Raw genomic sequence first — 516328 nt, 5'->3', positions numbered from 1 at the left:
TAATGTAAATATTTTACAAACTTTTTTAGGCTTAGATATTTTTAATGTTATTCTAGCTTCCCAGGCACAGAATTAGGAAGACAATGAAGAAATTAGGAAAAGTGGATACAGGTAAATATGTTACATGTGATTCATTAGGCAGGCTAACTCTTTCCAACTAGTGTTTATTTTAATTTCAGTTCGATATAATATTTTCCTGATTATATTAATACTGATATAATATTGCACAAAGTATTATGTTCATTACATTAGGCAGGCTTACTCTTTCAGGCAGGCACAGAATTATGACGACAATGAAGAAATCGAGAAAAGAAAATACAAGGAAAATATAAACAATAAATGTAAATATTTTACGATTTTTTTAAGCCTAATTATTTTTAATGTTCTCCTAGCTTCACAGGCACGAAATTATGAAGACCATGAGGAAATTGACAAAAGAAGATAATCTACAGGAAAATCTACAAAATAAATGTAAATATATTACAAATTTTTCTTTAGGCTTAGAAATTTTTAATGTTATCTTAGCTTTAGAGGCACAGAATTATGACGACAATGAAGAAATTGAGAGAAGACGGATACAAGGAAAATCTACACAATAAATGTAAATATTTTACGATTTTTTTTATGTCCAAATTTTTTCAATGTTATTCCAGCTTCTCATGCCAAAAATTTTGAAGGCAATGAAGAAATTAACAGAAGACGAATACAAGGAAAATCTACACAATAAATGTAGATATTTTAGGAGTTTTATTAGGCTTAGATATTTTTAATGTTATTCTGGCTCCACAGGCACAGAATTATGACGACAACAAAGAAATTGAGAAAAGACGAATACAAGGAAAATCTACACAATAAATGTAAATATTTTACAAATTTTTTTAGGCTTAGATATTTTCAATGTTACTCTAGATTCACAGGCACAGAATAATGAAGATAATGGAGAAATTAAGAAAAGAGAATACAGGTAAATATGTTAAATGTGTTTTATTAGGCAGGCTTACTCTTTCCTACGAGTGTTTATTTTGATTTTAGTTTGATATATTGCACAAAGTATTATTTTCATTACTGATATTGAATATTTAATAATAAAGATTTTTCAGTGTTATGCTGTATCCATATTTGCCTATCTTATTTGTCATAACCATTATTTTCTCTTCTATTTTTGAGATATTTTCCACAGGAAACAGGATATCGTGACACCGACAAAAGAAGAAAAAATATTTACTGGGCTTGCCATGGTTTTTGTTTTTAATATTTTAATTGTTATAGGTAGATTTAGACCCATTCCCGCCATTAGGAATAATAGGGATATCATTAGGCTTAGATATTTTTAATGTTGTTCTAGCTTTAGAGGCACAGAATTATGACGACAATGAAGAAATTGAGGGAAGACGGATACAAGAAAAATCTACACAATAAATGTAAATATTTTACGATTTTTTTTATGTCCAAATATTTTCATTGTTATTCTAGCTTCTCAGGCGAAAAATGTTGAAGGCAATGAAGAAATTAACAAAAGACGAATACAGGTAAATATGTTAAATGTGTTTTATTAGGCAGGCTTACTCTTTCCTACTAGTGTTTATTTTGATTTTAGTTCGATATATTGCACAAAGTATTATGTTCATTACTGATATTGAATATTTAATAATAAAGCATTTTTTAGTGTTATGCTGTATCCATATTTGCCCATCTTATTTGTCATAATCATTATTTTCTCTTCTATTTTTGAGATATTTTCCACAGGAAACAGAATATCGTGACACCGACGAAAGAAGAAAAATATTAAGAGGGCTACCCATGGATTTTTGTTTTTAATATTTCATTTGTTATAGATATTTTTAGTTTAGACCCATTCCCGCCATTAGGAATAATAGGAATATTATTAGGCTTAGGTATTTTTAATGGTATTCTAGCGTTTCAGGAGCAGAATCATGAAGGCCATGAAGAAAATAAGAAAAGCGGATACAAGAAAAATCTACACATTGCATGTGAATATTTTTACAAATTTTATTAGGATGAGATATTATTAATATTCTTGCTTCTCAGGCACAGAATTTTGAAGGTAATGAGGAAATTAGGAAAAGACTGATACAAGAAAAATCAACACATTACATGTAAATATTTTTACGAATTTTATTTGGATTAGATAATATTAATATTCTCGCTTCTCGAGCACAGAATTCTGAAGTCAATGGAGAAATTCAGAAAAAAACGGATAGAAGGAAAATCTACACATTACATGTGAATATTTTTACGAATTTTATTAGGCTTAGATCTTTTCAATGTTATTCTAGCTTCTCAAGGGCAGAATTATTGAGGCAATGAAGCGATTAGGAAAAGATGGATACAAGGAAAATCTACAAATTACATGTAGTTATTTTCAATTTCTTTTGGGATTAGATATTTTGATGTTATTCTAGCTTCACAGTTACAGGATTAAGAAGGCAATGAAGAAATTAAGAATAGAAGATACAGGTAAATATGTTGCATGTGTTTTATTAGGCAGGCTTACTCTTTCCAATTAGTGTTATTTTGATTTTAGTTCGATATAATATTTTCCTGTATATATTTGTACCGATACAATAATGCACGTAGTATGATGTTTATTGCTGATATTGAGTATTTCTTAATAAAGCATTTTTTAGTAATATGTTGTATCCATCTTTGCCTATCTTATTTGTCATAATCATTATTTTCACTTCTATTTTTAAGATGTTTTCTCAGGAAACAGGATATCGTGACACCAACGAAAGGAGAAAAATATTAACAGGGCTACCCATGGCTTTTTTGTTTTCAATATTATATTTGTTATAGATAGATTTAGTTTAGACCCATTCCCGCCATTAGGAATAATAGGGATATTATTAGGCTTACATATTTTTAATGATATTCTAGCTTCACAGGCACAGAATTCTGAAGACAAAGAGGAAATTAAGAGAAGACGGATACAAGGAAATTTTACACAATGAATGTAAATATTTTACGATTTTTTTAGGCTTGAAAGATATTTTTAATGATATTTTAGCTTCACAGGCACAGAATTGTGAAGACAATAGAGAAATTAAGGTAAAGACGGACACAAGAAAAATCTACACAACAAATGTAAATATTTTACGAATTTTTTTAGGTTTGACTATTTTTAATGTTCTTCTAGCTTCACAGGCACAGAATTATGAAGTCAATGAAGAAATTGACAAAAGAAGATGCAAGGAAAATCAAAACAATAAATGTAAATATTTTACAATTTTTTTTTAGGCTTACATATTTTTAATGTTATTCAAGCTTCACAGGCACTGAATTATGAAGACAACGAAGAAATTGAAAAAAGACGAATACAAGGAAAATCTACACAATAGGTGCAAATAATTTACAAATTTTTTTTTTAGGCTTAGATTTTTTTAATGTTATTCTAGATTCACAGGCACAGAATTATGAAGAGAATGAAGCAATTAGAAAAAGGGGATACAGGTAAATATGTTACATGTGTTTAATTAGGCAGGCTTAATGTTTCCAACTAGTGTTTATTTTAGTTCTAGTTCGATATAATATTTTCCTAATTATATTAGTACTGATACAATAATGCACGAAGTATTATGTTCATTACTGATATCGAATATTTATTAATAAAGTTTTTGTTAGTATTATGTTTTCTCCATATTCGTCTATCTTCTTTATCCTAATCACTATTTTCCATCTATTTTTGAGATATTTTCCACAGGAAACAGAATATCGTGACACCGACGAAAGAAGAAAAATATTAACAGGGCTACCCATGGCTTTTTGTTTTTAATATTTTATTTGTTATAGATATTTTTAGTTTAGACCCATTCCCGCCATTAGGAATAATAGGGATATTATTAGGCTTACATATTTTTAATGGTATTCTAGCGTTTCAGGGGCAGAATTATGAAGGCCATGAAGAAATTAAGAAGAGAGAATACAAGAAAAATCTACACATTGCATGTGAATATTTTTACAAATTTTATTAGGATGAGATATTATTCTCGCTTCTCAGGCACAGAATTTTGAAGGTAATGACGAAATTAAGAAAAGACTGATGCAAGGAAAATCTACAAATTACATGTAAATATTTTTACGAATTTTATTAGGCATAGATCTTTTTAATGTTATTCTATCTTCTCAAGGGCAGAATTATGGAGGCAATGAAGCAATTAAGAAAAGATGGATACAAGGAAAATCTACAAATTACATGTAAATATTTTCAATTTCTCTTAGGCTTAGATATTTTGATGTTTTTCTAGCTTCACAGGCACAGAATTAAGAAGGTAATGAAGAAATTAAGAAGAGAAGATACAGGTGAATATGTTACATGTGTTTAATTAGGCAGGCTTACTGTTTCCAACTAGTGTTTATTTTAGTTCTAGTTCGATATAATATTTTCCTAATTATATTAGTACTGATACAATAATGCACGTAGTATGATGTTTATTGCTGATATTGAGTATTTCTTAATAAAGCATTTTTTAGTAATATGTTGTATCCATCTGTGCCTATCTTATTTGTCATAATCATTATTTTACCTTCTATTTTTGAGATGTTTTCTCAGGAAACAGGATATCGTGACACCGACGAAAAAAGAAAAATATTAACAGGGCTACCCATGGCTTTTTTGTTTTCAATGTTTTATTTGTTATAGATAGATTTAGTTTAGACCCATTCCCGCCATTAGGAATAATAGGGATATTATTAGGCTTACATATTTTTAATGATATTCTAGCTTCACAGGCACAGAATTTTGAAGACAATGAGGAAATTAAGAAAAGACAGATACAAGGAAATTCTACACAATGAATGTAAATATTTTACGATTTTTTTAGGCTTGGAAGATATTTTTAATGATATTTTAGCTTCACAGGCACAGAATTGTGAAGACAATAGAGAAATTAAGGTAAAGACGGACACAAGAAAAATCTACACAACAAATGTAAATATTTTACGAATTTTTTTAGATTTGAATATTTTAAATGTTCTTCTAGCTTCACAGGCACAAAATTATGAAGTCAATGAATAATTGACAAAAGAAGATGCAAGGAAAATCAAAACAATAAATGTGAATATTTTACAATTTTTTTTCTAGGCTCAGATATTTTTAATGTTATTCAAGCTTCACAGGCACTGAATTATGAAGACAACGAAGAAATTGAAAAAATACGAATACAAGGAAAATCTACACAATAAGTGCAAATATTTTACAAATTTTTTTTTTTAGGCTCAAACAAGAGGTTTGATTAAGTGAATTTTATTGTGAATTTCCATTGTATTGAATATTTTTATTAAATGGTATTTGTTTTCAGAAGAAAATTACCGAGATATAGAAGAAGCCGAACAATATCTGTGAAGACAATCACGATAAGGTATTATATAATGGAGTATTGACTACTTTTATTTTGAAATTTTGACAAGCCACTATTTGTGTCCATTGTGGTTTTATTGGTATAGTCCGGTTACTCAAATTGTCCATAATAGTTAATTCGTTTGGCATTTAAATATGGGCATAGGGCGTTTCAGGTTTTTCTGGAGCGCGATAGGACCCCATCAACAAGTCCTAACGAGTGGGAAAACCGACACCTCTTGGGTCCACATGGAAGTTCGGTATTTCATTTTGACAATTTAGAAAATTCTTTAATATTTTAATTGTTAAAAAAAACAATGATACCATATGCAATGAATATTTATTACTTACAAATCTATCTAGAATATTTAATTAAATATGTGACTATAGGTTACTTTGCAATATGTTTTAGTCGTATTTTTCATACAGGGTGTTAAAATAGTCTTGTTTATTGGTAGTTTTGGAAAAGCCAAGAAATTTACTTAATAAATTTATTTGAAGTCCAAGTAAATAGGTTACGGAATGGTCTTTTTATTTTGGTAATTTTAATTTTGTCGAGGATCCTAAAAGTTAAATAAGTAACGCTAAACTCAACCGTTAATATTGTTATTTATTTCAAAAATTGCATTGAGCTAATTTGGAATATGAATTAAATTATTCGTTTGTGTGTTTCATACCTCTCGTCCTGTAAATATGAAGCGCGCGCGCGAGAGAGAGAGAGAGAGAGCACGTCATCTGTGACTGTGGAAGTACGAGGTGGGCTCTCATCACCGTGATTCCAATGTTTACAGATGAATAGTAATTTCTCACCAAATCAATCTTTTCTTTGATATGCACAACTGGGAGACTACAAAGTGTGTTGTATTAGCTTTTTATGTTAAGAGTTTAATTGGAATCGCTATATATATATATAACATGGTATGTTGCAATGACGAAAGATTTTGCGTTACTTCTTTTAACACCCTGTAGATATGATAAATGGAGAAAATATATCTGTATAATAAAATAAATCTATTTGATTTGTTCGATTTTGACAATATTGTTTTATTCTGTATCGAAATGAGAGATCTAGTCAGGCTAATGTTGAAATGACACAATTAGACAAATATTGAATAAACAATCAGATAAATAATGTTCGCAATTGACGAGGGTTTCCGAAAGACTACCAGAATAAATGCAGTAAAGGCCACCAAGAAAACATTTTGCAACGTCCTAGCGTAGTCAGATTTACCTTGTAACTTCATGCATGGGTGTCAGTTTTACTTTGTAACGTCATGATTGACCATCATGCATGGAGCCTGGTCAATTTTACTTTTGTAACTTCATGCATGGGTGAGCGTAGTCAGTTTTACTTTGTAACGTCATGCATGAGTCAGTGCAGTTAGTGACGTCATGCATGGGTGAGCGTAGTCGGTTTTACTTTGTAACTTCATGCATGAGTGAGCGTAGTCAGTTTTACTTTGCAACGTCATTCATGAGTGAGCATAGTCAGTTTTACTTTGTAACTTCATGCATGGGTGGGCGCAGTCAGTTTTACTTTGTAACTTCATACATGAGTGAGCGTAGTCAGTTTTACTTTGCAACGTCATTCATGAGTGAGCATAGTCAGTTTTACTTTGTAACTTCATGCATGGGTGAGCGTAGTCAGTTTTACTTTGTAACATCATGCAAGAGTGAGCGTATATATACACCAAAGTAATTGCTGACTACCATGACGCAGTTAAAAACCACGAAGGGGAAATTCGTTTTTCGTGTTTGAGAAGAATCAATAATTTTTATATTTGACGAGAGAGTCGTGCTTGAGGAGAACCAATGAAATTTATATTTGACAAAAGAGATAGTTTGATGATAAGCCATACAGTATATCTCATTTTGCATGTGAACTTGTGCGAGTGATCATTTCTATATAGATAATTTTCGTTCTAGGTTCACTTTGGCGACAATCTCGCTATTCAAGCCAGACGCGTGACAATTTATACGAGCCAATCCGTAGTTTGTCACGCAGTTTTGTACATAGGCTATATGTTAAGCTAATACAACAGAGAAGGTCGATATGTTATGTAGAATATAAGCGACTTAATGCTCATGATGAGGCTCTATAACGTGTTGGCGGTGACACTTTGCGCCATTAACTTCCTTTGATGTTAATGAAATCCATGCTTCCGAAAACAAATAACTAGCTAATCCCATACCCGACATGAAATGATAACCGGACGAGCGGTCGTAGTTTGCCATATAGTTAGGCCGTCTGATCGACTTTCCTCTCCCCGGGATAAATATGTAAATCCTATCTTGATGACTTTATTTGTATGTTGATTTGGCTATATATGCATATGACTTGGCAGTATCACTAAAATGGCTGTATTTGGATATTAATTGGCTGTACATGGATATGACCTTGACTGTATATGAATATTTAGTTGTCGCTATATGCATATTCTTGGCAGCACGTTATCAACCCTATCGCATCCAATTTTTAGTTGGGAAACTTTTGATCATCTCGTCAAGAAATGGTTCATCCGGCACCAGTACGAGTAGAAAAACTGAAGTAGATGCAAAAGACATTTTATTACCGTAAACCTTGACTGACGGAAATTCAGAACTGGAACAGCCCAGATCTGAAAGTAGCAAGCATCAACAGAAAATTCTCTGGCCCGTTGATTGGTGCAAAGAATCTTAATTTTGTTCCTATTAATTGCCTGCCACATAGATTTTCGAAAAAGCGTCAATTCAATTCTCGAAAAATTGAACTAAAATTTGTAAAATAGCACGCGATCGACTGATTGGTAATAAGGTCATCGGCAAAAACGAATGATTACTGAATATGCAGATAACTGCACACACGCACACAAAACATTCCAACGCGGCCAAAAAGCTCGGCTCTGTGTGCGCATTCCTAATGAAATCGCCACAAAACATTGCATTTTTTTATGTTCCATTTAATTTGAATATGTAATTGTACCCCGAGTAAATGTTGAATCTTTGATTTATGATTTATTCAAACCATACAATTTAGATCTAAGGCCTAAGTGTTGATATTTTCTCAAAAAATTTGCCAAGTATCCATGTTTATTTTGAAAGGGGGAAAATAAATATTCCCAAGCCATGAATGTTTCATCACTGTTCAAACTTCAGTATCTATTGTACAATATTCTCCAAATCCGATACTTTGATCGCCTGGGATTAGACAGTAAACAATAGTTGATCATTCTGATGCTACTGATACCGTTACAAATAAATTTTATCACACTATACCCTTAGAGTGAGATAACACTCGCATAATTTAGAAGTTATTGCAGGGCAGTTTATCAGACACAGAATCATCTGCACGTTCAATTCTAAACATTAGTTGCGCAGGGTTGCAAAAAAATTGAAGTGACCTTGGGGCCGCAGTCGGGAAAACCCATAGGTGATCAAAATACTGCCAGTTTAGTTAATTTAAATCAGTGCTCGTCAACCTTTTTTTAATGGTACACCCTTTTAACACTTTCTCAGAATCTGGTACACTCCATCAATCCTACATTTTTAATACGTAAAAAACTCATATTTAGATGTTATATATATGTTTATGTCGACGCAATAGTTGTTGGCAAAACGTTTGGTGGTTGCTGATGACACATCTCCTACAACAGTCTTAACGATGTCAGGAAAACTTTTTTTATTTCATCTTGCACTGCTTTGCTTATATTTTTGCTCGATTTTGCAGGTGTCAACAATCCCAATGGGTCTACAACACAACTCGGGCATCTGTATTTATTTATTTGATACAATCTTCTTTGATACCTTGTAAACCAGCACACTCCACATGCCACCACGATGTCTTGCAATTTTTCGTACCACATTGTGCACCATTCTTTTACTTCTTACAAACACAAGATGATTCAGGCACAATAAATACTGAAACTTACTTGAGATTAATTTAATGACGCTTCTTTGATATTCAGCAGACTTATTATTGAGCAGTATTATAATTATACACGTCATTACAATCTTATTGTTTAGGCGGTGTGGCGCATCGTCCTAAGCGTTAGAGTTACGCTCACCACCACATCTCTAATTACCCTACATGGGATCGCAGATTTAAATCCCATGCGGGGATAGTCATGTGCGAGAGAAATGCTAGACTCCTCGCCGTCGTAGGGTGGCTTACTAGATCATAAGAAAATAAGCAAATAATAAAAATGCATTGCATGGGTTTTAATCATTGATTATTTGTATATTGATTTAAAGTTTTTGTCAGCTTATGTTTTGTCATCGAGCACATCGTTGTGTGAGAAGCACGCCACAGATCGATGTCAGTCGCATTCATAGTTTGCAGTTTACTTGACAAGATGCAACGTATCATTTTTGACTCGATCCTTGTATTTATATTGGTAATTTTTACTAAATCCTGCAATATTCCATCTACAGACGTCGAGATTAATTTTGATACAATTCCGCAAAAATGGTACGCTGTAGCTCATTCTGACCAGGACGCGTTCAACTCTTGGAAGTGCATTGTAATCAGTAAGCACAAAACTCTAGATGGATTCGAAGCCGATACGCGTATATTTCATACCGATAATCAAGGAGTACCAAACAACTTGACAGCAGTATTTTCGAGAGTCGCGCCATCAACATTTCAGGTGGCAACTTCGAGTGGATTGGAGCTGGAGATAGAGAAGGAACTGGATATCGTCAACGCAGAAGCAAGTGTTATACTCGAGGAAGATACTTTTAAAAATATGCCAACCGTATATATAACTGACGATGAGCAGGCATATTTCATTCTTTTCAGGTGTAGTCTCAACGGCGAGAAAAGAGTGTTTTTGGAGTCTTCGACACCCGTTCCCAGCCCCGAAATATTGTTGAAAGCACATAACATGCTTGTCCAAATCGGTGATGGATGGGAGAGAGTGAAAGTCCAGTTAAATAGTTGCAATGATTTAGGTCTTTAGGAAAACATATACCGAGTTTCCCCAAAAATAAGACCTAGCCTGAATTTAAAAGTGATTTTAATATAAGCCACCCTCTTAAAATAAAACCTACTCGATAGCCCGCTGACATTTTATATGATAATGATGATATGGTCATTTTTGCATAATCTATACAGCTTTAAAAAAAACTTGATATTTATGAGTAAAAGGATATCGTTTTTCAAATTTTGCTTATATGTTCGAAAATCTCGTAATTTTGTTTTTAATAAATGAAATGAAAAAAAAAAAACTTGCCCTCAAAAATAGGCCCAAAGAAATTTTCGAAAGAAAATTTAAATAAGACCCTGTCTGTCTTATTTTCGGGCAAACACGGTATACATAAGTCCATACAAAATGTGTTGTGTGTTAATATAATATATATAGACAAATATTACTGAAAAGTATTGTTACATTCAGTTTGAAAATATAATCACATCAAAGAATTATTTTAAATTTATACGTATTTTGTGAGTTGTCACCTAGTGATTTAGGAAGTTATTGACATAAGTTTCGTTTTGATAATCGGTCACATAATTTGCCTTGAACTGTCAGTTAAACAATTTCCCCATATATTGGACACAAAGACTCTGGATTTTGTCATCTTAAAAAACAACACGATGCTTTTCATATTATATGTGAAAATTGAGTCCTTGGCCCGCTCATGGCACCGTCTTATCTACTGTTAAATGGGCGCTTTTCAACAGTATGGATGTTTCCCCGACCCCTGGCGCAGGAAAAATTTGTTCTATACTTTACTATTGCACAATTTGGATGCTTATTTTGCGGTTGTTTTGGAGAGCTGACACGGAGAATCAGAACCATTATTCACATGCCAACGCTCAGAATAAAAATAAAAAATTCGGAATTCAAATTGCGCTGGAAATTCAAATTTTTAAATCATTCCTAACCCAAAATGACACAGCGGGGGTGTTTTCCTCAAATATCACATTTTTACATTAGTGGTGGGGGCTTTCTACAAAAGATATATTCCGTTGACGCTTTGCCAGAGCAATGAGCATTTATACATGCTCATTGGCCAGAAAGAGAGAAAATAATTGGAATGATATATCACTCGACTACAGTATGGCCAATCGTTGGTATGGTGCAAAGTCACGATTCTGCCCGGGCTGCTCGTGAATGACAATTTTTTTCCGTTTGACTGGAAGATCGTTGGATATGTCGCAAATAAATCAATTTAATTTGCTATGATATTCTATGCGGTGTCATGTGGGTATACACAAATTTTATCCTTGTTAATGTTTTGCTCTGAAGTTAACTCAATTGCCAACATGCGAATGGTTAGTGTGGTCTGACCAAAATGGAGAATATTTGCATGATTTCTGAACAATTCCCCCGTGTCCCAATCACAAATTCCTCTTCTCATATGCAACTTACGTAACCACCAAACGTTTTTATAATAAGATAATAATAATAAGCGCTTCAGTCAGATAGGTACTGGTATATTTTTACATACTGACATACCGTACATATTTAACGTGTTGACCGTTGAGTCTCAGAATGCCAAATTAAATTGTATATCGCGGCGGTGTGGCTCATCATGCCAAGCGTTAGGAATACGCTCGCCGCCGCACATCTGATTACTCTGCGTGAGTGCGCATGTTCAAATTACCACGCGGAGATGATTATGTGCGAAAGGATTGCTGGACTCCTCGCCGCCGCTGGGTGGTTCACGTAACCGCTGGTTGGTTACGGCTTCCTCCACCATCAAGTCCATAAATAAATAAATATTATTATCTCTTTGGGTATCACACCTAGTACAACTACAAAATCTACAATATAAATATACCGCGGTATAAACATCTATAACTCCTGTATAACAACAAGGTATCACAAAAATTGGCAATTACTACATTGAGGAGTAGACAAATTATGACTAGTAAAAGCACTGGAAAGGACATTATACAATTACCCATTTAACCCATTCAAAACACAAATGTCGAAAACCAGACAATCTAATTCTCTCCAATATCATAATTGAAAATTCCCAGTATTGTCCAAGCGTCCTCGGGTTGGACACCTGGGAATCTCTGTATTCATTCAAATTATGTTTGAAAATATTCACAAATGCACTTAGCCTCACATTTAATGGTGATCTGTTCCAGTATTTTACGACCCTGTTCCCAAAAAGTTCAACTTTGAACGCTGATTTTGCCTTATGACAAGGCTACTAGTTCTAGGAGACTTGTTAAAAAATTGTTGCCCATATGTAAAAAAGCCATTCAGTATTTTGAAGGCTTCTATTAAGTCACCTCTCATTCTTCTTCCTAATAATGTTGTCAGTCCCAAAACCTCCAAGCGGTTCTCATAACTCTGTCCTCTGCAGAAGCTTATTTGTGCTGTAAACTTTGTCTGAACTGCTTCTAGAATCTAGATCAGTGCTCGCCCACCTTTTTTAATGGTACACCCTTTTAACACTTTCTCAGAATCTGGTACACCCCAGCAATCTTACATTTTTAATACGTTAAAACTCATATTCACATGTTAAATATATATATATATGTTTATGTCGACGCAATAGTTTATTATTTAGTTAATTCGAACGTTGCTCTTGGATTCCATCGGGCAAGGTAATAATCTTTTTTCCCGAGCCTCTTTCATTAGAGCAGTGGTTCTCAACCTTTTACTGACAACGTACCATTTTTGTGTTTTTTACTCCGACTGCGTACCACCAACAAAACCCCTTTTTTTGGTGACGGAGAACAATGCCACAAAAAACGCGGTATGGAAGTCTTTTGAAGGTATCCATTTTTAGACTGTTGTGCAACATATAAATTATATGCAGTAACAACGTATTAACTGCATGCAAAATCGAGAGATCTGAAAGGATATAATTATTGCCGCCATTGCATTGTCGCAAACACGAATATATTAGAAGGTATACTTTCGCTTCGACATTCTCAAATATTCAAATAAACTTGATAAATGAGCCATAAAACTTAGGATTATGTCTATCAGTCAACACATTTACCAAATAGCAATAGTATCATTCGTATGATGTATCAAGCTATCATCGCATCGACCATTTCCGTCGAACGCTGTCTTTGTTGCCGTCTTTCAATGCATTGTGGATGTAAAAAGCAAAACGGGCGAAAACATGCCCGTCTCGCTTCGATTTAGGTGGGCAGTAGCAAAGACGTTGAAATTAGGTGTTATATTTGCGAGTGTTATAATGTTTTTTCATTCATATGTTTCCGGTGGCTATGATGTTGTTTCAAATCTTAAATGAGCATAATGTGCGCTAATGTCACGTAAATTAAAACAACTTTTCAGTAGGCCGTTTTGTAAATTTTGAAACAAGTTTCTAATAAAGTAACATTTCTACGATTTCCGAACGGATACATTTAGTTTGATTTGTAGAAATGCCATTAAGTCAATTTTATCAGAATTTTTTAACCGATTCAAAGAGACGGCATTTCATGGGTTTTATTTTATTTAACGCAAAATAACATAGACACGACATAAAAATAGAACGAATCCCGAAGCCAGTAGCAAAGATACCGTTCCCTTTTTTATTATATGTTGGCGATAGGGACGATCAAAGCTGACACGAGACAAGAGAGCTATGCTCAAATATATGGATACGTTACACTGAAATTCACTGTGGTACGGTACGGTAACTTATCAGCAGGCTTGACCACGGAACCTGTTCGCTGATCACGTGATCAGTATGTGTTTGCGGAATGGTTGTAAATTCTGATGACGTCATAGCTCAAAATAAAAACGAATCCTATAAAGCTTGAAGGAATATTTAAAATTAATAAAAGTAATAGCCTTCTAAAAAAAATCCGTCTTTACCTACTAAAAATTTCAAAAATAATTGGTCCAGTAATCGAAGAGAAAAGCGACTTTTTGAAAAAGATGTCAAAGAACAAAAACAACATAATATTGAAACGATCGTTATGTCCACTAACGTGTCCAATAATGATCAAAATTAAAGCTAGTTAGCTAATTTTAATTGCCTAACAATTCTTATAATTTTCCTCAGCGACTTGTCGCCGATGGTCGCACAGTAGTACTTCGTCCAGTGTCAGAAGCTTCCCAGTCTCACATGAATACCGCTAAAGAGTATCAAACTGCTACAAATGGTATTGTGACATTAAATCAGGATAAGCAGATATCAGAAATGCCAGACACACGACATGCATAAATTAACACGTATAGGTTTGTTAGATGGGTATTACAAACCATTGTCATTACCATAGCAAATTTAATCAGCATAACATGTTTTCGTGTTAGTATGTACCCTACAACATTCGGCATGGTACACCCACCCTATCGATGTGGTACACCCTCAAAACTTTTTGGTACAACCTGGGGTGTACTATACACCCGGTTGACGACAACTGCTTTAACTGTATTGAAGAAGTAACCATCCCAATCAGCCTATTGGTATACTATATATGTGACGTTTATTTATTTTAAGGAAGATATATGAAGATCAAACAAAATACGCCTACTCAGACAAATTATTGTTTCTTGCGTTTGGATACTGCTTTATAATCGGATTTATTCATTGCTGTTGCATGGCCCACGCTCGAAATTAGATAGGTTATTTTAATAAATTAACGGCACAAAACGTCTCTCCAGATAACAAGTTTATTTTACACGAGTTTAACGAAGTCGAGATGAAAAGCACCGCACATTTCATCGATCGGGCCTGGGCTGCACAAAACAATTCATTTTTATGCCCCTCCACACACACCCACACGCACACTTTCTTTCTCCTTGTGGTTCCGCACTATCTTTCAGTTATCATCGCTTGAATATTTCTAAAAAACTAAGCGTGCGTCTGGCCGTTTTGACACTTACCGGTGACAAACTCTGGACACGTGATCGTACTGATCACATGACGTCATTTCTGTACCGACACTCCTTGGCGTTTCTAGATACAACCTTGAAATTTCGTGATTTCAACAAACATCATTCCCACATCGGGATTTGATTTCCGGGATCTCAATCCCTGTTGGAATAGCTAAGAAAACTCAAAGATGTTCTGCCAATAAATATAAAAATCTGCCGATGGTGCAGTGCAATGTTACCCAACCTATAATTGAAACGAGTTGATCCACCGTAGGCTGGAAAGTCAGGTTTTAAACGACCCGACAGATAGGAAAAACGACATCAACTAGGTACTTTAAAAGGACGGAGTTTTACACTATTTTAATAAAATGTAAAACGCTGAAAGAGTTGGAATATCTTGCGATGTCATGGCATCCACGGACTCAATTGACTCCCATTTCTTTCATGCTGCAACGTTTGAAAAATGGGGCTTTGGCATCGAAGATAGGGACCGTTAGCAACCGAGGTTGTTCCAACTAATCTCCGACTGTCAATAGCACCCTCTAGTAAATCAGGGCCGATAGGAACTTGAAAATAAGATACACCAAAAATTTGAGCGGTCTGGCAAAGCCTTATTTTGGCTATACAGGCCGTAATACAACCGAATATTCAAATAAATAATGTAAAATACGGAAAAGTATCAAAACCAAGCTTCAATTAATCTTGTAGCCTATGAGTCCTGAAGCAAAGGCAAATTGCTAAGATATTGAGAGTATAGAACAGGGGTGTGCAACAGGCGGCCCGCGGGCCACAACCCGGCCCGCCAAAACAATACGTGTGGCCTTTGTCAACACTCAGATATTTTCCCACTAAGCATCAAATTCTAACCTGACAGTTTATATTTAAAAATGCGCACACACGGGTTAAAATTCATAGTTTTAAGTCTTTCGTCTTTATTATTTGTTTAATTTATTGTGTACCGAAAGATATTGAATTTTTTGAATGGCCCAGCTAGATGTCAGAAGTTGGTTATATGGCCCGCCGACAAAAAATGTTGCACACTCTCGGTATAGAAGAACTAGTTATTGCATCATGTCTACATCTCCATCTGTTCTGGTTTAAATGTGCTTGTAAAGCCTGTGTCCATGACTATTGTAAGGACATATCACAAACCTCATAATAAATTAGTGGGTTCTAAAGCCAAGCTTAAGTCCGTGACCTGTACCTGTTTAATGTACATAATAAGTTACATAAGAACAGTTAACAATTATATGAGACCAACTAATAAGTGTCGGTGATCGATTGAAACTCTTCGCACATATTTTATACGCTTTTGTCCAGGACTTCGAATTTAATGGTATATTGCAAATTATACAACTGTAATGTTCAAACAAGGATATTATTACCCCTGCATCTATATGACATAGGGAAGTCAGTTAAGTTATCTGCTTGCATGTCGAAGTTTGGAAAATTAAAATTGATCCTTGTAAGTAAGAACAATTTAGCCCAATTGGCGTTGCCATATTCAAATAGGAAATATATCAGGGCAATTTCCCATCAATTCAGTAAAAGCTGCTGAGCAAAATTTTTATTTTCCCCACCGTGATATTTTTTTACTGCTTTCATTTGATTCGTTTTTTTACATTTCTTGTTTAGATAATATCGGTAAAAGATTGAAGTTTATACAGAGAATTTGAACTTTTTTTTATTTCAGGAAATCAAAGTCTTATTATTTTTATTATTCTTCATAAAATATACTTTAGTTAGAGACTCTTCATAGAAAAAAATAATTTCTTGCTGGGAGGGAAGACCTTTACAAGATAGCCACCATCCTAAATAAATGAAATGCTTTTCTTTTTATCAGAGTTTGTGTTACCAAGTTTTCTGTCGTAATTCTAGTTGAGCTCTCCGTATTTGTATGCGGGAAAATCCCGTAGAATCCTTCTGTAATTTTTGTATTGGAATGATTTAATGATAAATATACTGAAGTGTACTGCGCTGGCACAAAGAAGATCAAGATATTTAACTACACTTAAAATTTGTGAAATGTACAATTGATCCTAAAAATCATAAACAATGTAGCCTCCGCTACAATGTCGTGATGAAAGAAGTATGTTTTTATGCATGATGCCAAATGCACGATTCTGTTCAGCAAAATATTTCATAAAATATCTCTGCAATCAAAAATGCCCCCACACGGTTTTTTTCAGATATATGCACGTGTTCTATAAAGAAAGCAATAAAATGTCGAAGAATAGAACAAATCATGTTTTCTATTTCAAGACTCCACTAAAATTACTTATGTCATAATGATTTACGTGAGAGAGTCCATATTCTGAAAGTCATATGAAGACATTAATTTTACATCGATAAGATTTACTTTAAAACAAATTAAGTTATGTAGCTTCAACTACGGACGTGTTCTCTTTGACAAACTTTATAATGGATGAGATAAAAAAAACTGATGTAAAAATAATTCCATTAATCAATATGGTATAATGAAGCGTGAAATTAGAATTTTTACAAATTTTACAAAAAGTAATTTGTTATTTCAGCACTAAATGAGGGACCTCAAAGCTCTTAAATTTAGTTGACAATTCATATCTTTTTGAGCCGAATATGTAGATAATATCGGCCACATAAAAGCGTGACAAATTTGCAATCCTGATTTTAATTATATAGTTTATTTAAAATTTCTGTATTAATACAGAAATATCTTATAGGTTTATGTCTGTAATATAAAAATAAAAAACCTATATAACGACATTGAATTAAAAAACACATGTCATGCCTTTAAACCTTGTCTTGCATTTATTTTTTGTCAGTAACTTATATCCATGAGACGACAAAATTATCTGATTGCACTCTAAAGCTCAGCAAATGTAAAATCGATCTTCAAAGCATAAACAATTTTGCTGTGCAATATTCTGCTTTCAAAAATCGTACGTCTTGCTTAATTTAAGTACAAAGTCATAACAAAACCTAGGTTGCAGTCGTAATATTTGCGTTTGTTTTTATCACGATGTTGCACTGCAAAATATTACAATGAGCAACATGAGTCTGAATATTCCTTCTATATTTAAATACTGTTCTTGCATATTGGCGAATTATTGTTACATAGATAGAACATCTTGCAAAAATTGTGAGATCGGCTTCAACCAATATCTTATTCCAAACGAAAATGAGTACATAGGGAGTGAGAAAGAATACATTTTTTATGATATGGGGAATAACGGGGATATATATATATATATACTGCATTGCGGTCACATGCTATTTTTGCTGCAGTTGGGCTACTCGTTTTCTGTGGCTTATAGTGAGCTACTCACAGCGTTATTTTTAGCGGTTTTCAAAAAAAAAAATGGTATGACAAAATTTCACGCAAGCAATACAGTTTGTTTAAAATATAGTCGAGTTGGTGCCCAATCGTCGTCGCCAAATTCCGAGGGACTACTTTTTTTTAGCCTATTTGCGGAAATGAGAAACATTATTGGATATGGTCGACACCGCACAAGGAGTATATATATACATAGAAAGAGACTGGCTGTTTAATCATTGTTCATCATTAAAAACGTTCGCGCTTCCCCTAAATGCTTTGCTTGTAAGGTGAATCAAACACAGGTTACAATTTGTACCCTGAAAGCGCCGAGATCAGTAGTTTTGGAATGTTCAGGTCGTGTTTTAGTAAATGTCCCCGAATTGCCAAGAAAACGTAAATGGGCGTGGTTTTGCAAAGGTTTTCTTTTCACAGAAAGCACGAGGCCACTGCCCATCTCGTTGAATATATTTGTGAAAATTCTAAATAGACTGCAAAACGCTTTACTGCCCCGGAAACATAGCTAAATGACTCTGAAATCACTCGAGTGTGACTAGATTGACGGGTACTCGCATCCGAGACTCAAAAACCCAATTTGCAAAAAAAAAAACATTTTTCTTTGGCCTGATCGCTTTTGTGGGTTAGGTGGACACTGTGAAAGACCTCCTTGACAAGTTTAGCACGGATTAGTTTCCTGTAAAATGTTCGTTTGTTCCCGAAACCCTGAATATACTTCCGTATCAAGTTTCTTAACGCGAAACGATATCTGACTCCGACTGCGCTATTGAACTAAAGTGCTCTCGGTTGCCTAATGAGTTTCACGTCTAACAGACAATATTAGACCATGCACATGAAAATATGAGACTATTCATTTAAGTTTTTTTATACTCTTAATAGATGACACACATTAAAAAAGTAACAAAATGACAGTATACATACCGAAAAATATTTATTAGTATCGCAGTGTATCTGAATTGTTCAGAACTAAAATTTCATCGTCTACAAAATTATATTTTGCGAAGTAATTGCAATTTAAAAAAAGAATAGGCTATTTTATTGAGGTCAAAGTGTAACCTGAAAAGAGATCTAATAGCGATATTTTGCAAGTTGTTCAATGACTACTTATTGCTGAAAGTTACGAAGTCGTGAGTTAAACTTTAAACACATATAAATCAGCGAATTTTCAGTCAAACCTAAATTATTTTTGCATCAGTCGATGTGGGAATTTTGTACTTATACCTTAGAGGAGTGGTTTCTATAAACTATTTGACCTTTGACCCCTAAATGGAAAATTTGTTCTATTGCATTTGGATTGCAATTTTTAGTATATTTGGATAGATTTAACATAAAAAAGCTAACAATGTTATTATCAATGAAATTCGAAAAAATTGAATTTTAAATTCATTTTTTTTATCGTTTTTGGCCATAACTTTTGATATATTTAATGAAAACCAATGATGTTAATACCAATCAATTAGTATTACAGAGACGCATACAACTTTATTTGGTGAGATTGGATTCTTAGAAGAGAAATTGAGAATTTCTAAATTTGCAAATAAATGGGGTTAGAAAACTAATTATCGCATATCGAAGTTACTATGAGGTTTCATCGATTATCTCAATTGTGCTTTCGATGTCGTTTTTTTGTATTTCAAATATATTCTACTATGATAAGTGTATTACACGTGCTTTACATTACTTTTAGGCAAAAAAAAAAAAGAAAAAATCGATACATGATGGTGAGGGTCTCGAAATCGCCATAATTATTAAGTTGTCTTGTGATAATTTATTGTATTAGCAATTGAAAGTATTTATATGAGCACGTTAAAACTACACGTAGTATTTTGGTACTTCCCACCATGAAATCGAACCATCACCTGAATAATGAACCGTTCTTTAAAATAAAATATATTCTTCCAAATATAGTTACCATTTCTAGAAAAATTTTACTATTACCAAAAACTTTTCCCAATAAATGCAATATTTCGTGTTCTGATGACCGCAAGTTGCATAATTATATAATTAAAACTGGATAGTCCAGCGGATAAGACCTCAAATATGATGGAATTGTGCATTTTTGAATGCAAGCATGAAACTTTGGCACACATGTACAGTAGCATCCCCTGATAAATTTTGGATATGATGCCATCCAAGAAAATACCTCGTTGACATGAAAACGAGGCATCATCCGTATTGCTATTAAAGGGAAATAAACATTACTTTAGGAAAGGATATTTCCAAGATAAGTAAACCGATGTGTATATAAGAAGTGAAGAATATGATCAGAAGTGCATTTTGACAATTTCCCTTGATAACAGAATATCTGTTACCATGGAAACAAGGTATCGTTATAAACCAAACACGTTTATAAGTCGCACAACCTGTGTTTTCTGTTATTGTCATGGATCACAAATTAAGCTACATTCACTTTCAAAATGTAATTTCTTTTGGGCTCAATCAACCGCAATCGCCAATGGTATACTTTCAAACTCATAGTCACGTAAAGCTGGTGAAAATATAAAATATATTTCTCATAACTGACGGATTACTGTTATTTTGGAGCTATCATATCGTCATGATATATATTAATAAAGATTAATTCATTCTCTTAACTCTGGCATTAGTATCTCAGTCAGATAAAAACGCAAAACTTGCATTACATTTCCGCTCAAACTCGGCTGGAATCGTTGATTATTTTAATCTATATCTAACGTCGCCTCATGTAGGTGCTACAAAAAGAAATAAATAGAAAAACGATTGAAATAATTATATTTTCCAAAAATATATTCCACAAAAACTTCCCAATAACTAGTCGGGACAATTTTACTATTTAGATATATGCTCCTGCACTTTTGGATGCAAGCATGAAACTTGGCACACATGTACAGTAGCATCCCCTGATGAATTTTGCAATGTCAGTCGTTATTTCCGCAATCCCCATCACAGAAACATAGTGATGTACATGCTAAATCAGCACGGAAACATTTGCAGTGAGCAGCACAACCTTTCTTGCAGCCACAATGAATCAGCTCTGTGCAAATTTTTGCTGCTTCAGGGATAGTCATCCATCTTGGTAAAAATTTGTCTCTTACTTGTTCCCATCCCCATCTCTGTGCATCAGGTAAATTTTGTGAAACCCTCTGTTGCTTTGCTCCATACTTCTTTAATCATATATTGAACCACTTAAACGTCTTTCATTTAATAAACCCTCAAAATGGAAGCAAGGCGCTTTGTTTTGCGTCTGTTTTTTAATGTTCCCAGGTTTGCTTGCAGAATTTCCCGTCCCATGATCTTTAAAAAGACTTACACGTTCAATGATCTCCGGTTAGCATCGTAATTACCCACGTCTGTGATTAGTAAAACAAAAATTTAATTTATTTCACAGGATAATATTAAATACATCTTTACAAAAAAATATTCGACTATGTTAAAAATACATGACTGGGCCACGTTAACGTTATTTGATCTAAAATTCATCTTGAGCAAAAAATGATTTTGGTGATTTGGTTTGGGAAAATCTAATAATGTACCGGTATGAATGTTTGGCGCTCCAGAAATATGTGAATCAAGATGGCGGGTACCGGTACGTATTATGTGTACCAGGTTAAGGTTAGGCGATAATTGTATTCTAATTTTCCTTAGTTCTATTTCAAGGTCGGGGACTAGCCAAGTCCCGTAGTATTTGTTCGTGAAGTTATGGCCAAACCCTAACGTTGTACACATACAATAATGTTCCGCCATCTTGGTTCACATACTCCTGCAGTACTAAATGTTTCATATTCATGTATCGACATAGATATAGGAACCAGTTTATGGGACGACGTCGCCTCTTTTTTGTTAGCTTCTAAGCAAAATATAAATAAAGTCGGCAATATTCAAGCATGTTGTTAAGGATATGGAATATGTTGCTGAATCAAATTTTTTTATCATATGTAGTATTAGTTAATTTTCTGATTGAGCAATGCTAGAATGTACAGAATTGATTGGTTTGAAAAATTTAATCTTCAATGCTCAAAACAAAAATTATTCAGGTGTCTATGAAACTAATGGATATTTGACATTATAATAGTTTTTTAATAAATTATATTCACCTTCAAGTAACGAATTGAACTTTGGCAACTTCATTCACAACTTGTGGCAAACAGTGATTCATATCCAGTCGTTGAAATAAAACTATTATTATGCAACTTACTAAATAAATTAGTTGGCAGAACAAAACAACATAATAAAGTTTTTATATATGGTCGATTGAACTGATATATCAGCAAACCCTGAAAAGAAACTCTAAACTTCTAATAATATCACCAAAAGACTCTATTCTGTCGCTCTGGAGAGGATTATCATGTGTGCTCCATATATTCTCATAGCTTCCATAATTATAGGTAGTGAGATACCCACACTTGACGTGATATCCCCATCAATTCGAATAATTATGGCAAATGCTTGCGAAGTACGGTAAGGCGAGCAAGATCCTTATGCACATACTGAATTCATCCTATATTTGAATCAATAACTAAAAACGCTCCTGACTAAGCAGATACATACTATATATGACGTAAAGAGTCCAGCCTGCAAGTTTGCACACTTAGGGTGAAATTTACCATAACAGTATCCCAAGTTCTAGATGTGTTTCCGGCGAATTATTAAAATACAATACGATAGCGAAAATTTTTTCCTGTTAATCCTCAAATTCTTGTCAAAAGATTACCGGGTTTAAAAAGAGATATCATGATATATTATATTTGTAGCCCCAACTTAGCAAAAATAACTACAGGATATATAGCTGGGCCTAGAGACTGTCGACAAGAACCAGAATCACAAAAAGTTTCAGACTTTTTGTTCAAGGAATTCCTGAAGAAAATAAGGCCCAAACTATTTGTGCGACAGCAAAATGTGACCCAAATATTTCCGTCGCCCAAATACATCGAAAATAACACCGTGTTGTCGACCAAATCGATAAAATAGGAATACATATATATAAATTGCATATTTGCTATTTTACAACCGAACGTTATAAATATATTCAATGGGTGCAATTGACTTTGGTAGCCTAATTTAGAATACTGAGTCACCACCACGTGCTATTTTTGTCAGTCGGTTTTGGCGTGCTCGTTTCAAACTAATTCGATAAGAAGTGAAGGCTAAAGTATTAATTGCTGTGCATGTTATGGATTCTTTCAGGATCGCAATAATATATGTAAAGTCGACTGGTAATATTATAGTATCGTAAGATACTATTTACCTCTGGAAATGAAGAAATCTAATATCAATGATTAACGTATTGCAAACCATGTCAAGTCAATCAGTACATTTGTGATCATGGCAATTCTAATATATTGTATTCGAAATTCATAGAATGTGAAAATAGTGGTAAATTGTAGGAATTATAACAAAAAAGGTCAAAACATCATCATAATAAAATAAAGTTATAGAAGACAAATGAAGTCGAGAGAATTACTCATACTTCACTGTTTTCGCACCTTTTAGCAAGGTTTCTAGTGCTTTTTGCTGCAACATGAAAAAAAAAACTTCATTACAAAACTTAGATTTTGAAATGTTTGTTCGTCGAGTACAAAATTTATGACGATTGTAAAATTCGAATTATTCGTTTGCTGAATATGAAAATATTTACAAAACTTCGAATTCTAAAACTTTGTTTACCGAATATGAGATATAATCTTCACAGCTATTTGCAAGTTCGCGAAATGTCTCGTTTCAGCACTTGTTTCAGTCCTATAAATCGTTCAAAAGAATTTGAGACAAAATAAGCATATGGTCTGCCTTAAAGTGGTGGGAGTGACGATGTCGTAACAATTGTGTTCATCAGACATTGGGTAAAACTTACTAATCGAGTACGCTGTGAACAATCAAATGGAGATAAACAAGAGAGTTATGCTCAAATTATGGGTACATAGCGCAACATACGGCAAAATTGTGATGACGTCATATCACACAATAAAACGAATCCCATACAGCACACCGGGATATTTGAAATAAATAAAAGTAATAGCTTTCTAGCGGAAAGTTTAGTCTTTTAGCACTGAAAATTTCAAAGCGATTAGTCCAGAAATCAAAGAGAAAGGCTTCGTTTACAAAGAACAACAACAACATAATAACAAAACGATCGTTATGTCCACTAACGTGTCCAATAATGCAGATTGCAGCCAGCCTTGCACATTGGATACGACGGCAAAATAAATGACATGAAATAGTAAATACCTAAAAGTTTGATATCAAGCCCTAGCGGTCTAGATTCACGTTGGATGGATCGTGTACAACATAACGATTTGTATATTTGAAGATTGAAAATGTAGTTATGATAAGTCTCCGCGGTCATTTTCTCACGGTGTTTCGTATTTCCACTCTGAACGAGGCTTTACGGAAACTGTATATCTTACCTAAAAACCTGAAACTTGCTTCTTTGGTAGAAATATACTGCTAGACCAAGCAGATTTCGAATCTAAAATACCCAATCCACAACAGCCGTGTATAGAGGCAGGATGTGTGGTAACTACATATGCGTGGTATTTGTGTTTTTAAAAAACTTCGAAGTCTTCTTAATATCCACTGCATATTTTAATCTGTCTCCTGTTCATTTTAATCGGTTCCTCACTTTACGCTTTAAATTGAGCAAATTGACATTCGAGATGTCTATCTTTATTATATGCACGTTTTGCCAACGGATAAAATTACTAATCTAGAATTAAAAAAAAGTCGGTGATTGGAGAACCATTTTGATTTATAAGTTTACGGCAGACAATACTTCCCACTATAGTTACACTTTAATTACTCACTGTTTTTGAGATGTGCAACTGATTCATTTCAGGATTTTAACCCAGTTTTCTTAAATGTGTGATAATTATGATAAAAATACATTCGGTTATTATCGATGGTTTGAGCAAATATTCATTCCATCGCAAAAGTATTCTAAGATATTAGGAGGAAGTAAAAATCTACCACAAAGGGTTAATTCATACTTTAGAAAGGATACCTAAGTCCATATTATGCACCATTTATTACGGCAATGAACTAGATCTGTCAAAGATTTAGGCTAGAGCAAAATGTTAAGGGGAAAACTTGTTTCTGCTTGGGCCCAAACCACTTTGCGGGGACCGTTTGCAAACGCGATGACCACTACACTATGAAAAGACATCAGGGTCGGTTTTAGGCCGATTCGACAAACCACGGGTTATGCGTTTTTCTATGTAGAAGTCAGCACGTTCGCCTAACACGCGAACAGTTATAGTTAAGTCTCACAACAGTATTGTTCATTAAAATATGACCCATCGGCGTATACGTTTCTGTAGTGTAGTGGCCATCACGTTCGCTTTACACGCGAAAGGTCCGCATCGTTTTAAAATTAGTATTTATCTAGTTAGTGTTAGGAATTATTTAGAAATTGGAATTTCTAGCGCAATATTCTTTTTTAATTTAGAGTGGTAGCGAGGGTGATTATTTTTGCCCTAAGATCCGAAACGAACGATTTCATGGCATTTAAAGTAAGACACAAAGTGGTAAGGACGCCTTTTTCAACACTATTTTGCTATATTCTAAAGCTATTCACTGATAATTAGCCGTTTTGGGGCTTACTATCAATTCATCCTCCAAATTAATAATCCGATTTGGCAAAAATTCGCAATTGTATAGCCTGAAGAACTCCGCGGTGAAGTAAGTCTATAAAAGGGATTTCGACGTAACGTTAGATATCAGTGGCTGCTTATATCTTGCCTTGTTTGTAGCGAAACCGGGTGAATAAGCATCCGTAATACGTCATATCAAATAAAAATTGAGTTGCCAAATTTTGCGCTGGCTACGCTCTTACCGATGTAAATAAAGAGGTTGATTATTACCGGAAACATCAATTCTTATCGATACTTGGAAGTATAAGATTGGGATTTGAAATTTGGGGATATAAAAATCGATAAAGTTCACACATTCATTTCTTGTTGAAACTAAGTATAAAAAACAGACAGGCTATAAATGGGATGTTTTGTACAAAGCTTTTACCAACGCTAAAAATGAAAAAAAATTCAAGTATTCAGTTAGAATTGCATATTGCTCCGAACATTACAATTTTAATTTCTTCCGAACCAACTGGATAATTATAAATTTTTGATTTGAAACATGGCAGGATTGTTTCTATCAAATCTTACATTTTGTGTATTAGTGGCGGAGGCTTTGTACAAAAGATTCCATGTGAGTTCCCATAAGATTTGAAAGCAGGATCATGAATATTTTGCTAGCTACGTAAAGTGAGATATCTTTTGAACCACGTTGGTAGAAAAATATATCAGTATTTATATTCGACATATAAATGCGGAAAGTATATTGTATTCCAGGCGGAGAAATTGTTTGCAATCCAATCGATAAAGAATTAATTAATCTGACGCGCACAACCACAAGGCAAACCAGCCTTCCTTTCATTTCACTTATTATCATACTCTGGTGCTGACTCTCTGTCTGGTTTCTGCCACTGACCCCAAGTGCGGTTATAATTACCTGGTATCCGAGTTCCTTCATTTGTGTTGTCTGCGGTCTGATTTGTGCCACTGACCCCGTCCTACCAACAGTAACTGGCTTCTTGACTTCCATATTGTGTTTTTGGCTACTCTGCTTGCTGCCGCTGACCCGGTTCTTCTCACACTGCCTAGTTCACAACTAACTTCCTTCCCGTGTCATGGCCACTCTGTCTTTCCTACTCACTGTACCTTGTATCTGACTACATGACTGTTGCTTTGGCCACTATGTCTGCTTTCTGCAATTGACCCTGACCTGCTCCACATTGTTTACAACTTCATTCGTGTGTTTCAGCCACTATCTCTGCGTTCTGCCACTGACCCTGACGTACGCACACTACCTGGATTCTAACTTCCTACCTGTGGCATGACCATTCTGTCTGTTTCCGCCACTAACCCTATCCTTTTCACGCTAACATCTATATGAGTACCACTCCCTCTTGCCAGGTTACCAGTCCATGTGGGTGTTATGAGATTAGTAAATCGGTTATGCTGTCCAGTTAGTCTAGTTATCAAACATGGAATCATTTATTGATGCAACCCAGTGGTTGTGAATTTTTTTGTTGTGAAGCATAATCCCAGTGGAACATTTAAGAAGCTTGAGGAATCCAATTGTGCGATAGTTTAGTTGCCATCACCAATTTAAGGATGTTGGAAACCAACACGCAATTTACAAAACTTACTTTCAACACGCGGTTTGAATGAATGAAAAAGCTGAAACTAGTATTCTTTAGAACAGCATACAAATTCTATGGAATGAAATCATACACAAAAGCTCGTCAAAAGCCTATAGCTCAATAATCAAGTGGAATTTGATGCACGTGCGCAAAAATGTGCGCGTTACTACGTACAACCGAAACACGCAGAAAAATGTGTGTGATTTACTAGTATTCAAAACGTTTGACTCAACTATGTTGGCATAACAGGTGCAGATCTCGGTTTCGCATACGCATACCTTCTATCTCCACAAGGATATATTAATTTTGCCAAAGTCAATGCAGCACTGAAAGGTTGCGGTTCTTCTAAAAGAAAACACATCTTTAAATACCAGTGGATGGTTTCACATGGCCTTGTTCGGAGTGAAAGACGAGGTCAAATATTCCAATCCAATCCAACTAATAAAATATTTCCAAAGTTCCTAAGCTTAAACTAGGAAAACGAAATGCGCGCGGCAACGCAAATGTAGTTTGAAGAGCGCAATAGAAAGTGGCTAGAGGCTTTCGATGGATCTTGGCTTGTATTAGTGAAATAAACTACCATTTATTCTACTAAAATTGAATTTCTGACATTGTAAGGAGATTCAATGTTACTATGTATGCAAAACTAAACCATGTAGTTATGAATAGGGTTTCGTTTTTTATCAATTCTAAAAAAAACATCGTGTTCTAAAACAAGGGCTTGTTTTAAATCAATTTTTTTCTGTATTTTTTGTATTTTTTATTGAAATACCCTTCGCATCGCCGCGAAACAAGGCCAAAACGTTGCAATCTGGCAGCTGCACACGTAGCCGGAATTATATTTTCAAAAATGTAAGTGGAATTTTTTATTTTGACTTTTACCACTATTGTGTACATTTATGGCCACTTTATATCTCCACCAAAGCCATAAAATTTTACCCGGAATGTTTAGCCGAGATATCAGAAAGATGTTTTGAGTAAAACAAATCATGAAAATTAGCTCACGAGCCTACTACAAAAGCAATTGGATAAGTGCAGCCCTTCGGCAAAACGAGTGGGTTGCGATAATGAAGAATAATATGCTTATATCGGCGGTAATCTACTGATATGAACGATGAGACACCCTAACCTAGCCAATGTTAATTGTAAGTCCTCTGATGCAAAGACGCCACAACTAATCTGTCATGACCCATAACATGGATTTCGAGGTCATGGGTTGACATTTTTCTCATAAAATCAAGTCATTGTTACGGTTAATACTGTTCGGTTAATTTTTGCTTAGTATACTCTTATACCAACAGATTTATTTGATCGCATTTCAATTTTCGCAAGCTGGTTTCATCGCAGCAGGGTCGTTCACGTAATGACTTATCGGTTGCGTCTTACTGCGCCAACTACTGAACTACAGCATGAGAAGGTGTGCATGATCCTCTATCGATATTAGTGGCGTTTTGAAAGATCCATTGCAAATAAGAAGCGCTTGGCAAGTTTTTACATTCATTTTTCTTCAACCTATTTAATACGAAAAAATCAAATAGTACAGCCATTTTGAACAAAACAGACAAAAAAACTTGATTTAAAACAATTGTTTTAAAACAATTTTTTTTGAACAAATCCCTAGTTATGAAATAATTGTTTTTAACAAAAAGGCGCTCCCAAAGTATTCGTACCAAGATGGCGCACAACCTGAACATTGCATGTTTACCAGGTTAGGGTTCAGGATGTGCGTCATCTTGGACCGAATACTTTAAATCCAATTAAAAAAAATTGCTCAACATTATATACTCCACAATCATCTGGGTATCATTATATATCGTCACGCTAATAACCGAATTGCGTAAGTCATTTTTGGCGGTTTTGAGTTTTTCACAAAATATGTATTTATGTAATGCTGCGCACCTGCCTGTTAACTCAGATTTTATTTTAAGAATTCCGAAACCCATAAAAATAGAGATTTTGTATGATATGCAAATTTGTTCAATTGTTTCGTCATAATGAATTGTTATTGTTACCGCAGGACTATTGTGACGTCACAAAGGCAAAATAACCTCGGCTAAGGATTTTCAAGTTTTTGCATCTCAGATGCTAGCTTAGCGCTTATAAATTTCAATTTATACTACAGTATAGGAAGACGTGCACTTGTGATATTCACTGTCTGAGTCCAATTCACCTTGGTTGGCTTTTATATAGGGGTACATTGCTGTTTTATTCTCTATATTTAACTTTAGTCTTATTTCGGTGGATGTGCAGAGCGTGTTATATTGATGAAATATATATTTTTAAACACAAAAAATAATGTAATTGAAACAGATTAGCTATTTTGGGGATTAGACATCATATATACTAAGAATTACATTCGTTTTTGGATTGTTTGGTTTTAAGGACTGGTACATATAGTCAAGTTGCAAAATTGCGTATGTCCCCTCGTCATAGACACATTTCTGCCTAAGTCACAGTGCGCCATTATGACGCCACATGACTGCGTCATACAAATTATTATAAATCCGGCTACGATCAAAAAATTGAACTATGGCAAATTATTGACTCTCAATGGCATAGCAATATCATTAGGAAGTTTTTTACGTTTTTCTCAAAACTGCTAAAAATGACTTACGCAATTCGGTTATTAGCGTGACGATATGTCATATACATTATATCTAAACGATAAAAAAGACTTTATGTCCCAAAACAATGTTAAGGCCCGATCCTGCCGGACTATAACGACCGTTGAATATCGCGTCACCGTCGGCCTAAAGCTGACTAACTTTTTGCGGATGGTGGCATTTTCGTTCACCGTCGGCATAGATTTTTGATTGTCAGGTTCAATATCAAGTTTACAGCTTTAGGTTTTGCTGTAGGTGTAGGGCGTAGGCAAACATCTAGGTCTAAGGGATAATGGCAAAAGGTCTTTACTTTAAAAAGCGGGAAAAATTACACATGTTTGCTAAACTCGATTATGCGGATAAATAATAATAGTTGAAGCAGATAAATAAAATAAAGTACTTCATTAATACGTAACATTAAAGGCAAACGCTACGTAATGAAAAGTAATCGACATGGAAATATAAAATGAATTCATTGATTTATATACACAGCATTTAAATTGAAAAAAAAAATATATTCAATCTTATTTTAGGTATGTTTAACACAATTCTGGTAGTTTAAGCGGCGCATTTTTGGTGTTCTGTGGCGAAAAAGTTTGGAAAATGCTGGCTTGGGGTATGGGTGGGGGGAGGAAGGCGCCAGCAATCTCCTGGTACTAAATTATCTCCCACGGGATTTGAACCTGCAAATCCAAGCGGGGTAATCTTAGGATAAAAATCAAGCTTATTCCTAAGGCTTAGCACGATGCGCCACTCGACGCGAACGTAGTCAGCTGCAATTCACCGACTGACATGGATACTAAATACATTAAAATACGTGTATACCCTTACACTGAGTGATGAAATCTCAGAATTGTCTTTTTTTTACGGTCGTACATACCTGTATCATAATCGTTCTTTACCAAGAGGTCTAATCTAGAGACAGACTCAAAGTGCTTCATACAGACCTATGGTCTCCGCGATCTATTCGTTTACTCAAAATGGCATTAATAAAATTTAAGAAGCAGCAAATACATCCGAGTTATTAAATGGGGTAGTTTCAATTCACTCATTAATATTGGTCGATAAGTAACAATTTGATTTTGTTACGTTCTTATTGTATGGCTACGTCAGTGACCTCTTCACGAGCTCCTTAACACCAAATATTTGAATGGTCTCGACTAGTTGATCTATATATTTCATCAGTTGTTGTCGTCGGTATGCTGTTGTCTTATGGATTAAATACGACATTAGCATTTGGATGAAATATCTGACCCTAGATGGATCTCAAATACAATTTGGTAAAATAAATGTTTTGCCAAGCCCTCACGTTCCATAAAGGTTTTCAGTGTCTCTATCAATCTGTTTTCAAATAGTTTTTACCGGTGTGTGGCATGCTCAGAGAGTTTTTGCAAAGGCGTCTTAACACAAAAATTTGAGAACCAATGCTTTACGACATATATATTTCCATGTTTTTAGTTACAAGGATTGGTGTATATAAAACCTATTTCAGCAATACTACCGTGTTATTCTCGTTTTAATGGCATTTCCACATTATTCTGTTACAATAGTCTTTGCATAGAAAATGACATTTTCTGTTGAATCGTTCTTTTATTTAACAAACTGACAGTTTTACAATAATTTTTTAATATAATTTCTTCTTCAACCACGTGCACCGGCAACTTTATGTCCTATTATACGAAAACAACATGTAAAGGCTTACCACTGAATGATGCTCATATATATCATGACATTTTATTACATCTACTTTATTTTATATTTCCAGCAATAACCGTTTTGTCGTTTCTTTAAGCGTAAGCATACTACCCCAATTCGTCAACGAACATGGCTCATTCCATGAAAGTAATCTTGATTTCTTGATTAATCAATATGTAACGTGAGTAATGATAGTGTGCACCAAACTTTAACCTGATCGGTTTGTTTACTGCCAATGACCAAAGAATAGTTCACTGGAAAACAATTTTTTAATGTCGTCTTTGGTAGAAACATATACATCATGTTAGCACAATCAGCTGTTGTGGGGCTTTATCTTATTGCATCATAGATTGCAACCTATGTTGTGTATGCGACTTGTACGCATCGTTACGCACAAATAACATGTAGAGACTTGTTACTACAAGTTACTGATATCACAATCATTTATTACATATACTTTACACTTATTGTACGATACTTCCATCAAAAGCCGTTTTGGAGTTTTTGAGAGTCATTTTTAACGTACTCTTTATATTAATCTGACTTTCAAGCTGCGACTTGTAGTTGCAACCGCATCGTTACACATACAGCAAGTACATGGATATGAAATAAATTGGCGGTGTATATACATCACTTAAATAGTTGTATATGTATATCGAGTTGAATATAAGTACATATGAAATTCGTTGTATATATACATTACATGAATGGCTTCATATATATATATTTAATTTGTTGCAAAAGCATTTGACATCGCATAAATGCCTTCATAAGTACATTAGGTGGACTATACATAAATATGACATTGGTTGATTGTGTACATTACTTCAGTGGCTGTATAAGTATATTGCGTGGTCCATATGAGCATATTGCATTTACTGTGTATGAGCATTACTCGATTGGCCGTATATGTATATTAATTTGGCTGTATATGCATATGATATCGTTTTCTTATGTGCATCACTTTCACTTGCTGTATTTATGTGTCTATTGATTGATCTAGTTAGCTGTATATACATATAACATTGGCTGATTGTGTACAATAATTGAGTGGCTGTATAAGTATATTGCGCGTTCCATATTAGCATATTGCTTTGACTGTGTATGAACATTACTCGATTGGCCATATATGTATATTAATTTAGCTGTATATGCATATTTTATTGGCTTCTTATGTGCATCGCTCTCACTTGCTGTGTTTATGTGTCTGTTGATTGATCTAGTTGTCTGTATATACATATGGCATTGGCTGTATATGCATATTTAGTTGGCGCTATGTGTATATAGTTAGCTGTATATGTATATCACGTTACCAACCCCACTCATTCACAGTGGAAAAAAATCGCTTCAACTCAATATGAGATTTGCCTCGATTAAGTAGGCAAATTTTAAAAGTCAGAGGCCCATTTATGTGATTACTGGGTGATCCCCTGGGGTTCATGTGATATATTCTGTTACTTTCTTTTCGAACAGATAGGTATTTTGAATGAAAAATCACAGTAAATGCTAGGAGATGACCAATCAATAAAATTTAATGCCGAGTTTCAGACGAACGTACCAAATACAACAAAATTGAGCAAAACAAAACAACTCCTTCCATCAGACAATATAGTTTACTGCAGTGCGTTAAAAATATATTTGTATATGCAAAATACATAAAGCAGTTTCATATGAATAAAAACTAGAGATGGAAAAAACAACACTAATCAACAAAATCCTGTCATATGGAATGCAATTCCTATATTAACTTGCTGAACAGTAAAAGTAAGTGAGTTCTTGCCTCGGCAGTAGATTAATTATTTATAAATTACCCTTACCTAAGTTTAGGTCGGAATAAAACATCCTAATAATACTTCTGTGTTCGTATTATTTTAGTCTATAGTTTCGGTAATTAAATATTAGTTTCAATGAAGCTACGACAATTGAGCTAAATAAAAGAAATGTGTTTATATATTTTTAATTCAAGCCCAGCTCAGAGTGATGACGAAAATGTTTCGCATAAAAAAATATTTAAACATTACCTAAGCGCATACCATCCAAGCTGACTGTCACAAGAAAAAGATATGAAAAACTTAATGAATAATCATCTTCGACTATATTTTTTATTATTTGTAATTTAGTTTTATTAGAAAGTTTAATTTTTTAGTCAGTCAGTTATTTGAAAGTTGTATAACAATAAGATTTACGCATCTTACGCATTCTTTACTTTGAAAGTTTTGTTTTGTATTATGAAATAATTTTTCAAACTCAGAACCTGATTCGGAGGTATATTTTAAACTCAACATCCGTCACAAACTCCAAATCAAAACTGTAATTATTGTTATATATCACCTATGTATTTCAAAGCACATGCCCACACACAAATTGAGACTAGTTTTGAGAGTGATGTGAACCACATTGCATTAAATCACATCGCAAAAAAAATTTTCCACCAAATGAAAAGTACTCCCCATATGCTCTCGTATAAATTTGAGACTAACTAAATTCATATTGGGTTTAGTGTCAAGTTTACTTTTACAGATACATCGAGAATAAGTAGAAAAATTGCTTTATTTGTTGATTTTTTTCACGTAATTAATTCGCCCGTTGAACTCTCGCAGATTGCACATAAGACCACAAGTCCGATGGATGTAAGGAAGGAGTAATAAATAAACTTGTGCCTTGTAATGACCCTGATTGTTCCCCACCTGAATAATGTCGTAAATAATCAATGTACAAGCTGAAATAAAAAGATATATAATTGTTACAGAAACAATCTTTTTTGTTCTTCGGAATCATCACGGATGGCACGGTAATGCAAAGATAAGGAATTAATTAAAATAGAAAATTACATTCGCGTAAAATTGATAGAAATTGAGTATTGAAATATCATACTACAATAATATATTATCACTTTGTAAATTTGACATTTGGGCAAGTTAAATGCTTCGGAGAAATAGGACAGACAATAGCATTGAAATTTATATACAACAAACTCGTATGCAGTCTTGATTCTTAAACAGTCAAATGGATTCAAAAAAATTAATAAACATGTAATTCATTTACGAATGCCAGTATATCGCTCGAGTCGGTTTGCCAAACTTTGCTTCTACAGATAAAAGCACGTAATAAAGTCGCTGTGATATTTCTCAATATTGAGTAGAACTGAAGAATTGTTTAGAATATTGTACTTGTATTGTATCTAACGTTTGTTGAGTCAGGTGTTTCTGTACACCATGTCTCTTCAAGAATACTACTTAAAAACAAGCTAATAGGTATTACATATATTCAACTATATTCAACTAATAATTTCCAACCTGTAACAGATGCAATTCAAAATGCCAACGTAATGAAAACGATGGTTTTTCTTTATGTGGAGTCCCTTTTTTTTCTCGAAGTTTTAACGCAGTTTTCACTTATTACAAAATTGCTTATCACGTCGGCAAAAAATAATAGTTTCAAAAAAAACGAGAGTGCTTGAATTGGTATGAATACATCCGAAACACACATGAACTGAAGAATATTTTCAGTCAATGAAATAATTTAGGTCACAGACGATCACATTTTTATTCATACAAAAATCCTACCTTTATTTGGCCAAAGAAATTTTGTCTAGAATCTTTCTTACAGTCATTTCCCTAATTGGACAGATTCGATTAGCTTAAATTTCGCCACAATCGAGTTATGACCGTAAAATATCATGGTAATTTGCTGATAATTGAATTCTATGAAATCCTATGAAATATATTTATTTTATATCTTCTATAGATTTTCAATATGATTTAGGAGGATGTACACTGTCTGTAATCTCAAGTTCTAACGCGTGGAGGTGAATCACACATGGTTATATGTGTGTTCGAATTACAGATAAGGAGTTTCAAACATCAAGTCAACGGAATGATTGAACCATGCACTTATCGGCAATGATTTATTTTATCCAATCTCAAAGGCTCGAATTTTTTCTGCAAATACCCAGGTCAGTTATATCTCCAAATGCGACCTATAATGAGTTAGTTACCTATTCCTAGGAAGGGGGCAATTGAGCTCTTGCTTCTATTTTTATCCAGTTCTTTCTGTGATATATGCGATTTTACATTTTTTATCAGAGTTTGAGGCAATGCGTCGCAATGTAACGTAATTACAAGTCGCTAGCTTGGAAGTTATGTTGATATGATGAGTGCGTTTAAAATTTCTCTCAGAAACTCAAAACGGCTTTTGATAGAAGTTTCTTACAATAGGTTAAAGCAGGGGTCTCCAACACGCGGCCCGCGGTCCACAAAATTATCCGCGCCATGGTTAAGATTTCCAGAATAAACTAAATTAGCCTGACGTTAACTATGAATTTTATCGTGTTTGTATTTTATTCTGTTGTAATAATTAAATTGTAAATTCAATTTAATTTCGCGTTTTTATTATGACGAAATAAACAAGTTTCGGTCAGATCATTGAAGTGTGCAGTTATTAATCATTAATTCTGTACGTGTGTAGTTAACGAAAAACTAGAATAACATAAAAGTAGTAAACCCATGCGCAATGCCCAAGAAGTGTAAATGTTCGGAAAAGCACAGGATATTGTGAAATTATAATATCAAGGTTCAGTGTTTTATGCGTTGTGCAATTATTACTGTTCAAAAGAAATACAACATCCGGCGATATTACGACTCATTACACTAGGGGAAATACCATATCTATACTAAAACAATTCGTCACGAAAAGGTATTGCAATCAAAAATTTCACTTTTGAAACAGAGAATATTTTTCTCAGACGAACAGAAGAACTTTGTGAAGCTTCGGTGAAACCAATCTTTGCCACAAGTGAGATGATTTCAAAATCGTCGCGTTCTTTCGTTGAAGGAAGCTTTAATAAAGAGTGTATGATGAAGGCTTGTGAGATAACAGCAGCATTTTTTCAGCAATGAAAGTTATCAAATCAGCCTTCCGCACACGACTAACGAACAAGAGTTTATATGCTGTCTCAAGACTAGCAACGCTAAATCGAGCGTCTCGCGTCGTCAATAAATTTCAAAAAGTGGCCATCGACATGTTTTAAGTTGGAGACCCCTGGGTTGAAGTATATGCAATAAATTAATGTGATATCAGCAACATTTGGTGACAAGTTTCTATTTGTGCGTAACGATGTGTACAATAGCAGGCGCTCGTGGTGCACGAATACATATAATAGGTTGCTATCTATCATGCCATAAGATGAAGCCTCACAACAGCTGATTGTGATAACAAGAAGAATGTGTTGCTTCCAAACGTTGGCATTGACATCTCTTTTCAGTGAACTATAATACAATGATAGTTTGCAATTTAATTTGGTTAGATCATCGACAGTTTACTGCCAATAGCCAAAGAATAGTTCACTGGAGATAGATTTTCAGCCAGCACATTACTCGTGTTATTAACGTTCAGCTGTTGTAAAGTATTATGAAATTATAGATGGGTACCTATGGTACATTTATCAAATACTAGGCAAACCGGCAGTTTTATGATTTATAATTTCCACCAAGCGGTAATTTGGTTAGCTTGTGGACAGTTTATTGCTAACAGCCAAAGAACAGTTCACTGAAAAAAGATTTTAAGCCGGTTCATTTCTCATGTTATACAAGATGAGCTGTTGTGGGGGATTATGACATTATAGATTGATGTCCATTGTGAATATATCGGCAGTTTTATTTCTTCTATTTTCCACCAAGCGTTAATTTGAATAGTTCGTGGGTTTATTGTCAATTGTCAAACAATTCACCAAAGAGAGATTTTCAGCCAGCACATTTCTCGTTTTAATAACGATTATGTGTTGTGGGCTATTATGACATCATAAATTGGTACCTAGAGTATTGTACATTAATCAAGAACTACGCGCACCAGTAGTTTTATGTTTACCTCATCCTACAATATACTATGGTGATGCGTTTTAAATCGAACAAACTGTAAGGTGTGTAATGATAGTTTCCGCCAAATGTTAATTTGATTAGTTTGTGAACAGTTTATTGGCAACAGCCAAAAATAGTTCATTGATGAGAGATTTTCAGTCAGCACCTTTCTCATGTTATTCAAGATGTGCTGTTATGGGGTATTGTATTATTTTTAAATTGAGTTGTATGCTATTATTAATTGGTGCCTATTGTCCACTTATCAAGAACTACGCGCACCGACAGCTTTATGTCTTATTGTGTACAATCAACATGTAAAGCCTTACCCCTGAATGCTAATACGGTCCTGATAACTAGCCGCTCGGAATTTTTACGCAATAAATATCTGAACAACCAGACGTTGTTGTTTCCATATATCTGTCCATCTACTTGGATCTATGGATTTTTTTATGTAATGTAACGTGCATATGACTCGTAGATGAAACCACATATACATACATTGTATTCTTGTGAAATGATCTGACAGTATTTGTACATCACTTGAATGACTGTATCTGTAAATTTAATTGGCTATATATGCATATGACTTCGGCAGTATATGTATATTTGGTTGGCTGTATATGTATATGAATTGGCGGTATGAACATATTCTTGGCAGTATATGTATCGCACGTTTCTAACCCTATTAAAAAATTTTAATTGATCAGATTTCTATGACTTTTTGTAAGATATTTGTGTTTATTGTAGTTTCTGATTAAGTTGATTTCATAAAGAGCTCGTAATATACTTGTTTTTTTAAAACCACAACAATTTGAGAATACCTCAGTACTACCCGTGATTTTTCACATCGTTATAACTTCAAATGAACGCTTCTACGAGTAAAAGAATTACAAGCCAACAAACAGAAAACACATTAAAAAACACACGTCTATCAATATTACGTTTTATTTGTATATATCGTCTTTAAAATTCAGTCCTTTGGGAAGTTTGATTAGAATTTGTAGTTAAAATGAGGATTACTAAAATTAAATGTGGTCAATGAATCATATTTTATCTTAATTTTATTTGTGATTGTTGACAATAATCTCTGTTCTTAATAATTGTGATTTTTGAATATGCAAGCAACTATTTTTCCGTGAAATTCCGTGTAATTTTAAGCATATGGTGCACGCACTATAAAAATTATGCCCTCAATTATCTCAAGATCAACTGGCGTTTCGCTGAACGTGAAATATTGTTGGTAACGTGACAAATGACAAATTTTGACATTCGCCAGGATATTTTTAGTTTCCAGGCGCGGTATAAACATTTCAGCTGTTTTTGTGATTTTTGCAAAATTCGTCAGATTTTTGTTGTATTTCCAAAAACAAATTTTATTTCTAAAAATCAGATAATTCCTTTGTCATAATGTCTTTTGACGAACTTTAGTATAGTTACAGTATTCAAAAATTAATCGGGAAAGCTGTGACAAACTAGGCTAAAAGCGACTATTAATATATCCTCACGAAAACTGTGAATGAAGTATCGAACGTTTTGCAATGGTGAAAATACAGTTTTTATCTGATGTGAAAGGTCACGAAACCAAATAAATTTGATTGCACGTGGTCATCATTTTCTCAAACTAAGCATATGCGATCATATGAAGCTATCCTATCTGTAGCAACTGCTTGCAAGATTTGCTAATACAATTCTTACGTATCACTCTGTACAAACAAGCAGTACGTTTGGTTTATTTTTTTAAAAGATATAAATAAGTTCATTGAATATCTGATAAACTTGAATATTTTAAACTTGAACTAAGTTAAAAGAAAAGTGTGTTTGATTGGCTAGCGTCTTGATTCGGCTTCTTTTTGACGTGAAGAGTACGAGTACTGATCTATACCACCATTAGAGTAAAATATAGAACAAAGAATTTGTATGATATGTTAAAAGAAATGGTCCTCATTAACTTCTTAGAATAATTCCAATATTGGACACCAATATTTTTTTCATGATGATGATTTCTTTAAAATATTTTCGTCGCATGATTTATTTTAGCTTTAGATGATAAAAACCTAAGGCTTAAATTCTATATTTCTAAATTAAATAACCAGACATGAGCATAAAAATGAGAATATACTACCATCAGAAAATACAATCCAAAGTACCAGGATAATGGCTTGCAACAATGATTTTCTTCATAAAAGACCCCTTTCTGTCTCATGTTGATAAAAATAAATTCAAGTCTGTGGTGTCCTAATTACAACATGAAAATAAGTAATTCCGAGAGCCCGATAAGACGTCTCTCATCCAACATCTTCTACTATATTCCTATTTCAATTCAAGAAATTAAATCTTTACTGTTGTTTTAATTAAGCAGAGGAAATATTCAAGACAACTTTTCCGGAAGATGAGACTTGTGTTAATTTATCTTTTCCCTGCAAAGTTTAGAAGCGGAAAAAATAATTCATCATAAATTTTATCATTAACAATGAACGTGTATTTCAGAAATTGATTGATGCTTCTTTTGCTAAATTGATCTTGCTCGTGCTCCACAATCTGAAAGAATTTGTAATTTTTCGCGTGTTGGCTCTGTGGATCGCATCTGTCAAAGGCTGGTTGGTATACGCCAGTGGTCGGCAACCTAAGGCCCGCGGGCCGGATGCGGCCCGCGGAGCAATATAATCCGGCCCGTGACGCTTCACCGAATAGTTTTAACAAATTATAGCTGTTTTGTCGATTATATTCTTTACGCAGAAAAAAAATTACGTGTAGACTAAATTATCTTATAACGTAACAAGTATATAATTTACAATTACTCGTTCAATGAGCCTATAATTTAATTATAATTCAGACAAATGGCAACAAAAAGCAGAAAAGTTGATGGTCAGTCTTCGCGCGCTGCTTAAAATTTAACTTCTGATCTGCGTGATAAAATGTGATTCATCGGTCATCCATTCGATTTTTAACTTTCTAAACATATGTGCGGCCCGCCAATGACTTGCAACCTTTAATTTTGGCCCGCGAGCGACAAAAGGTTGCCGACCCCTGGTATACGCGGTTGGTATGGTTTCATTAATTTTAATACCTCAATATCTAGCAAACGAAATCATTTTTATTTATATATACCATTATCATATCAAATATGGTATTTAACTAATTGAGTACGGAACCAAGAATACAACACTACCAATGAAAATATATTCCTTATTTTTTTTTCGCTGAAATAATTTTTTTCTTCGAATTAGGGGTTTCTACAACTATATCATCTATATTCCTAACTGGCATTATACCGGACTATACAACCAAACGTAAAAATTGGACTTCATATCAGTAATCGGGCCCAAAGATCCTGATCGTTTTGTCGAAAGTGAAATCATGTGATGCTGAATGTCACACCTGGTTAACTTCTCAGTGTTTTGTGGTGCGTGCCACTGTGCTTGTCTGATTATAGGTTTTCTCGTGAAATTTTGTGTGGGCGTTGCTTTGCTCGATCTCGGCATTTGAACAACTAGATGACACCGGATTAGGAAAACGCACCATTGGGTACCTGAAAAGTGTGAGATATACGTCAATGACGGTTTCTAACGCGGAAAAAGAGAATTTCATAGATATATTTGTTCCTAATAACACTCAATAAAAATTAGGCAGAAGGAACTTCCAAATATTAAAATTGAGAAACAGTTCTGTGTTTACAAACTGCTTAATAGAGAAATAAGAATAAACGTGCAAATTTCAATTAGACTATAAATCCCTCAAGATTCTTAAGTAATAACGCTGCTATTAGATGCGAAACTGCTGTTTAAAAGTACTATTCAAATTTGGTTACTAAGGTACAGTCAACGTAAATACCCTTGCATTCAATAGGGTAACTTGATATGTTTTTTTTACAAATTCTTCTTTGCTAACCGCCCACGCTAACCGGCCCGGCTAGACAAGAAACAATCAGTAATACATCACTTTCTACCGATTGTACTTGACGTTGCGATCGTAGGAAGTCATTTTTGTAGATATTCAGTCATGTGTGACAAAAGCTCTTAGATCGAGTCTCAAGAGTATCATTGAAAATTTAAACAACGTCAACTGTTACTCTACGAAATACGCAGAAGACAGCGTAGGTCAAACAAGACAATAACTAAATGTAGATGGAATTCGACTTATAAAAAAAAGCCTCGAACTAAGCAGGTTATTATTCACGTTTTCACAGACGAATGGAATTGAACTTGAGATAATACAATACTCATCAATAATTTAGGTGTCGCATCGACTTTGCAGAACAGATAAAAAGAAATCCTGGTTTCTTGCGGCGAAACATCAATAAATTATTAGAAATAAGAATAACAGGCGCTTCCGTAGTATGTGAACCAAGATGGCGTACACCGGGACATAGTATGTGAACCAGATTGTTTTTAGGCCATTATTTTATTCCTCGTTTCCCTATTTTAGTTATATTACGAGTTCGAGAACTAGCCAAGTGACTGCCGTAGTATTTGCACCTGAAATTATGGCCTAACCCTAATCTGGTACACACACTACGTTCCGGTTTCCGCCATCTTGGTTCACATACTACGGGAGTACCGAATAAAATGCCATCATGATTGTCGTTTAAGTGTGCGATAAATTGATCGCGAACTTATCATTTATTGAATTGAATTACAAGGGATTTACTGGATGGACAGTACATTCAAATTGCGTTGAAGACGCGATCAACTTACACTCATATGTTTTTAGGTGGTTACTTTACATTTATCGTTAATTTCTAGCTGAATGGCAACTTATTCATTGATCCGACTCCATTGTATGAACGCAAGGGTAAACAGTACATTCGAATTACAGGGCATTGTCGGAGCTACTAATGGAAATCTCACTGGTTCGCTGGTTTGTTGATATTGATGCTTGAAATTTTTAATTGGATTGAATTACAGGACCTGAATGGTCTCTTTTGTTAGCCATTATAGTTGTTGGAGTCATGGAACTGGAAAAATTCAGTTTAATAGTAATACCTGATACCAGAGATAACGTTCAGCCAGTAGGTTTGCTAGTATACAATTTATTTTCTGATGCCAAGTACGAAACGATGCTAACGTGAAGAAAAAAAAAAGCAGTGACCCTTTGAATTGCCCCACTAAAAATAACCAATTACTGAAATAGTGAAGTAACCGGAAGAGTATATTCTATTCAAAGAAATGAGTAATTTCATGCTGCACATGCCGTATTTCTCAACACGTGTAAAATATGACTGGGAAATACCTCGCTGTCGATTGTTATGTCTAGAAATGTGTCAGTAGGCACGTGCCACAGCGAATCGGCATGTGATTCCTGTATCATATTCCATTGAGTATCACACAATATTGTCAACTTAGTATTTACGGTAGTAGTTCACAGTGTAGTTAGTCGTGAAATAGGGTACACTGTATAGAAAAGAGTTAGCTTTACGAGCGTTTACCTATATTATGAATGAATTTTAATTGGTGATGTGAATGAGTAGCAATGGAAGATTAAATATTGAAGCTGTAAATGTAAGAGTCATAATTTGTTCAAACAGAATTCAATTTTCTATATATATTCGTTTTAATTAGTATCTAATGTCAAATAAATAGTATTTGTGCAATCTTGGGCATAGAAATTCGATTACCAAGTATGTTGTTAAAAACCTCGTATGTTCATTTTTAAACGTTTATGATTTTTAGCAAAGTAGTACGAATGTACTAATAACAATGAAATGGTAATCTTGTGATGGCCAGTGGACAGGAACGCTCTAACTCGGAGCAAGTGCGGGGACAGCAAAGAGCTGAGAACAGAGATGGCAACTCGTCAACGAATGGTAATGCATAGCATGACTTACAATTACAGTTTACTTTGATTTGCGGCATTCATGTATTATCACATTTTCGAAATTAAAAAACTATTGTGGGTATTACAAGTAGCCTATAGTACGCATACCCAGAATCTTCTTCGGGGCGAATTTTTGAAAATAACCCATAAATAACGTTTATTTTTCATATTTTAGGGTTCCCAATATTCCAGTAACATTGCTACATTATTTTTTTCCATTTGTTCGGACTTTTATTTGACATCCTTTTGCCTTTTTGAATAAAATTTTTATGATTCTTCGCATTGTGGCAAATACTAAAAACATTTTATTTTTTATGTTTATTTTTTACCAGATCTTGGTTTAAACAAATAAGTATTCGCGTTCACTGGATCCAGTCGAATTTCCAGTCATTTCAGCAGTATGGCTACTGTCACAAAAAATCCCCTGAAAAATAACAAAGTATTTCATTGCGGGAACCATTATGCGATGTTGTCATTATTTTGCTTTTCTATTGCACTTAGTGTTGTAAGAAATTATCATTCAATTTATTGTTACAAATTGTTGTGTAAATATGCGTAACAATTCTATCCATTCATTGATAAAATTCTTATAATTATTATTATAACATTATTATAAGTATAACTAGCAGGCTGTAGGTTGTGAATAGTAACTTTATATAAATATTATTTTATTGTAGGCAATGTATAATGTATAAACTACTGTATTACATTTATTGCGTGAATTGTGTTTCTGTTGCTTTCTAATTGGCATTGGATTTGAATCTTTCTCAAAACTCGATGGCCGCAAAATCTCAAATGGAAATTCCCGTCGGTGAAAATGCTCTCTGTGTCTTAGCGAAGGTTTAAACTAACCTAATCAATACTTGAGAACGCGTTCTCGATCCTAAAATTTCGTCTAACTAAACGGTTGTACCAAAATTTTCTATGCATCATACCAGTTTGACGCTGTTAAGCATTTTCAATAAGTAATCATATCTTTGTTTCGACATACAACGTTTTGCAAGTTGTCGCAAGGTATAGCTGATAAATCAGGGGCGAGCGATGTTTTTCATTATGGTCTAAAACGTTATTTGACGCTACTGAAACACTTTGAATTCAATTTAAAAAAAAACATTAAGAAATTTGATTTGCGTTATCTTACCACCAAGCATGATATTAAAATTAATTTACAGTTAGTTCAATGATATATATTAAAACCATACATTGACGAGTATAATACATGCAACACTTGTAACTGAACGTATCAAGTATTTCCGGCAGCATTTCACGAACATACTTTTATACCACACTGGCATTCAAGGCTATTTAAAGTTTAAAGCCTTTCGCTATATGCAAACGTGATTTGTAGTGAACTGTAGTAAAATTAAAATAATTACTAATAATCGTCTTGTCCTTAGTCATATTGTGCCTACAAGTGACATGACGATGTGAAACCATACTTCACAAAAAATAACGTGAACGTTGTGATTTTTATCCGTGGTCTCTTTTCTCTGATTGTTTTATTTATTTTTTGAGCAAAATGTTCATAACCGGTTTTTACTATCGGGAATTTATATGTTTAACTGCAAGCATGTGCCACAGGACAGCAATGAACAAAATTTCATGCATCAAGTTCTATGCTTCATTATTACTGAATTGATTAAGTTTGAACATAAATCTTGATAGTTATTGAAATATAATTGCTTGCACATTATACTAGTTTCAATTGCCCCGTTAATGTTTTACCATGCTTTTTGATTGGAAAATTTTGTTGCACTAAACATGAAAGACATCGTGAAATCAAGATCTTGTTTATTGGACACGTTTAGTGGCCATAACGATCGTTTCAAATATTTTTTTTTTCTTTTCTTTCGTCATTATCATTAAAAAATCGCTTTTCTCTTCGAATACTGGACCAATTGCTTTGAAATTTCCAGTGGTTAAAGATAAAATATTTCTCTAGAAGGCTATTACTTTTTTTTCGCTATGACGTCATCAAAATTATTGCCATTGGGTGGCGCTACGTGTCCATATATTTGAGCATAGCTCTCTTGTTTAAATTTTTTCAGCACTTTTTGACCTCACCGGGGCAAGTAACATGAATTTGGATTTACGTGGACTAGTCGTGCAGAATTTTCCAAGTAAGTCATATTGCACGCATTTAACCTAAACGTATTGCACTTGCAAACCGAGAGAATCATAATGATACTCTTTTATGATGACAAAATCGGAAAAACTTTTCCAATAAGTAAACTTAAAATTAGTGTAGTATATTTATACCTCATTTAAAGGAATAGATGGAAGGTGTATAAATAATGATTAAATACTTTATTTAGCTCTGTTACAATAAATAAACAGGTGTAGACATCCTGAAATTTAGAGCCTATCCACGTATTTAGTTCCTCAGCCAAAACATTAGAAATGCTTTCTTCTCATCATACGTTCTTCCTTACAGAATTACCAGCTGCAACACCAAGTGTTTTGTCACCAGATAGACAACGTGGTATGTCTATTTTAATTTTCAATTTCAATAAATTAGGTTCTCAATCTTTCTTTTTTTTATACCTATCGAATATAGTTGCAATAATTTTTGAATTTATGGTACATGTAAGATTTTTAAATAATCGAGTCTAAATGGTACCCACTATTTTTTCCGTGGTCAACCAATAAATTAACCGTTATATTTCATTTGGCCTGCATTGTACTAGATTCTGTCTGTTGCCTTTCAACATTTCAATCTGAATCCTTGTAAGAACAGCTTACCATTTGCCATATGGCAGGCAAAAATAAACTTTAAAATTAATTCTATTCTGATACATAAATGGGAACATCCCTATCAGTATCCGTCCAATCACGACCGTATTTAATTATTTTATTGTTCAGATATGGAAGAGCAATTCATCGCCATTTTCAACACTTTCACGAATGAAAAAACGCAGGACAAAGTGACCTCTACGTTTCTGAATTTGAATAACCCTGACGGACAAGTCAACCCCGAGTTCGTTGTAACTAATTATTACCAAGGCGAAACGTCACCTACGTCAAGTGAATATGTGCCGACCTTGTCTCGAAACTTTGACCCCCATCGAGACGTGATCGGCCAAATTGTTCCATTAAAAAATATTTTAAATGGCGTATGCTACGTTGCACTAGTTGCCAGTGCTGGTTCTGGTAAAACCATCTCTGCTAAAAGATTCGCCCGCATGGCATTGAGAAAAGAATTGTCATCTCTAGCTGGCGTGGTATTGATACATTACGTTAACATCGCTGAGTTAGATTGGAAATCAGCTCACACTGCCTTTGACCTTTTATTTGTGCAACCACTTGGAGCACGACTGAACAAAGAGTTTCGTGATTTCGGATTTGAGTGGATGAAGACTAACGCAAATAAAGTTCTCCTTGTTCTAGATGGTCTCGATCAAGCACCATGGTACATGAAAGAAGAAATCACCATATCGTATGATAATCCTGCCGCAGCCCCGGTTGTTTTTCATAATGTTTTAAATAAAGATCTTCTGCATGATTGTCGAATCGTCATAACAAGTAGAGAGCATTCTATACGTCATTTTAAGCAACCAATTAGGCCTCATCGTACCGTTACCTTATCTGGTTTAACCATTGAAAATCGAGAATACCTGATGAAACAGCTCGGTGGTGAACACGGCGAAGGGATTTGGAAACATCTTCAATCGCACTCACCCGGTCTTGTTTCTTTATGCGAAACACCTGCTTTTTTGGTATTCACTGCAGCAGTGTTGATTGACAATTTGGAAAATCCTCCCACTACAATGACTGGTGTTCTGGCTCGAGTACTTCTCTATTTTCTAAATTCGGAGCAACAACGTGCACCAGGAGATATTGAGGAAACATTTGACAAACTAACATCACTTGCATTTAAAGGTAAACGAACAGAAATAATATATCCAAGAGTCAACTTAAGCAAACCATCCTTTCTGAGGTGAATAGGCTGTTCAGAAAAAGCGCTTTTGTCGTCCATTGTTCAATAATTATATGCATAATTATCGTTTAACTTTAAATACATCTATGGAGTCTTAGACTCGAAGTAGACACTGCTTTATTTGTTCTGCTACATTTGGTAGCCCTATTACGGATGAAAATACAACCACGTAGCCTAGGTAACATCAGACAATGCATATTGTTTGAAAAATATCATTTCACAGGGCTTTCCGAGATTACAGCTACCATTCTTAAGGTTGCAATGCCGCTTTAAATAGATTATGTGCCATGCAGTATGCTATATATTAAATACACTCTGAACTGCAAGTAATGTAAATTCATATATCGCACGTTCTTCTGTAACCCACGTTTCTTCTGGTCCAATATATTCCTACTTGTACAGGTACGAGTGAACGCCGAGTCATTTTCAAAGGATCTGAGCTTCGTGCATCAGGTCTCTCTGTTGAAAAAGTGAGTGATTTTGTTGCGATAGCTCCTAAAAGAACCAGAACACATCATTTCAAAATAATGGAAGGAAATATGAATTTATTTTTTTGCCATCAATTGATTCAGGTAGGAGGTCTCTGTAAAATATTTTCGTTTATTAATAAGGGGATATCGGTATTTATGAGCTTTTGAGGAGATCAGTGTGGGCTTATAGGCTGACGCGTTGAAGTGAAAATTTTTTTAGCTTGCAGCAAGCTTTATCCATACAATGGAATCTTGGCATTTAAAAACAATTTTCTTGAAAATGAAACACGAAACAAAGTAAAAGTAATCTACAAAACGTCAATTTATTCATCTTTTTAATTTCCTAACTTTTTTTCTGGTCTTTTGACATACAAGACACTAGATTTGCAATTTAAAACAAATAATTAGTTAGTTTAATCGCACTTATATTAAAATACAAATTTCTCATTTTAGGAAGCTCTTTCTACGGATCTCGAGTCAGTCAAGAATATACCGTAAAACTAACTTAGATACATTGCAGCCCAATGACTTTTCAAACCAGACGTTTAAGCCCAGGATACCAATTACCTATTTCGTTATTACAATAAGTGTAAGCAAATTATTCCAATATTAAAAATAAAGAATTTCGTTATAAGATCGGTAAATATGTTGAAAGGTATTTGTCTGTCTGTATGTCTGTTGGATGAACGCGATATCTCAAGAACAAGGTTGAATCTGCTCCAAATTTTGCATGTGCATTCATCATATCTCGGACCAGAAGCCTATTGATTTTGAATGAATTATGGCGTATAATTAGCGAGTTATTAATTAATTAGTGATGGTACACGCGGTGTCAATATAGAGTCATGAATCGAAACCGCAGTTTTGATCGATAGGTCTTTGGTCTCCGACCGATATTCTCGTTCATGTATTATTCATTTTCCATTATTACAATTAATGTATCAAAGCAAACTAAACAACACGATCAATGAATATTAAAATTCGGTATGAAACCTATACGCATTAAAGTCCAGAGGTGGGCAAGTTTTTTGGTCCAGGGGCCAGAAATTTTGCGCATCTACCCTGGCGGGCCATGTAAGTGTGTCGTAACGATTACATTTCAGGAACGATATTCACAGTGTTACAAAAGCAAAAGTGGAGAACAATAAGCTTCGGCCAAAACTAAATTTACTCGCAATTTCAACGCATCCTGACTTCTTTTTAGCTAAAACATCAAAATTTGGTTTTAGTTTGGTTATGGCAGCATCAGGCGGGCCAAATTGAATTATCTAACTGGCCGGATTTGGTTCGCGGGTCGCAGTCCGCCCATGTCAGCATTAAACGTTCTAACATGGAACGTACGAACGACGACGAACCAAAACAAATGAAACGAAGAAGCATAATTGAATCATAGATGTTATGTTTGTAAAGCGATAATTGTAATAGCAAAAAAGGTATTGGTATCGTTGTCCGAAACGTCTGTATACCGGTGGCGGTAAAGCTGGTACGATTAAAATAAACAATTATTTGATTAACAAATTATTTATTTAATCATAATGCATAGTTTAGCCCTATGCTCCACATTCATAATTTTGCGCTGAGTTCGCTTTCCAGCATTGTTTTACTTAGTAGTATTTTATTTCTCTTTACAGGTGACATCCAGGAAAAAACCAGCAAAGTGCTTATTTTGCAAACTTGGTTACGTGGGAAAGTGAACGCTGCTCAAAATCAGAGTCGTGCCATCAGAGAAGATCTACCATCTTTCTCACTTTTACATGAATGCGGAAATGGTGCTAAGGAGATTGTGAGAGATTGCGTACACTCAGTAAGAAGCATGGAAAAATTAAAAGGAGAGAAGTTGTTCGTATTTGCTTCCATACTCAATAAAACAGTCAACATTCAAGATGCTTCGTTTTCAACACTGTGTTTGAGCGACTGGGATGCAAAGATATTATTCGAAGGATTGAGTAAATGTAGAAGGGTAAAGGTAAGATATAATTACCAAAACGATTTTAATTAATTTCAGTTTCAGCTAGATATATAGATTAGAAAAATGGCGTTGTTTTCTTCTTTATTCAAATGAAATTATTCCGACATGTAAATCTTCATTAATTTTGGTTGCAAAAGAAACCAAATTTACTCGGAATAACTCTGACTTGCCTACTCTAAAATTGCATCAAGTTTATTCGAACATTTTATTATTAAAATATTGAGATGCTTATAGAATTATTGTTAGAAGCTATCTAATTGGATAATTTAACGAGGTTGAGCATACATTTGCTGTAACTGACATATAAAAGTATAAACATTGACACAATTTGAACCACACGTTCTTCCCCTGCTCGAATTGTTGGATTAGATTGATCCGAGGATTAATCAAACATTTATAACCAGCTATTTTAAGATTATTTGGATTCTAAATTAAATATCTAAAAATTATAAGACGTTTTCCATATCTTGTTGTATATTACATCAATATTTAGGTAATATTTTATCATTCTACTACAGATTCTTGTGCTACGAGTCAGTGAACTTCATAAAGAAGAGAGTTTTCAATTACTTGGCAAAATTTTGACAATCGCAGTGGTTGAGAATCTTATTTTCTCTAAGTGCTTAATAACGGAAGAAAAAATGTTCAAAATGAATTCAGCGATAGATATATCAATCCAGCAAGTGAGTTAACACTACTACAATATACTAACATACCAAGTGTATTTCCAACTAGAGAGTAATCTATTTCATGTAAGATCTACCGGCGTCTTCTAGCAAATTTTGTACCTTCTAGCACTGGTTCACTCAGCTAAGACTGATAATATGTCTATGTTTCTTGATCCTATATCGTGTCTTGTTCCTATTCATGATTTCCAACAAATGCGGCTTTTTTTTGCAACCTCATTATTGCAATCCATAGCATATAGAGTCATTTGTGAATGCACCACATATACAAAACGTAGGCCTATATAGGGCCTGTGTTTTTTATAACCTGTATTTTATTTAATTATTTTTTTCTGTAAAGATTCAACAATAATTTTCTACAAATACATTTGTATGTTGGTATAATACACGTCAACAGCAAATCAGTTTAGTAAGACTTATTTATATTATTTATACTTAATAATTCTTCAATTATTCAGGACGTAACTCTCGATTTCAGTGGTACATTTCAAATCGAGATTCGTGCTTTCTTTGCTATCGGTGTATTGGTGAAGAAAATAAACGCTTGTGATATTCAATTAAATTTGTGTCAACTTTCACACGAAAAACTTTATTATCTTAAAGAGGCACTGAAAGGCTACGATCGCCAGGTAAGATATAGTTCACAAATTTGGATAATTGTATTTGTATGTATGTTCTATGTACGTCAAAAAACAATTTTTAAAGTCAAAGTTTTTGTAGTAAAATTGTGGCAATTTTTACTAAACCTTTTTAAGTAGAGTTGGCTTAGCCACAAAGAACAGCAATTGCAAGGCAAATGGTCAGCTGGTCGGATATTTTATCATTCAGCCTTATTGGAAATATTTTTACATGGATACTATATGTTCGCCACTTTTTTAATTGCCGATTGTCCGAGTGTTTGTTTACTATCCATTTTTCAAAAATATTTTTATTGATAAATGTGCTATTCTTTAGATCAAACAGTTAGGAATTAGTGGAAATGATGAAATGTATCCTGAATCAATGCGACATGTTGGAGAAATTGTGAAAATCGGGAAAACCGAACACATCAATGCCAGTCGATGTAGACTCAATTTAAATCATTTACAGGAATTTGAAAAGGGATTGCAAGGATATACAGGCCAGGTACATACATACATATTACACGTAATATCGAGCAGTTTGTACTTTTTGCTTCTTGTCTAATTTAAATATTCCCACCAGATCCTTTAACTGTATATATCTGTGTTATATGTATTGCGTTTTTCATCTAGTTTAGTGGTGCTTGGCGCTTGGCCGTTACGCTTGGCTTTTACGGCAAATCAAAGCAGTAGTTGTGTCTTCAAATTGCGAATGGAAAACAATTATCGGTTTCATAAACGGCATAAAAGATGTATATATTGTTTCATGTCTGTAAAGCGGAAAAGAATGTTAGAAGAGAAAGAGTTAATAAATTCCAGATGGAAGATGAACAAGTTCATGGTCGATATCCCAGCAAACTGTGGACATAAATAATGCAAAGTGGCATTTTTTAAATCATATGTTTTCCTCGGTCTTTGCAAAATTATCTGCCAACAAGCAAGATTAAGAGTCACTAATTGCTATAAATCAAATCAAGCATTCGTTCTGTAAAATCGTTGAAATTTCAACATTACATGAAAGTTTTAGTTGAAAGCAATGAGATATATTCCAAAAAAATATTTTTTTAATAAAACATAAAATAAATAAAAAAAAATTTATTCATCCGACGCAGATCAAAGTCGGAAGTCTCACCTAGTCAAACAGTTGTCCGACCAACTGACAACCTTGAGCTGTTTAGACATAAAGTATTTACCGCCAAATTCAATGTTACAAGTGTATAAAAACCTTTGACAGATAAAACGTTTGGATATCAGTCGAAATGATACAATGACACCTCGAGCTTATCAACATATGGGAAGCATTTTGATTATTGGAAAAGTTCAAAATCTTAATTTATGTCACTGCAAACTGGAAACTTACAACCTCGGAGCATTAAAAGAACATTCAAATGGATTTTCTGGGCATGTGAGTAAATTTTCAACTGTCAAACAAAAAGCAATGCTCAAATATATGGACATGAAGGACAAATGAAGTATAGTATCAAATTCTTCACAGTATCGGTAGTCTGACCATGAAAGCGGAACGCCACGCGGTGCGCAATTTGTAATTTTGATAACGTCATCACACAACACTTCAAAGTAGAATTAAAATATTATAAAGCCCACAGACATTTTAAAAATAAATAGAAGTCGTTTAGCAGCAAAACAATCTTTAATCACTAAAAATTTCAAAGCAATTGATCCAGTATTTAAAGAGAAAAGCGATTCACAACAACAATATTAACAACAACATGAAGAAAAATACGCAGAATACTAACAACAACAACAACAATAATAACAAAAATGTATCAAAACGATGCATAGTCCACTTCGTGACCAATAATGTCCCGATGAACACAATGTGGAAAACACGATGAGTGCTTGATTTCAACATTCATTTTATTAACCCTGTATATGTGAACGAAAATAAATTTTATCACTATAATTGCGATTCAACTTAAAATGTCTTCGACCAAAATTGAAAGTTTTCTTTGCAAGGTGATATGATGCCATTCAGAAATACTCTGCATATGGGCTAAAATATAGCTGCTGAAGTATTCAGGCTAAGCCTTCTATCAACTACGGGAATATTTAATCAATGTTGTGAAAGAAAAGTTTTATTTTTTGCTTGTGGGGCGTGTTTATAAAAAAAAAGTAAACGTATTATTTTGAAGATGGAATCACTCGATGTGGCCTGGAATGGAACAAACATTGATTACAATATCCTTGGCCAAATAGTTGAAAACTGGAAACTAAAAGAACTCATTTGCCATGGTTGCTTCAACGAACAAAGACATTTCGATGATTTCTTCAGACCACTAAGAGAAATGCGCAATAAGGTATAACTGTGTATAAAATAACGTAAAAATATTTTCATTTTATAAATTAAGGGTATTGAATTAATTAACTGCTAGGTAAGTGGCCAAAATATCTGAAAATAGAATAATATAATGCATACAATTATTTTTAAAATTTCCAATGAAACTTTCTGATTTTTCAGGCAATAATTACTACGAAGTATTAATTATTGATTGAAGGCTAACCAAAAGCAAAAAAGCTAATCTTCCTATTAATTAGGTTGATGTAAAAATAACAGGATTTTATAACAGAATCTCGCAACGTTTCAAATTTGAGGGTATTTCTTAATTATTTAATTGAAGTCATGCATTAATTTTAATTTAGGTAATGATAACACACGGATCTGAAAATATTCCAAGCACAACAACAACTGTGGAAGAATTCCGACAAAAAATATCGAGAGTGACTAACTACCGTGAATGAGACAGCTTTGGTGCCTGTTCATTTTTTTATATATTATGTTACTTGTTTAGCACGTTATATTACTATCGATAACAACAATCACTTCTGGGGGCGCAAACCCCATAAAGTTGCAAGTCTTGACCCTAAAAATGTTTTTCAAATTTAATAACAGGGCCAAAATTACTTGAACACCCAGTTACGCGTTTTAATCTCTGACGTATGAGATAACTATCTGTCTATTAAATGAATGCCTGCAAAGATGGTTTACACAAACATTCATATACATGTTTCAAAATCAAGTGCGATCCGACTTGTCAATTTTCATTGTAGTACAGATGTGTTTTTGTATGTTATAAATATATTTAATTAATGTCACTGTGTTTATTCCTAGAGTCATTCCAGTCTTTTCGGAAATATAGTCTTTAGGAGAGCACCATTGGAGATGAAAGTACTGTTAATTCGAATTTATTTTCTGATAACACTTGGCGATGTATATTTAACATAATGTTCAATCGAATTCCTCCGGACATTAACATTTATGTGCATTGCAGGAATTCTTTTCAATTCACTGCTCTTTCTTTCAAAGAGTCTCTCAAAGAGTAAAATTATGAACGGTCTTTTAAAGGTATTTCCGTCTTTATTGATACCATGTTTTAATCCCGAAAGCGGTAATCTTTATAGTTAAATGTTCGTCTACAATTCGCGAGTCATGTAATCCGAAATTGAAAAATGGATTGCTGTAACATAAATTGCATTGGAGAATCATTAAATACGCAATCACATGAACATGACTTACCGTTTGTTTTTTCAACCTGGTCCCGTCTAATTCAGTGAAAATAAATTTTCCTGGTGGGCAAATCTATAACAATTCCCGTCCTTGGGATCTCGGAGAATAAATGGTTGTCGACTAAACGCTAACACATCCCGCACGAGCCACCAGTGCTGGATTTACCAATAAGCAAAATAAGCACGTGCCTAGGGCACCAGGGGAAAGGGAGCACGGCACCTCTGAAGTTTCTATAGACGATTTTTTTAATGGGGCACCAGTGTTTAATGAAACAATTCGAGTTGGTCAGACGTCACATCCCTCAATTTTGGCCCGGTTGAAATAAAGTTCCAACGTATCATTTTAAACCTATCCATCAAAGTTTGTATGTATGGGGGTATGAGATCTGTTTTCGAAATAAAATTAATGCAAATTGAACGTAACTTGGCCCTCAATTAATGGATACTGAAACTTACTTGTTCAATTTCAGATATCATTGAAAGCCAGTTTCTATAATAGTATATAATTAATATATAATTATATATGTATATATGGGGCACTAAAGTCTTAGGTGCCTAGGCAGCTAAAAGACATGATCCGTCCCTGAACATTAAATTACATGCGCTTTGCTTCCTCTCTTTAGAGACAAATATCAAACCTCGACCTTGTTCTCTTTAAAAGACAAAGCTTGCAGAACGCATATTTAAAATACGCATACTTTGTCACGTACAAAGCAACAAATTCCTTTTATTTGAAAAAAAAAAAACATTGTTCAAGCGCGTTTTTTCTTCATTTATCAATATTAACAGTGATGCAATAAACCATTTCTACATTAGACTAGATATGTGGATACACTGGATATCCCTTACAAAGGTTGTAAAGTTTCACAAAGATAATAAAACAATCTTCCGCAGTCTCTCCCGGTAATCGACCAATTTCTTCCATAAAACAAATATCCACATTTTCGGTTTTTATTTTCGTTATCGGGATACCCGGACCTCCATTGCGTGTTGTTCAAAGTCGACAATACTTGGTCTGACCAAGTCCAACTACCGTTCTGCTGAATGTTATCCAGTCCAATCCAAGTTTGTTGGGAGGTTGAATCAAGCAGATTTTGAGTGAGATCTCTGTAAATCGAAAACAAAAAGCAGATATGTTGAAGATTCGTAGGGCTGTGTTAAAGGAAGAATTGGAACAAAAATGCCAATCGTTCCTAGAAAAGAATTATTATCCAACAAAACATGGTATAGGAGAAAACTCACAAGATCTTATCGAAAATTTAATCGCTACAAGATATTCCTATGGTTTTAATGAACCTTGCTTGTTTATTATGATATGTTGCTTACAACTATACAATTTATGCGTCACGCAAAAAATATTTCATTAATGACATCCGATTTATTAATCAAAAATGTCCCTTTTTATGTAAGTTATATAAAGACAATCCCGTCAAGGAGTTCGTGGGTTCCATTGCAAGTATGGTATGTATGGTGCTAATTTAGGTTAATATTACCTTTTAATTTTTTGCGACCTTATGCCAACGGACGCCAGTCTACTTCCAAGAACTTCACAGTTTTTGCGAGCATTGGTGTATTCTACTTTATTTTGAAACACTTTATACCAATATCCATTTTCTGCTTTGTACCAATTATACATTTCTAAAGTCTTTCGAAACTGCAAATTTAATAAAGAAGTATTTATAAATGATTCATCAATAGCATCAATCTTTCCGTAACAGATCATGTCACTCCTTTAGATTGTTTAGTATAATTGCTATATTTATATGTTTTATATGGTTCTATTGCAATTCATTACTGTTGATCTCATAGATTGAATTACATGTGCATGATTTTTTTAAATTGCATTAAATGGATGAGATTAATACATTAATGGGACATTGTATTACGGGTATTTTTAGATACAAAACACTACACGACACTGTAAAATGTTGCTAATTTCCTAGCAGGAACTTAAATGCATTATCACAAATAGCCTTCATACTATTTGGCAAACAAAAAGTTTATACTAATCGAAAATCTCAACATTCAACTAACTATTAACGTAATTTAGGCGTAAAAAGGGCGCCAATATGGAGGTAACTAAATTTGTTCGCCTGCTTTACATCAAGTTGTGTAAAGGAACTGATTACTATGAACAGGGGGTATATTTACTTGACTAACACAGACAGTCCCCGAACTCGTAATAGAACTAAAATAGGGAAAATCGGAATAAAATTATGGCCTAACCCTAACCTGGTACACACACTGCGGGAGTACCGTGAAAGTAATGATTATTAATTATAACCATTATTCAACAGTGTGTCATTTTACCTGATTTTCCCTTTCACTTTCAATGATTTTCAATCGCTTCTCCAAATTCGTGAGCATTTCCAACGTTGTTTTATTATGTGATTCTGTGGAGTATTTCAATGTAGACTATATTTTTTTATTATTAAAGTATGTTAACATGCATCGTCACATCCTCAAATCATTATCACACTTCATCATACTCGAAGAAAACAATGAGTTCGGCTATAGGAAGTATTTTAAGAAGCTGTGTATCTAACACAATGCTACAACAATGTAAGTTTTTTTGCTACAACTTATATATATATATATGAAATGAAAATCTTATGATCGATACAGGCTTTAATGAAAACTTGCCAAAGCAAAACATCAAGACGCGATAAAAGTCGTTTTGATGTTGTATGCGATTTTACTTACCTGTTTCTCGTGATTCAGCAACTACTGTATTCTAAAATATTTAGATAAATTGAGATTAGCAAATAAGCAAATATACCAGATGTCATCATCATCACACGATTTACAAGTAAACAAAGTAAATAAAGACTTTAAATAATAAGATTTTATTTAATTCAAATACATATATTCATGTGTGTTGTTATTTTGTGATCAAGGTATATGAGAGATCAACACAAAGGGAAAATAGATATATAGATAGACGACTTGTAAACTAATGTTATAACTTTTTCTATTTAAACCTGTCCATCTGAAAACTGGGTGACACTAGACTTGGAACCTTGATACCCAACTTTAAGTTCCCTTTTCCCCTATTTTGCATCCCCTTATTTCTCCCTCATCATGTATAATAGATCATAAGTTATAACTATAAGTGCAACTCACACCCTAGTGTATGAACAGTATGATTACAATAAGACTAAAATAATAATTAAAACCAATTTAATGAGACTACTTCGAATACAAAGTACTTTCAATTTCTTCCCCCAAAACAACAAAATTCCACTCCGGGGAGGAATTTGTCCCTGGTTGTTCTAAAAAATGCGTTTGTTCTTATAAAAAAAAGAGAAAAAGTATTTAATGTGGCTTTATCACGTGGAACCCCGTGACCTACTTCGTTTACCAGTCAAATCTAACATAAGATAATACATAGCTCAAGGTTAGAGATTATACTAAATTCGGATAGAAACATCGTGGCAAAGATGAATTCAACACTGAGACACACACATGACAGTTATGGAAATGGTCCTCGAATAGGAATAGCGACATGGTCCACACCACAGCGAAGACATCAATGATCTTTTCATATACTTGGGACTAATTGATGGTGAAAATGTACCAAGTAAAAAGCAATCATGTCTTTCAAATAATGAAATTATCTGAAAATTGTAATATACCTACTTGTGTATACATTGCAAGACTTGAAATTGCAATTGCTAATGCCAGTATCACTAACACTGTCAACGTGATCATTATAATATTCGTTTTTCTTCTCCATATTGTTTTTATGAAATTGTCTTCTCTTTTTTCAGTGACTAGAAACATGAAATTGAGTTAGGAAGAGTTATGATGCACAACTCTTAAAGCTAAATTACTATGACAACCATCTACCAACCACAACGGTCAATGAACAATGACGACTATTTCACTGTCTATGAACTTCGCGAATGTGGGAAAAAACTTAGGAAGATCTAATTTACAAGAACGCAATACAGAAAAAGACTTTTATGCTGGAAGAAATATGTGTGAATATAGTTGATTAGAATAAGGCGACCTTCAATCAATTTTTTCTAAATAAAATCCAGCAGATCCTATCACTAGTAAATATAACTAGTATATGTTCAACAAAGAAAATTATCAACTGTGCCCTGTACTGCTATGGTATATATATTTGATGCAAGAATATTTCAACAATTTCAGGATACTGATTTAGTCTGATTTTGAGAAAAACTCAGTTAGATGAACCAAGCCAATGCCCCACATAACCCAAAGAGAAAATATACCTGTTTGACAAATATGACATCCATTGCCAGATTGGTGTGGTCTTGCGTAGATAGCATCTGGTACAAAATATATACCTTCTGTCTTGTCAAGTGATTCGTTAGATGGTGGGTCTGGCAAGGGTTTTTCGTATGCATTACGCCCGCCTTGGTCAATATCGCCACCAGTTGAAACTTCCTCTGACAAAAAGTAAGAAAACAAAAATGAATTATTTCGGCAATTATTATATACGTTAACTCTATTTGCGATCGAATGTGTGTACGCTAAACAGAATCAACAGGAAAATAATTAATTATGATTACATATAGTTGATGATTGCATTTAAATGATTTCCCCACATGAACGCTTTGTTCGAATATTGCCTACGCTCCATTCGGAAAGGCAAATTTTGAAAACGTTAAATTAGCAATAAGGTTTAACAAGAATTAATTATTTTTCATCTTTGTGCAAAATAAAATCCAGATAATAACTTGCTGATCAGGAATTGAATCATACACGCCAGTGACCACTAAAGGATTTAGCTTCAATATAACGAGCCAATGGCAAATAAAGATTCATTATCGATGTTTCATATTAAACGTGTTTTACGAGCCTTCCAATGCCTTACGGGCTTATATTTCGTAATTTTAGTTATTGTCGAGACCTCTGCAAATGATTAATTAAGTTCATGGGTATTGCCGACAGTAGAATTTTGTGTGTTCAAAGTAATAAAATAATACTTGGATAAAACCAGATTTTGATACTGAAGTTGTCCCAATCGTGCTCTCCATTCTAGGTTTAACAATGATAGGTCCCTAGATTCGAGCGGCTATAAATATGTCAAAATCTATTTATATAAAGTTGTTAACTGTTACTACACGAACGTCCTTATATTGGAGTTAAATTTTGGAGTTGAGATTACTCTGAACTTTTGATGAACAAAATTCTATCACCGTGATCACGCTGAGATTTCAACTAATTTGTGGGACTGGTTTCATTCGCTGGTCATGAGCAATTCTCCATTTACTTCTAACTCTATGGCAAATTCAAAAATAGCAAACTAGTTTTATGATGTAGTTCGTTTCCAATATCAATCGAGTAATTGAAAAACAATGCTTCTCACCATCTATTGATGCGTTTTCATACAACGACATAATCCAGTCCTTTTTGCTTTCTTGTTTGGAATTGTGAAAATCTTACACTGACTTAGAAGTGATTTGTAATTTTAAAGTGAGGCAAGCTTTATATTTTACAACTAACAAATATGACATCAAAAATCTATATGAAAGAACGGATTAACTAACATTTATAACACATTAAATCAGACTTTGATTCGTTCAGCAGTAATATATCAGACAACGTCTGCAAGCTTTTAGAAACGTACTAAGATTATGATTATCGCCTATCATAATTTGGTGTCTTCGGTTTGGTAATTTTAAAATTAATCAATGACCATTTTCGAGAAAATTACACCTTATCCTGACTGACTTAAAACGTTGAACTTCAACGCGTTTAAATAGCCTACTTAGCAATCACTTACACTAAATATAATAATATAATATAAGATTGGTTGAAAAAATTCTATTATTTCTCAACGTAAGTTATTTAGCTATAGGCCTTCACCTTTATCATTTATCTATGCTTGATTAAATAATACCTGATTGAGCTGTCCAAAATAATACCATAATCATGTCTTCGGATATTAAATATATATTCATTAATTTCATTTTGCCATAATATTTGCATTACATTTCGTTATTTTCTCATCTACAAGATCAATATATTCTCATAGAAGATAGATTGCGATACTTTTTATAGAATTAGTCAAAAACTATATTTTAGTACGGAAAAGAAGACTGTGGGTCATAAATATTTAAGCATTTTCAGCATTGATGAGAAACTTGCTGTTGCATCTTTCATGCAAGTCTTATAATCTTTGCTTAGTATTGTGTAGTTTTTATCTTCACACAAACAACCCTATATCACGACTGAGGTGATTTCTGATACTCGACTCACGTACTTACTCAAAAACATTTTGCTTTTGTTCCTGTACCTGAACTGCTGAAACAAGACAAGCGAGAAATGGCCAGGTTAACTGTATTGATATGTTACAACAGCGGTAATAGCATCTTTGCTAGCACATGCACACTGGTTTGTTGTATAAATTCACCTAGTAAAAACTATATATATAGTATACTGTTATTAGCTTTTACTATAAGCAAGTTGCCCTAAAGTTATTGTCCATGTCTGAAAGCTGATTACCCAAATTTGTGATACATTCAAATCGAACTATTGACTAAGATTACGACTATACGTCGATATGAACAATGTGATCACGCGTTTATAATATACAACCAGACAAAAACTTGGAAATGAAACAGTGATAACACCAAAGCGATGAAAAACAGAAAACCAACTGTTCTCACTTCAAGTCCGACTTTACTAACTACCTGAAAGTTGTGAAGTAAAACAATTGCTTGGCAAATGTTCTTATCTGATTTAGGATAGAATCTCAAAAATAATAATATTTTAGGGTGGGCACTTAAAAACACACATCTAATCTTTTTATTATATTACTACACTAAATGTTAACTTATTTTAAATGCTTGCCAAGTATGACTCACAGATAAAATGTTTCTTTTACCACGTTTTACCTATGGCCAGCACTCGGTAATAGATGTTTAACACAGCGATAAAACGACGACATTCTGCCCTAGGCGTTTGTGTTTGTACGAAGCAAACGTATTTTGGGTTTTGTAACTTGTAAGACATGTCAATGTAATTTATAGCGTCATATCGACAATTAAGTTATTAATAAACCGAGACAGTTAAAACCATTTTACGAGGTGTGATATTTATAGATATTTAAAAAAAAATAGTCATAAATGTCAAATATATTTACAATGCTCCTTTCTTTTCATTATATCAGAGTTTCCAAAATTTAGATATTCAATTTACAAATTTTCATTTCGAAGTTACCTTATCTTTATAAACTTTTCCGATCTTATATTTAAAAGAAATCGGGCATTTAATATATCTATCACAAGTTCTACTGAAATCTCATTTTCCTTCCATATACTTGCTCACAATTCACATCTTTTAACTACAATTTCTGTACGGAAATTCCCATCAAGAAGTAACGTTGAGTTTTGCGACAATCGATATCTGATCCCGCCTGAAATACAAATGATACAATACAGTGAAAATGATTGATAGTACATGATAGCTCTTGGCACATTAGAATTTATTTACCTGTAGTTTTAGTTTTTATTAAGTTTATTGAGACCTGAACATAAGCAATCATTCAAAAATGAACAGTATTTTTAAGTATTTTTAAAAAAATTATTTTTATCACTGTAAGTCATAAAACTTATCACATAAAATACTGTACATTTTTGAGTTTTCATAATATCTTTACCCGCCTTTGTTTTAATTATTTGAGTCTTAACTGCGAAAAACAGAGCTATGCTTTGATTGTCACGATATACATTAAGGCGAACATTATCAATTTCAAAATGACATTTGAATATAGTGTCACCCCTCCTTACACGTCCTAATTGAAATGATTTATTTCTGTTATTTTGGCATACAATCCATTCTCTTAATCGTGACGTCTTCATTTCAAATGATGATAGAGCGAGAATAAGTTTGTCATTGATGGAATTAAAGTTAGTCAGTTCATCAGCTCCGTGACATTTACAGCATGTCTTTTTGTGGCAAATATGAGAAGATAAATGGTAGAACAGTGTTTTTTTTCTAATTATAAGATTTTTGATGAGACTTTTCTACAGCAAATTTTGATTCCTTGAATCCAATATATTCAAGACTGAATAATATTATGTAGAAATTTTTTTGTGTAAGAGCATTTCGATATTTTGAGGTACTAATACGAGTGAAGCATTGCGACAAAAGCCAGCGAATATTTATTTATCGCTAATATATCTTTATTCGACTAACTAACGCCAGAGTAAGGATTTATCTTATTTACAAACCTACAGCAGAAATCTCTCTCTCTGTTGAGGAATTCAGTATACTTCTGATAAGGGCAGTGGTTCATAATTTTCGATTCGAAACGAGGAGGAAAATTAATGCAGGGTGATTTCGACTCTCCAAATGGAGTGTCAAATAAATAAGTTGTGTTTACAGGAGCCAGTGTCCGTGCAAAAGGGGGTATTCGGCTTTACCTATAAGTTGAAAGATTATTGAAACTATAAGTAGTTTAAAAAATAATAATAATGAACTTTTTTGGGCTTTCACGTAAAGATTATTTTGACTTGGAAAAGGAAAAATATTGCCAAAAATTTGTTCTCTCTCAGTTTTACTTACTCCTACATTATACATTCAGCTAACTAAGAACTTACTTTTAGGGTTCCAACAATTGAAGGTACATCAATATTTTTACAGATTGACTATAATCTAGTTACTGCTAATCATGAGGTTATATAGCTCAATTGTATTAGCATTTGCATTTCTGTCAATTCGTGCGAAATGTCAAATACCAAACGTTTACGAATTTTGTTCTGCTTTGATGGAAGATAGAAGGCCTAATCATTCTCAACCCGGATGTAGGAAGGAATGTCAGGGAAGACCAGGAAAAAGAGGACCAATCGGTGAACAAGGCCCACCTGGATTAAAAGGAGATCAAGGAATTCAAGGAACATGCGATGACGTAGAAGAACGCCAGCGACTCTTCGAAGGTAATATCGAAATGTTTGTTTTCAATGCCACAATTTCGCTGATAATAGTAGTTACGGAGCCCATTCCAAAATAAATTATTGGTTTCGATTTCAATATCATCTAGTTTGCAATAAAAGATGTTGAGAGTGAAAAAGAAAATGTAATTAATAAATGATCTCTAATATTACTTAGATTTATTAAAATACTCTACGTGTGTATATACAAATATTCTTATTCGTATTTTGATCTTCCATATTTTTTAATACTTTCATTCTAATTTTACAGCGGAAATGAAGAAAAAATTTGATCTCATCCCCAAACGTGAGTAACTCCCTAAAAATACTTATTTTTGAATCTAATGGGGGAATAGTTTCATTTCTCTCAATTCCAATACCAATTTTCTTAGTCTAACCATACTAACATATATAATTCAATATATATCTTCGTTTGTTAAATTCATATTAGGTAAAAAATGGTTTAAAACGGAATCTTTTATAGTGAGACTGATTTCATTATGTAGTGCAGCGATTCTCAACTTTTTTTTGTCCCGGAACACCTACGCTTTTCATCTCGTCTCGCGGAACACCATGAAAAAAGGAGGTAACATTGGTAATAGAAAATTCGTTTATGAATTTACTTTATGCATCAACTCTAACAAGCGGCCTATCGCAGCATCTTTGGAAGCTTCCAGTTTTAAACTAACAAATTGAGAAGGGAGGCTTCTAAAAAATATGGTGAAATTAAAAATTTGCTGTAAACTTGACAAATAAAAAATGTCCCAACACTATTGAACGTTAAACGAAAACGCTATGATTTCCAGACTGGTACGAGGTTCGTCAGCCTGTTCAGTTAGCAAAGCCTGTCCACCAGTTGGAAGACAAATTTATGACCCAGAGTCGCCGAAGTACGACCGTGATCGCCATAGCGAGCAAATTAGTCGCAGTTTCGATTCCTGTCCCGCGGAACACTTCGAAGAAGTTAGCGGAACAGCGTGCTCCGCGGAACATAGTTTGAGAAAAGCTGATGTAGCGTATTATCTAGACTCATCAGCATTGCGTGTCATAATGTATTTATGCTCAACAAAATAAATGAGGTTATTGTGTAAAATAATGGGCGCTCCGGAAGAATTCGTACCAAGATGACGCACAACCTGAACAACCCCAACCTGTTACACATATTATGTTCAGGTTGTGCGCCATCTTGGTACGAATACTTCGGGAGCACCAAATAATGTACTCTATGCATAAACTACTGTTTGAAGATCCATATCCTTGAGAGGATCGCTGGACTTTTCTCTGTCAAAGGTTGATTAATCGTAATGTCGATAAAACCCGTAAAGTTCCCAACACTTGTTATTTTGTTTTGAAATATTTTGTACAATCACGAGTTTTTCTAATATATTCCTTTGTTTTTGCAGTGTCCTATTGCTCATTGGGAATGAAAAGTAATGAAATTCCTGATGAAATGATCACAGCATCTTCGTTTGTTGATCACCGATTTGCTCCACATTTTGCCAGATTGAACAGTAGAGTTGGACTTTCAACAAGCGCAACTTCGACGATAGAAGTTGCATCTTGGTGTCCGAAAACAAGTGCTCTCAATTAATTGATTTCTCAGACATGTTTATTCCATTTTTCTTGATTTTTTTAAAAAGAGCATGAAAATACACTAAAATATGATGTAATTAGCATATTTGGTAATGATTTATATTTCCGCATTTCATATATTGCACACAAATATACATTACGTATGGTTTTATAAACTAGCATTGACTTGTGGGTGCCAATTTGCTATGTGATCGTACTTGCTTAACGTAATCTGACCACTTTTGTATGCTTTTAATCTCATAAAGATATTCTCGTAGAATTCAGTTCCCAACCCTAAATAAAATTCTTGAGATCACATAATCAGTGAGACGCATACCGAAGTAGCATAGTGTTTTGTATGGTATGCATAACTTTAATTTTAGCATTTACTTCACCTCGACTTACATCGTTTTTGTAGAAAACATTTCGTTTTTTATGTATATGCAAAAATTTCATTCATAAACCATATACAAAGCTAATCAAGAATTATTTCTATCAAATTGATGCAATTAATGTGAATGTGAATAATTTCTAGATCCTGATTCGATTTATATATCGAATAAAATCAACATTTCAAATGTATTACACAGATAACGTAGGTGAATGGATACAAATAGATCTCGGGACTCCCAAATCCGTAGCTGGAGTAGTTATTCAAGGAAGGCCGAAAAATCAATGGGGAAATCAATGTTGGGTGAAGACATTCAAGATATCTTGCGGACATACTGTGGATGAATTGTCAACAATAATGGAAAATGGGTCTGAGAAGGTAAATAATAATTGGAATATTAATGATAACAGTTCTGACGGTTTGCTAGAATTAAAAATAATTGGAAAAGTTTGATTTGCAAAAATGATGTGTGTATTAAAAAGAAAGACATGATACAACTTTTTGTTGCAGATTTTCGTCGGAAACACAGACAAAGATAGTCCCGTGATCAAACTTTTCTCTACGTCAATGACCTGTCGATTTGTTCGTCTGTACCCGTTGACGTGGAACACGGTATCTCCATGGGTCAGAGCTTGTCTCAGAATGGAATTGATCAAAGGAGAATGTCATGATTTGTTTTAATCAAAAATATTTTCATTATGTTCACACAATTGTACAGTTTGATCTTTATCGCCATGGCGATCAGTTGAAACAAATAATGACTATATGAACTAATAAATCTCAGAAACTACATATATATATATATATTGTTCATAGCTACATAGACACATTGGTGGTATAGTCGCATGGATGTTTTGTTTTGAATAGGCAAAATTGTACGAGTTCAGAGTCCAATTAAAAAAGTCATTGACTAATGTAATTTGGAGAAGATTGTTGCAATATTTGCAATATTGCAAGACTTTTATACTTGAAGTCGACCGAAATGTCCACTCAATTCTTTTACTGTATATATATAGATATTCTATTCTTCTTCAGTAATCCTATTAACGACCGTTATACATCAAGTAATTGGCTCCGATTGTCTGCCAACAGCGACCAAAGTATAGGCATAAAAATATTCTCAAAATCTGCCATTCTATAATAAAAAGTTATTCTTTGAGTGTACACATGTACTGATACCGCTGGTGTAGGACAAGCGATATAAGGGGACAAGTGCGTGGCAGGTGAGACAATCAGGGCAAGAATGGAACACGTGGGGCAGTTGATACAAGACCTACGACTACGAGACACGTGGAACAAGTGGGGCACATTAGAACACGTGGGACAAGTAATAGCCTACAAGGGGTCAAGTGCTTGGCAGGTGAGAAAAGTAGTAGCCTACAAATAATACTAGTTGAAAACGTTGCACGAGCGATATAAGTAGGAAAAGTGGCACGAAAGCAGGATACATGGTAAAGTGATACAAATAGGACACGGGAGACAAGTGATACAAGAGCGACAAGTGTGGGACACGTGGAGCAAGTGTGTTTCAGGTGCAGAAAATGATACAAGTGTGGATGGGACAAACGATACAAACGGTTAAAAGTAATAGACAAAAGTGACAATTGATATAAGAGGAGCAAGCGTGAGACAATTGGGACAGGTCATATTTGAGACACGGATATATTTTATCTTTTAAAACAGTAATATTGTGATCTGTTTCAGTTTCTTGTGATCTGAGTAATCATTTATAGTTTATCTGCCACGCGCAACCGCCGTACCCCCTAAGTCAAAATACATTACTGATTAGCTAAAAATATGGCTAAACAATCCGTACGATACCACGTTAATTCATGATTCCTCATGTATTACTCTGCATTTAATGTAGTTTAATGGGTTATTATGTTGAGTGCGTGTGCACGTATTTTTTGTTATTTTATACTGCGTTAAACATGACGATACTTCAAGAAAGATATTAATGTTTCAAGATGAATTGAAATGATGTGTTTTTAGCATTCAATTCATTCTCGTTAGCGAAGCGTATTTATTGAAGAGGATGATAGAAAGAAAGTAACTTTGACATTGATGGCATAGGCGGCTATGAAAGAAGGCTATACACAGAAAACGAAGGCTTGTAGCTGTCGCGATAACTATTAATAAGGGAAGCTGCTCGAATGACCTATTTTAGTGAATTCTCACACTATTAATACAAAGGGGTTAAATATCATTCAAATTCATAGTTACAATGAGGCCGGAAACACGTCATCCAAATTGGTCGATACAAAAAAAAAGTTTACACAGCAAGCGCAGTCTTGTATAGCTGTCGAGATAACTATTAATCAGGGAAGCTGCTCGAATGACCTATTTTTCATTGAATTCACACAAAGGGGTTATTATTACAAAGGGGTTAAATATCATTCAAACCCATAGTTTCAATCCACATTCGCTACAATGGAATGAATATTGGTTAGTTTATTTGTTACTGGGCACTAGTCATGGCATTCATAGCATAAGTGTGTGGGATAAATATGAAAAAATAAAAGGTAGTGCGGAGTGTTTTGATATCTTAAATTCAATAGGTTCGAGATTGAATAATATTAGAACAACATTTTTTTTAATTTTTCATCGGCACTTTAGACACTACCGCAGAGAAATCGATTCGGTTTTAACGTACCTCAATGGCAGAAAATGCATGTACGAAGTTCAACGAATCCGGGATACTTTAAATTTAGACAGAAACAGCGTTTCATACTCTTCAATGAGAAGGTTAAATTGTAGCAAAGTGTTTTCGACCCTCTAAATGAGGTGTAAACTACAAAAGTTGTGTTTACTCGAGCCCGTGTATTGGAAAAAGGATGTATTCGGCTTTACTATATGTTCAAACTTTAAGTTCATTCAAACTGAAGATTATTTTGACTTAAAAAAGAAAAAAAAACTGCCAAGAAAATAGTTCTCCCTCAGTTTTACTTACGCGATAAGCCTACTTTAAGCAAACTGATAATTTACCTTTAGGTTTCTGACAATGGTAAGTACAATAATACTTATACAGATCGACTATATTTCTAGTTATTGCTAATCATGAGGTTTTATTGCTCAATTGTATTAGCATTTGCATTTCTGTCAATTCGTGTAAAATGTCAAATACCGAACGTTTACGAATTTTGTTCTGCTTTGATGAAAGACAGACCACCTAATCATTCTCAAACAGGATGTGGTAAGGAATGTCAGGGAAGACCAGGAAAAAGAGGACCAATTGGTGAACAAGGCCCACCTGGATTAAAAGGAGATCAAGGAATTCAAGGAACATGCGACGATGTAGAAGAACGCCAGAGACTCTTCGAAGGTAGTATCGAGGTGTTCATTTTCAATGCCACAATTACACTAATATCGGCAATGACGGAGCCTATTTCAAAATGAATTATTGGTCTCGTTTTCAATATCATTTAATTTGTAATAAAAGAATTTAAGAGTGAAAATAGAAATTAATTAATAAATGAGTTCTAATATTACTGAGATTTATTAAAATACTCTATGTGTGTATATACATATATATATTCTTATTCCTATATTGATCTTCCATACCTTTTAATACTTTCATTCTAAATTTACAGCGGAAATGAAGAAAAAAATTGATCTCATCCCCAAACGTGAGAAACTACCTACAAATACTATATTTGATTCTAACAAGGGAATTGTTCCATTTCTTTTGATTCTAATACTTGCACCAATTTCTTTAGTCTTACCATACTAACAATAATAATTCAATATATATCTTAGTTTGTTATATTCAAATAAGGTAAAATATGTTTTAAAATCTAAATAATGTTTTAGAATCATACTGTTTTCATTATGTAACGTATTATCGAGTCTCATCAGCATTGGGTATCATAAGAGATTTATGCTTAACAAAATGAATGAAATTATTGTGGAAAATTATGTACTCCATGCATAAATCAGTGTTTGGAGATCCCTGTGTTAAAAGATTGCTGGACTTTACTGTGTCAGAGGGTGGTTAATCGTAATGTGGATAAAACCCGTAGAGTTCTCAACATTTGCCTTCTCATTTTGGAATGTTTTATAGAATCAGGAGTTTTTCTAAAATATTTCCTTTGTTTTTGCAGTGTCCTATTGCTCATTGGGAATGAAAAGTAACGATATTCCTGACGAAAAGATCACAGCATCTTCGTTTGTTGATCACCGATTAGCTCCACATTTTGCGAGATTGGACAGTAGAGTTAGACTTTCAACAAGCTCAAAGGAAATGACAGAAGTTGGATCTTGGTGTCCGAAAACAAGTGCTTTCAATTGATTTCTTAGACATGCGTATTCCATTTGTTCTTCTGCTTTTAGATAGACCATGGAAATAGACTAAAATATGATGTAATTAGAATGTTTGGTGATGATTAATATTTCCGCATTCCACATACTTTCACGCAAATGTACATTATTTAGGGTTTCACAAAGCGAGCAATGACTCGTGGGTGCAAATTTGGTATCTGATCTCACTTTCTCACGTGATCTCAATTGCATAAAACATTCTCGTATTCAGACCCTAACCCTAAGTAAAATCCCTGAATTCTCATATCAAAGTAGCACCGTCTTTTGTCTCGTATAAATAACTTAAATATTAACATTTGCTTTATTTTTCTTACACCGTTCTTGGGTAAAATATCTCGTTTTCTCGTATATGCAACCAACCCACTCATATTCAGCCATGCACATACTTATAAAGAGATAGATTTCTCGATTTACATCCATATTCTGATTCTATAAATACGAAAAAAAAACAATATTTCGAAATTCTTACACAGATAACGTGGGTGAGTGGATACAAATAGATCTCGGAGCTACCAAATCAGTAGCTGGAGTAGTTATTCAGGGAAGACCAAAACATCAACGGGGAAATCAAAATTGGGTAAAAACATTCAAGATATCTTGCGGACCTGCTGTGAATGAATTGTCGACAATAATGGAAAATAGATCTGAGAAGGTGAAATAAATTTGAATATCAATATTAAAACTGTGACAGTTTGACAGAGTTGAAAATAATTCGAAAGCTTGATTTTCATAAATGATGTGTGTAATGATAAGAAGGGCATAATCACAACTTACTGTTGTAGATTTTCGTCGGAAACACAGACAAAGATACTCACGTGATCAATATTTTTCCTACGCCAATGATCTGTCGAATTGTTCGTCTGTACCCGTTGACATGGAACACTGTATCTCCGTGGTTCAGAGCTTGTCTCAGAATGGAATTGATCAAGGGAGAATGTCATGATTTGTTTTAATATAAAATATTAAAATTATGTTCACATAATCGTACAGTTTGAACTTTCTGCTTTTATTAAGTATCGCCATGGAAAACAGTTAAATCGACAAACGAGTGTTAAAAGTGACAATTGATACAAGTGGAGCAACCGTGAAATAAGTGGGGCAGCGATATATTTATATTTTAGTACGTTAGTATGAAATTATTGAAATATTGTGAAAATATTGTTAATTCATTCTTTCGTTATCACGTTATTTATGAAACACCCATGCATTACTCTGTATTTAATTTGATGTTTTCATGTAAGTACGTGTGCTGGTATTATTTCTCAAATTCAATCTACATTAAACATTGCGATACTTCAAGAAAGGTTAACAATTCATTTTTCGAGATGAATTAAGATTTATTCGTGTTTTCTGGCATTCAATTCATTCTTGTTAGCGAGGCGTATTTATTGAACAGAATGATAGAACGAAAGTAACTTTGACATTGATGGAATGAATATTTGTCAGTTCATTTGTTACTAGGCAGTAGTAGTCTTGACATTTAGAGCATAAGTATTTGCTTCAAATATAAAAAGGCAAAAGGTAGCGCAACGTTTTTTTTTTTCATTTCAAATTATACGATTTAAAAAAAAAATCCATTTCTTTCAAATTTAATAGATACAGAACTGAATAATATGAAAACAACATTTTTTTTTAATTTCTCGTCGGCACGGTAGACACTACTGCAGAGAAATCGATTTGCTTTTTGCGTACTTGAGGCTCATTGGCAGACCGAACAAGTGAACATTGTGAAAATGCATTTTGATATTTAAAGTTTAGCACGAAGTTTAACAAATCCGGGATACTCTCGACAGAAAGAGCATTTCATTTGCCGGAAGGTTATAGTAATATAGATAATTCTCATAAAGGGGTAACTTCTTTATAAAACAGTATAATTTAAAGTATTGTTACATTACAAAAGTGAAATTAAGGTATGAATAAAAATATAATTTCTTCATTTACATCCATATTCTAATTTGATTTATAACAGCAATGAAAACATTCCATAATTCTAACACAGAAAACGTAGGTGATACAAAAAGACCTTGGGGCGCCTAAATCAAAATTGGGTGAAGATAACCTGAAGACATGCTGTAGATGGAATGTCTACAATAAAGAAGGTTGCGAAGGTTGGTGACAAATAATTTCAAGTTAACTGTAAATGTGGAATTGACTGAAACTGAAGTATTCATATTCGGCGGAATGCCGCAAGTGTAAGATTGGAGGCTCGACATTGCAGTTACATTTTACAGATTTTTATTGGAAATGTTGACAAAGACAATCACGTAATCTACGTTTTTCTTTACCAGCTGTGACCGTCCGATTTGTTCGTACGTAGCCGTTAACAAGTAACATGGTATCTTCGTGGGTCAGAGCTTGTTTCAAAATAAAATTGATTAAGGGAGAAAATTTCATGAGTTGTTCTTATTTCGAATTATCAGCTTTATTTGGCAATGGTGTAATTTGTCATTAGATTTACAAAAAGGCATTGTAAAGTTCATTTTTTCGTGCTCACATCAATATCGCTATGGCGATAAGTAGTAGCAGGCATTTATAATCGACTCTGTTAATTACAGAGGTACCTGTTAATTCCATAAACTATGAATCGCTATGAATGTCTTCGATAAAACAGAAGAATAAACGCCAATATGTGGACACATCGTAAACCGACACATGGCGTTCAATTAAAGGGCTGTATTATTGTCTATTTTGGAGGTCAAAGGCGTTTTGATAGTCTTATTGTTTCAAGTTATGTCTGTATTAGCTATGTATATATTACAACTCTACATCCCCTAATTGTTAGTATGATAGATGGGGCCTGGATGGCTCATATAATCGAATTTGTCGAACACAAAATCTATTACGGAAATATTAGAATATTTTATATATATATATATATATATTTCATGACTCATCAGTAATCTTGTCAATAGTATGTACCAAGCAAGTAACTGGCTCAGATTAACAACTGCACTGCGTGATAAATAAATTAGCCAAAATGTATACTTTCGATCTTGGAGGTGTAATTGGGCAGACGTTTTGTGATTCACCCCACGACGACGAGGAGTCCCTGTAAAAACCGTAAAACTGTGGAGTGAAGTTGGTAACATGATATACATATACAGCTAAAACTATACATATTGCGCCAACTAAATATACATATATAGCCAATGCCATATGCATACATAGCTAATTAGTATAAAAGTACAGCCATTTTGGTGATGTACATACACAGCCAATATTACACATATATACACCCATACAGATATGCATATATAGCCATTCAAGTAATGCACATAGTCAATACTATATATATGTATAGTCACTCAATATACTTATAAAGTAATGTGGAAGTGACGCACATACAAAAGTCAATATCATATGCAGATAGAGCCAAATTAATACAGACACGGCCAATCGATTAATGTGCATACACAGCCAATGCAATATGCTCATATAGACTACGCAATATACTTAAACGGCCCCTCAAGTATTGTACACAATAAGACAATGTCATATGTATGTAAATCATAGTCAACTATATCAGCTTATGAAGGCATTTAATTTAATGTGTCATATCATGTCATATGCATACACTACCAATTTAATGTACAGTACATGTGAAGCCATTCATGTAATGTACATATACAACCAATGTCATATGTACTGATGATCAACTAAATATACATATTCAGCCATTTAAGTGATGTACAAACACCGCCGATTCATTTCATATTCACACACTTACTGTATATTATTTACCTATGCGTTAAATCTACGAGTCGCAATCTTGGAAGTCATGTTGATATCATGAGTGCGTAAAAATGACTCTCATGACTCCCTAAAACGGTTTTCGATGGAAGTTACTTACAATAATTGTAAAGTACATATAATAAATTTTTTTGATATCAGCACCAGTTGTTGGCAAGTCTCTACATGTTATTTGTGCGTATCGATGCGTACAATATCATCCGTTCGTGGTGCCCAAAAACACATACAATGGGTCGCAATCTATGATGCAATAAGATAAAGTAGTCCGGCGGATAAGGGTACTTTTTGGCCCAAGTTTGATTTCAGACATAAAGTTTTTCTTATTTGTGATTATTCATCTTGGGGTCATTGCCCATCATTTCTACATGGGTGTGGAGTTTGCAGCTTTGAGCAATTTTTTTACGGCTCGATATTTGTATTAGTGTTTATCGTCAAACCTGTGCATTATAATGACGCACGACCTTAACCATAACCTGTTACAATACTATGTTCAGGTTGTGCGCAATCTTGGTGCACAAACTAAACAAGCACCAAATTTACTAGGAAATAAAATCAATAACTTTTGGGTATTTATTGAGATATTTGTATTAGTGTTTTTCATCAAACATGTGCATCATAATGACGCACAACCTCAACCATAACCTGTTACAATACTATGTTCAGGTTGTGCGCAATCTTGGTGCACAAACTACGCAAGCACCAAATTTACTAGAAAATAAAATCAATAACTTTTAGGTATTCGTTGAGCCCAGCTTTGGGTCGCGACCCATATACAGTATATCGAAATACTATCGAAACATACCCGTAAAATGAAGAGTACTATTGCAAAATACCCGTTTTTGTTGCAATCAACAATACAAGCCTGCTAATGCAGTCGCCAGTGGAGAACAGTCAATTATTTGTTAGCGAGAATTGTTATGCAGCGGGGGGATCACGACGACGCAGTGAAAGATAATGATATAACGAGAACAAGAATGAGAAAATTGCTACATTTTATAGTATATCCCTGGGAAAGAATGTAGTTCATTCTTATGTTCCATGCCAATGCTTTTCAAACCACCAAAGACTCTCAACACTTTTGCTTCTTCTCTTGTATAAAAATACATTGTTATTATATATTCGCATTTCCATCTGTTTGATCGTGCTCCAAGATAACCGATCAGCGGCCTCCAAGGAGGACGGGGTCCCCTTTTAAGAAACCCTGTCATAAACTAAAAAGAGGCGACCGTGCTTCTCTTGCCTGTTGTCATGCTGTCCCTGGAATTCAGCTTCAAATTCAACAAAAATTTCACGTAAACGGATTTTTAAATTTTATGATTTTATTAATATTCTCAACAATGAATGATATCAAGTTACCAAGTTATTCCAACAACATGATCATGTTTTGCAATTTACAACCAATATTTTGTATGTAATTTTGTTTGACGGAGCCCCAAGAGCTCTAACTACATATACGGGTGGTAAAATACCAAGTTATTCCAACAACATGATCATGTTTTGCAATTTACAACCAATATTTTGTATGTAATTTTGTTTGACAGAGCCCCCAGAACTCCAACAGTAAAGGAATAGTGCAATGGGGAAAGACATATAAGGCGTAACTTTCAGTAGTATGCAATCAAATAATTGTAGAATATATATTTAAAAACATTTCGTCACGCCAACTGCAGTCCGATACTTTTTGTCTCTGGCTGAGCTTAGATACCGATTTGACACATGTAAACTAGTAAGACTGTAAGAGGCACGCGATGGAGCAGATACTAAGAGTATTCATTCCCCAGCTGTCATTTGAGTGGGTACTGCTGTTTTTATTGCAGATGTTACTGATCTTTTTGTATTAAAGATTTACTGGCATCACCGATTTAAGGATGTTGGAAACCAACACGCAATATTACAAAACTTACTTTCAACACGCGATTTGAATGAATGAAAAATCTGAAAACTAGTATTCTTTAGAACAGCATACAAATTCTATGGAATGAAATCATACACAAAGGCTCGTCAAAAACCTATAGCTCAATAACCAAGTGGAATTTGATGCATGTGCGCAAAAATGTGCGCGTTACTACGTACAACCGAAGCACGCAGATAAATGTGTGTGACGTTTGACTCAACTATGTTGGCATAACAGGTGCACATCTCGGTTTCGCATACGCATACCTTCTATCTCCACAAGGATATACTAATTTTGCCAAAGTCAATGCAGCACTGAAAGGTTGCGGTTCTTCAAAAAAAAAAACACGTTACACATCTTTAGATACTAGTGGATGGTTTTACATGGCCTTGTTCGGAGTGAAAGACGAGGTCAAATTTTCAATCCAATTCAACTAATAAAATATTTCCCAAGTCCCTAAGCTTAAACTAGGAAAACGAAATGCTCGCGGCAACGCAAATGTAGTGGCAAGAGCGCAATAGAAAGTGGCTAGAGGCTGTCGATGGATCTTGGCTTGTATTAGTGAAATAAACTACCATTTATTCTACTAAAATTGAATTTCTGACATTGTAAGGAGATTCAATGTTACTATGTATGCAAAACTAAACCATGTAGTTATGAAATAATTGTTTTTACCAAAAAGGCGCTCCTGAAGTATTCTTACCAAGATGGCGCACAACCTGAACATTGTATGTTTACCAGGTTAGGGTTCAGGATGTGCGTCATCTTGGACCGAATACTTTAAATCCACTTAAAAAAAAATTGCTCAACATTATATACTCCACACCCACCTGGGTATCATTATATATGTCATATACATTATATCTAAACAATAAAAAAAACTTAATGTCCCAAAACAATGTTAAGGCCCGATTCTGCCGGACTAAAGCCCCACGACATATAATTGTGATAACATGAAGAATGTTTTGCTGTCAACGACGACATTGAACATTTTTTTTCAGTAAACTTTTCACGACCATTGTCAATAAACTGTCGACAAACTAACCAAATTAACGTTCGGTACAAACTTTCACTACTCACGTTACGTTTGATTAATCAATAAAGCATCGCCAGATTACTTTTGTGGGATGAGGCCACGTTCATTGACGAATTGGGGTAGTGTTCTTACGCTTACAGAAACTCCAACAAGGTTATTGATTGAAATATGAAAAACGACTTGCAACTAGCTTAAAGCGGATGTAATAAAATGCTAGATATGAACATCAATCGACGATAAGCCTTTACAATACATGTTGCTTGCTCATAATATGACATGAAGATGACGGTGCATGTGATTAAGAAAGGAATTGAATTAGGAAATTAATGCAATCTATCAGTTTGTTATATAAAAAACTATTCAAATGTAATTTATTATGCAAAGACCATTGTAACAGAAAAATGTGGAAATACCATTAACATGAGTATAACACGGTAGTGATGCTAAAATAGGATTTATAGACAACAATCCAATAATAAAAATGGAAGTTTGAATGTCGTAAAGCAGTGGTTCTCAAATTTTTGTGTTAAGACTTAGGACGGCCTTTGTAAAATCTCTTTGGACATGCGACGCACCGATGAAAAAATATTTAAAAAAATGATAGAGACCAAAATCAAGTTTGGTTAGCTTTATGGGACGTGAGGACTATAGATGAGCAATGTTACGATTTTATATGATTTAAAAGAATAAATCATTCCACCATGCTAGTTCGTCTATTTTTCATTAATAAACTCAGTGGTAAGCTCAGGCCTAATACGCAACCTTGATGTCAATATATTTTAGCATTGATTATCCATATTTATGGTAATCAGGGTCGGACCAATTTGGGATATTTTTTATTCAATTTAAGTGATTTCTCATCCAATGCAAAATTAGTATCTGGTTTGCCCTCACTCAAACTATTGCCTAAAATGAAGCATATATTTTTTAAATATAATACTCACTGTTCACTCTCAATTTTCGATTTTTCACGTCCAAAAAAATAATGTGTGCGAGGAATATAATGATTCCGTAGATGCGCTCTGAGATCAAAACGTGTGAAATTGGTTAAATTAGGCAAACTTTAATTTGATGTGTTTGTGGAAAGTTATTGTCAATAGCCAATAGAGGAAGGTGGACCACGGTAAGACATGGGGACCGGTAAAAAATCAGCTCTCGCACTCATACTATATCCATAATCAGTCATTCGTTTCAAAGTTTGACTCCGCCTTTCGGTGAGTTACTACGTCCCCGCAAACGGGCAACAGCCGTGCAGAGTGGCGCAAGATATGAGATGAAATTGGGTTTAGGGTGCCGAAACTAAAATTTCGCCATTTCCGTCTACCCTTTTTCCCTTTACTTTTTACGACAGGACAAACGACTGTCTGGCATATTTTAGCTTTATTCCACTTTGAAATATTAATAACGTTTGGCGAGTAGATGTACCTTCCTAATCTTGACATGTGGCAGCCAAAATATTTGGCGTTTATGGGGAACAACGTACGGGGTTCAATGCGACATGCTCCACTGCGCACAATTCATCAAGGCATTATCCATTGAGTGCATGGAGGCCTATAAATTCGTTTTGTTTTGTGTTATATTAGATTTTCTTTCGGCCCATGGCACAATTTGGAATATATTCTAGATTCAAAATGATTTTTTCACGGAGTATTCAAAAGAAATATGTTTTTGGTCGATATTGGACATTTTACTACTTAATATATAAATGTATACCTATTGTATAGTCATCATGTACTATGCACACTAGTAGTTTTATGTCTTATTGTGCGCAATCAACATGTAAGTAAAGCCTTACCCTGTATTCTAATGCTGTATCGACCACTAGTCGCTTCGGAGTTTTTTACGCCCTTTAACGTGCTAATTATATGAACGATCCGTAATGTAAATATAATTCGTAGATGCAACCGCATATACATAAATTGTATTTTTATAAAATTACCTGGCAGTAGCCTACTTGTACATTTGCTTGTACGCCTCAATGTCTGTGTTTGTATATAGATTTGGCTATATATGCATATGACTTGGCAGTATATGTATATTTGGTTGGCTGTATATGTATATGAGTTGGCGGTATATGCATATTCTTGGCAGTATATTATGGCACGTTACCTACCCTCGAAAAATCCATCCTATTATACACAAACACAGTGTTAGATGCTTCTTGACCTATTCACATAATTTTTTATTGAATTTGAAATAAACAAGTCTTTCAATTGTTCTCATTGATTGAAATTATCTTATTTAATAAAGTAAATAACATCACTAATCTTATACCACTGAACACATCGCCATATTACCAGCTTTACAAGAGTAATTCACTTAAACTCAACTTGAAATAATCTGTCGCCCGCGCTATAATTTTAACGAATTTAAATATTAAACACCCGGTATACGTTCATATGGATTCGATAGGCTATGTATGTATAACATCCGAATGGGTATGTATGCATATTTGGTTGACATTACATGCATAAAGGTTAGTTGCAAAGTATATTTTGGCTGTATATTCATATCACATCAACGGCCCCACTCAATCAGTAAAGTCATCTTCCGTTAGGTAAGGTGAGTAAAAAAACTTAACCTGAAAAATATTTATTTTAACCTAGCCTAAAATATTCAGAATTGAAAGAAATTATCAAAAATGATCTGGGGAAATAGAGAGACAGGACCCAATTACGAACTGCAGAAAGAAACGCTAAGGTACGAGACAAACAAAAAAATAAAATAATCATGGATTTGCATTTGACAAAACGACTATTCTACAGGGTAAACATACAGTTTGTATATATCGCATATGATATGAATGAATTCAACAAGATTCTATAATACTGCATCCACATAGTGCAATATCTACGCAACGGCTATATACATTCTTCACGGTACGCTCTATGCAACAATATATTATAAACAAAAACTCTCATCGAACGTGATTTCCTTGCTGTCTCAGAAATCTAATCAATTTTCTTCTGGGCGTCTCTTAAAACCTATACAAGAAAGGTATTTCGATTTTCAAAGCTTGGTATTGGAAGATACAGCATGAGGACATTTGTTTCAGTAGGCATTATATATCTTGCCAATTGTTTGGTGTTGGCTTGGTGCCACAGTTGTGAACTTCCAAATTTAGAACAGGAGTTTGATTTCACGATATTTACTGGGAAATGGTATGAAAATATTCATTCAGAAGAAGAAATCTACAAAGTAGTGAGTTGTGAAACAATCAATTTACGTAGTAAAAAAGATGGCGCCTTTTCTTTCAATTTGGAATTTCAGCAAGATGCTAAAAATGGACACAAAAGTATGGGTTCTAGTAAAATAGTCTTCGATCGGATCGGACCATCTACGTTTAGTGCCGAGAAAATACTTGGTGTGAACGAACTTGAAAATTCTGTGCTGCAGGGTGTTCACGGAGCTGCGGTCAAAAAAATTGAATCGGAGATGGATGCATTTAAATATTTGCCATTTGTTGGTATTGCTGAAGGAAATTCGTATGTTATGAAGTTGCGATGTGACCTGTTTGGAAATAAGACAATTTATGTAGTGACGCCTGATCCAGTTCCCAGTCCAGAAACAATTTTGAAAATTCATAACAAACTAATCGAAGTTGGAGGTGAATGGGAAAAAGTGAAACTCGTTTTAGCGAAGTGTTCTACGTAATCAGCAATACTAAAATGCATATTCAAGAGTTTTTCATGATAAACTTAATAGATGAATATAGTCAACCTTCGTGTCTTTTTAACTTTTCAGAGACCAAAAGATCCTCATGTTAAGGTAATCTCGAAACAATTGTCGTGTCGTATCAATTCAATTTTTTCCAGCAAATACCATTCGATCTAAGGCTAAGCCAATGGCAAAGCGGCTATTATTAATATAATTTATTACTAGCTGTAAATTATATGTGATCAAGTTGGTGAGCGAGCTAATAAAACTTCAGCAATATATCTTTAAAACACACTCCTCGAAAAAAAATTTTTGCAAAAAAATTTCAAAAATTTCTAAAAAAAAATTGGACTTTGAGATATTCTGTGTACAGTAGAGGGTTAATAATTAATTCCTAATTAATTAATTTTTTCTTCAACGTTTTCGTCAAGTTTTTCCTAACATAACAATACCGAAACGACTATTATAGCATAAATGGTTATTACTCTGAAATTCACAATTGTATTTACAGTGTTATCAAGTTCAAGGTCCAATTACCGATTTTGATGACGTCACAGCTCTTATTATTACTGCACAGACCACCCCCAATGCAAAAAAAATTAAATTTTTTCGACGGAAATGCGCGTAGAACGACGTAAACAATCCCGTACGCCCATTTACGCGTTAAAATTCCCATTAATTTTACGTTTTTTTTACATACAAAAAATCTCCATACCTCTGCCAACTATGGAGCAGTCGAAATCATATTTATCAGAGCGACACAGCGCCAGGGATGGTCAGGGATAGTTAGTATGACTGAAAATACATGCTAAAACAATAATAAGTCGTTATAAAGGAGTATTTCCTGTCTGAGCTGAGTCGACATTTTCAGACGTCTGACAGACCGGCAGTCTATGAAATAATTATGCAAGTTCAGAATATCTTTCAATATGACCTGACGTCAAGTTTCCTCTCAATATTCACTTCAATTTATGCTATTTTATACTATTTATTAATTATCAATCTTAATACAGCCAAATACTTCAAACACTCCAAAGAAACGGAAAGCATACAATAACAAGACGGTAGGCGCCCAGTTGGATCTCCGCCATTGCTTGAGGCCCGCATCATTTCAGTTCACTAACGCAGCGTTTCCCAACCTTTTTTGGTCGCGGACTATTTTATCACCGGCGATAACCTTTGCGGACTCAAGGTGCGTTTACTGCAACCGTAACACAACAGAATTTTAACGGCACAATATTCAATCCATGACAACGACGAGAATTTAAAATGTCTTTCTATTTTATTTTAATTGTGTTCATGGTAACTCGCGGTTGAGTCAACGGGTTAGGATAAGATGAAAGCATTACTTCTTTAAAATGCCACGGCAATCTGCGAACATAATAATGTGAGAATATATTGCCCGAATATATTTAGTTTTGAAACTAATTTTTTTACGATCTTGCGAATTTGTTATCGCTGTTAGAAATATCCTACTATCTGCTATAAATTTCCAGAAAGTACAACTTGATTTAGTACTTATTAAGAATATATTTAAAGTATATTAGTAAATCAAAAATACATATTCATCGCCTGGCTTTATTATTAATTTTATGTGTTTTTTTTAATCTGCGGTTTGTCTGGACGAAATAAAAGCAATACTACTCAGAAAATATCATGACAATCCATGGACATAAAAATGCGTGGCAAATTGCCCCATTATATCTTGTTTTAATTTTTATTTTCGTGAATTCGACAAATCTGAGCTGTTCGTACAACACCTACGGCGGGTACAGTACTAACCAATGTGGAGGTAGTAAAGCAAATAATCCTAAGCGAAAAAACTTATGGTGTTCCCCGTTTTTTTAGTATTTTGTGTTGCCGCTTTTCAATTTAGAAAATTTGGGTTGCCACAATTGACAACTACCAGAAAAAAAAATTATTCCTGGTTGTTTGAACTCGCGAAAAACACCATCTATCGACACGTGTGTAGACTCGTGTTTTCGTCGGAAATCCGCAAGTGAGTCCCATCGTTTATTGAGCGACGCGCAAGTGACCTGTCCCGTCACCTGTTACCATATTTTCGAAAAGTAAATTGCTATTCTAATAGTTGAATATTCGAATATATGCCCATCTCTACTCAGTAACCAGTAATTATCAACTCGATTAATGTTATGTGAATAAACTTGCTTTATATTTTTATGTGAATTCTAACGTAAATCGTAACTTGGCTGATAGTTAAGTTTCGCAAAAACGTTCGCGGCCCGCAGTGAATTTCTGTCTGGCTCGTTGCGGACTAATTCAAATGCTCTGCGGACTCATTTGAGACCGCGGACTCGGGTTGGGAAACACTGCACTAACGGATAATAGGAGACACTACTAACACACCAGTTCATTTTGAACGCTGCGCGGTTCGCTGAGTTCATTTCAAACGCTGCGCGTTTCGTAGTCTTACTCGCGTGACTGGTATGTTGTGGTTAAAAATTAAAAAATAATCTTCACTAAAATCCCTAAGGATCCTCCAGTTTAAAGAGTATCGAGACCAAATATAACTTATTCGAAAGAGTATTTTGCTATGCGGAAGGTAGCGTTCTTGGAATTTTAATTTTCGACTTGGTTGGCGAGAAAACGGTGATAAATTGTGGAAAAAATTGAAGTTTCATAACGATCGGCACGTTTTTTGTTGTTACTTGGAAACGAAACCCATATCCAGACTTTCCATAAAACGCACAATACTAGGGTGGCTGTATAACCCATGTAAAAAATTTCATTCAGATTGGTCCAGCCGTTAAGACGCTACATCTAAACAGACAGACATATACACAGACAGACAGAACGACTGATAATAAGGGTCTCCTATAGATCGGAGATCCAAAAATTACAATACCAGGCAGCACAATGCAAGAAAAACCATATACACAATGAAAACACTGACGGCCACTAAAATCAAAGACACTCTTAATAGAAGCCAAACTAGCTACTACAATTTGCAATTCAGGCTGAAAATAACTTATGACAGGCAATTTAAAAGACCATAAACAACTCTATATGTGCACAACATTTGTATAGTACTGATGATAGATAATTCCATGGAAACAACCAAAAATACAACACTGAATGAACTGCAATGACACTGCACGCAAACAGCAACATGGTCCCAATGTCAGCTCACTGTCCAGCACAAAAACATCCAACTAATCCCAATCCAACAGTCACAAAACCACAAACAAACATCACCGATAACCCACCGGTGACCAGAGGCACTCAGACAGACACGAAACACCAAAATCCAACCGAAAACAACCACACTCAGACAACTGCACCCTGCCAACCCACAGCACACGCCAACAGGCCACACCCAAAATAGCAGATCGACAGTGCTACAGCGCCCCAGTGTCCCCAATGCCAAAATACCAAATATGGAAACAATATCACATGACAAAATTTAACAGATAAAACAAGGGCCGTCACATCTGCTATAATAATTGTTTTATGATTGTTTTTGGATGTCAGGGAAGTTTGCATGATTGCACTCTTTAAATCGCTGCTCGAAAAATATTTTCGCCGAACAGAATTGATTTGATCTAAACTACCTAAAAACTCTTATTTTCTGTTTTAAACTCATGCACGAATCTCGCCCGACGTACAACGATGTCGAAGTAATACACTCAAAACGTAATTTAATGTACACTGGCATCAGAGAACACTTCATATTCAAAAATCCCTACAATTGTTAGCTCGATTCGAATCACAGATTGACAGTTACTCAGATGCAATTTATTACAGGTCGATGAACATCATTTGATACAAATTTGTCACAATCTGCGATAAACATAGACTTTTGACATCTTTGAATTTCCTGTTTCCCGGCATTGTACCGAGTTTCTTGCACTTCAATTTTGGCAATCATTCCGGCTTCCACTAGTTTGTCTATTTCGTTTTCAAGCAAATCTCTGTACTTAATTGCATGGGGAGTTGCCCGACAATTGAAAATTGCCACGCCTCCTTGTCTTAAAGTGTGACTGATTGGCTGATATAAAGATGTATACAAAAAGTTTTGAAAAACATTTGTTAAAGTATGACATGGGCAAATTGGGGCTGAATAATTACTTTTAAGATTTATGCATCTGTTCTATCTTCCAGATTCAAACAGAATGTGTCACAGAGAATGTATTAGAGAGCCTCTTTGTGAAAATTGCTTTGTTTTTACCTCATGTGATCAATTCATATTATGATACATATCAATTTGATAAAAAACAAATCGTATCATAGATAAAAAATGGTTGGAATTGATTTATCTGGATAAACCACACTTTCTATGTGATACCTATTGAAACACAATATGACAATTAAGAAATCAAGATCGCACAAGCTACTGGAATATTTTATATTCTATTCTATGTCTAACAAAAAATGTCATATAAAATGTATGCCACAATCGAATCTGAACCAATTGTTTCTTATCCAATGGACAGTATATATCTTTAGTCATATATACGATGAAATTATGTAATATATTTGATGAACATATGTATATATATCAGAATCTATAGACAATTTTGACTACCTGTATAAAATGTTCCCCTTTGCTATTTCCACCATCGCACAATTGATTTATATTGCGTCCACAATTCCTTTGTAACCGAGTTTTTTCAAAACCTCACCGCACTTTCCTGTACCTGTGCAGTGCACCATATTGAATGGGTACAAAAATTCAAATTGTTCTACTATCTACAACTATTTATATGTATATATATATATATGATATGTTGTTCCGGCGAAATTCATGCTCGAGATAAATCTATATCATTGCATGGAGCAAGTAAACATAAACGTCAGAAATTTTTTCGGCTTTTGAATTTAAAAACTGACTGGCATTGCACAACAGCAGTATTGTACATTGTAAAATTGTTCAGGCTTCGTCACGACTTATGTGATGGAGACAGGCCTGTATAATCGGACTCGAGAGTGTAATTTGGATTTCGATCTTGCAACCTGGCGGAAATATTGGACCCATCCAAGCTCTGTTTGGCAACCTTTTGTCGCTCGCGGGCCAAAATTAAAGGTTGCAAGTCATTGGCAGGCCGCACATATTTTTAGAAAGTTAAAAACCGAACGGATGACCGATGAATCACATTTTTTCACACAGATCAGAGGTTAAATTTTAAGCAGCGCGCGAAGACTGACCATTTGAATATTTTTAGCGCCATTAAACCATTTGCACTTAGCATCAACTTTTCTGCGTTTTGTTGCCATTTGTCTAAATTATAATCAAATTATAGGCTCATTAAGCGAGTAATTGTGAATTATATACTTGTAACTAGGGGTGCCACTTTTAGATTTACGAATCGGATCGATTCGAATCGCATCTTTTCCGAATCGATTCGAATCAGATTTACGCGATTCGGAAAAAAAAGAGCGATTCACCGGAAAAAAATATTGAACGTTTGTTAAATCGTTGTTTTCGGCGGCTTTAAATCTGCCGAATGCGTTTATGCGGCACTCCAAATAACACCAAAAAACGGGACCGAAAAAATAAACATTGAACGTTTGATAATCTTTGTTTTCGGCAGCGTTAAAACTGCCGAATGCGTTTATGCGGCACTCCAAATAAAACCAAATTACGGGACGGAAATAAATGAAAATGAATTTTTCGTGATTGCCTTTTTACTTATCTGCCGTCATTTGTTTCAAGATCGACAACACACTCTTTCACGCATCACTGAGATGATGCGTGGCGTAATTTCCACCAAACTGCTAGTTCAGTTTTCCACTGAATAGCCTAAGTTTCTATTATGCGCGAATTTGAATGAATCGTATACCTGAAAATTCGTGACAATTTTGATGGAAATTTTCAACAGCACACCTGCGCTGCGACTAAGTTATTGTACGCCCTGACATGATTGGATAAAGAATCAGTTACCGACCTCTAGATAATATTTCATTTATATTGAAATTTAATTTGAACTTCGTTCTGAGTGAAATATTTTGTGTACATTTGAAGAGAACTATTACTGAGTGAGTTCATCGGCCGGCAGTGTTAATTGACAATCATGTTTTCTTGATTTTGTTAGCGCGATACAAGCGGAAATGAAACATTTCGGATTATTTCTAGCAAATGTCATAACGGTCAAGTGGGCGTAAATAATACTTGAGGAATGCCAACTTGTGCACTGTTTTACATCAACACGTGCCAGATTTCATACCAGACCAAGCATACTGTGCGAATGTCATCTTACTTTAGCCCCAGCGACCATGTTTGATCGAGATATCTCTCGTCAGCGCGGCGTCCATTATGCACATTTGGACTTTCTGAATTACGAAATTAAACGTAGTCCACGATAATAATGAAGCCCGAGTTAGCCAATAACGCTGTTAGCCACAAATAATATTGCCTCTAATATTTATGGAAATTTTTGTTAGCAATCGTAGTCGGTTAAAAGATTGATTTTCTTAATTAATTCAATTATTATTGGCAATCATTTCCCTTTTATAGTAATTCAGATGCAATTAGAATGTTTTGTCGTATTACTCTATGCTGCTTGCATAAATATAAAATATTGTACTAAAATTTTGAAGATAAAGAATCGGTAATAAGGCTGGCCTTAATTCAATATAACAAGAAGTAAGATACCACAGTCACATATACTAGTGTGGGACTAGGGAAAGCAGTGCTGTTACTGTGTTTATGACATAACAGTACAACTGTTCCCTGCTTATTTTCTCATATGAATTCCATCAAATTGCCTCAGTCCTCTGATACAGGTATAACACCAGTGGCGGCGCGTGGTCATTTTGACAACCGGGGCAAGCTACTGCGGGACCAAGTCACCCCCATCTACGGGGACAGGATGAGCGCTGTAAGTTCTCCCATCATTTTATGAGTATAAAAACCATTCCATCGGTAACAACCAATCGGCAAAAGCGACAATTTTTAACGATAAGAAAGTGTCTTTAAAACCGGTCCAAGTCAAGGGATTAATAAATATAGACATAGTTTATTTTGAAACCTCTTTCAAAAGGAAAGGCAATATTTACCCAGATAAATACAATGACATATTAACAGAAACTTCGGGAAAGCAGACAAAACCTAAAATAAGGTTTAAAACGTTACTATGAGGAAAGGAAAGCTAATGCAAGGATAAGGACATGCGTCGCTCACTCATAGATATATATGCTGCTAGACTTCTACTGCTTGAACATATATGCAACACGCCGCGGTTTCTTGGAAGCAAAATGCTCAATAACGCGCTGATTAAAGTCATGCATCCCAGAAATAACGTCTCTGTGAATGGATAAAACAGCCAAGGAATTTAATCTATCTTGCTTCATTGTGTTTCTGAGATACGTTTTAATACGATTCAGCGTGCTGAATGTTCGCTCTGCGTCGGCGGAAGAAATAGGCGTCGTCAAAATGATGTCCAGAAATTTTGCAGACGCCGCAAAGGTAGTTACTAGAGTGTTATCTATGAGGAACCCATAGAGCGCGCAAGTTGATGTAATGTTCAAAAAAGTTTGATTGGTGTATATACATCGCAATTCATTTTCCAATTTACCCACGTTTATCATGGGGTAAATTTGGAGACAGTAGCCAACAAATGGATGGGAAATTGACGTGCAAATTTTGCAAAAATTTTGTGGTTCATCAAGGAGAACGCGGCAAGGTGTTCAGTGCGCAGACGATCGCCTATTTGATTCACCAGAATGTCACAGCATTCCTTTGCAGACAAAATCAAACGCTGCGTTGTTTGCCCGCGGCGTAAAGAAGCACTCCATGTGTCGTCGTATTTTATTGTTTCCCGGATACTAGATACAGCATCGCAGAAGTCTGAAATACCCGACTGCACAGACGCTCCATCCATCAGCGTTGACTGCAATGCGCCGTATAATACATCCACGTGATAGTGATAGAATATTGTGGAGAAAAAAGCGAGAAAAAATGAAAACTCACCATCTTCTAGCAGACGCTTTAGACCTGCCGCCTCCCTCACAGAGCGTTCGTCCCAAACCGGAGAGCTCTGAATGCCATTGAAACACTCAATGAGCTCAGACCTAATTTCGGACACGCCCTGCACCACGCGTGATTGGAAGTTCCGACGTGTTGGTGCACAAGCTGGGAGACGGCGGCTACATATCTGGCGAAGGAGGTCAGAGCGCTTCGGCGAAACGGAAAAAAATGAAGAAAACCCCGAAACATTTGCAAAAAATATACGGACGAGAGGGGTATCAAGACACATATTTTTAATAACGAGGTTAAATTGGTGTGCATAACAATGTAAAAAATGCGCATGAGGAAAATCTTCTTTTATATAAACTTGAACACCATGTTTCGACCCACTCATGACTGCCGCGACGTCATAAGTTTGAGCTATCAATTTTGACTTCGCGTTGTAAGGCTGTAACACTTCTTTCAGTACAGCCGATATCCCGCAAGCCGTGCGATCAACGATTGGTACAAAGCTGTGAAATCTCTCGGTAGGTTTACCATCTTTCACAAACCGAGAAAATCACAGCCAGTTGGGAAACGCACGTGATGTCAGTTGTCTCGTCAGACTGAATCGAAAGGAACTAGCAATTCTCAATTTCCAGAGCCAAATGTTGTAAATAAATTTTATACATTGAGTCGAGCAAATCATTTTGGATATCCTTAGATGTCCCTTTCGAAACAGTTGCGGCATCAAGATGATCTCTCAATACTGTATCTAGGGATGCGGTGTATTCCACCATATCCAAAAATACCCCTCTATTAGAAGAGCCAGCCCGTTCATCGTGCCCACGGAGGGACAGCTCGTGACAACCAATGAACTTCAAAACATCTATCAATCGACCGAGAACATGGCGTTTTTCTCGACGTTTTGGTTGTGCCGACGAATAGAAACCGCGCGTCCTTCATCCAACTGTGCTGCAATATTAACATTTCCGAATGTTCGGTATTTTACTGCATTGTCCAGATGCTCCATAGAAGATTGATGATCCCTGGCACGCTCGGAAAGATGTTTAAGATCTCTAAAACCAAATTTACACCAACGTGAGTCGCGGGCAGTAGCAAAAAGTGGGCAATAAAAACAAAAAAATGCATTTTTGTCCTCGCTGTAACATAACCATTCGTGTTTTTTATACCAAGTTTCTGCGCAGAATGTACGCCGACGCTTTCCTCCGTCATGGGATTGTTCCAGTGAACAATTTTTTGGTTGATAAGGCCCATGACGTTGTACCTCTAATTTTTGTTCCAGCGGCAGCTGCGAAAACGGAGTGCGAAGTAGTGCATCAACCTTATTCATTATGAGGTCTAAGGCTAAGAAATGCGAAGCCGGAAAAAAGTGAGGAGCTCAAAAGGAATGTGGAAAATCGAAAGCAAATGGATTAAAGGTCTCTAACTGATTCAAATAGCGAAACAAGCGACAAAAACAAAGGCGAGGAAACTATCAACTCTTCAAGCAACCAACGAACGAGAAGGAATGCGTGAATATGTCAACACGTTGTTGTAAGAAACGTCGGCATTGTTTCGTCATAATTTCGGGGCTCGCCCCGATCGGCCCCGATGATTTAGTAAAAGAAACAGAAAACAAACGAGACAAACGCGGCGAGTGGAAGATAAAAGAGAGAATACGATATACAACGAGGAACCGGGGCAAAATCGGCGTCGCCCCGTCGACGTTTGGCGAAGGCTTTGCGAGCGAAAAATGAACCATGTCGGGAGAATATGGCTAGTGTAGACAGTCTGTGCAACCGATATTGAGGTATTTTTTGAATATTTTTTATTATACCGAAAAAACAACCGGGGCACTGCCCCGGTTGGCCCTATTGACCCGCCGCCACTGTATAACACAATAATAACTCAGTATTGTAAGACTCACAAATAATTTGCAACAGCAAGATTTTCATCAATGCATTTATTGGTGATATATATGACCTACATCTTTTTATCATGATGGGAATAAGTGTGGCTCATTCACTGAAAAACCCTTATCATCCTTGCTATATAATATAGCGTATTCCATTTTCAGGTTTTTCTCTTCTAGTTTGGGCTTTTTTGTGACATTGAGCAAACACACATATGCAATAAAAAAAGCTCAATGGAATCAGATTCGGAAAGATTTGATTCGAAAATTTTTGATTCGAGAATTGGATTTGAAAAAAAAATGTATCCAGAAGTGGCAACCCTACTTGTAACGTTATAATATATTTTTAGTCTACACGTAAATTCTTTTGCGTAAAGAATATAATCGACAAAACAGCTGCTTTGTTACTATAATGCAGTGAAGCATCGCGGGCTGGATTATATTGCTCCGCGGGCCGTATGCGGGCCGTATGCGGCCCGCGAGCTGTAGGTCCCCGACCCCTGTTTTAGGTGAAAGTCAAACCAAGCTACAGAAGTTCACTTTAATATAATATATATGTGTTGTAAATTCTCAGCTTACCTGCCGCAACATCCAAAACTTTTGTTGATGTAGTGTTATCGATATATTTCAATAATTCTGTCACCAGATTCTGCGGAGTCATATTTCAGAGGATCGAGGTCACTGTCATATTTATGCGCCCATTCGGTATAAAGCTAGAATAGAAAAATAACATTTTCATTTCGTTGTCATTACTGTTCCACAAAAATTCGTTGATGTCGCGAATTTGAATTAGTGACAACTCCAACAGTATCCCATGCTTTCCATTCCGTTTCTGACATGTTCTATATACAATTAAACCTGTTATACATTAAGCATTTTCAAACGTTCAAGGTAAATACCGTGTAAAGAAGAGAACATCATACATCACAAAAATAAATAAACTTATCCGCTACAAGTATTTATGTGAGGTTTGAGATAAATTTATGTTTAGAAATTCATTAAATTAATGTTGATACAGGCATAAAATACGATAATCCGCTAGTCGCGCGAAACAGAATTTTTCAAATCTGTGTTATTTTGCGCAATAAATAAATACAGCCCAGCTTAGCTTCAAGTTATTTCATGCTTGTTCACTCCAGTCGACTGGTACAGCAAGCGTAAAATGTTAGGATTCTATTTACCAACGCTGCTATCGAGTCATAATGCAGTTACATGATTTTATGAATAAAACTAATCAACAAATTACTAATTATTACTAATTGATTGAGAAACTCTCTAATGCGGTACGTGCTGTACTGTAGCAAAATGATCAAAAGTATAACTTTTACCGTCTTTCATTTGGCAGATACCATGAGGAACTGTGGTATTATCGAATATTTGCGAGAAAACGTATCTTTCACAGGAGACAGTTTCTCAAAAATAACCCATTGATAAGGAGCTATATTCGTTAACATGTGGTGATGAATGTAGAAATAATAAGTACGCCGAGCAATCAGGAAAACTTTGCATACTACATTTGATCGATTGTTATACCATAAACTTTGCACGAAGTATTTTCCGCCTGAGAGTACCAGTAATTTCGTATCAATTTTGTAGACAACAAAACACAAAGATTGTAAGAAATGTTTTCTCATTTATGGGCACTATAGGTTGTGTTCCAGAAAAGTGTTTTGCAATATCTCTTCCAATAGTCGTGCCATTCTTGCGGTTATTACGTGTTCATTTTATAAGCACAGTAGATTCATATTCGGCTAAATGAACTGACTTCTTATCCAACCTTTTATACTAATAATTAATTTCATGTATTATCTCCATGCTTCATAACACACACCAGTCGAAACATGATTGAAGTGAGCCAACTTGGCTCTCTACGCTTACCGATAATCTGGCATCCCTGAGTTCTCCGGCATGTTGCTCTCTTCCTTCTGGGTTTTTAGAGTGCGCACCGCTGTCATTTAGCTGCGAGATCTTAATATTTGTATGTTGTATTTTTCATGTTTGTTTCTATTTATTGAGCTAATATTTGGAGTGATGATCATAAATTAGATGGAATTGTGTGTAATTACTGGAATAAAATGACTCATCGATGTTCATTACTACTGCGACAATGCAATAAAGTCAAAGCAACAAATGTTGGATGAACTATTTGGGATCGGGCTTTTCAAGTGTTTCTGGTGTTACTCGCACATTGGATCACACGATATCACTCCACATCATAGTTAGGTGATAGCACCATTTATTACCTACAAAGATTTTATTACAATTGCGCATTCGCATGATGGCATCATTGAGCTATGCTCAAATATACGGACACGTAGAAATAAAATATTAAATATAAATATTAAAACGAAATATATTATCATCACTTCACCGAAAACCATAAGGTACCGGAGTCCTGCATGAAGCTGAACAGTGAAACAGCTACATGGCTATGGTAACTTACTTACTAGTACAGGTACCCAGTACGACACAGTTTACCTATTTCAAAAAAGCCCCCATATTAAAAGACATTAATTATAACTGCGACTGCAAGCCCCGCTTTCATGAGACTGTCTGGACTTCCATATCGGCAAAGCGGCACCGTTACAGGTTCAAGGATTTTCCAGTTTCTTTCGCGATTCTGTTTCAACTTTAGTTGAAATACCAACTGATTCGAGTTACCACGGTATTAAAACAGTAGATACCGCAGTCTACAAATATATGGACACTAAACGAAGCAGTAGTTCACAACATTACGAGTACCGATAACCTCAAAAATCGTCCCAGTTTTTAGAACAAGAATATCAAAAATCGGCCGTCACGCTTGGTGAATTAAAAGTGGTGTTCCCATGATTAAATAGTAATACATCGACATTTTTGATGAAATATTAAATCTCATATGATTCCCAGAAAATTTGAAAGAAAATAAAAGTAATAGCCTTCTAGGAAAAAAATCTATCTTTAACCACTGAAAATTTCAAAGCAATTGGTCCAGTAATCAAAAAGAAGTACCGGGAGTACCCTTTTTTTAATCCACATATTAAATTTCTGGATTTTCAGAGGGAACGTAGATATGGAGACTCATTTTCCCAAAGCCATTAACATGCAGATAAATATGTTCGTTTGTATTACCTGGAGAGGAACACTGTATCTCTGTGGGTCCATGCTTGAGCAAATGGAACTGATTCAAAGAGAATATTATATATTTTTTTAAATATTATAAACAATCGAATATTAGTTTTTCAATCCCATTTTGATTTTAGGTGGATTTTTACTCTTATCACCTTAATCAATTATCAAACAATTCAATGTATATTTTCTTGATTTTACTGCATGCTAGAATACATTTCGCATTTTTTTTTGTAATCAATTAAATCGAAAACAAATGATATTATTGAAATTTGTTTTGCTGACTTGCTGACTATACTTAATGTCAGCTCGTTAGAATAGAATGGTGAAAAATACAAGTGGTAGCAGTCTAGCAGACATTTTTTTGAATGGGACAGAACTAAGCTTGATGTCCTTGCAGGATAGGTCCTTTAAGCGGTAGAATATATGGTTGGCATATACAGTATATTACGTAGACATAGACAATAAACCCTGATTTGTCTATCACAGAAACAATGCCTGTTGGTGGCCATGGGTTCAGAAAATTTCAGTGCAGAGTCTTTTTCAGAGTAAAAAAGAGAAATCATGCTGAATATACAGTCAACGCGATGTTTTGTTACTACGCAATTATCTCATTAAAACGCATAAGCACTCCTGACAAAAGAGTTTCCAACGAGTTCCATGTCAATAGGTTGCTGATTTGCATTGGTGTCTCGGTCAGTTAAATATCCGCTTTGGGCATTCTTAGGTTTCAATATCAACCACAAAATCGGACAAATCAGAAAAGTCATTGCAATGCTTCCAATTGCTAGTCGAAATGATAGTCCAAACTCTGCAGTTTCACCACCACTAAATGTCGGATATTTTGCTCCGTAAACCGTAACAGCTATTACATTCCATACTCCTGCAAATACAAAACATTTGGATAAATTTTACATTAAAATGACACTCATTAGTTGTTTCTCAGCCCTCAGCTGTTTCCCTTTATCTGAATATTTGTAGGATCAGGGAAATGAAAAAAAAAAGTATAAATGCGATAATTAACTTTTAAACCTTTATTTGAAGAGTACTAAATAAATGTTTCATATATATTATATTTTGCACACGTTTTTTGATCCGACAATATCTGAAAAACAGCCAATCATATTTGAGTTCAAATTGAATATTCGTTCTGTTTGGTAATGGTTGGTATGAGATAGATCATGTAAGCTGTATATATTCAAATAAACTATATGTGCTATTTCTGCCTTTTTAATCATGAAGTTGGAAACATGGCATGAAACTGTATGTCATAGTCTAAAATTATCAATTTCAATGTTTTGAATAGATTCTGCAAAGTAGATGTTGTCTGATTTTGTAATTTGGAACTTTGCTGAGCTTGAAACTCAACAGCAATCGTAGAGAAATACCGACGGTCTGGAGCCGGGATGTAGCCTGTCTTACCTGCTACAAAATCCAACACAGTGATAAAGATTCGACTTCGTTTGTATCGACGGAAAAATATTAAACTGGTGCATACACCAGATTTAAAAATCATTGCTAGTGTTAAAAAAGAAATCGCAGTATTTTCCACCGAAGTTCGACCTGATTTGAAAAAAAAAAACGAAACTTAATAATCATGTTTTACCTAATTAGCACGACAGTAAAAAAATTTAACATCAGTTATAAAGTCTTCCGTCCCGAAGACAATTACTTCATAGTCATAAAAGTCTGTGAATATAAAACAGATATCGCTGGGGGATGAGTGCAACAGAATAACGTTTCATAAAGCGGTTTCTTCACAGAGCGGAGTCAAATCCATAATTTTAAAGCAAAAGTCAAGGCAAATTTGAATATGAAAATTTATATAAATGTTCCTAACATGCACATTTTGATTCAGCAACACAACCTGATAAAACCAGAAACACGTTTCAAAAATGCGTCAGTGTAAAATTAGATTGGAACTTACAAAATTTAAAATCCTGTTTTAATACAAGTTAGAATGTAATAATATCAAATGTCTCGACAAGATCGGAAGACAATTTAAAGATTTGGGTAAAAACAATATTCAAGTATATATTTCTGTAATATTTGAAATACCATTGGTATTAGATATAGTGAATATTGTCACCACAAACTAAATCTTCCAAATATATTGCTGCTTGCAGTCCAGCTTGCAATAACTCCCTCAGAAATTACCAAAGATCCACAAGAAAGTAAAGTTGCAAAAACTTACCAATATTAAAACATTGTTCTTTTTTCCCCAATTCATTACATTCTTTCCAGAGACCGCGATATAACCCATAACTCTTATTAACTAACCATTCGACAGTTGCTATTGTCGTACCGTCTAACAATAATGAAATCAAGACTAAACCTAAAGTAGCTATAAAACAATAATCACTTGAGTTAACCGCCATTGTAGCCTGGTTAGCCGAAGTGGTTCATTTCAAAACATGGCTCAATCAGTCGACTGAGGTAATACATAATTACACACATCACGCTTATAATCAATACACCATGCATATGTAGTACGACGTAGGAACACGGACTAACAAATTTCTAGTTCACGCTAAAGTTTGATTCGGTTTGTATGACAATTCATCAACCACCATACATGGATCAATATAGAAGAAGACGATGAGAGCACATATGGTTACCGCCCATGCTTAGTTAGCATGAACTAAATTTTGACGCACTCGTATAATAATTCATCAATGATACTCGTGACACAATTTGCCGTTCTTTAATCATGTATACTAGAATTATGACATTACCATGATTATGACGTAATATGACACAGCACAGGATTGAATCATATTTCACGCGTGGGAATGCCTCTATGCGGTAATGCGGCAGGCAGTTATTGTATGGAAATAGCGATGCCAATGTTTCCACCAGTACGGTTTTCTTTTTTTGTAAGTCAATTTTACCGTTTTGTGTGTGAGTTTCTATTGAAGTATATTCGAAAAATATTTGAAAAACTATTTATTTTTTTTATTTATCATCAACATTTAATAAAATGACCTGTCATGTCCAAATATGCAAACGAGGACTTCCACTTTTACAATATTCTTGTATATTTTTTTAATCATTCTAGAGATTTTTTTTTTATGTGTGTGTATAAAGCATTGTTGTTTTCGGTGCTATTTTTAGTAAAATTTTTATTTATTACAGATCCAATGTTAGCTGTGGTAACTGTTCTCGGAGCAAATATTTTTAGGGCTAACTTAATCCGCCAGTAGTCGTTCTTGAGCAGAAACGTAAAGAGTTGAAAATGGCTCAAGCGACTCCCGAGTGCAAGAAGTCGTCCTATTCCACCAACTTTGTCATATTTATCCTGTGCGATGAAAATTTACTTTTCAGATTTTCACAAAGATGGCGAAACTTCGCTCGTCGTTGTTATTTACGGTGCTATTGTCCCAATTATAAACGATAAATTTTCATTGCTTTTCCATTTGAATCACTCTAAATTTAGATGCCTGAACACTGCTGATTCTTTTCCCCTGGCAATCCATCTCGTGGCATATTTTACTGATTTTGATATGATTAGTAACTCAAACATTTTTACCCATATAAAAATGCTTTACGAGTGATACGCAAAACTATATTATACATATACAAAACTGCATATATACTCGAACCTACTTCTGAATTGTATTCTCGCATTTTAAACGAAAGTTATGATATATACACGTCATTAATTCCATATTTTGTACATTCAAATTAGTAATCATCTATCAAATTTACTCTAAAGAAAATTATGAATGAAATGAAATAATGCAAGACGTTAATCTTGTTTCTGTTATATAGTCGTTGGCCTAAATAGCCTTAATATTGATATTGTCACAACTTGATCATCCCGGCCATGCAAATTTATCGTGAGGGATAATATACATTATCCTGAATTTTATATTGTTCCAACAGTGCCAATATCCCTGTGGTCTAGTTGTAATGATAATGTTGGGTCTAAATCAGGGGTCTCCAACACGCGGCCCAGCCTTTCGGCCAGCCTTTCGCACACGACTAACGGACGAGAGTTTGTGTGCTGTTTAAAGACCAGTAAACCAACGCAAAATAAGGCTAAGCATCGAGACTCTCGCGCTATAAAACGGTGCCAAATAATCCAACACAAGTAAACGAATATGTTTCATGTCTTGCTTGGTGTAAGATTCAAGGGTAATTTCAACAAATGTGTTAAGATTTACTTGGTTAATTTTTGTATAACAATTTTGAATATAATTTGTGCCCCGCGTCGTCAATAAATTTCAAAAAGTGGCCCGCGACATATTTTGAGTTGGAGACCCCTGGTCTAAATGAATATTGTAAATGAGAGTTTTTGACCAAAGTGCTAGCTTTCAATTTTGTTCAGCATTCAGATGCCAGTATGAAATGCCAATCATTGTAAATAAATACGACTGGGTCAGATTTTCACCAAACATAGTTAAGACTCGCGGACACATAATTCTATAGCTGGTCCCGAATAATTCTATATTAGTGATTCTATATTAGTAATGAATATTGATACATGATTTTGTTTTCATTCTCAAATTATTGCTCAAACTTTTTTGACAAGGGCGCCAAATTATATACAACTATCGGCAATCATTGGTTCTTGTCAATCCTACATGGCATCCACGCAAAAATATGAGAGAGTTTTTTGTATTCTTAACTTCAGATTCACAAACATCACTTTTCTCAAAAACACAAAATGTAAAAAATGCGTTTGTGGGAAACCCGATGGTCAATCGATTCGGTAGCACTTAACGATTCCTTTTTTCTTGCATTTATGTTATCGTATTATTGCAAGGATACCACAATATTTAATAAGATTGTATGGTTAATTGAACATCTCATAATAGAGTTATACAAAATTGATTTTTTCAAAAGAGGTAGTGTTTCGAACTGGAGATAAGGAAACTTTGAAATACTGTATCTGTATGAAGACAATGTCAAAAATACTTTCATAATATGTCATGCTTTCTACGAGAAGCAAAACTTTGGCCAGGTATTCTCTAAACTCAGCGTGTATATATATATATATATATATACATCTATTTGCTGCATTTCGGTCACATGTTATTTTTTGCTGCAGTTGGGCTACTCGTTTTCTGTGGCATATGGTGAGCCACTCACAGTGTTATTTTTAGCGGTTTTCAATAAAAAATGGTATGACAAAATTTCACGCAAGTAATACAGTTCGTTTTAAATATAGTGGAGTTGGTGCCCAATCGTCGTCGCCCAATTCCGAGGGACTACGTTATTTAGCCTATTTGCGGGAATGAGGAACATCATCGGATATGGTCGACACCGCGAGCTGGCTATTTAATCATAGTCCATCATTAAAAACGTTCACGCTTCCCCTAAATGCTTTGCTTGTAAGCCACTGCCCACCTGTTGAATATATTTGTAAAAATATAGTCTGCAAAACGCTCTGCCCGGAAACAGAGCTCAATGACCTGTAAACATTGAAATCACTCGAGTGTGACTAGATTGACGGGTACTCGCATCCGAGACCCCAAAACCCGATTTTGCAAAAAATAAACCTCTTCCTTTGGCCTGATCACTTTTGTGGGTTTTGTAGACATCGTGACAGACTTTCTTGCCAAGTTTGGCACGGATTAGTTCCCTGTAAAATGTTCGTTTGTTCCCGAAACCCCGAATATACTTTCGTATCAAGTTTTGTCGTGCGTAACGACATCTGACTCCGACTGCGCTTTTGAACTGAAGTGCTCTCGGTTTCCTAATCACAAATGAGTTTCTCGTGTAACAGACGATATTAGACCATGCACATGAAAATATGAGACTACTCATTTAATTATTTTTATACTCGTAATAGATGACACACATGGAAAAATAATAAATTGACAGTATACATACTGAAAAGTATTGTTCAGGAATTGTTCAGAACTAAAATCTCATCGTCTACAAAATTATATTTTGCGAAGTAATTGCAATTTCAAAAATAGAATAGACTATTTTATTGAGGTCAAAGTGTAACCTGAGAAGAGATCTAATAGCGATATTTTGAAAGTTGTTCAAAGTGGAGTTTTGAATACCACATGACAAAATTTCCATAATTTCATAAATTGGATTATCTGTTAAATGACTTATTGCTGAAAGTTACGAAGTCGTGAGTTAAACTTCAAACACATATAAATGAGCGAATTTTTAGTCAAACTTTTGCATTAGTCGATGTGAGAATTTTATAATTATATCTTACGAAAGTGGTTTCAATTACCTATATGACCTCGGACCCCAAAATGGAAAATTTGTTCTAGTGCATTTGGATTAAAATTTTTAGTATATTCGGATATATTTCAACATAAGAAAGCTAAAAATGTTATCATCAATAAAATTCGAAAAAATTGGATTTTAAATTTATTTTTTTATCGTTTTTTTCGGCCATCACTTTTGATATATTTGATGAAAACCAATGATGTCAGTACCAATCACTTGGTATTTCAGAGACGCATTAAATTCGCAAATAAATGGGGTTAGAAAACTAATTATCGCATATCGAAGTTACTATAGGGTTTCATCGATTATCTCAATTTTGTGCGTTCGATGTCGTTTTTTGTTGTATTCAAATGTATTTGTCTATAATAAGTGCATTACACGTGCTTTACATCACTTTTAGGCAAAAGAACTAGAAAATACCGATTCATGATGTTGAGGGTCTTGAAATCGCCATAATTATTAAGTTGTTTTGCGATAATTTATTGTATTAACAATTGAAAGTATTTATATGAGCAAGTTAAAACTACACGTTGTATTTTGGTACCTCCCACCATTAAATCGAACCATCACCTGAATAATTACCCGTTCTTTGAAATAAAATATATTCTTTCAAATATAGTTACCATTTCCAGAAAACTTTTACCATTACCAGAAACTTTTCCTAATAAATGCAATATTTCGTGTTCTGATGACCGTAAGTTGCATAATTATATATTTAAAACGGGAGAACAGAGGGAATGGGGGTGGAAAACGAAATAACTCGGCATCGTCAGGAGCAATTCAGACTTTCCGTACATAGACGTGTCCTAATTCCTGCGTTGCCACAAGTCTCAGCAACAAATTTTACCCCATTTGTTTAATTAGGAATGCTGTCGCTAAAAGAATAACATGAGCTTTTAAATATGCCAGAGTTCCAGTTCGTTAGAAAAATTTCAAGAGCTAAGTAGATCTTTTTAATCTGAATTTCAATTTCAGGCAATATATATATCTGAGTGGAATGCGTCCAAATTAGTCCACAGTGTATAGGCCATTAACTGATTTGCTTATTTAATAGTCGGAAAATAGTTACGCCAGTTAATGTAATTAATATTATGTGTTTACAACAATGCGGAAAAATCCTAATAAAAGTACACAGTAATCAAGAATAAATATCACGATGACCGCTATATATCACGCACCACACTTTTTCTAGTATTTCGTTGTCAGCGATTCAAAGTCCAGAAACGTTATGAAGGTATTTCGAACAATTTTTACAAAATGAATAAAAATAACCTATATTCATTTGCCAAAATGGGCATGGTTTCAGAATCCAGTTTCATTTTTAAGATAAGGGAAAATCAATATGTAGATCAAAAATTGGTGCGCGTGTTTCGTGCCGAAATTTTGAAGAATTTAAAAACCAATTGAAAGATACATTATCAGAAACTTAGAAAAGAGGGGCGATATTACATATTAGAAAATAACCTGAGTATCTTCAAGAGAGAATGTAAGAGTAAATTTATTTCTCATTCACTGGGCCTAGAAACTGTCGACAAGAAGGGCCTAGAAACTGTCGACAAGAACCAGAATCACAAAAATTTTCACACTTTCTGCTCATAAAGAAAATAAAGTCCAATCTATTTGTGCGACAGCAAAATGTGGCCCAAATATTACCGTCGGCCAAGTACAGCGAAAATAACCCCGTGTTGTCGATCAAATCAATAAAATAGGAATACATATATATAAATTGCATATTTGCTATTTTACAACCGACCGTTATGAATATTTTCGATGGGTGCATTGGTTTCAACATAATTTTGGTAATTTAGAATACTGAGTCACCACGTGCTATTTTTGTCAGGTTTTGGCGTGCTCGTTTCAAACTAATTCCATAAGAGGAGAAGGCTGAAGTATTAATCGCAGTGCATTTTATGGATTTTCTCAAAATCGCAATAATATATGTAAAGTTCGACTGGTTTCTATTATAGTAGCTCAAGATACTATTTACCTCTGGAAATAGGAAATCTGATAACAATGATTAACGTATTGCAAACCATGTCGAGTCAATCAGTACATTTGTGATCATGACCATTCCAATAAATTGTATTCGAAATTCAAGTAATGTGAAAATTGTGGTAAAGTGTACGAATTATATCAAGAAAGGCTAAAACATCATCAATTTACAACTTTACTCGAAGAATATAAATCAGTACATAGCCATATTTTTTTTTATTCAGTTGTTAATCTTGGGGATAATACAGGGCTTGGCATTCAGTTCCCGAGATAAATATAGCGAAGAGTTAATTTACGTCTGCTACTCGTGTATGATAATTGGGGTGCTCGCCGCACATGAAGTTTGTGCATTCCTTCTATAAGCAATCAGAGCAAAGTGTGTGTGTTTGTATAAGCAAATTTACTGAAAGCAAAGTTACGCGCATCACTCAAAAATATAGAACAATGATCTCTGAGCAAAGTTACAAGAGACAAATGAAGTTGAGCGAACTTCTGATACATTTTTGGCCTTTTTAGCAAGGTTTCTAGTGCTTTTTGACGATTTTTTATTGTTTTTACACGTTTTAACAAGATAATCACGGCGTAGAAATAAGTATTGTAATTGGTTAGGACTGCAACACGAAATAAAAACTTCGTCACAAAACTTAGATTTTGAAATGTTTGTTTGTCGAATACGAAATTTATCGCAATTGTAAAATTCGAATTATTTTTTTGCTGAATATGAAAATATTTATAAAACTTCGAATTCTAAACCTTTGTTTACCGAATATGAGATATTAACTTCACAGCTGTTTGCAAGTTCACTAAATGTTTCGTTTCTGCACATTTTTCAGTCCTATACATCGTTCAAAAGAATATGAGACAAAATAAGCATATGGTTTGCCTTGAAGTGGTGGGAGTGACGGTGTCGTAGCAATTGTGTTCATTAGACAGTGGGTAAAAATTTATAATTGAGTACGCTGTGAACAATCAAATGGCGATAAACAAGAGAGTTATGCTCAAATTTATGACCACATAGCGCAACATAGTGGCAAAATTGTGATGACGTCATATCACACGAAGAAACGAATCCCATACAGCACACCGGGATACTTGAAATAAAAAAAAGTAATAGCGTTCTAGCGAAAAGTTTAGTTTCAAATTGATTAGTCCAGTAATCAAAGAGTTTTTTTCTGTTACAAAGAACAAGTACAACACCAACATAATAACAAAACGATCGTTATGTCCACTAACGTGTCCAATAATGCAGAATGCAGCCAGCCTTGCACAATAGATACGACGGCAAAATAAATGACATGAAAGAGGAAGTACTTAAAAGTTAGATATCAACCCTAGCGGTCTAGATTCACGTTGGATGGATCGTTTACAACGTAACGATTTGTATATGTGACGAATGAGAATGTAGTTATGATAAGTCTCCGCGGTCATTTTCTCACGGTGTTTCGTATTTCCACTCAGAACGAGGCTTCACGGAAACTGTAACTCTTACGTAAAACTCTGAAACTTGCGGCTTGGTAGGAATATACTGCTAGACCAAGCAGGTTTCGAACCTAAAATACTTAATTCACAACAGCCGTGTATAGAGGCAGGGTGTGTGGTAACTACATATGCGTGTTATTTGGGTTTTTAAAAAACTTCGAAGTCTTCTCAAGATCCACTGCATATTTTAATCCGTCTCCTGTTCATTTTAATCGGTTCATATATTACTCGATTCCACACTTTTACGCTTTAAATTGAGCAACTTGACATTCGAAATGTCTATCTTCATTATCTCAACGTTTTAGCAACGGATAAAATTACTTATCTAGAATTAAAAAAAAAAGTCGGTGATTTGACAACTATTTTCATTTATAAGTTTACCGCAATACTTCCCACTGAAGTTAAACTTTAATTACTCATTGTATTTGAGATGTTTTTAACAACTGATTCATTTCAGCATTTCAACCCATTTTTCCTAAATAATATGATGATAATTATGATAAAAATACATTCGGTTATTATCGATTGTTCGAGCAAATATTCATTTCATCTTAAAAGTATTTCGAGATATTAGGAGAAAGTAAAAATCTACCACGAAGGGTAAATTTATACTTTAAAAAGGATACCTAAGTTCATAATATGCACCATTTCTTACGGCGATGAACGAGATGCGTCAAAGATTTTTGGCTAGAGCGAAATGTTAACAGGAAAACATGTTTCTCACTTTGGAAGGACCGTTTGCAAACGCGATGACCACTACACTACGGAAAGACATCAGGGTCGGTTCCAAGCCGATTTCACGAACCACGGGTGTATACGTTCCCATATATAGAAGTCTCCCAAGAGTATTGTTCATTTTAATATGACCCTCCGGCGTATGTGTTTCTGTAGTGTAGTGGTCATCACGTTCGCTTTACACGCAAACGGTCCGCATCGTTTAAAAATTGGTATTTATCTAGTTAGTGTTAGGAATGATTTGAAAATTGGAATTTCTTGCGAAATCTTTTTTTTTTTTTTTAATTTTGAGTGGTAGCGAGTGTGTTTATTTTTTGCCCTAAGATCCGAAATTTTGAAACAAACGATTTCAGGGCATTTAAAGTTAGACACAAAGTGGTAAGAACGTCTTTTTCAATACTATCTTGCTCTATGCTAGAGCTATTCACTGATATTTGGCCGTTTTGGGGCTTACTATCAGTTCATCCTCCAAAGACTTACGCTCAGCGGCACCTAGTCGCTACCCCTGCGCTACGGTGACTGACGAGGACACCGCCGTCAAAATATTACTTATAGGCAGATTTTCCTCGAGGCAAATTCGGTAATTAACATGCTGCGTTTGTTCGTGCGGTTGTATATGTTTATTGTATATTATTACTCAAAGTTTGTAAGAAAGGGATAGGATCCACATATTGGTTCGGTGTATGTATGTATGTTTATTCGTCTCGTAAAAGCAATATAAAAGAATTAGTAATTATAAATACTGAATACGGTATGTATGCACAAGATCATACTGGCCTAAAACACGAATATGCGTCATACATCCCTTTTGATATGTATAAATTGTATTACGGTACATCAAATACGTATAATATGGTCCTTTATGCAGACAGTTGTGCAAAGAGGGTGGCTGGGTTTGGTAACAGAGGTAAGAGTGGAGTATCCAAAACTGTGTGTACGAAGGAGTTTGTATAACAAAACAACATCTCTATATATAAATACAGACATAACACAACATGAAACGCACTGCATGTAAATATAGTAATAAGATTAAGAATTTGGATGTAAGTACAATACCATTGAGTGATGATACCACATATATACTATAAAACGGGGAAATGGTCAAGTTTAAAGGGTGTGTAGATATATGGTATGCACGACATAAGGATGATAGTGTTGTGAGTGGTCTATGGCTGTTCTGGCAAAAATGTGACCCTAAAAGTTTTGGTGCAATGTGATAATGTTATGTATCAAGTTACTCACTCTTCTAAGGTATTTTCGATTTTTGGATTCTGCCAAAAGCGATGAAGTTTCAAAAAATAAAAATATGAAATTTAATAAGAATCATTTCCACACACAATCCGGTGGGGGTGATGAAAGCCGAAATGACTGCGTAATCAAACCTGAGTACCACGCCCTTTTGCCAGGTTACCAGTCCGTGTGGGTTATGCGATTAAAAATCGGTTATGCTGTCCAGTTAGTCAAGTTATCAAACATGGAATCATTTATTGATGCAACCCAGTGGTTTTGAATTTTTTTTTTTTTTTTGGTGAAGCATAATTCCAGTGGAACATTTAAGGGGCCCGAGGAATCCAATAGTGCGATAGTTCAGTTGTTTGACTAGTAGGCTACATATAGAAAATCTAATACTGGAGACACAAAATTATATTTATGCAAGTGTCGTAAGTTTTATAATATTGGCGAATCTAAATGGATTACGAGTTGGATTGCGCGAGACCAACTTACTGTACTTCCAACATGTGGTCGACTATGTCGAGTATATCATGTCTTTTTATAGTCTTTCTTGGCAGTTTAGTGTGTTGGCCTGTAACTTTGCTCAGATATCGGTCTCCTGTATTTCTGAGTGAGTGCGCGTGATGTTACCAAGTTAGGCTTTTTCAGCTCATCCTCTCATTGGACACTGAGTGTACAAATGGATCTTTACAAGTCAGTGTATTAAATATACATTATCCAACTGGAGATCCAGAGTTCAGACCTCAGTCCAGTCGCGCTTATAGGAAGATCCTACCCAAAGCGAAACCCATAAAGACACAAGTAAGCTTTCCTCACTGCTTCAACTTGTAATGAGCCGGAATCGATTCTCTTGCGTTCTTCCTTAGCTTGGAAAGTTAGGAGAGAGCCTTCAAATGATCAATGAAATTGTGCAAGATGATTAATGAAATCCATCAGTCGATGTTATGGTTGACACGAATCATCCAACTGAGCGAAGTCGGGCCAATTTTGCCAACCAGTAAAATTTAGGCTAGCCCTACTCGCGGCCAAAGTTAAGAAGTTGAGACGTTGAGCCCTAGTTTCGTGGAGCTGATGACTTTATGTAAATGTTTAATCTATGGCTGCAAAAATTAAACATAATGAGATTTTTTCCTCCGGTAGTGGGAAAGCCTACAAGAAAACATCTTTTTTATATGGCGTTCGCTTAGGGCTAAATTGGTCGCCATGTCAATCACGTCATCGTAAAGTTGTCGCTCAACTAACGACTGTTGAATATCGCGTCACCGTCGGCCTAAAGCTGACAAACTTTTTGCGGGTGGTGGCATTTTCGTTAACCGTCGGCCTAGCTTTTTGATTGTCAAGTTCAATATCAAGTTTACAGCTTTTGGGTTTGCTGTAGGTAAACATGTATGCCTAAAGGATAATGGCAAAAGGTCAACTTTTCTTCCTCCACCTCTGCCTGGTTACACTTTAAAATGCGGAAAAAATTACTTATGTTTCCTAAACTCGATTCAGTGGATAAATAATAATAGATTGAGCAGATAAATAAAAGTACTTCATTGTTACGTAACATTAAAGACAAACACTACGTAATGAAAAGTAATCGACATAGAAAGGTGAAAATAATTTATTAATCCATATACCCAGCATTTAAATTAAAAAACAAAACAAAAATATCCAATCATATTTTAGGTATTCGCGGCGCATTTAGCAACTCGCTGCATTGCATCATTTTTCTTTATCAATTTCTTTTTTGGTGTTCCGCGAAGCGACCTAAAAAGTGCAAGTGTTCTGTGGCTTGGGGTAGGGGTGGCGGGAGGAAGCCGCCAGCAATCCTCTGGTACTAAATGTACTAAATTATCCCCTTCGGGATTTGAACCTGCGAATCTAAGCGGGGTAGTCTTAGGTTAGAAATCAAGCGCATTCCTAGGGCTTAGCACGATGCGCCACTCAACGCAAACGTAGTCAGCTGCAGTGCACTGGCTGACATAGATACTAAATACATTAAAATACGTGTATACCTTTCCTCTGGGTGTTGAAATCTCAGGAATGTTCTTTACGGCCTTACATACCTGTATCATGATCGTTCTTTACCAAGAGGTCTAATCTAGAGACAGACTCAAAGTGCTTCAAACGGACCTAAGGTCTCCGCGATCTATTCGTCTACTCAAAATGGCATTAATAAAATTTAAGCAGCAGCAAATACATCTGAGGTATTAAATAGAGTAATTTCAATTCACCCATCAATATTGATCGCTAAGTAACAATTTGTTTTTGTTACTTTCTTATTGTGGGGCTACGTCAATAACAGTCCACCTCTTCACGAGCTCCATAACACCAAATATTTGAATGGTCTCGAATAGTTGATCTATATATCATCAGTTGTTGTCGTCGGTATGCTCTTGGCTTGAGCAGTCAATTATTTACTTCACATAGAACCGTGATTAATCTCGTTGCTGATGTTATGTCTCCGCCGTTTGGTTTGGGCGAAGAAATTACTATATAGTAGGCATCGAAACAACGTCACAATATGACCTCTCTTTTAACGACATCGCCCGCACGTTATAGTAAGAAAACTTAAAAGTATTCTTGGCTATGCGCCAGTTAATGAGCTAAGATTTGTACGCCAATGCAGAGAATGCATTGATATAACGCTGAACCTGTACACGCCGTTATTCTTTCATTGAGTTGTAGGACGGTTACATTTTTGATGGCATTCACGTGCGCGTTTACTCGACAAATGTAAACAGAGAAATATAATGGAATTGCTGGATTCTTTGTACTAAGCTCCCGTCACTGATGCAAAAATGTGTGATCTGAGCTAAACACCCCTGTCAAGTTTTAAAATAAAAAATGAGTAATTATGCAGTTAGGGTTTTGGGTTAGATTGATTCGAAAATTTGAATTTCCGGCTGAATCTGCATCCCTCACCTTAACTGAGTACTATTTAGTACTATATAGTACTTAGGTACTATTTTTATTTAATTCGAGCGTTGGCGGGGTGTTGTTTTGGGGCGGGGCTTGTTACAAAAGATCCTGAGAATATTACTGTGAACTAGGTATTATACTATGAATGAAGCAAATCCAACCGCCATTTGCATTCTGCAACTTTGAGATCACGCGTCAGAAACGTGATCGGCTAGTAACGACAACCTGGAGTAATTAAAGTAATCAGGTAAAAACATTTGGTTACCAACAATCAGATAGCTTTTTTCGTCAGATATTTTTGCGCGCGAAGCCACAAGCGACATCGCTTTCAGTCAGTCACAAATGTTCGTGATAGGATAAGATTTGATTTTGTGTAGGATGTATGGATAGGCTGCCTGTTGGGTTAGGACAGCGAGTTCGAAACAATATTCAGGTGAGTTAAATGTTCTTTTTACCCATTGTTTTCATTGCTATTATATTGCTTTCATTTAACTATTGTATAAGTGGTAAATTAGAGGTTTTCGGGCTTATACGACTTGGACTTATTAACTAATACAGAAGTCTAGATTGATGGATGATTCTCTTTTGCACCCAACTCACTAACAGCGGGTTCTATCGTTTTCTCACAAATAGACCAAACTTAAAACCTATATGACAATACATAAGCTTATCATGAAGAAACTTAAACGTAATACACTCACTTTCAAAACTTTCGCAAATGTAGCGCAAAATCCATGGTTTAATAGAGATTTGCCATAGCCTTTTTACTTTAATATATTATTGTGTATGGATTGGATCTTTGTACAAAGACCCTACCAACGTTCAAAATAAGAGAATTAGTAATTATCCAGTTTAAGTTAGGAATGCAGATTGCACTGGAAATTCAAATTTTTAAATCATTCCTAACCCCAAATGGATAATTACTAATATGTGATTTTAAAACGTGGCGGTAGCGTTGTGCAAAAGATCCGATAAATTCAGTCCCACTGTCCATTGATTATGCTAGCTACAGTTCTGCGACAATTTATTTATCAATATCTTAACTTTTTTCAGATGAAGAAATATTGAAGGTTAAAGATTCAAAGACACGAACTAACGAACGAGAAATATTACAAGTAAATAATTTGAACATTTTATTTGACGCCTATTGATTCCTGTATACCACTGTTTTTGTTTAAAATGCTAAAAAATTCGATGCGAGCGCACCGCGTCTCTGGTCTTGCGATCAGAGTCAGCATTGTTATGCCACTTATCTGATCATGTGTTTTCTCTCGAAATTGTAAGATTTATATAAAAAAGTCAGACCCACGTTCACGTTTAAAATGCTAAATAGTTCGATGCAAGCCAACATTGGGTGCTCCTGATGTAAGCGCACCAAAATGTCGCATAACCTGAATCCTAACCAGGTACACAACCCGAGTTCAGGTTGTGCGCCATCTTGGTGCGCATACTTCAGGAGGTCCGAACATTGTTATGCCGCTTTTTTGATCCTGTGCATTCTATCGAAATTGTAAGATTTAGATTTTGCACAAGCTTTAATAATTGTGTTTCAAAGCAGAAGTCCAAAAAAGTACTATAAATATAGTATCTTGTATCAAATTGGTGTTATCTTTGCGACCCCTAAAATTCGTTGCGCGCTTCCCTGCTGGATAGCGATCCCCAGTTTGCGATCTCTACCGTGAACAATGTGATAATGCTACAAATTACTGATCAGAGGTAATTAATTAGTCATATACTCCATGAAAGAGTTAAATAAATTCATTGAGTATTTTATTGTTATTGTAATATTTGCAATTTGTGCAGTTTGAAGACTACACCTGATATGTTATAGAGTTTATATTTGAAAATTAATGTCAATCGCTGAATAAATTTTATTCGTCTATTCGTCTAAACTTTCTAAATTTTAAATTTTATGAAATTAAATATCGAAATTTACCCGTTACGTATTTTATTAAAACTTACGTATATTTTTAGAAGAAAATATTCAGAAAAGAGTCTCACTTTAACAATACAAAATGAGGTACAATATGATACACTAACATATCATTTTAACTAAAGGATGTAAATTTGGTGAAATCAGCGACATAGTTGAAAATGACCTCAATTGAATTACATAGTTGGTTTTTTGTATCTTTAGCATAAGCATAGCTTTGCAGTGTCTCTGTCAAATAACATTTGTGTGAATTAACTACCTGAAAATGGCATAGTTGGCTTCATGAAATTTAGTTTAATTCAAATTTAGAATGGACTTACACAAAATCACGATCTATATATTGATTTTCAGCGTTTTAAAACACTGCTTGAAAGTCGACAGAACAATTTATCATTGCACCAAAAGAAATTCGTCAAGTGTCAGATTTTCATCACTGAGTGAGATGGAGGCCTATCAAGTCTGAAGAGCAAGTATGTAATCATATCATTTGAAATCTTTCAATTTACATGTCTATAAATAAATAATATGTTGTATTCGGGAAATCTACAGACAAATTATTACTTTTAATATTTTGAGTATAATCGCGAAATTAACTATTCTGTACTACAAATTAACTGTAGCAATATCCGGTGAATAATGGCGTAGTCAGTATAGCGCTGCACGTTCAGGGGCTAACTGTTGTGTTGTCCCATCTGTTGTTGTTTCGTTTAATCGTCCAAACCGAAAGACCAATTACTATCTTGTAATGTCAGTTTAGGTAAAGTTCATTGGGTCAGCATAAATAAAAGGCGTTTCATCGCAATAGGGCGTCACGTTGTGATTACTACAAACAGTGAATTTTTTTAAAGTGATACTATAAGTTAATCCAGCAGTGTATATCTGCAGAGATACTGAAAGGATTTGAACTATGCCTCGTTAAGTGCAATTCGGTTAAAACACAACCCCAACTTAATAACCATGCAAATATTAAAACTTATTGTTTACCTTGTTGTTTATCATGGGGTGCCTATATACACACTAATATGCCTAATTTCCCTGAAATCGTAGTCCTGGCCTTTTTTATTAATCTGATGAGCGTTTTTGCCACAAATGATAATGGTATTCAGACTAATGTCTTAAATTTAACTGTAGCTCATCGTGGTAGTAAACGCTCTGGTAGTAAACAGTTGATAACCATGTCATTGATGTTCCCAACTATACTTCAAACTGAAATCGCCCCAAATTTCCAATAATGATATTATAAGAGTGAGTCATACTAAGTGTATTAAGATAGCCGTTAATCTTACACCTTAAAGAACTCGTGTCCCAACTAAAATTTTCAAAAACAATACTGTGTAAATTATATTCAACCAAGTGTAAACTTTTTTTGGTCCATACCCCATTGGTAAAAGTGCTAAGTATTCATATGCTCATGACTGTTTAAATTTAGAGACATGGAAATATATGTCATATTTTCCCTATTGTTGGTGCAGGTCACGTCGTGTTATGCCTAATCACGTGTGAAGAGCTTAATTCATATAAACTCTCGTTTATAATCTCTACTGAATGGTGTTAGTTGAATCGTTTATACGGCAGGCACACACCGTCAATATAAGATATAGTAGTTTCAAATCTCTGGAATTCTTACTTTTTTAATTAGATATTAGAAACTTGGGTGTCGCTGCTCGATAACCAGTTTAAAGATCACTATATACATGAGATCCCACCAAATTGTAAATCTACTATAGTCAGCCTATATATCCGTTGCTAGTAGTCTCAGTAATCATACCGTCCCATGTTCATAAGTTTTCGAATCTGGAAATATAATTCTTATTTCCTTATCGTTTATTCCGTAGTAATAATCTGTCCTGTTCTTATATATATATATATAAATATATGTCTACAATGTCTGTGGCTGAAGTTATTTATTGACCTATATTTTTAGGAAGTTGTTGGGAGGGAAAGGCTACAGAGAACTTGAAGGTAAAATATAACACACTAATAAACTATTAACTATTTAAGATTTAGATAATGAGATACAACATAGCACACTGACAGATCATTCAAAATAATTAATATTTATTGATTTTTTGAGGGGCGTAAAGGAAAAATTTGTTAGATTTTATCTTACCGCTTTATTTTTGATATTTTCATTTCTTGAATATGTAGCCGTATTTTCAACGTGCTCTTCATGAATATAAATATATTTTATATGATGTGTTGCAATATTATACGCTGACAAATCATTCCAAAGTAATATTTATAATTTAGGGGGAAATCTGTAAATAATTTGTTAATAAACTGAAAATTAATATTTTCCTTTTTATGTATCTAAACTCTAAAGTATAAGCATAGTTTCTCTGTGCTCCTGTCAAATTACATTTTCTGTAACTTATAAACCCAAAACTTAATAATGACGTAGTTCGAACATCTATATATAATTCAAATCAATATCATACAAAATTTACCTACATTTCATTATCTCAAATAAATTTCAGCTTTCTGAAACACTTCTTGAAAGAGGGAAAGACAATTCATCATTATATCTAAAGACATGCGGAGTTATTCGTCCGATTATGCATCACTGAGAGACGTGGCTGCCTAGAGTCTAAAGAGCAAGTATATTATTAAAATCTTTTGAATCTTTCTAATTTACATTCATCACCACTATTCACGGATCCCCACAATCAATTTTAAAATTGGTATCTATTACTATTCCTAAATAAGTTAAAATTACTTTACTTAATTTAAATGCTAAACATTTTAATAGGCTTAATACCAGGTGAATTTGCAACCCAATTTCTTAATTGAAAACCGGCATTATAAAATATCAAAACTAAAATCTAAAACGGAAGATATCACCATAAGTTTTGTTCTAGCAGTCTCACAGCAGATTGAAAACGCTTTTCAGACATTGTAAATTTGTGTTATGTTAGGATTTCTTCAAAATGTATACCATATAGGAACTGAAATGGAAACACAGTAAATTGTTCGCGCGATGTACCTTTTGTCTATTTTGAAACTACCGATGGAGCCCAATACGACTTTTTCTCTGTATGTGACGATATATAAGATAATTAATGCAAAATATATCGAACATTTTTTTTTGCAATATTTTAAATTACAATCGTTCGTATTTTGTCGATATCTTTAAAATAATTTTGAGTGCCGAAAAAAAAAATCAAATTTGATTAACTTCAAAATACGATTCCGGTCTACTTATAGTTGGCAGTTTGGGACGTATTTCGTGCAATTTTCAAATAGTGATTTTTCTTAAAATATGATACACTAACATATCATTTTAACTAAAGGATGTAAATTTGGTAAAATCAGCGACATAGTTGAAAATGACCTCAATTGAATTACATAGTTGGTTTTTTGTATCTTTAGCATAAGCATAGCTTTGTAGTGTCTCTGTCAAATAACATTTGTGTGAATTAACTACCTGAAAATGGCGTGCCGAAAAAAAAATCAAATTTGATTAACTTCAAAATACGATTCCGGTCTACTTATAGTTGGCAGTTTGGGACGTATTTCGTGCAATTTTCAAATAGTGATTTTTCATTTATTAAATAATCGTAAAAGTTTTCCCGACTAAAATTCGAGTAACGAAGAACACAAATAAATTACTATGACAAGATATTTTGAATGCTCGCACCGGCTATGAATTGAATATTTTACTCGAGAGATAACTTTTTATCCTCTGCGATCTTACTTATATATAATGTCACATTTGAATTTGCGCTCGTTGTCATATTTCGACACTACTGATGTCAAATTTTATTAGTGTTATTACTTCTTTGGACAGTCACAAAATTGGACAAGTCAGTATTTTATTAAGTAATCGGAGCGCCTAAGTTTCTCCCACGGAGCACTTTGAGAACCTATGCCTTAATAGACCAGGGAAGAAATTTTCGTAAAAGTGTTTGAAGTATCGTTGTACATGTTTAATAGCTGAGTTTTAGGCAGAATATTGTACAATTTTAGCATCTCTTTGAAAATTAGCTGTTTGCATCTAATAATTAAATATTCACTCCAGCTCACCATATTAAGATTTTGTGGCAACGCTTCCGAATGGCCAAAAACCTAATATGGATACGTAAATGGAAATTGTCTGTCAAATGGAATTTTTTTTGGAAAACCTCCCAAATACTTTATAATATCATGATTCGGACAACTATCGTTTTTTTTTCTGGCTAATAAGCGAATAAGACAAGAATGAATTTTAGCAATAAAAAACCGTGTTTTTGTCATATTACCGCCTAATATTCGGAATAAAACTTGCATTACTTTGTTCCAAATTTTGTCAAATTTTCGTCATTGTTGAGAAGGAACTTTTTCCCTTGTGTTTGCAAAAATACTGTTAGTTTAGGCACCAATGCGCGCTAATAATTTTATATGGCAAAGTCTTTAAAGAAACCGGACCGGTGTTCATTTCTTAGTATCGTTGGCATGAAATTTAATGGTATCAGCAAATATTCACTGGGGCAATGGTTCTCAAAGGGTGGGGCGCGCTTTGCAAAAGGGGCGTAGACAATTTTGAGGGGGCATGTAGCTATATAAATCTGTTTTTTGTTTGTTGGACTTATTCGTGCATTTTTTGGATATTTACATTCCATCCCCGTATATTCAAGGTATTTTTGAATGAAACATAATATTTGTTATATGTAGCTTATTGCTAGCTAGGTATTTTTGAGGTGTGGCGAGCATTTTCATAACAAGAGTTACATTGCAATTACCACAATTCGTAAAAATATTTTCATAGCTATACTATACTTATAAAAAAAAATTCTACTCAAGATATAAGTACCAGTACTTCTTTATCGATTTCTCCTTGAATCCTCCCTCGAAAACGTCTACCTAACTGCTAGAACAGCATTGTATCAATCATAATATAGAGAGGAAATCATTAATTCTGAAACATTGAAACTCATTTCTATTTATAATGAATTAAATTGAGTACACACTGAGTTTTGCGGATACAAGGATGTCTATATATCCTGTGTCATATTTATATGTATATTGCCTTCTTTTATTGATAGCATAGTCATTATTATCTTGCATAGAATTATTGATTTAATTTTATGGGCCAATCTGGCTAATCTTATATATCGTCACGCTAATAACCGAATTGCGTAAGTCATTTTTAGCAGTTTTGAGAAAAACGTAAAAAACTTCCTAATGAAATTGTTATGCCACTGAGAGTCAATAATTTGCCATGGTTCAATTTTTTGATCGTAGCCGGATTTAACTTAATTTGTATGACGCAGTTAAGTGACGTCATAATGGCGAACTGTGACTTAGGCAGATATGTGTCTATGACTTGGGGACATACGCAATTTTGCAACTTTACTATATGCACCAGTCCTAAACACTAAACATTCCAAAAACGAATGTAATTTTCAGTATCTACATTGTATAATTCCAAAAATAGCTAATCAGTTTCAATTACATTATTTTTTATGTTTAAAAATATATATTTCAATAATATAACACGTTCTGCACACCCACCGAAATAAGACTAAGATTAAATATAAAGAATAAAACAGCAATGCACCCAATATAAAATCCAATCAAGGTGAATTGGACTCGGACAGTGGATATCACTAGTGCACGTCTCCCTATACTGTAGTATAAATTCAAATTAATACGCGCTAAGCTAGAATCCGAGATGCAAAAACTCGAAAATACTTAGCAGCGGTTATTTCGCCTTTGTGACGTCACAATAGTCCTGCGGTAACACTGATAAGTCATTATGACGAAACAATTGCATAAAAATGCATGTTATACTAAATCTCCATTTTTGTGGGTTTCGGAATTCTTAAAATAAAAACTGAGTTAACAGACAGGTGCGCAGCATTACATAAATATCTATTTTATAAAATACTCAAAATCGCCAAAAATGACTTACGCAATTCGGTTATTAGCGTGACGATATGTAATTTGACAGTATAATGGTCTATGACCAGGGTAGTAACCAGTTAACCGTGTCATTCGGGTTCCAAGCTAGAATTACTTTAGCTTTCCAATAACGATGTTATATAAGTAATTCCAACCGAGTGTATCAATGTGAATTCTATACCATTTGCCACTGGTTAACCACGTCATGCAAGCCCCGAACTAAAATATCGTTTCCATTGGCGATACTGTAACGCAGTGGTTCTCAAACTTCTTCGTATTGTGACACCCTCCAAAAAATATGCTCAAGTTGCGACTCTTCGTGGAAACCGTAATGATACCTACCAATAAAGGACCTTTTTTGCAATGAATTTTCTTTAAACGATCAAAGAAAACTAAACCAAAGTCAGTGAAATTGCATTTAATGGGATGGGAATACTTGCGTCTTTTTACAACTGTTACTTGGTAAGATTTGTGAGAGCCGCACACATTTCTCTCTCACTCGAGATCGATATTTTGTGCGTATTACGACCATGGTCGCAAAACCTGATTCGCATGAATACAAAGTCGCAAAAGGGATCAGAGTGCGCAACGCTTTTTTAACCATCGAAGGATAATCCTTATTGAAGAAAATCCAAATTTCTTTTTACATCGATTCCGTTCAAAAACGGCGAGGAAAGCAGCAATGTATTGTTGAAGCAAGATTTTGGCCAGTGAAACATGTTATCTAATAAGCCCAAACGGCATTTAGTATCATCGCATTCCCAGTTGCAACAAAAATCACGGAGATTTACTTCTTGAACGATCCAAAGTCAATGTAGCCTACGTCATACTTGCGTTTTTAGCCTTTTCTTGTTAGGTATCATTTTCACGCTTGTATTATTACTTTTTCCACGCGCCGCAAAAGAGATTCCGCAAAAAAAAAAAATTACGACGCCCACTTTGAAAACCACTGCTGTAACGTATCAATATAGCCGTAAATCCTATTGGTAATACTTCGTTCATGTTCATAACTGTCTGAATCTAGAAATATATTTCCTATTGCTATATCGTTGATTGCAGGTACTAATATGTTAGGTTATTATGTGTATACATCTATATAAATGATGCAATAGAATAAATACACGGGTTTGTCTATATTTTTTACGTTTTATTTATACGGGTATTACGTTATTGATAACATGGTTCTGATTATTCTGCGTGGAATTCACTTGTTTTTTTCCACAAAATAGTATCATACTAAAAAAAGAATCCGACTAAGCGCAGAAATGTATCTGTAAATTATCATGGTCTCTATCAGTGGTTCCTAAACTTTTTATTCGCAGTAATATATACCCACCCAGTTTACAAAAACATTTGAGGTCAGATAACAAATAAACAAGGTAAATCATAGTTTATAGTGTTTTTTTCAACGAGATATTTTAGCTTATTGGTCTTCCAGAGCAGTGATTTTCAACTGGTGTTCCGCGAGAGACATCCAGGTGTTCCGCGAAAAATTGCTCTTTCAACCAGCGCAAAAGATAAAAGTTAGAATAAAATTGGAATTTAAAAGCGCTCCTTAATGTCATTAACATCTGTCGCCGATGTGAACGCATATAATTCTACAAATATTTGAAACTTCGATCTCCGCCGATCGGCAAGAATTAAAACGTGCGCACAAGAACAACAAAGGTGGTAATATGAAAACGTTCAGGGGGCAAAAAAAGTAGCGATAATGACGAAATTAAACAGTAAAAATCGCTTTGCTGCCAATTTTCATTGTTTCTAATAATTTCCAAATAGACCTCCGACCTTCTTTCTGAACTCCTGTTGCGTATAAAAAACGCGAGAGATTGAGAGCTGTTGAGAAAGAGCTGCGTGTTTGTCTCTCCACAATTACAGAATAAAATATTTGAAAATCATCGAAACAGACCTAAATATCACAATAAAATATCATTTCTGTTTCTAGCTACCGTAATCATAGTATTCATGAGCAAACTTGCAAAAACATTTATTTGTAGGTCTGAATCGGAATGTGTCACGTCTTTCCCAGCTAAAGTTGACAAGCTATATTATTGATTTCGGTATTTTATTTTCATGCCGAAATGATCGACGTCAGTTAATTGCATAATATAGTTTATTTTCAAAAATCTCGTTTGGAGTTCCGCCACAATTCTAAATTGAAAAAAGTGTTCCGCGATACAAAAAAGGTTGAAAAATCACTGTTCCAGAGAGTATTTTTTTCTTTAATTTTTGGTGACTTTTTCGTCAGCCACAATCTCAACTCAACCCGTTTACTAATTGAATGGCAATTTTTTTTTTGATAGCACTTGTATCATTGTTACAAACGAGTTCGTAAATGAAAGAATCCAGGTTTCTGACTTCTGCCTTTTTTGCATGGTTTGTCAAATTATGAGATATTTTCATTAAAAAGATACATCTTTATAAAAATCACGTATCGATGCATTTCTCAAATATAACATATGGATTTTATTTCCTCATTTCATTGCATTTCATGGAGCTCCATTTGAATATTTTCTGCGCTGTTGGAACCCTGCCCTGTGCAGCGTGTTCCCATTCGTCTAATTATATTTGAATTGTAGGATCGTTAAACGATTAACTGTTCACTAAATTATCAAGTTATAATATAATTATAACCGCCCACTCTGGGAATTACTGGTTTATACCTCCTGGTAGTAAACAGTTAATAACCATGCCATTCATGTTCCAATCCAGAATCGCAATAAATTTTCAATACTGGTAATATTGGAGTGAGTTTAATCAAGTACATTAATATAACCGTGAATATTACTAATTTCGGTACTGGTTAACCATGTAATTTGTATCCCAAACTGAAATTTTCAATAAGGATAATATATAAATTAGGCCAATTGCACAAATGTAGCCGTAAATCCTACACACCCGACTTATACTTCCCTTGGTAGTCCTAGTAGCCAATACCCATACGTTTCATGTTGATATGTGTTCGAAGCTGGCAATCCTCGGTACTACCAGTAACCATACAATTCATATTGATAAGTGTTCGAAGCTGACAATCCTTGGTAGTCCAAGTAACCATACGATTCATATTGATAGGTGTTCGAAGCTGGCATTCCTTGGTAGTCCAAGTAACCATACGGTTCATACTGATAAGTGTTCGAATCTGGCAATTCTTGTTAGTCCGAGTAACCATACGGTTCATATTGATAAGTGTTCGAAGCTGACAATCCTTGGTAGTCCAAGTAACCATACGATTCATATTGATTCAAGTGTTCGAAGTAGGTTGATAAGTGTTCGAAGATGGCAATATTCCTAATGCGCTGTTATTAACCTCTTGAACCCTGCTGGCCGGTTCACCGGCCAGCCCGAGTTTGCTCTCTCATCCTGCTGGCCGGTTTACCGGCCAGTTTATCGCGTGAAAATCAATCAACTTTATTTCCTCATATCTCAAGAACCAAAATAGATATTTAAGTAAATCTTATACTGTATGAAAGCTGGTCATTAGGACTATCTGCACTACAAATATTGTTGCTATATTTTTTAATTATCTGAGGATAATTGGCCAAAAAGAGTGTGTAAAATTATTTGATGAAAACAAAAATTGAATATCAAAAATTGACTATTTTTTGCCTAAATAACCTAATATACAATCAACAATATATCTAGAGAATTTGAATAGCTTTTTAAAGACGTATCCAAAACGATTTTACGATGGGCCATTCAATTTTCATGGCCAAATATGTTTGATTTTCTGTATAATTACCAGCGATGCGTGCGTCAAAATGACGTTCTCATTGAAGCAAGGCTACGTCTCGTCACGCACAACTTTACGTATATTACGGAAATGCAACAAAGCGTGACGATATCCGCAATAACGTTACGCCGAGATGTTATTATTTAAATGTCCGCAGAAAGTAATCAATTAACCCGATTATACGCATTCAAAATTCGCACTACGCTTTGACTGCCCGCTCAAGCCTCATTAAGTTGTGGTTACGTATACGCAATAGGAACAAGATTGTGATTTTATTAGCAAATAACGGAACAATAAAGACCATGAAAAATGTATGTACATAAAAGACTGCTTGCTAAAAATTTTAAATTGAATATTGCACTTTGTTGTGCTCGGAACAATGAAGAACATGGAAATAATATGCAGATAAAAGACACATTCTAAATGCAATATTGCACTTTGTTGTGCCAGTCATACCAATGGTTGTTGGTTTCATTACCTATGCATAGGTACTCTTTACAGTATTTGCACTTATATACTGTCATGCATCGTTTCGGCAAGTCTTTGTCTTTAGCAGCTGAATTGGCTTTTTGGCAATACTGTAAATTTTGCTGCATACGACGCATCTATTATTAGAACTGGCGTTTTGCGGTTTATATATGTCGTGTCGTACGTTTAGTTGCAGTCTTTTAATATCTGTTAAATCTTCTTGTGGTTGCACAATCTTGCATTTTTTCGTCAACATCTTGCCTTTTCCAGCGAGATCTTCAAATAGTTGTTCTAGAAAATTGTGGATTGTGAATACTCTTTTTCCTCTCATATTGTGAGGTTTGACAAAATTCATTAGGACGTAGGAATTGTACGTCGCCCACATGAAAAACTTCATGACTAAACGTCTTGGCCATTCATAATGCCTCCTGCACTTTTGTAAGCGTGTCAACTGGTCGTTTTTATCAGTCCCTCCCATGAATGAATTATAAGCTTCCACTGCTGCTTGGCATGTTATTTCCACTCTCTCGCGTTGCGCTGGATCATATCTCCGAACGTGTGTTTCGTCGGTGCTATAATCCATACAGGGTTAATATCATATTAAAACTCGGCGACGGATGTCCCGCTGAGAACGTCGTCGTGAAAGTTATCTTGCGCATTTTGCCACGCAATATGTTTCGAACGTACGTATTAACATCTTCATGACGTTAGTCACGTGATCGGATTTTGCGTAACTGCATAATCAGTGCGTCATGGACGCTTATCGAAGTTGTTCACCCGGCACACTGATACACAATTGGATATTTAAATATAAAATTGGTTATACGGCAGCCACCATATTATTTCAAATATCAACCAAAAGCCTATAAAGAACTCTTTATGAACATCAATTATTGGCAGTATATTTTGTACCAAAATAACAAAATTTGGAGCCATAACTCACTTACATGCAGAAAAATCACTGTTAGATTAGAGTCAATTTTATTAATTTTGACAAAATGTATTTCGAAATGGAAAATACATTCTGAATGCACGGTAAAATTTCCTTTCGATTGAAATGCCACACAACGTGCTACCTATAATTGGTAAAGAGTTATAAGCGTGTCAAATAGCCAGTATTTAGACTTATTTTATTGTTCTACCAATACGGCGCCGCGAACCTTCAGGGTGGGCGAGTAACTTCGCTCAGAGCCGTCAGAGTTCAAAGAGTTAAGTGCGAGTATTCATATCTTATATTCATGCGTGTATGTAATATGTATGACGCTTTATTATTGCAAATATTACGACTCTAAAATCGTTTATCATGAGGTACCAAAGCTAACATGTCCTTATCATTCTGCATACCATATACCATTTTTTTTTATTAATCTTGGAACCCGTTTTCACCAGAGGGTATTAATGTAGTTGTTAATCCCCTCTCCTAAAATTCGTGTCCTAAAATTAAATTTCCTATGATATACTATAGCCGCAAATACCTTATAACCAGTATAGACCTTCATTGGTAGTGTTCCTAGAACCCATGCCCCTCATGTCCATAAGTTTTCAAATCTAGAAATATATTCCTTATTTCTTCATAGTTTATTTCGAGTATTAATATGTTATGTTCTTATAATGAATGTAGAATGTCTTCAATCCCTGTGGCTAATTTAGAGGACCTCAATATAAATATAACGCACAATGCCTGTGGTACACAAACATTTCAAGCCGTTCAAGTTTGAAATATCTCGCGTCTCGTGTAAATTACTTGTATATCTATCAATAAATAATATCTGCAATTTTTTCGGGAAACCTGCTGACAAAGTTTTATTTTTATTATATTGAGGATAAGCTCAGCTTTGGTTTGTCTGTCAAATGGAATTTATTCTGGAAAATCCTCTAGTCTAAATACTGTATAATATCATGATTCGGACAACTATCGTTTTTTTTCTGGCTAATAAGTAATTCCAACCGAGTGTATCAATGTGAATTCTATACGATTTGGCATTGGTTAACTACGCCATGCAAGCCCCAAAATAAAATATCGTTTCCAGTGGCGATACTGTAACGCAGCAAATCAGCAAATAATTTTATTTAAACGAAAAATTAATATTTTTATTTTTTTAAACTTCTAGTATAAGCTTAGCTACTCTGTGTCCCTGTTAATTACAACTCCAAAGATTGATAAGGACATAGTTTAAAAGACTATATCTTTAACCAAATCTCTTTTCTGTATTTCTGTTAAATAGCATTTTTTGTGATTTAAATAACTTGATAGTGTCTTAGGTCAACGAAATTTAGTTTCACCTAAAGTTAGATGGACTCGGTATACACATGAACATAACATTGGATTGATTTTTTTTTATGTATTTTTAATATAAGTTTACATTTGCTTTACCTCTGCCAAACAGCACTTTTTGTGATTTATAAATCCCAAACTTGATAATGAAACTATATATTTATTTTCAGTTTTCTAAAACACTGCTTGAAAGAGTCATTGCATCAAACAGAATCGACATTGTTAATAGTCTGGTGCATCACGGAGTGAGATTGCCGCCTATATAGTCTAAAGAGTAAAGAGCAAGTATATATGTAATCTTATAATCTTTCAATTCATATTTTGTCACGTATAAACTGATATATATATCATGTTCAATCCCGCTAGTCAGGAAGAGCTGCAAATATTTCAATTATCGCACAAGATGTCCAAAATATTATCCATTGAGAGCCACTACATTAGACCGTTTTCCTTTATCAATTTTACTGTTTATTTTTGTTTCGCGAGGCGAGATAAAAAGTGTAAAAGTTCCGTGGCCGAAAAAGTTTGGGAAACGCTGGTCTAGAACAGTAGTTTTTTTTTACCTGGGTTTAATCGAATTTTTGGTGTTCGTTGGAGCTGTTCCAGGGGTTCGACGAGGGTCCTTCAAATTAACACAGTTTTATATTATGGCACTTTTCTATCACATCGTCTACGAATTATGCAAATTTATCTACAGTTCATCTCAGATATTAGAACTTACACGTTCAACAACTAATAAATTAGCGATCAGTAGAGGTTGCGCGAGACTAACTCCCAATCCTTTCCCTATGCCTTTGCGCTAGTGGAATTTACCAATGTGTTTAACATTTATCAATGTGTTCTAGGCTCAGATCTTGATAGCCAGGGTCCTTTTAATGTGATTCTTAGTATTGCTTCTAAATTCTTTTCTTGTGGTAGTTGTCAAGTCCGGAGTTTGGCAGGATCCATTCGGATACAGAAGTCACGCGAAAAGGCTAATATAACGATCAGCAGAGGTTGCGCCAGACTAACTCCCAATCCTTTCTCTATGCCTTTGAGCTAGTGGATCCGTATGCATGTAATGCAAGGATGCTGTAGCAAGAATAAAATACCATACAATGCAATTCAAGAGTCTGCTGTGCACACTAACACAAATATATTTCTGTAACGTTTCGTCTGACCAAAATCAGACTTCCTCAGACAAGCAGTTTACAACAATGACAAGAAAAGAGCAATCATGAAGTTTAAATATAGCGATAAATAAATTTGTTTGAAATTAATTGTGACCAAACAATGAAAAAACAATTATTGATATTCAGAAACAGATTGCGACATGGAATAATTGTTCCGCGGCGTGCTTGATTTCACAATAAGTTTTACTAGAACATTTATCAATATGTTCTAGGCTCCGATCTTGATAGGATCTTGATCTTTATAGATCTTGATAGGAAAGGTCTGAGCCTAGAACACATTGATAAATGTTCTAGTAAAACTTATTGTGAAATCAAGCACACCGCGGAACAATTATTCCACGCTGGAAACCGATCGCATTTTTTTATTTCGCAATCTGTTTCTGAATATCAATAATTGTTTTTTCATTGTTTGGTCACAATTAATTTCAAACAAATTTATTTATCGCCATATTTAAACTGCAGGATTGCTCTTTTCTTGTCATTGTTGTAAACTGCTTGTCTGAGGAAGACGAAACGTTACAGAAATATATTTGTGTTAGTGTGTAATAAATTAGCGTTGCTGTTTGTATAGCGTTGCGCAGTTGTAAGTTTTAGTGAACCCGTCATCTCCAGGGATTTCGCGCGCTTTGGTGTTTGTGCTTATATGATAGTGCCCTTAGATGCTTTCTGCCTATGACTTTGAAACATCTTGGGTTGTTATCGAAAACCTAGGATTTTCAAGATGAAACTTTTCATGTTTTATACCCTTGCACGAAATTGGGCTTTTATGAAGTTTGGATTGGGCTCCTAATATCAACTGTTCGATACAATGGGGTTTGGCGAGAGCTTTCAGGATAGCGCAGGAATTCGACAGGCTCGGAAAGGTTAACTAGAATTTAACTAGAAGGGTAACTAGAATTTAAAAAATCACACAGCGTTACGTAGTATTATTCTTTTTTATGTTGCCATTTTGCGAGTGCAGAAACAGACAGGTACAAATAGATTTGTTGAAATATATATTCAATTCATATCGAATTATATTTTCTGTCATTCATAAACCCAAAACTTGACATAGTTCACATAATGACATAGTTCGAAAAATTATTGGTACATTAAAATTTTAACCCTCAAGCGAAATTAGATCGAAATAATTAAATATTCTTCCGAAATTTATCAGTTTTGTAAAATTTACTATCTTCGAATATCACAGTTTATCTTTGCTTTACCTATGCCAAACAGCATTTTATATGAAACAGATATCAGATATATGTATCATGTTAAATTCCGCTATTCGGGAAGATCTGCAATTATTCGAATTATCCTCACAAGATGTCCAAAATATTTCTCCCAATTTTATTTATATAATTTTGTTATGTAATGCGGTGGCAGGGGCGTAGCCAGAAAATTTCAAGGGGGGGGGGGGGGGGGAGTTCTGATTTTTTTTCGCCAAGTTAGATCGAAACAGCTAACGAGTCCGATCGAACGCTAGAATACGCGTGTTTCAGCAGTCTTTGGAGTCTAAAAAGCGTTTCAAGGTACGGAAGATTGCCATCTATGGATACAGAAAAATCTTTTTTTTTTTTTTTAAAAGAGGTGAGGGTGGGTCGACCCGCAAAACCACCCCCGGGCTACGCCACTACGTTCACGGGCAGGTGTGCAGTTTTAGCCGGTATGCAATAAATTTTTCTGCTTTGTTAATATATCCAATTCCAATATATCCAATTCATATCTAATTTATCAAATTACATTTTCTGTCATTCATAAACCCAAAACTTGAAATAGTTCATATAGTTCACATAATGACATAGTTCGAAAAATTATTGGTACATTCAAATTTTTACCCCCCAGCCGAAATTAGATCAAATTAATTAAATATTTTTTTAAAATTAATCACATTGAGCCACCACAACTTTGTGTTGAATCAAGTTTTTTATATTAGTGCTCGATTTAATGAAATATTCAAATTTTCCCCTGCTATTGTGTTTCATTCTCAATTTCGTTTGCACTGTATATTAAATATTAAAGTATATTACCACAGTTGAAAATGTTTCTTTGGAAAAATGAGATTTCGGAAAACACCCCCGCTCGCTTTAAAAAACAAATTAATAGTTGTTCAGCTAGGGTTATATGGTTCGGGTTAGGAATGATTTGAAAATTTGAAATCTGCATTCGGGTGTTTTTTTTTGAAGTTGATGCTTCCATTGGATTGAATTTAAATCTGTCATTAACTTAACTCAATCTACCCGCCCTCCATTTGAGCCAAATCTCATCGGAAAACTTGATTAGGGCGCTTTGTGCCAGACGCTTCCCGATACGCGTGTGCCTTTCGCTCAGTCGTGTCACGTTGAAAATGAGAGAAATTTTTTATTTTTTATTTTTTTTTGAAAGTTTTGTTTTGGTACCGCTCTGATAAATACAAGCGAAATCGACTCGACAACAAAGTCTCTCACGGAAGAAAAAATTACGTCACCGTTCTGGCAAGCCCAAACCTTGCTTTTAAAGCAAAGTGAATATTCAATTAACAAAGGGCGCATGTTTTCGCGAGTAATTTCGAGCGAGCGCATTTAATGTTTGTTTATTATTGTGCGGGTAGTTATTACTAGCTTATATACGCGCTGAAAACAATTGCTCGCTAGCTCAAATTACTTTCTTTCAAGTAATAACATATTCCTCTGTATATTTCTAACTTTGAAATATTTACAGACAAAAAACTCGGAGAATTGAAAATATGATAAAGAGAAATTACGTGCTACCGTGGCCACAAACAATCGGACAAGCATATATCATGCTTGAAAACGACGCAAAAGTTTCTTATTGCTTTTCTTTTGATTTACTTTTTTGACTTAGTGCACGATGAGACGTATACGTAAAGGATATTAACTCTTACTCCACAAACATATTAGGGTCACATTTTTATGAGCACCTAAGTGCTTTCCCGGCATAACAAATTAGTAGTTGCTCAGCTTGGGTTCGGGTTAGGAATGATTCAAAAATTTAAAATCTTATTCAGGGAGGTGTTTTTTTTTCTGAAATTAATTCTTCCATTGAATTGAATTTAAATCTGTCGTAACTTAAATGCCCGACTCAGATTTGTGTTTGGTGAATTTGAATTTTTATTTAAATAGAAAAAAATTCTGATAAATAATAATTTATTTAATAATAATTATAAGTCATTGTCGCATGGATGTCTTAGCCGTAAAAAATACATTGGAAAATGCCCAATGATGTTTATTGTTGTTACTTAAGTAAAACAGTAAAGATGGAAAGTAATAATGTTAAGCTAAATATTGGAGAAATGCGAGCAAACGTATCAACAAAAAAGCGCTGAACGTTTCCACGAATTTAAGAAAGAAATGAAATGGTCAATTCTAATTCTCTGATAAAGCGTAATAAATTGGTAGATTTAAAAACCCGCAACATGAGGACTTTTCTTTATTTTTTTAGAATTTTCTGATTTTGTCGTATTGATACTGATCAGTTTGTTTTTCATTAGAGCTTGCGAGTACTTTTGCAGAACAATGATTTATTACACAATGGTATTTTGCAAAAATCTTAAGCTACGTGGTGAAGAGATGAAAATGAACTGCATAATTCTTGTTCCTAATACCATGTTTTATTTATACAAGATTCCCCACATTCTATCTCCGCCATAACAAAAAGCTTGATCAGATGTTTGAAAGCCATGCACAACAACAGATTCATAAAAAAGACCAATTTATTGGTGCAAATATTTGACTGAAAACGTATTAATTGAAAGCGAAAGTTTTTCGGATTTTGTCTCCATTAGTAAATTCATTAGAACCGTTAAGTTTTAATGTCAGACACGACATAGTTTTGGTAAAAAATGTAAATCAAACAGCTGGGGTGTACAAATTATAATACAGGAATAATAATACATACATATAGTTTTTGATTGTTATCAAATTGTTGTGTTTGATTATTACTCGATCTGTTTATCCTGGGTTTGTGCGCTTGATATTCCAACGGTTGATGTTTCTGACTCCTTTTCAAAAGGTGCAGTCCGTCTGTCGGGTATCTAATGTAGCAAAGAAATGTGATTTCTTGTGATTGGTTGCTAAATCTGTTGAAGGCTGCAATGTTGCATATTAGACGCTTACACTGGATATTCATATTTTTGAGCGCATAGAAAACAGTTCCAAACAGGCTGGCAGGCCAGAAAATATCCAATTTAGACTGCACACATGCCGAGTCATATTAATTAAGCCCTCGCTTAATCGTTTGTTCTTCTATTTTAGCTGATCCTCTGCTAATAAGTGGACATTTAAAAACTTGTTTGGGTATACCAAGGGCATGCCACTATAATGTCGTATTACCATACAGTTCTTCAAATAGCCGCGTTTTCATTACTTTAATTTGTTTCTAATTTCAATGTTGGATAGTGTTAGATTAATTTTAGGTTAAAACACGTCCAACTAACTGTTAACTGAAGGCGCTTATATTCACCCTATATGCTGGATAATGCCTCTGCTACAAATGCCTATCACTGGTTAAACTTGTGCGTGCACTGAAAAATATACACAAAAGGAAACTAATTCATAATTTGAAGCCGAGATAAAATAATGATTATGAGACAGAATGTGCTCGGGCGCTAAACTGAGTTTGGAAAGACAAAGTTTTGGCGTTGGATAGTTTTAAATTTCGCCGACGGAAATGCTTTGCTTTTATTCATTTCGTATCACATTAATGAAATTTGAAGCGCCAAAAAATAAATAAAAATACGCTCGTTGCGTAAATGAGCCTTGTTGGTTGTAATTGTGACAAAATTATACTACTTTGAGCATTTGAAAAAATAAAAATGCGTATTCTACTTGCTTTCATGCAGAGGAAAATATGGAATACATGTAAAGAAGAAAAATGTCTGTCCATTCCACATTTTTTTCTGTAGCTCCTTGCGTTTCAGACTTATTCATTTTTTGTTGTTGTCAAGATCGTTTTTGATTTTACAGTTTTTTTTTCTCTTGGTTTTAAAAAGACCATTTATTGTGAATGTTTACACGCATTTTCTACTTGAGTCTCTTGCTTATCGTTTATTCTCCTTTTCCCCCTAATAAGAGGTCATCTATGAACTTGTCCTGGAATCACGATGCCATGAAAATATAATGTAATTGTAACTTACGGGTCGTCTTCTGATAGTCTCGTTTTTATTACTTCAACTTGGTTCCAATTTTAATGCTCGATTCAAATTAGAATAATTTTAAGTTGAAACACGTCCAAATATTAACTGAGGGCAGCTAAAAATTGCTAGGTTCATTTTGCAATAATATCGTCTGGCTTGAATATTAATTTTTTAACGAATGTTCATATTACTATCGTGTATTGTTTACTTGTTTTATTTCAATATTAATTGAGGTATATTGGCTTTTCATTAATTTCAATTTCGGGTTGGAGTGGTTAAATGAGTGTTCTACCTTCTGCTTAAAACAAACATCAATGTCGTTATACAGTCAGTGCTGGTCAAAACTAAATTAAAAGGCTTTCGGTAAAAGGTATCGGGCATCGGTGATAATATTTGGTATCGGTATTCGTATTGATATCGGCTAAATGTAGACTGATATTTCCACGATAAGTAACTTTTTGATCAATTCCAGAATGTTTTTAAAAAGTAGCTCGAAATACTGATATGAAAATTATTTTTTGCTTTTCACGGTATTAGCCTCGTTAAGTATGAGCAATGCTGTTTCCCAACCGCGCGAACAGAAACGCGAATAGGATTATGACCTGATTTTAGCCATTTATCAGCCCAACTAATTTGGCTATTTTTGCAGCCCATTTTTTATTTTGACATTTTTAACATTACATGGAAATTATGAGGAAATATATCAAATGGGAATTTTTAGATTTGTAAAATACAAAATACGACTTTATAATGGCATAAAATTCTGCGCACGCAACTCGATGTATCAGTTAGATAGAGTGAGTAAACATTTATTTATTTTACCCCCCCCCCCCCCCACAGTAGCCAAACCCGATGAGTTTTCTAACCGAACACCGATATTATTAGCGTCAGTGTGCAATGTATTTTTAATGGTGTTTTTTGACGGTTTTTCACTGTTTTTAAGCATTTTAGCAGGGTTAAACCAAACAACGTATCAGGATTCAAATATTAATTTCTTATTATCTGAAATATGTCTCTTTCAAACTGAAAAATTGTGTGGCAGGAATATTGCTTGTAAACTATTACTTCAACTAGTTTGGACTGCACACTTGAAATAATAATTACATAGCATGTAAATGTCGGCAATTTCTGCTTTAAAATATTGATATCGGTGTTTTATCGTTGTTGTCGGATCGGTATCTTGTTGGAATCTCTAGTATAATGTAATGGACGTTAATGTTATGTTTAAAATAGACCTCCATCCCATGCGTTATTGTATCAAATGATATGTTGTAAAACAATGTACTCTTTTACTGCAAACATTAAAAACTCTTATGATATCGAATAGCATCCCATATTATGCCACAATAGCATGTAATTGGTTACACATACTAATAGTAAGATTCATTTCCTCAGCTACAGACAAAGTTTAATTGTTTTATTCCGTATATATGTTTGATCCGAGGTTATTTTGAAAGTTATCGGCCATTGTACGTTTGGTGAATGACCGTTCATAGACTACTCCCTTTAAGGCAATTTAAATGTCCTGTTCGTGGGACGAAAATAAGCATGTTGACGTAAACAAAATCTTGTATCGTCATGTCTTCTCATATTCTTGTTTGTTTATTATTATTTCGGTATTTCGGATCATTGCAAGTCGGCTATTTAAGAGTTAATGCTCTCATTAGAAGTTTGTCGTTTAAGTAGTGTTAATTTAATTTCCGTATTTAAACGGATTGTTTGCTTGTTTTTTATTTTGGTTAAATAGGTTCATTCATATAACATAAATTATTAATGTTGCTATTGTTTGAAATTAAGTATGTTGTCGACATACTTAGGTTGGACGTAAACTTTAGTACCCCTATACATCTACAATATGCGTTTCGACCTCTACAATAATCATTTTTATCACCACACTATTTGTCGTATTTCATCACATATTATTCGTCTCTCGTACATTGTTCATGTAGATTGGATATTTCATTGCCAGTAATGGACTACAATCATATTCAAAGTTCTGGAGTTGTTAATATTGTGAAACTAGAAGGTTATAAGTCTGAGGGAGTTGATGACGCGCAGCGTCACCGCCCAACACGTTATAGGCGCCTTGTAGAGCCTCATCATACGTAATAAGTTTCTCATAATTTACTTCCTCTACTATAAAAAGGCATAATAACTAAATGTATATATATTTTTTCAGGAATACTCAATTATGAAACTTGACGACTCTTTCTGTTTTTCAAAAGAAAATGAAACTCAATTATTCAAATAGGAAGAAGAGTTTTATTGAAGATAACTAAGATGTGCTAGCAAACAAATGCGTTGAGTCCACACACAAGACTTTGATATAGAAAAATTGACTGTTGGTTTGAAACTGTATCCCATTGTCATACGTACTTTGAGATCGTATGCATGTGCACTGATTACCAATATGTGGTCGCAAACAAATGCACTGGGCAGTACACACGAATGTATTTATATCAAATAAGACTGTTGTTTGAAACTATACAAAAATGCCATACACACTGTAAAAGGATTATAAGCGGAAGTTCAACATGGCTCGACCCGTGAAGAACTATTTATGTAATTTAAATAATTGCAAACAAATTCTTGATTATATATTCATTAATAAATTGAATTATAGCTCAGAAAACTGAATACAATTGTTATTTGTATTTTAACACCCTGTAATGCAATCGTTTATTTGACGTCCTGGTATGGAAAAATTAAAATATTTCTTTCGTTTTACGTTATACTTATATTTTCATTACGGTTATTGTATATTACTGATTTATTATTTATATTATTGTTTTGGGCTTTTTTTGAAAATATGCTACTTCCATGTTTGGCTATCTTGTTTGTTATAATCATTATTTTCTATAGTATTTTTAGATATTTTTTAACAGGAAAACAAGATATCGTGAAGACAAAGGAAAAGTATTGACAGGGATTGCCATGGCTTTTTTTTTTAAATATTTGTTTCGTTATAGATAGATTTAGACCCATTCCCGCCATTAGGAATAATAGAGTTTTTATTAGGCTTAGATATTTTTAATGTTATTCTAGCTTCTCAGGCACAGAACTATGAAGGAACTAGAAAAATTAGGAAAAGACGGATACAAGGAAAATCTACAAATTACATGTAAATATTTTTTACCAATTTTATTAGGCTTAGATATTGTTAATATTATCTTAGCTTCTCAGGCACAGAATTTTGAAGGCACTGAAGAAATTGAAAAAAGACGGAACCAGAGACAAATCTAAAATACCGGTAAATATGTTATTATTATTATTGAATATTTATTAATAAAGCTTTTCTTGATAATATGCTGTATCCATATTTGCCTATCTTATTTGTCATAATCATTATTTTCTCTTCTATTTTAGAGATGTTTTCAACAGGAAACAAGATATTGTGACACCGACAAAAGAAGAAAAGTATTAACAGGGATCGCCATGGCTTTTTCACTGTTAACAGTTTATTTGTTATAGATAGATTTAGACCCATTCCCGCCATTAGGAAAAATAGGGATTTTATTAGGCTTAGATATTTTTAATGTTATTCTAGCTTCTCAGGCACAAAACTATAAATGGACTGGAAAAATCAAGAAAAGACGGATACAAGGAAAATCTACAAATTACATGTAAATATTTCTTACCAATTTTATTAGGCTTAGATATTGTTAATATTATCTTAGCTTCTCAGGCACAGAATTTTGAAGGCACTGAAGAAATTGAAAAAAGACGGAACCAGAGACAAATCTAAAATACCGGTAAATATGTTATTATTATTATTGAATATTTATTAATAAAGCTTTTCTTGATAATATGCTGTATCCATATTTGCCTATCTTATTTGTCATAATCATTATTTTCTCTTCTATTTTAGAGATGTTTTCAACAGGAAACAAGATATTGTGACACCGACAGAAGAAGAAAAGTATTAACAGACCAGTTCCCGCCATTAGGAATAATAGAGTTTTTATTACGTTTAGATATTTTTAATGTTGTTCTAGCTTCTCAGGCACAGAACTATGAAGGGACTGGAAAAATTGAAAAAAGACGGAACTAGAGACAAATCTAAAATACCGGTAAATATGTTATTATTATTAATATTATTATTGAATATTTATTATTAAAGCTTTTATAGTAATATGCTGTATCCATATTTGCCTATCTTATTTGTCATAATAATTATTTTCTCTTCTATTTTAGAGATATTTTCAACAGGAAACAAGATATTGTGACACCGACAAAAGAAGAAAAGTGTTAACAGGGATCCCATGGCTTTTTCACTATTAACATTTTATTTGGTATAGATAGATTTAGACCCATTCCCGCCATTAGGAAAAATAGGGTTTTTATTAGGCTTAGATATTTTTAATGTTATTCTAGCTTCTCAGGCAAAGTACTATGAAGTGACTGGAAAAATTAGGAAAAGACGGATACAAGGAAAATCTACAAATTACATGTAAATATTTTTTACCAATTTTATTAGGCTTAGATATTGTTAATATTATCTTAGCTTCTCAGGCACAGAATTTTGAAGGCACTGAAGAAATTGAAAAAAGACGGAACCAGAGACAAATCTAAAATACCGGTAAATATGTTATTATTATTATTGAATATTTATTAATAAAGCTTTTCTTGATAATATGCTGTATCCATATTTGCCTATCTTATTTGTCATAATCATTATTTTCTCTTCTATTTTAGAGATGTTTTCAACAGGAAACAAGATATTGTGACACCGACAGAAGAAGAAAAGTATTAACAGACCCATTCCCGCCATTAGGAATAATAGAGTTTTTATTACGTTTAGATATTTTTAATGTTGTTCTAGCTTCTCAGGCACAGAACTATGAAGGGACTGGAAAAATTGAAAAAAGACGGAACTAGAGACAAATCTAAAATACCGGTAAATATGTTATTATTATTATTATTATTATTATTATTGAATAATTAATATTAAAGCTTTTATAGTAATATGCTGTATCCATATTTGCCTATCTTATTTGTCATAATCATTATTTTCTCTTCTATTTTAGAGATATTTTCAACAGGAAACAAGATATTGTGACACCGACAAAAGAAGAAAAGTGTTAACAGGGATCCCATGGCTTTTTCACTATTAACATTTTATTTGGTATAGATAGATTTAGACCCATTCCCGCCATTAGGAAAAATAGGGTTTTTATTAGGCTTAGATATTTTTAATGTTATTGTAGCTTCTCAGGCAAAGTACTATGAAGTGACTGGAAAAATTAGGAAAAGACGGATACAAGGAAAATCTACAAATTACATGTAAATATTTTTACCAATTTTATTAGGCTTAGATATTGTAAATATTATCTTAGCTTCTCAGGCACAGAATTTTGAAGGCACCGAAGAAATTGAAAAAAGACGGAACCTGAGACAAATCAAAAATACCGGTAAATATGTTATTATTATTATTGAATATTTATTAATAAAGCTTTTTTTGATAATATGCTGTATCCATATTTGCCTATCTTATTTGTCATAATCATTATTTTATCTTCTATTTTAGAGATATTTTCAACAGGAAACAAGATATTGTGACACCGACAAAAGAAGAAAAGTATTAACAGGGATCCCATGGCTTTTTCACTATTAACATTTTATTTGTTATAGATAGATTTAGACCCATTTCCGCCATTAGGAAAAATAGGGTTTTTATTAGGCTTAGATATTTTTATTGTTATTCTAGCTTCTCAGGCACAGAACTATGAAGTGACTGGAAAAATTAAGAAAAGACGGATACAAGGAAAATCTACAAATTACATGTAAATATTTTTACCAATTTTATTAGGCTTAGATATTGTAAATATTATCTTAGCTTCTCAGGCACAGAATTTTGAAGGCACTGAAGAAATTGAAAAAAGACGGAACCTGAGACAAATCTAAAATACCGGTAAATATGTTATTATTATTATTATTATTGAATATTTATTACTAAAGCTTTTTTAGTAATATGCTGTATCCATATTTGCCTATCTTATTTGTCATAATCATTATTTTCTCTTCTATTTTAGAGATATTTTCAACAGGAAACAAGATATTGTGACACCGACAAAAGAAGAAAAGTATTAACAGGGATCGCCATAGCTTTTCCACTGTTAACATTTTATTTGTTATAGATAGATTTAGACCCATTCCCGCCATTAGGAAAAATAGGGTTTTTAATAGGCTTAGATATTTTTAATGTTATTGTAGCTTCTCAGGCAAAGTACTATGAAGTGACTGGAAAAATTAAGAAAAGACGGATACAAGGAAAATCTACAAATTACATGTAAATATTTTTACCAATTTTATTAGGCTTAGATATTGTAAATATTATCTTAGCTTCTCAGGCACAGAATTTTGAAGGCACTGAAGAAATTGAAAAAAGACGGAACCTGAGACAAATCAAAAATACCGGTAAATATGTTATTATTATTATTGAATATTTATTAATAAAGCTTTTTTTGATAATATGCTGTATCCATATTTGCCTATCTTATTTGTCATAATCATTATTTTATCTTCTATTTTAGAGATATTTTCAACAGGAAACAAGATATTGTGACACCGACAAAAGAAGAAAAGTATTAACAGGGATCCCATGGCTTTTTCACTATTAACATTTTATTTGTTATAGATAGATTTAGACCCATTCCTGCCATTAGGAAAAATAGGGCTTTTATTAGGCTTAGATATTTTTATTGTTATTCTAGCTTCTCAGGCACAGAACTATGAAGTGACTGGAAAAATTAAGAAAAGACGGATACAAGGAAAATCTACAAATTACATGTAAATATTTTTACCAATTTTATTAGGCTTAGATATTGTAAATATTATCTTAGCTTCTCAGGCACAGAATTTTGAAGGCACTGAAGGATTGAAAAAAGACGGAACCTGAGACAAATCTAAAATACCGGTAAATATGTTATTATTATTATTATTATTGAATATTTATTACTAAAGCTTTTTTAGTAATATGCTGTATCCATATTTGCCTATCTTATTTGTCATAATCATTATTTTCTCTTCTATTTTAGAGATATTTTCAACAGGAAACAAGATATTGAGACACCGACAAAAGAAGGAAAGTATTAACAGGGATTGCCATAGCTTTTCTACTGTTAACATTTTATTTGTTATAGATAGATTTAGACCCATTCCCGCCATTAGGAAAAATAGGGTTTTTAATAGGCTTAGATATTTTTAATGTTATTCTAGCTTCTCAGGCACAGAACTATGAAGGAACTGGAAAAATTAAGAAAAGACGGATACAAGGAAAATCTACAAATTACATGTAAATATTTTTTACCAATTTTATTAGGCTTAGATATTGTTAATATTATCTTAGCTTTTCAGGCAAAGAATTTTGAAAGCACTGAAGAAATTGAAAAAAGACGGAACCAGAGACAAATCTAAAATACCGGTAAATATGTTATTATTATTATTATTGAATATTTATTAATAAAGCTTTTTTTGATAATATGCTGTATCCATATTTGCCTATCTTATTTGTCATAATCATTATTTTCTCTTCTATTTTAAAGATATTTTCAACAGGAAACAAGATATTGTGACACCGACAGAAGAAGAAAAGTATTAACAGACCCATTCCCGCCATTAGGAATAATAGAATTTTTATTAGGTTTAGATATTTTTAATGTTATTCTAGCTTCTCAGGCACAGAAATATGAGGGGACTGGAAAAATTGAAAAAAGACGGAACCAGAGACAAATCTAAAATACCGGTAAATATGTTATTATTATTATTGAATATTTATTAATAAAGCTTTTTTTGATAATATGCTGTATCTATATTTGCCTATCTTATTTGTCATAATCAATATTTTCTCTTCTATTTTAGAGATATTTTCAACAGGAAACAAGATATTGTGACACCGACAAAAGAAGAAAAGTATTAACAGGGATCCCATGGCTTTTTCACTATTAACATTTTATTTGTTATAGATAGATTTAGACCCATTCCCGCCATTAGGAAAAATAGGGTTTTTATTAGGCTTAGATATTTTTATTGTTATTCTAGCTTCTCAGGCACAGAACTATGAAGTGACTGGAAAAATTAAGAAAAGACGGATACAAGTAAAATCTACAAATTACATGTAAATATTTTTACCAATTTTATTAGGCTTAGATATTGTAAATATTATCTTAGCTTCTCAGGCACAGAATTTTGAAGGCACTGAAGAAATTGAAAAAAAAACGGAACCTGAGACAAATCTAAAATACTGGTAAATATGTTATTATTATTATTATTATTGAATATTTATTACTGAAGCTTTTTTAGTAATATGCTGTATCCATATTTGCCTATCTTATTTGTCATAATCATTATTTTCTCTTCTATTTTAGAGATATTTTCAACAGGAAACAAGATATTGTGACACCGACAAATGAAGAAAAGTATTAACAGGGATCCCATGGCTTTTTCACTATTAACATTTTATTTGTTATAGATAGATTTAGACCCATTCCCGCCATTAGGAAAAATAGGGTTTTCATTAGGCTTAGATATTTTCATTGTTATTCTAGCTTCTCAGGCACAGAACTATGAAGTGACTGGAAAAACTAAGAAAAGACTGATACAAGGAAAATCTACAAATTACATGTAAATATTTTTACCAATTTTATTAGGCTTAGATATTGTAAATATTATCTTAGCTTCTCAGGCACAGAATTTTGAAGGCACTGAAGAAATTGAAAAAAGACGGAACCTGAGACAAATCTAAAATACCGGTAAATATGTTATTATTATTATTGAATATTTATTAATAAAGCTTTTTTGATAATATGCTGTATCCATATTTGCCTATCTTATTTGTCATAATCATTATTTTCTCTTCTATTTTAGAGATATTTTCAACAGGAAACAAGATATTGTGACACCGACAGAAGAAGAAAAGTATTAACAGACCCATTCCCGCCATTTGGAATAATAGAGTTTTTTTTAGGTTTCGATATTTTTAATGTTGTTCTAGCTTCTCAGGCACAGAACTATGAAGGGACTGGAAAAATTAAGAAAAGACGGATACAAGGAAAATCTACAAATTACATGTAAATATTTTTTACCAATTTTATTAGGCTTAGATATTGTTAATATTATCTTAGCTTTTCAGGCACAGAATTTTGAAAGCACTGAAGAAATTGAAAAAAGTCGGAACCAGAGACAAATCTAAAATACCGGTAAATATGTTATTATTATTATTGAATATTTATTACTAAAGCTTTTTTAGTAATATGCTGTATCCATATTTGCCTATCTTATTTGTCATAATCATTATTTTCTCTTCTATTTTAGAGATATTTTCAACAGAAAACAAGATATTGTGACACCGACAAAAGAAGAAAAGTATTAACAGGGATCCCATGGCTTTTTCACTATTAACATTTTATTTGGTATAGATAGATTTAGACCCATTCCCGCCATTAGGAAAAATAGGGTTTTTATTAGGCTTAGATATTTTCATTGTTATTCTAGCTTCTCAGGCACAGAACTATGAAGTGACTGGAAAAATTAAGAAAAGACGGATACAAGGAAAATCTACAAATTACATGTAAATATTTTTACCAATTTTATTAGCCTTAGATATTGTAAATATTATCTTAGCTTCTCAGGCACAGAATTTTGAAGGCACTGAAGAAATTGAAAAAAGACGGAACCTGAGACAAATCTAAAATACCGGTAAATATGTTATTATTATTATTATTATTGAATATTTATTACTAAAGCTTTTTTAGTAATATGCTGTATCCATATTTGCCTATCTTATTTGTCATAATCATTATTTTCTCTTCTATTTTAGAGATATTTTCAACAGGAAACAAGATATTGTGACACCGACAAAAGAAGAAAAGTATTAACAGGGATCCCATGGCTTTTTCACTATTAACGTTTTATTTGGTATAGATAGATTTAGACCCATTCCCGCCATTAGGAAAAATAGGGTTTTTATTAGGCTTAGATATTTTCATTGTTATTCTAGCTTCTCAGGCACAGAACTATGAGGTGACTGGAAAAGATAAGAAAAGACGGATACAAGGAAAATCTACAAATTACATGTAAATATTTTTACCAATTTTATTAGGCTTAGATATTGTAAATATTATCTTAGCTTCTCAGGCACAGAATTTTGAAGGCACTGAAGAAATTGAAAAAAGACGGAACCTGAGACAAATCTAAAATACCGGTAAATATGTTATTATTATTATTGAATATTTATTGATAAAGCTTTTTTTGATAATATGCTGTATCCATATTTGCCTATCTTATGTCATAATCATTATTTTCTCTTCTATTTTAGAGATATTTTCAACAGGAAACAAGATATTGTGACACCGACAAAAGAAGAAAAGTATTAACAGACCCATTCCCGCCATAAGAAATAATAGAGTTTTTATTAGGTTTAGATATTTTTAATGTTATTCTAGTTCTCAGGCACAGAACTATGAAGGAACTGGAAAAATTGAAAAAAGACGGAACCAGAGACAAATCTAATATACCGGTAAATATGTTATTATTATTATTGAATATTTTTATTAATAAAGCTTTTTTTGATAATATGCTGTATTCATATTTGCCTATCTTATTTGTCATAATCATTATTTTCTCTTCTATTTTAGAGATATTTTCAACAGGAAACAAGATATTGTGACTCCGACAAAAGAAGAAAAGTAATAACAGGGATCCCATGGCTTTTTCACTATTAACATTTTATTTGTTATAGATAGATTTAGACCCATTCCCGCCATTAGGAAAAATAGGGTTTTTATTAGGCTTAGATATTTTTAATGTTATTCTAGCTTCTCAGGCACAGAACTATGAAGGAACTGGAAAAATTAAGAAAAGACGGATACAAGGAAAATCTACAAATTACATGTAAATATTTTTTATCAATTTTATTAGGCTTAGATATTGTTAATATTATCTTAGCTTTTCAGGCACAGAATTTTAAAATCACTGAAGAAATTGAAAAAAGACGGAACTAGAGACAAATCTAAAATACCGGTAAATATTGTATTATTAATATTGAATATTTATTAATAAAGCTTTTTTTGATAATATGCTGTATCCATATTTGCCTATCTTATTTGTCATAATCATTATTTTCTCTTCTATTTTAGAGATATTTTCAACAGGAAACAAGATATTGTGACACCGACAGAAGAAGAAAAGTATTAACAGACCCATTCCCGCCATTAGGAATAATAGAATTTTTATTAGGTTTAGATATTTTTAATGTTATTCTAGCTTCTCAGGTACAGAACTATGAAGGGACTGGAAAAATTGAAAAAAGTCGGAACCAGAGACAAATCTAAAATACCGGTAAATATGTTATTATTATTATTGAATATTTATTAATAAAGCTTTTTTTGATAATATGCTGTATCCATATTTGCCTATCTTATTTGTCATAATCATTATTTTCTCTTCTATTTTAGAGATATTTTCAACAGGAAACAAGATATTGTGACTCCGACAAAAGAAGAAAAGTAATAACAGGGATCCCATGGCTTTTTCACTATTAACATTTTATTTGTTATAGATAGATTTAGACCCATTCCCGCCATTAGGAAAAATAGGGTTTTTATTAGGCTTAGATATTTTTATTGTTATTCTAGCTTCTCAGGCACAGAACTATGAAGTGACTGGAAAAAGTAAGAAAAGACGGATACAAGGAAAATCTACAAGTTACATGTAAATATTTTTACCAATTTTATTAGGCTTAGATATTGTAAATATTATCTTAGCTTCTCAGGCACAGAATTTTGAAGGCAGTGAAGAAATTGAAAAAAGACGGAACTTGAGACAAATCTAAAATACCGGTAAATATGTTATTATTATTATTGAATATTTATTAATAAAGCTTTTTTTAATAATATGCTGTATCCATATTTGCCTATCTTATTTGTCATTATCATTATTTTCTCTTCTATTTTAGAGATATTTTCAACAGGAAACAAGATATTGTGACACCGACAAAAGAAGAAAAGTATTAACAGGGATCGCCATGGCTTTTTCACTGTTAACATTTTATTTGTTATAGATAGATTTAGACCCATTCCCGCCATTAGGAAAAATAGGGTTTTTATTAGGCTTAGATATTTTTAAAGTTATTCTAGCTTCTCAGGCACAGAACTATGAAGGAACTGGAAAAATTAAGAAAAGACGGATACAAGGAAAATCTACAAATTACATGTAAATATTTTTTATCAATTTTATTAGGCTTAGATATTGTTAACATTATCTTAGCTTTTCAGGCACAGAATTTTGAAATCACTGAAGAAATTGAAAAAAGACGGAACTAGAGACAAATCTAAAATACCGGTAAATATGTTATTATTAATATTGAATATTTATTAATAAAGCTTTTTTTGATAATATGCTGTATCCATATTTGCCTATCTTATTTGTCATAATCATTATTTTCTCTTCTATTTTAGAGATATTTTCAACAGGAAACAAGATATTGTGACACCGACAGAAGAAGAAAAGTATTAACAGACCCATTCCCGCCATTAGGAATAATAGAATTTTTATTAGGTTTAGATATTTTTAATGTTATTCTAGCTTCTCAGGTACAGAACTATGAAGGGACTGGAAAAATTGAAAAAAGTCGGAACCAGAGACAAATCTAAAATACCGGTAAATATGTTATTACTATTATTGAATATTTATTACTAAAGCTTTTTTAGTAATATGCTGTATCCATATTTGCCTATCTTATTTGTCATAATCATTATTTTCTCTTCTATTTTAGAGATATTTTCAACAGGAAACAAGATATTGTGACACCGACAAAAGAAGAAAAGTATTAACACGGATCCCATGGCTTTTTCACTATTAACGTTTTATTTGGTATAGATAGATTTAGACCCATTCCCGCCATTAGGAAAAATAGGGTTTTTATTAGGCTTAGATATTTTCATTGTTATTCTAGCTTCTCAGGCACAGAACTATCAGGTGACTGGAAAAGATAAGAAAAGACGGATACAAGGAAAATCTACAAATTACATGTAAATATTTTTACCAATTTTATTAGGCTTAGATATTGTAAATATTATCTTAGCTTCTCAGGCACAGAATTTTGAAGGCACTGAAGAAATTGAAAAAAGACGGAACCTGAGACAAATCTAAAATACCGGTAAATATGTTATTATTATTATTGAATATTTATTGATAAAGCTTTTTTTGATAATATGCTGTATCCATATTTGCCTATCTTATTTGTTATAATCATTATTTTATCTTCTATTTTAGAGATATTTTCAACAGGAAACAAGATATTGTGACACCGACAAAAGAAGAAAAGTATTAACAGACCCATTCCCGCCATAAGGAATAATAGAGTTTTTATTAGGTTCAGATATTCTTAATGGTATTCTAGCTTCTCAGGCACAGAACTATGAAGGAACTGGAAAAATTGAAAAAAGACGGAACCAGAGACAAATCTAAAATAGCGGTAAATATGTTATTATTATTATTGAATATTTTTATTAATAAAGCTTTTTTTGATAATATGCTGTATTCATATTTGCCTATCTTATTTGTCATAATCATTATTTTCTCTTCTATTTTAGAGATATTTTCAACAGGAAACAAGATATTGTGACTCCGACAAAAGAAGAAAAGTAATAACAGGGATCCCATGGCTTTTTCACTATTAACATTTTATTTGTTATAGATAGATTTAGACCCATTCCTGCCATTAGGAAAAATAGGGTTTTTATTAGGCTTAGATATTTTTATTGTTATTCTAGCTTCTCAGGCACAGAACTATGAAGTGACTGGAAAAATTAAGAAAAGACGGATACAAGGAAAATCTACAAGTTACATGTAAATATTTTTACCAATTTTATTAGGCTTAGATATTGTAAATATTATCTTAGCTTCTCAGGCACAGAATTTTGAAGGCAGTGAAGAAATTGAAAAAAGACGGAACTTGAGACAAATCTAAAATACCGGTAAATATGTTATTATTATTATTGAATATTTATTAATAAAGCTTTTTTTAATAATATGCTGTATCCATATTTGCCTATCTTATTTGTCATAATCATTATTTTCTCTTCTATTTTAGAGATATTTTCAACAGGAAACAAGATATTGTGACACCGACAAAAGAAGAAAAGTATTAACAGGGATCGCCATGGCTTTTTCACTGTTAACATTTTATTTGTTATAGATAGATTTAGACCCATTCCCGCCATTAGGAAAAATAGGGTTTTTATTAGGCTTAGATATTTTTAATGTTATTCTAGCTTCTCAGGCACAGAACTATGAAGGAACTGGAAAAATTAAGAAAAGACGGATACAAGGAAAATCTACAAATTACATGTAAATATTTTTTATCAATTTTATTAGGCTTAGATATTGTTAATATTATCTTAGCTTTTCAGGCACAGAATTTTGAAATCACTGAAGAAATTGAAAAAAGACGGAACTAGAGACAAATCTAAAATACCGGTGAATATGTTATTATTAATATTGAATATTTATTAATAAAGCTTTTTTTGATAATATGCTGTATCCATATTTGCCTATCTTATTTGTCATAATCATTATTTTCTCTTCTATTTTAGAGATATTTTCAACAGGAAACAAGATATTGTGACACCGACAGAAGAAGAAAAGTATTAACAGACCCATTCCCGCCATTAGGAATAATAGAATTTTTATTAGGTTTAGATATTTTTAATGTTATTCTAGCTTCTCAGGTACAGAACTATGAAGGGACTGGAAAAATTGAAAAAAGTCGGAACCAGAGACAAATCTAAAATACCGGTAAATATGTTATTATTATTATTGAATATTTATTACTAAAGCTTTTTTAGTAATATGCTGTATCCATATTTGCCTATCTTATTTGTCATAATCATTATTTTCTCTTCTATTTTAGAGATATTTTCAACAGGAAACAAGATATTGTGACACCGACAAAAGAAGAAAAGTATTAACAGGGATCCCATGGCTTTTTCACTAAAAACATTTTATTTGGTATAGATAGATTTAGACCCATTCCCGCCATTAGGAAAAATAAGGTTTTTATTAGGCTTAGATATTTTCATTGTTATTCTAGCTTCTCAGGCACAGAACTATGAAGTGACTGGAAAAATTAAGAAAAGACGGATACAAGGAAAATCTACAAATTACATGTAAATATTTTTACCAATTTTATTAGGCTTAAATATTTTTTATGATAAGAAGTTCAATTAGGTGAATTTTATTAATAAGTTCGATTTTATTGAATATTTTATTAAATGATATTTTTTTCAGAAGATTACTTACCAAGAAATAGAAGAAGCCGAACAATATCTGTGAAGACAATCACGATAAGGTATAATATAATGCATTAATGACTGGGTTTTTATAATATTGGTAAAGTCTTGTTTCCCAAATTAGTTAATTCGTTTGGAATTTAAATATGGGCATAGGGCGTTTCAGATTTTTCTGGAGCGCGATAGGACCCCATCAACAAGTCCTAACGAGTGGAAAAACCGACACCTCTTGGGTCCACATGGAAGATCGGTAATTTATTTTGACATTTTAGAAAATACTTTTTTATTTTTATTATTAAAAAATACAATGTTACTATTTGCAATGAATATATATTACTTATTATTTCGTTAAATATGTGACTACTGCACTTACTTTGCAATATGTTTTAGTTGTATTTTGCATATATATAATAAATGAAAAAATAGATCTGTTTAATAAAATAACGATTTTGACTGTTTTGTTCTATTCCGTATCGAAATGGCAGATCTAGTCGGGCTATTGAATTATATAAATCTACCCAGCAATTGTCTGTATTAGACAAATATTATAAGTTCGCAATTGATCAGGGTTCCCGAATAACTACAAAAAGAAATGCATTGAAAGGTCTCCAAGAAAATGGGTGAATTTTACTTTGCAACTTCATGCATGGGTGGTGAGCATAGTCAGTGTTACTTTGAAACGTGGGTGAGCATAGTTAGTTTTACTTTGCAACTTCATGCATTGCAGTTTTGCAACTTCATGAATGGGTGAGAGTTTTACTATGTAACTTCATGCATGCCATCAATTTTACTTTGTAACATATAGTGAGCGTAGTCAGTTTTACAATGTTATGTCATCCATGGATGAACGTAGCCGGTTCTACTGTAACTTCATGCATGAGTGAGCTTAGTCAGTTTTACTTTATAGCGTCATTCGCGAGTCAGCGTAATCAGTTTTACTTTGTAACGTCATGCATGAGTAAGTAAGCGTATTAGGTTCAATCAGTTTTTTACTTTGTAACTTCATGCATAAGTGAGCAAGTCAGTTTTACTTCGTAACTTCATGCATGGGTGTGCGTAGTCAGTTTTACTTTGTAACTTCTTGCATGGGCGAGTGTAGTCAGTTTTACTTTGTAACTTCATGCATGAGTGAGCATAGTCAGTTTTACTTTATAGCGTCATTCGCGAGTCAGCGTAATCAGTTTTACTTTGTAACGTCATGCATGAGTAAGTAAGCGTATTAGGTTCAATCAGTTTTTTACTTTGTAACTTCATGCATAAGTGAGCAAGTCAGTTTTACTTCGTAACTTCATGCATGGGTGTGCGTAGTCAGTTTTACTTTGTAACTTCTTGCATGGGCGAGTGTAGTCAGTTTTACTTTGTAACTTCATGCATGAGTGAGCATAGTCAGTTTTACTTTGTAACTTCATGCATGGGTGAGCATAGTCAGTTTTACTTAGTAACTTCATGCATGGGTCAGCGAATCAGTTTTACTTAGCAACTTCATGCATGAGTGAGCATAGTCAGTTTTACTTTGTAACTTCATGCATGGGTCAGCGAATCAGTTTCACTTAGTAACTTAATGCGTGAGTGAGCATAGTCAGTTTTACTTTGTAACGTCATGCATGGGAGGGCGTAGTTAGTTTTACTTTGTTACTTCATGCTAGGGTGAGCGTAGTCGGTTCTACTTTGTTACTTCATGCCTGAGTGAGCATAGTCAGTTTTACTTTATAGCGTCATGCGTGAGTCAGCGTAGTCAGTTTTACTTTGTAACGTCATGCATGAGTAAGTAAGCGTATTAGGTTGAATTAGTTTTACTTTGTAACTTCATGCATAAGTGAGCAAGTCAGTTTTACTTTGTAACTTCATGCATGAGTGAGCGTAGACAGTTTTACTTTGTAACTTCTTGCATGGGCGAGCGTAGTCAGTTTTACTTTGTAACTTCATGCATGAGTGAACATAGTCAGTTTTACTTTGTAACTTTATGCATGGGTGAGCATAGGCACTTTTACTTTGTAACTTCATGCATGGGTGAGCGTAGTCAGTTTTACTTTGTAACTTCTTGCATGAGTGAGCATAGTCAGTTTTACCTCGTAACTTCATGCATGAGTGAGCATAGTCCTTTTTTACTTTGTAACTTCATGCATGATTAGCATATAGTCATTTTACTTTAAAACTTTATGCATGGGTCAGCGAATCAGTTTTACTTAGTAACCTCATGCCTGAGAGAGCATAGTCAGTTTTACTCTGTAAATTCATGCATGAGTGAGTATAGTCAGTTTTACTTTGTAACTTCATGCATGGGTGAGCATAGTCAGTTTTACTTAGTAACTTCATGCATGGGTCAGCGAATCAGTTTTACTTAGTAACTTCATGCATGAGTGAGCATAGTCAGTTTTACTTTGTAACTTCATGCATGGGTCAGCGAATCAGTTTTACTTAGTAACTTCATGCATGAGTGAGCATAGTCAGTTTCACTTTGTAACTTCATGCATGAGTGAGCATAGTCAGTTTTACTTTGTAACTTCATGCTTGGGAGGGCGTAGTCAGTTTTACTTTGGAACTTCATGCATGGGAGAGCGTAGTCAGTTTTACTTTGGAACTTCATGCATGAGTGAGCATATTCAGTTTTACTTTGTAACTTCATGCATGAGTGAGCATAGTCTTTTTTACTTTGTAACTTCATGCATGGGTCAGCGTGGTCAGTTTTACTTTGTAACTTCATGCATGAGTGAGAATAGTCAGTTTTACTTTGGAACTTCATGCATGAGTGAGCATAGTCAGTTATACTTTGTAACATCATGCATGAGTGAACGTAGTCAGTTTTACCTTGTAACATACTCAGTTTTAATATAAAACTTCATGCGTCGGTGAGCGTATTCAGTTTTACTTTGTAACGTCATTCATGCATGAGTGCGCTTAGTCAGTTTCACTTTGTAACGTCATGTATGAGTGAGCGAAGTCAGTTCACATTTTTAACGTCATGCATGAGTGAGCGTGGTCAGTTTCGCTTTTTAACGTCATGCATGAGTGCACTAAGTCAGTTTACTTTGTAACGTCATGCATAAGTGAGCATGGTCAGTTTTACTTTGTAACGCCATGCATGAGTGAGCGTAGTCAGTTTTACTTTGAAACTTCATGCATGGGTGAACGTAGATACACCAAAGAAATTGCTGACTAGCATGACGGAGTATAGCAAGTTAAAAACCATAAAGGGGGGATTCGTTTTTCGTGTTTGGGAAGAATCAGATAAAATAAATATTTGACGAGAGAGTCGTGCTTGAGGAGACCCAATAAAATTTATATTTGACAAAAAAGAGACACCACCATAAGTATATCTCATTCTGCATGTACACTTGTGCAAGTGATCATTTCTATAGAAAATTTTCTTTCTAGGGTCACTTTGGCGACGATCTCCATGTTTAAACCAGAAACGTGACAATTTATACCAACCAGTTCCGACACGCAGTTTTGTACATATATGTTGAGCAATACAACAGAGTGTGTCAATATGATATGTAGGGTATAAGCGACTTAGTACTTATGATGAGGATCTACATTCTACAAGAAGCCTATAACGTGTTGGGCGGTGATATTTTGCGCTATTAACTTCCTTTGATGTATAACCTGCCAGATTTCTCGATAATTAAAAACTCCACCACTTTGAATATGATTGAAATATATTGCAGTCGATGAAATACCGACAAGTAAATGTGATGAATGAAACAACAAAATTGTGTGGTGATAAAAACAAATGATTCCAGTATCGTAGATATAGACGTGGGAATAATTTTTGCAATGTAGAGGGCCCAATAAATGGATATAGTAATGTTGAGAGTTGCTAAAGTTTACGACCAACCCAGCAGGCAGGTTAAAACATACTTTATTCTAAAATATGCAAACAATAGCAACATTAAATTATGCAAAATAAATCAAACTCCTAACACTAAATAAATAGTAAACAGCCGACTGGCAATGATTCAAAATAATTAATAAACAAGAATGAGAGAAAAAGAAAAGACCTATAAAGGGTTTTGTTTACGCCGACAGGCCTATTCATGCCCACAAACAGATGGTGAAATTGTTTCAAAAAAGGGAGTAATTTATGAGCGGTCAACCAAATAACAAAGCTCAATGACCGATATCTTGAAATAAACCCTGTCAAATATATACAAAATAAAACAAAGAAACTTTGTCTGTAACATGCTACGTCGAGATGGTAATCAATTAATTTTAGTCTCTGCTTAAGATAGTTAATTAACCCAATGTCAAGCATTCAAACTTGCACAAGGTTTTAAAATGCCAGATCAAGCCCCATAAACGGCGCTCCAGAAGTGTGTGTACAAATATGGAGGTAACTAATTTTGTTGGGCCACTTTACATCAAGGACAAAAACCTATGTTAAGGAGTATTTTTACTTGGCCAACACAGGCAGCCCGATTTCAAAATATAACTAAAATAAGGAAAATCTGAATGAAGGTATGGCTTAACCCAGTTCACATACTACGGAAATATATAACTTATAAACTTATGGCATTGTGTAAAATATGAACCAGCTTGCAATTTTATTTACAATTACCAGAATAATAATGAACGTGAAAGACTTCTAACATTTTCCCCCCATGCTTGTTTTTTGTCACAATATTCAAACATAGGTGAAGCAAGTATTTGCCTGAAGCAGAGAGCTAAGATTTTTTGCAATCTTGTAATTTCCATGTCATACGATGCATCTGTTATTGAAGCTGACGTTTGCTATCTGTACCCAAATCGTACGGTAGCCTACTTTCAGTTGATTAATTTTTGCTGGCATAGTTTCGGAAGAATCACAAAGTTGCAAAATAATCGCAATAACGTTTGTAAATTAGATTGTAGTCTATTATTTATAGGACAAGAGCAGTGGAATGAAACGTAATGAAGACTTGGATAATGCTGTCAGAAGAAAGAAACATATATAGTCCAGTACCGACAGGCTGTGGCTGCTAGGACGTGTTACCGTAAATGATTGGGAACCACTGAATTAAGTAATAGAATCAGGTGCTTCTGGCAATAATGAAAATGGGCACCACAGAAATATCTGCACTTTAGTAATTTCCATAGACGATTTTTCAATGGGCTCAGTGTTTAGAATTAGACCAATTGGCAGATTCAAATCAGTCAAACGACATATACCTCCATATTGGCCGGTTGAAATAAAACACTCAAATAATAACTTGAATCTGTTTGTGAAGGATGTAAAAGCTGACTGAACGTAAGAAATTTGGTTCGCGGATTCACTTCTCAAATTATCTTACGCATCTTTTCGCAATTACGCATTTTTATCGAAAAAACTAAAATGATCAAGAGCTAAAATGAGATATCACTTTATTTCCACGAATACTGTAAAATTGTAAAGCAAACGCAAACGATAGTTTCAGATGAACGACTTCCATTCAGCTATAACAACACTTCCTTTAAAACAATCCAGTATGTGTATTGTAATTTTCGAGAGTTAATTAGCCTAGTCGTGGGTTGTCATGCGTGACGTTATTGAATAAGCTAGATTCTGATACACCAGGGCAGGGCAGGATCAGCACACGATACAGGTGGGCGTGGTAAAAAAGGGAGGGCATGACAGCAGGCCAAGAAACATAAAAATGGTGGTGGTAGAAACCTGGGTAGAGAATAGAAATTAGCGAGTGCGGTCCCGCGGAGGAAAATAATAAAAACGAGCAAGCAAATCGTCAGTCGATAAATAATACAATACAAGTAAAATGAAATATGGCGAACTCGGCGACCACATACACCACATAACGTTTGCACCTAATATATGACTAAGTATTCGACTTCGGTACTCCCGAGGTATGTAAACCAATATGGCGGGCACCGGGACGAATCAGGTTAGAGTTAGGCCATAATTTTATTCCAATTTTCCTTATTTTGTTTTATTTCAAGTTAGGGGATTAGCCAAGATACTCTCGTAGTATTTGTACCTGAAATTATGGCCTAACCACAACGTGGTACATATACTACGTTCCGTTGTCCGCCATCTTGTTACGCATACTTAAGGAGCACCGGCTATCGTGTCCATCTATTTGAGTATCGTTCTTTTATTATTTCAAATATAGTCTGATGGTGAAGATGAATATAAGAAGGTAAAGTAATTGCTGACGTGTAAGTATGTCCACGGTGCAATATACTGCAAGGAAGTATTGGCTGAAGCAATGAGGTAGCTAGTGGCACATTCTAGAGCGCATATGCTGTAGGCAATATGCTTTGTTCATGAAAAAAGTGCAAAGCGAAATAAAGATCGCAGGAAATCGACTTTCAAAGTATACAGTGCAGTAAATTTCTACTAGATTCCGTATAGCGAGCGACTCATACGTTGAGTAAGTCTGTTGGCGCTTTTCTAATTTGGTGTTGGCATAATATAATTTGATGACGTTTCAATGCAGACAAACTTAATCAAGGAATAATGATATGGTAAGAACGCTGGCGTATAATGAAAAATATTATCACAGGGTAAAATCAAATCTAGAAACACATTTATTTATAGAAGTTTGACATTCCTCAAACTTTCGTCTTTGTTCATGTGTCGCAATTCGAAAAATATTCTTTTCCTTTGATGTGTCTGAATAGCTAAGTCAATTAACTGGCCAAGTTCAATTTAAGTCGCCAATCCGAATCAATAAAAAAAGATAGTTCCCAGGTTATTCGTTCCTAATGCGAAGTCTTGAATAATTAGAAAAGCCATAAGCATCTCGAACAGTGATTATCAAAATTTTAATATATATCGTAATTTCTACAGTCTGTACGGCAGAGTATATTATATTTCCAAACCGCGTAACTATATGACCAGGCTCATTGACTAGATTCGAGCATTGAATTTCCAACTTTTTCGCGGAATATAATGATTAAAGGCATGATGATTCAATGATTAAACAAGAATCGTTTAATTTTAGAAAGTTAGATAAGTCTTTGGCAATATTTAGTTAAGCAAATTCACAAAAGGGTAATTTACCCTGTACAAAGATCTGCATAATGAATTTCAACACTTGTGACAGGTGCCGTTGTAAATTAGGTAGAAGTTGTCTATTTTCGTATATAATTTTTGATAAAATTAAAACGCACTATAATGTTTTTGTTTCTAATAAATACGTGCATCCCGCCCTTTCTTTACCTCATATATATTTTGACATTTCAGTTTTGTAATGCGAGAATTATCCTCTTTTACTTTTACGTTGACCTGATATGACTCAACACGGTATGTAACTATGATTTTTACAATATAATATATATTTCCCATTATTTGTTCTTTCAGGGAAAAAATGGGCTTGAAAAATATTCGCAAAGGGCTGGAGATATCGTTCAACTCTTCTTATCATATAACGAGGTATTAAAAAAGCTATTGTGGACATTCCAACATCTTGTTTCAATATTTGATTTCATTTTAGGTAAATAATGATGTATCCATTCACTATAACAGATATTACTAAAGTTGTAGGAGCAATTTACAAGGTAAGGAAAATATTACATTTGGGATATTGTCGTTGAATAGCCATAAATTTGACTTGATAAATTCATAAAAAATATTTTTTTGTTATTATTTGCTATACACTATCAAATACATCTATTTTGAATCATTTTTAGTTTGAATTGAGTTTCAATTTGAAAAACAAACAAAAAAATGAAAATTTCTTCTGTTTTTCAGAATATAATCTTATATTACACGCAATGGGTCAGTAAAACAGTTGAAAACTCCGGTCTGTGTTGTATTGTGTTCGAGCATTTTCTGGAAAAGGGCGAATGCCGCTTAATCTACGTTGTAATTGTTTGCACCAAAATTGTTCAGGGAAGAAATATTGTTGGCGGTGAAAATCTCTTAAACTTGTCCCATCCAATTCGTTTTTGCATGTTTTAGCTTGATAAATGACAAATAACGATCAATGTATTTGGACAATATTCTATACAAATATTGAATAGAAGTTGATTTTTCGTCGGGAATATATGCTAACAAAGCAGGCTTCAAAGAAAACTAAATTCGAATGAGGAATCTATTAGCCTTGGTTGGCTATGCCTGATAACTAAATATTAATGAAAATAAAGCTGACCAATTGAAACAGACAATCTAAAACGGAAACTTTCTCAGTTATGAGTGTGAAATCTTACACTAAATGTAGATATAGTGAGATTTTTGTACGTTTTAGTGAGTTTTTTGGTAGTTTTTGCATGTTTTAGCTTGATAAATGACAAATAACGATCAATGTGTTTGGACAATAAAAGTGCTTGTTTTGTATTGCACTGTTTACTTGACACTATTGTGGCCCGCAAACAATACGAAAATAATTGTGGGGTCCGCATGTACCCAGTGTATATAGAATACGTCAGCGTCGGAAAGTTCTCAACAACTTTTATCATTTTTTTGTTGTTCCGGTGAAGATATCCGGTCAATATCTTTTGTCAAGTCACTTTCATATTTCTTCCTATCTCTATTCATGAATCGATATTTTTTTCCGTCTATGTAATCAGAATGTAAAAGAAACGTTTTAAAACTGCTTTTTTCGATATTGTAATCGTACAAATGTGATGATACTCAACGTTCGGTTGATTTATAGTCGATGTTTACAGCACATCCTGCGATACTGTCGATCGTTATGTTAGTATTTAGAACATTGAACCATTCTCCGTTTGATATGTCTCCGTTCAGCTGATGCGCCGAATCATATCCCTGAACACTTTACTCATTGCTGCCATACGTTGCAGTTAAAAATATGAGAACATGAGAGAACATGAAGCCAAAAAATAAAATGTTCCTTCCCATCTTCACCAACCAACAATAAAATTATTCGGGTACAGTTGTTTGCCAGGGCAACCTGTGAAAACTCAATGCTGCTGGATGCAAGAGAATAACATGTCGTTTTGCTTTATGTGTTTTTTCATTCCGATTGTAATGATATTGAAGATTGTAATGATATGATATTTTTCAAGCAAGGAATGTATATCGATATACCGTGAATTCACACGACCATCTGATGTATGTTTTCTAGGCATATATATGATAGAACCAATTTTAAGCATATCTTGAATGCATATTTCAAACGTATTTTGCGTATATTATGTAGTTTCTATAATCAGTATAAATAAATCTATATCTTATCTTAGAAAAAGTTTCGACAAGTTCTTTTTCAATATCTCGTTGTTTTGGTAAAATTGCATCTATACCGCCTTCAAAGCCAATTTCCATTTTTTCTAAATTTCTATTTATGAACCGATATTTTCCGTCGCCTATATATTTATAATAACTGGAATTTTTTTGTATTTTTTTCGTTCGATGTTGTGCCAATCGTATCAGCAAATCCTACGCGCTTGGGTGATTTGTAATTGCCCATTGTCATACATACTTTTATCCTTAATAATGCAGGTGACAGGAGTATCATCCAGACAAATGCAAAGAATAAATAGCAGCAAACTTGTGAATGATATATCTATTTTCATCTTTAGCAACCAACGTTAAATTGTTGAATCCTTGCGTATGTCGCTACGACAAGAAGGGCATAATCATGATATGTTCCTTGTTTGCGCGTTTTATTGATTGCAAAAGAAACGTGAAATGATTTGTCGGCAACATTTTTTCGTACAGGGTCTGTAATCTCAAAAAACATACACTATCATCGCATAATTCTGTATGTAGCTAATCAATTGACACGTAGCCCCTGCTCACAGCAACTATAGGGTAATCTATGTCATCCATGCAAACCACGGGAATTTGCACTACAAATATAAATTTTTATTCTGAAATCTGAACGAATCTAATTAGTGCACACACTCTCAATCTTGAGAAATGGATTGGAAGAGGCATCATGGATTTTGCATTACTGGATGCATTACAAAACGATTACAAGCGCGAAGGATTTGCGTATGAAGTTGACTATAACATCGAAAAAGAAAAATACAAAAAGTTTAAGTTCATTACAAATATATAGACGACGAAAAATATCGGATTATGCATAAAAATTTGGAGAAATTGGAAACAGGCTTTGAAGGCGACATTGATGTAATCTTACCAAAACAACGTAAAATTGAAGAAGAACTTGTCAAAAATTATTCAAAGATAAGATATAGATTAAAATATACTGATTATAAAAATTACATAATGAATGCAAAATATATTGACAAAAACATCGAAGGAAACTCGAGAGGGGTTGGGTAGGCATGCGCAATCGATATCCGACTGCAGAAGATTTTTTGCGAGTCTTCAACAAAATGATTGAAATAGGAAATGGATGAAATGTCGTATAATATTGTATTTTAAATTTGTATATGTAGAAAACCAATAAAAATAATTTTTCCGAAGAACGATGTGTTGTATGACATTACTCTCTCTAAAATATTCAGTGGAGTGTTAAAATATATTCAAGTCAACTTTTATCTTTGATGAGTAGTTAAATACTTGATATATATATTATACAGGGTGCATCAAAGTAAGTAAGAGAAGGTGGGCCACGGGGCACAACAGAAAATTAACTCTCACACTCATACTATACCCGAAATCAAGTCTGCGGTTCAATTTTTGAATCCGCCCTTCGTTGAGTTACAACGTCCTCGCAAACGGACAACGGCTGTGAGCGACGTAAGTTATGGGATAAAATTTGTTTGGAGAGTTGAAACTAAAATTTTAGCATTGAAGTTTTATTGTTTTTCTACCATAGCCTTTCCAACATGACAAACCAACGTCTGATATTTTTCAGCTTCAGTCCGCTGTAAAACATTCAAAACGTTGGCGTTTCGATGTGCATTCCTAATCTCGACGTGGGGTAGTGAAAATATTTGTTCCCTGTGGGAAACAATGGACCGGGGTTTAGTGGGACATGCTCCACTGGGCACAATTCGACAGTTTTTGATACATCAAGTGCTTGGAAGTCTAGAAATGCGTTATGTTTTGAGCACTATTAGGTTACCTTTTGACCCATAGCTCAATATGAAATGTAAACCAGATTCAATTTGTTTTGATGCAGGTTCGAAAAAGTAAATAACTTGCCTTTGGCCGGAATTAGAAATTTTGCTTGGTAATATATAAATGCCGGTTTTATTTTAAATATTACATCATTGTTTTTTGTTCTTTTTGAATGTCTCCAGGGCCTGTCCAAATGTGTCCCACAAGTGGAACACTTGACAGACGTTTTTAAAAGCACTTTGGTGAAAAGATGTGTGTCGCTAGGGAATTTCTTAGTTAATAATACTTTGTCTTCCTAATTTATATGCTTCTTGCCAAACAGCAATTTTTCACCTCATTTCTTGGGTCAATCTCCTTATCATTCTGTGGGTTGATGAAAAATGCAAACAATATCTAAATTTTACTTTTAGGATGTTCCTGATGAAATGAACGATCTATGATGAGTACCTGAAAAGAAAATCATAATTAAAAGTGTATACTTACTTTTGAGACACCCTGTATATATATATGCTTTATATTTAGGCTTACGTCCCGTTTTAAGCGGGACATTCCCACTTTTAACGTCTTGTCCCGGCGTCCCGACCGTTCAGCCAAAAGTTCCGGTTTGGCGTTAAGTCAGCATAATACACGAACATTACCAATTAGCATGTTCTTGGTACTGTTGTTGGTGTGTAGCGTGCCGGAAGCCTATACTTACTGAAGGCGGTTTTGTTTGTTCCGTTGTTTTCCGCTAACATAGTTGGCGGTTCATTGGTACAATTTGTTACGTGTAAGCCCTGTACGTTGCTAGAGAGGTTGATAGTCAGCAGGACGTAAAAGTCGTACGCAAGAATGTAACATCGAACAACGTCTTTTCAAAAAGGTGTTATCTACAGAACAATATGGTTGGGCGAATAAGTAAATTATCATTGCTTGAAAGCGTACATAAAAAATTCTAAATTCGAATTATTTTGTATCGTTAGTAAGCAGTAATATAGAGTATAATAAGTAAATTCTCGTTGCTTGAAAGCGGCAGGCAATTTCATTATTCTTTTTCTTTTTGCTGTAAAAAATATCTAAATTCAAATTATTTTGTATCGTTAAAGTCAATTCCTTGCTATTTTCGAACTGAACCCGATATTTAGACAGAGAATATGCGCATGAACTCTCGTTTACAATATGGTCAATGAAAACTGCCGGGATGGCTTTAAATGTAGGCTTATGTGGTAAAATCGGAAAATGTGAAGTCAAAAAAATCACAGCTAACGGGTTCGTCTTTGGAGGCGTCCCGCTTTGAAGTCATTAAAATATGGTAACTTTATATATATTCCATGTGGATGTAATGAAACGGATATAAGTAAATCACAGCTATTTGCTCGAATTCGGGGTGAGTTTGTCTTGAAGTAACACAGGGCTTTGTATATTTTTTGTAAGAAAAGCAACGTGTGGCAATGAGGAAAGTGTTCAGGGACATGATACTGCGTATCAGATAAACTGGGGCAGATTGGACGGTAAATGGTTCGATGTTCTGAATGCTAACCTAAGGATCGACAGCATCTCAGGGTGTGTTGCAGCAAACGAATATAAATCAGCCGAACGTGGTAGATTCTTTTATCAGTTAGATAACAATATCAAAAAGATAAGATTTAAAAAGATTCCCCTAATCTTTGATTATATAGGAGACGACAGATATCGAATTATGAATGGTGATCGGAACAGGTTTGAAAGTGAATTAACAAAAGACATCGACGCATCTTCGTCGGAACAGCAAACAACTGATGAAAAAGTCGCAGAGGATTTTCCGACGCTGATGTGTTCTATGCATAATGATTACGAAGATTATATAATATACAGGGAAATCTTATTAACAATGATATCGAAGCAAGCTCGAGAAGTGTTTGGTTACAAATGCGCAATCGGCACCTGACAGCAGAAGATGTGTTGCGAGTCTTCAACAAAATGATTGAAATAGGGAATGTATGGGAAATTGTGAAATTGCATTTTTCCAAATGTGTTTATGTTGATAACTTAGACAAATATACCAAAGAATTAAATTGATGGCTAATATTACCCTCTCGAATATATTCATTATCTGGAGCGTTAAAATATATTCAAATCATGAATACAACGTTTATAATCTGGTGCAGTTTAAAACTCAAAATATGTATATATTAGTATGCTATGTATTTCCAATTGAATGTAATAAAATTAGTATAGATAAAAACACAGATATTAGCTCAAATTCTGGTTTGAGTTTGTATTGAAGTAACACGTTGAATCATTAGTCGCAGTCGCATGTTGAGAGATTTAGTTTTATGTTTTTGATAATACTACAGATATTTCGCGCGATACAACCACAAGTTTAAACAAGCAATTGCCGACTTCTTGAACATGAACTGACTGTAAACAACATGAAAACACATATCTTTGAAGTTTGATGAATATGCACCATATAGCAAAATATTTGTGGATGAAGATGATTTTGTGTACGATCAACTTGATTTTAGGCGTTTTTTGGTAAGTCTGATAAACGGTATTCTTGCTACTAAATGGTCTCTTTCTAACCTTGTACTGGCCAAATTCGAGAAAAACTGGTGCAGATTGGTGCGGTATATTAACTCCTTGAACTCTGAATCCCCAGAACGGCGCTACTCTCTCATCCTGACATCCCACGGCGTCTCATCAATTCGACGCGTTAAAAATTTGTAATATCCCTAATTTTAAATCAATGTAACTTCTAAACCATTAGATATCAGATGGTATGTAATATGTCTTATAAAAGCTAATCTAGTCATTCATTTATAACTGTCATCATTTCTTACGAGATGTTTTAATGAGATGTGTAAGCCTATTTTTTGCCCCATCTACTAATTTTTTGTATTTTGGTAAGATTTGACAACTTTTTTAGAAATGTGTCATCAATTTATATAAAATTTTGAAAGGTATACTCAATTACCTATCAGGAGATATACGGATGACTTTCTTAAATTACGCATAACTCATTTTGTTGCAGAATTTGTGCTATCGATTCCAATGGTTTGTGAACAAAATTGATCAACTATTTCGACGCCAAGTTTGCGTAACAACGCAAAGGGCGACGACGACATTGTCGTGATAACGTTCACGCGACGTTACGTGCGTAACGCTTTGCGTAAGGTAGATTGCGCAATTGCGCATTTGATTGTTCACAGCTTGAGTTCAGATTGTGCCATTATTACATCAGTAAAATATCCTCGGACGCAGATGAAACCTCTATATTCAGACGAATCTTGATCGAACATAGATGAAATTGCTAAAAATTTAAAGGCCATTCTATATATGTTTATTATCTGAATATGGGACGCAAATGAATGGCCAAAGTGAAATATTTGATTCTCATGCATGTATAAGGTTCCGCCGGAAACACCAAGGCTAATTCTTCACCTTTGGATATCATGAAAATTAAAAAAAAAAATGCGAACGTGAAAGACATGGTGGCACCAGTAGCTCACCTGGTCAGTGTTTTACATTTTGCGGCCTCATTCGATTTTCGAAATTTATATTCATGAATTCGTTCATTGTGGGCATCGTCTATTATAGGATAAAATTCGCCTCATAGCTATTTGACATGAATACAAATAACTCGTGTCTGTTTATGTAGGCGCTAATTATGAGGACCTAATTATCTAAGGTAATTTACTTTTGTTATTTTGTCAACTTCTTTGCACATTCTGTCGCATCAACCCATAATCTTACCGAAGCATTGAATGAAATCACAAATGTATGCAGGTTTTCAAATTGAGTTGGCTTGTCTGACAATATTTCTCTTACGGAATATTTTTTATCTTTGCTTCAAGTAAAGTTATGATGTTTGACGACTATAACTAGATAAGTATAAATCACTATTTATTTATTAGGCTATCAGTAAACAATGTATGAACAGAAAGTATATGGTGAATAACGAATAGCAATAAATATATATACAAAAAGAAATGCATAATGCTACTGATAATCCACTATGTGCTCCCAAGTTTTTGGATAGCGTTCCAGTTCAGACAAAGACTGATATATAAATGAGCATTGTGACAAATAAATGTTTGACACAATTTTGCAATATCAATAATTGCAAATTATTTTAAATTTGTGTCATTAGTCGGTTTTCTTGTGTCTTAATGACCGAAGTGGTAGATCTTGATTTGGCAAGGTATTAGGCATGTGTGAAGTTATTCGTGGCTATTCGTGTAGACCGGGGTTGTTATAAGGTTGAAGCCTGGATAACGCTCTAGGTCATGGTGATCCAAGGTTGTCGGCTCCGCGGGCCACAAATTTATTTTTTTATTGTTTGCGGGCCACAATAGTGCCAAGAATAGGTAAACAGTGCAATACAAAACGATCGCTTTTTTTATTGTGAAAACACATAGTTATCAGACATAGCCATCCCAGGCTAATAGAATCCGCATTTGATTTTCAGTTTTCTATGATGCCTATATTGTTAGCATATATTCCCGACCAAAAAGATAGAAAGCCAGATAATAATTTAGACTGCCAAGCACATCATTTAATTTCGCCAATTGCCTCAGCTAGCCATAACACTATAGTCAATTCAGTGACATTAGTGTCAAATTTATGTATCATTAATATGTAACAATATGTTTTTCTGATTAATTTGATTACAAAACAACACGAAATGCGATTTATTGATTACTCTCCGAATGTGACGCGGGCCACAAATAATGAAGCGGCGACGGGGCTGGGTTTGGACCACCCTGCTCTAGGTAGTTTCTTATAGTTTGAAGATGTTGGTGTCATCGGGGACTCAGTTGTTGATTTCTCCGGGTGGTTGGGTTTGCTCTCTGGTGTTTATTCTTCTGGAGTACGGATTTTTGCTTCATCATCAGGTGGTATTGTTCGTGACCGGTCAACGCTTTTGGACGTGCGCCATGTTGAATTTGTTGCATGTATGGGGATGCCATATTTTGAAAGAGGTCGATAATTGGGCTCCTAGGATACATTGGTACATATCGCCTAAGAAATTTTCTGTTCCTCATGATAATTCGACCATATCCGTCAACTTTAACCATGTATTGGACAAACTGTTTCACATCTATGATAATTCCAGTCTTATCCCATTTATTCGGATGTGTGCTAGTTCGATTTTGGATTCGGACATGATTTCCATGGCAGAGAGTTGTCGCATGTGTTCAGTCCAGCGTTCCGCAGCCTTCATGTGACGATTTCTCAAAGCTTCCTCTCTGGCTGTTCTTGTTTCTCGCCATGAATAAAGTCCCGAATTGGCCTACCAAATACCTGCATGGCCGGAGACATTTTAGTATCCTGATCTGGGATGTTGCAATATTGTAGCATCGCTCGCTGGAATGCATCCGTGTTTAATTCACAATTTGTGAACATCTGTCGACTATGACAGAGTACTTAAACACTTTATAGTGAAAATAGTCTGCACATATAAATTGGAATGGATATACTGGTTGGATTGTGGGCGTAGGTGGGTTGCTTGGCTGAGATGGTGCCATACGATTGCAGTGCTTGCATCTTGTCCTCGCAGCTGTGATACCATTTGGGGTGCCTAGCCAGAAAACGAATGTCTCTGCTCGTGATGTCATGACATAGAAGATATCCTTGATGGGCAGAATGAGTGGATTTTAGGATGCGTTCCCTGAGGTACGGTGGAACCACAATCCGGTTCTTGTAGAGCAGGGTGGGCCTTTTTCGGCTCGGGTGCCAAAATCGGCTAAATTTAACGACATAATTCTTCCGCGTGCCTACCAATATAGAAACATTGCTTTGCTACTGTCAAAACAAAAAGCTTTTCAAACATGTACAGACAGATCCACTATTCGGTAAAATATCAGTCCGGCAAATAGATTTGATTACTTTTCTTATTCTATATCAGTGAGCCTTCTGCTGCTGCATTACCGCTGATGGAGATTTTACATTGGTTTTATATTTGGTAACTTTCAAAAAAATAGACAAACTACTCGTTTCATCTTTTGGGATACTCCTGTTACGAGACTTAATAAAGTTCATAACTGAGAACAGAGATTCACAAGCATATGTAAATGAAAACATACATGAGTAATGCAGTTGCGAAGTTTTTAAGACACGAAATATTTTTGGCAATGGCATTCCAATCATGCAATAATTCGTTTTCTGCACTTCTCTCTTGTATTCCCTAATCGCTTATAGTTCTTTCGAAATCAATTTATAACAGTAAGGTAGCAAATAGTAACTCTAACCAACATGAGCTATACTTCATAAATCAGGCAGAAATGAAGAAAAAGGGCAGTACAGACGAACTATATTACGTAAGAATGTAGCCAAATGAATGCTGCGGTCTTCTCGACAAAATTTCTCGGGACCTCACTCTTTTGTTACGTCATAATATAATTCTTTGTAGTCAATTTTGGCACGCGTGCCAGGGGTTGCCCACCCCTGTTGTAGAGTATTATCCCGTCGTAAGTGTGGAGGTCGTTACGAAATCTATGATTTTCGCGTAGTTCCACGGGGAGTTCATACGGAATTCTGGGATGCCATCTTTGATCATAGTCATGAGTTTTGACATGCCTGGGTCGCTATTAGTGGCTACTTTTACGTCGTCCCATGTAACTGATTGTAGGCTGTTGAGAACATGGATTGTGGTGGCATTTTCGCAGGATGTGAGAAACTTCTCTGATTCATTAGATATGCAGATGTTAGCAATGAAAGAGCCAGGTAGAATAGGTATCGAATTATGATCATTAAAATGCTCGATTGCGTTATCTAATGCATATATGTCCTCAATCAATGTCATCTTTGTTGCTTTACCAACTGGATGTCTTGACATGCTGTCAGCCGCTAGGTTTTTTAGGCCTGGAACGTGTATCATTTTGAAATGGTAGCGTAGCAACTTTTCTTTTAAGTTCATTAGGTGAGGGTTCAAAATGTTCTCCAGTGATCTGTCTCCAAATATTTTCAAGAGTGGTTTGTGATCAACAGCAACTGTAAGGTTCTCTCACCCAAGAACAAAATAGCGCGCTCTCTCAAGGGCGTCAACAACAGCTAGGGCCTCGCCTTCTACTGACGCATAGCGTGATACCGACAAGTGTTATTTTCCATCCTGATTTGCAGCAGAATGGGTTTTGTGTGGGACATGAACAGTGTTTTTGAAGAAGCCGGAATCCTATCCCGGTTTTGCTCCAATCAGTGGTTAGGCATGTGGGTCTATCTTTGTCATAGATTTCGATTCAATTTCTCTGATGATTGTTTTTTTGGATTCCTCAAAGAGCTGGTTGAGTTTTTCCGTCCAGACAAATTTGGTCGACGGCTGGAGCTATTAGCGGAATGATAACATCTTTTCATCTGATGCAAAAGCGTATGATACCTGGTTCACCATGCCAAACCAGGACCGGGCATCGGTTAAGCTCGAGCCACTGAAAAGCTTGGAAAAATGCTTTTTCAATGTTGTCCGACCATAATAATGTGTCATCGATACACTTCGTTTTGTCAGAAATATCAGAGGCGATTTCGTCAAAACGTCTGCTGTAGCCATCGCCAGATGCAATATATCCCTGTGGGGCTGTTTTGTAACGGTATCTGCCCCAAGGTGTGATGAAACTTGTTAGATGGCGGTCATCTTTGTGTAGGGGTAGGCTATGGTAGCCGCTCCAAGCATCGAAAACTGTCTTCTTTGTGATACGAGGTACCTGGTGAGCTTGGTGAGTGATAAAGTGTGATGTGTTTCGCGAGTAGCAAACTTGTTCAGGGGCTGTAGATCAACAGTTCGTCGAGGCTTACCATTTTTCTTTGCGCATATAACCATTTCGTGGCACCATGTGATCGATAGGGACAGGTTCGATTACTCCTAGTTGAGTGTTTAGGGAACAAATGAGTATTTGCTATTGTTTTTGTATTTGCGGTTGTTTCTGGCTATTTCTGTTGCTCTCTGATCTGATCTTATTAAGACATACTCCTGGTTCCGAATACATGTATTGCAATTGTATATTTACAAATACAAAGATCAGTTCAAGTCATGACTGTTAAATCTAAGTTTCACTGCAAGCCCGAGTTCGTTAATTACTTATTTTATCGTTATCGTTAGCGTTATCCCCTTTTTCTCTCCTAACGAATGGTCACTTTTATGCTGGTTTTGGTATCCTTAGGGCATGACGCATTATCGTCATCGTACCCTACAGCAAGGGTCCGCAACTACATTTTAGCGCGACAAAAAAAAATTTCAACTTCTCGCGACCCAAGCAAGCATTTGGTAAACATGTAATTAGTTATCGATTTTAGGACTATTGTCGACACTAGCATTTTTCTTGCACAAAATTATATGAAACTTATCACATAAAATTATGAATAATAGCGTTTATTATGACTAATGCAAATTAAAAGCTTTGTGTATAATACACAACATATCAAATCGAGGTTTAATTTGGGAGACAGCAACTCAAGATATTTTTCTACCTCTAGCCTTGATCTGTAATTGTATTTTATGTATGAAAACGCTGATAGGCGGAAAAATGTATTGGTTTTTTAATGAATTTTGGATGCTTTGATGTAAGATAAACGTGGAACCAATCTTTATACAATATTCGCTGTTATTCCGCTTATATTTAGGGTTTGAGTGATGTATTTCTATCCGATGAGGGTGAGAAGATGAGTTATTTGTCGGGCGTTGATCCCCACTGCTATAAGTGCTCCCTACGGAGCCTCAGTGCTCCGCGAGCTATTCTTTCACTTGGAAAACTGACTTGGTTAATTTTGTATCTGTGAAGAAGCATTACCATCACTAATAAAATTTGACGACGGTGGTTTCAAAATGTGGTAGTGATTCAAATATAACATTATCTATACCTAAGGGCGCAGCAGCCATGGTTTTCTATAAGCAGGGTTGCCATCTACCCAGAGCCAAAAATAGGCATGAAATTATACACGAGTCTTGCACTTTTTATCATTAGAAGTCGCTTCGAACATGGTTGTACCCTAAATATATACTACTACGTTGTACGCAGCTCTAAAATTGCAAAAAGCTATGGAAAGAGACGAAGTCACTGCCACACGCAATCTCTAAGACAAAGGTTGGCAACTTTTGTCGCTCCCGAGCCAAAGCCAAGTGTTACGAATCTTGGCGGGCCGCACATATTTTTTCAAGAAAGTTAAAAACTGAACGGGTGACTGATGAACCACATTATTCATACAGATTAGAAATTCAAATTTCGGACTTTAATAGCGAGCGAACACTGCGACAACTCGTTGACTCAAGTCGTCTTATTATACAAAATATTTACAAATAATATTTAATGCGACACTAGGCGACACACTAGATAAAATCAAAATTTTCTAAATGTCTATCACTAATCCTAGTTCTTCGCAAGGAAAATTTTATTTTGGTTAAGTAATTGAAAACAAAAGCGATTTTTTTTCATAAAGATTGGAAAACGAATTATTAATGAAGAACAAGAATAACATAACAACGATCCGTAGGTTTAAGTGAGCACTGTGGGCCGGATTATTTTACTCCGTGCGGCGGATATGGCCCGCAGGCGGCCGACCTCTAACCTAAAGTCCTCATACTTTGGTTTCCCACAATGCCTCTTGTGTTTTTATGGTAGTATTGTGGGCACCGATTACTGTTTTCCACCTTTCTCGATGTCGCAATGGCAGTAGTTAATAAAATAAAATTCTTTTCATGTTCGAAACAGAACTCATGGTTACGCTTACTCTAAATTGCAGTTTGTCCCTAAAAACAGTATTCCTAAAAACTAGCAGCAACTATTGTGTGTGTCACAGTTTGCCTGGAAATACCGCAAACCCCATTGTTGACAGAAAAAGTTCGTCCATCGTTTCCACGCAAGCTTTGTACGCAAAACAAGTATTGGTCGTTTCTATCTATCTATCGTTTCTAAGACCAAATAAGCACGCGACTCAAAAATAAGCACTTTACTTAGAAATAAGCACATCGTTACTTTATAAGACGCGGGCTAGAAAATAAGCAAAAATCTTAGAAATAAGCACGATATGGCAACCCTGTCTATAAGGGAGGGGGTTCAGAATAGAAAATTCCCGAGCAACACTCATCGCTCAATCCATGGCCGACCCGTGAATTTAAAATGTCTTGTCATATCAATTCAATTGTGTTCATTGTTGCTCGCCTTTGAGTTGACTAATATACTACACTACGGCAACCATGGAATACTTTTTTAACCGTCTCGCAATGTTATCGCAATGTTTCGTTGTTAAGGGAGAGTTTGCAGTTATGAAGCCAATTATATTTGATACTTTCATATCGAATTCGGTCTATGCATAAATGTATCAGTGATTTCTAGATGCAGTGATGAGACAAATATCGACCGACACAGTAAAATGATCAAACTTTCATTGGAGGGTTTAAATATGGGGTCGGCAAACTACATTCGGATTCGGCCCGCGACGCTTCACTGAATTATATTATCAAAACAGCTTTATTGACAAATATATTCTTTACGTGTCAAAATTTGTTTTGAGAAACTAAATTATACTATAACCTAACAAGTATATAATTCACATTCACTCGTTTATTGAGCCTATAATTGATTATAATTAGAGAAATGGCAACAGAACGTAAAAAAGTTGTTGCTGAGCGCAAATGGTTTAATGACGCTGAAAATATTCAAATAATCAGTCTTCGCGCACTGCTTGAAATTTCTGGGTGAAAAAATGTGATTTACTGGTCATTCCTTTGGTTTTTAACTTTCTAAAATACGTGCGGCCCGCCAATGACTTGCAACCTTTATTTTGGTCCGCGAACGACAGAAGATTGCCGACCTCTGATTTAGGCTTTGGAGCCAGTGAAGTTATACAGTCATTCCAACTCAAATCCTCGACCCACTGCCCTATCTCCCTCCACTTTCCTATCCTCGATCCGCTGCCCTGTCTCCCTCGCCTCGGCCAACTGTTCCACCTCCCTCAACCTTCCTATCCTCGACGCACCGCCCAATCTCCCTTAACCTTCTTATCCTCGACCCACTTTCCCATTTCCCCAACCTTCCTATCCCCTCCGACTTTTTTATCCTCGACTCATTGCCCTATCTCCCTCAATCCCCTGCGCTATCTGCCTCAAACTTCCCACCCTCGACCCACTGTCCGACCTCCCTCAACTTACTTATCTTTGACCCACGACGCCATACTACTGAGTACCTAACCTAACGGCGCTAAAATCACGACTCGACTGTCAAAATGAACTTTACCACCTTGCGACCAACTCCCATGTGTTATACTGGTCGAGTATGCCAATGAGATGATTCAATCGTACGTCGACAAAACATGATTGACGGCATTCGTAAATGTAGGCTGGAATCTCAACTGGTAATCAATAACCATAATTAGTGGATTAAAAATATGCTACTAATTAGGCTACTGATGGCATCGGGCTTGGAGTCACTGTTTTTAAAATTTTAACAGGCCTTTCGATATCGAAATATCTGAGTTCCTTTTCAGAAACTCATTTAATTTCGCCTGTATTTCCGTGCAGGGCAAAACGACGAGGAAGTAATCGAATATTTGCACGCTTAGTCTTTTTCAACGAATGTTCTGCCATATCCTTGTTGTATATACAAATTTTTTACGTGGCTGAAGAGACTGAATAGTCAAAAACAGTCAAAAATTTAAGTCGCTTAGTGAGTGTAATTCCTTCAAAACTATTTTTAAGACATGAAATGTTTTGTCGTAGCTAGCGTTGCCAACTGCCCTCCAATCCAGCGTGTAGTCCCAAAATTGAGCTTATCTTATCTGAAACTTATGAAGCTGCAAAGGACGCAGCTTTTACTATAAAATGTCAAAGAAAAATACTTTATACTTTATACACCCATGACAATCCCACTGCTAAATATTTGGACATGCTTATGTCCTATTTCGTATTGCCTGTGATTACAAAACCAACTAGAGTCACATCATCCACCCACACCCTCATAGATCATATCTATACAAATAACATAGGTAATGTCTCTTCATCATTTATTTTGCTTAGTGATATTACTGACCATTTTCCTGTGATTTGTACAATCTCTGGTTTAAATGTTTCTTCCAAGACAAAAACTCGGATGAAGCGAGATTTGACAAAATTTTGTAGCGACTCTTTCAGATCTGAGGTCGAGTCGATGTGTAACAACTACATAGATACCGCTCTCTGTAAAGAAAATTTTAATTTATCTTTCGATTCTTTCCTTGGCCAATTGAAATGGTTAATCAACAAACATGCCCCACTTCGACTTGCATCACGTCGAGAAAATAAATTGTACTTGAAGCCTTGGATAACTAGGGGGATTCGCAAGTCCATCAAACACAAAAATCAAATGTTCAAAAAAAAATTTTTAAAAGGAAATTTACTTGAGCGTCTTTACTTTAAAAAATATAAAAATATCTTAAATCATTTGCAGAGAAAATCGAAACAATTGTATTACCATAAAATCCTCAAAAACAACCGAGGTGATGTAAAACACACTTGGAAGACTATAAATGAAATTATCAAAATCAAGTCCAGAGATGATACCCCCATCTCAGAATTGAAACTCGATAATGGTACTACAGTGAGAGACCCTGTCATGGTGGCTAGCGAATTCAATAAATTTTTCTCAACAGTGGGGAAGAAGCTTGCAGATAAACTACCTCATAGCTCAAAATCATTCGCGTACTTCTTGGGTGCTCCTCTGCAAAGCTCTTTCTTTCTTGAAGTAACTACTCCTGCAGAGGTCCTCCAAATGATATTGAATCTAAAAAAAGGAAAAGCAATTGGGCCTGATGGTATTCCATCACACTTCCTAAAAATAGTTGCTGATATCCTATCACCAGTGCTCAGTCATTTTTTCAATTTTTCATTCAAATTGGGTATTTTCCCTTCCTCTTTAAAAGTTGCTAGAGTGAAACCAATTTTCAAAAGTGGTAAGCATAATGATCCTTCAAATTACCGACCAATCTCCATCCTCTCCTCTATTGCCATTATCTTAGAAAAACTATTACATAGCAGATTGATCAATTTTTGTACAAAATTCAACCTGATCAATAAACGTCAATTTGGATTTCAAACCAATAATTCCACCAGTCATGCTATTTTAGATCTAACATCATTTATTTATGATAAAATTGACAAAGGCGAATTTGTCTGCTCTATTTTTCTCGATTTAAAAAAAGCCTTTGACACTGTCAACCATAGTATTCTTTCCCAAAAACCGAGACACTATGGCTTTCGGGGTGCTACAGGCAAACTATTAAGCAATTACCTTTCGGGTCGATTCCAATATGTGGAGGTGGATTCTCAGCAGTCTCCGATGTTGCCCATTCATCACGGAATTCCTCAAGGTAGTGTGTTAGGTCCTCTTGGTTTCTTAATTTACATAAATGATCTGTCTAACTGCTCCAATTTCTTGAGCAAATTGTTTGCTGATGATGCTTGCCTGCTCTACAGTGCAAAAGATCCGAGTATTCTCCAAGACAAGGTGAACACTGAAATGAATAAAGTATATGATTGGATGACTTCCAATAAACTTACTGTGAATATACAAAAATCCAAAGTCATGTTATTCGGCCACAAATCTCTAGCCAGACATGCGAACATCTCAATCAAAATTACAGGTCTCCCTCTTGAAATTGTTCACTCTTATAAATACCTTGGCCTCACTATTGACAATCAATTAAAATGGAACTTTCATACCAATGAATTGCATAAGAAATTGTCAAGATCAGTCGGGATCCTAGGGAAGTTAAGGCATTATGTAAACGACTCGACTCTGCGAACAGTATGTTTGGCTCTTTTTCAATGTCATATCCAATATGCCTTAGCTGCATGGGGTTCCGCTACCAAAACAAACTTGAATAAATTAGAGATTTTACAAAATAGGGCTGTTAGAATTCTCTGTAGGGCATCTATTCGTTCTAACCTGAATATCCTATACCACAAGACCAGGGTTCTAAAATTGTCCGACATCTATAAACTAGAGATTTCTAAACTTATGCACCAATTTAACAACAACCAATTGCCCCCAGCTTTTGCTGACTATTTCGTCATGCTTAGTAACGTGCATGAGCATAATACACGCTCATCGACTAAATCCAATTTATTTGTCCCTCGATTTTCATCAAGCAAATGCCAAAACTCCTTGAAATACAGGGGAGTTGTAATTTGGAATAGCATAGGTCAAAGCCTTCGTCATTCATCTTATGACACCTTTAAATTTAAATACAAAAAATTCATGCTTTCCCTTTACCATTCTGCTGCCTTTTCATCCGATTAAAGTGGATCCAGAACTTTCTTCGCCATTGCCAGCTCCACTGTCGACTTGATCCAGTGATCCAGAGTACCTTAAATATATAATTTTGGAATGTATCGTGTAATCAAACAAATATTTTTACCTATGTATGTTACATGGACCCAGCCTTACAAAAAGTATTTACTGTATTTTTAATTTCACCCAATATATCAAAGGGCGAGCTTTTGCTAAAATATTGACCTAAATCAAAAATTTTAGGTATCATTCTCTTATTAAATGACAATTGTCCTGCTATATGCATTTACAATCAGTCATGCTTCCAATGCAAAGCTCATATTGTCTTTTCTCACCATGACCTCTTTATTACCTATTTACTACTATGAATTGTTTCTTTTTACATATTTGATTCATCTCTGATTGACCCACTGTGTGAATGAGAGGATATCATGTAAGAAGAAACCATGCATAGTTCATGCACTGTGATGTCATGTAATATAGTCAGTTATATATTGGTAATATTTGAGCCTGATCTAAGTTACTAAGATCTTGGTCTCTGGCACCCTTAATAACATCATTTTAATGTTAAACCATATTCGATTGTAAATTTTTTTTTATTTTTTATCTTTGTACATTTGGCATCGTTATGTCATAAACTGACTGACATTAGATTTTTAACAATCTACCTACCTTTGCTTTTTCCATGTTCTGTATGAAGTGGTTAGTTCCACATGAAATTTAATCCTACCTTGATCTTGTAGAATACCATTTATTCATTGATCATGTGTCTTCCAGTTACACACTGAAGTTCAATTTTCTTACCATAAAAGGTTAAATTATTTATGACTACCGGTACTACCGTTGCATGCATACCAAACTACTGGTAGGCTTCTTGTTCGTGAAACTTCATTTTTACCATTGATACCTAAACAACTGTAGCCCTGCCTGCACCATACAATGTTCTACATACGACCACAGTCACTTCACAATGGTACCATTGTTACTTTACCTAAAAGCAGCTATCGTCATGGCTACTTAGATAATTGGTGCACGGAGTCGTTTCTTGTTTTGTTGTTGTTGAAACGCGAGATTACTGGGCATACCTGGTTGGAATGCCTTGACGTATTTATATTTATTTTCAAATTAACGTATATATGATACTGTATATACACAGTTCGACTTTTTTTTGTTATTATTTCCTTGTTAGACTTGCTTATGGGTGCCGCTGCTCGATAACCAAATTTGGTTTCTCGCGGCTCCCCTCACCCTGAAATGCCTTTTTTTTATTTATTGCAATTTGTATATCAAGTGTGCATTTAGTATGGTGAGAAAATAAACTACTGATTACTGATTACGAACAGGAGCACTATTGCTCATTTCGGATCGGCATCATATTGTCACAAGACTCACGACATGGCCAATTATTAAGGGCATAAAACGGCTTGTTAAAATTTAGAAAACTGTCATTCCCAGCAAGAAACCATCAGTAGCCTAATTAGTAACACATTTTTAAACTGTCAATTATGGTTATTGTTTACCATTTGAGATTCCAGCCTACATATTATACGAATGCCGTCAATCCTGTTTTGTCGACGTACGATTGAATCATCTCATTGGCATACACGACCAGTTTAACCCATGGAAGTTGGTCGCAAGATAGTAAAGAACAGTGTGGCGATCAAGTAGTAAATAATAGTACTGAATAGTATAGCACCGTAGGTCAAAGATAGGTAGGTTGTAGCAGATAGGGCAGTGGGTCGAGGATAGGTAGGTTGAGGGAGACAGGGCAGTAGGTCGAGAGGGGAAAGGTTCAGGGAGATAGAGTGGTGGTGGTTCGGGGATGTGAAAGTTGGGAGATAGGGCAGTGGGTTGAGAATAGGAAAGTTGAGCGAGGTCGGGCAGTGGGTCGAGGATAGGTAAGTAGATTGATGTAGGGCAGTGGGTCGAGGACAGTTTTCAAGTGAACGAATAGCTCGCGGAGGTCTAAGTGTCTTTAACGGAGTCCTGAGGGTGCGTACGGAGCATTTTGAAAACCTAAAGTCTTCGTAGTAGGATGTAACAATGTGAACAACTAAGTAACGAATGTTTCTTCGACTTTTGATCTCTTGAATTCTTCCTCTTGGATCTACACTCTACCATTGCAAAATTATTGGTTCTTATTTCAAGAATTAGGACTCAGTTATTTGATTAGGACGTATATTTACCAAAACACAACTAAAAACTAACAAACAACACGCGAAAATTGCCAAAACGAGATAATATCCACAACCACGAAAGACTGTCTGAATGGAAAAAGTATCTGAGCGCTTCTGAAACGTTTATTGTTACTACATTTTTGCAATTATGCTGATTATCCAATGTTACCACAGTAAATAAGGAAGTGTATACTCGGGGAAACATTCATAATTATAATCAGTGATTTATAAAGTTGTTATACATAAATACGCTACACAGACGCAATGCTCATATTTATGGAAAATTTAAATTGTTTCGCGATCCAGAGCGGGGGGTTTCGCGTCTCAAATTTGGGTCGCGACCCCGTAGTTGCGGACCCCTGCCCTACAGTACGTCTAATTGTTACGTATTTTATGACTAAGATATTACTTCTAATTTTAAGATTAGAGTGACTAAGTTTAAACACGTAATCTATTAACCAAAAGCAGATAGTTTACCCAATATCCTATAGTCATATAAGTGTCCCTGTCTAGGCCGGCTTTTACCTCTTCTTTCCAGTGGAGGGGTACTGGTACTGGTGTGTGATGAACGACAGGCTTTGCTTCAGGGTCTATCATAAGTTTTATTGGCGGCCCGTCCATCATATAGGGAGCGGTTGGTGTTCGCAGGTGTTGAAAGTGCTAGATTTGTATTATTCGATTAGATACTCCTGTAGCTTCTGTCCGTTTTTCCCACTCGGCGAGTATGGCAACGACGTTGGGATTGGTGGGGGAAGTTTGCGGCGGGGACATGTGCATATTTATATGTCACCATTTTAAGTCCCTGTCAAAGTTTTGTCCGTCATGTTAATTGATGTCATTTCCCTGTTGACTCCGCCAATCTTTGAAAAATTAAACGAGTTCAATGCATGCTTTCCTGCTCAAGAACAGCTTGTTCGAGCTGTCGGAATGTAAATGATCTGACGGGAACGAACTATTTTCCCGTTATCAGTTGTTCCTGAAAATCTTGCAACTAGGGCGCCAAGGATATGTATCCATTTGATATTGGTCGCAGTCATTGTTGTTGGGGTTTGAAATTATTTTTAAACCCCAATTTAGCAAAGTCAGATGGCAGTATGTCGATCATAATATCAAAAAATAGCTGTGGATCTGACTTGCGTTTTTCCCAACTTTGGCACATATTGGTGGTGGTCCAGAGCCATTCCGTTGGATGAATTCTTGTAAACTGAGCGTAATGAATTGGACATAGAGTTCTCCATGACATCAGGTTCCTGTGATGGTTTGACCATTTTTGACGATGTTTTGCCTCTATAAACTGATTCAAAATGGTGTAGTTTCAAGCAGTGGTAGCAAGTCTGATTGAAAGCAGGACAGGAACGTTATTTGATTCTCAGTGGAGAACTTTTGCCGTGTCCTGTTTCTCCGCAGTAAGTACATGTGGCTTATATCTTATTGGATGTGGGCTTGACTTGAATGCGCCCCTTTCGATATGAGCTGATGGCGTCTGTGGACTGGGAATCTGTCGCTTGGCAGACTGTCGCTTGGCCACGAATGCGGGCGCCAAAGTTTCTTACTGGTTCGTCTCTGTCTTGTTTCATGTTGGCGAGCTTGACTCTGGCGATCATGGCATTTTCCTTTGATAGCGTTCAGTATGTCTTGTTCTGATTTTCTTGTAAGATTAGGTGAGGTGCGAGTTAGATCTTTGCGCAGTGGATCGTCACAGCATTCCAATAGTTGGAAAATTATGTCTTGGCCAAATATTTTTGTGGCAGCTTTGTAGTCTGTCCATCTTGATTCAAAATATGTCCATTCTTCAGTTGAGCTAGCTGATGTGATGGTTGGACGTTTTACTTTCTCAACTTGGGTTGTGGGTTGTTGAGTTTTTTGTGCGCTGTGTGTGGTAGCGTGTAAATTCAGCAATGCAGCAACAATAGAGGCCTCATCCTCTGTTTCAAATTCACATTCGTTGATTGGGCATCTGATCTTTGGCATCTTGATGTCACAAGGTATCCCACATAGGGTAACTCATAGATAAATATATATCACTATTTGTTTATTAGGCTATCAGTAAATAATAATTTACCCACTATATGAACAGAAAGTATATGGTGAATAACAAATACCAATAAATATATAAACATGAAGAAATGCACAATGCTACTGATAATCTACTAATAACTTTGTCATTTTTTAGCTCTCATTCTAAAAATAGGTTGGCTCTGGTTTTACTTGCGAAATTCTGTTGACAAGCTGGTATATATAATTGGGATGGATCATGGCTAAGGCAAAGTGCTAAATTTGTTTTCGATTGATATTCATGCTAAAATTTAAAACAAAATGATATTTTGTAATGTGGTTTAATATTTTGATAAAATTATATTCAAGCAGGATCAAAAAAAACCCGCTCCCGAAGTATGTGCACCAAGATGTCGCACAACCTGAACCATAACCTGGTACAAATACTATGTTCAGGATGTGCGCTATCTTGGTGCATATACTTCTGGAGCTCTGAAAAAAAACGAAGGTTGGCAACAGCAAGCGGATGTACTTGATGAATATCCAGCTTGTCAAGTTGAAAATAGTACGACAAATTGACATGTAAAAATAGGAATGATTTAAAACAGAGGAATAAGACTCGGAAGCATGAAAATGTACTGTGAAACCGTACGTATATGCATAAGCTGCCGGGAGACCATTATGAACGTAGAGAATAAGAGCATGTATATATACTGGAATGAATTTTCTCGAATCATTGACTATACTCTATCGACCGTAAAGAAGATTTCGAATTTTCAAAACCATTAGTATATTTTGCAATAGAAACGTGAATAAAAAGAGGAGTGAGAATCTGTGAATGGCTTGTGTGTAAATCTTGCCAATCCTTCTGACCATTATTTTTTACCGACGGCGTCTATATTAAGAAACGTATAGCAGTCACATCGCATGAACTAAACTGACAACACAATCTTGTACCAAACCAAGCTGATTCGTGGCGAGTTCGATTTACGTAATATCAATACTTTTCGAAATTCTCAAAATACCCAAATCAAAACCTAATTAACAATAAATTTGGTCATAGTAATTATATTTAACGTATTTTTTAGCATTTTTTATCAATGGCTAAATTGTCAAATAGTGATATTATCTTACAGGTTACGAGTTAGTCATTATTTTCATTCATATACGGGTGTGATAAAATATATTTAGATAATTATAAAACAACGTTTTAAAATTTTGCAGATATTGCGACATCATGCAAGACGTTAATGAAGGCTGCAACCTGTCACAAAGTTGGATTTGGACTTGGAGAAAATCCACGAATCACCTGATGATCTGAACAAAGTAAAGCACACAAGTTTTTTCGATAAGATTCTGATATCACCAGACCTTGCATATATATATAGCTAAGGCAAAACGAGACTGCTGTTCATGTCCACAATGGGTAGAGAACAAACGTTTGAACTCAATGGAAGGAGTATTTATATTCCGGTATTTGTACTAGTTCATGATGCAACAACAAATAATTCGACTTGGTAATTTAATTTACAATATATTCCAGTACTTAAAAAGTTTGATATAAGTTTTCATACACTTGTCGAGTGGACATAACAAAGCTGCAAAATAATTTTCATGGTCAGAAAAAAAAACTATAGCTGCATTGTCTAAAAGGTTGTCTGATTAAAACAAATAGAATTAAATGAGTTTAACTGCAGACCAACAAGAGAATAATAATTTATCTATATATCGAATATTATATTATATATGTACATGTATTAGTAATTTTACCCATATTTGACACCGTTCATTTCCTCTCCGTGCTCGAGGTGAATAAATTCTGCAAACGTTCAATTTGTGTCAAAAAATTAACAAATGTCTTAAATTAGAAGGAAAATAATAAAAGAGTTTATTAGTACTTTTCATTGTTATGCTAATCAATAACTTTCCACGACGTTTTGAAAGCATTCAATTGGGATACATTTTGTGTACACAACATACCATCGTCTGATTTCCTAATATGATAAGTTCCATCTCCTTCATAGTCAACATGAAATTCAAATTCAACATATCTGGCAAATAAAACGGTGTTAAAAAATTGTCCTTCTATGCAACCTGTTATCTAATTTTATAATTGTGTTTTCGAGAATTTATTGGAAAGCATTATTAATTAGTATGCTATCAGATCCGAGGAAATAGACTCGTAACTCTTGGACGAGTTCTCAGGTAGATTTGGTAATTTAAACAACATATGAAAATGTAGAAGAATCACTATAGGTAAATAATTTATTCTTAATTTTAGCTATTTTCAACAATATTTTACTTATTGTAACACATTTATACTTTGTAGATTTTGCTTTTTGTTTTCATATATTTACCTGGACCCATTTTCCTTTGAAACAGCTTGGAATCCAGTTTCTGTAGACGTGATATTAGTGAATCAGGCACAAGAGACCTTAGACGTTGTTTCATCAGTCCAGAATACCACGTAGTTTTTGATAACTACAAAATGGGGAAAATCCTAAATTACGGTGTTTCCCCGAAAATAAGTCCTATAGCCTGAAAAGAGGACCTAGCCCAAATTTAAAAATGATTTTAATCCAAGCCCTACCCTTAAAATAAGATCTAGCCGATAGCGTGAAATTTGTTTTGACCTTATCGAAGGCAAGAAATCTCTCTTACACGTTTCAAATTGTTAAACTAAAACGCGTGAGAAAGGAAAAGGTTCAATGAGTAAAATCTTCATTGGAATTTATGAATCTAGTGACTGGCATGACATTCCAGAGGATGATGATATGGTCAATTTTGAATAATGGCAGTTTTTTGTTTAATAAAAACGTTTTATTTTTAAGTAAATGGATATCGGGTATCATATTTCGTATATTTGAAAATCTCGTAATTTTCTACTTCGTAATTTTGTTTTTGATAAATGACATCCTCCCATATAAGCCCTAGTGTTATTTTTCGAAAGAAAATTGAAATAAGACCCTGTCTTATATTTGGGAAACACGGTGTATGCTAGCATTGGTTGATTAGAATTTAATACTAGTTACACAAAAATGGTTTTGACAAATAACGGATTGGAAGTAATTACTTTAATATTAACTTAAAGAGTCATGTTTTTCATTAAAATCAGCAAAAACAAGTGGGTTCAACACACTTCTATAATTTAGTCTCAATTTGAGTTGTTATCTTCATCTCCACCGTACCTTTCCAGCATCGATTTCCATGCCCTCTGAAATACAGCTTTTCTGTAACTGACTTGCATTTGTTATCAGTGCAATTGATGACAATAGTAAGAGTGATTCAACAATTGAAATCATGCTCATTATGACCATAAACGCTTCGTGATTTTTCTAATTTACCTGTAACAAATAGGAAAACGTGGTGCTCGTATATGGGTTTGCTTTGTATAAAAATTCATCTGTATTATATGTATCAAACAAAGGTTCTTTAAAAGCCTTATTCAAAACATCTCAACTATATTATCAAAAATTAGAAGTTTATTTCAATGAAACAACCAAAAATAGAATGAACTGTTGTTCACATAGCTGCAATGTGAATGCTGCTATAGTCTATATTCTATTGTGCTGCTTTTATGCTTCACAAGGCTCTTTTTCATTTCATAGTTCTTGAGTAGAATCTTACTCATTGTTTTGTTCTATCCTTCGAGGTTTACTTTACGTCAAAATGAACTGTTTATAATTTGGGTGAAGATTCTCTGAGTCAGAGGACGCACAGGATACACGCAAAAAATCAATTCATGTTGTGACGATACAAATCTGTGGCAGTTCCACATAAAATATCCTGATTCAGTAACATTTGAATGAACTAGTTTGAATGAAATATATTTTATTCGCATTGCTCAAATTTTCTTTATAAATATATATTTATATATATCTATTTGCTGCATTGAGGTTACATACTATTTTTGCTGCATTTGGGCCACTCGTTTTCTGTGGCATATAGTGAGCTACTCACAGCGTTAATTTTGGTGGTTTTCAGTGGGAAATGTTTTGACAAAATTTCACGCAAGTAATACAGTTTGTTTAAAATATAGTCGAGTTGGTGCACAATCGTCGTCGCCCAATTCCGAGGGACTGCTTTTTTTAGCCTATTTGCGGAAATGAAGAACATTATTGAATATGGTCGACACCGCATGGAATAGATATAAACATTGGCTATTTAATCATTGTCCTTCATTAAAAACGTTTACAGCTACGGCTAAATGCTTTGCTTGCAAGGTAAATTAAACACCAGTTACAATCGTACCATGAAATAGCCGAAAACAGTGGTTTTGGATGTTTTAAGGTGTGCCTGAGGCTTGTCGCCTTGCCGTATTTACAGCGTGATATGTTGTTATTTTGGCGTCACGGTTGATCGCTCGCTGAACGATATTGTTGCGATTTGCCCACTCGTTCTGACTGCCTGTATCTTCAATTCTCCATGCCCTCACACGAAAGTATAAAGAGTAATTGTGTATATACTGTATATATATATATTGTGTATCTACGTAGGCCAAAGTGTAACCTGAATATAGATTCAATGGCAATATTTGAAAGTTGTTCAAAGTGGATTCTAGATAGCAGATGACAAAACTTCCATAATTTTATAAATTGGATTGTCTGAGATGTGACATATGGCTGAAATTTACGAAATCACGAGTTAAAATTCGAACACATATAAATCAGCGAATTTTAGGTCAAATTTGAAAAATTTTTCACTAGTCTATGCGGAAGTTTTGTATTTATCTTTTCAGGGAGTGGTTTAAATTAATTATTTGTCATTTGACCCCAAAATTGAAAATTTGTTCTATTGTAGTTGTATTGAAAATTTTAATATATTTGGATAGATTTCAATATAATGCATCCGCTGTGGCCGATCTCGTGTGCAAAACTTGTACCCGAGATTTAGGTCTGGAATTTTGAAGAGGGTCACTACCCTTATTAGAAAACCTTGGTTACCATTCCTGAAATCCGGCAATTAGCGAGAAATCCGAATTTATATCTTGCGTAACGGCCCATACATTTCGACCAATGAATTAGGGGAATGAAAAATAGAATGTCCATTATCTTAGTAGTTTTTTTTCTAACAATCTTGCACATTGCACAAATTATTCTCCTTGGCATGCTATTTCATTCCAATTATTTTTTGGGGGTGATACGAGTTCAACTGAGGTTACCAGGGGTCAAAAGGTCACGAAATTCCAACGCGATTCCATTTAACTTTGTAATATGCACATTTTTCTGGCGACTGTTTTTTGACTTCAGTTAGGGAAAACATGGCGACCAGCAGGAACCCCGTGTATCTGTCTACAGGAGTTGTTGACCAGACCGTCCTAGTATATGATTCAAAATGTATAATCCGCCAAGAGACTTCTACTGAGAAAATAGTAGGAACCGAAATTGGCCGTAAACGGGTATGAAATGCAGGATTAATTAGAGATGACGTTGTAAGCAAGCGACTGAAAGTTGTTGGTCAGAGTAAATTTGTCTATCATATGCTACAAAGCATACACGATGAAATCTCATCTTGAAAGGATTTTAAAAAGCACATCAGCTAATCTACGAGACGGAGAAATTTGTCTATCAAGCTACAAAGCATACACGATGAAATCTCATCTTGAAAGGATTTTGAAAAGCACATCAGCTGATCTACGCGACGGAGAGAGTTATCAGAACCGTTCTCCACGTTCAGGTAGTCTACCACGGCCCAGGCCAAGTTTCAACAGAGCCATTTATGAGAAAAACTGCGTTGTGTGCGGGTATGTTAAAAATCAAGTTGTTTATGAAAAATATCAAATATCCGAGTTGAATCGAGCAATGAAATTTCTTCGGGCCACAGTATTTAATCAGGATGACGTTTATATCAGAACTTGTGATTTGCAAGACATACATGCAGTTTTTGGTGCAGATTTATACTGCCATAAACAGTGCATCAATAGGTATCTCATTGAATATAAGCGAGTCGTAGACAGTAAATTGTTCATAAAGAGAGTAACTGGAAGAAGGGAGCATGGAAAAAAGTTGTTACCGACATTGAAAGAGGTTTTGAAAATGGCGAAGAATACGAACTAAGCTATGTTGGGGATCAAATGAACAGCTATTATGCCGAAGGTTGTATTAATAACACAGAGGTGAAAATTCTCCTACTAAACCACTTTGGCAATAGCGTCAGCTTCACAAGGCCAAGGCAAATGAACAAGTCAGAATTAATCTTTAGCAAAGAAGTTGAAACTGAGGACATGGCAGAAATTATCTGGTCAAGTGATCCTATTCGGAAGTGTGCGCGAATGATCAGACAGTCGTTGTTAGAAGTAGACTTTGATCTACAGATTCTGTGACGCAAATGTCCTGAAAACAGCGTGGGAAGCCGTACAAGTTCCCGAACCACTACTTACATTCTTGGCTACTATATTTAATTTTAATGCAGCAGAGTTTTCTGCAGGTCCCCAATTTCTAGATGATGAAGATGGTAGGCCAAGTGATGATAACAGAGGCATTTCGGAGTATCGATTCAGACAAATGCATTGTCTGTTCCATGTTATGTATTATGATTTACATCGTGGTAGACGAAGAACTCCCCTCCATATTATGAATAGCCAATCCATATATGATGCTTGTAAAAGTGCAACCCTTATAACTAGCTTCAATCGATTTGGCTTGTGTAGCAGTTATGATAAGCTTATGCGTCACCAAAACGACATGGCTTCATTCATTGTTGAGTGTAGCTCAGACAAAGTCCCTTTTCCGAGCAACTTTGACAAATCAATGTTTACAGTAGCTGCTTTTGATAACTTCGACCATGATGAAGCGAATCTCTCCGGACTAGGTGGAAGTCGTGACACTGTGTCAGTTATGTTTCAGGATGACGGGGAGGAGATTGGTCGAAAACCATTTCGGTCGAACACTAGTGTTAAACATGGATCCCGCACCTTTGCATTTGATCTGAAGTGCCAATCGCTGAGAGAATTTTATAAGCCTACAAAAAAAACATCTCTCTCTGCCGACTACCACGTTTCATACGCTAGATCACGATATGTTCAATGACGTAAAATCAAAAGAAATAGCATGGCACCTGTGTAGAATGGATTTATCAAAAGAAAATCCGGGTCGCTTAAAGCAGGGACTTTATTCGAGGAGAATAACATTCAATCTATCCTGAATGTTATTCTCCTCGACAGCGGCATATTTAAAAGATTTTCATGTGCTGAGTAATGGTCTGGAGAAAGTTATAGATAAGGCAGAAGCCTATCTAACTCATGTTCTTAAGAAAGGATTCATCTTGAAAACAATGGATAAGCTTCGAAGCTACAAATGTCATCATTCGAAGCAAGCATCGTTGGAAACTCTACCCCCCACAAGTCACGCTATTAGAATGCATATCAGCAGAGCGCATATTGCAACGCATCAGATGATGTCCATAACGTCATCTCAGGTTACTCTTGACTCCAGAGAGTTTGGCTTTGAACTCGATGAAGATCTTTTGATCCCAGTTAGAGGCAATAATCCGATTCCTGAATACCTATCGATCTCATGCGCATGCAAGGCGTGCGGGACAAAACGATGCCCTTGTCGCAGCTTAGGAAAGCCCTGCTGTTTCATTCTGTGCTTGTCATAGTAGCTTCTCGAGTGGTAATAACGAATGCCAGAACGCATTCGGTACATGTTGATTTTGTGATAAACTTATTGGATAACTCGACTTGTTTGTTTTGCCAATGCAAAAAGTTTTTTTTTACATTGCGTTATATTTTCGTTCGTTTTAATGTTTCATTACTGTAAAAATCCAATTATTCATTTATTTGTATTCGTTTGTATTGTGGCAGTAAAATGCATTGCATCGACATTCTTGATTTGATTACAATTTATTGGGTAATATCTACTCGAATCCAGTACAGATTGCCACTTTTGTATCCGTAGGGAAAGACTGTTAGTCGCTCGTATATTCACCTGAGCTCTTATTTTCTTGACTATTTGACCTCTCGTGACGTCATTTGAAGTCATTCAAGTCTAATTAAATATTGCGACGAAAAACCATGTCAAGATCACTAATTTACGTGGTTCTCAAGGATGTTAGGATGAGAAACTTCAAAGATATCTGACATTCTATTTTTCCTACCCCTTATTTATTGGTCGAAATGTATGGGCGGTTACGCAAGTTATAAATACAAAGTTCTCGCTAATTGCCGGGTTTCAGGAATGGTAACCAAGGTTTTCTAATAAGGGAAGTGACCCTCTCCAAAATTCCAGACCTAAATCTCGGGTACAAGTTTTGCACACGAGATCAGCCACAGCTGATACACTAATAAAACAAAACTAAAAATAGTTTTATAATTAAAATTCCTTTAATAGTTTTTGAGAAAATTGGGTTCAAAATTTGTTTTTTTTTTATCGTTTTTTGGTTATAACTTTTGATAAAATTAATAAAAAACAAAAATGTTAATACCGTTTAGTTGGTATTTTAGAGACGCATTCGGCGATATATTGTTCAATTATATTGGATGGCTAGAAAAATAATTCAAAATTTTGAAATTTCCAAATAAATGCAGTTCGGAAACATATGATAGCATATCGTCGTTACTAGGGTTTCATCGATTATTTTAATTTTTCGCCTTCGATGTCGTTTTTTTTGTTGTATTTAAATATATTTGAATATAATAAGTGCATTGCACGTGCTTTTCATCAACTTTAGGCAAAAATATCGCTCCTTTATGGCGATGTTGTCAAAATCGCAATTTTCTCCGTAATTGTTAAGTTTTCTGGCGATAATATGTTGTATTAACAATCAAAAGCATTTATATGAGCAAGTTTTAACTGTACCTAGTATTATGGTACTTCACATCATTAAATTAAACCATCACCTGAATAATTAACCATTTTTTAAATAAATATAGTAACCATTTCGGAAACGAGAAGAAGAATCGGCGATGTATGAAAACTCAAATTCCCGCAGAATTAAATCCAATTGCCCGGTCTAGTAAAGCAAAGAACGTTTCCCATTTAAATCAATGTTTTGTGTTGTGATGACCGTGCTTAATCATATAATTAAAACTGGAGAACAAAGGGAATGAAAGTGGAAAACGAAATAACCCGGCATCGGCATGAGCGACCTAGTCTTCCTATATAGAAAGTTTTTCTAATTCCTACATTTCCGCTAATCTAAGTAACAATTTTTATCCCATTTGTTAATTAGGAATACTGTCGCTAAAAGGATCACAGATGTTTCAAATATGCCACTGTTCGTTAAAATATATTTTAGGGCTAATTAGCTCTTTGTAATCTGAATTTCAACTGCGCAGTGTTCGATTTCCGATTTTCAGATAATGTATTTTTCCGAGTGAGATGCGTCCAAAATAGCCTATAATGTACAAGAGGTTACCATAACTCATTTGATAGTCGGAAATTAGTGACACCAGTTAATGTAATTAGTATTATGTATTTCCGACAATGTGAAAAATTATAGTGACGTCATACGGTTTTTTTGAGTGAAATTAATTTTGGCGTCATAGCAGAGATGTTCATGTGATATGATGTCATAAATTAATATAAAAAATTTCGCAGAATACGAAAATTGCCGTTGTACGGAAGATCCGTATGTTATTCACGCAAGTATACTGGATAATAAGTTAAACCGCGTCACCAGTAAACTTGAAGTCATAGTAGCTATTTCTATTTGTGCCAAGGGTGCAGGGACTTACCCAAATCTTACCCTCTTTGTAATTTTATGAAATCGCTCATCTGGGACTTCAAAGAGAGGGGCGTAGGAGTAATATTAAAACGTAAATGCGCATTTCTTGATATGTTCAATAAAGATGATATGGCAATATTGCAACGCAATGCAGATCGTTGCTTTATATAGAAGTAAAATCGCCCAGCTTTACACGACCAATCCAGCTTTTCAACTGTTATAACGTCTCATGACCACCCCTCACTCCAATATCAGTCTTTCAAAATCGGTAACAGCAAAATGACCTACGCTGACCATGCAGTTTATAGTGACTGTTTTGTACCATTGACCGACAAACAATTCAACTCAGCGTTGTATTTTAACATCTCCGGCTAAAATAAGCACGGTGGTATACACCTGGTCACACATGATTTATTTCCAAAAAATTGTGTTCGAACAAAGTACATTTGCATGCGAAAAGTACATAGTAATCAAGAATATATATTACAATAACCGCTATATATCATAACCTATTTTTTTGCTAAATAGGCATGGGTTTCAAAATCCGGTCAGTCCTATTTTAAGACATGAGAAACCCAATACACAGATTACAAAATTCGATTGGTGCGTGCGTCTCCTGCCGAAATTTTATTGAACTTATATTTATATTCATGGATTGTAATAGATAACCTTTTCTAGAGTACAATAGTTCTGGCTTATAAATAAATTAATAGAGATGCAACCAATTTGTCTTTTTCCCCATATTTACTGTGTCTACCTTTTTCCAGATTGACCTTACGCTTTTCTGACAATATTCACTTGTCTTATCCTCATTGAACCTTTTGTTCTTCAAATAACAGTTTTCCTTCCACATGTTTTTAAATGACTCAAAATTATCTTATAAATATATACTATAAACTTTCTATTTTAATGTTCTCGAGTTTGCTTGGAAAGTTTTCCTTTTCCTGATCTCTGACAGACTTCCGTACACGTTCAATGATCTTCTGTCAGCTTCGTTTTTTCCCAAATCTGTGACTAGGAAAACAAAACATAAATTTATTTTACAAAATAATATAAAGTTTACCTTTTTTTAAAAAATATTGGACTAGACTACATTTACTGCGAAATCCTATTCTGTCGCACTGGATAGGACTATCACGTCTGTTCCATATATTTTTTAATGTCTTCCATAATTAGGTAGCGAGATACTTTGCAGACTCAAAGTGATAACATCATCTCAAACTATTTCTTTGCATACAATATCTCAGAGCCTTTGTTTTACATAATAACATGTCCCGCATCCTTATGTACAAACTGAATTGCCTTTGATTCAAAACGATAACTAAAACCAACTTCTCTCATCGCTCCTGACAGAGCAGACGCAGACCATATATGACGTCATATGTCTCGTCTGCAATTTGCACATTTTGTCAGAGTGAAATATACCATAGCAGTGTCGCAAGTCCCAGATAAGTTTCCGGTGAATTATTGGAATACCATACGATAGCGAAAATTTTTTCTTGTTAATCCTCCAATTCTGGCCAAAAGATAACCGGGCTAGAAAAGAGAAAATCATGATTTATTTTTGTAGCCACAATTTAGCAAAAATAGCAAAACGGGATATAGCTAGGCCTAGAAACTGTCGGCAAAAACCAGAGTTTTTTTGCTTGAATTTCAAATCCAACATTATGTGGTGATAGTTGAGGGTAATGTTGAAAATGACGAAAAGTTTCACTTTTTGCTTGAGGGATTTATGTAGAAAATAAAGCCCAAACTATTTGGGCGACAACAAATTGTGGCCCAAAAATCGCCCAAATACAGCGAAAATAACTTCGTGTTGTCGACCAAATCGATAAAATAGAAATATATATATATATATATTCATCACGAAATGATATGAATAGGTAAAATGATGTGTTTCGTGGTCGTGCTAATATCTGTTTTTGACTGAGTTAGCACGCGATATTGTGACCTTGATTAGATCCCAGAAATAAATATAGTTTTATATTTATGGACCTGATGTAAACCGGATCTGAAAATTAACTTTATTTACAGTTCATATTTGGTAAAAGCACTAAACGTTAATTTTTGTATAATTTTTCGGAAGTAGCTTTTCTACGAAGTTTGATGTAGTGGTTGTTTGTGCGGTCATCGTTTGCACGCAATGTCGCAGAAAACAAGACAAAAGTTTGATTACCGTTCTCTAATCAGGGTTGCCGAACTTGTAAATGATGTTTAAAGCTAGAATAGTTCGCACGCAACGAATGGAAATTTATGCATTTCCCAGACCGAGATCTACGTTACAGCCGCGGGCGAAACACAACTTGTAAAACCGTTGTTGAAATCTGATCCGCCATTTTGGTTTTGAGATCGTGTTAGTGGGAGTGGTCGTTTTTTCTATAATTGATTGATCTGAAAAGTTGAATTACTCTTCTTTAAAAAAGAAATTACGCTCATGGTTTTTAAATGAATCACAATGATTATTATAAGTTTGTTGGATTTTAAACTTCAAATAATACATATTCGTAAAAGATCATTACTTGTGCATTTTCCCACAAATAAACAATATAATTTATTCTAATATCATATGCTATGCTTTCTACGTGTAAACAAATTAATTTCTAAGGAAGTCGGCTATTCAGACTACACAAACAGAGTTGATATAAACAGTGCACAACAGCGTTTTAACAGTGAATAAAATAATATCTTCTCCAAAAAAAAAATGATTTTTTAAAAACATCTTTGAATAAATCGTTAGTGCTCGTGTGCTTACATCACATATTAAGAGGCGCAAAGACATTTCTGGTTCAAATTCGAAATGAAGACAGATTCTATTTTGCAAACTTTACCATTGTATATAGAGTTAAAAAAAAATTTTCGTGACTCAGCGTTTTTATTCAGGTCTTAGCAAATAAATATGCTTTCAACCTATCTGCAAGCCACACAACATTTCAAGCAAAACATACTAATACGGCACAATCGACTAATCTTAAGTATTCAGGGATGTGTTGCATTTTATTTTCGGTAATCACCATGTACATATATCGTCAGAGTTCACCCTTAACTAGATTCCAGTTTGAAATTGTGTTCAAATTAAGAAAACATACATACTCCAGCATAATGCACCACTCTAGTTCATCGGATTTCAGTAGTTACCCATAAATTGGCTCAGAAATATTCTCTTTTATTTTTTACTCAGAATGATTTCGATGTAAATCACATTTCTTTATTGTAAAAAAACTAAAAAAAAATCTGTATGGATTATTTCCTACTCTGTGAATCTTCACGCTTCATTCTGTTCTCACTTTATGGACTTCGTATATGATTTACCGGACTTATATTTAGGGCTCTATATAACGTATATCAATGATCATGATAATAAGACAATATATATATACACAAATTTTGTTGTGAAATTCTGTGTACCCCTTGTACTCATTTATTTTTGTGGGTATAAATAGATTTTTGCAATTTTTTTATTCCGAATAAAATCGGGCATTTGGTAGTTTCAGTTTTGAACTAGTTTCTCGTCTAAGAAGGATAAGCACAATATTTTATTATAGTGAGATTTCTTTGATGTTTATTGTTTGAAAACAGTGTTTTTGATTCCCATATTTATGGTGAATTTACAAGATTTCACCAATCTATAATATTTTTTTATATTCAGTCAACTTCTAAAATGAGAAAACCGTTGATTTTGAAATTGTGAAATAAATCTAAAATTTTAAAATTGCAATCACATTGATTCAATATTATTACTATTAAATCTATTATATTCGCGGTAAAAGTGACCATATAGTAAAAACAGATGTATATTCTCTGTTGTCTTTTGTAGCAAAACACTAATAAAAATTATTTCATTATTCATTCGTTTCTTGAATGATTTAATTCTGAAATGTGGTAAATGATAATTGTTTGATGCAACAATAATTCAAAAATAAAAGGCAGCCACACATTATTTTTTCAGAGTGACAAAGCATAAATTTTAAAGCAAATTTACGATCAGACAGATATATTGGACGATCGGAAATCGCTCTGCTATTAGTGACATCGCGTGCGAAACTAAATGTTTTTCTCAGAATATTTTAAAACTACGCACAGTAATTAAAACATTACTTCAAATAAATCCTAGATTCTAATTTGATTCAGACACGCAATAGTCATGTCAGGTAAGTTTTTGTCATTTTTATAATCCGAAATGACTTTTAAAAGCAAAACTTGTTTAAAAATAATACCTAATTACATGAGAGTAGTTTAACCGATGATTTTATAAATGGCTAATGGACGTTTAGAAATGTTTTCCAAAATATTTTACTTTTTATGATACATTGCGTGACTAACATTGTGTTATCAAATTCTATGCCATTTTTACCGATGTCTATTTTTTTTAACTCCATACAGGCGAACATTGATGTATAGCTATTTATTTTACTGGTTGAGGAATTTACTATATGCTTGTATTCATATTTATCGAACCACTTTTTGTATATTTCGTCAAGTACTTCTTACAAGATTAATGGAATTTATTATTTGAGTGGAAAAGCAGGTGAAAATAAAAGTTTAAAATTATTACTGGTAAAAAATATGAGGACACTATGCTGCTGTCCATCCGACAATGCGACCGACGTTAACCTATTAAAATTAGATGAAAAAACAAGAATTTTGTAATATTTATTCAATGATCTGAACCAATTCAAACTAAAATATTTTGTAAATTTTATTTTACTTTTAGTGCTTGAAAATTATTTGCATGTATTATGTTGAGGAAGGAGCGTTTTCTTGTGTGTTTGAATGGCACACTCGGATACAAATGCAAGTGTAATTGAATCACAAAATTGCGTTACCAACCGAAATCGAGAATTTTGAAAAAATTAGTTCGTAATATCAAACTACTGGATTGTTTTTACTTGTTTCAAAATGTAAACGAGTTGCCGTTCACGTTACAGTTTTTGGTAGCGAAAGAGCGAGACAACAACTAGAAAATTTTAGAAAAGCTTATTTGTAACCACTGTTTAATCGGTTTTAAAGTCACTAAATTCAATTATCGTGAACAATGATGTGAAATTCTTCATGCATGTTTTCATCCTATTGTTATTACTCGCGTGAGTTCGCTTTCGAAAGGAGAGAAAAACGTCCTCAAAGTACCTTGCGTGCAGATGAAACGAGAGAATTATGTTCAATCACGCAATCATTCGCATGCAACACAATCATCTAATCCAGTTCTGAAACAAATAGATGCAACAATACCATTTCGTGCAAACTAGAAAATCCAAATTCCGCACGATTTCTCGCAAATTCTTCTCGGAGAGGGAATGAAATTTTAATCTTTAAGATGAAGAGTGATCCAAAGTATTATTGGGATTTACAGATTAACTCACAAAAAAAATTTTTTTTAAAATGTTAATTGTGGTGGTGTAAGAACTCATTTTACGACGGCTAGTTTCTGATTCGTATCGGGATTCCTAATAACAAGAGGCCCCCTATGATTCAGAATGCTTAATATAGGGCCTTTATACATTTTGCTGTACAACTCACCAAAATTCCACGTTTTTCATGTAATATTTCAAGCGTCATTTTGTCTTGGCCTATTATCAGTATTCCGACTATTATTCGACACAGTAATACAAATATTGCGTGATGACAAACGCAAAACTTTGTTGCTTTTGCTGCAATTTTTAGAAATGGTTTTGTTTCTTGCAGTCTGATTTTAGCTGTGGCAACTATTCTCGGAGCTAAGAAGATTTTTATCGCTTACTTTATCCGCCAGTAGTCGTGCTCGAGCAGGAACGTGAAGAGTTGGGAATGGTTTAAGCCAGGGGTGGGCAACCCCTCGCAGGCGTGCCAAACTTGGCACGTGAGCCCATTTATTCGGCACGCGAGCGAGGCCTCGGAAACGAGATCATTCTATTTTATATAAAAAGTTTCAAGACTATGAATTATCTGATGAAAATAGGTGTTCGTTTGTTCATTATCGATTGTTAACAATCCGGTATTTATTTAAACTCTTTTTGTCCTTTCATGACATTTGGCTACAAAGAATAAATTTTGACGTAACAAATGAGTGAGCTCTCGCGAAATTTTGTCGAGAAAAGCTCAGCATTCATTTGGTCACACTTTTACGTAATATAGATCGTCTGTGCCAGCACCCTTTTTCGTCATTTCTGCTTGATTTAAAAGTTGTAAAGCCCACGTTGGTTATAGTCACTTGCTAACTAACTGTTATAAATTGATTTCGAAAGAAATATAAGCGATTAGGGAGGGTAACAAGAGAGAAGTGAACAAAACGAACTATTGCTTGCGTGATTGGGATGCCATTCCCGAAAATTTCCCGTGTCTTAAAAACTTTGCAACTGCATTACTCTACAATTCTACATATTTTCATCTACATATGCTTGTGAATCTCTGTTCTCAATTATGAACTTCATTAAGTCTCGTAATAGGAGTAACCTGTAAGATGAAACCAGTACCGGTAGTCCGTGTATTTATTTGAAAGTTAGGAAATATAAACCCAATATAAAATATCTATCAGCGTTAATGCAGCAGCAAAGGTCTCACTGATATAGAATAAAAAAAAATAATCCAGTCTATTTGTCAGACTGACTTTTTTGGCAAGCGCTCCTAATTATATACAACAACTTTTCGCATTCTAAACTTCAGATTCATAAAAATCACTTTTCTCAAAAACACAGATAATGAAAACGTCGTTTGTGCGAAACCCAATGGTCACTCGATTTGGTGGCAAATAACGATTCTTTTTTTCTTGCATTTATGTTATCGTATTATTGCAAGGATACCCCAAGATTAAATAAAATTGTATGGTAAATTGCAAATCTCATAATAGAGTTATACAAAATTGATTTTTTTTACAAGGGGTAGTGTTTCAAACTTGAAATAAAAAAGCTTCGAAATACTGTATCTGTATAAAGACAATGTCAAAAATACTTTCCATAATATGTCATGCTTTCTTCGAAAAAGCAAAAATGTCGGCCTGGTATTCTCTAAACTTGACGTGTGATGATATGAATAGTTAAGATGATGTATTTCGTGGTCGTGATAATCTCTGTTATTGACTGAATTAGCACGAGATGTTGTGACCGTTATTAGATCCAAGAAAAAGAATTCTTTATTTAACTCGTTAATATCGTTTAATACTTATGGGCCAATTGTAAACCGGATCTGGATATTAACTTTATTCACAGTTCATAATTGGTAAAAGAAATGAATGTTAATTTTTCTATGATATTTCGGAAGTAGCTTTTCTAAGAAGTTTGATGTAGTGGTTCTTTGTGCGGTCATCGTCTGCACGCAATGTCGCGGAAAACAAGACAGATGTTTGATTATCATTCTATAATCAGGGTTGCCGAACTTGTAAATGATGTTTAAAGCTAGAATAGTTCGCACGCAACGAATGGAAATTTATGCATTTCCCAGACCGAGATTTGCGTTACAGCCGCGGGCGAAACACGACTTGTAAAACCGTTGTTTGAATCTGATCCGCCATTTTGGTTTGAGCTCGTGTTAGTGGGAGTGGACGTTTGTTTTTCCATATTAATTGGTTGATCCGATAAATTGAATTATCCTTCTTCACGAAAGAATAACGCTATTGATTTTTGAATGAATCACAATGATTTTTATAAGTTTGTTAGATTTTGAACTTCAAAGAATACATATTCGTTAAATGACCTTTCCACGTTCAAACAAATTAATATATATAGGAAGTCGGCTATTCAGACTTCACAGCCAGAGTTAGTCATAGGCGTTTTAACAGTGAATAAAACAATATTTTTTCCAAAAAAAAAGAAGATCACATATTAAGAGTCACAAAGACATTTCTGGTTCAAATTTGAAATAAAAATAGAATATACTCCGCGGCTTTACCATTGTACAAAGTTATTCTAAAACTTTTCAAGGCTGGACCGTAGCTCAGCGTTTATATTCAGGTTTTAGCAAATGAATTTGTTTTCAACCTAGCTGCAAGCAACACAACATTTCATGCAAAACATACTAATACGGCTTAATCGACTAATCTTAGGTATTCAGAGTAGTGTTGCATTTCATTTTCAGTAATCATCATGTACACATATAGTCACAGAGTTCACCCTCAACTAGATTCCAGTTCGAAATTGTGTTCAAATTAAGAAAAACATACATACTCCAGCATAATGCACCACCCTAGTTATTCGGATTTCGTTAGTAACCTATAAATTAGCTCAGAATTATTCTCTTCTAATTGTTTTTACCCAGAATGGTTGCGATATAAATCGCATTTCTTGTTTAGAATTTTTTTCCTGTAAAAAACTGAAAAAATTCAGTATGGAGTATTTCTTACTCTGCTGTGAATCTTATACTTCATTCTATTTCCGCTATGTACACTTCGTATATCATTTACCGGGCGTAGATTTAAGCCTCTATGTAACGTATATCGATGATCATGATAATAAGACAATATATATATACACAGGGCTGCCATCGATATGAACCCAAGAATAAGGACATCAGGAAAAAATAATAATAGAATAACAAAGAACGAAATGTAATAAACAAAATGTATTCGTGCCAGTGCGACCCGTGTCTAGTCATACTTTGCACTAGAAAAGATTTGCTCCAGCAGTTCTTTATTCATATAAACAATCTGTTCCATCTCATTTCCAAGTTGTATTTGGATTCAAGTTACACGAACTGATTTTGGCCGGTAGGCTATTGTTTTGTCACTGTGTCAATTAATTTGCGGTTATTACGTAAAGATTGCGCGTGGTAATCAATGAGGTCGTAAAATATCATTTCTAGAAAATCAGTCATTGGAATTGACCAATCTAAGTGCCTGGTATCAGGACCTCTACCCATAAAAATAAGGACCAAAATAAGGACACATGTCAAAATAAGGACAAGTCTTAGAAATAAGGAGGTAGCCCTTGGCAGCCCTGCATATACACAAATTTCGTGGTGAAATTCTGTGTACTCTTCGTACTCATTTATTTTTGTGGGTATAAATAAATTTTTGCAATTTTTTTTTTTATTCAAATGAAATGAAGTACTGTATAGCTTCAGGTTTGAACTAGTTTCATAGTATGATTCCTTTGATGTTCTCTGTTTAAAAATATTTGTTTGCAATTCCCATATTTATGGTAAATTTACAAGATTTCAACAATCTCGAATATATTTTTTTCTTTATTTAATCATGTTCTAAGGTGAGACAGTTGATTTTGAAATTGTGAAGGAAATCGACAATTTTGAAATTTCAATCACATTGATTCAATAATATTACTATTAATTCTATCAGATTTGCAGTAAATGTTTTCATACAGTAAAATCAGATGTTTATTGAAGGTTATCTTTTTTATATCAAACCACTAATAAAATTATATGATTATCCATTTGTTTCTTAACTGTTTTAATTCTGAAATATGATAAATGACACATTTTGATACAATAATTCAAAAAAGAAAAGCAGGCACACATTATTTTTTTAGAGTGACAAAGCATAAATTTGAAGACAAAGTTACGATCAGACAGATATATTGGACGATCGGAAATCGTTCTGCTATTAGTGACATCGCGTGAGAAACGAAATGTTTTTCTCAGAATATTTTAAAACTACGCAGAGTAATTAGCATATTACTTCGAGAAACCATAGATTCTAATTTGATTCAGACACGCAATAGTCATGTCAGATAAATTTTTTGTCATTTATATTAAATGAAATGATTGGAAATGTTTTTTTAAATATTTTACTTTTTGTGATACATTGCGTGACTAACATTGTGTTATCAAATTTAATGCATATTTATGAATCATTGCGCTCGTAAAATCCCTGCAAATATGACATTTTTCTTTCATTCAATCTTGTTCAAACAGTTACGAATATAAGATGTGTTGTTGTCAATTAGGCTTACTCAACCCTAGACCGTTCCAGCTATTATTAATATAACATACATGATAGATGAAGTGGTGGGGCCGAACCGAAATCCAGAATTTTAAAAAATTAGTTTGTAATATCAAACTACTGGATCATTTCCACTTGTTTTGAAATGTAAATGAATTTTTGCTGTTTGGAGATAATTTATGCCCATGGTAAAGTTGTTGCGGTTTCTGGTATCGGAAGAGCGAGAATTCAATCAGAAAATTCAAAAAAAGTTTATTTGTAACCACTGTTCAATCGTTTTTAGAGTCACTAAATTCAATTATCGTGAACATTGAGAAGAAACTCTTCATGTCTGTTGTCATCCTATTGTTATTATTCGCGTGAGTTCGCTTCCGAAAGGAGAGAAAAACGACCTCAAAGTACCTGGGTTTGCGTGCAGATGAAACGAGAGAATTATGTTCAAGCACGCAATCATTCGCATGCAACACAATTTTCTAATCCAGTTCTTGAAACAAATAGATGTAACAATACCATTTCGTGCAAACAAGAAAATCTAAGTTCCGCACGATTTCTCGCAAATTTTTTCCGGAGGGGTAATGAAATTAAATCTTTAAGATAAAAAGTGATCCAAAGTATTATGGGATTTACAGATTAACCCACAAAATCCCGTTTTTATTTTTCAAAGTGTTAATCGCGGTGATGTAAGAACCTTTTTTTACGACGGCTAGTTTCTGATTCGTATCGGGATCCCGAATGAAAAGAGGCCCATTTACGAATCAGAACGTGTAATACAGGCCCACTACACATTTTGCTGAACGACTTAAAATAACTTCACGTTTTAGGTATAATATTTTGAGCGATTTTTTTTCTTTGGCCCATTACTAGTATTTCATTTTTTATTCGACTTGTAAAACAAATGTTGCGTGGTGACAAACACAAAAACCGCTGTCTATACGGCAGTGCAAATGCCTATTACAAAAGAGGTGATTAAAATGCTTATTGAAACCATTTATCCAACTGCATTCTAAGCTATCGGGTATACTGTATTTTTTAAGTATTTTGAGCACATTTTTTTCTTGGCCACTTATCACTATTCCGACTATTGGTCGACATATTTAAACATATATTGCGTGAGGACGAATGCAAAACATCGACACTCGCGTGCTTTATCTGAATGAATCATTGCGCTCGTAAAATCCGTGCAAATAGGACAATTTTCTTACATTCAATCTTGTTCAAACACTTACGAATATAAGATGTGTTGTTCTCAATTAGACTTACTCAACCCTATACCGTTACAGATATTATTAATATAACAGACATGATAGATGAAGTGGTAGGGCCCTAACGTGACAAAAACAAGACAAGTTTGGTTATAAATTAGCATATACTTGCCTGTGGCACTCAAGTTGCACTACTACTTTAAAAACTTGCGTGCGAAGTTAAATCTCCCGCATGTTTGTGACAAGAACATCAGCGATTTAACAATGACGAATTAAAATTGACTTCCTTTTATCAAAACGAGGTCTTATCAGCCACTTTATCTACATCGACGCATCCGTTTTGTAGAAAATGATTTGGTTCGAGGTTTGTTTCTAAGTATTTTTAGCAACGAACCAAATAGATGACAATCAATATACTTCATATCAAACATAGATGCTTTTTAATTCTTGTTGATTTGAAATATTGCTCCATCACTATTTCCTGATCTGTTTTAAATTTATTTTAATCCCGATTGAAGTAAGATAGAAGGTGCGACAATAACAGAGCAGCTCGCAATATTTTTTATTTGCTGAAGTAGAATTATTAACCTTCTTTACTATTATAAATTTTAGTTTTTGACCCTACGTGACTTTTAGATAGCAAATTTTTTAAGGTTTCGCGTCTCTAAATAGATTTAAATGGATGAGTCACAATTTCTTTTATTCAGGCGAAGCAAATGTAAAATAAAACTGAATATGTCGTTTAATGATACATAAATGCCCACTTTAATTATGATATTGAAAATAATCGAGGCTGTACAAAAAGTGGAAATATCTATTTCAAATATACGATTATGGTACATATGCTCCATGATCACAAACTTTTTTAGCGAACGGTTAGAATCTCTAACATTGGTTTTTAATGGTTCTAAATTTCTCACGCGATTGTTCTCGTCTAATGATATTAATTATTACTAAATCTTATGTAATTCAAATAAATTGCCGACTCTTCTTCCATTTTAAATTTCCCGCGAGTATTGTCTCACACGCAATGCGGTGAGATTGTTATAATTATTGCGTGTGGTGAATGATTGTTCGCGTGCGAGAGTCGAATTCAATCGTGCGATTACGGCAGTACGATTTCTTCTGGTCATGTAATCTCAAGATATCTCTCTCGTATTTAAAAATAGAAAGCATCCATCCACTGACCATGTATGAATAAAACCTTTACACGGAGATGTCGGGCATCAAAACAATTATTGTTCACACGCGAAATATTAACGACGGTGGGATTGATAACCCAGGGATGTAATTCGTTAACCAAGGCCGAAACTGTCGTGATACTTATAACTAATAGCTAAGTATGTGTCAAACTGCAGCTTACGGGTACTTTACAGTTCACACCATGTTTGACCATTTTAGAAACTAATTACTATATTCCATATTAACGGGGCCCTATTGCATTGAATCCCGTCGATAGTTTTAAATTGAACCGTAACATCCACCTAACCATGAACATATTTATGTCTGCTTTTTCAGACTGTCCTATATCTTCATAACGTAAATTTTTCTATGTAGGGTATCAAATAAATGGACATGAGAGTCCAATAGGTGTGTACGATAGTAACCTATCAATGCCAAACGGGAAAAGTTCCGCTTCCTATGTCTCAGTGGATATCGTAAAAAAGCCTTGGCCGAGGTCTGAGGATGTAAAAACGACTCATAAGAACATCCTATATATGATAAATTGGGAATGCGGTTACTAATGATTTTATAAATTATGAAAACAACGTTAATGGGAAATTGGTTGTGTGCTTGTCTGGGCAATGCTGACGACTTTGGTCAGACGAAAAGTTACAGAATAAATTTGTAAACTTGTAATGCAAAACATTTGCCTTACTCAATCCTATCCAATATTCGTGTATAAGGTGTATGTTTTGCAGTGTCATTGAGACTTCTTATTCTTCGTAAAACTTTCTTTAATTGCCTTTAAATATTTTTTGCAATTCTAACAAAATCAACACCGCCTTCGTCGTAATATTTTAGACTCTATTGTATAGCGTTTACGATCTTGCCCTAAGCATATTTACAAAAACGGAATAAGATTGGAATTTGTGAATGAATAGGAGAGAATTAAGGGCGGACATTTTGTGGCAAATTAGCGTGTAAAAGTTGACCGCAAAACTGATCGTCGCGTGCGCAGATAAGTATAAAACGAAGCTCGTATCGAATCGAGACACAATTTCTCATCGTTCTCTCGCGACCGTCGAGCAATGTATTTCCTTCCACATGTCTTGTCCGCATTCGCCGGTTCTTTCCGGCTATCGTTTGCTTTCACCGCCATTTTGTTGCTTGTGCGGTACATCTTGCGTCGCAGCAAGAAACTCAAGCTCCCGCCAGGTCCCAGGGGATTGCCAATCATCGGAAACATACTTCAACTTGGGCCGAATCCACATCTCACTATGACTGAGTTTGCCAAGAAGTACGGATCCGTATATCGTCTCAAACTCGGTTCCAGAATGGTCATTGTGGTAAATGGTAAAGATGCTATCAAGCAAGCCTTGGTAAAACAATCTGGAGATTTTATTTCAAGACCTGAAATGCACTCAACTAAATACATATGCGATGGTCACAGCGTTGCATTCGCTTCAATGCCGGTAGACGAACACAAAAGATATCGAAAGTTAATCGTTGATGCTCTCAGTGACTTTGCCCTGAAAAAGGTCAGGCCTGACGAAAACAACAACAAATTTGCAGCAAGGCCTAAGTCAATAGTGGAGCAGATTATCAAAGAAGAAATATCTAATCTTTCTAACAGACTAATAAAATCACAGAAGGAAAATGGATCAAAAGAGGAAGAGCACGGTGTTATTACATCAGATGATGAAATGACTGGTACATTTAATAACATCGCATGGACGACGTGCAACATATTCTGCTCTTTCATGTTTGGCGAACGGTAAGTTTTCACTTTAGATATAGTTACTTGAACGGTTTCTCCTTTGTATTCCTTTGTTCCGATTTCAAACAATTTCCAGATAAACAGCCAATGGTTACCTATCTTTTCGGGTTATTTACCAGTGACCAATAGGTATAATCCACGGTAAAAACTAGCGTTGCCAGAAACTAGGTTTCATGTCATTCTGTTTTAATATAAAACTCTCATTTTTCTTTTCAGTTATGCACCAGGTGATTCACAGATAAAGTTTGTGATTGACAGCTCCAATGAATTCAGCAAATTTCAATCCGCATCGTCAATATCAGACATGATGCCATGGGTCAGAAAGATTTATCCCGGAATACTGAAAAACTTCATTGCCGTTTCAAAAAAATTTTATGAGTAAGTTAGCTTATTTTTGTTTTCGTATCTTCATCACATATTTTTGATTAAAAATAAAACTATTAATAATTTTCATGTTTCAGCTTCATGCACGATAATATCAAAACTCATATGGAAAATTTTGATCAAGTTTATGGCCAGGAAAATGTTTCACATGAACCGAAAAATGTGCTGGACGGATTGATTATGAAATGTAGGAAATACAAAAATAATCCTCTCTTCAAGGACGAGCACATTATGAACACGGTAATAATTTATATATCATTGTTAGAACTATTGAGCAATTCAGAGCAAAAACGCTAACAATATACGTACCAGTAATACAGCTAATGATAATTTACAGCCATTTTAGCGTAAGTATGAAGTAAAGGCATTGGAGGTACTAGTTGCATGAGATTAGTTGGTAGAAACATTTTCCATGAACTAACTCAGAAGACGAAAAATTTAGTGATATTCTAACGAGCATACAACTACGCTTGAATTCAATATTGTGTTTCTCTCTCGTGATAACTAAAATTGACCGATTTCTTTAGTCGTAAGTGATTAATAATTCCCATATTTAATCCTGGCGAGGGGGAGATGGCCAGTCACATGGCGGCTCGCTGTTTTCTTTTATGTGACAAGTCTAGTTCGGGCATGGGGACAGTTAATCAGTGCATGGTTACGAATACACGAACTTTCAAATATTTAAATCTTCAAATTAACTCAATTAAAATATAGCACAAATTTACATTATTATAAAAAATATATTTTCACTTACCTATTTTGTTTATAGTCAATTGATCTGATGGGTGCTGGATTTGACACCGTAGCAAAAGCTCTGATGTGGATTTTCGTTTACGCATCCGTGTTTGAAGATGCTCAAGAAAAAATAAAGCATGAAATTGATTCGTTTATTGGCCGAAACAAAAAGAATCCGAGGTAAAGAGAACTAGAAATTTTATTGCTTTTCTTATGACTGTGTTTATTCTGTATTTTAAATTTAAAAAAAAAAAACGAAAATACATAATAAATGGTACTCCCGAGGTATGTGAACCAAGATGGCGTACACCAGAACGTAGTATGTGTACCAGGTTAGGGTTAGGCCATAATTTTATTCCAATTTCTTCTAGTTCTTTTTACGAGTTTGGGGACTAGCCAAGTGACTCCTGTAGTATTTGTACATGAAATTATGGCATAACCCTATCTTGGTACACATTCTACGTTCCGGTGTCCGCCATCTTGGTTCACATACTTCGGGAGTACCAAATAAACTGTATCAATAAAGTACGGAATAACCATTTTGCTTAACTTTACTTTTGTACATCTAAAATTCAATTCACGTCGTCGTTGCTTTGAATCCATCATTCATTTTTTTGTTTTTCTTAAATAAAATCAAAATGTTTCTAAATTTTCAACAGCTTTGCTGATCGACACGAGCTTCCATACACAAATGCATTTATCCACGAAGTATTGCGTCATTCATCGTTCGTTCCTTTCACAATACCTCATGCAGTGACCCGTGACAACGTCCGCCTACTTGGATATGACCTTCCTCGTGGAACTATCGTATTTATAAACCAATGGTCAATTAATCATGAGGAGTTGACTTGGAATAGTCCAGACCATTTCCGGTAAGTAACAAGCATTTGTTAATAAAATAAGCGTTTCAAAACAGGAAGAAGTATATTTTATCGAAAGATATCACACAATTCGTAGTCAGACATAAGAGAGTGAACCAAATAAGTAATAACAGAATCCATAATTTCCTAATTACTTTGCGAAAATGAAGAAAATTTCTTTAACACTTGAACTTGTGTTTGCATATGATTAAACCCAAAAGTAATATTGGACGGTTCTCTCTAGAATATGTTTCTAATAATCTGGGTTCTGTACTTAGGGATAATCCCTAAATTCCATCTGAAACGTAATAATCAGATCGTCTGTTTCAAATATAATTTATTCCACCACAAATGATAAACTAGGGTCAAGGATTTTTGATTTTTCATGACATACCGTATGAAACATTCCCTTCAGTAAAAAAATCGGTTAATAATTTAATTACTAAACCATTTTTTATAACTGCAGACCAGAGAGATTTCTGGATGCAGACGGTGAGTTTCGTAAGGAAATCGGCGATCAAGTTGTCTTGTTTGGTATGGGAAGAAGAATTTGCCCAGGAAGATTACTCGCAAAGATAGAAATGTTTCTTTATACAACCGAAATCATAAGAAATTGTAAACTATCAATGCATCCCGACCATCCCGGACTACCAGCGACTGAGTACGCTTTGACAATGAGGCCTGAAACGGGAAAAATGATTGTTGAGCCACGATGATATATTTGTAACAGAATATATTATCCAAAAGGGATGTCCGATGTAGCAAGTTTGTAGTATTCGGTGTTCATCATAGACAGTGTGCCATATGTCAAGTACTTTCGAAAATTTTTATTTGTAAACCGCTTTATCCGAATGACAATTGTTGTATTTATGCTATTTATTCTGGCTTTTTTGTTAATTTTTCGAGCATATTCATTTTTTGAGTTGTAAAAATATGAAATATAGTTAAGAATCACGAACGTTATATATAGTATAAGCAAATAGATTTAAGTCAAGTTAATTTTTATCATCTGTTGTACTGTGTTTCACGTTTGCAAATTTGCAAGCGTATCGGTTGGCCAGTAAAAGTTATATATATACTGTAGCAATATATACAATAGCAAACATATAATTTGAAACGTGTTTTTTTTCGACTGTTCAATAATGTCGAATTTGATATTTTATCTAATTTTGACGTTCAATAAATTATAATGTATGAGTGCAAGACATTTCATTTCGTTTATTTTTTGCAAATAAAATATATAAAAGGTGGATTTGTTCGTTTGATATTTCTTTTTATTTACGAAGTATTTATGCGGCTTTTGCCCCGAACAAGGCTGCGCACAACACACAGCTATTTAAGGAGAAACTATAGTTTGTGTAAAGACGGCAATTTCTGTAGTTCAGCATTGTCTATCCAATTTACACCACTCTGGGTGAGGAGTGGGCATGGAATTTAAATTGATATTTAAGCGGCGATGCCATCAATAGTAGCCTCTCATCACTTAGCGAGGAAAAAATCAGATTAAGGTTATCAATGCTCCGTACAGGGGGAAGTTTTATTACTTATCGATTTTAATAGGTAAGTATGTTGATAGGTATTTGTCTGTTTGTCTGTCTGTTTGTCTGTCTGTTAGATGCACGCGATATTTCACGAAAGCGAGATTGAATCTGCTCCAGATTTTCCATGTGCATTCATCATAAGTCGGACCAGAAGCCCTGTTGATTTTGGATGAATTATGTCGTATAATTAACGAGTTATTAATTAATTAGTGATGGGACACAAGGTGTCACTATGGAGTAAAAGTGCTGTTTTGGGATCCCCTAACTTTCGATCGATAAGTCTTCGGTCTCTGACCGATATTCTCGTTTAATATTTCATAAAAATACGGCTATTTGCGAATGTGATATTATTTTAATATTCATTTCAGCTAAATTTTGATTATGGTTATTTATTTATATACGAGTGAACGTGACACAGAAGACGCGACAGAAATTCCTTCAAATTAAGTATTTTTTAAATAAATTATTTATAACGCTATCAAAAATTATTGGATATTCTGCAAATAAAAAACACAATATTTGAATATTTATTCGGATTGGAATATTTAGAATTTAAATTTAGCAATTGAATCACAAAACATCGTAAGTCTTACCAGCATTGCGCAGATATGACAAGATAAAGTTTCTGGAGTTGACTCTAATTACTGGTACACCTAACCTAAATATTCAAAGGAACTCGGCGCTCATGAGAATTAAAAAATAGTTCTGTTTGGTGCGGTATATTGACGAATCAATTAAATTTTAGTAGTTTTTCTGACAATTTACTTTATTTGAAGGTGGGAATCACAAATTTCCAAGCGAGTTATTTCTCCCAGCAGCATGAAAACACAAATTTGAATATCAAATGTTTTGCAACTAAACGGAAACAATAGTATCAGAACAATAACTAGCTAAGCAAGGAAACTCCGAACAAAGTGAAAAAGAGTATTTAAAGTGAACTTTTATGATTTTTTGCAGGTTTCAAAACGCATTTGTATAACAAGAAGGTAAAAACTATAGTTGTTGTTGATTGCGAGACGCAAAGATAATATTGAAGTCCATGCATTTCTGTGCACCACTATAGACATACAATTGCGTTATTAGTATCGCCAAAGTACATTTCCTGCGACTGTTATTTAACATCGAAGAACTATTGGTTTGTGACACCATAATATAAAGGTTTTGACAGCAATAGTACCCGAGACAAACTTTCTAATGAAAATTGAAAACGACGAGATATATTTATTATCAAAATGTATAGTCCGTATACGTAATTCATGCATTCTGTGCATTAATTTAACCGAAAAAGCTTTTAAAGTCTGAGTACTTCTTACATCGTAAAGTCTTGCAACGATAGCACGGCCAGACGAAAAATGGACACATTATTCATCTACACATTGAGATTAAGATTGAGTTGTTATCATAGTCGCTAAAGCTTTGGATGTTGTTTCAAATAATTATCAAACTAAATACAGTACATGATATTAAGGATTTTTTCTACGGACTTTGATCGGATAGATGAGTCGATTAAAATATAGGGGAAATGCACATCTGATAAAGAACATTTTCACGATTGAATATGTGCAACACAGGAAGATAAGTCAGTCGTAAAGCCAGGCTATTAGACAGGAAATCCTTTCAAAAAATATAATTGTGTATAACTACTGTTTTGTAGACGCTAATAACCGCGGAATAAACGGCGTGGCTTGTGTCACAGACGCTGTAGAAAAAAACTTCGATTTATTGTAAAATATTCTAGAAGGTTGCGTCAAAATGATTGCAACTGGTGTTACCCGCTCAAAAAGCATTTGTTCTTGAATTGATACTATAGCTCATAGTAAACCAACAAAAGGTTCAAATGTTTGATCACGGAGTGACTAGGTCGCTACGTTTGCAAAACATGGGTGTTAAATTCAGCAGTTCCTATCGTATTGGTGTTCAAGTTTTTGCGCTAATTGCTTTTATTGTGGTTTTGTTTGGCTAAACATAAATGTATCCCTTATGCAAGCGTTATAAAAGTTAGCGTTTTGAGTCAGCGATTGACGATGGTAATATTATTCTATTTAGTCTAGAATACAGGAATCTGTGAAAAAAATTATTTATTACGAATACGTTATTCAGAGTGATATGCATTGAAAGGTTGAATTACTTGCCTCATCAATAATGTGACAATGCAATATCATCTTCCTTGTATGCCCAGCATTGTAAATCCTCTTATCATATAGATTTGAACACGTTGCAATATGAGCATATCGAACAAGCTCATAGTCTAGAAACAGTTGTCACGTAGCTGTGTGTCTCGTCACTGTTTAAACTGCGCTATAAAGTGTCGAAGAAGATCAATGAATTTTTTGTTTGTCTTTGTTTTTGCATATTCAGATTCAGGCTTAGTGGCACTGCTCGGTGATTGACTCTATATGTGAGATTACGTATATTCAGGGATTCCATACCGTCCTTATTTCTAAGATTTGTCCTTATTTTTGACTTATTTTTAGCTTGCGTCCTTTTTTTTGGCTATTTGGACTTCATAAAGGAAGCTTTGTGTTGTTGTTTTTCATCGCCAAAGCTTTTTTGTGGCATCATAAAAGCAACACAATCTTATTTGGAACACAAAGAAGCAAGGCACAGAGAGGCATAAAGCATTGTTAGTGTGGCGATTCTTAGGTTTTGTCGTGGTGGTGGTTGTTTTAGCCTAATTTTTAAAATGAGCAAATGTAAGAACGTTTTTTGTGATGAGTACGGGAAAGAATTCAAAGTCAAACGTAGCTTGAGGGGTGAGTGCTTCGCACACCGTGACGTATGTAATTGTGACATTAACCTGGAGGCCATAGGAAAGCCAGCTATTTCTGCTCACAATGCAGAAATTTTTCCGGTCGTCCTTATTTTGGGTTCCAGATCGATGGAATCCCTGGGTATATTATATATGTATGCCAGGGGTCGGCAACCTTTTGTCGCTCGCGGGCCAAAATTAAGGGTTTCATTGTCATTGGCGGGCCGACATATTTTTAGAAACCGAACAGGTGATACTCTTACATAATAAAAATCAAGCAGTGATACATCTCTCGAATAAAATATAGATTTATTTTCTCATTACATTGCATCTCACAAAATTATATTTGAATATTTTCAGCGTCATTGAACCCTTTGTGCTTAGCATCAACTTATCTGCGTTTGTTGCCATTTGTCTAATTACAATTAAATTATAGGCTCATTGAACGAGTAATTGTGAATTATAGGCTTGTTAGGTTATAATATAAATTAGTCTACACGTGTCTCACAACAAATTATGTTACGTAGAGAATATAATCGCCAAAACAGCTGTTTTGTTACTATAATTCAGTGAAGTGTCGCGGGCCGGATTATATTACACCGCGGGCCGCATTCGGCCCGCGGGCCGTATGTTGCCGACCCCTGAATTGTAAGCTTTACGAGAGAACAGATATATTTTGAAGTGATTGTAGTGACATTTGAGTTGATGCTATGTTCTACGTTATAGGCAAATGGTTAGGTCAACTTCCAAAATCGAATTTATGGCAAAATGAGTTTGAAAAAGACGCTAACCGGTCTATATAAGTCAAAACCCTAATTTTAAACTGGGACAAGTTAAATGATCAGAATTTTAATAAAAAATGTGCGTACACAAATTACAAGCATAAGATCGAAATAGATGCTACTCTCTAATCGAGAAAACTGTTTAAGTCGCTATTTTGACGCAAATTGATAAAACACGTATCTTTAATCAATGCTTATTGAAGTCACCGTACTCGACTTGCTATTAAAAATATCACTATGGTGTTGTTTATTTTTATTAAAATTTATTTTCAGTCTTTCTTGGTCCCTAATTGATTGTCATTTACAATTATTGCAAATTGTTTTTTCATCACGGTTGACACATGGTTGGTTTTCACCATTTTTTCACAGCTAAAAAATTATATCAAAAAGAATTTTATATCAGTAAAATGCATTAAAAACGATGTGTTGTGCGGCTGTGCTTAACTTGGCTTATTGTTGGCATCGCCTGTGTCATGTTTTTCAAACTCAGATAGAAGTATCCCGTCTTTCTTGCAATTTGTTACTGTCAGCACTGTTACTGTCAGCAAAACACTAAAATTATGACGAATTGGTTACTTTTATCATCACTTTTTTTTAAGATTCCATGATTAAACGTTAACTATGCTAAGCCCTGCATTAGCTAAAATTGTGTTCGCATCTGCGGCATTCAGCCTGGCAATCTTCACGAATTTGCCGAGTAATGTGATCGAGCATTTCTATAAGCTGAAGTATAGCTTTTCCGAAGAGGTTTGTTGCTAGTATTTTTTGCTGTGAATTGATTAGGAAAATGTATATTACTAATGAGGAGATTCCCAAAGATGGAAACGAGCATAATTTTCCATTCATGACATATAGCAGGGCTCATGGTTCGGTATGAATCCGAACCTTTGGAGTATTCGATTCGCAATGCGTCTGTTCTTTGTTCTATGACAGTGTTCCTATTAACTTTGGATATGTGAAGAATCAATTACCAGGGAACTATAATGCACTTTGGGGGATGCCGAATTTTTTTGCGGTTACACAGTTTTTTAGGAATCGTGTTTCTGTTCAAGTCTTCAATCTCCGAGTTAAGGGCACTAATATATATTTGCGCGTACTGTAAAATATAACTTTGGAATGACCGGGTCCCGATAATTTTGAAGTTTTGAAACGGATCTGCGGTAAAAAGTAGTTGAATAGTCCTGACATATCATACATTATACTTGGCGTAAGTATGTCACATAAGTATGTCAAACTTACATGGAACATCATTGAATTCAACGTGTACTTTTTAATCGTTTTGGTAAATTGTTGTTTGAATTGTAAATTGATTTTGTTTTCAATTTTCTTGTTGATGATCGAAAAATAGCTGTTCTTCGCAACTAATGGACCAATTGAATTCAAATTCTTAATAATAGAAGAGAAAGCTATTACTCTTCATTGTTAAATTTCTCCTTAGTCGTTTGGAACGCGATATTTCCTCAAAAGTTGTTTTTATATTTTATTCTATTTCTTGTCAAAGCTTTTTATGAGGGATGGTAACAATTTAACCGCCACGTTTGTTCGATGGCTTTCTCATCCAACTCGATGCTCAATACTGCCGCTGCGTGACCTCAGTGTCAATATTATATTTGAGCATTGTTCACATAATTAATGAACCTGGTTGCATGTCTCTCAAGAACGACTTCATTCTATTTAGAATTCGCTGTTATTTTCACAGGTCAATATCGAGCATAAAGTGACTAAATTTCTCAACGAAAACAATGACGTGTATTATCATGCTGCGGTTGCTTCAAGTATGTATATTGTCAAAACGTCCTATTTTGGTATTGATTTTGTTCGTTACAATCAGTAGATGAATTCGCAACACCCAGAAATACAATTTCTTGTAGTAACTGTAACAAACATGACACATTCCCTTGCGGCACTCTTAGAAGGTTTCAATAATTACCAACCTTCACAATCAACAATTTCTGACACGACAATTCGAATGGAGAATATCCATAACTGAGAAGGACAATTTAGTAATCATCTGTTGTTTTATTTACTAAACTAGGTCAGCTTGAGTGTTCTATCGTTGGAAAAGACATTCTAAAAGCAGGTGGCAATGCAGTTGATGCCGCAATTGCATCAACACTATGTGAAGGGGTTGTTGAACCTTATCATTCCGGAATTGGTGAGAAAACAATTTATTGGACACGAATTGAACTTATGTTTCCTTTTCTTCAATTGGGGGGGGGGGCAAACTTTCAGCATTTGAAAATATTTTATGTAATTCATAAACGCACCTATATATGAAATAAATTCGGTACACGCCTTCATATGACATTCGGTACAATTACCATCAATATTTGAATGGTATTTTGTTGACTTGTTGTCACCAATATATTCAAGCACTGGGCTTCTTTTTCCTTATTATTATGTTAATATTAGGGTTAGGGCTGACAAAATAAGGTTAAAGAATGACGTTTTTGACGTATTCATATTCCTCAATCAATAACCAAAATTATTATTTGAGCGACTCTTCACATCTTCAGCCCTAAATTGAATTTGATTATGATGATTTCTATTTGATTATTTAGTATACTAGTGCATTATCATGATTCTCAAGTTCATAATGAATATTCCGACTTTCAACTTTTTTTGTATAGAAATTATTTTTGGCATTTGATCGAATTTCCCCCATCCAACATCATGGCGCATACCAAATCTACTGGTAATTATCTTAGACCAGTGTCTTACAACTTTTGATAGAGAGGAACCGCGGTAAAAAAAATCCAGATGCTCCAGAGACCCCTGTGGAATCGTTTAAATTGTTTGACTTGTATAATAAACTATTAACATATATATATATATATATATACTGACAATACTGACAAAACAAATTATTTTTGACCTTTAGCAATTTTCATAATAGTGACACACATTATAGGTATTTAATTATATTTAAAACAATATACATATATATATTGATAGGGACTCTCGGATTTGATTGGGAAAGTGAAGGAACCCCAGGACTGTGCTGCAGAAACCTCAGTTAAAAGCTCCTGTGTTAGATACTAATGGTCTTTTAAATGTATTTAATACACTTCTGTATATTTCCAGGTGGAGGAGCAATTATGGTAATTTACAATCACACAACAAAGTCAACAACAACCATATTATCTAGAGAGAAAGCACCGTCAGCTGCCACCAGCGATATGTTTGTCGGGATTGAGAATCCCAAAAGAGGTGCAAAGCTTATCGCAGTACCAGGTCAACTAAGAGGCTTAGAGTAAGATTTAATATTGTTGAATACAAACCCGCGTTGTAAAATCATATAATATAACTATATAGTTTCCAGTCATAGGATTGTTAGTCGTTCAAGAGCAAAACGACTAGTCGCAAAGCAATCATTTTTTTAATTACTGTAAGGCCTTCACACACCATCAAGCCAAACAAAGCAGCTACTGAAATGTCAGCTTATTCCCAGCTGTGCATTGCCTACTCGATTTACTCGTAAGTTGTTAGGAGTTGAACATAAACCAGAGATCGGTGACCTTTGACATCAGCATACTTAGGTCCATTGATCACTATGTCACTGCGTGGTCTCAAATAGAATATGAAGACCCGGGATCATGGAGTCTATATCTGAATTGTTTCACAAAACATATTTGAAATTAGTCAGTTCAGAATTCTGTAATCTCATTTGTCGATCCCGAGTTGAAGCAAATTAGTGAAGTAAATCTCAGCAACCAAGAAAATATCACCTTCGCAAATTTAAGAAAAATTCCTAAATCCTAAATTCCTAAATCATCATTCAGATATGCCTACAAGAAATACGGTGGAAAGATATCTTGGACTTCTCTTTTCCAACCCGCCATTGATAAAGCTAAAAATGGATTTACAGTAAGCGGAGAATTAGCGATTATGCTGGAAACGCTTTACAAAGATGTCGTAGCATGGGAACTAGATTCGTTGTTTTGTGATATTTATTGCAATGAAGATAAAACTGGGGTAACTATTTCCGAATAAATACAATTGGTCTAGTTTACTATATACTACCGTTCCTTTAAATAAGACTTTATATAAGATCGCTTGAAGTTCAATCGTGTTTCCATGCATTGAGGTTTAATACCTAAATCTTATTCTTCACATTATATGTTAAAAACGTAGAATACTTCTTATTCAATACTGTGATTTGAGCAAATTATTCCAGTAAATTTATATTTTGTGTATACAAAAGCCCCATTCTGCAGCTAAAGATTTCTGTCGGTATCGAAATCGCAATATTCCTTCATGTAACCAGAGGCGGATTATGCCCCTTTGGTGCCCAAAGCACTGAATACTTTGGTGCCCCCTTATGTTTAATTTAATTATAAAAACAATAAACCCCATTACCCCATCTATTAAAAATAATCACAACAAACAGTAAATAAAACAACTTTCACGAACATTTTCAGATTTTTTACTGTTATATATAGCCGATATATATATCGGCTGTTTACTGCCGATATGATATATCGGCAAACACACAACATCGGGCCGATATAACGGTTGAGCTCTAATCCTGAAGGAGTGTGACAATAAAGATTCATGCCTACAGTCTCAACGTGAATCGAAATACCAAAGGATACAAGTCACAACTGTAGTTTATAATTTCACGGGTACCTAGTAGTCTACCTCAGCGTGGTTCAAGGTTGCTAAGTTGAAGGACCGCAAAAACTTTTGAGGAGGTCTCGCGGGCCGCAAGTCGGAGAAAACCCATAGTGATCGAAATATCGCGAGTTTAATTACTTTTAATTCAATAAACAACCAGAGTTTACCGTTCTAATCAGATCATTATTATGTTGCATTAGTGGCGTTTTTTTAAAATTTCTCGCATTGTCGGAAGATATATATATAAAGCCTTCAGTTATTTAAAAATTAATTCCCTAAAATTACCGTTGTATTTTCCGCATCTCGCGTTTATTTTCGCTTCAAATTATATTCTTTCGTGCAGATATTACTTGAAATCAAACCAGACACTTTGTGATGGGCAAGGAAATACGCTTCCGCCGTGTTTTCCTCATGCCACTTTTCTTGTGACAATCATTTTATTACGAATTGTTATATTTGAGTAATTTGAAAACTTGCAGCGTGAGCAAGCTTAGTGACATCGTCAAATAACATCCAAGTCCGTCTAAGTTGGTATTTCGGGACCTTGCTGAAAAAAAAAACTGGATTGCGCGGCATTAAGTCGGCTCTGTGTTTCGTCACTACTGTCACATGGCCCACGCTGGAAAACAGAGAAGTGTTTTTACTGAAATAAAAGCACAAAGCGTTAGAAAAAAAAGTTTGAATATCGGGATTCCAACCTCAGTTGGAATATCGAAAAAACTCAAAAACGCTCTGCTGTTGGATACAAATATACGCTAAAATTGTTCTGCGGGCCGCACGGAATGTAGCAGCATGACAGTTTATTGGTCCAATTGTTGAAGAGAGAAGAAATTTTTTTAAAACAAAAATGCAGCAACGAGGGGAATGATAAGAATTTTTTTTTTACAAAACGACTCATAGGCCCATTCCGTGTCCAATAAATAAGCTTCAGTGGTTATTTTTGATAAAGAAGGATAATGTGGTACTTGAAGACAAAAAATAGGCAAACATTTCGAAGTTTGAGTCGTATGGTGAACTCGTAATATTTTAAATAAACACCGATAAACTATATAAAATCATGCTATAAAAATTTCTGTGGTGCCACTCTTTGCTTGTCGCGCTAAGCACGTGCTTATATTGTTTAATGGTTGATCCGGCGCTGCATGCAACATACCACTGAATAAAATATTGACATCCTTGGAAGCTGGCCATCTCAGATTCTGTTTCCTGGTGACTGGACTACCAACAATTTTTATCGAAAATTTAATGCTTTTATTTAGATGAAGCAGGAAGGCGATACTGTAAAAAATCCTCTGCTTGCTGAAACGTTGACAAAAATTCAGCAATATGGAGTAGACGTATTTTACAATGGTGAAATAGCAGATCAAATAATTGATGAAATTCTGGGTCAAGGAGGTATCATAACCAAGAAAGATTTGTTGGTTAGTTTATGATGAGATATAAGTAAGAAATGCAACAATATTGTTACAAAATTGTAGAGATAATCGGTAAAAAAAGGTTATTTAGGACTGGGAATGGGCTGAAAAAGTAATCCAACTTGCTACTCTGATTACCCTAGTAAAGTAGGGTAATAATAGATGAGATATATATATGACACAGCCTGCCGATGTAAACTAAACAAGGTAGCATTCCTAGGATGTCAAATACTTATTCAGACTTACAGCATTGTAACGTTCGCAAATTGCTTGAAATTTATATTTTATATTTATCAGGATTATGATGTCATTGAAAATCCATCAATAAAAATTCCACTTCCAAATGCGGGTTACACAATGCACGCATCCCCGTTACCTATGGGAGGTCCGGTGTTAGGAGCGATACTATCTGTCATGGACCTTTTTGGCATCACTCCACAAGACTACCAGAGCAATGCAACAATTCAATGGCAAAGAACAATAGAATCATTCCGACATGCTTATGGAGCACGGTATAGCATGGGTGACCCAATCTTTGCTTCTCAAGCCCAGATTATAGAAGATAAAATAGTATCTGGAGACTTTGCAAAGGAGACTATAAGTAAAATATTCAGTGATAGAACTTTTCATGATCCTGCTTATTACGGCGCAAAATTTATGAAACCTACAGAATCATCTACTTCACATTTATCAGTTCTTGATCAAAATAAAAATGCTGTTGCAATCACATCCACCATTGCCTACGCATGGGGGTCGTATGTAATATCACCATCAACTGGAGTTATTTTTAACGATAATATGGCGGATTTTTCATTTCCAAGTGAGTTTGTCTTTCTATTCCAGTTCAGCTACTAGTGATGCATATAAGCATGTTTCTTTTTTTTTTGGTTAAGATAAAAGTTGTCATTTTTTCCATATATTCAAAATTTTACGAATAGATTTCTGTCTAACTAATCGTCGAGGAAATAATTCTTTATTTATCAGTTCAAGAGTTCCTGAATTGAAGGCAAAAAATGAAAATAATAATTCTGTGTCCATATTATATAAGCTGGAGATCCTGCTCACGACTCTGAGCTATATGCAGAAAACCAAATAGAAGGCGGAAAACGTCCCTTATCATCCATGACTCCAGCGATATTGCTGGATAATAACCAACAACCAGTATTCGTCATCGGAGGAGCTGGTGGATTGAGGATTCCAACATCTGTTGCACAAGTATTACTCAGGTAGAGTTGTTTTAGATGCTATAAATAGAGATTTCATATCATACTTTATACGCGTCTTACAAAATAAATTTGTTGTTTGCGGCAAATTTTTGTTGGTAATAAATATATTTAATTGAATATTTAGCGCGACTCGCATTTACCGTGACTATTTTTGGCTTCAGCCTGATGAAATGAATGAAGCCTTAAAATACCTCATTTTCGTGTTAACGTGTTTGGAAAAATTGAATTTTAGACGACGTCTTAGGGCTAAATGTTCTGTGAAAATCAAAACCCACAACAAATTAAAATAGAAATTTGTCGCTCAATTTCCATCAGTGATGGAAATGCATCTTGAGACGAACCGAACCCGTAAATCGTTTTTTTATTAGTTTTTCGTGTTGTTGTAATTGTGGCAAAATAAATAAAGATGGAAGTGTCTTCTGTATTTCTATTTTATAATTCCATGAAATGGGATGACAGATATTGACAAGCAGTGCTGGTCCATAAATAGCATATGGTAGGTAACCTTGTGAAGTTGAGCAACTGTCGGTACGATATACTTGGCACTGGCGAAGTTATATGTATTTGAGTCTTGCTCTCTTCCGATATCATGAAGGTTGTGCGTATCATTCGGTATTAAATTTACAGCGGGAATAACTTTAAATGTATAATGCATGATTCATGGCAAAAATGAAGATTTAAAGCACTAAGTACACAATAAAATATAACAAGATGATTTGATTTAATTCAGGTTATTATACTTTGGTTCCGATGAAGACATCACGTCTGCAATTAAAGAAAAAAGACTGCACGACAGTTTGATACCGGATTACATGGAATATGAAGGAGGTTTCGTTCCAGGAGTAGTGGAAAAATTACGGAAAATCGGACATAATATTGTAAGTTGAGTAACGAATTTATAAATCAATGCAAAAGTTAAATAAATTGTAGCGAGATACTTACGACAAAAATTGCTGGCTTTGAAGTAAATAAACTATTATGAGTAAATGAAAAGTAAAATAGTTTATAGCAATAAATATTTAGATCGTTTTGCTGACTTGTTCTTATTATTGGAAGAAAATTCGATTTTTTTTTAAACTATTCGGCCAATCGCTTTTAAAAGTTCCATTAGCTCAATTCAAAAGTGTAGAAAATTATTCATTTTTCTTCATGAAAATAAATTTGTTTCTCGTCTTACAGAAAACGATGATTGCAAAACCCCGCGTTAATGGAATCCAAATTACAAAATCTCAAATCAATGCATATTCGGACCTAAGAGACAAGGGAGCTGGAGCAAGTGGATGGTGAAAAAGACAATGCAAAAGTATCATGACATAGAGTGCCATATCTGACTCAAAAATAAATTGAAACTATCAAGCCTTTCCTCTGCATTTCTTAGATTTTAAATACATGAATTATACATGAGTATCAACTACCGTGTTTTGAAACTGTGATCTTATGATCAACTACACACTTGTTAGTTGAAATAATATAGCGAACAATATAATTCGACTGAAAACTGATTTATAATTAGTTATTGTCAAATTTTCATATTCAGCAATCTTGGTACCTCAAATATTTTATCACATCCATTGGGTCCTTACCAATACAAGTTATTGATATTCTTTTGAATTAAACGCCACAGGCGTTTTTTGCGATGACGTATTCATTTTTGAAAGACTTGTACGTGATATATAAAGGTGATTTGTACCTGAGATGTCAGTTAACGGTTAAAATAAATCATAACCGTTAACCATCTTAAATAGGTTAACTGATTAACCGGTTAACCATTCCCAGCCCTAATAATAAACTATGAATATAGTCCTATCTTTTCACGGTCGTAAGTCATTCGCTGGTACGATGTAAAAAGCGACTAATATGAAGTGAAATTATGTAATAACAGGAGAGCAATTCTAAAATATATAAACACGAAGGACAAAACGGCGTAGCATCAAATATTTTACAGTACCGGTAGTCTAACCACGAGGTCGCTGTAATGTGATTGCGGAACCGCTACACGGCGTGCAGTTTTTAATTTTGTCATCACACACAACTGAAAGTTAAAAAACGAATCATCGACAGCAATAATCTTTAGCCACTGAGAATTTCAAAGCACAACAGCAACGATCCATAGGCCCATTTCGTGTCCAATAATCCCACGTGTAAAATCGACAGGTTTCCAGTGTAAATTCCAATTATAGAATTCCGTGTATGATTAATCTATTTTATAAGGATTCAATCTTGTGATCGTTCAAATCAAAATGGAAATATATGATACATGTATCACGTTCTCACATCATGGGCGCTTCGGCAATCAGTCACGAATTTTGTTCTTCCATAACTGCATTATCCGTGTCTGCTAATTCCATCACTTCGCGTTAGTATGAATCAACAATGGAAGATAAGTATATTGCGAATATAGAATACAGTAAAGATTAAAGAAAATATACAGTGTTGCATAGAGTAGCATAAAACAATTTTATTCACGAAAATTGCTGTGACACTGTCAAGAGGCCGAACGTGACTTTGCACTCGGGAATAGGTTTCAAATATCTTGATGATAAAAACGAAAAAAGTTCCACTTCGTTAGAATTGCTTGACCAGCCGAGTGTAATAAAATACATATATATATACTAGTACAGGACCCCTAAGGCTATCTATTCTGGATAACATGACAGAACACCCAGTGGAAAAGCTAGGAAACGAGACTCATTTTAAAAATATTCTTCAGTGATTTGTAGCCTATATGTGCTATAAACAATATCCAAGAAGCTGCTTGTCACTCAAGTGGAGTGGAATAAGTCGTATTCGGTATTTTTTCGTAATAGTTCGATAAAAATGGCCAGACAACTTCAAGTGGTGAAAGTGACGTTGTGATAGTAGGTTATGCATACCTTTTTTAACAGCAGTATACGATTGTAATCGAGTGAGGATCTATAGTAGCAAAAAGTTTTATTGCTTCGCTTCTGACAAACTCGCTTCCATTTCAATTCAACTAGCCCTAATTTTATGGCATCGTTATGGCACATCCCTGCGTGTAGAGCGCGTTTGGATCATTAGTAATACTAAACAAAGATATATCGGATAGCGCGTTATTTCTAAGGCCGGTCTAGAGTAGGTATCACGTTAAAATGTGAAAACCCTCACGGAAAACCAATTTGTAACACTTGTATTACTGATCGGAGATTCCTCCTATTATTTAACTAGCAAATTCCTGCGGTCCCCTGTGATAGGCATCTACAGAGATATATATAAAATAAAGATGAACGATTAATAGTTAAATTTAAGGGTACTGGGGGAAGTAATCCCGATTGTGTTATATGCAAGTATTGTATAATAAGAATGGATTCCCTGACACGAGAATTTAGAATAAACTAGAAAATAGTAAATATGTACGCAAGCAAAGACACGCCACGACAACGTATTTGACAAAAAGGAACTATTGAAACGTGAATTTCCTGATCATCGGAAGCGATATGGTTTCCTAAGAACAGTATTGAGGGAAATGCATAAGGTCAAAATTGGGTTTACGAGAAGATTTGTTTTTTAAAATACTGTTGCTATTGAACATGCAACACAAATAGGAACCGCTTTACATGAGAAAAAGAGAGGCGATGTAGCGTTACTGTTATGTAGTTGTTTGCAGAGAATTCAAATCCAAACTGTTTACAAAATTATTTATGTTTTATTGACATGACATTGACAGCTACAAGAGATTAATTTAATTTAATAAAATACACTAAGAATGGGAAATAGACGAATGAGTGTTGGGTTCATGCTTATTGCAGCATGTATCCTAGCCATATTTGGCAATCGTTCTGCATCAGAAGATATACGTGCTTATCTGATAAATCAGGTATGAAATTGTTAAATCTCAATTTTACCTAAAATAAGTAAAAGTGACCGTCACTATAAACGAGTGATTACAGGAATTTTCAAGAACTCATTTTATTACTCAAAGTTTTGATATGGATATTAATGAAGAAGCGACCCGCAATATAAGTCTGTATCGATTCCAGCATTTAGCTTGCGAGTTGTATGATAACAAATACACATGTTAATAAACAATATTTCGTACCACAGTCGTTTTCCTAACCACGAGCGCTATTCAGCGAATTAAACATTGTATTGAAATAGCAAACTGGACAAGCTCAGAAGTAATAAGACGAAAATTGCGTTATGTATTATTTTAATATAGTAGGTGCTAAATAGAGATTGATTTATAATAATTAGAAAAAAAAAATTGCTTTCACAGCCCGACGAAACTCAAGAAAGTCGAGATAACGTATTTGAGCATGCTGCAGTTGCCGCAAGTATGAGAAATTTATTTTACTTCTTCGCAGCAATATGATATTCTCTATCAATATTATATATATGAGTATATATTACAAACATTGAATGTTTTTATATGTTCAGGTCAACTTGAATGCTCGGTTGTCGGAACAGACATTATGCAAGCCGGTGGGAATGCAGTAGACGCGGCAATCGCTACGACAATGTGCGAAGGCGTAGTTGAACCATACCACACATCAATAGGTAATCGTAGCAAAAAAGAGAAACCAGAAGTCGTAAATAATCAAGCCTGAAAGACTCACTTGTTTGTTTTACAGGCGGAGGGGCCACGATGCTGATTTACAATTCGACTACAAAGTCAGTAACGAGTATACTCTCCAAAGAAAAAGCTCCCGCTGATGCTACTCCAAATATGTATATTGGGGATGCAAATCCTTCGAGAGGAGTAAAATCTATAGGTGTACCAGGACAATTAAGAGGCCTGGAGTAAGATATTTTTGTTTGAAAATTTTCCATTTATACTTAGCATTCGTTATTTAAGAATTCGCCCTGTAGCGGGCATGGTAATCCATCAATAACTTATTTAAAATTAGGTATAACGTAGTAAATGTTCATTAAAACACGACAATTGTATTAGTTTATTCTTGAAGAGATAAGCGCACAGTATTGTATTCAAACAATTTTTAAATAAGAATAATTGTTTCATTTCAAAAGTTTCATAGACATTTTACGACTACTGTGTTTTGTTTTATAACAGATACGCCTACAATAAATATGGGGGGAGGGTAAGTTGGGCTGCTCTTCTCCAGCCCTCCATCGATAAAGCAAGAAACGGATTTAAAGTCAGTGGACAATTGTCAATTGCATTGACAAGTCTATATGAGAACGTGATTGTCCATGATACAAATTCTGTATTTTGCGATATTTATTGTAATGAGGACAGAACAAGAGTAAGTACAAAGTTTTTGTATTGAGGTAATTGAATTAACGTCATATGTAGTGCATGTTTTTATATTTTATTACATATGAATAGGTGAAGCAAAAGGGTGATATTGTCATAAATCTACTATTAGCTGATACGCTGATAAAAATTCAACAGCATGGTGTAGAAGGGTTTTACACGGGCGAAATGGCAGACATCACAATCAATGAGTTTCGGGCACAGGGAGGAATAATGACAAAAAAAGACTTAATGGTGGGTTGTTAGGGTATACTTAACTCACTATCACATGAAACCACAATTTGGAAATTATTTAATACAAATTTTTTTTTATTTTATATATCCTAGGACTTCGACGTAATTGAAGAAGCTGCTATTCCAATTCAACTTCCAAATGCCGGATATACCATGCATACAGCTCCTTTACCGATGGGTGGTTCAATATTGGGAGCAACGCTATCTATCATGGATCTCTTTGATATCAGCCCACAAGATTACGACAACAGTGCCGCACTTCAGTGGCACCGTACAATTGAAGCGTTCAGACACTCTTTTGGGGTCCGTTACGAGATGGGAGATCCGGATATGTATCCGGAATCACAGGACGTAGAAGATCAAATTGTATCGGGTGAATATGCAAAATCGGCAATAGAAAAAATTCATGATGATGAAACCTCCCCCGATCCAGCATATTACGGCGCAACTTACCTAACCTACCCCAAAGAAACATTTACTACGCACGTATCAGTCATTGACCAAAACAAGATCGGTGTTGCAATCACATCAACCATTTCTTCACTGTGGGGTTCTTATTTCATGTCGCCAACAACAGGAATTGTATATAACAACGTAATGTCAGTTTTTTCATATCCAAGTAAGTAAACTTTTATGTCATAAACACAATTTGTCCAACGAGTATGGTATTTGCCTGTTGTGGAGTTATGACTAGCACAAAGCTGACAAAAAAACATGCTAGCAATTTTAAAAAAATTTGCTCAAAGAAAGTATTCAGCCATAAGTGGAGAAGGCATATTTCTAAGCAAATTTAAGGACTAATACTGAAATCATAATGACTACTAAAACTCTATCTAGGAATCTACAATTTGTGGTAATGCATCACGCACAAGCATATGCCAATTTGAGCAAGAATTGAACTGACTTGATCAATAACAGCATGAAAATAACCAAAAGATAGAAAATTCTACAGAAATGTCCGGTGCACACAGGGCCGTGGGATTGTTAATCGTGTGGCCCACGGAATTATAAACAAAGCGATTTTTTTCTAATGTCTTTATTTTTGCCTAAAGCATCTACTATCTGTTAATTTTTTATATTCAAAGCCGGCGATCCAGATCACGATTCCAAACTGGTTCCATCCAATCAAATTGAAGGTGGGAAACGAGCCCGATCAACTATGTCTCCTGCAATATTTTTAGATGAAAATTCATCCCCTGCTTTCATTGTTGGGTCTGCTGGTGGTGTACGTATACCTACATCAATCGCACAAGTTATGCTCAGGTGATCAATTTAAGCGAAAAGTAGTCTTTCATTGTGATGGACTCATGGAATCATGCACAAACAGGAGTTTGAGTATGCACAAAATAAAATAATTTACTTCATTTTCACGGAAGTAGGCTAATTAGAGAATTCATGGTTCCCGTTTTTTTGGGTTCACCCTGTACTAAAAACATGTACTCGAACACAGAAATTTTCACAAAGTCTATTCACAAATTAAAATCGTAATAAATTGTAAAGGATATGTATATATACCCTTTCTGTGGCGATCTATTCGTTCAACAGGCGTCATTTCCGCTCATTTGAGTTGATATTTTGAAATCAACTCATAGGTAACTTTGTTGCTCCTCCTAATTTTTGTTTTAATCAATCTCTACAAATGCAAAAAAATTTCACTCGAGAATAATAAATCTCCATTTACGCCCCTCGTTTAATGCCCTTTGTGTGTCAGAAAGTCAGCTTGCATTGGAAAATACGGCTTATAATTAACCCATTTTTCCAGAATCTTGTACTTCGGAACTGATTTTAGCATTGAATCATCTATAAATAAAAGAAGACTCCACGACAGTTTATCAAGCTCTGGCGCATTTGAATACGAGGATAGGTTTGATCCTGATATCGTCGAAGAACTCAAAAGGATCGGACATAAATCTGTAAGTTTGTTAAATCTGTAAGTAAATTTGTGCATGTGTGTCTCAGCAATAGGGCAAACAATAGATAAAAGGTAATTTCGACTTGGCGTGATTGGCATTTGAGAAAAACTATATCTCTCTACAATCTATATATATATAAATATATAAAAAAAAAAATAGAACTTGAGTTTTATAGAATGCAGTTTTAAAAATCGCGAAGTTCACGTTTCAAATGACCTAAACTACTTTCTCTGGTTAGCATAGGATATGGTCACAACATTTAAAAAAGCAAAATTCCGGACAGTGCATGACTATTTTCATGACCTCGTAGTAGAAAATATGCGCACGGTACGAAATAACAATGTTCTGTATTAGCAGTGTTCACAGTACGATTGCAGATGCAGTGAAATACCGGATTCCGGACATTTGAGCATTTTGTTTTTAATTCTTACCGGACGCAAAATTTAACCCTAAATTCCGGTCATGTCCGGAATTTTCCGGACTGTATGGCAACCCTAGCATAGAATGCAGTTACAGCCAATTCAGGTATACGAAAAGAACTGCCTAATGCTTTTGATTTTTGATAATAAATTTTGCGCCAGAAATAGGCAGACATAACCTACTAGTTATGTTTATCCCTTTCTGTATCGACCCTAATACTGTTTTCTGTTCTCCTTGAATAGCAAGCGATGTTGTTGATATCCACAATTAGTAGCGAAATTGCTTTATGTATTTTCATTTCTTTTATATGTATACAGAAAATCATGACTAGTAAAGCCAGAGTAAACGCCATCCAGTTGAAAAATTCTCAAATACACGCTTTCTCTGACATGAGAAACGAAGGTGCCGGGCCGAGCGGATGGTAAAAATAGAACAGACTGAAGACAAAAAGACTATAAACTGAACCGTTTCGAAAACAAATAAATGAAATGTTGGTCATTATATATCTATGGCTAATACGATAGTTAAGACATACCATGGACCGTGGTACAAAAGATACAGTTATAATAACGATAACATTAGGTCGACATTTTGATGTCCACCATATTATTCCGCTTTCCATAAGTAAAAGGTTTTGCAGTTTCTTGGTGAAACTTCTCTTCTCTTGGTGAAACTTCTTTGAAATAATATTAGACGTAATGTGTTTCTTTATTATTGTATAAATACATGCTTGTCTTCACCAACGGACAATAGTTCTGCTAGGTTATTATTAACGGGTATAATTTTCGTACAACATAAGTGGACATTTGATTTGGTTTAAGTGGGACTTACTACTTATAGTTCTCCTATGCCAGTAGTTCTTAACCTTTGCGAGCCTTCCGAACCCCTACGCTATTTTTCTAGCTTCTGTCGAACCTTATCGTATTAAACGATTATAACTAGGAGTGTAATCAGAACTTTATGGAGGGGAGGCTTATTTTGCACAATGTTATATAAAAGAATCATTATGGTGTAACCTTTGATACCAATACTCTGTGTGAAAAAAAAACAATATCAATAGATTATATATATATATAAAGTATCCTTCACGCAAATATTTAGTCTAAACCCCAAGATTTTACGATATTTCGTGCTGTTCTCACAAGCAGAAAGCATCCTAAAAAGCTATCACAGAGAAGTACACACAAGCTATGGCGTACAACATCTACGACGATATGAGTTTTCGATGAAGTGCAATGGAATCAAAGGTGTTAAAGTCACAGACATTTCCACTAAAACCGTATCCATGCGAAGCAACATAAGCTAGGTCAGCTAAGTTATATTACGAGTTGTTTAAACGTTCAAGTCTGTATATCGGCGATGAACTACAGTGGTTTTTTGCATAATTAGTGGATCATTTTCTAGTGACTCTTTTAGATACGATGTTGCGTTATTGTGCAACAACTCCACAAAAGCTATTCTTTGTAAGGAAAATTTCAATAACTCTTTTGATACTTTCCTCGGTGACATGAAATGATTAATCAACAAACATGCTCCTTTACGACCCTTAATACGCAGAGAAAACAAACTCTTCTACAAAACTTGGATCACTTGGGGACATCCATCAAACAAAAAAATAAAATGTACAAAAATAGATTCCTGAGTGGTGAGCGTGCCCATTTCAAAAAGTAAAGAAATATGTTGGGTAATTTGCAGAGGAAATCAAAAGAACTGTTTTATCGTAATATGCTCCAGAACAACCGAGGAAATGTAAACCACACATGAAAAACTTTCAATGACATTATTAGGATTAAGTCCAGAGATGACACTTCCATCTCAGAATTGAAGCTTGAAAACGGAATCATTGTGTCAGACGCAGTCACGGTTGCCAGTGAATTCAATAAATTCTATTCCACATTAGGGAAAAAACTTGCAGACAATCTCCGAGGTGCTCTCTTGCAAAATTCTTTTTTTTTTGATCCTACGTCACCCACGGAGATTCTCCAGATAATATTAAACCTGAAAAAGGGGAAAGCAGTTGGGCCCGATGGTATTCCATCCAACATTTTAAAAATTTTCGCTGATATTATATCACCTGTGCTCAGGCATTTTTTTAATTCATCTAACCATGGAACTTTAGATTTAATTTTCTATATTCATGAAAAGCTTGACAAAGGAGAGTTTGTATGTTGTATTTACCTAGATCTCAAAAAAGGATTGGACACTGTAAATCACAGTATGTCTTCACAAAAACTAAGACACCTTGGTTTTCGAGGTGCTGCGGGCAACTAATTCTGCGATTACCTGTTTGGTCGACAACAATTTGTGGAGGTAAATTCCCAAACGTCTCCATCCATTGCGAAATTCCTCAAGGATCGGTATTAGGACCTCTTGGTTTCTTTGTCGCGATAAATGATCTGTCGTCTTGCTTCAATTTCTTAACCAAACTATTCGCTGACGATGCGTGCCAACCTGCCAGTGCAAAAGACTTGAATATGCTTCAAATCAAGGTGAACACTGAAATCACCAAAATTTATGATTGGATGATATGCAACAAATTTACAGTTAACGTAGATAAATCAAAAGTTATGTTGTTCAACCCCAAACCTCGCACTAAACATTCAAACATCTCAATTAAAATTAAGGGTATCGCGATGAAAGTTGTCAACTCATATAAACAACTGGCGGTTTTTATCGACAACCAACTAAAATGGAACACGCATACAGCAACCCAGCAAACTGTATACTTTGCCCTTTTTCAGACCCCTATTCAGTATGGTATAGGTGAATGGAGATCTGCTTCCAATCTGCTTGCATAAATTAGAGGTTCTACAAAATAGGGCTGCTAGAATTCTTGCTAGAGCACCTACTCGTTCTAACTAAAACACCTTATATATATTACAAGACCAGGGTGCGACATTGTCCGACATTTACCATCAGACCTGCTAGATGTTTTGATCTAACTTGTCAATTAAAAAATTCAGCCCCCCCCCCCCCCTCAAAATCGTCAGCTATGCCCATAATGCAGGGATGGAAACATACGTCCCGCGGGCCGGATGCGAGTAATAGAATCGGGCCCACGACGGTTCACCGAATTATAGTAACAAAACAGCCAGTTTTGACGATTATTTTTTTTACGTAACAGAAATTATTGAGACACGTGTAGATTAAATTATATTATAATCTAACAAGTATAAAAATCACAATTACTCGTTTAATGAGCCGGGTGCAAAGGGCTTAATGGCGTTAATGCTGAGTGCAAAGGGCTTAATGGCGATGAAAATATTCAAATGGAATTTATTAAAATGCAGTGCAACGAGGAAATAAATATATATGCTATTCGAGAGATGTATCACTGCTTAATTTTTTTTTTATAAAAAGTTTCATCCGTTCCGTTTTCAACTTTCTAAAAATATGTGCGGTCCACCAATGGCTTGCAACCCTTAATTATATCCCGCAAACGACAAAAAGTTACCGACCCCTGCCGTAGGGCCTCACACTAAATATTGAATGTATCGCCAAAAGATTTTCGGTCTAAAAGATGATTATTTTTCAGGTCGCGGGACTGAGAATTCATTGGTGCTCCAGTTGATTGAAAAGCAGCATAGAAAAAGAAAAATGTAGCAATGTCCACGTGATAGAACCTAAATTGCCTTTTACCCCAACTAAAAACCACTCCCAAAGCCTTAAAAAACATCAATACCACTATTAACATAACTCGATATTCAGTGTTTAATCACAATAGTAATTAAAATAATAATTTGTAGTTCTATGGGTTATTGAGAAAAAAACTTGGGTAGTCCAGAAATACGTGTACCAAGATGACGGACAACGGAACATAGTATGTGTACCAGGTAAAGCCATAATATTAGGTACAAATACTACAAAACTCACTTGGTTAGTCCCTGAACTCGTAATAGAACTGAAATAAGAAAAATTGGAATAAAATTATGGCCTAACCCTAAAGTGGTACACACGCTACGTTCCAGTGTTCTCATTTCTTGGTACCCATACTTCAGGAGTAAGGAAACTTGATGGTGAGCTGCTGTGTTTATTGTTTTCGTATTCCATGAGTCCTATTGTCCGTCTTGTTGTTATTATTTTGGCTGCAGTACTTTGCGTAAACATTTGCTCTAATTTTTTGAGTGCTCTTTTTCAAGTAGTGTTGTTACATCTTGACATTCAGCTACATTGTTTAATAGGTATTCGCTAATGAATGATTTGAAAATACTTTTCTTTTAAATAAATTTCGGGTGCTTGCATGTATTGAGATAGCCCTTGTATAATTATTGACTCTTGAAAAAGTTATTTATAGATTGGTTTGATTCATTTCTTGAGCAGAGCCTTGTGTTTCTGGTTTGCATTGTGAACAGAAATTGCTACTTTACCTGTGGATTCTAGATTATTGCCATTCACAAAGCATGCAGTGCGCAAATCACTGGCCCTTCGTTTCGTTTGACGCAGTTGAATTCTTTCTCATAATCATCACGGCAAATGTTTTTACTTTTCCTCATTTTATCTCCTATGAAGTTCCAGATCTAAACTAAATTCAAAGTTTAATTTACCGGTATATTCATTCATAAGGTTAAAAATAAGGACACACGTCAAAATAAAGACGTTTCGGAAAAAAGAAAAAAATATTTCCCAAGACAAAGACCTCCGAAATAAGGACAAATTCGAAAAATAAGGACGTTATGGCAGCCCTGATTATAGGTCAAGTGGAGAAAAAAACTTCTGTTACAATAAAAAAAAGCTACAATACTTGAAATGTAGTGAGACGAAAAACTGTGCTATACTAGGCGTTTTTTTTTTCATATATAAAGTGCAAAGTATTCTCTTTCGTCACCACTTTACCTACATCTGACTGACATTTTTTGCAATGCATCGCATTTTCGATGCCTTGCTTTTTTTCGACAACGAAGTTGTCACATCCTCTTCGTCATTTGCAGGACAGACTGTGTCTTCATTTTCACAATATCAAATTCTCCACGTCCTTATATTTTGCAAATATTTGGATCAGTCATCAATGAACAGGGCGAGTTTGCCAGCTGTGATGCAGACGTCGTCGTCGTTAAGCCCTTTGTCAGAACCTAACCGACCGTGACGCCCGCCACTTGGGGTGCAACATCGCCTTTGTTTGTTTATTATACGGCGAGCGGAGTTGGACATCTAGTAGTAATATATATTTACGCTTCTCTTTCTATTGTTCGCATTAAGTGTATTTTCTTTATGGTGATAAAAGAAATACTGATTACTGATTCAGAATATCATATATTGTATTAATAAATCATACCCCCACGATTGGGCAATGCCATTAGGAAATTTTATTAGAGAATGGGGTTGTCCCAAATATGTTTTTGGCCTGAACACTACGCGTTTTGATTGTAATCTCTCTAATTATGATCTCTGTTAAATCTGTATGAGCTTTGAAATGAGAATGGGCTTCCTAACTTTAAAATGACCTGATTAAATTTTAACATGTTGTTAATGACAGCCCGAGGGCGATTCCGTTTTTGGGAAATATTTGTAAATCGGTTAATAAAATTACTCTAGCAGAAAATTTAGTTTTACCTAGTAAGTTCATATATATATAATAGTGCCATGATCCGCATGACACTACCAAATCATCTCAAAATCAAAATACGATTTTAATGCGTGAAAAATAACGCTCAGCTACAGAAATATTTAAATAAGTAATAATCGACACGTTTCGAAAATATCACAAAGTATTAATTACATAATTAAAAACATATACCGGGCTGTTCACTTCCTTGGTAAACCGTCACTTCCTATATCGCCCCAAGCGAATTAATTACTTTGACGGTGGCCTAAGCAATTCAAAATATTCCACAAGTTGTGAGCTGAAGCCTGAGCAGGGTGACGTTGAAGCCTTACCACGTAAAATTGGGAGTCATGAAGAATTTGAAAGTACTGTTTTTTCTTGTGGCAATATTAGTGCATATAACCACACTTTCGGCAGGTGAGTGATTTGATTTTATCAAATTGTAATGATTTTTCCTACTTATTTCTCACGATTTTTAGGCATATATATTATAGAATATTGTTCCAATTCAGTTTTTACCAGGTTTCCTTCTCAATTATTTGCTATAGTATCATTATAGCTAAATTCAAAATGTAGCCTACCCAAGGCTTTTCATCATCATGTGTTGCTTCACACAAACACGATTTAAACAAGAATAAAATATAATTTTAAGTAGTGTATGACCTATGAACTGATATTGAAATGGTCTTTTTAATATTGCTTTATCTAGGACCAGTGCGCTGTCAAGACGCAACATGGACACTTTTTGGAGGGAGTTGTTACAAAGCGTTTGGTTCTTCTGTTGGTTTGGGAAAGTAAGTCAATCTACACAAATGTTTAGAGAAGTGGTATTTGAAAATATAGTAAATGTAAACATTGTTGGAAACATTTTTTTTATTTTAAAAAGTGGAGTAATTGCAAAGTATTCAGAAATTAAGATTGATTTGTATGAATGCTTCATTAAATTCGGTATCAACCTTTTTACGTACATCACAACAAAGCCGCAATGCTCGATACAGTGTTGTAAATTATGACGTAGGTTTAATAAAAATGTAAGATTCGTTTTCTGTCACTTTACTAATCAAATGAAAAATTCAGTCAAACCCTGTGATGATTTTACTTTTTTCAGAAACTATTTATCTATCTATATATTTTTATCACTACCAATATGTATATTGGTGATTAAACATGTAAGTTTTGGAATTTGTTACTACGTTGGTCAACACGTCTACTTCGCTTACTATCCATGCGTTTGTAGTTTTCACGGTCGTAACAATCTTGGAGTAGTTAAGTTTTAAGTCGGTTACCGTTTTAGGGCTACAATGGCTTCACTAGTTTAATCGACCACCTAAAATGGTTCGAAATTTTACAAATATGTTTTGCCGAGCGCTTGTTTGAAGTAGGCCTACTATATGAACATTTCCAATTAATATCATTGCTAAAAGCAACATCATTATTTCTAATTAAATATGAATATTTGCTGTTTCCTTCGAAGTCATTGTTCCTGTTAGAATCATAGCACAAGTGCATTAGACTAGCGTACACCGTAAATGAATATTGGATATGTATTTTATTCGTATGCATTTTACCTATTGAGCATGTTCGTTCTTTGGTTTATTATTTTAATTTAATCACATGGTGCAATTTTAAATTTAAAACTAAAAAGTCAGTGATAGTATTAGATTACAATAAATAGAATCAGATTCGAATATATTTAAATTGGAACATTCTGGTTCGAAATTCGATGTGATAGTAAAATATTCGAAACGTACATCCCGTGGTGATACTATATTGCAAACGCACATGCTAGGCCAGGGGTGGGCAATTACGGCCCGCGGGCCGGATCTGGCCCACTTGAGCCTGCTGAAACGACGAAATAACGAATCGTCGGCTACAGTAAATACCATAATTCCTCACGTATTATCAGCACTAAATATAATGTACAAAACCATCCATCCGAATTATTCATGTCATTCAAAAACTCTAGCTCCTGATATATCAGCATTTGGGCCTTCAAATTTTTCCTTGCGTTCCTGAATGCACCCAACACATGTTTCTTCCGTTCGTTCTTAAAGTGGACGATACCGACCCCCGAAACAGATAGGACAATGGGCGAAAAATCCAAACGGGGCGGCAGGGGGGCGATTGCGCATTCTCGGTGAGGAAAATTAGGTTAAATTCGCCGATTGTTTTCTTCAGCATGACGTGGGTATTTAGGAGGTGAACATCGCTATCATGACTTATTTCGGAGAATTATATCTCTCTTGTGTGCATTCCGCTGGACATGTGCCACGAGGACGTCGAAAAAAGTTTTACCCCAGAACTGCGCGTAAAGTCTAAAAAATTTCTTATTATGAGATGATCTGAGACGAGACGCTACATACAAACTAAGGATTAAATCGCCAAATCCCGTTTTGACTGAAAATGAGAAAGTGAATGTTGTAAGTACAAAACGGTGTCTTAATATATAAAAATATGAAATCTAAAGGAAAACATCATAAATTTTATTGAAGGTCCCTCGACAGATTAAAAAATCCGTTTCAGACGAGGTAAGTCGCAAAAAGTTCGGAATTTTCGATCGGAAACTATAGCATTGTTCAGCGGTTACCATACATTCTGTTCGCTCGGCTCCAGATTGCTAAATTATTTCAGAGTTGTAATGCCCTTACTTTATCGCAATAAATTGTGGACATATGATTTTATGGCCGATCGTGGGATTTTGCAAACAGTGATATATTAAAAACAAGCTTAAGCGGCTCAAATTAAACAAATTACCAAGATCACAAAAATTCAAGTATTTTCATAATAATCAGGCTGTATACCGCGTATTTTTTGAAGATAATTAAATTAATATGGCAAGACAATTTTAATGGTCGCATCGGCCATGGACGTAATCACGACGACTGTTTCCATCGGAATTTCCGTTTCTGACTTTAAATACAAAATAAAAATTTACTGAGAGTATAGATTGGTGCAAGTCATCTGGCATTTTTGACGAAGTAGAACTCTTGATTCTTCCATTTCTAACGTCATATTTGGTAGAAATGGAATCCAATCAAAGATTGCTGATGATTTGAAATTGTACCTGACTAAAATGTCTTCAACTATCGAAAAAAATCTTGTTAAAATTCGTCCATCTCATTGAAAACACCTGCACCATAACCAGTTTATTTATTCAATTATTTTCAATACATTTGTCGGTAACTACATGTTCTGTTCTGGTTTTGAGGGGCTATGATAACGTAAGAAGTACAGTAGGGGGGCAACGGTACAAAAAAGTTTCAGAACCACTGTAGTACATCAATTATAGGGTGCTCCTGAAGTATGCGCACAAAAATGTCGCACAACCTGAATCCTAACCTGGTAAACCACAGGGATGAGCATCATTTACTCTCTTTGAATGACCTATTGATCAAATAACATATAATGACCTCAATTGTTACATTGTGCTGTCTTTAATATCAAACGTTAGCGTAGTTGTTGAGCTTCTTTTTCTATCAACTTCCTATCTGCAACTGCCGTTATTTCCCATCCCCCGTAATAAAGTCCCATTTATCGTCGTGTCTAGTAATTTGCAAATAAATCGTTTTTGATCATATTGATTTTTGATTCTCCGGCCCAGTAACCATGTCTACTATTTGCATATAATTGCCCACCCATGCTAGGCATAATGCAGTTTTGAATGATGTAGATTGAAGACTAACCGTTAGTTCAGTAAATGACAACCCCGGTGAGATCTGTTCTGAATATTCGAATGAAGTAGCATTTAGATTTTGTCAGATTATTTTTTAGATAACAAACTGATCATAGATAAACCCAAGGCGATCAAAGCTGAAAAAAGGTATATATATTTGCTTAAGCATTTTTTTTTTAGTAATCTAAATTACGACGATGCTGGTGCTTACTGTGAAAGTCTAAATGGATACCTTGCCAGCATCGAATCAAAAGATGAACAGTCAATCGTTAACTCATTATTTCCAAACTACATTTATTATTGGATTGGATTATTTTCAACTGAATCAGGTAAAATTCTGTTTTTTTTAAGAAATGTAAAATAGAAAAACATATCCAACTAAAAAATAGCGCATAGTCTACTCAAATAATATTACTAACATCCTTAGTTGTATCACCAAACAAGACCGAGTAAAATAAAATAAAAAACCGAATAAAAAAAATTATACTACTGAACCGATTTTTAATTTCTTTATTATTTTTCCAGCCAATGGAGAGTTAGTACTAAACATTGATTGATTCAAACCTTCTAGACATTACTGACATTGATTTTATTTTTTTAAATAAATAAGTTTTTACCAATACAACTGCGTCCTATTGTCCAAAGGTTTTTCAGAAATTTTGCAAACCTGTCCATTTCTATGCCCTCATTGATCTGATATAGAGATTTTTAAGCTATAGAGTTTAGACGTTGTCGATGAGAGTTTGATGCTTCCAGTCAATTCTTTCCGTTTATTTTTCATCGGCATTTGGTGCTGCATGGGTTTCTTTCCCAATCCCGGCCATTTTGGTATTTTCCTAGCAAAAACTTCGATTTTTTATAAGGCGCATAATCTCGGGATAACAAAAAATAGTATTTAAATCTTTTTACGACTAAATAATAATCCAAGTCAACCATCAGTTCAGACAAAAACAAACGGCTGGCAATGGGCCGATGGATCAGTTTTTTCCTACTCAGTAGCATGGGAGTCGGATGAACCCGACAACAACGGGCAGAAATGTGTGAACATTAACTCGCAAACAAACGTATGGAAAGATTGGTGGTGTACTGCAACTAACTCCTTTGTTTGTGAAGTATTTGCTGAACGTAAGACTAATAATCTTTCAATAAATGATATATAATTTTATTGTAAATTATCGTGTAGATCATTCTCCTTTGTCTAAAATAAAAAGGAGTGACAAGCAACCGCTGCAACCACTGCTAGGGTGGATGACACTAATGGTGAGTAAAAACCCAATTTAAAACATCAGATACCGATTGATACTTTATATCAGCGTGTATTATGTATATATCAGTGATACTAAACTTTAGTATATATATATACAAGATCGCACACTAAAAAAAAACATCATCTTAAATCCTGGGTAAAATCCTATATGAGAAGTCATACACGATAAAGTGTATTTCTGTTGACTGAAATAGTGGAGGATCATTCTTTCTCCTCTGCCTAAATGAGATAAATATTTATTGCAGCTGTCACTTGTCCAATATTGAAGTTTGATGATCCCAATGGTCTGATAACCGAATGTGAAAACACAGGAGAAGATGTGCCCACAACAGTATGTCGGTATGTATATGCTAAATGATGATCTTCTACTAGAGTATATTATGTTTTTTATCATGTTCTCAATAACGGAATTATTGTAAATAGAAAAATATATATATATATGCTTCAACTACGTTACAAAATACAGGCAAACTTTCGAAACAAAAGATATTGTATCGATTTTTTTCTTCAACAACTTATAATTTCTAGCATTTTTTTTACATAAATAACATTGTTGTCCGACACTAACAACAACGTGTGGTAATAAACTTTCTAGATATAAAAATTCCATCGAGACTGAACAAGTCGAGGTTAGAAAAATCATGTGATTATTTTATTTGATAAATAGATTATTGTAATTGGTTAAGGTGCATTTCATGTTATGATGAACTTTATCGCATTTCACCAATTATTTTTTAAAATATTTGGCTGATTTTTTAAGAACTTCAATTCAAAATAGTCGATGAATTCACGATTTCTGTTCAGTATGTTGAATTCGAATAATTATTAAAATATTGTTAGGTACGTAATACACATTAAAAATAATGTAATTTTCTTATATACACATTTTTTGAAGCTCCACTCCCTGATTTTTGAACTATTCAAACCCACACTGACATGCAAGATTGAAACTTGAAATATATATGATTTAATTATCCGTGAGATGAGTGGCCATGTAGCTTTTTTTAAATACGTTTACAATTACGAAGTATTTTTACTGCCAGCACAAACTTTTTCCCGATCGAGTGATAGAAAATCAATCTAAATTTTAAACAAAATGAATTCCCAATTTTGCAGCTATGCGTGTAAACCAGGATATGATTTGGAAGGTTTTGAAACGCGAACTTGTCAAAATGATGGGCTATGGTCCGGCACCGATGATCACTCGTGCAAAGGTATGATATATTTCTATAATTGAACGATATAAAAATACTATTCAGCGTATAGTGAACAGACATATATATATAAAATCAAAATATTAACGTAATTAATAAATTGCGAAAATGCATAACCTCATACTATATCAAGTCGATGTTCCCACTATGTTTTCCAGTCAGTAACGCAAAATCTACCATTCAATGAAACATAAAATATTTGTTTTTATCAAAATTGGACTTGTACAAAAATATCTTGATGCCATTGGTTTCTTGAGAATGCTCGTCTTCTCCCACCCATGGTAATATCATCAGGCATCAAACTTAATATACAATTTATATTTGCACCAGTTACTCTTATCGCGCTGTTGTTTGATGAACCAGCCTGTTTTAAAACAAGGGCTTGTTTTAATTCAACTTTTTTCTGTATCTTTTGTATTATTATTGAAATACTCCTTGCATCGCCGTAAAACTACGCAAAAAGCTGATTTGAAACAAATTCTTATGAAAAAATTCTTGCAGTATTATATACTTCATAACTAGTCTTCTAAACTAGAGCAATAAAATTTACCATCAGATTATACAGAAAAATAAGAATGTGAACGTATCTTGACTTTTGCTATGAGATCTACTAGCCTATGCGACAATGTTTTTGTCGCAATACGTGTACTAAGTACTTATGTAATGTGTTTTACCTTTCATTGTATCAGGTGGAGTTTCGCTATAGAGACACCATATTTAATTTGCCCTTCTACCAGTCATTCAATAAATACGATATCGATCACCGCCTTTGACAAACGACCTGGCCGCCAGCGTTCGACACGGGATAGTCTAAATAAAACTTAAAATCTGGACGCATGGGAATCTTGTTGATCGCGATTTCAACATGCGGTGGTTTGGCGCTAGCATTGCGCTGCAGCTTGGGCGGGCGTGTTATTGCTACCTGTCGGATTTCGAACTGTTTCTTGACAATAATAATCGATTAGGCAAGTTTTCGCATCATTTCACTCGTTTTATCCTATTTAATACAAAAGAAACAAATTTTAAACATAACGGGTGAAAAAACTAAATTTCAGAAAACTGTTTTAAAACAAAACTTCAAGTCAGTCGTACAAAATCTACTGTTTTATAAAATATATCTGGTAGCATCAAATATCCCATTGGCAATGCGCAGAATATGCTAACGTTATAGGTTTTATGATAATGCTCGAATTTCCCCAAACATGATAATATGTGATCAGGCATTAAACTCGATACACGATTGATTTTGCAGCTATTACTTGTACCGCGCTGATCTTTAATGACCCCAAGGGTCGAATCACTGGTTGTAATAATGAAATCGACGCACCAGTTGGCACAGTATGCAGGTATGCATAAACATTATTTTTATACTGATTCGTTTTGTGGCGTTTGTTAGGCTTACAGACTTACCCTTGATATTTGCAATACCAAAACTATTTTGTTTCTTTTTGTAATAATGTTCGTTGAATGAAAAATAAATTTCAAAATTTTTGAACATTATTATTCATTTAGCGTATAACATGACTTGTGCATCATATTGTAAATTAAAATTTGAGACCATTGTAGTAACTATAATACGAAAATTACTGCTCAGACACAATTTCGGAATGCTTATGAGGTGCCTGGAGTAGCGTTTATGATTCCTTAGCAGCATGTTTGTGTTTATGTAAAATTTCATGCAAGTTCTGATAGAAAAAATACATATAAAATCATTTTTTGTGATTCAACAATATCTTATAACAAATGGATTTATTTTCGAGTTACGAATGTAATTCGGGATATACACTAGAGGGCCAACCATCAAGAAGTTGCGAAGAGCCTGGTGAATGGTCCGGACAAGGCGGACACTTTTGCAAAGGTGTGATATATACCGTATATAATACAAAGTCAAAGTTCTGTTAATAGCAAGCAAATATTGTTTAAGCGCCATACCAGAGACACCATTTACAGCGCTGTGATTAATTTATTAAATTGGCATCTCATCTAGAGGCCCAACTTGAAAACTGGTAGTAAAAACTTACTGATAATTATATTTTAATTCAGTCAACGAGTTAACACTTCGTCTCTGAAGTAAACGTTTCAAATATTTTTGAGAAATATTTTTGAAACTTAAAGCTTATTCTTTTTCATAAAATCTTGAGAATTCAATTGAAAATACTAAATGTTTGTACTCAATTGTTTATTTTATAGTAATCCTTAAGCTTGGTTCATAATTTTGAATTAGTTTTTTTTTTATTTCAGCCATCACTTGCCCTGACCTTGTTTTCGAAGGAACCATTGGATGCAGCCCAGAAGATAGCACTGACTTTGAAACAATTTGCTTGTAAGTTTACCTTCTGTGAGTTTTTATTAAAAATTTGAAAGTGTCAATGATAAATGCGTCACATTGTTTTTGTTTATATTTCAATAGTTCAATTAAAACCACGTGATATGCTCGCGAAAATCCCAACAACAATAATCACTCTAACAAATGCAACATCAAAAATTTAACAAAACAATTCATGACTACTATAGTCTATATTCAAGATATTTAAAACATTTCTCTGGTTGTATATGAATGGACAGCACAGGCTACAATGATATAATTGCCAATTACGGATAATTTTGGTCATTTTTTGTTACGACAGCAAAACAAATTGCCTTGCCTTGGTAGAAATTCGCAATTTTGGAAAAACGAACCCATTGAAAAAAGCAGCTGAAATAAACAATTTTGTTGGTACCAATTGAAGTTTACACGAGACGGTAATTAAAACTTGAGATTTACAAACAATTTTCTAACCTCATTGAATTCTTACAATCATAAATTTAGTTGTTAAAGTAAAAGGCAACTTTTATTTCTAGTTTCATCTGTCCTTTGGGTAAACAAAAAATATCGGGTGATATTGTAAGAGTTTGTCAAGAAGATGAGCAATGGAGTGGAATTATGCCAGTTTGCGGAGGTGAGGGAGTCGAAGTTTGACGGGATTATAGTATTCACATTAAATAAAAACATTTCCAAAACAGTGCTGTTAAAGTTCATGATATCATTATATTAAAACTTTATTCGGTCATTCTATATATTAAACATTTTTAGTGGCTTTTCTGATCAAAACAATCATGGATGAGTAAATATGCAAATTGTTGCAGCTTTCAATTTTTAACCCTCCGCACTATTCACAATATCTATGCTATTTATTCAGCTGTAATGTGCCAGCCGCTAACTTTTCCTGCTGGATCTGTTGCTTGCGATCCACCGAACACAATTGATTACGGAACTGAATGCAGGTAACCGGATAATATTTTATTCTGTAAATGCCGTCGACAGGGATGTGTATTAAATCTAAACTAAATCATTCTCGCCGCTCGCTTCATATATATATGTTCGATTATACAATAGTTTTAGTTTCCAGATGTGAGAGTACGCAATACCATTTCAATTTCCGTTTAATGAAAGACTCCTGAATGTAATTATAATACTTGTATAATATTTTCACTTGAATTTTAATTTATTTAAAAAGGAAGATTTTTAATAGTATTTCAATTTCTTTATTTCAATATAGTTTTGAGTGCGAACCCGGTTACGAGCCTGACGTGCCAGGGTTGACAATGACTTGTGAAGCGGATCAAAATTGGTCTGGAAATATGCCAACGTCATGTCAACGTAAGAAATCACTTTTATAAACCTATTTAAATCGAATATGTCGCACATATCGTTTACGAAACTGCGATGTAAACTGCGTTCATATCTCCATTTCAGCTGTTAACTGCGGAAATTATCCGGATATTATAAACGGGGAATCTAAATGTGAGGATACAACATATCAGAAAACCTGCTCGTAAGTCGTACTAATTGTTCACCTTATCATTTCACAATGTTACGAAAAATACCTATTCAGTCACTTCAGCAAGAACAGCAATAAGTATTTCTTGATTATAGTCTTCGTTTTATCTTAAGATTATATATTTCATTGTACACTCCAGATATTTTCACCAGTTTTGTCAAATATTCTCCCTGAGAAGCAATAAGTTCTTTCATGTCCACATCAAGTTAGTCTCAGATAGACAACAGAATTCAAAATGCGTTTTGCCCGACGGGCATAAACGTCAATGACGATATCTGGTAATCAAAAACTTAGATATTCCGATATATCAACATCCGCCCAATTCTGTCATTTTTTAACGTGTAATCCATCTGTAGTATTCATACAAATTAAAATATGCAAGATTTTTGTTTAACAAGTCAATACTCCGTCGACAACTAATAAAACGACGTGCTATAAATGACGTTTACCAAGTTTATCAAGTGCACCACACGCACCCTATATTACCAGCACTTGATACACTCATAATTTAAGATTTGTATCATAATAAACTAACCGATACGAGCTAGGGCCAACCAATTACATGTTGCAACAGTTATACAAGTTCTGCGAGTGATGAATGCAATTTCAACAGAACATGTTCAGCTGGTAAAACAAATGTTGCACGTAACACTGAAAAATAGCGGTGGTAATTTCAGAGCACTGGTTCTGGAACTAATGCAGGTTTCCCCAACCCCTGAAATTCTCCCTATACTTTACCAGTGCAAAATTTTGGATGCTCATTTTGAGTGTGTTTCGGATCGTTGACACTTATTAACTGATTTACATGCTCAAAACCATTGTTTTCATTGAAACATACAACCCCGTGACGTTTATATGCAGTAATATCTAATTTTAGGTTATCCTATCGCAGCTTTTCCGGGACTCATTTTTGATTATTGTAACTAAACTGACGCTCATATGAAAAATAACATGCAAAACCGCGAAAATAGGGCAATGCTAACAGCAATGCTTGATTATCTGTCTGAGAAATCGATAGGGATGGGACGAGTCCGGCATTACAGTGATTCGACGAATCCGAGTAATAAGTCAAAGACTCGAATCAAATCCTCCGAGTGCGTGACGTCACAATGTAAAAGCAGAAAAACACGTTTTTGATCATGCTACAGCAATGTACGCTCCCAAACATACGCTGTAGCTCATATTTTTTGCCTAATGGTTCCGCAGATAACTGTTGAATCATTTTGAAAATATATTTTTTCTCTTTTTTGGCGGCCATAATGCAAACGTAAACGTGGGTTAATGTGCGCCTTGGCTACGAACTGGATTTCCAGCCCACCACCTTGCGTCAATTTTTGTCGGCTATACAGAAACTCTTACATGTCAATATGAAAAATAAAAAGCTTCTTACCACAATGCTTCCCCATAATTCCAGATATTTCTAGCCGTAAATTTACTATCTCACGTGCGTAAATGGTAGAAAAATGCCGCTCGTCGTCAATACAATGTGGTACATATGCTTGCAATTTTGTATTTCATGTAAACGTTCTAGAACTCTTCATGCCATTGCTCCCTTTTTAGAGAAAGGATTGCACGTAATAAACTCGTTTTAAAAGAGGTGTTGATGAAATACCCCATTGGTTTGATCAAGACTCCAGAGCATGTTCATCATTTCTACGCAAATCAAAAACTTGGGCTAACCCATATTTTATTATGTACCACATGTATACCAAAAAGGATAGATAGGTTGAAGGCGACTGGCGCGACATCATTGTTAAAAGCGATCAATAGTTTTTAACTTGCGTTATATTATCTGGATATCTGTGGTCGTTTTTATTAGGAGTGTTTATAATACACACGAGGGATATTTTTACAGATATAACCTTGAATTTTAACTAGTTAAGGTATGTAGTGAGATTCATAGAGGCAAAAGTAGAAATATAAGCGTAAATTAGTAAAAACGGAATTGATTATATTCTCGATAAAAAATGACGTGGACTCGAAATCGAATCCGAGTCCAAAATATGCCTGGATTCGACTCCAATCTGAGTCCAGATTCGAATCCCGGCACATCCCTAGAAATCGAAGTGTCTGAACTGAGTTGCTGCAAAATAGAGATGTTACGTCATCATAGACTTTTTGCTGATTGGTGATATTCACGAATAGAAACAAGGAAATCGACGCTCGGGAAAGCATCCATGTACATTCGTTCATTTCACTCACATGACGGTGTATTTGAAGACAAACTATGTTAAATCTTGTTTTAAAAAAGGTAATAAGGCACGTTGCAACACGCTGGAAATTATTTATTCAATGAATCATACGCTTTCAGGGTCGAGTGCAGACCAGGTTTCAGAGAAAAGAATTCTCAATCACAGTGCATGGCCGATGGACAATGGAGTGATCCACCTCTCGAGTGTGAAAGTAAGTAGAGTAATAATATTACCAAGTATGAAACAATTTAATTATCTCGTCAAGAAAATCAGCGGAAAATATTTCTGTATTTCAGGAATAGTTTGTCTTGAACTTGATTTCAGCAACCAGCCTGGACTAATGGCTTGCAATCCTTCTGGTTTCAGTTACCCAAGTACTTGCAGGTATTTTCTCAAGGTTTTGTATACTAGGATAAAGGAAGAAAACTCTGGTGCTAGTATGGCAATAGTAAAATACAATTTGACAATCAAAAATGTCATCGACACTTTTTATAGATCTGTTATGGTTATAGCCCAAAAATATCCATCATCACGTTAATGCATCTGAAAACAAAATAACTGCCTAACCAACCCCATACCCGACATGAACTGGTTATTGGACGAGAGGCAGGGGTTCACCATATGACTAAGCCGCCTTGACGGCTTTTCTGCTCCCCGGGATAAATAAGTGAATCCTATTATTCAACGTTGCACAACTGTGTCTTAGGCCAATAAGATATTGGGCATGTATCCTGTTTTTGTTATTTTGTTCAATTATTATGCAGATCCTGTTGCATTTTTGAGGCAAATTAACATATATACATACATTTATAAATAGAACTCGAATTTGGAATTACGAGGTATTACCTAGAAATGTTAGATAAAATCTTGGAATAGCTAATCAGCCGAGTCAGGTTAAGTATTTTCGTTACAATGGATTGTGGCTTGTTTTAGCTTCAGGTGCAAGGATGGCTACGAACTGAAAGGATCAGAAACACTAACTTGCCAAGAAAATGGAATGTGGGATGATATTGAACCAACATGTTTAGGTAAAATGTTGCATGCTTTGTTAATGGGATTCCGTGGACATATTGGCGGGTTCTGTTGTTTAAAAATTTTCTTTCTGTCTATATATTGACTCTTTGTAATATAATATCTTTTGTTTAGATGTCTTTTGTCCGGAATTATCATTAGAAGGCGGGACTGTTGATTGTTCAGACGGATGGGAGTATTCCAGTGAATGCACGTCAGTTATCAACAAAATTCTAATTTTTGCTTACAGCATTCTACTTTTGCAATATCGTGATTTCTATACTTTATTATTCTTCATATATTGACTAATTCAAATAAGCGTTAAAACGTTTACCTTTTTCCAAATAATATATTTATATATTTAGCTTCAAATGCAATTTCCCGTTGATACTTTACGGAGAAGATGAAATAACATGTCGAGCTAATGGACAATGGTCAGCTCTAGTTCCGAAATGCAAACGTAAGTTCTGCAAATCCAATTTAAATAAAAATTTAATAGGAAATGAGGGAAAATTACAAAAACGAAATTTTTTATTTACATTCTGTCGGATATATCTCATTCATTTGCAATTAAGAGACTCAATTGTCATCAACTTTCAATTGTGAATTTTAACTTGTTTAAAGACATGACTTGCTAAAACACTAAAGTTTTTTTGCTATCACATTAAGTTAACAAATATTATCTGCTTACAACAGATGTTATAGTTTCTAATTTACTTTCAATTAATGAACTGTAACATAATGTGGCATAATGCAAATATTTTTTTATGCATGTCTGTTAGCTGATATTGACATAATTCTTGATGTTTAGTTTTCGATCCAAGATGTGAAGATGCTCTAGAACCATCAACTTGCGTTGATAATTGTGAAACAAATTCAGATTGTAAAGAATCAGAACTTTGTTGTAAGAGTTCATGCGGACTGACATGTAAAAAAATTAAAGACGATACCAAAAAGCCATTTCTAAGTAAGTGAAAATTTTCTGCTGATTTAGAAAATGATCTTGTTTTGTTGTAGTTAATGCTAGTGAATAAATATTGCTGAACAGCAAATCAAAATCTACAACGGCATAACCATATTATGTTTGTCACAGGTATTAATTAAAATATTTTTTGTTTATATTTAAAAATTGTTTTAGACCTGAATAAAGCAGCAGTGCTTGCTCTCTTGCTTGCCAATGGAAACAGACGGCAGCGTCCCGCATCTCGGCCTGTATGTCCAAGATGTAACGTAAACGCTTGCAGCCACACCAGTTGTCCAACGTTTCTCAATGCAGTGTGCAGAACAAGCTGTAATGGATGTAGAGCATATTTCATTAATCCATCCAATCTCAAACATGATATTACAAGCCGATGTTAGTAAATATTTTCATATTTTCTCATATTAGGTTCCCATCAATTTGTTTTCAGCATTTGGAACTATATATATCGCGGTTCATATAGAATTGTAAAGTAATTTACAAACATATCGCATGTATTACCGAATTCATTACGCATTATTAAAAATTCAAGGATAATGGTGCAATGATCCATGAAATGAAACTTATTTGAATCTGACAATTTCCTTATGTTTTTGAATCTACTAAGGTACATGTCCACCGGGTAGTCAACCAAACCATTATTGTGGTGGATATATGTGCAACGGAGTTGGATGTGCGAACTTCCCACAAGCTCAGTGTCGTGTGTACGGTTGTGGTCAAACATGCTATTTACAGTTTTTCGATAGATTTGGACGACGACTGCCATGTAGAGAAAAAAGTTCGTTGAATGCAGTTGATATTCTGAGTATTTTTTAATCTTAGTTTTATATATATCTATTCACTATCTAAATAGTAGAACCTTATTTTATTTACGAGCTGTCCCAGATATAAACTTGACAAATAATCCTATATTAGCCTGAGCTATTGTATTATAATTGTGTTCGTCGGAACATAAGATTTTATAGTTTTATTTTCGGAATGATCACAGTCAAACTCATTTGGCATTGCAAATTTAAGCCTCGGTTTTATGAATTTAATGACGACTTGACCAGAATATATCCGTAAATATATATATATATATATACATATTTAGTAAATTTATATAAATTTTTACGATTAATTCCATACGATGAAACGATGTTTTTTTTAAAATCAGGCATCACTACAAATAAAATTTGCGAAAGATGTTTCTAATGTTTTAAAGTGGAATTTTAAAAATTTAGGATACACCTCAATTACTACTTTTTAAACATGTGCATATTTTTTTTTTTAACACATAATACTGAGCATTTTTATTTTTTCTTTAGCAACTTGTCAGCCTGGAATAAACTCAATCGGCCTTTGTACTAGAGGATGCCTCGGTGCTTCTTGTCCTAAATATCCTGAAGCTCATTGTCGAGTTCTGTGTCCGGGATGTCCAGCACAATTCTACAATCAGATAACCAATCAACCTATTCTTGACTGCTTTTAAAGTTTATCTAACAATGCTGATGACTGCAGAATATATTAAAATTGGATATTAGGGTTCTTATCTATTGACCATAGAGTCCCCAAATTCGGCGAGAAAAACATTAACTACTATTTTGTGATGACGTATGATCGCAGACTTCATATTGAATTTTAAGGTGGCTATATATCTGATCACTTCGTAGAACGTTCGTCAAAACTAATTGGCAAACTGCCCTTGTATTACAGTAAGTTTGCTTTGTCTGGGTAAAAAAGTAAAATGCCGAAACCCAAAATATTAGTTTTATCGATTGACATTAACCAAAATCCTCTTAAATTTAGTTTAATATATATATATATTATTCAGCATTGGGAGTGTTATTCATCAAGAAACCAAGAAATATATATAAATTCTATCTCACGGTATAAACATATATATCTGTGTACCATCACTACCATCATATACCGTGTTTCCCCGAAAATAAGACCTACCCTGAAATGACAAGTAGTAGTCCAGTACAAACGAGTACCTTGAGGTTGGTTGACCTCTGGGCTTTATTTTTCCGGGACTATACTGGTTCATGGCTTGACGCTTATTTACGACAGTGGCTTTCAGCCAGGATTTTAAGGAATCCTGGTTTTCTGGCTTCCTAGGAAACTTCGACTGAATGTGGCCCTCGCCTAGGAACAGGCGACATTGTTTTGGCTTGCTACAGTTCAGTGCAGTGTAACCAGATTCTAAGCAATTCAGGTAGAATGACCTGTGCAATTCTGTTGGTAAGTATGTCTTGCACGGCGCTCCATCGATGTCGAGGAAGGATGGAGGCTTGGCCTGGTCGAAGTCGGTGATTCAAGCCGCGATGTAGGCTACTCATTGTACAGAAACGTTCCTCGGGGATACAGCTCGTTTATATTTCGTGTCTCACCGCATTTAGTCGAGTACAGCTTGGCGCTTTGTCTCATCAGACTCGCCTTTTAAACTAATACGCGTCGGAGGTAAGAATTGTGTGCTTACACTTCCTGCGAATAGGATTTCCCTGTTGTCCCACAGAAAGTCGTCTCTTTTGGACTTATTCGTATCGTTGGTGTCCAGTGTCAAAATTATAGGACCCAGAACCGAGGACGCGTCTCATATAGAGCAGTGAGTTCTTTCGCGTATGCTTCAGTGGTTGAAGAGTTCGAAAGTATATCTAAAATGGATGGTAAAGCGATATTTTCACTCACCTCTGAGACCACAGAGCATGGTCGCTTACCTTGGATGTCATATTGCCCGACGACCGCAACAGGATAATCCACCCTGTTAGTTATGGTTAATTAGATGTATGTTACTAGTTAAATCCAGTGTATTGGTATATCGCATTATTCCAAGAAAGAAATCCAACAGTTGAATTTCTTTCAACCCCAATCAACCGGTACAAGATATTAACAAGATTATAATCCTAATTGATACAACCAAATATCTAATCGAATGGCGAATAACGAAAAAAACACGGCCGATCGCTGCAGCAGAAAACGGTTAAAACTGCTCACAAGAACAACATAATTCCAAGACACATTTTCAAATATGAAATCCATTTTAACAGTGATTTATGCTGCTAATTATGGTGCATGGCTATCTAAAATGATTAGGAATCAATTCTAGATTTGGGAAAGCCTCACGTGGCAGATAAGAGGTGTCACCAAAATGTCATGTTCCTCTTGTACCACGTGTTTTACTTGTTCCACGTGTCCGACTTGTTCCACTAGTACCACGTGGGACAAGTTGTTTGCTATCTGAATTGCTTCATAATATTGTAACTAACCTCTTACATGAGGGATATATATTAGTGTGGTTAGTATATATTAGTAGTGTTTTTTGATAATTGTGAACTAAATGAGACCCGACTTACATTCGTAAAGATTTTTTTGGTCTTTAAATTCAAATGATATCTATCACTGAATTCGGATGTCAAGGCCATGCATCAAGTTTATCATCAGTGCGGTGGAAACTCTGTTCCTGGCGTTCGACGCGGAAGAACAGTTTTCCGCATTTCCAGATATTCCCAACACAGATCTGATCATTAAATAATTAGACAATTTTCATTCTTTCATTATTATATGTTTAAATTTAATTAGGAATTAGTCTGGAAGACAACAGAATTCAAAATCAAACCTCATTTCTAATAGTAGAACAACTTTTTGAAAAATTAAAACACTTGATAAATTACCTACTCTCAGAAAAAAATGAGCAATATTAACATGATCACAGAACAAAAATAATTATAGTACTACTTTACATTATACAAATTCATTAGTAGAGTACTAGTAAATGTTATCTGTCTTTGAGTAAGCATAAGTGATTACTGTAATCAAAACTGCAATATGATATCAGCGAATAAACCAGGTAGACAGACTTTGACTTACAATACCAATCATTCAACATCCAACAAAATGTTTACTCTGCCAAAAAGTTGAAATATTTTTGTGTGTGTACGTTGAGGTATACTTTTGAAAAAATAAATGTATGAAATAAATTTTTAAAATGATATAATTTGTTGAAATTACAAAATTTACACCATCGTTATAGTTAAATTTTTCTCAACCTTCACATGTATGATTTTCTAACAAAAACTAATACACAAAGTCAAAATATTTTAAAACCAAAGCACATGGAACAGAAAATGTACATCAATAAGCTCTTAGCTAAATATTGAGAATCATATTAGTGCTATGATTTTCATTAAGTGAACACTGGTTGGATCCTAGGTAGCAAGCAAGTAATCATTTCCGATTGCTGATTGAGTTTTTTTTTTGTCAGAATAGTAGTTTACTACATTCTGCAACACTTGAAGTAATACTTTAACTTAACAACTTTAAATATGCAATTCATAAGGATGAAATATTCAGAATTAAAAATTGCATAACATAAAAGGATGCAGGATTTCCATAAAAGATTAAAGACCAAAAGAATGAGTAATACAAACAGGACAAGGAAATCACCAAGATTGGAGGCCATATTTGTGAAACCATCCCAATGCTTTTTCCTAGATAATACCTCAGTACTCTAATATCCCATAAAATGCCACTGGATGGTTAAGACTGGAAAATCAATTTATCTGAATGCTTAAAACCAGATTTTTTGAAACTAGTATAAATAATACAGGTTGAACCTCTAAAAAACAGTACAATAACTATTGTATAACGCATAATAATAATAACTAACTATAACTTTTGGGTGTCATACCAAAATCAACTGTTGAATTAATTTTCCTTATAGTTTAGACATGTGGGTTCTGTTTTGGGGTCACCCTGCACATTCCAAATGGGACCAAGTTGCAAAAAATGTTTACAAATCACAAATCAAAATTTCTTAGAAGAGGTTGGTGTCAAAGATGATGACACCACAAAAAGTTGACTTTATTAGCAATTCAGTAGAAGCTATGTTTTGATGTCCTTGTAAGATATTATTAGCACCAATGGATCATTATATGAAAAATATATTAAGATTCTGAATATACTTTGTTCTAAACTCAAACAACAAAACGCTACTAAGTTTGCAACCTAGCTAGTGGCACACAAGCATTTCCAAAAAGTAATATCTTAATATCCAAGATGGCGAGAAAATAGTCACTTCAAGATTTTAAAAAGTTCAAGTATTCAGCGGTTTAAAATCGTTAGTAATAATTAACAAATGAAAATTTTACTTTCAATCTCAAATCAAGCACAAATTGTAAAAAAAACAGTAAAGACCTTGTCTGGTGGTTGGCATGCTAGCTGATATATTGGTATCACAGGTGGAAGCTCAAGTGCTCAGGGCAAACATTCCAAAGTTATGAAGAACATTAAAAGTTGAATACTTCTATAATGCAACAAGACCAAGGGTGGGAAAATTACAGCCAGTGGGCCAAATATGGCTCACTTGTGTCGGCTGAAACTATGGCTATACTCCTTATGGATATAAATTTTCATTAAAAATATCAATGAAAATAATGTCATATTGACCCCGATTGTTACATTGTGTCTCTTATCATTATATAAACGTTAGCCTAGCAGTGGGACTAGCTCTCGTAAATGAACTGTTTTTCATATTGAGTTAATTGCCAAACTCTGAACTAGACAATAATTTAAAATAATAGAAAAAGTGATAATAAATATAAAATTTAGTGCACGAAATCAGTCAAAAATCTCAAGCTAATAACATATAGCATATACTTGATGACAATACTGTCCAATCCATCTGTGTTATGCTGATGACAGCACTTCCTATTCAAGAATATATCTGTTGAAATTATTTTTTAAAATACTTCATAATTCTTTGGATTAGAAAAAAACATGCCAAATTAGCGTATGATTGAATTTGATTCAAAGACTTTTTGCAATGCTCTTCTAGTATATAAAATTGAAAAATTTCAAGAAAATACACAATAAAATTTGAAAACACTGGTTGTAAATCTGAAACTGAGACTACATTTGCGTGTGTGGAACAGTTGAAAATCCCATGAAGTTGTCTAGCATCATCCCAGCACTGTGAGCGCATGTGACATGTCAACTAGCACTTACAATATGGTCTCACAAAGCTTCATTGATGAAATCATAGTCTATCATGATATGGACTCTGTTTCATTTGTTTTATTGGCTTTTAGTCCCACGGAACGAAATTACAACAAAAATTAAAAAAAAAACTTGAACCGGATATTGTTTTTCAAACTGTTAACTATCAACGAATTGTGCTTCTCAAAATTTGCAACATTCACGAAGATAAGACTGCTTTGTGTCAAAAGTCACGAACTGTCAAGTTTTTCAAAACGTATCATACATCATAATTTTAGTGCACTAGGGTTGGATAAAATATAATATTTGAAGCTGGTTAGTAAAAGTATCGTAAAATATTTTAACAATCAAATACTAACAGTGGACAACCATACCATAAAACAACACCAATGTTTTACCATATTAAAAGTTCAATTAAAAACAATAAGAATTGTTTTTATAAGAAAATGAATCTCAAAAACAATTTTTTTAACTTAATAATCCTTTAAAATTCTGTTGAATTTGAGGTTCTGCTTTTCGTCACCAACCACTTGGTCCTGCACCTTCATTTCTTAGATCAGAGAATGCATGAATGTGAGACGTGTGATATTTTATACCATTAACGTGACTTTCACCATCCATAATTTTCACCTGTTTGTAAGTAATAAGTCAGAAACATATTAATAAATCGGTGACAGCACGTATGCACTCACATACATTTGTACATGGAAATTGTACCTGCGTACTATTGTACCCACTGACATTTACACCCACAGACTTTAGCACCCGCATACAGATTGCACAGATTTCTATATAGCAATAGAAATTGACAAAACTAAGATTTTTTCAAAATTGAAAGTATTGAAAATAAATTTATTGAGAATATAATGATATCAATCAACTTACATAATGTCCTATTTCTTTCAATTTTTTTATAACTTCTGGATCATAACCAGTTTCATATTCTAACACATCTGGCACTAAATGGTCATGCAACCTTCTTTCTCGAATTGGAGCATCAAAGTCGTCAGTACTAAAGTATAGTAATCTGAAAAACAGGAATGGAAAATTAACTACATAAATAAAACAAAATTCATAATCACCATCAGGAATGATCAACTGGATAACTATTATTTATACCCATTTCGACTGGTAACTAGATGTTTAGTTCATCGTATATTTAATTTCTTTTCTTTTCAGGCTTTCCAACCTCTTCAAGGATAGCCTTCATATTGAATATGATCAACTACCCACAAAGTTACCCAAATTTCCTTAGATTATAATAAAAAAAAATGGCAAACCAAATTGACTGAGCGAGGAAACAATGAATCCACAATCATTCAAGTAGTGTGTGTAGTGGCCTAAGAGGCTAAGACAATAGACTTAATTGAGGCATCACTAAAGGCAGGTTTACATACTGAGATCTAATCCCATGCCCACCATCTTACCAAGAGCGAAATAAATTGGGTGAGCAGTACCGAACCGAAGGATTCCTGGTTATTCCAAAGTATAGCAGCCCCTAACCTGTCAGTGGCTGCTTCTGCAGAGCCTTTTTCAGAGCGAAAGACGAATAAATACATTGTATAAAATGATAAATCAACTGTTAACAAGAATGAGACACCAAATTATGTAGCGTGCATGGTTCAACAAAAAGGTATCAAGTTGATTAAAATTAGGTAAATATATTCATACTTCTAAGGCATATTAATATCAAAAGTACACAAAACTATCCAGCATCCATCTGCTTTTCATACAATTGAATGAGAAGTTGCAAGATTGCAATTTTAAACAGAGAAAGAATTAGTTTGGTAGAAAAAAAATTTGAAAAAAAAAATGACAATTACTAATTCACTTGCTAAGCATAAAATAGAGATGTTCGGACTTTGTTCAACAGCACAAATATATTCAATAAAATGTATGAGTCGTCAATACAGTACAAATTTAAATATGTTGCTAACTTGCAATATACAAGAAATCATACATTATAACACCAGAAGGATTCACTATGTCACAGCTGTTTCCTGAATGTATTAAATTGTTTAAGTTGCGTAACAATGGATATTCACTGACTATGATGCAACACCATAATTCTATATTTTGTGTCAGGAGATCTTGGCATTTCGAGGGTCACTCGTTAATTAAATGAGATATGGGTCTAATATGTGATTTCGCTTCAATGAGCAAATTATATTGAAAGATTTTTTAACTCGATAAAATTAAAAAAATTAAGTTTCAGAAATATTTTACATCAATTGAATTTCTTTGTTACACTATCCATTTGCTTTCTTCCTAATTTATTATACTTAAGCAGGAAGAAAACTACCGGTAATCGGTTTTCAGTTCATCAAAGACAAATTTAAAAAGAGGAAAGCATTAAATAAAAACAGAATAGAAGAGGTTCCCAAACTTTTCCAATCCCCAATGCATTACCTTTCCTAGCATAGAAGTATTGGAGAAAAAACTTTTTTATTAGCATTTAATTACAATGCGAAAAAAGTTTTATAATGTATGCATATTTAATAAATGCAATAATAAATGCTTGTTTTCATGCAGATGAAAAAAATAGGGTTGAATATACAATATAGCCAGCCATGAAAATTTTTGCAGACTTAGTCATTTTAAGTAAAATTCATAACGCAGGCAGATAAGAAATATAGTTGGCACTTGGCGTATATAGTAGAGCATCGGTGTATGGTTGAGAACCACTGCTCATAGAAAGTAAACTTTAGTTAATATATAATACTGATACTGGCTTACCTTAGCATGACCTGAGCAACTGCAGTGGGTATCCGTATTCCACCTGCAGCACCGATAATAAACACAGGATCTTGATTTTTGTCATCAGAAATGATTACAGGAGTCATTGATGACAGAGGACGTTTACCTCCTTCAATTTGATTCGCTGGAGACAATTGAGAATCATGAGTAGGATCACCAGCTGAAAAGATGTTTTAGCGATTATAGATATGCAAACCATTATTATTAACCCCGCAACAAATAAATCTAGGCATTGGATTCCAAGCTGGTGGGTAAAGGGGTAATATAGCAATAAGGCTTCAAATTGAGAGATCAGAGAACTGAGACTGGGAATATGACATGCATTGAGTATTTCTTTCAACTCTTCAAGAATAAATGTCTCGCCCACATCGACAATGATCAGCAAGACGCTCACTTATAGTGACAGATTAATAAATACTAATCTTTATGAAAATTCTTTTCTGTATTTTCTGTTTTCGTACTTTATAGCTCTCTTAATGTGGAGGGTCTATACATAGGCTCTGATCAAAAAAAGGCAAAAAAATTGGTTTCTAATGACAATCTGAAAACTTTAAAGAAAATAACAATGACATAAAAAATACACTTTTTGTTGCGCTTAATAGAATTAAAATACTTTTTCGATTATTTCAAATTGTATACAAAATTCTTTGCGGTATCAATTATAATATAATTACCAAGTTGATAACGATTTTCATGAAAAAACAATATTATGATAGAATACAACTTACTCGGAAATGAAAAATCATCCATTTCATTATTAAAAACAATGCCTGTTGTTGGTGACATAATAAACGCTCCAAAATGATAGTTTATCGTCGACGTAATCGCAACAGCATTCTTTTCTGGATCCAGTACAGATAAATGACTCGTTGAAGATTTACCAGCGTTTAGAAAATTCGCTCCGTAATATTTAGGATCGTGGAATGTTTTATTGTCAAAAATTTTGCCTTTTACAGATTTGGCGAATTCACCGGACACGATTTCATCTACTATTTTCTGACTGCTCGGCACTTTACTTGGGTCACCCATGTTATAGCGAACGCCATATGTGTGTCGAAAAGCTTCATCAGTTCTGTGCCATTGTAGCGTCATATTCTGTTTGTAATCCTCTGGTGTGGTACCAAACATATCCATAATAGAGAGTATTGCGCTGAACACTGGTCCTCCTAGCGGTAATGGAGGGGCGTGAATTGTATATCCAGCATTTGGTAGCTTGACTTCTATTGCTGGTTCCTCAACAATTTCATATTTCTAAAAAGTGAAAAAGAATATGCATATGGTATAGTATATGGAGAGGTAACAATAGAACAATGGCCCAGTATACAGATGATGAACCTTTTTTATTGAATGTTTCACACTTTTATCATGAAAAAGGATGTGAGTCACTCACAGATAAAATCAATCAATAGGAAACTTGCTCTTTTCTACAAGTCTCTTAATCCTGGGATGGTATTATATTAAAACTACTAATGGTTAATCTTGGTTTGATTGAATTGAGGGCAGATTTGCTACAAATTTTTCATCCTGAAAATAATCTGTTTGTTGTTTAATTCATAGCTTGACGAGTCACCATAGAACATGACTGGCCAATGATTTGCCATTCCCTAGCCAAGTGGTATGGTCCTTGAATCAAACTATGTCAGAGTTGCTGGTTACAGAAGGCATCTCATGCCTCACCCTAATCATGATGAAATAAAGTAAGCAATGCCGAATTGGGAAAAATTCGGTTTCTCCAAATTTAGTTTTTGCATATCAGTGTCTGCTTCAAGGCCTATTTTGGGGTAAAGACGTGAGATCTGAATAGATAAACTGACATACCCTATGGTTGTCAAACCCTGACTATTTGCAATATTTGTACTTCTGTAGTATGTGTACCAGGTTAGCGTTAGGCCATAATTTTATTCAAATTTTCCTTTTTTTAGTTCTATTATGCATTAGGGACAGCCTGTAACTAGCTACAAACCTCCAAATCTTCTTTAGTCATGATTCCACCTAGTTTTTGAATATCTTCAACAATAGAATCAGAAATTTCACCATTGTAAAAAACATCTATACCATGTTGCTGAATTTTCGACAATGTAGTAGCAAGTAATGGGTTTTTCACAGTTTCTCCTTTATTCTTCACCTAAAGTTTAAAAAAACGGGAGAATAATGTTAAATTTTTAGGTTTGAGGATGGAAAAAGAGTGTAGAAATGTAGATGACAGCTCAGGTTTACCAATAAAGATTTTGCCTATTTTGTATCAAACACATTGATAGTCATTGCCATTTGCAACCATTTACATTTATATGATTACTTTGATACTACCAGGGCTGCAAAATCTGGGTAAAATTTGAACTCAACTCCATAAAGAGACATTAAAAAGCCCCAACTTCAACCCTGATTGACAAAAACATTGATTTTGACCCCAAACTATGATTGAAAAATTTTTTTTTTTGACTCCAGCTCCGGAAAAATTAAATTGATAACAAGAACTTTGGCACATGCGAAACTTCTTGAACTGTCTAGCTTACTAAGTACCTCTAGAAAAATTTTGCGTCAATTATGACCATTGAGAATCTGAATACGGAATTGAGAGATATTACCAAGACTCCAATATCAACCCAAACTCTATTTCCACGGCCTTGAATAATATTGCTAGTTGCTTCTATCAGTATCATAATATTACTTACCCCTGTCTTGTCATCATTGCAATAAAGATCACAAAAGACTGAATTTTTATCATGAATTATCACTTTTTCATAAAGTTCTTTTAGTTTCTGTTCCATAGAACCGCTAATTTCAAATCCATTCTTAGCTTTATCAATGGATGGTTGAAACAAGTCATTCCACGTAATTTTTCCACTTCCATATTTGTTATACGCATATCTAAAAGGATAAAATATATATGATTTTTGGGATGAGTGAAAATAATAGTGTCTGCATATTTTATTTGCTCTTGAGTTTTAGTTAATATAAAAAAAAAAAGTGGAATATTAGATGCAGTAGCGTGTCAAACTTTTCTGCTGCCTGGAGCGAGTTTCTGATAATGCTGCCCCTTATACCTTACTTCAAAATCAATTTGGGGAATGAACAAATTATGGATGTTTTTGTACATTCAAAAAAATAAATTAAAGGTCAAATAAGAGTAAAATGTTTGTAACATTATTATTCAAATCAGCAAACTAAGCAACAAATTCCCCCCTATAACGAGCTGCCCGGGACGGTTGCCCCTTGGGCCCCCTCCAGACATCCCCCTGATTGGATGGTTAAAACTGAATAATGAGGGTTTCAACTCAAAACAGCAAATGTTGAAATTTAAAAAATTTTATTCGAAAAAATTACAAAGAAGATTCTTTTTCAGCTGGCTCACTAATCAAAGTTTGAAGCGAAATTTACTGAAGTATTCCAATGAAATATTGAAAGTTAAAAATGTATGTTTTCTTCATTTTCCCAGAACAGTTTTTCGGTCCTTTTGAGTTACAAATGAAATCGTTCTTAATTTTTAAATAAAATCGAATATTTGTAATGTTGAATAAAACAAACATTCCATTCATTCTATACATCTTCGACAGTTTCCGTTATGATACGAAAAAAACTTAAATTTTGCTAAAATAAAACCATCGATAACAGTGGGTGTAAGGTCAATTACAATATTATCATGGAAGAAGTAGGCTATAAATAATCATGGTGTAAAAGTGAAAAGCAAATTAGTACATCTCATATTAGAGACAAATAGAATAAAAATGTCCTCACTCTAGTCCTTTAAGTTCACCAGGCACAGCAATGAATTTGGCACCTCTGGGTCTATTTCGGTCGCCGATGAACATTTCTGGTGTTGCAGCAGCAGGAGCTTTTTCTCTTGATATTATGCATGTAGTAGATTTTGTTGTGTAGTTATATATAGTCATTATAGCACCACCACCTGAGAGTAAAATGTTTAATAATGAAATTTGTGGGTGTCCTGACTCCTGACATAGAAGTTGTTACTCCAGCCTGTATTAGAAATAACATTTTGACAAACTGCTTCGCATAAAAACTGGACATAACCGAATTTGATTGAAACAGAATATTATAAAAGAGTACTTCTGAAATAAGTGATATGAGGTAGAGCTACTTAGGTTATACTGAGACTGACATTATGAACTTTTTGCTCGTAAAATCAACGATCAAGATTTGTATGTTTTGTGAAATTTTGAAGATTTATTTCCAATAATTTTTTCATTCTGTTCAAATATTTATTCAGATGCTACACTGAGATGGACACTCACCTATTCCAGAGTAATAAGGTTCAACAACTCCCTGACATAATGTTGTTGCAATTGCAGCATCAACTGCATTGCCACCCACTTTCATAATATCTCGTCCCACAATGGAACATTCCAATTGACCTGTACAAATAGTAAAAAATGTAACAGATTTGCCCAAATTTATCACTTTAGTCAGACGAGTTACAGAAATACATTTGTATTAGTATTAGTATACAACAAGACTATAACATTAATAACCACCTTGGCATAAATAGATAAAAGGTAGGAGTTCGTAAATAATCTCTTGTAAGCCTAACCAATAAATACGGTAATCAAATATTGACTTTAGATAACATGACGACCACCTCACAAATAAAAAGTTTTTATCAAGTAAGAACGGTTTCATTTCAGAAAATTATGTTTGATTTATACTGAAACATTTAGTAATGATAGCAACCAGTGTTATGTGAAAGTCCCTTATGAATAACCCAGAGTCGTAACTTGAGTCAACCAAGTATCACATCAAGTTTGAGTCCCAGCTAATTTCAAAGTTCACGTCTCAAACCAAGTCGAGTTACATGGCTCCCGGCGGAATTGAGTAGTTGTTACTAAAACTGAGTCTTGGTACATTTCACAAACAGCATTGAAATAAATAAATATGAGTCACAGTATCACTATAACTTCCCTTTTCATATTTGACTGTCTCTTCTCAATACTAAATTATAAATTATTGATTGATTGCAATCTTATTCACACCTGCAGCAACAGCAGCTTCATGGAATACATTGTGATGTTCTTCTTCCATACTTCCATCTGTGTGCTCATGGTGATGGTGGCTGTGAACTTGTGCCTTTGATAGAAAAAAAAAACAGTCCTTGAAATATTACATAGATAGTAATAGTTACATATATAGTATTCGAAACAAGATTAGAAGATAAAATAAAACAGACCTGCTCCTATCCTTAACTGATTATGTTGTAAAACAATGGGTGAAATAGGGTCAAATGTAAGATAAATATGAAGCCGAAAGAATTCGTTGAACTACATTCTCTAAATTTCCACGACACTTTTCTATACCTTGACATTTTTTTTATTTAATGATCCTATATTATACAAATAATGATAATCATTTTAGTTGATACTATTAAAATTTCTTTGGGAATATAGTTGCTATAAACAAAAACAATCAAATATCATATCTGATATCCCAAAAACAAATCACGAAATAGACAGAAAAACCAAACTTATCCAATAAATTTTTAATAAACAACAATTCGATAAAATTTCTCGTTTATTAATAATAGACATACCAGAAGGGATAATATGACCAGAAGAAATGTCATAATAAGTGTTCCAACAGCTGCCATTAGTAGTAAATAATTACACCCATTACGGTATTTTTTATCTTTTGATAAACCAGAGTAACCAAACCTTCGATATTGATATTTTTCAGAGCAAGACATGGTTTCGCCTTGCAGAAAGATTTGGTAAATCTAACACGATAAATAATGTACTTGAAACAAATTGCTGAAAATAATAAAAAATGAATGTAAGAATAAATGACATATGGTACATAGGATTCCAGCTCAATCAATATCAATAAAACTACGTAAAAGTCTCTACATTCTTGCCATAAAGGGGTTTATGAAGTAATCAAATTAGTTACAAAACTATCCACTCATTTCACTAATGAACAATCATTAGTGAATTGAATATGATAACCCACATATCACAGCTCTCAAATTTTTGAAACTGACAAAAACATCAGTACAATGATTACATCTAATATCTGAATATTACATGATTTTCCCATCATATCAATTTCAATGTCACACAACGAGTTTGTCAAAACAAAGCATGCTAACTAAACCTAAATGTCCTACATTCCAAACAAATTCAGAATATCACGTAGCAAAATTTTTGCAAATCATGTGATCCAAATTTGGCAAGGAACGTGAATTTATTGCATGACTGCAACTGCAATAACTAAAAATCTCTATCTCGTAATAATCACAAAATTCTGGCCAAAAATTCTAGACTATAAAACCTATTATTAATGACCTATATCAACGATGGGCAAACCGCGGCGACTCTTCTTGTTAGCAATAATTATATTCAAATTTAACTAAGAGGAACTGTAGCGTAACAGATTTTTTTTTTAATTATTAAGTGGTTGAAGACGTTTTCATCAATGATTAGGACAAATTATGTTTAAGTATGAAAATCGTAACGTGGAATTTAAAGTTAAATCAGTCAAACGACAAATCTTACGTCGCAATGCAACTTTGCAATATTGTTATTAAACGTTTATGTAAAGTTCTTTCCAGTTCAGGATATTCTAATAGGCCTAATATTAATTTCAAAAATCATGCGGCTCTCACTTATTTTTGACTTGTTGCATGCGGCTCTTATACTGAAAAATTTTGCTCACCCCTGAGGCCCTGACCTATATCCTTCTACCATCAGCCATGTTTTTTAAAATGGAAAAGAGAACAATCCATTATTTATATTTTATCAAAAGAATGATGACGTTGCAATTTTTAGAAGAAAGAAAGAACGTTTGATCTAAGATATTTTATTTGTGAACACTAGACGTGGCCTAAAAAGAGAGATCACACTTAGTCAACACTTAGTCATCCTTAACAAACTGATATCAACAGTCACATGACTTTAGAAAGCAAGACTCACAACTAAGTGGACGCTGTTTAAACCTAAACATTGATTCTGCTATACTCACATGATGTTAGAATTGTTGCCAAAAAAGTTTTGCATTATAAAATATCAATGAACTGAATTGAATAAAAATCATTTGAAATTTTGAAATATTTTTTTATTCTACTTCAAGTAACAAATCTATAGCGCGAGTCCAAAATTTTCATCAACTGCTATATTCGAAAAATTGCATGAATTCCAATCACCATTCCCTTATATTATTAATGAAAGCGTGTAACGCACTAAATCGCTGTTTCGATGCCCATCAGGCAGTTCTCATCCCGACTGCGCAAATATTTTTGTAAATCTAATGCAGCAAATAGGTGAATACGGAAGCAAAATTATTTGAAAATATCCCAGTTCACTAACCAAATATTATCCAAACTGAGCACAACGGGAAGTTGTAAATACACTAAGATAAATAATAAAACCATGCTGCTTGCAACAAGGCAATGACGCTTAGCCTTGGGGCATTCTCAATTAAAATCATGTAAATGACATCCTGAAACAATGCTAAAGCTAACTCTTATATTTTTCCTGTAATTAACTGCCAGTATGTAGTTACCTCCTGCAGTATTGGAATATGATTGACTAGTGAATAGTGATAATGACATAAATTTCTGAATTGAAGTTAAGAAATTGGCAGTTTTAGTCAAGTACTTTTGCAAGGAAATACATACCGGTAATTTTTTATTAATAATATTAGTTTTACCTTCTTATGTCTTGAAATACATTATGAAATTTGATACATATTTGGGCCATAAAAGTTATCTTTTGAAAACTTCATTTGAATGAATTTCAGTTTATATTGTCATTAAATCAAAAGTCACAAGATTTTTGTACCGGTAATTATCCCGAAGAGAAAGTCAATGAGAAATGAAGCAAAGACTACACAGTGGACCAGAGGCTTTATTCGGTTACCAGTTAGTCTGGTTATTAACTTATTATTAATAGTACATAATGCAAAGGTCTGGATGGTAGAAAGAGTTGTGTCTGACCAGCAGTTACATCTCGTGCATTAGTTAGTACCATACATTAATATCCTCCATTATCAAAAATATACAATAAATCAACAGTGCACTAGAGTGTTTCTAGATACTGGTATCCAAAACAAAGAAAATAAAAAAAACTCCCAACCTATAGAAAATCATAATAATTATTTAATAAAACTAAAACAAGCATGAGCCAAGGTATAATATAATGCAAGGTAAAGCAGTTTCCTAAGTTACACCCTCAATCAGGACTATAATCAGCATCCTGATATAAGCTTGAAAAACCTTGAACAATTGCATTAATATATTTCCTCTCATAACATTACTGAATCATAAAAATGCAAACTTCTCTAAATAGAAGTTCTTAGAACCATAAAAAAAATCTAGCTTATTAAATTCAGTTGGGTATATTATGAGTATTCTCATAAATATTTTCATGGATACTCTTTGACAACTTTCGATGGAAGCATACACAGTCCAAAAAAATTCAGCCCTAATAGTAATAATCAGGTAGTAAGAGTCCTAAACAGTTCATCAACTCAAGTGTTGGAAAAAACGAAATAAAAGTGTCAAGACTGCTGTCATTGTCTAGTCTGGTCGATTTCTCATTCCGCCAAATAAGCAAAATCTTAGGGTCATAAATCACAATATGTCACTCAAATTAGTGACAGGCGGTTCCTTTTTGAAGTGCAGTTTCTGGAAACATTCCTGGATGTCAGTTGCAAGAGAGAAACTGAAACCCCCTGGGCCCCTGCCTGATATTTGTATTACGCATGAAGATTAAAAATTCTCAAGATGGGTGTGCTAAAAGGCACATTATCTACAATCTACTGGCGCCTATTAGGAAAAATATGGCAATACCAATCTCAATATTTACAACTCAAATTGTATTGAAGCAAATCTATTTTTTATTCTAATTCCAAACGAATTGAAAGTGTCAAGACAGCGCAATTCGTTAATAACTGCTGTCATTATCAAGTCTGGATCATTTTCTCATTCCGCCGAATTGACAAAATCTTAAGGTCATAAATCACAATATGTCAAAATTAGTGACAGGCGGAAGTGCAGTTTCTGGAAACATCCTCGGATGTCAGTCGCAAGAGAGAAACTGAAACCACCTGGCCGCAAATCAATTTTTTATTCCAATACTGAACATTTTTGCACCCAGGGCTGATGAGATGGAGCCTGGAGCCGTAACATTTTGTTAGAGCTGAACACTCAAAACAGTTTACTATATTGAACGAAGCTGGAGATGAAACTTCTATAAATTTTAGAGCCTCCAACAAATAACCATATAATTATTTCTACACATTTTCAATTTCTACCACCTCCGACCTCCTACAAATAATAAAATCTATAGTTTTAAGCTATTATATTTTTAATTATACTTTTTGATTAAATTTCTAATATTTACCGGTAATTGAAAGTTTCAAGTTAAATTTGCAAATTTCAAAGTTTGAAGTGTAATTTTAAAATTTGAAACACTTGTATCATAGCTTTGAGTCCCGCTTCCACAAAACTGCTTTTGAGTTGATATTTCATGGTAGTAGAAATGCCAAAAAAACACAATAGCTAAGCCGAGTTCAGAGATTTGAGAAAAAGGAATTTCGGAGCCAGAGCGACAGTTTAAATACATTGTGGGCTCCATAACCAGCTCGCCAATGCCATTCAGGTCCTTCCATGTAAGTTACAGGCATAGATCATTGCATCAAAACATGAAAGATAAGCATAATCTCCTGTGGCTATAGAATTTCCAATATCATAAAACACGGACCAAACATTTTATGTAGCATAAATTCACTTAACATACAGTATACCTGTTCTGGTAGATATCTGATAAGAAATCCAATAGCGATCAAGGACAGTATGAATAGAAAAAACAGATGTACAATGCATTGTGTTTGCCATTGTCGTCGTTGAGAAATAGCGGCTTTTCTAAAACTGGGTGAGCCATTGGAAATAAGCACTGTGGGTGGAGGCAGCTCCAACAAGCTCTGATAAAAAAGAAAACAGATATTTTAAAATTAAAAGTAATTGAATTGTAGTCTAATATAGATATTTTAGGCCTATCGAATTTAATGTCAAAACCAGTGAGTAATCATTTGAGATCTATTAAAAAAAACTTTGTATAACAATGAATGCAGCCATTCTTTTGTACAATACAGGATGATGAAAAACAAGACCCAGATCATTTGGAACCTATTTTAGCAGGAACAAAACTTTTGTGCAAAGCGCCCTAAATCAGTAAATTACTAAAACTTATCAGTACAATCATATAAAAACAGAATTTCAAGTGTTACAGTGTTGTATAATTTTTTTGCAATACCGTATCTATGATCTGTTTTTGGGTCACCATAAATATCAGAAAATTACGGAGAAATATATTTTAAGATGTTAAAATTATCAGAACAGAAATAGAAATTAAACTGCTTCTAAATACCACCAAAAACATAAATATAACAATCTTACACTGCAGACAGTTTAACAGTACTAACCTGTTCATCTTCAGGTCCTTCATAATCTCTAATCTTCACATATTTGGCAACTGGCCCCATGCTCTGTTCTGCTTATATCAGTACGGCACCCGTATATCGGTATATATTCATAAATAATACTGATGATGCCTTGCATACAATAGCATAGGTCAAATGAAAAATATTATCACATAAGCCTACAAAAAGATACTTCTTACCAAACGGAACTGTATAAAGAAACAAGTAAAGAAATAATTTAACTGCCCTGACTATAGGGGTAAAGAGGCTAAATACTGAGATCCTAAATTAACTTTATTGCAGTATTGAGATATACATACGGTAATATATATTGACAGTACAATCGAATCGAAGCCTATTTTCGACATTTTAATATTTTTTTTTTCATTAGTTCACTCAATGATTGATTTTAAATAAATATAAAAAGTCTATTTTCCATTTTGCATCTATAATCCAGTACAGCAGTAGTTATTTTTTTCAGTTCCAGCAGTAATACTGTAATAATTAATATCCATGCCATAATTAGTTTATTTCGATATATACATTGATATAAAACAATAAAAAAAAATAATTAGCAAACGCAAAATATATATCATAAACACATGCTTTACATAAATATCGCAATTCCAAGGGCTTGTTTATTTTATAATTCTCTACCGGTATATTTTTTCTCCATAATATGGCCATTTTTATTTGCTTTTCGAGTAGGGCAATATCTGGTGTTTTATTTTCGAATATCTGAATATAATAGTATTTCTCATCGTCCAAATTTTATATCTCACTATTGATAACAAAGTAATAATGTCATTCAAGTCAACAGTCTGACAATATCTATATGACTATCTGATTATATGATAGATCGTTGAAATAAAATAAAATTTAAGAATATAAAATTTATAACAAAATGTATTCTAATTAATTTCAATACACAGATACATGCAACATAACTAAACAAACAAAATCTTCGTAAATTTTTTGTGTGAATTCACACCATTACAAGACATGCAAACATGAAAATATGTGAAACAAACTCAGGTTCTCCATTACTGCCATTACATAATAAACACATTTCATTCACTGCTATTCTTCTAATTCTGCAATTCAGTAATTTCTGGCTTTCCTTTCAATGGCAGGATATCCCAGAGTAATTTATAGTTGAAAGTTTTATATAATTTGCTAACATTCATTATGAATGTTATGACAAGTTCAGAAGTTACCGTACAGAGTTATTAAGTTATAGCTTATACTAAGATTTGAATTACCAATAATTATAAGTCTTTCCCCATTTTTTTAGTATTTAAATGCCTACAGACCTATTTCTTCAGACTACTAGAAGATGGAATACCAACTTCAGGACTTTTCAATCCACCGACTGATTGACATTTCACCCACTGCTGACTGCAGCACTGACTGCTGGACTGACCGACCCAATCTGCCAACGCAATCACCTTCCCAATAACTGAAGATAAATCGATATATACGGTACTGATACGGGGTATACCGTAAGTAGGCTATAAGTTTATTTCGACTCCATAATCAGCAATAGACGATTAAGCAATCGGTCTTACTACCGGTACCGGTACCGGTACTTACTGAATAGAGCGCGAAAAGCCTGAACACAGTATGTGTACCAGGTTAGGGTGCGTCATGAAGTATGTGCACCAAGATTGCGCACAACCTGAACACAGAACCTGTATGTGTACCAGGTCAGGGTGGTTAATGTTTGGTTATTTAAAGATGTTGAAGATTACCGGTACTGATTTAAACTCGTGATCATTCCATACCCCTGTATCAGTGGCGGCGCGTCAATAGGGCCAACCGGGCACCGGGGCAATGCCCCGGTTGGTATTTCGGTATAATAAAAAATATTCGAAAAATACCTCAATACGGTACCGGTATCGGTTGCACAGACTGTCTACACTAGCCATATTCTCCCGACATGGTTCATTTTACCAAAGTTACCCTAGCAGACATCTCTCAGCGGACATCTCTCTCGTTTTCGGAACGGTAAAATAGCGTTGCCAGAAAACGATTTAACATGGCACTTAAATGCTGCATCGGAAAAAAGGAAAGCTAGTCGCAAAGTACTTGCCAGATTTACGGCGAAATTTTGCTACACTCGAAATTACACGAAACTTATCTGTAATTTCCGATGGGCGGGCAGATTTTTGAAGATGATATAAAAAAAGAACTTATATTGAAGTCATCCTAATTCAAGTTTTATGAAATTTATATGTTGGGAACATATAATATTACATTGTCAAACATGGCCAAAAAGAAATTTCACATTAAAATTAATAAATGTCGGCATTTTAACCCCAAATTCTGTACTTTTCGATTAGGTGCCCCACTTTTAGATAAAATATCTCAAAAAAACATATTGTGAAGTCATTTGGAACCAAGTTTCAGAAAAATTGTATGTCGAGAATATATAATAATATCTTGTTAAACATGGCCCAAACAGGAATTTTACATCAAAATTAATAAATATCAGTATTTCAACCCCAAATTTTGTACTTTTCGATTACGTGCCCCACTTTTGAATAAAATATCTTAGAAGAACATATTGTGAAGTAACCTCGAACCAAGTTTGAGAAAAATTGTATGTCGGGAACATATATTAATATCTTGTTGAACATGGCCCAAACAGGAATTTTACATCAAAATTAGTGAATATCGACATTTTAACTTAAAATTTTGGACTTTTCGATTACGTGCCCCACTTTTGAATAAAATATCCTAGAAGAACATATTGTGAAGTAACCTCGACCAAGTTTGAGAAAAATTGTATGTCGGGAACATATAATAATATCTTGTTAAACATGGCCCAAACAGGAATTTTACATCAAAAGTAATAAATATTAGTATTTCAACCCCAAATTTTGTACTTTTCGATTACGTGCCCCACTTTTGAATAAAATTTCCTAGAAGAACATATTGTGAAGTAACCTCGAACCAAGTTTGAGAAAAATTGTATGTCGGGAACATATATTAATATCTTGTTGAACATGGCCCAAACAGGAATTTTACATCAAAATTAGTGAATATCGGCATTTTAACCCAAAATTTTGGACTTTTCGATTACGTGCCCCACTTTTGAATAAAATATCCCAAAAGAACATATTGTGAAGTAACCTCGAACCAAGTTTGGGAAAAATTGTATGTCGGGAACATATAATAATATCTTGTTAAACATGACCCAAACAGGAATTTTACATCAAAATTGATAAATATCAGTATTTCAACCCCAAATTTTGTACTTTTCGATTACGTGCCCCACTTTTGAATAAAATATCCTAGAAGAACATATTGTGAAGTAACCTCGAACCAAGTTTGAGAAAAATTGTTTGTCGGGAACATATATTACTATCTTGTTGAACATGGCCCAAACAGGAATTTTACATCAAAATTAGTGAATATCGGCATTTTAACCCAAAATTTTGGACTTTTCGATTACGTGCCCCACTTTTGAATAAAATATCCTAGAAGAACATATTGTGAAGTAACCTCGAACCAAGTTTGAGGAAAATTGTATGTCGGGAACATATAATAATATCTTGTTAAACATGGCCCAAACAGAAATTTTACATCAAAATTAATAAATATCAGTATTTCAACCCCAAATTTTGTACTTTTCGATTACGTGCCCCACTTTTGAATAAAATATCTTAGAAGAACATATTGTGAAGTAACCTCGAACCAAGTTTGAAAAAAATTGTATGTCGGGAACATATATTAATATATTGTTGAACATGGCCCAAACAGGAATTTTACATCAAAATTAGTGAATATCGGCATTTTAACTTAAAATTTTGGACTTTTCGATTACGTGCCCCACTTTTGAATAAAATATCCTAGAAGAACATATTGTGAAGTAACCTCGAACCAAGTTTGAGAAAAATTGTATGTCGGGAACCAGGGTTGTCCAAAACGAATCGAATATTCGAATATATTCGAATATCATAGTATTCGAATACCTTTTCGGCTGATTTTCGAATAATTCCGAATAGTAGTCACTTTTCGCCGTAAACGTGGTGTTTCGTTTTACGGGAATCTTCAAACGACTTTTTACGCTGTCTCACGTATTGTAATGACGATGAAATAGAATCGGCACTTTGATTGTTTATATTCTGTGCGATCGTACGTCGCATAGTGTTGCGACACATTTGCACGTTTGCGTGGGTGGACATTGCCGACATTCGTCTACGAGGCTTTTAATTTACAAATTCATTTCCATCACGTCAAAAAATTGACAATTACCGCTTTTCTAGGCCCAATTTTTCGGCCTGATTTTTTTTTGGGGGGCGTCTAATTGAGAAAGTATGTTTATTTTATTTCTATGTGTCCTGCTTATTAGTCTTCTCAAGCATGATTTGTGTAACCTTATATTTGGGTCTTAGGGTCTGCCAATCATGATATTTAATCGCAGGCCAATTATCGTTACTTTAAAGAGAAACATGGCCACCGAGTGAAAGTGATTTGTGAACCTTTCGTTTTGCCGATTCAGCAGAACACGACAGGGACAGGAAAACACAGCTGTGAAATAACCCGTGGACGTACAGTGTAGTACTTATCACATTCCCAAATTATTTTAACATTCGGGTTAATAGGTTGTCCAAAATGATCGCCGCTTTACAACTTAAATTTACCGCTCAATTGTTAAAAATAGTTAATTCTGTGAGTATGATTCTACCAAACTAACATGATCTGGTTCTAAACATATAAAATTATTAGCGCATATCACAGGGACACAATTTTTCTACCAGTCTTATTAGAGGCCTATATGAAAAAAAACCTTTTTTGAGTGCTAAAAATAGACATCGTCCTATTTGCCATGTGGACTTATTAGCCGGGAAATACGGTATTTATAGCCGTCATTGTTACGATATCCAATAAATTGTCAAAGTTGGAAAAACAAGTCGATTCATTAGAAAATAATTTTGATAACGATAGTTAAAAGTATCGATCCTTTACCAGGATGATTTTTTGTTGCGCAAAATAATCCAATCCGTGACGAGTACCAGCATTTAAAATGTCATGTCGTATTAATTTAATTCCGTTCAACGTAACTCATGGTTGTATGGACAATCTGTGGACATAAAATGTGTGGTAAACTGACCGATATTATTAAATATTGATTCCTATTTTCATATTGAGAAAATAATGAAAGTATTAATACCAAATATCACGGGTATTTGTGGACATGAAATACGTGGTAAACTGCCCAATTATATTTAATTTTGGATTCGTATTTACAAAATAATAAAACTATTATAATTCTAAAATGCAATGGCGATTTGTGGCCTTAAAATGTGTGGTAAACTGCCCGATTTACCAACATTTGAGTTATGATAATAGAACTAAATTATCACGGTAAGGCATTTTAAATAGTGGTATCAGCATGGATTTGAATATTTTACGCAGCAAAAAATCATCCGAGTAAAAAGTCCATACTTTTAAATACAAACCAATGGCAACCATTATTCAAATTAGTTCCCAAAAAGCGGGATAAAGTATAAATTCTTTCTCCGACTTGTGACAATTTTTTCGTGAGTACGAAAATAAGAATCAAAAACTAATTATATTCGGCACAATATCACGGCAATCTGTGGACATAAATTGTGTGGCAAACTCGCGATTAATATTAATTTTTGATTCCTATTTTTGTATTTACAAAATACAACGGCGATCTGTGGACTTAGAATGTGTGGTAAACTACCCGATTATGAATAGCTTTTGCTTCCTATTTTCATATTTATAAAATAATAAAAGTATTATTACTCAAACATACAACGGCGATCTGCGGACTTAAAATGTGTGGTAAAGTTTCCGAATATAAAAAATTTTTGATTCGTATAAAAAATTGTCACAAGTCGGAAAAATAACTCATACTTTATCCCGCTTTTTGGCAAATAATTTGGATAATGGTTGATATTTAAAAGTATGGGCGTTTTACTAGGATGATTTTGTGTTGCGCAAATATTCAAATCCATCACCGATACCACTATTGCCGTATTAATTTAATTCTGTTAACATGACTCAAGGTATATAAAATATATACTGCAATAATCTGCAAATATGAAATGCCTGGTAATATAACTAGGTTGTAACTTGTAGATAGCAGTTATTCCATTGCTTATTGTATGGAAATTCCTACATACATTTAGATAAGCTTCAATTAGTGAATTTTATTTTCGAAGTATTCGAAATTTCATATTCGAAAAAAATAATTTCGAATGTATTCGAAATAGTGAACTATTCGGTATTGGCCATCCCTGTCGGGAACATATAATAATATCTTGTTAAACATGGCCCAAACAGGAATTTTACATCAAAAGTAATAAATATCAATATTTCAACCCCAAATTTTGTACTTTTCGATTACGTGCCCCACTTTTGAATAAAATATCCTAGAAGAACATGTTGTGAAGTAACCACGAACCAAGTTTGAGAAAAATTGTATGTCGGGAACATATATTAATATCTTGTTGAACATGGCCCAAACAGGAATTTTACATCAAAATTAGTGAATATCGGCATTTTAACCCAAAATTTTGGAATTTTCGATTACGTGCCCCACTTTTGAATAAAATATCCCAAAAGAACATATTGTGAAGTAACCTCGAACCAAGTTTGGGAATAATTGTATGTCGGGAACATATAATAATATTTTGTTAAACATGGCCCGAACAGGAATTTTACATCAAAATTAATAAATATCAGTATTTCACCCCAAATTTTGTACTTTTCGATTACGTGCCCCACTTTTGAATAAAATATCCTAGAAGAACATATTGTGAAGTAACCTCGAACCAAGTTTGAGAAAAATTGTATGTCGGGAACATATATTAATATCTTGTTGAACATGGCCCAAACAGGAATTTTACATCAAAATTAGTGAATATCGGCATTTTAACCCAAAATTTTGGACTTTTCGATTACGTGCCCCACTTTTGAATAAAATATCCTAGAAGAACATATTGTGAAGTAACCTCGAACCAAGTTTGAGAAAACTTGTATGTCGGGAACATATAATAATATCTTGTTAAACATGGCACAAACAGGAATTTTTACATCAAAAGTAATAAATATCAGTATTTCAACCCCAAATTTTGTACTTTTCGATTACGTGCCCCACTTTTGAATAAAATATCCTAGAAGAACATATTGTGAAGTAACCTCAAACCAAGTTTGAAAAAAATTGTATGTCGGGAACATATATTAATATCTTGTTAAACATGGCCCAAACAGGAATTTTACATCAAAATTAATAAATATCAGTATTTCAACCCCAAATTTTGTACTTTTCGATTATGTGCCCCACTTTTGAATAAAATATCCTAGAAGAACATATTGTGAAGTAACCTCGAACCAAGTTTGAGAAAAATTGTATGTCGGGAACATATATTAATATCTTGTTGAACATGGCCCAAACAGGAATTTTACATCAAAATTAGTGAATATCGGCATTTTAACCCAAAATTTTGGACTTTTCGATTACGTGCCCCACTTTTGAATAAAATATCCCAAAAGAACATATTGTGAAGTAACCTCGAACCAAGTTTGGGAAAAATTGTATGTCGGGAACATATAATAATATTTTGTTAAACATGGCCCAAACAGGAATTTTACATCAAAATTAATAAATATCAGTATTTCAACCCCAAATTTTGTACTTTTCGATTACGTGCCCCACTTTTGAATAAAATATCCTAGAAGAACATATTGTGAAGTAACCTCGAACCAAGTTTGAGAAAAATTGTATGTCGGGAACATATATTAATATCTTGTTGAACATGGCCCAAACAGGAATTTTACATCAAAATTAGTGAATATCGGCATTTTAACCCAAAATTTTGGACTTTTCGATTACGTGCCCCACTTTTGAATAAAATATCCTAGAAGAACATATTGTGAAGTAACCTCGAACCAAGTTTGAGAAAAATTGTATGTCGGGAACATATAATAATATCTTGTTAAACATGGCACAAACAGGAATTTTTATATCAAAAGTAATAAATATCAGTATTTCAACCCCAAATTTTGTACTTTTCGATTACGTGCCCCACTTTTGAATAAAATATCCCAGAAGAACATATTGTGAAGTAACCTCAAACCAAGTTTGAAAAAAATTGTATGTCGGGAACATATATTAATATCTTGTTAAACATGGCCCAAACAGGAATTTTGCATCAAAATTAATAAATATCAGTATTTCAACCCCAAATTTTGTACTTTTCGATTATGTGCCCCACTTTTGAATAAAATATCCTAGAAGAACATATTGTGAAGTAACCTCGAACCAAGTTTGAGAAAAATTGTATGTCGGGAACATATAATAATATCTTGTTAAACATGGCCCAAACAGGAATTTTTACATCAAAAGTAATAAATATCAGTATTTCAACCCCAAATTTTGGACTTTTCGATTACGTGCCCCACTTTTGAATAAAATATCCTAGAAAAACATATTGTGAAGTAACCTCAAACCAAGTTTGAGAAAAATTGTATGTCGGGAACATATATTAATATCTTGTTAAACTTGGCCCAAACAGAAATTTTACATCAAAATTAGTGAATATCGGCATTTTAACCCAAAATTTTGGACTTTTCGATTACGTGCCCAATTTTTGAATAAAATATCCCAAAAGAACATATTGTGAAGGAAATTCGAACCAAGTTTGGGAAAAATTAAATGATCCCATATCATTCATTGCACATACCAACGACTGAATTGACAATTTGTTTTCGAAAAACACACCGCCCGACTGTTTATAAATTAAATAGGATTGAACATTTTTCACAGAAGAAGATGATCTCGGTAACTTCTTCCGTGGAATGGGACTCTTCTTATCAAAATGCTCAGAGTTACTAAAAGAGGGTGGAGTAGAAAAGCCTTCGCCGAGCGTCGACGGGGCGACGCCGATTTTGCCCCGGTTGTTCATTGTATATCGTATTCTCACATTTATCTTCCACTCGCCGCATTTGTCTCGTTTGTTTTCTGTTTCTTTTACTAAACCATCGGGGCCGATCGGGGCTAGCCCCGAAATTATGACGACACAATGCCGACGTTTCTTACAACAACGTGTTGACATATTCACGCATTCCTTCTCGTTCGTTGGTTGCTTGAAGAGTTGATAGTTTCCTCGCCTTCGTTTTTGTCGCTTGTTTCGCTATTTGAATCAGTTAGAGACCTTTAGTCCATTTGCTTTCGATTTTCCACATTCCTTTTGAGCTCCTCACTTCTTTCCGGCTTCGCATTTCTTAGCCTTAGACCTCATAATGAACAAGAGAGCTACGCACAAATATATGGACAGGTCAGACCAGAACGAATCAGTCCTCACCGGTACCTTTGACGCTACCGGTACCCTCAAAAAAGTTCTGAATTTCCAGTAGCAAGAATTTTGCAGAATCAAAACGTACAGCCAGTCATGACACTGACTAAAATCCGTGTTCCCATGGATAAAAAATAATACAGCAAAATTTTAGACGAAATATCAAATTTCATAGAATTCACGCAAAATTTTGAAATAAATAAAAGTAATAGCCTTCTAGCGAAAAAATTAATCTTTAACCACTGAAAATTTCAAAGCAATTGGTCCAGTATTCGAAGAGAAAAGCGACTTTTTAAAAACGTGTCAAAGAACAAGAACAACAACAACAACATAATATTAAAACGATCGTTATGTCCACTTCGTGTCCAATAAGGTTGATGCACTACTTCGCACTCCGTTTTCGCAGCTGCCGCTGGAACAAAAATTAGAGGTACAACGTCTTGGGCCTTATCAACCAAAAAATTGTTCACTGGAACAATCCCATGACGGAGGAAAGCGTCGGCGTACATTCTGCGCAGAAACTTGGTATAAACAAGAGAGCTATGCTCAAATATATGGACACGTAGAGTCACATAATTTTGATGACGTCATAGCGAAAAAAAGTAATAGCCTTCTGGAGAAAATTTTTATCTTTAACCACTAAAAATTTCAAAGCAATTGGTCCAGTATTCGAAGAGAAAAGCGACTTTTAAAAACGTGTCAAGCGGTACTGAGTTAGCAGTCAGGCAGCATCTTACCTGTACACTGTAGGCCATATACGGTAATTGATCACAGAACAGTTGTTCCCTTGCAAATTTTATGTTGTTTACACTTTAGGACAGATAATTGATCACAGAACAATTCTTCCCTTTCAAATTTTATGTTGTTTCCAGTAGACTCTCATCAAAATAAACAAATATAGTAGGCTACAAGTGCTACAACGCTTGCATTACTGCACTGGTAGGACCGTGAAAGAATAAGTTACGGTAATTTCATTGTGGTAAGACACCGGTACCGGCACCAGTACCAGTATCGTACTTACGTACTGAGCTACCAGTACCGGTGAGCAGTCAGCCAGCATCTTACCTGTACACTGTAGGCCATATACGGTACCGTAATTGATCACAGAACAGTTGTTCCCTTGCAAATTTTATGTTGTTTACACTTTAGGACAGATAATTGATCACAGAACAATTCTTCCCTTTCAAATTTTATGTTGTTTCCAGTAGACTCTCGTCAAAATAAACAAATATAGTAGGCTACAAGTGCTACAACGCTTGCATTACTGCACTGGTAGGACCGTGAAAGAATAAGTTACGGTAATTTCATTGTGGTAAGACACCAGTACCAGTATCGTACTTACGTACTGAGCTACCAGTACCGGTACCGAACCTGTAGGTCTGATATTCCGTTCCGCATACGATAGGCTATAAAACTTGCATTGCAGCATTAGTAATACCGCGGAAGGAATAAGTCAATTTCACTGCGTTACGGTACCTGTATGGCAACTTACCAGTACCGACCTACAGTAGCTGTAGTACTGAGCAAGACAATCGATCGCGAAACCGCTTGAAATAAGTGTAAAACAGTGTTCCCATGAGTAAAAATAAATACCGCGAAATTTTGTATGAAATATCATATCTCATAGGATTCATATAAAATTTAAGAATAAACAAAAGTAATAGCCTTCTAGCGAAAAAATTAATCTTTAACCACTGAAAATTTCAAAGCAATTGGTCCAGTATTCGAAGAGAAAAGCGACTTCTTAAAAACGTGTCAAAGAACAACAAGAACAAGAACAAGAACAACAACAACATAATATTGAAACGATCGTTATGTCCACTACGTGTCCAAAAACACGAATGGTTGTGTTACAGCGAGGACAAAAATGCACTTTTTTGTATTTATTGCCTACTTTTTGCTACCGCCCGTGACTCACGTTGGTGTAAATTTGGTTTTAGAGATCTTAAACATCTTTCCGAGCGTGCCAGGGATCATCAATATTCTATGGAGCATCTGGACAATGCAGTAAAATACCGAACATTCGGAAATGTTAATATTGCAGCACAGTTGGATGAAGGACGCGCGGTTTCTATTCGTCGGCACAACCAAAACGTCGAGAAACACCGCCATGTTCTCGGTCGATAGATGTTTTGAAGTTCATTGGTTGTCACGAGCTGTCCCTCCGTGGGCACGATGAACGGGCTGGCTCTTCTAATAGAGGGGTATTTTTGGATATGGTGGAATACACCGCATCCCTAGATACAGTATTGAGAGATCATCTTGATGCCGCAACTGTTTCGAAAGGGACATCTAAGGATATCCAAAATGATTTGCTCGACTCAATGTATAAAATTTATTTACAACATTTGGCTCTGGAAATAGTCATAGTCATAGTCATAGTCAATTTTATTTTTTCCAACCAGCAAAAAAATAACATACAAAATCAAAAGATAAACAAAATTTAACACACATTTTTACTGGGGAAGGGAATCCGCGGGGAACCAAATTTGGTTATCGAGCAGCGACACCCAAGATTCGTCATCTAATTTAATTTGGAAACTCGGAAGTTATGTTTTAAGAATAAAATGTACCGGTACAGGTTTGAAAATCACATCCCATCGGATAACTCGTAGGGTATTCCCTGATTAATCGGATAAGTAAAGGTCTGAAATGCTGATACGTGTTGTATATATTGTCTAGAAATAGCCTGATTGCGAACACTATAAACACTAATAAATAGTTTATATATAACCATAGTTTAAATAGGCGCAAACATGCAAATGGCAATGAATTATAAATAGGCCATATTACAGGATGAAAAGGACGCGGGAAATCAGTGGTGGTTATCGAGCAGCGGCACCTATAAAATAACTCTGGACACTATATTATAAAGAAGAAAAAGTCAAATACAGTGTAAATAAATTGGAAAATAAAATGCATACAATATCTCGAGGCAATCTGCTATAATCAACAGTCGCTCACTTCAACAAAACACGACTCTGAACACCACTAACTTGGTAACCATGGAGATGGTATTAATGGACTGTGTCACAACAATACTATTGCTGTATTGTGATGCGCATTGTCTAACAGTCGCCAATAAACGTCAGATTCCGAAGGCGTAACACTGGCTTTCAATTAGACGCGGTGGATATTGAGAGCAAAGAAAACAGGTAATAAAATCTTGTAGCATTAAATAGAAAGACGGAATATCTGTGACGCTAAAATTAAATTAAACGAGATACGGTAACGTGGTAGGTACCGGTAACGGTACTCAGTGCTGCAGTGATATACTGTATATCAATGCAGACGTGGTCCATTAAAAGAATAATTTGCACTGGACAACAGTTTGAACATATAAGGACAGCGTAATGAGAAAATTAGTAATGCAATAATTACGTCAATTATCACAGCTAAGCCATATTTACAGTACTTGGTCATTAGGAATAGTTCAATAACATTATTCACTCTGTTTTAGGTGAGGGTATGAAAACAGTAATACAACAACTTAGGAGACAAATTGTTTCAAACAATTGGAAGTAAGTCGACAAAAAAAATAATGTTAATAGGACATGTTTTGTTTGCTTTTTAACATATGAATAACATGTGTCATCAATGCTCAGGGCATTGATTCAATTACAGAAATCAGATATGAACTCATTCACTACATTAAAGTAAATACAGTAATGAACGTTTGTCATATAAAGATACAAGAGCTATAAATTGAGAAAGATTGTTGCTGTAAAGTAATGAAAACATAATATATTAACTATTGCAAGTATACAGTAATTACTAGGTCATTGCAGTGATTCAATAACCTTTCACATTTATATTTATTAAATTGAGAATTGCCAGTTCCTTTCGATTCAGTCTGACGAGACAACTGACATCACGTGCGTTTCCCAACTGGCTGTGATTTTTCCATTTGTGAAAGATGGTAAAACTACCGAGAGATTTCACAGCTTTGTACCAATCGTTGATCGCACGGCTTGCGGGATATCGGCTGTACTGAAAGAAGTGTTACAGCCTTACAACGCGAAGTCAAAATTGATAGCTCAAACTTATGACGGCGCGGCAGTCATGAGTGGGTCGAAACATGGTGTTCAAGTTTATATAAAAGAAGATTTTCCTCATGCGCATTTTTACATTGTTATGCATACCAATTTAACCTCGTTATTAAAAATATGTGTCTTGATACCCCACTCGTCCGTATATTTTTTGCAAATGTTTCGGGGTTTTCTTCATTTTTTTCCGTTTCGCCGAAGCGCTCTGACCTCCTTCGCCAGATATGTAGCCGCCGTCTCCCAGCTTGTGCACCAACACGTTGGAACTTCCAATCACGCGTGGTGCAGGGCGTGTCCGAAATTAGGTCTGAGCTCATTTAGTGTTTCAATGGCATTCAGAGCTCTCCGGTTTGGGACGAACGCTCTGTGAGGGAGGCGGCAGGTCTAAAGCGTCTGCTAGAAGATGGTGAGTTTTCATTTTTTCTCGCTTTTTTCTCCACAATATTCTATCACGTGGATGTATTATACGGCGCATTGCAGTCAAGGCTAATGGATGGAGCGTCTGTGCAGTCGTGTATTTCAGACTTCTGCGATGCTGTATCTCGTATCCGGGAAACAATAAAATACGACGACACATGGAGTGCTTCTTTACGCCGCGGGCAAACAACGCAGCGTTTGATTTTGTCTGCAAAGGAATGCTGTGACATTCTGGTGAATCAAATAGGCGATCGTCTGCGCACTGAACACCTTGCCGCGTTCTCTTTGATGAACCCCAAAAATTTTTCAAAATTTGCACGTCAATTTCCCATCCATTTGTTGGCTACTGTCTCCAAATTTTACCCCATGATAAACGTGGGTAAATTGGAAAATGAATTGCGATGTATATACACCAATCAAACTTTTTTGAACATCACATCAACTTGCGCGCTCTATGGGTTCCTCATAGATAACACTCTAGTAACTACCTTTGCGGCGTCTGCAAAATTTCTGGACATCATTTTGACGACGCCTATTTCTTCCGCCGACGCAGAGCGAACATTCAGCACGCTGAAGCGTATTAAAACGTATCTCAGAAACACAATGAAGCAAGATAGATTATATTCCTTGGCTGTTTTATCCGTTCACAGAGACGTTATTTCTGGGATGCATGACTTCAATCAGCGCGTTATTGAGCATTTTGCTTCCAAGAAACCGCGGCGTGTTGCATATAGGTTCAAGCAGTAGAAGTCTAGCAGCATATATATCTATGAGTGACTGACGCATGTCCTTATCTTTGCATTAACTTTCCTTTCTTCATAGTAACGTTTTGAACCTTATTTTAGGTTTTGTCTGCTTTCCCGAAGTTTCTGTTAATATGTCATTGTATTTATCTGGGTAAATACTGCCTTTCCTTTTGAAAGAGGTTTCAAATTAAACTATGTCTATATTTATTAATCCCTTGACTTGGACCAGTTTTAAATACACTTTCTTATCGTTAAAAATTGTCGCTTTTGCCGATTGGTTGTTACCGATGGAATGGTTTTTATACTCATAAAATGATGGGAGAACTTACAGCGCTCACCCTGTCCCCGTAGATGGGGGTGACTTGGTCCCGCAGTAGCTTGCCCCGGTTGTCAAAATGACCACGCGCCGCCACTGCCCTGTATACTGTTTCCCATCAAATTGTTTAAAATTTCAGAAAGAAAAATGTTTCCGCTGTTTCGCGCTCTTCTGCGCTCTATTCAGTAAGTAGTAAGACTCTAAAGCAATTGATAAAATCAAAATAAATAAAATTGATTATAGAATCAGAAAAACAATTGAAACCTCAAGCAAAGTTTAGCGCGTAGGCTACATATTTTAGGTGGGAAGGTATCGTATTGATGAAAGAAGTAGTACGTGTTCGCTCACTCAAATATAGTCTACGGCAGTGGTTCTCAAACTTCTTGGTATTGCGTCGCCCTTCAAAAAATATGGCCAAGCTGCGACTCCCCGTGAAAAATGTCTGGATATCTTTCAGTAAGAGACCTCTTTTATAATGAGTTTTATTTAAATTATGCCTGAAGAGAACTGCCGTGGTGTCAATATTGAATATCTGTTTAGGTTACCGCGCAGACAAGGGCTATGTTCATGAAAGGATTTGAAATGAACGGCATGCATGAACATTTCATTAAAAGGTATAAGTTTTTTCATCGTGACTCATCGACTAATGCCGGTGGAGTAGGAATATATGTACTGGACAATATGCAGTACATGCTATAGAACGGGTCCTTGGCTGTGAGAACATTTGGATTGAACTGAAAATTAGTTATACTAGTTATAATATACAACAAAAAATTTTCATAGTTGGAGTTGTTTATAGACATCCTCTTTATTCGTATTTTGAATTCCAAGAAAGTTTTGTTTCAATGATCTCACAGCTCGGTTCATATGATTTTAGTTCATTTATTCTTAGGGATTACAATATCGACATTCTTCAAATATGACATTGATCACAAAATTAAAAATTATGTAGATGCTATACATAGTGCTGGTTTTTTGTGTGGTGTAAACAAGCCTACAAGACTAGGCTTGACAAGTGAATGACTCGTCTGATCATTTTCCCTCACTAATAGAGACAAAACTAATGTGTGAAAAATCTAAAATAAAATTGCGTAAACGAGATTTTTCTTATTTTTCGCCAAAAAATTATCTAGAACATCTCACAGCTGTACTAAACCGCATCTTAAACACAGCGAGAGATTCTAACTCCAATTTCCATATTTTTATTGAAACAATCAAAGAAGTTATTGATAAACATGTGCCATTAAATACCTTGTCCAAAAAAGAAATTAAAATGAGGATAAAACCCTGGATTACTGATGGCTTGCTGAAATCGATTAAAGTAAAAAATAAAATGTATGAAAATAGTTACAAGAATAAAAAATCTGAAAAGTTCAAGAAATACAAAAAACTATAAAAAATGTCTTGAAAACTCACTCTCGACTGCAAAATAAACTACTACAAAGAAAAATTGGAAGTATGTCAAAAAACATCGCAAAAACTTGGGAGCAAATTCGTAATATTAAGGACAAAAACTGATAATTTGCCATCATTTATTAAAATTAACGGTGAAAAAATTATAATAGCAATATAATTTGTGTGGTTATGAATAAACACTCCTCAAGTGTTTGCCGCAAGCTTGCATCTAAAATTGGGCCTTCTCCAAAGGAATTTGACGCATTTCTAGGTCTCTCATTGCAAAACTCATTATTTCTTCAGGGAACTACATATTGTGAAGTTGAAAGTCTAATTAATAAATTAGATGCCAACAAGGCAGTAGGGCCGTATAGTATTCCGATCAGGCTTATCAAGATTGCAAAATCAATTTTAGCTCTGACACTCACAAAAATTATCAATCAAAGTTTTAGGGAAGGTATTTATCCTGAAATATTAAAATTAGCAAAAGTAGTACCGATTCATAAAAAAGGAACAAAATCTGACCCTAATAATTACCGACCTATTTCTCTCCTTTCCCAGTTTGCCGAAATTTATGAAAATTTTTTGTATAATCGCCTTGCAGTCTACTTTGAAAAAACAAATGTGCTGAATGAATCCCAATTTGGTTACCGAAATGACTACTCGACCGAACTCGCAGTGACAAAATTGAAAGAAAAGATATTTGAAAACTTGTCCAAAGGCAGAGTTACCTGTGCTGTATTGTTTAGACTTGGCCAGGGGGATGAAACTAGCCTAGAAAGCCACGTATGTTAGTCGTTGGACTTGACTAAAGCTTTTGATACTGTGAACCATGAAATTTTGCTTTGTAAAATGTCTCATTATGGAATTCGAGGTTTACCCCTCAAATTATTACACTCCTATCTAAGTGAGAGACAACAGTACATTGAATGCATGGATAGCATCTCTTCGCTCGAATATATAACATGTGATGTTCCACAGGGGAGTACTCTTGGACCACTTCTATTTCTAATATATATTAATGATTAACTAGCGGCAACTAGCTTAGACTCGACTCTTTTTGCAGACGATACCGCGCTCATTGATTCTGCTGTACCTATGCTGTGAAGAACTGCAGATTTCGATCAATAAAAAAATCGAGATGGTCAACTCATGTCTAAAAAGTAATAAATTATCTTTAAACCTTTCAAAAACCAAATTCATAGTTTTCGGTTCCAGGCAAATTACTTGGCAGTTCCATCTCCAAATTGACAATAAAAAGATAGAAAGAACAAGTATTTGGGTATAATCCTAGATGAGAACTTGTCATGGAAACCTCATATTGATCACTTATGTAAAAAAGTTTCACAATCACTCGGAATATTGTATAACTTACGTAGAATCCTCGGTATCGATGCATTAAAAATTGTATACTATCGTCTTATATACTCTCATCTGAAATATGGCATTATAAGTTTGGGAGGAACTAATAAAACTACGCTAAAACCACTGGTAATTCTGCATAACAAGGCAATTCGCTGCATGCTGTCTGCAGAATCACAGCATGTTCATAACTCACTCACACAAAGGTGGAGTATTACAACTGGAAGATATTAGGCCGCGAGCCGAGGCCTTGAAAACGCCTACAAAAGGCAGTTTCGTAGCGCACATCAGGTAACTACCTAAAAATGATTTTAAAATGTTCCTTAAAAATTTAGTAACAAATATTGCCATGTTCCCACTTCCAAAAGTTGCACGTTTTACGGAAAAGACGCTTTTACTACAAGAAATATGTGCTACGATCTGTCCTATATTCCCTACATTTCCGGCAATGAACAATGACTTGTGCATGACGTAACAGTTGAATCGAATCAGCTGTTAGCGTGCGGATGAATCTTAGTTATTACTGCTCGATCTTGCGTTGAGTTGGGCAGCGTTTCCATAGCCCTGTTTAGTTATTATTAGTTAAGTTATGCTAATACGTTGTTAAAAAGTATAAGTAAGTTGTTAAACACTTGTAGATCCTTACCGCGGATATGGGCCGTGAGACGAAGCCTTGAAAACGCCCAGAAAATGAGTTTCGTAGCGCACATCAGGTAACTACCTAAAAATGATTTTAAAATGTTCCTTAAAAATTTAGTAACAAATATTGCCATGTTCCCACTTCCAAAAGTTGCACGTTTTACGGAAAAGACGCTTTTACTACAAGAAATATGTGCTACGATCTGTCCTATATTCCCTACATTTCCGGCAATGAACAATGACTTGTGCATGACGTAACAGTTGAATCGAATCAGCTGTTAGCGTGCGGATGAATCTTAGTTATTACTGCTCGATCTTGCGTTGAGTTGGGCAGCGTTTCCATAGCCCTGTTTAGTTATTATTAGTTAAGTTATGCTAATACGTTGTTAAAAAGTATAAGTAAGTTGTTAAACACTTGTAGATCCTTACCGCGGATATGGGCCGTGAGACGAAGCCTTGAAAACGCCCAGAAAATGAGTTTCGTTGCGCACATCTGGTAACTAAATAAATTCTTCCGTTTTGTGTGAAAATGAACATACTGAACGCATTAGAGCTTGTTCCACAATCCTGATGCGAAATTGAATATAAGAGGTTCCCGGAAATTCAATACCCATAAGTATACAACACATACATAGGAACTATGCAATTCGAGAGCCCTACAGCACACTAACACAAATGTATTCCTGTAACGTTTTGCCTGACCAAAATCAGACTTCCTCAGTCAATCATAATTTATTAGGTAGATTACGAAAAATATGGCATACATGTAACCAACAACAAAAATACTTTAAATGTGTGACAGGAGTCGTGAGGGACCTCGAAAAGTCGAATAAATTGGATGTAATAACCACAAGCAGTTTACAACAAGAACAGAATAAAAATCTTTATCCATTTTATAGAAGCTATCAAACGTATTTATTTTTAAGCAATGAAGTCACAAATTAACATCGTGAGCACGAAAACACAAATAAATCAGTTATTTCTCACTTAGAAATTTACCGGAAAAGTCAAGAAAATTAAATGAATGTACAGTATGTACATAACATAGTGAACAGAAATATTACAATTAGTCTTTTTTTAGTTTAAATGTGGTTATTTATTTGAACAAAGGCAATATTATTTCTAGAAACAGGACTACGACACTAACAATGTCCGAAAAAACAAACAAATAAATGATACTTATTAAATCAACTGCAATATCTAATTCACTTTCTTCTGAATTGTTTTCGAAATCCACTATCTCGAAAATCGACTTTTCCTCTATAAGTGTACTGTGATTTTTGCAGTCAATACAAAAACAAAAATCTGTGCAATTTAAGTAGATTTTGTCACACTTGCATAAATTATTTTGACTATTTTTCTTACACTTGCAGTTTGCCAACTCAAGAACTGATTTGAGGGCCACATGCTTTTTCAGTGAATCATTGTTGGGTGGAAAGAGTATAATCCTTATGTTTGCCAGTGTTAAATAGACGTGCCCTGGTATCATTTACATTCTTCATATCCTCTTCAGACAGTGAACAAACAAATTCCTCAACTTCATTTATTATTGCCTCGTTAACCTCAAAAGATCTTCATAGTTGAGAAAAAAAATGAATTGAAAATCTCAATGAAGTCTCCAACATGAGTTTGATGGGCAGTTCCAATTGCAGAAAAGTGCTAAAGTATTTCAATATGAAAACCCCTCTAAGCTGTTTGCAACTATTATGATTCTCATATACTTTTACGCTTCAGGACTTCTTGTTTAATCCATTTTATAGCACTGATAGCAGCAGAGATTAGAGCCTGCGTTAGGTCGGATTGGTGGAACATTGCCGTTTTCTTTTGTATTACAGTATCTAAAATGAGGAAGAAAATCATATTTTGAACAGCATGAGTGTAAAAATACCACTAAATACTAACTAATACCTTGAATACATAATGCATTTTATCTGATGTACTCAATGAGCGTATATATGCTCATTGCATGTACTACAGTCCAGCAGTTTTTGCATACCAGTACCAGACTATATCTACACTTAATTTTGATATATCACAGTCTGAAATGCCCTAGGAGTTTGGACTATAGACTATATTTTAAAACATCAACTGTCTGTCTACAACTTGATTTCCCACCTCTCAATCGCTTCCAATGCTACTTTCTTTCCACGGCATAACTTATCATTGCTTCCCAGATTCATGTCGATCTTATGAATTCAGATTTAGACCAACCGACATTAGTAAAATTGATTATTTTCTTCTCTTTCACACAACCGTGCATTACAGAAACAGCCATTAATTTCTATTTCCAAATATGCTGTGGCCTAGCCTATATAGTAGTATAAGTCTGTTGAATAGTCAAGAAGAGTCATTAAATTAATCATAAACATTTCATGCAAGCCAGAAAATATCGTTGTTTGTGACATATTATTCTAGGTCTAGCCTTCCTTGGAGTTACCGCACCGTACCTATTTAACAACGTCTTATGAGCTAGTGCTCAACTAAAATTACTATTTATGGTAATGATATACAAGTGTTTAATATCTTACTTATACGTTTCAACACTTCCTTAGAATAACTGAACTAATAATAACTGAAAAAAAAAAAACTATGGAAAGGCTACCCAACTCAACGCAAAAGCGAGCAGTAGTACATCTGATATTCATCCGACCACGGGGGATCCACCTACAGCTGACTAATTTGATTGTTACGTCATGCAGAAGTTTGCGTTCATTGGCCCATGATACCGGAAAACTTTTGGAAGTGGGAACAAGGCAATATTTGTTACTAAATTTCTAAGGAACATTTTAAAATCATTTTCAGGTAGCTACCTTATGTGCGCTACGAAACTGAAAGATAAATGGCCTCGGCTCGCGGCCTATATCCATCTTCTGGAATTGCCAAATTTATGTATCGCTTCGAAAATCATATGCTACCCCCTATATTTCATAACTTTTTCACAAAAATTTCAACCATTCATAGCCATGTCACAAGGAGTGTTACAAAAAGGATTTATTTCATGCCTCGATGTTCCTGACGCCCAGTTTGAGAACCATGGGTCTACGGACCTCTGAGCTTTTCTGCCAATGCCCTAAGAATAACGAATACCGGTACTGGAATAAGATAGATAAAAAATAAGACAAATGATACAAACGTAAAACGTATTACAAATGATCAAATTTACAATACGGTGGCAAACCCTAAAATGCGGGAGACGCGAACTACGGGAAATGCACTAAAAATTCGGGAACTACGTGAACGACAGGAAAATGCCAATACTAAAATGCGGGAACCTCGAGACTGACGGGAACTATGGGAAATTTCACTAAGAAAACGGGAATTTCACAAAAAGCGGGAATGACGGAAATCGCTTTAAGGTACGGGAAAAATTTATTTTACAGTATAGAGATGTTTAGGGGAAATTGCACTAGAAAGATAAAGCAACGGGAAATTGAGCTTGGGTTGTGCGGGTAGTGGGCACGGGAAATTGCACTGGAAAGCGGGAAATTTCACAAAAGAGTGGGAGTGACGGGAAATCGCTCTAAGATACGGGAAACATGCATTTCACTGCAATTTCCCCGTACATGCACTCTCGAGTACAAATTTACCGTTGCTTTCGCTTTTCAGAGCAAATTTACGCCACACATACCCTAAAATGCATATTTCCCGTCACGTAAAGCGATTTCCCGTCATTCACGCTTTTTGTGAAATTTCCCGTAGTTCCCGCAATTTGAAATTTGCGTTAAGAGAATACCGTAGCGCCGTACTCGAGCGTAGCGAGAGAGCAATGTAACATAAATAAATAAATAAACAAAGACGAAAAAAGCGCGAGCGAACTATATTCAGTTAACTACTATGATCTTATAGTCATACCTAGTGTATTGTCACTTTGCAGCTTTAGGTCTCACCAAAGTAAATTCGCTGGATCTTACTACTGACAGACTTCCTCATTTGTTAGCATATAGCGATTTCTCTCTTTACCCAACTGTCTGCATTCGATTCTTGAAAATGACGGATGAATTTATTTGTGAAGATGGAAACACAATGATTGCCGACGACATTAAAGATGTTGCAAAAAGGCTACAGGCATCATTAGTCGAAGGATGTGGTTTTTGTAATAAGTTCAAAATGGATTCTCCAGATTCTGCTAAAAAGCAGCAACATATCTATGCATTTCATTGTAAATTCTCTGTTGCTCATGCATTGAAAGATGGCAGAAAAGGTATTCTAATTGGACATTCTGACATTATAGATATTAAATTGAATTACAGAATTACGTACCAGCACTGAATTAATCTATTGTGATATTGTCTGATTGTTGTTATTTGTAGTCTATATCATTTCAACATCTGTTTGTAGGCTACCGGCTTTTACTGAAAATGATTTTTTTTTTAGTCTTTTGTCTTCCGTGTCGAAAATCTTGTATTCAGAGAGGTATAACATCAGCATCAAGAAGTCATTATCACTGTCCATTTTGTAAAAAAGTCTATGGCCGTAGAGCAACTATGGAATTACATTTCATGAAATCATGCAGTGTTAGCGTTAAACCTGGCCATTCTCGTCATCCAAATTCAAGAAGTATGTAATTTTTTTGTTTTTTCAATTCAACTTTCGAATAAATCGCTATTGTGAGTTCTGCAATAATCTTGTATGAAAATTTTCAGAGAAAGGCTTGGATCCAAAGAAAGTCCCTTTTTCAGGTAGGCCTATATACAGATATATATATAGCAGAATATACAGTATATATTTGCTTTATTAGTGATATTACTCGAAATAAACAAGAAAAGTTAGTGGAATTTGCGTTTGCAGCTTTTTTATGTAAAACTGCATCCGTCAGTCCATTGTTAAATTGATCTTAACCCCAAATTGGGAATGTTCGGTGTGAAATTTGAGGAATTTAGTTGAATGAATTTATCGTAAATTTTTGTTGGATGTACCTTCTATACCTGATCAACAGCATGGTAACTATGTTGCAGTTTCCAGATCACAACCTTAAATTGAACAAAGAGCGACAGCAGATTTCGACTATAATGATTTGCAAATTTTATTTAGGAGAAAAACCTGAAATGTTGCGTCAACACAATGAGTTGTTGAAAATTACGGAGAGAAAATTATATGAATGGATTAAACATAGAAAATCAGAAAATCAGGCAGTCAGTATCACAAGCATACGAGGAAAAGCTCGAGCTATTTTTGAAAACACAAAACTCAGTCTCAATAAAAATCACAAGAAGACATTTCAAGCATCAAAATTGTGGACAGAAAAATTCCTGATTCGATATAATTTATCTGTCAAAGAACGGAAACTTTCGGGCATCGGGCCCAAAAGTAGCTCATCCAGAGATGCATTGAATTTATCAGTAAAATCGTCAAATGATGCAAAAAGAGACATTACAATGCTTCTTATTGATCGAGTAAAAGGCCGACCATTACTATATGATCCTTTGCAAAATGTAATGCAAGATGATGATATGATTTCTAATTCGTGGCAATCTGTAGCAGAGGAGGTTGGACTGGAGTCTGGTGAGTTTATCATTAATATGAGTGTCTGTTTCGACATTGAAAGTCTTTATGAATGTTAGAGACAGAGGGTGTGTTCATATTCAGCCTCATCAGTAAAATTATTGTCCATTTACATTGTATTTTTGAAGCAATAGTGCCTGCAAAGGCTGGTTTGCAAGAAACAATTTGATTGACATGTTATTTTTAGATCGCTTCAGGAGCTCATGGGCTTGGTACTCTTGTAGTTTGCTAGTAAATGTGTCTCTTGTACATATAAGTGAGTGTACATACTGACAACGACAACTTGTACAACGAATATTTCAAGTTTTAAATTATGATGTTTTTTGGATATGTTGTTCATAGGAAATTTCTGTGATAAGCGGACTGGACAGTTATGCCTGATGCTTATTGTTGAAGTCAATTTGGTCAAATATACCCATTTATACTTTGATCAGTGCCATAATATTTTCATCCCTTACAACTTCTTTTTACATGCCTCACTGTAGGTATGTCCTTCTATTTTGCAATTATTACTTGACAGGTCATGCTGCAGAAGCGATGTGGAAAAAGCTAGAGCAAAAATATTATAAAAATGAATTGTATACTGGTGAATGGGGATACGAACATCACTTGAGCTTTCTCCCTCTTCAGTTACGTTCCTCCAGGTAAAAAGCAATACCGTTATGAGATTCCAATCTATTACACCTTGGGTGACATGATGGGCATGTTATTCTGCGATGCTGTCATAATTAAGTAGAGCTTTAACCACTGAGCCATTGTCCTATTTCTCTATTGAGTATGGAGAATTTGGAATATATTTAATACCTTACATGCAAAAATAATAATATCAAATCTATTCTGAATAATAAATTATTGTATTGTGGTTTTCCCGGCTAAATGCTATCTCTGCTTCATATAGATATATATATATATATATACTATGATATTTTATTTGAAGACCCCCTGGCTCTCAGGTCTGTAGTAAAATTGCTTGCCAAGCACTTGTCTTAATGTTATTTCATTCAACAGTGACAACAACAATTACAGCACAATGATGATTCAGAATGCTTTGAGCTCTTCACCGCCAATGCCAACTGAAGATGTTGATATGCCGTCAGGAAGTCAAAAGGTTGGTATTACAAAATTTATTTCCTTTGTAATCTTGCTGGATAATACACAATGCCCTTACTATTTTATTTAATCTGTAGTTGGCTTATATTTAGTTTACTATATTCTTGTTGTTTCAAAGAAATTTTCAAAGTTGCTCTCAAAACATCTATATCTAATCAGATGTGGCCCAAGTTTGTTCTTGTGGATTGAAATTACACCTTAAACAAATTAAGTAATACTGTCAGGGAAATAGCTTAGTGGCTCATCAGTATGGTGTATCATGCAAAGTGTTAGACTAACGCTTGCATTCGCATCTCCGATTATGCGGCACAGGTTCATAGGCTTGAATCCCATGAGGGGATAATTATATGCGAGAGGATTGCTGGACTCCTCACAGTCATGGTGTAATTCATGTTAGGGCTGCCTCTCCACCATCATTTCCATGCATCTGAATCAAAAAAATGGTCTAAATTTTCCCACACCTGACATAAACTGGTGACTGGAAGAGAAGTCGTGGCTCGCCATATGATTGAGCTGTTTTAGTCACTTTCCTCTCCCTGGGATAAATAGGAGAATAAAGATCCCAGAAATCATAACATTTTGGATAAATCAGAGCATTTTTAGTTCAGTGAATTGTACATCTTTATTTCTATAGCCAATCATAGTGACCATAGAGGAAACAGGAGATGAAAAAATTGGACCGAGTGCTAATGCTGACTTTGAAAGAGTGTCTCGTTCGGATCACGCTTACGCATCTGATGACCGAAATTTATACTTGGCAGAGTTGACGAAAATACGCATGAAAATGGAATTCATGGAAAAGGAACACAAAGCAAAAATGGAAGTTCTAAATTTGAAAAAGGTTATATTATTGAAGAAACTGAATAATATGAAGTAAATAGCAGGGTATCTTCATAGATCTGTGCCAAGTATCTAGTTGAGTAGTACTGGTACACAGAAGAATCAAATTTACTTTATAAGATTTGATGAAGACAGCTAAGAGATTTTGAAAAGATTTTGAGAAATTGTTTTTCCAGCTTCAAAAATGTTCACATTTTTATCAAGTCCAATGCATCTGAAACAGATAAATGGTCAGCTATCAATAAATGTGAATGTTAAAGGATGAGACGCCATGATGATTAAGCCATCATATCTGGTTTCCTCTCTCCGAATGAAGATGAAAATCCTATTCACCATATTTGAATCATTTTTATTGTTTTTAACCAGTAGTTTTTAATGCCAGTGGATCCTCCCAAATTGTGGGCGCTTACATTTTCTGTTAATCCAACCAAGGACAGGGCTATTTGTATACAGGTTAAAGGAGTAATAAGGTTTGGTGTTTATGTATTCATTTATGTTTTATGTGAATCCATGTAGTAAAATTTTACTTTAAAATCACTACTATTGAAAGAACTCAAAACACAAAAATTTGGCAAAAGTGCCACGATGTTTACCATCATGTACTGGTACTTGAATAATACATGAAATTCTATGCTTATCAGGATTTGTGATTACACGTTGAAATCTTTTTATCTCCAACATGTAATCCTTTGAATTAACCATTAATAATAATGCTATTTTCAGTGCAAGTGGTGCAACACATTTCATGAAAATCTCTGTACAAATTGATTCAGGATCGTATATATTTGATGTGTTTTGAGACCTTCTTGTATTTTCCTCGACATCTTTCTTTCTAATACAAGATTTCACACTCGTTGTAATATTGGTGGATTTCTTCAAAATGTCTTGAAACAATCAATTGTAGGGCTGTAGGCCATGCTATTACCCAGAAAAAAAAATACCTCTATGAGGACACTATTTCGGTGCATATGCATGATATTCATCAATGGTGAGGTGTTTTGCGTACGGGAGGATATTTGAGGAATGCGAGTTATCATTGATTGTCAGTACATTACCTTTTGACAAGTGACTCTTCTGGCATTCGCTCCGATTATAAATGGTGGTGATCAATCTGATTCGAATGTCTTGCTGCACGACGCGCTACGCCATATGATTAAGCCGGTGATGAAGTGGTTTGATCCACAGCACAAATTTCCATTGCCTCAATGAACAGTAAACGCGATGAATAAATAAAATGCATAAAATAGTCTCGTTATAAAATGATGAAGTATAGCATATCGCCAAAGTATTAACATACACCAAGTGACCGCAGAAGCGTGCTTTGACTGGTGGACACGTAACCACTTGAAACACCTTACAATTGCATCTTGCATTGCAAACTAAAGCTGTAATAAATTGTCCTGTCACCAGAAAACCCGTCGTCTTAACCATTTCTGTTCGCGAGAGGCGGGCACATGGTCAAATTAATGGTATATGAAATTATGATTGTTTTTCGTTTAAATAAAAGGTGTTTATGATAAAAAAAAAATGATCCGAAATAGAGAAAAAATTAATAATTTTTAAATTCGCTGTTGCTTAGAAAAATTTGTATATCGATATTTTCTTATTATTTTCAAAACATGAAGGCATTATTATCTAAAAACTTCACAATTAATCTAAACTAAAGTATTTTGTTTTTAAAATTGAAGTGGTAGAGTTTCACAAATTTAGACAAGTTCACTTATTCCGCCAACTGTTTGAAACAATAATTATTAATAATTGAATAATACAATGAAGTTTTGTAAAATTTTAAGCGGTTTTATTTCCTCTTCCTCGCTAGTTTGAAAATGACTTAATATTGGATAAGTGAAAATTTATGCCGAAAAAAAAGATGAGCAATCACTGGCCTGACCTCCCATTGCTTTCAACTCCCCTCTGTATTTCTTCAAAAAAGTTGGGACAACCCAGACACGGGTATAAGTTACTGGAGGTCAGGGCGTCGAGTTCACTGATGGTCTATTAATCATGCAACTCACGCTCCGACTCCCTAATACGACGATTATCAAGCATGTCCACGGAACATATTTTTCTGTCCCCATCCCATAGCAATTATGCCTATATATTTTGCTCTTTATAACTTACAAGATAGCTATGCTCAAATATATGAACGCGAAATCTATAACGAAATGTTTTACCACCATTTCCCCGAAAACCACACGATTTTTGTGTCCCACGAATACAAATGTGTGCTGTCCCATCCCATTTCATGGGACGTTTCCCATGGGAATTCCATTCCCATGAACAAGCCTGACGATTATGTAAGCTCGCAATCTGAAACCACAAAAATCTTTTACCTCCAGCGTCCCCCTCAACTGCCATTAGCGGTCAACGATCCCGCGGAGGACAGTCTTTAAATGGTATAGACAAGACACTAGACTAAAGTCTATACCTGGATGTGTGGATCAGTGAATATTCCCACCAGTATGCTAAAATAAAGCAAAATTGCACTAAAATATATAATTAAAGTCGCGTGATTTCAACTACAAAACCGATGGAGATACATTATGGAATGTATGAGCAAGTTGAGTTACAGTTGTACATCTGTGGTGTGTGCAGGACAAAGCTGACTTTCAATATAATGTCCTGTGAGCATTGCTGAAACTAAGCAGCCCCCATGCGGCAAATGTTCTCTGCAATTGCATTTAATGAATATTTCTGGAACTACATATCACCTATCATTACAGCCAGGGGCGGGTAAAGCCATTTGGTGTTTTCATTTTTGTTAATTAATATGTTTATGGGTTTTATAAATAATTTTGTCATGTTGAGTTCCGTATTTTAGGGACCATAAGACACACCGTCAATAAATAGCTTAAATTGGGGTTTGGTTCGTACACGAGTCACATCCCGGCCATAAGACGCAACGGTTATCACACTGTTAACTGATTTTTATGGCTGCAAATGAAAATTTCACAACAATAATAAAATCGGTGTTTCAGTCTTCAATTATCTTCCCTAATTCATTCATAAAATACACATATAAGCTACTTCGTCTTTATTTATAAAAGCACGGTAAATCTATTCAACTGTTGCTATGGTACAAAATGACATAAATTGGAGAGTATGGAAATTGAGCTGAGAAAAATATGAAGAATTATGATCAGGTGAAAAATTATCTGCCACAAATTCGAACGTGTTAAGGTCTCTTATAGTGAAGAATTTTTTTAGTTAGTGAAATTAGGATAATAATACATGGAAGAACGTGGATAAACCGCAAGTTTGCGAAAATTAAATCTGGAAATTATGGATAAGCTACATTTATAAATCGTATTTAATGACTCTTTCTATCGTATCTAATTGAAATATACTAATTATTTATTATATATATGCCCTTGGTGATATGGTCATACGAAAAGTAATTCGAGTGTGTAGTATGCGAAAAAACAGGAAACAAATTGATATTTTCCAGCCAAGCAGTTCCTTCTAGCCCCAAAAAAGTGGGCATTTAGAAAAGTTACTATGGGATGCTAGCAAAAAAAAATATTTTATAAGTCACTTTAACGAATTTTTACTACGTGTATTTTGAATTAGTACAGTGAGAATAAACGTTGAAGAAATGTATTTAGTAACAACTTTAAATTCGAATGTCAACGATTCATCTTCAAATGTATATTTTGATTAGAAAAAGGTTCTTGCGTGGCGAGATAAATAGCTTTAAGGAGAGTTGTTAGTCTTAGAAGGCAGTAAAGCCCGACAATCTACAAACTACAAAAAAATATTGAAGACAATAGTTTTCAGAGATGTGAAACTGTCTAAAATAGCCACAACATTTGAAAATAAGTCAATAATTTTTTACCATGTGGATTTCTTTGGTATGTATATACTGTAAATGTGTTTACGTTTCAGCCATACTTATATTTGCTAGACCACAATTAGGTGATCAATCGAGGGATTTGAGATTAATGTGACGTGAAAAGTAAGGTATTTCATGAATTACCAACAAAAATATCACAAAAAAATAAAAAAAGTTTTTAAAATTCAGTGGAGTACGCAGGTGGGAGAGATTCAGGATCAGATATATTGTCGGGGGCTTTCTTATCTGTAGGTATCCAATCATTTCCATCACAAACGTCATATCTTATCTTTGATAGTTCATCGGCTTTGTCCTCACCGAAGTCTGGATGGTTTGAACGGAGTCTAGGAGTTGTTAAATATTCCCAGCGCTGTAAATACATAATATTTAGTTACCACACAATCATTTTGATAAAAGATTTTTGACTTTGTACAAAATATATTAGTACAAAAAAGGACTGATTAATTCCTATTCTGTTTGAATGCGCAAAAGCGTTTCAAAATTGTACTAAGTATTCAAATGGTATTCAGTGGTACCATCAATTTTGTCTAGATTAAAAGATAAACTTATGGCGTCGTTAAATTTTCATCATAATCCTTGCTTTGGAATGATTCTAATTAAATGACAGAACACTAAATGGCTCACCGAATTCAATCAAGTACCCTATAGTGTAACTAATTCATTAACGATGTAGTATATATTAAATGCAGAAACGAGTGAATCCCAGTCCTTCAAGCTCAAGGAGCCTAAGCGTTATGGATCATGTATGTCGAATCAAGTACATTGAACCAATTCTTCAATGAAACAAGAATTGTATTCCTCATATATATCTTGTTCGGCACCCAAGAAGTGTGTGTACCAATATGAAGGTAACTAATTTTGTTCGCCTACTTCACATCAAGTTGTGTAAAGACACTAAAACCTATGGGCAGGGGGTATATCCACTTGGCTGAAACAGACAGTCCCGAAACTCTCAATAAAACTAAAATGAGGAAAATCGGAATAAAATTATAGCCCAACTCTAACCTTGTACACACACTACGGAAGTACCTTTTATTCATATATATTCCTATTCCTAAAACGCATTTAGTGTACGTTCGTATACGTTTAAAATTATGTTAAAATTATTCATACCTCCGTTAATGTTCCAGATGTTGTAAGGAGTTTATAGATGGCAAATCCTGGTATAAAAACAATCGAACTCAAAGCAAGAACCCATCCAATTCCTTCACCCCATGCTGGATATACATATACGTTGTTATAAACAAGGGGCTTGAAATTGACCATTGAATAGATAAATGTACCCTGCATAAGAAAAGATTAAAAAATTATTTTAAAACTAATTCAATAAAAAACAAATGATGAAAAATCATTAAAACTATTTAGACTGAAATGACAAGTTTTGATTTTTGTACAGAAATAAAGTATTTGAATTACAGTTGTGAGAAGAGGTGTGCATATAATCCAGAGGTATTTTATCACGGGAAATGGACGGTATCCGATCATATCTGTGATTTTCGTCCACATTCGTTCAGCTCCTGCAATGGGAATATTTTATTTTTACTAATTTCGTTGCAAAATTATAGTGTATTCAATTTATTGCTACTTTAACAACAAAAACCAATTAATTAGTGTTAAGGTTTTGGTCGGCAAATACATAAACATTTTTCACATTGCAAAACCTGTATATGATACACTACAGCAGGGGTTCTCAACCTGGGGTTTCGCGAACCCCCAGGGGTTAACGAGAAGATTTCCAGGGGTACTTGGATGACAGTCGAGTGTTTGTATGTTGCTGTTTTTGATATCCTTTATTAATATCATGAGAAAATGCGTGTCCCTTGAAACGTAGATTTTACCTGATCTTGTTATGATTGTCATGCAACAATGTGAAATTCAAGACTTTGCGTACAAACTGTGAAATCTCTAAAGACAGCGTGCTGCGACCATTGGAAAAGTGATTATGCTTATTGAAACTTGGGAGAGATTTTGAGAATTCATTAGTTAGGCAGACGACAAGGGCAATAATATCAACAAGACGATTTAATTTAGTTACATATGGTCAATAAATTGGCGTTGAAACAAATTGTTAGTCAATATATCAGTATATCACAACTTTGTTCGGTGTCTGATTACTGGGGGTCCGCGTTGATTGTTTCGTGACTCGGGGGGTACTTGACGGAAAAAAGTTTAAGAACCCCTGCACTACAGCTTTGAAATACTACAGTTGTCAGTAAATTTATTCATTTAAACCAGGGGTGTGCAACCTGCGGCCATCGGGCCAATTGAGCCCCCACAAGAAAACATTCAGCGGCCAACGGAGAAGTGCTAATTTTGAATGGTGTGCGACCCGCTAAATGAGTTTTTAATTTAGTTCAATCTGGTACGAGCGAGTATTTCCATTCCCTTTGCGTTGCAAACCTTATACCCGAGTTCAATTTATTATCTATGACGTTACAATGCCTTTTTTGTGTTTGCAACTACTAGAAAGCTTATGTTGAATAAAGGTGCGGCCCGCGGTCTGTATATGGCCCTCCTGTAATTAAAGTTGCACACCCCTCATTTAAACCAATACTGGTTATCGCCGATCGAGCAGCGACCCTCTTGATTAGGCCTGGCAATGAATAATACTAGCAATAAAAATCAAACAATACATATTAAAAGTGTTTTCGCCAAAGTACGTCGAAGCGACAATTAACATAAAATAATTATAAATCCTATAAAAAGTATTAGCTAACGCTGTTAAACTATTTCGTATTTTAGAAATTAGGATAAAATAGAACATCAAATAACTTACCATAAATCCAGCCAATTGCGATTGCTTCAAAGAACGCAACCCACAAAAGACAAACTCCACTTGCTGCGTAGTAATCAAAAAGTTGGAAAACATACATTCCTCCCTGGAAATAAAATGAATTGAATATCTGGTTAGTTGGAAAATCGTGTGCTTAGGATAGGGGTCAGAAAAGTTTTTGAACCAGGGGCCAAAAATTTTGCCCACCTAGCCTGGCGGGTCATGTGAGTGTGACGGAAAAATTTTATGAACAATATTTACAGTGTTTTGCAAAAGTGGAAAACAATAAGCCTCGCCCCAAAACTAAGTTTATTCGCAATCTCAACAAATTTCTTGAGATATTTTCAACTAAAACATCAAAACCTAAGTTCTCTTTTTTTCCTAGTCCTTATAGCTTTAATCTACTTGTCTGAAGAAATCTGACTTTGATTATAGACAAAACGTTACAGAATAGAATACGTGACAAATTTAAACCACACTGTACATACAGTACTCGTGTAGTTTTTTGTCTGTGAAGTTTGTTCTCTTGTAATACGTAGCCGTTATTACAAGAAATTATTATATTTAATTATTTAATTATTATATTTAATTATTATTATTCATATTTAATGTAAACATTTTTTTTTTGTATTTCGATAATATTCATATTTTTTGAGCAGTTATATATCATAATCATTTCTACGTTATTAGTGACATTGCTTCGAAAGTTTAGGTACCAATATTGTTAAATTCTGTTGGACATTCTATCAAGGCATGATAAATAATGTTATCGGCGGTTTTTGTTTATTTTTGTCGCTACAGTGTTTCACCCACGACGAAACTAAACATCCGAATCACATATAAATCTAGTTGAACTGTTGTTAATTTCGTGAACTTGGTCGGATCATACTTTAAACGAACTACAGTATGTAGTATATTGAAAGAGCCTTGAACTAACTCGTCTACTGGGAACACAAATTCTTGTCAACCTTACCACGTAGGGTAATGAAGCGACTTAAGCGTTTAATTAGAAAACTAATAAAGTTAATCTATTTGAGTGTGACATGTAGGTATAATGCATCGAACCAACTGTCGACGCGTATTCTTGTCACACCCTCCGACCGCCCCCCGGCGTTAAAGGCGGCCGGCCGGTGCATGCACGAATGAGTCTGATACATTTAACCTGGTATGCCAGGAACGTATGTTTCTAGATAAACAAAATAGAGAGATATGTAAGCTTACATTGGTGACCATAAGTAATCCTATGAGATATGAGACGGCGCATACAATGCCGATGAAAATCTCACGATTGTGTCCTCGACGAAGCTGATTTGGATACAGATCAACAAACGATGTAACAAAACCTTCAACTTCAACAAACTGAAGTAGAAAATAGGTGTTAGAAGGTTGCGTTCCAAATATTTTTATATTATACATTTTACTGAATTAAAAATAACGAAAATTTGAATTACAGATGAAATCATTCTGCCTTTATCGATTCACATTCTGACGATCACGATATCACCAGTACAAGGAATTATAGAAATAAATACCTGACTGTCAAGTCCAAGCAAAAGCAGCATAATGAAGAATAAAATCGCCCACAATGTTGGTAATGGCATCAGTGTTATAGCCTTTGGATACGCAATAAAAGCCAGCCCTGGTCCTGAAAAAGAGTAACACTATTATTACGATGTATATGATTTTATATTTGGTTTTGGGGTATCATGGATTTTTTTTTATAACAGAATTATTAAATAGATTAGGCTAAATTATTTTTTATACGCGTTCCTTGAAACAAACCTGATTCTGCAACTTTAGATATATGTACGCCTTGTTCTTCTGCCATAAATCCAAGAACGCTAAAGATTGCGAATCCGCTGATAAAACTTGTACCAGAGTTCACAAGACTGAGAGCAACACAATCCTGAACGATAAACAATATTTGGTAAACAAAAACAGAGAGAAAATAAGCAATTGATTGTGACTGAATGATCTTATCGGGGTTGTCATAACTAAGCATGCCAGATCAAGGCAGTGTTTTCTATTGGCATGTGTGCTGGAATGAAATTGGCTCTTATTCATTGATGTATGTGTTTGTATTATCTTAGTGTCGTGTACAACAGTGTGCGAAGTCAGAGCCATCAATTTACACTGTGGCTTTGTAGCACAGGGAATCATATTACGGTTTTACAGGCTTCCGCAACCGCACCGCTGCACATGTCTTGAACAGGCGGAGATAATATGGTATATATATATATAATGGATTATTCATTGATAAACGTCTATATGGAATCCATCGACTGTGGTAATCTGTATATATATATATATATATATACATGCGTTAACCAACCTTGTAACAATTGTTGTTATATTTATTGTAGCTTCCAAGGGACACCATCGCTCCAAGACAGATTGCATATGAAAAGAAAATCTGTGTTCCTGCGTCCAACCAAACCTAGAAAGATGTTACATGTGAAAAACATATTATTTTATTAATTTATCTCTATTTTTTATGAATATTGGGAATTTAATTGAACTAGTAATAGTTTGTACTACACCAAAACACGGTTATACATTTTCAACAATACTGTTGACAGTGCTTCCATCTCTATGCTTCACACATATTCTGTGATATTAAGTGTGTGCGACGGAAAATTACTCGATACTTAGCAATTGAACTGAAAATTTTTTCTCGTTTTACACGCTAAAATTCTTCGTATATGCATGTTACTCAATTGCCGGCATATGCATAAAATGTCTCTTCTGTATATGCATATTTATCGATTGGATTATATACGTATTACTCGAAAGGCAATAACGTATATGGATATCTATCTATTACATATGCACGTAGATATGCTATTTATGCATATACCTTGTCTCTATACGCATATATCGATACAAAGCATTTTTTTTAAAAAAAGGTGGAAAATAACGACAACATGATGTCCAGTTAATACTTTTTAAGGTTTGAACCAAATGTTATTGACCCCCATGCCATAAGTATGTTTAAATGGTGAATATTTGATAATTTAATATCAATTTAATTTTAAATAAATAGTACTAGGCGAATGCGGTACAGAAAGGATTGGTTACAGACAGCCTTGTTTTGGTAAATGGTACCGATACGCGACACTCCCTTTGTTGTGTTGTATACATACTGATAAAACTATTCATTTGTTACGATCAAAATGCTTGTAATTTTACGTTAAATGTTGTTAAATAGAAGTAATAAACATGTGTATATCGTAAACAATATATGGCCGGTATTTCAGTTTTAATCAGACAATAAGAACTGTACTACATAAATGGCAGAATGGAGTGAGCATTAAAATTGCAGTCACATCTGCGACCATGCAATTCCAAAACCTTTTATCCATTCACTGAAATAGACCTTATTTAATAAAAACCCAGTACGTATCATCCTTTGTCTGCCACTGACAGAAGACATATTTATATTAAAAGATTAGTTAATTCGTTGATCTTTTTCTATAAATGCTCACTCAGCCACGAAGAGATTACGCATTTAAAAATCGATTGAATTATTCCTCTCGGCGGAGGAAATATTTAGGACTATTAACGACAGTGGAAAATTCCCCGTAAAATTTGTTGCCTCTGGTATTGGTACAGAATTTATATAGCCGATTAAATGCAAATCGATATCATTATTTTATTTTAGTGATCAACCTTTATTTTAAAAATTAATTTTGAATGTGAACTGGGCTATGGGTATGAATTGGGCATAGAGTATGGATGTAAATTCTTACTATGGTAAATATGAGCTAACAAGGAAGTGGTATAAAATATACAGAGCAGTGGTTTTCAACCTGGGTTACACAGCGCTCCAGTGGTTTGCCAGACTTTCTTTCATATATATATATATATATTTATACAATTCAGACAATTTCACAGGTTTCTCAAAGTCTCTGGTTCATTGGGGTTTCGCTCCACCCAATAGATTGAAAACTAATATATAGTTTCATCGTTTTGATAAATTCTTACTTGTGGGTCTCTAAGTCTGTCCATATCTGGAGTCAAATAAAACTTGATTCCTACTACAGCACCTGGTAATGTAACGCCTCTAATAAGAAGTATTATCAACATGAGGAATGGAAACGTTGCAGTGAAGTATACAACCTAAAAGAGTAAAAGTCAAATATACCGGGATGAACTGGCCACGATGGCGGGATTGTAGGGATATAAATACAAATCTTTTTTAATGGTACCAATTAGAAGTTCTACACAATTTAATGCTGATTGTTTCATTCCGCTTCGTCGCCAGATTAAATTTAACAAAATTCATATCAATCTCATTTTAATTTAAATATTTAATTAACCACAACTGAATATTATTGACACATTTGAATTCACGCGGGAAAGCAATATCATCAGTGGATATGAATAGAAAATCATTTAAATCAAGTGTAGTCTACCTTGCCCGTGGACTTCACTCCTTTCCAAATACAAAAGTAGCAGATGACCCAAGATAGAAGAAGACACAATGCAAGTTCCCATCGTACTGTCCCTATTTCATGAAGTCCTGAAGACAATCCTAGCACTCTTCGTCTGCATCGTCATCAAATTTATGTAGAACACAAATATAAAATGAAGAAATGTAGGAATGTTAGTGATCACGTAATATAAGCTGACAGGGTAGGCTACAGCCACCGGGTCGAAGTAATCGCCGTGACAGCTTAACTGGGAGAAGGGCCGGCCATTAGATGATACAAAGACGTTCATTCATAATGTCTGCGGGTTTCATTCAGTACGTGATTTGTAAAGCTAAGGTAAATAGTTGAGGAATATAACTTTGACTTAGACAAAGGCAATGTACAGCTGAATTGGGTCGTCACAATTGTAATGGTGTTTACGTTAGGGTGGTCGCTTAGATATGATTGGAACTACTTTCATTCATGAATGTAAAGTCAATTACACTTCGAACAGCTGTAAAAGAAATACTAAAGTTAAACATATTGATATAATATAACACGTCTAAACTTCATGCTCGAGTTACAGAGAAATACTGACTCCCAAAATTCGGTTTCAGGTGTGGTGAAGTTTTCCCCGCACAGCGTGAAGTTGTAATCTGGCAACAGGGCCTCCGTTGAATTGGTCCAGGTCGCCGTGGTTGCTGTTGACCAGGAATTGGTTTGCGGTACTGGCGTGGTATTGTTGAAAGAGCTGCTTGCATTAGTCCACAAATATATATCTTGTGGACGTTCGAGACAGCATGGAGTGTTCCAATAATGTCCGCAATCAGCCCACGGCAAATCTGCCGTGAAACTTTGGAACAAGTAGAAGACAGCCCACGCCAGTATCACAATGTAGTATATGTTGAGAAGACTAACAATCACCATGGACGCGTAACCGATTCCTATAGAAATATCATATTATTACTCCACCGTGATTCTCTGAATAATGCCTCCACATGTCAGAGGCAACTTACGAACCCTGCTTGTGGCATAATGGTAAACGAAAAATCATTTCAAGTTTTCACATTCTATTATTCCGTTGAGCCGATTAAATCGGTAGAAGATCATACAAAAGTGCAGCTATATTTATATTATATTGTAAAGTTCCCTACAGAATTCTTATACTGAACCGAATGACTCACGGAGTTGGAAAAACCGATCTTTCACATCAACATAGCATTTATCAAACAAGTATCCTTCGTGCTCTCAAGTAATCGAAAATAAAGCTTAGCAGCAAACTAAGTATAAACCAATTTCTTAAAACCATTTCGTGTTAAACAGTACTTTATAATCTCAATATCAGCAAGTGTACATTTGCAATACATTACGTGCAACTGAAAGGAGTACAGACACCATTTCTAGGAAGTTTGTGTTAGCTAGCTTACGAATTATGCGTTTGCAAAAATTCCATTGTTACCTCAATTGATTACTGAAGTCACAGACTGGGAAGCAAATTTTAATAAAATCTGTTTTGTAGTACAAAATGTTGATTGCATACAAAATCATGTAAGATCAATCACCCTTACATTACAGTACTAGAATATTCTATGATGAATATATTTGTTAAAAGGAACGGGAAATTTTATTCCAGTGTATAAATCTAAATTTGTGGCATCATTCAAGCAATATAAATAACGAATGAACCGTGTTTAATTTGATATCCTGAGAAAAAATTATTATTATCAAAATTTGATTATAAATATCATTATTTAATCAAATCGATGTTCACTTATGTGTTCCATCAAAGACTTTACATTCACTGAAAATTAAGAGATAAACAACAAACAAACCTGGCAAAATACAGTCATTTAACTTTCTCGACAACAGTGAAAATATTAGTCTAAATTAACCAATCAAATTTACAAATGATAGAATACACTGCTTAAAATTCTTCTAAACGATATATTGCCACATTTTTTCTATGATCTGCTAAATCAAAATAGTATTGAAGAAACAAAATATTAATAAAAACCGAGCATACCAACTTCAGTTCGAGAAAAGTACAAGAATATGATTGCAAATTAATATAGAAATCTTGCTACCTTTGCCAATTGGAACCAATCTCCAACTCGTGACGCCTCCTTCGGACATATATTGCCCCAAAGCAACTTCAAGAAAGAAGATCGGTATTCCGCCAGCGATCATAAAAATCAAATATGGAATAAGGAAAGCACCTGGTAAAAGTAAAACTAAAATCATAAAATGGTATTGGTTGGCAGATTCAATCATTGGCTCGTCCGTGACATGTTGACGTTAGCTGTCAATAAAAATTTGGCCATGAATTTGGCATATACAAATTTTTTGCAAAAGACAAACAACTTTACAGTTTACATCATGGCAAAAATTTGTGTTAGATAATTCGAATTTTGTCATTCTACTATGACGAACAGTACAATATATATTAATATATATATATATGATTACGGGAATAGAATCTATAAACAGAAATGCAAAAACCAAGCCCGTGTTAGGAGTACGCCCGCCGAGAACTGACGGTCATTCAACTTTGATCAACACTCGGTAAACTGCAAATTTCTCCAGAAATGTTACAGAGGTGTTAGCAAAGATTCATGATCGATAATACGCGTGTCAACGAATTGAAGTTATACAAAAACATAGGAAAGTCGAACGCATGACCGTTTTGACCCCATATTTACGTTTTCGATTAGGAATCTAATCTTTGTTTTGAATTTATTATGCGAATTCAACTTACCTCCTCCATTTTTGTAACACAAATAAGGAAATCTCCAAACATTTCCGAGTCCCACGAAGCCACCGGCAACCGACAAGAGAAAGTCAGTTTTTCGAGCCCATTTTTCTCTTGGTATTGGGATGTCATCGTTGCTACTGACGACAGGTCTGTTGACGTCTTTCTCTGCGTCACCGGGTACAGGTTCGTGCTCCGTCATATTGAGGTAATTATTTGATAGTTTTAATTATACTGCAAAAACAATTTTAAGCATAGTAGACTACACGAACAACAAATCGACAGGAAATTTGTCATTTCCTTTAAGCAAATAACAAGTAATTTCCGACGACAATTAGGCAGTATGAGCAGTACGGATTATTATATTCAAGTAGATGTTGGCGATGTATTATGAAAAAGGCAACAAGTTGTTCTGATCACCGAAGTAAACTGGTTACAATATAGAGACCCCTATAGATAAACTGCGAAATGGAGTCTGAAATAGCACTGAAGTGGAGTTCACTTGCCTTCAGTAGGTAATAATAAAACCTTAATGCTGCGCGTCGTTAAGATACAGAACGTGTCTTGAAGCTGGGTTTAAATGAATAACAAAGCTTTATAAAGCGTGTGAATGGCGCGGTTCATCCAATAGTTACCGCATGTGCGTCAACATAATTGAATTGATTCATTAGGGACAATACTGCTTGAAATAAATATGAGTGGACTGGAGATCGTTTAACAAACACGCTATTATATTTCATAGATCTTTACAGTGTAGTATTTTGATAGTATTTTACATGTATGGCTATTTACATACATCCATGAAATTAAAAGATAAAAGAACACAAATCGTTTCCCCGTAGTTTCTGCCCGTTTATCACCATAAACGGATTTCCTGTATCATTTTTTTCTCCTGCAAATGCTTGAATAGAATGATTTTGTTTAATTAGAAACGGCATTTTTAGCTCAAACTGGTGATAATAATAATCTCTAATACCAAAATTAATTCTGTCCCTAGTCTAGTATGTAATCATGACATATAAAACTTCTCTGCATTATAAGCTGGACTCCAGATTCTGCCTGTGCTTGCAAACTGGAACTAGTTCAATAAAAAATCTACCAACTGTACAGTTTGTTAAAAATGTGCGATGGAAAGAGCTTTCTTCTTAGCGGTGCTGCTAATGTTCTCTTTCTTTTCAATGCACGGAAATTACAAATCGGCTGAAACTTGATACCGAGAGAGGACGTTGCCTGCCTATCGAATTCAGATTGTATTCATCAATTTTTACATAGTTTGCAAAGTAATTGAGGAAAGTAAATCAGAGTGGCAATTCTATGACCCGAACCTATCAGACGACACAATAATAAGTTCCACCGCGTTTCCGTTGAAATAAAACTATTACAGACAACTGCAAAACGTTATCTAATTTTAATTTATTTAAAAAATACGTTACATTCATGGCGTGGGAAACGAACAGTATATATTTAATATAGGTATCAAAATATCGCTAAATCCGCGCCACAGCTATAGTCACCATAACAACAGCGACATGGTAGGTATCTTCGAAAGTAAGTCTTGCTTGAAATTGGTATTCGAGTTTTCATGAAATACAATGCAAATTATATATGCATACTGGCTGGTCGTATGAACAAACCTGTCTATATCAAACAAATTTTCTTACATTGCCGCAGAATTTACTTCTACTTTTGCTATCGCCTTACTTTATTCGTATCTCTCCATCTGATGCAATGCCAAATCTTCTGATTGTTAGATATACACATTCTTCACTCAAATATACAGTCGAACCTACGAATTACGTTATCTTTCTAGGAAATACGTCTGACATAATCTTCAAGTGCGAAAAGTCAGATCAGCCGCTGCATCGATTATCACCTCAAGTGTAGATAAGCGAATTCTAATTTTCGCCGGTTTAAAGTGCTCGTCTGTAACGGACATCCATCCTCGTATTTGACTAATATAGATCACAGCTGAAACTTTAGGTATTCAGTTCGCAGCGCAATCGTATGTTCTGCCAAAATGCGGTGCAAAGTTACCTTTTATGCGCTAACCTACCGGTAATCCAACATATGTAGAACACCTTATAAACAAACAGAAAACTCAAATGTAACATAACATTACCAAGCGTGGATATTCATATTTCTATCAGTAAGCTTTATATATTGCAATGGAAAAACACCAATTCCTGTTGTTGACACAGATTCAAGACGAAATCTCAATAAGTATGCCCTGAATTTTGATTTAGACTGAAATACATTGATTGACCTTGCATAACCTGACCGCAATAAGATAACAAAATACGAGAGTGTATTCGAAAACACAAACCGTATCTCCGCTTGAAGGGCGATGGGACAGTATTATAAGACATGAATTTCTACCTAGTCAGGGTCAACGAAAAACCATTCATTCGTCTGATTCGTACGCGAACATCCGTCCATTTTTATCAAATTAGTTTCTAATGTTGCATAGTGGTCTATTGAAAAAAAATATCTCCGTTCGTGAAATGTTTTTACGTCGATATTGCCAAAACACTGGCGCCTTCACTATATCGACCCGTGCAATCTGTGAACGATTTAGAAAGATTACTTCAGGTAGATAAACGATCTTAAGATTAATTGATTGATTTAAGGGATTTCTTTCGTTTCAACTCAATTCACAATTACAATGGAGGTTCAACAGTCGCTTTGTAATCGTATTCAATATATAATTTTATTAAGTAATGTTCTATATCTTGTATTCTCAGACGCCTAAACCCGATGACATCCACCTGGTCAGTTTAAAATAAAATTATAATATTGGAACAAATAATATTCCTTTTTAAATTTCATTTGAAACGGGAAAAAATTACCCAGCGCAATATTCATTTACCTTGCTGTTGCTGAGATAGGAACACGAGGTGAAGCCACAACTATCAAAACAAACAATCAATCTGTCAATAACAAACGCACTGTCGAAAACAACAAAGTTAATTGGGTTTCTCTATAATCTATGTTGTATTAATTTATTCTAAGTTTATTTTTCTGTATACTACAGCAGTGGATTCAAACTTTTGTAATGAATAAATACTTTCTGATCTTATATTAGTCTTGGCGGATTAATTCATTGCCCGTTCGACAAAGAAAATGACTGCATATGCGCCCCAAAACGCATACACCGAAATCCGACGTCTTGGTCGAATCCAGATGGAAGCTGATATAATACATTATTACAAATTCTACTTCACTCTTCCTCATTGCAGTTAATATCTGACACACCTATTCATTATAATGTTTCAATCTGGCATACTGACTAAAGCGCTTATGACTATATTCGGATCAACATCTCAACATTCCATCTCGGGTTGAGTATAACAGCGACATCTCTATAATTTTACTGTAGGTATTATATATATTGCTATTTGCGGGAATGATTGAGAAACTCAAAAAATATTTTCTCTTTTAACTGCTCATCTTCAAACAATATACCGCAACCCTACAATACAATGCCTGTTATCGTCATCAAAGCCGCAACTTCTGATGGATGACCCCAGTCGATTTAATATCCTAGGCGTTTCGAAGTTTGCACACATTCGTGGATACAAAGGCATCACTGAGAAGTAACTTTTCGATCATTGCAATAAGACTCAAATTTGCTGACGCAACTGTAATTTCTTGGTATATTCTTATTGCTTTGCAAACTCATACTTGCAAGAATCCTTAAACAATATATTTTGGGCGTGTTTTTCACAGAAAGCGTGATAACGCTATTAAATTTACTCTTCATTATTCTATTATTTATTTGAGATTTAACTTTAAGATAATTTTATTTACTCTCCCATATTATATTTTGTGGAACGCGTAGTTTATTCAATTATGGTAAAATACTTTATAACGCACTGCAGGTGGTGAACAGAGGCTATTTATGTACTGGGTGTATGTACAAGAATGTACAATGAAAAAAATAATCTTTTATAGATCAGTAATAAATGATATGCTGACTCATATAAACAGCGCAGTATTGTATAATCGTACTTCTGTGACACATATTTACCTAAAACATTACATTTTTATGTTTTAAGTTCCCAAGTACCAATAATCTTTGATTCGAAAGAAGAAAAGCCCGAAGGAAAACATCGAACCGACTTATTGGACTAGATCAAAACGGTTCCATTACATTTGAACCCACGTACATCTGAACCCATGACAATTGCACCTGCATGCTATTGCACATATGGAATTTTTTTTGTTTTACGGATAGTTGAACCCATACTAACCCTAACCCATGGGTTTTAGCACCCGAATATAGATTGAACCCGCGGATATACACGTGGGTTCAAATGTACATGGGTTCAAATGTACGGTCACCGATCAAAACATAGAGTTTGAATGCCATGAAAACTTTATGATTAGATTTTTAAGAGGGGACGCAGAAGTGACAGGTACTAGCGACTAGCACATTTATGACGACTTTACCTCTATTTGCTTAGCCAACTGTAGTTTGAAAAACACATTTATATCATGTTTTAATCACTCGAATTTAATCATCACGTGCCTGATATATTGCGTTGTAACCCCGAATACACGTGGACTGCGCGCGCGTAGCCATGTGATTGCGACAGCTACATTTGTCGTTCAAATGCATACCTGTGCGCATAGTCACAATGCGAGTTTCATCTGATCACCAGTAAACATTGACCTTTAGACGTTCTATGTTCTGATGCCGACTTGTTTGCTGACTCTACTGTACTGTACAAAAAACATGTCGATCTTATATAGAATGAATCGATTGATTCATAGCATGAAGAGCATTGTAATATTTCGTCTAAACTTGTTGATTTTCAATCTCATTATCACTACACTTACTGGCGTATAAACATTAACTATGCTTGTGTCCCAGAGTCTCCAGCTACTTTACTTGTATAAACTATGCTTTCGTGTGTATGTTTATTTTCCGTATTGACAAACTTCGACAACACTTGGAACTCGAAAGTTCAAATCCAACGTCGCGCATTGTCAATAGTGCTATTTCGAACTGTGAACAAATGTTGACGGCGTGTCTTGTCAGATTTTTATCACTTTCAAACCGCGAGTGAAAATTACCCACCAACGGTATTTTCTCAGCTTCGTGTACGCTGAGATCACTGAATTGAATTAGCAGATGTAATAATACAACAGCAATAGGACTAGATCGACCAGAAAACTTGACAGTCCGACGAAAAGAAGTGAATTGCCTATATATAAACATCATAGAGTAAAATTTAAATAGATTTGATTTAATTAAGTCCGATACCTTCTCTACACAATCACATTGGCGACACGGCAATATAAGCAAGTTGGTTGGTTAAGGACTAATAAAAACTCACTTTGACGACCCAATGACGACCAAAATGCTCATTCCTAACCACCTACTAACTCATTCTGAGATCTTTGTGCCCACTTTCGGCCTACTGTTTGTAGACATGTGTTACATGAGCTATTATTACTAGCATGTACTTTATTTACCCTCATGGGTCAAATGGAAAGATGACATGCATCCTTTAGCTATACGAGTTATGAGCAGACAAACGAATGAAGAATATAAAACAAATTTAGGTTGAACGAAAAAATAACTGCTTTCTAGCCAGATAAAAATGCAACAGGTACAATGGCCAAACAAGTTTCAATATTACGTCTGCAGGAAGTTGCTGTATCCTAATTCTGAATTTTTGTACTTCAAAATGCCGAAGCTGCTTTTAAATTGAAAACAGGCATGATGCAGACATCCGCTAAACCTGCTGTTCGAATGTATCAATATGTTGAAAGCGTTTATTGTAGTGTCATATTAGGGAGTCGCACCATTAACGGTAGTCGCAACGAACTTTTTTATCACTCAATTTCACAATTACCAAATATTTCTGAAGTCAAGACTATAGGTCGGAGTTTCGAAAAATTGAACACTGTGGCGGTATCTCATTTTGTTTTAATATTCAGTGGATAACAATGGATAACAGGCCTGTCTAAAACTTAATAATGTAGTTTACATTGTTTCCAACATTTTTAATATACTCAAGTAATTCATCCTCAAATTGTAACAAATAGAATTCTATCAAATATTTATCTCAAGAAAAACTGTACTTCTACCTCAGCTATTGTTTGTGGAATCCCAGCGGACTCTTCTAGCAATTTACTCTGCGTTTCTACTTTATGAGAAACGCTTCGACGAAATTGAACCTATTTGTTCAAGTTCCAAAGTCCAGGGAAATACAACAAAAATTAATCGTGTCCTTCCATGAGTTTCAAATTGCCAGTGACCATATCCTAATACGCGGTTCACTGTTTTCTAAAATAATATAAATTTTTCTTGAGTTAACAGTTTCGTATTATTCCCATTACGTTCTAGTCTTACATATGCTCCATCTACGTATACGTTCATAATTCCGCAATACGTCAAATGCATACATACCGACGTATCCCTTGTGGCCGTGTTATTTGAGTTTGTTCAGTTAATCAAGAAACTCAAAAGACGTAAAACTATATTCAGTTGATGGAGTGGCCCCAAACGTCAATTGAACTTACGCGGATACGCAAACACAAATAGATGGTTTGAACCGACGTGACCTCACGACAATAACAACAATACTTTATTTATTTGAAAAATACGGTCCAATTTATCACTAGTTCAATATGGGCGTTTGCCATGTCCGTGACAATATAGTCGTATTGGAAATTCTTTGCAATATATTCAGTGAAATAAGACAAATGAATTCAACACAGTTTTTTTGTTGTAAAAAATATTGAACCGAGCAATAAATTAAAAACTGAAAATACAACGTACGGGGAATTGTTCATGTTTGAAAGTAATATTTTCACGGAGCCTCGAATAACTAAACTTTTTCTATGTTGAATAAACAGCCGTCCATATAATGCGAGACAGTGTGCAATGCAATATAAAACATTAGAAGATTTTGTAAAAAAAAACATATTATAGAGTATTAGAGTTTATATGAATGGTCCTCGCACATGAATTTGGAGTTATTTAACCTTAAAAAAGTTAAAAATGTATTAAATATTTAGACAGAAGCAGATGAAGTAATAGACGTGGATACTGCCTAATCTGCCTAGGCAATTTTTTTATCTGATTATTATTCTATGTTGGTATAGCTTATAACTCCAGCACGCTTGTATACATGTACATCCATATTACAGAATGTAATAAACTCAAATCTCACTTAATTGTGAATTCTACATTCGAAATATTAATTGTGTGTATAATTCACATAGTCCTCAGTGTTTGTATATATTCATATATTTTTTACCTCTCTCCAAAAAGAAAAATTGCGGACGTTTATTGTAATGTGGATATGAAGCAAACTGCGTTTAAAGCTCATTCATTAAACGTTACATTTTTGGAAACAATAAATCCTGTCTCAAATTTGTGTGCAATTTTCATCATTCGACGTTGAGTTTGTGCTGGCGGACGATGGAGGTTCGTAGCCAGGGTTTTCGAACGATGGTTTATCCAATGTCCTTTGTCGAACACCATCGCAACACATATGAGGTAGACATTCGTCTGAGAGACATGACAATAGACAAGTGGTATCGGAGTTGGAAGAGTCGTCATCAGAAGAGACCCTGAAAAAAAAAAATTATTCAGCTATTTGAGCCTGTGGATAGTTATTTAGTAGACTGCATTCTTAATTGCCTATGTATATCGTTGAAAGAAAAGTTGCAAAATTTGATGTTCTTATCAAATTAAGTATTTATTTTCAAATTAGACTTTAAAATAACACCAATACTTCAGTCTTTCTAACCACAATTTTCAAATTCTTACCCAGAATCGGATCCGATCATATTGCAATTGTGTAGTTCTCCTGCAGAAAGTTGTTTAGGGCACTCACAAAAAGTTACATCTACTTCTTCTGGCGCTTGCTTTGTATTCTTTTGTATAGCAAACTCCGGTTGTATTGTGGTTGCGTGAATATCAACTTCGTGGAAGATTTGCTTCAATTTCTTAGCAATTTCCACAAAATTACAACCGTCTACTAAAATGACATGGACTGTAGCAATAACACAGTTACCCGACAATTGCCAGACGTGCAAATCGTGAATGCTCATTACACCAGGTACCTGAAAAATGCAATTTTAATATTTGTTCTGTTAAGCAAAGATTTTTTTTGTAGCTTAATGGTAGCAGAATGAGTACGTTGGTGCATACGTTTGGGCGCTAGTTTACTTGCACCACTACTATTTGGCAAAATTGCAACACAGTATCACAGTTACGATGTATTTGATTTTTGATAAATCATGTAGCAGTTATATTTCTTCAGGATATTGCTCTGCGCTAGGGCTTTCCAATGAAAGTTTTCGAAATTTGCGCCGTCAGATGGCGCTCAAACCGCCCTACACAACTGTCAGCTATCGCCCAAAATAGTCGTGTTAAAAAAGCGACTCTGAAAGATGCCGTCCAATAGTTCAGTTCCGTAGCGCGATGTCCCTATTTAGCGACAAAAAATAGTGCAGTGGCAAATAAATTGAATTAAATGGTCGACTTTTATGTGGATATTCTATAGGACTTTTATCTCAGTTAAGTGCAAAGTAAGAAAAATAAAAAGATGGTTACATCATGTACTTTTAACATTCTAAAAAAAAAAATTCATTTCACTCATTTTACCTTTGCCGCCTTTTCTTTAATATCGTCAACGTTGATACTTCTTGGTGGATTCTGCAGCAAAATCATTGATGCACGGCGAAGTAAAGGAATGGTTGTCCAAGATATAATAATAGAAGTGACCAAACTCATCACTGGGTCAACGTAATACCTCCATTCATCCTTTTATAAAATAAAGAAAATTATTTTTCCTAATTCAAAGTAGATTTTTATGGTGGGGAAAGTTTATACAGAGGACCACGTTTCATTGTATGTTAAACATACATGTTTTATTGAATATATGAACGAAACACCGAGGTTCCTTGCCAAAAATAACATATCGTTGAGCTTTCTAAATCGCACGTTATAGACCTATTTTCATTCATCTTATCTTACTCGATGACTAGAGAGAGCGCGACTGCGCCGGCTTCAAGCTTCGGCGTGAAACCGAGGCCTAGTTTGCGCAGAGCTTTCTTTGGCACGTAATTTCAGTTTCTAGTCTGTTCTCGACCGGGTTCGACAGAAAATATCATCCCTGTTTGCATCCCTGAATACGGATATAGAATATATTGTAGTTTCACATACACGATTCTTCAATTTAAAGAGTAGAAAGTACTTATGTACAAGGTTTGAAATTAAATAGTACATTTTACGACGTCTTACTTCAACAAAGTGTATAATCAAAGCACTGATGATAACAACTACGGAACCGAGAGCATCTCCAAGTACATGTAAAAACACAGCTTGCATGTTCATCTGAGCAGCAGATTTGCTTTTCTTTTTCTTCTTTGTCGTTTGATCAACATTATTATTTTTTTCTAAATCATTTGAATGTAAAGAAAAGGCTTTATAGGTTATGGGAGTATTGAATTTATTTTTCATATAATATATTATCCAGATTCAGACACTCTATTTTTTCAGAAAAATAAAAAAAAACAAGAGACCCATGCTCAACTATATGGACGAGAGCCAAAACGAAGTAGGCCTACCGTAGTATCAGGTCTTTTAAAAAGTACCGGTAGTCTGACCATCTGATCGCTGAAATGCGATCGCGGAACAGCCACACGGTGCGCAATTTTCAATTTTGATGACGTCATCAAACAAAACTTTAATTGAAGTGAAGAAACTAATCCCAAAGAGCCCACGGAAAGTTATGAAATAAATAAATGTAATAGCTTACTAGGACAACAACAATCTTCAACCACTGAAAGCAAGCAAATTTCTGAGGGGATACTTTTGTATCAATTTGACTTTGGTATAAATTTGATCAATTTTCCTCTCATACAGAGAAAACCAAAATCTTTGTTCGTGTATTGGTTTGTATATCTATACATATATATAAAATATAATCCCAATGTCAGTGTTATTTTTCATAAAACTTGTTTACATAATATACCTGCGTTATCGACTTCTTCTTGCTTATTTTCCGCAATTGTGGTGGTTACTGTCACGAGGTCATCATCGTGTGCGTGACTGGGAGATTTACCATGAGAATCTTTAGCACTGTTGTGAGAGTGACCATGCGTATGACCATGGTCATGTCCGTGCGAATGACCATGGTCATGTCCGTGTGAATGTCCATGCGAGTGACCATGGTCGTGTCCGTGTGAACCGAAAATTACTAATCCAATGAGATTGATTACAAGTCCGGCAGCTCCAATTCCAAGTACGAGTAACGGCTGTGTGATAGGCTCGATTATGATCAATCTGCAAATTTGGTGGTAAAGTATAAAGTCAAGATATATACACGCATATAAAATCGATTGCTTGTGTATGCACACTCTATGATTGACCACATATGGCTATGACATGGGTTCTATTTGTATATGAGTTGGTTGTATATGTATATATATACATAAGTAATCAATACTATGGTTAGGTTATAGTCGTCACCTGGTGACTGGACAAAAGGCCATGGTTGCTCACATTTACACCGATTGAAATATAAAAATCTTATCCTATGTGATACTTCTTTCCTTCGTAGTTCGATATTGTAGCCTTCGATGCCTATAGTTGGGACAAGACTCCAAACACGTGGCTGCTTCTCCTCAACTTCAACCAAAATATAAAAAAAAAGTAATAATAAAAGAAAAATGTATGGCCTACCTCTGTATCGCAGCAACCACAATTGTGAAAACAAGCGCCATGAGAAAAACAGCATTTGCCATTGCTCCCAAGATTTCTGCCCTGGCCCAGTCGTATGTGTTCGTTTTGCTCTTCTTGCCGGAATAATGAACAGCTAAAAAAGCGATCAGAATACTTAAAACATCCGACAACATGTGAAAACTGTCCGCCACCAGTGCCATGGAATTTGTCATGTATCCCGTAACGATTTCCGCCAAAAAGAAAGAGCCTGTCATTACAAGCATTGTGATAAGACGGGCTTTATTTCCGTATTCCATTGTGCTGGCAATTTTACAAATATATATATATATTGGAAATATATACTGGAAATCAAAAAACACAAATTCATCTACAAAAAAATCCGAATAGCATTTTCTCGTCTGAATTCCAAGAGAGCAAAGCTCAAATATATGTACACGAAGGCCAAAACGAAGTGGCAATAAATCTTTTACAGAACTGGTAATCTGACCACGAAATCTCTAAAATGCGGTCACGGTACCACGGGCGGCCTTAGGATGCCAAGTATGACTACTTACAAGTATTCGATTCTTATCCGATTCCGAATCTCGATTCCTCGGCATAATATTCGACCGAGAAAGCATACCCACTTAACAATACCACGTGGAATTAAACAAGCAAGCGATGTTCAAATATATGGGCGGACAAGAAGGCCAAAACTAAGTAGTATGGGTATTTAATCTGTCACAGTATACAAAATCGCAACAACAAAAAAAAATTCCTCGGAACCCACAGAGATTTTTGAAACAAATAAACGTAACAGCCTTCTAGCTTCTAGAAAAAAGAAAAAATATATATATAGTGAAGTTTGCGGTGTCGTATGAGCTTAGCATAACAGTAAAGCAGTTTACATATGTGGAGGACTTGTCACAGAACGTTACACATTGTTTGCAATCCAAGTTTTAAACTTTGAAAATCGATTCCAATGCATCGGAATCGATTCTAGTCGATTCCGCGGGGAATCGATTCTGTAATCGAATCCAGACTCGATTCCGCCCTCCCTAAGTTCAAGGCACCGTTCGCATTTTCTAATTTGATGACGTAATCGCACACACAAAACGAATTTCATAGAGCCCACAGACATTTTTAAAATAAATAAAAGTAATACCCTTCTAGTAGAAAATATAATCTTCCCCCAATGAAAATTTCAAAGCAATGAGCCCATTAGTTAAAAAGAGAAGCGATTTTTCATAGAAGCGAAATACTGTATTAACAATGAAATGAAAAACAAGAAAAACAAAACGATTCATATGTACATTTCGTGTCCAATAAACATCTTTACTCCAAAACAACACTGCATAAATCATTTGCTTACCAACTAAAATATATGGGGCTGAATAGTATCGAAATCACTGCGCCTGGCGCAACCAGTATTCCAATACACGTCGAGTGATAGGTGATTGGGTTGAACATTGTTGATGTAGATTGTAGAGGGTAGAGTGTACTGTAGACCATAGGTTCTCAAAGTGCTCCGTACGGAGCCCCAGGGCTCCGCGAGAGAAAACCAGGGGCTCCGCGAGCTATTCTATTACTTTTCAAAATACTGACTTGGCTAATTCAAAACTTTTCCTAGAAGCAATAACAGCTTTGATAAAATTTGACAACAATATAGCCTCGAAATATGGCAAAGTGACGGAATTAAAATGACATTATTTATAAGCAGGAGCGCAGCCAGGATTCTTAAGAGGAAGGAGGTTCACAATTGGAATCGGAAATTTCAGCGCAACATTCTTTGCGATTAAAAAAAAAACGAATAAGGAGATTTCTGTTGCGTAAAATGTTCAATTCATTACCGTTGCGAGCATTTAAAGTGTCTTGTCGCAATAATTTAATTGTGCTCATCGTTACTCACGTTCGAGACTACCATTAGGATTACTGAAATGAAAAAATACTATTGTAAAATAACATAAACTGCGTGATAAACTGCCAACTATAAATAAATTGGAGTCGTATTTTTGCGAACTTGGGATTTGTTAAATTTGATTTGTTCTTTCGCCTCGAGATTATTTTTAAGCAAGATATCGCCGTTTGAAAAATCACAAGGTCTTGGCAAAATTTATTTTGGTGCATGCGGCTCCGTAGGTAGTTTCAGAATGGAAAAATGGTACATCGTGCGCATAATTAATTGACTGTGTTTCAATTTCGCAGTTACTACGATGAATAACCGAAGAAAACCTAACATAACACCAAATTTTGTGATTTACAATGTCTATAAAAGCGTTTTTATTCTGATGTGAGTCTGCTGAAACAAAACTTATAGTGTTATCTTCCATTTTAAGTTTTAGTTCTAATATTTTAGAACGCCGCTTTTCAATCAAGAAATTTGAATTGCGGATTTACCTCTTTATTAACTATTATTTTGTTGTATTTCGTCGCCGATGATTATATTATGGTAACATGTTTTTCACATTGAACTCATAATTCCCCACGAGAACGAAAAAGCATTTATCGTCGTCATTGTGGAACAAAACATGTATATGCCGAGGGAAATTTTTGATTTAGGGAGAATAAACACCGGCGTAAAGATGTTTGAGGTGTAAAAACACGCCATGCTGACGAAAACAATCGGCGATTGTAACAAAATGCAATCGCGCACGTTATTAGCGGCCTTTTAAGTCTTCCAAAAATGTCAAGAGGAGAAAAGAATCGACCCCTAATTTACAGCCCTAATATATACAATTTATCTTTGAAATTTAGATTTATTTATGACTTGTATTAACCCTATTGAAAGGGTTTAGTATTTCAATTGAGTAAAGTACGTTTAACTTACTCAGGAAGATTAATCGGAAAGTAACAATTTTTACGTTTATTTTGGGGCTCCGTGAATAATAGTCAACCTTTCCAAGGGCTCCGCAACACCAAAAGTTTGAGAACCCCTGCTGTAGACTAATCTCGATTACAAAATGTTTTCAACACTATGCTAGCACAATTAGTTCAATGTCGCTACTAATGGACTGAATCGCAAACATTGCGTTAACGGTACATCAGACTTACAAATACAAATATGTTGGACAGAACAAGCTCGTATTTTACTCTGGCACTCTGATTTATGGTTTATAGCGATTGACAGCTAATTGCTCAAATTAAGATACTGCTTTGCGATGTCGTACCCGATTGACTGACTCACTGAACTTTACTGACAAAACTGCTTAGTTCATCTCCTTTCTCTTTTCTCACTATTTTTAGTCTGTTTATTTATAGAGTAGCTTAGTATTTTGCATATCAGTGCAAAAAGTTTGTCTCTCGTGCTTTTTGGTGAGACATGAATATATTTCATCTTCGTTCGTTGTACCAGTACTATTTGTCGGAGGGTTTTGTAAGTTGTTATATATATATATATATATTAATATATTTTATATATTAAATATATTTAAACTTCCATAGCTTCGAAAAGAAAAGAGAAATTTCGACATTTCCTTTTTCAAATACCAAAATAATTGTACAACTTTAATTTAAAGGTAAAGACGAAACACAAAATCATTTTGAGCTATTTTTGTTTAAAACACTGAAAAATTGTCGATTGTGACAAAGTGTTAATTGTTCTGATTTTCAAAATTTTATAAAATAACAACATTTTTTACTTTTGGTTTACGTCGTGTGTAGTGAGCATGACGACGCGCCCATAATCTTTGACAGAAATACATCAGCTGGATTAAACGAAATAGCTTCTATCTGCTAATCACTGCCTTGTAAGTGCCTGGGGCCAGATGATAGGGTCATTGTAGCTTTCGCAGTCGCAAAAAAAATATACCTAACAATTACTGAACAATGGGCATTCTATTAGAGGAGCAGCAAAATGTGTTTTATAAAAATAAAATTCTGCTGTCAAAAACTGTTTTAAAGACTAACAAATGAAAAACAAATAAGAGCTTTGCAGGTTTTAGGTTGAAGATACTGTGTCATAAACAATCACCGTATTAATATTTAATTACGAAAAACTTTTAGTCTCAGCTATAATATTCATATTCAGTTAATGTTTCAACATATCGGAGGTTATCTATAAAATCCCATCGGCAGCGACTAAAACAAATTGGTACTCCCGAAGTATGTGAACGAAAGATGGCGGACACCGGAACGTAGTGTGTGTACCGGGTTGGGGTTAGGACATAACTTTGTACCGATTTTCCTTATTTTAGTTCTATCACGAGTTCGGAGACTATCCAAGTGAATCCCGTAGTAATTGTACCTAAAATTATGGCCTAACCCTAACCTGTTACACATAGGCTACTACGTTCCGGTGCCCACCAACTCGGTTCACATACTTCGGGAGTACCAACAATTTTAGTTTTATCAAATGAAACTGTGAACACAGTATTAGCTTCAGTTACAAAACTTCATCCTGCATTTGTAATGACGGAAAATGGATTCGAAATTATGGATGTTAAAAATCATGCATTCATTAACGATTAATTCTTTGTAATCTAACCTCTACAATTACTTATAAATATAGTTCTGTACTTCACTACCAGCGAACTACACGTCTGCGATCTCTTCTTCTCACAAAACTCTTGACTTCGACTTTGTGTACCTGTACCTTATGTGAATATATAGACAAATCGTTCGTTATCTTCTGATCATTTTCTTGGGAAAAAATGCAATTTGATTTTGCACTGGGCACTCGAAGAGAGACAGACAGTCGACACGTCATTGAAAACACCAACAGACAAAGCGTCAGTTAATAACCACCTAGAAAAGTATACCCACGTGGTACTTGCTACTCAAACATCATGCTAATGTCATATCAATATCAGACAAATGGCATCGTCAACATGTCATCAATTTTTATATTGAACACCATAACGCATCAATCAATGTAGGTGTTCAGCAAGTTGAAACAACGAATGAAACAGTGGACATGTTGCATAAGCTCAACAACTCAACGCGGAACCAATTGCAATAACATTGGGCTATTTTGCGTTTAGTTTTGCTTGTGGTGCCATTCCATGTTATGCCATATTTTGTAAGCATTCCGCTCTCATGAGATTTTTACTGATAAAACCTGTAAAAACCGACACTTTAGCCCAAGGAACCCATCTGTTTGTTGGGTTTTGCGCAATTTCACCTAATCCTATATTTTATAACCATTACATTTCCCAAACTTTTTACTGATAAAATATGCAACAAACACACACTTTAGCCCAAGGACATACTCATGCAGTTTTGTTAACAATGTTGGTGAAGAACGCGTGACAGGATATTTATTATTTTGTTTATTCCTCGATGATTACCTTTCTTCGCTGACGAAATTGCTTCAATCTCGCGAATTTCTTTTACCCATTTATAATTAGGACAAATATTTTCTTGCCGTAAACGATATTTTTTGGGATTTTGTAACAAAATTTTTATATATTTCTCCAAGATGTCAGAGATCTATTTTTTGCTAGGTAATTTCTCACATCGGAGTGAGAGCTTCTGTTATTGTTTGAGCCATTCTAGGACATAAAATGGCTCTTTGTCATTATAGCAAGGTTTAGTTTTATTTTTTCATCCTGTCATTTTAGGCTATTTACCGTACTCAACGAAATAGAGTGGTGTTCCGTGTATATTTATTCAAATAGTCGAATATTGGTGCGATAATCACAAGCCTGTGGCTACTTACGATTTAGATTTGAATGATTATTTTCCGATTCAAACATCGAAAATTGAACATTATTTCTGATTTTTAGCAGAAGCTAAAAAGCTGAGCATTTTTATCCGATTAGATTTAGAATTTTGCAAGAAGCACGCATGTGCGCGTGTGCAAATGTCCAAGACGTATATTTAACCCAAAAATTTTGCGCAAACATTGCGCAAGGCACCCGCAATAGAGGAAAATTTCTGACAATGAACAGACTTTTGTGTTTCTTGCGAGACTAATATAATTTAACATAAACCTAGTACGGCCATCAATGGTCCAAGCGCTTTCCTTCTTTGTCTTAACAAATCTGAAAACGTTTTCTGATTTGGGACAGAGTTATATCATGGTGGATCAATTTTGATAAAATTGCTGCCAACAGATAACGTGATCGTATTTGGAGTCTACATCACAGATTTAAAACGTATGTTAATGAAAGAGTCAAAAATATTTTTCAGATTACCCAGAAAACTGCATTACCCATTTTAGACGAACATTACATGAAATAACTATCATTTTTGTGGGGTTGGTTCGCAAAAGAACAAATATTTACTAGAATATAAAAATTTTGCGCAAAGTACGCATGTGTGCGTGTGCAAACTTAAGTGTAAGAAAATATCAGATTCACTAACTTTACTAAGTTTAAGTTGGGAACACGCACGACAGAACTTCGTGAACACGGTATGTGCACGCGAGACAGTCACTAAATACTTTCAAGCGTGTTTAACGTAAGCCGTCGAAGGTGATTAATGCTATTTAATTGACCCTAACTTCAGAGCCACTTGAAACATCGTTCTGGAGTTTGTCCAAGTTCGGACCTATGGTTACGGGTTCAAATTTTTGTCTAAAAGAAGTCATAGTACCATTCTACTTTTTTAAATGAATATCTCAAATTATTTTTTTCAAATTTCTTTCTTTTCAACTTTAAAAATGGCAGCAAATATTGTACCATATGCATATGGAGTATAATATGTTCCGAGGATTGGTCTGAACGTTGATAGAATATCGGCGAAAGCCTCCGATAAACATATTTACATCGAACGGAGATGTATCGGATATTTACTGAGGGCCACGTGCAAAATACGTGAACAACATTCATGCAAACAATTCATGACGTCATTATTATTTGTCTGAGTTATCAGAAGTGCAAACTATTTTATAAGTTCATTATAACCTAACGTCGCCAGACGTATTTCAGAATATTGAAACTGCGGGCTTTGGGACTGAGAAAATTTGGCGAATAAAAAACGAAGTTGAAAAAATGTTGTTGATGATGAAAACTTTTTTTTCATAATTTATAGCCGCCTGCATTTGAAAAAACTTTATTCGGTAACTTAATTTTGTAAAAAAAACTTTATTGCACCAGAAAAATCGAAGTCTTAATACTCGTTTCTAGTCGCTGGAGATGGGGGTCCAAATACTGATATATGAAACATTACTGATAAATCAAATTATTATTACGATTTGGAGATGATTTTACGACAAAAAATATTCGAAAGTAAAGTTTATAATTATTCTTAGATTTTCTTTTACTCAGATAGATCAATTTTGTTTTTAAGGTTAACGTGTTTCCAATTTATACAAAGTCATATTTTTTATCGTATTTTAATTTTTTACCCTTTAAGTTAAACGGTAAATATTTGGGACAAGATTTATTAGCCCGATTAAAAAAATCAAACTAATATCATTTTTAGAAAATTTTAAACCGGTTTTACTCTGGAAAAGGCATTCGCAATTTAAAAACGACGAATATAATCATGATGGGATATTATGTCGATGTTGTATGGGAATATATTTATTTAGTGTGTATTTTGTCGAATACATACAGCGATGTATTGATAAGCAAATTATATTAGAATGTGCTTACTCTGTCTGATTACTATCTGACATCAATTTAACAGCTGTTCTTTGATCTTACCTGGTCTGAGCCTGAACAATTTGATATAATGTTCTGAAGTAAGCTCCTCAGATACGTAACCTGATTAAAAAATAGATAGCATTAATCTTTGCCGATTCGTATTTGTTTATCTCAACAAGAAGATAACTACGAACGATTATTGCTCGTTTGTTTGCTCAATTTAAGTTTGAGAACAAAAATAAAGAGCACATAATTAATTCTGATTCTCGCTTACAAAATTACTTTAATTGTTTTAGGTATTTCTCAAAATGGAATCACGCTTCGACCTGCCTTTGTCGCAATGAAACAACGAAGCAGAATAAAGGTACAGTGTAAATAATGAAAAAATGTCAATGATCAAGTGAACATGGAGACCGGTACAATGATAAAATCCGTCACCAGTCTTAACGGTGCACGGTATACAAACAAGAGTTTAAAGTGTAAACAATGAAACAGAAGCGCATGCTTAGATCATAAAAATTGTTAACGCACAATCCAGCTAGAATTTTATTTCCCATCGTTTCGAGCCTATTCCATTTAAAATATAATTATTGCTGAATAATTTGCATTATTCCACTAAAATAGATAAATTACATGTGGCAAATTAGATATAATCTCAAATATCAGCAAGCATCCTCGTTAAGTTATTATGGACTAATTTCAACGATTGGGGTTGGTTACGTGACGTACATTATAAATAGGGTTACCATAGTTTTGTGACATTAAAGCGTGACGCTTCCAAGGACCATAGCTGTGATTTTATCAACTTTAAATTTATCAGGGGCCCACATTCAAAACCATCCTGACTGTTTTCATTGGGCATTTGCCATTGATGGTTCATACGACCCTGCGCTACACAGCAACAGCGTTATTTATAAATAGCATGACGAGTGACTAATCACAAGTGAAAAATATTGAGTTGCTAAGATTTTAAACTTATGATATGTATTTTGTGCGCGTGGGTGTACATGCATATTCAGCCACGCGCAAAACAAGCAGAAGTATGTACTGAATGATGCCACAATGGCATCAAACATCGGGCTTTTAATAAATCGTAGCGTTTTTACAGACCCTTTTTCGCTTTATAGGCACTATTCATAAATATTCCCTTTCTCAAATATGAAAGCAACTTCACCGCGTGTTGTTGCCTGGTGTGATATAGAAATTTATTTTAAAATTAAATTGAAATAGAGTTTCAAGAGTTTGGTTCTTATGTATATCTCTGATATCAAACACATCGCCGTAGTTGCATATTTTATTGGCTGAGTATGCACATCAACATTTGATTGGCCTCATATATATACCGGTATATATTCAAATTCTTCAAATATGAATGGTGGCATTGCTATTCTATCATTATATAGAAATAAGATATACACCAGTTATAAGAAAACCGTCCATTTTACTGAGTTTACTCTGATTGGACTAGTAAACGACAGGCGTAGGCGGAATAGAAATCAAGTCGAAAACACAATATTTTTCAGAAATATGGCAATATATTGTCACATCAAAGCATATATTAATTGAATAAATAAAAAATGAAAAAAATAAAAACGTCAACAAAGCATAGCCTATGCTCATTGGATGCAGGTTCCAATGTAAACTACAAAGTCAACCCTTTCGAAATTTTCTCAGTTCACCCTTTTCAACACGGTTGCGATTCGAAGCAAATCAGTTTGTTGTAGAAAAAAACATTCTTGGATATGCGTATTATATATTTTTGAGATTATAGGCTATATATATGCATAAATTAATAGCATTATTTGAAGAGCTGCGCATACATGAATAATTACAGTATATCTAAAAATTACAGCAGGGATGATTCGTATAGTCGAAGTTTGCATCTGCTATACTGTTAAATTGAGTATACATGCTTGGATGTTTCCAACAGAATCACGCTCTGACTGAAATTTATTCTAGGTATCATTGGTAACGGCGTGTAAACGGAAATGTATTTTGTAAATAGATACATTGTAATAGGCACTATATTTTATGCACACCGCATTAAAGGTTTGCAGTTGGGATTCAATTTAAAGGACATGTCTGCATTTATCTTACGGTTTGAGACAGGCATTCTGTTCCTTCTAATTACTTTGGCGTTATCAGAATTAACTTTTGCGTCAATCAACTAAAGAAATTTTTGAAGGATAGCAATGAAGTAACCAATTAGCGAACTGGCACGAGGACAAGTATAGGTGCATTTTGTCCACTGAACCGTCATTTTGTACTCCCCAATGAGTTTAAAAATGAAGGTATAGTGAATCCGATAAATTGAGAAAACCAAAAGAGTTAAACGGCAAAACTACACAACAGTAATTGTGCTTCAACCGGAAGTTTTCTTAAATCAAGTTTATAAAAGTTAATATATATTGTCAAATATACAATATATATGTTATATATATAGTTTATTAGCCAGATTATAGTTTATATTTATTTTTTTATGACTGTTATATATAGAATTATTTTGAAATGTTAATTCTAACCATCAAAAAACTGTACATAAATTGGTATCGTAGATATTTCCGACCACGCTGGAAGATGTACAAAATCATAAAAAAGACTATATTCTTTATACTCATATGTGGATTTACTGTAAAGTTTTTGATGGTTCCCACTGAAAAACACCATCGCGATGTGGCATCGCATAATTTAACGTACCATAACGAACTTGTGCGAAGGGCACGACAAAGAGCAGGCTGCAGACAACCTGATTCAGCTGAAGGTTATGTTGTTTGTGATAGACTGCCGTACACGGATATATCTTGTGGTGGCTGCAAAAAAGGATGCCCAGTTGCGGACCCTTCTGGAAAACATTATTTAGTCCCGGACATAGTACACTTCATTTGGTTTGGACCTAAATTCAATGTATCACAGTATTATCAATACCTCGCACTCAGATCTGTTGCAAGTATTCAAAGACCGAGCGTCATCCAAATTCATTATAATTCAGATGTATTCGAAGGAGGTGAGAAGTTATAAAAGATTCTAAGTGCGTATACAACACATGCGAATTAACTATTATTTCGTTTTATTTCAGGTGAGATATGGGAAAGAATAAGACGTGAAATACCGTGCATTGAAATGGTAAAGATGAGAGCTCCAGATGATGTATTTGAAAAGCAGGCAAGATACGTTGAATATTATATATATGATTAGAATTTGCTTCAGCTATTGCACGGACGTAGCAGATTGTTAGTGTAAAATAAGATGAATTGTGACGTGCGAAATTTAATGCTTGGTGAGATATTAGGGGATTAAATTTAACGTTCTTTAAAACAAAAATTGTGCGCCACAAACGATTTTAAGCCGTTGGAACCAATCACAAATTAAAATTTCCTAACACTGTACCATAAAATCTTTCTCTTATATGCAAGTTCGCCTAATTCACTAAAACAAATAAGTTTAATAACTCAATTTCCAATACATAAATAAAAAATGAAGGAAATTTTTTTAACGTTGCTAAAATTGCCCCTTCTCTATAAAATAATTCTTTTGAAGAAATTGCCTCTTCTCTAATAATAAACAATTTTGTCGAAAACTAAATCTAGTCAACAGCATCAATAGGCAACTTCACCGATTAAAGAATAAAAAACGCAAAAATAGAAAATATATATATATACTTGACGAATACTTGACGTTTTGGTGATTTATATTTTGAAGGAAAAAAATCGATTTATGGTCGGCATTTCTGTTTTTTGATGAAATATTATTTAATTTAATCAGTATTAATCTTCTCTTAACTTTTCATATTTTCTACTCTAAACACTATATCAATCCTGATTTTCTAGATCGATAAAGATCTCTTCAAATCGGATGTTGCAAGACTTCAGATACTTAAAGAACAAGGTGGAATTTATCTTGACTTCGACGTCATAACTTTGAAATCTCTGGATCCGATTCGTATTCACCAATCAGCTGTTGGGCGGTAAGTGTGAATATTATTGAGGTTTTACAGTTTGACAGAATAGCCCAATCAAGAGCAGAGTTCGCACTTGGATCACAGTTGTCGAAATCAGCCTTGTGTGGGAAGATCTTCGCTGCAAACTACATCATTAGCGAATATAACTACCCCCGCTTACTCCTAACAAATACAATACTTAAAATAGGTAAAGTTCCCAGAATTACATTTTTGAAAATTCCGTTTACGGAAAAATATATCTTCGAACGAATCATACCCGTAAAAGGTTTTTGCGCATTTCTTAGAGTTTGCGCTTGGGATTTCTTTTCTGAAATGCGAGTGGCTTGACTGAATTCTTCATTTGTACTCAACATTTTTTGGATCTTTTGTACAAAGTCCCCGCCACTCATGCAAAAAACGTCACGTTTTTTAATAACAAATTAGTAATCATCAGGTTGGGATTATTTTAAAAAATTGAATTTTCAGCGAAATCTGCATCTCTAACCCTATTACTATTTTCTTTTTATTTTGGGCGTTTGCGGGAGGCACGGGGGGCATCCACCTATAAGTAATAAGCTATTATTTATATTATAGAATATTCCCGGTACGTCGTTGTGTATCCATTTACCAAAGCTTGCTGGCGAACGTCCGCCCGAGATCCGTAACCTGCGTTGCCAACACAAATATTATATTAAAATCTGACTACGAGACCATGTCGCTAACTTTTATCACAATTGTGTCCACTTAAAACTTCGAGTCTTGAGGTCAAATTGAAGAAGAATGTTGAATTATTACTCGAATTCGACGGTTATTGGCTGTTTCTTCGGCATTTTTATATTTTGTCATCTTTCAAACAGATCGAAAAGCGACAAAGCAAGCAACGGAATTATATTCAGCGAGCAAGATTCAACTTTTATCAATGTGTGGATAAACATGTACAAATCATATGATCCAGTCAAAAGAAGAAGTCTTGCATTCTGGGGTCTTGTGGTTCCATACAGCATTTATTTAGAAAACAAGGAAACGAATATTGTTCACATGGACGAAATTCTCTTTAATCGTCCGAACCCATATCTTGACGGCCTCGATTCAACAACGAGCGCCCATTTTTCTGTAGAAGACAATTATTTTCTTCACATTCACCCAAAAGCTATTCTAGAAACCGAATATGATATAAAGTTAGATGATTGGGACGACGAGAGACTTCGCACATTTGATTCGATTTATGGACAAGCGGCAAGGATTGCATTGTTTGGATCGCCAGATCTTGTTTATCGTGAAGGAGAATTCTATCGTAAGCCTTATCCCAAAAGGAAAGCAAAACCATTAGCTATAGACAACCCCCTTGGTCGATGAATACAGCATAAGTACTTTTGTCATGAACGCAAGTTTTCAATGCGAGATGTCTTTTTATCATCTGAAGGAAATTTAGACTATTGTATTTTAAAAAAATTAAACTTCACAATTTCGACTGATAGTTTAGAAATATAACTCTGGTCCCATAGTGCCACACCAATATTAATTGCTTGCTGTCAATCGTTCCACAAGCCATTTTACGGAAATTTTTATTTCCTTCATTTTATTGAGCTGATTCTTTTCATACCTGTCAGTCACCATGAACCAGGGCAGTTCCATGACCCAGCGTGGAAAAAGAGTTGTTAGAGTAAAATGATGTCAACAAAATCGTGCTTTAAAAAATACTCCAGGAATCTGGTTTCCAATTTCTAGTTAAACAGCCGGTAGAGACAGGTAAATGGTCATATTCGTCGCATGAACTTTTAAAGGCGGGGAATTGGCTGCACACAGTCAAGATTTCTCGTGGGGGCTATTTTTTTCTTTACTGCGTTTCACAACAATGAATGCTGAGAACGAAGACTCCCAAAACAAATGCATATTTCAAAAACGAAAAGGTACATCTCAGCGCAAATACATCGACGTGTGAAGAGAATTTCTACTATATTGCTCAACTCGATCGTGACATCATATTTGCCAAATACTCAAGTCCAGAATTATAACCTATATGATATATTCGCGCTTCACTTCTCGCCCTCTTCTAATAAAACCCCATCACTTGAAATAGAAAACCAACTGTGACGGTATTCTTTGTAGCAATAAAGTACATCTACTTTTTAAGAAATACCTGATAGGCTATTATAAATTGAGCTAAGAATATAAACGTATTGCAGATTATCTCCAGAGGCGTGATTTGCTTGTTACGTAATAATAACGATGTAGTATAGTAGATTGTGCAGATTCAGAGATCAAAATGAAATTAGAATTGCTATCTCTCCCAAATTTCTCTATCGCTTTCCCAAGCAATTTTCCATCTGCTCGGTTGTTGACAATCGTCACCTTCTTCGTCACCACATAACCTATTAAATGTTGTATCTCTGTCGAACCCCATGATCTCTCGTTCTTCTTGAATACGGAAGGAAAATGTGGATTCACTTGTTCCGATGAAATATCTGAATTGTATTGAGAAAAGGGGGGAAGGCCCAATAAAAACAGTGAATTGGGATATTAGTATTGGACGTTTTCAATGGCATTAATGCATATGCGTTTAGATTAAATTATTTCCTCATCCCAAATTGCAATATCACACTATTTGAGTAAATTCATTACTTCACAATATATATCCTGATTTGATGAGGTACTCATTTTGTAAGGAAATTTGAATTTGCAGCGGTTTTGAAAAGGTAATTTTAGGGTTAGAAGTACTTTTAAGAGATGGGTGAATTTGAGTCAGATATGATTTACTATCGAATCTGACCCCCGAGTCCGGGTTGAGGGGAATTTTGATTCCGACTACAGCATCCAAAAAATAATATTGATGACGAAAACAAGACCCATTCAACGGGATGTTTTAATGGAAAGTTTCGACGACTTATTTTATCAACACTGAAAGTCTCATGTACGTCTCCGACTCCCGACAATTCAGAATTTCGACTCGCAACACCAGGACGTCTGATATATATATGAAACTTCAGGAAATTGCAAGACCCCAGTCAGAGATTCTGAGGAAGCCGTATTTCTCGACTTACAGAATTTGCAGCCTTTAAAATTAAACTAATTTGTTTGGGCTATTTATCCTAGGCATAGAAGCATACATATCATAATTAAAATATTGTAAATACAAAGCCAACAGGCTGCAAATAACATAAGAAAATCATACCTTGCATATGAACATATGATTTGATCAACAATTGCAACTCCGCCTTTCTTTAATCGTTTTTCCCGTTCTTTTGTGCCTTCGTACATAACTACTTCAGGTACAAGTTCCTTTAATTCGCTCATCTCTTCTTTGGTGCCATCTGAAGCGACGAATACTTTGGAAACCTAGAGTTTAGTTTTGAAGTTTAGTTCTGAAACAATGTTGATTACGGCATGTATGGTAAGCCCTAGTACAGCAAAGTCTCTAGCTAGGGCTTAACATACATGTCGTGATCCAGTGTATATGAAAGCAAATTCAAAATTATTTTAATCGCAAGAGTAAGGTCAACACGAACACGCGTTCGTATGAATATAATCGGCTGGTATATGATGATAAAACCTTCTGTTGAAATATCTTATACGCTTTATGATGGCCATTATTGGTCAACCCGACGAATTTCAAATCACAATAAAATTAGCTTAAATCGCATCAGAATACTTAATACAGAAATAAAAATATTGGCAAAACCAACATTCAATGTATATAAAGGCTTCTAATCCACTTTGTACATGCTTCTGACTGGTAATTATGACCCAATGGTATAATATGTATACCGGTACCTCGTATTTTTTCATGAGTTCTTTCAACTTCTTAGCAGTGTTTTCGATCGAAGGAACTTTTTCTTTTCTTGCATAAAGAAAATCTTTCCGTCTCAGGTGTGCTGCTATATATGGACCTCCTTTGGCAGTGCCAGGTTCAATCTGAAAAGTAATTTTAAGTCAAAGAGAAGTCAAAATTTAAAATTCTGAATTTTATCAAATATATTTACAACGGATTAGCATAATCTTCGACCATGATCATTATTTCAGAAATCAAACGTGGATTTATTGTCTACATAAAAACATTGTTTCGGCTAAAAGATAAAATCGTCATCTTGAGGGCTATTTTAAACTGTTGGTCCGACGGAAACACCGAGCAGAAAAAACGTGGTACAGTGTGACCTCGAAAAATAGAACCCAGGCCATTTGGAACATATTCTAGACGTTATGAAAAGCGTCCTAGATTACTGAAACTTTTTGGTACAATCATATACAAACAGAAGTTCCGAGTGTTGAGTAAATTTTTGTCATTTTCGTAGAAGTAATTAGGAAATTCATGAGCTCTGTTTTTCGGCCATCATGTATTATTAAAGTAAATTGGAGGAAAAACAGGGAGGGGGGTCGTCACCTTTGGCGTTCTCCAATCGTCAGGCCTGTAAGTGTTGTCTCTCTCGTCGTCGGAATCTAGATACTTCTTTCTAATTTCAGCAGCTTCTTGTCGCAAGTGTTTTGCAAATACCATGCTTCTTCTAGAGTCCCAGTAATTTTTTCCGCCAAACATTTCATGCATAACGGTTTCTCCACGATCCAGGAACACAGATCTTGCTGTTGTGTTACCCCCGTTCAAAGGGCGTATTAAAACTCTACAAAATATGATGTAAGATGTTAGTACGGTTTTTATTAATACATTTTCAGATTACAATGCTGAGATTTTTGGGACTCGAAAACGAAGATTCAATTAATCGACGGTTATAAAAAGTTAATTTCTTAACGCTTAATTTCTGACACTTTTTGGTGAGATTCTGGTTAGGTTTGCGTATCGATTGTTCACAAGTGATTAATTTAACAGCGGGGCTGAGGAGCCGAGACATTTAGTTGGCGCAGGAGCTAAAGCCGAATTTTAGTCGGTCCAGATCCTAACCATCTGATTGTTTTTTCACATTCATAATTTTCTAATACTTCATACAAATAATGAATTCATCCTTTTCATCGTATAAATTATTTTTTTTAATTAATTCTAAATACAAGTCAAGTTCTAAATGTCATAATAAAAGCATAGTGTAAATTCATTTCAATAGCGGGCTGTAATAATAAAGGAAATCCGGCATTTTGTCGATGTTGTACTTTTAAAACAAATAATAAATTAACTACAATAGCGGAATAAATTGCCGACGTTGATACTAAAAAAAAGTAAGAAATACAAGTTTCGTGATTTGACTCATTCACGGCAGATAGTTGCATAGAGTACTACAGAGGGGTAAAAAACTGCAATGACGTTTCACTTACTTTGATGTACCTTGGGAAGAAACGCATTTAAATTTTGTAGCATAGGTTTCAAAATATCCCCAGAACCATCCACGAATCTTTCCTTCGTTGTCCGATTCATACACGGCAGGATCATTGCATTCTCTTTCGTGTATTTTTTCTTCAAACTTACCGTCTTTCCAACCTTCCTTGAATCTCTGCGAACAAAATACGAAATAAAATTATGAAATACTTTCCTAATCTACCAATAGAAGGGATGTGATAAACTAATTATACTGCTAGCATGAAATGTTGGTATGCGATCCCAAGAGTTTTGTGTTAGCGTGCAGCGAGAGTCTTGAATCTCGCAAATCATGATAATCACGCAAAAATGACAGGGTTCGTTCACGAGTTCAAGCAAATACTTGTTTTTTACTGATATAAACAGAAAATTATTCAATTGAAAGCAGAAAAAGGTGTATTGCGTATTTGCGGCCTAACGGTGTACGATGTCAGCACTGTAAATTGAACGAAAATCACAGCAATTAATCAAAATAGAAATAACAATCGAGTTTTAAACAACATCATTATGATTGATCAGCAATCAACTAGTAACCGCAATAATATTGATTGTATTTAAACCCTTAATGAATGATTGGTCAATAAGTGAAGATTTAAAATTATACCTAATGGCTGATGATCTCAATCTAATAATACAACGAGATTCAATAATACGATTGCGAGACCTACCTGTAAATACCAAATTTCGTCTACTTTCGGTTCCCCGATTTCTTCGACATAATCCTCGTATTCCATTACGGGAACGTGATATGATAAACTTTCTACATTGAAGAAAGATTTCCATGCTATTTTACTTTCTTCCATTTCTTCCTCGTCCCAATGATATCGGATTCGGCCCCATGGCGGTAACACCAAAACCCAGTTTTGGTCTTTCTTGCCGTCATCTCTAAAATAAATTATGGCAACCCATTTCATAGGATACAAATGGTCTAGTATTCAGCTTCAGCACGCTGACCAAGTATATTGACATGAAACGTTAGATTTCGGACCACAGACACATAAAGGAACTACACGATCCGGCCATCGACATTTTGCTATGTCTTCTGTTTTAATTTCGAGTTCTGCATTCTAAAAAAAAGTTCAAGTTTGGTGCAAACTTACCTCAATGCCTTAACCAAATTTGACATTCTTATATACACATCTCTTCGTAAATTAAATCCCTCTCCTGGGTTGCAATCGTAGAGAAGATATCGCTTTGGATTTTCATCTATATTTTCAGCACAGACAAGAATAAAAGACGAAAGCCAAACGACGATCAGTCTCATGCTTAAATTTCGACCTTATTAAACTCACGCATAAAGAATAACAAATACGACACGCAGCTACCTGGACTAATATATTTAAAATATAGATGTTTAATTGGGTATATTGAAAGAGAGGAGCAAAACAACGCAAATTACACCTAGCTGCTACTGAATTTAAAGGAGGCAGGCGAGCTATACTGCGTAAGTTTTTCCGAATATTAAGTTGAGCACTATATGTTGCCTCGATGTTCTCCTATAAATAAACCAAATCAAAATATAACTACCTATTACAGATATCTCGAAATTTCCCTCCCGTAATCTAGTGCAACGTGTCACTCCGGTCAATTTACCGGTACCTAACACTAACAGCATAATTATCAAAATGCCCGCGGGTTATTTTTGCATCCGATTCAGTTCAGAAATTAACAGATAAAAATTCTCTGGATAGATACGAAAAGTCGTGGTGTTCTACCAACAAGTCTCAAAAAAAGCTGAAGACTAGACATTCTATTTTTTTTTTTAAATCTCAATCTGCTACAATTATCAGGTTTCATGCTCGGCAGAAACGGAAGGAATTTCTCCCCATGTAACGCACCAGAGGGTAGTGTTGTAAATACAGAGGTAAAATGAACTCACTAATATAAAATTTTCGTGCGGGGAGATCGCACGAAATACGTTACCCACTCAATTTTACTTGATAAATTACGCCATTACGGTATTAGAGAGAATTCTTTTAATCTCATGGCGTCTTATTTGAGCGGGCGACAGCAATACGTTGAGAATAGCAAATATGTCTCTGAACTGGGCTTTATCAAATGCGGAGTTCCACAGGGTTCCACAATTGGCCCTTTGCTACTTTCATGTTGTATAACTGATCTACCAGCTGCATCTTCCTTTCATTCAACGCTATCTGCAGATGACATGTCATCCGTTGGTATTTTTTAAGACACATTTTGAATTTTAAAACTCTAAAAGCAGTTTACAATAGCCTGTTTCACTCGCGATTGCAATATGGAATTCTTAGTTGGGGATCAGCATCTAAGTCTTCATTACAGACAATCCAAGTTCTAAAATATAAAGTACCAAGGTCTAAGGTGCATATCGTTTGCTGAGAAAAGTTGCCCAACCAACCTCCAACTTTATTGTCAGCATGCAATTCTACAGATGTCAAAAATGCATACTTCGGAAATAGCAAAATTTATGCGTCATAACTTATACGTCAAAATTTATGTGAAAATGGTTTTCTTCCCCCTGCCTTTAGGGACTATTTTACACAAGAGGTACATAAATATGGTACTAGATCGAAGAAAACCAGGTCTTATTTCCTATCTCAGGGTACAACTGATATTGGGTAAAAATTCTTAAAAAATAATGCTGTCCAGGTTTGGGGTTATGTCCCATTCGAAATAAAAAATTCCTCTCCGTCATTGTTTTCTAAGATAAGAAAATGAAAAAACTCTAGCTCACAATACTCAAAATAATTGCCTTCTGATCGATTAATAATATTATTGATAGGATAGGATTTACATATATATCCCGAGGGTAAAACATGTATTAATATTTACCTGTAGTGCATCACATTTTCAACTTCTGATTGTATATCAGCGGAGTTTAATCGTTTATATATACCATTAATATGACTTACATTATTATTGGTGTAATAAAGTTCTAGTTTTGTTCAATGATTGAATCTGTGATATTCTTATCGCCATACTGTTTATTCATTTTTTATATCCAGCCAGGTTTCTGTGGAAGTGATCAGTATTGTACTAGATCACAGTGTAGTATAATTTCACACATGAACTCCACAATAAACATGATTATATATTGTCGAATCATAGAAAAAATGAAATAAAATTGTTCGACTCGTTTTCTGTATTTTTATTTTATACCGTCACAATCTAATGAATACCTTATTGAAGCCTAATCACGGTGAACAAAATGGTCGGGATCGGGAGCCTTGGTGACCTGCGAATGTCTTGCATACTGACCTACACAACTAAACGTTTAAATTATCCACTGCACTGTATTTTGATAAAAAATCTGTAATATTGTCGGTTCTTTTTTAATTTATTTAAAACATTGTTTTGTGGAAATAATATCTCTCCCTCTCCTCTTATCACCGTTGAAAGTCTGAAATTAGACTCCGGAGATTTGGGTTTCAGCCCCGTGAAGGTTCAAAATACGACTCCTACGCCAGCGGGTCTGGACAGGATTCACATATTTATCCCGGGGAGAGGAAAGTCTATAAGACGGCTTAATCATATGGCGAACCACGGCCTCTCATCCGGTCACCAGTCTAGGTCAGGTCCGGAGGCGCGCGATATCCGCCCAAAGATAATATATGGCCACTTCATATATACTTCCCACCTAGCTACAGGTATGAGAAACATATGAAAACCATCGAAAGAAGACTTGTGTTTACTTTATTCTATTTTTTTAAATCGGAAAACAATAAAAAATGGAATTGATTCATTTGCGGGTGAAGTCTTTGCTGGTATACATGTATATATGTTGAATCAATACTCCAAAGTTAAGTCCACTTCATAGGCATGTTAGGTTTTGTTCTGTGGTAACTACAGTGTCAAGATTTTCAAGCAAAGACCGAAAAGTATGGAGGATAAATGAAGCACAGCACGTGTTATCAAAACAAAGTGATTTACCATTGTTTCGAATTTTTATACAGAAAAATTTCATCCGGGCACATGATATGGAAAAGACATTACTTGTGCTTCATTTATCCGCAACATGAATATAGCTGGTAGCAATCATGCAATGCAAAAGAAGTAAGTCAATAACACTGCCCAAAATGAAAACTAACTATAACTGTTTTTCCAAACAACCACCCAAGTCCATTACAAATTTCCAAAAAGATGAATAAGTAATGTTATGTGTTAGTCCTAATCCATGCAAAATGTAAAGAATCGGATCAGTACACAGTGCATTGAGTGATTTCCTTGACCAGCATTTTATTTCCGCAATAAATGTAACGCTAATTGTTCATCATCTTCTAAAGAAAACCCTGAATCAATCATTATGTCCGACAAAGTGTTTGTTTTTAATTTTGTTTTCTTAGGTGAGTCATTTTGTCTGTCATTGAAATCATCCAAAGTCCTCTTTCTAGAAAACTGTTCCTCAATATCAGCATCAACACTAAATGTTTCGGCCAGATCACTGTTTTCATCCTCTGAATCGTCGTATTGTTGAGAATCTCCCAAATGAGCAACTACCTCCTCTTCATCTTTCTTATATGATCTCTGAAATATGTTAAAAATTTAAGTTAGAAATAAGGATGGATACATGGTTCGGATAATCATTTGAATATATTCATATGCAGAAAACATTTCTATGGCATAAAGAGGTTTGAGTTGTGGCAGGGGTGTGCAACAGGTGGCCCGCGCTGCGGGCTAAGCCATTTAGTGCAGTCCTTGTCAACACTTAGATTTGCCCCATCATAAAATCTTATGTGACAGTTTATGTGTAAAAAGGCTCTCACATGGGTAAAAATACATGTTTTTTGCTCTTATTGCCGTGTTATATATTTCGCTGTTTGGTTGATTTTATGGACCACCGAAAAAAAAAGTTGCACAACCCTGATTTAGAGCGTTCAATAAATACTTGATTTTGGCTGGTATAATAGTCTTGTATATTCAATTAAATACAAATATACCATTTCAATTCGTAGAAATGATTTAGTTAGATTATACCCCGGTACTCAAAACATAACAATATTGACATGTGAAATGACTGGATGACTCGCTAAGTGTTTTACAACCAACCATTCCTTTTCCAATAATTTACAAACATAATCATCATACTATATAAAATTATGATGAATGGAATATCATGTATATAATTTGATTATAATGGTAGAATTTAGAAATGAAATTTAAAAACAAAAACCCACCATATCAGAATATAGAGTAAAACTAGTGAATAAGTACTGGATTGATATACTGAAAAACAGTTCATTAAATATAATCTAGGTGTGGTAAACATTCTGTATGGATTCCGTTTTTGGGTCAACTTGTACCTCCAGTATGTGGAAGTGCAGAAAATTTATGAAAATGTATAAATTTCACCGAATTGATTTCAGACCCTAATCTTGCACATAGATTTTTTTGACCCAATAAATATCTCTTAAATATCTTGGATTTCCCAACCATTGTACACTATATAGATGCCCGATAAAGTAGCAGTTAAAGTGCTAGACTTAACTAAGTTAGCATCACAGATGACACATCTCAAGTTAAATCTCACGTCCCCGCCCCACCCGGGGTGTAATAGAATTGGGTGTGCAATACAGAACTGAGACGATTCCTGTCCGTTCAAATATTAGCTCCTTAGATATCAGTGGCAGCTTGCATAGGGCCAAATTCAAAACAAATGGTTCGAATAAGCGGCATTTCCAAAAAAGTTTAATATTAGAAATAGTCTACCCACCCCTTCTTTTTTCGCCTGTAACTGTCGTCTCATTTCTTTATCTTTATGTCGTTTCTCCTGATGTTTTAACTTAACCTTCTCTTTATGTCGTTGTCTGTCCACAGCATCCCTTTCTTGCATTTCTATTTTGGCTTTTTCAATATCAAGACCTTCAGAATTGTCTACAAGACATTGAGAATTTATGAGGTTTTATTTGACTAAATTTATTATTCAACTAGATATAGTCCTAATGGCATTCAAATCTGTAGGGAACTGGCATATATTGTGCAACCTAAATATGTTTTTAAATTTTGTGCTATGTGATAGAATTCCGATAAAAGTAATTGCTGATTTGAAACACATACCAGGTTTGAAGTGAAAACCGAAATTATTTTATTTTGAACTTTTATTTTTAAAAACTTTGGTTCTAAGTAAGCAACCTATTCAAAACTTCAAAATAATTGCAACGCTTTTCATATTGAAACTCTTGTCTATTTGCAGTTCATACAGACTTTTATTCAAAAATTATAAAATTTCTACATATAAATACTTTCTTACCATCATCAGCTACACCTTCTTCACTATAAATTTTTGGATCAACCGGAGGCCAAGATTCAACCAGCTGTAAATAAACACATATTCAGAAGAAAAAAAATTAAATCCTTATAAATATAAAGTTTGAATTTCATTAGATATTCATCTATATGAGAATATTCAAAATACAGCGAAGCGATCAGTGAAAACAATTTAATTTTACCAATGTTTTGATTGCTTATGTTTTTGGTTCTGAAACGTTTCTTGATTATTGCACGAGCTGAAAACGCATGAAAACACTTCATGGCTGTTCAGTATTAAAATACTTAAAATTATTGGGCTTGACTATAATAATAATAACCCACTATTTATTACCACATCTTATGGCGACCCATTTAACTTTTCATGACATAACACAGAACACAGCGATGGCTAATTATCGCAAAACTACCCTGTTTTCCCTAAAATAAGACCTGGCTTGAAAATAAGACCTAATTCGAATTTTAAAAATAATTTTAATTAAACCCTACCCTTAAAATAAATTAAAAAAAATCATAGTGGTATTCTTCACAAAAAAATAAATCTAAATCCTGTCTAAATTTCGGGAAACACTGTAAGAATTACTTACTGTACAGTGTACAAAACTGCTATGCGTAAAAAAGCCAGTTAAGCCACATGGTCATTCTTGGTGTAGCAAATTTTTGTTCCTTTGAGAAGATCGTAAAAAGGAAACTCTCACAGATTAGAATTTAAATTCAATTTAATTTCTTTTGTTTTTTTTAAGATTTACGTATTCGAGTCGCCACCGATACTAATAATCAGTATAATTGATCAAAGCTTTCTACATCTTTTCACGACCCACTAAGATTCCTTTTGCGACCCACCAGTGAGTAGCGAGCCATAGTTTGGGAACCGCTGCTCTAAACCATTTAAATTTAAACATCTAGTGAAAAATAATATTGACTCTGACTCCAGCTCTCGACTACATCAGGAATTATGACTAAACTGTGACGGCATCGCAGTTTACCAATATCAGGTTCAAATTATATGTCCCCAAATTGGGTAAGAACAAGAAAGATATTGGTCCTTCCAAATAATAGTAGCTCCTCTCATATTGCTGATATCAGTGGCTGCCATTCCTGAATGAAAGTGTGATAAGCGTCGTATACAAATAAAATCACTAGTAATAGAAGTCTAGAATTCAAGACTACGTTTGACGCCGGTTTAAAGTTTAAAAATACAAATCCGGCTCCAAATCCAGTATCATTTACAGCATGCTCAGATTTCGAAACCCTGCCAAGAACAGTCATTGAAAAAAAGACAGCTCAAGATAAATATATATTGAGCATATTACCTCTCCTTTTTCATCAAAAAGAATCTTTTGATTATATTTGTATTTTTTCTTCAAAAGCTTCTTGATGGCACCAACATTGGTCATCGTTTTATCTTTGGATGGTTTGCCGTCCTGAGTTGGAAAAGAAATTTCAACACAGATTTTTAGTACTCCTCAAAAACAAGATTATTTGAATTTTCAACTTGAAATTAATCTATCATTTCTCTTTCTGTTTAACATATCATGCCTCCCAAAAATAAAAGTAAATAATTATATTCGAAGCTTACTTTCTCTCCATTCTCCGAATCATCATCTTCAAGGTTGAAAACATCTTTTTTCTTGACTTGGAACATATCGCCAACATCATTTTCACTTGTGTCCAGTCCACTAAATGCTTCTTTCTCATGATTATTGTTCGATATTATCATATTGGAATTTTCGTCAACACTTGTTTTATTCTGAAACAGAACAACATTTTTATGACGCCATGGAGATGGAAAACTTACACCAGACTACCGACTTCAAACTCCAAGCCTTTTTGGAAACAGCTCCAGATTTTGGTTACAAAAATTTTAAATTTGGCTTTTGACTTCAGGTTGCATGACATTTTCATTTTTGACTCTAGTTTCAAGACAAAAATTTTGATAGTGAAGGCTGTCACAAATGCAGGCTTTCCTGTATTATCTGCCCCGAATGCTTGATGCTCTTTGAGTTAAGCTTCGATTGTAACCATAAAAGTATGAAATTTTGACTACAAAAAATTCTAATTTTTCAACACAGAGGAGTTTATAGTGGCACCTCCAACATCAATATCGAAAGAATTATGCAAAACTTCGACAGTAGAGACTACAGTCTGACTTTATGACATCATTTTTTGAAACCAATGCCCAAAAAGTTTTTATTTCTTCAAGGATACCTTATTTTTATTTGCTTCATGTTTCTGTAGGAATCGAACTCGGGGTGTGACTGCAAGTCCGAGTGATTGTGAATATCCAGCAAGAGGTAGTGATTGAACGGAGAATACTGATTTGTTCTTCATCAAAAACACAGATCGGATATACGAGACAAAACACTGCAATATGAAATAATCAATAAATCAATTGCCAGCTATATTTCCACATTCTAGGTCCATAAATTTTTTGAATTCTTTTAAAGCAAGATCGGGTGTACTCACTCTATAATTAATATATGAAAGAGAATCATCTCGGAGCAAAATGACCTTACAGTTACAATGGCTAATTTTTCATGTACCATTAATGAATTGTTAACCAAAAAAAAAGGCAGTGGGGGCACAATTTGCTGAGTGCGCTTCGAAATTTAACAGAATTGTTTTGAACGTAACTAATATATTATTGAATGTTTTACATATTATATTTATGTTTTACTGTTTCTTATTTTAAATGCTGTGACTGTAACATACCAGTAAGGGTAGACACTACTTGTGCTTTTTTTAGTATTTCAAAGAAAAATCACGCAGAGATGAGGAAGAATCATTGGTTGACCATTTGCTTTAATTCTTTAGGCCTAATGTTTACAAACTTCAAAAGTACACAATAACGATCACAGAACAGAGTTTTATTTAAAGGCAGCAATTTTATGGTGTAAGTGCACCGTGAGTTTTTTCCCAGATTAATTGGCACCACATTAACAAACCGCCAATAGAAGGGATTCTTCACTGGTTGTCCAGGTTGAAATTATTTAATTTCGTTACTGTCAATTATTATTAGCTCAGAATTAGAGCTACATATAAAATATATTCAATACTCTCCATTCTAAATATCATTCCCAAATTTTTTTTTCAAATAGTAAATAAGGTATTTGATTCAGGCAAGCTCTGAGTACGATGAAACCTTTCTCAGATTCTTCATTATGTTTATTGATATTTCTTTTAAATGGTATAGACAAGAATCCTACTATATCATAAGCATAGTAGGAGATTAAATATAAAAATACAAAATAGAAAACAAACCCTCTGTGCTCTTTGTTTAAGTTCAAGATCAGCAGCACAAAATGATTCCAAACGTGAATTGATATTTGTGAATTTTTCAGTGTTTATTTCAGTTTTACTGATTGGAACCTAAAAAGAAATTGACAATTAGATAACAAAATAAAAGAGATAAATTGATTGAAATTAATAAATTGTATATTGCATTGCAACTCAATTTACTGGCCACTGTGTACATCGTATGTCAATAAAACAAGCAAATTACCTTTCTGTCTTGCAATTGTTGTACCATGGCCTCTTCTTCAGACTCCAATAAAACTAATAGAGCATGTCCCTCACCGTGGTAACGAGCCGTTCTACCAGCCCGATGTATGTAAGTTTCAGCATCTTCTGGACAATCAAGTTGTAGCACCCAATCCACCGATGGAAAGTCTAATGAAAAGTAATATCTGATATTATCTGTTTAATCCAACATTATTGAACTGAAATGCTTAATATTGACAGCTTTACTCAATCTCATTTTTTTTATAATTAGATTCATAGCAGGCCTTGAAATGGCATGGTTTGAACTACATTGGTCAAATATAATCACAAATATTCAGTCATACCCAATCCTCTTGCTGCAATATCAGTACAAAATAAAAGTGCAAATTGTTTTCTACAGAACTCATCATAGGCTGCCATCCTCCGCATTTGATTCATTTTACCATGCAGCATCAAGATCGGAACTCCAGGACGCAATTTACAGAATGCAGCAAAGACATATTGAACCTGAACAATACGATAACAATCAAAAGGGTGTACAAAGCGATTCTAATACCTGATAACCAATTAAAATATAGATTTTTTTTCGAAAAATTTTCATTCTGAAAGGTTGTAGACTCACAGTATGACTGAAAAGGCATTCGTTCAATGTCTGAAAACTATGGTATAAATAATAAATCTAGAACCAATCAAAGCACTCTTTATGTAACTTTCTCCCATTTGCATAGACTACTACAGAATTTACATTTACAATATATTCAATATTCCATATTTAAAGATATTATTTAGAAGGCATTCAGAATTATTCAGCTTTGGTGATCCGTGATCACAATCAGAGGCCACAACATCTATGAGAAATATGTCATCGAAAAATCTTCTAAAATCACACGCAGCGAATTTTCCTACGCTGTAAAATTTCCTGGACACGGTTATATGTATGCGTATGAACATTGAACACAATAGTATTTAGTATGTAGCATATCATTAATTATAACAAATTTTTGCATGTCTGGAAACCTATTATTTTGAATGATGAAAATTTCCCTATTAAAATTTTCTTATAACATATGAAAAATACTGACCTGTTTACAAGAGCTTAAGAAAACCAGCGTTTTGGTTTTCAGATGAGTTTTGACAAATGAGAACAACATATTAAGTTTATTTTCAAGTTTGCAGACAACATATTTTTGATTTAGACCTGTATGAATGGAATGGTGAAGATGAAAATCAGTAGTATAATATTAATATTAAAGAATGATGACCAGTCTAGATAAAATATGGGAATTCCTAACCAGTTTAAGCTTGAACCTGGATAATAGCGTGAGCCAAGAAGCAAATATGCAAAAAACCCTGCAGTGGTCAGGAGAAGGGCAATTCTCTCACACATAACCATCCTTCACAGAGATCTTCCTAAAGCGAAGCATGATGAAAATCAAACATCAAGTCCGACTAAAATCATAACAAATTCATTAACCATTTAATAAACGAATAATAATATTATCACTAACGAAGTTAAATATTTGAATTCATTACAAGAGCTGTTTTAATTTTTCCTCCCGACTTTGGAAATTCCTATTACCTAACCGACTTTTTCAATAACATATATAAGTTTAGTTGCAAGTGAACTTTATATAACTAATCCAAAATTACCAGCAGGGGTACTGCTTCTTGATTTTTCATGAACAGACACATAAGCTGGATCACGAAGACTCAATCTTGCTAAATCTTTTACTGATCTGAGAAATAATGAAAATTGCATTGAATGCACACCAAGTCCAATTTAAAAAAAGATACTTTCTCTCACTCAACAATAATTATCAACATTTTGGACAACTAATTGCGAACACTCTCATTATCATATTTATGATTCTTTTATACCAGTCATTAAACCTATGACTTCGGCTTGAATCATTTGGCAACGACTTAAATTACACATAACCAAAAAGGTCTTCATTTTATTTCTGAAAACTGAAATTGGTCATCAAAGCATAGTTCTTGGTTTTTGAATCAGTACATAATCTGTTTTTGCAAATATATAATAGCCTATATACTTTGTCTGTGTAGCAGAAAATAACAAAGTCTGTTTCTCTGTAGGTAGGTTTTCAATCACAGCATTCAGTGTAGCTTTGAAGCCAAGGTCCAGTATTCTATCTGCCTCATCAAGTACTGAAATGAAATGGTTATGTTTTAAAAGAGTCAAAAACATTTGAGAACTGAGCTATCTTGACAAATATTGGACAAGTAAAACCAGAATAACATTGTTAACAATTGCTGTTTAAATAATACGGCTATATCTTGTATTGTTTGAAAAAGATTGACTATGATCTGACCAAAGCCCACTAAAATACTTGTTATTTTGTAGAAAGAGATTATGTTATTCTATCACTTCAATGACCTTGTCAGCAGAGCAGTGGAAACACCAATCGTAACATGGATATTTTAATGTTGAAATACACAATCTAAAACTTTAAATTCTAGCTTAGCTGTTAAAGTTATAAAATAAACAGCACTTATTAAACATTCAATAATGTTGGATTGGAGATGGAGCTGCCTGTGTCATTGATAACTTATCAGACTTTGTCAAGTCGAACAAAAATTAAAGTATTGATGTATCATTTATAAACATTAATATCATCAGAAATGATCACACAATAAATTATTTTACCTAAAACCTGTAAATTTGAGGCATCAAAATAGGAAGTTTCATCCATATGTTGCAATAATCTACCAGGTGTACATATTAATATATTTGTTCGTGACATATGAGATGATTCTGATTTAACGTCTTTTCCACCGATCACAAGTCCAGCAGAGAAATCGTGGAATTGTCCAATCTATTGAACAAAATGATATTCTGTAATCATTAAACTACCATTTGTACTATCCTGTAATTGCTGGAACGATCATGATCAAATTGCAAGTCATTGAAGTTGTTGAGGCATTATCATAAGCCACCAAATTTATTATTGTTGATGTGATTGCCCAATAAAGTGTTACTTGAATGTGCCGGGATTCGCAGGTTGAACATCTCTGGTTCAAATCCCATGTCTACCACCTCACCCAGGGTGTAACTGGGAAGTTTTCGCTTCTTCCAAAATTGATAGCCCTTTACTTATCTTCAGATATGAGTGGCTGTTATACATGGTCTTGGATGAAGCGACACATCTAAATTGAGCGCCATATAGGAAACAAACAAAAAGTTGTTTCCACATTTTCTTCAGACTTTTTTCAAATTCAAAGAAAACTCATATATCTATAAAACTATAATAGCAATTTTAAAATTGACTTTTTAGAGAGGAGTTAATAAATATACCTTTTTAAGAACTTCGAAAGTCTGGTACGCAAGTTCTCTGGTGGGTGATATGATAAGAGCACCAGGTCCAGCAATGGATGACCAACGTTGTCTGAATAAACATTCAAGTACCTGAAATTTTATTAGAAATTTAGTAATTAGGAAATATTCCAATATATAGCGACACATGATTTCTGTGTGGCATAACGTAGCGTCAGATCATGTGTTTTTACGATAATAATACTATCGTAATAATAAGCCTTGTTTGCAAAAATACTAAAATATGCATCGTGAAAAATTACAGAAATAACACAACTTTTAAAAATATTTACCGGAATTAAAAACGCTAGTGTTTTCCCTGATCCAGTTTTTGCAGCACCAAGTATATCCCTGCCTTTGATAGCAGGTGTAAATGAAGCCTGTTGAATCGCTGTTGGTTTAGAATATCCAGCTTTTTCCAAACCTTTTTTAGTTTTGTCAGACAAAGGAAATTCTTCAAAGGTCTCTGCTTTAGTAACATCAAACTGGAGAATATTTAAAAACAAATATGGTAATACGGTCTCACAGAATTTGACAAATAAAATATTAAATTATTGTCCATTTAATGGGATTTAAAAATTAGTCATTTCTCACAGTGTGACTCAAAAATGGAACCTAGGTAAATTAGAACATAATATTCTTGAGAGAACTTTCATGCAAAGCGTCTTAGATTACTGAAGATTTTGGTAAACTCATACCTAAACAGAAAGTGAGGTTTTAAATGAATTTCAGTCCCATATTGTTGAGCAGATAAAGTGCACTGTAAATCTCTATTTCTAAGTGGGTGCTTGGCTTTGTTCAGATAATGAGTTAGATACACTCATAAAATATATGAAAATCAAACCACTGATTATCAAATCCCTAAATGTGAAATGGGCAAGATGTAAAAAGATGCAACCCACCTCTTCATACAACTTTTCCAAATCTTTAATTTTTTCAACTTCGACTTCCCATTGTCTTTTTCTCACGAACATCTTTTTCTTTTTGCCACCCATTTCTTTGTTTTTCTTTTTCTTTTCCTTCCATTTTTCAAAGCTTGCAATGTCGTTGCTCATTTTCAGATTAGAATTTTTTTTTATATCTATACAATGCTGTTGAATTGAAAAATTAAATGTCATACCTATTTTAACAAGTGTTTTATGTTTTCAACGACATAACATGAAGAATAAAATAAGAGCACTTCTATGAAGTTGGACTCTGGCATTTTGTTTTGGAATCAAAGCAAGGCGAATTTTCAAACTTCCTAAAATCAAAAATCAAAATTTTGAATTCCCTGGAGTCAGAATTTTAGACTTTAATGATGAAAATTAAAGACCAGAGAAAACTTTTTTTGCAGAAACTAAAAAAGTGTTCAAAACAGTCTATCAAAGACAGGCTGACAGAAAGTAGGGTTGTATAAGTTGGTACTGTATGTGGGTTTGGTATAGTTTAGTACCACATGCACTTCTAGTTGGCCTGGCTCAACAATTTTTGCATATGTTATTCCTAACTCCCACATGACTATGTCACCAAAAAATTATGTCACTACGACACCACACTGGCGTAATAAATATCTCCGAAGTGTACGAAGTATCAACCGAAATCGATCAAGCTATTTCTCTCGTTTTCTCGTCGCAACGATCCCGACATGAGAGAGAGGGCTGGCGTTAATCGACACCTCAAAACCAAACAGTGCTAAGTCCACTTTTCCAAAAAATGACATTTTTCAATTGCTGATTTTCCTGGACTTAGCTCTAAATTTTGGTCTATTTGCCTTATCTCTAGGTGCTCTAGATCTCAAGACAGCTATAGACATAACCCTGCTTTTTTTAGGGCATTTGAGAACTAAACAGAGCTGTGTCTACTATAGTGGACTTAGCTCTGGATAACTGCATTGCAAGTTGGGGCTAAGTCCGTTTTTTGGACATAGCTCCTCTCAAAAAATATAATACAAAGCGCTAAGTCCATACCAGCCTCTATAATAACATAATAAAGGGGCCCTAAGTCCAATAAAATTGTTTCTGGTCCAGAAAATTGAGAGCCAAAAAGGGTTAAGTCCAAAAAAAAACCCCCCAAAAAAATTGGGGCGGAGCAATAATGTTTTTATACCATCAAAATATGGCCTTCATTGTAACTTTGGTGGACCATAAAAACTAGACATCCTCGATGTAAGGTATTAAAGAAATAAAAAAAAGAAACAAAAAAAAAACGTTTTTTGGTTTTTCTCAAAACTAGAAAAATGGACTTAGCCCAATTTGGATTTCTTGCGTCGTAATGAGTTTGGTATCGTCGGCGCAGATGCCATCCCGGACGATGGTAGCTATACTGGGCAAGCTCTATGACGTGATTGTGACGTCGTAGTGACGTAGTTTTTGGATGACATAGTCAGGTGGGGGTTAGGAATAACATATGTAAAATTCCTACGCACAACAGAAGTACTTGTGGTACTAAACTATACTAGACCCCCGTACGTCTGCATGTCAATATTACAGTATTACTAAAATTTGTTTTCCACAATTGTTTGATTCTAAATTTTCATCGACCTCGAGTTAAAATTAAAATTTTGAAAATGATATTCTCAATTCTGATACTCCTTTAGTCTGGCAAGAATTTTTTAACCATGAATCTGGTCCACAATCTGGTCATTTTGAAGTTTATTCACTGGATCCAACACTTGTACCGGGTACCGGTATGTACCGATCTCATGTCGTCTTTATGCTGCTTGCCTTTCCCTATGTAACGTTCACATTGTGTCTATTTTAAACATTTACGGATGTACGGTAGTCCGTTCTTGTATATCGAATTCCGTTCACCATATTTCTCGTGTCTCCATGCCCGCATTTCAAAACTTGAGCAGTAAAGCAAACACCAAACACAGAAAAAGAAACACTGCGACACGTGAAGACCGTGGGAACCCCCCAAATTACAACATGAATGTAGCAGTAGACGGAGTCGCTGTGTCAATTAAGCAAAAAGCAGTTTTTGATCCGGATATACGTATAGAGGACTTGCACGGGACACGTGACTTTGTTACTGGACGGCAATAAATCAAAAACGTCCATTTGGCTCCTGTCAGTTACAAGTCGGATTATACGTTACAGTTTTGTTTGACTGTTGAAAATGGTTATTTCGTATTGTTCCGTATTCGTAAATGGATCTCAAGTTATATTCCACTGATTCCAAAAGATCCGGAACGTCGCGCAATGTGGATATCATCTATTGCCTATTGGCAGAACTGCTTGGTGTTGGTGTCAAGTCCAGAAGCCATCTCACTTGTGTTTCACTGTTTGCGGACAGCACTTCGTTGATGGTGAGTGATAATGTGGTAATAGTGTGCCGTTATCAATTTCTTCAAATATTCACAAGCTCCCTCATTTCAATGGAAAGCAGATGACAAACTACTGTTATTAGTGGGCCTACCTGCAGTTGCAGACTTGACTTGTGTAAGGTATTGTTTTCCTAATTAGCAGGTAATCTATTATTAAGTGTGAAAGGTTGAATAGATAACTAAAGTTTAACACCATGGGGCCTGGAAAAAATACCCAGAATTCAATTGAATTCGCCATCTAGGAATACGCTCGCCAACGCATCTCTGATCACCCTGATAGTTTCACAGGTTTCAATCCCATGCGGGGATAGTTATGTGCGAGAGGATTGCAGCTCTACTCCCACCGAGGTTCACATGACCGCTGATCGATTACGACCATTCCCCACCATCCAAGTCCATGCTTCCGAAAACAAATAACTGGCGCCCCCCCAGATAAATCCTATCCTAATGGTGCTTGAACAACTGATCAAAAATGTCTTTTTATTGTCATTGGTAAAAAAGATATGCTACCCGGAATCAAATTCATTTACGACTAGTGGCTGTGGTGGGATATGGACATAAATTCCACACTCTTTGATCGTTAGATTTTATGAAAACTCTATCTGTATCCATTATCTTACAGATATGGGTGCGACCATGGAATAGATGGATGGCAAAGTATAAGTTGCAACAAGACCACAGTGGCACAAGACCTCAGCTTGCGAGACTTGATAATACATCCTAATGACAAAGTAACTTGTGATTACTGTGGATTGGTGGAGATAAAGTGTCCATCGTGCTTTAACGAAAGCAACTTCAAGACGACCCTATCAAGAAAAAAAATTGTTTCGGTGAGCCTGGTAGTGAAGGTTTCAGTCTAAAGTTGGACACCGATACTACAACGAGATACAGTTGTCAATGCAACTTAGCGAGGCGTAATATTGCGACTTTGTGATCTGAAAGAAAATTCTGATGGGTAACCGGCTAGCCGCAACATTTTGTTTAAAATGCATGGGTCAGTTGGAGTCACTGACCTCAAGATATCTATAAGCAAGGATAAGATAACCTGGAAGTAACATTTCATAATTTAGAGTAAAAAATGTATCTGCCTCCACATCCCTTTCAAATGGAAGATATGATGCCTCGGGGGTAATTTCTATCAAATATTATACAGTATTATAGTTCTAGTGAAAAGGGGTGTAGGCGGCTTCTTTTAAAGTGTGGTAGGTCTAGTCGAAAGACACATTAAATGTTTATGCTAACAACTGCAAAGTAATATTGCAACGCATACAAGTTAGCAGAATTTGTTGAAATGGTCCTGCCTTTTGCCTTTCTTCAAAATTCCCCTTTTACCAACTATTCTCTTCCACTCTGGAGATGGCGAAAATTCAAATATCGATGGGACATATAAGCAGCTGATAATGGGTTATCTTCCCTTTTTCCTGAAAATAAATTAAACACTAATCATCATTTGACAGTGCCAAGTTTGTATATCAGATCAGTAATAAATTACCTGCTAACTAATAAAACAATCAGACAACACCTTCTGACCATTAATGAAGATTTCTTTCAATTTGAAACGCAACTATGCCTACCAATGTGAGTAGTTTTTAGGATAGAATTTATCTGTGGTTGGGGACAGATTGCAAGGTGCAACATCGTACGAATACCATTCTATGTCGGGATTAGTTAGCCAGTTATTTGTTTTAGAAGCATGGACTTGATGGTGGGGGATGTCGTAATTGACCAGCGGTCGTGTGAACCACCCTCAGTGGGAGGAGATCCAATCTCTCCCTCCCTGCAATCCCCTCGCACATAACTATCCCCGCATGGGGTTGAAACCTGTGAAACTCCCAGGGGGATCAGAGATGCGGTGGCGAGCGTATTCTTAGATGGAGAATTCAAACTTTAGTTATCTATTCAACTTTTCACACTTACTAATAGATTACCTGCTAACTAGGGAAACAATACCTTATGGCAATTATTGATTAATACCTTACACGAGTCAAGTCTGCAGGTAGGTCTACGCCTAGGCCTACCAATAACAGTAGTTTGTCATCTGCTTTCCATCGAAATGAGGGAGCTTATGAATATTTAAAAAAATTGATTACGGCACATTATGACTCACCATCAACGAAGAGCTGTCGGCAAACAGTGAAACACAAGTGAGATGGCTTCTGGACTTGACACCAAGCAGTCTTGCCAATAGATGATATCCACATTGCGCGACGTTCCGGATCTTTTGAAAACAGTGGAATATAACTGAAGATCCGTTTCGTTGTCTATACCATACGCACAGCCAGCGGAACAATACGAAATAACCATTTTCAACAGCCAAACAAAACGGAAACGTATAATCCGACTTGCAACTGACAGGAGCCAAATGGACGTTTTTGTTTTATTGCCGTCCAGTAAACAAGGTCACGTGACCCGTACAAGTCCTCTATATCATTAAAGGTTGACCTTGTCTACAAAAGTTTTGCTTATATTTAATCTGGCATATTGCGCATATATATTTGAGCGTTGCTCTCTTGTTTTATGTGTCAAGTTTAAAACCCAATAGATGTTTCCCCTAGTATCAATTTTCCTGGTCATTTTTGTAACAATTACAAATCAGCAATAAGTTAACGATAACGTAACAATTGGAATTTATGCCGACGTTCAGACACTTCTTTCGCTCAGATAAATATTCAAGCGTGGATCAAGGGTCGGCAAAACGTCCATTGGAGTTCAGCCATCTTTTGTGAATTTCATTCTGTGTGTTAGTCTTGTCCGCTATCATTTTCGTACCACGTCGAATTTAAAAATAAATTATCTTATCTATTTGATGGAATGTTGGAAGTTCTTAGAATAAATGGAAACTTCGACCCTCGTACAAAAACTATTCTTTCGACTGCCTCTCAGAATTTAGCGGATATCAATTGTTTCCCCTATTTCAATTGTCACTGGTTCGTAGCGTGCTTTAGTCAGCTATTGACAACATCGCTCAAATCAAGATGTAAATACCCGCAGGCTTGTCCATGAGACATGTTTTTCTGCCCATTCATTTCATGGGATTCCCATTGTAATACATTTCAATAAAAGTTATAAAATTTAGGAAAATTCAGATTGCGTTGCAACCAGGGGAGTCGAATCTGTGGCGCGAAAATTCGTCCGGCGACGTGCTTCTATGTCAACACCAGGCGGGCGGGGCGCGGGGCGCGTCCCCACAGCTAAACTAATTGAAAAAGTTCCCAGTGACCATCAAACGCTCTCCTTCCTCGGAAACGACCTCAAACCACAAAATCATTCGAGTGCAACTTGATTGATGGCTTGATTGACAGGTAGCCTACCCGCCACCAAAACACGAAAATCCTCTTTCTCTGACCCGATCGCAATGACGTTGACACCATCCCCGACTCACATGCCAAGTTTTGTTCATATCGGCCCGCCAGAACATAATGTTAATTTTGTTGACGTACAGAAAACGTAATCTTATATAAAATCGTCCCAATCGTCTTCCGTGTCCCGCTTGCCCCACGAGTCCACTTGTCTTACGTGTACGTCCCATGCGTGATAAAAATGTGTGCTGTCACATCCAATCCCATTCGCATGGACAAGTCTAGAGATATGTACTAGAGCTGGTATGGATCGATAGATGCTTGATTTCTGTTTTGTACGTACACGCCAAAAATAACAAACAGATTTAAAAAGCAAATATATTTCATTGTTGTTTTTGTAAAACAATTTACAAGAAAATATTTTTCAATTGCTTTTTGAATCATGTTTTCAAAATCATACATTATTGTAGATGTTCTATTAATACCTTAACCCTCGAGATAATGTCATGCCGAAAAACCATATATGAGTAAAATCTCATGAAATAACAAATACCATCCGTTATCAACATTTTTATCATTGAGTTTGTATATATATCGTCTGGGCCGCAAAGAAGTAATTGAAATAAATGAAACTTGATATTTAATAAATCGTGCAGCGATGAAATGGCATTTTTACCAACAATGCTTTTTTTAATTTTGAATGGGATCAGACAATATTTTCATTTTGCGACAAAAAGCATAGCGCAGTTTATGTAAGAAAAGAATATAAGTTATTGCTGATGTTGTAATCTATATGTCACAGTTGCGCAGTTTTGCAAATCGCTGGGGTGATAAAATATCATTTTCATCTAACATTTGCCGAGGAAAGAAGGGATTGTCGATACCATTAATTTGATCATAGAGATATGCAATATATATCAAATATTACATGATTTTATTTCATTAGTATCAGAAAAAACAGACATGCGAGAATGCGACCTACGTAATACAAAGCGTTAGGATGCCTTAGGCATGTGAATGTTTATTACCATTAGTTGATTTAATACCATTAGTTATTTATATTGAACCAGTAAAATTCAAGTCACACGATGTGAAGATTAATGATTAAAACGGTAAATCGCTTGATTTTCCCGATTTCATTTGATTTATTTCTAGAGTTGATCGTAACATATTTGTTAAGGGTTGGAGTATAACCTTAATATTAAACCTAATCTGCTACGATTTGAAATGAATTGAGTTTAGAATTTGAATCCAACTTTGACCTAAGGGGAGAGTATGGTAATTTAGGAGTTCGGATACCATATATATAGTTACATTGCGATTTCCCTATTATGTGTATGAGCGCTTTGATTGCTATGCTCGTCCATGGGAATCCTGCTGTAAACGTCCCAGGTGATGGGACGGGACAGTCATAAATTGGTATGAGATGGAATGAGACAGAAAAATATGTTTCATGGACAAGCCTGTTAATAAACGTTTTTGAATAAACTATCGTAAAACTGGTTAACACCGTGTAAACGAAAAAAAAAATTATGGAAACGCCCGAGGTAACCATATATATATTAGAAGGAAGTTTTTCTAAGCGAAAATACCGGTTTCGTAAATTCCGTGAGGTGCGTTTAACATAGCAATTTCTGTAACTTTCCACAAACACTCAGTGAACGTGCTCGCCAGTGTATTCAGGCATTTACTATATATATATATTGTAAAATTGTATGTAGCTCTGGTTAGCTTGTGTATATACAAATTAAACCACTTTTTGCGTATATTCAGGCATGAACAATCATAATTGAAAGTATTTTCTTGACTTTATAAATTTTGTATAGACTTAATCGCGATGAATAGATGTACTCGTATACTTCTGTTGCTCTCAGCTATTTGGCAGTTTAGCGATGCCACAAAAACACATCTCTGTCAGCAAATAAGCGAACTGTTTGCGTCCGAATGCGAAGATATGTCAAAGCCTGGAGAACCAGCTGTAATGAAGGCGCTACATGATTCTTCTGTGAAAGCGGACTTTGAAATTATCAATGAAGATCTAGCAGAAAGTATGAATTCATTAATACTTATAATCTAGTAATGCAAACTAAGTTATACAGGATTTAGTTTTGCTGAATTTTTCAGTTTTTCAGTTTTAAAGAAACAATTTTCCATCATGTAAACGTGCCGATCGTTGTTGGCAAGAAATTTCGCTACAGACAGACTATAGACTCTATGCAGTGGGCCCGGTGATAGGTCCAAATATTTGAGCAATTCTTCCTTGCATGGAAAGCTTTTTCCCGGTTATTAGTATCCAATATTGCTTATGTGTATCTAATTTATATGGAATTCTAATAGGAATTACATTTCTGGAAAACAAACTGATCAATATGGAGGAGAGGTTTGGAAAATTGTTGAACAAAAAAGTCAATGAATCGGAAACTATCACTCGAGGTTGGCTAAAATTCAATACTATTTTTTTTTTTTCAAGTAAATGACTTTTTTATCATATATTTTATAATTGACTAATTGCTTTTTTATTTGCGAATAATTTACTTACCATAGATACGTGTCCTGTGCGGTACGAGGAAAAGTGCTATCGTGCGATCTTGCACGAAAAGCAAGATGTAGATTATGAGGAGGGGAAAAATCTATGCCATAAAATAGGATGGAAGCTGGCTAATGTTTATTCAATAGAACATTTTGAAAAATTGAAAAAATATCTTCTCACTCTTGTTGAACCGACAAATTATGTCACTGTATGGGTTGCAATGAGATGGGATCACAGAGTATGTTATTTTATAATTATTTTTATAAATCTTTAACACAACATACTATTTAGGATTTTGTGTTAAACGTTTTTAATAGCCGGGTCCCAATGCAATTACCGAGGTGATTTCAATTCCCAACCCACACCCTCGTGTATGATATATATATTTATTGAATTGCGGCAAGCTATGTCGAACACATGGCTGAGTAATACCTTCCTTCTATCAATCACTTGCCAGTCTTAATCAAGAGTAAATTTATGACAATGATAATATTTTGGCGCTCTAGAAGTGTGTGTACCAATATGGATGTAACTAATTTTCTTCGGCTACTTAACATCAAGTTGTGTAAAGGGACTGAATCCTACGGACAGGGGGTATATTCACTTGGCTAACACAGATAGTCCCCGAACTCGTAGTAGAACTGAAATAAAGAAAATCGGAAAAAATTATGGACTAACCCTAACCTGGTACACACACTATACGGGAGTACCAATATTTTTATATATATATTATAGATGTAGATATGATACGGCTTGTTATTTAAGATTTAATTAAAATAAATGTTAGAATTGTAAATTCACAATATCACGTAGTATTCATAGTTTTACTCAATCTGTTTTTTATGACTTGTGAGTAACCCGCAATTATTAGGCTGTTTTGTTTGTATTATAGAGAAGGTATGTCATTTTGTCTAATGGCGCAATTGCTGAAGATCTACCGACTCTGACAGGATATCCGATTACAAATAATGCAACAATGAACCTCTACATAGATAATTCAACCGATGCTGGGTCCATCGGTCTGATGAATTATGATCAGTATTTTATGAGAAGAGGAGCATTGTGCGAAGTGTAAAGCTGTGTTTTGCAAGAGCTTGTAACATTCCTACTGAAGCCATTTGGTGGCGAAAATTAATAATTTGATATAAAGATTTTGCTAACTAGAAACGGTTTTTGTGTATTCTCTACAAGTGCTCAGACTATTTCTTGTGTAATTGAATGCTTTGTATTCGACAGTAAATTCTTTTTTTATTGTGTTTCCTAAACTTTTTCCAATTGTCTCTGCCCCTTACGTAAAGCTGCTTTCACACGCATAAGTCGATTTTTTAATTTCACAGTTATATATATAAAAACTCAAGTTGAGTGCCACAATCGAAATTAAGCAGCATAATAATGGTAGGCTATCTTCGTGAAGAATTAGAAGTAGATAAACGCAACAACGTCATCCGCTTAGATAACATTAAGCTGTTCAAGTTCTTTAACACTATCTTGGTTAAAATCGTAAATTTATCATCTTGTACTGCGTTCACCAATCAACAGCCAACATGTTTTATAGCTTAACATGTACACCAAGTATAAAAACTCGAATGTGTTTGTTGTAAGGTTTCAAATGCAGACGAATTGAATTCAGAAATGTAATTTGAGTCATGTCGAGACTATTAGGAAAAAATGAAATCATGTAGGACATGTTACTACGAACACGTAAAAAATGATAACGAATACTTTACAACTTCAGCTGTTGTGATTTATCTATAGACCAATGGCATATTCTCAAAATACCATCCGGGAAACGATTAAAAGGCGTAAGATTTCTATATATATGTTTGTTTCAACTAGCAAAAAGTGAATAAAAAATATAATGAAATATATAGATCAATAAACCTCATACAAATATATGCTCTTAACTTTGTCGGAATCTACATGCACATAATTCATTCAAAACAGCATCGAATCACACTTGTTTTTGAATGGGTATGTACCTAGAAATACAACCAGGCCGATAAGCTGGGATATTTGTTAGCTTCCTAGTCATTGTATTAGTATTTATTTACGGTCATAATCATGCTATTTTAAGATAAACTTGAAGTCGAAATTTTGTTACTCCCGAAGTATGTGAACCAAGATGGCGGACACCGGAACGTAGTATGTGTACCAGGTTAGGGTTAGGCCATAATTGCAGTGGCGTAGCAACGCAAAATGCCGTCGTAAAATCTGATTACCGTGTTTCCCCGAAAATATGACCTAGTCATTAACTCGAATTTTTTTTACCTATTCGATATAGCAAGAAATCTCTCCTACACGTTTTAAATGTTTGGTAATTTATGCTTTGTAGTTATTTGGAATAAAAACGTGTTATTTATAAGTAAATGGATATCAGTTTTCATATTTTGTATATTTGAAAATCTCGTAATTCTTTACCTTGAAGTTTTTGATAAATGGAAAAACATGACATCCCCCGAAAATAAGCTTTAGTGTTATTTTTCGGAAGATAATTGAAATTGGACCCAGTCCTATTTTCGGGGAAACACGGTGAAATCCCTTCTATCTACCACAGACAGATGGTAAAGGTGGCAGTTGACTCGATGACTTGACGGTTCTTCCCTGTCTCCTCGCGAAAGTGAAATAAACTGAAAATTAACCTAACTACCAAAGCTAAAAGCTAAATTGATTGAACAATGCAATAGCTTACAAGTTACAACCGTCATAATGACTTCAACAGCATGAGTATCACAAATACCACATAGTCAGTCACATCTAAGAAAAGTTGCAAATTAGTTTAGTTCGACTTGGATGCTTAACTTGTGTAATTTTATGGCTTCACTTAGATCAGTGTTAACTTAGCTCGTTTAAGTCTGAGTCTCTCTGGGAATAAATTAATGTGATTGTCTTTGTTCTTGAAATGTTTCGTGCTAAGCGTTAGGAATACGCTCGCCACAGCACCTCTGATTACTCTGCGTGGGTTCGCAGGTTCGAATCTCATGAAGGGATGGTTATGTGCGAGAGGATTGCTCCACTCCTCGCCGCCGTAGGGTGGTTCACGTAAACGCTGGTCGGTTACGGCTTCCTCCACCACCAAGTCCATGCTTCCGAAAACAAATAACTAACTAATTCCATAGTTCGGGCTAGTCCCCGAACTCGTAATAGAACTAAAATAAGGAAAATTGGTATAAAATTATGGCCTAACCCTAACCATATATACATGCTACGTTTCGGTGTCCGCAATCTTGGTTCATATACTTCGGGAATACCGGTACCGAAATTTTTAATATTTACCGATGTGAAATTGATTTAATAATTTGTATGCATGTATGTTTATTCGTCTCGTAAAAGCGAATTAGTAATTAAAAATACTGAAGACGGAATGTATGCACAAGACCATACTGGCCTAAAACACGAATGTGCGGCATACACATATATGTATAAATCAGGGTGGTCCAAGGTTGTCGCCTTCGCAGGCCACAAAATTATATTTGCATTGTTCGCGGACCACAATAGCGTCAGAAATATGTAAACAACAAACACTTTTATTGTGCAAACGATTGATCATTGTTTTTCATTTATCAAGCTAAATCATACAAAATACGCCAGAAAAATCACTGAAACATCCAAAAGTTTAGCCATATCTACTTTTAATGTTTTTACCAAATGTATATTAAGGTACAGGACAGTGATTACTAATTTTTCTGAAATATTAGAGGCATTTTTTGTAATACTGTTTAGGCTGGTTGCAAAACATCACCGGAACGAATTATATTCTTAGGCCATAACATTAGTATTTAGTTGTCATATTTAGGTATTTTAACTATTGGAATATATTCCCAACCAAATATATACAAAGCAAGTGAACAATTTGGACTACCCAATCACACTCAATTCAACTTCGCTAGTTGCTTCAGTCATTTCAGTGACATTAGTGATGTAGCAAGATGTCGAAAAGATTTTCTGTTATTTATATGACGAAACAAGACCAAATGCGATTTTTTGATTACCTTTCAGCAAATGCGACGCGGGCCACGGATAATGACGCTGCGGGTCACATGTGACCCGCGGAGCTGGGTTTGGACCACCCTGGTATAAAATATAATAAGGTAAATCAAATACGTATAATATGCTCGTTTTACAGACAGTTGTGCAAAGAGGGTGGGTGGGTGTGATAACAGAGGTAAGGGTGGAGTATATTAAACTATTCGTACAAAGGAGTTTGTAAGACAAAACAACATCTATAAATAGAGACCCTACACAACATGAAACAGACTGCATGTAAATATAGTAATAAAATTAAGAATTTGGATGTAAGTACAACACCATTAGGTGATGATACCACATACTATGAATCGGCGGAATGGTCAAGTTTGAAGGGTGTATACATATATGGTATGCACCACTCAAGGGTGATAGTGTTAGATGTTGTCTATGGCTGTTCTGGCAAAGATGTGACCCTACAAGTTATGGTGAAATGTGATTATGTTATGTATCAAATTACTCACTCTTCTAAGGTTTTTTCTAATTCTGGATTCAGCCAAAAGCGATGAAGTTTTGAAAAAAAATTAATAAAAATCATATTTCCACAAAACTTATTATGGTTGTATTTTGGCCAGAAGAGAAAGGTAGGTATAAAAGTACAGTGTGCTCGGAAATAATAAGTATATAAAAATATAAAAAGAAGCCATTTTACCATGTCCTGGGTTTTCCAAAGTAAATTAAAATATTAGAATAATATGGTATCCTGGGATGAACTGAAGAAAAAGTTAGATTTGGTGAATTCGGTTCGGAATATTCAACTAAAAAAAGATTTGCCAAGCCTTAGTTTAGACCCCGACGTACTTTTTCAAAACCAAAAGTGGAATTAGGCTTTCGAAATCGGATATCGAAACATTTTTCTGACTCCACGAACCGGATTATTGGCGGGTTTTCCCCTGCAATCACTTAGGTTTGTGGAACGAGTACCGGTAGCTGAGGATAAAGACGGGGTTACTGAATCTGTGAATTATGATATCCAGAGAGGAAGGCAAGTTATTTTGTTCTATGAAATACTTTTCACACGCAACAACATTGTAGAGAAGACTAACTTTGCTACAATTGACCTCAAAACCTATACAAAGCAGAGACAAAGAAAACAGCTCAGATGATTTATGATCTGATGGTGACGTAATCAAAGCATAGGTACTGCCTAATGCTGTAAGTTATTTTTTTATAGATTTGGTGGCTAGATTGACGAATCAAAATCACAAAAGAACAGGAGCTGGATGCAAAAAATGTGGTTATCGTAAGTAAATTTCTGAACTTTATCTACAGATGATATAAACATGATTTCAAAACTAATGTCTGAATGTAAAGTGTTTGTTTGGTATTAAATTTGCTAATATTGACTTAAGTTATCTATAATGAACGACATATCACCTTTATCATTGGGAGAGGAAGGCTGGTAAGATGGCTCAATCATACTGCACACCATGATCTATCTTCCATAGTCTCATATAGGGTTACTTGGTTAATTGTTTCAGTCTTGATGAAGCCGTATCCAGTGGTAACTTGAATCACCCTAGAAGAGTCCAGCAATCCCTCTTACATACTAATGATCCCGCACATGATTTGAACCTCAGAGGCGGGATGGCAAGTGTACTTCTAATGCTTAGCATGATGCACCACCCGCCTCACCTGTTTGAAGAACTTCGAGAATGAAAGAATTGTATGCACAGATTTCTCAAAAATATCAAAAAAAAAATATACCCATTCTACAATTTTCCTCCCATTTTAAATGTAAATGTTGAGTTGATAAAATGGCAATTGCTTACTAATTTTAGTTTATATCCTCAGCTGGACATTTGACATTCGAATGTCGTAACTTTGTCAAAGTGGATGCTGCCAAAGATGTTGTTCTTGATGTGAGCAGTACAAGCTCAGATTCATCATCAAGTGATGAGTTGAAACCGACATTTTCCAGGGAAGAACAAAGTAGCTCCCACAAACATAAAAAGCATAAGAAGAGAAAGAAGAAATTGAAAAGCCAAAAAAATAAATCGTATGTTTTATGTCACTGTAATAAAATTAGTGGATGTCCTTTATCTGTTGAATGCCAATCAACAGAATTAAAATCAGATTAGCACATGATGGTATGCATTTGTATATTGAAATATCCTTGTCACTACATAGCTAATTATTCCCATCAATATGATGTGCAAAAGCATTGTTGCATAGACCCCCATGTTGTTGATTCGGCTCCACGCTTTTAGAGTTTCTTTCAGAAATGTTGACTGCTTATCATCATTAGCAATAAGAACTCAGTTCATGACCCCAGTTCCAACAGAACATGCTTAAACCCAATCATTCAGAACAGATGTTCATGACTTTTCACACTATCAATATTATCCTTCTATGGCTCACATCTAGTGTATATGTGTCAGTGTTCTTGTATTTTCTGAAGTACATAAATACATAGCTTTAAGACATCAAGAACACTCTGGTAAGGAAAGTTGTGAAATTTTATTACATAGGACAATGACATGAAATCATGAACAGTTTATTTTCACCACCAGACTGTCATATAGTGTTTCAAAGTGAAGTACGTGCAGAAATAATAAGCCTGATATATACATCAATATGTTTTAGATCGCACACATCATCAAGTGAGGATGATAGTGATTCTGATAAACGAACAAAATCATCACACAAAAAGCGAAAAAAGAAGAATAGCAGAAAAGAAGAGACTGGAAAGCAGAAAAAAAAGAAGAGAAAGAAAGAAAGTCGCAAAAGAACACACCATGAAAAAGACAAGGGTGTTGACCTCGATCATAAAAGGCAGAGAAGAAGTTCGTCTGACTAACACACTGGTAATTTCAAGCAAGAATATACGATTCAAGCTGTCTATATGGGTCACTGCATCAATGTTGTAAATTGTGTTTTTCAATTCATTTGCACAGCCGTGACTCTACCCTGCAACACGAAGTTGAGACTGTATCTATATGAATCTAATCACAAGAAATCTCAGTGCACCGCCTATCTAAAGCTATATTTTTTTGTTGCCCATTGACAAGCTAGTCTCGCATCAGAATAGAATCCTCTGCACCGTTGCTTTCTGTATGCCTCATAGCCAAAATACACAATGAGATATTTTTTATTTTCAATGCAATTCTTAGCTGACAACCATGGAAGAGAGAGGCCATTAATGCAAGTTGTATGAAGTTCTGCAGTCAACTAAAGACTACATGATGAATCAGATATGTGACATATAAAAGTAATAAATAAAAGGCAACTAACTATATAGTACTTGTGGATGTTTTTTTCAAACACAGTTTTTACTAAGCTGTCCTGTTTGACCCTTCCGCATTTTCCATGCTTAATGCTTTCGTACTGGCGCTCAATGCCATAGACTACATGTCAAGTCTTTCCATGCTTTGCAGGTTTCCCTCCAAGTCTTGGATCTGTGGGTCCTTGATTAACTTTGTCTTTTGCTTGCTGAATCCATTCAGGATTTGGTTCACTCAGATCTGGTACTTCATTAAATAACATACAAAATTCACCGGTTTTTATGAGTGTACCACCTTTACCCATATACAATGTAAGGCAACCCTTGAATAAAGTTCCATAGCCCCTGGTTAGTTGTAATATATCCCCTGGTTGAACATAGTTCCCATCTTCTCCCCAAATAGAAATATTAATACTGCCAGTTTTATCTGCAACTTTACAGGACCTCACTTCATTTCCATCTTTTGTTTTGTATGGGTTGTTGACCTTTATATAAACAAAAATGTATGTGTTTACATTATAATATTTTTGCCGCAAGTTACTTATAGAAAGTTTTATTTGATACTTCCTTTTTAATTTGAACAGCTCATTATTTAGTCCGTCAATAAGTGCTTACATACAGACAAGGGGTAAGTCACCATACGACCAGTAAAGAGGATCAATGACGATCGGGTTTTTCTCATTTAGATGAATATTCTCCCCGATGTTTTGAAAATAATAATCATATATAAATGGTGAGAACAATTGAGTATTATTTGAAATAAAGATAGCTGAATGGTTTCATTGAAAATGAGCAGTGCCACATATATATTTGTCCACAGCATAAAAAAGAAACCAGACAGGAATTATATGCTTCAATAAATAGATAGAATTGTGTGTGATGTGGCCCAACTATTCTTGACCATAGAATATTTCAGTTTTGAATCATACCTGTAAAACCATGATCTTCATTTTCAAACTTTTCATTCCTGGTCTCACATCTTTTATATATGTAAAACCACCGGTCTTTGGATCATCTGAATGTCCCTGGTGATACATTCTTCTTACTTAGATATTTATCGATTTTGAAGAATAACTTGAGCATTGAGCACACCAGCATATAAAATGTAACTCCACGCAAGAACGACAATGGCAAACAAAATCTGTAAAATAATACAAATAAACTATAGATCGGGGTGAATTTATTTTCAGTTTCTTCATGACAAAAAAAGTAAAAATGAACATGTACCTTCTTTTCTTTATTGGGAATTGAATCAAATAGGGAAAAACTGCTTGATAAATATTTCAAGTTTAAATTTAAAAATTCTGAAAATATTCTTAAAAAAAAAAATTAAGCAAGCTCTCATTTTATTTATACAAGTTAGGAACACAGAAATTTATCCTACATGTTTTTCCTGTTAGTAAAAGAAATTTTGATACAACAATGTTATGAAAATATAATTGGGGCAAGAGGGGGTACATAGTAACTGTAGTATCAGAGTATAGTCTTCTTTATTCGTGCTACAATATCCTTGCATTATTTAGATCCACTGGCACAAAGATAGTGGAATAGGAAGTTAGTCTGACCTAATCCCAACTGCAGATATGGTGTCGGCCTATTATGATAATAGTAATTGCTCTCTGCTACAATAAATACTGAAGTATTCATTTATTATTATTATATATTTATTATTTCCTCTCCCCTGGATAAATATGTAAATCCTATCCTAAGTAAACAATGGCATCCACCCATCTATACTATACCTGTACACAGATCCTCGATACATGAAGATTGAAGGGATATGTAGAAACTAAGCTATTAGGTATGTTTAAATGCCATGTTTTTACAATAGAATTATACTACAAAGCTAATATGAAGATACAAACCAAATTTTGTGAATATGTCACCCAGCGACGATTGAAGATCATATCTGAGGAGTGAAAAAATGCAGGAATGTTTTAACGTTAATCCTTGTATATTTATTTCCCTTTTTGTAATATAAGAGTTGAAATAAGCTACTGTGCCATGAATATCTGTAACTAAATGCAGGTCCACCTAAAAAAAAACATTTCCAGGTTTAGAGGTTACAGGCAAATCAGTGAACAGTGAGCTAAACACTAGTCTGATTATGAGTATACTTGATTATATTTAGGTATCAATTTACGATGTATTTCCATACTGAGATGGTCGACGATAAAATAAAAGAGATTGAAGTGAGCGATTCAAACCGAATATTGAAAATGCCTGAACGCTAAACCCCAGCAACGAAGTTTACTAGATAAAACACAGTTTTCACTACAGCGAAAACATGTTGAGCTTCGACAACCCTTAACCTTCGAAAATTTCTTGTTTTTACATATTTATCCCGGGGATGAGAATAGGATTTATGTATTTATCTCTTGGGAGAGGAAAGCCGATAAGGCGGCCTAATCATATGGCAAACCACGGCCTCTCGTCTGGTTACCAGCCCATGCCAGGTATGAGATTGGTTAGCCAGTTTTTGTTCTTAGGATAGGATTTACATATTTATCCCGGGGGAGAAGAAAACCGATAAGACGGCTTATACATATATAGCGATCCACGGCCTCTCGTCCGGTTACCATTCCAAGTCGGGTATGGGATTAGTTATATTGTTTGTTTTCGGAATCATGGACTTGGTGGTGGAGGAAGCCGTAATCGACCAGCGGTTACGTGAACCACCCAACGACGGCGAGGAGTCCAGCAATCCTCTCGCACATAACCATCCCTGCATGGGATTCAAACCTGCGAACCCACGCAGAGTAATTAGAGGTGCCGTGGCGAGCATATTCCTAACGCTTAGCCCGTTGAGCCACACCGCCGCGCCGCGATAGAAAAACTTAACCGACCAGCAGTTACATGAACCACCCTACCAGGCCGTGAGACGAGGCCCTGAAAAACGCCTAGAAATGAGTTTCATATGCACATCTAAACTATTTAAATTCTTTAATTTGGTATGAAAATGAATATAGTGAACGCATTACAGCTTGTTCCGCAATCCTGATGCGAAATTAAATATTAGGGGTTTCCCAGAAAATCAATAACCATAGGTTTACAACAACACAGCATAAGAACTATGCAATTCAAGAGCCCTGCTGCACATTGACACAAATGTATTTCTGTGACGTAAAATCAGACTTCCTCAGACAAGCAGTTTACAATTAGTTTTTTCAGTTTTGGTAGTCGTGTATTTGAAACAAAGGAATATTATTTATAGAAACAGGACCTCTGACACTAACAGATGTCTGAAAAAAAAATAATAAACAATATTTGTTAAATTAACTTCCTTCCTCTGAATTGCTTCCGAAATCCTCACTCTCAAACATCGACTTTTCTTCTATAAATGTACTGTCGTCGATACAAAAATCTGTGCAATTTGGGTTGTTTTTGGCACACGTGCATAAATTATTTTGACACCTAATTTTCTTACACTTGCAGTTTGCCAACTCAAGAACTGATTTTGGTGGTTTGAAGTAGAACCATCAATTTACCCCGCAAACACCATCATGGTCAATGGGTGGGAAAGTAATTGACCTTGTTTCTAGACGACCGTGATGAAGTCCTGCCTGGTAATTTGCCCTCGAACATTCTTCTTCAGTGAATCACTGTTGGGTGGAGAGTATAATCCATATGTTTGCCAGTTTTGTAAAGACTTTATGGGAGTTGACCTCATGGTCGTATCGCTCGCTCTCGTCAATACCAAAGCTATTTTATTTGTGTTATGTTTTTTTTCGTATTGATGACTGTTTGTTTTTGGTTGACAAAATAATTAATCTCTCTCTTGCCTTGGTATCATTTACATTCTTCCTATCTTCTTCATACAGTGAACAAACAAATTCCTCAGCTTTATTTATCTCGTTAACCTCAGAAGATCTTCATAGTTGAGAGAAAAAAATGAATTGAAAAACTCAATGAAGTTCTCCAACATCAGTTTGATGAGCAGTTTCAATTGCAGAAAAGTGCCATTAAAGTATTTCAATATGAATAGCCTATCTAAGCTTTCTGCAACTGTTATCTACTCATATACCTTTTCGGACAATTTCATTCTTACAGGTATTGCGCTGATAGCACCACGGATTAGCGCCCGCGTTTGTCAACATTGTCGTTTTCTTTTGTAGTGCAGTATCTATAATGAGAAAAAATTTGGATCAGCATGATTGTAAAAATACCATTAAATACTGACTGACTAATACTTCCCATACATAATTCATTTTGTCCGATGTACTACAATCCTGCAATATTTCTACACTACACCGAATCTCGATAAATCACACAGTTCGAAATGCCCGGTATATTTTTAAAATGTTCGAGGGTGCAAAGATACGCGGATGCAAATGTCTATGGGTCTGCGGGTGATAAAATCTGTAGGTAGGAATGTATGGGGTGCAGATGTCTGTGGGTGCAAATGTCGGTGGATCCAAATGTATGTAGGTACAAATGTCTTGGGTGCAATTCACGGGTTCAAATGTAAGTGGGTGCAAATGTGGAACATTTGCAAGTTTGCACCCATATGCATTTGCACCCGCAATTATTGGACACGTAGTGGACCTATGTATCTTTTCAATATTATGTTGTCGTTATTCTTTGACACGTTTTTGGACACCTAGTGGTTTTCTCTTTGATTACTGGACCAATTGCTCTGAAATTTTCGGTGGTTACAGATAAAAAAAATTTCTTCAGAGGGCTATTATTTTTATTTATTTCGAATATTTCTGTTAGCTCTGTGAAAATTTTTTTTGTTTGCCATGACGACACCGAACGTTCTGCGGACGCATGATCACGTGCCATCGAACGTCGGTGTGAAGGCGGATTCTGAAAATAATTGCTACGCAAAAATTGTAAGTTTTTTTGAGGTTACCGGTGATGCTAAAGCAGGGTAGTCCGACTCGTGGCCCGCGGTAACGGTATGGCCCGCCGAGGAGTTTCGAGTGGCCCGCGCTGTATTTTCGAAATTAAATAAAAATAAAATTGAGTAAAACTTTTATTTTTCGAGTGATGTAGTTAATATGAAGATTTGATACAAACAATTTGTTCATTTTCCTGAAATGCGCTCTGCTAGCCCTTTCAAACGAGCCATGAGTGTCATCACCAACTGGAAGATATAGATACATAAATAGTAGCTCACACACTTGGGCAGAATGGCAGTTATATTGTCCTCATAATTTGGCAGCATGTACTCGTACAAGCAAGTTTTTTCACAGATGAACCATGTTAAATCCCCTGTGAGATCACTAATTTCTGACAGTCATATGGAAAATTCGCTTCACATTGCTAAATCGTCCTTTTCAGCGAATATTGACAAACTTGTTAGCGAAAAACAGTGTCAAACTTCACACTAAAATGTCTACGTGTAGAAAAAACTTTGTTGACTTTAGAGTATCTTCGTTTTTTTATTGTTCTTATTATTGAGAAAGTTTGGTGCGAGGGTTTTGTTTGTTTTTCATTAACTTTTGGTCAGTGTAGCAAAACTAGAACATAATTACCATGTTAAGTGGCCCGCGCAATTATTAGTAAACTAAGTGGGGCCGGTCGGCCAAAAGGTTGGCCGACCCTGTGCTAAAGGTACGGTAAACCGTACTGCACTGCTTCGCTTGGTGTGAATATATTTCTAGACTGTGGTATATGCTGTTATAATACTGTACCGTGATAAATCGAATTAGTTGGTCTTGCAAAGAAGAAGAATCTGACATTACAGGTATATTGGTATGTTAACGTACCGTACCGCATGTGAATATCTAGAAGAGATTTTTTTAATTTTGTTCCAATAATGAAGAAGGGGATGACACGGATTATTTAGTATTTCAATTCCTGTTGCAATTGAATGGAGAAGAATAGATCATTGTCACGGGACATGTGAAATGGGAGGCAGACAACTCGACTACACATGGGCAACTCACCAGAGACAACTTGACTACAGCTAGGCATGGTGAACTTAATATAGTTCGCTCACGCTTTTTTCGCTTTGTTTATTTATGTTAGACCAATGACATTAAACAACATGATAGGCAACTCTGACGTCACTCCATAAGACTAAAGGCGAAAGATTGTATTTCATGATACGCTCCAATGCACATATTTCTCGTCGCCTTTCGCGTCCGTTTTCCGCTCGCTTTTGCTACTCGGCGTCTTTTTTACGAGTAGTACCTGCCTTTTTGCGCATGTAACGAAACAAAATAATCTCTATATCTAAGAAGTTTTGCTCACTTGGAAAGCTGGAATGGCGGGCAAGCTGTAAAGAGCAATTCTGGACATCATAGACGTTTTTTTTTATCAGAGAAGATTACAAACGCGATAGCGGAAAGATTTGTGTGGAACATTTTGCAGATAATGACAAAGTTCAAAGTTAGTAATTTTAATGTTTGCGCTTAATCATTAAAATTTCCTTTAAAGAGGGTGTCATACAAAACTGTGCTGTGATACAATTCCATAACACAAAGTTTGCACCTATCGAACTTGCTTTTGTAGGTGAATTTATTAGACATATTACATATTCATTTAATCGTAGGTAACATTGCTGGTACACAATGCATCGTAGATAGGTTTGTTTAAATTTAGGAATTTAGCTCATAGCCCACTAATTAATATTATCTTCTATGCAGGAGGTTGCAGGGCTGAATTCAACTTGCAGCCTTACCGATCACCTGACGATGCTCATTTAGTTTGGCTCGAGCAAGTCTTCTTGAAATGCTTGTGTGGATGGAAACTACCTATATTTTTTGCCTTCCTCCGATTTTAGACAAATTTATTCTGAGGGATTCCGCATATAATTCTCATTGATTGTTGGATGTTTATAATTCCTGTTGATTGTGAATTCTGATAATAACAAAGAGTTATTTTACTTAATTTACTGGCATCTTTTTCTTGTCAATACTCCAAGCTGAGGTAATAAACAAGACAATACATTTATGTCATCTGGAAGCAAAATATGCACACTAATTAATAGTTTGGCACATTGAGATAATACATCATGACAGAAAATACAAGTTAAAGATATGTATGACCATCACATGGTAATTAAAATTAAAAAAAAATTAATAGCGGCTGTGGAGTATGAAAAGTTCAAGACAAAGAAAAGTACAAATGTTCATAGCTCATGAACTCTCAATTTTGCCTCCATTGCTTTGTGAAGGCCAATATATTTCGAGTGGCTGAATTGGTTTACCTTTATGATAGCAACGATTTTGTATTTAATATAGCAAGATTATTTCAATTTAATTAAAGTGATATTATTTCCCAAAGCAATGCTTGAATCGTCTAGAATAGATCAGTGGTGTCAAACTCGTGGGTTTTCGAGAGCCGCATTGCATTTTGGAAATTGTAAAAAGAGCAGCAAACAGTTTATGATAATGTATACTTAAAAGATATTTTTAAGATAATTTTAGTTTGTGACATATATTGTGATGCAACTAAACAGTTGGATGAAGTTTTATTATTTTCTTCAATTTCAAATGCAATTACATATTAATATTTGCATTCCACTATTATTGCAACATTTGCAAGTTACTGTATTTATTATAAAAATCATAAAATTCTATGTACAACCATCAAAATCATTTTTGAACAAGATTTGAATAAGGAAAGAACAATACTTAATCTTAATATATGAACCTAAAATTAACAAAAATACTACAACATAAACTCAATGTTTTAATAATTACATTTGTCCTGACGTTTGGCATATTTTTTGTGTCACCAGCATACTAAGGCCAGGCTGAAATGATTTTATAGTACCAACTCTAACTAATGAGGCCACATGATCATGGGTTAATCTGGATCTTTGCGAATGTTTAATTAATTCCAGTAATGCAAAAAAGTTACTTTTATCATTTCATGTATAGATCAGTAAAAAAACAAATCACAGATTTTTTCGACAAGACATTTTGCACCACATTGCGTGGCATAGGATTGCTTGAATTATTATTGATATTGATTTTTAGTAACTAAGTCGTTGTATAATTATATTAATATACAAGCACATGGAAATTTTCTGTTCGAAGTTGGTCTTCGAATTTGTCATATTGACTGCTGAGCTTATTGTGTTTTTTCATTGTATTGATGGAAATATGACGAATTAAGCAATGTGCTTCAGAATTTTGGGAAAAGCAGAAATGTTGCAACTCCCATTTTCTTCGAAAATGTCACCTTCTTCATGTACTTTGCGTTTAATTTAATCACTCAAGTGTTTTATTCAAGTATTCTTTTGCTAGCTTGATGTGTATTCTTAATTGGGTCAAAATGTGGACAAAAAAAATTAATATTCCAAAACTACTTTCAGTAAATTGTTTTTTGTGTGAATAATCAATTTCACTTTAAAAGGTTTGAAAAATCTATTACATTTAGATAAAAAAAAAATCCAAAATACTATTACAATTATTGTTAAGCGTTCGAGGGACGCACTGGAAGTTCTCTGGGGCCGCGAGTTTGAGATCCCTGGTCTAGATTGAAGTTGTCCAAAAAATATATGATAGTATTTTATCATGAATGATTATTATACCCCTTCCGGAATTTCTTCTATAGTACTACCAAAAGTTGATGAACCGAATATAACACAGGTGCAGTGAGTTACCCGTAATTCTCATTTTCCAAAGCTGTTTTTAAGTATGTGTGGCGTGTTTTGTGCCTTTTTACGAATAATACCGCTTATGCAATCTTACGCTTTGGAATTTTTAGTTATTTTCCTCAAGTCCTGCAGGATGTGGGGGCCATACACAACTCTACCGGAGGGTCAAATGTCTTTGCATGCCTCCACAGGTTGTTTTTCTATTGCAAACATTTATGGAGTACTCTAATTATATTTATTGGAATCACATTGTCACTGATATGTCGCCAGACTTCTGATATCTCCCCTTCTGCTATAGTTGTCCTGTGAATAAATAATAGGAAATTGAGATTAGACGAATAGTTGAAAGTTTTGCTTTATGTCGGCTTAATTTTTTGATTGATATGCCTCTTGTGCTGCAGGAGTCTCACAATGCTTAGACAGGTTTGTCCACAACTTTCACATCTGAAGAAAGAGAGGAGATTTATTGTTTTTCGTTAAGAATAAATAAAGCAGTTTATATGATTTAGAATGGAAAAGCTAACAAATCCAATATCTCATGTTTTATGTAAAAAATATTTTACTGAATTTGGTATATAAACCAACTAATAAAAGGGTTTAGTCAGAAAATTACAAGCATTCGTGGCTCCAAATACTTGAGAGATCAGACTATACAATATAGACCGGTATGAGTGAAATGTTAGGTGAACTTGTTAACACTTTGATTCAATACGCAAATAAAAGTGAATGCGCAATAGTATGTTACAATAAGCAGCAATCAACAATGAGTATATATCCTCACTGATTAAAAAAATCTAACTGGAGGTGCATGAACTATTCGAAACCATAAGGGGTAAGTAAATATGTAATTTCGGCAAATGGGCAACTACGTACCGTACTGAATTAATAACTTCGTAGTATTTGACAAAGGCTGGCTTTCCCACATGTACTTAACAGTGCGATGCCCGGGTGTGATATACAACAATAGTATTTACCTTACCTTTTTCCGATTTCTTTTTACCTTAACTTTCCAAAATATCATTAAAATCGACAACAACTGTCAAAGCAGGCACGAACACCATTCGTGCTACGCCTTGAAAGCAGCACACATCCGCTCGTTTTCGTCTCGTCAAGTATGTGCATTGGAGCGTGGTATCGAATACGATCTTCGGACAAAAATGCCGGAGTTGCGCATCATGTTGTTTAATGTAATTGGTTAGACAGTTCTCTCGTTACGCTTGAGTGATGCGTCGTGGTATTCTCCCAACGTGATATCGTGGCGCGTGTGGTCCTTAGCTATCTGGCTGTAGCCGATGTCTAATGCGTATGTAGGTAATCGGACTGATATGATATCGTTTTATATTTTTTCAATGTTAGTGCCTTTGACAGAAATCGATTGCTTCGGCGAGCAAAACTCATAAAATAACATCTTGAGACTGGAAGCCTGGAAACTCGCAGCAAGGAACATCTACGAGATAGTAAACAAAAGAAAATTGACAAGTCGGCCCTTTTGAAACACGCCCTTTGTAATAACCATAGCATCGACTGGGAAAACAGCAGGGTACTAGAAAAAGAAACTCAATACAGGAGAAGACTATTTCTCGAATCTTATCACATAAATAAAGAGAAGAATTCGATGAATGACAAAGAAACCACACTTTTCCCGCCTGTATATAAATCATTGTTTAAATAGTCCCCTTTTTGTTTATTTATACATATTATCTTATCATCACTCTTTTAGATTAGAGTTGACGCCATGATAATTTTTTTCTTTTTCTTGCTCTATATATATTCACTTGTGTCCTTTCCATATCATGCCCTAATGAAGTTTTTCTGTATAGAAATTCGAAACGTCTGCAAATTACATCGTTTTGCTAACACCGGTTGTGCTTCATTTATTATCAACATGTGTTTACCTGGTGGCAATCACGCACTATCTTGAGACAAATTCATTTTTGTTACCAAATTTGCAGTTATCTTCGTTATAGCCTACATACCACGGGTGGCAACTTTTTTTTAATTTATCGTCGACTAAATTACCGCCCGACACTCCACTAGGCATGTGTCGCACTTGGGCGATAGGAACGGATTCAACAGCGACTCGAAAGATATATGTGTTTTATTGGGAGCGCAAAATAAATGTAACAAAACGAATTGTTTTGCGTTGTAACTTCGTATTTTCGGAAACCGTGTGTCGTGAAAAGTGAAATTTGATCTAAATCAATCGCAAATAATGTTTTATCATCTAACGTCGGGTACTCATCAATTTTTCGGGAGAACTCAAAAAGTAATTTAATTCAAAATAAAGAATGTTTCACTATTCCAAAAATTCGGAAAATCGAAGGTAAGATGGCAGTCGGCACCAATAATAATAAATGAAATGGTGCAATAACGCCATCTTCGAGTTCTGAATATTCAAGCTGGGATTATGGTGTTTGATGTCGCTTTTGCGAGCTCTTTGCGAGAAAGCACAAGTATAATCACACGAGACAGATCTCGTCGCAAGAGAATAATGCTCGTTTCTGATTAGTAAATTATAAATCCGAAATACAGAAATTGACGCACGGCGCCGAAAAGGCGGAAACCGAGTCCTAATAGGGATTCGAATCCTCTGGATTTGGTATTATCACGGTTTAAGATGTTGCTACCGTGTGTATTGAATCAGAAGACTCAGATTCCGGATTTGTGGTTTATTATGAGGCAACTTCATAGTTAAAACAGCACAAAACGGAGAACACAGAAAAACATGTCCGGCCGGCAGCGCGGCGACCGAAGAAGAGGCGGGGAGCTCTTTTTTTCTCACGACTCGATGGTGGTCGGAGTTTCACAGTAACCGGACTCGGATGAAGTATATCCAAATTAAGGGTCCTCGAAAAGAATATAGGCAAATATAAAAAGACAACTTAGTCCAAAACACACTGATAATAAAATCCGTGAGAGTATTCTATACCGTCCATCCTTACCTGGGAGTATCTGATAAATTTTTAATTACTATCCAATAAATGCAATCACAGAACAGTAGAATTACTCTGCCCTTACTCCACTTTGATAACTTATGGTACCGACGCAGAGATGACTTGCAGATGTCACGATCTCCTACTTTATCCCAATGCTCAGTGTATCTTTTCATTTCATTCAACCAACAAAACCAATCCAAATACGCAAATGAATTCAAGTGGAAATCCTCTTCTGTGAGCTTCAAAATATATTAAACTGATGACGTAGTAACGCATCACTCATGAGTCATGAGTAGCAAACCGAGCCGTGAGCGAACTATATTTAGTAAACTATGAGCTAGGCCTGGTAAGTTGTCCGTGAAGTCGAGATGTCCATCGGCCCTATACGGCTATGACAGTCAGGCGCGGCGGTGTGGCCCAACGGGCTAAGCGTTAAGAATACGCTCGCCCCCGCACCTCTAATTACTCTGCGTGGGTTCGCAGGTTCGAATCCCATGCAGGGATGGTTATGTGCGAGAGGATTGCTGGACTCCTCGCCGTCGTTGGGTGGTTCACGTAACCGCTGGTCGGTTACGGCTTCCTCCACCACCAAGTCCATGCTTCCGAAAACAAACAATACAGTAAAAACTAATCCCATACCCGACTTGGAATGGTAACCGGACGAGAGGCCGTGGTTCGCCATATGGATAAGCCGTCTTATCGGCTTTCCTCTCCCCCGGGATAAATATGTAAATCCTATCCTATCCTATCCTACTTTACCGAAAGTTGTACCCCGATTCAGGTTGTGTTAAGTTGACGCATGTTATTTAGTAACGTTTTTTTGTGAAATGTTTGACTGTGGTACTTGATATGGTATATAATTGACTCATAGCACGAGATATTTCAATTGATGTTTCAATATATTCAAGAAGAAATGATCATTGGTACCACGGTACCTCGATACAGTACTGGCAAGTCCCCGCATATGATTTTTAGGGAATTGTCTGCGTGTCCATATATTTGAGCATTGCTCTCTTGTATAAATTTTCATCCGCGTAGGTCACATGAATTAGCACCCAATCAATTACGTCACATTTATGTACGGGTGTACAAATTTACGTGGGTGCGGATGTGGGGAGGCGCAAATTTGTTTTTTTTTATGGCGGGGGGGGGGGGGGGGGGACCAGTGAAACACACACCAGTGAAAACGTCCATGGGTGCCAATTTTCGCGGGTGTCGGTGGGTGCAAAAGTACCGGTACCGGTATGCAAGTGCAAATGCCCCGAGTTCAGTTTACATGTGCAGATGCTACCGTATGACTCGGCAATTCATAGGTGATTTATTTAGTGATTAACCATAGTCTTACAATCCGTCTTAAAATACAGAAATACAAGGCGTGTGGGCACATTTTTTGGGAGGAATGCAATGCTTTGAACTTCCGATTATCGTATTGGATTATGCAATGAACCGGAATTCGACTGTTAAAGTAGCGTTATATAGACTATATACTACCGTATATAGTCTATAGCGACTGTTACCGTACCGGTACGATACAGCAATATAAAGAGTACGGTACCCGTACCGTAGTGCAAAATGGTAAGCTATACCATGTATGATCTATGGCTAGACATAAAATAACAAGTCCTTCCTTATGTGTGTGTGGTAGGGAAGCCGCTGATTACGGGCGATCAGCTCTATTTTCAGATTTTGTTTCTGTGACGTCGCATTGACGTAATTTTTGGATGACCAAGTCAGGTGGGGGTCAGGAATAATATATGCGAAAATTCTTATGCTAAACCTACTAGAAGTTATTGAGATACGAAACTACACCGGTAACGGTAGCGTATACACACGGGCGTCATTAATACAGTAATACGAGTTCTTTATTGTCGCTTTATTGACGCTAAGCCTAATAGAAGTTATTGAGGTAAGATACATGGGCTATTGCTGGACATAAAATAATAAGGCTTTATGTGTGTGGTACCCAACCAACCATTGCGTAAAATAATATGTACTTTCTGCTTGTCTAAAGCCTTGGTTAGAGTTGTATCGTATAACGCTCTATTAGATTGTAGCATGATACATGAGCTATTGCTGAACAGAAATTGGTCAGAATTGGATATCGTGAACGTTCTTTGGCGACAATTTAGTCGCTTGTGATCCTTGTTTATTTTGAGCTCTGCACAACGACCCCGATAAGAGAGAGGTCGCTGACGTATTGAGTGTGTTGACATACTCGTAGGCGCCGTTACGGGTGACCGTCGCTATAGTTTGGCAAGCTGTATTTCGTTATTGTGACGTCGCAGTGACGTAATTTTTGGATGGCGTCATCAGGTGGGGGTCAGGAATCATATATCCAAAAATTGTTACGCCACGCCCACTAGAAGTTATTCAGGTAAGAAAGTACATGAGACCCGTGTGTAATATGTTGTGACATTTTATAACGGTACCGTACTGATAGTGATGTTCACAATGTCACGATAAATGTTATATTCCTGTCTTTCCTGATTTTAGATTACTGCTGAAAAGCCCAAGTGTTGGTGTCCAGACTTATGTTTTCCTTCTTACATGCTATATGTGTATACTGTAGAAACTATATACTGTACACCAGGGGTGTGCAACCTGCGAGTGCGACCCGTGGGCCAAATGCGGCCTACAAAAAAAAATGGGGAAAGAAGTGCCCTTTTTGAATGCCGTGCCTTTGAAACAAGTTTCTAATTTATTTTAATCTGGTACAGTAGTATGCGCAAATAATTCCAATGCCTTTCCAATGCGCTGCAAGAGATTATACTATTAAAACAGAGACACACTATTAAAATGCAGTAGCCTATCCATGAGTATAGCACAGTTGCATTTAAGTATGTAAATTGATCCATAAAGTAGGTCATATCTCATATTACAATGCTGAAACTTCAAATACTTGCACGCGAAAGAATCATAATTTTAACAGGAGATCTTTATAAGATTTAGAGTAATATTGGCATTGGTCCTCGGTAATGTGATAAGAAATGTGATCGCACTAAAGTCATGTAGGAACACACACTTTTGAAATACCTAATTAAAGTAGGCCTACTCTACAAATGCAAGTCTCAAAAACGTTGGAAGGTTGGATTAGGTGAATAGATTTTATCACTTCTCCTATGATCATAATTGTTTCATTTTTTTTAATGGAAAAAAAACATTGTTTCTATATTTCAGATTGTAGAATAATCAGTTTTCTACTGCTGATACAGTGATAACAGTGAATATGTCTCAGGTTCGAACAATTTTTGGCTCCATGGAAATTGGCAGGCGGGCTGATATGGAAGAGGGCAAAAAGATGTTGAAAATATTTGAAAAAGAAGAATTTATTGAAATTGACACAGCTTATATGTACGCAGGTGGTAAAACAGAAGTTTTCCTGGGAAATTTGAAAGATGGAATCAGTAAGGACTTTGAATATGCTACAAAGGCAAATCCATGGGATGGAAAAGGTCTGGGAGCAAAAAGTGTGAGATCTCAGTTGGAAACATCACTGAAAAATATGAAAAGAGATAAAGCTGATATATTCTACCTCCATGCACCCGATCATAATACACCCTTGCTGGAAACTTTGGAAACTGTGAATACTTTATACAAGGAAGGAAAATTTAAAGAGTTTGGCCTGTCTAATTATTCGTCTTGGCTTGTGGCAGAAGTTGTTAATGTGTGCAAGCAAAACGGATGGATAAAGCCAACAGTGTACCAAGGTATGTACAGTGCACTCACAAGGATGGTGGAAAAAGAGCTGTTTCCTTGTCTCAGGTATCATAATATAAGATTTTATGGCTATAGTCCTCTTGGTGGAGGATTTTTAACTGGAAAGCATAAAATTGATGATCTTTCAAAGAACGAACCGGGGAGATTTTTTGGAAGTGGAAAATGGGTGACCGCATATCGAAATAGATATTGGAAACAAGAATATTTTGATGCTGTTGAAGCAATCCGTGAATCTCTCAAAACAGCATATGGTGAATCAGTTACAGTACCAGAAGCAGCCATAAGGTGGTTGTATCACCATTCCGCACTCAAAGGTGGGGATGGTGTTATTATTGGTTCCTCAACTGCAAAACATCTTGAAGAAAATTTATCTTATGCCAAGAAAGGTCCATTGGATGATAATGTTGTTGCTGTCATCAATAATATATGGAAAACCACATCTCACTTGTGTCCAGAATATTCAAGATAAGACGAAATTTATTTAATTTCACAATCTTCATCAAATCATCAAATAAGTTTTTCATTATAATGAATGGATAAAGAGTTGTTTTGTAATGTTGTAGGAATTTCACATATAATTTTAATGTCACATTGGTAGGTCTCATTCGACTGCTTCCGTGTGCCTTTACAATCACACATAGTCAGATGTTTTGAATATGCATCTCTAGATAATTTTTTTAAAGTAAGGTCACTTGTACTCATTCAGGAGTATCGCTCACTCATCCCTTATGCCAGCTCACGGAGTGTTTGTGCTGATCAAAAAGTGGATATTTGATATTCAAAACTAATCCAATATCTGTTTCAAAGCATAATTTGAAATATATAGGCCTACTTATCGGTATTCTCTTTTGAGCGCATGTTACAGTTACGAGCCTGTACTGTGAATAAATATGCACTGAATATAATCTATTTAATTATTCGCCAAACTGGTTATGCGGAATAACTAAATTGAAAATTGCAATTATGGAAGTCAAGTGTAAATACAGTATAGATTATTGTCATTATTTTTAATTGATATAATAATGAATAACAATCTCACCTCGTGTTAGAGCACCCTTTCTATAGCACTATCAACCAACTTTTCATTTCAACGCAATTAACTTTAAATTTGTGTTCTTCCTGTCATATTTTTGTATCAGATAGGAATGTAGAATTTTTTCTTGATAAATATTACAGCATTACGGTTAGCTTGTATTTACGTACGCGGTCGCGGTACGATCTGAATAATAATTTTCAATTTTTCATCAAGGTAATAAGACATGTCGATGTCATAGAAAGCGAGAGTTTTTTTTCAATTTTAGCCTGCTTATTTTAATTGTTTGCTTATCCACTGTTATCCATCATAAAGGTCTATTATGTCTTTTGCTTCGAATCAGTCGGTATTCAGGACATCTAATCTTTTTAGGAATTGTCGTAGTTTATTTCTTCATTACGATTAATGCAAGTTCTGATATTGCAATGAAAGTAAAATGTAAAATTACTTCTAATACCATGTTCATAATAATATGTCATCTTAGAAATTCTTTCTGTCCTCAAATGAGGCAAATTTGAATGGTACAACTTAAAATCCTTATTATTGAGTGTGAACTATAAATGATTTTGGTGTTTCTTTAATCACATTTTAATTTGTTACTGATTCTACAATTTGTGCAATTTCAGCATAGTTTATAGAGCAAATTTGGTTTATGTAGTTTAATATAATTGTTGCAACTCTGTGATGTCGATGTGTCTTGATCACCCAAGTCCATCCAAATTCTTAGATATTTGGAAATTTTGAAGCATTTTCAGTTGTCATATGTTGTAGAATTTTCTTGGAGATATTACAGAAACAAAGTGAAGGTAACGATAATTATAGGCAATTAAATTTACGATGCTATCATCATTCCTTTATTTCCCTACTACTAATTTTCTGATCTGTTAGGTTAGGCTAGGATAAGTTAGCAGGTGGGGCAGTGTATTTTAATCAAATCTGAAAGAGATAATATTAAGTTTAGAATTGATTAATGATCTCGTTTAGCTCAAGCATCCCATATCTATTTTTGACAAGTCCAAAAATATAAGCATTGTCTTTCATATGTGAAGGATCACTCATAGCTGTTATGATAAGTTGCTGGTGTACCCAGTAAATCAGTTGTATACTAGTTAATTATTTCGTTAGGGATGGTGGGGATGTTGGATTCAAATATTCAAAAGAGGCATACCGATAATTACAGTTACATGTAAAATGGTGATTCAATGTTATTGTAGGTAGAGGGACCAGTGTGCCACCAGTGCACCTGTTTGAGAGGCCAGTACACATTTTGAAACTAGGTTTTACGAGTGCTTGTTTTTCTGTCTCCATTGTGTAGATTTGATGTTTCTGTACTGTGCAAAAGATGTAAGATCAATATAAAATTGGTTGAAAGATAAGATAAGCAAACTTAGCTGGTGGCTGTACTTGTCGCTGAAATTGAATAAGTGAATAAAATACAAAGGTGAACACAATTGTTGAGAATTTGTAGTAGTGTGTCACGCCGTCACGGTCCTCACGGACCATGAAGGTTCGAGAAAGTTTGATTACTTTTTCGAGAGATGGAATGTTGGAAACACTGCAAAAAGTTTTGGCGCTGAAAGTTTCCAAAGAAGGGTTTGACAAAACCGCTAAAAAAGAATGTGCATATCTTATTTATCCTTTGGACTGAAAGGCAATGTATCAAGGTTATCGATTTGCAATTACCGTACATTATGCATTGGGTATGCAGTTGTCGGATGCAGTCAAAAATCCAGGGCAAGTTTCACAGATACTTCGAGTGATAAGAAGTGCATATACTTTCTATGGCATAGAAAAGCTTTGTTGCAAAATCTGCTACCAATTTTATAAATACTGCCTGTAATGGAACAGTTGCTGGTGCTTGCTTTTACGCTTGTTATACTGAGTAAAAAAATCATTGAAGAAGCGCAAACTGTTTTAGATATGTAAAACAGGATGGCAGAAAAAATAATGAACACAGAAAGGTGTTCATTTCTGGTTCAAAAATTATTAAAAATAAATAGGACAAGGAGAATTTACAAACTGCTGCCAGTACGCCTATGTTTTGGGAAGTTCTACAGCATAGATAAAGAAAATAATTAGAGAATAGCAAGGTCAGGTCAAGATGGAATGGTTCTAATGAAATTCTAACAGATTCTTTATATTGCAAATTTTTTCAAATGATTGAACTTTGTTTAATAATGTTGGAAAGTGCAATTGCAAAGAACGGACTTTGCAAAACCTTTGCAAAATAAAAGGTAGTGAATAATATGTAAATATTGCATACTGATCAGAAATGTTTTTCAAATAACAGAAACACTTCCTTCAGTATCATTTGTTTCATAGATTGTTATTGATAAATTGTCTTTGTTTTACTTCTGATCTTTGGAAGCAGCATGGTGGCTGTCTACGGTATAATTATTAATATCTTCATTGAAGGTGCACAACCTGCGGCCGTCGTGAAAAAATAATGTGGCCATCCACGTACAAAATCGTATAAACAAAAAACAAAAAAATTCAAAATACTGGATTTGGCGGCTATGCTTTGCAAACTTTTATAGACTAAATTCATTAAAATATTTGACATTTTATTATACTTATGAGGACAAGAAAATGGGGGCGACCTCCCCCCTCCTCGACTTTTGATTTTTTTCAAAATTGTGCAACCATTATGCAACTTGCTGCAATATATCTGCTCAAGAATAGATCCACCAAAAAAATCCGTTTCAAATGCGAATATTATACTTACAAGTAGTCATACATACTTCATAATTGGGCAGACTACACCTCGCATGGGTCAAATACGTGGTTATGACGCCATAACCCTTCACGCTCCTTCAGCGCACTCATCAACCCCCTGGAGGCCGTATTGAATACAAATACATGCAATGTGGCCACCAATAGCAAAAAGGTTGTGCACCCCTGGTTTAGGCGAAAGCATAGCTCCAATGACTAAAGACGTTTAAGAATTATTTAACAATTGCTTTTCTCTGCTTATTTATTCTTGCATCATTACCTGGGCTCTACAAGCATCATCAACTGGAACCTTGTCATGTGAAAGGGTAAAGTGGTTCCAGATTATTTTCCTTAGATTAAGGTTCTCAAGAAGAGATGGTGAAGCTACAACAAAGCAATTTTTTTATTTGAATAAATATATGTCCCATCTTCAAAATTATCTCTGTCATTAAGTGCTATGCGCTATTTTTCAGGCATTTTAAAAAATTTTCATTCCAATTATGCCAGACCCGGGCTTGGTTTATGTGACATTTTGTGCTACTGACTAAACGAAGCGTCGATGTCATTTGCCGCCGAGTGGTAAACACCATAATGTTTAAATTTACAAGTGATAAACACAAACTCGTTACAATATATGAACGCCATTTAATTTTACTTCAACTTGTCCAAGCAATACCTCGAAATAAGTGAATAACAACTCGCAGACAAATATTATATCGCAGTTAAACAATGTTATAAAAGGATTAATAAATAACTTGTTATACATACCGTTAAAGAACTGCCCGACACAAAATTCATTTTTTCTTTTATTTTTCAACGAGTACTTGCGATGTATGCTAGAAAGTTCTTCGGACTTCGATATTGGGTATTCCATACTACGCGCTTTTTCCTTTCTGTTTCACGAATTTGCTTATTTTGCCTTTTTATACCACGACAATACCCATCACCTAGGTATCACTATCATTCATGTACAAGGGCAGATTAGACTATTACTATACTTGTATTGACAAAACTCCCCATATGACGATTCCCAACATGAAAAGTGGAATTGCTCGTTGGACAAGACGTTGCCAAAGACTCGTTTTAACAACGTAAAATATAGCGCCTTGTTGGCGTTACCTTGGTTCTTTTTTAAAAATGACTGATCTTCAACATGTTTATGGTGGCTGCCAGACGTGGGCTATGCATCATAATTTTTATAGCATTTGTCAGTTCTCTCTGGTGTTTTTGAAATTTAAGGTGGCTTTTGTGTCTACCTACTGGCTGCAAGACATAAACGTATAATTTGCGACTCTCGGTTGAGAACTCTTGAACTAAAGTAGTGCTGTCATGAAGTTGTATCTTGGGTAAATTTTTCTCCCGTAAAATTGTGAAAATAATAGGTGCCACTCTGCTCATGAGAACGACGATAAGCGTAGGATGAAACTATTGATTTTGTGAAGTTTAAACAGTTCAGCGACTTAATGGCGTCGTACAAGTTTATGGTGTAGATATTGCCAACGTTTTAAATAATTAGTTTGCCATTGCCGACCGACTGCTGATAAGGGTAAACATGTCCCGGGTTAGAACAATTTTTGGCTCCATGGAGATTGGCAGGAGAGCTTATATGGAACAGAGTAAAAAGATGTTGGAAATATTTGAAAAAGAAGAATCTATGGAGATTGACACAGCTTATCTGTACGCAGATGGTAAAACTGAAGTTTTTCTTGGAAATTTGAAAGATGAAATCAGTGAAGACTTTGAGTATGCTACAAAGGCAAATCCATGGGATGGAAAAGGTCTGGGAGCAAAAAGTGTGAGATCTCAGTTGGAAACATCACTTAAAAATATGAGAAGAGATAAAGCTGATATATTTTATCTTCATGCACCCGATCATGATACACCCTTGCTGGAAACTTTGGATACTGTTAATACCTTATATAAGGAAGGAAAATTCAAAGAGTTTGGCCTTTCTAATTATTCGTCTTGGCTTGTGGCAGAAGTTGTTAATGTGTGCAAGCAAAACGGATGGATAACACCGACAGTTTATCAGGGAATGTACAGTGTGCTGACAAGGATTGTTGAAAATGAGCTTTTTCCCTGTCTCAGGTATCATAATATGAGATTTTATGGCTATAGTCCTCTTGGTGGAGGAATTCTAACAGGAAAGCATAAAATTGAAGATTGTTCGAAAAAGGAACCTGGAAGATTCTTTGGCAATGGAAAATGGGAGATCGCATATCGTGAAAGGTATTGGAAACAAGAATATTTCGATGCTATTGGAGAAATCCGTGAATCTCTTAAAACAGCGTATGGTGAGTCAGTCACTGTAACAGAAGCAGCCATAAGGTGGTTGTATCACCATTCTGCACTCAAAGGTGAATGTGGGGATGGAGTTATTATTGGTTCTTCAACTGCAAAACATCTTGAAGAAAATTTATCTTATGCCAAGAAAGGTTCATTGGATGATAATGTTGTTGCTGTCATCAATAATATATGGAAAACCACATCTCACTTGTGTCCAGATTATGCAAGATAAAATGAATCTCAGATGATAACTTTTTAAATATAATTCAACCATCAGAGTTGCTTAGTTTTTATGGCAATTCATATATAATTACAATATCATGATTTTTGATCTTGCTTGACTTTTTTCCAGTGCAATCATAATCTATAATGTGCCTATTGTAGGAATGCTCAATTTTCTATGATTTTATAAAATCAGCAAGTGCAATATTTAACTGAATTGTTCTTATTTTTTTAATGACAATATCACTGTCAGGCAACTTTTTATTACAATCATGAATTCTGAAGTGTTCCTGCGGTAATTGTTGACTTGTTGTATTGTTTTACTCGTCAATTTTAAATTATTTTAACATTCTAATAGCATGTTATGTTTCAATACATGCCAAGTAATATTTTTAATATTTTATCAATTTTTTGAGACTTGTTATATAGAGGCAGAGGTAGTTTGTTCATCAATCCCAATCCAGACTATATCATCAAATCTTATTTACATTTAAGCCTTATGTCAGATGGTATCCGAAAATAACTTTATTTTTTCAAAATTGTCTCTAATTTTTTACTACAAGTTCACAGATTCTGCTTCAAATCCAGAATGTCAACATTTCAATTGTGATTACTATCATTATGTATGCATTTTTATTGAATTACGCAATTGTTATACAAATTTAAACAGGACATCTTTCATTAAATTATCTCAATTGTCTTTTATTAAGAAGCGTTAGCAATGAATATTTAAGATGCTTTTGTTCTCTTGTTTCAATTTGGTATTGATTCTAAAACTTGTGCAATTTCAGCATAACTTATACCTGGCTGTAGGTCATATTTAGTGTTAATTTTATGATTGTATCTGTGTGATGCCTATGTATTCGACATCTGTATTACATTCAAAGTCTTAAATATTTCAACATCTGGAAGGATCTTTGATTCGTCTGGTGCTATTTCTTGGGAATATTGCCATTTGCCAACACAAAGATTTTTTGAATAATGGAATGAAAATTGCGAAGGTAATATAAATATTGGCATTGGCATCAAAGTTCTGTGGAACATAAATGAATTAATTGCTTTCTCGTGTTCATGCATCATCCAATTTTTCTACATTCAGGTTCAGGAATTCTAATGGTAACAACTGTTCATGAAAGATACAAAATCATCATTGATGATTTTATAAATTGTCATTTAGGTCCATCATTTATCATGATATTGATTTTAGAAATTCTTCTGTACTGAACAGTCACCATAGTTATGCCAGTGTTGGGCATTATATACTTATATTTTTTATTCTCTATTCCGGAACAGACCATCAACATCATATACAGTATAAAATATATAAATTGCTGATTCATAATTACGCATGTGGGGAAAGTGAACCAACGAAATATCGACAATACAAATGTCTGTTTTAAAGACAGTTCTTGGTTCCATGGAGATTGCTGGCAGGGTTATGCTACCAGAAACTAAATTGATGCTCCATTTATTCCAAAAATACAATGGTGTTGAAATAGACTCTGCTTTCATGTATGAAGATGGAAAATCTGAAGAATTTCTTGGAAGGTTGAAGGACAAAACATCAAAAATTAATTTTGAATATGCCACAAAAGCTAATCCTCTCGAGGGAAAAACACTTGGTGCAAAAAGTGTGAGAGTTCAGTTGGAGACGTCGCTCAAAAATCTCCAAACAGATTCTGTGAGTATATTTTACTTGCATATGCCAGATCATCATACACCATTGAAAGAGACATTAAAAGCAGTAGATGAATTACATAAGGAAGGAAAGTTTAATGAATTAGGATTATCCAATTATTCCTCATGGCTTGTGTCCGAAGTTGTCAATTTGTGCAAGCAGAACAACTGGATTCAGCCCACAGTTTATCAGGGAATGTACAGCGCTTTGACTAGAATGGTAGAAAAAGAATTACTGCCCTGTGTCAGGTATCATAACATGAGGTTTTATGGATTTAGTCCACTTGGTGGTGGGCTTCTGACAGGAAAACATAGAATAGAAGATCTTCATGACAATGAACCTGGACGATTTTTTAGTGGAAAACGAGTTGATATTTATCGTAACAGATACTGGAAAAGGGAATATTTTGATGCTGTTGGGACTCTTTCTGAGGCAATTTATTCATCTTATGGTAATTCTGTTTCCATTGCTGAAGCTGCTATAAGATGGTTATATCATCACTCTGCACTTAAAGGGGAATATGGTGACGCAGTTGTGATTGGTGCCTCCTCTGTCGACAACCTTAGTCAAAATTTGTTATATACTACGAAAGGACCTCTAGATGAAAATGTGGTTTCAGTCATAGATAATATATGGAAAAGGACATCTCATTTGTGTCCCGATTATGCAAGATAACTTATCCTGTAGTATAAATACTGGTATTCCTATACTCATCAACGTCTCTTCGCAGACCTTTTTTTACTACAATCATGGCTCTCCTATTCTACAAATTCAGCAGTTTATTACTTGACACTATGATACACTTTGTAAATGATTACCTCAATGATTGCAGAGTAAATGATAAACTGTGTAAGTAAGCTTGCTGTGAGTGACCTTACGTACTGCATTTAGTCTGCAAATGTTTATTGCTATCAGTTAACTTTTTATAAAAATTGTTAATATTCAGTATCCTCACCTCAAATTGTTATTACTCATAAATCAAGATGTCATCAGTAAAGACGGTGTTTGGATCTATGGAAATTGCAAGACGAGCTGATATGAAAGAAAGCAAAAAAATGTTGGATGTGTTCCATGATTATGGTGGCAGAGAGATTGATACAGCATATGTTTATGGTTTAGGCAAAACAGAAGTTTATCTTGGAGATTTAAAAGACGAAATAAGCAAAGATTTTGAATATGCTACAAAAGCAAATCCTTACGAAGAAAGGACACTCAATGCTGGTAGCGTTAGGTTACAGTTGGAGACATCTCTTGAAAGATTGAAGAGAAAGCAGGTAGATATATATTATCTTCATGCACCTGATCATGTTACTCCTCTGACTGAGACTCTAAAAATCATTGATGTTTTGCATAAAGAAGGAAAATTTAGTGAGTTTGGTTTGTCTAACTATTCTGCATGGCAGGTAGCTGAAATTGTTAATTTGTGCAAGCAAAATGGATGGATTCAACCTACAGTATATCAAGGGATGTATAACATTCTGGAAAGGTTAGTTGAAAAGGAACTTATATCTTGTCTAAGATACTACAAAATTCGGTTTTATGCCTACAGCCCTCTGGCTTCTGGAATCCTGACTGGAAAACATAAAATGGAACATATTCCAGAAAATATACCTAGTCGTTTTTCCACTGGAAAATTTGCTGCCGTATTTCGGAATTTTTATTGGAGACCGGAGTACTTTGATGCTGTCGAAGATATCCGCACTGCAGTGTCTTCTGTGTATGGAATTTCAGTCTCTCTGACAGAAGTAGCAATGCGGTGGATTTACCATCATTCCGCACTTAAAGGTGAATATGGGGATGCAGTTATATTGGGTGCATCATCAGCGAAACAACTCGAGGACAACTTGGAGTTTACAAAGAAAGGTCCACTTGATCCCAGTGTTGTTTCTGTCATTGAAAATACTTGGAAATTTACAATGAGAATTTGTAGAAATTATGGACTTTAAATTAAACTAAATGTCCATGACCTTTTCATCTTAAAATTTTTTTGAAAACTTTGAGATTTCTTTACTTTAATTTACGGTACTCATGAATCAGAATACAATGTTTATGCCATGCACCAGAAGGTGTTAACCTGTTATTCCAAATCTACCTCGATGTCTGCTTACTGAGGAATATTTCATAGGTCTTTAACTACTAACAAACTTATATTGAAAATATTTATTTTTCACCATTTATAGATACCATAGGGAAAATTATGTACTTTGAATCTGATTTTTCAAGAACTAGTGCCTTATCTACTGTATCATTTCATAATGCTTCTTAAAATTAAATTCTAAATATGTCTAAATTTGTATGGTTATAAATTAAGTAATATGTTTTTTGCACTGTTGTTAGATTATATAGATGGGCTGTTTTTTTCATGTTTGAAGTTTATTCTGTGATGTTTTTTGAGTCTGATCATTGATCACTGTTGTGAACTACTTTTCTATAAGAGTCTGTCTTTGTTAATAATTCCACTCAGTATAACCATTCTCTCATTTTACTGTATCCTTGCAGTCATACAGCTATTATCAAAAAAATTCATCTTATATCTAATTTTCTGTAACATGTTGTATTACTGTAAGTTTTATTTATCGAGTGAGCATCAATATTATCGCTTATCAGTATATTAATTAATTAGTGGGGGAATATAATTTAATTGATTCAATTTTCTAATTCAGCAATATATTAATATTATATACTTAGATGCAAAAATCTAATTTAATAAATGTCGGGTGAAAAGTCCATGGAGGAAGTGATGGGGTTTGGCGGGTTCGGAAAAAAAGCAAAAACTTTCGATTTGGATGCATTATTTGAAGAAACCAGGAGAAATGCTCAGGAAAGAAGTAAAAAAGTTTTAGGTGAGCTTCATTTTGAGCACTGAGTAAACAAGGGAAAACTGTTTCCTACAAATGATTTTTTCTCATTTTTCATAAAAGTCCATTGCATGCGTCTCAGTAATTAATATTGTTTTTCAGAGAAAAGCAAACCTATAAGTTATGCTATTGACTTGTGTGAATAGTTTACTATTTCATATACATACTGCAACAAAATTTTTGAATATACTTTCAAATGTTCAACATTCAACAAAGAATTTCACACAAACCATCATAAGTTCGTAGAAATTATATTTGGTGCTGCACAAAGTTTGAAAAAACTATTGCTTTGTGTAATACAAAATAAAACTAATTTCAATTTTAAGTCAAATGCTCAAAGATATCAAATTTTCAAATAGGAAAATTTAAATTGTTGTTAAAATCAAGAATTACAATCAAGATGTGACATTGTGTGCAGACCAAAGAATCTGTTAATTTCAATTGAAACCATTGTGATAAAAAGTCATGCAACCATTTTGGTCTTGTTTTGTTGATATTATAATATTGCATATAGGCTATAAACTTATCCATTCTTGATAAATATTTATTCAGAAGACAGAGAGAATTCAGATGAAGAAAAGCAAGATACACAGAAGTAAGATTGATTTAAATAAATGCAAATAACAACAAATTATTTCTAGTACCTATTATATTTGATATAATTTCCATGTCCAGTACTTGCATCGTTGCATGTTTCTCTTTTCCCTTCCATATCTTATTGGTGGATTATTTGGTGGATGCGATTTTCTTGAACACTCTTGAAAATAATGAGCAAGATTTTTTGAAAAAATTGTAACAAAGATTTGCTTGATTAGCAATTTAAAGATAACAAGCTTCTATTTCTGTTGCCATATTTGAAAATTACATTGTCATATTTCGAAAATCATGGTTTAGGATTGATTTGGAAGAAAATTGACAAGTAGGCGCAATGACCTAGCGTTTTACTTATCTTTGTTGGCATCACAGATAACAAATCTTGTGTTCAATAAATCCCATGCCCACCGCGTCACCCAATATGTCATTAATTGGGTGAGCATTGGGCAATGTCAAAAAATTCTGGTTTTTACAAAATACCGGTAGTAGTTGTATAGAAACCTCATTTTGTGCCTTCAACAACCCATGGTCATTTTAGAAGCCGTTGACTGTAGAAGGTTTTTCAAACTATGCAATTTTATAGACCATCCCTATCTAGATCTGAGTATTATACTTTGTTGTTATTTGGACACAAAATGAATTGTATTGATTAATTGATGTTGTTGGGATGAAACTGCAGCAGTTAATAAAGATGGTTTTAGTGGCAGGATGGCCTATCTGTTGAAGCAGTAGAATTAACTGTCTTGAAATCACAGATTACATATACTATTTTTGGTTTGTATTTCATACCCACCATCTCACTCAGGGTGTGAGAAATGGGGTATAGAATGCTAAACCGGAAAGATTTGGGTACTTAAAAATAATAGTAACTCCTCACATATCGATAGATAATAGTGTGACAGTGGCTGCGTTTATAGGGCCTTGTTTGGAGTGGTGTTGGAATATAAAAAATGCTCATATATCCGAACATTGTTCTTTTCTTTTCAACTAAGTTTGATTTCATTTGCAGGGAAGGGAGTGATGATGAATTTATTGGGCCTCCTATTCCTTCCGGAATCGACAGTCAAACTACTGACAATATTGAAGATGATGACTCAATCCAGCAAGGATCTTCCAAAGCTGAAGGTCATGTTGAGCCCACTGATGATGGAGAAGTAAGTCGATAGGGGAGTGAAAACCTGGATGGGGGTTACCTGTGTTTGAGGGTGATGTGGTATTATGAAACTTGTTTTGTATATGAACCAACTGTACAAGGATATAAAAACCTGGTTCAATCGTTATATAAAAATATTGATTGTTTCACAGCTTGCCAAATTTCTTTTTGTCAAAAGCGTGAAGTTTTCAGTCATGAGTTAGACTCAATAGTGAGAAGTCAGATTAGTTAAGCCAAAAACATTATTTCATAAACTGAAACCTGTTGGATATTAAAAATAGGGTTTTTAGATGTGTTTTCTATAAAAAAAAAGAAATGAAGTGGAACTTCGGATGTCCAAAGCCCGTTGGCGACAACCAAAAAACAATGGTACATGACATGCGTATTATGTACCTAGTTTAAAAATTTGCACTCATGAGCTCCAACATGCCACTCGCGTGCTTTGATCATGGAAATTTACAAATGGTTGTTATCAAGCATTGAGCACGCAATAACTAGTAAATGTTTGTCAACTCTGTCATACTCTGAATCAAGTCTTTGACGGGTATAAAGTAGCAAGAGGAATTATTTGTTTTATAATCTAATTTTTCAGAATATCACAGTAGTGCCTGCAACCCATGAAATAACCCTCACACACGGAGTGAAAGCAGTTTCTGCTCTTGCATTGGATCCCGCTGGTGCTAGGCTCGTAACTGGAAGTTATGATTTTGATGTCCATTTATGGGATTTTGCTGGCATGGACAATAGCCTTCAGTCTTTTAGACAGTTTACACCCTGTGAGTGGTAAGAGTAATTCTAATGTAAAATATTTTTTGAATAGTGTGAAATATTTATATTTGTGGTAATGGAAAACATTGGTTTTGCTCAGTTACTGTTTGTCTGGTATAGCAGAGGCAGTGTCAGTAAGTCCTTCTAAATAGGGGGTTTAAACAATGCCTATGCTATACCTAGAAAATTAGCTTGCAAAAGAATCTAAAACAATATTGGAAACAATGTCTATGATTATGCCACTTGCTGACTCATTCATTTTTTAGTGTTATGGAATTCATGCAATCTAAAACCCATAGCAGTTTATTAAATATGATATCATAATCTATTCAACGTAAGTACACGATTGTACATTGCTTTTATTGCTCGCTGCATCAGTGTGCAGCACGTTAGGAATTGGACAAAAAAACAACACTACAATCAACACACAACAAACAACACTTAACAATCCGAGAGACATTGTGTGGCAAATTGTCTGATTTGCAACACTGTTTCTGCTCTGTTGTCTCTTGTGTTGTTTTAAAAAATATCAGGTTATCTGTAAAAATATCTCAATATCCCTATGGTTACGGATGATTTAGGTAGAATATCAAATTGATTGAACATACTTCACGAATAAACCTTTTTATCATCATAATTCGGTAATTTTTAAACAGAACTCCCTTGAAACTGAGAAGGGATATAATGGAACGTCATGTTTTTCATCTGTGTACAGAGTATCCTTTCTGTGTACAATGCCTAGTATAAGTATACAATGACTGCAATCCGTGATCAATGAATTTTTCAATCAGTAAAAGTAATTTTATTATTAATTCTAAAATATTGTTTTAGTCATCAGATAAAGAATATTCAATACAGTAGCACTGGAGAGAATGTGCTGATTGTTGCAGGAAATTCTCAAGCTAAAGTTTATAACAGAGATGGATTTGAAGTTCTTGAATGTATAAAAGGAGATCAGTATCTTTCGGACATGTATAGAACTGCGGTTCGTATTTCTTCATTGCTGTGTGGCCATCAAGTTTCAATATTGTAATACAATCGTAAATTGTTACATCTGCTTGTCACTCATGCTTATGTGATCAATGCCAGTAATTATTTATGTTGTGTGATCATTTAAATATATGTGTGATGATCAAAAAATTTAAAAAACTATATTACGCATAGAACATAAATAAAACTTTTTACTTTTTAAAACCACATTTTGTATTCTATCAACAATTCTCAACTCGACTAACACATTTTACACCAAGTAAAATGTAGAACTACCGTATTTGATCGTTTTGATGCCCGGGCCCATATTCAAACCGGCCCTTATTCAAGCACGGGCGCTTGTTATTTTCGATTGTTACAATATTTAATATATTGTTATTTCCAGTTCTCAAGTATGATTTAAACAAGAATAATGATAGTTTTGACTTTTTCTACGCACCGCAGGTACAAATCCGCAAAAGAAGAAAAGTTTTGCGACGCCCTATCAATATTGAAACGACGCACTAGGTCGTTGCGATGCCCAGTTTGAGAACCATGGTGTTACGTAATCAATGCTATCTGTTATGTACTTGGACGCCTAAGGCGTGAGTGTGATCTACCGGCGCTTAAAATTCAACAGCGTTGTGACAAAAGCGCTTCTTATTTCCTATTGTTCTCTACCACTGAAAAATCAGCTTTTACATCGGGCGGATATTCAAGCACCGGCTCTTATTTATTTTTATGTTCTGTTCACACGGGGGCTATTCAAACGGGACCTTAATCAAGATCGGGCGGTAAAACGAGCATATACGGTATGCCCTTATTCAATCTTCCAAAGTTTCCTTCGAGCTCTGCAAGTTATTTTTTGACCATTTAGTATCTGAGACACAAATATACTGAACCACAACGCTTAATAAAATATGAATACAGTTGAAATTCATCACTTTGATTGCTCAATATATATTTAAAGTTTTATAGTAATAAAGTGATTTTGTTTTTGTATATTTGTCATCAAAAATATATTGTGGTGGTTTTCTTAAAAACTATCACTATTTTTCAATCCTGAATTTCTCGAAAGTATTCCTAGTATATTATTTACCATGAATAGGAATCGGGGATGTATCAAATATTCACATGTATTTTGCCTTTGGTTTTTGTAGGCCATCTTCGAACTGTAAAAAATAGACTTCAAATCGCTGTTTATTTACAGAAATTTCCATAATTAAATTCATTGAATATGCATGGATATTCACATGTTTTGGGTTGAAAATTAACCAATTTAAAAATGTGTGCAAAATCCCACACTTGGAAAATATTATTTTGGCATATAAACGGAATTGGTCATTATTTGCCCATTTTCGAATATACCTACCGTAAGTCTTTTTGATGATTGTCATCATTGTCTGTTTTAGGGTCACAATGCTATGTTAAACAGTGGATGTTGGCATCCTAAAGTTAAAAGTGAATTCATGACCTGTTCTAATGATGGTACAATAAGAACATGGGATGTCGGTTCAGAGGGAAAAAAGTGCAAGGTTAGTGTAATATTCAGAAAAATGATTCTACTGAGCTGAATACCATCATTCTTTATTATTAAACAGTATATTTTCTATATATTGACTTTCAAATATGACTCGTTTAAATATTTTTCACAGCCAGTTCCTTTTTGGTATAGGACTGTGAATTCAAGTTGGATGTCTTAGATCAGTGGTAGACTCAACCTCTTATGTGGCTCATGGCTCCCTTACAGAGGCTTTTAGCATTCCTCTTATGTGGCTCATGGCTCCCTTACAGAGGCTTTTAGCATTCGTGGCACAGAATAATTTAATGAGACTTTCATATCCCCATAACTTTTTCCTAATTAATTATCGATCTTAAGATCGGTAAGTATGTTGATAGGTATTTGTCTGTTAGATACACGCGATATCTCACAAAAGCGAGGTTGAATCTGCTCCAAATTTTGCATGTGCATTCATCATAGTTCGGAACAGGAGCCTATCGATTTTGGATGGATTATGTCGTATAATTAGCTAGTTATTAATTAGTTAGTGATGGAGCCTATCGATTTTGGATGGATTATGTCGTATAATTAGCGAGTTATTAATTAGTTAGTGATGGGACACACGGTGTCACTATGGAGTAAGACCACTGTTTTGGGGGATCCCCTAACCTCCGATCGATAAGTCTTCGGTTTCCAACTAAATTCTAGTTTTATTCTTGGAGATTTATGGACATCAATCGTTACTGTTCAACTTGACAGACATAACTTTTCTTCTCATGTAGAGCGTAAGGAAATGTAAAGACAAATCAGGTCGTCGTGCAATACCGACATCCTGTTGTTATAGTCGTGATGGAAAACTTCTTGCTGCTGCTTGCAATGATGGTTCTATTCAATTATGGGATGAAAAAATGAAGGTTTGCCATTTTTGGATTGTTTATCTATGTTACTCTAGTTGGATTTGTCATTTTACATGTAGTCAAAGTGTAATTTTGCAGTTGTTGAAGTAAACCTGACAAAGCTACGAGGGATGTAAAGATGTCAGAAAATTTTTCATTGGTTTTGCAAAACACTTCGTTTTCATGTGGTTTCTTTAGTCCTGTTCCCATTCAGACTTCGAGGATAGAATTTACATATTTATCCCTGCTTGTGAACCCACGCAGAGAAATAAGAGATGTGGTGTGGAGTGTATTCCTGACACTTGGCACGATGCGCCACATCGTCGAGGTCAAGAGTCACTAATTAGTAGTAACCAAAGTCAAAATTTACAATTAAACAAAGACAATGGAAGAAGGTTACATCACGGTTTTTATAGTCTGAATTTGGTTTCTCAGAATTAGGACCTTGAGTCGGGTCAAAAATGTTTAAACTTGAGTTTAATAAAGACTCAAACTTGACATAATGTTCACAAGAATTTCATTCAATTATAGATTCCGTAATGGAACCAACTGTACATTCCAGGTCCACACTTCACATATATTGCATGGATGTCATAGTCATGGTACTGATACATCATCGATATGTTTTTCATACAATCAACATTCTTTTTGTACGAGAGGAGGAGATGACACTGTAAAAATGTGGGATATTCGACAATTTAAAAGACCGACTGCCGTTGCACAGAATTTAGAAAACTTTTTCCCCATGTAAGTCAAGCGACTATATGATGATTTTTATGAATTCTCATGCATTATGTTCTCCATTTTGTAAATACATTCAAAGATTGAATATAGGAGGTATAATATAAATAAGTGCATGGTTCACCATATGATTAAGCAGTCTTATCAGGAGCTGGAGGTCAACTTTTCAGAGCAAACGCCCACTTTTATAGCAAATTACTTAAATAAATGCTCCTATGTTGACTAGGAGTGAGTATTTAAAGAAAAGCAGAGTTTTGTATTGTTTTGCAAAATTTTGTTGTTCTTGTTGGTGTTTGGGTCATTGTTGCTGCGAAAAAAATAGGCCGATGTGAATTGCCATAATGGTTTAACATGGAATATCTGATTTTAAATCTCATATTATTCATTCAACCTTTTTGTTTTAATTTACCATTGCACTTGATGGGTGGCACACTCTTTCTGTAGCTGGTCTAAAAATTAAACCCGCTGTTTATATAACAGCCCAAGTCGCTCTCTGTAGATGAAACAATGCAAATTGTGGCCATTGCCATATATCTATATTTATTCTAAACTTGATGTTCTTTACACAGGACTGATTGCGTATTTAGCCCAAATGGAAAGTTGGTTGTGACTGGGATATCTGTGAGGAAGGGTAAAGGACCAGGAAAACTTATATTCCTTGATACTGATAGTTTGGAGATTCTTAATGAGATGGAAATATGTGACACTGTAAGCTCTTATGTCATAACATGAATAGAAAATGAATTTGTGTTTAATATAAGAATTAAAATGATTGTCAACTCGATTAAGACTCGACCAGACCCGAACTCCATTCTGAATAGGCCGCATTTATGCTAATTTAAATGTTGTCATTACATTATCAAATATTGGTACTCGATTAATTCTCAAAATAACTTCGCTTTAACAGAATATGAAAGTTTCAAGTCCTGTGTTCATCCATGTTCATGAAATTTGCTAATGACTAAAAAAGTACTTGTGGGTGACAGTTGTGACTTCTGACAAAATAGCTGTAACTCTTCTTGAGTAGGTGTCCTATGAGTGAAATAACTTCATAATTTCAATTCAAAAAATAGTGGACGAATTTATCAATTCGTAGAATGATATGATATGACCACTGGCCAGGTTGGTTATTTAATTAAATAAATCCAACCAAATTCAGGACAAAAATATAATTTTGTGTGCAGGTAATGCATTGCGTTTATACCAGAATATGCCGTATGTTGTTTACATTTAAACATTTCACTCCTAAATATTTTTGGATATTTATCATGATGATAAGCAGATTGCAAGGTATCACTATATTAAATATTGAACTTCCCTAACACCTTCATATTATGAGTGAATGTTACTAAAAAATCTGGTGGTATCAGGTAACTATGAAGGCTAGGAAGTCTGTTGGGGTCTGTTCTGAAGATACTTCTGCATTCTTTTTCTGTTCCTCATTTTCTACTAAACCATTCAAAGTGGGCTCATTTCAACATCTGGAAATGGTGAAACATTGCATACATTTCGGTTGGTCATGGCGGATATGATTCCCATGTAACAAGATCATAATTTTTGCCATGTTGCTGTTTCCTAAAGTGCTTTGTTCAGTAATAGAAAAATTTTGTTTCTTTTCAGAGTGTTGTGAGATGTTTATGGCATCCCAAACTTAATCAAATCATGGTAGGAACAGGAGAGGGAACGGCTAAAGTTTTCTACGATCCAAAAAGAAGTGTTCGAGGAGCTAAACTTTGTGTTGTTAAACGAAGACAAAAAACTAATCATGCCGAAGTTTTTATCAGACATAAAATTATTACACGTAAGTCATTTACGGTATATATATTTCTTTTACAATATAATATGAATTAGTTTCGTTTGATTTTGAATGGAATAATAAAATTTTTTGATAAGATTGAAAAATACAAAATGAGGTCAAAGGAACTGTAATGGAAAAAAATTTACATCCAAGCTCAAAGAGTGAATATAGGAGATCTATGAATGGAACTCTGATACAATCCTATGATACGCAAAGAAGTACCGGTAGTTTCTAATATCTGTTTCGAATAGGCTCTCACAGGCGACTTCATGTTATGTTGGAAGTCGTGGGACCATGCAGTTACTAGTCAGTCCCTGAAGTGTAGCGAAACATTTAACAATTGTTTATTCTGAAAATATGGACTTGATGGGGGAAGAACCAACCTGCCAAAGCCAGAAGTACAGCATAACTATCCCTTATGGAAGGAATTCGATCTAGCTAAACTATGATGCAATGTTAACACTTGACTCAATGCATCAACTCAGAACCCGTCTCAATTCCATGAAGGACAATATTAAATCTTGACCTAATAATATTGTTATATTCTTTAACAGCATACTCGCTACCAATGTACAGAGAGCAACGGGAGAGAAGTACAAAGAAACAATTGGAAAAAGCAAGAAAGGATCCAGTTAAATCAAGAAAACCACAACCACCATTATCAGGCCCAGGTTTGTTTCCAGATCTACTATTCGAGATTACGAGAGAATGTTCATGAAAGTATTCCAAGTCTTCATTGGATCGGATCTTTTGTGATTGGGATTTATGAGATTCCGCTTTCGCATTAAACTGACTTTATACAAAGTTCAGCGAACGAACCCCCAACTTTTTTCATTCACACGATGTCACTGTTAATCCACTTTTATTTCATATCACCTTCTTCAGGTGCTGGTGGTCGAATTACTGCTCACGGCGGCACTTTATCATCATACATCATGAAAAATATTGCTAAGAATACAGCTGATGATTCAAATCCCAGGGAAGCAATTTTACGTCACGCAGAAGCTGCGGTTAAAAATCCAAAATGGGTTTCTCATGCTTATGTTGAGTAAGTATATTATGATTACTCTAAATATTGTTGATGTGACATCAAGGATGGCCAAATTCGAATGTTTCGTTATTTCGAATACATTCTGGGAAACTATTTCTGAATACCGAATATTGAAATACATTCTAACATGGGGAAATTTCATGTGGAAAGTTGCATAAATCACAATATATTTCTGTTGATCATATCTGAAACAACATTGATATAAAAGTTATAGTGTTCTGTGTGTTGTTTGTTACCAGTTGAAATATTATGTGTTATGATCTGCTTGTCTGATAGTCAAAATCCCTAATTTTTAAATAAGATAGTTTTAAATTATTTAAATTAAAATAAATTAAAAAATGAAAATAAAATAATGAATACTGTATTGAATGTATTCAAACATTTGATTTGTTTTGGGCATTCCTGTGAGACGCCAGTGGACTTTTTTCGGGCGCTCCAGAAGTGTGTGTGCCAATATGGTTGTAACTGATTTTGTTCGCCTACTTTACATCAAGTTGTGTAAAGGGACTGAAACCTATGGGCCGAGGTATATTCACTTGGCTAACTCAGACAGTCCCCGGACTCGTAATAGAACCAAAATAATAAAAATCAAAATAAAATTATGGCCTAACTCTAAACTGTTACACATACTACGGAGGTACCCTTGTTTGTGCTATCAACAAATAAGAGGACCGTTTAATAAGAACCGTGTCAAAGGGTGGGTGTCAAGGTTTACTAATAGAAGTGAAAGCACTTTCAAATATTCTCTGTTCTCTTATGTAGCGTCAAAGTTTAATTTGAAAATGCACTCAAAAATATAATTTTGAACCCACATAACAAAAGACTTACCTTACTGTTAAAATATTTCCAGACAAGGATCAAGATGTGGGATGAATTACACTTATAATTGTGCAGATTTTACTCCGTAGTTTCACATAAAATGATGTCTTTAACGTTTCCTAAATTGGTCTCGTAAATATGTTCAATATTTACTTTTTGTTTGAAGTTTGTCATTATTTAACCACAATAATATAATCATCTTAGGCTCAATATATCTTTGTCGTCATGAAACTTGAAACAATTTTAAGATTATTTAAATGGGAAAATTACCTTAAATTGTTCGTGTTTATATTCCAAAAACCCAAGTTCTGAAACATTGTATTTTTTCTCAAGAGGTATTTTTCCATATAGAGTGATTCTCAACCAATTATTTTGTTTACGGATGCATAAAGGATAAAGTTATGAACAATTCAATGGGAAATTTACTGCTTTTTATATGTTGCGTGATCGAGTTCATGTTTGATTTGAGCGACCTATTATAATATGGTCTCAATACTATGAGGCGAAAAAATTTATTTCAAGAAAGCAAAAAGTTTGTTAATACAGTTAGTACAAAATGTAAAATAAATTTAATAGAGAAATAAAAATGCTGTGATTTGCTAAATATGAGGTAAATTACTTTCATTTGTAGATCAATATGTCAAAAAATTGTCTAGTCCGTTGTAAGATGAATATTTCACTTGATTGACTATGAAATAATAATAGTGAAAGGAATTAAGACTAAAAGTGATCTAGCGATCATTTTCCGGTTTCAAATACCATGTTTCAACTTCCGCCTCATAACGTTTCATTACTATCTAACTTGCATAAAGTATTTAAAATAATTTTGTTACGGAAAGGATATTTTATAGACACCGTATCAAATTCATTAATAAAATCTTATCAGAAGGAATTATTCAGACTTTGTTTCAGTTTTGACGCAAAATTCGTAGCCTGATATACTAATAAATTTGAATAAACTCGTTTTTATCAAATTTATATGTAAATATTTAACTTCTCCTGGATGCAAGACGATATTTATAATCTTGCAGGGTACCGGAAATTGTTTTGCATGCTTTACAAGTTACCTATCTTAGAATTTTTGCCGCTAAGCCGGGCATGTAGATTATATTTGTGATTCAAGGCTCAACTGTTATGAGAAGAAGGTATTGTTATCTCATATATATGACCTTATCCTGAGTTCGGGTTTTTCATACCAATTTGTTAAAAAATGGTTGAAAGTGAAGAAGTATTATTTTGTTTAGATAACATTAATTATATCGTGTGTCAATATTTCATTTTATGTACTCATTACACCTATAAGATATACAGGGTGTTCATGAAGTCTCATTACAATTTAAATTTTGTTATGGAGACTCAATATATCTTAACCCGGTTTGTTGAATTTAATCTGTTTTTCAAGTTTATTTTACTGTTTTTAAATACAAGTTTAGGGCGAGAGAACTTTATATGGAATCTATAAATTTCCTCTGCAATTTAAAAAATTTTAAGACTCCATCAACATCATATATAAATATTTTCCCCAAACTACCATTAAACATACACAATTCAATTTAAAATAACACACAAGACCCGATTCTGGATTAGCTAATTATTCCTAGGTAAGCATCAATCATTATTATATATATATCATTATAATTAATCATTATATATCAATCATTATAATATATATATATATATTTTTTCATGTTAATACTTTATGTGCCGAATACAACGACATTCCTAACAATATACCATAGTTCACTTCGAATAAGTCTCTAGACAAGTTGCACTAGCATGTGAGGAGCTAATATGGTACCTGATTCCACATATAGCATGCTGACCTCTGCTCTCATCATAGATGAAGTGACAGTCAAGGAATTTGAAAGATTTTTGATCTGTAGGGAGCAATGCCCAAAGCAGTGTAGATATATTTCACATGGCTTAATTTAGAATATGAACAAAACTCCAGGTTCAAATATATTTTTTTAGTTTGAAGTTATGAACCATCAAAAAGCTTTTTGTTTTAATGTAGTGGGTTTTTAGTTTATAACTTATGTCTTAATCTTAGGTGTATGTATTTTTTCGCTTAATAGCAACTTTCAAATCATGAAAGCAAGTGCTCATTAATAGATCGAAATAAGGTTAATGTTGTATATTTCTATTTATATAGTTTTAAACCAGTGTCGAATCAGTTGTCATGACAACGGAAACCATAGATTTTAATTTATAGGTTGTCATCAAAACTTGACTCCAGAGTACAATAAACTGATCAGATAGATAATGTTAATATGATGTCACCATGGATATGTTTTCATTATGCTGTGTTTCACAATCAAACCATTGTCTATCTTTGGTGTAACGTTAGTTGGTTTTATAAACTTAATACAAACTTTGTGTGGCGCTGTGGTTATATGACCTCGTGGATACATTTCTTGCCTATCTCTAAGAATAGAAACTGATGGTAATACATGTACTGGAGTTGTATAGTTGAATCCTACCTTGTGACATAAACAGTGATTCAAAATTTTGAGAACAGTTCTCATTCGTAACCAGCTCACCAACAACAGATTCCTTCATTCCGGAAAACCATGCCTAACTTATAGCTCTATAACAACACAAGAATATAACATAAGATTACCTGATAAGAACAACTTGAACGTCGTATATTAACTAATTTATGTTACACTATGCATTAGCATTATTCACTCAAATCTAATATATAACTTCTAAAATGCCAAATATAACATGAGTTGTCTAACGTCTAAAAAAAAGATAAGAATGGGTTCGGTGATTATTGCGACATCCCCCGAACAGGTTTGAATGAACCCTTGCGAACCCACTGGAATCCCATTACTGGAAATGGTGTATAAGTAAAGAAAACACAATGGGATACTCTCTAATTAAGCATGATGTGTTAATACACGCCTTCGTCTCATATACGTAGGAGCAGTATTTCTATCTTCATTTGTCATGAACTCAACTATGAGTTCAACTTTTCTAAAAATAAGAATAATCCAGCTTTATGGTTGGTTATTCTTTGTGTTGTCATAATAGTAATGAGAGTCATGAATGCCTTCTTTGCTATACTTTTCTGCCTGGTTTTGTGGGTACCTTTCTGCTGTATATACTACTATACAGAAATACTTGTGGCAGTAACGCAGAAAGGTCAAATATGGGAACGACATTTGAGAACCAGAATAGTTTTCAGTTACCGGTAATCGTATTCGACCTACTGGCAGTACAAATATAAACTATCTTTTAAACATTTTGTTTATGTAAATACTGAAATGAGTGAAAACTTTGAGGCTGAGAAATGGGCGTTTTTTACCACAAAAAATAAAATAGACTATTGTGTACTGGAGTCAATTTATTATTTAAATTATGAAGCACATAATTTTTGAGATATTACGGTTTTTCCTGATATTTATAGGACACAACGTTTTGAATTCTCTATTAGTTTATAATACATTTAATGTTTAACAAATAACAGTTTCATTGTGTTTTGTGAGTCAGTGACTTGTGGTTTCTGTGGTTCGTATCAATGTAAACTATACGAGGACTCGAAAACCTACACCTTTTTATTATGATGACATATCATCAGATTATAAAAATGACAAATTATTTCACAAAAATATTGATTCTTACTTAATCCTATTATGTCATAGTTAAGAGGTTGACTCAAAACTCTGTTTTCTTATTACCTGATATTTTGTGGACATAGATTTGATATGAGAAATTTACATCTTTGTGAGGATGATGCCATTAAGCCTTAGGACTGCTTTTGTATCCCACATGCATCAAAGGCAAAAGAATGGCAATAAGCATTGTCATGGCATAGATATAGGATAGGATTTACATATTTACCCAGGGGAGAGGAAAGCCAATAAGATGGCTTAATCATATGGCGAAGCACGCCCTCTCTTCCGGTTACCAGTCCATATTGAATATGGGTTTGATTAGCCAGTGATTTGTTTTCAGAAGCATGGACTTGATGGTGGAGGTAGCCGCAGTCGGCAATCATCTCCCACATAACTATCCCCTAATGATCTTTACTAAAACAGGTTAACTAACACCTAAATAAATAATTATTTACCTGCACTACCACCACTGGCACAAATAACAAGCCATGGAATACACTCAGCCATGGCTTTAGTTCAGTGGTTCACAACATTCCTCCTTTTGTCAGGCAATTTAGACCTATCAACTTAGTCCTGGGTTGTACTTTATAACTGATAATCCATGTTTTATCAGTTCACAACCTACACCAATATTTGAAGAAGAATCAGAGGAAGAACCGGAAGAACTTGAACCAGCATGGAAAAGATTAAAAAGAAATAAAGAATCTGCTGCAAAGAAAAAAGAAGAGGAGAAAGAAGGAAAATGAATCTAAGATATTTTTTTTTAATTTGGAATAGCGATATGGTTGGCAGAAACCCTGCATATATCCAACCAGTTTTTTGTGAGCAAGGGCTGTCGAATGAATCTCTGTATCATGATCGGAGTTGATTTTTTCAATGATACCAAAAACCAAACTAGTGTCTGTGTCTAGCTTGCTTACATCGCTATCAACTGTATTCTAATGGAAACTAAAGATTTCTCGTTTCCTCCAGATTTTCCTTCACCAGTATATTGGAATATTTTTTCATATGAACAAGGGTTTCGCGGGTTGTATGAATTACAATATGTCTTTTTATGTCTACTTTTTTATTACGGTTGATGCCTAATACACACAATTTTATAAATTGAATTGTGTTTCTTGTTTGTGGTATTAGAATGAATAGGTGTTATTTATAGCATATAGAGGTTTTCAGTCTAGAGAAATGCTCGCCCGGCTCCAAACTGAGAACCAATTTAAAAAAATGACTGGTTGAGCTCTGAACTTGAACAAACCTAAAATTTTGATCACAGTTCTGTGGAGTGTGAAAGCTTCCTTTAAATTTCTGTCGAGAATGCTCCGTGAACTGTTGATTTGAATTTTCTGTCCGTAATTTGGATAGGGTTTTCGTTACCAGTCCACGTCGAGTATGGGAATAGTTACCAGTGTTTGTTTCATATGCACGGACTGGATGGTTGAGGAAGGTGTAACCGGCCAGCGTATGAACTACCACGACGAGGAGTTCAGCAATCCCATCACACACAATTATCTACCACTGGATTCGAACCAGCATGGAGTAACCAGTCAAGCTTATTGCGTACGCATTATTGTGTTTCATTTCCCAGGGGATAAGATCCTTAAATTTTATCCTATCCTATTAGTTGTGTGTAGAACACACTAAATACTGTCATTCCTATTCTTAGATTGTAATTACCGTGTTCATATCAGGAATGTTCACACAATCACTGACGTTTGCAGAACTTGGCATATAAAATTGGTGCAGTTTTTTCTGTATATATCATACGGGATGAAAAAATAAAACGTTGATTTTCTAGTGGTAATTTCTGTTGTGGGCTATGCGGTGTTCCACTGCACTGCCCAATGCTATGACACAAGGCATCAAAAAGACTGATGAATCGAGCTTCCATGCCAAGGTGCGCGGCGGTGTGGCTCATCGTGCTAAGCGTTAGGAATACGCTCGCCACCGCACCTCTAATTACTCTGCGTGGGTTCGCAGGTTCGAATCCCATGCGGGATGGTTATGTGCCAGAGGATTGCTGGACTCCTCGCCTCCGTAGGGTGGTTCACGTAACCGCTGGTCGGTTACGGCTTCCTCCACCATCAGTCCATGCTCCCGAAAAATAAGTAACTAACTAATCCCATACCCGACATGGAATGGTAATCGGACAAGAGGATAAGCCATCTTATCGGCTTTCCTCTCCCCCGGGCTAAATATATAAATACTATCTAATCCTACTCCTGATGCGTGATTCGGAAAGGAGAGAGAGGCTATGCGATTTACACGCTCAGTCTGGACGAGGTTTAAAATACAGAAGTAGCAACTCAGTCATTTTGAAATAAATATCGGAGGAAATGTGGGAGAAATTACCGGAAAATAGTAGGTACGGTAATCGGCGGAAGTTGATCGACACTGCACGACCTTAGTGGGTGTTTTTTCGTGACTGAAACTTCCGCTTTAGAAGACAACTTCTATAACCATTGGTGCGAACTATCACCCAGTCGTGAGCAGAGGATAAAACTATTGCTCATTATCTGTGATCTATATTTGGCTGGCGATCTTGTTTTGGATACATTCCTTGCTATTTCGAGTCAAGTTTATTGTTTGTTTCGCGACGGAAAACGTGACGTGACAAAACCACAATAAAACAATAGAACGCAGGTGTCCTGGTGATCTGCCACAGGCCTTGCAAGCTTTGTCGCAAAACTACGGCTCATACATGAGTGCTATAAGCCGTACTTAGTGTCATTTCAATTCAAAGAGGTTTGCCCAAGGCTACCGGCACAAAAGTATCCGTCATGTATGGAGATAGACGTGATCGTGAAACGAGATTTTGATGAACGTTTGTCAAAGTATTGTCGTGTTACACTTGTCGCTTCCTGATTATAGCGAGGCCTGTCTGTGAGTGAAGTTCATGTCGGGTTCGGCGTATACTTATAGCTAAATTAGTATTGTTTGTTATTATTTTGAATCAGTGCAACACGCAGTGTTTGGCATCGGTCAAATACGAAGCAATCCCAAATATCCACGTGGTAGCATAAACTTGTGGTAAGACAATGTGCTTCAGTAAATTGAGACAAAATATGATATATATAAGAGCAATATTCTTCTAAAGTCATTTACGCTTCAGCTACCTAATATTTGAAGGCGATTTGCCTAGTAGTCGAAAAGAAAAAGCGCACAAATTCATTGATAAAAAAAAAATTAGCAAAACGCTGCAAAGATCGCCTTCGAATTAATGCGTAACAAATAGTCACGTGATCAATAGACGGGCTTGTATGCCCGCTGGAAAACCAACCAAGATCTGTGATCTGTGATTTCAAACACACTTACGCAATTCCGTATTGGAATTAGTAAAACAAAAAATGTTGTCATAAGTATATCTTAAATTGTTCTTACTGTTTTCGCGTTTGGAGGGAGGTATATCGTACACCTATTGTAAGCTTTTTTGGTTGAAATAAGTTATTTGTTCTGTATTTCGTTCTTCGCAAGATTTCGCCTGGTGTGGTTCTAGGATGCCTTTCTCATAACACTCAACAATGGCGAATGGAAGACATTTCTATTTACCAGTACATCTATCAACAAGATAATCACTAAACCAGCTGAAAATGAACAATATATATATATATATTTTTAGGCAATTGGATAGCAATTTCATAAATTCGACAAATTAAAATTAAGGTGACTATGCTGCAATGACCTTTGTTTTTTGGACGGGTCAAACCGCTCATTTTATAAACAGTATCAGAATTAATTAGCTTATTCCTTAGAAATCTATTTCTGTAGCTTTTGCTGATTTTAGGAGAAAATGACTTAATTTTGATTTTTAGATAAGCCGTAATAAAAGCTTTTATTTCGAAAAGGCTCGTTAGTTGGAAAACAAACATTGAAGTCGCTTTCGTTTTATGAGAGTTTTTTTGTTTTTAGTACTTTCCGCATTGTCAGAAATTGGAAAGAATTCGTCTATGTTTATATTGTAAACAATTTCTTGACTTTCATGATAGCCTACGTGCACTTCAGCGGGACATCTAATGATAATATTTTCACAGGTTTATTTGTGGATTTCAGGCCACACAACTCGCGAAAGTGGTTTTCCCTGTGAAGCATCCTTCCATCTAAAATTTTAATTGGAACGGATGGGAGTATAATTTATCCAGTGCAAAAAGTTAGCCGAATAAAAACTTCCGGGTCGATTTCTCAGAAAAACAATATTAAGTTAGATTGGCAATATGCAATGTATTTACCTAATGATGTATGTTTTTTTATTAATGGAAAAATGCGTGTCTAAAAGTAATTCGCATTTTAAAATTCTTTTAAATACTAAAGTCTGAGATCGATGATCGAACAACTGTATGGAAAAAGATAAAATCACTAACAGAATCTGCAAATATACAGAATTGGTATAGAAGTTATTAGGATGCCTAATAACCCACAAAGGAATTAACAACATTTAATCTTTTGCCATTTTTCACTTAAAAATAAATACTTATGTTATGTGTACATCGTTGTGTACATCGAACAAAATATCTATCAACCGGAATCGAGATGAACGATATTGATTGTTTGATATAAACACAAACTTACGGCGATAGGCCCCTACTGGTATAAACACTGAACTGACAATGCAATATGGTAGAATTTCTTTTCTCTTTTGCAGCACAAGCTGTCATTAAAATCTCATACAACATCGGAAATCCGCCGGAGAAATGTAAGTCGTAATAAAGGCCTAGGATACTCAAAGAATCAAAAGGCTCAGATGGTGTAATCCTATAGAATCCATTGCATTTCAGTTGATCCCGTATTGGATTTGTTTGGCGTGAAATAAGCAGTTTGCTAATCCACGATATAATAACTTCTAGTCTAGAAACTTTATCCTCCATAAGCAAAGCCAAATGGGTATCATAGCGGAAGAACGATCAAACTTTGGGCCACACTTATCAGAGACCTTGACTATTGATAGCCAAACTTGTAACTGGTTATTGCATTTCTGTAACACAGGGGTCGCCAATGAGCCATAAAAATATCCTTAAATGAAAATAACTATTTGAAGCGTTTGGGTATTTCAGTACACCGTGTTCATGTGGCTTGTGTTCGGTCTCCAATCATATCTTACACTCGTCGACATAAGACTTTGCATGCAAGGCTTCGTAAATAAGACTGGACATTAATCATTTCTAACTAAGTGACAAATGAGTTGGCTGTTTTATCATATCAAGATTGTTTATCAATTTAAAAAAAAAGTTATACATTTGTTATATTTCGGGGTGTGTCTGGTTGGAGTAAAAGTTCACCCTACTGAAATAGACAATTAAAATGAGTTCAATCAACAATCTAGCTAAAGACAAATACCTTTATAAATCATCATTATTTAGTTTTGGTTTTGTTTTTATAGTATTTTAAAAATTGTGTTATGGATCATCGAAAATATTTTTTTCTATAAGCAATTGACATGCACTTTTAGTTTATATTCATAACTCATTGTATTCCCGTGACGATCGAACAATTTCATCAAAATAGACATGTAAAAACATATAAAACCTATAAAATTTGTCTAATGACAACAATCTAGTGACCGAATATGACCTGAAATATTTCTATCAATTCAAAATATTCCAAATTTAAAAATAGCATCGTTCCATTCACAGAAATCATCGCAATCATCACAATAACCGGAAAAGTTTATATAAACAACAAACGTAATGAGACGCCAAATTGCTTTTGAAAGTTTTCTAAGTGAGCTTGGCGTTTATTTAAGTATTTTCCTCCTCTTAACCTTCGGACAGCTCAAATCCCTGACCATTTTAGGGGTCTTTTTAAACCTATTTTTTTTGTCAACCATTAAGCCCTAAATCTTAACTCATGGCTTTTTGAAAGCGTCTGCTAGAGTTCTATTCAGCAATATATCTTTAAAACACACTCATCGAAAAAAATTTTTTGCAAAAAAATTTCAAAAATTTCTAAAAAAAAATTGAACTTTGAAATATTTTGTGTACAGTAGAGGGTTAATAATTAATTCCTAATTAATTAATTTTTTCTTCAACGTTTTCGTCTAGTTTTTCCTAACATAACAATACCAAAACGACTATTATAGCATAAATGGTTATTACTCTGAAATTCACAATTGTATTTACAGTATTGTCAAGTTCAAGGTCAAATTACCGATATTGATGACGTCACAGCTCTTATTATTACTGCACAGACCACCCCCAATGCAAAAAAATTAAATTTTTTCGACGGAAATGCGCGTAGAACGACGTAAACAATCCCATACGCACATTTACGCGGTAAAATTACCATTAATTTTACGTTTTTTTTACATACAAAAAATCTCCATACCTCTGCCAACTAAGGAGCAGTCGAAATCATATTTATCAAAACAACACAGCGCCAGGGATGGTCAGGGATGGTTAGTATGACTGAAAATACATGCTAAAACAATAATAAGTCGTTATAAAGGAGTATTTCCTGTCTGAGCTGAGTCGACATTTTCAGACGTCTGACAGGCAATTTTGAAATCCACGCTATATATACGATTTGCACTTTGCGTCACGGCTGGAAGGTTTTATCGCTTCTCTCATACCAGGGCATTACGTCAATAAACAGCTAAGAGCGATAGTAACAGTAGGTTACCATGAGCTAGCCTTAATAGCGCTGAAAAGCCCATATGGGCTTACCGGCTGTGGGAGGGTTAATAAACAACTTTCTTTGATTCAAAACTTGAGAAAGGTGACTAAATCTACATTTTAACTTATAGTTGGGTACACCAAGTACACTCAAGCTCTGTAAACAGACTTAGAAGACAGTTTGTTCATTCCATCTTTATTATACATATATTTTGATTATTATGATGTTTTAGGCGTATGTAGTATGTATGTATAATATTGATATATTACATAAATATAGGAAAAATATTTTGGCCAACTTTTCGTGTACTCACTCAGAAACAACAATAATCTTCAAACGAGGTTATTTTTTGTAAAAACAGCACAAATCCGTTTGCTAAATGTAATGTCAACTTTCTAATCTGCTCATTTATATTGTTCGTCAATGAAATCATTGTTATTATTAGTAATATTTTGAGTAAACGAAGTACCTTTCGAATCGATGGAGAAACTGCGTGTAATTTAAATGAGTAAATTTAACTAACTTATAAAACAAAATATAGTTTTTCAATGAGAATTTGTTTGCCAACAACATATTCAAATTACATCAAAGCAATAGGCAATTACAATTTTTCATATTTATTCCGATGAAAAGGATATCATATAGTGCGGTTTAATAATGAAAAACATAGATTATCGCCGGTGTCCAGGTATGAGAATAGCTCGAGCCTTGAAGTCATAATTTTGTTTACGTCTGCAAAAATCTGTTTTGAAGACGAAACTTATATGTAAAACTAATGACGTAGTTTTAAAAATATGCATTTGTTTTCTGATTTAACACTTTAGCACCAAATAACTGGTTTTATTATATTTTTTTACACCTCCCACACGCAGACGTAAAGGCAATGTATAAAACCCAATCGTTTTATTACTTAAACGACAGAATTAATGAAATTATGATATCAGTATTTTAGGATTCAGTTACACTATATATACATAGAATATGGGATGTTATTATGTATAAATGTCCTTATGTATAAATGTCTTCATTCATTTTTATAACAAATCGCGGTAATCAAATAATTTTTTAATAGCCAAAAAGAGTTCAGATCAAATCAAACTTTTTGACTCTTTAAAATTAAAATAAATTAGAATTTACCATAATTATTTTAGGTTCATATTTTGCAACTTGGCGTTAATCAAGATATTGAATATTTCTGTGATTGTACTGTTAAATTTAATCTTGTTCACGTTTCCGTTGTTTGGTTATTATTTTGTTTGTTATGAAATAAGATATTTCTTGTCGTGGTTTAGATATGATGAACTTAACCAGTTCCAAACACAAACTTCTCTATTAAATTCAGTAATGTTCTTCGACAACATCAATAAATAAATTAATTTGGTGGTCAAATAGCAATGAGAAATTGCCTATGTAATGATATCATAAATATTACATTCATAAATGCTAGACCCATCTCATATACTAATAAGCATTTTTCTTTGTTAAACATTGTGCTTATGCCACATATTTTATGAGCCTTGCACCAATTTCTCAGGACATTACTGGCAACGCTTAGAACCAGCCTTGTAATACAAGTAAAGAGCTGATTTGTACAAGATAAGACGGGAAACATCTTAAAGACCTTTGTGTAAAGTGACATCATCAAAATACTTGAACATTACGTCGGGTAATTGGATACGTCTACACCCAGTCCGTGAAACATGATTAAAAGTCGGATTGTTCATTTTTGGAGGATTTGTTGAAAGATAAATGAGCCCTTGTTTCTTTGGTATGTCCGTGCCTAAGCATGACTCGAAGATAGTTTCAGCTAAAAAAAAGTCGACCCGCACGTGACACATCTTCACTATTATTCGGTTTAAACTTTAAACAAGTCGACTGTTGTGGCTCTCTCGCCTCGTCATAACCTTTGACCCCTACTGCCAATTGGTGGGTGTGTCTTCGTTGTAGGAACATCCACAAATATCCTTCAGCTATCGCAGGAAGCATCAAAGCTGTTAAGGGAAGGTCAGTCGATTATGGCGGTTCTCTTTCCCGATTTCAACACTTACGAGCGTTTTAATGACTGTCAAATTCTTTTCAAGGAACGATATCTCACACAAATATCTCAATTGTAGTTATGTACGTTTCTCCTGAAAAGTATCACAGCCGAACATAGACTTCATACTGCAAATGGTATCGTTTAACAACTGCATAATAAACTTGTTTGTAAACATTCAACTGCCACGACTAAATATGTATCAATTAGTTTTAAACATAATTCAGAATGTGGGATCAGATTGTGACAGGTTTTCATTTGCAACTAGAATTTAGCTAAAGTTTGGAATATACGGTTCTTGAAATTCCAGTGGGTATATTGAACTTTTAATACCGGATACTTATTCGGTGACACTCCCCAAATTTTTCTAGAATAAAACATGACATTGACATGGTGAATTGACTTCAACAGCAGTCACCTACATGAGTTCATTCGTTTGTTTAAACTCAATTATCCAAGCAGGATGTGACCATCTTTCTCAGTTTATTTCACAAGCGAAGAATATTATGTTGTATTGAAATTCCGAGAGATGTCTCCCATTTTCTCCGAAATAAAAGTCAATTCCTATGTGCGGTATACAATGTTACAAAATTAGCATAAACAAGTAGAATACATTTTTATTGTCGATGATAGCACTTGTTACATGTTTAATGAAATACAAAACATTTTTTGCATTTATAGTCTAATGCTCTCTATTTATCAATGCCCGTGCCATTTGTGTGTGCCAGAACTAGCCAAAATGACTGTAAACACTTCATATTTGATTTCGAACAAATTCTTTGCCTTGACACATTGAATCAGGATACCATGTTACTACAACCAGATTAGCGGCAAAACGTCTGGATATTGGCAAATTTTGAACAACCGTCTTGAAGTTTCAACATAACATTCATGTTTAGGTAATATGTAAACATATTCATTAGGTTACATCATTTTTGTGTAAACAGGAGCATCAAAAGAAAATCAGTTGTAAACAGCATCACGCATCAACGCATTTCGAGAATGCAACGTGGTCATGGCAACAAAACATGATAACACAACCCCTAAACCAAACTGCATCCTCTGTTTACAGGAACTAAATTGATTAGATTTGGAAAATTTCTTCAAGGAAAGCAACTTAAGTTCTTTATGTTCTTACAGTCATTTGACACGGTTCTACCTGTCAAAGTTAAGTGAGTATTTTGGCTCCGGTACTTGACTGCAAAAACATGTACCCACATTCTTTCGCTAGTTGCCATAATAGACAAAATCGTGCTGCAAGTGCGAGAACAAAAAGAAGGCGCTTTTTCTCCTGTTTACAAAGGTTTATTTGTTGGGGTACTCAGCCATTTCCGTTTCAACGAAATTTACTCCGACCGGAAGTTTCCTTGAACTAATCGCTTTTCATTTTCGATCAATATCGGTTTCTGACAGTCTAAATCACTGGATTATTAGAATAAACAATGGTGGAGAATTTCAGATGAATACCGATGTCAATTTTCCACACCTGTTCATTTTACAAAGTTCCCACGCATATCCTTGATTACCTGTCTCCACATATTGACCGGAAAGTTGGTAGTCTGTAAAAAAATCTTTAGTCACAAATGTCCCAATAGTTCCTCATGCTTAACTGCAGTCAGTGGAATATCCTCTCCTCGTTCACCCAAAAAAGAGAATTCGACTGACGAAATATGCTCAAAATAAATCATGGAATGACTTCGCAGTTGGGGTCAAGGCGGTGATTTTAAATAGATGACTAGAACATCTTTCAACACCTGAAGGGTGCCATTTGAACTATGGAACAGAAGTAGCATCACGAGGTATCGATTACGTCCATTGTTGACAGATGTCCTGACTTGAGATCAAAGTAACCTACGGCCACGGACTAACAACTAATTTTTGAAATTCATAAATTCTTATAGTAAAAATTTCCTTAGTGTAGGAAATGTTTTATAGTTGTATCGAGGTCCAAACTGAGATGTCAAAGAATAAGCTAAAAAGTTGGGTGAAGATTTAGCTGTCATTGTATTACTGAATAACTTAATATTTTTAAATAATAAAAATTCACTCTACGACCAAGTTTTTTTAATTATTGGTTGGTTTTTATCAAACAATCATATGCCATTCATTCAGCGGTTTACTTAGAATATGGAATTCCGATCATGTTAGTCAGAACAAGCAAATCAGTCAATACAAATTCTTCTGTTTACAAAGGAAGGGAAGGGAGGTAATACTTTACAAAAGGGTAACTTTTAGCTAAAAAATAGTCTTGTGATGCAGTTTCAAAATTTAAGATGGGCACATTGAAAAGAGCCGTCATATCTTGGCCACGAAGTTACATCTATTAGATGCACATCACGAAGGTTTTTTTACATCACTGCAAACAAATTCTACTTAAATATTGTTTAAGTGAAAACTAACGTAAATACAAGCTGTATTGTCATTGCGCAAAAATGTGTTATCATACGGTGCTAATTGAAATTTATATCTCGTCTTTTCCGGTTATGAAGTCATCGGCAAAATCTTCTGAAAGATAAAGAATATCCCAAATCCTTATAAATTAAAAAACAAAAAGTTGAATTTGGCGAGTGTCGAGCCAGTGTGCAACTTCGTCTCAAATGTCAATGCGTCACTTGGAACGTTAAATTCTTTTTCGGTGATATGTACTACGCTGAATCACCAGTCGAGTGGTAAAAATCCCCGAATATTTTAAAAATCACATTTTTTGTACATATATATATTCATATTTTTATTCTGTATATCTGTCGCTGGTATGCATTATTCTCTTTGTGTAATATTATTTAAAATAATCTAGATCTTTCTGCATGAATAACATACCTATAAGTTATGGAAATTAAAAAAGAAAAAATGCTCGATTCAAATAAAGCAACCGCCGGAAGCTATCATTTTTGTCTACCGATGCAGTTTGTTTTAATGACGTAAATTTTGCAAATTAAATTCTGTCTATAATCTATTTTTAGATTTTATGCATTTCTTCTATAAAAGCAGACGACGTTTTAAGACACGGATGAATTCTATTTTTATTTCAAGTGATCGCATTGTTTACAAATTTACCCAAGGCGGTCTTGACCCACACCACTAAACTATCGCAGGAGAATCTAAAAAGCGCTTTATATTCACAATACTCTATTGTATGGGCGCAAATTCCGCGTGCCTCGACCCGAATTTAAAACCGTAAACCGCGAAATTACACGCACTTTAGGTCCCCATTTCCAAGCATTTGTTTTTGCTAGTGGCTTTTTGCATCTTTTCTTAGATATTTAGAATCGTTTCGGATATTTCGAGGGTTACGTTTGCCGCGATACGTAATCCGTGCCTCATGCAGTCACCCGTTTACTCACCCGTTCCGGTGTGGGGCCGAGAAAACAGACAAGGCCTCTCTCAAACCACAACAAAGGTGCAGCTTTCACAACAGTATTTAGAGTGAAACAATAATATTTCTTCAAATAAAGGTTGAGTCGCTGGGAAATTGATACTTCCTCATGGAGTTATGCAAACAAAACTTTATAAGCTAAGTCCACAAAACGAGTGCAAAATTTAATTTGAATCAATTCTTTTTTTCTTTACCGCAAAAATCATCAATTATATGTGTTTCGTGGATGCAGTTTTTACTTCTCAAAATATCATATTAAACACTCAGTGGTTGATAAAGGCAGTAGAGAGCTTAGGATATGGCGTTATAAATATAGTTTAAAAATACCTCAACCTATCTGTCTTAATCTAACGCGCGATATGTTCGGTGTCGATATGTAAAATTTATGTGCAAAATAAGCTATTCTATTTTTTGTCTAACTATAATGCTTTTACTGTCATACTTCTGCTCATCTTCGATGATCAATTCATGAAAAACTTATATCTTGAAGATGACCATATTATTTTGAGATTGAAATTGTAAGCATAATATATAAAATTTCTATAATGGCCTTCGTTTCTCCACACATTTTCCTCTAGAATTTCAAACACTTTATTTATGTGAGACATTGAGAAAAATAAGTTTTATGGGCACTTCGGAATTTGAAATTAATTGAATACAAGCATACAGTGAAATGTAACCAAAAATCACTCGAATCGATGTGTACAATAGCTTTAACACACCACCACTTTTAATTTCATCTTGAAAGGAACTCCCCAATAATGATTAATTATATATCCAAATACATTTTACCCCTAACAGAGCACAATAGTCCCTATTTGTGAAAACAAGCATCTTTAACTAGATATTTTGTAAGATGCGTCATGTGCTCTTATAAAAAATATTTTCTTTATTCAATGCTGATTTAGGCTAAACCATTTTATTATAATATACTAACAAAAGCATGTTTTGTTAAATTGCTGTTTACCTGAAGGCTTTTCTGTAGAGACGACGGTAATAGGTCTATATTTAGACTTTTATTATGAAAAGTCAATTCGAACGAAAGTAAACGAACAGAGTCAATAAACGTCAGACTGGTGATATGATAACAATGGTTTTAAAGGCCTATCAAGCTTTGATTTAGCCGCTGGTTCAAGTCTTAGACTAACCTAAGATAAATGTTTTATTTGAAAGGTAAAATTTTTTGGACGGTAATTTATTTCTGGCTTTTGTTGGGCGGTGATAGTAATGACTTTTCCTTTCACTAAGGTGATTTATTTTTATGATTGAAAGAAAACAAAAAATAAACACTAGTATAGAGAATGTGATATACATCACGTATATCGGCGGTTTTTAGAATTGTTTTCATATTATTTTTTATACGACGTTTTTCACGCATTTAACTTCGATCAAGGCCCGGTACAAGTTGTCAATAATATGCAAGAAGCTAATATTCTTGGGAAGGAAGGAATCTTTCCAGTGCGATATCGACTACTCAATTTCTTCCACCCTGGTTGAGTTGGTGGGAATATTCATTTGATTACATGCAATGCCATTATAGTTAACACGAACGCTCCAACCACGGGGTCATTCTGCTCCAAATTATGAGATCAATTTATAGTTTTTGAACGACAACAACTCCAGGAATTTAATTTGGAAAATTTTATATGCCAAACTGTCCCCCCCCCCCCAAAAAAAAAATAAATATTTTTTTCCCCAAAGTTCCAGGTTTCATTCTTGCGTGGTGCAGATCAAACCTGTTGAAGCAAACTTCCGGTAATATGAGTCCACTTAACGTGTGTAATTTCGCAATCCCATCGGCACTTAGTGGACGATTATTGTCAATTTGCTTGTTTTTAAACGTGTGTAGTTTGGTTCTATCAATATTTCCACAATTTTTCAAATCCACCTTCAAAGCGAACAGATTATGATGATTTTTGTCCATGAGATAATAGTAATCGTTTCACTTCTCAAAGCTCATGGCTGAGTTAATATACCGGCTTTGACGTACATTTGAAATATTGCGGACATGCCCATTGACCCCAGAAGGAAATTCTAGGCGGTATTTTTCATGCCTAAATTACATGTTTCAAACAAGCGACAATGGTTAAATCTCAAGCTGTCTTTGTCGCGATCGTGTTCGTCATATGGGGTCGGACTTAGTGTTAGGCTTAGCTATTGTTAACCGCTTTGCACAAATATGGTTTGCCGCGATTTTGACAGCAATCTTTTGTGTCTTTAAAGCCTGAGAATTAACAGTGACGCACATTGCTGTTCTGTGATAAAAAAGCGACATGGAGCCCCGCGTCAGCGAACTCAGACGTAACGTCTGAAAATACGAGATTTATTTTTTATTTCAAATTGAATAGACACGCCTTATGCTTTTCAATGCTCGTTCAGATTCTTTCACTTTCAATAATGGTTTATATCAAGTTTCGGTCGTGGATAATTCGTACTTCTTTTATACTTAAACCACGCAAGCTGTTTTAACGCCACACAGTTTATTTGATCATGATGATTCATTAGATTTTGTGAAAAACAGAAAATTTCACGCCGGAAGCTCATCGTTTATCAAAATCAATCATCTGAAACGTAAGCGACCGCTAAAGAAGAGAAGAATAGCAAAAAATATACAATCTTATCAATTTTTTCTTTCTTTTTTAACAATCGGTAGAATATTTTTGATTTGAATTTTCTATTTTTAAAATTGCATACACCTAATATTAACAAGATACCGTTTTCAAAAAGTCTTTCACGCAAATTTTATTTCGGGATGACTGAATTCGAGTGAGTATATTTGGAAATATCATTCTGACGAAGATAAAATATACGATTTTCGGTATTGTTTGGCTTGCAAATTTTGTTTGCCATTCCCACTTTATACAGTTATTAACCTGATAATTTGTCCATATAAAGTATAAATAGTTATTTGTGATTTAAAATAGGGAATTATTTTAACAAAAACCAAAAATAAATAACTATCTTATAGCATCTTGGGCAATAAAAAATCAAAATATCCCAATAATATTTACTTATCGGGATTCAAAATAAAAGATTCAATAAAAATATCTCAATTATGACATCAGTTTGAAGATTAGGGTTATTTGCAGACGCCGTGACGTATTTATTTTACAAGCAGATACCCCCTTTTATGACGTCACAATGACACGATTTTTTATTGTAGGTATGATTGTTACCCAACTAATGTCATCGGCCTTTGTAATTTTTATTATGATAAATCACTTATACATTGCCACCAACAGTGCTACTGACCACAATACAGTTTAATATGTGGTTTTCAAGTACTTGGGGGAGAGATAAATACTTGTAGTGTTCACATATTACGGACTCCTGGAGAGCAGGATATACTTCATAGAGACATACTGATGGAGAATGGTTTTGTAAGAACAGGGACAAATGAGATTTAAAATCATACAATCGCAAGTTTTTACCTCAATTTATTTATTCAGCGAACTCTGACCTTCCGAACTCTATCCTATCGTTGTTACCCACCACAAGATAAGACAACACGCCGAATCTGTTTGAAACAATTTCCAACTAAGAAACAACTACATTTTTTTTCAAAGTAGAGAATCTGAATTTTTCATAATAAAAAATTTAAAAAATGCTTTAAATTGAAAAAGAAAAGGGAAATTTCGGGTTCTAATAACTTGACGCTTTACACCACCGTGAAACTGAGTTCAAAAGAAAAAAATATAATTTATCCAATATGATAACGCCTGTGACCTCTGCTCTTATTTTTATTGTACCGCAAACTCACATTATGATGGAGATAAGAATTTTAACATTTGATTTGCAAAAGTACTAAATCATAATTTGACATTGTTTAAAATGCACATTTTTGAGTTAGCATGCACAATACAAAAATAAATAAAAGTTCAGTAATGCTCAATTATATATAAATTTTTACAGATTTGGAGCAGGTTTCGCACTTTTCAAACTAATCTTCCAAACCGATAATTTGTATACGACGTCAATGCAGCTATATTTAGACTTAATATCATATCAAATGACAATTATGAATTTTTTGTCAAGAAGTATAGATGAAACGATAAACTATATATTACAAGTATAGAATATATATATTATTACGTGCCAGGACAATGTATTTATTGTTACAGCGACATGTGAGTGTTACAATGTAAGTTTAAGATGATACTGTTATGGGGATAAAAAAAAGACAATGACATAAAAAAATATTACAAAATAAGACGATCAGATCATTTTAAAAATAATTTGTTATATAATAAAGCACTTTTATTGATTTTAATATTTCGAATACTAGTGACAATTGTATTACCAATGAGTAACATGTAATACTGGTATATTGAACACTAGCTCATTACGTATCTATGCTCGGTGGGTAATTCAATCCGGCCCGCCTGGTACCGCCACAACCAAACTAAAACCAAATTTTAATGTTTTAGCTAAAAAATAGCTCAATAACTTTGTTAAGATTGCGATTAGAATTTAGTTTTGACAGAGGCCTATTGTTTTACACTTTTGCTTTTGTAACACTATGAATATTATTCATAAAATGTAACTTTTTACGTCACACTTACATGGCCAGCCATTCTAGGTGGGCAAAATTTTTGGCCTTTGGTCCCAAAACATTGCCCACCCCTTGACTATAGCCTATACATATCAGCTTTCGTTGACTTTTCAGGATCTCTTTAGTGGTCATGCATCTTGCAAACTTACCATACTTTCTGCTGTTCTTTCGGGATGTGTAATCGAACACTGACAAGTAATAAAAAAGAAGCAATAAACGTTATACCACTTTTATGTTATATTTTAAAAAAATTATTATGAAATACAGAAGATAAGTAAAAAAAAACTTACTCATCTTTTCAGCGAGTTTTTCTGTTACAAACGGGCACGTGAGTTTGAGAAAGATCTCAATCTAGAATATAAAATATTTTACACATATTTTTGCTCTTCACAACGTGCCAATAAAAATCGAATTTTAAAAGGTCAGGCGTTATTGTAAGGCACAATAGCAATGCTGGTTGACGATATATTTTGCGTATATAACTCTATGATTATTACGAAGCTCGATAATTCAAATGTCGAGTTATTTTAGGATATCATTTTCAAATAAAAGTCGGCGGCTGGATCGAAGACATATCAATTATGTGTTGATGTATTATTTCGTATTTGCTATTTTGGAAGGTATGGAACAAAAGCAAGCCGCCTTCAGACGTAAATACCAATGGACGATCAGAGTGTTCCGTCACAATCATCATCATGGCGTTTTACCTGTCTTTGATTTTTCATTTTGATTTGACGTCGAATGTAATAGAATAGGTCAATAATATATCAACAAAATAAATATAAAAAAAGCCAAATTATATTGTATTGTACACGTGTACTTTGATAGTTCAATGTCAGAAAATCTAAAAAATAATATAGGTAAAATTCACAGTGAATTAACTGTTGTTTCACAGTTAATGCGCATGAAGTGGATCGTTTAACTAAATGCATGTTGTTGTCATTTTATTGTTATTGCTAATAAAAACGAACACATTCATCCGCAACTATAATGGACCAATGCATTTCAATTTCATTAGCACTGAATTGCAAATGTCGATTTAAATTTATCTTTTTTTTAATCTCATTTGAATTCTATTAACTGTTTTTTCATTCAAATTTCATTTTCTGTTTTATTTTATTTAAATTGAAACATTTCCATTCTTAGTGCTACCCCATTGCTTTTCCGCCAGAAACCGTATCGTTACCGATGCGCAACCTTTGTGTCCATATATTTGAGCAGTGCTCTACGGTTATATTTACACAATATCTTCGAAAAATCAGTATGCAAAATGCAAATTCGAAATTCTGACTTTGTATCGATTAGTGAAGATTAAATTTTTTAAATGAGAAATGATCTATGGCTGAGAATGTCTTTTATTTGGCCTATAAGGAATCTTCGACGTAGTTGCATTATTAAATTAACGAAACAAGAATTTATCAACTTTGCGAGGCTGAAAATATGATCAATTAGAAAAATTCCAAGTTCTCGACAGATTTTTTTTGTGTTCGCGATGATCAATGAGTGGATCTGAAATTCGTGTTCGTCTGGAGCCATATTCAGAAAGAAGGTGTTCAACAATTAGGTGACTTTGAAACCCCTCGGCATTGTTCTACATCATTTAAATCAATGATCTAACATAGGAATTTCTAGTAGTTCACTTGTAGCATATATTTCCAACATAGGACAGTAGTGGCATTGAAACGATGATAACAAACTATAATATAGTAATTATCCTTGAATGCAATAAACTCGTAAATCAAAATTTGGAGACATTTGTTGAACCCTTTCTGTATTTTTTTCATATATATCGTGAAATTTCTATATTTTTGCAAAAGCATAAAGCGATTACTCGTTTAGAAAATTATGACCCTTCACCCCTATTAGATGAAATTTAAAGTTGACATTCTGAAAATTAATTTTCACACGTGACAATGCGGGTGTGCTATACAAACAAATTTTACTATGTATTGATAGTTTTATAAAAGTACGGTCGGTGCAATATAGCTTCGCACGCACTCTTTTTCAATACACGCGGTTAAAGGTCGATATACTAAGTCGTTTAAACTTTAGGTCTTTGTAATATCCTAATGGCTGGCGCCAGGGGGTGATAAAACGCTAGGGGAACGCCAATAGCAAATTTCTCAAACAAAATAATGCTATAAGAAATTATGATACGATGTCATGTTATCTTGTAGACGTAAAACATAGCTGAAAATGAAAATTTAACCAATTTTTCGTTGGATGACGAAGCAATATTCGCAAATTGCAAACGTTTTAAATTGTATAAAATTAATATTGTATTGACAACATTTTTAATAATGTTTTCAGAGGCTTACAAAAGTTTATGTGCTTGTCTACCTAACTATATGTAAATATATGTGTACACATAGGAGGGATGTTAATTTTCGAAATACCATTATGTTATGTCCCATCTCCGGCGAAGTAAAATATATTTTCCTATCTCCTAACTAGGCAAACATATACCCAAGAACCTTTACAATCTTTAAATTTTCCCCTGTATGTCAAGAGTGCATTGTTATACAGTTTCGTTTACTTGACGGCTTAACATATCACAGCGTTCACAATGTAGTCTATTGAACGGTATAATCAACAGGTATATCTCGTTTTTGATCTTTAGAAAGTATATTTTTATACACTACACTTTTGTTCCTCGACAACCGCATTATAATAGGTAAATTTGTCCACCCACAGTCTGCTCCGCGAAAGCATGCCACGCGAGTCACGACTATCAAGACAGAATGCCCATCCAAAAATTATAATAATGAGATACTGATCGCGGGTGGTTGTGAAATACACTTGGCCTTCGCGGAGAGTATTAAATCTTCGGCCTTAGCGGGACCAAATAAGATATCGTTTTCATATTTCATAAACAGAGACGCTTTATGCACGCCATATGTTTAATTCTTTATTATAGCAACTTATAAACACTAAACATAGAAACTTTTGTGTCCAGACAACAAATAACAAAAGCTTTTTGTGATGTAAGCGTTATCGGTAAAATTTAACCTCATGTAGGCTAAGGGTGCGACCTTGTTGGAATGTGCATTGTTTATTTCATGACTTATTTCCCTATACTATACTAGGTATCTTGATCCCTTGTTTCTCAGCAATTGTTTGCTGCACAAACGGGAAAACCTAAAACTAAAATTGTTAGAAAACAATAGCCGTAATATACATGGTTATACCTCAGTGTAATCTATAGCTTTTATCGCTTCCCCACTTGACAAAAATGTAGCTATTATACGAGGAACTATGTTGAACTTGATGGCTGATTCTAAATCCCGTACAAGATATCCAATGTGCGATGTGGTTTACTATTCCACCATCGCGCTGATGTAAAGTGTACGTCATTTGACCTTTTAAACCTAAAAGCAGTTTGTTTGTTCGAGGGATAACGCTGTTTTATTTCTTTACTATATTCGCTTTATTTGTATACTTGACAGTGTACGAAAATACAGATATTTTAATACTTTCAGTTCCTACATTCTGTTTGTTAAATTTCGTCCCATTCCCAAGTTATCTATCGAACTTTTAACGTACACATGTATATGAGAATTCATAAAATCATGATTTCGTAGGTAACGTCGTTTACTGCTTATAGATAGATAGCTACATAATGTAGACTATAGCCTTCAAATTTTTATTCCTGGATGCAAGGTTAGCTATCACACAAAAATCCGGAAATGAGATATGCAAACGCATTTTAACAGGTCAAATTTTGAAATGAAAGGGAACGATAATTAATGAGAGAAGAGAAAAGGCAACGACAAAGACCCTAAAATAATTACCATGATAACCCGTCGGTTGTTTCCACTTGCGCAGTGCTAGAGCACGTTTGAATCCAGAGTACGTCATTTGATTTGATGTGGAAAAAGATTTATTTTTTTAAGTAAAATATCTTAAAATGAATACAACAATTCTATGAATTGCAAATATTTTTTTGCTATTTGTTTACTTTTATTAATAGTGCGTGAGATTTCCCTTTCTGTCATTTTAGTTGACGTTGACTGAACGTATTATTTTGCAAAATTGAGTCACCGATTGGAGCAATTGATCTTCTTCTTCTGACGTTTTCTTATTGATACGTAAATATTCAGGACGCCAAAAATGACGCACCTGGGAAACGAACTTTTAGCGGGAAATTATTCCTAATAACCGGTCAACAACTTAAAGGTCCATAGCAATTCTAAATGTGTATTGGTTGCTATTTGACGTTAATAATCATTTTGATTAGTTTTGAATTACAACTGTATTTACTAGTATCGCTTTTAGCGCGAGTTATGGATGGCCTGATATAAAACGTGTGTTACATCGCTTCCCCGCGTAAAATCTGATTTTAATTTAAACTTAGGTTTAATAAACGAAATAAAAATGTTACGAACTGATTATGAGCATAGCGGAACCAGTAGTAAATGTCAACAACCTTATGACGTCACCAGGACAGATGATTCAACAATGTTGCTGTGAACATTTTCTCGATGTCGGGATTGTGACGTCACTATCATAAGAGTTTATGGATACCCATGGATACGACATGACATATCTGCGTATGCCACAGAATAAACTGACCACTTCCGTTGCCCAATAAAAATTAACTCTTTAGACGCTTGTAATTTCGACGATCGGAAGTTGAGTTTATACAAGTAAAATAGAGAACACGGTTGACCTTTTTTAATTTGAAGTGCATTTAAATTATGTATTCAATAAAAACAATAGTATTAAAGATTCCAAAAACAACAGTTTATTTTATTCCATACTTAATAAATATGTCATCATTTCACAAATGTATAATAAATTTCCAAATATGTATGAAAGTCAAATTTGGGAAAATATTCAAAATTAAATAAATTATACAATCGGTTGGGGTTACTTGAAACTAACTCCATATCCCCTCCCCCCTCCCCTTGCCTTTGCGCTATACCATGTAATTCAAGAGTCTTGCAGCCCACTAACACAAATGTATTTTTGTAACGTTTGTGCAGAAAGACTCTCGAATATTTTGCGAACAATAATACGAATGGGCAAATAAAATTTGTGGATTGTACAGATATTGTAATATGTTCTTCAAAAGTGTTTAATTGTCATAAAAATAGAAAAAACAAAGCTGAAATATGCAGCGGGTGGGGGAATATTCTTTAGTTTTTTTTCATTCTAGTGCATAATTCGTGTGTGTAACTTGACCCTGTTTTCTCACCTAAATAATATCCTTAGAAGTACAAATAGGACCCTGTCGAGAATAGACTACAGTGAAATATTAGGTGCGTGTTAGAGGGTTAATGAGTTTAAAGTAAAATACAAATATAAAACTCTCAAAGTTTTGAGAACAAATATACACCAAGCAAGGTAATCCAATATTTACACATATATTCTGTAACGTCATACATAAATTTCCTTACGCGCGTGCGAAAGGAACAAATGCTATGTAGCTTCCAAGTATGGGAAATATGAAAAACGTAATTGAAATGATGATTTAACCCATTTCCCAAATATGGAAAGTGTTCCTATTGAAAAAAAGCCTTACCGTCACAAATGACACGCGCAAATAATCTAAAACTAATAGATATGTCATCATTTCATGTTGATTTTCGTGTTTTTCCAGTAACATCAATTTACAAGTTGTGTTGGCGCTTCTATGCGACAAAGAAAATAAACATTGCGAGCTATATGACCTGACTTATCACGTTTTAGCATTGTATAAATACGAGAGCAAACTTTTTTTGATCGTTTCTATGTTTTGATTGTGTGACTTTTTCACCACATTTTTGGAGATTATGAGTTTAAACTTCACATCAAAGTTGTGAAGTTGTTATCAGAGGTTTCTCTTTTGAACAAAGCGGAAATGGCCTTTTGTATATTTCAATATAAACTCTGTTTATTTTTATAATACAGTATATGGTCCAAGTATGCTTGATGATGATTTGTCTCTTCATATATAAAGTTTGCAACTATAAGCTGAGCTAAGCACGTCCCAGGAACTGCTAGTAATCTATCTTTTCAAGTCTAGAACAATGGCTCATTTTATTTGAATGTCAGGTGTCCTTGACTCAATAAATTGTTTGGTTTTGATTGTGCCCTAAACATGTGAAATTATGTTTGACGGATGCGGGGAACTACCACATGAAAGAGGAAACCTTTAAAATAAACATAAGCTGACGCAGAAAAGTTAGCCACTTCCCTCTCTACTAAAAATTATATATAAATTAAACTGTTGCAGTTTGAATTCCTCTTAAATAGTGGCAAATCGAATGGCCTCCCCCCACGGTTAAAACGACGTCTGGGAATTGGGGTGCATTAATCTTCTACATTATTATATGTCAAGCGACGTATCAATCGTAGATATATCAACATATGCAGGCCACAATTTGAAACCGACAACTGGCAATTGTATTTTTGCAAGAGTATCGCGTTGCCAGTTTCCAGTATATAATGTATATGGAATTATGTGTAATCCATGGGAATCAAACATTAGGCGCAAAAGGGCGAAGTTTTGGTCAGGCGACAACATCAATACTTGAATAATGTACTAATAAATTATTATAAGAAATTAAGAACACTGCATCAATGCAATAATACATCAATACTTTCTTGCTGTTTCCATATACTCAAAAATGATGAGACCTAATTTTTGTCAGATGATCATGCATTTGATTGCATGCTTTGGTACATGCGTATGTTTTTTAATAATACTTATTGAGGCGAGAGAATATCACTCGTATAATTTTAGTAGTTTGATTTTGTTTGATGATATTTTAAGAACACATAACTCATATGAGAAAGTCTCGCCACTAATTTGGTTCATTTCAGCTAATTATTGTTGAATTATCCTTAAAACTCCTTTTGACCTTAAAATTCATACCACAAGTCTGTTTAAAGATTTCCGAAATTTTTTTTGCTCGTTCTACGTTTGATTTCGAATAAAAATTATAATAAATTATGATGATTTATCACTAGACAATATAGGATCAAATACTTGCCATTCCGTGGAAATATCACGCTCGTCAAAAAACGATTCCTCACAGCGGGGAATGACCAATCGGGTTCCGAAATGTCTTCATCGACGAATACTAAAAGACATCTTTTTGATTTCCCATTGGTGGGAACGTCCATTTACATAACTTCCCAAAGTGTGTCGTACTTGGGGTTTTGCCAAATGTGTAAACGTGGACTGCTGGACGTTTCTACAAGTCATATTGATTTGCTTCTAACGGGGATCAAGTATGATGCTACCACAACGAACGTGAGTTCGGGTCAAGGGTCGTCGAAATATTATTCACCTCGGGTTATTGTAACCGTTAACGACTATCAACGAGTATTTGAAGCAGTGAATATTCCTACTAATATTCGGCCATATTCGTCATTATACTTTAGTGTCAAATTTAAAGGCTCACATGCATACGTAGCGCATGCTGTACACCAATTGACGCATTGAAATTAAAATGAAAGAAAAACGATCTCCAATGTAAACTGCGCTTTGTTCTTGATTGCTCTTCCCAGAATAAGGAGAATGATTCGCTGAAACGATACTGAGCAATTCATAAAGTTTGATAAGGCTATTTCAAAATTGATTACAGGATTTGAAAACGTAAAAAGAGTAGTCGGAAATGCTTGAGCGTAATACAATGCATCACCAGTAAATCACGTAATGTAGTACGATGAATTAAACCTAAAATCCCACACAGAATATTACTGGAGCTCCAGATAAGCCACCAGTGCTACCCAAACAGCTATAGTTATTGGGTTTCGGCAATGTACTTAAAATACACATTCTAATCTCTCCCAGCACCACAGCAACGTATAACATACATAGAAATTGTATTGTGAGGCAGACAAAAGCTGAATCGATGAAAAAATGATTGGCGACCATACAGAGATCTGAGGTCACTCTCTCAACTTCGCGTTATTCAAAATCTTACCGTCAGTATACAAGGGCTGTTTCTCGTCCCCGGTATTGATTCATTACTCTGCATATCTCACAGATAAAACAAGGTGTCACGTACAAGCATATGTAGTTAATAAATCATGCTGGATCCTTAGCACAGAAGTAGAATCCGTGGCGCGATTCTCCATCGATAATACTGGTGAACATCGTTCGATTTTATGACGTTTTCTTTTTTGTGGAGAAAGTGTCGCTGTGCCTTGAATGTGTAAATGAATCACAGACAGAACGACACATTAAATTAGCCTTTTCAAACAAAACGATAGTATGTTGATACGCTATCACTAACACATTAACAGAAGTTGTCTACTTGAAAGTTATCGACACCCGTGCGTTTGAGACGAAGGCCAAACATGAAAGCTTTAATTATGATTCATTAAAGCATCCTTGTCGCGTCCAGTTTGTGAATTAGTACCATACGATTAACTGAAGTAGGGTTTCCCAAAACTTGTCAAAGCAATGAATTTTTTGTGAATACACAATTACGTTTTTCCCAAACTGAAGGGCAAATTCTGCGACTTCATGATATTCAGAAGTATAAATTAGTCATTTTTTTGATGTGATTCTTCTATTTCCACATTTTTACCTCAGTAATTGGCAACTTTACATACATTAGAACACATATGCTATTTCATTGTATACTATCTTGTATTTAAGGAATGGAATAGACAGACACACAATATCGTTACATCGGCTGATTCATTTGTTACTAGCATATGATAATCCAAAATCTAAGGGTCAAAAATTCAACACGTGGGTGGGCTGACGTGAGACAGACAATAATGAATTACAATCACAACTTTTCTCTCGAAGATTATCACTGGTAAGTGGTAAACAAACGTAATTGATGTCACAAACTATAAGAAAATGTGAGTAAATTTGACATAGTTTTACAACATTCAAAATAAAAGAGAAAACCAGTAATCAAAGAGAAAAGCGACTTTTTAATAACGATGAAATTTTGTGTCAATGAACAACAACAACATAATATTGAAACGATCCATAGGTCCACTAACGTGTTCAATTACAGTTTATTTATTTTCGATGCGAGGTAAAACAACAGTGTGTCATAATTAGCGATTAATTTGCATCGAATTTACTAATTTGTCAATAGTGTAAACAATTGGGTTAAAAATCATTCAGTGGAAATTAAATCTTAAAATATGCAAAACTCGGCCACCTACATTGGAAGTTAGGAATGATTTCATTGATCTTTTATTAAAATTATTTTGAGTCCGAAAATTGTTATTTGAAAAATTAGTTTTCTATGATAATAATAATGAGTTAGAAGTTTCAGTTTTCAAAACAAATTTTGACAAATATGATTGTGTAACACGATCCTATGAAAAATGACAGAAAAGGGCGTAAAATTGAATATTCACATTAACATTATATCACAGGATCGTGTTACACAATTATCCTTTCCAAAATTTGTTTTGGAAACTGAAAATGAAAGAAAAGGGCGTAAAATTGAATATTCATATTAAAATTAAAATTATATCACATATTTCATATTTACAAGGTTACTTCAAAAATTCAAATATATGAACGGTCAAGTTTAGGTTGCGTAATTAATTATCTATGCGGTTACGCCCGGGTCATATATATATATATATATATAGGTGATGAAATTATAACATATTTGTCTTTAACGACCTGTGGTTTTGTAGGTCATACTTTATCAACGTTGACTGTACACATTGATCTATTTATAATGTGTTATATAAATATATATTTATATTATTTATTTCAATAATTATGTTTGTTTTCTGACTAAGTTTTGGTGATTGTGCATAATACTTATTATAATTACAGCAAAAACAATATTTAAAATTTCTTATCTATAGGATGTATCCAGCATAATGTTAATTAGAATAACGAATTCAACGAGAAACGTTCACGATGCCACAGCAAGGCGTTACGTTATTTCTACTAAAACAAACTAAATTAAAGATGATTTTATACCGCGTAGAATAAAATTTCACATCACTCAAGGGGACAAACATGACCAATGGTATGAATTCATATATAGCATCAAAGCCATTTTTTGTTTTGTCCTGCACAGTTTTGTTTGGAATAAGTAAATATAATTGCATCATCATTATTTGGAACATGACGTGGGTTTTACACGTACGTCAGTTTACAAATTTTACGTAAACACTCATCATCCTACTCAAACTCGAGATAATATTCAAAACCCGCGATCAAACAACCTCATACGTTATAAGAGCCGGCATTGGACAAATGAGATTATATGATAGAGGTTAATGACGTTCCTATGCAATTTCAAGTACACTCGTAACCGGCTTGAGTAAATTTGCCGAATTGGTTAAGTATTTTCAGCTCCAACTGCTCCATGTCGAAGCAAGTATATTGATAATCAGCATACTCTATCTATGATTAACACACGTGTGAAATTTATTTAAAAATTAAATCATATTTATTTTACATTCTGTTATCTGTTAATAACTAAATATTTTCCTCTTTCATGAACTCTGTGATTTAAAAAATAACTCTTCTAACTGTTCTTTTTTTGATGGGTCATGATTGAACGCTTATGACCTCATGATGCAAACGTAAAATTAAATAACTAAAGTATGAGGGAATCATCTTCGATATATGGTTACAGTGGTTTCGAAGTGCACCAAACTTAATGTCGCAATGTTGAACTAGAGGTCTGAACTCTCGCGACTCAATGACGTAAGGTTAGCAGCGGTATTATTGATGTCTCCCTAATGACCACCTCAGCAATTGTATGAGATACATTATAAACAAACGCCCACGTTTTCTCGCACTTGTTCTATCATTTAACCACTTTCAAATTCGAGAAAACTAATCTTGTGAAAACATTGACACTAACTAGACTATTTATAATATTACGAAAATCAATACATATTTTTAAATGATATCGAATTGAGAGATGTTGCATATGCTTCTACTCTAGACAGGGGATATAAAGTGGTAGGCTTCTTGAGGCACTCTTTTGGTGCCCACAAAATATGTTGTTTCGCGAGAGGTCTGAAAAAATTAATTTCGTTTGTTCAAAACTCTGCCACTACCAACTACTCTATGTGACTGTGTGTCCAAATTATATGCCACAAAGCAAATACATAGCGCTCGTATCGACGCAGTCACAAATAGCCAATATACAGCATGAACTGATTTCGGATAGTTTCGTTGTTCAAACTGTTTACTAAAGTAAAAAAATATAATCGAATAAATATAATGCAAAAAAATATAATGCAAATCATATAATGTGATTCTTTATTACACTTTTCTTGCACCACAATTTGTTTTATCGCTACAATGACTATTTAATAATTTTCGTGGAACGCTACTCTGTCGGAGACAGGGGGTCGATTTCGTTTAACAGCACGTTGTTGGCCTTACAGGAGGTCAAAACTGATAAAAAAAATATTTTGGCATTGTTTTGTAGTTAAAACGTTTATATGTCGATCTGATTTGCAACCAAATTTGGATACTGGAGTGAGAAAATAATTAAATAAACTGAAACAGATTGAATAATATAACGTCATATTTATTTCGACAATTCACCTTGGTTGTTGATAGGACTCCCACAAAGGTGGAGACATAAGAATAAACGTTTCCTTGGGTGTTAGGGCAGTATAAATGGGTGTAAATCGAAAGGTAATTTAATATAGATTTAATGTCAAACAGTTATCAAATGATGGGTAATCATTTTTACTGCAAAATCGAAATGCCACCTGTTCCGACCAATTAAGAAGACCTCCTTTGAGCTCTGAGTATACGAGCTTCCGTTTCACTCGATCATGACAGGTGTGAAATTGAACTTTGATCTCAGCTGGTACATAACGTCTGGGTATTCGGGATTTTGTGTTGTTGTCGTCGGCTGTAGAATACTTGCCTTTTCCATATGCACAAGAATGATATTAAGTGGGAACTTTTCGACAAATATCTATATATCATTGATAGAAACTGAAATGTATAGCTCTCGTCCTTCAGTCTATAATACGGTTCTGTACAAATATACATACAATCGTCACAAAAACTATACACATATACGTCCCTGCTAAAACTGTCTCGTTCGATTAACATGTGTCAGACGGCGATGATACGTTTTTATAAGCGGGGATTTTTTTCGATTAATGCTCTTATAGGCTATGAACTTCCATTTTATATACTTGATATGTGAATGCTACAGATTGTGGATGTAGATGCAAAACTATAGAAATGCATCCCAATTGGCATCTTTGTAAAAATGAAACATAAATAGGTATGGCATGGAGAGTGGACGTGTAACAATCAGATCGGTTGTACAACTTAGTAACCTACATTCATCCCACTCGCCGCTTATTGGGGTTTGGTTTGCACTAGGTCAAGATTTGTATTTATCAGTTTTATAAGAGATTGTATTTTTTTAATATATCCATTTTAAAGCTGAACGCATATCACTGAAAATCCTCATACTTGAGTTATAAACTTCATTTTGGCTTTATCTAAGTCAACAGATTGAAAGGTGATTGTTTAGGGGAAAACAAGGAAGCTTAATAATCAGTGGGTGGTATGCTGTCTAGTCCAGCGCACCGGGTGGGTTTCGGCATGAAGTAATGACATTATTTAATGGTACAACACGCGAACATAAGATATTCAAACGACTTCTGCAGGGAATAAGGCATGTGGCAAACAATGAACCATGTAATTGACCTCTATGATATCACAAACTATCGATTGAACGTCAAGAAGGAGAGATAAATGGTGAACAAATATAGTAGACTGGGTTTTATGATAAGTCTTCGGTAAACACAATTTCATTTAAGGTTGCGATCTTAGTTTGTGTGTTGACGTGTTCCACAGATGATTGTCACGCGAGAAAGTTGCCGGCACGATTTATTCCCTTTATAATATTCAAGCACGGCCCATCTATCCTGTTCGAAAAAAATCGTTTTTGAAATGAAGCGGGTCCAATAAAAAATTATGACACCGATAATAGCAGAAACGTGTGTTCCCGCCGCATATTGAAGAAAATACGTCAATGTACTACCTGGCTTCCACACAGGTGCAAGACAGAATATTTATGTAAAGTCCAAAGTTTTCATATAGGTTGCTTCAACACAAGTATATTCAACTTGTAGATTAACAAAATAATCAAAGATAAAATCAAGGTCAGCCTACTAAAAATGACAAGGCCGTTCGCTTTATCACGTGCTTCCAACATGGCCAAACACGGCAATAGTAGTCCCGCCAAGTCTTCTCTTTCTTTTGAATTTTACTCACCAGCTCAGGACAAAACTAAATTCTAGACTAGAGCATTTTGAAACCTCCAGTGCTATGAACAGTCGGGGCTCTACACCGGTAGTCACAAAATGCTGGTATTTCGCCACTATAGTCTGGAGTTCAAGTGTCATTAATATCGGAAGTGTGATAATCCTGAATATATGCTCTGCAATTCTTGAATGAAATGACAATTCACAATTCCCAGAATCAGTAAAATTCAGTTGTTATTATGAAAAATTGATATGCACAGAATGAGTACACACCGCTTGCATCTAAAAACCTTGCTCAACATGTGCTATGGTAGCAATTCGTGAGAAAACCGATAAGAAAATACTTCCTAATTCTTTATGGCAAATATCAAATTGCTCGACATGAATATTAATGTGACAAAAAGCGCGCCATTGCATATTATACTTCCATAGTTTTCATTTATTTTAAACCCATTCTGGGACATCTGTCTTTTTCTAGAGAGCTTTCCAGTCTAATGAAACCTGTAGCATTCACAGAAAATCAAAGACTGTTTTAAATCGGTACAGAAGAATTTATTGTCATTATGATTTTGTCGTCAAACCTTCGAACCACATTTTCGGCAACGCATATAAGCTTACCGCGTTACGGGCATACAAGTAATACACAGCGAGCTGTGGTATGTAATTTTGTTACTAGAAAATTATGTTATCTCGATCATGTTATCAATAATACGTCAATAAGCATTTCTCTGTCGTCAATATAAAAGAAATTTGTAAACAAGCCTCCAAAGTTTCTGTTTGCTGGAATAATTCAACAACGTACAGGCTGAGGAATTCAAATATTAAATTATACTTTTGTTTACTTCGTAATTTTTTTACGCGTGGGGTTTGACGATATTGAAAACAACTTTAACGGCTGTATTATGCTTTACGCATTGTCAAATGCGAGTTCAAAATTTGTAACACCCAATTAGCGAGAGAATAAACGTCAAAGCGTTTAAATATAATTTTAAAATTGATTTTTAACAATCCCATAATCTTAAAATTAGTTTTAAAAAACGCATCAACGTGAGCACATAGTGACGAGAGACTCAGTTGCTTACGGCACAATCGGAATCGCACGGGAAAGTCTTTATACACCTCGCATTCATTCTAGGAAATTCGGAAACCTATCTATCGTACCCGTACATTGTATACTGTTCTCCAATGTTAATATAATTTAGTAAATGTTTGAGACAAACATTATAAGCACCTCATAAAACAGCATCTGCTGAAAATGTTCTAACGTTTTTGAATACAAGGTTGCTGTCTTACGACCTACTTTACAATATGCTTTGGAGCAGCTGTTTAATGGGGGGAAAGAATTTTTAATTTTGTACCTGTCTATGGTAATGTTGACCTCATGCAGTTTGAAAGCACTACAATACTTCACTATAGAATCTATGGCATTTTGGGGGTAGGCCGTCTTCGATTTGAAGAATGTTGTCGTTTCCATGGCATACATATACTCGTAGAAGCCATCAAAACTGATTTGAGTGTTTCTATTTTACTTTACTTTGATTTTATAAAACGCGGATCTGAATTTCGTTCAATCTGATCGTGAATTCATGCTTATCGCCAGATGAATTCAAAAGAATACTAAAAATATACGGAGACACCAAATTATTGCATAAATACTTCAGCAAAGGGTTTTGGAAATTAATCTTATCGTCAAGCGAGCAATTTAAAAAACTTTAGTCGAAGATTTTTTAAATTTTTGCTTTGGTTTTGTTGGAATCTTCTCAAATCATGCATTCGGACGCACTCACAACGCCACTTGAACGACATTCATCATAAATATGTAATAATATACTTTTGCAATGCATGTTCTAGAACACTGGCGAAAAATCTGTATGGAACGCCCGAAGGTTAGCAGCATTATCTCGTCTATGATCAAGGCATATTACGCCACAGCCATGGAACGCATTTAAGTCGGATAAACAATGTAAAACGACATGTTGTACGATAAGCCTAATTCTTGAGAAAGGGCTGATGGGGGTTTGACGTCATAAGTCGACAAGGAACATTGACGTCGAGAACGTCATAATGACCCGGAAATTCACCGGATGTCATTACAATTCCAAAGTATGGAATAGAATAATATTTTTTTTGATTTATATCTATCCACATTACCCAGTTAGACAAAACATGTAGTGATTGTTATTACTGTCATTTATGAGAAAGACTGATACTCAAATTATTGTGCCTATCGAAATGTAACCCTCTGTTTTCTACATGTCATTTTTTTATATAGAATACAGAAATGTAAACTTTTATGGAAATCTATCCAATATATATTTTGAAAATTATTTGTTTACTCGAGGACGATGAATCGAAAAATAACATTGACGTCAGTTCACTTTTTAAAACATATCATTGTATCTAATATTTATCTTATGAAATTTTAATTTGTGTTATACAAAATAAAAGTACTTTACGAGGTACTGCTTTGACTACAAAAAGTAACAACCAGAATCACACATATCAAGTATCGTATATATTAGTCATCAACATAAGATATAGGAATTCATTATTTGAAATAATAAATAGATCATCTATCTAGCAACGTATGATATATTGAAATTGTCACATTACGTCATGTTTATTGTCTGATTATTCCGTTTCACATAGAATCAGACAGAATGTCTATTGTTTGGGCTCCTATTATCCCACATCATTCTTTACACACTGTCCATATTTACGTCGCTTTATTTATAAACTTGTCATCTAAAGCTGTTTCGAGGCAAAATCAACCAAATGCTTCTGGCAATCACAAAGCGGCGGGGTAACAAACGTGCCAATAGCGCAGGTGCGAACATGCAATTTTATCTCGAAACGCATAATTTCGACACTGATAATAGTTGATTGTTTCGGTAGACCAATTTCAAATTTCAAATAAAAAAAAAACGGATAAAGACTTTCTCCATTGGCTGAATATGTTGTCAGTATTTGTTGTCATGAATTTAACGTTTATGTTTGAGACACGCTTGAACCAAGTTTCAATGATGTTTTCGTGGTTTTATTATAACTAATTACACTAGATGTAATCTCTTTTTAACACAATTATGTTAAGTTGTTGATAGTTCTATCTTTTGATAGGATTGGCAACCTGCCGCGTGATATGTAACAAATAAATTTTTAACAAGCGCGGCTTTGTAAATGATGTTGTTTGTCACAAAAATATCTCACTGAGTATATTATCAAAATAGATGTAACTCGTTTATTAAACCGAACTCAACTTGAGAGAATTTCGTTGACTATTTTGTTTTTAAACCAAAAATATATATATTTCTACTTCGACAAAAGCTATTACGATTGTCTCTTTCCAAAACCGATTTTTCTGAAAGAAAATATCATGGCATCATATTTATTTACAGAATCATCACGCCTTGAAAGATAAATTTTTCTCAATGGAAAATATCGGCCAACAGGAAGTATTAATGCAGAAAAAATGATAATTGTTAGGTCGGTAACTTGATAGGGGATAGTATGACCAATTCCGCCGCTAATGACCTCCGTACATTGAATCACAAAGGCGCCAAACTACGTCGGGATTTAGTCTGACAATAGGTGTTTCATAAAAATAGGTTTGTGTTGTAATAGTTCGAACTCTACTTATCAAAGCGGATCAAGCATCATTTATTTTGCTGACTAAGCAAAGAAAAACGTCTCCTTTTTCACGTTGTGATCTGAGCATAAGGCTCTTAGTATACATACGTACGCAGATGCGGGTGAAAAATATTGGTTGTGTTCAAAAGTTCAACAAAATCATTCCGTCCCACTTCTAGCCCCAACAAAACGTTAGGTGACAAACATGTCAAAATGTACTTTTCTTTCAATCATAAAATAAGATAATTTTGGACAGAGAACATATATATGAATCGCTTTGTTAAATTTTTGTTGTTGTTGTTGTTGTTGTTGGGTGAACTTTTTCTCATCCAATGAACCAATGAACTTCAAATTTTTAGTAACTAAAAATGGAAGAAGTGACCAGAATACTATTATTTTCATTCTCTTTTTATATTTCCTTCCATTCTTTCCTTATATTCCTATACAACCAGTTATTTTCCCCAAGTTCATTTTATTTTCTATGAAACTGTAAATTAACAAACAGAAAAGACTAGAATACCGATTTTGCGATTTTGATTATTTTCTATAAAAGTATCATCGACTTAACCAGGTACATCAATGTTCAGGCATGTCCAATGATAATGAATTCATATTGACGGTTGTTTGTATAAGACCACGACGGACGTTGAGTAAATGTGATCTAAGGATAAAATGGCTATATCACATCAAGATGAGATTAAAATGTAGATTTTTATTGCTTTTGTTGACTTGATGGCATTAATACAAGATTATAAAAACCATATCAAAGATTTATCCTGAAAAAGAACGGAACTGGGATGAATAATTCTATCTTAAAATAATAAATAAAATATTTTAACGTATTTCAATAAAACAAGCTTTGTCAGAATAAGAGTTAGAAATAAGAGTAAAAACATTTTAATGCACGTTTTTGCAACGTTTCCAGTTGTTTTTAGCGGTTGGCTGTTTTTGCACGTTTTGGCACTAAATTACTTTTTTTCTTTTTAGAAAATGAATAACTATAATCTATTTTCTACCTATTTTGACAAAGGGTATTTAAATTTCTGCAACAAAGGGACGCATTTATGCAACTGACAAAAGTCTGTAAACACAAAAATTAGTTACACCTTACACGGTGCTAACATCGTGTTCTTTTACAACACTTTCTAAAAGCATCGAAAAAAACAAACAAAAGGCCTTTGACAATTCAGAACATATTCTCTAAATTTCGGATTGCCCTAACAACCAAACAAACTGAAAACAAAAAATAACATCGGTTATAGACTACCATAAAAGTTTTCCTTTCGTGAAAATTAAATTCCCATAAATACTTATCTACGTTAAAAAAAACGATCGATTTCGAACGCCGTCAGGGAACTAAAACATGGACCCGTATTTTGCTATAATTCATTTTTATGTGAATTTATATCATTTGTTGATTCCTATACTGGCTTTCGTCTACATTTGTCGAGGGTATTTCAGTTAACCTTTTTTTTTTTATTTCTGTAACGTGGTCATCAATTAATCGCGACAATTTTATTTAACCCAGCATAAATCATTTAAAGTTCACTGTTGAATAGTACTTGATAGGCATTTTATAAGCTATAAATAGACTATAACACCAGATATTCTGCATAGAAAATTACGCAAAATCGTTACCGAAATAGTGTCAGGTGGTGCTGCGAAATGGTGCTTATAATGGTGTCAGATCGTAAACTTATTGTTTCAATGAAAGGTTTACTCGATATTTATGTAGCATCGACCCAAAAAATTTATTTTATATTTTTCTATTAACAATCATGGGCCTAATATTCGTATTATCCAAGCACGAACTATTTTGCCAAAAAACAACAACGAAAATTGACAAATAGCCAAATGGGTAAATTAAATCTCTTTAATAAGATTTAGAACAGATTTTGGAATGTTTCATTCTCGCTATTCAGCATTTTCGTCTCACACCAAATTTCCTGAAAACAACAAAAAAGTTTCAACACTGATGACTCATTAGATTGCTTGTGGTTGCCATGAAAATGAAACATTTCTCTGTTGCATGTTCTGTAACAAGATGAACTAGCATTTAAATCGTTACTGTTAATTAATGTTAAGTTTAAATTGCTCCAAAACAAGTGGTTTGACGCTGCATATTGACATGGCATTGACACGCAACGGACGTTGTGATTCACAGATGGGTATTCTGATATTTCACACGATATGCTCAGGTTTGAAAATATTTGTACCTATACTTATTCACCGTCTCATGGGTTTCGTACGTTTCATGCCAAAACCATGCTCGGGTAGAACTGAAAATACAGAATCTCTAAACAATCCAATATCAATAAAGGCCTACGAAACTTTGAATCCAGATTAGATGTTATGTTCTTCCGCTCTTCTCGAATTAAATAAATAATCATTTTTATCTTAAGTTTGTGTGACTATTTATTTGAGTGTCCAAACCGGTATAGTAAGCATGGAAGTTTTGTTTAAATAAAACTATTTACATGATATGTTGTTTGTAAATTTTAAGGTATTTAAGTTGACGTGGATACTCTTTGACGTCGATATTGTCCACGACTTACGTGATTTTTGTCGCGTTCTCAGATGTATACTGCCGGATAGGGATAGCTTAAGGCTCTAATCCGTTGATCGTTTTTTGAATTGTTTTCTTCGACATTTTTAGGGCAAAACATAATATATATGAACCGTAGACTTTCGCTAATCTACATACGATTAGTTGATAAGAAATATCGGATTTCATGTTAGAGTCAAAAAACGCTCGTTCAAATGGCCGCGTTTCATCTCAAAGTTTTGAGAAATTATCCGCATAACGGATAATATTTTGATGAAGGAAATCCTATAATGGGCTTATCCCCGTTCGAAAACGTCTACAAAGACGCTAAGTAACAAAACAGTTACTGTAACGTAACGAGACGAATGTTTAGAAAAACAATTTTGGGCATTACATCAGGTGATATATTTACCAAACTACAAACGACCCCGGCACGTGCTGAGAATCATTAGTAAGGTGACGTTCTCCATGATTTTATGACCGAAAAAAAATACTGGATAGACACCTTTATATTCCTAATTGCATTTCAACAGAAATAGAAGAATAAAACATCAATTTTAGCGATGAGTGAATACGAACGTCAATGATTATTAATTATATCATACCCTATTTCCACGAATAATTTGAGGTTGGCCACACAGAAATTAATGGGAAGACGGAGATTTCATTGATTCTCACTAGCGCTGATCATCAGTACGCCGAATCTAACACACAATTATATACGTGCCAGTTGTTTTCAGTAATTTATGTAATAGTAACCAAAACAATTTTTTTTAAAATATTAGTTCATATACACATGAGCATTCGCATACGAAGTAAACTTTCAAATATATATTCAATACTCCTTTTCAAAATTACCTAAATTAAATCGTGAACGAAGTTGTATTGTTCATAATCACTGTTCTCCTAATTAGTCTATACTTAAACACACTAATTAATTTTCTTAACTCGACGGAACTCCCAAAATGATTAGGTTTCTGAATCACCTTAAAGTTTGGGAAGTTTCAGACAATCGCAGATGATGGGTCGTCATGTGTTCTTGCTATATTCTATATTCAATTTTTTTTTTAAATTTTATAATACTATATTTTGTTATATATATATGCTCAAGCGCATTCGAATATCAAAGTACAAATTATGAATCACGTCACAATGCCCCCTCTAGTTACGTAATGAGTCAATTTTCATATAGTTTTCAAATTCTTTGCTTTACGTTAAAACCAACTTTTTATGAAATTCCTCTGATTGCTCCAAATTAAGAATGACCAAACTGAAGTAGGAATATTTCAACTTTTGATCGATTGTAGTTTGGAATTATTACTTGCTACTTGATTATAGCCTATCTCTAGAAGAGATCGAGATTCTTATGATTCAAAATATTACAAATATTTCTTAAAAATTTTCTCAAGTCGAAGTAACAAATGTTTGAAAACACTTCCCTAAAATCCATGTAGCATAGAATTTTTTACGATGACATTACATTTACAACTATTATGCAACGTGCAGTCACGATGTTCGCAATTTTTTTCTTCAGAAAATCACCTTAGGGGCTTACAACAAAACTGAAGTATCAACATAAACATATACAAACAATGTAAAATAATCGGAAGTATGAGCGGACAAATTTGGTAAGGAATTCATATTGTTCGTGTTTGTGGTCTACTATTTTTGCATATTATTACGCCTCTCTGTGACGTTTCGTTTTTGTTTTAAATAAATATTCATAATATGAGGACGGCCGGTGGTTACAAACCAAAGCTAAAATGGGAATAAATGTAAAACAAACGATTCAAAAAGTGTACTTGAAATACACTACAACAACTTCTTGACATTGATATATAAGAAAAAGGCCAGAATCTTACCTATATGTACGATAGCCAAGCGGTTGAAGCCCCATGAGCCCACGTAGGTTAATATAGAACCGGTAAGATTGTAGTCCAGTAGCTATAGCTAGTCCTGACATGAGCAAACTACGGCGCGCGGGCCAAATCCGGCCCGTTGGCTAATTCAATATGGTCCGCCCGATGCTGATACAAACAAACTAATACCAAATTCTGATGTTTTAGCTAAATATAGCTCAAGGAATTTGGGGGCTCCCGAAGTATGCGAACCAAGATGGCGGACATCGGAATGTAATATGTGTACTAGGTTAGGGTTAGGTCATAATTTTAGGTATAAATACTACGGGAGGATCTTGGCTAGTCTTCGAACTGATAATAGGAAAAATAAGGAAAATTGGAAAAAAATTATCGCCTAACCCTAACCTGTTACCCATGTTACGTTCCGGTGTCCGCCATCTTGGTTCGCATACTTCGGGGCACCGGAATTTGTTGTAATTGCGATTAAATTTAGTTTTGGCATGAGGCTCATTATTTTCCACTTTTGCTTTTGTAACACTGTGAAGGTTGTTCATAAAAAGTAACTATTTACATTACACTTACATGGACCGCCAGTCTGAGTGGGCAAAATTTTTGGCCCTGTGTCTAAAAATTTAGCCCATCGCTGAAATAGTGGCTTTTGTCAGAGCTTTGAGAAGTGAGCGAGGTGAAAAAATATATCGGATATTGTATTGCGTGCCCTGATAAAAAAAATGACAAGTTTTCTAACTTGGGACGTTTATTACATTCCAGTTCAACTTTTGGTATTAAGCAGCAAGCTTGTGATTGTCTTAGATTATGCCTGCAAGTTGCCTGCAGCTTTGAACCTCATAGAATTGCAAAACGATTTTAACAATGTTTATATCCATAAGCTGATAATAATCAGGGTGTAGCAAGTGAATTTATTCAAATTTGGCGAACACAATGGCGAACCACAGTCGCGACACGACTTAAAAGTAGACTATTTCCGGCATGAAATTTATCGTCTGAAACTAAGTGGAAATGACCTAAAACTATATGGTATTCGATTCATTTTTTTACATGCTTTTAGGCTTGTTATATTACACATCATTCCTTATGCTACTATAATATTGAATAGCAAGGCAATAAATACAAATGAGAAATTCTTGTTACAGTTTAATCAGTGTTAAAAGTTAAGCACTAAATAGCATTTTTAATATTTACTATAGAATGTTACGGTGTGAATAAGCGTTATAATTATTTGATCATTCGCAAACCACACTGTAAAGTTTCATTACGGAAGTTTACGCCTTGTAACTAACTAACTCTTTGGTAATAAGAAACTGCCTTTTCCATACCAGGGTCAAAGTGTAAACAGATCATCGAAAGTGATATTTACTTTGTTTCGAGGTCGCTGCAACTTCCGGGTTGACAACTTTGACGTTTCGCAGCCTTAGAATGAATATTCGACGTGTTGTGTGCGTAATACAGCATGCTCAATGAGTTAATGAGAAATGACTGCGACTGATAAGACAAACATTAATCGTGCCGAAAGACGTATTATTTCTCTACCATATTGTAAATATTGTAGAAAATTAACAGTGATATTTATGGTGATACCTGAAAATTCAATTTTTTCGATCAACATGAATTTTAGAAGACATTGTTTCTATTAGGAGGCAATAAGCAAACCTAACAAAACCTTCTACCAGATATTGTTTGACTTTTCATAAGCGACCTTTAGGGAGTATGCATGCATATAGTATCCATTCACGGGGTGGCAAAAAGACACATCTACGTCGCTTTTATTGACTTCTTCATTTGAGCATGGCCTCTGGTAAGCAATCAGTGATAAATACTGAATTGTTGTTTCTGAAGGCGCCGACTTTCTGGCTCGTATTTCGTGTAGGCGTTGAGTTTTAACTGGAGATCCTTAACCTCAAACGCCAAGGTTTTGAGATGAATACGCTTACCACAATGACATCGTGCCCACTGATAAATTGATGAGAAATGAATGAAAAAGTATTTCTGAACTCTGAACTGATGTAGTTTTGGAAGTTTTAACAAATCATACGAGAATGTACTACTCACCGTTCATCTCAAATCCCTTGTTTTTCAGTTTCATTCTTATGAATGGTTATTCACGGACACTTTTTATTTTGTTTTATTAAATATTATGTAAGTTTGTGTAATATTATGTTCTAAGCGTAGCCCTAATTCCCCTCACTATGTACGTCAACGAATAGTTAATCTAACGCTGACGGTTCTACCGTTGAAAATAGGATTTCGATCCAGATGTGATTCACCGCGATCTAGAATGTTCATCATGCATGATAATCACTTCATAATACCAGTATTCACCATTATCCAACCGCAACGTAGTACTCGCAAATTTCCTCAAGATAAGAAAACCAAGATATGATTCTGTTTACAACGAAAACACAAGCCTCGAATGATTTCTTATGCCCTTTTAAAAATATGGTAAAATCAGTGAAATATTATGTTATTTTATTCGATAGTATTTTCTTAACGTGGCGTTACACCTCTTTGATTTATCATTACATGTATGGATGAATTGACTTAGCAAGTGTTTAGCTAAATAAATTCTCTAAATAAAATTTGAATTGAAAATATATACTTGAAAATAGTATACATTTTACATCATTTTAAACTATGAATCCAAGTTTCCATATAAGGTTTATCGTATGTTGTAGTCAAAGAAAAACACGGGCGTTAATCATAACTCCTATGATATCCATGCAAGTGATTTAGTTACCAGGGATATGTTTTTCACTAAATCAAATGAACTCTAGTAACCCTCATTAGAGTTCATCATTCGGAGATTTATTTACTTACTCATCGTCAAAGATATGGAGAAAATATTGTTTTCATAAACAAGCAAAATTTTGAATCAAACGCGGAGGAGGTATTAGGACGTACAAAATTTGAAAAAAAAAACGCATTTTAAACCGCCCGTAGATGAAGTCATTAAGTCTAACGCTGCATGATAGTGAAGTATCAAAACGATGAAGTGTGTTATAACTTCGGCGTCATCAAACATCAAAGGAAAAGAAACGAACTATGTTGCTCATTAAACATATATGCATTGCAACTAAATGATAACGACTAGTTGCATCAAACAATGCCGTACATGCTTATCACGGATGCGGTATTTACCGAAGCTATTTGGTAATGTAATTCAAATACAAAGAGCAGCCTATTGTTCATTTATCACAGATATACCAATTCAGATTGTCAGTGCCTAAACTTTAGACTAGACCGATGATTCAAATTGAGTCGTTCTCTCAAGCTCTAGTTTGACATTGTCTCTAAGTTATGAATTTTGTAGAATCAATTTCACACGCTTTTAAACATTGAGAACCCATTGCTTAGAATTAGATAACATGAAATTTTCAAATCTAATTCATTTCTTTTTATTTTTGTGATCAGAACGGGTTCAGAGTTCAAAAACCGAGCTATACTCATATATTCTTGGTAAGTGCCAGGGATGGGAATTGTCAACCGGTTAATCGTTTAAGCCATTTTAGACGGTTAACGGTTACGATTATTTTACCGCTAACTGACATCTCAGGTAATAATCATCTTTATGCTGCGTAGTTTCTTCAAAAATGTCACGAATTTATTTCCCGTGGCGTTTCATTCATAAGAATATCACTAATTCAATTTATAAGCACCAAGAAAATGTGCAGAAATGCTAGTGTTTTCGATTATGGGAATTTGACAATGACAAGTTCAGGATCCGTTTCGAGTATGAATATAATTTTCACAACTTTATTGCTAGAGCGTGTATTCAATGTCATTTAACAAGTGCGTATTCCGTCGCAGGGATGTCAGCATATTGACAATACACACTCTGATGGTGCACCGGCAGCTGGTATACACACATATATTTTTGCGCCATTCACGTTATTCATTACACTGATATCACAGAAGAATTCAAATAGTTCTAATCGTGATAACGTTCATGGAACCCCCCCATTTTAAGTAGTATATTTGAACATACCGTGCTTTCACAAAAACAAAATTTGCCCATAAATGAAGAAACGTAACAAAAATTTATATTCCAATGAAAAAAATGACGCAGGATAATTTAATTATAGTAAAACATGCATAATTGATAAAACATCATTCTCTAAACCGAACAAATCGTATTTTCAGCCTCACGGGCATTCAACCTATATGTTTTGACGTCAGTATTGAGAACAAAAATACCACAGATTCAACCGACACAGAGTTGATTTACATCTCGTTTCGAAAGTGGTTTGAAACTATTTTTAATCAGTTGACTTCTCCATTGTTTCAATTTTTTGAAGAAAAAGATGTTTCTCGATTGAAATTATACATACATTTGTATTATAACGAATTTTAATATATGATTTAGGACTTCATGAAGCAACTTTTTATTTATGTATTTATAATATGCTGTATAGTTATTTTAAAATAATTGTGAAGCTCAACTGACAATTTGGCACTGTTGGTTTGTTCACTCTAAGCTAAAATTTTTGATGGACTATTTGATTAAAATACCATAAAAAAAAGATTCATTTTAAAATTTATTCATGGGTTTCCTCGTAGTTGCTTGCTGTCTATTGAGAAAATTACTTACTTGATAAGTAGTTTGATATCAAACAACCGTGAAAATCGTTAAAGATTAGTCTCAGTCACATTCAAGCTTGAATATTTATAGAAGCTAACTAAAAATGTAACCCCCGGCCAAATTTCAATGAAGCGTGTATCCTATACTTCACACCTCTCTACCAATACAATACAAAATTGCTATGTCGAAAATGACCTCAAAACACACATGTCTCTTCTCTATTAACATAGAACGGTCATAGTTCAAGTAGTTAGTGTGATGCATCATCACTTTAAATCCAACTGGAAGACGATTCGGAAGTCTTATCTTAGTCATGCCGTCTCTTTGGGTGTGATGACCTACCTAGTGGCTGAAACATTGGACCATACTAGGCTGCCCACGCAGATAGAAAAATCTTGGGTGAAAATCTCACAATTTTAACTGAGGGGATAAATTGGGTACGTAATGTCGAACGAGAAGGACGTGTTGCGGTACATTCAATATTGTAGGTATGCATATATCAATGAAGTGTAAGAATGTCTAACACAAAAAATAAACGAAAATGTGTTGATATCTTTCGATTTAGTTAATGTAGGAAATGGAGGGCTAAATCATACCCATTGAGTTTTATCAGATGACAGATCAGTGCAAAATGTTACGAATTTCCATGTGTTTTTGTGGAAAAACTTTTCACTAATTTACTAATAAAAGATATCAAGCTTCAGTCTAGTGGTAGACGGGGATTTTGACCGCACACAAAACAGAATATGTGATTTTATCACACGTGACTCATTCACGTACACACATAACGCTTATCACACCCACGTTCTGTGTGGTGTAACAAAATGTTTACAAAATATTTCATTTAGAAGATCCTGAATTGCATTGTAGATGAAACTAGACTGTTCCAATCCAAACACGTAAATAAAAAAGAAAAATTAGGTTTCCACGAAAATCTTCTATGCGAATTTACAATAATATTTAGACTATTATCTAACTGAATGAAAGACTAGTTTCATTTTTATAACCAAACATATTCAAGCTATTCATTACTTGCTATCAATATTTTTCCAATGCGCCCAGGTTGGTATACATAGGCTCATTATATGCATGTATAAATATAAAAAGAAAAACAAAAAGCATCTGACATTACCGACGTTTTTGGGTACAACATAAGTTCGATTGTTTCAGCCCTAAGATACATTTTTGTCATTTCCGTAGAAACAATAATGAATTTTTTGGGTTCATTTTTTCACGTCACTTTTTAATATTGAAATCTCCAAAAAAATTTTCCTATTTTCCGCGGACCAGATATGGACCATGAGCCATAAACTATTAAACTAGCCCTAGAAAACGTTTACAATCGACTGATTGTGATCCAAAAGAATAAAATGATCATTTCTTCATGCATAAACCAAGGTCATTTTTCATTTTGTTACAGCCACGAACCGGGCATCATCATTACCGATTGGACCAATTCTACATTTTTAGGGCACATTCTCTAACCACCGACGTGAATAATTTAGGAATAAATATTGATTCAGTAATGCTTTTGAATTACTTTAACCATCAATTTTGCGTTTTGGGATTAGGGTATCGGCCGGCATTTTCTTGATGTCACTGCCTTAGCTTTATATGTGGTCACAAATTACGTACACCTCCTTGCATTACACACAAAATCGTTGAGGGAATTGTCTTTTTCTTAATTCATCATACTTAGTGGTGTTTTAGAGCAGACTTTGGGGAGAAAAAAGCTGAACGAGAATCGCAGCGTTGGTGTGTGGTGAAATGTTAGGTGATTTATATTCTTGAGAAATACCGCGACTTTGTTAGAACATAGTTGTTATAATTTATTCGATGTAAAACTGAAGTTCAGAAAATCGTGTGTTTAAATACTAAAAGAAAACTTTTATGGGAAAATCTTCGATTTTCAAATGTGTTTACCGATATGTATACGATTACTTCCTATATTGTTAGGTTTTATGGACTCAACTGATCATTCAATAATGATAATTCGACCATTTGATAGGTAATTATGATAGATGGTATACGAAAAAGAGCGAAGGTCATCATTCCACATCTGCGAACAGACTATTCAACCGTGAAACGGACCTTCACCTTGCATTTTTTTTTAAATTTCTCTCTGTTCCGAGTGATATCCTATCCTATAACCTTGTCTCGGACTAATTTTAATGAAGAAAATAACATTTATTTCGATTGATTATATGAATCGACTTGATCTCATTTGGTTAGATCTGATCGTGTTTCTGTACCCATTATAAATTTGCTTATTATTTACTAAGTATTTTGTATCAGCGCAAAAATCAACTCATTTTTATTACTTTTGAAAATAATACACCAAGTAAAGATGGGTTTATTTGGATTTTATGTTTATCGAGTGATGACTGATGGGGATTGTTGAATTACTTACGAAGAAACATCGTTAAACTAATGTTGCCAGATTCTTGGTTCACTCTTCTGTAGAAATATAAACAAACTTGAATGGAACTGGTCTTCAATATCAATTTGCATGTTTGGGGTACATTGGGCTAGTATTTTCTCCTGTGATCAGGGGTCTTATCGTGTGCGGGAGGTCATCGATTTTTAAACGCATTGTCAGAAGAAGGCATTTCTTATGTGAATGCATGCCACACAAGATGAGCAGTCAGGACTTTGGATTGATATATGGTCCAAGTCGACATTTGAATGTCCTCCACCGTAAATTATGCTAACATAGACCGTTGCATGTATGGATATAAATATGCCACAATTTATTGCAGTTTACCTGTTTTTCTATGGGTTATATGAAAGTATCACTTTTTAAAAAAAATAAAAACTAACATGACTCGCGTGAGAACCTTTTCATTTTCATCACATAATTGAAGGCGAAGATTGAAAAAAATAACAAAAGTAGGTAAAAAATTTTTTTGGCAATGAGTTGGCACAAACACATATTGCATCCAAAGTGCCGAAAGACGAAAAATTAGATTAATACACTCTTTTTCTCTCCATTCGTTGGTCCCATGCATATATAATATACGGCTTCAAGATCTGACAGCAAATTGGGATTTTCCCATGTTCTCGAAACAAATTAAATGATTCATTTTGTCAATTGTAATTCGTGCCATTATGGTTTGTTTCATTTTATTGAGTGTTTGCAATTCAATTGTCTGTTTTTATTCTGTTACCAACAATTCAACATTATATTGATTGCCGAAATAAGGATCTCATTGGTAAATTCACAGGTTTTCACAGTTACTTCAAGTATGGTTTCATTCAAACTAGATCCATAAAGGTCGTTTTCCATGTAAAATCTGAAATGAAAATGCATGAAACGAATGAATTCCATCCACAATATTTTGCTAGATCCAAAATTCTTAAAAATCATAAGGGTTGAAATAATAAAAAATTACTGTGAAAATCGAATGCTTTCGATTCAGTTTTTTCACGAGCGGCCTTTCAAGATTTACGACTTCAAATAATTCGTCAAATCATCTTGTACTCACCGTCAAATAAATGTCTTTGTCTGCACACAAAGCTATCTAAATATTGCACCTATAATCGTGACGTTACTCTGTATCGGGAGTCTTAAATTTTGAATTTGGTAATCTGCGTTTCAACTGTTGATGGAGATACCAACACCTACGTATTTGCAATGCGATTATATTATCATTTGGAGGAGTTGGAAGGTCATGTTGTAGTTTATCACAACTGACACTGTGTGCCGATATTCTCACGTAAATGACAATTAGATATACCGTTAGAGTTGTTTTATTGAATGTTTTATTCAGTTGTTCGGGGCTACCGCAATTATATTCGATTTGTAATAGTCTACCCCATATACACACTCATGTATTGTTACGTCATTGTAAAAGAGCATTGGGTGGAACCAACCATAAATTTTAATTTTCTCTTTTTTCCCAGAGCTTATTTGACCTCCATATTCAAATGAATTATAGCAATTCAAATCACAGTTTCAAGCAAAAGCTAGAAATGAATGCTGCACAGTACCCTTGCATGCATAAAGTACATTATACAAAATATAACGAACGCATTCAAAGATTTTAATATCGGTTTTCGAATTTAGTTTCAGATGTCAAATGCTGGTTGCCAAAATAACAATAATCACTACTTAAATATTTCTGTTTCACCATTTTCAAAATGTCAAAAAAGATTATAGAAAAACCCCAAATTTTTTTATTTCATGATAGACATTTGCTCGACTCATTAAATTTGAACTCTTAATGTTTATGGTAGCATTTACCCAACGTAATAAACGCACTAGGAAAAATGGAAGTAATATTCAGAGTTGATCATATACTTTTTAAAGGCAATGCAAAAACAAGTGTGCTATGTCTTGTAGGCTACACGAAACTTGAGATTAAATACATTCCAGTCTTGAAATCTTAAGATGCTTTGAAGTTTCATGTTCCATCTCAAAAACATTGCTATAATCCTTCAACTTCAGCAAAGAGGTAAAATTCTAAGACGGCTGACAACATATGTTGACGTCAACAAGCGTGCCTCGCATATCACGTTCTCATCGTTCATTTGGTGATTAGTAAAGGTTACAAATTGGCAAAATTGTAGATAATATTGCTGCGTGCATTACTAGCCAAAACAAAATCGTGAAATAAGTTCAATAAGAATAGTAATGAATTGAACATCTAATGAAACAATTCTGAGTGGCAATTTCATCGGCCTTCATTTATTTTTACGTGTTGTAAAAGGTACAAATATCAAAATATATCCAGATGATTAAATATAATGGGCGAGGAAACTTACATTCATGTAATACAAACAGTCGAAAACAATACCAAGCTGTTATACTTTGTGACATAATTTGACAGCAATGTACTCGGTACAAATCACTTAATAATACGGGAGTAGTTACATATATTCTATTTAGTTTATAGCTTGTTTGTGCCTGTCCAAACCTTGATGTACCATGCTAAATCCCGTCTAGACGCTTTGAAATAAGCTTTCATCATTATTGTTAATATTGAAATACTTATTGCGTGCAAAAGTACATTATGATGTCAAATCACAGGTGGCAGAAAATGTCAATCGAACATAAAGAGCCATGAGGACTTTAACCTTTCATTCGATTCAAAATCCCGACATCGAAATCTTTCGCAGTCTTCGTGAGCCTCCATTCTGAGCTCGTAAATCGTATTGGCACGAACAACACTCGTAAAAATTTATATTTTATTTGTTCAATATGTTGTTCATCTATAAAGGCTACCAACGAAGAAACCAACTTACCGATTTGATACAGCCCGCCGTGCCCCACCGAAAGGTTTACGATTGTTACTCGAAGCCACACAAGGCCAAAACCGGGTTAATATAGGACACCTCAAAATTGAAAGCGAAATATTGGTAGATTTCCCCTGATTCAGCACAATTCAATGAACATTTTTTGGTTTATCGAAAGTTGCCCAATTTTGACCCATATGATGGTTGTTTGCATTCAGTATTTGTTGAATGATTTTAAGTTAACTAAATTACAAAATCAGTAGAATAGTTTCAAGTTGTTTGACATATAATTGACGGAATTGTTGATTGAATTTGGTTTCAAAAACTAAACAATTCGTTTTGAATTACTAAAACCTGGCATCCCTCGCCACAGAAAAAAAATCGAGAAATATTCAAAACATACTCACTTTAGACACTTGTAAGCTTAAAATCAAAAAAAAAGGCGGGAGAATTTCCACGATGGATGTGAACTGGATAGATGAACGTCATCTTTAAAACAACAATACCATCCGTTAAACAATCAAAACCCTTATTACCGAAATGATCATTTTTTGAGAGCAGGCAGGTGTTGTGGGTAACGTGCGTGTGGCCTGCAGGTCTAGTTTACTTAGCGTTTGACCCAAAGCAAAACCTTATTTATCTCCAAAAATAAGAAATATGAAGGAGTGTTTATTTGCTCCTAAGGTTAATATCACACATAGAATATTGTGTAATTCTATCGCTTTCCGCCTCATCAAAATTGATGCTTCAGCTTAGTACTTCTGTAATTATAACGGCGCTCTTTAACAATTGATTTTGTATTCGACCCGAGTGCTGTGAGTTATTAGGTATTCAATTCTATAAAATTAAATCTTGAAGGGCAATTAATAGTCTCAAATAAATATTTTATTCAATCTTTGAGATTCTCTAGTTTTTGACTCGGCCCCTTGTTTTCGACGCGTATCATTTTCGTCTGCAAACTCCATAAGCAACACAAGGTATTGAATGATATGTCGATGGTATACCTTTTATTTTATGTGACTCACAGCCTTAAAATGGATTTTGTAGTGTGTTTTTAATGTGTTTTTTTTAACTTGAGTCTTATTTGTAATTGTTTATGCTTGCTGAAAAAAAATCGGACAAATATTAGCAATAATTATCTATAATTTGAATAGTCTTAACTCGAAAAGAATTTGAGTACCTTAAAGTAATCTTTCATCAGTTTCTTCTCGAATAAAAACTCATAAACAAATTGCCAAAACAGATGGTATTAATTAACAGATTGTATATACGAAAACATTCTAAATGTTACTACACTAAAATAGTTTTGTAAACTAGTATAATGGAATTAAAAGTTTATATATACATATTAATCACATAAACAGCATTATCCTTTGCCTTATAAACTATCCAGATTACAAACTCACGCGGATAAGCTGAACACAATGGCATTAACGTCGAGTTACACTAATAATCATGATGTATGGAAACTAATAAATCACGTTGCCTTGGTTCTACCTACCCAAATATTTACCGCAAAAATTACAACTATTGACCAACAAAGCACCGTAGAAGTGGAAAATTAGATGAAGAATATTATTTTTTTCAGTCGTTCATTTTGCTTTATTTATGTTCGAAACCTCAGGGCGAACACATGGTGGTACTACTCTGTTCTGTTGTTGGTACGCAACAAATTTTTGATAAATTTTTATATATTCTGTTTATCTTAGGTTGGTTAGCATATGGTACGATACTGCTATTGCTTCAAAATGTTACATAAACAAAGAAAGGCGGGGTGATAACCTTTTTCCTAGCCTGACCCCAGAAAAATGGAAGTGAGGTAGTAACTACGGGATAAGAATCGTCGTTATTTTCAATAAACATGACATTTTTCAAATTGCTTTTGTATTCATAACCATTGGTAACATGAAATCAAAGTTGACAGGTAATACTAATCATTTTACAATATCGTATTGTGCAAAAGTTATTATTTGCTACCAATACATAATTCAATATGCGCTATTTATGTTACATTACAAATTGCAGAATTTATTGAAATATATATATGTTTTCACGGATAGATATTTGAATATTGCAAAATGTTCCCTCAAAGAATAATTTTGAACACCAAATATTTCACTGGCAATTGCATACAATACAACGACAACACCAACACGTTTCAATGAAAAAAAAAAGTTTGAATATATTCCAGAGACATCAGTCATACTGAGTGAGCACATCTTTCCTAGCAAGACTTGCGTCTGGAAGGCAATCAGTCACTTGTAAATACGCACACAAGGACGCGTTCCGGGCGATTCATCTTGCACATTTGTTGGTGTGTAGACTAACTTATGTAGTAGAGAAAGAAATGTTTCGTTAGTAGCGTAATGTTTCTAAATTATGTTGACGTCAACACATTCAGTCAAAACTTCCACAACAACTTATGAAATTTTATATTTGGCCCAAGAGTATAGGGATGATAACTTTTACGATCAAGATTAAATTTTGAAACGCTTTAAAAAATGTATGTAAGTTCCAATGTAATTTTACTGTATGGCTAAACCATATGGTGATCTTCACCGAATATTGAAGTTGATATTCTCGTTTTTGCAGTCCAATCGTTACTAAGAAAAATAGCGAAGTTATAACCTGTAAAACATCAGTAAGATTTCATTTTTCCTAGCAGTATTTAGCAGTGTTTACAAACGAAAAACGACAAATAGAAAAATCTCTCCAATAACAAAATATTATACCAGTGAATGATGAGACAATGAACATAGAAAAGAGAATAAACATGGGTTCATACGAAAACCAATTAGCGAACATTCATCAAATTCGTTAGTACATCATCACACGACTTTTAAATCAATCGAATAGATGTAGTATCGAATTGGATCGGATATTTGAATGAAACGTGCAAAACGCACAGATCACATGGATGGATTTACGTAAATGAGTTAGGCACGTTTTATAACTTGTTTATGATCAGCTGTCTATTCTTTGGATGAAAAAAGCTATGGATTGCCTAAATATTGACTATATCAAAGTTGGCATTTACTCAAAAACTTTTTAAAAATATTATAAATTTGTTCTAAAGATCATTGACCGCGACGTCTGCGAGATATGTTGACAGAAATGCCTCAGATGGTAGAAAGTACACATAGTAAACACATTCATTTCTGATTTAAAAGCTTCGTTTCTGGCAACAGTGGTCTGATATATTACTTTGCATAGGTAATTCTTAAGCCCGAGAAATTCTTATATGGGATGAGAACTGATTGGACATTATAGGGGCGTGTAGCCTCTTGTCCTAAATCAGTCATAATCTGGCAACCATGGGGCGTAAGTTGATGTTTAGCACCTACGGCCTTGTCAAATTTTAAATATCATTGCATATACACGGCTCACCATTGCAACCATCCAGACTACTTAATAAATTCAACCAATGTCTAGACTGCCCAGACAAAACAAGGCTTCAACACATTTCAATTTAAGCGAGTTTGGCAATGGTGAGAACTCCCAGAGGGAAAGAATGCACTCATTTGAACTTCCTTTGCGTTACTGAAAGCTTCTAATTTTAAGATTAGGTGTTTAACTTTGGAGTCAGAGTCACCAAAGAGCAAATGAGTAATCAGTATGTTAAATACTACCATCAGTTAACTGAGATTCCTTATTTGTGTGTGTGGACCCATACTACAATTTTGTTGACCGCGAACCGCGACTTAATTTCGCACAGCAGTCTAATAAAAAATATTTGATAATTTAATTAAATTTGTGAGTAAATCCTCCTGTTTTGGATAGCAATTGATGAAGTCCGCAAAAATTTTTAGGAGAAAATAACGCGTGTTAGCATAAATCTTGCATTGAACTTTTGTCCTTTTTAATGATTATGGATATGTTGGAAGTTCATACCACACACATAGATCACAAATACCGCAAAATTTGAACACGTTTTGAAGGAGAGAACAATATCTATCTAAGGCTAAGCTTCTACAGTGACGTTGTTCATAATTGAATTGATTTTAGAAGCCCCTAGAAACGATCCGATCATCTATGGAATGATAGCTTCAATTGAGATTACAGTAATTCATGTTAGTATTAAATTTTATAAATTTAAATAATTTTTTTACCGGCTATACAGACTTTAAATTTCAAATTACCAATGACTTTCTTGTGCTGTTAAAGGTAAATTGATATATATTAAAATATGCGAGTGTACTTAAAATTTCATTAATAAGTTGCAGATTTGGAGATTAAATTGCAATGATTCAAAGGCTTTCAAACTATAGATATCTACAAACGGCTACTTTACGCTCTAACACAAGCAATACAATTATTTCGCCATTTGCGACAACCAATTGAAGCTATAATCAAAAACATACATCCCTATAAAGAGTGGCCCATTGTCAGACATGTCTGACAAAAAAAATTTCTGAAAAGTTTCAAAAGATGATTAGTGTTGCATTGCACAATGAAGAACAAATGAACAATGCTCTTGATAGTTTTTTTACTGAAGCTTCTAGCTAACGTACAAGAAAATACGTCGAAATACTACAGAAAGTTCTGCTGAAATTCCAAAAAATTAGAAGAATAAAGTATTGTGTTACTTCGCTTAATGAATAGCAAAAGAACAGGGTAATGATAGTTTCCTTTACTGAAGTTTCTTGCTAAATTACGACGAAATAGTACTTCAATTTCTTCTGAAATTCTCTAAATTTAAAAGTCATTTCGGTTTAATGTTTCCGGAAGAGCGGTTTGGCAGCTGTGGTGGATTATACCCCTAGAGGTTTTTTTTTTGAGGAAAATAATTATTCTGATTTAAATATGAGAAAAGTATAGTGCGAAGAATAATCATTAGGTAGTTTAGAGAAAAGTTTAATGACCACTTTCTGAAAAAAACGAAAAGGAATGAACAACCCGCCCGAAAGTTCAATAGTTTAAATTTACAACAATGAGGAATAAAATGAAAGGGTTTGTATAGTTTCCCTTACTCAAGTGGTTCGACAACTTCCAAAATTAATTTCAAAAAGTTAGAAATGTGAGAAGACATATTTGAAGAAGCCAGTAAATCAATAGGATCTGACGGATCGGATATGACTAATGACATTGTCGTTGGGTTCACGTTTTTGAGGTGTTAAATAAGAATATCATGGTTCTCTAAAGCGTAAAAGCAAATATCCTCAGGGTTACGCTCGGGTGCTCTTTAAACCATTCCATGTTACTAAATTTTGGTTGTATTTCGGCCAGTAGTAACTTGATATGAAAACGCTTACTAAGTTTATTATATGTCAAATTTAAAGTTAGGGTGAATCATATACTATCCCCATAAGACCGTAAACTCGGAAAATTCCGCCATATACTACGAAAAATAAAACAATTACCATTAAACTTTAGTAAATTTAACGAAAAATTTTCAAAGTGTATATATTTCTTTTTCCCATAACGACATAGGTACCGGACGACGTCGTACGTATACATGTAGGAATTTTGTCCTCAAGACCTCAGTATGTGTCAAAACCATTTAATATTTGACATGGGAAAATATTTGTGTAGTGTCTTCAAAGCGCCATTACGTCGTCAAACGTATATTAACTTGAAATGTCGTCTTAATGAAAAAATTCTCGAGTCCAATATGGGTATAGCGAAAAATAGTCGGGCTTGGCGCTTGGGACGCTTATGCATTATTCCGGTGGGAAGAGAAGTGTTCAGGATATATTTATTTATCAGAAGAGACCTGTTCACTATTTATATAAAAATTCTTGCAAGAATAAAATTTTAGAACATTTTAACATATTGCTTACATGCAGATTCGCAAGAGATATAGGTGACCGCAGAAAACACAATTCCCATACAATTTGAAACATATTCTAGAGTAGACAGAACGTAAGATTTGTGCAAAGCTTCTTAGATTGCTGAAATTTTTGGGTATATTTATGCACAAGTAGAAGTTCAAGTGTTGAATAATTTTTCGTAGGAGTAATTACGAAACTTATGGACTGCTTTTCGAGGGGCACTGTACATGGGCAAAAACCCTTCGCCTGAAATTCGCAAGTACATCAATGCTGTAAATTAAAAAAAAAAATGACGCAATCTCAAGGATATTAAATTTCGCTGGACACTGTAGGACTTTAGATCCATTTCGTCAAGGTGACGTGTAAATAGAACAGTAAAAACGACTGCATTTGTTTGCATTCGGCAATTGATTCAGGTTCGATGAACCGTAGAAAGACCTGTGCCGTAAACCCGATCTGTAATTCAACACCAAAGCAAACACGACTGTGCCGAACTCCCAAAAGCCAGCTAACATCCGGCTGAAAGCCATCCAATGTTTTACTCCTTAGTAAATGGTCTAAAAATAAACCAATGGATGTGGTTGCAATACGGGAATTTAATTTGTTTTCAGAAATACTTTGTAAACAAATGAGTCGTTTAACAAAGTCCAAAAAATTGGCACCATTTGACCATTTTCGGTCGTTCGTGAATGAAAATGATAAATTAAAATTTTCTTTATTTTAACGAACGCTCATCCAAAAAAACATTCTCAATTCTAGGTTTAATGAGTATCTGAGGGGTTTGTTTTTCAAAACATTTTTTATGAATCGGAATTAGACAAAGTATTGCGTGAATGGAACTATATATTGTTTGAACTATATACATTTCAAATAAGTTCAGGTTTTCGATATTCTTGCAATTGTTTTAAAATTATTATTAATTTATAGAGGTCTTGCTTGAGTCCTAGGTTAATAAAACTTGCTTCTGCTTGCAGTTTGATTAGATAGTCACTGGTCTCATGCGCCATGTAAATGCCGATTGCCTTGACCATGTACCGCTGATTGCCTTGACACTCCTAGTTTGAGACTTGTATATATACATTCTTTGTTTTGTCAATGAAGCCGTGTGCTATAATGTAAATAATTGTGAACGAACTGGTAAATTTTTAAAATAGAAACAATATTATTTGCAAAATTTTGTTAGCTTTTGACTTTTTCACTCAAAATAGGCCAACGCTGTATGATTCTTTTGTAGCTATACCGGGTGGTATTCAATACGATGCAAAAAATTATCTAAATGTATGTTTAATGTATGTTATGTTTTTCTATTCTAATCAAACTATTACAATAGGGCATGACTGTTACTGACTGATTCAACTATTGCAAATATAAAGTCATAGAGTTTAGAAGAGTCTTTTATCCTATTATGAATCGTTTTATTAGACTCGTTTTCACGTCTTGATTCCGAACAAGGCTCTGTGCAAGTTTATCTGTTGAAGATGCCAATAATTTTTGGTTAGCTAGCTTTATATTTATCTTTGAGCTATATAACATAAAAATTCCGAACTATGAATATGCTGTATACTTCTGGAATTGTTTGTACAAATTATATCATCAATCATTTTTCATATTTATATGATTCTAAAGAATTTGACTTTATTTGAGCATGAAGATTTCAATACTCAATAGAATAAACATGTTATTTCGACAATTGGACATTTTCACTCAATATTATATTCAAGGTATTCGACCCCGTAAAAAACGTTTTATACAACAAATACTAATTACAACAAATACAAGACAAATACTTAGAAATTCCTGAGTGTGAAATGACGAAACAGTTGTTTTTACCGGTAGAATATATTTGTTTACAAAATTAAATTCTAAGAAAGGTTAATCAATAGTTTATTATAGAAGTTTACGACAAAAACATTGTACATTTTTGTCGAATGAGAGCATGAAATTTTAGAAAAAAACATTATTGCCCAATAACAAACACACTCAAAATATTTATTCATTTATAGATCGTTTTATATATGGCACACAAGAGGAAAAAGAAAATTTTCCACTCAACGTTTATATGCCAATCCCATCTAGAACCAAATGACGAACATCGGTTAAAAAAATATATGATAAAATCGCCGGCAAAACATCGCTGCACGTCGTTCTAGAAAAACCTTTATCGGTCAATAAAACGTTTCGATCAACTCAATGTGTGTTTAAGATCATCTCACAGATGATCTCTTTTTTGAATAACAATCGTGAAGATGTGTTTATCTTAATGTCATTCAAGGGCGGGCTATTTGACAAAGTGCATGTATGCTACAACTGTTGAAGCATTTATGGCACAACTTTGTCTGTTATTTTTAAATAAAGCCTGTAAATACATAATCACAAACGACATTTTTATGGTCCCGTGAACAACCACCATTGTTGAAAGACTTGACGAATACGATTAGCTTAATTGATTCTTCGAGTTATGCTAGACGCTCTGATGCCAGAATATGAGGCAGGAATGTAGCAAATGTATTTAATAAAAATATGAGATAAAATAGGGGCGCTGGTTTATTGATGAAAAGATTACTCAAAACAGAATAATCGTAAATTTGTTGCTCCTTTTTTATGCAACTTGAACTATTTTAACGTAATATTTTGACATATAGTTTGCTTAATTTAAATCTTGCCTATGAAAGACTTGTATGTGACCACTAGCACTCTGTTCTAGAATATGTATATGCTTTTTACTTGTCTCTAAGATGCCAGTAGATTGTAGGTGACTTGAGACTTCAAAATATTCACGACATACTGATATGACAGAGAAACAACTATAGGGAAGGAACCCACAAAACGTAAATTTTTGGGAAAACTTGCTATATTGGATCATAGAGGAGGGAAAAAATACTACTCTATTCTTGCTGATAGAAGTCGTATTCGCAATTAGTAATATTTGTATTTACTTACAGAGCAAGAAGCTATATTGAATAAAAGAATATACACAAGGGATAGGAAAAGGATTGTATAGCTGCGACCAAGAAAAAAAACAATGTTTATGACGGTCATGTAAACTTAAAGGAATGGATTTAATCTATTACCTGTTCGTCATTTGAAAAAGAGCGCCCACGAAAAATACTACTGAGCTATCTCATAAAAGCCGATTTGATTTTAGGGCACCTTAGCAAGATATGTCCAAATAGAATTTGGATTTGAGTATGAACTTTATCACTACAACTCAACTTTATTTGTCAACCATTCATCCTGTTGTTCTTATGTTGTCGCAACTTAAGTCAAGCGAGGTGAACTTGTCGACCTAAACATGTGTGAACTTGTGAAAAATGTGAGTTTGAGACGTTACGAGGACTTCACTATGTTCTACATCCAACATAAATACAAAATATAATTTGTCCAAATAATTTCAATACTTTTTAAGATGTTTGAGTTTTACCTTGTCGTTATTGACAGGTACAAAATTCATTTCCTGATTTTCGCCACATCGAATAATGGAATGTTTATTTACATAAGGCCTGAGGACAAATCAAAGCATTATCTTTCATTCAAGTTTATTTTTCAGAAACAAATATTGCGTCGCGGTACTTTGTAAAGCAAAAACGTCACTAAATATAACTCGCATTTCTTCATCATACAATATCTACTCGATCCAAACAAACTTGAAAACTCCTTTTCAAACCATCCCCGTGCTTGGAGAAGTTTTTATTGTTCAACTTCTATCACTTGCTGGTAAATATTCCTAATATCACGATTATTTTAAGAACATCAAAGTACTGAGCGATTTTTTTATTTGATGGAAATGAGACGTGAAACACAATGACAAGTATAAGCCGAAATAGAGCTACTGAACTGAGGTTATTGAATACAAATAACAATTTTTGCTCGATATGCTAGTCGCTTCAAACTTGTACTGATAGAATTTCAAAATATCGATATAATATCTGACAAAAACTAAATCAATCAACCTGCAATTTATGCTCATATAAAGTGGGATTGAATTACCATTGTGAGTCACTGCCAATAACAAGGGAATATGTGTAAGCTCATTGATTTAGGCCCGAACAGTTGTCAAAATAACAACACATCTATGACCTTTGAAAGCTTGTGTGTATGTATTCTAATGAATATAAATTTGCAAAGATAAGACTCATAAAGCTGTACCCGAACGAGAAAACTGAAAGCCCAACATCTCTGAAAACTTAATATGACTTACTTTATTTTGATCAGTCAGTGCAAAAATTTTAAATAAGTAGTGTAATCAATGAATTGTTCATAAAAATGACGAAGAAACTTGAAATGCATATGTTTAGGATTTTATATCTGATATTATATAACATTGAATTGACAATTTTGGTACAAATATCGAATGTTTGACAATTTACAGTCTACAACATCTGCAAGTATCAACCTCAACCTTGAAACAATTATAGGCCAATCGATAACTCCCGGTTCTATCCACGTTCAAGCTATATAGATTCTTAAATTGTTGAATTGCTGCAAAATTTCTTTCTTATTTATGACTGAGTTCCAACAATTTTGTGATTGCTTTTGTCCTAGCCTTGGGCAAACTTCCACAAAATAAAATTATAATTGTAGTGCTTATTTCGATGAATTTTACTGGTGCTTGCTGCAGTGACAGTGGAGAAATAGTTAAAAATAATAGGAGTATCGCATTCAAATATTTACGTGCTGTTAATGTTGTGTGCCGTTCCATAATGTCAAATACGATATAGGTAGTATAAAGTAATATAATTATATATATATATATATATGAAGGAGGGCTTTGTTTCGACGCTGTAATATGAAAAATATTTATTGCATATTTGTTCGATAACTGAGAATTAGATTACTGTAGGTTATTGTATGGCTTTTTAGCAGCCCGGTGTATTAAATTTTACAAAAGTACGTCTCTAACTATCGTCCCACTTGTCGCCTATCAAAACGGTAATTGATTGCCCATAATAATTTCAAAATCTGGTAAAAGATAGGTGATATCATATTATCATAGGTAATAAATGATCTTTAAATTTTTAGTTAAATCACGTAATATGTTTTAACGTAATCATTTAGTAACGATGCATAACCGTTAAAATGTTATACTTGTAAGTACAATATATACCGGTATATATATATTAAAGGATATACAGTGTAACTTTTTGAATTGTTTTCTAGGTATTTACAAGCGTAAGTAACTTTTTCATTTTAAAAAAAGAACAAATAATCGACAGTATTTAATTTTGGTCTCGGTTAGCTAATTTGATTTTTACTGAGTCATTTTAAATTATTCGTCTTTTCCCACAAATTACTGTATCATTATATGAATGCAAAATTAAAATCAGTATAAATGTTTGAACTTTAAGTAATTGTATTATAAAAAGCTAGTCCATGTTTATATAATAACTATGAACAATTTCTCTTATCTATTAAAGTTTATTTAAACGTCCTAAACGATATTGTAAAAGCCTTCAGTTTAGGTGACCACAATCAAAACAAACTCGGATGGAAATTGAAACATTATAAATTTAATACCCCATACAACGAAACTACTTTGAAGTTTGTTTTCTTAGTCGATCATAGAAACGATCAAATGTGTGAAATAAACACCATCAATAGTTTAGTAGCTTTAAATTCCTTTTTGAGTCTCATTACCTGATTTTACTACCGGAAATTTCCTTCGCTTTTAAGAGATTGTATGCTTAGCCTATATGCTTTTATTGAATATAGAATAATGCAAGCATTGTTATTGGCTAATTGAAACCAGCAAGTGTGGGTTAGAATAACTTTTCCTATCTAGAAGGTGCAATGTAGAAACAAACAACATCTTCTAATAAAGAATCAGGTTCATAAAAGCACAATTATTAGAATGAATAAATATATTCTATTAGTTATCAGTGACTATTAATTTTTACTTCTTCTTTCTCGACTTTTATATTATGTGTTTATTTGCCATTTTATGCTTATTTTAACTTAATTTCTAAAATGTCTTGCTTGTAATTTTAGGGAGTGTAAGTTTTGTATACACATAACTTCAGTTTAACTTAGTAACAAACAAAGTTTTTGTCGATAAAGTTGTCCACGAATTTCAAAGTAGCCGCGAATGAATCTTTATCAAATCATACCATTGGTGTTTACTCAAGCATTTTGCAATGAATAAGAGACATACAGAAATTAAGTATTCAACGGAAAATTACGTTTACAAACAAATATGAGTTTCTAATAGAGCTTATCAAAACAAATTAATTTCACTGTGAAAAAAATAATAATTTTGCATGCTTGTGGGGCGTAGGAAAATCCATTCTCTAATTGAGACCGTGGGATAGATTGATCTTTGCCTAATAGTTGAGTTCAGCTCGAATCATATGTATAGCCGCTAAAATTTAGCTAGTTCGTTTTGGAAATAGTACTATTATAATAGTCGATCAATTAAGACGCAAGAAAAGTTTTGACTTTCAAAGTACTCATATACAAGCATCACTTTATTCGCTGGTACCAGAATAAACTGTTTTTTTTTGTTTCTTTTCCAAAATGCACACTAAATAAAATTTCGATTGCATTTCAATTAGGATGCTGAAAAGCTGAAATTGAAGTATTTGATTAAGTCGAACTGATAATCAGGTCAAAACCTCGAGTACAAGCAACTGTCAAAATTGGCCACTTTAGTAAGGAATTGCCACTTATACCACTTAAACTGACGGCTTAATTAGAGACAGGCGCTGAGAAATACACATTATTACAAGTTAGGAGGAGATAAGATGTTACTTTGCCCGGGGGATGTATTTGGAAAATTAAAAATATCGCTTTTTTAACAGATTAGCAAAGATTGCTTTGAAGTATCCGTCACTCAGAGAAGAACAAGTTTTGTAATATATACCAAGGGATTTATTTGGCCGCAAATCGTCTTGAGGTTACTTCACATATTAAAGGGGACTTATGATGGTCATAGAAATATTTTGATAAAGATACTTCAGAGTTTATTGTATGAATGAGATATCAGTAAAGAGCATTCGTTCGTGAGATTTCGTCAAATGTTTACATAGCGAGGGCAGAATTCTGTGAATTCTGTGAATAATAGTAATAGTATAACTCGATATACTTGTTAAACGAGTCAAGGAATGAGATTTTCTAACAAATACCAAGCGGTTGAATGCTTCGCACTTTCAGTGAATTTAAGATGATGACACACGCGTTAATTATACACATACTTAACTAAAAAATATTTTCAAGCGCCTATTATGTGCAAATATATCAATAATTATAATACAAATTATTTCCGATAAAACGCAACTTTGCACGACCAATTAAACTTAATCGAAGAAGTTGTAATATCTTTTTTGTTCGAAAATTCCAATTTGTCGGTTATTTTCACGTGCCTAATTTCCATTTGGAGAGCTGCGTGCTAATTAGCTATACACTAAAGCTATAATTTATGAAATTTCGATCGTTTTCGATAATTGAATAATCTACTAAATTAAAAAAGTATTGTCAAGCCCACATTGGCAACGGTACCAAGAATACAATTACAGCAATTTCATCATGATTTTTTTTTATTTGGATGTAAAATAGTAATTGTTTATGAAAGTATATATTTTTAGGATTTGTTTAAAACCCTTAATCAAATATATTATGTAAAATGAACTTTTGTTGATCGGAAGCGACCATTACCTGTCTCAAAATCGCAATCATATGTCGGTTCAAGCCGCTTGCAGAACTATCTAGAAAATTATTTATAATAAACTCGCTCTCGTAAAAAAAACTGTTACAGGGGTATTTGGTTTCACAGCAATGTTACAGACACGCATACGTAACCCTTTGTTCTCTATTATTATCATCCGGAAACAAATTATTAGAACTTGATCTTTCAAAAATAGACCCCAAGGCAATAACTGATAAAAAAGCATAAACGTTGGTAAATGCATGGGGTAATGTAAAAAAGTCTTTGTTTAGCACTAACGTCATGCCGATGAACCGTTAATTCGCCGCGACAGTATTAGACGCCTCTCGTCAGAAACCCTTTGTCAAGTATCGTAAATATAGAGAATGCCGTAATCGTTTCGTCCTTCTGCAAGATGCTGTACGCCCTCATGTGTCGGATTTTGTTTGCTAGGTTTTCGTAGCTTTGAGAAGAAATGTACACATGTACTCTCTCAAAAATGACAAAAAAGTTCAGATTAGAGATTATGTGTAACCACTTCGTGTAACGGTTTATTGGATGGGTTGTATATATAAGTAGCACGCATGCTAAGGACGATCAGAGTTGCTAGAAATTGGCAATTAGTAAGTTTCTATTGAAACAAGATTAGCATGCAAACAGTTGATGTATATAGGCAGACGGTAGTTGTGTATGACTGTGCCCCTTATGTATTGACTCGTCGCAGGTGGCGTTACATTTTAAGAATATTGACAGATTGCTAAGTGGCAGAACATGTACTGGGTGGGGAAAGGGTGATAATATAATTAGCTATGTTTTGAAATTTCAGACTAAGTGCGAAGTAAATGAAATATTGGAATTTTTAGAATTTAAATCGCAAAAGTACTTTACTCAAACCATGTAACTCATATGCTCGTCGATAGTATGCTTGTGGAAATAACGCCGGTGCAGTATGCTATGGAAAATACCTCCTTTGATTTATTCTTATGTGACATGTTATTTTGCTTTAGTATAATGTTTTGTTTTATTAACGTAATTTTTGTTCAACTACATATATTGGATTCTGTAACAGTCTGATAAGTTGTGAATAAAATAAGGCTCTGTAGAAAATTGCTATAATTTTCCTTATCTTACATGTTAAAATAACAATGACGGCATCATTCTTTTTGCAGTCTATAATCCTCTCTCGTTTTTTTTCACCTGAAAAAATGTGTCTGTCTTAAAGACAACCTTTAAGCAACCCTACGCGATGTTCAGACCTCATTAAGCTATTCGTCGTTCGGCGGATAAGTCGCCGGCTTTCGAGGCTTGCGACGCAGACGCTGCAGAATATAAGTTGACTTCCAGTAGTTTGTTTCAGGGGCTGAAGTATGTTGGTATACTTTGAATTTAGTTTATGTTCGGCAATTTAGTTTAGGGTAAATTCATATAGTGCTTTGGTCTTCATGGTGTATGCTTAAGAATTTGGTTATTTTTACAGAAACGCTATTACTTATTTATAAACTGACAGCGAGTGAACTGTATATTTATTTATTTATTAAAACTCGCCAACCTGAAGAACATACAACTAAAAACAAATCGAAAGAAAAACGTTATATTTAACCTGCAAAAAGATTCTTCACATCGTATACGCAGAAAACAACCCTGTACTTGGCTTACAGTCAGATGCAAATTTAGTCGTCAGAAACCCATAAAGTGTTATTTATTTATTTATTAAACGTCAAAAAATGGCAAAATCACAACTTATTATTTATGGAATACTTATCGCCTCGTTTGGATTGGCTACATCAACAAAACAGCATCGATATGGTGAGTATTTTTATTTTTTATTTGGTACTTATTTCGTTTGTCCAAATTCACGCGGTTTGGATCCTCGGCGTCTCATTTTCCAATCTTTGCCGAATTCTACGGTCGTTTGCCTACAGTTCAAATATTGACAGACTTGTTCATACATCACTAAGGAAATGCTCACAGTTGCAAAATATGGAAAGTTTTATTTCATTCTATGTCAAATCAATAGCTCAAAAATGTTAGTTATTTTAAAGGACAGGTGGATAAGGGCGTATTCGCCATTTCAATTATCAGATAAGTAAATATCAAAGTTTTACATGATTTCGGCAAAGTAATTAATATAAATGCTTAGCGCAAAAAGTTTCTAACGTGGATATACTTTACCACAGTGTTCGATAATGGCATGTAGGTAATAGTCTTTACGATATAGCTTCAAAGATTTGTGACGACACGTCAACAGACCAGTGTGCTTAGGCTGTGAGGATACTGATAATAAGTAGACAGAGTAAACACTGGGCCCCATATCTAAATAGACATTTCTTACACAAAATACAATTTTGGTATTATAAACTGGTAATTGTATGTGTCTCCACTGGCATAAAAGCATAGACAATACCAAGTGGCCAAATGAGAGAAAAATCTCCGACTATTTATTGTTCATTATATACGTCGGCAAATTCCATTTTTTAAACATCGGGGTTTATGTGTGCTTTGGCGAACTTACGTTTATTGACCTCCCGCGTAGCATTGTCTGCTTAATCCTGTTACTGTTATCAGACATCATTCGTTTTTAACATGTGGTTTCAACATTGATATTTGGTTCAAGCGACAGTCGAAACGATATCAATATTATCACCGTATATTTCCTGTAGTAACTACAAAATAAACACTTCTAATTTGTAGTAATAACGCATACATAAGTATCAATTGAAAAAGAAAGGGCCTTTGTTTTACGCAGTCTTCTTATATCAACCAGCGCCCATAAACGTCAAACACAAGGGCGTCAGAACGGAAGAGATTTGTTTGTCTCCATCAAAGGGTATAGAACGTCAATTGGAACCAAAATTCGTTAATATTTTGTTAATAACGTCTTTTTATTATTATATTTATAACTGATTTTTTTTATTTTTCTATATTCTTCTTCAACTTTCGAAATATTATGGATACAAAGGTCAATTATTTAATGCTCTTTCAACGTTACATCTGGAGAACGGAAATGAGGATTCATCAAAATTCGTACATACAAGGTTCCCAAGACGGGTGGACAGAAATGGCAATTTTTTATCGTACGTAACCCTCGATGCACCGTTGGGAACAGACAGTACTTTGAATAAGCGAGTGAGGAGAAGTGCTGCAGAACATTTGGATGCAGCAGCAGTTTCAGATGATGGAAATCATGAAATATACCTCGAAATGGACAATGTTTTTGGGATGCCAAAAGCAAGACTTCATTTGAAGAAAAATTATAAACTAGTTTCTAAAAGCTTCGTTTTTGAAGTTCGTGGTCGCGGTGGCAAAATTGTGTCAAGGCATAACAATATTGATGATTGTCACTATGTTGGGAATATTCATAACCATGACGGATATTCAAAAATTGCACTCAGTTTATGCGAGGGCATGGTAAGTTAAAGTTACATTTGAATTTTTTCGTGAATTGTAATTATGACATTGTCATTTATACGAATATATTCACATGTATTTCAGCAAGGAATTATTTCAAAAGACGATGCAGATTATTTAATTGAACCACTGTGGAACCATACGGTAGCGTCGAGCAATTCTAGTGAAAATCTCACTTCTTCTACAACTTCTTCACCGTTTATGGAGGAAGAGGCACAAAATGAGGAGGAGTTGGAGGGACATCCACATGTTATATACAAAAGATCCGTTTTGCGTCATCTTCACGAAAGAAGAAAGAACAAGGATGATATTGGTCACTGTGGATACTCAGGTATGAAAAAGCGCCTTACTTAGAATTTATCATAAAACAATTTTTTTAGTTTACTCATCACTTGAAATATTAAATCATACAGACAAGGTCGCTGGCGACACACCTTGGTGGAAAATTGATCCCCGCGAAGCAGTGGCTAGGAATGATGACAACGACGACATGGAGGAAAAATTGGACGTAAAAGAAGAAGATATTTCAAAAAAACAGAGAAAGGGTCGTCGAGGAAAATCTGGCAGAAGAAAGTCACGTCGTCACCATCACGCTAAGAGCAGTAAAAAGAGTGCTGGCCGCTCACAAAACACGGTCGATGAAGATTCCGTAGTTCTCAGCAGAAGAAAACGATCAGTAAGCGTAGAAAGAAACGTCGAAACACTTGTTGTCGCCGACAAAATGATGGTTGGATATCACGGAAGACAGGAAGTGGAGAAATACATTCTTACTATAATGAATATCGTAAGTATAAATATTAAATACAAATTTCCTGATTTCGTTGTCGGATTCACAGTTGATTTAACGAATGTTTATATTTCCTCACAGGTGGCAAATCTCTACCACGATGCCTCAATTGGCAACGCTATCAATGTTATTGTAACCAGAATTGTTCTCCTTACAGAGGATCAGGTAGGTTTGATTTTTGGCAAATTATTATCGGTTTTGCATGCAAAACGCGAGAGACATAACCTTGTTTTGTATCTAATTATGGAATGAACGTGATAGGATGTTGTTTGGTAAACAAACTTGGCATAAAGTCATCGCACCATGACACAAATAGATTAAATTAACTTGTAATTTTTGCGACAACGCTCTAAGCATTAAACTATGGTTGCAACTACCATTCTTTTACGGACTTAGCGGTCGGCATTTGGTTTTGTTGATTTTTCAAAAACGATTCGAAGAACCCGGAACAATGCGCAAAACAACATGCCGCGCCTAATTGACGAGACAAATTATGATCGAACTTGACGCGGCACACCGTTTCAATATTGTTCTTGAGACAAGTGGAATATGTTTTTAAAAGACTCGATTGGGTTATTCATCATTGCTCTGCAAACATTTTGCAACTTTACAATTGGAAATTTGCCATTTGCTGGAATTCATTTGTCTATCAATTTTAGACAGACTGTCTAATTCGTACTTCGTAAAAATCGTTTGGCTGCGCTGAATCGGGAAGGCTATTAAATATGCAAATAGGCTTACGAGGCAACGCTACATTTTTCTTTTAAATAATATAAAAATGCGTTTAGAATAGCAAAAACTAGAGCGGCTGAACTGCGAAGTTCGAAAAGGAGTAAAGGAAACCGTTATACGAAATTGTCTACAGCCTATTTGGTCGCTTTGTTGACGTTTTTCGCTTACAGAAAAAGAATGTGAGTGGAATAAGCAGATAATCAGTTTAAGCGCACAAAGAGGTCAACAAAACCATTTCGTTTATAATATAAAGTTAAATTTACAAATTCCAACTGCTCACTGCGGGAGTCAACTCGGTTTGATTAGACATGGTTTTAATATAGTGTTCTAGTCTAGTTTCAGAAATGGTTCCTTACATTAACGATCACCTTCTGAACTGACTAAGTGATTGTGGATATCATACAAGACTAAGTATAAATTATATTTTCAGCCGGATTTGGAAATCAACCATCACGCCGACAGATCATTAAACAGCTTCTGCAAATGGCAATCTCAAATCAATGTAAATGAGTCAAACGACATTCCTGAAAGTGGCATTGCACATCACGATAACGCTGTACTCATTACGGGGTAAGTGATTATTTTTGCGTTATTTCAATGCGTTTGCTAAACTCGTGGTATCGATAAACAAACCGGGGTCATGTTGTACCAGTTCTTGTTTTGCATCATATATGAGTCACAGTGTACTGGACACAGATGAGTTATTATTATGGAATGTCTACCACAAGCAACTTCGCACCGAGTAATGCTACTTCAATCATCAAAACACGGTTAGATAGTATTTCCCCGAGCTATCTCTGCAAGTTCCCTCCTGAATTTGGAATCCGCGCATCTGTAGTTATATTTATTTTCGTGGGAAGTGAAATAATGCCTACTGAGGCTCTACGGATATATGACATCATGAGCTAGATTTGGGTAACATGATTCCAGGTTGACGAGTGGACTGGTAATCGAATTTATGGCCCAATAACCTTGGTATCCAGCCATCAGATTCACTTACTAACCCCATTTTCTAAACTAGATATAACATCGTAATCCAATCCAATAGGGGCGACACAAATCTAATACTTTGTTTCATTAGCCCGCGCTTTCGTGGTATTAATGTCGAAACATAATCGTGGGATCTTGTGCTAAATGAAATCTCCATCTTGCATGTCATTGCTGCAAACTTTATGTCGCGAGATCATTTCTTGCTACTAACCAGAAAAAGGGACATATAAAAATCGTTTTTTTATTTTGCGACCTTGTAAACAATTTAAATAAAATACGATATTGTGAATTTTTTCAGCGTACTTTTCAGCGAATTATGCGGTTGTTTGTACGTCGATGTTTTTGTTATTTGCCAGGGAAAAAATTGCCGCTAGCTTTTCTCAAGTAGCATCACGTGTATAATTCCTGTGTTTCCTTCGTAGTGTATTAGAGGTAGACCATGCAAGAATCAGATTCAATGTATTCTGTAAACGGCGCCACATCAAGTCAAAACTATTTGATTATGGATTAATTGTAATCCCGCACATTTTGTCTGCATACGTTTCATAAACAGAATACCCGAACACGTCTCATCATTCATAATCAAGCGGGTGCAGGAGCTAGAATTGGTCTTTCTGATCACGCCGAAATGTTGCAATTATATTAGCAGTATGTTTATATTGTAATATGATTTAAGAAAATAATTTTTTTGTACAGATTTGACATTTGCACCTACAAGAACAAACCGTGTGCAACTTTGGGTAAGTTTTACTTTTGTATGTTATCATGTTATTTTTTTTTTGATATTGTATATAACACCTGGGTGTACTTTGTTGAGCATAAAGTATTTTGCAATCGTAAAGCGTGAGGAGTGATCAGCTGTAGCTCTTTTAATCAAAGGAAGCAATGCCGCATATTGCAAACAAGGCATTAAAATATAAAAGAGGTTTAAAATAGATCATTCCGGCCTGTTATTAATGTTGTTCGTTTTAAAATCGTTAACTTGGTTCTGATTTACGGGTGGTTTGGCGCTTGAACAGAATTTCTCGGTGCAACTCACGTTTTGCAGGTATCGTTTCAAAGATGTCTCTTTCGGCATTTGACGTAAAAGCCTGATGTGCCGGTACTAAATATCCATCCTATATTTTAGTAGAAATACCAACCTTTTGTTGGAACTAACCAGACAATAAAACTTCCATTTGAAGTCGCTTCCCAGGTTTGTCATTGAATACTCCATTTCCGCTTGTGGCAGTAGCAAAACATGATCAGTAATGACTTTCGAATTGGATCAAAGCGCTTCAATTGTTGTGATAGCAAACCTGGGTTTGATCAGCCTATAACTATCCAGACGTGGCGTAACTGAAAAATTCTTTTTCCCAAGTTTATCTTGGATCTGAATTTGATTGCGGGTTGCTTATATTTACCAACGCTGAGGAAGGACGAATATTACACCAAATTGTGCTTACAGTATATTTAATAAGCAAAATCTCACCAAGTGTACGCCCATGAGTTGAGAACAATGACTACCGGTAGCGGACGTGGGATTATTGTGAAATCTTCTCCTTCAAAGTCGGTGCAGGGTTCACTAATTTTCAAAGCAGTCTTTCGTCGCCTAAAATGACAAATCATACCTTTAGTCGAAGGCAGTTTACGTTTTTCAACTCACAATGGAACGGATTACAGACTAGCTATGCTTTAAAGTTTTGGCATATATATATGAGCGCTATAGAAACATTTCCATAATATTGTTGATTTGTTTTGTTAAGCGATCTGAACCATTTTCAAATAAATAGAGTAAAATCGACAGGTAGATGTCTTAGATCACGAACTAAAACTCCATAACCACAGAATATGATTTCAAATGAAAACATTTATTTTATGTATCAAAATTTAAAATAATAAAAACTTTTCATTTCGTTTTTCAGGACTTGCGCCAGTTGCGGGTATGTGCGAGTCAGATCGCAGCTGCAACATCAACGAGGACATAGGACTTGCGTCAGCTTTTACAATCGCCCATGAAATAGGTCACAAGTAAGTTGAATATATCTATGCAACATAAAGTTGTACCAGTTATAACTGATCGTTTATCAAATTTCTGATCTGCGACAGGTAAATATATCGTGCAAAATATAACTTGACGTCATTGACGATTTGTTTACCAAATCCGGTACCTCATTTTGGCTATCAACCAAATAATACCTTCCTAAAGAGATTTTTCTCCCCATTTGTCACTGCGGCATTTTTTAGGTATGTCTTGCGAACAACATTATTATAAAAGCATATTTTATTTCCTCATATGGTCTTGGTACATTCCCTCAATTCTTTTTCAAATCTATTAATGTATTAATGTTTACAGTTTTGGTATGCAACATGACGGCAATGGCAATGACTGCGGTACTCTTGACAACGAACCGGCACAAATCATGGCGGCACAGCTAACAAAAAACACCAGACCTTTTACTTGGTCCAGGTGCTCGAGAAAATACATCACCGATTTTCTTGAGTAAGTTGTGAAGGTTTTATCTTTAAAGCAATATATCACCCCTGAATACCTTTCACTATTGACCCCTGGGATCCACAAGACGTGCGAGATATGTCAATGCATAATAAATTTCCCAAGCGGCAGATTATGTTCTGATTGATTAAATAAGTCTCTGAGTTCACGGCTTTGCCTGGTAATTGTGATTTCATGATAGGATGTGTTATTAAGCGATTTGTGTTATCATTTGCAGTTCCGGCGCTGGAAAATGCTTGATCAACACTCCACCAAGAAGGGATTTTGAATTTCCGGCTGAACTTCCGGGTCAACAACACAGCGCGGACGAACAGTGCCGATTTCAGTATGGTCCTCAGTCAAGACAGTGCAACTATGGGGTAAGCCCTGTTCTGTAAATAATCCTGAACAAACGTAACGGGTGATGAATAGGCAGATTATCACTTAAAAGAACTTGTTGCTACTTGTGTGGTCTATTGTTCTCAACCAATTTTCTAGTACATTTAAAGTTATCGATGTGTTATGATTGACAACAATTAGTAATCCATCATAAGAAACTGCGTCCGTTCATTTGTCTTTCAAACTTACGGTAATTTTGTAAATAACGATGAAAACAAAAAGAATTTATCCGTTTTAGAATAATTTCATATTTCAGTTTCTGATGCTTTGTATTTTATATAAGATTCATATTATGTTAGTTTCGTGAAAGGTATTTTAAACAATAATGGGATCAACGTGACCGTGATAACAATTGAAGTCATTGTTTGACGGCGATGCAATCCGGTGTTCCACGAAAACTTGAAATTAAAGTCGGCGCACCACTGCCATGTCCCATTGTATGAAGTACAAAACAGACAGGCATAAACTGATGTTTGCGCGCCCAACTATTTGTTTCTCCAATGTATACATTGAAAGTTTGCAATGGTAAATAACTTTTCGGAAATAGGTTTTGCCTTCGTTTTATTGTTCGATGGCTTTTAAACTTTACCTTTAACATTTGTTAAGTCCTTAAATCTCAACTTAATTGGTATATCTGATGAGTTGACATTTGCATAACCCGCGACGATGTACGTAGTCATCCGATTGTCGTAAAAGTGAAAATGTGATTATTTACTCTGAATGAAATATTTAAAATGGATGTATTTTTATTACAGCAAGTTTGTCGCGAACTTTGGTGCGTCAGTCAGAATGGTCGATGCGTTACGAACAGCATTCCAGCTGCCGAAGGGACAAACTGCCAAACTTATGGAATTGAAAAAGGGGTAAGAAAGCGTTTTCTTTACTATAGGTGGTTGCTTCAGTACTCAAAAACCAAACTAATTAATTTTTCTACTGTTCAGTGGTGCTACCAAGGGCAATGCGTCCAATTTGGTCAACGACCCAACTCTGTGGATGGCGGATGGGGTACCTGGAGTCCGTGGAGCGATTGCTCAAGAACATGCGGTGGTGGTGTGAGCTCATCCTTCAGACATTGCGATAGTCCAGCTCCCGAGCATGGTGGAAAGTACTGCATAGGTCAACGCAGAAGATATCGCTCCTGTAATGCCGAGGTGAGTGAATGTATTCATTTGTCGAAAAAATCAAAAGAAACATTGATCTCCCGCCATTGTTTGGTTAAACATGAACCGGTTGAATCAATCTTGTGTTATCAATAGAGTACACACAACATGTCATCTACCGGTGGTAAGATAAACCACTGGTACATTTGATAATTATTAAAAAAGGCTATTATCCCCACTCAATTCACCCCCAGCTAGGGTAGGGGCAGCTGTAAAACCTTGTTATTCAAATATAACAACCACTGCCAAGGCCAACAGGTGCTGTTGCCTGAAATGTAATTTTAGTTTCGTTCGTGATCAGACGTTCAATATATTTAGTTCACATGGGATTCCGTATTTGTGCAAGTCCCTAAGTGTCATTTTAGTCACCGTATATCTCACCTATAGTTTACTTAACGGCAATGTCACTTTGTTGTTAACCGGCAGCCTGTGAAGCGTGCGCATTCGTTCACAAAATTATGTATTTAAATATGAGATATACACGTGGCTAATTAGCGTTTAGTGCGTAACCACAGAGAGGATATTGCGGTGCCATCAATGGTATTGCTCCCCAGGAGAGAAATCGAATGACAGTGCAGATTCATTAACCTCATAAAATAAATTACGAACAGAAGTAAAATGTGTCAGTGATAATTTGAGAAAATGAATATTCGATTTATTTTCATATGTCTTATCGCTTAGTCACGATAAAGGTAAAATACATTACTTTTTCCGTGTGGGATTATTTACCTTAACTGGCAAACGTCGTGTGTGGCAAAATTAACCACACTGTAAGACTACTGAATTATAAATTTGAATGACAAATAAGCTCAAAGTAGGCTCTTTATACAATTAAAAAAAATTTGAAAGGCTTGATATTATCCTCGTCTTCCTGTGATACAGAAATGCACCATCGACGAGGACTTTCGCCGAAAACAATGCGCAGAATCTGACGATATTCCATTCCAAGGAAAATACTACAAATGGGTTCCATATAAAGGCGGTACGTTGCGTTTTTTAACGCCTATCGCAAATTGCTCGCTTCGCAAGGACCGCTCGCTACATTACGCTTCATATTATTGCCGCCTGAATCATCAACTTGCCATTATATCTATTTATAAATGCATTATTATAATGAGCATGTGTCATCAAAATTAACGTTGCTTTTTTGCTTCTTTTTTTGCTATCCTCTGCTGCCTCTTCGAATCTGCTTGCTCCATCATGCAGCTCTGCAAAGCTACAAAATTGACCTTCCGGGAAGAGCAATGCGCTCAGTTCGACTCCGAACCTTTCCGAGGGAAATATTACAACTGGAAACCTTTTGTTGGTGGTAAGTTCTAAGTGATTGATAATTTGCGCCGCTTAAAAGCTTACTGAATAGCTGCTTTTTGAATTCAATGGCCGATGGAGTATAAAACTGTTATCATTCAATTTTTTCAGGTCAAAATGTCAATCCCTGTGCTCTCAATTGTTTGGCACAAGGCTACAGCTTTTACACTGAAAGAGCATCAGCTGTGGTGGACGGAACTCGTTGTTTCCCGGACAGTCCAGATATGTGCATAAACGGAGAATGCCATGTGAGTATCTTGACCTTGGTTGTACAAACGTTTTTTAAGGTGCATCCAAATTGTCCAGGTTACCTTTATGAAAGCCTAAAGAGGCGTAAGCAACAAATATTGGAGTGACTGTAACATTAGCATTTTCTGTCTTGAAAATTTCAATATTTGCATTTTCACCCCGCATTAAACAGTAGTTTTGCTTGAGAAGTAAATGTCTGGTGTTTTAGCGATAAATAAGTTATTAATGTTAGCCCGACCTTTACCTTTCAACGTTACCTCTCCATTGTTTACAACTTCTTAAATTTTGAAATTTCACAAATTATCCCAATTATTCAAAAAAAAAAAAAAAAATTCATGCTTAATTTTGGTTTTCATCATTGCAGCATGTCGGTTGTGACGGTGTACTCCATTCGGAAGCAGTTGAAGACAAATGTCGCATATGTGGTGGTGACGGAAGCACATGTGAACCTGTCCAAGGCGTGTTCGATTCAGCCGGAATGCAAGGACGTAAGTACAGATCTTTAATTTCTCGCAATTATACTTGCCATTTCGTAGTTAGGATGCATAAGATGCTTCTACAGCACCGGTTTAAACTCGGCAATCGAAATTTACGAGACACGCTTGTATGAAATCGTGTCGATATTGTTACATATAATATGTCTCTAGCAGTTTTAAATTTTCGTCCTCCGTTATGGTGTTAAAATTACACGCGGAATCACACAATTTTCTCGGGTTAATTTCAATCTCTCAATCTAACGATAGCGACATTATGCCAATTGAAAAAAAAAATGTTGCAATTTTACCTTGTGCGTATAGGGCTGTAGATTTGTGAATATATTTGTATAGAAGATGTGTTAGGGCTTGTATGTAGCGAGTTAAATACTATCTTTTGGGCCATCATATTCAGGAAATGTTTGTAAATTGTATAAAAGATATAACAAGCAATTTCAAGTCCGCGGTTCAAAGAAAAAAGATAAAAAGGGTTTTTTCTGGATTAAAAATTAGTGCTGTATCGTCTCATAGTTTCTCGCATTCAATTCCGAGCGATTTTACCTCGAAATTCAAGTAAATGCTTATCAGTTCTTTCGATCGAAAATCTAACAAGTATTATTTGTTTTATTTTTGCTCAATTTAAAATTTTGAAAAGTCAAGAAAAACGCTAAGAAAAGAAAACAAGACTTTGTCTACAACAATAGATTCGTTTGTCTACCCTTTTTCAACCCATTACATCATTGTATCCGTCTCGCTTAGCTTCAGGTTATCTCGCCCGCCTTTTAAGTTTTTACTGCGCCGTGAGCTATAACGTAACCGTAAATTTCAGTGCACATTTTATCGCTTTGTTGTTCGATAAAGTAGGCTAGAGAATTATTCTTTGCCGAACATAAATGTGTATGTGTATTAGACATTAACCGCAAAAAATATACATAGACCGATGTAATCAATCATTTTGACTGGAACAATTGTTCAAATAGGCAGTGGCTGTAATGCGCTTTCTAAAAATTATGTTGTGTGAGATCTTTTATCAACTAAACAGCAATTTAATCCTTCGTATTTGCTGTATTACAGTTTTGTTCGGAATAAAGCGGCTTTATTAAAATCGGTGTCACTTGCTGTGAGTCACAATAGAATTCTTAGAAAATTAAACAATATAACACAATAAATCGGTTTGACACGCAAGCCCTCGGGTATCAATTTTTGCCAAACAAATATTACTTGATTTTGCAACAAGTGAATAAATGAATCATCTAGAAGGATAATGTTACCGATTTGTTTGGTAATTTCCCTGAATAGGTTGTTACGATTACTAAATATATTACGCATTCCGCGGACTATAATTTTCTTAACTCTCGCCTATATTGTTAGACCTCGTTACTTTAATACGGTCGATAGCGAACGAGTCTGAATCGCTAAGGGTAGGGCTAGCGTTACACAATGGACCGATTCAGGATTAAAATACGGGTCTTGTAAAAAATTTGGCGGCGAAAAATTATTCGATACGGCGAAAATAATATCGACGCAATGCCCAAACAATGCAGCTATCCGCTTTCTAAACCTGGAGGCGACGTCATGTGCTGTCGACCGAGATATATATCGGAAGTTGACGTTTATTGTTTTCCCGTCGATTTTGCATAATAATGGTTTCATTATTGTCTTTGTTCAATAATCCGAGTTTTTTTTATAGCAGTATAACACGTAAAAAAATTTGTCGAATTCTTTTACTATTTTCATTGTTTATATAATTTATAAATCGGGAAGTGCTTACTTTATTTTTATCCACATTTTCTTGAATTTGTCGAATTGAATTTACAGTGTACGAAGAAATTGTCACAATTCCGAAAGGTGCTGTACACATTTACATCAGAGAAAATGTACTATCTCGTCAAAATTATTTGGCATTGAGGAATACAAGAGGAGTCAGCTTCATAAATGGAGGGTACACCATCGATTGGCCAAGAAAGTTTGAGGTCGCTGGAACAACTTTCAGTTATGAAAGAGCAGCAGACGAGCCTGAAGTATTGAAAGCTCTTGGACCAATTACAGAGGATTTGATTGTCATGGTAGGTGTTGTTATACATTAACAGTTTCAATGTTATGTATCACATAGAACAAAGTAATTTATATCAAACTTTTTGAGTACACTTTTTCAACCTAATGAATCTTAATAATCTCATTCCCCCTTTCAGGTTTTATTACAAGAGCCAAACAAAGGAATCCAATATGAATACAACGTTCCAGTTGAACGAGTAACTAGTGGGGATGATGAGGTACAATTTGTGTGGGATCTTGGAGACTGGTCAGAATGTTCTGCTACATGCGCTGGAGGAACTCAACGTAGTCCTGTTATTTGCAAGCGGGCAGATGACAATACAATAGTTCAACATAGCTATTGTAATCAAGAAACAATGCCTGTAGAAAAAGTTCAACCATGTAACGAAGAACCATGCGAGCCACAGTAAGTAGTTGTAACATCACTTTTTTTTTCATTCAAGCATAAAATATTATATTTTATTAATCTGCCTATTTTTTCTCCAGATGGTCAGTTGGGCAATGGCAACCTTGCAGCGCTACCTGTGGCGGTGGAAAAAGAACTCGTGCGGTATCCTGCCAAAGAAAATTGTCCGCGTCAGAAGATGAAATCATTGCGGACAAACTTTGCCCCGGCGAAAAACCTGACAGAAGTGAAAGATGTAATACAGATGTCTGCCCGCCTCAATGGGTCGCTAAAGTGTGGTCAAAAGTAAGTACAAATCTTGTATTAACTTTAAATATGATATATTTTTACCATGTACAAATCGCTAACTGTCTTAATTTCTTGTTTACAGTGCAGTTCAAAGTGTGGAGTCGGCCGCAAAAGCAGAGAAGTCGTTTGTATGTCCAGTGACAAAAGCGAAAGGTATCCTAACAGCCAGTGTAATATCAGACACAAGCCACCAACAGCTGCTATGTGCAACGCCGGAGCTTGTCCACCACCAACCTGGCAAGTAGGAAGATGGGGAAAATGCAACACCAAATGCGGACATGGTCGACAAATGCGTAGAGTAATCTGTTTGACACACGAGAAACGGCGAAGTTCAGAATGTTCAACCAGAACTAGGCCTTCAAATTCTCGTTCTTGCAATGTCAAATGTGCAACGGAATCACCAATCAGCGTTGTTTCAAGCGGTACGTGTGTTGACGATCCCAAGTTCAGCCATTGTGGCCTGGTACGTAAATTCAAGTTCTGCACACGGGCATACTTCCGAAAAATGTGCTGCAACTCATGCTCAACGTGAATAAAAAATACAGTCAGTCATCTTTGACAACGATGAAGGGTTCATGTCATACGACAGAAAGATCGACGATGCATGAGGTAGATGCAACGGAGCGAGAAATCAGAGCGCTGAGCGCACGAGGCGAGGAATAACCCACGAACAACGCTTACATTTATGCAATCTAACACGCGCAATATGATAACTACAAAGCGACAAGATAGACAGAAAAGTTCAACGTGTATGCGTGCTGGACACGAAAAAGCAGCAACTATTCCCAAGGGCAAGTGAACTTATACGAAAACCGCACTTCTGGCTGTTTGCGGTGGGAACTGCTTACTGCTGATTAATGGGAAATATCTTGTATGAATATTGAAATAAACTGTCTCATAGGTACCTGCTTTTATTTATTTGTGTGCCATTTTCTATTTATCAAGCCGCAATTTCTTGTATACAATTTTTCACGTTATTTTCACTGCTTTTGGTAACGCCTTTAAAAGATAGAGCAACCCACATTTGCGATTCTACTTAAATTTTTATATTTATAAATGCTATATTTTATTTTTTAATTTGAGTTAAAACTTACTGCCATTATCACATAGCACATCTTCGTTTTTGTCAGTCTTTGCGCCTAAGGCGTTTTAAGACTAAGCTTGGCTCAGGCCGGATTCCTGAAAAATGCGAATTTTTTTATACTTCGTGCTTTTTCTTCAAGACCTGACATTGTTATTAATGCTTTGTCACTGTCAAAAGCTGGAGTCCCTTTTTAAACTTGATTGTGAATATTCCACTATCTATTTAGATGTACTTCCGATATCTGGTTTCAAAAAGATGCCGGATTACTTGATTTAAATCCAATGTGTATGAAACCAATTGGTTTTCGTCGTGGTAAAATATCAGTCTCTAGATTCTGACCAGTGACAAACGTATACACTGTATAAACATGTATATTCATCCAGTATTTAGTAATATTGTATAAAAACGCTCATCTGAAAACGCCATATCACACTGCATCGGCTTGTTAACGCTTAATAAAACCAGTCCCTATTCATATGAGTAAGTAATAGATATGTTGCACTTTCCGAATAAATTTCAATTGAACACATGTTACTATATTGAGAATAGGTGTTGTTTAGCCTAAATGAGATACCAATTCATAAATACCAACCACGATTTTGTTCTTACTCGGATATGTACCACAACAATTCAACCCAAATTGTTTTAATCAAAAAGTCATTCTGGAATCCTTCTTTAAATACCATCCCTCTTGTAAAGCGTCATTAATCTTTATCATCATGATGATCTTTATATTTTTTCTTTAAATTATTTGTTACAATTTATGTTTTTATCTACAATTATTTTTATCAGACTCATTTTATGTTATTATTTTATTTTACTTCTTTTTATACTCTCGGAGCACTCTATTTTTATGATTCAAATGATATTTACCGTGTTTTTTTTATTGTTTTGTTTTATTTAGTCTACGTTACGTTGCGTATTGTTTTAAATCTCCAACTTGCGTTAGGCAAGTTTTTTGTTACTATATTAACTATTTATTAAGCAAATCAACTCGATATAAAAATTGTTCCATTCCAATGAATACAAGGGTCTAATAAAGATATTTTGAAAAGAATTGTTTTGTTACTTTCACGGGATCATCATTCTGGAACGTGATTTGTGAATGATATTTATATACATTAGTTCAGAGGGCCTAGAAATTTAAAAATTTAAGTTGAGCAAATTCCAATTTACATCGATTTGAAAATTTCTTGAATTGCTTTATTATGCCATAAAGTTTTGATGAAGATTATATGAAAATAAACATGAGCGATGAAATGTTACATTGGTGTTGTGACTATGTCCAGGAAAGGCAGAGAAAAGAATAGGGCTCGCAAATTCATTTATGCCTGCGCAGTGCGTGCAAAGTTTAATTTTAAGCTGGTGAATTTCCGTAACATTCCTCCTTGAAAAATACACTCGGTGACCACCCGAAATGTTTCATCTTTATTCATTTGTTTCATCTTTATTCATATTGGATCATAATCAATTGATTGTTGTACAAAATTATGGCTATATTGCGCCAACTAACGGAAACATTATAAACTGACTTTAAGTAGCGAATCCGCTTTGATCAAGAAAAATTTAAGCGCCAAACGAGGCATATGTCACAAAACTGTCACAAAATCGCAATGGCCGCAACCCATCAAGTCCGACCTAGCAGTAAACCGCCTTTCTGCAAAAGATTCTATCTCATAGCGCTCTGAATGCTATCAAGTCGCAGATGAAACGTGCGAAATTCAAAACCTCAGATCGCCTGGGAGCAAAATCAAGAGTCAAGAAAATCATCAACTACCGACATACCATTATTGGAATTGAATTCAGAAGCTGCGCCTCCGAAAACGGCTGGAAAAATGCTATTTGTATGTACCTTGACTTACTGGGGAGCGCAACTGTTTGACGAGACCATCCACTATCGAATACACGGCCTTAGAAGGTCAGAGGGTCTCTGCTTTAGGACTTGCCGACGACGCCATTATAGCAACGGAGACCGGTACAGCCCGACGACATCAAATGGACCTCTACTAAGAAGAAGCAAAGAAATCCGGTCTCAGCTGCAACGCCAGGGAACGCCCATCGATCAGGATTGATGGTAAAAAGAAAAGGTGGATTATCGACAAGAACCAAATAATTGCAGTAAACCCTAAGATGAGCAACACTCTAACTCTAACACCCCATCGATTAGCCGTATGGTTCGTGGCCCCTTCACCAATCCCTGTGGTGTGTTTGCCCATTTCAATTTTGAGCTACTTTCTTCAGTCTCCCCTTTGTTCGGTGCCGGAACAATCATCGTGGGTCGTGATATTTCTGCTTCATGATATTCTTCACATTCGTCCCTCGGATTGGAAAGACTGCGCTATGTACCAACGCCGCCCTTAGTGATGGCAATATTTGGCGTGAATCTTCTCCAGGTGTAGAAAAAGACGTCGATGACGTTCGGTGCCGGAACAATCATCGTGGGTCGTGATATTTCTGCTTCATGATATTCTTCACATTCGTCCCTCGGATTGGAAAGACTGCGCTATGTACCAACGCCGCCCTTAGTGATGGCAATATTTGGCGTGAATCTTCTCCAGGTGTAGAAAAAAACGTCGATGACGTACTCTCCTGTCATTCACGACGTCCTTTCCTCGCACTTCTATCGGGAACACTGCTGTCTTTTTCTGCCGTTTAGGGTATATAGTTTTAATCCTTTGGTGATCCGACCCTTTCTCCACGACATTCATAGGCCCCTGGTAATTTCAGGCTGGATCGCCAACTATTCCATCTTCATATCTTGTTTCCCCGAAAAAAATATAGTGTCTTCATTTTTCTTTCGAAAATGACACGGGGGCTTATTTTGGGAGGATGTAGAGAATAACGAGATTTTTCAATATAGAATAGCGATTTCCATTTACTTATTTAACAGCACGATTTCATTTAAAATAACTTATTTGCTATCGACTAGAACTCAGTGGCTCTCGAACTTCATTGTCTTGTGACGCCCTCCAAAAATATTCTCAAGTTGCGACTTCGCGTGGATATACGTATTGATATCTTTTAATATAAGACCTTTATTGTGTGGCGTACCAAAATTGATATCACCACTCAGGTTCTTTCTGCCAGCTTCTTGGACACTGAAGTTGCAATAGATGTCGATCACAAAATAATCTTCTTGCGGTTCCAACCACAGCAGAGTAACTAAGTTAACTAACTAGATTAATTATACACCTGTAAGAACTTAATACAACCAAATACTCCAATCAGAAATACAATAAACAAATAAAAACATGAAAAACACAGTACAAATACCGTAGGATACATACGTAACACAAGATACAGAATTTGTCTATGACGTCACAGTCATGAACTATTTACTTATAACGGGATACTAAAAACCGGGTAAAACATACCTAGATATACATAAGAATAACTAGTATGACACTAAAGATACAACACAAATCCTATCTTATCGACAAACACGTAATATACATGGAAATACGCATAGAAATCACACAGGAAATAAACTGCGAAAGTAGACTAGTTACGGAAGTGGTAAATACAAGCTAACTAGTGAACAGAGCTATACCAAACTAGAGAAACAGTAAACCTGTACTACTAATATCATTTTACAACACGAATTACATAAAATTACGGCATTAAAACACTATAATAATAACCTAATACACAGAGGAAATATCTACACTACCGGCAGTCTGACAGACCAGCAGAAAGAGAATGTTACACAGCTGCTCACTAATGACTCAAGTGTTAAGAATAAATATTGACATACAAAATAAAACAGAGTTATAGACGTGGTCGTCTCATTACTCCCCCCTTTTTCAGATGGGAAATTACAAAGAAATTTTCCATCTTCAAAATTGAAAAACCATAAAAATGTGAAGAAACTGCAAAGAACTGTACACTCAAATGAAATGTATATCTAAAATCAAAACAATCAATTGTTAAAAGCACTATCACAGTCAAATCAAATGTAATCATCCAAATATCTAGGCCTTCGCCTAGTACGTTGGCCATTATCAAAGTTCGCATCAACTGTAACTTCTTCTGGTACAGTGTCTGGCCTTGAAGAGAAAGGTAATACATCAAAAATATCATGAGCAACCTGCTCATTATTTTCCATAATAGGTTCCACATCAGGTAAAATGTCAAATCCGGTTAAGTCAATGTCGTTGTCTTCTTCATCTTCATGAAGGTAAGGTCTTAACTTGTCAACATGTACAACTCGAGAACGTGTCCCCGAATTCTTCTGAATCCTATACAAGTGATTAGGTAAACAATCCACAATTCGATAAGGTCCAATCCAAGGAATACTCAGCTTGCGATGCTTAGGTGGGTAATAGTACCACACCAATTCATCTCTCTGGAATGTAAGTGGTTTAACACCCAGATCAAAATTTCGCTTTTGTCTGGTTGCAGCAGCATTTAGATGTTGCCTAGCATGAAGAAAAGCTTTTTCGGTTGCACAGGAAAACCATTCGACAAACTCAGTGTAACAAGGATGAGTAGATGACTCTGGTTTGCCAAACATAACATCAACAGGCATCTCGATTTCTCGTCCAAGCATTAACTTGTTCGGTGAATATCCTGTACTATCATGCACAGTGGAGCGATATGCCATGCAAAGATATGGGAGATGGTCGTCCCAATCATTTCGATTCTCATTTACAAAAGCTTTCAACATCTGCTGTATGGTCCTGTTGAAACGTTCAACTTGTCCATCTGAACGAGGATGATATGGAGTTGTTCGAGTCTTTTGAATCCCGTACAATTGACACATTTCTGAAAATAATTTTGATTCAAAGTCTCTTCCTTGATCTGAGTGGAGAATTCTTGGTACCCCAAATCTCGAAAAGAATTGAGTAACCAATGCATCAGCAGTGGTGTCAGCTCGCTGATTTGGTAAAGCAAAACATTCCACCCATTTAGAGAAATAGTCCGACAAAACCAAAATGTGTTCATTTCCATTTTCAGTTACAGGCAATGGTCCAAGAAAATCAATGGCAATCCTTTCCATAGGAGCTCCAGATATAAGTTGTTTCAAATCTCCCTGTCTTCTTCCGTAAAGCATCTTTGTTGAAGCACAAGACTTGCAAAATTTGCACCATTTCAGAATGTCCCTTTTGAAACCAGGCCAATAAAATCTGCGCCTTATACTCTTGAAAGTTCGATTAGCACCAAGATGACCTGCAGTGCGCAAAAAATGGAGCTTATGAAACAAGTCCTGCCTCAAATTTGATGGAACAATCAATTGGATATGCGATTCCTCCGATTTACAATCAGGAATCCAACGACGATAGAGAAGTCCATTATCTACAAAAATCAAGTCCCACTGCGACATTAAACGTTTGGTCACTGTTGATTCAGGCATGTATTCTTGAATGTCAGGTTTCTGAGCAGTAAGTTGTTTCCATTTCAAAACAGCAGAAATATCTGGATCTTCACTTTGCCAAGATTTAATTTGCTCATCCGTGTAGGTATTTAACCAATTACAATCGGAACAGTCTGACGATGATTGACCGGGCTGTTTTGATATTGCACTTACAATAACATTACTCACAGCCACATCACCATTGGTACCACAATCAGAACAATCTTCTCGCTTGCATTTGCGAACTTGGCGTGACAATCCATCAGCATTGCCATGTTTCACGCCAGGTCTGTGTTCAATCTTAAAGTCATAAGCGCCAAGTGTTAATATCCATCTTGCTAACATTCCTTGAGGTTCACGAAAATTGATCAACCATTTCAGAGCAGCATGATCTGTGCGAATTCTGAACGGTCTCCCGAGAAGAAAATGACTGAAGTGACGAACAGCCCACACCACAGCTAATAGTTCCCGGTGTGTAGCACAGTATCTACGTTGAGACTGGGACATAGTCTTACTGGCATAAGAAAGTACACGTTCATTGTCAGCCTGAACTTGAGATAACACTGCACCAATCCCAAAACCACTGGCATCAGTATCCAATACAAATTCGCCGATTGTCCTCGGAAAGCTAAGAATTGGGGCAGATGTCAGACAATGCTTCAAAGTTTCAAAAGCCTTTTGACATTCAGTACTCCATACAAAAGAAATATTCTTCCTGGTCAATCGAATAAGAGGTCCAGCAATTGTTGAATAATCTTGAACAAATTTCCGGTAGTAGTTCGCTGTGCCTAGAAAACTACGGATATCGCTGACAGAATTAGGCGTTTTCCATTCTTTGATAGCCGCAACATTTCCAGGGTCGCAACAGACACCGTCAGATGAAATAAGATAACCAAGATAAGAGGTGCTTCGACGGAAAAATTTACATTTCGAGGGCTTCAAGCGTAAACCTGCACGGCGAAGTCTTATAAAAACTTCCCGAAGATTTGAGAGTGCCATTGAGAAATCACTACCATGAGCCAAAACATCATCAAGAAAATTGAAACACCCGTTCCACAGGAGATCACCAAGGATATTGTCCATCATCCGTTCGAATGTTGCGGGAGCATTCGCCAAACCGAAAGGCATCACTACAAAGTGAAAATGACCACGGCCTGGGATGCTGAATGCTGTCTTTTCACGGTCTGCAGGATCAACCTCCACTTGCCAATATCCGCTAGCGAGATCAAGAGTTGAGAACCATTGTGCTCCGTTTAAGGACTCAATGATATCCTCAATACGCGGCAAGGGATATGCGTCCTTGTATGTGACGTCATTAAGCAATCTAAAATCCACGCAAAATCTGGTAGAACCATCCTTTTTGGGAACTAGGACAATGGGAGAAGAATATGGGGAATCGCTGGGTTCTATGACACCCTGAGCCAGCATATTATCAACAGCTTCTTCGGCTATCTTCCTACGCGCCCACCCCATTCGACGAGGAGCCTGCCGAATCGGCTGTGGTGTGGTTGTGATGATCCTATGCTTTGCTGCTGAAGTACGGCCAAGTTCACCATCTGGTCCTACAAATACATCATGGAATTCACAAATCAAGTTGACCAACTGTTCACGTTGACTCGGGGTTAGATCCTCAACGGAATTGACCATGTCATGTAGATGTTCTGGTAATTCAGAAGCTATAACCCGATTATCGGATTCGTCAACTTGAATTTGTGCTACAAGTTGAGGATGTGCAATACCAATCAAAGATCCAGCCCTGATCTTAAGTTGTCTGCCTTTTTGGTTCACCGCTAGAACAGGAACAGTGGACTTTCCTGGATCCACTACAGAAGAAATCAGCTGAACGCCATCAGCAAGGAAAGAAGAATTCAACGGTTCAACAAGAGCAGCAACGTCAGACAAATTGCTTTTCGTCCAAGGACGACTAAGTTGTGCAGGGATAACAACCTTAGAATATGGCGGTATAGTAATATCTTCTCGAACAGTTACACGACAACACGGTACAGACTTTTCAGTAAACAGTTTGATTTCATGACCCTCTATCATCATGTGTCCAGATGATAAGTAAAGAACGCAATCATGTTCTCGGAGATAGTCCATGCCCAAAATACCATTAGTCATGCCTAGGTTGGCAACAATCACAGTGCGTCGTGATACAAACGAATCAATAGACAAATCAACTTCCAATGTACCCAGTGGTGATAAATCATGTCCTCCCACTGCAACAAGAGATTCTTCGAGCGGTGCTAAATGTGCTTCTTTCCCACCTATAGCCTCAAAGATGGAAATGTCAATCAGAGTAGTCATAGCAACACTATCTACAAGAAAATTGAACGGTTGATTGTTTACAAGTACCTTCGCATGCCAACTATTGTCATATTGCAAGGAACAAATATTCAGGTCTATATTCTGGTTCGTTGGTCCGTCATCAAGTAATAATTCAGCGGACACTGAGGACCTCAAGCCCGCTGAGTGTCGTTTAAATTTGCGGTCGAAGAGGAAGCAGCTGTTGCAGGATCAGCGGGATTCTGAAGATGTGGACAATCCCGTTTAAGATGACCAGTCTGCTTGCAATTAAAACATGCCTTGCAATCCCTGCCCCAATGACCATGTTTACCACATCGAGGACACGGGTTGCGTGGTACACCATCAAAATTGCGATTGTTGTTAGCGCGTGGCTTAACATATCCTATGATCTCATCCAGTTTTGCTACAAGTCGCTCAAAACTGCTCTCGAGAAACTGAAAAAGGTCGGTTTGCTGATTAGCTGCATCACCAGTGTTACTCTGTTTCACTGCGGCAATGCGAGGTTTAGGCATGTCTCTTCTCTCAGAGTGGTTAGTATCAACAGAGTAATACAGCGTTGCAAGAGACAGTGCACTTTCAAAAGTATCAGGCTGTTGCATGGTAACATGTTTGATCATGCTTTCATCGGTTAAACCGGCGAGAAACTGCGATTTCAAAATATCATCTTGACCAGCAATATCAAGATTTGGGTAAGCAAGAATAACAAGCTCTTTCAATTTGTTACCATAATCCCGTGGCGCTTCATTTGGCTTAATCCTACGACAATGAAATGTAGTACGATATGAGCTCGCATTTCCGGCAGGTTTGAAATAATGATTAAAATGAGCCACGATATCACGATAGCTAGTACGTTTCATATCTGGTAAATCTTTCAACACATTTAGAGCTTGACCTGTCATGCAAGTAGCCAATTCTAATCCTGCAGTGTCGTCATCCCACTGATTATAACTGGTAACCAATTCAAAATGGCATAAATAACTGGGCCACGTCATGACAGTGGATCCATCGAAATACATTGGCTTTTTGGCATTTCTTGCCATCATCGTAGCATTAGCTGTGCTATTGAGAACACTACGACTAACATTGGCATTTGAGACACTACTAGCGCTCACTGGAGGAGCTGATTGTGTAGCCACTGTAATCATTTTCGGCCTAGTACTAAGTTGCCTTCTGACATTGGTGCCCTCATTACCATTATCATTCAAAAAAGGAATTGTAGGTGCAAGGTTACTCACATGACCATTCTCCAAAAATTTCACCTCTAATGTCTGTGAGAACGCGTTCCGCTTCCCTTCTGGCTGTCCATCTTCTGATCCAAAATCAGAAATTTCATCATGCTTGAGAACAGGCGCTGCTTTTGGAACAACTGTTGCGGGTGTTGAAGTGATCAAGCTGACATCTGGGACATGTGACATGGGCTGCGTTTCTTCAGAATCAGCAACTTTCCCTGTTTTAACCACGCCAGAAATATCTTGCAGCATGTTGTAAACATGTTCAAAAGATGAGCCAATTTTCGCATTCTGGAGTTCAACTGATTCTAGTTGACTTCCAATCTGTTGCACACGACTGTCTATCAGTTGCAAACGACTGTCAGTCTCCTCTTGCTTTTCCAACATTTCCTCTTGTTTTTCTTCTGATTCCTTCAGTTTTGCCTTCAATACCTGTATTTGCAGATGCAAAAGTTCATTCTCCTCTTTGGCTTGCTTTGGTGCCGGTACAATCTTTCTTCTCTTAACCATTTTTCCAAAATATCAGGCAACCGCAATTGAAAAAAATTCGGCAACCTCAAATGTCCAATATTGTCCAAATATTATCCGTCACAGACTAGCCTACCTAATCGGCTTAGTCTCAATAGTCCCTGTGTCAAATAATATATCCTGGCGTGTGCTCGCCAAAAATTCGTATATGTGGCGTACCAAAATTGATATCACCACTCAGGTTCTTTCTGCCAGCTTCTTGGACACTGAAGTTGCAATAGATGTCGATCACAAAATAATCTTCTTGCGGTTCCAACCACAGCAGAGTAACTAAGTTAACTAACTAGATTAATTATACACCTGTAAGAACTTAATACAACCAAATACTCCAATCAGAAATACAATAAACAAATAAAAACATGAAAAACACAGTACAAATACCGTAGGATACATACGTAACACAAGATACAGAATTTGTCTATGACGTCACAGTCATGAACTATTTACTTATAACGGGATACTAAAAACCGGGTAAAACATACCTAGATATACATAAGAATAACTAGTATGACACTAAAGATACAACACAAATCCTATCTTATCGACAAACACGTAATATACATGGAAATACGCATAGAAATCACACAGGAAATAAACTGCGAAAGTAGACTAGTTACGGAAGTGGTAAATACAAGCTAACTAGTGAACAGAGCTATACCAAACTAGAGAAACAGTAAACCTGTACTACTAATATCATTTTACAACACGAATTACATAAAATTACGGCATTAAAACACTATAATAATAACCTAATACACAGAGGAAATATCTACACTACCGGCAGTCTGACAGACCAGCAGAAAGAGAATGTTACACAGCTGCTCACTAATGACTCAAGTGTTAAGAATAAATATTGACATACAAAATAAAACAGAGTTATAGACGTGGTCGTCTCAATTGCAATGAGTTTCATATAAACGAACAAACAAAACCTAACGACATTCAGTGAAATCCCACTTAATAGGCCATGGTAGAAAAGCCTGCTTTACAAAAATACGAAATCGCAAAGGGGATGGGAGTGCACAACGCTTCTTGAAATAAAGGAAAATATTCTTTATCTACAAAAAAACGTATTTATTATAACACCATTACAAAATTTTGCGACGCCCTAGCAAAATTGAAACGACGCACTTTCATTACGCGCGCTTATATTAAAATCATTTTTGAAATTCAGGCTTGGTCATATTTTCGGGAAAACACGGTCATCTTGTATAACAATGCTTATTCTGATCGTAAGACCCGATTTGCGCGTGCTTGCATAACGATGCCGGCTCCCAAAGGCGATCATCTGTCGCATCGGAATATATATATATCGGGCGAATCGGAATATATATCACATATTTTATTTGTTCTAAACGTTTTGTTGTTTCTCATTATTGCAAATGATGTGTATATTAATCAAATTTATTTCACCGTTCTATATTGTTTACTTTATGTTACGTAGGGGTCTATTGTTACGTAACAGAAGAAGTAAACCATACATGCTGCAATTTCGCAGGCTGCAGTTTATTCACTTACTGAACCGAGTTTATCGAACATGAGTGATTTTTTAGCATTTCAAAGAAAAACTAGGCAGAGATAAGAAAGAAAAGTTAACCTTGATTCGTTTCAAAGGGCATAAAGTGCATATTAACGATGACTAAATTGTGTTTTATTTTGAAGCAGCATATTTTTCGTGTAGGTGCGCCATGAGTTTCTTCCCTGATAATTTGAGGCGCACAAACCGATGCCTTATGCTAAGTTTGATCAATAAGAGTGAACAATTCCGAATAAGGAGCAGACCGTCGGTGGCCAGACATTGTAATGCATCATTTAGGCCTGCATAAACAAACATTGGGTCTTGACTGCGACGTCACGACAAAACCATTCACACCAATTACATTGAATAATTGAGTCACCTTGATCTGAGTAATTATGTGCTTGTTTTTGTTATTGAGAAGGCCTACTAATAGCTGGGAATTAGCTGTGTCAATGCAACATCAAAAATGCATATTTCGAACTGTTTAGCATTATTACCTTGAACAAGGACCGCGAAAAATTTGAATATATTGAAAGGGGCCGCGAGCTCAAAGGTTTGGAAAGCCCTGCTCTAGAGAACCACCAATACACTTGTTGCATTTTTCTTGATCTACAAAAGGCATACAGTTGACCAAAGTATACTAATAAAGAAACTGCAGCACTATGGTATCCGTGGCAACGCTAAATTGCTCCTAAAAAGCTTCTCAACAAATCGCCTGCAATTTGTCAAAATTGGTACAGCCGAATCATCATATTTACCCATAACACGTGGAGTTCCACAGGGCAAATCAGGCCCCATTGCTATGTTTAATTTTTTTTAATGACTTCCCTTTTTACAAAATTGTTCGCTGACGATACGGCACTCTCAAAATCTTCCAAGTCTTTTTGGTGCAACTGAAACAAAAAGTTGATATTGAACTAAATAAGGTCGCAAACTGGATGGCCAGCAATAAATTGACTATAAATAAACATAAACAACTCAAAACCTATTCTGATTTGTCCAACCACCACTGAGACCAATGCTCCGTTCAATGTTACCATAAATAGCAACTTACTAGAATTAGTCCAGTCATACAAATATTTGGGCATCACAATATACAATAAATTGAGATGGGACAAACATATTGACTTTATTATAGCAAAACTTTCGAGAGCTGTAGGAATAATATGCAAACTTCTAAATTATCTACCCAGGTGTACCCTGAGGCTGGTATATTTTGCCCTATTCCAATCATATGGGATAACAGTTTGGGGATCGTGTCTCCGGAAGAGCCACAGCCGCAAAATTAAATCTTTACAAAACAAAGCAATTCGATTTTTGACAAATGTCGTCCAGTCCTCAAACCTGGATCTGAACTATATAAACTATTCAATATTCTCAAATGATGGTGTCCACACATTCGAGCCAAAATTATGTATCAATTCACTCACAACATGTTGCCTAGAGCTTTTCGGGGTTACTTCAAGACTCAGTCATCAGTACAGGACCACAACACCAGATCAGCCAGTGAAGGATCCTACCAAGTTCAAAGATTTACTTCGAATCGAACCCAGCAATCTTTGAAAAATACCGGGGTCAAATGTTTGGAATAATATACCCTATTACTTTCGAAACCTGACCGTAAATATATCCTGACGTATTGCTCCTTCAAAGCCCAATATCGTGCATACTTAATAAGCCAATAAACAGCTATTAACGTTTTATGCAATGTTTTGGCTATGATGTTAATACAGCCATATCGTACTGGTAACGCCGTAACGGTACGGTACCGGTAACTAATTTGTAAACCAATGATATTGATTTTACCTATGCAGATTACCCGTTCAACTTTGTTAATATTGTTATACGGAACCCTATTTTCACAAACTTTAATTATTTTGATCGTAGTACTAAAACTTACCCTGCCTTATTAAATTGCCACTTCCTTCTGAGGATGTTTGTTTTGTTCACAAGACTCGGGTTTTCCCCAGTCAATCACGTGGTTTAAATTTGTCGATTTCCCATAATGCTTTATTGCTTTATTAGAGCAATGACATTAAACAACATGATAGGCAACTCTGACGTCACTCCATAAGACTACACGCGAAAGATTGTATTTCATGATACGCTCCAATGCACATATTTCTCGTCGCCTTTCGCGACCGTTTTCCGCTCGCTTTTGCTACTCGGCGTCTACTTTACGTGTAGTGCCTGCCTTTTTGCGCCTGTAACGAAAGAAAATAATCTCTATATCTAAGAAGTTTTGCTCACTTGGGAAGCTGGAATGGCAGACAAGCTGTAAAGAGTAATTCTGGACATCATAGACGTTTTTTTTATCAGAGAAGATTACAAACGCGATAGCGTAAAGATTGGTGTAGAACATTTTGCAGATAATGACAAAGTTAGTAATTTTAATGTTTGCGCTTAAAACATTGAAATTTCATTTAAAGAGAGTGTCATGCAAAACTGTTTTTATTTCTCTTAACGGTGCTGTGATACAATTCCATAACACAAAGTTTGCACCTATCGAACATGCTTTAGTAGGTTAATTTATTAGACATATATATTACATATTTAGTTAACCGTAGGTAACATTGCTGGTACATAATGCCTCGTAGATAGGTTTGTGTCTAAATTTAGGAATTTAGTTCATAGCCCACTAATTAATATTATCTTCTATGTAGGAGGTTGCAGGGCTGATTCAACTTGCAGACTTACCGATCATCTGACGATGCTCATTTAGTTTGGCTCGAGCAAGTCTTCTTGAAAGACTTGTATGAATGGAAACTACCTATATGTTTTGCCTTCCTCCGATTTTACAAGACAAATTTATTTTGAGGGATTTGGCATATAATTCTCATTGATTGTTGGCTGTTTATGATTCCTATTAATTGTGAATTCTGATTATAACAAAGAGTTAAAATATTTTTTACGTAATTTACGGGCACCTTTTTCTTGTCAATACTCCAAGCTGAGGTAATAAACAAGACAATACTGTACATTTATGTCATCTGGAAGCAAAATATGAACACTAATTAAAAGTTTGACACATTGAGATAATACATCATGACAGAAAATACAAGTTAAAGATATGTATGACCATCACATGGTAATTAAAATTAAAAAAAAATCAATATGGGCTGTGAAGTATATAAAGTTCAAGACAAAGAAAAGAACATAAGTTCATAGCTCATGAACTCTCAATTTTGCCTCCATTGCTTTGTGAAGGCCAATATATTCCGAGTTGCTGAATTGGTTTACCTTTATGATAGCAACGATTTTGTATTCAATATAGCGAGATTTTTTTCAATTTAATTGCAGTGATATTATTTCCCAAAGCAATGCTTGAATCGTCTAGAATAGATCAGTGGTGTCAAACTCAAGGGTTTTTGAGAGCCGCATTGCATTTTGAAAATTGTAAAAAGGGCCAAAAACACTTTTTGATAATGTATACTTGAAAGATATTTTTCAGATAGTTTTAGTTTGTGACATATATTGTGATGCAACTAAACAGTTGGATTAAGTTTTATTATTTTCTTTAATTTCAAATGCAATTACATATTAATATTTGCATTCCACTATTATTGCAAGTTACTGTATTTATTACAAAAAAATCATAAAATTCTTTATACAACCATCAAAATCATTTTTGAACAAGCTTTGGATAAGGAAAGAATAATACATACACTAAAAATGACTTAATCTAAATACATGGACTTGAAATTAACAAAAATACTACAGTATAAACTCAATGTTTTTTTATTTACATTTTTCCTGACGTTTGGCATCTTTTTTGTGTCACCAGCATACTAAGGCAAGGCTGGAATGATTTTATAGTACCAACTCTAACTAACGAGGTCACATGATCATGGGTTAATCTGGATCTTTGCGAATGTTTAATTAATTCCAGTAATGCAAAAAAGTTTCTTTTATCATTTCATGAATAGCTCAGTAAAAAAACAAATGACAGATATTTTCGACACGACATTTCGCGCCACATTGCATGGCATAGGATTGCTTGAATTATTATTGATATCAATTTTTAGTAACTAATTCGTTGTATATTTATATTAATATACAAACACATGGTAATTTTCTGTTCGAAGTTGGTCTTCGAAATTGTCATATTGACTGCTGAGCTTATTGTGTTTTTTTATTGTACTGATGAAAATATGACAAATTGAACAATGTGCTTCAAAATTTTGTGAAATGCAGAAATATTGCAACTCCCATTTTCTTCGAAAATGCCACCTTCTTCATGTACTTTGCGTTCAATTTATTCACTCAAGTGTTTTATTCAAGTATTTTTTTGCTAGCTTGATGTGTATTCTTAATTGGGTCAAAATGTGAACAAAAAAATTAATTTTCCAAAACTACTTTCAGTAAACTGCTTTCTGTGTGAATATTCAATTTCACTTTAAAAGGGTTGAAAAATCTATTACACTTAGATAAAAAAAAAACTCCAAAATACAATTACAATTATTGTTAAGCGTTCGAGGGCCGCACTGGAAGTTCTCCGGGGCCGCGAGTTTGATATCCCTGGTCTAGATTGAAGTTGTTCTAAATATAAAACAGTATTTTATCATGAATCATGATTATACCCTTTCTTGAATTTCTTCTTTAGTAGGCCTACTACCAAAAGTTGATGAATCAAATATAACACAGGTGTAGTGAGTGACCCATAATCCTCATTTTCCAAAGCTGTTTTAAGTATGTCTGGCATGTTTTGTGCCTTTTTACGAATAAGACCGCTTATGCAATCTTACGCTTTGGAATTTTTAGTTATTTTCCTCAAGCCCTGCAGGATGTAGGGGCCATACACAACTCTACCGGAGGGTCAAATGTCTTTGCATGTCTCCATAGGTTGTTCTTCTATTGCAAACATTTATGGAGTATTCTGATTGTATTTCTTGGAATCACACTGTCACTGATATGTCGCCTGACTTCTGATATCTCCCCTTCTGCTACAGTTGTCCTGTGAATAAATAATAGGAAATTGAGGTTGGACGAATAGTTGAAAGTTTTGCTTTATGTCGGCTTAATTACTTGATTGATATACTTTCTATTTTTGCTATTGCCTCTTGTGCTGCAGGAGTCCCACAATGCTTAGACAGGTTTTCCCACAATTTTTACATCTAAAGAAAGAGAGGAGATTTAATAATGTTCGTTAAGAATAAATAAAGCAGTCTATATGATTTAGATTGGAAAAGCTAATAAATCCAATATCTCATGTTTTATGTAAAAAATGTTTTACTGAATTTGGTATATAAACCAACTAATAAAGGGGTTTAGTCAGAAAATTACTATACAATATAGACCGGTATGAGTGAAATGTTAGGTGAACTTGTTAACCCTTTGATTCAATACGCAAATAAAAGTGAATGAGCAATAGTATGTTACAGCAATGAGTATATATCCTCACTGATTAAAAATAATCTAATTGGAGGTGCATGAACTATTTGAAACCGTAAGAGGTAAGTAAATATGCAATTTCGGCAAATGGGCAACTACGTACCGTACTGATTTAATAACTTCGTAGTATTTGACAAAAGCTGGCTTTCCCACATATACTTAACAGTGCAATGCCCGGGTGTGATATACAACAATAGTATTTACCTTACTTTTTTCCGATTTCTTTTTACCTTCAATTTTCCAATATATCATTAAAATCGACAACAACTGTCAAAGCAGGAACGAACACCATTAGTGCTATGCCTTGAAAGCAGCACACATCCGCTCGTTTTCGTCTCGTCAAGTATGTGCATTGGAGCGTGCTATCGGATACGATCTTCGGCCAAAAATGCCTGAGTTGCGCATCATGTTGTTTAATGTCATTGTTTGAAGTGACAAACAAAATAACTCTGACTCTGAGTCCATATCGAAATATCCTACCGATAGCCATTTGAAGATCGAGATAGGTAATTTGTATTAATCAGATGTATAAATTAAATTCATTCCGGCTTATGATGGGTTGTCGTTGAAAATTTTAAAAGCATTGCGTTGAATCGCAACATGTTGGTTAAGTAGACGTGGTATCGCAGCAGAGGTCCTTCGGTGTCGAGAGCGATGCAAGAACTGTTTTAGTGAAGTCTTTTGTCAATTCTGTCGAACATATTTTTTGAACGCGCGAAAGCACTCCTATTAACACCGCCAGTTAGTATACTAGGAAAAAACAAACAAATATACGGAAAATCAGGAAAGTAGGCAAAATCTAAAAAAGATTTAAGACGTGCTGACACAAGCCAACTTACTCAAACATCAAATAACACAATTAAAAAAAATACACGAACGATAATTCATGCGTAAATACTTGAGTGTGGACGTGTAGTTTGAACATAGACTGCAGTTTTTACTATATATATCACGTACAGTAGTTGAATTATTACCGGTACGTCCGCAACGCGTTTTTTAATTACGATTGGTTCGGAGATACGGTGCTGCGATCGGTATCCATACGGGAAGTTAGCAGTTGTTAAAAGAGATAGCTTCAAACCGATTCTTTAACCTTGGTAAACCGAAGGACTACGAAAAAGATTTCTGTGGAAAATAGGTTTGGTAAACACAATTCCAGAGTCATCTATAAATACTTTAGTGCAGTGGTTCTCAACCGCCGGACCGGCAACCTTGCTGCCGGTCCGCCAGATATATTCCAATAATAAAATATGTTATATATAAGAAAATTGCAAAATTTACGGCGTGTCCGGTAATTTTGTGATTTTTTAACTCTGATTGATTGGGGGCGGTCGCCCCTCATAATTTTGTCTATATTTAAACGCATGTTGTTTCCGCCTTACAAAATTATCATTTCCGATAAGTGCGATAGTCGAGCGCGAACAAATGGTTAATATTTACCGATATTATAACTGTTTTCTGACAATATTGTACATGAGAGCGCCTCAGAGCACTGCCCATTTTTGTAAAAGATGCGTTTCAAACGTACCATCGATCCCGCGCTTCAGTTTTGCTCTACCTTCCCCGTTCCACATTACGCCCCTATTATTATCACAGGTGTTCTCACTTTTGCACAACCTAATTCATTTTTGTTATAATTTAATATGTTTCTCCCATTGTCGGCACTTGCGAGAGTAGTGGAAGAGGCAAACGAAGTGTATTTCATTACAACAATTAATTATTATCCCTAAAAAATAAGAGGACTTGCACGGGTCACGTGACTTTGTTACTGGACGGCAATAAAACAAAAGCGTCCATTTGGCTCCTGTCAGTTGCAAGTCGGATTATACGTTTCCGCTTTGTTTGGCTGTTGAAAATGGTTATTTCGTATTGTTCCGTTGGCTGTACGTATAGTATAGACAACGAAATGGATCTTCAGTTATATTCCACTGTTTTCAAAAAATCCGGAACGTATCGTAACGTAAGGTATTGTTTTCCTAGTTAGCAGGTAATCTATTAGTAAGTGTGAAAAGTTGAATAGATAACTAAAGTTTAACGGCGCGGCCTCTAATTACTCTGCGTGGGTTCGCAGGTTCGAATCCCATGCAGGGATGGTTATGTGCGAGAGGATTGCTGGACTCCTCGCCGTCGTTGGGTGGTTCACGTAACCGCTGGTTGGTTACGGCTTCCTCCACCACCAAGTCCATGCTTCCGAAAACAAACAATATAACTAATCCCATAACCGACTTGGAATGGTAACCGGACGAGAGGCCGTGGTTCGCCATATGGATAAGCCGTCTTACCGGCTTTCCTCTCCCCCGGGATAAATATGTTAATCCTATCCTATCCTTAACGCCAGTGCTAATATAACCAGAATTCAATTGAATTCTCCATCTAAGAATACGCTCGCCACCGCATCTCTGATCCCCCTGGGAGTTTCACAGGTTCCAATCCCATGCGGGAATAGTTATGTGCGAGGGGATTGCAGCTCTCCTCCCACTGAGGGTGGTTCACACGACCGCTGGTCGATTACAACATCCCCCACCACCAAGTATATGCTTCTAAAACAAATAACTGGCTAACTAATTCCGACATAGAATGGTAATCGTACGATGTTGCACCTTGCAATCTGTCCCCAACCACAGATAAATTCTATCCTGAAAACTACCCGCATTGGTAGGCATAGTTGTGTTTTAAATTGAAAGAAATCTTTATTAATTGTCAGAAGGTGTTGTCTGATTGTTTTGTTAGTTAATTTATTACTGATCTGATACACAAACTTGGCACTGTCAAATGATGATTAGTGTTTAATTTATTTTCAGGAAAAAGCGAAGATAACCCATTATCAGCTGCTTATATGTCCCATCGATATTTGAATTTTCGCCATCCCCAGAGAGGAAGAGAATAGTTGGAAAAAGGGGGATTTTGAAGAAAGGCAAAAGGCAGGACCATTTCAACAAATTCTGTTAACTTGTATGCGTTGCAATATTAATTTGCAGTTGTTAGCATAAACATTTAATGTGTCTTTCGACTAGACCTACCACACTTTAAAAAAAGCCGCCTACACCCCTTTTCACTAGAACCATAATACTGTAAAATATTTGATAGAAATTACCCCCGAGGCATCATATCTTCCATTTGAAAGGGCTGTGGAGGCAGATAAATTTTTTACTCTAAATTATGGAATATTACTTCCAGGTTATCTTATCCTTGCTTATAGATCTATCTTGAGGATAGTGACTCCAACTGACCCATGCATGCCACACTGAAAATTCTCTTGTGTACTCATAAAATAAGGCTGTTGGAGCCTTCAGACCCTGAAAACAGTCGAATCTGAGCACGATGGATTCATGTGAAACACGTAATATGCATTTAGAGGCAAAAATATACCATCCTGAGCAGCACCGATCCACAACCTCCTGCCTATGGAATCAAAACATTAGACAAATTGGTGTACTGTGCGCATTCACAAATCTTTGCGAATCAAGTGTGCCTTTTGACTAAGGAAAATTTAGCATTGAAATGGTCAATCTCAATATTAACCTAGTATCTGCAAATAAAACCAATTGTTTTTTAAAAATACATTTTTGATGTGCTTTATTTTTCAAATATAATTCATAATTACTGTAAAGTGTGTGATATATTTGGTACCATGAATACCATTTGCAAATTAGCTTGGGTTACATCCCTCTCGAATAAAAGTTTAGACTCTTAAGTCATATCTCATAATATTCTTTGAACAAAAGGTTGCGGCTAGCCGGCTACTCATCAGAATTTCCTTTCAGATCACAAAGTCGCAATATTACGCCTCGCTAAATTTCATTGGCAACTGTATCTGGTTGTAGTATCGGTGTCCAACTTTAGACTAAAACCTTCACTACCAGACCCACCGAAACATTTTTTTTCTGGATAGGGTCGTCTTGAAGTTGCTTTCATTAAAGCACAAAGGACACTTTATCTCCACCAATTCACAGTAAACAACAAGTTACTTTGTCATTACGATAAGCATCAATAAATGGATACTGAGGATGTATTATCAAGTCATGCAAGCTGAGGTCTTGTGCCACTGTGGTCTTGTTGCAACTTATACTTTGCCATCCATCTATTCCATGGTCGCACCCATGTCTGTAAGATAATGGATAAAGATGGAGTTTTCATAAAATCTAACGATCAAGGAGTGTGAAATTTAGGTCCATATCCCACCACAGCCACTAGTCGTAAATGAATTTGATTCCGGGTAGCATATCTTTTTTACCAATGACAATAAAAAGACATGTTGGATCAGTTGTACAAGCACCATTAGGATAGGATTTATCTGTGGGGGGGGGGGGGGGAAAGACAGTTATGTGTTTTCAGAAGCATGGACTTGGATGGTGGGGAATGGTCGTAACCGATCAGCGGTCATGTGAACCACTCTCGGTAGTAGAGCTGCAATCCTCTCTGGGATTGAAACCTGTGAAACTCCCAGGGTGATCAGAGATGCGGTGGCGAGCGTATTCCTAGATGGCGAATTCAATTGAATTCTGGTTATTTATTGCATGACCACTGGTGTTAAACTTTAGTTATCTCGTCAACCTTTCACACTTAATAATAGATTACCTGCTAATTGATTATTAATTCCTTACTGTCTTACACAAGTCAAGTCTGCAACTGCAAGTAGGCCTACTAATAACAGTACCGTAGTTTGTCATCTGCTTTCCATTGAAATGAAGGAGCTTGTGAATATTTAAAGAAATTGATAACGGCACACTATCACCACATTATCACTCACCATCAACGAAGTGCTGTCCGCAAACAGTGAAACACATGCAAGATGGCTTCTGGACTTGACACCGAGCAGATCTGCCAATGCAATAGATGATATCCACATTGCGCGACTTTCCGGACCTTTTGAAATCAGTGGAATATAACTGAAAATCCATTTCGTTGTCTATACTATACGTACAGCCAACGGAACAATACGAAATAACCATTTTCAACAGCCAAACAAAACGGAAACGTATAATCCGACTTGCAACTGACAGGAGCCGAATGGACGTTTTTGTTTTATTGCCGTCCAGTAACAAAGTCACGTGACCCGTGCAAGTCCTCTATACACAATTTTAAACACTGGACATATTTTTCACGTCATAAATTTTGTGCAAGGCCCGAGCATAATTTGATGGCAAAGATCATAGCATTTAGTATGTCGAAACGCTTATCCGACTTTTCAGACCACAGAAACTATCCAAAAAAATAAACGTTTTTGTATTCGAGATATAAAATAATCGTTCCATCACGCTTTTGTGAAGTAGTGCAATTCACTAAATTTAATGAAAGTTTCATTTCATTGCACCAGTGTTTGCGCTACCAAGCTTTTTGCCAGATTACTGGCGTTAGTACAGATCGCCAAGGTGGGCAAAGTCGAATAGTTTTATCAAATCGAATATTTTAAACGAATTGTCAAATATCAGGTATTTTTAATATACATACATACATCGGGCATTCAGAACGCTATGTTATTGTTATGTAACAATATACGCGGTTGTGTTTATTGCTTGGCGTTCCATGTTCGCCCCCCAATTATGGAAAGTGTCCGCCCCTGAGTAGGCCTATAATTGAGCGACGCTTGAGAGTAAAATGGAGGCAAACAAACAGTAAACTATTACCCAGTTCTTTCAAAAGAAACTCAGCGGTGAAAACCAAGTTAGTGGTGTGGACAGGACAGAGGAAGAGACTGCTACCTCAACTTTACAACATGCCCCGAAACGACCTTGCAGCAATGTTGATATGGATCACGCAGAACCAAGCAAAAAAAAAACGAACGGAAGACTTTATTAGGCAGTATGATAACAAGTATTTGGAGTTAGGTTTACTATTGTTCCCAGCAGCGAAAAAGTACCGCTTCCCAGGTGCCTAGTCTGCGCAAAAATTCTTTCAAACGACGCAATGAAACCCGCAAAGCTAACGAAATTGCGTGGAAGTCAACGCTCTACTCGCCTTGCAGAAACTTCATTAGAACCGGATTTAACACGTATAACATCAAATTCCTCACTAAATTGGATTGTCTTCTTTTGCACCGTCTACTTTTGTCGTAATTGCATTCTTTTAATCATGTTTTGTGTTCATGACATTTTTGGTCAATTTTGAAGGTCCGCCGGTCCGCAAAATTTGTTTTGAAGTTTTACCGGTCCGCGAACAGAAAAAGGTTGAGAACCACTGCTTTAGTGTGTGTTGTTAAGAATATAAAAGTTCTATCATCAGGAGACCTGAGGATTGAATGTGCGAATTCGACCCAAATTGAACGGTTGCTCTGGGCAACTAGGCAATGCCGAGTATAAAATACCAATCACGACAGAATTAGCTCCGAGATTAGATGTAATAACGCGTGCTGTAATTAGCGGCGTACCACTGGAAATGACTAACGAAGAAATAAACATTGCTCGTATGTTTGACGACTCAAAATGCGATCCAAGGAAATCACTCCATCACAAGAAAGTATCTCTTTCGAAAATGCGCGAACAGTAAAAACTGTATTAAAAGATAGCTTGTTAGTACTGATTGGTTTCGACACTCATCCCTTCCACGGTGAAATTAGGTTATCTTAATTTCAGAACGAGACAATATAAACCTTTGCCGACTAGGTGTTTTCAGTGCAATAGGTATGGTCATATAGCAAAGTATTGCCAAGGTTTTAAAAGATTTACCAGATGTGGTAGCCGGGAACACGCCCAAGAAAATTGTTCCAGTACGCCGAGATATGTAAATTGTGGTGGTCCACACAGCGCAGGATATGCAGGGTGTAAACGATACCGAACAGAAACACAATATATGCCCACAAGAAAGTGAGTATAAATCACAGTCTAGTTCCTTCCAAGACGGCATGATATCTCTAAACCCGATGCTATTTATTGCATCCATTTTGGAAGTGATAAGCAGCACTATTACACAAAAAGACTCGGGTACATCGATAGGTGTTCACTCGATTGTATCGACATCAGCCAGATTAGGACTAAGGATAAATGCAGACTGTATCAAACATTTGCTCTCCAATGATGTCAATTTCGAATATCGATGACGAATAATATTAAAACAATTAGCTTATTACAATGGAACTGCAGAGGCATCTATTGGAAACTATACGAGTTTAAACGATATATATATACAAGAAATGAATAACAGACCAGACATAGTAATGCTCCAAGAAACCCATCTCATTGCCAAATATACGGCAACACTGTACGATTACACACATTGTTACGAAAGGACAGAAACGTTTACGGTGGCGGAGTGGCAATATTCATCAAAAATACCTTGCCATTCATTGAAATTGATAACACCGCAATCTATAGAGGCTCAATGTATCGAAGTTAACAAAATCAAATTTATTAATATGTAGACCTACCATACGTCCCGGTTTGGCCGGGACAGTCCCGGTTTAAACGCCTGTCCCGGTGTCCCGTCCCGGTTGGCAAAATGTCCCGGAATTTTACTTTAACGTGGCTAATCCTAGTAAAGTAATGAAATATATCTGGTGATCTGAATGCTCACCATCAACTATGGAGTTAGACGTATGCCAAACAATCGTGGCGATATATTGTATACAGCGTTGGAAAAATACATTATGACGATTTTAAATACTAGCGTTCCTACAAGACTGGGCACATCTAGTAATGCCAGCGAACGTTGGTCGTTATTAGATCTCACTCTAGCATCAGAAGCGTTAGCGCATAAGTGCAAAACATCTGTTGTATACGTCTTTTTAGGTAGCGACCATCGCATGGTTCTTACTGGGATTAATGAAGTCACTCACAGATTGAATGCACACGTACCTAAATGGAAATATGAATACGCGGATGGAAAAATTTACATACACATGCTCAAGTTTAATTAGCGATACTATTGTAACAAATGAGATTGAAAAAGTCAGCAATAGTTTAGCATCTTATATTTATACCGAGGCATTTAAGTTCATTACGCGTTCAAAACCTCATACCAAAAATAGCGTCCCTTGGTGGAATGTGTCTTGCGAAAAATCAGTACGTTTAGAACGAGCAGCTTACTTGAAAATGAAGAAAACATTCAGTATACAAGATATAATTTGGTTCAAACGTTGTAGATCTCAAACTAGGAAACCTATATTAAAAGCCAAACGCGATTCTTGAAGAAACTACTGCGACTCCGTTGATAAGAACACTAAGCTAGATGAAGTATGGCATATGGTGGCAAGACATTTTATAGACAGGAATTCAATTCTGGAATACGAACCTTACAATTAGATAATCAGAATTTTGTAACGGAATACGACATTTTTAATGTTCTTGCAACAACGTTTGCAGGTGTTTCAAGTTTGGAAAACTATGACCCAACCTTTAAATCTCGAAAGCAAGAATTCAATATGACTGGGGAAATAGCTAAACTACCTCCCAGACAAGATCAAGTTCTCGACTATCTTTTTACTATGGCGGAACTAAAAACAGCCCTGATATCCCGAAAAGCAACTTCTCTTGGCCAGAACGGTATAGGCTATCATCCAATGCTCAATCACCTTCCTCCTCATGCTCTAAAAATTCTTTTAAATTTTTTTAACAACATATGGTCGTCTGGCGATATCCCATCTTCCTGGAGAGTGGAGACATTCTATAGTCACTCCTATCCTTAAATCTAATAATCCAACAAAAGATCCCTTATCTTATCGGTTTTTCTAACAAGCAATATCTGTAAAACAATGGAACGTATGGTTACCAACAGATTAAGATGGTATCTGGAATCAAAAAAATTACTTCCACAATTACAGTCTGGTTTTCGCCGCGGAAGGCGTACAGTTGACCATATTCTTCGTTTGCACGATGAGGTATATAAGTCGTTGCCGAACAAGCGTTCCGTAATTGCGGTTTTTATTGACATGGAGAGAACCTATGACATGGTTTGGAGGGATGGACTTCTTTATAGGATCCGTGCCATAGGTATAGGAGCCAGGAGGTTCCGTGTATAAGTGGATTGGCTCTTTTTTGAGTAGAAGAACTTTTCAAGTTCGAGTAAGAAATACTTTATCAGCGGTCAAAACGATTGATAATGGCATTGTACAGGGTAGTGTAATATCCCCATTGCTCTTTATTATCATGATTAATGACATATCAAAAGGAATATCCTCGGAAATGGGGATTTTAGCTGACGATGTTGCATTTTGGGAAACCGACTTGAATATTGAATGTATTCTGCCCAGAATACAATCGTCATTGAATACAATTCACGAATGGTGCAGACTCTGGGGTTTCCGAGTATCTAAATCTAACTTTACATTTATTCTTTTCACAAGGAAACGAAAAATACCTCATCTAAGTCCAAATATTGGTACGGACTCTCTAACAAGGTCAATGCATTACATATATCTAGGTGTTATATTCGACCCACTTCTTAGTTATAAAAAGCATATTGAATATGTTCAGACGAAGTGTTTTGAAAGAATAAATTTGCTACGTTTACTTTCAGGAACTACTTGGGGATCTGCTAAAGGTCCGTTACTCATACTATATAGGACACTCATTTGTTCATTATTGTTAAATATGGATTTGAAGCATATTTTTTTGCCCCACGAACATGGATCGATCCAGTCATGAAAATTCAAAACTCATGTCTAATGTTGTAAGCGGCATCTGGAGAAATGCTACTACACATCCGACATCTTCTGAAATGCCTAACTTATAGATATCATATACTATCCTACAGCAGGGGTGTGCAACCTTTTTCAAATTCGGGCCAAATTCAAGTAACTGGGTGAAGCCGCGGGCCGCACCTTTATTTAATATAGACTTTCTCGTAATTACCGGTACAAAAATTGTTTATTTTTGCTAGTTATCTTACGGCATTATTAGGGTTTCTTGCAGAAATAGTGAGATGAACGCAAACTTGTGTCACTGATATCAGTGCTCTCATCCAATGCCAGACTGAAAGCTTCACACGATTTCAATCTCTCTTTCGAAGTTTCTTTGATATTATCTGAAAGATCATTTGTTCGGCGTGAAACAGTAAAGCTGGAATGGCTGGTTTGCTCCACCAAATGTTTTTTTTTCTGGGCATTCATATTCTGTAAATATTGTCAAACAGTTTTCAATAAATTCTCCGTCACTGAAAGGCTTTCACTTTTCTGCCATACATTCACAAAGTTTAAAACTCAACCTGTCACCAGTTCTGAGCCCTTCTTGTAATTGGTGAAAAAATGGATTTTTTTTAAATGTTCCAGTTTGTCTACTCGTGCCTGGCCAAGAATTTTATCAAACTGGGAGGAGTGCTTGGTTATGTAATGATGTTTAACATTATACTCTTTGATACCTGCAATAGTACTTTGACAAACGAGGCAGACAGCACCTTGGTTGTGTGGGACAACAAAATATTTTGTACACCATTCACTGTTGAATCCTTCCTTCTTCATCAATTTTTTTTTTTAATTTAATATTTTTTCATTTTTAATTTTCACAGATGGATCAAAAAATGAAAATGGCTGTGGATCCGCCTTTTTCGAGCCATTGAGATCAGTCGAACACAGCTACCCCTCACTTCAACTGAGCTCATCATATAGTGCAGAACTAAATGCGATCCTACAATCGCTGAAACGGGTCAACGATCAAAGCAATGCATACGAAACCGTTATTTCATCAGATTGCCAAAGTGCATTACAATCTATTGAATCGTGCACGAATTCCTTCAATGAATTTATCATTGACATCAAAACTACATATGTCCAAATTATCGCTATGGGGAAACGAGTCACCTTATCGTGGATTCCCGGGCATAAGGACATTCCGGGAAATGAACGTGTAGATTCACTAGCAAAGCGAGCTACCACTTCTCCAAACTCTGCTACTTGTATAGACATTGAAGAAAATGAAGCTAAATCTTTGTTGTCTGATGTTTGTCATCGCAAATGGAATACTGAATATATACAAAGTGAAGATACAGACCATTTTGAGATGTTTCACCCAGAACTACCCATAATTCAATATCCAAACATACACCGGAAGTACGAAATAATGCTGTTTCGTTTACAGACAGGACATTGTCGATTAAATAGCCATTTACAAAAAATTGGATGTCATCAAGACGGACTATGCTCTTTTTGTCACGTAAAAGAAATTGTTGCCCATTTAATTCTGTTCTGCAGACGTTTCAATAATCAACGATCCAATTTACTAAATTATGTGCCGATTATGATGTACCGTTTCGGCTTCAATATTTAAAACAGATTGTAGAATTTTATTTCATGTGCTAAAATTTGTCGAATCTACTTGTAGACGCATTTAATAGCAACAAAGGAATTATTTTAAATAAATTTCTCCTAGATAAATAGCCTATCTATTACGACCTGGTGCAAAAGGCCTTAATTGAGCTGTAAGCACCATACGAGTGCTATATACACACACATACTATATATATCTGTACGAGAAAATAACGAGTGTAGAATACAACAAACAAACAAGCGGTGCGCAATATGTGACAATTAATGTGATTACGAACGCACTTAACTAGTCTACTGGACGATAAACAACAATAGTAAAAGCAGCGTAAAGTAAACACCAACGAACGAAGAAAATGTGACAAGAGCCTTCTACGCCCTGCGCCATACGCCCTACGCGTTCCAACTTCAGGTTTAATCAAAATCTATGTGCATTGTGTAAGCAGTCTTTTACGGAATTCTTCCTCAAATATATATCCTTTACATCGGACGTTTGACTGTTCATGTTGTCCTCAGCTTCGATCAGTTTTAATAAGTATAAGTTTATTTCGACTCCATAATTAGCGTAACAATAAAATGATTGGTAAAAATCAGTGGCGGCGCGTCAATAGTGCCGGCATTGCCCCGGTTGTTTTTTTCGGTATAATAAAAAATATTCGAAAAATACCTCAATATCGGTTGCACAGACTGTCTACACTAGCCATATTCTCCCGACATGGTTCATTTTTCGCTCGCAAAGCCTTCGCCGAACGTCGACGGGGCGACGCCGATTTTGCCCCGGTTGCTCATTGTATATCGTATTCTCTCTTTTATCTTCCACTCGCCGCGTTTGTCTCGTTTGTTTTCTGTTTCTTTTACTAAATCATCGGGGCCGATCGGGGCTAGCCCCGAAATTATGGCGACACAATGCCGACGTTTCTTACAACAACGTGTTGACATATTCACGCATTCCTTCTCGTTCGTTGGTTGCTTGAAGAGTTGATAGTTTCCCCGCCTTCGTTTTTGTCGCTTGTTTCGCTATTTGAATCAGTTAGAGACCTTTAGTCCATTTGCTTTCAATTTTCCACATTCCTTTTGAGCTCCTCACTTCTTTCCGGCTTCGCATTTCTTAGCCTTAGACCTCATAATGAATAAGGTCGATGCACTACTTCGCACTCCGTTTTCGCAGCTGCCGCTGGAACAAAAATTAGAGGTACAACGTCTTGGGCCTTATCAACCAAAAAATTGTTCACTGGAACAATCCCATGACGGAGGAAAGCGTCGGCGTACATTCTGCGCAGAAACTTGGTATAAAAAACACGAATGGTTGTGTTACAGCGAGGACAAAAATGCACTTTTTTGTTTTTATTGCCTACTTTTTGCTACCGCCCGTGACTCACGTTGGTGTAAATTTGGTTTTAGAGATCTTAAACATCTTTCCGAGCGTACCAGGGATCATCAATCTTCTATGGAGCATCTGGACAATGCAGTAAAATACCGAACATTCGGAAATGTTAATATTGCAGCACAGTTGGATGAAGGACGCGCGGTTTCTATTCGTCGGCACAACCGAAACGTCGAGAAAAACCGCCATGTTCTCGGTCGATTGATAGATGTTTTGAAGTTCATTGGTTGTCACGAGCTGTCCCTCCGTGGGCACGATGAACGGGCTGGCTCTTCTAATAGAGGGGTATTTTTGGATATGGTGGAATACACCGCATCCCTAGATACAGTATTGAGACTTGAGAGATCATCTTGATGCCGCAACTGTTTCGAAAGGGACATCTAAGGATATCCAAAATGATTTGCTCGACTCAATGTATACAATTTATTTACAACATTTGGCTCTGGAAATTGAGAATTGCCAGTTCCTTTCGATTCAGTCTGACGAGACAACTGACATCACGTGCGTTTCCCAACTGGCTGTGATTTTTCGGTTTGTGAAAGATGGTAAACCTACCGAGAGATTTCACAGCTTTGTACCAATCGTTGATCGCACGGCTTGCGGGATATCGGCTGTACTGAAAGAAGTGTTACAGCCTTACAACGCGAAGTCAAAATTGATAGCTCAAACTTATGACGGCGCGGCAGTCATGAGTGGGTCGAAACATGGTGTTCAAGTTTATATAAAAGAAGATTTTCCTCATGCGCATTTTTTACATTGTTATGCACACCAATTTAACCTCGTTATTAAAAATATGTGTCTTGATATCCCTCCCGTCCGTATATTTTTTGCAAATGTTTCGGGGTTTTCTTCATTTTTTTCCGTTTCGCCGAAGCGCTCTGACCTCCTTCGCCAGATATGTAGCCGCCGTCTCCCAGCTTGTGCACCAACACGTTGGAACTTCTTATCACGCGTGGTGCAGGGCGTGTCCGAAATTAGGTCTGAACTCATTGAGTGTTTCAATGGCATTCAGAGCTCTCCGGCGGTTTGGGACGAACGCTCTGTGAGGGAGGCGGCAAATGTAAAGCGTCTGCTAGAAGATGGTGAGTTTTCATTTTTTCTCGCTTTTTTCTCCACAATATTTTATCACGTGGATGTATTATACGGTGCATTGCAGTCAAGGCTAATGGATGGAGCGTCTGTGCATTCGTGTTTTTCAGACTTCTGCGATGCTGTATCTCGTATCCGGGAAACAATAAAATACGACGACACATGGAGTGCTTCTTTACGCCGCGGGCAAACAACGCAGCGTTTGATTTTGTCTGCAAAGGAATGCTGTGACATTCTGGTGAATCAAATAGGCGATCGTCTGCGCACTGAACACTTTGCCGCGTTCTCTTTGATGAACCCCAAAAATTTTTCAAAATTTGCACGTCAATTTCCCATCCATTTGTTGGCTACTGTCTCCAAATTTTACCCCATGATAAACGTGGGTAAATTGGAAAATGAATTGCGATGTATATACACCAATCAAACTTTTTTGAACATCACATCAACTTGCGCGCTCTATGGGTTCCTCATAGATAACACTCTAGTAACTACCTTTGCGGCGTCTGCAAAATTTCTGGACATCATTTTGACGACGCCTATTTCTTCCGCCGACGCAGAGCGAACATTCAGCACGCTGAAGCGTATTAAAACGTATCTCAGAAACACAATGAAGCAAGATAGATTAAATTCCTTGGCTGTTTTATCCATTCACAGAGACGTTATATCTGGGATGCATGACTTTAATCAGCGCGTTATTGAGCATTTTGCTTCCAAGAAACCGCGGCGTGTTGCATATATGTTCAAGCAGTAGAAGTCTAGCAGCATATATATCTATGAGTGAGCGACGCATGTCCTTATCTTTGCATTACCTTTCCTCTCTTCATAGTAACGTTTTAAACCTTATTTTAGGTTTTGTCTGCTTTCCCGAAGTTTCTGGTAATATGTCATTGTATTTATCTGGGTAAATATTGCCTTTCCTTTTGAAAGAGGTTTCAAAATAAACTATGTCTATATTTATTAATCCCTTGACTTGGACCGGTTTTAAAGACACTTTCTTATCGTTAAAAATTGTCGCTTTTGCCGAGTGGTTGTTACCGATGGAATGGTTTTTATACTCATAAAATGATGGGAGAACTTACAGCGCTCATCCTGTCCCCGTAGATGGGGGTGACTTGGTCCCGCAGTAGCTTGCCCCGCCCCGGTTGTCAAAATGACCACGCGCCGCCACTGGTAAAAAGAAATAAATAAAACTGATTATGAAATCAGGAGAGCAAACAAAATCTTAGATAAGGCTCGGAAGGTTTTGCAAAGAAGCGATACGTGTTCACCGGTACGTTAGTCGTCGGTGTTCACTTACCTAAAATCAAAGTTAACGAACCCACACACAACGATACTGAAGCGGCCAGCCTATACTACAGGGGTGGTGACTCCACTACGACCCATGGGCCGGGGCCACGGCCCATCTAATTGGGCCACATGGGCCGTCGCTCATCAAGCTATGGGCCGCGGCCCCGTCGGGAAAAACTCAATTATCTTACCAAAATTTTCAATATTCGAACCAAAAAATAAACTCCTGTAGTATGTGTACGGTACCAGGTTGGGGTTAGGGCAAAATTTTGTTCAGATTTTTACATTATAGTTCTATTATGAGTTTGGGGACTGTCTGCGTTAGCCAAGTGAATAGTTTCTTTACACAACTTGATGGGCCGCGGCCCATAGCCTGATGGGCCTAGGCCCAATTTGATGGGTCGTGACCCCTGCCCATGGGCCGAAGAGGAGTCACCACTTCCACTCAGCCTATAACTTAAATCTCGGCATTCGGGATCGGCGGTATGACAACTGTTCACAGAATAAAGAATGTACAGGTAGTGCTTTTTAAAACCTATGAGCATTTAAAACGTTTGTATAACAGGATACAGAATGTAGTGTTTTTTTAAAGCTCTGGGCTTTTAAATTTTTTATCTATGTCAGTATGTTGATGGGTGAAATGAAACATCTGTTCATTGTTACGGTACTTTCCATGCGGCAGTGCAGTTAGCTCTTATCTTTGTTAATTTCCTTTGCGGTTAGCTCGTGTTATGTTGATAACTCTCATCGTATTCGTATGTATTATGCGTGACATGATGTACCGTTTTACAGTTTTAAGTTATAAGAAACGGCGTTTAGTGAACTGACTGACTGTTTAGTGAACATGTGCCAAGGTACCGTACCTACGGTACCTTGCGACTCGGCAGTGTGGCGCATTGTGCTAAGCGTTAGGAAAACGCTCACCACCGCATCTCTGATTACTCTTCGTGGGTTCGCAGGTTCGAATCCCATGCGGGGATGATTATGTGCGAGAGGATTGCTGGACTCCTCGCCGCCGCCGCAGGGTGGTTCACGTAACCGCTGGTCGGTTACGGCTTCCACCACCATCAAGTCCATGCTTCCGAAAACAAATAACTGGCTAACTAATCCCATATCCGACCTGGACAGGTAACCGGACGAGAGGCCGTGGTTCGCCATATGATTGAGCCGTCCTATCAGCTTTCCTCTCCCCTGGGATAAATATGTAAATCCTATCCTATCCACGGTACAGCTGTACAGGCAGACAGGTATCTTATCTATATTTTCAGGTTTTACTGCTGTCTGTTTTTAACAGATTTATACTATTTTTAAGTACTATTTTTAAGGAATGCTGGGATGAACTGATGTTTAAAGATGATTGGCCATTGTCTCGTACAAGTTCTCTGAAAACTGGAATATATCGGTAACGTTAGCCCAGTTGGACTCTATTTATGTTTCAAACAATGGACTCTCCAACACTTTCACAAATATTGTTGAAGCCCAAGTCAGGACAAGGTGCATTCATGTATCCAACATGCAGAAAGTCACCCAATGACGAGGACAATCAAGATGATTGTGGAAGTCCGATGCAAAGCAACAGAAGCAGTGTATTACAAACCACTCCAGCTTCAGCACCATTGCGTAGGAGCGGAGTAAAGTCGCTTGGCATTCGCAGACGATTCCATTCCATTGAAAACTCTGCATCACCAACTTTCAGAAATAAATCATCGAAGCGGATAATGGTTAACAACAACAATCTAGCCAAAAAGCAAAAGTTTGAGCCTGTAGAATTACGAACAAGCACCTCAAATTTTTCTGTAACTACTCCTAACTCCACAACACAAAGGTATGATCTACACTGTGAGCCCTTAAAATCCGCACCTCAGGGATGTCGTCTCAGTTCTAATATTGAAACGTGTATTACCAACGAATCCACTAATAATGAATGCATTATTATCTCTGACAACATAACAAATGGCAAAGAAAAGGGCATAGACACATTTGCAGACGATATGGAATCGAAGGCCACTCCATGTGCCAAAGAAAAAGCTGCTTCAACAATTTGTATAAATAATAATGATTTCATTTTAACGAAGATGGGTTCATCAAAATGTACAAGATTGAATAAAGATGAGCTTTCCATCGAAAATCCATGCTTGCATGGATTTAAAACGGCAAGCAACAAAGATATATCGATATCACAAACGGCTATGAATCATGCATCGAAGATATTTCAAGAACTAAATGATGTGAATATCAATGCATCACTGAATATTGAGGCAGGGGGTGCTCACTGTATAAAAACTTGCTTGAATAATGCAAACACTGTGAAAGATGATGAGTTGCCTGATAATGAACTAATTTTGTTATCAGAACTAATAGAAGAAAATGATCAACCGACAAATGCCTGCACAAGCCCAATTTTGCTAAGACGGTCAAGGAAAAGGAAATTGAAGAAAAGCAAGAAAACTATTTTACTCGAACCAGTGGAAAGTGGAGAGCATGTTATTTGTGAAGCAGAGAATACTAAAGCAAATTTGGATTGCTCTCTTCATACAGATGGGATTGAAATTGAATGTCTGGTTGTAGACTTGAATGAAAAGTTTGATAAAGAATGTCATGAAGACTTGGTAAATACTAATATCACATTGATAAAGCCATCTGTGAATGAGCAAAATAGAACAACGACAAACACAAATTCTGGAAAGCCATCTAATATACTACCCTTCGGAAAAAATTCTTGCCAAAGAGCGATAGACACAAAACTGAGTTCGGACAAAATTACGGACACATTGAACGTACATGTAATAGAGAATGAGAAACTGTCAAACTCTTACCCAATGAAGAGTGATATCAAATTGCTCGAAAGTCCTACATCTAATACATACCCAAAACAAGTGAATGCGACAACAAGACATGTTAACATAAGAGATTTTGACAAAAAAGGTTCATCTGCATTTATGGGAAGTACGCAAAATATTTTGTCAAATGTCAATAAAACAAAACCGGACAATAATGCCATGAATGATTCGGATGATGAACTTTTGGCTGAGGCAGTTGCTCAGCTTGATGAAGAAATGCAGCTCAACGTGGAATGTGAATTCAACTCCACTGAGACTGACACTGTGCCTGGATTTACATCGGCTTTAACGAAGAAAGCTGTCTCTGTTTCAGAGTCCTCCTTGACTAAAGCAAAACAGCTCATTAAGAGCTTTGAAAAACAGAATTCAGAAAATTCAAGTTTTGATATTTCACATAGGTCTACCACTGGATCGGATAATTTTGAAGGATTTAAAACTGCGAGCAATAAACCTGTGATTATATCTGAAGCAGCTTTAGCAAAAGCATGTGAAATATTATCAAAAGATGATAAAAATGATTTGTCTTTACTGTCTCTTGCAGCTAATACTGCTTGTGATGAATCAATGCAGAATAATAATAGTAATTGTGACCTCATATACCAAGATGTGAACTTGCGAATTTATTCAAAAAAGAACATTTAATGGGAAAGGAAAAGAATAAGGAATTCAAAGCCCCAAGATGCAGTAAAGGAAATACTACAACGAAACAGCAAATTCATGAAAATCCTAGATCGAGTGCTACTATATTGAATGACTCTTTCTCCCAGAATTACAACAGAAAGCTGCTTGGTATCAAAAACCACGGCTACTCACAAATTTCTGTATCTGATGAAAGCCTCATTAAAGCTGCTGAAATGTTTGAGAACATCTTGAGTTGACTGGTACAGTTAATAAATTTCATGGCATGCATCGATTCTTTTGTAACGAACTACACAATTTGGTTTATCTGTAGCTAATATTAATTTTGAAAAGCATTTTAACCGTTGCAACATGTGTGCATAAATTGTGCTTGTAAATTGCTCTTGATGTTGACTTGTATTGTGTCCAATGTTTTGCTCTAGAACATTGGTTCTAAACTTTTCAAGCCGCGCCCCCTCTTTAAAACAACAACAGGTTGAAAATATGTGGATGGAACGTAAATATTCAAAATAAAGTGGGCAAGATCGAATTTAACAAACATTTTGTTTTTAATTAGCTTCATGCCACTTCAAAAAATTGTCTACGGCCCGCCCCCTCTGGGGCGCTCCTCACAGTTTGAGAAATCAGTGTTCTGATGTGTAATTTTATTTCTTATTTGTGCATTAACTCGTTACATGTTCTTTTTCATTCTTTTTTGATTTGACATTTATTAAATTTTGAGTAACCTTCCGATTTTTCCTGTGTGAGGGTATTGTACGTAAGTGAACTTAGAAACTGATTTAACTAGATACGCTGGTGTGATCTAAATATGGGGCTGAGTTATGTATGGCTTGTCTTGCTGTTTTAAAGTTGGCTTTAATGATGCTTTAATTCGAAATTAAACAATCTCCAGCAAAATCCTTTCATATGCAAACAATAATACATTTATTGCCAAACAAATATATAAGATCAATAATACTATGCAAGTTAGAGGAAATAACAGTAATACTACAGTTTCATGCGATAGATACCAGCACTTGAGTGAATCATTTGTATCTGCAATTTTACCACTGAGCACAATCAAGACAAGTTGTGCAATCCATAGACCGCAATACTCCAGTTCTTGGATAACAGGTTGTGCACTTTCAACACTAATCAAGAATTTCAACCCAAAAGGGTGAAATGAGGAATCTCACTTAAATTCCTGCAACTTTTTATGGAATTAATGGCAAATATTGCTTTAAACTATAATGAGATACCACCTCAAAGACCACCTATTTAACATTTGTCCCTTTGTCTTGAATTACAAACTAGTTAAGAATATTCCAATACTGATATTAAAAAATTCTAAAAATGTCGAGTAGTTTGTCCAGCTCCTGGAGAAACTTGAGTGTTTTCGAGCATATTTTTTATCATCTGTCCCATTGGAGTTGAAAGAATTTCTCCTGGTAAATCTGTTATGTATGATGGGATATCTTTTCCTGTTAAGAACTGGGCAACTTCCGATGAAAAATTATTGCAGTTATGATGGAACAGTTCATATTTCTGCGGTTTGAAAGTATCTGAACCAAGCTGTGAAAGATACTCATAGAACATTTCTGATGGTACTTCAGTTGAACCCAAATGAACTTGCTTATCTGGAGAACCTAGTATAGTTCCACATGGCGGACAACTTTCTATTCCCATGCCACCGAAGAAAAATTCTTGATTATAACACACTATTGATGTGTGCCATATTCCGTCCAGAGGTCGCCCAATAATCATAGGGGCCAGCTGACTTGCCAGGCCTTTTGTGAGATCGTACACAAACAACTTCACTGCTTGGCCAGAAGCCATCTTTTATTTTTACAGACACAGGTTTATAGCCAAAAATCTGCTTCCACTGAATGCGACAATTAAGCTGCGATCTGACTAGATAAGAAATTACAGGATTTACAATTCAAACTTCATTGAATATAAATTAACATATAAACAAACGTGTACTCGAACTACTTACAAGCCATACTCGCGACTTGTTTCATTCCCAACACTTAGATATGCAATCTCATCATTATTTTTCTTTCGGTAGTTGCCAGATCATCGCATTATACAGTACCCAACAACAATATTCCTCAGGCATCTAGTGTTTATAAACTCATATTTTATATTGAAAGTAAAGATTAGTGTAATTGTTTCTGATATATCGGTCAATATATTATGTCAGCTTAAAACTTTCAATGAGAAACTCAAAATTATGCAATGCCTATGATTAGATATACTCTGATAACTCATACCGGGTTTAGCATACGAAAGTTGAGTTATTGAACAATAATTATGATTGAAAAAATACAAAACAGCAATATTATAAGTCTTACTTTCATAATGCTACATACTGCTAGGGACTCGACACTCGAGTTGAGTACCGGTAACGCATGGAAAAATCTGGCATGCTTCACATTATAAATTATGCTGTGTCATATATATATGACGAAACTTTGACTAGAGGTGAGCAAAATTTGATGCTCACGAGTACAGGTTTCAACTAAGGAGGTAAATATAACCTTGGACTGCACGAGAGTGGGTGTTCTGATCTGCTTATCAAATTATCTTGCCTTCAGCTGAATGTGGTGTGATTGGATTTTTTAAGTTACACCTTGCAGTTGCATGTGCACACTGCGTTTCTTTCCAACATGACGTCATTTTTTGTGCGATTGCTAGCTTATTTAGCGATATAGACATGTGATTTGATGTGAACTTATGTCATCAGTATCTTTTTTAGTTGAGCCCAATGGATCTGACAAATTTACTACAAAAGTAATGTACCGTACCACTACCATTCAACTGCCATATTTTTAAATTTTCATTTAGTAAGCAGGCTCTCTCTAGGCTTACCGTTACCTGTATTTCTTGTGAATTTTTGAACATAAATTTTACACACTTCCCTAGTCTTCTATGTATCTTTTTTTGTTTGTCCTTCTTTCTTTCTCTTGCTTGAACAAAAACTATATTTCTGTATTCATTCAGTCATTGCTGTTTAGTATTCACATAGCCTATCTTCAAATCATTTCAGCATCCTGTTCTGGTAGTTACTTGGCAAACTAAATATTTTTCAATATATGATGGCTGATGTACCAGATGATGCACCAAATCATTGTCCTGGTACAGAAAGTCAAAATGCTGGTAAATCCGCAGCATGTGCTGGGTGTCCTAACCAAAGCATCTGTGCTTCGTCAGTTCCAAAGCCACCTGATCCAGACATAGATGTGATAAAGGAAAGACTGGAACCAGTCAAACACAAATTGCTCATTTTATCGGGGAAAGGTGGAGTAGGGAAAACCACTGTCACATCACATTTAGCCTATAGTTTTGCCAAAAATGAAGAAAATCAAATTGGAGTGTTGGACATTGACATCTGTGGACCTTCAATACCAGTGGTAATGGGTCTGTCAGGTGAACAAGTTCACAATAGTGGTTCCGGTTGGTCTCCTGTTTATGTTCAAGACAATTTGGCTGTGATGTCAGCGGGGTTCCTTCTGTCAAGTCCGAAGGATGCAGTGATATGGAGAGGACCAAAGAAGAATGGACTAATCAAACAATTTTTACGAGATGTAGATTGGGAGGAAACTGACTACTTGTTGGTGGATACTCCTCCAGGAACCTCTGATGAACATCTTTCAATTGTTCAATATCTAAAAAAGGTTGGTAGAAACAAACTGTGGCCAACCAACTTAGTATAAAATATCTCAATAGTGCGAATTTGCAACAATCCTGCCATAAACACATGTATCACTGGTTATAACACGCCGCTCCTGAAGTATGTGTACCAATATCGAGGTAACTAATTTTGTTCGTGTATTTTACATCAAATTGTGTAAAGTGACTGAAACCTATGGACAGGGAGATATTCCCTTGGCTAACACAGACTGTCCCCGAACTCGTAATAGAACAAGAATAAGGAAAATCAGAATAAAATTATAGCCTAACCTGGTACACATACTACGAGAGTACCTATAACAAAGCTTGGAGTAATCCTCTTACAGCTGATTTTTCTCAATAAACGGGTGTGAGAGTTGATTGTCTCTAGAATCTATAATTTAGAATATAATGCTGCACAGCTGGCTTTTTGAATTATTTTTGTGGTAACGGAATCAATATGGCTGGCCTGAGTGTCAAGCACTATAGTAAAGTGATGTAAGTCTTGTAATATTTTTTTTCAGGCAGGAGTGGATGGTGCTGTCATTGTTACTACACCACAGGAAGTGGCTCTAGCAGATGTTCGAAAAGAAATCAATTTTTGTAGAAAAGTAAACGTTCCAATTGTTGGGGTCATTGAAAATATGAGTTGGTTTGTGTGTCCGAAATGCACCAAAACATCACATATATTTCCTCCCACCACAGGTGGTGCTGAAAGCTTATCGAAATCGATGAATGTGAATCTCCTTGGCAAAATCCCATTAGATCCAAGAATTGCCAAATGCTGCGATGAAGGAAAATCTTTTCTTGATGAATTACCAGACTCTCCAGCCACCAAAGCTTATTTAGAGATAGCGGATAAAATTAAAACCTTTTGTAAAGATACGAAGTTGAACATGTGAAATATTATTCAATCTACATCATTATTTTGGTATTGTTGGTGTCTTTGCCTTCCTTGAACGTGAAGAATCCTGACCAGTTGTGACATAGTATTCAGATGCCTATAAAAACCAGAAATCACTTCCCATTATTTTGGTGAAATTAAGCTGAGCCTGTTATTGTTGCCTTTTTGAAGCAGCTAAATCTAAAGTGATGCTCGCTTTCATTGAAGCAGTTGTCATATCCAAATACATGCTTTTACTGTAAGAATCTGGTAGCAGCTTTAGCTATTAATAAAATTGAAAGAAAATGCGTGTGGACTTCACAAAAATCTGTTTGCCTGAATAGGCACCGTCCATCTTTGTATTCATGCTAAAACACACGTCTGACCTGTCCTGCAGCTGTTGATGTAGTTATTGCAAAAGCTCTTGTTTGATTTGTTCATGCATTTATATTAGCAATACATAAACATTATTTCCACATGAACTCCTATAAATAAGCAAAAATCTTTCATTGTATTCGTGACTGTTAAGTTAATTCAGGTACTCTCGTAGTATGTGTACCAGGTTAGGCCGTAATTCTATTCCAATTTTCATTATTTTAGTTCTATTACAAGTTCAGTGACTGCCTGTGTCAGCCAAGTGAATATACCCCCTGCCCATAGGAAAATTCAGTCCCTTTACACAACACGGTTCGGTTACTTGAAATTATGGCCTGAGCCCCCTAACCGGGTACATATACTACGTTTCAGTGTCTGCCATCTTGGTTCACATACTTCAGGAGTACATTAATTCGCTTGTAAAAATTCTGTTTTATTTACAATGCTTATATAAATGAAGTAGTCATCAGCACTTTGGAAAAAATACCTATGTAAGCATATGATAGAATTAGTTGCCAGCATCTGATGAATTTTTTGTAACCAGGCATGCAAAACAATATCAGGTTATCATAGAAAATGTGGAAACAGTAAGTAACTTTCTTTCAATAAAAAATGGAATAAGCATTGGGTGTGAATGTAAAGTAAAGCGCTTTTAAACATTTAATTTCCTGACAGTCTCATAGAATGGAAGAGTTACGACTGAAGCTAATTATTCCAGAAGGTAGTACTGAGTAATAAAAATAGTAAATCATGGAAATATTGACAATATGAAAAATGATCACAAGTAGTTTAAATTGTTTCTCTGTCATCCATGAAACAGAAGTTTTACAGTATTGCAGCACAGAAACTTGATTTTGCAAAATAATGTGGTGCATAAGCAATAAACAATGTTTAAAAATAGGTTTATCTAACATTTATTTGGGTTAACTATCTTTCTTCGACCCAAATTTAAATCCCTTCGTTTCCAAGTCTTTCCTGGCTTCAACAACTTGAATTTTCAACTCGGCAGCCGCGTTTGGACAGTCATTAAATGTTGCAACTCTGTAGATTATGACGCATAACGAGTATATGGCAAAACCAACAATCAAGTACAATGGAACTGGCAATGCTGCTTCTTGATATCTTTTCGGTATTCCATCAATAAGTCTGAAGCTGAAAATAGCCCAGACCATCATAATAGTGCCAACACATACAATCCATTCCATGAGCTTAGTCATTTTTGCTGTAGATAGCTAATTGCCAGATTATGCTACTGTACTATATACATATTATTACTGTATTAACTTTAAAAACGCAAACCAGAAATATTAATAAAACCAAACTACTGACACATCTTCGCGGTAAATTTTCACGAAAATCCACACATTTTGAACAAGTTTAAAACGCTTGATGTACTTCAAATTTTCACGAAAATCCACACATTTTAAACAAGTTTAAAACGCTTGATGTACTTCAGAATTGTTATGGCATTTTCAGATTTTGGCTATTCATTCCTGTCATTCATTAATATCCCAATTCAGCTATCAAGCATAATGCAAACATTCTCTTTACTGATGAATTTTGAACTTCAAACTGGAATCAATTGGGACTTGGAATGATTGAAACTTCATCTACCACTTCCGGTCCATTTATTCGAGCTCTACATTTCGCTCATGAATTGACGTTGCGAAACCATGGTTAACTACTACCAAAGTGACTATAAACCAAGTGGAGACACCGAGTGCAATGATGCATATCGGACGCCATTATGTGTCCGGCAAATCGCGCGAACGTTGCAGCCTCAGTCTGTTTTAGAGGGAGGGAGTGAGAGTTTATTTGTTTTGTCCACCAGAAAACATATACACAACAAAGTCAGTCTGCTGATCAGGTTCCGTTCGTTAATTTAGTCGGAGATTTGTTACTGTTTTATATTTTATTCGGGTAAGTTTAGCATTTTTCTTTTGCTATTTGCCTAGTGGAACAATATTGGTATCCCGTGTGAGTTATGCAACTTTGAAACCCCATATCTCACGAACCTTACATTATACCGGTATTTACACAAGTTTTATATTGTTTGAGAGACAATCTATGAGACTAATTATAATTATGTGATGAAGATAAAATGTCGCGATCATCATACAAAAACGGCAAAATTAAAAAGCGTGAATTTTTTTTTGAAAAGCTTCTCAATTGAATAACAAAACCTCCGATTTGTTCTTGTATTTTAACCTAATATGATATCGACACATTTGCAGAGGTTGAAGATAGCTTTTGAATGGTATGATTAGATTGAATGGATCGTGCACCAGTAGAATTGTATAAGCTATTTTATTCAATGTTTCTCCAATTCCGCTGTGCAAACTTGAGTTAAACAGCGACGTTCCTTAATTACTTCGTTACGCAACGACGTTTCGCAATTGCAACGTAGCGACTCTGCGTTCCTTATGTAAAACACTTATCGTTTTCCCTCGCAGGTGTGAAACGTCACTAACCTCAACCGCGGCCGATGCTACGATACTGATATAATCGGAACTCCAGCTGTGAACGACAAAATTCGCGATTGCGTAATTTAAAACGTTCCGCAGGACAACGTCGTCTGAACGTCAATGCCTAATTGTACTTTGCGTCGTTACGAAAACTTGGCTTCTAATCATTTACCGATTGACGTACCGTAGTTAATTAATTTCAATCAAATACAATAAGAAATGCATTACACGTCGCGGAAAATTTTGAGAGAGAAGTACACTTCATATATATATCTATGGGATCACCATCGTCATCAAATATGCCAATACTAGTTTTTATAACTCCTAAATTAATATAAACTTGTTCAGTCTAATTGTTATTTTAAAAATAATGTATATAGATACAAACGAAAAAAAAATCAGGATGGTAGGATGCTCAGCACCGAATTGCACCGGAAGATATGAGAAGGGGAAAAGAATGTTCAGGTTCCCAACAGATCCGTCAAGGCGTAAACGATGGTCAATCAACTGCCGTCGAGACAAATGGTTTCCTTCTAAAAATGCTTGTCTGTGTCAGGTAACATTTATGACGTTTTACGCCTGTGTAACTCTTTCATATTTATTTATTTTTTATTGCTCAGGTAAATTTTGACTTCGGTAGTGCATGGCGATTGTTCTCATGAATTTTATAATGGTGTATAATGGTGTATAATTTTATAATGATGTATTTACCTGTTAATTTTCCATTTCTCTGTTTACATGAATTGGATTGTATTTTCATCCAATACCAATTCCTTCCTCAAATTTTCCAATGACTCCAGTTCTGGAAACCATACCACAGTGCCAATACTTTCTTGAACTTGCTCCCATATTTAAGATAATTGTAACCATCAAGATGTGCTTATATTTCAAAATATATTTCTTAATAACTAACTGCCTTAATTACGTATCCCGGCGTACATGGCCACTATCATACCGCGCGGCCTCAAAAGCAATATTCTTGTAGGGTTTCACGACGCTGACTGTGGTCGGACTGCTGTTATATTACTATACTGTTGCCCATGATTACCCTGGTTGTGCCTGGAGTCTCTTTTTTGTTACGGTTTTGGATTTTCTTGGACATTCTTTCCTTCACTGCTTAAATGTGTTCGATTTATTCTATTCTACTTGTATCAAAGTTAGACATTTATCACAGGTGTCGCTGCTAGATAACCAACATTGGTTTTTTAGCGTCACCCTTCACCATGAAATGCCTTTATTTATGTTTTCTCTAATTTTTGTTCGCATTACGTGTATGTTTCATTTTGGTGAAAAATAAACGACTGACTGACTGACTGCTATGTTGACACATTTCTATCCTTCTTTAGGATCATTTTGAGAAATCTCAGTCTGAAGGTAAAATATTAGATGGCAAAGCCAAGTTGAAACCAAACGCGATTCCTACTCTATTTGATGTCCCAAATTGTCCTAAACTATTAACAAGCCAGCGACGTGTTCTCAAGCGTACAGTGTCTACAGAGCCGAAAAAGATTGCTTCTCTAGGTGGTGAGTATTTATTACTAAAATTACGTAGCTAAGTTAGTGCTCAAATTCATATTAGATACATCTCAAAATATTTATAGATATAGCTGAGGAGCATTGCTACTGTAGAAAAATGAAGAATGTTAGCGATATTCAGGGTGCAGTATTTGTTGAGAATACCGAGATGTTGGAAGTTTCTATGGAAGAAAACAGCGAGTTAGGTGGAGGAGATACATTGGAACAGGTTGATGATGGATGTGTTCAATGCAGAGAGAAGGAACTTGAGATTCGACGCCTAAAAAGACAAGTAGGCTTATGTTTTTAAGTTCAAGAAACACAACAGATCTTTATAGAATAAATGAACCACAAATATTGGTTACTTCCATCTGGATAAATGAGTCAGGAGTTCTCGAGTTTGTTTCTAGGTGCAGTTTTCGTGCTGTCACAGTGCCAAAGTATGTTGTTTATATACCACATAAGAAGGAAATAACTTATCAAAAATTTTCCTCATGGTTTACCCCAACTTGCAATTGTGTTCATATGCGTCTAGAATCTAGATTCACCAGTTGAAGCAAAAAATAGATAATGTGGAGTTGAGGATTGGTAGTTTTTTAAACAAAGACCAATTGGATGCAATGAAGAATTCATCGGAAAAGCCAGCTATTTGGGAAAATGAGACTGTTTCAACAGCGCTAAAAATTCGGTGTGCAACTGGAGTGCAAGGGTGAAATTATGTTAATCATATTTATACATAATTGTCAGTTTCATCATACATATACAGCATATTATGTGCTATGGTTTTGGAACTACAGTCTCTCCGAAAAGTAATGATGTATCAAATTCCCATGGTTATATTGTTCAAATTACTTCAAAACGAAGGTATAAAATTCGGTAGTCATTTTTCATTTTGCTTTCAGATACAAATTCCTTAGCAGTCTCGGTTACCCATTGCCATCCTATCGTACACTGTGTCGGCGCATTGTCGCTTTAGACTTTGCTCCGGGAATACAGCATACTCTGTTGGAATGGATGCAATTAAAAGGTACGAATATGACTGCGACGGAAAAGCTTTGTTCTTTGATGGTTGATGAAATTCAAATTGCCAAGGCAGGGGATTTCGATCCCGGACTACATCGTCTCATTGGATACATTAATTCCGAGTTTTCTACAGCAAGAGAACCAGACTCCACCGTAGCATCCCATATTATATGTTTCATGGTTAAAGGAATAACAACAAAGTGGAAGCAACTAATAGGTCAGTAGAAATGTAAGATATTTTGTATAAATCTCCGCCAATAATGCAAAAATGTGGCATTTAGAAAAAAAAACACCACTGCCACGTTCTAAAATAACAATATAGTACTTATCCAGCTAGATTTAGAAATGCTTTGAAAATCTAAATCTCCACTGTGTAATTACTAATTTTCTTATTTTGAGCGCTGGTGTAGGTGTTTTTTGCCGGGTCTTTGTACCAAATATCCGAAATATTAGCATACAAAGAGAATTTGTTTAAAAATTAGGCATCGTTGATAAGATATAATATTTATCGAGTCTATGTAATAAATAACATTTTACTATTTCAGCATATTTTTATACTGGCATGTCCGTATCCCCATACCAGCTGTGGGGGATGATTAAGAATATTATTTGCCATCTTGGAAATTGCGAATACAAGGTTGATAATGTGGTCAGTGACATGGCTTCATCCAATCAGGGATTGTGGAAAGAAGCTGGAGTAATTACAAACAGGTAGAAATTTAATAGCATGTTATTATTAGTTGAAATATTACAATACGTTCATTCATATTTTTTTTTCACTTATACAGGTTTCAGGTTTCATCATGTGTTGCGCATCCCTATTTTGCCGAAGAAAATTTATATTTTATGGCCGATGTGCCTCATCTGCTAAAAAATTTGAGATCTGCTTTATTGAAATACGATCTGGAACTACCAAAATCTACTGTAGAAAAATATA

At 34.9% G+C, this 516328-nt stretch overlaps 26 protein-coding genes, 6 long non-coding RNA genes and 2 pseudogenes across 40 annotated transcripts; 21 read left to right on the top strand and 13 right to left on the bottom strand.

Annotated features, from left to right (window-relative positions):
- The first annotated feature begins 42381 nt into the window (after positions 1 to 42381).
- On the top strand, positions 42382 to 49759 carry LOC144428165 (protein NLRC5-like). Of its 3 annotated transcripts, none has more exons than XM_078117018.1 (7): positions 42382 to 42622; positions 43443 to 43576; positions 45636 to 45707; positions 46022 to 46069; positions 46450 to 47466; positions 47927 to 48096; positions 49626 to 49759. In XM_078117018.1, the coding sequence occupies exons 2-7, from the start codon at positions 43489 to 43491 to the stop codon at positions 49686 to 49688; spliced, it is 1458 nt and encodes a 485-aa protein (XP_077973144.1). In that variant the 5' UTR covers positions 42382 to 42622; positions 43443 to 43488; the 3' UTR covers positions 49689 to 49759. The 3 variants fall into 3 exon arrangements, with proteins under 3 accessions (XP_077973144.1, XP_077973143.1, XP_077973145.1); XM_078117017.1 differs by having other exon boundaries at positions 42382 to 42630; XM_078117019.1 differs by lacking the exon at positions 49626 to 49759 and adding an exon at positions 48448 to 49600 and having other exon boundaries at positions 42382 to 42630.
- On the top strand, positions 49676 to 54388 carry LOC120337884 (uncharacterized). Its single transcript, XM_078117020.1, has 7 exons — positions 49676 to 49960; positions 50482 to 50646; positions 51108 to 51278; positions 51604 to 51774; positions 52504 to 52674; positions 53423 to 53587; positions 53931 to 54388. The coding sequence occupies exons 1-7, from the start codon at positions 49808 to 49810 to the stop codon at positions 54027 to 54029; spliced, it is 1095 nt and encodes a 364-aa protein (XP_077973146.1). The 5' UTR covers positions 49676 to 49807; the 3' UTR covers positions 54030 to 54388.
- Positions 54389 to 55639: 1251 nt separating this feature from the next.
- LOC120337885 (uncharacterized) lies at positions 55640 to 61462 on the bottom strand. Its single transcript, XM_039405786.2, has 7 exons — positions 60136 to 61462; positions 59036 to 59212; positions 58434 to 58567; positions 57498 to 57528; positions 57105 to 57187; positions 56288 to 56448; positions 55640 to 55901 (listed from the first exon to the last, which is right to left on the bottom strand). The coding sequence occupies exons 1-7, from the start codon at positions 60164 to 60166 to the stop codon at positions 55640 to 55642; spliced, it is 879 nt and encodes a 292-aa protein (XP_039261720.2). The 5' UTR covers positions 60167 to 61462.
- Positions 61463 to 63405: 1943 nt separating this feature from the next.
- On the top strand, positions 63406 to 66825 carry LOC120337699 (lactadherin-like). The gene is made up of 5 exons (XM_039405573.2): positions 63406 to 63709; positions 63975 to 64010; positions 65107 to 65280; positions 65866 to 66044; positions 66177 to 66825. The coding sequence occupies exons 1-5, from the start codon at positions 63445 to 63447 to the stop codon at positions 66345 to 66347; spliced, it is 825 nt and encodes a 274-aa protein (XP_039261507.2). The 5' UTR covers positions 63406 to 63444; the 3' UTR covers positions 66348 to 66825.
- Positions 66826 to 68671: 1846 nt separating this feature from the next.
- LOC144411700 (lactadherin-like) lies at positions 68672 to 71388 on the top strand. The gene is made up of 5 exons (XM_078117462.1): positions 68672 to 68988; positions 69257 to 69292; positions 69767 to 69940; positions 70457 to 70635; positions 70766 to 71388. Exons 1-5 carry the CDS (start codon positions 68724 to 68726, stop codon positions 70934 to 70936), a joined length of 825 nt encoding a protein of 274 aa, XP_077973588.1. The 5' UTR covers positions 68672 to 68723; the 3' UTR covers positions 70937 to 71388.
- Positions 71389 to 92489: 21101 nt separating this feature from the next.
- On the bottom strand, positions 92490 to 95698 carry LOC120337585 (uncharacterized). Its single transcript, XM_039405422.2, has 3 exons — positions 95444 to 95698; positions 94672 to 94812; positions 92490 to 94132 (listed from the first exon to the last, which is right to left on the bottom strand). Exons 1-3 carry the CDS (start codon positions 95625 to 95627, stop codon positions 93864 to 93866), a joined length of 594 nt encoding a protein of 197 aa, XP_039261356.2. The 5' UTR covers positions 95628 to 95698; the 3' UTR covers positions 92490 to 93863.
- Positions 95699 to 167166: 71468 nt separating this feature from the next.
- LOC144428363 (uncharacterized) lies at positions 167167 to 170110 on the bottom strand. The gene is made up of 4 exons (XR_013478313.1): positions 169452 to 170110; positions 168762 to 168855; positions 167778 to 168000; positions 167167 to 167270 (listed from the first exon to the last, which is right to left on the bottom strand). It is a non-coding gene; the product is annotated as an uncharacterized LOC144428363 (long non-coding RNA).
- A 4795-nt stretch (positions 170111 to 174905) lies between these two features.
- LOC144428163 (uncharacterized) lies at positions 174906 to 268441 on the bottom strand. Its single transcript, XR_013478163.1, has 4 exons — positions 267661 to 268441; positions 176140 to 176295; positions 175309 to 175432; positions 174906 to 175002 (listed from the first exon to the last, which is right to left on the bottom strand). It is a non-coding gene; the product is annotated as an uncharacterized LOC144428163 (long non-coding RNA).
- On the top strand, positions 195887 to 199823 carry LOC120337706 (cytochrome P450 1A1-like). The gene is made up of 6 exons (XM_039405582.2): positions 195887 to 196619; positions 196839 to 197000; positions 197084 to 197246; positions 197776 to 197921; positions 198401 to 198613; positions 199068 to 199823. The coding sequence occupies exons 1-6, from the start codon at positions 195934 to 195936 to the stop codon at positions 199315 to 199317; spliced, it is 1620 nt and encodes a 539-aa protein (XP_039261516.2). The 5' UTR covers positions 195887 to 195933; the 3' UTR covers positions 199318 to 199823.
- Positions 204269 to 212926, top strand: LOC120337652 (glutathione hydrolase 1 proenzyme-like). 2 transcript variants are annotated; one of them, XM_078116934.1, is made up of 10 exons: positions 204269 to 204420; positions 205373 to 205448; positions 205709 to 205828; positions 206758 to 206926; positions 207456 to 207648; positions 209550 to 209711; positions 210003 to 210306; positions 210754 to 210931; positions 211662 to 211809; positions 212111 to 212926. In XM_078116934.1, exons 1-10 carry the CDS (start codon positions 204295 to 204297, stop codon positions 212216 to 212218), a joined length of 1584 nt encoding a protein of 527 aa, XP_077973060.1. In that variant the 5' UTR covers positions 204269 to 204294; the 3' UTR covers positions 212219 to 212926. The 2 variants fall into 2 exon arrangements, with proteins under 2 accessions (XP_077973060.1, XP_039261446.2); XM_039405512.2 differs by having other exon boundaries at positions 210003 to 210525; positions 212111 to 212925.
- LOC120337670 (scoloptoxin SSD14-like) lies at positions 214579 to 219481 on the top strand. The gene is made up of 10 exons (XM_039405534.2): positions 214579 to 214766; positions 215166 to 215223; positions 215327 to 215446; positions 215521 to 215689; positions 215961 to 216153; positions 216237 to 216398; positions 216492 to 217017; positions 217484 to 217661; positions 218161 to 218311; positions 219049 to 219481. Exons 1-10 carry the CDS (start codon positions 214656 to 214658, stop codon positions 219154 to 219156), a joined length of 1776 nt encoding a protein of 591 aa, XP_039261468.2. The 5' UTR covers positions 214579 to 214655; the 3' UTR covers positions 219157 to 219481.
- On the top strand, positions 224531 to 240243 carry LOC120337980 (E-selectin-like). The gene is made up of 22 exons (XM_039405886.2): positions 224531 to 224690; positions 224983 to 225067; positions 228127 to 228275; positions 228886 to 229071; positions 229459 to 229552; positions 230330 to 230427; positions 231680 to 231773; positions 232188 to 232285; positions 232669 to 232750; positions 233269 to 233366; positions 233607 to 233691; positions 233967 to 234067; positions 234164 to 234242; positions 236560 to 236651; positions 236737 to 236824; positions 237374 to 237468; positions 237587 to 237665; positions 237817 to 237911; positions 238263 to 238418; positions 238590 to 238805; positions 239038 to 239208; positions 239738 to 240243. Exons 1-22 carry the CDS (start codon positions 224624 to 224626, stop codon positions 239899 to 239901), a joined length of 2472 nt encoding a protein of 823 aa, XP_039261820.2. The 5' UTR covers positions 224531 to 224623; the 3' UTR covers positions 239902 to 240243.
- Positions 242335 to 257819, bottom strand: LOC120337258 (glutathione hydrolase 1 proenzyme-like). 2 transcript variants are annotated; one of them, XM_039404989.2, is made up of 11 exons: positions 257592 to 257819; positions 256914 to 257090; positions 252149 to 252242; positions 251414 to 251533; positions 250899 to 251067; positions 249836 to 250031; positions 249127 to 249288; positions 247892 to 248414; positions 247143 to 247323; positions 245292 to 245433; positions 242335 to 245036 (listed from the first exon to the last, which is right to left on the bottom strand). In XM_039404989.2, exons 1-11 carry the CDS (start codon positions 257649 to 257651, stop codon positions 244926 to 244928), a joined length of 1935 nt encoding a protein of 644 aa, XP_039260923.2. In that variant the 5' UTR covers positions 257652 to 257819; the 3' UTR covers positions 242335 to 244925. The 2 variants fall into 2 exon arrangements, with proteins under 2 accessions (XP_039260923.2, XP_039260924.2); XM_039404990.2 differs by lacking the exons at positions 256914 to 257090; positions 257592 to 257819 and adding an exon at positions 252703 to 252932.
- Positions 268442 to 269939: 1498 nt separating the features above from the next.
- LOC120336656 (uncharacterized) lies at positions 269940 to 360826 on the top strand. Its single transcript, XR_013478162.1, has 4 exons — positions 269940 to 270078; positions 270384 to 270444; positions 360258 to 360325; positions 360583 to 360826. It is a non-coding gene; the product is annotated as an uncharacterized LOC120336656 (long non-coding RNA).
- Positions 279581 to 284154, top strand: LOC120337991 (uncharacterized). Its single transcript, XM_039405906.2, has 7 exons — positions 279581 to 280045; positions 280219 to 280401; positions 280488 to 280523; positions 280876 to 281346; positions 281867 to 281990; positions 282355 to 282454; positions 283091 to 284154. The coding sequence occupies exons 1-7, from the start codon at positions 279832 to 279834 to the stop codon at positions 283331 to 283333; spliced, it is 1371 nt and encodes a 456-aa protein (XP_039261840.2). The 5' UTR covers positions 279581 to 279831; the 3' UTR covers positions 283334 to 284154.
- On the bottom strand, positions 286316 to 297332 carry LOC120338027 (sodium- and chloride-dependent taurine transporter-like). Its single transcript, XM_039405948.2, has 13 exons — positions 297090 to 297332; positions 296419 to 296550; positions 294933 to 295278; positions 294338 to 294470; positions 293907 to 294041; positions 292255 to 292359; positions 291705 to 291828; positions 291455 to 291567; positions 291144 to 291281; positions 289926 to 290028; positions 288566 to 288666; positions 288263 to 288433; positions 286316 to 287498 (listed from the first exon to the last, which is right to left on the bottom strand). Exons 1-13 carry the CDS (start codon positions 297283 to 297285, stop codon positions 287307 to 287309), a joined length of 1989 nt encoding a protein of 662 aa, XP_039261882.1. The 5' UTR covers positions 297286 to 297332; the 3' UTR covers positions 286316 to 287306.
- LOC120338028 (uncharacterized) lies at positions 303634 to 308318 on the bottom strand. 2 transcript variants are annotated; one of them, XM_078117187.1, is made up of 7 exons: positions 307792 to 308318; positions 307239 to 307392; positions 307082 to 307208; positions 306349 to 306503; positions 305710 to 305868; positions 304870 to 305165; positions 303634 to 304670 (listed from the first exon to the last, which is right to left on the bottom strand). In XM_078117187.1, exons 1-7 carry the CDS (start codon positions 308085 to 308087, stop codon positions 304466 to 304468), a joined length of 1392 nt encoding a protein of 463 aa, XP_077973313.1. In that variant the 5' UTR covers positions 308088 to 308318; the 3' UTR covers positions 303634 to 304465. The 2 variants fall into 2 exon arrangements, with proteins under 2 accessions (XP_077973313.1, XP_039261883.1); XM_039405949.2 differs by having other exon boundaries at positions 307082 to 307392; positions 307792 to 308172.
- LOC120337701 (uncharacterized) lies at positions 316593 to 320956 on the top strand. Its single transcript, XM_039405577.2, has 4 exons — positions 316593 to 318303; positions 318376 to 318461; positions 319127 to 319263; positions 320094 to 320956. The coding sequence occupies exons 1-4, from the start codon at positions 317808 to 317810 to the stop codon at positions 320590 to 320592; spliced, it is 1218 nt and encodes a 405-aa protein (XP_039261511.2). The 5' UTR covers positions 316593 to 317807; the 3' UTR covers positions 320593 to 320956.
- On the bottom strand, positions 321328 to 325976 carry LOC120337700 (GDP-fucose protein O-fucosyltransferase 2-like). Its single transcript, XM_039405575.2, has 7 exons — positions 325633 to 325976; positions 325201 to 325417; positions 324493 to 324668; positions 323615 to 323849; positions 323008 to 323148; positions 322409 to 322572; positions 321328 to 321701 (listed from the first exon to the last, which is right to left on the bottom strand). Exons 1-7 carry the CDS (start codon positions 325794 to 325796, stop codon positions 321518 to 321520), a joined length of 1281 nt encoding a protein of 426 aa, XP_039261509.2. The 5' UTR covers positions 325797 to 325976; the 3' UTR covers positions 321328 to 321517.
- Positions 328185 to 338713, bottom strand: LOC120337840 (putative ATP-dependent RNA helicase DDX10). The gene is made up of 16 exons (XM_039405736.2): positions 338507 to 338713; positions 337898 to 338089; positions 337587 to 337697; positions 336939 to 337107; positions 336325 to 336439; positions 335924 to 336009; positions 335356 to 335471; positions 334618 to 334780; positions 334275 to 334441; positions 334034 to 334141; positions 332981 to 333136; positions 332352 to 332522; positions 332086 to 332196; positions 330756 to 330819; positions 330219 to 330379; positions 328185 to 329032 (listed from the first exon to the last, which is right to left on the bottom strand). The coding sequence occupies exons 1-16, from the start codon at positions 338657 to 338659 to the stop codon at positions 328745 to 328747; spliced, it is 2331 nt and encodes a 776-aa protein (XP_039261670.2). The 5' UTR covers positions 338660 to 338713; the 3' UTR covers positions 328185 to 328744.
- Positions 340637 to 341891, top strand: LOC144428370 (uncharacterized). The gene is made up of 2 exons (XR_013478316.1): positions 340637 to 340893; positions 341534 to 341891. It is a non-coding gene; the product is annotated as an uncharacterized LOC144428370 (long non-coding RNA).
- On the bottom strand, positions 342018 to 343297 carry LOC144428053 (uncharacterized). The gene is made up of 2 exons (XR_013478024.1): positions 343019 to 343297; positions 342018 to 342332 (listed from the first exon to the last, which is right to left on the bottom strand). It is a non-coding gene; the product is annotated as an uncharacterized LOC144428053 (long non-coding RNA).
- On the top strand, positions 346007 to 349470 carry LOC120338036 (uncharacterized). Its single transcript, XM_039405961.2, has 4 exons — positions 346007 to 346258; positions 346548 to 346643; positions 346755 to 346978; positions 347633 to 349470. The coding sequence occupies exons 1-4, from the start codon at positions 346048 to 346050 to the stop codon at positions 347813 to 347815; spliced, it is 714 nt and encodes a 237-aa protein (XP_039261895.2). The 5' UTR covers positions 346007 to 346047; the 3' UTR covers positions 347816 to 349470.
- LOC120337875 (uncharacterized) lies at positions 351499 to 354001 on the top strand. 3 transcript variants are annotated; one of them, XM_039405778.2, is made up of 5 exons: positions 351499 to 351748; positions 351938 to 352006; positions 352558 to 352762; positions 353350 to 353570; positions 353877 to 354001. In XM_039405778.2, the coding sequence occupies exons 1-4, from the start codon at positions 351730 to 351732 to the stop codon at positions 353561 to 353563; spliced, it is 507 nt and encodes a 168-aa protein (XP_039261712.2). In that variant the 5' UTR covers positions 351499 to 351729; the 3' UTR covers positions 353564 to 353570; positions 353877 to 354001. The 3 variants fall into 3 exon arrangements, with proteins under 3 accessions (XP_039261712.2, XP_039261711.2, XP_039261710.2); XM_039405777.2 differs by having other exon boundaries at positions 351500 to 351748; positions 353661 to 354001; XM_039405776.2 differs by having other exon boundaries at positions 351517 to 351748; positions 353350 to 354001.
- Positions 353839 to 356105, bottom strand: LOC120337876 (SOSS complex subunit B1-like). Its single transcript, XM_039405780.2, has 3 exons — positions 355852 to 356105; positions 354916 to 355127; positions 353839 to 354471 (listed from the first exon to the last, which is right to left on the bottom strand). The coding sequence occupies exons 2-3, from the start codon at positions 355021 to 355023 to the stop codon at positions 354118 to 354120; spliced, it is 462 nt and encodes a 153-aa protein (XP_039261714.1). The 5' UTR covers positions 355024 to 355127; positions 355852 to 356105; the 3' UTR covers positions 353839 to 354117.
- Positions 360827 to 368656: 7830 nt separating the features above from the next.
- On the top strand, positions 368657 to 370855 carry LOC120338255 (aflatoxin B1 aldehyde reductase member 2-like). The gene has a single exon (XM_039406214.2). It carries the CDS (start codon positions 368706 to 368708, stop codon positions 369663 to 369665), a length of 960 nt encoding a protein of 319 aa, XP_039262148.2. The 5' UTR covers positions 368657 to 368705; the 3' UTR covers positions 369666 to 370855.
- Positions 370856 to 371045: 190 nt separating this feature from the next.
- Positions 371046 to 376144, top strand: LOC120338058 (aflatoxin B1 aldehyde reductase member 2 pseudogene; annotated as a pseudogene).
- Positions 376145 to 376310: 166 nt separating this feature from the next.
- Positions 376311 to 377807, top strand: LOC120338057 (aflatoxin B1 aldehyde reductase member 2-like). The gene is made up of 2 exons (XM_078117370.1): positions 376311 to 376450; positions 376743 to 377807. The coding sequence occupies exon 2, from the start codon at positions 376837 to 376839 to the stop codon at positions 377800 to 377802; it is 966 nt and encodes a 321-aa protein (XP_077973496.1). The 5' UTR covers positions 376311 to 376450; positions 376743 to 376836; the 3' UTR covers positions 377803 to 377807.
- A 303-nt stretch (positions 377808 to 378110) lies between these two features.
- LOC120338254 (aflatoxin B1 aldehyde reductase member 2 pseudogene) lies at positions 378111 to 379073 on the top strand (annotated as a pseudogene).
- A 717-nt stretch (positions 379074 to 379790) lies between these two features.
- LOC120338252 (WD repeat-containing protein 70-like) lies at positions 379791 to 394999 on the top strand. The gene is made up of 13 exons (XM_039406212.2): positions 379791 to 379970; positions 380538 to 380580; positions 381589 to 381733; positions 382325 to 382515; positions 383332 to 383485; positions 384882 to 385004; positions 385753 to 385884; positions 386429 to 386613; positions 387177 to 387315; positions 388228 to 388408; positions 388960 to 389076; positions 389291 to 389453; positions 394509 to 394999. The coding sequence occupies exons 1-13, from the start codon at positions 379838 to 379840 to the stop codon at positions 394639 to 394641; spliced, it is 1839 nt and encodes a 612-aa protein (XP_039262146.2). The 5' UTR covers positions 379791 to 379837; the 3' UTR covers positions 394642 to 394999.
- A 61361-nt stretch (positions 395000 to 456360) lies between these two features.
- LOC120337464 (A disintegrin and metalloproteinase with thrombospondin motifs 6-like) lies at positions 456361 to 471987 on the top strand. Of its 2 annotated transcripts, none has more exons than XM_039405231.2 (19): positions 456361 to 456716; positions 457870 to 458318; positions 458403 to 458649; positions 458732 to 459102; positions 459187 to 459270; positions 460268 to 460407; positions 461524 to 461567; positions 462732 to 462837; positions 463163 to 463309; positions 463539 to 463680; positions 464455 to 464562; positions 464641 to 464850; positions 465742 to 465841; positions 466279 to 466415; positions 466781 to 466904; positions 468708 to 468955; positions 469082 to 469350; positions 469431 to 469635; positions 469721 to 471987. In XM_039405231.2, exons 1-19 carry the CDS (start codon positions 456635 to 456637, stop codon positions 470168 to 470170), a joined length of 3663 nt encoding a protein of 1220 aa, XP_039261165.2. In that variant the 5' UTR covers positions 456361 to 456634; the 3' UTR covers positions 470171 to 471987. The 2 variants fall into 2 exon arrangements, with proteins under 2 accessions (XP_039261165.2, XP_039261164.2); XM_039405230.2 differs by lacking the exon at positions 465742 to 465841 and adding an exon at positions 466066 to 466168 and having other exon boundaries at positions 456362 to 456716.
- Positions 471988 to 490355: 18368 nt separating this feature from the next.
- Positions 490356 to 492049, bottom strand: LOC144428057 (uncharacterized). Its single transcript, XR_013478028.1, has 2 exons — positions 491800 to 492049; positions 490356 to 491153 (listed from the first exon to the last, which is right to left on the bottom strand). It is a non-coding gene; the product is annotated as an uncharacterized LOC144428057 (long non-coding RNA).
- Positions 492050 to 506411: 14362 nt separating this feature from the next.
- On the bottom strand, positions 506412 to 507505 carry LOC120338503 (desumoylating isopeptidase 1-like). Its single transcript, XM_078116639.1, has one exon. It carries the CDS (start codon positions 507292 to 507294, stop codon positions 506806 to 506808), a length of 489 nt encoding a protein of 162 aa, XP_077972765.1. The 5' UTR covers positions 507295 to 507505; the 3' UTR covers positions 506412 to 506805.
- Positions 507506 to 508041: 536 nt separating this feature from the next.
- Positions 508042 to 511010, top strand: LOC120338501 (cytosolic Fe-S cluster assembly factor nubp1-B-like). Its single transcript, XM_039406519.2, has 2 exons — positions 508042 to 509135; positions 509655 to 511010. The coding sequence occupies exons 1-2, from the start codon at positions 508554 to 508556 to the stop codon at positions 510030 to 510032; spliced, it is 960 nt and encodes a 319-aa protein (XP_039262453.1). The 5' UTR covers positions 508042 to 508553; the 3' UTR covers positions 510033 to 511010.
- Positions 511011 to 516328: the final 5318 nt, after the last annotated feature.

Source organism: Styela clava, chromosome 10 (assembly GCF_964204865.1).
Source record: "Styela clava chromosome 10, kaStyClav1.hap1.2, whole genome shotgun sequence".
NCBI lineage: Eukaryota > Metazoa > Chordata > Ascidiacea > Stolidobranchia > Styelidae > Styela > Styela clava.
This window is presented reverse-complemented; position numbering and strand designations above follow the sequence as displayed.

What these genes read in the sequence shown, in the direction of transcription:
- LOC120337840 (XM_039405736.2), bottom strand. Translation starts at nt 338,659, where the DNA reads ATGAGCAACGACATTGCAAGCTTTGAAAAATGGAAGGAAAAGAAAAAG. An exon ending in CTTTCGAAGTTCTTAAAAAG is followed by an intron (nt 337,108 to 337,586) that starts GTATATTTATTA and finishes TTTGTTCAATAG; the next exon opens with ATTGGACAATTCCACGATTT. An exon ending in TCTTAAGCTCTTGTAAACAG is followed by an intron (nt 334,781 to 335,355) that starts GTCAGTATTTTT and finishes CGTATTGTTCAG; the next exon opens with GTTCAATATGTCTTTGCTGC.
- LOC120338028 (XM_039405949.2), bottom strand. Translation starts at nt 308,087, where the DNA reads ATGGAATACGGAAATAAAGCCCGTCTTATCACAATGCTTGTAATGACA. An exon ending in TGATTATACACTTTGTTGAA is followed by an intron (nt 305,869 to 306,348) that starts GTAAGACGTCGT and finishes ATTTTATAAAAG; the next exon opens with GATGAATGGAGGTATTACGT. An exon ending in TTAAAGAAAAGGCGGCAAAG is followed by an intron (nt 305,166 to 305,709) that starts GTAAAATGAGTG and finishes TGCATTTTTCAG; the next exon opens with GTACCTGGTGTAATGAGCAT.
- LOC120338501 (XM_039406519.2), top strand. Translation starts at nt 508,554, where the DNA reads ATGATGGCTGATGTACCAGATGATGCACCAAATCATTGTCCTGGTACA. An exon ending in TTGTTCAATATCTAAAAAAG is followed by an intron (nt 509,136 to 509,654) that starts GTTGGTAGAAAC and finishes ATTTTTTTTCAG; the next exon opens with GCAGGAGTGGATGGTGCTGT.
- LOC120338252 (XM_039406212.2), top strand. Translation starts at nt 379,838, where the DNA reads ATGTCGGGTGAAAAGTCCATGGAGGAAGTGATGGGGTTTGGCGGGTTC. An exon ending in AAGAAGTAAAAAAGTTTTAG is followed by an intron (nt 379,971 to 380,537) that starts GTGAGCTTCATT and finishes ATATTTATTCAG; the next exon opens with AAGACAGAGAGAATTCAGAT. An exon ending in CAGACATAAAATTATTACAC is followed by an intron (nt 388,409 to 388,959) that starts GTAAGTCATTTA and finishes ATTCTTTAACAG; the next exon opens with CATACTCGCTACCAATGTAC.
- LOC120338036 (XM_039405961.2), top strand. Translation starts at nt 346,048, where the DNA reads ATGAATAGATGTACTCGTATACTTCTGTTGCTCTCAGCTATTTGGCAG. An exon ending in CAATGAAGATCTAGCAGAAA is followed by an intron (nt 346,259 to 346,547) that starts GTATGAATTCAT and finishes GAATTCTAATAG; the next exon opens with GAATTACATTTCTGGAAAAC. An exon ending in ATCGGAAACTATCACTCGAG is followed by an intron (nt 346,644 to 346,754) that starts GTTGGCTAAAAT and finishes TACTTACCATAG; the next exon opens with ATACGTGTCCTGTGCGGTAC.
- LOC120337991 (XM_039405906.2), top strand. Translation starts at nt 279,832, where the DNA reads ATGACGGATGAATTTATTTGTGAAGATGGAAACACAATGATTGCCGAC. An exon ending in ATTGAAAGATGGCAGAAAAG is followed by an intron (nt 280,046 to 280,218) that starts GTATTCTAATTG and finishes TTTTTTTTTTAG; the next exon opens with TCTTTTGTCTTCCGTGTCGA. An exon ending in CTTCAGTTACGTTCCTCCAG is followed by an intron (nt 281,991 to 282,354) that starts GTAAAAAGCAAT and finishes TTCATTCAACAG; the next exon opens with TGACAACAACAATTACAGCA.
- LOC120337706 (XM_039405582.2), top strand. Translation starts at nt 195,934, where the DNA reads ATGTATTTCCTTCCACATGTCTTGTCCGCATTCGCCGGTTCTTTCCGG. An exon ending in TCTTTCATGTTTGGCGAACG is followed by an intron (nt 196,620 to 196,838) that starts GTAAGTTTTCAC and finishes TTTTCTTTTCAG; the next exon opens with TTATGCACCAGGTGATTCAC. An exon ending in ACGAGCACATTATGAACACG is followed by an intron (nt 197,247 to 197,775) that starts GTAATAATTTAT and finishes TTTTGTTTATAG; the next exon opens with TCAATTGATCTGATGGGTGC.
- LOC144428165 (XM_078117018.1), top strand. Translation starts at nt 43,489, where the DNA reads ATGGCCAGTGGACAGGAACGCTCTAACTCGGAGCAAGTGCGGGGACAG. An exon ending in AGTCGTGCAGAATTTTCCAA is followed by an intron (nt 45,708 to 46,021) that starts GTAAGTCATATT and finishes TCTTCCTTACAG; the next exon opens with AATTACCAGCTGCAACACCA. An exon ending in AACATCACTTGCATTTAAAG is followed by an intron (nt 47,467 to 47,926) that starts GTAAACGAACAG and finishes CTACTTGTACAG; the next exon opens with GTACGAGTGAACGCCGAGTC.
- LOC120337876 (XM_039405780.2), bottom strand. Translation starts at nt 355,023, where the DNA reads ATGTATCACCAGGGACATTCAGATGATCCAAAGACCGGTGGTTTTACA. An exon ending in TGAAGATCATGGTTTTACAG is followed by an intron (nt 354,472 to 354,915) that starts GTATGATTCAAA and finishes GTTTATATAAAG; the next exon opens with GTCAACAACCCATACAAAAC.
- LOC120337699 (XM_039405573.2), top strand. Translation starts at nt 63,445, where the DNA reads ATGAGGTTATATAGCTCAATTGTATTAGCATTTGCATTTCTGTCAATT. An exon ending in ATCTTGGTGTCCGAAAACAA is followed by an intron (nt 65,281 to 65,865) that starts GTGCTCTCAATT and finishes TGTATTACACAG; the next exon opens with ATAACGTAGGTGAATGGATA. An exon ending in TGGAAAATGGGTCTGAGAAG is followed by an intron (nt 66,045 to 66,176) that starts GTAAATAATAAT and finishes TTTTTGTTGCAG; the next exon opens with ATTTTCGTCGGAAACACAGA.
- LOC120338255 (XM_039406214.2), top strand. Translation starts at nt 368,706, where the DNA reads ATGTCTCAGGTTCGAACAATTTTTGGCTCCATGGAAATTGGCAGGCGG.
- LOC120337464 (XM_039405230.2), top strand. Translation starts at nt 456,635, where the DNA reads ATGGCAAAATCACAACTTATTATTTATGGAATACTTATCGCCTCGTTT. An exon ending in CAAACCGTGTGCAACTTTGG is followed by an intron (nt 461,568 to 462,731) that starts GTAAGTTTTACT and finishes TTCGTTTTTCAG; the next exon opens with GACTTGCGCCAGTTGCGGGT. An exon ending in CTGGAAACCTTTTGTTGGTG is followed by an intron (nt 466,169 to 466,278) that starts GTAAGTTCTAAG and finishes CAATTTTTTCAG; the next exon opens with GTCAAAATGTCAATCCCTGT.
- LOC120337585 (XM_039405422.2), bottom strand. Translation starts at nt 95,627, where the DNA reads ATGGCGGTTAACTCAAGTGATTATTGTTTTATAGCTACTTTAGGTTTA. An exon ending in AGAACAATGTTTTAATATTG is followed by an intron (nt 94,813 to 95,443) that starts GTAAGTTTTTGC and finishes TTTTCAAATCAG; the next exon opens with GTCGAACTTCGGTGGAAAAT. An exon ending in TGTGTTGGATTTTGTAGCAG is followed by an intron (nt 94,133 to 94,671) that starts GTAAGACAGGCT and finishes TTGTATTTGCAG; the next exon opens with GAGTATGGAATGTAATAGCT.
- LOC120337258 (XM_039404989.2), bottom strand. Translation starts at nt 257,651, where the DNA reads ATGGGGCCAGTTGCCAAATATGTGAAGATTAGAGATTATGAAGGACCT. An exon ending in GCAATGATGACAAGACAGGG is followed by an intron (nt 249,289 to 249,835) that starts GTAAGTAATATT and finishes TTTAAACTTTAG; the next exon opens with GTGAAGAATAAAGGAGAAAC. An exon ending in TGAAAGAAATAGGACATTAT is followed by an intron (nt 245,037 to 245,291) that starts GTAAGTTGATTG and finishes ACTTACAAACAG; the next exon opens with GTGAAAATTATGGATGGTGA.
- LOC120338057 (XM_078117370.1), top strand. Translation starts at nt 376,837, where the DNA reads ATGTCTGTTTTAAAGACAGTTCTTGGTTCCATGGAGATTGCTGGCAGG.
- LOC120337885 (XM_039405786.2), bottom strand. Translation starts at nt 60,166, where the DNA reads ATGTCGTTGTATGAAAACGCATCAATAGATG. An exon ending in TGCTGAATCACGAGAAACAG is followed by an intron (nt 57,188 to 57,497) that starts GTAAGTAAAATC and finishes AATACTCCACAG; the next exon opens with AATCACATAATAAAACAACG. An exon ending in AGGTCGCAAAAAATTAAAAG is followed by an intron (nt 55,902 to 56,287) that starts GTAATATTAACC and finishes TTCGATTTACAG; the next exon opens with AGATCTCACTCAAAATCTGC.
- LOC120337652 (XM_039405512.2), top strand. Translation starts at nt 204,295, where the DNA reads ATGCTAAGCCCTGCATTAGCTAAAATTGTGTTCGCATCTGCGGCATTC. An exon ending in AGTATAGCTTTTCCGAAGAG is followed by an intron (nt 204,421 to 205,372) that starts GTTTGTTGCTAG and finishes TTATTTTCACAG; the next exon opens with GTCAATATCGAGCATAAAGT. An exon ending in GGCGGATTTTTCATTTCCAA is followed by an intron (nt 210,526 to 210,753) that starts GTGAGTTTGTCT and finishes ATATTATATAAG; the next exon opens with CTGGAGATCCTGCTCACGAC.
- LOC120338027 (XM_039405948.2), bottom strand. Translation starts at nt 297,285, where the DNA reads ATGACGGAGCACGAACCTGTACCCGGTGACGCAGAGAAAGACGTCAAC. An exon ending in CCTGAAACCGAATTTTGGGA is followed by an intron (nt 294,471 to 294,932) that starts GTCAGTATTTCT and finishes ATGACGATGCAG; the next exon opens with ACGAAGAGTGCTAGGATTGT. An exon ending in ATCTAAAGTTGCAGAATCAG is followed by an intron (nt 291,568 to 291,704) that starts GTTTGTTTCAAG and finishes ACTCTTTTTCAG; the next exon opens with GACCAGGGCTGGCTTTTATT.
- LOC120337980 (XM_039405886.2), top strand. Translation starts at nt 224,624, where the DNA reads ATGAAGAATTTGAAAGTACTGTTTTTTCTTGTGGCAATATTAGTGCAT. An exon ending in CGATGATCACTCGTGCAAAG is followed by an intron (nt 230,428 to 231,679) that starts GTATGATATATT and finishes TTGATTTTGCAG; the next exon opens with CTATTACTTGTACCGCGCTG. An exon ending in GACTTTGAAACAATTTGCTT is followed by an intron (nt 232,751 to 233,268) that starts GTAAGTTTACCT and finishes TTTTATTTCTAG; the next exon opens with TTTCATCTGTCCTTTGGGTA.
- LOC120337875 (XM_039405778.2), top strand. An exon ending in ATGCAAAAAATGTGGTTATC is followed by an intron (nt 352,007 to 352,557) that starts GTAAGTAAATTT and finishes TTATATCCTCAG; the next exon opens with CTGGACATTTGACATTCGAA. An exon ending in AAAAGCCAAAAAAATAAATC is followed by an intron (nt 352,763 to 353,349) that starts GTATGTTTTATG and finishes AATATGTTTTAG; the next exon opens with ATCGCACACATCATCAAGTG.
- LOC120337701 (XM_039405577.2), top strand. Translation starts at nt 317,808, where the DNA reads ATGTTAATTCTAACCATCAAAAAACTGTACATAAATTGGTATCGTAGA. An exon ending in ATGATGTATTTGAAAAGCAG is followed by an intron (nt 318,462 to 319,126) that starts GCAAGATACGTT and finishes CTGATTTTCTAG; the next exon opens with ATCGATAAAGATCTCTTCAA. An exon ending in CACCAATCAGCTGTTGGGCG is followed by an intron (nt 319,264 to 320,093) that starts GTAAGTGTGAAT and finishes TCTTTCAAACAG; the next exon opens with ATCGAAAAGCGACAAAGCAA.
- LOC144411700 (XM_078117462.1), top strand. Translation starts at nt 68,724, where the DNA reads ATGAGGTTTTATTGCTCAATTGTATTAGCATTTGCATTTCTGTCAATT. An exon ending in AATTGATCTCATCCCCAAAC is followed by an intron (nt 69,293 to 69,766) that starts GTGAGAAACTAC and finishes TTGTTTTTGCAG; the next exon opens with TGTCCTATTGCTCATTGGGA. An exon ending in TGGAAAATAGATCTGAGAAG is followed by an intron (nt 70,636 to 70,765) that starts GTGAAATAAATT and finishes TTACTGTTGTAG; the next exon opens with ATTTTCGTCGGAAACACAGA.
- LOC120338503 (XM_078116639.1), bottom strand. Translation starts at nt 507,294, where the DNA reads ATGGCTTCTGGCCAAGCAGTGAAGTTGTTTGTGTACGATCTCACAAAA.
- LOC120337700 (XM_039405575.2), bottom strand. Translation starts at nt 325,796, where the DNA reads ATGAGACTGATCGTCGTTTGGCTTTCGTCTTTTATTCTTGTCTGTGCT. An exon ending in AATTTGGTTAAGGCATTGAG is followed by an intron (nt 325,418 to 325,632) that starts GTAAGTTTGCAC and finishes AATTTATTTTAG; the next exon opens with AGATGACGGCAAGAAAGACC. An exon ending in ATCATATGTTCATATGCAAG is followed by an intron (nt 321,702 to 322,408) that starts GTATGATTTTCT and finishes AATACAATTCAG; the next exon opens with ATATTTCATCGGAACAAGTG.
- LOC120337884 (XM_078117020.1), top strand. Translation starts at nt 49,808, where the DNA reads ATGGAAAAATTAAAAGGAGAGAAGTTGTTCGTATTTGCTTCCATACTC. An exon ending in GTAAATGTAGAAGGGTAAAG is followed by an intron (nt 49,961 to 50,481) that starts GTAAGATATAAT and finishes ATTCTACTACAG; the next exon opens with ATTCTTGTGCTACGAGTCAG. An exon ending in TAGATATATCAATCCAGCAA is followed by an intron (nt 50,647 to 51,107) that starts GTGAGTTAACAC and finishes TCAATTATTCAG; the next exon opens with GACGTAACTCTCGATTTCAG.
- LOC120337670 (XM_039405534.2), top strand. Translation starts at nt 214,656, where the DNA reads ATGGGAAATAGACGAATGAGTGTTGGGTTCATGCTTATTGCAGCATGT. An exon ending in GGACAATTAAGAGGCCTGGA is followed by an intron (nt 215,690 to 215,960) that starts GTAAGATATTTT and finishes GTTTTATAACAG; the next exon opens with ATACGCCTACAATAAATATG. An exon ending in GTAATGAGGACAGAACAAGA is followed by an intron (nt 216,154 to 216,236) that starts GTAAGTACAAAG and finishes ACATATGAATAG; the next exon opens with GTGAAGCAAAAGGGTGATAT.